Source organism: Pongo abelii, chromosome 9 (genome assembly GCF_028885655.2).
Source record: "Pongo abelii isolate AG06213 chromosome 9, NHGRI_mPonAbe1-v2.0_pri, whole genome shotgun sequence".
Lineage (NCBI taxonomy): Eukaryota > Metazoa > Chordata > Mammalia > Primates > Hominidae > Pongo > Pongo abelii.
This window is the reverse complement of record NC_071994.2, coordinates 2,454,038-2,954,988: the sequence shown is the minus strand read 5'-3', so window position 1 is coordinate 2,954,988 and position 500,951 is coordinate 2,454,038. Positions and strand designations below refer to the sequence as shown.

The 500,951-nt window shown below is 52.7% G+C and overlaps 4 protein-coding genes and 3 long non-coding RNA genes across 11 annotated transcripts; 5 read left to right on the top strand and 2 right to left on the bottom strand.

The window, feature by feature from the left end:
* The first annotated feature begins 12,814 nt into the window (after positions 1-12,814).
* Positions 12,815-13,900, top strand: PHLDA2 (pleckstrin homology like domain family A member 2). Its single transcript, XM_002821390.5, has 2 exons — positions 12,815-13,427; positions 13,663-13,900. Exon 1 carries the CDS (start codon positions 12,950-12,952, stop codon positions 13,415-13,417), a length of 468 nt encoding a protein of 155 aa, XP_002821436.1. The 5' UTR covers positions 12,815-12,949; the 3' UTR covers positions 13,418-13,427; positions 13,663-13,900.
* Positions 13,901-16,864: 2,964 nt separating this feature from the next.
* On the bottom strand, positions 16,865-39,773 carry SLC22A18 (solute carrier family 22 member 18). Of its 2 annotated transcripts, none has more exons than XM_002821387.5 (11): positions 39,561-39,773; positions 38,432-38,707; positions 33,633-33,730; positions 32,606-32,766; positions 32,228-32,360; positions 25,193-25,311; positions 23,735-23,842; positions 22,417-22,517; positions 19,797-19,898; positions 19,450-19,570; positions 16,865-17,101 (listed from the first exon to the last, which is right to left on the bottom strand). In XM_002821387.5, the coding sequence occupies exons 2-11, from the start codon at positions 38,573-38,575 to the stop codon at positions 16,914-16,916; spliced, it is 1,275 nt and encodes a 424-aa protein (XP_002821433.1). In that variant the 5' UTR covers positions 38,576-38,707; positions 39,561-39,773; the 3' UTR covers positions 16,865-16,913. The 2 variants fall into 2 exon arrangements, with proteins under 2 accessions (XP_002821433.1, XP_054380097.1); XM_054524122.2 differs by lacking the exon at positions 39,561-39,773 and adding an exon at positions 39,207-39,536.
* A 2,455-nt stretch (positions 39,774-42,228) lies between these two features.
* On the top strand, positions 42,229-53,573 carry LOC100458700 (SLC22A18 antisense RNA). Its single transcript, XR_008510986.1, has 2 exons — positions 42,229-42,534; positions 53,117-53,573. It is a non-coding gene; the product is annotated as an SLC22A18 antisense RNA (long non-coding RNA).
* A 2,390-nt stretch (positions 53,574-55,963) lies between these two features.
* Positions 55,964-58,568, top strand: CDKN1C (cyclin dependent kinase inhibitor 1C). 4 transcript variants are annotated; one of them, XM_054524118.2, is made up of 4 exons: positions 55,964-56,118; positions 56,286-57,112; positions 57,653-57,788; positions 57,871-57,884. In XM_054524118.2, exons 2-3 carry the CDS (start codon positions 56,296-56,298, stop codon positions 57,781-57,783), a joined length of 948 nt encoding a protein of 315 aa, XP_054380093.1. In that variant the 5' UTR covers positions 55,964-56,118; positions 56,286-56,295; the 3' UTR covers positions 57,784-57,788; positions 57,871-57,884. The 4 variants fall into 4 exon arrangements, with proteins under 4 accessions (XP_054380093.1, XP_054380095.1, XP_054380094.1 ...); XM_054524120.2 differs by having other exon boundaries at positions 55,967-56,118; positions 56,286-56,550; positions 57,876-58,568; XM_054524119.1 differs by lacking the exon at positions 55,964-56,118 and having other exon boundaries at positions 56,125-56,550; positions 57,876-58,568.
* A 33,662-nt stretch (positions 58,569-92,230) lies between these two features.
* Positions 92,231-499,674, bottom strand: KCNQ1 (potassium voltage-gated channel subfamily Q member 1). Its single transcript, XM_024255585.2, has 16 exons — positions 499,289-499,674; positions 417,333-417,423; positions 374,151-374,277; positions 373,502-373,580; positions 372,793-372,889; positions 371,916-372,056; positions 361,368-361,478; positions 359,588-359,683; positions 357,196-357,318; positions 356,045-356,186; positions 283,236-283,356; positions 173,708-173,783; positions 166,725-166,819; positions 165,751-165,797; positions 164,762-164,823; positions 92,231-94,347 (listed from the first exon to the last, which is right to left on the bottom strand). Exons 1-16 carry the CDS (start codon positions 499,672-499,674, stop codon positions 94,111-94,113), a joined length of 2,031 nt encoding a protein of 676 aa, XP_024111353.1. The 3' UTR covers positions 92,231-94,110.
* LOC129048559 (uncharacterized) lies at positions 220,833-235,884 on the top strand. The gene is made up of 4 exons (XR_008510984.1): positions 220,833-221,040; positions 223,385-223,538; positions 225,333-225,661; positions 235,329-235,884. It is a non-coding gene; the product is annotated as an uncharacterized LOC129048559 (long non-coding RNA).
* Positions 241,898-261,321, top strand: LOC129048560 (uncharacterized). Its single transcript, XR_008510985.1, has 2 exons — positions 241,898-244,307; positions 260,219-261,321. It is a non-coding gene; the product is annotated as an uncharacterized LOC129048560 (long non-coding RNA).
* Positions 499,675-500,951: the final 1,277 nt, after the last annotated feature.

The window sequence follows — 500,951 nt, the reverse complement described above, 5'->3', positions numbered from 1 at the left end:
CCTCAGCACCTCCAGCCTCTGTCACCCCTGCATGGCCGCTGTGTCCTGCCGGCATCCCAGGGTCTCAGAAAAGGGAAGGTCATTCTCCAGTGGCCAAGGAGCCCAGGAACCATCCCAGGCCCAGGCCATTGTCAGCTCAGGGACCTCAGCCATCAGTGATCACAAAAAGTCGCTGAGTGGTTGAGAGGTTTGCCCAGAGCCACCATCTGGAAGGCAGCTGGGAAGTGGGGGCTTGTGGCGGCCGCCTAGCCTGGCCTGGGTGAAGGGTGGCTGCTTCCCTTCTGGTCCTGGGGGCCAGGGGGCTCCGCCACAGAACCTCAGCTTTGCTAGCCCAGGCCCTCCTTTGTCCCGACTGAGCCCCTGGCTGGGGAGGCAGACATTCACCGTCCAGCCCCACCCCACCCCGCTTGGGGCTCCCCCAGCCCCTGCCCTCCCTGTGACTGTTCACCCTGTGCGGGAACTGAGACTCAAAACCAGTGGCGCTGGGGTCAGGGCAGGAGTTTGGGGAGCAGCCCGGGAGATGGGAGGTGGGGCCTGGGGCACCCCACCGCACAGGTGGCTCAGATGCTTCTGTCAGCTGCCATCACACAGGTGCTCCTGGGCAAGGAGGGAAAGAACCCGCACGGCAAGCAGCCAGGCACAGAAGACCTGGAGGGCCCTGTTTCTGTCCGGTTCTAGAGCCTGCAAAGCTACAGTGCCGGTGACTGCCTGGGAGGGATCTGGCGTGGGGGGATTGACCAAGGAACACTTTGGAGGGATGGAAGTGGTTACACAGGTGTATACGTCTGTCAAAATCCATTGAGTTACCTCAAAAATGGGTATATTTGGTTGTATATAAGTTAGTCCTCAATGAAGCTCAGCTTTTTTTTTTTTTTTTTTTTTTTTGAGATGGAGACTCGCTCCATCGCCCAGCCTGGAGTGCAGTGACACCATCTCGGCTCACTGCAATCTCCACCTCCCGGGTTCAAGCGATTCTCCTGCCCAGTCTCCCAAGTAGCGGGGATGACAGGCATGCACCACCGCGCCTGGCTAATTTTTGTATTTTTAGTAGAGATGGGGTTTCACCATGTTGGCCAGGCTGGTCTCGAACTCCTGACCTCAGGTGAACCACCCACCTTGGCCTCCCAAACTGCTGGGATTACACGTGTGAGCCACCGTGCCCAGCCTGAAGCTCAGTTTTCAGAAGTCCCCAAAACAGGGTGATTCCACTTAAAATTCTGTTTTTTCCGTTGAGTCAGGAGCTATGGCTTCCTAGAACCTGATGGCTGCTGCTTTCCCCGGCAGGGTCACCTGGGACCCTCTTCCACAGCTTCCTGGCATGTGGGTCCACGGGTGGTGTGTCCCCCAGGTCACCCTACCTGGCCAGTCTGCTCTCTAGGTTCATGACCTCCATTTATGTGAAGCTGGGACCAAGCGGACATCCCACTCTGCTCCTGTCCTGCTGCCCAGCAAACCTCTCCAGGCCCAAGGGCCACCCATGGGGCCAGAGCCCCCTTCCCCAAGTCCCAGGTCCGGGGCTTCCTGCCACCCCACCCATCTTGTCCCACTCTCAAAATGCCCTAGGCTGCCCCCAGCCCCATCACTGGGCAGGCTGAGTCAGCATGAGCTTCCAGGATCCAAGCTTGCCCCTGAGGTGGGAGGCAGGGGTGGGGTGGGTAGGGGGCAGCCAGGGTGAGTAGGTGGAGCCCCTGGCCTCTGCCTGGCTCATCCAGGCACACCTTGATATTACTGACCTCTGACCTGTCCCTGCTGGGTCCTTGGCTTGCCTGGCTCTGAGTCAGGGCTCAGGGCTGGGCAACTGGTGAGCAACAGAGGAACAGACGGGGGCAGCGGTGGGAGAAGTGACCGTCCCAGACTCAGCCAACCCCAGCGGCAGTGCCCTGAGGGAGCCCTGGGCCTGCAGAAGGGGTTGCTGTGTGCAGAAGCCTGTGGCTCCCCGCCAGCCAGCCCAGCCTGGCCACAGCCTGGCATGGACTTTGGCCTTTGCCCCAAAACCCTCAGAACAGGTGCCTTCCCAGGTTCCTTCTGCTGGAGCAGGCACCTCCTCCCCAGCCCGCCCCAGGGAGCATCCCCATGTGGAGTGGGGGGCCCAGGGGACCGCAGGCCCAGCTGTTTGGGCCCCACCCACCAGGAGACACTGGCAAGCAGTGGCCCCCAACAGCAGGGCCTCCTGGAAGGACGCCTCCTCAGGCTGGCCCTGGCTGAGCTTCTGATGCACTGAATTTGGTGTGGGTTTCCAGGCACCTCATGTGCCTGGGACCTTCCCCATTTAAGAGATGCAGACCCGAGTTTCAGGACAGAAGCCAGGGCCCAGCTCTTGCAGGGCGAGGCCTGGACACCTCCTGCCGAGGCCAGGTCACCGTGGTGTGCCTGAGGGAGGCCCCACCTGCTAGGCTGTCCCCAAGGTGCCAATCACTAGCCCATCCTGGCCATGCTGACTCATGGCTCTCTGAGGGTGGCAGCCGGATGTTACTTACCATGACAACCCAACAGCCTGGCCCAGCCCAGCCCAGGAGAAACGGGGCAGCTACAGCTGTGTCCAGGACTCCACTCAGGGCAGACCCACACAGGTCACCCTTGTCGAGCTCCTCAAGAAGTCTGTGGTGTCCACCAAGTTTCCAAATCTCCCTAGGTCTCAGTTTCTGTATCTGGGACATGGGGAGAAGCCTCACCTCCTCAGAACCCAGATCCTGGGCATGGCAGGGCTGCCCACATCGGCCCTCACCAGTGCCTGCCTGGCTGGAAGCCAGTCTGAGGAGGGAGGACAGCACCTCACCGAGCAAGGCGGGTGCAGGGTTGGGAGGACAAGAGGGAAAGCCTGGAGATGGGGCCTCAGATGCAGGCACCGGCCAGAGTTGCTAGGGTCTGCTGCCCCCAGCCTGGGGGCTGCCAGCGAGGGCCTGAAGTGGTCCCTGGGTCTCAACCTGCCCCTTTTCAGCAGGGGCTGCCCTCCCCAAGGACCAGAACACCAGACCTTATGTGGGGGCCCTTCCTCGTCATCTGGGGGCTCCAGGCGTTCCTTGGCTTGCGGCCACTTCCCTCCAATCTCTGCCTCTGTCTCCCGTGGCCTCCTCCCCCTGTGCCTGCCTCTCCGTAGTTCTCCCTTGTGAGGCCCACCTGGGTAGTCCAGGGGAAGCGCTTGCTCTCAGGGGCCTTGCCTATATCACACCCTAGCCACTAAGGTCGTGTTCACCCTTTTGCCATCAAAGGTAACATTCATGGGTTTTGGGGAGTAGAACATGGATACGTCTTATTGGGGGCCACCATTCAGCCCATGAAAGGAGCCTTTCAAACAGACCCAAGCACATGAAGAGGGGAAAAGACAGTCACACCAAAGGCCACAGACACCCAGAGAGATGGCTGCCCCCTCCCCAGGGATAGAGAAATGTGTGTGAAGACAAGACCTCAGTTTTTGACCACCAGATTGTTTGTGGGGTTTTTTTTGTTGTTGTTATTGCTTGGTTGGTTGGTTGGTTGGTTGTTCTTGAGACAGGGTCTCACTCTATGGCCCAGGCTGGAGTGCAGCGGCACTTTCTCAGCTCACTGCAACCTCCACCTCCCAGGGTGAAGCAATTCTCCTGCCTCAGCCTCCTGAGTAGCTGGGATTACAGGTGCATGCCACTGCATTAGGCTAATTTTTTCTATTCTTAGTAGAGACCAGGTTTCACCATGTGGGCCAGGCTGGTCTCAAACTCCTAAACCCAAGTGATCCACTCACCTTGGCCTCCCAAAGTGTTGGATTACAGGCGTGAGCCATTGCCCAGATTGACTTTTTTTTTTTTTTTAAGTACAGAGTGCCCACCATTGGCCTAGCCATGGGGAGATTGGCATTGCAGCCCTTGGGGGAAAGGGTGAATAGGAACAGCCCCACTGGCAGGCCATCTTTGCAGTTACCACACATCTGAGGGCCCTGCTAGCCAGCAGTGCCACATCTGGTGTGCAGGAAGGCAGCACCGTGTAAGATGACAGCAACAGGGGACCCAGTCCAAGCCCATCCATCGCAAGGGGTGGCTGAGACATGGAGGATTCCAGATAATGAGGGCTGGGGTGGGGGGGTTCCTGGAAAATGGCCCAGACACAGGAAGAGACACAAGCTTATACCCCCGCATGCATGGATATTCATATGTAAATGCATTTTTAAAACTGATAAAGGGCACATCACAAGTTACATTCTTAACCATTTTTTAAAGTGCACAGTTCAGTGCCACTAAGCTTAGTCACACTAAGCATATTCACACTGAGCATATTCACACTGAGCATATTCACACTAAGCATTTTCACACTGAGCATATTCACACTAAGCATTTTCACACTGAGCATATTCACACTAAGCATATTCACACTACACATGTTCACATTGAGGATATTCACACTGAGCATATTCACACCAAGTATATTCACACTAAGCATATTCACACCGAGCATATTCACACTAAGCATATTCACACTGAGCATATTCACACCGAACGTATGCATACTGAGCATACTCTGAGCATATTCACACCGAGCATATTCACACTGAGCATACTCACACTGAGTATATTCACACCAAGCATATTCACACTAAGCATATTCACACTGTCATGCAGCCGCCATCAGCATCTGCCTCCATGATTTCTCATCTCCCCAAATGGAAACTGTGTCCCCATTAAACACTCCCCATTGTCCTCTCCAGCTCCTGGCACATGCCCTCCTACCTTCTGTCTCTGAATCTGACGACTCTTGGGACCTCGTACATGTGGAATCATTCAGTACTTGTCTTTTTGTGTCTGGCTTGTTTCACTCAGCACAGTGTCCTCAGAGTCCATCCGTGCTGTCGCTTGTGTTAGAATTCCCTTCCTTTTTTTTTTTTTTTTTTTTTTTGAGATGGAGTTTCACTCTTGTTGCCCAGGCTGGGGTGCAATGGTGCAATCTTGGCTCACTGCAACCTCTGCCTCCTGGGTTCAAGCGATTCTCCTGCCTCAGCCTCCCAAGTAGCTGGGATTACAGGCATGCACCACCACGCCCAGCTAATTTTTCAGGTGATCCACCTGCCTTGGCCTCCCAAAGTGCTGGGATTACAGGTGTGAGCCACGTGCCTGGCCAGGATTCCCTTCCATTTAAGGCAGTGACTATTCAGTGTGTGGGTGGACCACATTGTGTGTGCCCATTGTCAGTGGACACTTGGTGGCTTCTACCTTTTGGCATGCTGCTGGGAATAAGGGTGTGCATGGATCTCTAGGACAGACTCTACTTTTAGTTCTTGTGAGCATGTGAATGAGAAGTGGAATTGTTGGATCACAGGGCAATCCTATATTTAAAGGAGGTCGGGTGCTGTGGCTCACTCCTGTAATCCCACCACTTTGGGAGGCCAAGGCGAATGGATCACCTGAGGGCAGGAGTTCGAGACCAGCCTGGCCAACATGGTGAAACCCCATCTTTACTAAAAATACAAAAAAATTAGCCGGGCGTGGTGCCACATACCTGTAGTCCCAGCTACTCAGGGGGCTGAGGCAGGAGAATCACTTGAACCCAGGAGGTGGAGGTTGCAGTGAGCCAAGATCGTGCCACTGCACTCTAGCCTGGATGACAGAGTGGGACTCCGTCTCAAAAACAAACAAACAAAAAGCAATTGTTAAAGGAAATGTAAATGCTTTTTTAAAAAGGATGAGGCCAGGCACAGTGGCTCACACCTGTAATTCCAATACTTTGGGAGAATGAGGCAGGCGGATTGCCTGAGCCCAGGAGTTCAAGACCAGCTTGGGCAACATAGTGAGACCCCATCTCTACAAAAAATATACAAATTAGCCAGGTGTGGTGGCATGTGCCCTGTAGTTCCAGCTATTCAGGAGGCTGAGGTGGGAGGATCACAACCTTAGGAGATCAAGGCTGCAGTGAGCCATTATTGCGCCACTGCACTCCAGCCTGGGCGACAGAGCAAGACCCTGTCTCAAAAATTTATAATAATAATAAAACAAAAAGAGTCCAGGCTCAGTGGCTCATGCCTATAATCTCAGCACTTTGGGAGGCTGAAATGGGTGGATTGCTTGAGCTCAGAAGTTCAGGACCAGCCTGGGCAACACGGTGAAACCCTGTCTCTACAAAAATACAAAGAAATTAGCTGGGTATGGAGGTACACACCTGTGGTCCCAGCTACTCAGAAGGCTGAGGCGAGAGGATTGCTTGAGCCTGGGAGGCGGAGGTTGCAGTGAGCCAAGATCATGCCACTGCACTCCAGTCTGGGCAACAGAGCAAGACCCCATCTCAAACAAACAAACAAAAAAGGATGAGAGTGGCCCTAGGTGGGGACATGAGAAATGAACACTCAAATTTGTTTTTATTATTATTTTTTTCATTTTTTCTCGCTCTGTTGCCCAGGCTGGAGTGCAATAGTGCAATCTTAGGTGACTGCAACCTCCACCTCCCAGGTTCAAGCAATTCTCCTGCCTCAGCCTGCTGAGTAGCTGGGATTACAGGTGTGCACCACCTTGCCCGGCTAATTTTTTTTTTTTTTTTTGCATTTTTAGTAGAGACGGGTTTCACCATGTTGGCCAGGCTGGGCTCCAACTCCTGACCTCAGATGATCTGCCTGCCTTGGCCACCGAAAGTGCTGGGATTACAGGCATGAGCCACCATGCCCAGCATCAATTCTGAAATAATTCGAGCCTCTTTTTTACTTTTTATATCAACAATTGGTTACTATTTTTGGTAGGTTTTTTGTTTGTTTGTTTATTTGTTTTTTGAGATGGAGTCTCGCTCTGTCACCCAGGCTGGAGTGCAGTGGCGCGATCTCAGCCCACTGCAAGCTCCGCCTCCCGGGTTCACGCCATTCTCCTGCCTCAGCCTCCCGAGTAGCTGGGACTACAGGCGCCCGCCACCACACCTGGCTAATTTTTTGTATTTTTAGTAGAGACGGGGTTTCACCGTGGTCTTGATCTCCTGACCTCGTGATCCACCCACCTTGGCCTCCCAAAGTGCTGAGATTACAAGCATGAGCCACTGCGCCCGGCCTCTTTTTTTTTTTTCAGAGATGGAGTCTTGCTGTCTTGCCCAGGCTGGTCTTGAACTCCTGTTTTCAAGTAACCCTCCCACCTGGTCCTCCCAAAGGCACAAGTCACAGCACCTGGCCTATCTTTGGTAATTTTTTAACGTTGGAAATAATTAATGACACTACACCTGCCAGGGCTCCCCCAGACCCGCTGAATGAGAAGTTCAGGCCAGGAGGGTGAGCATCTGCGCTGTGAGAAGGCTGCCCCGGCGATTCTGCAATCTGAGCCCTGTGCAGGGTATGGGGCCGCCTCAGTCCTCCTTCTCTCCCTTCCTGTATTTTGTTTGTTCCTTTGTTCATTGGTTCACTCCTTCAAGCTTCTGGAGACATCCCCACAAGCCAGGTGCAGGGCAGTGATGTTGGCTGCTCCTTTTTTCCATCTGCGAGTGACTGCTGGGAGGGCCCTTCCCTGAGCTCCCCATGTCCTAGCCCCATCTCCCAACCTCTGGAGGCTCCACAGCCACCCACAAGCAGCCCTGTGGACGCGACACCAGCCTGATGGAGCCCGACGGAGGCCCCACTCTACCCCACAGGGCCCCCTCATCTCGGCATGCCTGACTGCCAGTCTCACCCGAGGCAGCCAGGGGCTGTCTGGTCTCATACACACGCCAACAGTCCGCACGTTCGGTAGTCAGTGCAGAGGGGGGTCTTTTGGACAATGACATGGATGCCTTTATTTTTTGAGACAGGGTCTCGCTCTGTCACCCAGGCTGCAGTGCAGTGGCGTGATCACGGCTCACTGCAGCCTCGACCTCCCGGGCTGAAGTGATCCTCCCACCTCAGCCTCCCAAGTAGTTGGGACTATAGTGCACACGCCACCATGCCTGGCTAATTTTTTTTTTTTTTGTAGAGATGGGGGGTCTTGCTATGTTGTCCAGGCTGGACTCAAACTTCTGGGCTCAAGCAATCTGCTCACCTCGGCCTCCCAACTTGCTGGGATCATAGGTGTGGGCCACCGAGCCCGGCCTCAGGATGCTTTTTTAGCCATTTCCTGAGTGCCTGGGCTGATCCCTGGGGCTCCCAAAGAATAAAACATTATCACTGCATTTAAGGAGCTGATAATAGCTTCTGAGCAGGGCACTGAGGGATAAACAGGAGCTCATCAGGGGCCAAGGAGAAGGGTGTTCCTGGTTTCTCATTCAATCCCCAACACGTTGTGAGGTAGGACCTGCCTGTCAGGCTCCAGTGGAAGAGCTCAGGAAGAGACACAGCAACAGAGAACACAGCCCTCCGAGGCCAAGATCAGGCTGACAGCGAGTGTCTGAAAACCAGGTGGGTCATGCCACGAGGCCTCTCACTTTCTTCAGGCTGAGGCTGGGAGGAGACAGAGCAAGGGCAGGCCTGAGTCACAGGCCCTGGTACATGGGCCACGTTGGGCTCAGGTGAGGTGGCACCAGTGAGGTGGCACCAGTGCACTGCTCAGGTGCTGCAGCTCCAGGCAGCTTGGGTCTTCTCCCAGCCTCCCCAGGCCCAGGTGGGCGGAGGCTTGGAGACCCACAGCCTAGCAGTATGTGGTTGGCAGGAGGCAGGCCTTTGAGTGCGCCCTGGCAATCTGAGAGGGCTTCCTGGAGGAGGTGAGAGGAGCTAGGGGTAGGCCTTCCTGACTAAGGAGCAGTGGGCTTTTCTGCAGGGCTCTCTCTGAGCAACCCCTCCCACAAGAGGGTGGTGTCAAGCCCCAGGCACTGGGCCGGGCCCTGTGACACGCAGCTTCCTCACAGGCTGGCAGGATGGCCAGGCTTGTTGGGCAAGTGCCTGGAGGGCCCGGCCTCGTCACCATAAGGAAGTGACCTCACTCAGGGAGTTTCGGAGAGGTGCCTGCCTCCTACCCCAGCTGCTGACAGCCTCACACAGCTGGGCTCTGGTGCCAAGGGTCCAGGCAGCTGGACAGGGCAGCCAGTGTCCCAGGCCAGATGTTTGGGCACCCAGACTGTACCATGCCTGCCTGGGGGTGGGGGCCCTTGGCTTAGGCTCCACATGAATCCTGGATGTGGCCCCTCAGATAAATATTAGTAAACTCGGTTTGGACTGATGCTGCCTGACACCACCAACTCGAGGCACAGCCCCCTCCCCATCCTGAGAAGCAGTCACAGAACATCAGGGCTGTTTCCTGCCCCGAGCTACAGGGTGCCACAGAATCGGGGAAGCTGTGGATGTGGCCCCACTGGCCACTGTGTAACCTGGGTGAGTCACCACCTCTCTGAAACCCCCACCCCATGTTCCCTGCAAACCCAAGAAAGCAGTCTCAACACGGAGAAATGACCACACAGAACTAGCGCAGGGCAGTGCCACACGGACGGTCCTGCTGGTGCCTGGCCCTGGCATCTCTCTGGCCGGTGGTTCCTCCGCCTCCAGCACGTGAGTGGTCCAGAACCCTAGTAGAAGCAGGTCCCATGGCGTGCGGCCGAATCCACGCCGGGTTCCAATCTCCGTGCTGTGCTGGAGAAGCTCCCAGGCTCTTGGCTATCAAGTGGCTCTAGGAGGGGCCTTCCTCAAAAGACCCTCGTGTGGGGTCCCTGTGTCGGCACTCTTCTGCCTCAACATCCCTCCCCCACATCCCAGGAAGTGAGTGTCACAGTCCTCATCCTCCAGAGGGGACCCTCAGGCAGGCCTGCTCTGCGGGATGGAGATAGGGTCCCTCCTTGGAAAGGTGGCCTTGACAAGTCGCTGCACCTCTCTGAGCCACCCTTTCTGCATCTGCAGCATGGGGCCAGTGCTTCTCCTGGGGGCACCGCTCAGCTCCAGGTGGGACCAGGTGAGGCGGTGAGGCTCAGGCCTCAGGCAAGGGAGGCCGAAGGGGGGCTGGCAGAGGGTGTGTGGTTCAGAGAGGCAGAGGGCAGTGTGAGTTAGTGGTGGTGGTAAAGCCCATCGGGTAGATGGTGGACGCAGAGAGGATGGGGCAGCCCCTGTGTGCAAGTACCTGCCAAGTAGGCATAGTGTCCTCCAAGCCCCTCTCACCTCCTAAGGCCGTGGTTTATTTTTGCCCATGTCCATAAAGGCACCCTGGGGGCTCCTGAAGTCACCTGCTGGTCCAGGGCTGGTCAGGCTTGGGAGTCGGCTCCCTCCAGCCCCCACATTGGCAACCAGGTTCAGGCTGGTTTGGCCAAGCAGGGGCCCAGGGTGTCTAGCAGCTGCTGGGGAGGCCAAGGCCACTACGACTGAGCTCCTGGGGCAGGGACTGTGGGCAGAGAAGCTGCCTGGGGAGGCCTGGCCTCCAGGGCTCAGACCCGATTTCTAGCAGCCCCCAAAGGGCCATCCACCCCCATACCCCCCAGGTGTTCACAGTGTCCATGAGGGGAATAGCAGAGAGGGGCTGAGTGGGTAGGAAACCCCCTAGGGAAGCCAGGAGGGCAGGGCCTCTGAACCTCGGCTGCACACCCTGCCCCCTGGCCTCCTAGCTCCTGCCCCATCTGTCAGAGCATCACCCCTGGGTTGCAAGTCCTGCCCCCAGGGGAGTGGGTTTCCCAGCCTCCCTTGAGAGGGCCACTGGGGTACCAGGCAAAGAGAGGAGCTGGGCGGGGCTGGGGGAGCACACCTCACCTGGCCTCACCCGGTTTCCAAACCCTCTTCCTCCCCCTCATTTCTCTCAGCTTCTTATCTGCTCCTGCCTGTTCTCTGTCCCTTCCCCAAGGCCCTCTCCATCCTGAACCAGTTTCCTCTTCTGTGGAACAGGGGCTGGAATGCCCACTTTGGGGAGTTCTCTGGGATAGGTGGAGGCTGGGCACAGTGGTGGCATACAGGCACCACTGGCCCTTCAAGGTCTCCTTGGAATCTTCGAGGGCACGCCCTCCCCACAGAGTCCTCCAAGCTCTCCTCCTGGCCTCCAGTACCCCCGACCCCTATCCCCATCCTCATGTACCTGCTGTGCCCCTGGGGGTTAGAGGGATTCCTCTCCCCTCCTCTGGGGTCCCAGCACCAGCCAGGCCTGCAGGCACACAGTAGGTGCTTAAGCAACGCCAAGTGTCGGAGGATTTGCCTGGAGCCGAAGTTCCACTGGCTGGCCCCTCAATGGGGTAGGCAGGCTGGTGGGCCTGGGGCTGTTCCAGGCACCTGTGGGCTCGCCCAGTGACAGAGCGCTCTGCCCCCGGCCGCTTCTCCTGGTCTCCCACTGCCCAGGGGTGCCTCTTGCCCAGGTCCCACTACCCGGCAGCCCAGGGCCCTCTGGAAGCAAAAGAAGGGACACCGGAGTCCGCATCCTTCCTGCAGCCTCTCCGGGCCAACGCTCGAATCCCCTCTCCCCACCAAAAGCTGATCTCCTCTCACCCACCCGCCCTATCTTTTGCTCTCTCACCCCACAGGATCCCAGCCCTGCTGCAAGGACAGGTGTCAGGTAGGGGGCAGTGTTGACCTGCCGGCCCCAGGCAGGTGTCTCACTCCCAGGCCAGAACCCTGGCACAGCCCAACCCTGCCTTCTGCCGGCACTGCCCCTCCACACCACGTCCCTGCCCACTGCCAGGTCCTCTGGCCACACCGGTGGGACTGCCGGGCAGCTGCTACCTGCAAGCCATTCACAGAACCTGGTCTGGGGCGCTCCTCTGAGCCAGACGTCTCTTGATCGTTTACAGTGACCCTGAAGGGCAGGTGGAGGTAGGGCTGGTCCCAGGTCTGGGTTTTACGTTCTGCTGCCACTGTCTTGACATTTTAAATACATTTTGAATCAGGGGACTCTCGTTTTCATTTTGCGTGGGCCCCGTCATTGAGGCCAATTCCGACCCCAGAGTTGGGACTTCCTGCTGTAACCACCCTAGGGCGCAGCTAGTGGGCAGGGGTGCGGGAAGGTGGGAGACGTGGAGTAGCCGGGGTCCCTGGGGGTCCTCTCGGCCGGCTCCACCCCCACCCCTGGGAACCCGGGAAGAGCCGGCTTTCGCTTCCTGTCTATTAAACCCTTTAAAGGAAGAGGGTAAATAAAACCGCCCGTCTGCCCAGCTGGAAAGCGATGACTCAGCCGCCCCCGCCGACCCTCGCCCCCAGGCTGATCCCAGAGAGCGGGCGTCGCGGCCCAGCCCGGACCCCTCAGCTCCTGGGACCTCTCTCCGGTCCGGGTCGTGGGGGCGCGGTCGGAGCAGTCCCTCCCCCAGTTCGGGACACTACGAGGGCGCAGGGAGGAGAACCGGCTTCCTCTTCCCCTCCCATTTACTGAGCTCTATGGGTTGCTGGTCTAGCCCTTTCCACGTGTTCCCTAATCCAGCAAAGGTTACTGTTCCCATTTCACAGAAGCGAAAACCGAGGCTAAGAGAGGAGGTCGTTCTGGGCGCAGCCCGTGGGTGGCAAGATGGGGAGCTCGGTCCGCTAGGGCAGGGCCACTTTCGGAGAGGGTCTCTGGGCGGCCCTGGGAAGGGCCCCCGAACAGGACCGGACGGCCAGGGCTCGCGGGTAAGGAAGGGGGCCTCGACCCTCCTGCCCCGGGAGCCCGAGAGCGGCAGGGCTGGACTTGGGGCGCCTGGAGGGTGAAGGTCTGGTCCCGGCTGTCTCCCCACGGTGGGCCGGCCCCGGGCCCGCGGGTGCTTCCCGGGGCTCCCTGGCGTGAGTCACCGCGGGCAGGGCTGGCTGCAGCGCATTCTTCCGCGGGGCCGGCCTGTGACAAGGTGCGGGCGAGCGCCCGGGCGGGGCGGGACCTCGAGTCACCCCACGGGGCTGGACAGCTGGGGCATGGGGGGCAAGAGGAGCGCGGGCTTCTGAGATGGGAGAGGACGGCCGGGGACCGACCAGAGCGCGGACGCGACTTGCGGGCCCGGACGGCTGGGCTTGGGGAGGGTATGGCCCGGGGCGCGCAGGGCTCAGGCGGGCGGGGTGGCCCGAGGGCCGGGGCGGGGCGGGGAGGGGCAGCTATAAAGGCCGCGCCTGGGCCACGAGGAGCAGAGCCGGCGTCGTCACCGCCCGCGTTGCCGCCCGCATTGCCGCTCCCAGTCCAGCGCCCGGCACGACATGAAGTCCCCCGACGAGGTGCTACGCGAGGGCGAGCTGGAGAAGCGCAGTGACAGCCTCTTCCAGCTATGGAAGAAGAAGCGCGGCGTGCTCACCTCCGACCGCCTGAGCCTGTTCCCCGCCAGCCCCCGCGCGCGCCCCAAGGAGCTGCGCTTCCACTCCATCCTCAAAGTGGACTGCGTGGAGCGCACGGGCAAGTACGTGTACTTCACCATCGTCACCACCGACCACAAGGAGATCGACTTCCGCTGCGCGGGCGAGAGCTGCTGGAACGCGGCCATCGCGCTGGCGCTCATCGATTTCCAGAACCGCCGCGCCCTGCAGGACTTTCGCAGCCGCCAGGAACGCACCGCACCCGCCGCGCTCGCCGCACCCGCCGAGGACGCCGTGGCCGCCGCGGCCGCCGCACCCTCCGAGCCCTCGGAGCCCTCCAGGCCATCCCCGCAGCCCAAACCCCGCACGCCATGAGCCCGCCGCGGTGAGTGCCTGCCCGCGCCCCGGCGAGCCCTGCGCCTTAACAGCCGGGACCGAGGCCTTTGGGAAAAACCACTTCAACCCCAGACGACGGGGCGGGGGGCGGGGGCGCTGCACCTCCTTGGGGGACCCGGCGCCCCGCAATCGCGCTGGCCCCCTCGCGTCAGGGTCTCGGGGCCCCTCAGGCTGGACCCCGACCGGCCCTGGCACAGCTCTCTGACCCAGTCCTTTCCCCACAGGGCCATACGCTGGACGAGTCGGACCGAGGCTAGGACGTGGCCGGCGCTCTCCAGCCCTGCAGCAGCAGAACTTCCCGTGCGCGCGGACCCTCGCTCCGTTGCACGGGCGCCTTAAGTTATTGGACTATCTAATATCTATGTATTTATTTCGCTGGTTCTTTGTAGTCACATATTTTATAGTCTTAATATCCTGTTTTTGCATCACTGTGCCCATTGCAAATAAATCACTTGGCCAGTTCGCTTTTCCACCATCCGGCTGTGGCTCAGCGAGACTCCTGCTGGGAGGGTGGAGGCCCAGGAATGGGCGGGCAGGACACCCTCATCCAGTCCTGCGGGGCTGGTGTGAAAGGCGCTGGGAACCGGCTTTGAATGAATAAATGAATCGTGTCATCTGCTGGGCCTGGTCCACACCCTCTTTTCCAAGCAGCCTCCCCAGAGGCCAGGAAGTGCCCTGGGGCTTGACCCTGGCTACCTTCGGCTCCTTGGTGTGTCCTGAGGAACTGAGCCTGGGGAGGACAAGGGCCCTGGGTCCGAGCTGCTGCTGCCTGTGGTGGGGGAACCTTCCCCAGCAGCACTTCCTGCCCACAGACCACCCGCGCAGCCCGACCAGAAGGAATCCCTCAGCCCTCTGGCTGCCCGCCGCCAGCCGCTCCTGGCCAGTGCCCGCAGTGTGGGGCAGGCAGGGTCGCCTTTGCTTCTGGGGGAACAGGAGAGAGTTCTGGGCTGTCTCCCATGGTGGGGCAGGAGGCAGAGGTCCCTGCACGTCCAGGTGCTGGCCCAGGACCTTGGGGTGGAGAGGCCTGAGTGCAGCAGATCCCTGCCCCTCTTTCTGAGATAGCTGACCACGGCTTTGTGCCCTCCGGTCTGGCTGTGCTCTCCGAAAGACAGGGATGGTCTGAGACAGTTAGGGTTCAGGAAGTGTGTCCCCCACCCAGAAGGGCTCCTGGTGATGAACAAGCTGAGGAGGTGATAAGGGGTACAGGCATGACTCCTCACCCCACAATGGGGCCTTCATTTCTGGAATCTTTGTGGTTGGAGGGATGCCAGTAGGGGAGGCAGAGAAGTACCGGAATTGGACCCTAATCTCTGTTGCTAGGGGGCCGATGAAGCCTCGTAGCTGGTCTGGGCTCAGGGCGGGGAGGGTGCTATCCCTTCGCTGCATGGCCCACAGGAGTCTTGGTGCTAGGTCCAGAAGAAACTATTTCCTACAAGGACGTTTCTCCCGAACGCAATTTGCGAAGCCCCTGTGCAAATGGGGGAGGGGCTCCTGCAAAAAGCAGAAAAGAGCAGCCAAGGACGCTTCCTGGCTGGGCTCCTGGGCCTCCTGGCTGGCCCACCAGAGCCTCACCTGGATGGATATCCAAGGTCAAGAGGAGAGCCCTTGCCCCTGGGAGCTTCAAGCATAGGCATGATCTGGCCTGAGCTTTAGGCGAAGAGGGTGGATGGCCCTTGGCTCACTGAGGCCACTTCTTGTTTGAGGAATTTTGGAATTCCTCAAATTCTGAGGACAGTGGAATTCTAAGGTTTGGGGAGTCCATGTTTCAACAGCTTCTTTTAAAAGCAGCCCGAGGAGAGGAGGGGCGGCCTTCATGGTCTCGGGGGCAGCTGCAGACCCTCGCTGAGGCTGTGGAAAGCTTGCTCTCTCCAGATGGGTCAATCGGTCACAGTGGCTGGGCTGGCCTCCCCATGCCCAGTTCTCCTCCCCAGAGCCCAGGGCCAGGGGATGGGGGTGAGGGGTCGGGAAGTGCTGTGGTCAGGAGGCTGGGAAGGCAACAGTACATGGCCTGGCCAGCAAATCAGCTATAGAAGGGACCCCAGTTCCCAGGCCACAGATGGGTACTGGTCCATAGCCTGTTAGTAGCTGGGCCGCACAGCAGGAGGTGAGCAGCGGGGCAAGCATGACCGCCTGAATTCCACCTCCCACCAGACCAGCGGCAGCATTAGATTCTCACAGGAACGAGAACCCTGTTGTGAACTGTGCACAAGAGGGATCTACGTTGAGCACTCCCCATGAGAATCTAATACCAGATGATCTGGGGTGAAACAGTTTCATCTTGCCTACCCACATCCGTGGAAAAATTGTCTTCCATAAAACTGGTCCCTGGTGCAGAAAATGTTGGGGGCCACTGAGCTATAGGACAAAGAGGCTGAGAGAAGGGGACACCAGAGGAGTTCTGGGGTTCGGGTGGCTGGCAGTGTCTGGTGCAGTTCTGGGGTTCATGTGGCTGGCAGTGTCTGGTGCAGTTCTGGGGTTCATGTGGCTGGCAGTGTGGTGTAGTTCTGGGGTTCAGGTGGCTATAGTTCTGCGGTTCGGGTGGCTGGCAGTGTGTGGTGTAGTTCTGGGGTTTGGGTGGCTGGCAGTGCCTGGTACGGTTCTGGGGTTCGGGTGGCTGGCAGTGTGTGGTGCAGTTCTGGGGTTCAGGTGGCTGGCAGTGTGTGGTGCAGTTCTGGAGTTTGGGTGGCTGGGGTTCGGGTGGCTGGTAGCCTCCTTGGTACAGTTCTGGGGCCAGGGTTTGGGTCTGTGTGCTGGGCTATTCAGCAGAGTGAAGGCATTTTTCCTTCCATCTAGGAAGGCCTCGGTTCCCTGATCTTTTTTTTTTTTTTGAGATGGAGTCTCACTGTTGCCAGGCTGGAATGCAATGGTGGGATCTTGGCTCACTGCAACCTCCGCCTCCCGGGTTCAAGCGATTCTCCTGCCTCAGCCTCCCGAGTAGCTGGGACTATAGGCGTGCACCACCTCACCCAGCTAATTTTTTAAAAAATATTTTTAGAAGAGCCGGGATTTCACCATGTTGGCCAGGATGGTCTCGATCTCTTGACCTCATGATCCTCCTGCCTCGGCCTCCCAAAGTACTGGGATTACAGGCATGAGCCACTGCGCCCAGCCAGGTTCCCTCATCTTTTAAAGCAACCTGTGTCTGCTCTTGGGCAGGCACACTGTGGGCAGGAGTTGGGCAGTGAGCTCCCCATTGCTTGGGATGTGAGCAAGAGCTGTTTGTGTGGCAGCAGGGGGAACTCCTCCATGGGCGGACTCAGGGCTGTACTAATAACAGTGAACCAATTTGGGTGGTTCTGTCCTCCCCAGAGCTTTGCCCAGCTGTAGGCGCCCTCCTCTAGGAAGCCCTCCAGCCCGAGGCCCCATCCCTCACTGAAGGATGCAGGCAGACCATGCGTGAGCCTGCAGAAACCAGGCCGGAAGAGGTCGGAGGGATTTAGTAGGAGTTTATTGCCAGTCTGTGTCTGGGCAGCGGTCACCGGACTTTGTCCTTCCGCTGGGGCATAGGTTTCCTCCAGAGCACCAGGAGGACAAGGGTATTGATAGCAACCTGCACGTGCCCGAAGACAGGGACGCCAAAGCTGCGGTACAGGAGGCCGCCGACCGTGGGTCCCAGAGTTCGGAGCAGTGGTTGTACAGAGGCGCAGAGGCCCAGCATGGTCCCTGGGGGATGCATGGGGGTAGTCAGGCCCTGGGCAGCTCCCTGGGCCGCCTGCCCACTTCCTGGACGCAGCCATGGCCTCCCATCTCTCCGGACCCACCCTGACCTCGCGGCGCAGTCCGCACCTTGCATAGTCTGGTGAAATACTCCCCGAACACCCATCCTGTCCACCTCCGGCTTCTAACCTCCAGTCCCCCACCCCCTGCCACCCGCCCGGCCTTTGGAGCAAATGCAGCTGTCTCTACCCACTGGCCTGTTCCCCGAGGACCTCTCAGCCATGCAGGGTGCTTCCCAGGGCATTGGGCTGAGTCTCTTCCCTGCTCCAGAAAGTTTCCAAGCATGGGAGGAGCCTGGGAATGGGGCCACAGGTCACCGCAGAAGGCCCCGCCCTGCCAGGCCTGCCAAGGGAGATGGCATCTGTGCCTGGGGCCCGGAACCTCCTGCCCAGGGTGTCAGGGAGTTGGCTTTCACGGCTGTTTCCCAGGGTGCCTGCCACCACCGAGGGCTGGTGATGCAGTGGGGAGGCTAAGCCTGGCCTGTGAGACACTGTTGCGGCTTGAGTTCAGAGTGGGCATGACACCCCCATCCCACAGCCCCTCCTGGCCATCAGCCCCTCCTCCAGCCGCCCCACCCTGCAGAGCTCCTACTACTCCATGGAACTCCCCCCACAGGGCTGGGGAGGCGCTTTGGGAGCCCATGCAGGGCCCCTCCATCTGCCCCTCCTGTCCCCTGAGCAAGACCGAGTGGCTTCCAAGGCTCCCCGGACAGCCCCCACCTGCGCGGCAGCCTGCTCTGTCCCTGACACCGCATCTCCATGCCCCTCTGGCTAGCTACCCCCAGCATGGACGGACACGTGGGCACCATCTGTGGCTGTTGTCAACACTCGGGCAACACGGGGGGCAGCACTCGCTAAGAGGGAGGACCCCCCCAGGACTCCAGGTGGGAGGACACTCTCTGCCTCTGGTCCTGTGCCCAGAGGGTCTCTGTCTCCAGGGACTTCAGAGTCCAGGTCTCCTGGAGTTGGAAATCCCGGGGCTGGTCAGCTGTGATGAGGGGCTGGCCAGGCCCCACCTGGGCTCAGGGCGCAGCATGGAGGACCATTAAGAGCAGCCTCTTCTGCACACACAGGGTGCAGTTCCCGCCCCTTCTGTCACTGGGTTTCCAAGCTGCTGCTGGGAACCCGGTGCTGGCTCCTTCCAGGCCAGGGGTGGTGTCTGCGCATGACGTGGCCCAGTGGCCTAGGCCTGGTCTCCCTCAGCCTCCAGGGGCCTCTTCCCAGCCAGGCCCGGTCCTCATCTCCCCAGGGCTTCCTCTCCTGTGCCTTCCTCCTGGCCTCTCCAAAGTGCTACCCAACCTCCTCCAGGAAGCCCTCCTGGCTCAGCCTGCACCAGCCCATGCAACATGGAGTCACCGTCCCGGAAGGCCCTGGAGGTTCCCAGGCAGCCCTGAGAAGAGGCCTGCCCTTTGCAGTCTGGCCACATCCAGGCCTCTAGACCTTGGTCTGCTGCCTCGCAGACAGGGAGGTGGATGGAGTGTCAGATGTGTGCCCTGAGCTTTCTGGATCTGCTGCTGGGGAGGCCTGGAAGAATCTCCAGTACTCCAAAGGACTCCTGAGTCCTTTGACCTCAACCAGCCCACAGGAGCCCCCTGCACTGGCCAGTGGGTACCCACACTGTGCCTGGGGTGGGGCAGGAGCCTGGGTACCGTCGGGCCCAGGGCACCCCCGTCTGCATGAGGGGCTTTCTTAGGCCTCAAGAAAGAAAGCTGGGTCCGAAGTGGAGGCTGGGGGATCTATGTCTGGGGGACCTGTGTCCCCTGCAGTGGCCTAGGGGCTTCCTGGATTTAATTACCGGTGTGCATTCATTCACTCCCTCATTCATTCAGGAAGGTCCTGAGCACTTGTGTGGCCACCCCCGTGCTGGAGGAGGGCTCAGAAGTCCCCGGGGCCTCCAGGCCTGGCAGGCAAAGCCCTCAGGTGCTTCTCAGGGCCAAGCCAACTGCCACCTGCGGGCAGCCCCCTCCCAGGCCCCTGGCCTGCCCCCAGCTGGGCTAGGTGGTAGGGCAGGAGTCTCATGCAGGACCCAGGCTCCCCACCTTACTCATCCCACACAGACCCCAAGGTCACCCACTCCACCCACTCCACCCACCCCACACCCCACCCACCCACCCACCCCACACACTCCACACAGACCCCAGGCCCCCCACTCCACCCACTCCACCCAAACCACACAGACCCCAGGCCCCCCACCCTATCCACTCCACGCACACCCTAGGCTGCCCACCCCATCCCCACTGGGTAGCTCGTAGGGCTTCCTGGAGGAGGCTGCCCCACCCGCTGGCCACAGCTCACCTGTGTCCGAGGAGGAGACGGCCTTGGTCAGCATGCTGTCAGTGACCACGTTGAGGGCGCAGAGGCTAAACACCAGGCCAGGCACCAGGAGGCAGAAGTGGAAGACGCTGGACATCCAGGCCTGGGACGGCAGGCAGGGGCCGAGCTGAGTGGGGGCCTCATGGGACCAGGCTCCTCTCTGGGGTCTTACTTGTCCACCCTGACTGCCGTCCCCGCTGAAGAGTTGGCCCCGGGTGGGTGTGGAGGGGTGGAGGAGGCCCCAGGGGCTCAAGCACAGACGGCACCGCCCAAGTGGCCTTGCCCAGTGAGAGGGTCAGGTGAGTGGGCCCTAAGCGGGGAGCCCTCACCATGGCCAGGCCCACCACGATGAAGACCAGCACGCTGGCCCGGAGCAGCGCCTCCTCTGAGAAGTGGCTGCTCAGCTGCCCGATGACCAGGCCCTGGGTCACCTAGAACCAGACAGACAGGGTAGAAGTGGGTATGGGGGAGGCGAGGGAGGGGCGTCTGGACTGTGGCCAGCCCCCAAAGCAGGGGACCTCCAGACTGGCCTGTGGTGGCCAGGGCCCCTCTGCAGAGAAGGCCCCTCAGCATCTGCAAGCCCCGGGGTCTCTCCCTACTCCGCCAGCAGTGACTGTGTCAGGATGGGTCCGAGGTCCCTGAGGAGAGGGGGCTCCTCTCCACAAGGGAGGAAGGAAAGGCCCACACCAGGGACACCAGGGATGGACTCGGTGGGACAGGCTCAGCCGCAGGCTGCTCCCGGGGATGGACTCGGTGGGACAGGCTCGGCCGTAGGCTGCTCCCAGGGATGAACTCGGTGGGACAGGCTCGGCCGTAGGCTGCTCCCAGGGATGGACTCGGTGGGACAGGCTGCTCCCAGGCCAGGGCGAGGCTCCCTATCTGGTCATCTCAGCTCCTCCACTGAGCAGGGCGTGCTGGGCCAACGCGCCTGGGAGTGCAGGGGTGGCCCCAGCTGGAGGAGCCCCTGGGCTCAGTATCTGCCCATGAGGCAGGCCCAGCCTGTAGCACCTCTGCAGGGGACCAGTCACTCTCCCAAATTCCTGCCAGGCAGAACAGAAACTGCTTCCAACCGGAACCATAAACAGTTTAAAAATCTTACTTTCACACTTGCTTTATCTTAGGGTTTTTTGGGATTTTAACACCCTTTTTTTTTTTTTTTTGAGATGGCGTCTCGCTCTGTCGCCCAGCGTGGAGTGCAGTGGTGCAATCTCCGCTCACTGCAAGCTCCGCCTCCTGGGTTCACGCCATTCTCCTGCCTCAGCCTCCTGAGTAGCTGGGACTACAGGCGCCCGCCACCACGCCCGGCCAATTTTTTTTTTTTTTTTTTTTTTTTTGTATTTTGGTAGAGACGGGGTTTCACCATGTTAGCCAGGATGGTCTCAATCTCCTGACCTCATGATCCACCCGCCTCGGCCTCCCAAAGTGCTGGGATTACAGGCGTGAGCCACCGCGCCCAGCCTAACACGTTTTTTAAAGGAAGAGCTGGCAAGCTCACTTTGTGCAGTGAGTCTAAGAGAGGCTCACAGTGAGTGCCGTGACTTCAAATCCAGGACTCAGACACCAAGGCCAGAAGCCTATTTGTGTTGCGTCTCAGATTGCCCATTAAGTTTAAAAAAGCTTGAACTTAGGAGCCCTGCAGGTTGTGATATGGACCTGGAGCTAACAAGCCTGTTTCTGGCCAGACTTGGGGCCTAGGGGCTACTCTGCGGGTCCCCTCCTTCCCCTCCTCAGCCTCCTCTCCCGCTGCTCAGCCTGTGTCGGGGTCCCCAGGCCTCACCCTGCTCCTTCCCCATCCCTGGGCAGTTCACCAGGCCCAGTTCCTGCAAGGGTGCCCTGATGGTGTTGGTCACCACCCCAGCTCTGTCTGTCTCAGGCAGGGTCCCCACTGCAGTCATGGCAGGCCCAAGTGCCCTACAACACAGGCCAATGACTGCAGTGTCCAGCCCAGCTGCAGGCTTCAGCCAGGGTCTGGCTAAGCGTCCTTCCTTGCAGTGAGCTGGGCACAGCCTGTTCAGAACAGGCCCCATGGCACCAGCCCCGGATTGTTACTATTATTGTTGCTGTTGTTGTTTTTCTGTTTATCTCTTTTTACCCTGCCAGGGTGGCCCCTCCTGGCCCAAAAAAGCAGAGGCCCTCTCTGCCCACGGTGGGGGTCCAGCCCCTCCCAGGAGCAGCTATTTTAGCACTAGTCTAGTCCTGGGCCCAGAGGCTGAAGAGCAGATGGCTTGGAGGTGCCAGGAATGCCACAGGCTTCCGGAGAGGCCGAGAGCCCCCACCCCCACCCTGGCGGGTCCCAGAATAGCCCCCGCCCCGTGCTCCGGCTGTCAGGCGGCCATCCTGGGTGGCGGCACATCATCACCTGTCCCCATCACCCCAGGGTCTGGTCCAGATGCCCAGAGGAGCTGGCGGTGGAGGTGTCTCGCCCCGGCCCAGGAGCTGAGTGGTTCTGGGGGGCTGGCAGACAGACACCTGCCGCATCGGAGCTGCCAGGGTTTCAGGGCATCGTTCCATGACAGCGCGGCCTCTGAGGGCTGGCGTCTTGCTCCTGTGGGACCTCCAAAGGGGCCCACACTGGTCTAAGCACTTTGCCATGTTAGGTCATCTCATCTGCCAAGGACCCTGCAAGGTGGGCACTTTGGCCTCATGGGACAGATTTGGAGAGTTTGGGAGACTTGCTCTGGTCACACAGCTGGTGGGCAGGTGGGCTGCCACAGATCCCAGCCAGCTGCCCATCAGAGGCCAGAGTCCACTGTCCTCACAGTGTGCCCATCACTGCAGTTGGCTCTCCCTCCCTGGCCTGTATGCCTGGTTCCCTGTGGACCCTGACATGCGCCGGATGGGAGGCCAAGGGCTCCCCAGCCTCTGCCGGGAAGGAGCCTCTACTCTCAGAGGCCTGCCCCACTGGAGACCCCTGCCGTGCCCCCCAGCAGGCCCTGTGTGCCTACTCACCATCTGGAGGAGCCCGAAGAAGGACATGAGGTAGCCAGCTTGGGCGGCCTCCAGCTGGAAGAAGTCCATGGAGATGATGGAGAACATGACCATGAAGAGCCCTGAGCCGGGGCAGGGGAACAGGGGTGAGAACCTCCACACCACGGCCTTGGCGCTCACCTCCCTCCCACCTCAGCAGCCTGGCCAGTCAGGGTGTCTGGGCCCTGGCCGGTGACTGGTTCAGGGAGGGGCCTGTGATGCCAGCTGGGCCAATGAGACCCTTCCCTGGGATTCTGCCGGATCCCTGGTGTGGAAAGTGCCTCTCGTGCGGTTGCTAAGCTCTGGACTGTGAGCAGGAAGGTGCTGGAAGGGAGGGACCCAGGGCTTACCACGTGAGAGGATTTGGCCCCAAGACCCACCATGGCTCTCTGTTATAAGAGCCCTCAAAGTCACGTCTGCAATCCCAGCACTTTGGGAGGCCGAGGAGGGAGGACTGATTGAGGCCAGGAGTTTGAGACCAGCCTGGAAAACATAGTGAGACCCTGTCTCTACAAACACTTAAATTAGCTGAGCGTGGTGGCCCATGCCTGTAGTCCCAGCTGCTCGGGCGGCTGAGACAGGAGGATTGCTTGAGCCTGGGAGGTGGAGCCTGCAGTGAGCCGAGATCATGCCACTGCACTCCAGCCTGGTCAGTGATCTCAAAAAAAGGGCCTTCAAAGGGCCTGTTACTGAGGTTAGTAACTTGGGTTCCAGTTTTGAGAACCAACAGAGCTGGCCTAGGTGGGCTGGGTGGGACAGAGGCCGGGGCCAGTCGGAGTGCTGAGGGTCTGTTCTCCATCCTGCTTCCTCGCTTCCCAGTTAGAGGAGTCCAGGCGGGGCTTCTGAGGGACAGAGCTGCTCGTGGGCTTGTCCATGGCTCGCTATCCTATCTGTGGTCTGTGACGCCCTAGGGTCTGCTGAGAGGGACTGGGGCCAGCATACTTCAGAAGGCAGTGTTGACACTCAGACTTGCTGTCCCTGCATCTCAGGCTGTCTGGAGAGGACGTGGGGCCACAGGGTATGAGGGTAAGAGCTGAGGAACACGCAGGGATGCATGGCTGCGAGCCAGGCCCTCTGTCCGTGGGGACCCTCCCTGGGATCTGCAGGTGCACAGTGTGGAGGGGCTGGAAGGAGGTGGGAAAGACCCTTTTCTGCCTTCCTCCCACTCCCGCCTGCTCTACCACATCTGCGTGGACCTCTGTGCCTCTCTGTGGCACAGGCCAGAGGAAGGGCTGGGCTCTGGCCGCAGCTGGAACTCTGCCAGGCTCTGGCCGCTGTCGGGGCAGCAGTTGGGACTCACCTGTGGGGAAGTTGGAGGCCACCTTCACCAGGAAGATCCTCGGGACGTCTGGCAGCCGCAGCAGGGAGGCGATGGCCTTCAGGTCGAACACACTGGCCCGGGGGCCGCCTGGCACGGAGAGGCCAGTCAGGCCTGCAAAGGCCATTGTCCCAATGCCCACCCCTCGCCCGGCTGCAGGCCTCACCACTCTGAGGCTCCTGTTGCGCCTGCCAGGGTAAAGCTTCCTTCCTTGGCTGCAGCGCCGCTCACTTGTGGGAATGGGAGCTGGTGATGCTCCCAGCTCCCAGGTGGGCACCGCCCCTCAGCACACTTCTACTCATTCCTAGGGGCCCCCTGAATCCCCAGAGGCACTCAGGAAAAGCATCCTCTGCAGGCAGGTAGACTGGCCTCAACCTGGGAGTGCAGTGGCGGAGGCCTGCGGCAGTCCCTGAACAAGGGACCAATAGCTGCTTCCTATATGGTCCTGGCCTGGGGCGTGGGGCAGAGCATGACCAGGCCACCAGCCCAGAGGAAGACAATGGCAATGCTGTACCACTCTCTGTGGCCACAAGTCACCGCTGCCGTGGCCTGGCCCAGTGGACACCTCTGAGTGCGAAGCCACAGGCCCCCAGCCCGGCTCACTGAGTCCTTCCTCCTCATTGCCCCAGGGACTCCCGCCTCTCTGGCTCTGCTGTGCTCGCCACAGGCCCATCTCCACCCGGACCTCCCCCTGGACTCTCTAGGTTAATTCCATCACAGCCTCCTGTCCCAGGATGGTCCCAGGTGGGTCCATCCGTCCCAGGCTGGGCTCTTAGTCCCTAGGCACCGAGGCATGGGCCCTGCCACGTGCCTGGCACAAAGGGGCTGGGTTCAGCAGGGGGCCAGCCTTGAGGGGATCCCCTCTGAGGAGCCTTGGCCTCTCCTCATGGGACCAGCCTGACTATCCTCTGCCCTCCACCAATCAGTACCCCTCGGGCAGCACCCTCGCCTCTCCCTGGACACTCAGAGCCTCGGGAGCCTTGCTGGCCCATCCACCCTGTTGGGGGTCCTTCCTGGTCCTCCCCAGGCCTCTATGGGCCTCCCCTCCTAGTGCCTTCCCTGTCTGGGCCTCCCCTCCTAGCGCCTTCCCTGTCTGGGCCTCCCCATCTCTCTGGGCCTCCCCATCTCTCTGGGCCTCCCCATCTCTCTGGGCCTCCCCTCCTAGCACCTTCCCTGTCTGGGCCTCCCTGCCTCTCTGGGCCTCCCCGCCTCTCTGGGCCTCCTTGCCTGCCGGAACCCCACTTCCACCTCTTCGTGATCACACCTCACTTGGCTCCTATGATGTCAGCAGCTGGGAGGGGTTCAAGGAAGGCAGGAGGGTGTGAGTAGCCCCCAGATTTCCCCTCAGGCCCCCCCATACCCCTTGGCTGGAGCACGCAGGCCTAGCCAATGCCTTCCATTGCCCCAGCATCTGGGCAGGGTGTACCTGGCGGGGCTTACCTGGCAGTGGAGCCTGGGCGTCAGTTTTGGCCCCTTTAGTGCTGGCGGGGATGCAGGTGAAGCTGAGGACAGCTCCCAGGAGGGTGGCCAGGGCAGCCAGGATGGCCGGGCACTGAATCCTGCGGGCAACAGCCTCGGCTGCACAGGGCACGGGTCCCAGGGCCCAGGCGCCCCAGCCACATCCCCCAACATGCACCTTCGGTTGCACTAAAATAGCTGAAACCTGACCTCCCACATCCCCACAGTCTGTGGCCTAAAAAGTGGGGACTGGGACCCTCAGAGCACATTTATTAGGTGACGGATGAAGGAATGGGTGGGGCGCTCACCATCCCTGGCCCTCGCCACGCCATGTAGGCCCCGGCAGCCCCTGTGGGTAGCAGGTGTGGAAGCCAGGCTGGTGAGCGCCTGGGGCGGGCGGCGGATCCTCCCAGGGACAGCAGCTCCCACACTGGCCAAGGTCAGGAGAGGCTCCAAAGGGCAAGCCTGGTGTGCGTGTCCCTGGGAGGGGCTCTCCGAGACCTGGGCACCTGCGCTGTGTCATGGAGATGGCCATGCTGCCTCCCCAGAGTGGGCAAGGGTGGGCCTGGCATTCAGCGGGCCTTTCAGAAACCGCTTCCCCTCCTGTCAGACCCCTCCCCACATTCTAGAGTGTGGGGGCATGCTGGGCTTGGAGGGGGCTTTGGGCTGGGATCCCAGAGCCTTGCAAAGCCCCGGATGTGCCCCTCAGGCTGCTTTGCCACCTTCCCACCTGCCTGGGCCACTACCAAGGCCTGTGACTCTGGCTCTACCATCAGCTTCCCTGCCATGATTCCCCACCTGGAAACTTGGCCTGTGATTCCCCTGGAAGGAACCGGCAGGCCTTGTCACCTGGGAACACAGGCACCTGGAGCTGGCTGTTCGACTGTCACCATTGCCTCCTGGAGGCTGAGCCAGCCCCCTCCCCTCAGAGAGAGAGGAGGAAATTGGGGCTTCCTACTGAGCCTGTCTGTAAGGCCTCTAGGCCTGTGCCGGACCCACAGCCTTCCTCTCAGCAGCTGAGCAAACTCCTATACAGCCTGCAAGGGCCCTTCTTGGTGAGGCCCCAGCCCTCCTTCCCAGACAGCATGCCATCTGAGGACTCACTTTACCAGCTGGCGAGAATCTGGCCCCTGAGGGCAGGTGGGCCGGGCTTGTACCCTGCACGGAGACCGCAGTGATCATGAGATGATCAGACAAATGTGTGAGCCGTTCACACAGGCAGCACAAGTTCTGCCCCAGCCTCAACAGAGCCTCCAAATCTGCCCTGGCCAGGGCCTCAGGGCACAGGCACCAGTAGGGGTCAGGGTCCTGGAAGACGCCCTGGCACCCGAAAACAAGGCCAGCCACAGGCCACCGTGTCCCCACCAAGGAGTTCAAAGAAAGGACTCTCCTCGCCCCTCTTCACCACAGCCACATGCACACACACACGCACACGTGCAAACTTGTACACATGCACTTACATGCATCCGTTTGCCAGAGCAAGGAAGGGACTTGGTGCCGCACTGACTAGGACAGTCAGTGGGGCCATCTCTGGGTCCAGAGAGTCTGGGCATTGGCCACCCCTCATTTCTCAGGCGGGACCCCTGAGCTCACATCAGTCTGGGGTGGGCCGACACATCCACCCCGCCTGTGCTGCTGCCCCCACCAATCTAGTAGGAGGGCAGCTCCGACCCCTGCAGCACCCACAGCCCAGGACGTCAGCTACTCAGGCTTTCTGGCTGCTGGGGTTCCGCACGAATGGGCCCTTCCTTTGGGAAAATGCCAGGGAAGGGGCAGGGCTGGGCTCAGGCCCCACAACTTGTCCCTCCAGCCAGCAGGCACAGATATATGGCGTGGGAAGGACACCTGGCCCCTGTGGCCAGCCCCAGAGAGAAGGGCCCTTTCTTTGGGACCCTGGCCTCAGAGGCCTGCGTGTCACAGCTCAGGGTCTGGCTGGGCAGGGGCAAAACCTGCCTTATTTGCCGGATGTCCCAGAAGTACACAGGAGTGGACATGCCACCTCGATGGCTATTTTAGGAGGCTGGTGACAAGCAAGGCATGGTGGCAGGAAGCCAGGCCCTCGAGTGGTGGCGAGCGAACCAAAGGCCTGTGCTGCTGTGGGCAACAGGAAAGCCTGGGGTTGGGGGACCCTGGAGGGCCCCAGGAGGGAGGGAGTCAGGTCCCACAACTGTGCCAGGGGCCATGGGGGGTGGCTGCTGGGGGAGATGCAGGCTGTCCTTCCCCAGTCACAGCTCTCTCCCGCTCCCCACAAACGAACTGCCAGGAGGGAAACAGGAGTGGGAAGGAAATCCAGCACGCTGGCCCCAGCCCTGGGGCCTCTGCACGCCAGACAGCCTGGGCATCCCCCAGGACCATTAACTCGAGGCACCCTTAGCACAGTGCAGTCAGCCCTTCCTGCTCAGCCCCCCTCAACCTCACCCTGACCTGCCAGATGCAGGGGCACGCTGGCTTCCCGGGGCGCATCTAACACTTTTATCAATGGAGCCACGACCAGGAAGGTGGGGACAGGTTAATTTGTCTTTGTCTCCTCCTTCTCTTTCAGTTGAATGGATTATAGGACACATATCTGGACACATAGATGCTGTTGAAAGGACACTGGACAGGACTCAGGGGACCCAGAGCCTCTGTCCCTTCTCTGCTGCTTACCTGTTAGGTGACCTCATTTCCTTATATGCAAATGAGGGCTGGGCTCACAGCTGCCGCTGCCCCTAACTCCACTGTTCTGGGGCCCCTCTGGACCTGCAGGGCCCGGCCCACCTGCATCCTGCCCACAACCACAGCCCACACCTGAGGCTGCCCAGACAGCAGGGCATGGAGCTGGCTTTCAGCCGCGTCTCCAGGAACCTCTGCTGAAGTCTGGGCTTCTGTGTGGTCTACAGTAACAAGCCCTCATCAAGCCTCACCTTACTCTGAACTCTGAGAGGGGATGCACAAGGTGACAGCATGTGCCCAGGTCATCCTGCTGCCAGGAGCAAACCCACAGGTGGGGCTGAGGCAAGGTCAGCTGGGACCTGGCTTCGTGGGACACCTAGCTCACAAGAGGATGGGGCAGGGGGCCATCCAGAGCGTCCCTGGATGTCCAGCCCAGGGCTGAGAGAAGTCATCCATGCTCCAGGATGCTGCAGTTAGAACCATGTCTGAAAATGAACATCTTGCCATGCCATTCCTAACACAGCTGCCCTCTGCCTTCCAGGGTGTCCCCAGAAGGTCCTAAAGGCCCCTCTGGCCTGACCCTTCCCAGTCCTCGTGTCTCCCCATACCTGGTCCCCCTATTCCCCAAACACGTAGCCCTCCGACCAAACCACAAGCTCCCTCCTGCCCCAAATGGGCTCTGAGACTGGAGTGACTCACGGGCCCAGCAGGAGGCCTGTCCAGCCTGCTGCTCAGCAGAGCTGTCCTGAGGGACAGCCGGGCCAGAACCATCTCAGCGGGGCCTTCTCCCTCCCCGCTGTGGGAAGAACAGAAAGAACTGGAGTGTCCTGGGCACTGCGAGGCACACGGACTAAGGCAGTGGCTGAGTCACCTGGCTGGGGTGGGGGCGGGCCTGGGTCCCCCATATCCTGCTGCCCCCTCAGCTGCCTGCCAGCCCCTGCCCTGCATCTACCTGCCCCCGAAAGCCCCTTCCCTGTACAGCAGGTGCCCTGTTACAAACACCCCTGCAACTCCTCAGCCTCCGCTCAGCACTTGGGGTGCCGTGGGTCATATGGGGCGCTGCTCCCCTCCCCTCCCATCCCCTCCTCCCTCTCTGAGCTCCAGTGCCCCTGGCTCCTTGTTTTTCTTGGCTGGGCAGGGGTGTACTGCCCACAGGGCCCTGGCACCCCCATGGCACAGGCATTGCCCTGGTGGCTGCCTGTCCACCTGGAGAAGGCAAACCTCGCAGGGCTCCCTGCTGTCTGGCGCAGGATAGGACTCTATGGGCTCTCCCCATCCCTCCCCAGGCTGTGAGGGGCTGGGCTCAGGACATGAGTCACAGAACCACCCCCCACCCAGCGTGTGTGCAGTGACTCAGGTCCCGGGTCCCTCCTCAGGCCAGCCTGGCCTCTCAGCCCTGGGCTCTGGAGGCTGGGCCCAAACCAGTTATACCAGTGCCCGCCCCCGCAGCTTGTGGGTGCCAAGTCCACTTCCTCCTCCCACCTACTGCCCAGGTGGGTGCGGATGAGGCAGGACTGGGGCCTTCCAGGGGAATGGGATACACAGGTGGGTGAGCAGGGAGGGAGAGCCCACGCACGTTGTGCCTTGGTTTCCATCAAGGAAGGGCAGGAAGGCTTCAAGGAGCAAGGTGGGGCGTGTTCACAGACTCCTGCCCCGCGCTAGGCCAGGAGCCAGAGCAGGCTGCGGGCGTCGGGGCAGCCGGACCGAGAGGGCCAGGGGGCTGGCCCTTGCCATGGGGCACCAGGCTTTGGAGCCTGGCTGGCACCTGGCCCCACTGCCTTGGGTGAGCCCCCGAGGAGGAGGTGTGGGCCTCCCTCACCCTGTCTGGGTTGGACAAAGGCAGAGTACCAGCCACAAGGTCACCCCCGCAGCCCTCCTGTGCCACCACCACTCTGGGCAGCCAGCTTTTGCCACAGTGCCCAAGCAGCACCCCATGTCTTGGGTGTGGTATGAGGAACCTGAGGGAGTCCCACACTGCCTGGGCCTTGGATGGGGACTGGGGAGCTCCATGGAGGGAGCCTCATCATCTCCTGGGCCTCAGTCACCCCTCCCATCAAAGGAAATGTCACAGCTGGTCTGGTTATGAAACGTCAAGATTGTAAAGCGCCTCAGATCTTGGGATGAATGGAGGCAGGGAAGCGAACGGAATGTTCTGGCAGGTGTGGGCAGAGGTAGAGGCTGTCTTGGCAGCTACTGGGAGGGAGAGGGACATGAGTGGTGTCTTCTGGGTCAGCAGCTGGGATGGGGGAAAGGGCAGGGGAGGACAGGAGGGGACCTGTGGCCTGGCAGACGGGCCTGCAGGAGGCGTGTGTGCTGAGCTGCTCCAGCACCATGGCCACGGCTCACTGCCTGAGCGAGCTCAGACCCTCCCAGCAACCTTGTGGGCGAGTAAGGGCAGGGGAGGGCCCATTTCATAGGTGAGGAAGGCTGGCCAGGGAAAGAGGCGGCAGCAGGCGGCTGGGCCCTGAGCCGGCAGAGTACCCGGGGGTGGGCAGCACCCTGGGACGGCGACCGCCCAGCTCAGCCACCTGCTGGGGCCCAGCGCTCCTCCCCGTGCCCTCCTCACACCCTTCCTCACCCTGGCTACCCTGGAGAGACAGGCCCTGGGCGGTGCCGGCTCCCCACACCTCACACCTGCCAGCCCCCTGGCCCCAGGGCGAGCCGTCCCTGCTGTCCCACCAGAGCTGCCCACACAAGTGCCCTAAGCCCCATCCTCCAGGGACGCCCCACCAGCAATGTGCTCGGCTGCCACATCAGCCCTTTCCTCTCCCTGGGGAGCCTCCCCATGGCTCCTCCCACCCTGAGCATAGCCTCCTGGACCCACCTCTGCCCCCATTTATAGCACGACTTCCTGACCCCGTCTCTTTTCTCCCCATTTCCCTTGACCCGTCTATTGCAAGAGGCTTCTGCGGCCGGCACTGGCTTAGGGGGGCAGTGCTGGTCCAGAACTGGGGTGGCCTCCCTGCTGCAGATGCTGGGCCACTGTGGCTTCCTTGGCCACCAGTGGTAGAGGCACGGGTCCCTGACCCCCACAAATCCCGTGGCCCTTGGCTCCCAGGACGTGCTCCCTCCTCGCCTCCCAGACCCGAAACATGAAGTGCTGGGGGGGCGCAGGGCTCCGAGCCACCCATACTTGAAGATGCACCCCATTTCTCCCCCTTATCTGGGTGCCTACTCAGTAGCTCCCTGGAGTGCCTGACAGGCACCCAGGCTGGGCCTGAACAAGACCCAAATCCCAGTGGTGCCCCAGGCTGCTTGGGCCTCTGTGCAAGGCACCAGGCTCCCCAGGGTCAGGCACGGCCTTGGCACTGCCATCTTGAGTTCACACCCACATCCCACCCACTGGCAAAACCCAGCCAGAATCTACCCTCTGCTTTCTCTCATCATGGTCCCCTCCCATCCAGCCACTGTCCTCCCCCACCTCGGCTGGCACAATGGCTGTCCTACTGGTCTCCCCGCAGGGGTGCTCACCCCCCATTCTCACCCCTGCTGTGCCACCCAGGGCACCCCGGCCTGGTGCCTGCCCCTTCCCCCTCCCTCCAGCCACACGGCCCCCTGGCTTCCACACCCAAGGCCTCTGCACCGTGGTTTCTTTGCCTCCCTCTCCTGCTTCAGGCCTCGACTCAGATGCCACCTCCTCTGACAGGCCCTAGTGATCCCATCCATCAAGCCCCCAGTTCTACTTTGTGACTTTTTGCTCCATGTAGCTCAGCCTGATGTTAAGGGAATTCCTATCACATTCCCTTCATCCCAGGGACTCAGCCTGTGTTGTCTGCCACTGTATTCTAGAACCAGAGTCCTGGGGGCAATGTTTAGGTGTTCAAACTACCCACCCCACCCCACTCCACCTCCTGCTTACAGCCATCAGCAGCCATCAGTCCCCAGCCCAGGCTCCAATGAAAATGCTGGGAGAACGTTCAGGGCCTCAAACAAGGCCCGCAGCACAGCCCTAGAGACATCCGGAGAGGGAGGTGTGCTCTGGGCACCATCCAAGAGCTCAGCCCCGCTGCCACAGCATCCCAGTCCCAGGGTGCTCCTGTCCCCAGCAGGAGGCTGCTGGGAAGCTTCCCTCCTCTCAGGGCCTCAGTTTCCCCAGCGTCCCAGTGGGGCTGTGCGTGGACAGCTTGGCAGTCCAGTCGAGCCCCGGACAGCACTGAGATATCACCTGGCCCTATCTAGGGCCAGCCAGCCCGGGAGGTCAGGCCTAGGCCTCGAGCGGGGCCAGACGTGCCCTGTAGCCACATCACGTGGCCACTCACGCCCCACGAGCAAAAGGGGAAACCGAGGCCGAGAGGGGGCGGGGCGGGGCCGACCCAGCCGTGGGCGTCCTGACCCACAGCCTCCGCCCCGGCCCCCACCACTCACCCGTACGCGGAGACCAGGGTCCCGCCCAGCAGGGAGCCGAGGATGACTCCGACGCCGAAGCAGAGGCCCAGCCGGCCCAGGGCCGCGGGCCGCTCCTCGGGTGCCGACAGGTCCGTGATGACCATCTGGGCGGCTGGGAACGGGGCGGGGGAGCTGAGCGGCGAAAGCCCCTCGGTGGGGCCCTCCCCCACCAACCTCCCCAAGCCCCTTCCACCCCTGACCTGCCCCTCCACAAGCCACGCCCCACGTCGCCCCCCACCCCCGTCCAGCCCTTAGGGCCAGACCCCGCGCGCACGCAGACCTCCCTGGCGGTGTCCCGGGTCCTCCGCAGGCTGCCCCCGACCCGGCCCCACCTGGACTCCAGTCCCCCGGCCCTACCTGGCAGCGTGTGCATGAGCGCTCCGGGCAGGCGCGAGGCGAAGAGCAGGTAGACCCCGGGCAGGGCCGGGCTGGAGGCGGCCGCCAGGAGCAGGTAGAGCGCCAAGGCAGCCAGGAAGGAGAGCGTGAGCGCCGCCCGCGCCCCGCGCTGGTCTGCGAACCTGGGGGCCGAGGGGCGGGTCAGACCCTCACGGAGGCTGTCAGGGTCCCCTTTCCCCCCGTCCAGGGGCTGCCCAAGCGGGGCTGACCGGGGAGGCTGGAGTGCGGATGGGGACGGCCGGCGGGGGCGCCTAGGCGGCTGCTGGGAGGCCTCCCTCCTCTCAGGGCCTCAGTTTCCCCAGAGTCCCAGTGGGGCTGTGCGCAGACAGCTTCACTGAGCTGGGAGTCTGACCCAGGGCAAAGACCAACTCCGTGTAAAAATAAATGGTGGAATCCCAGGGGACCAAGGGATGGGCCCGCGTTTTACAGAAAGCGTTTCTCAGGTTGGGTCTGAGAAAGCAGTGCCTTTCTCCCTTCTGTTCTGGGCCACTGGAAACCCTCCCAGAGACCGCTGCTGGTCTGCTGCCTGCGGAACCCTTCATTTCTGCCTACAGGTTGCTCTGAAGAGGCAACTCCCAATACGTGTCCCTTGCTCCCCTGTCCACTGTGGCTTGTGGGAGGATGTCCCCGTCCTGTCTCAAGCTCAGTGTTCCCACAGCACTGAGACCCTGGGTGTATGGAGCCCCCAAAGTCCCTCCTGCCTGGTCTCGGCAGGCCTATGGGCTGGTGCTTACAGCCACGAGGTGTTCACCAATCACACTCTCTCTCTGGCCACAGGCAGGAGTAGTAGAAGGCGTGGGTGGGACACCTGGGAGCCTACCAGGGGCCAAAGTTCTTCTGCACCCCCATCGGCCTGTGACACAGGAGTGCCGTCATCCCAGGGGGGTCCGGTGTGGGGTCGGGGAACCTGGCCGGTCTGAGCCCATGGTGTCTGAGAGGGGGCCTGGGTCACTGTGGGGAGAGCCCCCTGTACACACACACACTGTACCTTCCAAACACCGGCCCACCCAGCAGCTGCAGCACCCCGAAGGTGGTTTGCAGGTAGCCGAAGGCAATGGAATCCAGGCCCAGTTTCCGAGACAGGTACTGAAACACAGGAGGGAGCCCAGGGGGAGGGGCTGGGAAAGACTGCAGGGCCTGGAATCTGGGGTCCCTGGATGGGCAGGGGGTGGGAGGGGACCGAGGGCCTGGGCTCTGTTGACTACACAGTGTGACCATCGAGGGGCCCTTCCCAGGGGGACCCTGCTCCTCCTCTCCTAGGCAGAAGCCTGTTGTGGTCTCTAGGGTCCTTGCTATTCCTCTCCTAGGCGGGAGCCCATGGTGGCCTCTAGGGTCCTTCCCCTCTGGGGGCACGCCTCAGAGAGGCACCTGACCCCCACCATTTTGTCTTCATTCATTCAAAACTTTGTGGGGGAAGCCAGCAGCACTGTCCTGGCCAGCAACAGATTGTCCCAAGGCCCCCAAGTGACCTCCAAGAGGTGGCCCATTGCCCAGCAGGACACAGTGCTCTGTGAGGCCCCAGCCCTTTAGCCCCTCTGGAGGAGTAGGTCCATGACAGCATCCCTCCCAGGGACACCCTTCTATCCTTCCCTAATTCTCTGTGATTTGGTCCCCCTGCAGCCGCTCCTCCCCCTGCCCCTGCCTCTGAGTTCCCAACCCTCCTTCCAGTGATGTCACTTATTATGGGCTTCATTGTGTACCCCCAGATTCATATGTCTTAACCCCCAGAACCTCATAATGTGACATTCTTAGGAAATGGGGTTAATCAGGTTACAGTGAGGACATGAGGGAGGGCCCTGATCTAATGTGACCGGTGTCCTCATTAGGAGGAGAATTTGGGACACAGACACACTCAGAGGGATGATGTTGTAAAATCCATGGGAAGACAGAGTGATGTGGCCACAAGCCAAGGGATGTCTGGGCTCCCAGGGGCTGGAAGAGGTGGGAAGGATCCTCCCCCGTGGGTTTCAGAGGGAGCCTTGATCTCAGACTTCTGGCCTCCCAAAGTGTGAGACAATAGGCTTCTGTTGCTCTAAGACCCCAGGGTTTTGGATACTTTGTTATGGCAGCCCCAGATGCTAATACACTGCCCCCTCTCCCTCCCCTGGATCTTTCCCTAAGCTCAGTCTTGGCGTCCCACTCCCCTTCTTTCCACTGTCGCCCTTGGTCCACACAAATTCTCCCCAGCGCACTTCAGTCCCAAGGGCAGTCAGTAACCCCTCCATCCCCCAACCCCAGACTCCTTCCTTCAGCTCCATCCCCGCTCCCTCGAGGATGGGAAAGCCCTGTCTGCCAGATCTCTCCTTTGTTTGTGAGCTTGACCTGACAATTACCCCACATTCCCCTAGTAAACCTCTGCCTCCTCCATCCCTCCCCTCCCCAGCGCTGCTAGTGTGAGGATGCTGAGCTTCTCTTTTTTTTTCTCTCTCTTTTTGTTTTTTTATTATACTTTAAGTTCTAGGGTACATGTACACAACGTGCAGGTTTGTTACATATGTATACATGTGCCATGTTGGTGTGCTGCACCCATTAACTCGTCATTTACATTAGGTATATCTCCTAATGCTATCCCTCCTCCCTCCCCCCTCCCCATGACAGGCCCCAGTGTGTGATGTTCCCTGCCCCGTGTCCAAGTGTTCTCATTGTTCAATTCCCACCTATGAGTGAGAACATGTGGTGTTTGGTTTTCTGTCCTTGCGATAGTTTGCCCAGAATGATGGTTTCCAGCTTCATCCATGTACAAAGGACATGAACTCATCCTTTTTTATGGCTGCATAGTATTCCATGGTTTATATGTGCCACATTTTCTTAATCCAGTCTATCATTGACGGACATTTGGGTTGGTTCCAAGTCTTTGCTATTGTAGATAGTGCTGTGATAAACATATGTGTACATGTGTCTTTATAGTAGCATGATTTATAATCCTTTGGGTATATACCTAGTAATGGGATCGCTGGGTCAAACGGTATTTCTAGTTCTAGATCCTTGAAGAATCGCCACATGTCTTCCACAATGGTTGAACTAGTTTACAGTGCCACCAACAGTGTAAAAGTGTTCCCATTTCTCCACATCCTCTCCAGCATCTGTTGTTTCCTGACTTTTTAATGATCGCCATTCTAACTGGTGTGAGATGGTATCTTATTGTGGTTTTGATTTGCATTTCTCTGATGACGAGTGATGATGAGCATTTTTTCATGTGTCTGTTGGCTGTATAAAGGTCTTCTTTTGAGAAGTGTCTGTTCATAGAGGATGCTGAGTTTCTCATCCCCACACCTGCCCACCTGTCCTCGCCTACCCAAGTCATCCTCCCTGCCTGTGTCACATCCCAACCTTTTGCCTCCTCAAGGGCAGGGCTCCCAATGCTCCTCTCTCCGTTTCTCTGCACAATCCCCTTCTGTGGGGGCACCCACTGGAGCAAGCTCCCAGTGCTCCTCTCTCCCCGTTTCTCTGCACAATCCCCTTGGCGGGGGCCAATGGAGCAAGCTCACATCCTGTTACTTCTCTTGCCTTCTCTTGACTACTCCCACATATTTGTGGGCAGAGCTCTGAGCAGCTGCCTCACCTTACAGCCTCCTCTCTTTCCATCTCTTTCCTTTTCTCCCAGCCCTTGGAGCAGGCCGCAGGGGACTATACTATAAAGACACATGCACACGTATGTTTATCACGGCACTATTTACAATAGCAAAGACTTGGAACCAACCCAAATGTCCATCAATGACAGACTGGATTAAGAAAATGCGGTACATATAAGCCATGGAATACTATGCAGCCATAAAAAAGGATGAGTTCATGTCCTTTGTACATGGATGAAGCTGGAAACCTTCATTCTGAGCAAACTATCGCAAGGCCAAAAAACCTCCTGCTGTCTCCCCTCTCCCTGAGGTCCCCATTGACCCCACACTGCTGCCTCCAGTGGTCCGCTTCGGCACGCCTCCCACTTGAGTGACAGTTGCCTTCGTGGCTTCTTCCCTCCTCCATCATGGTCTGCTGCTCTGGGCTGTGCTGGGTCCTCTGCCACCACTGCCAGTTCCCCCCGCTCATCCGACCTCCAGCCTCCCTGCCCTCTGGGGGAGCCCACCCCATGACCCTCTCCATGCTGCAGGACCCCAGAGCCTCTGCGCTGAACTGCCTTGTGTCCAGCTCCCTGCGGCTCTTCACTGGGGTCTAAAATAGTCTCAAACTCAACCTGTCCCCAACTGGGCTCCCATCTTTCCCCAAAGACTGCCTCTCCTCCTGTCCATGCCTCCTTCCTTATGGGCTCAGGCCCAAATCTTCAGTGCTCCCTGAGCCCTGCTTTCTCTCACACCCACTACAGTCCATTGACAACACATGCAAAATCCAGCCACCTCTCACCTCCTCCACAGCCATCACCAGCTCAGAGTTCTTTGAGCAGCAGGTTGGGCGTGGTCCCATTCTGGCCTCAACCGGTCCACTCTGGCCACTCTGGTCTCTCCACTGCCCCGGGGCCTCTCCTGCTTCCTTCCAGCCCTGCTCCAAGGTCGCCTTCTCTATGAAGAAGACCTCGCCCCCTTCCCACTGCAGCCCGTGTGTGTGTGGACCACCAGCTCCGACGGAGTGGACTGTTGAGGACTTTTACACTCTGCAGTATTTCAGGTTCTGACATCAGGGTCAGCTCCTGGGCACTCAGCACGGAGTTACTCCCCATGAGAGTCGATGGGCGGCTGAAGCCACTCCACCTGTGCTCTGTGCCCAGCTGTGGGAAAGGTTCTGACTCCTCATTCACTCTTCCCCGCACCAACCCTGCAGGGAGGGACTGTTATTACCCATTTTATGATGAGAAAACCAAGGCTCCTGCCCAGCCTTCCCCACTGGTAGGGAGGAGATTCAGGGCTTGACCCAAGCCATTTAGCAGGAGTGGGCGGGGCTCCTGAGGCATGGCAGGGAGGGATCCTTAGGCTCACCATTGGGCTGGGAGCCTCTGCCAGGCCCGGAATGGTGCCAAAGGCCCATCCCCACTCCCACCTAGATACCCAGGTCCGGGATCTGAGGGCTGAGAGGAGGAGGGCAGGTGTCTGAGCCCACGCATGCCGGGCTTCCCAGAAGCAAACACAGGAAGGGCCGAGGTTGGCCCTGACTCTGCCTGAGCTTCTTGGTGATGTGAGACTTTGTTCCCAAGCCTCTCCATACTTGGTGAATATAATTTCATCATTACGATTACAGCTTCCAGAGCCACACATGGTGCTGTAGACTACTGAATGATACACTAAACTAACATGAATTTGCCAATGAAATGTCTCTGCATTTGGCAACCGAGATAATAAAATAAGACAGCATTCTATCTCCTGCATGAAAAAGCTTGAGATCAGTTTGCCACCACAGATCATTTAGTGGACAACAAGGACCCAAGAAGATGGAGGGGAGAGATAGAAGCTGCGGGCAGGTGCAAGGAGAGCCTCTCTGAGGGGTGATCTGCCCAGAGCCACACCGGATTGAACAGCCCTTGGGGCAGGGACTCCAGAGGGCAAAGGCTGCTGGGTGAGAGGCAGGAGGAACAGCGCTAGGAAGGTTTGAGGAGGTGCTGCCCCCAGGAGGGAAGTGGGGTGGCTCCCCGTGGCTTCTCCCGGGGCTGGCACTGCAGCTGGAGCACAGGATGTGCTAACGGGGGTCCAGAGGCAGAGTCCTTAACTTACTCAGCTTAAGCGTGGCATGGAGTCCCAACTGGGAGGGGCCCTGGCAGCATGAAACCCCCACCCCCACTCTCTCCGATGGCCCAGATGGAGGGCAGGAGGAACAGCGGTTCAGCCCTGGCTGGGGTGTGTTACTCACTGGCACGACGGAGAACTGCATGAAGAGGCAGGTAAGTTCTATGGCGGCCAGCACGTAGGTAAGCAAGATGACCGAGGACCGGCCTAGAGCGCTCATCCTGCCGGGGGACTGGCCCTGGTCCCTGGGAGCCCGAGCTCCCTGCATCCTGGACAGGCGCGGCAGGGAGACCCAGGAGAGATCCAAGCAGGAGGCTGGCGGAGCAGGGGGCAAAAGTCCAGTTGATCCGGGCAGGGGTGCTGAGTCACTGGGTCCCAGGCAGCACCCGCCTGGCCTTGCCTACAAGAGAGGACAGCACTGCAGGACCCCCTCCCCAGTGGAGCTCTCCTGCTACCTGGACCTTAGAGGACACATCAGGGGGCCCCCCTCCTCCACTTTTGACAGCTCTGGTCTCCAGGCACACAGCCTCCAGGGGAGGGGAGACAGGGACAAGCTGCTCTGCCCCACCCCTGCAGGTGGGCCAGGCTCAGTGCCTGGTTGCCTGACACAGGAAGGCGCCATGCCCCACTTTTAGAGGGAGGCAGAAGCTCGGAGTGGTGGCTGAGTCCACCTCAAATCATCAGCACCTTCTGTGGCCAGGGCTGATGTGGTTCCCTGTGCCTGGAGGTCCTCCATAGGCCCACAGTGGCCCTGTCCCCAACACAGTGCAGCTCTCAGGGAAGGTCTACCTTCCCCTGTGGCCAGCAGCCAGAGCTCCAAGGGGCTTCTGGAATGGTCTTGCGTAGGGGAGACACAGCTCAGCCTTCCAGGCTCCCCAGGCAGGGTAGCTCTGCCTCACCTCCCACAGCTGAGTGCTGTCTGTCCCCACCCTTCCCCGCCCGGCCCCCAACTGGTGGGACCTGGATTTTGCGGCTGCAGAGGTCTTCCCCAAATTTTGCCACATTAACAGCTGACTGCACATCTGGGCCCCGAGGTACGGAACCCAGGCTGGTGGGGCAGGGCGGGGAGACCCCTGAGGGCCCGGGAGCTGCGCCTGGCGCCCTCCCCCATCCCAGGATGCGGGGAGGCTGGGGGGAGCAGGGCAGCCGCAGCAGGCACGTCAGGGGCACCTCATTGGGCAGAGGTGCGACGCTGCGCCGGAGTTCGGGGTTCGGGGCTCAGAGGCCGCCCTCGCCGGAGTGTGCTCGAGTACCTGCCTTTGCAGGGGCGGCCTTGGGCACGGGTGCCGGTGGGGTGAGCGCTCCCGGGTGACCTAGACACCGGTCCTTCCGGGATGAGCCCCGGCCCCGCCCTTTCGGGGGATGACTTGCCACAGGGACCGCCCCTCTGGGTCTGAGTTCCAGCCCTCGCGCTTTGCAATCTCCAGTTCCGGGAACGCCCGTGCCACGGTTTCTGCGCTCTCACTGGCCGAGCCCGCCCCTCCCCTCGAAGGACCCGCCCCTGCCCCGCCCACCAGTGGGCTCGCCCCGTGCCCGGCTTCGCCCGCCCCAGCCCCCTCCAGCTTGAATCCTGCCCGGTGCCCGGGCTGCTGGAGGTGGACACTCTGACCCTCAGGCAGCACAGGTGTCCGCTTTGGGCCTGAGGAGGGGTAGTGCGGGCAGGGGATGGGACCCGGAGGTGGAGGGAAGGAGAGAATGGAGGGGAGGCAGGGGCGGGGAGAGAAAAGTGGAGGAATGGTGATGAGGGGTTAGGGGAAGAAGTCAGGGGAGGTGGTAGAGGGTGTTGTGTAGCCTGGCCCTGCGAAGGGTCTGCACAGAGCCCCAGAAGAGTGACCAGGAGACAGCTCTGGGCCCCTCCTCACTTCCCTCCCCAGACCCGGAGGCTGCTAGGAGCAGCTGAGAGCCCGCTTTTCCCCATTTCACCCTTTCTGCCACTTCCCCACCCTTGCAGGGGCCACCAGAGATGCAGGCACACAGGTAAACAGGCCTCATGGCGCCCTCCGCAGCAGGAGCCGCTGGAGCACACACACCCCACGCTGAGCACATTTGGCCGGAGCCCTGCCCTTGGCCTGGGCACCATTCTCCGCGTCCCTGACTGTCACTAAGTAGGGAGATGCTCATTCACGACTCCTGCCCCACCTCCTCCCCAGGCAAGGGCTGGGCACAGGCTCAAATGTCAAAACCAATGTCCCCCTGCCATGTGTCAATCATCGCTCAACAGAGCAGAGAACTGCAGGGGTGAGACAGGGCGGGCCGGACATCGCAGAGGCGAGTGAGAGCCGGCCAGAGTCCTGGTGGGCAAGGGCCAGAGCTAGGTGGCCCAAGGCCGGCTAGCTAAGCCATTCCAAGTCATCATGGGAGTGGTTCAGCAGCTACCCTTGGTTCAGCAGCTCAGGTATGTTGGGCATCAGAAAAGAATACCCCAAAATGAAGGCCTCAGAAGCAGCTTTGGAAGAAAAAGGTTTCTCTGACCTTCTCTTGCTCTGCTGTCTCTCAGCGCCATTTCTCCCCGAAGCTGGCCTTAGAAACTAGAATCCATTTTCCCCAGGGCAGGTCATAGAAACCAGAACCCCCCCTTTCCCCACAGCCAGACATCAAACCTAAAAATATTGCTGTAACTTCCCTCCACCTTTGTGTTTAGAAACTGGCCATAAAGAAATTATCTGACCTCCCTTGTTTGACTGTAGGGCATAAGACCCCATTCCAGGAGGGTCCTGCTCCATGCCCAGAAGGAAGGAATGCTGCTCAGAAAGTTCAAGAAATCTAGACCAACAGCCCTTGCTGTGCTTCCCCTTGTGGTCCAGGAGCATTAGCGCAGGTCCCTTGGTTCATCTGTGTTCCCGCATGGATGTCCATACTTTGTTGAGCCTAAGCATCAAAAATGGCAATTTCCCCCATATCTTTTTTTTTTTTTTTTTGAGACGGAGTCTTGCTCTGTCGCCCAGGCTGGAGTGCAGTGGCGCGATCTCGGCTCACTGCAAGCTCCGCCTCCTGGGATCACGCCATTCTCCTGCCTCAGCCTCCCGAGTAGCTGGGACTACAGGCGCCCGCCACCACGCCTGGCAATTTTTTTGCACTTTTAGTAGAGACGGAGTTTCACCGTGTTAGCCAGGATGATCTCGATCCCCTGACCTCGTGATCCGCCCCTCTCAGCCTCCCAAAGTGCTGGGATTACAGGCTTGAGCCACCGCACCCGGCCTGTTTCTCCCATATCTTTGGGTCTTTGTTCTGAAAACTCCCATTCACACACGTCAATAAATTTGGGGACCAAATGCCTTTTGTCCAATCAATCTGCCTTCTGAGAGTTGGTTTCTTAGCAAACCCACGGGTGCAGTGTACTGCTCGAGGAGATTCCAGCCCAAAGAGTGCAAACGTGTTTGCATCTGGAGTGTGTGTCCCCAGATCCTCTGCCAAGCTCGCTTTCAAAAATAGTCACCACTGGCCTCCCTGGGAACTTGGGGAGAGTGCAGTCAAGCCGAGAGCCCAGGTCCAGCCAGAATTTCCTGGAAGGAGTGCACAGAAAGGCCGGCTGTGTAAGGTGGGTGTGGGTGACAGGAATCTCACAGTGTCTTAGATTTGGGACTCCTGGGGGAGGATGGGCATCCACATGAACCCTTATTCCATGGGGCAGGTGTGAGGGACTGTCCCCAACAGGTACCAGATGCCTCCTGGGTTCTCTGGGGAGGGTTTAGAGGGTGGAGTGGCAGGAGGAGATGGGATGAGTTACCAAACCGCCCAGAGGTGTGCGAGGGAGGCTGAGGGTCCTCTGGCGCTGAGGTGTGGTGGAGGTGCTGGAAACTTACCACTGTCTTCCTCCAGGTGAAGCAGGGCCTCAGGTAGCCAGGGAACTGGTTGAGCAGAGGAAATCGGATAGACCTTTTTTTTTTTTTTTTTTTTTTGTCGTGAACAGACTCAGTGTGGATGGGGGAACTTCCTGGTTTTGAGGGAATGTGGGAAAATTGCCCTTTGGGCTGGGTGAAGAAAGAAGCAAGTGGAACCCTGGGACCCCTGGACTTCCTCCTCCAGAGGAAGCGGCTTTGGTTGTGGGCCAGCGAGCCTGTGCGTCCCCAGCCCCAGGGCGTTCACCACTTCAGAGAAGCATGGCGACAGTTCGGCCAGATGAGAGGATCCAGGCTGACTGGAGGAAGGAAGGGCTTTATCTCATCTGGGCTCAGGTTTGGGAGAGACAGCTTCTCAGAGGAGGTGATGCCTCAGCCAGTCTTAAAGGTGAGCACGGATTGGTTGGGTATGGGAAGGGCATCCTGGCTAAGAGAATAGCATAGATAGTGGCTTAGAGGTGAGCCCAGGCTTGGAGTGTTCAGGAAGCTGAGCCACTGGAAGGGGCTGGGACCAAGGGTGTACAGTGGGGTGATGGGGCAGAAAGTGAGTCTAGAGAGAGGGGTGACCCTGGGAGGGCTGGGCAGGGACACAGCCAGATGTGCACTGAGAAAGTATTGCTCTGACCGCCACACCCTGGAGGCTGGGACCTCTGAGGGGTCTCCCGAGTGAGAGGAGGCCAGCTTCAGAGCTGACCCCTGCCTACACCACTGCCTGGACATTTGAAATGGCTTTGGGCCTATCTTAACCCAACACACATTTATTAAGCACCTACTGTGTGCATGCCCCGTGCCAGCTGTTTGGGATGCCAGCTGGCAAAGCTGACCGCCCGTTGGTAGCTTGCATTATTAGCGTGCACGTGCAGGCTTTGGGGAGGCAGATGATCCCGGGTCACCACGATGCCTAAGGAAATGACTCACTGCCTACGAGCACTTGAGTTCTTCCTGTGTGTGCAGTGGACACCGCCGCAGGGTTCTGAGCCCCTTCTGTTCTCCAAGGGGCCTCTGGCTGATGTGCTGATGAGGGATTGAGGGGAGGGGGCAGTGCAGGAGGTCTCTGCTGTGGTCCAGATGAGAGGTGGTGTGGACTTGGATGGGGCATGGGGGGATTTGAAGGGCAGGTTTGGAACCTCCCTGGAAGGAGGGCTGACAGGCTTCCTGCTGGTTGGGGCCTGGGCTGAGAGGGCCAACTGAGGGGGTCTCCAGGGCGAGGCTGCCGAGAAGGGGCGGCTGGGGGTGACATGAGGGGAGGCAACCCTGTAGGTCCATCCACGGGAGGGGCCTGTGGGCCAGCAGAGAGGGCAGAGTGTGCAGTTTGCGGCTGTGGTCTGAGCTGGACGTGAGGGTGTCATTCGCATGAGGTCCTATTTAGAGCTCCCACCCTGGATGAGATGACCAGGAGTGGATGGGGCTAGAGAGCAGAGGGGCCGAGGGCCAAGGCTGGACCCCAGCATGAGGAGGAGGTGCCCAGGGTTCTGACCAGGGAAAGGGAGGGAAAAATAAAGGAGCTGGGCCTGGAGAGGAGAGGCAGGTAGGCGAGTGGAGGCCTGGGAGCTTCCTTGGGGCCGAGAGCTGGAGTCACTGGTGGCTTTGGCAAGAGTGTCATGGGCATGGGGGCTGACCCTTGGGATTCAAGCAGGAGGAATGGGCTGGACACCCTTCTGAAGGGTTTTGCACCAAAAGGGGGCTGAGAAACGGGACTGTGGCTGGAGGGGAAGTGGGGCGAAGAAAGAGAACCTTTGTTCACAATTTTAAGATTTAAAAGAGTGACGCTGCAGAGGACAGAAGAGTGATCTGGAGGGAGCGGGGAGGGTCTGGCCTTCGCCATTACTCCATGGGTGAAGTGAACGTGTTCTCCTTGAGGCTTCCTACTCTTACTCCTATGATTCTCCAAGGACCTGTCTCAATAAAGCCAACAAGGTTTTGCCTGGGGTGGGACTAGAGCGGAGGCAGGGTTGGATGAGACTCCTGCCCTCCCGAACCTCAGTTCCTGCCCGCCTTACACCTTCTCAGCCAGGTGAGGTGCGGTTGCAGACCTTGGTCGATGGGGGCTGCCTGGATCCCACAGTGGGATCTGTGTCTGACACCCTGTGGGGCTCTGTCCCAGCACCCCAGGTTTTGTATGTGTTGTCTTGGGAATCACAGCCTTTTGAGGGGCCTCCAGCCTGCTGTGGGCACTGGGTGCCTGGCCTCGGCTTCATCTGGGAGGTGTCAGGTTAAGAGTCTGGGAGGCTGGGTTCAAAGGTCCTTCACCTCCTGACCTGGTATCCTTGGGCTGCAGGGGTCAGCCCTCAGCCCAAAGGGGCTAGGCTCGTCAGGTAGCCCTGGGGGGGGGCTGGTGGTGCCCACTCTTCCTCTCATCTGCTAGGCCCCTGCTCTGCAGGTGCACGTGAGGAAGTGGGTTGTCAGGTGCTGAGGAACCTTCTAGAACTGGACTCTGTGAATGCGCTTCTGAGATTGGAGTTTGGGCAGAGATTCTAGGAGGAGTGGCAGGGGCTGGACCTCATCCAGGGCTGGTTCTTGCCGGGCTGGGCATTGGGCTCAGATACATCCCATGTGAGGTACGTGGAATTGTGGCCTTTAGGGCCAGGGCCCCGGAGGAGGCTCTGCCAACAGGGGCTTCTCCACTGGACTCTAGTGAACCACGGAACCCAGACGGGCTTAGGGCCAAGGGCCCAGTCCCTGACACCAGTGTCCAAATGGAGGGAGGGCAGCAACCTGCTATGGGCTTTGGGGAGAGGCCTGTGGTCCTGGATGGGTGAGCACCCTCCCCTCACTGGGCTCCACTGTGGGCCTGGACCTGGGGCTCCAACATGGTGAGCTGCGGTTCACAAATTTGTGTTCACGCTGGCCAACAGCCACAGCTGAAGGAGATAAAGGCCCAGATGGCAGCATGGGGGAGGCGTCCAGTGTGGGGCCTGAAGACTGGAGCCCTCGGGGCCTTTGGGGGACAGCGAGGGTGTAGTCTGGAGTAGCCCACGTCCCCTTTCTCATACCACAGGCCAAGGGACCAGAGGAGATGGGTGGAGGAGCTGGGACCCTGCTCTAGGAAGCTTACTTATTGCTTGGGGGAGACCTGGTTTGCTCGGGACCGAGGAGTTTTGGGATGTAGGACTTCCCATGCCAAAATTGGGACAGCTCTGGACAAACTGGGTCACCCTCCCCTCATGGGACCCTGGAGGCCAGAGGGCATCTCTCCGGCCCTTGACCTGGAGGCAGGAAGGGACGATGGTGGAGGTTGGGGAGGTAGCCAGGCAACGGCATAGGAACTGGGAACTGTGGGGTGGTGGGCCCAACCTGTGGACTCCCTTGAGGGATGCCTTGCCCGACCTCAGGACTCAGGAAGAAGGAAGAACAACCCCTGCAAAGGACAGATGTCCATCCAGGGAGGCAGGGGGAGGAGCCAGCAGCTGGCGGTTCCAGCCTGGCAAGGGCTGTGGTGGGGTGTGTGTACATGTGTACGTGTGCATATGAGCGTGTGTGTGCATGTGAAGGGCATCGTGGAATCAGGAAGAGATGTGCCTTAGAATGGGGTCCTGAGAGAGCAGCCTCACACCTGCTCACCAGCCAGAACTGGGAAACTCAGGCAGGATGGGTGGCATGGCCACCAGTGCCTCTGTCCCCCCACAGGCACCTGCCTGAGGGCCTGGAGCTTAGCTACTGCCCATCTCTTAGGTACACACGTCTCCCTCAACCGCAGCCTCCTTTTGTCCCAGTCCCTTTTCCCCCAGGAACAAAGGGCAGCCCCAAGCTCTCACCATCCAACCCACATCCAGAATCTCTTTATTTTATTTTTCATAAGACAAGGTCTTGCTCTGTCATCCAGGCTGGAGTGCAGTGGTGTGATCATAGCTCACTGCCACCTTGAACTCCTGGGTTCAAGTGATCCTCCTGCCTCAGTCTCCCTAGTAGCTGGGACTGCAGATGAATACCACCACACCCAGCTAATTAAAAAAAAATTTTTTTTTTATAGAAACAAGATCTTGCTATGTCACCTGGGCTGGTCTTGAACTCCTGGCCTCAAGTGATCTTCCCACTGAAATTACAGGCATGAGCCATAGTGCCCAGCCTCCAGGTCTTTTAGAACCTTCAGAATTCAGTAGGGAATCCAGAAAGCAGCAGGAAGGATTTCCAAAAAACAAGAGGAGAAGTCACAAAACCCATGCAATTACTTCTGACCCTTGGAGGCCTCTCAGCTCTCACCTATCCTCCCTGCCCCTAGGCTTGCTGGCAGCTTCAGGGAGCCTGGCTATTTGGTTTCCACTGGGGGCAGCCACACTGGCATCTCAGTGAGGTGTAGCAGCCTCCCTTTCCTGCTCCGGGCACCCTGGACGTGGCTGGGTGAGTTTCTAAAACTCTGGTGGTTCCCACCCCGGACCTCTGGTGACACTGCTGTGTTCCTGGGGCAGCCAGCCCTGGGGCCCTGGCCCCTCAGCCCCCACTGGATCACGCCACATTTTGCAAACCAAAGAAGCATGAGAGATAGAGAGCTCCAGCTTCAAGCACTGCCTGCCCTGCACTCATCTTTGGATGGGTCTGTGCTTTTGTCCCCTGCCTGGAATGATCCCCTTGCCTGTATGTCCCTTCCCTTCCATCCTTGGATCTTGGCACAAGTCATTGCCCTGAAAATCCCCTGTCCCCTCCTTCATCATGCAACCTGGGCACCGCCCTGCTTTGTATACTTATTTCTGCTTCTGCCTGCCCACCCGGAAGCCCCTGAAGGCACAGTCGCCCCTGAGGTCCCAGGGGGATATTGCTGAATGGACGGACAGACAGGTGAGGCCATAAATCAGACATCCCTAGTCCAGGCCTCAATTTGACATTTGAGGAGGAGGCGCTGCTCAGGCCACCAGGCCCGGGCCCAGGTGCCCAGACACCCTCAGCAACATCTGCCAGGCTGCCACGGCTAATATCCAAATACAGGGCCCTGTGAGGTGGCTCATGCTTGTAATCCCAGCACTTTGGGAGGCTGAGGCTGGCAGATCACTTGAGGCCAGGAGTTTGAGACCAGCCTAGCCAACAAGGCAAAACCCTGTCTCTACTAAAAATACAAAAAATTGGCTGGGTGTGGTGGCGCATGCCTGTAATCCCAGCTACTTGAGAGGCTGAGGCATGAGAATCGTGAACCTGGGAGGCGGAGGCTACAGTGAGCCAAGATTGTACCACTCCACTCCAGTCTGGACAAAAGAGTAAGACTCTCTATCTCAATAAAACCCAAAAAACTCCCCCAAAAACCAAAAACCCAAAAGCAAATACAAATAAGGCCCCACATGAGCTCAATTCACTAACTGCTTCAAATTAAAACCTGGGGTAACCCAGGGAAGGGGGCAGTTGTAGATAGGGCTCAGCAGGGGGGCCCCAATCTTAAAATCCCCAGCAGTCAGCATGCCTGCCAGGTGCCTGTGCTTATGACAGGGCCCAGTACTCTGCAGCCAGCCCCACCAGGCTGGCATCTTCACCACTGACCAGGCCTTGCATGGGTCTGGAACTCTTGAGCCTCAGTTTCCCCATCTGTGAAATGGGGACAGCGTTAATCCCTGCCTCACAGGATTCTTGTGAAGATTAGACAAGATCATTTGCACATAAAGTGCATGACATGAGGCTGCCTGGCAGAGACGGTGTGCTGCAGTGGCAGCTGGTACTGACCAGCAGCTAGGAGATGGGGCCACTGGTGGGTGCTAGGCATGTGTGCCTCAGTGCTCACTCAGGGCTGGCGTGAAGACTGATGCATCAGAGTCATAGTGACCTGTATCCCATGGACTGTCCTGAACTCTGACAAAAGTGGGGTTCACTGCCCAAACTGCTCGTCATGTAGATAACATTTCATCCTAGGCTTGGCACGGTGGCTCATGCCTGTAATCCCAGCACTTTGGGAGGCTGAGGCAGGTGGATCATGAGGTCAAGAGTTTGAGACCAGCTTGGCCAACGTGGTGAAACCCCGTCTCTACTAAAAATACAAAAATTAGCCAGGTGTGGTGGCGAGCATCTGTAATCCCAGCTACTCGGGAGGCTGAGGCAGAATTGCTTGAACCTGGGAGGCGGAGGTTGCAATGAGCCAAGATCGCACCACTGCGCTCCAGCCTGGGCAACAGGGCGAGACCCCATCTCAAAAAACAAACAAACAAACCAAACCCATTTCACCCTGCCTGCCTGTTTACGTGACAGGGGTGTAGGTGCCTTTCCTCCCCACCAGCCCACGTCTCTGGGTATAGAGTGAATGTCGTTTTCATTGCGGCACAGCTGGAGGGGTGGCCAGTGGCAGCTCTCTGTCCTGCTTGCCCCTCTAGGTTGGAGGGAGAGGCCGATGATGGTGAGGGTAGTGGCATCCTCAAGAAGAAGGCCGCTGTGCCAGGCACATACTGACTTGCCCTTTAAGCCTCATCAGTAGCTTTACAGATGAGAAAGAAGAGGCACAGAGAGGTTAAGCAACTTGCCCAAGGACACACAGCTAGTAAGAGGCAGATGCTCTGCCCAACTCCACAGCCTACGTGTTTGCTGATGGCCAGGCAGTGCCTGTCCCCTCTTCCCCATACTGTTCCCCTTGCTGGGCCAATGCTGAGGAGCAGGTCTGATAGCCTCCAAGGTGAAGCCAGCTCCTGAGCTGCAGCCAAGCCCTGCAGCCCTCTCCAGCGCCCTCCCCTGGGCCCATTCTCTGCTCACTCTCTGAGCTCGGCCTGTGTGCCGCCACCTCCCTCACCACTTCCCCAGCTGCCCTGATTGCTGGCCCCCAGCTCCCAGCCAGAAGCAGGACTATGATTCCTTGTTGTTCCAAAGCAGCCAGGGCACAGTTGTGCTCAGGACTGAAGGGTGTGAGTGTCCATACGTGCCCAGGCAGTGACCACGCAGTGGGCAGGTGCAGGCCCGACAGAGAGGCTGCAGCCTCAGGGCTGGCTGTCACCGAGGGGCTCCGGGCAGCAGCGCCAATGGCGGGAACGAAGGCAGAGGGCGCCGGGCTGCCGGCCGGGCCTGCGGGGGGATAGGGCAGGAAGAGGAAGAGGAGGAGCTGGGGATGAGGAGGGAAGGAAGGAGGGGCAGGGGGAGCAGAGAGGAAATGGGGGAGGGGCGGCAGGGCGGGTACCCACCTCTCCGCAGAGCGGGCTCTTTGTCTCCCCTCCCCCACCCCCTGGAGACGGGCGAGGCCCACGTGCTGTTTCCCACTGAGGTGCGAGTGACACCGCCCCACCCCCAGATCCGAGGGGTGTTGGGGTTTTGTGAAAAATACGCTTCTGCCCGCTGCAGCCCGGACAGCCACACTGGACAGAGCCCCCATCTTAGGCTTGAGGGGACTCGGGGTCAGAGAGCAAGGCCCTGGCCCAAGTCACCCCCAGGTGTGAGGCATGAATGAGGTGGGTGGGGGTCCTGGTGGCTGTGCCGTTTCGGGACGCCAGGGGGCAGCAGGCGCCCAGCTTCAGCCCTCAGGCTGCCAGGCTCCAGTGGGCAGGAGGCTGCTTGGCTTCTGGCTGCCCCTGTGGCTGGGGAAGGGGACACGGGCAACCTCTTGGTTGAGCATCTACTCTGAGCAGCCCTCGCCTGTGGGGTGCAGCCACCTGGGAGTGTGTTAACCTGGGAGGCGGCCAGGGCGAGCCTGCCGTCACCTCCTGGCCTCCGCGCTGGGTCTGGCCAACTGCCCTGCCTTCAAAACTCGGCCAGGAGGAGGTGGAAAATGGGAGGGAGGAAGGAAGGAAGGAAAGAAGGAAGGAGTGAAGTGTTGGGGGCTCCCCTCCTTCTCTGACTCTGGAGGTCAGTGGGGCGGGACCCCGGCCCAGGGCAGGAGGTGGCTTCATTGTCTCTGACTTGCTGGGGGTCCCTGGGCCGGTCACTCCACCTCTCTGTGCCTCAGTTTCCTGCACAGGAAAGTAACAGGATTCAGAGAGGTCACGCCACGTAGCAGACGCTTTTAACTGACATCTGAAATAAAGTCTCCCTCAAGGCCTGGGAAGCCCCTTCACCCCCGAGGGCCCAGTAGGCGTGAGGCTTCCTCAGTAACTGTAGGCCCCTCCTCCTGCAGTGGAGGAGTGGTGGGGTGCATCTGGGGGCCCTCATGCCACCTCTCTGGAGGCATCCCCACTCTCTGGCATTTCAAATAGGCCCTGAGCGTCTCTGAACACTGTTGCTTGGGTGTGGAAAGCAGGGTGGGAGGGAGTGGCTTGGAGAGGCCTTGAGGCCCTGGTGCACCCCGTAGGCAGGAGATGCTGGTCACAGGGGTCTCCCCCAGCTCCAGCAGGAAGTCAGGGGGCTTGGTGGGGAGGGAGATCTGCTCACATCAGATTTGTTTTTCCTGCTGTTTCCCTGATAAAGTGAGCCACTGGGCCTGGGACCCTTGTGTCTGTGTCCTGTGGATTGGCAGGGAGAGGAGGAAAGGCCTGGTGGGCTCAGAGCTGGCTTCAGGGGTGTCTGACATAGGTCCCCACATGTCCTTGAGACCCTCCTCGGTACCTGCTTCCTAGCCCGGGAGCCCCCTTCCTAGCCCAGAAAGGCGCCATGTGGAGCCCAGGATGACCAGTGACCCTCGGTTTCCTGGGACATTCAGTGCCGAAACCAGCAGTCTCAGACAGGCTGGGATCAGGGGGTCCCTCTCTTCCAGACCCCAAGGGAAGCAGCCCCTGGTCCCGTTCTGGAGCAGGGGTGACTGTTCCCTATTCCCACTGGGCCTCTCCTCAGGGCCTGCCCAGCTCCGCCCATCAGTTCCTGGGGAGTGAGGACCCCTGGCCTGAACCCCCAGCACAAGGCAGTCCCTGTAATCGGAGCTTGTGCCGCATGTGGCCGCGTCACCGGAGGGAGGCCGGCACCTGTGGAGGACGTGCCTGGCAGCCGCCCCAAGCACAGCCTGTCCTGGGGGGCGGGGCAGCCTTGTGCGCGGGGAACCAGTGCGGGGGAGCTCTCCTGGCCCAGCATGGCCCCCCGCCAAGTGTGTGCTGAGCCGCCTGTTGCGGGAGGGGGGGCCTTGGGTTAATCTGTCACTCCCCATGCCCCTGGGGCCTCTGGGCTGGATGACTCCCCACCCCATCTTATGGATGGGAAGGTGGAGGCTCAGTGGGGGCAGGGGTCTCTCGGGCCTTTGGGGGCAGAGCCAGTCAAGCTCCTGTCCAGGGCTGGTCTGAGGACCTGCTGCTGGGTGATGTGGTTTGAGGCCAAAGGGGTGGCCTTTCCAGAGTCAGGCATCCCTGGGCAGGGTTGTACCCTGCACAGATGCCCAGCCCTGGCTCTAGGGCTTGGGGTGGGAGATGTCAGGGGAGATTCCCAGGGCCCTGACTTCTTTCTGTTTCTGCTTTCTTGTCCCCTCTCAGAAGTCCTATGGAGGGGCTCCGGCTGGGTGAAAGGCAGTGCCAACCTCAAGTCTCAGTGATCTCAGGCAGGTGGCTTAACCTCTGGGAGCCTGAGTCCCCTCCCTTGCAAAATGGACACGAACACACCTCCCTCTCAGGGGTCTTGGAAGGATTAAATGAGGCAACGAGCCCAGCCCTGGGTTAGGGCAGCGCCCTGAGCAGGCACAAGATGAAGCCAGTGAGTGTTGTCATTGTTTATAATATCCCTCTGGCCCTCTCCAAAGGGCACCACCTCGGGAGCAGCTGGGGAGGCAGCCGGGAAGGGCACAGACACCTCTTGCAGGGTCCCTGGGGTGCTGTGGGAGGGTGGTACTGCTGAGGGCAGGCTCCGGGTACCCAGAGACTCTCTAGTGGGCCCTGGAACAGCACAGATTCAGGTGGTGTCCAGCCCTCACCTCCTACCCACCTTGACCCTGTGCCTGCATTCCCCAGCCCTTTGTGACTGATGGGTGATATGGGGCCCATGGCTCAATGGAACATTCTTTGAGGCCTTCGTTTGTTTGAAGACAGATAGCTCAGGGCCTCAGAACCCAGGGAACAGGCCCGAGGCAGGTTTCACCATGGGTCAGAGGGGAAAGAAGAGCTCCTGGCCTGTCCTTGGTCACTCCCTGATAGGGGCCATTGGCCCGCTGGCCGGGTGTCCTGTGTCCCAGAATTTGGGTTCCCTGGGGCTCTGGGTAGGGATTGGGCCTAACCTAGGACAGGCATTCCTAGCCCTGTGAAGCCACCTGCGGCACACATTCCTGATGGGGCCATGAACATGCCGACAAGGCAGCTGTACAGCTGCCACACCCGGGAAGGGGAGGCCGCGGGCAGCCGGGGAGGCACTGGAGTGGAGGTCACCCGCCAGAAAGCACATGTGGCCAAGGACATGGCTTCCTGGGCCTACCCTGGTTCTGCTACTCACGGGCCAGTGTGTTTGCCTCTGGAAGCCTCTGTCTCCTCGGCTCTAAAGTGGGCCTACAACATTGACCGACCACCCATGAGGTTGTGGTGAGGACTGGCCCATGGGTGGCCCCTGGGAAATAGCTGGCTTAACGATTCCAGCACGAAGATCCACCAGGATTGGGACCTAGGCTTCTCTGGCTTCTGGGTCTTTCCTAGCAGGAATGCACAGCAGTGAGGCTGCAGGTTAATCCTGCCTTAACTGCTTGTGCAGCAAGTTTTTCTTTTTCTTCTTCTTCTTCTTTTTTTTTTTTTTAGAGGGTGTCTTGCTCTGTCATCCAGGCTGGAGGTAGTGGCACTATTATGGCTCACTATAGCCTCAACCTCCTGGGCTCAAGCAATCTTCCCACCTCAGCCTCCCGAGTAGCTGGGACCACAGGCACGTGCCACCACACCCAGCTAATTTAAAAAATATTCGTAGAGATGGGGTTTCTCTATGTTGCCCAGGCTTGTCTGGAACTCCTGAGCTCAAGCGAGCCACCTGCCTTGGTCTCCCAAAGTACCGAGGGTATAGGTGTGAGCCATGGCTGCTATAAGCTTTCAATCTTCTTAAGCCTTGGTTTCCTTGTCTGTAAAAGGCCAACTGAAACCTACCTATGCCTTCCCTATGTATTAGGATATGTAACGCCCCACTGTGATGGACAAGCCTACATTTCTAGCGGGTTAAATGCAATAAGAGTTTATTCTTTGTGCCCAACACAGGCAGTGCGGTGTGCAGAGGGTGCTTGGGGGTTCTCGCCTCATGGCCCCTCAGGGTCTGGAGCCTCCATCTGGCCAGCAGAGGGCGCGGAAGGACTGCCTGGGCAGCTCGGACGTGACCGCCTGGAAGTGGTGTACAGCGTTCCTGACAACGTTCCCGGCCAAAACGGGTCCCACCGCCCACTTGTGTGCAAGATAGCTGGAAAATGTCTCTCTGTGTGCTCCGAGGAGAATGCAAAGGCTGGTGGATGTAGTGCCTTTCCTCTACTGCTCTCTCAGCTGGGGGCAGGAATGACAGGACGTGAACATGCACACAAGGGCCCGGAACTCACGACCCCCCACAGCGGTCCCCCGCCCTCCTCCCGCTCCTGTGCTTGCAGGATTTGGGGCACTAGCACAACACAGCCCACCCCTTGGGACTAGCACCCCCTCCGCAGTTCTGCTCTCTGCAGCAACATAGAGTACAAATATTGTTCCTTTTGTTTCTTTTTTCCCTTTGGATACATTTTTAATTACAAAAATAGAGCTTGATTGTTGCACCCAGACAGATGTTTGCTTGCTTCTGGGCCCATTGGGCCTCCTCTCAGAGCCTGGAACTCCCAGCCCCCAGCTCCTGGGGTGCCTTCCTCCAGGTGTGTCCCTGGCTTGGGCTGGGGGGACACAGCCCCGCTCCTGGGACGTGCAGGTTTAAAAAGTTATTGGGTACCATCTTTGATCGAATTCAGAGTGACAGACTTAGAGCAGGTCACCTCTCAGCTTCTAACCAGGCCAAGACGGAGGAGTCCCCACAGCACTGGGTTTGACTCTGTAATTAAGCTGGTAAAGTGGAAAAATAAAAGTAGGAAACTTAAGTGGAAACCAAACCAGAAAGTCAGGCAGCCCGGGAGTTCCGAGCCCTGCTTCCTTCCAGCTGCACGGCCTCAGCGGCTGACGCCGTCTCTGCTGCTCTTCTATAACACAGGATGATGGCAGCTACACCCTCTGAGGGGTGTCACCAGGGCCAATGAGTCCTGATGGTTGGAGTGTGGGTATCCGGGGGACACTAGGTCACTACCCACTCTAGCCCTTTGCTCCTAGTCTCTGGGGAGGTGGCAGTACAGGGGCATGGAGCAGACTAGACTTTGCCTCTTTCTGCCCCCAGGCCAGTTGATATGAGCCCTGCTTGAGGGGTTCGCAGGGCCTGGGGAGCCTTCTTCAGCTTCTCTTTGTTTTCCTAAGATGAAAATTGTGACATCTGTGCTTGTTGCGGGAAATTTGTAAATTGTCTGCAGAGAAGAATATGAAATTGCACATAAATCGTGGCTTTTGGTTCCGCCATCAAGAGCCAAGAATGGCCCTGGCCCCTCTCCTGGGTTAACGCCCTGTCCCGTCCAGTTCACCCCCCTCACTTCAGATCTCGCTTCCCTGAGACCCAGAAGACCCGCCCTGCTCCCCCAGCTGCATCTGCACACTGCCACAGCATTCCATGGGGGTGGGGGTGTCTTGGGACTCAGAGGCAGGCTGGTTGGGGTTCAGGGGACCTCACCTTCCCTCCCTCCCAGATGTCTCTCTGGCTGGCTCACAGGCTCACCTGAGATAGGGGCTTAGATCTCATGGGCTGCTGGACCCTCCAACAGGTGTCTGACAGTCCCCCTCCCGACCTGGGAGGCTCCCGGTTTGAGGAGGGGGCTCCCTGCCTCATGGTAGGTGGGCCAAAAGGGAGGCAGCAGGAAATAATGGTCTCTTTTGGTCTGGCCTGGCTGGGGTGAAGCACCGTGTGTGTGCGTGCGTGTGTGTGTGTGTGTGTGTGCGTGCGCGCACGACCAAGGTCTGTACCAGGAAGGGCTGCAGGCGGGGGAGGGGCATGGTCCTTCACAGCCCCTTCCCCTATGACCTCGGGCAGATCTTTCACTTTTACCCAGTACAACAGCTTCCAGCCAGCCTGGACAGGCAGATCCCGGGGCTGGAGTGGTCTGGCCCAGGGCTGAGAAGGGCTGGGACCCCCGACAGTGACATGATGGGCTTAGCCTCTGTTCCATCTACTGGGCAGGGTGGGCCTCCGCAGATAGCGGCTTCAGACTCCAGCTCCAGGGGGCTGGTGGGAGTCTCTCAAGGTGTCCCACACATGGTCCCTCGGGGAAAGAGTAGAGCTGACCCCGTCCCCCCTCCCGACTCGAGGGCCTTAGGGGCAGCAGGTGTGTGAGGGCTCCAGGCGCGCGGAGCCCTCGAAGGGACACCAGCCCAGCAGCAGCAGGCCGCGCGGGGGCAGCCGAAGACCCCATCCGGCGCAGGCCAGGGCCGAGCTGGCAGCGGCGGGTCCAAGCCCCGTCAGCTGAAGCAGGAGGCCCACGGGCGAGCGCCGGACGGAGCTGGGCGCCGGGGTCCGGACCGGGCCGGGGTCGAGTTGGGCCTGGCCGGACACCGGACCCGCCAGGAGCCGGCCCCTGCCGCGCTGGGCTGAGGCCCCCGCCTGCAGACAAAGGAGCCGGCGGGGGGCGGGAGCCGGGGGGGTGGGGGAGTGTTGCAGGGGGGATGGGGCGAGGGGGCGGGGCGTCGCGGTGTCACGTTACCGCCCGCAGCGCCCTTTAACTCCCGCCCCCGCCCCGCTCACCGCCCCCTTCCCCTGCTACAGCGCGCTCGCCCCGCGGCCACCAATCAGCCGCGCGCCCCGGCCGCGCGCCCCGCCCCGCCCCCGGTGGGTGTGCGCGCGGCCAATGGGCGGTGCGCGGGGGCCGGGCCGCGGCGGGGCGGGGCAGCGGGGCGGCCGCCAATCGCCGTGGTGTTGTTGAAACTGAAAATACTACATTATGCTAATCGCGGCCGGGCCCGCGCGCACGGGGGTGGGGCCCGCGCGTATAAAGGGGGCGCAGGCGGGCTGGGCGTTCCACAGGCCAAGTGCGCTGTGCTCGAGGGGTGCCGGCCAGGCCTGAGCGAGCGAGCTAGCCAGCAGGCATCAAGGGGGCGCGGCTGCCGGCCGGACCAGACAGGCGAACCCGACGCAGGAGAGTCCACCACCGGACAGCCAGGTAGCCGCCGCGTCCCTCGCACACGCAGAGTCGGGCGGCGCGGGGTCTCCCTTGCGCCCGGCCTCCGCCCTCTCCTCCTCTCCTTTCCCCTTCTTCTCGCTGTCCTCTCCTCTCTCGCTGCCCGCGTTCGCGCAGCCCCGGGCCATGTCCGACGCGTCCCTCCGCAGCACATCCACGATGGAGCGTCTTGTCGCCCGTGGGACCTTCCCAGTACTTGTGCGCACCAGCGCCTGCCGCAGCCTCTTCGGGCCGGTGGACCACGAGGAGCTGAGCCGCGAGCTGCAGGCCCGCCTGGCCGAGCTGAACGCCGAGGACCAGAACCGCTGGGATTACGACTTCCAGCAGGACATGCCGCTGCGGGGCCCTGGACGCCTGCAGTGGACCGAAGTGGACAGCGACTCGGTGCCCGCGTTCTACCGCGAGACGGTGCAGGTGGGGCGCTGCCGCCTGCTGCTGGCGCCGCGGCCCGTCGCGGTCGCGGTGGCTGTCAGCCCGCCCCTCGAGCCGGCCGCTGAGTCCCTCGACGGCCTCGAGGAGGCGCCGGAGCAGCTGCCTAGTGTCCCGGTCCCGGCCCCGGCGTCCACCCCGCCCCCAGCCCCGGTCCTGGCTCCAGCCCCGGCCCCGGCTCCGGTCGCGGCTCCGGTCGCGGTCGCGGTCCTGGCCCCGGCCCCGGTCCCGGCCCCGGCCCCGGCCCCGGCCCCGGCCCCGGCCCCGGCCCCGGCTCCGGCTCCGGCCCCGGCTCCAGTCGCGGCCCCGGCCCCGGCCCCGGCCCCGGCCCCGGCCCCGGCCCCGGCCCCGGCCCCCGCCCCGGCCCCGGCCCCGGACGCGGCGCCTCAAGAGAGCGCCGAGCAGGGCGCGAACCAGGGGCAGCGCGGCCAGGAGCCTCTCGCTGACCAGCTGCACTCGGGGATTTCGGGACGTCCCGCGGCCGGCACCGCGGCCGCCAGCGCCAACGGCGCGGCGATCAAGAAGCTGTCCGGGCCTCTGATCTCCGGTGAGCCCCGCACGGCCCCGCCCCGGCCCGGCCCGGCCCGGCCCCGCTTTGTCCGGCCGGCCGGTCCCCCCAGCCCTCGGGGGCCTCGCTGGGTTCCCGCCTCCTCCCGTGGCATTAAAGGGCCCGCAGCGCTCAGGGCGCGGCTGCGCCCTCACCCCCCTCCCCGCCCCGTTGTTGTGCCCTCCAGCGGCTTTGCGCGGGCGGGGTGGGAGGCTGAATCCTGGCCGCGACCCCCCGGGAGCGCGGTCTTCGCTCCCGGCCGCGGGAGCCCCTCCCCGGGCGCGGCCGGGCGCCGTGAGCACGGCGTAGAGGGGGTTAAGCGCGGCGGCGGCCCCGGGGGGCTTGGCCGCGGGACAAGGGGAAATGCTTACACAGCACATTGCGCGGCGACGTAAACAAAGCTGACCCGCCGCGGACCTCGGCGCGGGCGGGGACGGCGCCCCCACCCCGGCCGGCCCGCGCCCCGCGCCCTCTCCCGGCCCCCTCTCGGGTCTCCGGGCCGGCCCCGCCCTGACCGGCCGCGCGCGCTGTCGCCCGCAGATTTCTTCGCCAAGCGCAAGAGATCAGCGCCTGAGAAGTCGTCGGGCGATGTCCCCGCGCCGTGTCCCTCTCCAAGCGCCGCCCCCGGCGTGGGCTCGGTGGAGCAGACCCCGCGCAAGAGGCTGCGGTGAGCCAAGTGAGTACAGCGCACCTGGGGGGCGCGGAGGGCCGACCCGCGGGGTCCCCGCCGGCTTTGCTGACCGCCCCTCTCCCCGCAGTTTAGAGCCCAAAGAGCCCCGAGGGAACCTGCCGGGGCAGCGGACGTTGGAAGGGCGCTGGGCCTCGGCTGGGACCGTTCATGTAGCAGCAACCGGCGGCGGCTGCCGCAGAGCAGCGTTCGGTTTTGTTTTTAAATTTTGAAAACTGTGCAATGTATTAATAACGTCTTTTTATATCTAAATGTATTCTGCACGAGAAGGTACACTGGTCCCAAGGTGTAAAGCTTTAAGAGTCATTTATATAAAATGTTTAATCTCTGCTGAAACTCAGTGCAAAAAAAAGAAAAAAGAAAAAAAAAAGGAAAAAATAAAAAAACCATGTATATTTGTACAAAAAGTTTTTAAAGTTATACTAACTTATATTTTCTATTTATGTCCAGGCGTGGACCGCTCTGCCACGCACTAGCTCGGTTATTGGTTATGCCAAAGGCACTATCCATCTCCCACATCTGGTTATTGACAAGTGTAACTTTATTTTCATCGCGGACTCTGGGGAAGGGGGTCACTCACAAGCTGTAGCTGCCATACATGCCCATCTAGCTTGCAGTCTCTTCGCGCTTTCGCTGTCTCTCTTATTATTACTGTGTTTATCTTAAACTTGAAGACAAATCTGTTAAAATGGTTCCTGAGCCGTCTGTACCACTGCCCCGGCCCCTCGTCCGCCGGGTTCTAAATAAAGAGGCCGAAAAATGCTGCAACTCCAGTCTGTTTGTGCTTGTGCCTGCCTCCAGCTCCCTTCTCCTGCACCCCCAAAAGCTGGAGAGCTGGAACGCAGGAGAGAGCAGGCCAAAGTGGGCATCCCCAGTCCATCCAAAAGGGGAAGCCTCTCTCCTGGCTGGGCCTGGCCCACACCCACCTGCTCCAGTCCCCTTAACTCAGGAGGGGCGGCCGGCCTGCACTGCACCCTGCATTTATCACCTCCCACCTGCGGGGCTGCAGAAAGACAAGCCTGGGCTTCATGTAGCCGCAGCAGGCAGGGAGCACAGTCCCTGACTTGCTGCCCAGACCCAGGCTTGTTTCAAGGAAACCACCCGCAACCCCTCTGCTGATGGGCTCAAGCCCCTGCTAGTTTGAGGATGCGCTGGGGTGGAGGGTGGGGAGCAGGGCTCACCAAGACACATCCAGTCCTCCAGACTTCTTCAGGCCTTGCACCAGGGTCTCCCTAGGTCTTGCCACAAGACACTCAAAGTGTTCAAGGTCTAGTCACACCTGCAGTGGAGGAGGGGCAGCCTCGAAGCCTCTGAGGGGAGGCAGAAATGGGAGCACAAGGGGGAGGTGCCCTGGAACCAGGAGGGCATGGGGAGGGGTGGCTTCTGATAATCAGGCTTTGGTGGAAGAAGTCAAGGCTGAGTGCACCCCTGTGCACCCACACTGTCCGCCCTACCAGCCCCTAGTTTCAAAGCGTTCCCTCTTAGTAAAAGAGACTTTTATTTTTTTTTTTAATAGCTGACCTATAAACCTCTGAAAATTATGGCTTACAATGGAAAGGGTGATGTAAAATAGCAAAAACAGAATGGCTAGCAGTATTTTTGCTGGTGCCTTGGGCTAGGAGAAGAAAAGAACTGGTGGACCCTTACGGGGCCCTACGTGACAGTTGCTGACTTCCTCCCCCCACCTCCACCGGGGTCAGGGACAAAGGGGGGCTCAACTTGAGATGGTCGAGATGTATTTAGACATATAATTAACTGAGCCTCCCCCAGCTGCCTGGAAGGGCTGGGCGAGGAGGGTGATGGGCCTGGCCTCGAGGCCCAGCTGGGGCCAGACTCTGGGAAATGCCCCCGGGACCTGAGAGTGGCAGGTCCCGCTGCTTCGGCTCAGCAACAGGGACCCTCAGCTGACGGTGATGAGGGACCAGACCCATGTAGACCTGGCTTCGGCCTTCAAACCTCTCCCCTAGGGGAGAAACCTCCACATTCACCTGTGTGAGCAGGACAAAGCCTTTTCCCTTCTGAAATAAAGGGGGGTGGCAGTGCCTTCTGCCTTGGGCTGGGAGGAGGCTGGACCGGGTGCCTGGCAGGCAGTTAGTGGGTGCACAGTGTAACCTGAGTTAACTGTTTTTGGTGACCGATCTGCTGGGTTGGGGCCTCATCATCCACAGCTGCATCTGCTGCCAGGCCTCCTGCTGCAGCTGGGGCCGGCAGGGCTCCTACCTTGCTTAGCTTCTTGCAGTCCTGGCCCTTGGGCACAGGACATGTGGTTGCCCAGCACCCTCTTGTCACTCAAGGGTAGCTTTCTCAAAAGCAGTGTGAGGGCTTTGTGGGGACGTGAAGGTGAGGCCCAGTGCCATTTCTCAGGAGGAGTTTCTCCCCAGGGCAGGAGCTGGCTGCAGGGACCCACAGGCCACCAGCCTCCATGAGCTGCTAGTCACACGTGGGACTCTGGGCACATGTGACGCAGGCAAGCTGGCCTTTCCTTCTGGGGGCCTCGGTTTCCCCATCTGGGCTGAGAAATGTCCAGGGTTTTTTCCAGTGCTGTGTTCTGTGATTCTCATGTGGGGACAGCCATGGAAATAATACCTGATGGCACTGTTTGCAAAGCTCTCTTCTCACCCGTGCTGTTGGGAAAGAGCAGATACGAGCGTGCGTCCTGGCCCCCAGGCCTCATCCAAGCTGAAAACACAGGCACCGGCTGGCGGCCAGAGCACTCATGGGTCTGCCGTGTGGGAGTCACGCTCCAGCTCCACTGGGGATCTACAATCATCATATGAGCGATGACACCAGGACCGCCAGGCACATAGCAATGGCTTTTCTCTGTGCCAGGCATATGCTAAGCAGGATCAGCTTCAACCAGGTCCCACTGTGTTCCTTGTTTGAAGAGGAAACTGAGGCATGGAGTAATCCACCTGAGGTCACACTCCTGACCTTGGCAGGGCAGAGGGATGTTGGGCTGGGGTGCTCTGGGGCCAGGCCTGGAAACCATTGCACTATCCTGTCCCCTGGACTGGGCTGGGAAGACAGGCAGTTGCTCTGTTAACCTACAGACAGTCCAGATGAAGGTGATGAGGGAGAAGGGTGGATGTGTTGGAGCCAGAGGATCAGGGTCAGGCAGGAGAGATAAGGCAGGGGAGGCTGCTGGTGCCAGGGGGCCTTGGTGGGCCTGGCCTGCTGGTGCGTGTGAGGCCGGCACACGGGCGTACATATGGTTCAGTGTAAGGGTGTCTTTTGGGTGTGCCTGCTGGGCCTCCCCCTTCCCTGCCCTGTCCTACTGGTCTCCTGTACCTCCCCGGGCCTGATGAACTGGTGCCAAAGGTTGGATTTTGTCAGCCAGCAGTGGGGAGCCCCGGAGGGACTGAAGCAGGGAGTGGTGGAAGCATCTCAGCTGCTGGGTGAGGAAGGAGGAGCGCCAGCAAAAGGGAAGGGGGTGAGGGGACCAGAAGGACACTGTGGCCATCCAGGCAGAGGGCAGAGGCGCTGGGTTGGGTGGACATTCCAAGAGGCTCCAGCATGCCAGCCCCTGTTCCAGGCACCAGAGACTTAGCAATGAATAGAGAGACAGCAGCCCCTGCTGCAGGCACTTTCTCCACTGGGGGAGGTGACATCAGAAAACCCCTCCAGTGGGCGGTGGTGCATACAAAGGTGGTTAGTACTGGGGGGGACAGAGCTGAGCCGAGCACCAGCCTAGCCTTTAAAACAGGAGGGACTAGGAAGCCCCTCCTCCAGCTCCCAGCAGGTGTCACAGCAGGTAATGGTGTCTGAAGAGCACTGTTTTATTGTTAGTTATTTTTTGATTCAATATTATTAACTGAAGTCCATAGGTTATATGAGGGTCCATTCTCAGTGCCATACATTCTATGGGTTTGGACAAATGCTTACTGTCCTGTATCCACCATTACAGTATCATACAAGGTAGTTTCACTGCCCTAAAAATCCTCTGTGCCCCATCTATTCATCCCTCCCTCCTCCCTAACTCCTGCAACCACTGATCTTTTTACTGTCTTTGTAGTTTTGCCTTTTCTATAATGTCATAGATTTGGACTCATACAGCATCAGCCTTTTCAGATCGGCTTCTTTGACTTAATAATACTTAAGGTTCTTCCATGTCTTTCCATGACTTGTGCTCATTTCTTTTTAGCACTGAATAATATTCCGCTGACTGGATGCACCACAGTTTGTTTACCCACTCACCTCCTGAAGGCTTCCAGGTTTGGGCAATTATGAATAAAGCTGCTATCAACATCCACGTGCAAGTTTTTGTGTGGACACAAGTTTTCAACTCATTTGGGCAAATACCAAGGGGTACAATTGCTGGATGGTGTGTGATGGATCATATGTGACGGGTACATTTAGTTTTGTAAGAAACCACCAAACCATCTTCCAAAGTGTCTGCACCATTTGTGTTCCCACCACAGCTCCTGTTGAAGGGCAGCGTTGAGAGTTCCTGTTTCTCATCTCTGGACCACACCCACCATCAATTTCAGACGAATTAAAAAACAGAAACCCTACTACAATGTGGACACAACAAGGACAAAAACAAGGCATAATTCCAAACGAACACTGATGACCATGGCTTGATCTCAGGGCTCTGGCTGGTTTGGCCTGGCTCGGGATGAAGAGCCTGGGCCCTTGGCCGTTCTTCATCCAGCTGGCCCTGTAATGAATTGCATGTTGTCCAAATATCTGCCTCCCCCACTGCAGGAAGATTCTGCATTTCCCACACGTCAATATCAGATGTGGCTGTGTAACTTGCTCTGGGCAGTGAAACGTGACCCACTTGGCATGTACCATTGCTGAATGGAGCCTGTCAAAGCCAGTGTCCTGCCATTTAATCCCTCTGCTGTGAGACAAGTGAGACCTCAGACAGGGGCTGCTCCTTCCAAAAGAGAAAATGGAGCACAACCCCAGCCCTCCAGTGAAGGGACTGTCATGGTGAGTGAGAGATCCTCCATGCTTGATGTATGCCACCAAGAGCTTTGGGCCTGTTTGTTATGCAGCATAAGGTAAGCTGACAGAGACAGGTTCTTTGAAGACCCAACTCACTGTTGGAGGTTTATGGGAATGACAGCAAGGGCCTGGTGGCATTTCGGATTGTTCTGGTTACTTGGACACATGTTCAGAAATGACACAGAGACTCATCCCTGCAAGCTGTGTTCAGTGTCCTGCTGGTGTTGGTCCAGCTTGTCACATTTGCAGACTGGAGGTCAGGTGTTTCCAGTTGGTAGTGACGGGTCCTGAGTTCTCTCTTGGTTACCATCTATCCTGCTATAGTGTAGTTTTGTGTGTGTGCCTTAACAAGTGTCTAGTAAGTCGTCTTTTTTTTCTTTGATGAAGGAATAAAATGCTTGTGATTTGGGGAAGGGTCAAAGTCTCAGAGATGGAGCTGGCTGCCCACACTCTAGCATCCTTAAGAAATCCTGGCTGGGTGCGGATGCTCATGCCTGTAATCCAAGCACTTTGGGAGGCTGAGGTGGGAGGATCACTTGAGCCCAGGAGTTTGAGACCAGCTTGGGGCAATATAGCGAGACTCCATCTGTACAAAAATTTTAAAAATTAGCCAGGCTTGGTGGTGTGTGTGCACCTGTGGTCCCAGCTACTTGGGGGGCTGAGGTGGGAGGATCACTTGAGCTTGGGAAGCGGAGATTACAGTGAGCCATGATCAATTGTGCCACTGTACTCCAGCCTGGGCGACAGTGCGAGCGAGACCCTGTCTCAAAAAAAAAAAAAAAAAAAAAAAAAAATGGCTGGGCAAGGTGGCTCACGCCTGTAATCCCAGCACTTTGGGAGGCTGAGGCAGTCAGATCACGAAGTCAGGAGATCAAGACCATCCTGGCTAACACGGTGAAACCCCGTCTCTACTAAAAATACAAAAAATTAGCCGGACGTGGTGGTACGTGCCGGTAGTCCCAGCTACTTGGGAGGCTGAGGCAGGAGAATGGCGTGAACCCGGGAGGCAGAGCTTGCAGTGAGCCAAGATGGCACCACTGCACTCCAGCCTGGGTGACGGAGCAAGACTCCGTCTCAAAAAAAAAAAAAAAAAAAATAAATAAATCCCAATTGCTTATTCTGAAAATTAAAAATTGCGTTATTTAAGCCTTGGAGTGGTTGTTTCAGGGGCAGCTGAGATATTGATTATATCACCAAGATCTGCTCCATGGGCAAGCCCCTTGGGATAAAAAATGAAAATGGCCTCTGATGACCTAGTGGCGTCAGGAAGAAATGCTCTGATCTTAGCTGTTACTTGAAAGCCCTCAGGGGCAGGACTTTCTTGGCAGGGCTTGCCTGCTCCAGTGTCAGACAGCTGTGTGTACTCACCATTCCCTTCTGCCCCAAATCACAGTCACTACTCTACCGTTCAACACTGAGGCATAAAGTCGGGCGTGGACAGGCAGCCGGTACCTCCTCTTCTGTTAGCATGATTACACCTGTTCTAATGATCTCCTGCCAAGTAAACAACTATCCCAACACTTTGTGGTTTAAAACAGTGGTTTTAGCCGGGTGCGGTGGCTCACGCCTGTAATCCTAGCACTTTGGGAGGCCGAGGCGGGCGGATTACGAAGTCAGGAAATTGAAACCATCCTGACTAACGCGGTGAAACCCCATCTCTAACAAAAAAATACAAAAAATTAGCCGGGCGTGGTGGTGGGCGCCTGTAGTCCCAGCTACTCAGGAGGCTGAGGCTGAGAATGGCCTGAACCCAGGAGGCCGGAGCTTGCAGTGAGCCGAGATTGCGCCACTGCACTCCAGCCTGGGCGACAGAGCAAGACTCTGCCTCAAAAACACAAAAAAACAAAAAAACCAGTGGTTTTATTTATACCTATGATTATATCAGAAATTTGGGAACAGTTGGCAGGATAGCTTGGCTCTGTGTTGTGGGGTGTCAGCTAGAGTAGTTTGATTGGGGTTGAGGAATCAACTTCCAAGATGGCCCACTCCCATGCCTGGCAAAGCCCTGGGAGCTGCTGCCTGTGGCTCCCTTCACAGGCCTGCTTGGGCTTCCTCACGGCATGGCAGCTGGGTTTCAAGAGCAGGTGTTCCAGGAGGCCTAGGAGCGGCTCTAGAGACCTGGCCTCAGAAGCTATGCAGCATCATGTCTACCTCATCTGATTGATCAAGCAAGCTACTGAGACCATCCCAGATTCATGGCAGGGGGATCCGTTCTGCTTGAGTGGCAAAGAGTTTGCAGCCATCTTTGCCCCAACACCCTTCCTTACAGATCGATTGATAGCCAGCATGATTGATAGCCAGCCAGATTGATAGCCAGCCTTCCTATCGATCTGAAGCCACCCTTCCTTACAGATCGATTGATAGCCAGCCAGATCGATTGATAGCCAGCATGTTTTGGGGGGTTTACTTCAGGACCCACAAGCAATTGTTACCTGAATTCAAAACAGCCTATAATCCCAGCACTTTGGGAGGCCAAGGTGTGAGGATCACTTGAGCTCAGAAGTTTGAGACCAGCCTAGGCAATATAGTGAGACCCTGTCACTACAAAAAATATAAGAATTATCTGGGCATGGTGGCGTGTACCTGTGGTCCCAGCTACTTGGGGGCTGAGATGGGAGGATTGCTTGAGCCTGGGAGGTCAAGTCTGCAGTGAGTCGTGATCACATCACTGCATTCCAGCCTGGGCAGCAGAGCAAGACTCTGTCTCAATAAATAAGTAAATTCAAAACAAAAACAATTTTTTTCCTCTAGCATGGATTTTCAGTAATTAACAGAATTAAAAAAATCATCAAACCCTTCTTGTGTTTGAACTGACCAAGTGCCAGGAGTGGCTTCCTGTCTAGCGAATTAGAAAGATGCAGGCCTAGTTGAGAGGCACATTGCTGTGAGTTCATTGTCAGCAAGGACCCCTGAGTAAGGGCTGCAAGGCCACTGTGAGATGTCACAAAAACTCTTGATCAGGGTATCGTAAGGCCACTGTGAGATGTCACAAAAACTCTTGATCAGGGTATCGTAAGGCCACTGTGAGATGTCACAAAAACTCTTGATCAGGGTATCTGCCCACAGCGTTTCTGCCTTCTTTTATTGTATGTGCGTGTATATAACATGTATGTGTCTATATGTTATAGACATACACATGTACACATAATGTGTATGTATACACACAACACGTGTATGTATGTGTGCATATATTGTCTATATGTACATAAAGATAATTTATCTCTTTTTGTTAACTTTGTATTTGGTTTTACATTTTCTCAGCAATATGTAACAGTATCACTTCTTCTTCCTTACAAAGCATTCTTATGGAAATTTGCAAACATACACAAAAGCAATAGAATAGTACATCACCAGCCAGTTTCAACCATCATTAACATTTTTCCAGTCTTGTCAATCTGTTTCCCACCTCCACTTTTACTTTTTTTCCTTTCTGCAGTTTCATAAAGCAGATCCCTGGCTGAGCACAGTGGCTGATGCCTGTAATCCCAGCACTTTGGGAGGTTGAGGTAGAAGGACCGCTTGAGCCCAGGAGTTGGAGACCAGCCTGGGCAACATAGCAAGACCCTGTCTCTACTGAAAAAAACTAACAACAAAAAAAGCAGATCCCAGACACCGCATTCCCCCAGCTGCAAATTCTTCCTCCATGCAACTCATGCAAGTTTCATTCTTACAAATGCAACGTGGACAGGAAGGTGCAGCGTGGGCTCTTTCCCATCTTCAGTGTGGTGCGCATCAGCTTTGTCCTGGAAAGTGTCCCTTTCCACTCATTCTAGAACAACAATGCTAGCTTCCAGGGAAGGCCCTGGGCTTTGCTTGAAAATGACACAAAACCACTGCTGGCCTCATGCCACTATCCAGCCAAGTGTCTTAAGAGACCATGCACCTGGGACAAGTCCAGGACATCCTGCGTCCAGTGTCATACTTGGTGGACGGTCCCTGCATGTAGGGGACATCCCATGTTCATCTGGAAATCATGACGGGTCAATATTTGCTGCTTCGTGGATCCTCTTGTGAGCCACTGGTCCATTTTTGGGAGCTGAAATAGCAATCCAAGTGGAAATGCCACACACGCACACAATAATGCACAGACACTGGGAGCCAGGCCAGCTGGGGAGCCCTGCTCGCAGTCTCAGCCACACGGACTTGCCTTTGGGAACGCTACAACCTTCACTCCTATGGTCTGTGTGAACAAAAACCACTTATCCGCCTTCCCTTTGACACTGCCATCTGCCTGTGGCTACTTTTGGCATGGTCCAATCCTTTGGGGGTGCCCCTGGCCAATCATTGGGTGGTACTGGGGTCTGTGGGCAGGGGTTCGAGTCAGAGGGTGGTTGCCTGGTGGCCAACATGCAGGAAACACACAGGGAGTTTGCATGGGCCCAGCTCATCCTTAGGCGACTGGAGCCCAGCTTGGAGCAGGTGGGGTGTTGGTATAGGGTCTGCACTGGTGCTGTCTTTCTGATTGTCTCCAATTTGGGACTTCCTCCATCTTGCTGGGATCTGACTTCCCCTTACTGGTCTCTCTGAGGGTGGGGCCTGTCTAGGGTGCAGAAGCCTCCCTGGGCCTCAATTTTCCCTCACTGAAAGGAGAACATAGGATCAGAGTCTCTGAGGGCCCGTCTAGTTCGAATGTTCCTTGAGTGCTTGAACGAAGCTTGCCCATGGTTTGAGATTTGCCCCAGAACCCCTTTTGGTTCCTTTAGACCCTTCTGCTCTAGCTGGGTGCTGATTCCATCCCTGTAGCCTGGCCTACATGCAGGCCTGGAAGACCTTAATTGGTCTATCTGGGCAGGAGGGAGCCCCGGTCCCCACCCCCCAGTGCTCTGGGGGCTATTCATTTTAATGGTCATACAGTCACATGGGTTTTTATCATGCAACCCCAGCACTTCACTCTCAGTCCTGGGAAAAAGCACGTGGTTCGGGCAACAGGGCCTTACACCTGAGGGATGTGGTGAAGCCGGAATTGCAGAGGGAGAAGTAAGGACACCTGAGACCTGGTGCTGGGTTTGACTATGTCCCCTCCAGAATTTGTGTCTGAAACTTACTGGCCAATGTGATAGTATTAATGTAAGTGGGAAGCTGGGCACAGTAGCTCAAGCCTGTGATCTCAGCACTTTGGGAGGCTGAGGTGAGTGGATTGCTTGAGCCCAGGATTTTGAGACCAGTCTGGGAAACGTAGGGAGAACTTTTCTCTACAAAAAAAGAAATATTAGCCAGGTGTGGTGGTGCGTGCTAGTCAATAGGCTGAGATGGGAGGATCACTCAAGCCTGGGAGGTGGAGGTTGCAGTGAGCCATGACCGTGCCACTGTACTACAGCCTCGTTGACAGAGCCAGAGAGCCAGATCCTGTCAAAAAAAAAAAAAAAGGGCCGGGCACAGTGGCTCATGCCTATAATCCTAGCACTTTGGGAGGTCGAAGTGGGCAGATCACCTGAGGTCAGGAGTTTGAGACCAGCCTGGCCAACATGGTGAAACCCCATCTCTACTAAAAATACAAAAATTAACTGGGCGTGGTGGTGGTGGGCACCTGTTATCCTAGGTACTTGGAAGCCTGAGGCAGGGAGAGCTGCTTGAACCCAGGAGGTGGAGGTTGCAGTGAGCTGAGATGGTACCACTGTATTCCAGCCTGGACAACAGAGCAAGACTGTGTCTCACAAAAAAAAAAAAAAAAAAAAAAAGAAATAGGGGCTTTAGGAGGTAATTAAGCCTGAGGGTTCCTCCCTCTGAGTGAGATTAAGGCTTTTATAAAAGAGGCTTCCTGAAGCATTCGCTTCACTTACAACACAGTGCCATCTTGGAAGCAGAGACCCCTCACCAGACCCTGATTGCACTGGCGCCTTGATCTTGGACTTCCCAGCCTCCAGAACTGTGAGAAATACATTTCCGTTATTTATAAATCACCCAGTCTTGTGGATCACCTGAGGTCAGGAGTTCGAGACCAGCCTGACCAACATGGAGAAACCCCGTCTCTACCAAAACTAGAAAATTAGCCAGGCGCAGTGGCTCACACCTGTAATCCTAGCACTTTGGGAAGCCAAGGTGGGTGGACTACCTGAGGTCAGGAGTTCAAGACCAGCCTGACGAACATGGAGAAACCTCATCTCTGCTAAAAATACAAAATTAGCCAGGTGTGGTGGCACATGCCTGTAATCCCAGCTACTCCGGAGGCTGAGGCAGGAGAATCGCTTGAACCTGGGAGGCAGAGGTTGCAGTGAGCTAAGATTGTGCCATTGCACTCCAGTCTGGGCAGCGAGAGCAAAATTCCATCTCAAAAAAATTAAAAAAAAAATAAATAAATAATACAAAATAAATCACCCAGTCTCAGGTATTTTGTTACAGTGGCACAAATGGACTGAGATACCTGGCATCCACCCTTGGAGGCTACCAGTAGGCCAAGAGCCAGCCAGGTGCCTCTGTGCAGGAGCCACGCTGCTCCCTGATTCTCTTCCAGAGAGCACTGTATGAGGCCGACCCACCTCTGCAGCCAGGACAGACATGGCCTGGGTCCTGGTCCCTGTGGAGGAGTCTAGCTGTGGTTTTAAGGCAAAACTGGCTGTGCGCGGTGGCGTGTGCCTGTAATCCCAGTACTTTGGGTGGCTCAGGCAGGCAGATCACCTGAGGTCAGGAGTTTGAGACCAGCCTGGCCAACATGGCGAAACCCTGTCTCTACTAAAATTACAAAAAAAAAAAAAAAAAAAAAAAAATTAGCTGAGTGTGGTGGTGGGTGCCTATAATCCCAGCTACTCGAGAGGGAGGCTGAGGCAGGAGAGTCGCTTGAACCCAGGGGGCAGAGGTTGCAGTGAGCCCAGACCACACCATTGCACTCTAGCCTGGGCAACAAGAGCAAAACTCTGTCTCCAAAAAAAAAAAAAAAAAAAAAAAGATAAAACCAAGTTCTGTCTTGTCTGTTTCTTATGCAAACCTCTCTCATAGCCACTGCCCTCTCTGCATTTCTTGGGTCCTAGCACCCAATTTGGAGGCTGCTCTGAGACATGCCCCTTGGTTCCTTTAAGCCCAGAGCTGTGTGCCTCAACTAGATGGGGCCGTGGTGATGGTGGGGTGAGCAGGACGGAAGATGGAAAAACAGACAAGTTAAATTATGTCAGACAACTCATTTATTTTCTCTTGTTTTGCTTTCTTTCCAGTGGCTCACTTGAGGGGTTTTCTTTTTCAGTTTTCCATCTGCTTCTTTGGGGTCCCATGGAGTCAGGCTTCGGGAGAAGACCCCAGGCCCTGCTGCTCTGTTGGGCTCCTCCTGGCTCCTGTGTGCTCAAGGTGCTGAGGTCTCTCCCCAGCCTCCTGTCACACCTCTGCTGGGTTCACCCTCTCTGAGGTGGCAGAGTGAACAGGGCCGACCCCTGAAAGAGGAGTAATCCCAGAAAAATGAAGGGAAGAATGCAGGTCTTTAGGAAGCCCCATAGAGGGATGGGCGTCCCCCCCAACTGTGATAAGCCCTCCCTGCCCCATAGAGGGAATGCCCCCCTCCACCCCTTGTGAGGAGCCCTCCCTTTGGAAATAGGGTTGAGGGCCTGACCTCCCCCTTGGAGCCCCAGAAAACAAAGTGGGGAGGGTAGGGGGAAACTGAGTTGGTAGTGGTGGCACACGGAGGACCAAATCCTCTCAAGCTGGCGTCTGGGCGGGGCATGAGGAGCAGACCAGCCACGAAGCCACGGCCGGAGTCACTCGAGGTCAGAAATGCCCAAGCAGGAAATGAGATGCAACTTGTAACAGACATCAAAGGAAATGGAAAAACATTCTTCTAATATGTCAGGGAGGCTAGAGGAAGGCGGGGGGCGCTGGCCCTTTATTAGGGGACTGGGGAGGGGACGATAAGAGATGGCACTGGAAGGCTAGAAATAATTAAAATCAAAGCACCAGACACCTGGGGGTGGGAGTGAGTGTCCTCCCTGCAGCCGGGAGACCTAAGGAGCATGCTCAGAGCCCTCCAGGAGTGCCTGGAGCAGCAGTGGCGGGCAAAGGCCTGGCCTCGGGCCCGCCTCTGTCTCAGCCAGCTCCTCCAGGCCCAGGGATGTGGTCCCCACGGGGTGCCTGCTGCAGGCAGCCAGCACAGGGCTGGTGTTGGCAGAGCCCTGGGAATTGAACACAAGCCTTTTCCTGCAAGAGAATCCCAGTGGGATCGGGGTGCCAGCACGTGCTGGTCCCGAGGGCACAGCGTGGCCAAATGGTCTTGGGACTGAGTCCTGTTCCTTCCACACAGAGAGGCAGTGCCTAACCAAAGGTGCAGAGGGAAGAGGGCAGCCTCAGGGTCCTTGTCTGTAGCCAGGGGCCATTGCCTCCTTTTCTCTACACAAGTCTGGGCCAGATCTCTGGTACTCACCTGAGGCTGGCTGTTTAAAGTAGGACACTTCTCCTTGCCTCTTGCCTCTTGGGAAGCCTTTGATGGGCTGCACCCTGATGCGACCCCTTTCCAGGAGTGCAGGTGCACCCCTGGTGGTAGCATGGAGAGTTGGTGCTCGGCAGTGGGTCCTGACCACTTCCTGCCCATCTCAGCCACAGCTTCTCCCCTCTGAAGAGGGATTGCTTTCTCAGAAGGGCGAACTGGTGCTGGGCGTGCATGCAAGTGTCCAGAAAGTGGGAATCCAGGGCCCTGAGCATGTGTCCCTGCCGACTCAGCCCAGGCTCTGAAAGGGAAGCAGATGGGAGTGGAGGGGACCCTGTGCCCGGGGCCTGGGACCAGGCCGGCTGGGTGTGGCTTCACCAGGATGCGCCGGGTTTCAGCCTCTGTTCTGGGGGCTGCATAAGTCAACTCACGGCGAGTCCCAAACTGTGCTGGGCTTCGGTTTATCACAGTGGGGCTACCAGACACCCGGTTACAGCCCTGGGGTCGGGGGGCGGAGGTGGGTTGATTTTCCCAGGCCCTGGGGGAGCAAGGGAGAGCCTGCTGCTCCCTAACACAGCGATTTTCCAGGATCCGACACTACAAAGAGCAGCAACATCCTTGGTTGAAAAGTTCAAGAATCTGGTCCAAAGGCAGCCTGAGTGAGCCAGCCGGGGCCAGAACCAGGAGCCGCCCAGTGGGAGGGTAGGTGCTGGATGCCCTGCAGGAGGGACGGTGGTGCTGGGGCCTTGGCCACCGGCCGGGCAGCAGCCTGGAGCGCCGACTCCAGAGAGGAGGCTGGGCCCAGCTCCCGTCCAGGCGCGCGGGCAGCTGCGCCCAGGCAGGAGGGAGCGCGCGGCGGTGGCCCAGGCAGCCCTGCCCGACTGTCGGACCGAGCCTCCCCCTTCTGGCCGCGGCAGCGCTTCCCGCTAGCGGTTCCGCGGGGAGGGGCGGGAAGGCAGCTGGACGCGGCGGCGATTTATGGGCCTTTCAGGCGAGCAGGTGCCTCCTCGGGCCGCCCATTGTCTCGCCGGCCTCACAATGGGGCTGCTGCAGCCGCAGAGCCGGCCCCCGCCGCTGCTCGCGGCCTGCACGGGCACGACGGCCCCGGGGCGGCGGGAGAGCCTGCGGTCGGCGCATCCGTCCGCGCGTCCGTCGGTGCGTCCGTCGGTGCATCGGTCCTGCTGCCCTCCGCGCGCCTGTCCATGGGAACGAGCCTTGGGCGCCCAGCGTCCGTCCCTGCGCGCAGCACGGCTCCGCTGGCCCTCGGGGTCCACGCGCCCCGACGGTGCGCCCGCACCCGCTGCGCCCGCTCGTCCTGCGCCCGCTCGTCCTGCGCCGTCGGGCACCCGGCTCCGCCAGGCTGGCACGGCCCGCGCCGCTGCGTCCCGGTCGCACACACAGGGGCCCATTCTTCCTGGCTCCGCGCAACCATATGGCAAATCCGCGTCGACACAGCAGCCCCCGCTCATTCAGGCGCAGAATGTCCCGCAACAGGGAACAATCACGACTCTGTTCGCGTCTATTATGGATGCGAACGGGGCGAGAAAAAAAATCATTTAACTCCAAGAGATAGCCAGCTAATTAGCAACCATATGTGAGCCCGGATTCAAAGCGATGCCGAGGAGTTCATTCTGCGTCGGGCGACTTTATTAGGTATAGAAGACAGATGTCCCGACAGCCCACGCATCACAGAAAATCGTGTCGGGGAGTTCTTGAAATGTCCGGGAGAGCTCTTTAAATATTAAAGACCCAGCCCCGCTGATGGACTGGGCCGGGGTCCTCTGGGATCCCCAGGCTGCAAGAAGAGGACTTAGCAACAGCGACTCTGGCAGACGCTGGCCTGGCTGGCCCAGGGAGGGGGTCCCTCCGCCTCCCTCCAGGGCCCCCTCTCGCTGCCCCTCCGGTCTCAGACTCTTTCCCTCAGGTGCTCTGGGGCCCCAAGGAGGAACAAAGGGGGTTCCTGCAGGCACGGATGGCCCAGTTATGCTTCAGGGTGCCTCCGAGGGTCACGGTGTGGCTCTGTGGGGGCGTCCAGTCCAGGAGAGGAAGGCTGCCTGGGGAGTGTCTGGCTCCGCCCCGCCCCCAGCCCAGCTGAGCTGGACAGACAGTAGGTCTTCCTTCCGAGTTTGCAGAATGAGTGAGTGAGTGAATGAATGATTGAATGGATGAGCCACTGTGGCAGCCAACCCAACTATGAAAATCCCTCGGGGGGTGGGCGGGAGTGGGGACAATAGTGGAAGGAAAACACTCCTGATTTCTTTACCAAGAAAACAGCCTCTGGCCATGAGCCTCCGATTCTTTGAGGAAGGAAAAGGAGAAAGCTTGTTAGAGAGAGAGAAAAAAATCTTTCTCTGTTTTCCATGCAATGCAATTATGTTCCAGCTTTTCCTCCTTGTTATTCTTTTAAGCCAAATGTCTGAATAAAAGGATTATTCCCTGCGCCCCCCCAGGACTGACCGTACCGCTGTCAGCAGGCGGGGCGCTGCTGGCGAGATTAACTGCAGCCCGTGGCTTCCGCATTGCTTCTATGAAAATAAGTGAGGTCAGCTGCCATTCAATTGTCGCAGCATATATATTTGAAAATTTAAATATTTGAATCAAAGGAAAAAGGGGGATTTGCATTTCTGCCCAACGCGAGGAGCGCGTTCCGAATGCCGCACAATGGAAACGTTTCAATCGAAATGAATTGTCTCCTCGCAGGAGGATTCTGTAGAAAGGCAGCCAGTGCTTTCTCTTTTGTTTTCTTTTGCTTTTGTTTTGTGTTGTGTGTTTTTCTTTCCTCTTACCCGCTTCAATCCAGGAGGGTGTTTTCTGAAACTTGGTGACTGACTTTGGTTTCGAGGACATAAAGAAACATGGAAAAACTCCCCAGAAACATTCACATCAGAGGCCTCTCTGGCACAAAAGCAAAATTGAATTGAACATGTGCGGGTGAAAAAATAGATACAGGGGGTGGGGGGACTCCCAATGCCACTTAGAATGGGCTAATCAGCTGACTCCAGCTGGTCTGGACGCGGCTGTTAATGAAGGCCCCGGTGAGTGGGAGGGAGGCCCAGCGCCTCCGGCAGCCCCCGGTTCTTCAGGCAGGCCCTGATTGTCCAGGTCACCAAACCCCTCAGCCACTCAGATCTAAATGCCACTGTCCCCAATTAGCATTAGGGGCATACAGACGTCAACTCTGCACATGGCTTTTTTTTTTTGTCTCCACCTTGGAAAATGGTATTTTGGGGGACTCTCTACTTGCACGATGTGTCTCTAGGCGTTGGGATGATGCATCTGAGGGAAACTAGCCAGGAAGAGCCAGCTTCATGCACTCAGTCAGAGAAGGTCTCTGAGCCAGGGGTACCTGGGGGTTTCCACTGGTCTAGAGGTCTGGGGTGTGGTCTCTCTGTCTGCCCTGGCTGTGCAGGCCTGGACAGATGTAATCCCTCTGTGGATGCTGGGTGTATTCCTGTCTTGGAGCTGCCATCACAAAGCATCACAGACAGGGCTGCTGAGACAGCAGACGTTTATCATCTCCCAGTCCTGGAGGCTGGAGTCCATGTTCAAGGAGTCGGCAGGGCTGGTTCCTCCTGAGGCCTCTCTCCTTGGCTTGCAGACATCACCTTCTCCCTGTGTCCCAGGAAGGTCATACCTCTGAGTGTGCCTGTGTCCTCCTCTCCTTATAAAGACCCCAGTCCTGTTGGATTAGGGCCCATACCAATGGCCTCATTTTAACTGTTTTCTGTAGAACCCTGTATCCATATATAGTCATGTGCTGAGGTGCTGGGGGTAAGGGCTTCTACACATGACTTTTGGGGGACATGATTCCTCCCATAACACTGGGCTTCCAGATTGGGCATCCTGCCCTGTGGCCCAGGATGCCTGCTGGTGAGTGGCACTCTCCAGACCTCTGGGGACCTGGTTCAGCATGAGAGCCAGGTTGAGCTGTGGCACCTGCTCCTGAGCTGGGGGTAGGCATAGTGACTGAGGCTCATGACAGATGCAGGCTCCAGGGCCTCCTGCATTTCAGAGAGATCTCAAGTGGCATTTGGGGACCCTAGTATTCTCCTCAAAGGATAAGCGTCTAGACACGGATGCTGTCTCACCCCCTCCCGCCCCCCTCACTGAGAAACGAGGCTCCTCTGGAAGCCGGCACCATGCCAGGGTGTGGGGAGAAGGCAGGGGCACCTCTAGGGGCTGGTTCCCTGCCAGGGGCTCTCAGTGCGGTGCTGCCAGCCCCACACCCGTGGTGTCTTCTGCTTATTTTGCTCTCTTGCTTCGGCCTTGGGCTTTCCTTTCCTTTTTTTCTCTTGTCTCTCGTTCCTACTTTTTCTTTTCTTTCCCAAATCTGCCCCTGCCCCCTCAACAAGAAATTCCTAAATCCGAGTAAAAGCCCCACAGGGCCCAACAGTGAGACCCGCCCCCCAGCTCTGCAGGATGACCTGGGCCCAGCCCTGATGTCTGCTCTCGCACCCGCTGCTCTGTTGCTGTGTGACCTAGGCAAGTTGGTTGACCTCTCTGAGCCTTGGCCAGCCTGCCCAGTGGCAGACACAATGCTGAAGTGTCTCTTGGGCAGAGTGAGAAGGAGCTAATGAAAATGGCTGAAAAAACAGTCTAGGCATTTAAAAAATGTCACGTAATTGCAAAATAATAACGATAACAACAATATACTTTGGAATTTTGCTGCAACTGAGAGCAGGCCCGAGTGGAATTTGGCACTGAGTGGGTCTGGCCTGGCTTCCATCCAAGGGGGTTTAGTTACTGAGGTGCCCCCAGGACTCCATTCTGAGGCAGCCCCTCTCGTAAGATGGTCCTGACAGTGGACTCTGGCATGGGCTGTGGCTGGGGTCCCTCATCGGCTGGGGCCAGTTCCAGGCATTATTGCTATAGCCCCCAGGTCACAGAGCTGGCAAGCCAATGGGGCTTTTCATTTCTTTTGATTCCCAAAATGAAAATAGCCATATATTTCCCTTGGTTGTAGAAATAGCAGCATATGCTCATTGTAAAAAAAAATGCAAACAATACGGGAATGTATAAAAAGGACAGTAAAAATTCCCCCAGATAGATGCTGCTATCCTGAGATAAGTGTGGATGGCACTTTGGGGCTCTATACCATTTTACATCTATGGGACTCACATTTACTTTTTAAGTCCAAAGTACATATTTTATTTTAATTAAAAAATATTTTTTGAGGTAGGATCTCATTCTGTCACCCAGGTTGGAGTGCAGTGGCACGATCATGGCTCACTGCAGCTTCAAACTCCTGGGCTGGAGCCATCCACCAGCTTCAGCCTCCCTAATGGCTGAGACCATAGGTGTGTGCCACCATGCCCAGCTAATCTTTAAAAAATTTTTTTTTGTAGAGACAAGGTCTCCCTATGTTGTCCAGGCTGTTCTCCAATTCTTGGGCTCAAGTGATCCTCCTGCCTCGGCCTCTCAAAGTGCTGGGATTATAGGCATCTGGCATAAAGATATATTTTTAACAGAGACAGGGTCTTGCTATGTTGTCCAATCCGGACTTGAACTCCTGGGCTCAAGAGATTCTCTCACCTCTGCCTCTGGAGTAGCTGGGACTACAGGTGTGCACCTTTGTGCCCAGCTCAAAGTACCTATTTTAAAGTATTAGAATGTCTATTTGTATACACACACATACATATACTGTTTTAATTGAAAGTATTTAACCATAACAAACTGTTTAAGAGACCCGTAATCTGAGTGTGATAAACAAAGTAACAGTTTGGCAGAGAGTTGAGTACAAGCAGCTGGTGACAGTGCTAAGGCGGGAGAAGGCGGCTGGCGTCTTTTAAATGTGTTAGGGAAAGGCCCCAGGTTACAGGATTGGGAAGGCGCTGTTGTTGAGAAGTGGCCGAGGGAGTAGGAGGACAGTTCAAATGCTCTGGGTCTACCCTCGAGTGTGGGGTGAATGTGGCGATTGCAGCAGTGGGTCCACACGGCACCTCAGGGCCCAGGGAGGGTTTGGAGGCGGAGGGCAGCTGGGCTGCACTGTCTTCCCCAGAGGAAGATGGAGGCCTCTGCTTAATGAAGCGACCACAAGGGGTTGGGACCAAGAGATGTTTGTCTCAAATGGGTGTAACCATCCCATTTGAACTGTTTCCTGGAAAGAAATGAAAGGGGGATTCTGACGGGGCACCTGTTATTTTATTGATAGGAAATGGTTTCCACCCCGAGACCATGGAAATTTCCACGGTGCATCCTGGCCGTGCATATTCTATGAGCCAGCTGCCCCCAGCCCACGGCATGTCACTGTGCTGGCACCCATGAGACAGTGCCCTGCAGGATGGGTGACGAGGATGGCTGAGCCCTCTGGCCTCGGCCTCGGTGTCTACTGGAACCCCCATTAGGTCCCCCAGATGGGCCCTGAGTACCAGCAGGGATGTGGGCCAGGCCCTGAGCTTCACCCTGAGGGGAAGGTGGATGGGACTCCTTTCAAGAGCCAGGTGAGGGAGGTGTGGCACAGGGCAAAGGTTGAGGCTCCTGGGTATCCAGGGAAGAGCAGCCCCTGAGGGGCCTGAGGGCACTCAGAGGAGGAATGGGTGGAGGAGAGCTGGCAGCCAGGGTGCCCGCGCAAGGGCGCAGCAGGACAGGCTCAGTGATGTGGATCTGGGGGGTGGGCACTGAGGCAGAGGTGGGGGGGTGTGAGGGGGTGCGGCTGTGAAGGCCACGCCAGGGCCAGGGTGCCAGAGTCAGGCTGGTGGCAGTTGGGCCAGATTCACTCTGTCAACTGACTTCAGTCCCAGCTGAGCCCAAGGCTGAGGGATCTGCCTGCACTGACTTTCAGTCCTCTGGCTGAGCAAATTACGAAAGTATCACAGAATGTTTCAGGAACAGATGATTTTCTTTCTTCTTTCTTTCTTTCTCTTTCTGTCTTTTTCTTTCTTTCTTTCCTTCTTTTTCTTTTTTCTTTATCTCTTCGTTTTCTTTCTTTCTCTTCCTTTTTTTCTTCTTTCCTTTCTTTCTCCCTCCTCCCTCCTCCCTCCTCCTCCTCTTCTTCTTTCTCCTCCTCCTCCTCCTCCTCCTCCTCCTCCTTCTTCTTCTTTCTTTCTGTCTCTTTCTCTTTTTTTTCTTTCTTTTTTGAGATAGGGTCTTACTCTGTCACCCGGGCTGGAGTATAGTGGCACCGTCATGGCTCTATGTAGCCTCCACCTCCCAGGCTCAAGTGATCCTTCCTGGGACTACAGGCGCGCCGCTACGCCTGGCTAAAAAAATCACAAGTTTTTTTGTAGACATGCGACCTCGTTGGTTGTGCAGGCTGGACTGGAACTCCTGCGCTCAAGCAGTCCTCCCGCCTCGGCCTTCCAAAGTGTTGGGATTACGGGCATGAGCCACTGCGCCCGGCACCCTTTTCTTTTTAAAGGTCTGTGGCTGAGTTTTGTATTGGGAGTATTATTACTTATCCAGAATATGGCTCTGTCTCTGTTTCATAGCTGGTGGTGGAGCAAGTGAATGACCTACCAATGTATAGGTTTTCTAAGTTTGTGGTTGAAATTTTGCTAGTAAAGTGGACACATCACAAATAAACTCCCTCCCTCCCTCACTCCCTCCCTCTGCCCAGCCTGCCCCAGCCCTAGGCTTTGAGGCAGGCCTGGGCTCCCGGAGGATGCTCCCTGGCGCTGTGGGGCCGGAGGCCTGGGCCAGGCTCCTGCTGGGGCTGGAGATGGGAGGGGTGGCGGAGGCCGGCCCTGGCCTGCCTCATTTCTGCGCTCCGACCAGGCTGGGAATCTGTTTCTGTCATAAAAGGCGAGGGTGACCTGGCGGGCTTCTGCTCCTGGTTGGTCAGAAAGTCCGGGGATCCTTGGCTCCGGTTAAAGGGGCCCCCACGTCTGCCGTCTTGCCTGGCCGCCTCCAAGTGCCGCCGGCCCAGGGCTGAGGAAGGCGGGCCGCGGGGAGAGGGCGCGAGGGCCGGGCCGGGCAGGGGGTCCCGGAGCCAACCCCACCGCCCGGGCCGCCCCGGGCCCGCGACCGCCGCCCCCACCTCGCCGGGCGTCTGTTTGGAGAAGAAAGCGGGCCAATTTGTTTTCATTCAGAATCACTTAAGATCCCATTTTGGAGAAATGAAAAGAGAGAAGCGCGCTTCCCGCGCCCGGGCCTCTGGGTGCCCGCCGTGCCCGGCGGCGCGTCGAGTGGAGGGACAGCGGCCCCCTCCCTGCCCTCGGCCCCAGCGCGCCCGGCCGCGGCTCCCGGAGGTCCGAGGCGGCCGGCCCGGCGGGCCCGAAGGCTGCGAGGCCGCGCTCATCTGCATGAAGCGCACACTCGCGGCCCATCTGCAAAGGCGCAATTAAACGCGGGGGTGGGGGGGCAGGGGCGCCCGAAATTAGCATTTCCGCGGCCATCTGGCGCGAGGAGCGGGCGCGGCCGGACAAAGGGCGCCGGGCGAGGGGAGAGGCGAGTGTGCCGCCCCATTGACCTGCAAATGAGGCTTTGTGCGCGCATTAAAGCTCGCCGGACCCCCGACCCTGGCCCCCGCCCCGCCAGCCAGGCCCGCGGACCCTAGCGGCCCAGGCTCGGACTGGGCACCCCGAAGGTCTGGGGGTCGGGCCAGGCAGTGCTGCGACTGGGCAGGGGCCGGGCCGGGCCGGGCCTGGCCGGGCCAGGACAGGCTGGGGAGCGTCGGAGCCCCCCACCCAGGCTGGGTCCTTCTGCAGCTTCCAGGAGAGCCCCTGGGACCCTGGCCCCTTGAACCCTACCCCTGCCCCCATCCGGTCCTCGCCCCTCTGGGCCGGTATTCCCCAGCCTGCTCCTGGAAAGGATTTCTCAGGACGCAGGAGTCCTGGCTAGAATCCCTCGGGGTGGGTAAGTGGAGGGGGTGTGGACAGGTGGGGGCTGCGTAGTGGGGGCAATTTTGTATTGGGAGCTACTAAAAACTGGCCACCTGGACAAGTTTTTGTTTTTTCCATGGTCATTAATGCCCTCAATGTTTGAAAAAGGCCGTTTCACAGTGTTTTATGGGCCTTAAAAATCAGGGACTCTTTGAAAATGGTTGTGGTGCAGCTTAGTGACAGCCAGATGATTAGCAAGAGCTCAGGATCAGGTCTTTAGGGGACCAAGTGTGTGGGGTGGTGGTACAGGAAATCTGGGACTCCCCAGCTGGTACAACTGAGGCTGCAGGCAGGGCCAATGGGCCGGGGGGCAGGAGGCCGGGACTGGGAGCCCTGGGGCCAGCTGGGCTCTGCCAAGTACCTGGGTCACTTGGAGGCCCCCTGAACTTTCTGCCTCATTGCTCAGGCTCTGGGTGCCTACAAACTGCCCCCCATGCCGTTGGGCTGCTCATTAGGGGTTGTGGCCCAAATGAAACTGCAGTAGCCACCCCCAGAACCCCCAAAGGCCCGGGTGGCAGTGAGGGCACTGAGGGGCACAGAGGACAGTGTGTGGCTGTCTCTGGGTCTCTGTTCTCTCAGGTGGACCAGTGGGGGTTGTGGCGATGCTGTCCAGGGTGAGGTCCAGCTACGGTTGCCGTCCTGTCTGTCAGCACCAGCACCCGGCACATCTGTAGGGCCTGGGCCCCGGACCCAGCCTGAGGGTTATGAGGAGGTTTCCTGAAGGAGAAAAGCCAGAGTGGAGTCTGGAATGGAGCAGGGGGGACCATGGCCTGCCTGCAGTCTGCTAGGTGGGGCTGGAACCTGGGGTTTTGCTTGGGTGTGAGGAAGGAAGAGGCTAGGGATGCAGCTAGGTGCTGGTTCCTCATAGACTGAGTCATGATTTATGGGGACCCTCAATTATATCCCCTTAGCAGGGGCCACAAAGTCTCAAATCTGCCCAGAAATCCATACCTCGGAGCTCAGGTGAGGTCTTCTTTAGGTTCTCCTTCTGCAGTGCAGATACTGTCAGAAAGAGCAAGCTACAAATGGAGAAGTCAACAACACTCTAGTGAGAATTACCCTGCCAATTAATTTTCTCAGAAATCGGGGACTCAGGGACCAGTGTGTAAACACGAGTCCCTTAATGGGGGGTTCAGACAGGGTGGGTGTGGGCACACAGGGGTCCGTGCTAAAGCCTGGCACTGGATCCCAGGTGTGGGGACTCCAGCTCCTCCCAAGGGGCAGGGGATCTCCCATCTGTGATGTGACTGAATGACTCCCGGCCTCATCTGTGGGCCACACATGTGTGGTGGGGCAAAGGTCTCTGGCCTGGTAGCCGTGTGAGCTGGAGAGGGTGCACTTCTCCATCCAGGCCTTACATTTTCCCTTAGGTAAATGGGGCAGAGTAACCCCCTCCTTCCCCTACCACAAGGGTTCTGGGAGGTGTGGAGCCTGGGGTGTGGTGGCGCCTGGCACTCCGTGTTCTTTGGAAGCTGGAATGAGGTTCCTCAGGCCAGTTATGGGTGTGAGATGTCTGGAAAAATGAAGTAGACTGGACGGTGGCCTCATCTATCTGTGCTGGGCTGGGCACCAGCACCTCGCTCTCCCAACATCTTGGGGTGTGCCCATGGAGGAGATGGAAGCACAGAGGATTTCAGAAATCCCCCCCCCACCCCTCCGCTTCAATGCTGCCTTCAAAAGTATACTACTCTGGCATGTGGGCAAGGAGGGTTCTGGGGATGGGTGGGCTGTCGGGGCAGTAGGCACATGGGTGGCGTGGGCCCAGGGGAGCAGGCATGAACCCAGGAGAGGGTGCATAGATGGGGTGGAACCCTAGGGCTTCTGAGGGACTGCAGCGTGGCTGGTCTGTGTGGACAGGTGTGGAGAGGGCACTGTGCAGAGAGCAGGACGTGGGTGAGCCCCTCTCCCCTCTGTCCTTCCCATCCTCCAGGGTAGGGAAGCAGCCCTCAGCAGACAGTGTGAACCCCATGCCCAGTGTGAGCATGAGCACAGCTACCTGCGCTTTGTCCTCAGGAGGTCTCAGATCCAGCCTGCATTGGCTTCCAGCAGACCCCCATTTCCTAATCCCCAAGGGTTCTTCTTGTCAGGCATCCCATCTGGCAGGGAGATCAGCTTCAAGGACACAGACGTGTCTGCAGTGGGTGCTGAGTGCCGTGGGAGAGACCCTGGGCTGCTTTTGGAAGAGAAGCATCATGGAAGAGGGGCCCTTTGGCTCTGGGCTTTGGAGGATGAGTAGGAGTTTGCTAAATCCAGATGGGGAGGAGGGCCAGTTTGGCAGGTGGCTTTTGGGAGGGCCTGGGGCAGCTGCTGCAGGGTGCACTGGGCCTGGAGATGCCTCCTGCGCCTGGGTTTCCAGCTCTTGCTTCCTGAGCTGAGTTGGAGCTGATATCCATGCCTCCCAGCCACGGGATGCTCTTTTCAGTGTGACCAACCGGGCAGAAGAGCTGAGTGACAGGCAACTCGTGGCCTGGTCTGTGGAAGGCAGGGCTGCCTCTGAGCCTGCGGGTTGGGGCCAGAGTCCGGGCCTGGGCCTGCCACTCAGGAGGGAGCCCGGGGCAGCCTGGAGGAAGCAATGGGCCCTGGGGCCCGGCTGCAGAATCAGGGTGTGCCCTGCACTGTGGAGCCCCAGTCCCTGGGGCTGATGACTGGGTGTGGGTGGGGATGGGCCCTAGTGGCCTGAGAACACTCACTTCCCTGCCCGCTCTGTCCCTCTCTACACCTAGCCCATAAGCGGCCAGTCTGGCTGGAGAACCCAAGCTGGAGAACCACTGGAAGAGAAATGGTTACTTTCTGCCTGGAGAGGGGGTATTAAGCCTCCCCTGGGGCTGAGGCCTGGTCTGTTTAGGGCCTCCATGGAGACCACGAGGCTCCCAGGTTCAGCCATCCTCCTCCATGAGATGGTTGGGGGATTTGGCTGAAGCCAGGGCCGAAAAGCCAAAGGCTCTTCCTCCACAGCCTTTGCCCAAATGCAGAGGCCAGGACTGGGGGTAGGGGGAGGCGATGAGGGACCAGCTATGGCTGGCGGTCTCAGGTCCTGCAGGATGTTGAGGAGGGGAGGGTGGGTGGGTCTCCTGTCTTCGATGCAACTCACACAAGGGCTGTCCTGGTGCCTCCTTGTCAACTTGTTGCCGAGGCTGCCACCTCAGCTGCCTGTCTGTGAAATGGGTCCATGTGTCCCCATGCCTTGGTCCATCTCCTCTTCCCTACAGGCTGCTGTGCAGCCTGGGGCCCCTTCCAGGCCACCTTCTCCATCTGCTCACTGAGGAGGGACCCCTGAGGCAGCGAGGCTCCAGCTTGGCTGCACCCAGCTGGCAGGTGAGTTGGTTCCCAGCCTCACGCTCCTCCTCTGTAAGATGGGGCAGCAATGCTTGGCAAGTTCAGAGGACATCCCTGTTAATGCTTGGCTTGGAGGCTCCCTTGAGCCCACTCTGGGCTGCAGGAGGCCCTGGTGGTGGGGCAGGGTCTCTGCCACCTTCACCAGCCATCCTAGCACTTGTGGGTGCCCCAGGGTGGGGCACGTCCCAGCCCTCTCTCTGGGCAGCAGAGGCTAAGTGAGGCCTGGGCTCAGGCGCCGGAGGGCCCAGGTGGGGGAGGCGGCCGCCAGGTCAGGCCAGGCTGGCTCCAGCGGAGGCTGAATGGGCACTCTGTCCTGCCACCCTCGGCTGTCATCTGCCGCTGGGATTTGGTTTCCTGGACTGGTGCGGCTGCAGGTGGATTCTGCAAGGTCGGGTGACCTCACAGCTTGGAGCCCCCGTGTCTCCTGAGCCAGGCGGTGGCCGGGGGGCGGGAGACAATGAAGCCTTTTCCCGGGGAGCAGGGGCCAACCCGCATAGGGGAAAGCAGTCTGCCTGTGCCCTGAGGCCTCTTGGGCTCGCTGGCGGCAAGAGGGGCCGCTCGGGACAGCGGTGCCAGGCCTTGGCAGGGCTCTCTGGAGGCTGGGCCAGCCAGGCGCCGGGTAACTGAAGCCACCTGGACACACGCGGGGGCTGTGGAGCGTTTTCAGGACACAGTTCTGCCTGCTTCACCTCAAGGATGGTGGCAGGGGGCCATGGGGGAGGGAGGGAGGAGTGTGTTTGTGGCATCAGGGGGCTGGGGACTGACCCCCGCTGGCCTCTCTGCTCCCTAGCGCAGCCTGGGTTCTGCTGAGATGAGGGCAGGGGCCGGCCCTCTCTGCTGGCTCCTCCGGAGGCACAGGTGCTCCTGGTGGTGTAGGGAGTGAAAATGTCTCCCCCGCCATGCTTGTTCTTTGGGCCACGAGTTAAATTGAGCAGATTAACAGGAGGAAAAAAATACTTTTCATTATGTACGTACGAGGGAAGGCCACAAAATGTGACACCCAGAGAAGGGCAAGATGATTTAAGCTTATATGTCCCCCCAGCCACAGAGAGGAATAGGGGCTGGGGCTTCTGGGGTGGGGGCTGCACCAGTCATGGGAGGGCCAGAGAGGGAGCATGAGTGACAGTGGTCTCGCGATGCAGATGAAAAGTCCACTGGGACCCACGTTGCCTCTGGGCAGCCCTCAATGGAGGAGGTGAGGGGCCTTCTGGGCCCATGCCCCTGGCGGCCTCCTCTGCTTCCCGCAGCTCCGGGTGGTCTGCATCCCAAAGCAGCATAGTCTGGGGTGGCGTTTCTCGAGCTCCTTCAGTAGTGGGGGGTGAGGGGGCTTCCTGGTGGCACAGAGCTCCGAGTTCGAAGTCCAGCAGGTGCGGTTGGTCACTGGGTGCCCTTGGACGAGGGCTGAGCTTCCGGGGCCTCATTTCTGTCCCATCAGCTGGGGACATGGTAGCATCAGGTAGGCGGTGAGGGGCCCCGGCTGGCATTTGCACTGGAAGGCCTCTGTGGGGTGACTCTCCTCGTCCCAGGGCCAGGGAAGGGGTGAGGCCAGGGCTGGGGGCACACAAAGCCCTCTTCCTGGGAATGTTCCCAGCTTTCGCTGGTTCATTTGTTCCACCCACAGCCCCCAACCTGGGTATGCCCACGTGGCTGTCTTTGCCCCAGAACAGTGGTCGTAGCCAGCGGAGTCAGAGGAGCGGCCGGGCCTGGGAGCCCGAGAGGAGGCAGCTTCTGAGCCCGGACTGTTGCCCGTGCACCTGCTCGATGGGGCCGGAAACAGCTCTGGGAGAGTGATTTTGGCTCTTAGGGTGCATGTGGGGTGGCTAGGTGTGAGTTTGAATCTCAGCTCAACCCAGAATGTGTGAACTTCCATTTGCATAGGGAGGCTGGACACAGTTAGGTCACAGCTGTCTGAGAAACTCTTTGCAGAAGGTCAGGAGAACAGGAAGGTCTCCACAGATGGGTTCCATAGCATCCGATGGGTGAGGACAGCTGGCTGCAGAACAATTCAGATCGCAGGCCGCTGCTGTGTGGTTTCAGAGCCCTTAGCACTTGCAGGTTAACCACCCAGGTGGGAGAGGTGTGTGGCTGTGGCGGGGGTGAATAGCCCTGCTTTGTCCAGCCTACGATTGTGAGACATTTGGGAACACACAATACGAAGGTTTTGTGTCTATACCTTGAAAAAATGTGCAAGGCGGCTGGGAGCGGCGGCTCACACTCTCAGTGCTTTGGAAGGCCGAGGTGGGAGGATCACTTGAGCCCAAGAGTTTGAGACCAGCCTGGGCAACACAGCAAGACTCTGTCTCTACAAAAAAATAAACAAAATTAGCCAGGCGTGGTGGTGTGCACCTGTAGTCCCCACTTCTTGGGAAGCTGAGGTGGGAGGATCACTTGAGCCTAGGAGATGGAGGCTGCAGTGAGCTGTGATCAGGCCAGTGTACTCCAGCCTGGGTAACAGACTGAGACCCTGTCTCTAAAAAAAAAAAAAAAGTCCAACGCAGATGATGTGGGGCATCTAGGGGGATTCTGAAGGAGCCCAACAGGACCATTGAGGACTGTGGGCTTGAGATGTCACCATAGAACATTCTGGAAGCACCTACCACATGTGCTGCATTGCCTGGCTCACAGCCCACCCCAACCATGTGAGGTAGGATGTGGCCTCGGCCTGTTTGATAGATGAGAAACCAAGGCAATGCACGGTCAGGCACCAGGCCCAAGTTCCCAGGAAATTCAGGCTCTGGAAGCTGTGAAAGCCCCTCCCCATCCTGTGGCTCTTCTATGCCTCAGTTTCCCCTTCTGTGAGTGGTGGTTCTCAGCAGCTGTGTTGATGGTTTGGAGATGCCGCCGAGGCCTCCTCCTAGAGCGGTGAGATGAGACATTTCCCTTGCAGACCCCCTCTGAGGTGGTGCCTGCTCCCTGAACTGGGCAGTGTGGGTTCACCCCAAGGATGAGGTGGAGGCCCAGAGAGGAGACAGGCTTGGCTGGGGTCAAAAACGGAGTTACAGGCGGAGCGAGACCCCGCAGGCCCCCACGCCACAGGGCCAGCCAGTCAGGTGGAAGACGCACGGGAAGTGTCTGCCCCTCTTTTCCTCTCCAGAGTCCTTTGACATGATCTTGCGGACCAAGAGGGGATTTGATTAAGACCCTTTGAAATTACTTAATGGCATTCACCACCATCCTGACAACCCCTCTTTAGAAGCCTTTCTCAAGCAGCCTCCTGCCCACCCCCAGGATGGGCCCTTTTCCTGGGCGATGCTACGGTCCAGCTCCCTAGGCCTCTGCTGGGGTCTCTGGGGTCGGCCCAGGCCAGGCCCATCAACACTCAGGGCCTGCACATTTCCACCCCCAAGTGCCTTGGGGGGCCCCACCCCGGGGCTGTGGCCTCTCCCAGCTGGAGCCTCCTCTTCCAGAGCCTGGCCAGTCCACCTCTAGCCCATTGCTCCCATTGTCCCTGGCAGAGATGCTTCTGGCCAGGCCTTCTTGGGGTGGCTGGGGGCGCAGCTGGGGTGAGTGCTCCCTGAGTGCCCACCTGAAGGCTCTGCCCACAGATCCTCTGGCCCCTCTGGGTGCTCGGGGGGCTTCTGACACCAGCAGCATCCTGGCCTTGCTATGGGGCCACTCTTCCCCATGGCCCAGTTCTGGGAGAACTGGATGGCATTTGGGGCCCTTCCCTCTCTGGTCACTTGTGTTGACTCAGGTTCTGCCTGGCAGAAGCGTCCCGTGGGTGGATTTGCTGCGGAGACCTCTGTCTCAGGAGCTGTTTGTGTGTTAAAGCTCCAGGTTGCTGGGCTGAAGAGGACGTCAGTACATGGTTCTCCCTGAGTGCAGTGAGCTCTGTCATTGCTGCTTGGTCTTGCGTTTGGGCCGGCTTTTGCAATATCTTCTCTTCCACTGAGTGTCCTGGGGTCAGTTCTGTGGAGCTGTGGTTGCAGTGAGCGACTGAAACTCAGAGAAGCCTGGCTCCTGCCCCAGGGCACCTGAGAGAGGGGCTGAGCCAGGCTGTGAATGAGGGGATCCCCGGCTTCTGGCTTCAGCTTTTCCTTCATCCCCACTGCCTCGCGCCACACACACAGTGGAGGCAGTTCTTGTGTTGTAGATATGTGTATGTGTGTAGCAGTGTCGGTGTGTAGGGGTGTAGGTGTGTAGATGTGTGTGTGGGTGTGTGTAGGGGTGTAGGTGTGTAGATGTGTGTGGGTGTGTAAGTGTGTGTGTATTGCGTGTGCAGGTTTGTAGATGTGCATGTAGGTATGTGTGTAGGTGTGTGTAGGGGTGTAGGTGTGCAGGTGTGTGGGTGTGTGTAGGTGTGTGTAGGGGTGTAGGTATGTAGGTGTATGTGTAGGTGTGTGTAGGGGTGTAGGTGTGTAAGTATGTGTGTATTGTGTGTGCAGGTTTGTAGGTGTGTGTGTAGTATGTGTGTAGGTGTGTGTGTGTGCAGGTGTGTGTAGGTGTGTGTCAGGATTGGCCAGGGGAGGGATGTGGCTAAGAAACAACCAAAAGTCATTCAGTGGGGTTTGGTGAATCACATTTGTGGTCAGGCTGTAACAGTTTCTTGAGGATCCAACTGGGAAGTTTGGGATTTTCTGTGTGGCAGGTGCAACAGCAGCCTTCTTGGAGCCATTCGGTGTGTTCTGAAGGCCCACCTGACCCTTGGCTGTATCAGGCAGGCACAGTGCTTTGTGGCTTCTTGGCCTGTGCGGGCCAGCAGAGGAGCTGTGCTCAGACCACCCTGGAATTTTGAACATCTCTTCCTCAGATCTGGCCTCTCCGGCCCAAGGTCTGGCAAGGCCAGCTCTTGCTTTCAGCCAGTCAGTTCATTCCTGCCCTGTGGCTTCCTGGCTGAGCTACCGACTTCTCTGCTGTGGAAGTCCCATTTCTTCTCTGAGGCTTTTCCAATGCAAAGTCACACAAACAGGTGCAGCACAGGCCCCGCCTTCCCCCGGCCTTGGTCTCCCCATCTGTACCGGGTGGGGGGCTTCACGAGCTCTGAGGCCTTTTTGCTCTGGGGTCTCTCCCCTCAGCATGAGTCTCCTCTGTCCTTGGGCACCTGTTAACTCCTCGCCATGGGTTTGCCGCTGCCACTGGCTTCCCAGAGCGCAGGCCCGGGAGGGAGATGAAGCTGTGAGCCTGGTTCCCAGAGCCTGCACCTCCTGCCCTGATGCTGCTCAGCTGCGATGCCACAGAAAGACCACATGTGTCCTGTAGGCTGGAAAGGAGCATGTCACGGGGAATGTTGTGGAGGGGCTGGCAGTGGGGAGAGGAGAAGGTGGGGGTTTCCAGGGTCATGGGTCATGCAGGTGGAGATCACTGTGCCCAAGTGACAAGGCCTGGACTCCATCTCGACACCCCCACCCCTGCGCCTTGGGGCCACTCCCAGGAAGTGGAAGGAGCTGTGTGTTTGAGGCCCCAGAAGGCACCAGGATGGATTCTGTCGACTGAGCCATCCACGGCCACCTCTGGGCCCGGCTTGTGTCTTTCTTGGGTCTAGGGCTCGCTGCCTGGATGTGTGTGAAACCCAAGCCTGGGGATAGGTGGGGGGCGGGGCTGGGCTTGGCTCTGGGAATTAAGGGCAGCCTCGTCCCCTCTGGGAGCCATGGGTGAGGGTCTAGAAGGAAGAGTGGGGAGGGGGCCCAAGCATCCCCTGGAGTCCAGCAGGGCTGCCCTGGGCCAGGCTGTCCATCTCCTCTACCCTCTGCCTCACTCAGGTGCCTTGAGTTGTGGGGGCTGCAGGGGAGAGGAGTTGTAGGAGGCCTGGTGCCTCGCAGGGGTGCTGAAGAGGGGGGCCAGGAGGTCATAGCAGGACCTACTGAGGGAGAAGGATCTTGAGGTCAGAGTGGATGCCCCACCTCCTATTACCCAGCCAATGCCTGGGTGGGACAGGCTGGTGCCCTGGCCTCTAAGGCCTTGGGATGGGGTGGCAGCCCCCAGCCCTCCTGCACTGCCTGACTGAGGGCCCTCTAGGCTTCCTCACCAAGGCTCCACAATGGAGTTGGGAAGGGCCAGGGTGGGACCTGTCAGCTTCCAGGGGGCCCTGGCCCCAGCTGTCTGCACTCAGAGGCCAATGGAAACTGAAGCTCTGTTTGGCTCTGGCTGCCCCAAGCATCCTCCAGGCCTGGCTGCCTGGGACCCTGGCTGACCTGGGACCCTGGCTGACCTGGGTGGGGACAGGAAAGATGAAGGGTGCTGAAACACAGGCCACAGGCCTGATCTCCCAACTAGCTGGCCCTCCAGGGCCACAAGAATAGGGCCAGAGGTAAGAGCATGGTTGGTGCCGTTGGGGGCCGAGAATGGTGTGGCTGAGACACGTTTAAGATCCCCAAGGAGGCCGGGTGCGGTGGCTCACGCCTGTAATCCCAGCACTTTGGGAGGCCGAGGCGGGCGGATCACGAGGTCAGGAGATCGAGACCATCCTGGCTGACACGGTGAAACCCCATCTCTACTAAAAATACAAAAAAAATTAGCCGGGTGTGGTGGTGGGCACCTGTAGTCCCAGCTACTCGGGAGGCTGAGGCAGGAGAATGGCGGGAGGCGGAGCTTGCAGTGAGCTGAGATGTGAGCTGAGATCATGCCACTGCACTCCAGCCTGAGAGACAGAGTGAGACTCCGTCTCAAAAAAAAAAAAAAAAAAAAATCCGCAAGGAACCCCTGGGTCCTAGAGCCCGGAGGGCTGTGCTGGGAGAGGCAGGGGTGCTGGGGGGAGCAGGCTTTGGCACAGCTCAGATGTGCACTCCAAATTAGGGACCTGATATAGTTGAGAAAGGGTGGTCCCCATCCCTGCAGGTGACTCAGGAGATCCCCTGGAGATGGGGGTGCTGCGTGTGGTGGCCCCAGGAGCCCTGGCTCTTGTCTGCCTTCCTGCTCCTTCCCCCAGCTGTCCGGCTGCCCCAGATCAAAACACCTGGCCTGATCCCTCCTTCAGGGCACAGGGTGTGGACCCCTCTCCTGTCCATTGGAGGGATGCCTGGTGATGCCCTGCTTGGGTCCTGGTACCTCTGCTGCACGTGCAGCGCTGGGCAGCCTCCTTCCAAATTTTCATTTTATTCCTTAATTTAACTGGCACTTCCTGAGCACCCAGCTGGGGCCAGGCTTGTACTAGGCACTGCCAGCCCCGGCTCCTTTTTGGGGCCCCAAAGGCCCAGCACAGCCCCTCTCCCAGTGGTGGGCCTGACTCCTGACCACCACACTGGTGGGGGACTGCCTGCCAAGATGGTGCTCAAAGGAGGTCCTGAGTAGGGAGGGGGCTGGATGTCAAGTACAGGGTGAGGATGGGGAAGCTGGGCTCATGGCGGGGGATGCCCAGGGTGAGTGGCAGGGTTGCAGCCTGTGGGGCCTCAGAGGCCCACTCTGCAGTGGGGAGTCACGGTCAGCTTGAGAGCAGGATGGGGAGCTGCCAGCTTGAGTTTGGACAGCTTTCCCTGGCACCGAGGGGCAGGGAGCTTAGTGGGGTAAGGCTAGATGCAGGAGGGGCCTCGGAAAGGAGCTCCGAGGGGACAGGCAGGAGTACAGCAAGAAGGCAGAGCCCAGTATCACCCACCCAGGTGGTTTGTTTGGCTTCCTTTATTAAGCACCTACTATGTGCCTGGCCTAGGCCCAGAGCTCACATGTCTCACCTCCATCAAGCCCCTACCCCGTACGCCCCTTCCAGGGGGCTCTTTTACTGTTCCCCATTTCGCAGACAGGACTGGGGTGGGAGCTGAGGGGCTGCAGGTTGGCCCCGCCCTTGCCTCCTCCTCTTCCTGGCCCCCTGGCCAGAAGACGGGAGAACCTCGGGCTTGGCCAATGCCAGCCCTAGAGACAGGCTTCCCCACGGCCACGCCCAGCACCCATGAGGGGACATCTGAGGGCAGGCGATGGGGGAGGGGAGCCTGGCAGAGGAGGTGGGTGCCCCAGGAAGCAGGAGCAGCCCCTCCCCCAGTCACCCCCAGCAGATGCTCCTGGCACCCATTGGACCCCGAGGACCTCAATAAGGGAGCCCAATTTGGAGACAAAGGCCGGCTCTGCGGACAAACACTCATGGCTATCCTCAGCCAGAGCAGCCAGGCAGCCGCGGTGAGGCCACAAAGGGCCCGAAGAAAGGGGCTGCGGGAGGGGCCGTGAATGGGTCGGGGCTGCACATGCCACCGTTGCCCGGGCGACGGCCCTCTCACGGGGAGGTCTGCCGGGCCATTGTCCGGGGCCCGCAGGACGTGCCACACACCAGATGGTCGTGTGCTGTCTAGGTCACTTATCGGGGGACAGAGTGAAGGAATGCGGCCGGCACGGCGGGCTGAGGCGCCATCTGTTCCCTCAGTCCACGGGCACCGGCGGGCATTGAGCACTCGGCCGGCCCGGCCCAGCCTCCGCCATGGCTTTAATTAGCTAATTCCATAATTGGGCTTTATTTCAGGTAAATTGCATTTCACACCCGAGAGGGCTGCAATGGCCCGTCCAGGAGTGGAGTCCTCGGGCACTTTGTGCACAGTCCATAATACGGACAACAACGTGGGCTGGGTGCCGGGGCCGCGCCCGGCCCAGATGGGCGGCCCCATGGAGCTCCCTGTGGGCCAGGGTCCCGGGGTGGGCGGCCGGGGCTGGGGGGCCTGGGCGCTGTGGAGGGCCCTGCTTTCCGGCCGGCATCCCTGGGTTTCCACAAATATTTACTCAACAAGGAAACAACAGTTCCTGCCTTTCAGTAACTGCTGCTCCCACTCCTCCCCGGGGGTGCAGGCCAGGGAAGCCTGGGAAGCCCCGTGCTGCCCCTCCACCTCGTCCATCCCGGTCAGTGCTGGCCAGGCCAGATGCCAAGACCCATGGGTTGGGGGCACGGGCCCAGTGGGCTTGGCACCAGGTGGGACCTAGGGCCTTTCCCTCTGACAAGGGCTTCTACCCCTACTCCACACAGAAACCTGGGGCTCCTGTCCCTGCCACCTGCTGCTGGCCGCCTCCTGCCCCCAGTGGACTCAGGACAGCCCCATCCTTGAGATCTCAGATGCCCCAAGCCCTGATATTCTGAGACTTCGTGGTGGGCTCTGGAAAGAGGACAGAAAGGGGCTGCAGTCTTGAAGGACTGAGAAACGGTCCAATAGCTGAGGTGTGGGCACAGCAGATGCACCTGCCCTGGTTGAGTGTGTCTGTGCCGAGAGTGAGGCACTCTTTCCACCTTAGGAGAGGAGAGCCTCACAGAAAGCTGCAGGGACAGGGTCAGGGCGAGCAGGGTGGTGGCCCCTCTGTCCCACTCAGAGAACTGGACAGGCTAAGGGAGCATCGTGTTACCAATGGGGAAATAGACGCCTGGAGGAGGACAGGGGTGAACATACGGGAGCCTCAGGGGCCCCAGGCCTTCCTTGCACCCCACCCACTCCAGAGTCTAGCCCTTGGCATCCTGGGGAGTGGGCCTGGGTGGGGCCTGCTCCCAGAGCGGAGCATGTGGGTCCTTGGTGAAGGGCCACCCTGGCCTGGGAGGGGCAGACAGAGAGGCCCAGACAGAGCCCATCGGCCCCAAGGGCATAGAGTCTGCTGGAAGACAGGCAGTGACCACACTATGACTGGACTTCATGGCCAGGGCCAGCCCAGGGCCCAGAACAGGAGCGACATCGCTGAGCTGGAGCCTTCGATGGCATCTTGCAGCCCCTCTGAACCCTTTGAACTCTGACCTACTCCTCGGTACACGGACATAGCATTCCTATTCCACAGCCACCTGGGCACTGCTTCCAGGGGAACTGCAGGGGTCCTGACTGTGGGTGGGGGTCTCCTGGGGAGGAAGCAACCCAGAGGCCTGCAGGCATTGGTGGGAGCTGGCCAGGGATGTGGAGGCTGAGCCCCAGGTTGTCCCAGAGACCCCATGGATGCCCCAGGAACCAAGGTGAGAGCAGTGCCCAGCCCAGCCTGTGATTCTCCACGTTTATTAGGAAAAGCTTGCACAATTAATAATCAAAATCACACTGTGAAACTCATTAAAACACAGATCCAAATCACCACAAATTATTGATTTCTATGCGACGTAATGCCCAGAAGGAACCCCTGTCCTGTGTAGGAACCGTCACTCCTCTGCGGCTCAGCAGCTGGCAAGGGGAGGTGGCAGTCCCCTTCTGTGTGTTTGGCTGGCTGCTGGGACTGGGCGAGGGGTTGGAGGTGGGAGCCCCACGCAGAGCGGGCTCAGGGGTGGGGAGGTGGGGCTCCTCTCCAGCTAGGAAGAGCTGGCAGTCTAACCCAGGGAAGTGGGCGTTCCCCCCACTCAACCACGTGCCCTGGGGAAATGGTGGGACTGTCCCTCCTGCTGGAAGCTGGGGGCTCAGGAGCAGTCTCCACAGTCTCCTGCCCATGGGTCAGCATTTCCTGAGAGTGAGGGAGCCAGCCCCAGGCCCTCCAAATGGGCTCCTGGGCTTTTATTGCCGGCGGCCCTGTAGTCAGCGTGGGCTGGTCCTGCCCTGCCTGTGCCTGGCAGGGTCCTGGATTTGAGGCTGGGGTCCAGGGGTTGCTCTGTCTCCCCTCAGGAAGCCCCCTGGGCCAAGCAGGGTGGGCCTGCACTCAGCCTGTGCTACTTCCTGGCCATACATGGGCCAGGCCCGGTGCCCCGCCACTGGGTCCCAACCACCAGGCCAGTGATGTCAACATCACCATGTGGGGGCCAGGGCGCTAGGGGTAACAACTCAGACCTGAGATGGGGCCCCCACACCCAGCCAACTTCTAGTACCCACCAGCCAGGAAGAGGTGGCCTTGCTGAGCCCCCAAGCTCAGGCTGTGCCGGACAGCATGCTCCATGGGGTATTGGGCCTCTGAGAGCGGGGCTCTTCTCTCTGGGCCTTTCAGGAGGTGGCCGCCTTCAGAGAGGGCCACGTGAGGCCACTCTTGGCCTCCCCTCTCAGGACCACCCCCCAGCCCCAACCCCCCCTCAGGACCCCTCATCGGGGCCCCTCCTGGGCACGGTCAGCTGCTCGTAGGTGGGCAGGGTGTTGCTGGGCAGGAAGAGCTCAGGGTCGACGGAGCCGCCACTGCCGCAGGGCTGGGTGATGTGGGCCCCGCCCTCTCTGGGGGGGCCGCCGCTGCTGGGGGTGCTACCACCGTGCAAGGAGAGCAGCTGGTGAAGCATGTCGGTGATGAGTGCCAGCCTCTGGTCCAGCTGCGTCACCTGCAGGGACAAAGGCAGACGAGAGAGTCAGTGGTGGGAAGCAGCCAGGTGTGCAGACAGCCTCAGGGCCCAGGCTTGGGGCCGGGGAAGGGAAGGTGCCAACCGTCTCTGCGAGTGCGTGCTGTATGCAGGCGGCACGCACGTGTGCACCCTATGTCTGCAAGGCCCTCGGTCGTGCCTGTGTGTGTGCAAGGAATGTGCATGTGTGCCCACTGGAGTCCATCCCGTGCATGCTGGGAGTCCCTATATGTGTCCACAGGCATGTAGGCTCAGGGTCAGGAGCTCTCCTCTCCTCCTTCTCTGCTCCCCAGGCTGGCCGGCCTTCTGTGCCACATCCCCACATGGCAGGGTCTGCACCAGGGACGCGGACCTGAAATATTTGGGTTTGCGGCAGCCTTTGGCTTCTTGAGGCCAGGCTTGGGGACCTTTGGGTTAAGGGTCAAGAAAGGCTGGGGGCTATGTCTACTGTGTCTGGAGGAGAACTGGACAGAGGGCAGGGTTCAGCAAGGCTGGCTCATGGGCAGGGCCTGGGGTGGTTGAGGAGGCAGAGGCCTTGGGCTTTGCTTGGCTGTGCAGGGGATGCCCCTGTTGGGCTACTTCCAGGAGGGGCTTGCAGGGCACAGGGCTTGTGCCTCTGCAATGCTTTCTGCAAGGGGGTAGGGGTGGGGTTTTTTATCATCCCCCAGGAACCACTATGCCATGTCTTTAACCTGGCAGGAACACCACTATTTTCCCAGACACCATCTGCACCCACATTCTGTGGTCAGAGCGTGACCTCTGGCTAGCCATGTGGCCTCCACCTTCTCAGGGGCTGGTTCTGCAGTGAGCTATGTGCCAGGGTGGCTGCCCTGCAAAGCTGGCAGGGAGGTCAAGGCAGGACAGAACCTGAAATGCACCAGCGCAGAGAGTAGGTGCTCAGAGGCCTCACAGTGCTGCGGGGGCAGCAGAGAAGGCCCAAACGAGTGGAGAGCCAGGTGGTCTGAGAGCTCCTTGGAAGGACAGCACCGCTGGGGAATGAGGCTGGAGCCCGGCCCTGGGTGGGAAGTGGCCATCCAGCCTTGATGGGGAGACTGGAAGGCCCTGGCCGGCAGGCCGGCACCCTCAGAGCAGGTGCTGGGTGGAGCAGGGCCAACCCCAGGGGCAGACTAGGGCAGGTGAGGGAGTCCAGGTTGGGGACCCCTCTCCCTAGGAGGTTGGACCTGGGGGCCCCAGCATGAGTGAGGGTTCGGGGAGGGCGCACAGCTCTGTTGGTGGCCACAGGAGACAGGGCTGCTCCTTCAGCCTGTGGTGTTCTTGCAGGAGAGCCCCTCAGCGTGCTCTGTGGAGAATAAAGTAGACCCTCCCCCACCGTGGGTACCTGGAGGCCTGGAAAGACCTAGAAGTGGCGGGGGAGGGGCAAACAGATCAGCATGTGATAAGGGCTGAACAGCAGAGCTGCTTCAGGGAAACGTATGGCTCCAGAGAAAGGCACGAAGATGACTCAGCCACAACAACGTCAACCACTGGCTCTAAGGACAGGCAGCAGGCGGGAGCTGGCCCGGTCCACCTGGCCGTGCACTCCAGGGGTCTGCACCGTAGGCTGCTCCGGGTGGGCCTGGTCCCTCACGCGCCCAGCCCCACTACTGATCCAGCTGGATAGGCTTGGGGCGAGGTGTGGGCCAGGGCTGGGTTCTGTGAGGGTGAGACCACCCCAGGGAAGATGCTGCTGGGTGACGTGGGCACAAGCCCCGGTATGGCCAGAGAGGGAGCAACCAGTTTGCCAGGGTCCGGGTGGACCCGGGCCAGCTTCAAAGGCTGGGTGCTGTGGTCGTCACCCACCTACCATGGAGGCTGAGCAGGATAAGGAAGAGGTGGCCAACAGGGTGCTGTGAGAGGCTGAGATGAGAGAGGGGCGCCTGCCTGAGTGAGACCAAGCGTCTGTCTAGAGGGCTAGGTGGGCAGCCTCCACCTGGGCGGTGGGACTGTGCCCTGCCCAGAGCAGGAGCCCAGGGGACCCACTCCCAGCCCTGGGTGGTGGGGGCTGCAGTGTGGAGGCTCCCTGGCCCCTCTGTGGTTCTGCCTTGCAGGTATGGGGTGAGTCTGAGACCCAACTGTCCCGAGCACAAGGGCAGGTGTACGTCCGAGGTCTGACGGTCCAGGCCAGAGGGAGCCCCATGTTTCATTTTTCCCAGATAAACCTGATGTGAAGCCCAGACTATGGAGAAAAGGGGTGCAGGACTTCTGTGGTTTGGCAGGGGCAGGGGCCCAGGGCCATCCACCGGGGTCCCTCACACCCAAGGACCTGCCAGCACTTCAGTGCTCTGCAAAGCCACTTGGGGACGAGCCACAGGGGCCCACACTCCATCCCACAGATGCAGACACTGAGGCCCAGGAAAAGAGGGTCAGGGGCACTGGCTGAGAGTGCCATGTCTCCCATCCTGTCCCCACAGCTCCCACACCAAGGCTCCATCTTGAGACCACGGAGCTGCCATGGGGGAGGACGCAGTGTGTCAGGTAGGGAGCCAGCGAGAGCAGAGGGCAGGGTGGGGCGGGGCCTCTGGGAGGGGGACCGGCTTGAGGTCTTGTTCTTGTTCACCCTGTCCCCTGTGGCTCCTGCTGACGGCAGGACCAGCCCTCTCAGTCCCACGACCTGCTCGTGCCTGGCAGGGGCCATGGGAGGTCGCTCAGCCTTCAGGGTGCACATGAGGAAACTGAGGCCCAGAGACCTACAAGAGCATAGCAGATCAAAGGTGCAGCCAGCCTGGGCCTTTGAGGGCAAAGCCCGGGTTTGTGTCCTAGGGCCCACCTCAGCTCCCTGGGTCCCGCATGCTGGTAGCGCTGAACGAGGTTTGCCCTGCATGGCTTACTGTCACTAACTGTGCAGGCCCCAGCTTGGGTATCAATTGGTTTGGCATTAATTAAAGCACCAAATACATCACAGATGAACATTTGTGGTTTCATAAATTTTCACTTTATGGCACTTGAACATCTGTCCAAGTCCCACATGTGCTAATGGGTGTGGAGGCCTTCATAGGGGATTCTTGGGACAGAAGGAGACAGTGGGTGTCAGGGCCTCAGGCAGGCTGTGCAGGCTGAGGGTGTGGCTGGAGCCGGCGCTCGGTCCTGAGCCACTTTGGTGACAGCTCCTCCCGGCAGGGAGTCCCGGCACCGTGTAGAGAGGCACTCAGCCACCTTTCGGGCAGGGAGGCAGCCACAGGGCCGAGCTTGCTTCCGACTGACACTGAAGGGCTCCCTGAAGCTGCCTGGGCCAGCGTCAGCCCATGCCTGGCTCTGGCTGGTCCCAAGCTCACCTCAACTGCTGCCTGTGCCAACTGGGGCTTTGAGGGACTGGCTGGGGTCTCTGGCCCCAGAGACATGCTCTCATCATCCCAGCTGCTGGTGACAGAGGCCCCGGGGGTGGGCCAGGATGTGGGCTGGATGCCCAGGGCGGGTCCACAGTCTGATGCATCATGATGCTGCCCCCCTTGTGGGAAGGACCCAGGCCTGGGCTACAGGTGGCTCCTCTGCAGCCCCAGAGTCTCAGCTCTGACTCAAGCACTTGTCATAGCACGTGTCCCTGAAGAGTCCCACCCCACCACTCTGCAGGCAGGGTGCCTTCATCTCGCTGGCACATTTGGTTTTTTTGGCGATGGAGGAGCCTGAGAAGCACCTCGCATGGCTGAGGCCAGACCCCACCCACAGGGAGGTGCATCTGGGCAGGTGCCATCGGGGAGCTGCCGCCCTCGGGGAAGGCAGTGCATGCTCTAGGCACTGGGGCTGGTTCCCCAAGAACTGCTGGGACAGATCAATTTTGGGGATCTCAGCCTCCGCCATTATTTGCAATTTGATAGTGATTAAAAGGCAAGGCAGACAAAAGCTGCTTTGTGCCCGGCCTGCACTCACCAAATTAATAACCATAAGAGACCTATGCAGCCCTCGGAAGAGAAAAAAGCAATTAGAATAACAGCTAGTTAGAGAGCCCCGGGCGGCCGGCGATCAAACCCAAGGCAACGGGGATTCCTGTTTGATGTGGTTATGAATTTGTTTTCAAAAGAAAATCTTGAAAAAGAGTCTTTCAAGGGAAATTTTTGCAGAACCTGCCCGGCCTTGATCCCCGCCTAGGACCGCCAAAGGCCCTGGCCTCGTGGATGCCAGACTGGCCAGAGACAGGCGGGAGAGGCCGGGCACACCCGCTGCTCCCAGGGTGGGGGTCCTGTTCTCTGCCTGGGCTGCAGTTCCCCAGGAGGCAGCAAACTCACTGTTCCCTCTAGCATCCTTGTTGGGCAATGTCTAAAGACCAGGCAGGGCCTCCCTGGGGCCCTCCGTAGGGTCGCAGGGCAAAGGTCACCTTGGCCTTCCTCCTGTCTGCCCTGAGGAGCCAGCAGTTACTGAGCCACTCTCAGGGCGGTACCTAGAATGTTTCATATCAGGCTCTGAGCAACTGGATGTCAAACCCGGCTCCTGTGCAGAGCCGGGCACAAGTGGCAATAGGTCACAGCACGTGGTAAGGTCGCAGTTCATGGCAGGGCATGGAGCGATTGTGTTTGACTTTGCTTTCGTGCTTCAGTTCTTGGACAAAAGTCGACCGTGTTTCTCACTGCTGAGGTTTTATTGCCAGGCCCTTGGGCAGCTGCCCTGCTGGAGCTTGCTGTGCTGTGGCCAGTGGGAGATGGCCTCAGAACCCGCCACACCGCTGCAGGGCCTTGGGCACACAGCACCTCCTCACGGGAGTGTGCAGGCAGGCGTGTGTGTGCCGCAGCGGGTCTGGGGTCAGATCCTGCCTCTGCTGCTTCCTGGCCGGGTGACCTTGGGAAAGTCACTTTGCTTCTCTGAACCTCAGTTTCCCTGCCTATAAAACGGGGCAGCTGTAGCACCTTCCCCCAGAAGGATGCTGAGGGGATCAAGTGGACTGAGGCATGAAGACACCAGGGACAGAGTGTGGTGCTCAGTGCACTGTGAGCCACCCAATGACCATGATCATTAGGAATTCCTCGAGTGCACGTACAGTCGCGCATGTGTGCCTGTGGCCTGAGGCCAAAGGAGCATTGCTATGCACACGGGAGGCATGCTAGGTGAGCCCGCACATGTGTACCTCGTACGTACCTGTGGCTGTATGAGTGTGGGAGACTGTGTGTGCAAGAATGCAGGAACCACCCTGCACACGATCTTGCACAATTCCCTTCACTTTCCATTAGGTTGTTCTCTGGGCTGCCCAAGGGTTGGAGTGCACCTGCCTGCGCCCCGAGGCCCCTGGGCCTTTGTGTGTTCTACAGAGGTGAGCACCCCCTGCAACCCATCAGAGGAGTTGGGGGTGCTGCTGCGACAAAGCTGCATGGAGAGCAAGCAGCAAGTCCCATGGCATGGGTGCTTGGGCAGGTACCAGGTGTCCTCTCCTAATGGGGAGACAGATGGCACTGAGTCTGGGACCCATGGTCACACACATACCAGCTGCTCCACCTGTCCCCCAGAGCTCTTCACCTGGGCAGTGTCCAGGCTGGGTGTGAGTCTTGGCCCAGAGAGTCGAGTGTCATGGCAGCCCCTGTGCTCAGGCTCGGGACTGGCGCCTGTGGTGGGGCTGAATTGGCAGGCACTGAGGGTGAGTGTGTCCGCTCAGAGGCTGCAGACCAAATCCTCAACCTTGTCTCTGTCCCTGGTGTCTTACTGTTGTCTGCCAAGCAGCCAGAGGAAGCTCTGCTGCGGCTGGGGACCCACACCGCTCATGGTCAGTTATGTTCTCAGCGGGTCCTCGGCACAGCACAACCATGCGGCAGAGGCCTGGTCAGCACCACCCCAACACCCTTCCTGGGGCTGCCGCTGCCTGGCTGGCCCTCACTGACCACCCCCCAGGAGCGGGGTTGCCTCCCTCTGAGAGAGGGCCAAGATGGTGAAAGACCCTTCCCCCTGCTGCTGACATCCACTTTTGCCAGCTTCTGCTCACCGATGGATGCTTGGCCCCCCAAGGGCCTCAGAGGCGCCATGTCCCTGACTGACCACTGTGGGGGATATCTCAAGATCATCACCACAGGACCCTGGTTCCCTTCCTGGGACCTCGGATGTCTCCGTCAGCTATTTGCTCTCTCCAGGGGCTCCAAGGCATGCAGGCCAACAGCCCCACAGCTCAGCGTGTCCCAGCAGGAACTCAGATTCCTCCCAAGCCAGCCCGAATCCTGTATCCACAGGGCACGACCAACTTATCCAGGGTCCCCGGTGTGCACCTGCTGTCTGTGGCTCTCTGGTCTGGAGCATGTGCTCTGAGCCTGCCCCCCATGCCCCTTGCCCAGGCTGGCAGCATCTTTTGCCTGGACTGTCACAACCACCTCACCGCCTGGCTATGCCCCCAGCCTGTTCCCCGCTTGTTCCAGGCAACAGCCAGGCTGAGCCTTCCCTCCCAGACTGGGCCAAATCCTTCTGCAGAATTCCCACTGGACTGGGAGTAAAATCCAGTCTCCTTTTGCAGTGCCCCCAGAGGTGTCTCCTCCGCTGGCCCCTCTCCAGCACTGAGCACGCCCATGTCGATCTGAGCGCCCATCTCAATCGGTCCCTGGGGCCTTTGCACCCGCTGTTCCCTCTGCCTGGAATGCTGTCCTCTGCTGCTTTGTATAACCTTAGCTCAAAATCCTGGGCGGCCTCCTCGTCTCATCTCTCCCCATGTTCCTCTAAGCCTTCACCACTCCCTGAAATGTCCTGGTTTATTGATCTCCTTGCTTGGTGTTTTGCCACCAGCTGGAGGCCCAGCTCTAGGCCAGGCAGTCACCGTCTTAACCCCAGACAGTCTCCCAGAGCCTGGAGCCTAGAAGGTGCCCAGTAAATACATGGAGGGTAGAGTTGGTGCTGCACAAATGTTTGTTGAACTAATAAGTGAGGCCCCGGCCAATTTCCTGGGGCCCCAAGGCTGGAGTGAGGGGGTAGAAGCCCCCCAAGCCCACTCCCTCCCAGGGTGGGTGCTGAGCAGAGAAGCTGAGGCTGGGACTGGGCCTTTTCATGTTCATTGATTTGTAAGGACTCTGTTAAGAAAGATGTCAAGTACACGTCACACATGTTTTTCCCTAGTGTGCTATTTGTCTCGTGTATGGATTTATGGCATTTATTATTTTTTTGTTTTGCCACACAGAGGTCTTACTTATGTTTTGACTTTTTCACGTGGTCAAAGCCATCCATCTTTTCCTTTATGCCTTCTCATCCTGGGCGTGCTTGGAAGGGCCTCCTCCATTCCAACGCCAAAATCTTTTTTCCTAATACATTTTTGTGTTTTACCCCTAAATCTTTGAATCACATCGGATTGATTCTGATCTACAGACTTACTTTTGCAGGTTATCCTGTTGATACCCCACCACTTATGGAATGATCGACCTTTTCCCCACTGGATTAGAATGTCCTTTTTGTGTATCATTGACCCTGAACAACACAAGTTTGAACCATGCGGGTCCACTTCTACGCGGATTTTCTTCCTTCTCTGTCACCTGAGACAGTGAGAGCCACCCCTCCTCCTCCCCAGCTGACTCAACGTGAAGATGACGAGGATAAAGACTTTTACAATGATCTGCTTACGCTGAATGAATATCTTTTCTCTTCCTTATAGTTGTCTTAATGACATTTTTCTCTAGCTTACTTCATTGTAATACATGAAGCATACAAAATATGTGTTAATTGATTGTTTATGTTATTGGCAGGGCCTCCAGTCAACAGGAGGCTATTAGTGAAGTTTCTGGGGAGTCAAAAGTTATACATGGGTTTTTGACTGGGCAGTTCGGGGGTCGGTGCCCCAACCCTGCATTGTTCAAGGGTCGACGGCACAAAGTTCCTGCACGTCTTCATGTACTTTGGCGTCTACGCAGAACTGCCCTAGCGACCGCTCTTTTACATGCTTTGATACCGGGAGCCAGGGCCCTGCTGTCTGGAGGTGAAAGACGACAGGCTCGTTCTGGCATCCAGTCGGGGAGTGGCAAGGGGAGCTGGAACCCACCCTCTCCCAGGTGACCTCATAACCTCCCCTCTTGTCTCCCTGGTTGGAGAGGTCTCGCTCCTCTGCTAAGAACCCGGAGAAGGCCTCTTCTTTGTACTCTGAGCAAACAACAAAGTCCGCACCACGGCTGTAGGGGCTGAGGGATCCCAGCCCCTGCTGCCTTCCCTCCCCCAGCTGGCTCCAGCCACCAGAGCCTCCTCTCTCTTCCTCTCGGCCCGCACGCCTTCCTGGATTCTCCCTCGGCTCAGCCCTCACCTCGTCATAGCCCCCAGGGGTCTAAGTGTGCCGTGTCTGCTGACATGAGCTGGTGCCACATGGCCCCATGCTCCTGGACACGCAGCCACCTCCCTCCCTGCATCTGGGTTGGGGCTGACGTTTGTGCCAGAGCCAGAGCTGTCACATCCACAGCCTCACAGACCTGCAGAGGCTGTTCCGTGCGGACATTCATGTCAACTTCAGGGTGGGGACAGAGGTCATGCAGGGAGTCAGTGGCAGAGCCAGGGGGTCCCACGTGGCACACCACTCCCTGGGTGGCACTGGAGCCCCTTTGCCCTCTTCCCTTGGAAGGGGCCTGGGCAGGGGGCCCAGGAGCACCCAGAGGCCAGGGAGCTGCCTCACTGCCAGGCAGGTGGGAGGGGGTGGGGAGGCCCCAGGCTAGGATGGGGTCTCGAGCCTCCCCAAGGGCTGGCCTATCCCTAGCCTGGCCTCAGGAGCATCCTGCCGGCAGACGCCAGGCAGGGGCGGCTCTGCCCAAGAGCCCAGGGCAGCTGCCCACCTGCCCACCTAGTGCAACCCCAGGCGGGGCTGGTCCCACCGGCCTCTGTTCAGGGGCCAGGCGGGTGGGAATGTAGGGCAGGCTGGAGGCCCAGGAGCCGTGTTTGTGCTGGCGGCAGGCACAGGCCCCACCTGCATTTGATTCTCTGCTGCTGCCTCCTGAGCTGCCCCCTCTGGCGAGCCTGCAGAGGCCCGGAGGCCAGGGGACACCAGGCAGAACACTTTGTTCAGGGAGCCAGCGAGCGCTCTGCTGCCTCAGCCAAACCCCAGCCCGGCTACGGGGGCAGGTGGGCAGGGGAAGCCAGGGCTGCCTGGCCGTTCTCGCGTCATTGCTCCAGGTCTGCCCACATCGGCCCTGCTGCCCCCACATCCTCCCCTACCCTGGGCCCTCAGCCACTTGCTGGGCCATCTGGAACCCCTGAGTGCACCAGCCCCTAGGACTCCAGCAATACCCCTCGCCGTCCCCGGAAAACCACAAGCAGACCTTAGATACTTCATCTCGCCTCCCTTTCCCAGCCCAGCAGGGTGGCCCCATACCACTGGAAGTCAGACCCCTGTCATAGGCTCTAAGCCTCAGTGGCTCTGGATAAATGCCAGAGTCCGCTCACAACCCTATGGTCTGGCCCAGCCCCCATCCCTGGCCTCATTCTGCAGTCTGCTTCCCAGCGCACCGGTCCCTGGCCCCCAGCCCCAAGCCTGCTTCCTTCTTTCTGCATGCCGTTTCTCACTCCTCCAGGTGCCCGATGGGCATGTGGATAGTTTTGCACCTGTCCCCCGATGCTGCCAGTGGATGTGAGCCACGTGAGGTCAGTCTGGCTTCCTTCTGTCCCCACCTCTGTCTGCCTGGTCCCTACTGGTGGTGTTTGCTTCTCAGAAGTAGGTCCCCTTCCTGAAACTGCCATTGGCATGCAGCGGGTATACCCCAAATATTCCTGAACGCGGGCCGGAACATTTCTGGGCTGGCTCCCTCAGGCTGTCCCAAGTTGCCACCATTTTTCTCTAAGATGGAGACCTCTGGGGCCCATGACCCCCTCTCCTTCCTGCAGACAGAGAAAGCACTGGCACCTGCTGATCTCCCACACCACAACGTCCACTTGCTGGGTGAGAACCCTTGAGGCATCCCCGCTGTTCTTGAGATACCAGCCTCGGCTGAGGGTCCCTTGCCTCGGGCCCCTGTGGCCCCCTGGGCACTGCCCTTCTCACCCCAGAGCCGGTTTCCTCTGGTTCCTACCTCAGGACCCTCACATGGGCTGGCCCTGCCTCCTGGAGCACCCACCCCTCTCCTTAGCCTCCAGGCCCTTCTCATTCTCCAGGCCCCAGGTGAGGGTCTCCTTGGTGAGGCCCTCTCCCTTCCCCCTCCTGGTTTGGCTGTGGCCACTTCCCCTGCTTTCCATCCCCCACCTCCGTCTGCCTGGTTCCTGCTGGTGGTGTTTGCTTCTTAGAGGCCGCCTCCCTGAGGGCAGGGCACTGCACAGCCAACAACAGTTCAATGGCCTCTTGCTCACTGGGAGACCCTGGGCCTTGGTCACCTCTCGAGCAGGGAGGGGCCGGTGAGTCTGTTCTGTGGCACAGTGCAGCCTGGGGGCTCAGGCCGGGGCATGTCTGGGAACGGAGGCTGTGAGTGTGGGGCAGGCTTTCCTGGGCCCCAGGCCACTCCCTGGGCCTGAAGGGAGGGGCTCAGGGGAAGGATGAGGCCCCTTGTCCCCCAGCACCCTGGGCACCACCGAGAGGCCTCTGGCCACCTCTGTCCCTCAACATTGGCCACGCCCACAGCCTGCTGTGTTCTGTCTCCACCCAGGCATCTCCCCGGGCGCTCTTGGCTGTCCCTGCTGGCTCAAGATGGTGTCCTCTCTCTGGACACTCGAGAAGCTGCCCAGGGTGCTCCCAAACACGCACACCATGTGAGCCTCTTCCTCAGCCTGCGTGCCGCACCCTGCCCATCCCCAGGAGAGGGCCGCCATGCCCCGTGCCCCCAGCCCACAGGTTCTCTGCGGCTGGGGTGCTTGTCTTCCTGAACCCTTTCTGCGAACGCCTCACACATTTGCTTCAAAATTAGTCTGTGTACAGGGTTTTTCATGGTATAAGTACTCTATGAAGACATTCTCCCACCAAATAAAGACATTTCAAAGACACATCTCCATCTCACCTGTCCCCATTTCCCTCTAGGGCCCCTGCCTGCCAGGTAACCAGCTTAGGGATCTGATGTTTCTCCTTCCAGCAACTTTGATATGCAGCTCGTGCCTGGTTCTGCCTGGTCAGCGAGGCTTAGCATGAGTGAGGCGAGGCGTGATGTGACACACATGTGGCTCTCCACTGCTTGTTTCCATGCGACACACTTGTGGAGGCTGCAAGTAGAATCACGTGGACAGTGCTCGCTCCTGGGACGGCTGTGCGGCCCTCCTTTCTGTGGGGATTGCTGACATCACCATCCAATCCCTGCTGGTGGGCGTGGAGGCTGAGGGCTCCACAGGCCAAGTCTTTCTGCCTACATGTGCTGGTGTTCGGGGGGAGGGGTCCCCTCTTCTGGGGAGCTTGGTCGCGGCAGCCAGGCTGTGCTCTCCCACCTCCTCCCCTTGGAGTGCAGTCTGGCCTCACCCTCACCTCCTGGGTGAAAGCATCTACCTCCCGGCTGAAACGTCATCATGCCTCCCCACAGACAGACGGATAGACAGTTGGGCCTCCCTGCACCTGCTCTGTGGGTGTGGGGGCTCCTGCTCAGCAGCAGTTTCCAGACCCTTCTCCCTGCTTTCCCCAAGCCACCCGCCTTGAATCTGGGGTGCTCTACCTGACCCATCCCCTCATTTCTAAAGATTTGAGCCACTGGTCCTGTCCCTTTCCCTCAGAAATGCCTTTGTGACACTTGGCTGCTTTCAACTCTTCCACCCCTCTGCCTCTTGGTCTCGTCTTTACCTTCTGCTAAAGGTCCTGACCCCCACCCCCGCCACGCCATGGGGCACCCCATGGTGGTGCCTCCTTGGGAGCAGCTCTGCCCTTTCCCTGTGACCTTTGCCCTGCCTCCTACGACTTCGACTCCCACCTGTCCCCGACCCCTGGGACCACTGACCGGGCCCGATCACCCTGTCACTGCCCTGTCATCTGCTTACCCCACACGGTGCTCTGCTGACCCAGGTCTTGCTGTCTCCCAACAGCCCCACGAGGCTTCCCGTCGCTCCTGGACACTGCAGGCTGAGCCCTCTGCCCCGCCACCTCTATGAGGAAGGCTTTTCCTCCTGGAGCCCCAGGCCACCCCTTCCCTCCTTTAAGTAATTACTTATGTCCCAGCACCCTTTCTAAAGACACCTCTGCCCCAGCACGCTGCAGGCTCCTGCTCCACTTTCCTCTCAGGCCCTCGTCGCTGTGGTGCTGCCTTTGTTTGCTGTTTATGCTATGGCAGGGGGTCAGCTCCTTGGAGGTGGGGCTTCTGCCCTTGCTGTACCACTGCCTGGCACACAGTAGGTGCTCAATAAAGACTTGCAGAATGAGCTGCCTGAAGAATAGTCACCAGAGGCCAGAAATGTCTAGAGCTCTGCTGGTAGGGTGACTGGCCGAGGAGCTTGGCCTGCACATGTGCATGTGTGAGTGTGTGTGTGTGCACACACACATGTGTGAGTCAGGGTTTATATGCAGGTGTCTACAGGAGACATGCTGGGTTCTGTGCTGGGTGTGAGGAATATGGGAGCAGAAACCCAGGGAGGTGGCAGAGACTTGGGGGCCAAAGGGCTGGGGTGCAGGGGGGCAACAGCCAGGTGCCACTGGCCACCTCAGCCGCAGGGAGCCCTGCCCACCCTCCAGGTGCCTGGATGTCCATCCTCACTGCTGTTCCCACCTCAGGCCAGGCCTGGAGACAGAGGCCCCATGACTCAGCCAGGGCCGGTTTGCAGCTGCGGCTGACCCAGACGGGCGGGCAGCCCCCAGCCCTCGGGCCTGCACCCAGGACAGGGCCGCCCTCCCTCCCTCCCTCCCTCCCCCGCTTCTGGCTCATGCTCCTAGGACAGGATTCTCTGAATTCAGCTCCCCTGAGGCTGGGGCCAGGTTGGAGGCCAGGCCTGGGGGCTCTGGGCTGGGGTCCCAGATAGGGGCTGGGCGGCCAGGCTTGGAATCTGGAATCCGGCCCCATTCCTGGCATCTGCAGGAGCCTCGTGGGGAGGGAGACTTGGGATGGACTTCAACCAGCCAGGGCTGGATTCTTGCCCCGGAACCTGCATTCCTGGGGCAGCCAAGGGATCCTTCCCACTTCTGGGCCCAGCCTGACCCTGCCTGGCATTTGAGGCCCAGCTGGGGCTTGGGGGTGTCTTCCCAACTCACAGACATAAGGACACCCTTCCAAGCTTGTTCCTTCACCTGGCGGGGCCCTGACCCCCACACCTCTCCCCTGTCCTTTCTCCAACCGACATCAAGCGCCTCCCTGCCTCTACTCGCACAGTCTCTGAGATGGGGAACTCAGTACCTCACAGGTGGGCCCAGCTCTGGTGCTGTCTGTGTTGGGGGAGTTGGGGCAGCCCCCAAAAGACCTTGGAGATAGACCCTCAGAGGTAGGAGCAGAGGCTGGCAGTGGATGCTGTGCCTGGGGGCCTTGAGGGCGAGGTGTGATGATGAGTCTCAGGCTGCAGGGCTCTTTCTGGCTCTCTAGCTCCGGAGAACAAGGGATTTCCCCCTGCTCTGCCCACCTTCCCCAGCCAGTGCACGCTCAGCCTCAGCACTGCAGCTGGGCGCCCTCCATGATCTGCCCCACCTGGACACATGGCCCGAGGGGCACACTACCATGCCATACGCCATGTCATGCACCTTGCCACTCCGCATGCTACGCAACCCAGCCCCAGCCATGCCATGTGCCACACCGTGTGCCACACCACTCCCACCATGCCACCACCATGCCACGCGCACAGCCACACCAGGCACAGCAGGCGCTAAGCCCATCCTGCATGAACACAGCAGTGTGTGTGTAAGGGGACCCAAGCCTCTGCCCGTGTCCTCCCGGGAGCCAGCCCCTGGCTGTACTCCTTGTGGCTAAGTGGGGTTCTGCTGCCTCCGATCCCCTGCTGACAGTCTGGGAAGGGGGTGAGGAGGTGGGGGAGCAGGGTGGGAAGGCAGGAAGTTGCTGGGGCTCCTGGCCAGGCCCTGAGCACTCCAGCCCCATCTGGACATATTTGGCAAGCCCCGCTCCCCTCTGCTCCTCAGCCTGTCAGAACGGCCCCTGGTGCTGGTGCTGGACACTCTGGCCTTCCCCCAGCTGCCTGTCCCACCTTCCCCACTATTGTCTCGGTCCCATCTTGGGGCACGTGCCCCAGTTCTGGCTGCTGGGCACAGTCACAGCCAGGTGCAAACATGGGACCTGGTGTGTGCTCACCTCTCTGAACCTCCATTTTGCCTCTGCAAGACAGGGACTGCAAATGGAGTGAAGGGGGGAAGCCTGCCCACCCCAGGAACCCAGCCTCTTGCCTCCCAGTGACATGGTTGCTGGTGGAGCAGCAGTGGGGATGCTTGGGGACCCCTGCCCTTGAGGCTGGCTCCCAGGTCCATGTGCCTGGGGCTGTCTTGGGGCCTGACAGCTGCGCCCAGGTGCCCACCCTAAGGCTGAGACTCCCCCACATCTATGCAGTCTTCACAGAGGTCCCAAGGGGCTCTGGGATCCTATGAAGGGAGAAGCTTGGAGAGGGGTGGGGCATGTGGGCAGGTCGGGGGGGACTTGGCTCCAGGGCACTGGCCAGGCTTGGCTGCCCTGACTCTGCCATTGTCTCCAGAAGTCCATAGGCCTCCCGTCCCTCAGGGAAGCAAGAAGGGGCTATGTCCTCTGCCCTGTCGCATGGGCCCCTTGCGTGCAGGGGCTTCCACAGGGCCTCTAATTGCTCAGACTCCAGAGGCACACAGGCACCCCTACCCAGCATGTTCTCCCACACCCACAGCCTCCTAGCTGTGGGATAACCATGGACGATGCTGCCAACCTCTTATCCCCTGGTCTGGTGGGCAGTCCCCGGGCGCCAGCCTGCCCCGAGCCGTGAACAGCAGCTGCATTGTCCACATCTGTCTCCCACTGGGGGGAGGCTAGTGTCCAGGTCACTCTGGGGGAGAGGGGAGGGACCAGGTCAAAGTGGGAGAGTGGAGTGAAGCCCCCTGAGCTGAGCATGGCTTCTGTCCCATGGAGCCCTGGCCAAGCCCTGTGGACCACGGCGGTGGCAGCCACCTTCCCCGCCCACTACAGCTGTGACCTGGGGCAGCCCCAGCCAGACCATGGTCTCCTCCTGCCTTGGGGAGCATCAGCCCCAGCCTTGCCTTTCACCCCACAGCTGGGCCGCTCAGTGATGCCATCAGCAACCTTCTCCACACAGGCCCTACCAGGAGCTACGAGGGAACATGCTCCGGGGAGGCGGGCAGACCCGAGGAGGGCTTCCTGCTGCAACTGTGGTGCCCTAGGCAGCGGGGTGCTTGGTGCTTTGCCTGCACTGGCTCTCCTGACCCTGCCAAGGCCCTGGGCATGGGCAGGGACTGTGTCCCATCTCCCTGATCTTGCAGCGGGGGAAGGTGAGTTGTAGAGTCGCAGAGCCCGTCTCAGCGAGCAGCTTGTAGGCATCCTGGTTCCTGTCACTCCCCACGACCCTGTGCGGTTGGAGCTCTGATGGCCCCACTCCCAGGAGGGGACACAGGCACCCTGTCCTAGTCTCCCAGCCCAGAAGCGCCCACCCTGCCAGGTCCTGCACAGGCATCTGGGCCTTCAAGTCCCTCATCTGGTTCAGCCCTCTGGTACCTCCATTTGCAGGGCCAGGTCCAAGGCTTCTCTAATGCTGCCCATCTGCAGAGATGCTGGGCAACCCCCACTGTGCCTGAGGGGCCAGGCCTTCCCTCAGGGGTGCTGGGAGAGGGCAGGGTGGGGACCGGGCTGGTGTGTGTCCTGGGGACAATGAAGCTATCACCTGTCAGGAAGGCTGGGGGTGGTCTAGGCAGTTGTCTCCGGTCCTAAGCCTGAGGCCCAGCTGTCCACCTGCAGGGCTGCCTGGAGGTAGAGGTCTGCCTGGGCCTCAGGCCACCCCCCTGGAGCAGAGGCTCCTGGTACACGGGCAGCGCCTCCTTTCCAGCTTCCTACCAGGGGCACCTCCAGCTCAGGCCACTGCAAGACCATGTGCCAGGGGCTGAGTCAGGCATATCCCATGGACCCTGGACAGGTGAGACTCTTGAGGTTCAGAGAAGTGAAATCACTGGGGGTCATGGAGTGGCCACTTCCTTGCTGTACCTAGCCTTCCGGGGCTCTGGTGGGGGAGGCAGGAGGGGGCAATGGAGAGAGGCAGAGGAGGGCAGTGGGGAGGGGAGGGGAGGGCAGTGGGGAGAAGGGTGCTGGAGGAAGGAGGGGAGCAGTGGTGGGGAAGGGGAAAGGGGAGGAGGGGCAATGTGGAAGGAAGGAGGGGAGAGAGGAGCGGAGGCGACACTGTGGTTGTGGCCATCCAGGACATCAAGAGGAAACTGACTGAAGTCCAGAGAAGGATCAGGAATAGATCTGGGCCTAAGGGTGGTGGTTCAGGGCAGAGAGTACCAGAGGGACCCAGAGACCCGGAGAACCTCTTGTGTCTCCACAGTCAGGGAGGGCTTCCTGGAGGGAGAAGCACCTTGGACAGCCCCACAGTGTTCCAGGCCTACAAGGCATTCACCCCTTCTCTCCCCTGTTCATGGGTTATTTCCAGCTGCCACTGGTCCAAGCACCCCCTTACGGTGTAGGGCAGGCCGGGCCACATGCTTGTTCTCATGGCCCAACCGTGGGCACAGGCACCCATCATGCCTGCTGAGGTGCCTCCTCAGGCACATCCTGCTCTGCACCCGATGACCGTCCCTGTAGCAGCTGCTGATGATCACAGAGCACCTGTCATTCTGAGAACATCCCACTGATCGCCGCCTTTGGCTTCACAGTCATACTGGGAAGCAGGCAGGGCTGCCCTCTGCATGCCAGAGGCCAGAAAATGGGGTGCAGAGAGCATGGGCAGCTTCCCTCAGGGGGCCCATTGGGTGGGTGCTGGGGTGGGGCTGAGCACTCAGACCAGCTGCCTCTCATCATCACCACTTCCCTGTCCTGCTTTGACAAGACCTGCACAGGGTCTCCCAAGGGTACCTTTGCAGTTTCAAAGAATCCCTGGTCAGCTCCTAACCCTGCATTTTCCTGACAGGAAAGCTGAGGCCTAGAGAGGGCTGGGCCAGCCTGTGCTGGGTTACCTGATGATGGGGAGAGGGGAAGGCCCAGGTGTGTGGCTCTGTGGCCAGGGTGCTGGAGGGCACACACGTTGGGTGCCCTTGGGAGATCAGAGGTCTGAGGGCCACGGAGATGTGGGGGTTCCTGGGAAGGCCCACAATGCTCGGAAGGTGAGTGGAAGGGTGGGAAGGTCTCCACCCAGGAAGGAGGCCCTGGGCTGGCCCCCAGCCTGCCTGGCCCAGGCTGACCCTGTGAGTTGATGAGAGATTCAGGCCCCATCCTGCAGCTCCCAGCCCGCCCTTCCTGCTCCCGGGGCTGGAGGAAGAGGTTCTTGGGACACTGGGGCTGGGGTGTGGGGACACATGCTGACTAGACTGGGTGTGGTTTGCAGGCCATCGGGAGGACCTAGGTCCTTTAACAGGGACTTAGATCCTGGGGCCTTGGAGACCGTCTAAGGTATCATTCAGGTCACAGCTCTGGGAGGCCTGCCCAGGGAAGAGCCCAGATCCCTCTGTCAACCCTTGCTAAAGGTGGGGAGGGGGCACCCACCAGTGAGTCCTCTTCTCTCACTGGCCTTATCCTGCACAGCCCCAGCCCCAGCCCCAGCTAGTCAGAGGGCTCCTGTGTAGCACCCAGCCAGTCCTGAGCCTGTGCCCACGGTGCAAAGGGCCTGCTGGTCTTTCCCCTTCATCACACACCTGCTGTTCCCAGCCAGGGTGGCATGCGCTCACCTTCCCCTCTCAGAGCTCCTTGGCCAATCTCTTCCTTCTCTCTCTTCCTCCCTCCTCCCTCCTCCTTCCTCCTCCTTCCTCCTCCCCCCTCCTTCCTCCTCATCCTCCTCCCCCTCCCCCTCCCCACCAGGGTATCAGCAGAATTCCCTATTATCTGGCACCATCACTGCCTTCTTAAATTTTCTTACCCTCAGTGAGAAAACTCGTGAAGCCCTCCCATCTTTAAATAGCCTTCCCTGGGTGCTAGATCTTCTATCTCTAATTTCTGTTCTCAGAGGCAGCCCTTCAACCCTATCGACTATCTCTTGGCTTTACCTTGGCATTTCCAAACTACACATTTACATTGCTGTTCCTTGCAATTTTGTCACTTTAGACATTATCTAGTGACTGCCTAACATGGAAGAGAAGCGATCAAGATTTTGTTCTCATGCCCCTGCCCTCCCCACTCCCTTATCTTTCCAATACAGTTAAATTAGAATTCTAGGTTAAATAAGTACTTACTGTTTGCATTTTACACAAACAGTATATAACTCTTTATGTCACTATGTAATCACTGTTTTTAGCTGTGTCCTGTGGTCTGTTATGATTATATCTTTTTGTTTTCCCTTGGGTTACAAATGGCCTTAGGTTTTGCTTGTTTTTTCCTGCATATGTCACTAATTCATTCTTGAACTTTCTGTAAGAATTGTAAAACTTCTTTCATCCTATTGAGAATACTGGCAGTCTATTGCCTTCACTATTTTTTTTCTTCTGGGATTTCTTCCTGGAGTCCTAGCAGGACTGTTTGCACTGTAGGCATGCTGAGCAGCTTTAATGCTAGAACTTCTTTCACTCATGTTGAAAATTCTCTTGGCCTTTTGTTTTTGGTGTTGGAGTCTCCCTGGTTCTTGAATCGTGTTTCTCTCTTTGTTTTTCCTCTCATTTTGCTAGAGCACGTCCTCAAGTAACTTTCTGAGAAAAGGCATGTGGTAGATAGAATTTTTGACTGTGCATGTTTGGAAATGTCTTTATTCTACTTTCATACCTGAGAGTTTGACTAGGTATAGAATTCTAGATGGGAAATCATTTTTTTTCCCTCAGATATTTGTAAGGCATTTCTCTACTATGTGCTAGCTTTCTGAATTGCTGTTAAGAAATTGGAATACCATTTTGATTTTCTATTCTCTTGTGTGTGACTTACTTTTTCTCTCTGGAAATGTGGAGTGTCTGCTTTATTGCTGGTGTTGTGAAAACAATGGTGTGCCCCACCGGGCATTCTGGGAGTTGATGAGGGAAGTGGGGGAGGAGGTCTTCCTTTTTAGCTTGAATGCATTTACTGAATCCCTGTTGTTTTCATCACGAGAGCTCCTGCCCCACCCACAGCTGCTCCTGGTGGCTCCAAGTTCAGAACTTCTCAGGCTCAGCTTTTCTGGAGACTCAACCTGTCTCTAGCTGAGCTTGAGAGTCAGTAGCATCTGGCTTCATGGGCTGGGGTGAGACCTGCCTGTCAGGGTCCTGGGCTGGGAACTGCCTCATTCTCGGTGGCTCTTCTTCCTGCAGGGCTTGGTGTCTACCCTCCCCAGTCTCCTAGGCCAGTCTCCATCTGTCCTCCTGCTTCCCAGCTTCCAAACCTTTGTCAACATATTTCTGGTCTCCTCTTTTCTCCTGACCACTTTACCCTAGTTGATTTACATGTTTTCATGTTTTTCATGCCTTTACTGTCACCTTAGTGGGATTCAAAGAAGCTGAAATAGACACGTGTTTACCCATCACGTTTAACCAGTGCTTTCAGCTCTGGCACCTACTGCTCCGGTCACCAAGCCTTCCAGCAGCCCCCTGATGACACCATCTCCTGTCCTGACTTCTCAGAGTTTTCTTCTTGGGTGCTAGTCCCTGCCTGCTGAGGTCCTCCAGCTCCCAGGAGCCATGTTCCCATGGGTGCCTTTCTGCATGCGGCTGCCTCCTCCGAGTCCTGGCTGTGGCCCCTTACCCGCTGGCTCCTGTGTGGTGCTGCCAGCCTTTGTCCTGCCCTCGTCCCTTTGCAGGTAGTGTCCCCTCTGTTGCTGGCCTCCCCACATTCGAGCTTTCAAGACCTCTACGTGCCTGGTGGTGCCTGGCTTGGACTCAGGGCCAACACCACCATAGGGTTCCCGGCCCCTGACCTCACCACTTCCATGTCTCAGAGGCATCTTGAATTCGACACATCCCAAACAAAGCTCTCGCTGCCTTCTGCCCGCCCCTTCCTCTTCATTCCGGAAAACAGTACCACCACATACCTGCTACTTACGCCCTGGCCCGAGCCACTGAAGTGTACCCCCATTTCCTCCCTCAAGCGCCCAACTCCTATCTGAGTCCTCCTGGTCTGGCCTCCAAGCCACATGTGGAATTTTCCCTGTGGCAAAACAGCCACTTGTCGCCATAGCCGCTCTCCCCCGCCCCCCCACCCCACTTTTTTTTTTTTTTAATCAACAGAACCCTGAATTAAGCTGAGCGTTTGCCTGCCTGGAATAGAGACTCCGTCCCCAGGGGCCCTTGCAGCGACTCAGGCGTGCGTCACATTCCGGCGGGTGGACAGAAAGAGGGATGACGTGGGCTGCTTCTGCGTAGGGTTTTACAGGAATGGGGCCTGTCCTTCATGTCTTTTACCTCCCTCCTGCTGCTGGAATGCAGATGTGATGGTGAACGCAGGAGCAGCCACTGGGGACCACAGGACAGAAGCACTGAGTTGTGGACAGCAAAGCAAACAGAGAGAGGAGGTCTGGGGCCAGGCTGTTTCACTAGGCACACATCAGCCCTGAAGCTTCTGCTACTCTGGGACCCTGCAGGTGGCAAAGTTCTCTCTTATTTGGGCTGTCCCCAGGGTCACTGTCTCAGCAGCAGCTGAACCAAGAACCTCCCCTCCTCCCATCTGCCCTGACTCTAGTCCCTTATCTCCTACCTGGGGGACAGCAACACAAGGTGACTGTGCCTGGCCTCCTCTCTGCAGCCCAGCCTGTTCCCCACCCAGCTCTGTGACATCTAAGCACATCACCTCTGAGCTTCAAGCTGAAACCCTCCAGTGGCTTGTGAGTGACTGAAAATGACTCCAAACTCCTTAGAGGACTGCTCCGATGTCACCTCCTTGGAGATGTCCCCTTCCCCACCTACTCCACGGCTCATGGGCCACCTGCCTGGCTTTCTTCCTCTCTGTCCTTGTCACTCCAGGACCAGACACCCCACAACCAGTGGTTTACGGGCTGCTGGCCTGTGTGTCTCTCTGGCTGTGAGCATATGGGGAAGTGGTTAGTGTGTCTCCCCAGCACCTAGCATGGCTCCAAGCACATAGTGGGATTCTGAGTGGAGGCAGGGCAGGGGCCCCAAGACGAGGGGTGTCCAGGGGAGCCCCATGCCTCCCTGGCCCTCTGCACCCCTCTCTGTTCTCCCTCTGGGAGCACAGTGGTGGGCTGCGTATGCTGGGCCAGCCCTCTTGTGCCACAGCCAATCCAGGGCATTTCTACCCTGTGGGTGCCCAGCTGCAGGTCTGCTGGGGAGGCCTTTGGGGAAGCAGCAGCAGGAGGGGGCGGGGGAAAGTGCTCCCACACCGGCCTGGCGCACCCAGCGCCGGGTCTGCCTGAGTTTCCGTGACTGTCTGCGCGGAACCGCACGGCGGTTTCCATCAGCGCTGCCAAGTGGCGGCTTCTGGGCCTGGCCGCGGGTTCTGACCCCCAGCTGGCCTGGTTACTGCCAGGAGACCCTGGGAAGCTGGGGAATACTGGAGCCCGAAGGGTTAACCTGCCCTCCCCGCCCCCAACCCCAGCTCAATTTCTTCATTTTTCAAAGGCCGGGCCCTCTTTCCTTCCAAGTCACAGCTGACGTGAAATGTAGCCTTAAAATGCAGCTGACATGAAAAACAATAGCACTCCCTCGGAGAGGTTCTGCTGCGGGCTGGACAGCCCCCGCCCCCCAATAATTACTCAAGACATTGGCATGAGCCAGGCCTGGTTAGGTAACAGGCTGCTTGCTGTGGAGGCTTATAACTCACAGGCAGTTACACATAATCTCTGCAGACAACAAAATCGTTTCCAGGATGGCGGGGAGGACGAGGCCTCGGGGAGAGGGTACTGGGGCAGGAGGGGCTGAGACCATGCCGATGGGGACAGGATCTGAGGAAGGGGCTCCTGGTGGCCCTGGGGAGGCAGCTTGTAAATGTGGGGAGGTGGTAAAGTGTCTATGGAAAGGGGTTGCCCTGCCTCTCTCTCTACGCCAAACTCCACCCTTGCCCCAGTCTCTGGCGTGGAGGCCGTGCTGGTCCAGTCCATTACTGAGCAAAGTACCCAGAGACTCATTCATACTGAAGTGTGAATGACTGACTGCTTTGGGAGAGCTACCCCCGCGCAGCTCTGCAGAGGATAATTAATTGTCTGTTTATTGTTCATGGCCCCACTGTACTGACTTCCTCATGGGCAGGTCCACATACTTTCCCCTGTGTTCCCAGAGTCTAGTACATAGCAGACATTCAGAAAATATTTGTTGAAGACGACGACATCTAACCCAAAGAAGGAAGCGTCCAGGGTGTGATTCCAGGCACATGGGCGGGGCCCCTGGCAGCAAGGGCTGGAGGACTGGAGGGACACTGGCGAGTAGAGGGCTGGGGCGCCCCTGCCCCCCCTCATGGTGCTTGCTCTTCCAGCACCCGGGGCCCCTGGCACCTTCCCACAGGAAACGCCCATTTCCCTGGAAGGACACTGAGCGGAGCAGGCTGAGGGCTCCGAAGGTCTGGGCTGCGGGCCTCCCTTGGCCTCCCATTGGTCTGGGTCTGCACCCTGGCAGCCTGGCTGCAGAGCCCACCCTGCCAGGAACCGGCTTCCTGGGCTATGAAGGCACACGCCCGACAGCAGGGTGGGGGAAGCCGGGCCCCAGCCCCAGTCCTGCTGCAGGGAAACGGCACCTCCCATGTTCTCTGGACTCTCCACCATGACTGTGTCTCTGCGCATGGGACAGCCGTGTCCAGGCTGAAGCCCAGCACACTGCGCCTCCTGCACCGTCCCCATGTGCAGACCAATGTCTGAGCTCGGAGCTGGCCCACAATCCCTGGCCCAGGCCCCATGGTACAGCTTCCATCCACACCCGGCCTCCCCTGTCCAAACGCCCCTGTCCTTGCCCAGTCACCGAGGCTCCAGAACTCACTGGGAACCTGCTCTGTGCCTGGCAGGGGAACTCGTGTCCCTGATCAGTGTACCCTCCGGTGCCAGGGGCAGGACGGATGCGGCACGGCACTGAGACAGGCCAAATACAGAATTCCATGACTCTGTGGCGTGGAACCCAGGGGATGTTCCTTCCTCAAAGCTGTCCTAGGGGCCTCTAGGATGCCCAAGCTCCTGACTGTCTTCTTCCCGCCACCCCCAACTGCTGCTTCCTGTACTGCAAGGCCCTGTTCACCCCTTGAGTGGCCCCATTCTCACTCTCTCCTCTCCCTGCCATCTCTTGTCAGGCAACCTCGTCCACACCCCTTCTTCAGGTACCACCTCCATGTTACAGCTTCTGTTTTCAGCTCCAGTCTCCCTGCTGAGCCTTGCAGCCTAAACTGCCGGGCAAACACCTCCACATGGACACCTCAGAACCTTTCAGGCCCTGCATGTCCTCCTCCCTGCTCCTGTCTGGATGAATCGTTTCAGCCTCCAACATATGGCCAAGCCAGAACCTGGGGGTCTTTCCTGAAGACTCCCCTCCTTCACCAACATATCCAGCTCATCCCCAAGTCTGGGGATTGTGTCTCCAAATCCCCTCTCGTATCTGTCTTCTTTCCACCCCTCGGCCTAGCCTCCCTCCTCCCAGGGCCTCTGCGTAGCCTCCTCACCCACCTCCCCTCTACTTTGGCCCCTCCACGGACAGCCTCACACTTCAGCCAGGGGCTGGCTCTTGCTGGAAGAGTTAGTTATCCATGTGCATGCCTGTGTCTGGGTGTGTTTGTGTGAATGTGTGTGTCGAATGTGGATGTGTGTGACGGTGTGTGTCAAGGTGTTTGTGCTGTGGAAAGGGCAGGCCTGCTGTACGATGGATAATCACAAGCCTCCAGGCCTTAGTGTGCACGCCCAGCTCCACTCCCGGGAAGCCCATCACTGGTCCTCTTATCAGCCTTTGGTGACATGCTGGCCACATGGCTTCTCGACTTGTCAATCTTAGCTACTAGAATCTTCTTTCTGTGAAGGTGAGGCTTGAGCTCTCACCCCACCCTCGGCTTTGTCCACCCTCTAACTGTCCAGCACAGCTTCCCCATTGTTTTGATGAAATCTATGCCCAGTGCCTGGGCCCCCCATAGAGCCAGGGGGTATACTGTGCTCACATTTCCTTTCTGGGTTCTCCTGCTTCTCTGCTCTCTTCTCTAACAACACCTCCCTCAGGGAGATCCTCTGCTGTTTTGGAAGCTCTGTTGCAGATTTTCTTCCCAGTCCCACCTATTTTCTCTGCCTGGGCGGCCTCTTCAGGAGTATCCTGTCCTCTGCTCCAGCCTGGGCTGCCTAGGATGGAGGCCTCTAGCCCTGAGCCAGCTGCTGGGCTTGGACCTCCCTGTTCTCTCTGTGTAGGGTCTTCTGCCTCCTTGTCGTTGGTGCCTTCCTTTTCCCTGGTTTCCTCTCACGTTTTGCTGGAGTACATTCTCCAGAACCTTCTAAGAAAAGGGATAGAAAGCAAATTCTATACTTTTTTTCCTGCAGTGACTTGGAAAAATTTTATAAGTTCTTGAGTATCTGAAAATGTCTTCATTGTATCCTCACCCTTGATAGATATTTTGGCTAGGTATAGAATTTTATTTTCCTTCACAATTTTGAAGGTATCTCTCTTCATAAATTTTCTCTACTAAAGACTGATCTGTTCAGAGGCCCATGTTTGGAAAATCACCTGTTACTTCTTTGAGAAGATTCTAGAATGTTGTCTTTATCTCTGCTGTTCCTGAAGGGCATGATGACACAGTGGCTGCTCTTTTCTGCTAGAGGTTCTTAGTGGGCCCTTTCTTTAGTCTCTATTTCCTCTCATCTCCCTTTCTGGAACTTCAAGTAGCAGGATATTGGATGTCCTTGGATTGAGTGTCCATGTTTCTTGGGTGTTCTGATTTTCTATCTTTCAGTCTTCATTCCACTTTCAGGGAGATTTACTTCCATCTTTTACTGATTTTTTTTTTTTTTTAATTCAGCAGCATAATTGACATTTCCAAGCACTTTTTCTGCTTCTCTAATTGTTTCTTTTTCACAATGTCCTACTCTGGTCTATGCCACCTTTCTGAATTTCAGATCTTACAATGGTGAGATTTGTTCATTGCTCCCTTGCCTCACATCCTTTGGGGCTCCCCCTGTTCTGAGCTGAGCCCCTGCCAAGGACTCCACCTTCCCTCCCTAACTTTCTCCTTTGGCCTGTGTTCAGCCCTCTCCATCCTCTCAGACCCACAGGCCAGGCCTATTCCTTCCTGCCTTGGGGCCTTGGCCCATGACTATCCCACCTCTCCACTTAGTTGAGCTAATTTCCACCCATCCTTTGGGGTTCGGCTCACAGGGAGCTTCCTTGGGACACCTCTGCTAATACCTTAGGTAGGCTCACAACCTATTATGTAGCCTTTAGCTCTCTTTACGCACTTAGCACAATTCTAACTAAATACTTGCATTCTGCCATAGTGGCCTAATACCTGTCCCCATTTCCCCACCTCCACCTCCTAGAGGGACATCCCTAGGAGGGTAGGGTCCAGTCCATCTTATCCACACTATACCCCAGGGCCTGGTGCTGTGCTGGTGCTTGTGTCAGCATCCTGCACTGTGGTGCCATGTTACCACAAGCATAGTGCAACACGTGTGTGACATCTTGCAGCTCTGGAGGTCAGGAGTCTCACCGGGCTAACAAGGTGTCGGCAGGGCTGATACCTGCTGGAGGCTCTAGGGCTGATTCATTCCTCACCTTCTCCAGTTTTCTAGAAGCTGCCTGTGTTCCTGGGCTGTGGCCCCTCCTCCATCTTCAAAGCCAGCAGCACAGCACCTTCACCCTCTCTGAGCTCTGCTTCCATCCCCCTGTCTTCTCCGCTGACTGACCCTCCTGCCTCCCTCTGAGAAGGACCCTTGTGATCACATTCGGGGCCCCTGGATAACCCAGGATCATCTCCCCATCTCTGGATCCTTCACTTCGTCACCCTGCAAAGTCCACTCTGCCATGAAGGGACAGGGATAGAGTGGGGACATCACTGGGGCCGTGACACAACTGCAGAGCTCACACATGCTTGCTGGGGTGGGGGTGTGCAGAGCAGGGATGTGGCTGCAGAGGAGGGCAACAGGAGTGGCTTGGAAGATGCACCCTTTAAGGAACCCCTATAGGATCAGTACATAGCAGCTAGGAAAAGGTGGGCAGATGTCACGGGCACAGGGAACAAGATGAGCAGAGGGCAGGACCTCAAATGGCTGGGAGCGTTTCCAGCAGAAGAGCAGCACGCAAGGCCCATCCCAAAGGCCTTGGAAGCCACTGTGAACAGTCCAGAATTACCACGTGGGGAAGGGGACACTGTGGGTGACTGTGTGGGGTCAGTGGGGCTCTGCCCTCATGAGGCTTTTTACCAGCCACTTCCCAATGGCCTCCCACTCCATCTGAGCCCATCCATCTGGCCCTCATGGGTCCCCAGACTCCCTCAGCCAGAGCGATGATTCAGGACACACAATGGCCCTGCGGCTCCACTTGAAACTTCTCGAGAAAGTGTGTGTGGCTGGCGTGACCCCATGGGCACCATTCTCACCACACTCCCCAACCCTTGCCAGGCCCACGGCTGCCTTCACATCCTCTTGCTTGCAGTGCTCCTGCCCCACGCGGGGCCTCTGCACCTGGAGTCACACAGCTGAGAGGCAAGGAAGCGGGACTTGCACAGAGCACCAGGCTTCGGCGTCCGCCCTCTGACACCCATGTTGCTACAGCACCAGCCAGGGGCCACCGAACACTTGAGAGACCCACCCCACCCTGCAGGGACGAAAGCTTCCCACCAAGGGAGCAAAGCAGGCCGGACCCGGCCTCCGAAGAGTGCTGATGTCCTTAGAGGGAGGTTCAGGCAGCTGCAAAAGCAAGGCAGGTTAAGGAACCCCTCACTTAGATGGGCCTAGAAACAGCCCCAGAGATGGCCGAGGCTCAGCACGGGCCAGGGGAGGGTGAGCAGCAATGGAGGTGGGGTGTAGGCACTCCCCTTGACAGCTCTGTCAGGGAGAAGAAAGCATGGGATGAAGGAAGAGCCAGGGGATGTGGAGGACATGGCTTCCAGAAGCTTCCAGAGGCGCTCTAGCAGGAGGGAAGGGAGGCGGAAGCCATGCAGACTCAAACCCTCAATGGAGACCATTTCCCCAGACATAAGGAAAGGACACATGTGCCCAGGCTTTAAGGGCCCAGAGGACAGGGCAGGAAAAACAAATGAACAAAACCAACACATCAAGAAATCCAAAATATTATTGGCCATCCTAGTGCCTGTCTCTCACAAACTGACAAACCACAGTGGGAAAAACAAACAAACAAACAAACAAACAAACAACAAGGTAAGTCAGGAGGTGGAGGAGTCACAGAAGTCCACTAACAAGTTTAACACAATTAACAGAAAAGACTCCACTGCCTCCGCACATATACAAAAAGGTCACAGAAATGATCCTATTAGGCACCAAAGGAAAACTCCATAAATTTCAAAAAGTCTGTACCTTGAAGTAAAATAGAAAATTATTAATAAAAATAGCAACAGATGGATACATCTTGAAGTTTAAAAAGTACTCTTCTAAATAACTCTTTGATTAAAGAGAAAATAAAGCAGAGAGAAAATCTTAGGATGGATTCACAATGAGCTGATTACATGCCAAGAGTGTGGGATGCTTCCTATAGGGTATTTGGAGAAGTATTGATGGCAATTTTGGAAAATAAAAAAGATTGAAAATAAATGTGCTAAGCTTTCAACTCGAGAAGCTAGAAAGAGAACACCAAAACAAATACAAAGAAAAGAATAAACAAAGTCAAAGGAAGATATTAGCAAAATAGAAAAATATTTTATGAAAAAGAATTGACCAATAAAACCAAATGCAGGTTGTTTGAAGAGCCAGTAAAATAGATAAACCTTAAGCAAGTAAAGTAACAAATAAGAATTAGGAATGAATACTACTGCTACCAAGGGAATTGAATAATTGTAAGTGATATATACTTTCATATCAATATATACTTTCATATCAATAAAATTGAAAACACAACATGATGGATAAGTTTCAAGGCAAAAAATACCAAAAGTGGCTTATGCAGTAGAAAATCCTAAGAAACATAAACCCATTGGGGAGACAGAAATGCCAGTTACCTACCCTCCTCTAAAAGGTTTCCAGTCTAGTTTTTGGGGGTGATTTCTATAATTTCCTAAAAAAAGCAGACGACATCCATCCCATACATCCCAGAGCACTAGCCAAAAGGGGAGGTTGCTCAACTTATCTGACAAGGTAAAACCAGGCACCATAACTGCTCAAGGAAACACAAGAAAATTCTAGGCCCAAATCAGGTACGAACACAGATGCCAAAACCTAAAAATGCATCAGCAGTTGGACTTGAGTCAAGATCACATAAGGTTTACCTCAGGAATTCAAGGAAGGTTCAATGTCAGGAAGGCTCTCGGCACCTGGTGTTTGGACCCTGCTGTTTCAGGTGTGTTTTCAACTGGACTTCTACTCTCATGTATGGGCTGACACGTGTTGGATGTCTCCCATTCCCAAATCCCCAGCTTGCCCAGGGGAGGGTGGGCTGGGCCTCATACAAGCCTTGCCCACTCCTCACTTAAACTCTGGTTGGCCTTCCTCCTGCTCCTCCCTCAGCACATGGTCAGGCATAGAGCACACAATGCTCTGTCATCGTCTGTCCTCCTAGTGGGCCACAGCCCTTGGGAGGAGGGACGTTGGCTGTCTGGCCTACCACTGATGCCTGGAGCATAGGGATGCTTGGCAAATACTTGTTGAATGAATGAATGAATGAATGAATGAATGAACCAATGAACAAAGGCCAGGTGAGGGTACTCCCTAATCCTGTAGGGCAGAATCTCCCTGGAGAATGTCCAGCTGGTCTTTTCAAAGGGGCTGGAGAGGACTAGCTCCTTTCAGGCTGGAGCTGGGTGCAGGAGGTGGGTCCTGTGGGGCTGGGTAATGCTGGAGGGTGGGATGAACCTCTTGTGCCACCTGCCTTCCAAGAGGCATGTGGCCCACTCTCCTAGACGTGATTCTGCTGGGCCTGGGGGTTGGGGGAAGAGCAGCTAAGCTGAGCTGTCTCCTGACAGTTGTGGAGACACCTGTTGGGGAGTGTGTGGTGGGGGCTGTGCTGGCAGCTGAGCACAAGGCTAGCCTGGGCAGGGGGAAAGGCCTGGGTCATCAGACTAGGGTAGGGGCTGGGGGCTCTGGGCAGCTGTTGCTAAGGACCCAACAGGTGGGTGGGGTTAGGGACCAGCAGCTGGGCTGGTAGGGAACAACTGGAGACAGGGTGGGCCGCATTCCGGGGGCTTCTAGCCTCCAAGCTGTGTGCGTGTGGGGATGGGGGGTGTAAGGCATCTGGTGGAGAGGGGTTTCTAGGCCCCTCACCCCCAGTGGCAAAGTCCTGTGACAGCTCCCATCATCTGGCTCATGCCAGAGGCACCTATCCTTGCTCTTCCTCTGAGGAAGGCCTCTTGGCGCTTTCTGAGGATCTCTGAGCCACCTTAGGATGCACACTCTGTGGGGGCCTTAGCCACACCTGGGACAGTGGCTCCAGGAACGTGAGCTGCAGCCTGTGTACATGCTCAAGCCAGGGCTTGGGGTGTGACTTTGCAGAAAGGGAAGCTGTGTACCCACAGGTGTGGGTGACAAGGGCACAAGGACACCATTCCTGACCCCCACACTCTTGGGTCACCTGACACTGAGGAGAAGAGCAGACAAGACCCTTTCCTGGGCTCGGAAGTTGGGGCATGCGCTCCCACTCTGAGGGCCAGCAGACACTGGGTTTAGATGTTGTGGAACTCAGGGTGCAGGGTGGCTGGCCATGTGTTTTTCAGACAATCCTGCCACTTTTTTGCCAGGACAGTGGGTTTTAGGTGTTAATGCATATTCTTTAATGATAAAAGAGAAAAATATTTTGTAGATAGAGATTGGGAATAGTTGGGTTATAGAGAGTTAGTTTTTTTCACTGCAGGCCTTCTCAGGGCTTTTACAATGCAAATGTGGAGCATTTGCGCAAAGCTGGTAGGTGCTGGCTGGGGAGGGGAGAGTGCCAGAGGTTTCTAACATACATGTGACTCTGGATTCAGGATCTCTCCTTGGAATTTAAGTTGCAGCCTGAGGGGATATCATGTCTCTTTGAGTCTAACGTTTCACCTTTGCCATGGAGGAGAGGAGGTGCGTTGTGATTGGGTAGGCCCCTGTGGGAAGGGGGCCTCGGCTCAGGTCTGTGCTAACAGTCCCCAGGCCTGGGGTAGCTCTCACCACCTCTGTGATAGCCCTGAGTTAATGCCCAGGGCTCTGCCCAGTGTCCTCCACCTCCCTGGCCAGGGACGTCATCTGAAGCCGTCATCTCGGGCACCATGAACCAAAATTGGGGAACCTGTTCTTTCACAGGGTACATGCTGCTCAGGATCTGAAATGCCCCAGCAGGTCCTTCCCTGACTGCTGGGGTGGCTGCCACGACTGGGGTCAGCTTCATCCTATGGGTATCAGTGTCTGCACAAGGCTGGGGGTCAGGGGGCACTGGTGTGATTCCCATCCTGGGGTGCAACAGGGGTTCAAGGTAGCGCTCAGAAACTGGCTGAAGCCACGGAAAGGGCCGCCGTGGGTTCTGTCCAACGTAGTTAAAAACATCTGACTGCAACCACAAAAATGCTGGCATCCGGGCCTGCTGCAAAAACATTTTCATGTCAAAGGCAAGCGCACTGGTGCCGTGAGGAGCTTGCACCATTAACCCTTGAAAGGAGCGTGCGCAGAGTTGGCCTGTGGAGCAGAGCAGGGTGCAGGCTGGCGCCACAGGCCTGGGTCATGGGTTGGGCATGTGGACTAGGGTGAGGGTGGGTTCCCGCTGTCTCCTGGGGTCAGGAGTGCCACTGGGCTCTGTTGCCCTGAGACCTGCCTGTTCACCTCAAGCCCTGACATCCTCTGTGGACAGAGACCAAGGTTTTGGAGGGGACCTCCAGAGGCAGAGGGGCAGCCACTGCCCAGGGGTCAGGCTGTGGTCACAGACATGTATTTGTGCATTTGAAGAGCCCTGAACAGACACCTGTGTGGTTCAGGGCTCGGACATCAGATGGAGATGCCTGAAATGGAGGGGGCAGGGGCTCAGGGAAGGCCTCCTGAGCAGGGGACTTTGGAAAGCATGAGCTGGGAGGAGCGTTCAGTGCAGGGAGTATAGCCAGGGCAGTGGGCCTGAGGCGGGAGTGAGCCAGAATGTTCCAGGAGCAGCAAGTGCTTTTCTCGCTTAATGAAACATCATGGTTAGCCCTTGAGTCAAAGGGTCCTATAGCCCCCTTTCTGCTGCCTCCAGCCCCTCATCATATGTGGTGTAGCTTCACCACAGGGTGGCTGTCTGCTCCCTCTGGATGACAGGCAGTCAGAGTCCAGCTTTTCACCACTCCTGGATGGCGATGACGTGCAACCCAGAAGCCATTCTCAGTCCCAGGGGTGTTACTGCTTCAGGGCGGATTCTCAGAAGGAGATCGCTGGACCACAGGGTGAGTGTGGTCTCACTTTCAGCAGCCTGACCATTTTCACAAAAGGCTCTTGAAATTCTCCCCCACGGCGCTGGAGGCCCCTCTCCCCAACATCGTCACCAGCACTGAGCTTGACTCCACTTTTTAGTCTTGGCCAACTTGCCTTTCAAGTCTCCCTCCCACAACCTGAATCTTTATCCACTTCACCCGCCTGTTTGTCTTTTCCACACTGCAGCAGGAACTCTCTGGTGGCCACTGACCCTTCAACCACAATGCCATGGTGAGTTTCCCAGGATGGGCAGAGGTGTGCGAGGTCTTTCCCCTGGCTACTCTCCTCTTCCTCAGGGACTTCTTGATCTCCCAAGCCCAGGCCGCCAGCCGTCCACATTCATCTAACGGAGCCCTCACCCAGGGCTGTGTGCACACTTGGGCTCCCCAGTGCCCTGCCCGCCTGCAAGGGAACATATCCAGCTGGCTGGTCCCCCAAGTCCCCTCCACCCCGACAGGTGTGCGGTGACTCAGCGGTGCTTAATTTTTCGGTACAGGCAGCTGTTAGATACAGCCTGGAGACCTCCTGAGCAACTTGCCTTGGGTGAGGGTGCGGCCTCAGAGCCTGGAGCTCTGGGGAGCCCAGCAGGAAGGGCTGGGGGCAGCTCTACCCAGTGCCTCCAGGGCCCCCACCCTACTCCCACCCTCTCCTGAACAGTCTCCAGCCTCTTCCAATCGCCCCTCTGCCTGCATAGGGAGGGGAAAACCCAGGGAGGGACTGGGGCCAGCCTGGGGCTGGGGGCGATGGTGCCTGCCCCCTGCAACTCTACTGTCAGGCATCCTGGGTGCCTCATCTTTCTTGGGCTTGGCAACTACAACAGGACACCCTGTCCCCACTCTCAAAGGCTCTGGGATGGGGCACTGGGGTGGGGATCCTGAGGTGAGATCAGGCATTTGGATCTACAGGAGGTGGGCTCCCAGGACCTCCTCTGATCCCACAGGGCCAGGAGAGGGTCCCCCGAACTCAGAACTATCCTGTGGGGCCTCAGCATAGCTTCTCAGAACCCAGAGCTGCCCATGAGCTCCCTGACAAGCCCCCCACCAAAAAGCACAGAGGTCCAGTGGGGTCCCTGCTGTGGCACCCATAAGACCTATGTGGGCTCTAGTGGGGAGTGTGGATGCTGTGGTGGCAGCCTAGACACCCCCAAGGCCCCTAGAGAATAAAGGCTGCCCAGGTTCAAGCTGTGACCTGGCCACCCCAGACTTGGCACCCTCAGTGACACCCTGGACATGGGGATAATTTGGGGAGGGATTGGTACTGACCACATAAGGCTGCTGAGAGCACAGGAAGCACCCAGCATGGTGCTCAGCACGCAGCAGGTGCCTGGATGATGGTTGCTAGGACAACTCCTGCTCACGGTGCATGAGGCCGGGATGAGGAAAGCTGTGTGTGCAGAGCAGGCCAGATGGGCACAGCGCTGGGGCCCTCGGCACAGACGCTTTCTCTCCAGGTCCCAGGCTCCAGAGGCAGCTGGGTCAGGGTGACCAGGAAGCTCCAACAGTACCCTCTGATGAGCGTGGAAGAGTCCAGAGTCAAGACCTAGGCCTTGGTAGGACAGCAGAGTGGTCTGCCCAGCACGCAGAGGCAGATGGAGGAGGAGGGGATGCCAGCCTCAAGAACTTGGAGGCACGTGTATTTCTAAGGGAGACACCCTTGCTTGAGGTGCTTTAGCTACTCATCCAAGCCTGCTTGCTCCCTCTCCCTCCCTCCCTTCCCTCCACCCTTCCTTCCTTCCTTGTCTCCTTCCATCCATCTACCCATCCACCTATCCATCATTTCTCCATCTGCCCATCCACCCAGCCATCTCTTTATCCAGCCTTCCCTTCCCTCCATCTCCCCATCCATCCATTCATTCACCACTCATCCATCCATCCACCCATTCATCTCTTCATTTCCCCATCCATCAATCCACCCACCCACCATCCTTTTATTCAGCTTTCCTTCCCTCCATTCATCTATCCACTTCTTTATCCATTCATCCATCTCTCCACCCACCCACACACCCAGCAATCCATCCATCCATCGATCCATCCATCCATCCATCCATCCATCCATCCATCCATCCATCCATCCATCCATCCTTTATTCAGCCCTCCTCCCCTCTATCTCTGCATTTATCCATCCACCTCTATCCATTCATGCATCTCTCCATCTACCCCCCCACTCAACCATCTATCTATCCATTCACCCACCTAACCATTCATCCGTCCACTATCCACCCATCCCTTTATTCATCCCTCCTTCCCTCCATCTCTCCATTCATCCATCCACCTCTTTAACCATTCATCCATCTCTCCATCCACATACCCACACACCCATCCATCCATCATCCATCCATCCGTCCATTTCTTTATTCAGCCCTCCTTCCCTCCATCTCTCTATTCATCCTTTCACCTCTTTATCCATTCATCTATCTCTTCATCCATCTAACCATCCATCCATCAACCATCCTTCCACACATCCCTTTCTGCAACTCTCCCTCCCTCCAGCTCCCCATCCATCTACCTATTCATCCACCACTCACTCGCACTCATTAATGCTTCCCACACCCCAGGCCTATGTGCCCGCCCTCATTCTTTCCACAAGCAGTGAGCAGCTGCCTCCTGTGTATCTTGCGGCAACGAGATCAAAAGGCACTGATGACGCAGTCACTGGCATCCGGAGTGACAGCCCACCACCAACTAAAAATAGACCAGGATCAGCCAAGATGTTGGTCCTCCCTCTGTTCCTTCTCTCATCCTTTGAGTCCCTGCCCCCTCGACAGAGGACATACTCCATGTGGCTGAATGGCTCCAGATCAAAGAGGGGATCATAGAGACAGGGGCTGGAGGTGTTGTCAGGGCTTGGTGACCAGGCGCAGGGTTGAGGAAGGGGGTGAGTCATGAAAATATGGTGGGGGAGGGGCATTTGCTGCAAACACTGATGGCAGGCGGGTTTGGGGCTGAAAAAGAGGTGCAGGTCTCCACCCCTGTGAGAGTGGGGAGCCCAGGTTCCCTGAATGGAGGTGCATGAGAACACAAGGAAGATGCCCTTGAATGAGCCCTGGGCATCAGAGGGCCTGCTGTCATCCTGAGGCCATCAGTGACCTCCATAAGTGGCTCCAGGCACCTTGGGGCTGGGATGGAACTCCCTCCAGCTCTGCCAGCCCCTCAGTTTGACAGGTGACTCACGGTGCCAAGAGGAAGACAGGGCTCACAGTCTGTCGGGTTCTTCCTCTGTACCAGGCTCCGTTCTAGGCACAGGGTTCTCACAGGAGAGATGGTGCCGGCCAGCTCTGTCTTCTCAGAGCTTCTGTTCCAGCTGGAGAGCCAGGCCACAGCCTCCAGGCACAGGCACAGGCTGGGGCAGTAATGAGGGATTGGAGGCTGGGGCAGAGACCTGAGGCCGTGAGGGGGTAGCTTTGCAGCCAGGAGAGGGCAGGTGCCAACAGCAGACTTCAGATGGTTTGAGGGCTGGCCATGGCACAACCCCAGGGTGCCACTCACACAGGCACAGAGGCCTTGAGGCGGAAGCCCCCAGGAGGCTGGGTGGAGTCAGGAAGGGGATGTTGCAAGGGCAGGCATGGGGCCCCGGGGGCGTGGGGCCTCGGGGGCGTGGGGCCCATGGCCATGGAAGGGTGCCTGGATTGCTTCCTAGGGAAGAGGGAGGCCATGGGGGGCTTGAGCAGGCAGTGCTGTGGTCTGGTTTATGTTTTAAAGTCCCTCTGGCTGCTGCATGGAGACAGGAATGTAGGGGGAGAGAGAAAGCCGGGAGCCCCTGGGGACGGGGCTGGCCCTCCTCTCCGGGAAGGAGCTCTGCCTTCATACATGCTGTTCCCGCCTCCCGGAAATGCCCTTCCGGCCCGGCAGAGGCTGCAGTAGGAAGATCAGGGGCCACAGAGCCGGCCGGGCAGGCTGTGATGCAAATGTGTCCCCCATCATTTTCAACTGGAGCCCCCGAGCACTGCCAGGGTGGGGGAGGGAATGGAACCCTCCTCTGCGTCCCAGGTCTCAGGGAGGAAGGAGAGAAGGAAGCAGAGAGGGAGGGAAGGAGGGAAGGGGGAAAGAAGGAAGGAGAGAGGAGGAGGGAGGGGAGGACTTTGAGAAGGGACTCAGGCTTTTCACGTATGTGAGTTGACACATTTCCTTCTTAGACAAGTTTCAGGGGGTGTTTCTGTTCCTTGAAACAGAAAGTTTGTGTGGGGATCAGCCGTCTGGGAGTGCATGGCCAAAGCTGGGGTCTGGGGGTCAGTGCAGGGAGCATGGGTGCCTGGGAGGCTTCCTGAGGAGGAGGCGGCTTAGAGAACCATGAGGGCTGGGCTGAGGGGTGGCCGGCGGTGCCAGGAGGACAGGAACGAGAGGCGGCACAGCCGGTGGGGCTGCATGCCAGGGCGTGGGGTCTGCCTGGCGTGGGGCCTGAGCATGCCCCTGTGAGGACTGTCCCACTGTCATCCCGCGGCGGGCACTCAGGAGCTCAGGAAACTGTAGGAGCTCAGGAACGTGTTGCTCACTGAGCGCCATTTTCCAGGCCTGAGCCTGCAGGAAGCCAGGCTTTCGCCGGCCCCTCCTCTTTGGTGGTCTCCACCCATCCCAGCCACCGTTGCTCAGCTCCCAGGCCCACTGCTGCACCGTCTCCCACGCAGCCCCCCACACTGACCTCCTCCAGCCAGGGGTCTGCTGACCCTCGTGCAGCACGCCCACTGGGACATCCCCATCCTGAATGTGCAGCCCTAGACTGCAGTCCAGAAGGAGGACGATCACAGAAGGTGGCTGCCAGCTACCCTGACGCTCGGCAAGGGCCCCGCCTGGGCTTGTCAGACCAAGCAGGGCCCTGTGTTCACCTTCTGTCCCCCCATGAGGCCTTCAGGGCAGTGAACCTCAAGAAGGTCTCCAGCGGCACAGACACAGGCACAGCCTAGAGTGCAGGCCCAGGGACTTAGCAACCAATGCTCAACTGACCCAGACACTGGCTCAGGAGAACGTTCTGCTGCCTTCACAAAGCACTGATAAGGGCAGAGAGCTGTGTTTGCAGAGATGATTCCCCACCCCAGGAGGTCACAGGCTAGGACCAGTTGCGATAAGGGAAATCTGGGTTGTAACAGGGACAATGAGCCAGGGAAGCTGGACAGGGGTCATGGGGACTGATTCCCACCAGGGGCTTCCTGGGGGAGGCTCCATTTGGATTGGGGTAGCTGTGCAGGGGTGTGACAGGCTCCAGACAGGACACGGCACTGCTGAGGTGCACAGCCTGAGGGTGAAGAGACGCTAGGGTACACGCCCACCTGGGTCTCGCCAGGGCTGTAAGGGTGCCAAGACTGGGCGGGGGTGAGTCCAAGCCATCTGCTGCTCTGAACGCCATGCTGGGAAGGCGAGAGTCCTTGTGGAGGCACACATCAGGCCCACAGCACCAAGACGATGGGAAGGGGCTGACCATGAGGTCCATGTCCTGTCCCTCTGCCACACCAGTGACCTACAGGTGGGACTCCCGGCTGCCAGTCCCGTACCTCGAGCCCAAGCTCTCAGATGCAGTGGCCTCAGAGCTCTGACATATGGGGTTCCTCAGTGTAATGACAGGCACCTCCCCCAGTCATTGTCAACACATCCTAAATGCCAGCAGGCCCATCCATGCACAGATCCTGAGCAAACATTGAAAAACATTCAGAACATGAGAGAGAGGGGCCTGGCTGGCCAAACATAAACAGAAGATCAAGGAATTAAGCAGAACTTAAGATATAAGATGTATCTGGAGTCTCCAGAAAGATCCTAGGAGCTGTTGTGCCCATCAAATAAGGGCGGAATGCCATGACCACGGTCAGAGAGCAAGCGCGTGCTCTGGGATATTAAAAACAGGACTGCTAAAAACATTTCCTAGAACTCTGAAGAGATAAAGTTAAGAATATAATGCCATAAAAAAGGGGAAGAAAGTTGAGACATCAAAGTGTCATTAAAAATGTCTTCAGTCTGACTTAAAAGGAATTTCAGAAAGAGAGAACAGAGATGGTGGCCTACATGATGAGAAATCATACAGAGACCTTTCCAGAGCTCAAGGACTAAAGTTTCCAAAGAGCCCACCAAGTGCCCAGAACAGTCAATGAACAAAGCCATCCACAGGGAACTTCTCTGGGAAATTCAGACCCCTGAGTCCAGATGGTAGATACTAAACATTTCCAGGAAGAAAAGAAAGGCCACTTACAAAAGTATGAGACTAAAGCAAGTATAAGACTTCTAAATAGTAAGTCTGGATGCTAGAAAACCATAGGACAAGGTCTTCAAAATTCTGAAGGAAAATTACTTCAGCTTCAAATTCTATACCCAGTTAAACTATCAATAGGGCACCATGGTTGAACAAAGATATTTTCACCATGTAAGAACTCTGAATGCTTACCTTCCACACAGTCCTTATGAGTAAGGCCCCTGAGGCTTCCCCAGAAAACTGAAGAAATGAGCATTAAGCAGGTCTGAGTACCAGGGAACAGTAAACCCAACCTAGGATGGCCATAAAAAAGGTCAGTTGCAGAATTATGCAGGGCAGGAGGGTTTAGGAGGAAAACACATCAATTAGAGAGAGAGAGGGAAAGGCTCAGGGAAACATGGCTAGAACCAAAGGGGATTTGAGAGAAGGGCACTGGCCTGGAGTGTTGAGCACGTGGTGGAGATGATAAAGGCCAACAGCGCACAGGAGGATAGCAGGGAAGCAGGCACGAGCCATGGGGCCCTCTGGAGTCAGCGACGGAGGCAGAAACCCAACCAGTCAGAAGATGAGTCCAACTGGAAACGAAGAACTGAGAAGAGGTGTCTGTGGTGAGCGGACTATGGGGAGTCTGTTGCCACCTTCATACACAGCACCAAGACGAACAAACAGAGGGAAGCAGAGCCCCCAAGCTGCGCACAAACATCGGAAACCTGGACCAACGCCACGGTAACAACAACCCATAATGAACACGTGCTGCACCAGGAGGTTGCGGGGGCGGGGTTGCAGCGTCGCTGGCTACCACACAAAGCTGAGAGAAGACCGCAAAAACCCACAATGAGTCCAGCTTCCCACATTTTCTTTTCCTTAACCTGAAAGTGACATTCAGAAATGAATTTCTCTTTTGGTGAAGAAACATTTATCTGAATTCAGCAATTACTTCTGTTTTACTTTGGTTTCTTTTCTTAAAAAAAAAAATCAACAATTCAAAAGCTGCAGGCATCCCTTAATTCCATATTTATATTTGTTTCTGATGGTGTGTCTGTCTGTCTGCCCACTCATTCATCTACTCACTCACACATCCATTGTCTGGCTACCCACCCACCAACCCGCCCCTCCATCCATCCATTCATTCATTCCTCCATTCCTCCATTTATCCATCCCTCCTTCCCTCCCTCCCTCCCTCCCTCCATCTCCGCATCTATTTCTCTGTCTCTCCATGCATCTATATCCATCCATCCTTCCATCTGTCCACCCGTCTATTCATCCATCTACCCACCCATTGTCCATCTGTTCATCCATCCATCCATTTATCCCTCCCCTAATCCTCCATACAACAATCTGTCCATCCATTAATCCGTCCGTCTATCTAACCATCCTTTTTCTATGTAACATACAGAGAAGTGTCTGGAATGCTGCTCTCCTCACACTGAGGATGGGTATTTCTAGGATAACAAGGGGTATCCTAGGGAAAGGGGGCGTGGACATGAAGGTATTTACCTTTCATTTCAGACCTTTCTGTACTGTTGGAATTTTCTAGAAATTCAAATAGAACCAAGATTATCAATCAATCACTCAATCAACCAACCTACCTAAGGACTCCCATTTAAAAAATTAATGATAGTTCTCTGTGGAGATATTATGGTCCTCTTTTGTTTTCTTCTCTGCTCAGTTCTGCATCAAAGCCTATTAACAGCAACTCTGAATGCTATTTTCAAATACCCCTCCTTCGGAGGTCTTCCCTCACCACCCTGTTCCCCTCTGGCACAGTGCCCTGCTCTGTTCCTGCACAGTAATTTTCCTGGTCTGTAATTACATGGTATATTTTTGACCAGGGTAGCTCTGTGATGCCAGGACCGAGTTCTAGCCCATCCCCGTAACACCTCCATTATCTTCCACTGGGATATCGCAGGGGCTTGGTGGGTGCTGGGGGAGGGATGGAAGGCGGGCCAGCCTGGATGGGTTCACCCTCAATGCCCTGGGCAGATGGCATCAGATCTTGGTCTGGTGCTTGGCAGTGGGCAGGGAAAATAAGCCCACAGGGTACCCAAGTGGTGCCCACAGCGGTGCCCATGAGAGGGGCGGGAAGCAGGCGCCTTCACTTGCCACGTGCCGGGCACTGGGCCAGGTGTTCAGCAGGGAGAGCTCCAGGTACCACTGGCCCTGCCCCCAGAAAAACCGTTCCTGTCTCACCCTTACAGATGTGGAAACCGAGGCTCCAGGGGGCTGTGCAAGGCGCCTAAACTTGGCCTTCTCTACGGCTGCTTCCCTCAAGCTGCAGCCAGGGCTTGTCGGGGGCAGCCTCAAGTTGGTGACCGGATTGGGGGCCAGGAGGCACGGTGGGCAGGGAAGGTGGCCACTGGAGCACTGTGATGGGGGAAAGAGGCAGAGAGAGGTCGGAAGAGGCTGGTAGGTGGGAGGAAGCCAGGGAGGAGAGTGCGGGAAAGGCAGGCAGCTCGGGTGGGTGGGGAGGAGGCTGAGGGAAGGGGGACCCTGGAGGGGGTGGGGGGTGCCCCTCGCCCGCCTGTGCCCACTGCTGGCTGTCCTGGCGCGGGTTGCGGAGGTGCTGGGCGGGAAGGCCTGGTAGGCTGGGCCCGAGGAGAGCCCGGCCCGGGAGTGTTCCGAGGAGGGATTTATTAGTGAAACAAAAGCATATTTTTCAGCAGGACTGTTTGTTCAGTTACCTCATGACATCGCGCTGGCCCCGGGCCCGGAGTGGGGGGGCGAGGAGGCCCAGTGCAGCGACCGCGGGCGGCACAGTCCCGCTCTCCATGGAGGGTCCCCTCCCGGCCTTATCTGGTCCCGGACATCAAAGCGGGGGCTTTTCATAAGCGAATTAAAATAGCACACAAACAGCACAGGGCCGGGAAGACCCCGGGCCAATTAGCTTCCAGCAGAATAAGAGGCCTTTCAGGGCCGGCCACGTTCGAGGCGTCGCTGCGGCTTGTCAGGCTCGATGAAATATTTTGCCCAAAGCTCATTATAATAATGAACCTGCATTTCTTTCCTCAAGAGAATAATTAGCAGACTTCCAAACGGGCTAAAGCAGCCATTTAAACACTGCCCCTTCATCGTCCCATTTACTTCATTCTGTGACAGGGAAACGCTGGCGCCTTCCGAAAGAGCCGAGACTCCCAGCACCCTCCCTGCACGGTTACAGACTGTGGGGCCTGCAGAGAGGGGCTGCACCCCAGCCCCAGGGACCCCGCCCAACCTATCACCCTTCCCCATGCCCCCGCCGGTGCCGTCCCGGTGCCGTCCCTCTCGGGCTGGCCTGAGAGTGGAGAAGCAGAAGGCCTTCGTGTGTCACCGGAGCCAGCATGCAAGCCAGGCTTTTACTGTTTCTGGGAGCACGCTGTTCTCTCAGGGCACAGGAGAGGGGCGGGGAGGGGTCAGGTGGGGGCCACCCTCAAGGGAAACCTGAGCCCAAACGTACTCCCGGGCAGTGGTCTGGTACAGCTGGGCCTCTGATGATGCCCACAGAGAGAATGAATGGGGATCCCCCTGGGCAGGTGGAAGATGGGAGCTGGGGGCTGAGCAGGTTAGAGAAGGGTTAGCTGCAGCCTCCTTGGAAAGCAGACACGGCCCAGCTGCTCGGTGGGGAGCACAGACAGGTTACCTGGTGCCTAGCCACTGGGCACAACCGGGGTAAGGAAGAGGCAAGCCTGCGTTACACAGCCCAAGGAGGGGGGCCTACCCTCTCACACGGCTGGCACCACAGACAAGGAAGCCAGGCTTCACTGGGCACAGTGGCCCATGTGTCCCCAGGCAGGCCGGGAAGGACAGACAAATTACGGACGGGCTGGCGTCCTCAGCAGGGAAGTCCCCTTGCTGCCTCCCTGCGTACCTCCCTCCCTTCCTCTCTCCCTCCCCTCTCTTCTTCTTCACTCCACATTGATTGTTTACTCTTTTTCTATTATAAAGGTAAGAACCACTTACGGGAGAAATTTTGAAAAATATGAAAAAATCTGTTTCAAATACACATCTCCAAGTCCACCCTCCAGAGACACGTTTCCGGGCATTTTCTGTAAGGTGATGTTTTGTGCACCACCCCCCACCCCACAAACTGGGACCATGTTTGTCTCCAGTAACCTTGTACATGGGGCATTTTCCTGGGTCACTGAGGGATGACTGAAAGCTGCATAATTGTCCCTAATGTGCACAACAAGAACCAACATCCCGCAAATGCTGCACATGCGGTCTGTTTCCAATTTCTCACTAGTATAAATAAGGCTGTGATTAGCTTGTTTGTGCAAAACTCTGATTTGTTCTTTAGGGAGAGAATCCTGGAAGGAGGATTATGAGGTCAAGGGAGGAGGACTGTTTTTTAATCCCCGTGATACGTGTCATCAGAGCGATTTCTGGAGCAGGGAACCGGCTTATGCTTCCATTTCTCCTATGTTTCCCCAGCACGGAAGATCACACAGTTAGGTTCATCTCTGCCCTATGTTTCCCCAGCACGGAAGATCACACAGTTAGGTTCATCTCTGCCCTATGTTTCCCCAGCACGGAAGATCACACAGTTAGGTTCATCTCTGCCCTGTGTTTCCCCAGCACGGAAGATCACACAGTTAGGTTCATCTCTGCCCTGTGTTTCCCCAGCACGGAAGATCACACAGTTAGGTTCATCTCTGCCCTATGTTTCCCCAGCACGGAAGATCACACAGTTAGGTTCATCTCTGCCCTGTGTTTCCCCAGCACGGAAGATCACACAGTTAGGTTCATCTCTGCCCTGTGTTTCCCCAGCACGGAAGATCACACAGTTAGGTTCATCTCTGCCCTGTGTTTCCCCAGCACGGAAGATCACACAGTTAGGTTCATCTCTGCCCTGTGTTTCCCCAGCACGGAAGATCACACAGTTAGGTTCATCTCTGCCCTGTGTTTCCCCAGCACGGAAGATCACACAGTTAGGTTCATCTCTGCCCTATGTTTCCCCAGCACGGAAGATCACACAGTTAGGTTCATCTCTGCCCTGTGTTTCCCCAGCACGGAAGACCACACAGTTAGGTTCATCTCTGCATCTTGCGTCTCTTCACTGAAACTCTTAGAGCAAGCGCTAGCACACTTTTCTCTAAAGGGCCAGAGAGTAAATCGTTCTGGCTTCATCGGTCACACGATCTCTGTTACGACGACTCAACTCTGCCAAGGTGGTGTAAGGTTAGCCAGGGACGATGCGTCCACCGGTGGGCATGGCTATGTGTTATTAAAACTTTATTTACAAAAACAGGCAGCGGGGCCAGATGAGGCCCTCCAGCTGTGGCTCACCAAGCCCATCTTACGGGATGAGTGCGGTGAGGACCTTCAGATCCTTTTGTAAATTGTCTTTCTGGTTCTTTGCCTGCTTTCCTACTGCGGAGCGAGTGCTTTTCTCATGGATTTGAGTTTTCACACGCAAAATGTCGTCCCTCTCCGTCGTCGGCTGCAGTTTTCTCCCCAGTTTGCTGTCTGGTAGCAGCTTTGGGCAGGCAGGGAGGGGCCCTGTGCAGCTGCAGCCTTTGCTCTCCCCGGCCAGGCTGGAGCTGGGGGAAAGGCTCTGTGACCTGGGTCCCCAGGGGCCTGTGAACCACCCCTGTGTCTTCTAGAGACAAAGCCCTTGCTTCCGGCTCTCAGCCTCATCTCCACGTCTGGCTCAGCCTGACCCGCTGACACCAGAGGGCTTGTCCGGCAGCTGCCCATGGGCAGAAACTCAGGCCCGGGATGGCCAGACACTCTTCCTGGTTTTGTTTTCAAACTGCTTCATTTTTACCCGGGGGCCTCATCGCCTGTGGAACTCTGCCGTCCCTGTCAGCATTGTATCTGACTGTGGTGCTGCCTCTCCCTGACCAAATGTGTCGTCACATGTTCCAGTGGCCTGAGCCAGGTGGCCTGGGACAAATCCCAGCTGCGCAACTGTGGGCCCGTGCCTCAGTCTCCTCATACACAAAATGGGATGAACAGCAGCATCGATTTCATGGTGGGGACACACATCTCCAGCGGCTCCAGACGCTGGGTGCGGGCGCAGGGGAAGGCCTTGGTGTCGCCTCTGTCTGCAAGGCTCGTCCTGTGCCAAGGGCCAGGACAGTGTGGAGAATGGTGGCTGCAACTTCACGCTGGGCAGTGCAACCCCACTCGTTAGCTTTTGCCTTTAGAAATATCAGCTATTTTCACCTCTTTATGCTTCTATATGAGCCCTGGAACCACCCTGTCAAGTTAGAAATTTCAGTGATGCTCTCCACAAACCCACAGACAAAGCTGGGGTGACACCCAGCCCTCTGAGGGGAGCAGCCGGCTCTGTTCCGGCCTCCATCCCTCCCTCCCCTCATCTCTCCCAGCACCGTCAATACAGCCTTGTTTCTGCCCAGGGTGGCGGGGTTCTAGTTCACAGATGGGCTTGACCAGGTGGCCTGCATTCAGATCTCAGCTCCACCACTGAGTTGGGTGACTTGGTGGCAGTGGAATACTTTGTGCCTCAGTTTCCCTTCTGTAAGATGATGTTGCAGGAGGCCTGTGCTTGCTGACGTGCTGAGGCATTTGCAGGGCTCGGTGGAGAGCAGGCACGCGGCACGGGTGGTGTGGGAGCTGGCGCACGGCATGGGTGAACTGCAGTTGTTCCTGGCCCTGCGAATATTGCTGCCTCCGTATCTTCTAATGGGCTACTGGGCGCTGTAGAGAATCCAGTGGGTCCCTGCAGCACTTCCTAAGAAAATGCAGAAGGAGCTCCAGGCTCCTCTCCGTGTGGTTCACCCACCATCCCGTCCTTTCCCCTCTGCCTTTGACTCCCCGAGACCTTCTGCTGCAGTTGGGGCTGCAGCCACATGCTGGGCAAGGCTCTGTGTGAGCTGAGTGGGATCTGCCAGGTGGCTGGAGCAGGTGACAGAGGTGGCCCCATCCAATGGCTGGTGTGGGGTGTCCTGAGTACCTGAGAGTGCATAAAAGCTGACCCTGGGGTCCATGGGCATAGCAGGGTGGGAGCTGGTGGGCTCGAGGTGGGATGAGAGGGGAGGAGGGAAGTGGGGAGAGGATCAGGGAGTGCTTCTGAGAGGCCAGGAGAAAGAAGGGCCCAGGAGCTCCCTGGCAAGTCTGGGCAGGCCACAGCCCTGGGCATTTGGGGGACAGGCTGGGGGTGGGCAGGCTGGGGCAGGCCGGGACCTGGAGATGGGGCTGCAGACAGTACAGGCCTAGGCTTGTGTCCCCAGTCCTGGCGGGCTCCACTGAAGCCCCATCACCCCCAGCTCTGCCAGTGCCTGCAGGGGCAAGGGGCGAGGTTTGGGAACAACTGGCTCCTGCTCTCCACCACACCACCTGGGTACCCCCAAAGCTCCTGGGAACACAGGTGCATTCTCCAGAGCCCAGGAGGCACCGTGGTCTGGAGGGAATATCATTTTACACACACCGTGGGAACTCTGCCACATCCTCCAAGCCCCATACTCACCTCGCCGAGTCCTGCCACCGTCCAGGCTGACCTGGGCCCCCAGGAAGCCCTTGCTGACTCCGGGACCCTATTTTTTCCTGACTAGGGGCGAGTCCTTGGGAGGATGCTCCGGACAGTCCCAAGCTGTCTGGCAAAGCCATGGCAGGTCCTCCAGCAAAGCCAGGGCAGTTCCTGGGTGCCCGTGGCGGGGGCCCGGCCGGGTTTTCCAGGCTACCCTGAGTCCCTTGCTCGCTCTGCCCCTCACCATTGACTCCCGTGGCCTTCCGGCTGATGGGCACTCCCACCCTGCCACCTTCTCTTCATGTCACCTCCTGCTCTGAGAGAGTGGCCAGGGCCAGCTCTTCTGGGTGGCGAGGTGGAGCTGAGGGGTTGCCCTGTGGTGGCCAGGGCACTGTCTAGCCCACCTCCCTGGCTGGCTGGTCTGGCCTTTGCAGGTAGCGCTGTAGGGTCTGCTGGGGCTGGGGGCTTCTGAACTCTGAGTGGGGAAATGCTCAGGGAATATCTGAGGGTGGGTGGCCACTCAGCTTCCCCATTCCGGGACTGTGAGGTGAAGGGCTGGGAGCATGCTGTGGCTTCTCCCCTCTAGCTCGCAGTCCTCAGGAGACAACCCCACCCTGCAAATGCCTCCTTTCTGGACCCAGCCCCTCTGTTCCCCAGTAAGTGTCATCTAGGGGTTGACCGGGAGAATGAGCATCTGCTGGGCCTCTCGCCACTAAGCCCTGGGGTCTGGCCCTATACCCTGGGGACCCAGGAGGCACTGGGCTGGTGCCTGAGAGGCAGGGTGGCTGCCAGAGACATGGTCCCCAGAGAGCAGAACTTTATGAGAGGGCACCGAGCCGAGGCCCCCAGCTCCTGGAGTCTCCAGGGGGGTTAATTAATAGACATTGGGCAGGCCCATGAAGGGCTGCCTGCGCCCGAGGACAGCACATTCCAGGGCAGGCTCCCTGCTGCCTCAATGGCCCCCTTGGGATGACAGTTAATACTGGTGAGGGCTGGGAGGCTGTGCTGGTGGCCCCAGTGCCGCTGGTTGGCGACAGGGCCGGAGCCAGGGCTAAACCACTGTCCTGCTGCCCTCAAAGCCAGCTCTGTCACTGTGAGGACAGAGGCGACAGCTCACAGACCAGGTGGGCTTAGCATTGTCAGAAGGCGGGTGTGGCTGAAGCTGGCCACCCCGTGGCCTCCCCCTGCCTGACCCCTAGAAAAGTGGAGTGGAGGGTGGATGGGCCCCAACACCCTCAGCACGTCCTGGGCCGGTGTGAGTCTGGGTGAATGTGCCCACCGCGCCCTGCTCTGCAGCTGGCGAAATCGCCTCCAGCCACAGAGAATACGAAGCTCCCCCAACACCCTACCGGAGGCAAAGACCCCAGACCCTGCTCTGGCTTTTTCTGTGCTTGGGCCTGCCCAGGGCTCCAGCCTTCTGAAGTCTGTGTGCTGCCAAGAAGAGCAAGGGAGAGGCAGTGTTGCCCCAGGGGCTGTGGGGACACCATCCCTGTCACTGCTGGTCTTCCCTGGCGCAGGCAGTGGGCGTGGCCCTGAGAGGCAAGGACACCCCCCCAACAAGCTCTCCCCTCCCTCACCTCCTGCCTTTCAGCATGCAGTGGGGGCATCTCCCCAGGCTCCAGTGGCCCGACGGAAGACTTGTGTTATGAACTGAACTGTGCCCTCCTAAATTCACATGTTGAAGCCCTAATCCCCAGTGTGACTGTTTTGGAGATGAGGCCTTTAGGAGGTGATAAATATTAAAGGAGACTGTGGTCCCATAGGACTGAGGTCCCATAGGACTCATGTCTTTACAAGAGAAGGCGGCAGCACCAGGGATGTGTAAGCACAGAGGAAGGGCCCAGCCTATGAGCCAGAAGAGGGCCCTCACCAGGAACCAACCCTACCACAACCTTGCTCTCGGACTTCCAGCCTCCAGAACTGTGAGGAATAAATTTCTCTCACTTAAGTCCCCTGGTCTGCAGCCTTTGCTGCTGAGCCAGCTGATACGACTGGCCAGCAGGAAGCTGGAGAGCTAGAGGGGACTGCAAGGGCAGGTGAGTGCCCGCCCCCACAGGCACAGGGCAGGGTCCAGCACCCCGAGTGGGTCAGAAGCCAGTCCACCTACAGACAGTTCCACGTGACAGCCATGGAGCCCAGTATCCTGTTGGAATTGGGGAGCCTCTAGGGGGCTGGTCTATGCAAAGAGTGGACCCACTCCAAACCTGACTGCACTCTACCCTTCCACCACCTCCAGTCTGTCTGGGCCACCAGCACCCCAGGAGCCACTGCCTGGCCCTGCCCCAGCCCTGCACCCACCTCCATTGCTTCTGTCACCAGCTCTGGCACCTCCCATTACCAGTGTCCCCACCCTGGGCACACCTGGTCTCTTGCCTCCCCATGCCTTCTGCAACATTCTCTAGAGTGGGCTCTGAGACCCTGTTCTCATGAGTGCCTGCCAGCCACACCTCCTCCTCCTGCCCCAGCACCATCCTGTTCTCTGCTCTTAGCACAGATGAATTCTCCCGTAACTTGGGGAATGGTGACAGCAGATGGTCACTGAGTGGACAGCACATGCTCTTCTCCGTGCTCAACAGGGATCTCCTGAACCCCCACAAGCATGTCCCCATTTTAGGGTTGAAGAAACTGAGTCACAGAGAGGCTATGTGTGGTGCCCAGATTTACACAATGATAAGCTGGGCTTTGGACCTTGGCATCAAAACCCTTTCCACTTCAAGCTTGGAACCTTCATAGCCACAGCTGCCCTGGCCCCCGGTTCTGTAAACGCCACCTCAATCCTGTGCGGGACCCAGGCCCCTTCCCCTGCTCCCTGGGCCCTACACAGCCTCAGAGCAGGCAAAGTGGGGAGGGCTGCAGCTGGGAGTACCCAGGTTTGGGCCAAGGTGAGGCAAGTGGGGTGGGGAAGAAAAAGGCTACAAAGCTGGCAGGGGCTGGGAGTGGTTCCAAGGACAGCCCAGGGGTCTGGGCTCAGCTGCCTGCACTGAAGCACTGGAAATCTCCTCTATAGCCTCTGCCCAGTAGGAAGCAGGAACGGCTGTCGGCCCCCTCTTTGCAGGGTTACCCTGCTGGGGGAGGCCTCTGTCCCTCCCACACCCTCAGGCCACTGGGATGGAGCAGGAAGTGGCTTTATTCCCTTCTTGAAGGTGGCGGGAAAGGATCCCAGATCTGTGACCTCCTGGCCTTTTGGGTGGGGCTGTGGGCTCTGGAGACAGGGCAGGGTCAGAGCCCTGGGAACTGTGGACGTCTGCATCTGCTCACAGCCCCCAGGTCCCAGCAGCCTTATCAGAGCCCTTGGCTGGGAGCCTGGAGACCTAAGGGTGGCTGAGCCGGCACCATGCTTCTACTCCACCCTTAGGCAGCTACCCAGGCCTCTCCGGACCTCAGTTCTGCATCTTCAAAATGGGGTCACCCAGGTAGATATGAGGACTGATGGGCAGGTGTGGGACCCTTGGAGCTCAGGAGGGCAGGCACAGAAAACACACACCCCTCTGTGCTGTGACTGGAACCCCCCATGTAGCCTGCCAACTCATTTCCACACTGTACAACTCTACTGAGAAGCTCCTCTAAATGTTCCCGATTCTGACCCAGAAATTCTACTCCTGGCAAATAAAACACAAGGGAAGAATGCAGAGGAGGGTATTTGCCGTAACAGGATGGAGAACGGTGACCACCTGCAGACAGCACAGATGCTGCTCCCTGGACACCGAGTGCACGAGCCCCTTGGAACTTCCCTTTGGCTGTCTTGGATACAACATATACACACCACACTCACACAAACACCACACACACGATACATGCAGACACAACACACACCACACTCACACGTAGAAAACACACCACATACAACAAAACACACACACTTCCCTCACATACAAACACACCACACCACACCACACATGCAAACACATACTGTGTCCAGGCATGCAAGCATGCTACACACACACACACACACGCACGCACACACACACACACACTCAAACTTACAGCTACAGAAGTTAAACATCACATTCCACTTCAGTCCATCCCAAAGAGCGCTGGTTGTCACCACAACAGTGACCTCCTGGCCCACCATGGATGGACAGCCACATGGAATCTGAGCACCACTGCCCCTGTGGTCTGGACCCCGCCTGCCTCTGAGAGTTTCTCTCCTGCGCTGCTGTCTCACTCACTTTGATGCAGACACACTGGCTCCCTTTCTGTTCCAGGCACGTGCCTGTCCCAGGCCCTTTGCTCTGCCCCTCGCCAGCTGGTGTCCTCTTCCTAGTTACCCAAGGGAGCTGCTTTGTCCTCCTTTGAAGGTGCCTGTTTAGATTTCACCTGCCAGGTAAGTGCCGCCTGACCACCTGCATTCTTGTCTGATGTCCCCTTCCTCGTGGGCTCCTTCACGGGGGTACCCTCTGCTCTCCTTCCTCTTCTTCCTCTCCTTCTCCCTGTCCTGTTCCTGCTCCTGCAGCCCCTTCCCGTGTCCCAAATTAGGCAAATGTACATGCATAGATCAACCCAGCCCTGAGCCACAGAGGCGAGAGTTCAAACAACGCGACCAATTTATAAACAATTTTCTCTGCTACGATTAAGTTACATTTTCCCCAATAGCTGCTTCATTTTCTTGTCAAAAATACACAGTTTTCACATTTGTCTCGCTGCAAGGGTAATTAATTTCCAGACCATAAGTAAGAACTTAATTTGATACCTGCAAGGATTATAAACTATTTCAAGCTGTTGTTTACACGAAATCAAGAAAATTCGTTCTGTTTGCAATTATGTTAATGAGGAAATAGAGTGGGTATTTTTTTTTTCAGGGAACTCGGCATAATTTTGCCATTACCAATGAATTAGTTTAAAAACGTCTGCTGCTGCTGCCGCAAACCCCTCTACAGCTATTTTTAAGGTGACCCCAGTGAGGAGGCCCCACAGACGGCTGAGGATCCCAAGGAAGCCTTTTGTGGGAACAGCTCAGATGACCATGGGCAGGTGAGTTCTGAGGACTGGGCACAACCCCAGGTGGTTGGCAACTAGCTGGGTCTGTAGGTGGGGCTGAGGAGTCTTCTTTAAGCCCTCCTGATGCCAAGCCGAAAGGAAGTGACCAGGAGGGTAAGCGTGGTAGGGAACCCAGGGCGTGGACGGTCCAGCCCCTTCTTCTTAGCCATTCCCGGGCCCTGGGCTGCCATGTGGGTTTGCACCATGCAGGCTTGCTTGGGCCTGGGCCACAAGTGGGGGCACTGAGGGTGGGAAAAGAGGCTGCTCTCAGGGTTGAGGAGAGACACCCCTAACTCAAGACTCAGCATCGTCCCATGGCCGCTGTGGATGGTTGTGCAATTGGGTCCCCTGTGAGGGTGAGAGGGCTGAACTTGGCCTGGAAAGGGGCTGCATCTGCCCACCGCAGTGCCCTAGGTTAGCCATGACCCTGAGCAGCCTGGGCTGCCTGGGCCAACCTGGAGGCTGGCACAGTACGCAGGGCAGGTGCCCAAAGGGAAGAGGTATCCCCTGTGCCTGGGGGAACTGGCTGACTTCACAGGATGGGACACTCGAGCTGGGTGCCAAAGGCCATGTGGTCAGGGTGAGGCAGGCTCCCAGGGGAGGGAGTGCAGGCACAAGCAGGGGGCTGTAAAAAGGCCCCACACGCCTTAGAAGGGGCAGAATGGAGGAAGTACGGGGCCTGGGGGAGGAGGAGGGGGCAGGCTACACTGTAAATGGCCCTGCTGCACAGAGAAGGCAAAGAACCTTCAAGACATACAAGAAGGCAGGCAGACGCTCGTGGGGAAGGGGCCCTGGAGCTCCCGAGCAAGGGTTGTAGGTACGCAGGGGCAGGTGGCCAGGAGGTGCAGGGCTGGTACAGCCACGGGAGTCTGGGGGGTTTCAGAAGGTCTGCGAGGAAGAGGCCAGCCAAGCCCGACCTTGATGACACAGCAGCTGGAGCTGGCATCACCGAAAGCCCAAGGAAAGGTTGTCTTCAGCCTCCTGGCCCTGTTAGGCACAGCTCTGGCTGCCCAGTGGGGGACGCAGAGCATGAGGGCTCATTCGCGATATGACCCGCTTGGTCTGCAGGCATGTTGGGGCCCGTTCCTGGCTGGCTGTTGCTGGGGAGCTGGGAGCTGGGGACTGGGGCCAGCGCCGCCCGGCCTCTCTGTGGCCCAGCCCCCAGCACTGTCCTCCTCTTCACAGGGCCTCCCCCCCACCCCTACCCCCGCCCGAGTCTGCCTGGAGCGGCCGGCATCGAGGCTCTGGGCCGAGTCCTCGTAAATCCTGGGGTGCTGGAGACAGCCCAGGTGAGGCCGTGAACAATGCCCCATTGTGGCCCCGTGGGGATGGTTTGCCGCCACTTGCCACCAGCCCATACGTTGTAAAATCTCTCCCCACGGATCTAATTTCGCCTCTCTGGCCCTTGGGGGGTTAGGCCCGGGACAGGCACAGTCTCACTCCACACAGAAACCATTTACGGTCGGGATAAAGGCCGCCTTTATTGGCACCGAATGGCGAACATTTCCCTGCCCCATCGTTTTGTCACCATCACATCTGTCAGGTGGTGCGGGAGGGACGGCGCAGCAGTGGGGGCTTCTGTGGGGACAAGGACAGGCCGAGAGCTGCTGCAGCCGGGAAGAATGGCTCCCAGTCTCTGTCTTCCTGGGAAACCCACGAGGTCTTCCCAGGCCCGTCCACCGCCTGCACCTCAGTGGGCCCATTATCTTCAGGCCCAGCTCTGACGCAGGGAGACACGGCCCTGAGGGGCTGAGTGGGCAGGAACCCGGACACAGGCCCCTTCGGGGCACATTTTCCTTCCCCGTGGAGAGGGTGTGTCGGGGTGTTTGTGAGAGCGAGGAAATGAGGACTACTTCTCAGGCCCCATGATAGGCCTGGGTCGGCAGTGGGAGGCCTCGCCTGGCCTCAGGGTATAAAGGCTGAAGGTGGAACAGTGCTGGGAAGATCCGGGAGAGGAAAGCGATGGGTGCTTCCTGCCACCCCGCCATCAATGCCCAGGGTCCTCCATGCTCCTCAGTTTGGGAGGAGCCGTGAGAAGTGACGTGGCCGCCTTGGCCTTCGCCAGGCGGTGATCTCAAACAGAGCTTCATCAGCACTGTGGCTGCCACGGGGCAGTGTCACCTGGCAGGGGGCCAGGGGCTGTGCTGGCTTCTGGCGGGACATGCAATGATTTCAGGTGGTGTCCAAATAGTCACTGTGTATTTTGGTATTTATGTTTATGTTTTCATGCATGCCGGGAGGAAGTGCATTGCGCCATAAGCCAATGGTTTCACAGGTTCTAGGCTGCTGCAGAAGCACTTACGTGCACCAAGCATGGTGGGTTCAAGAAAACGTCATCTAAGAAATGTTGGTGGCTCTCAGATGTGGAAAAACACAAAGGGTGTCCCTGTGTGAGTGAGGCAGGGGGCCAAAGGCCAGTCTCACCTGGGGAGGGGCCTCCATCTCCAAGCCCTGTGCATGGGGTTGGCCATACCCCCTGCTCCCCCGGTCCCTGCCCCGTGGAAGCCCTGCTTGTGGAGGCACTCGGGATGAGAGCTGGAGAGACTACAGGGCAAGGAACCCGTGGGGCTCCTCATGGACCCGGGGAAAGGCAGGGTCCCGCCAAGTTTGTGGAGCAGAAAAATATTGTTTCTTGCAAAACGGCAGGGAAGATTTGGCGGGATCTGTAGCTGGGGGCTGGGTGTCACCATGGCAACGGAAAGCCAGAAGCCGGCAGAATTAGGGGCAGGCCTCTGATTTCTAGGGATGCTGGCCAAACCCCAGGTGAGCCCCAGTGGGTGTGGGGTAGGGTGGTTTAGATCAGGGGCCTGCTCAAGCCAGGTTGGGTTGGGGGAAGCTCAGTGGGGCCCACTCTGGGCCCACGCATGACTGTTTCTTTAGCAATTGCTCTGTGACTGGGTGTCAGTTTGGAGGAGGAGGATCCCCTCGGCTCACAGCTCAGGCTCTTTTTGCTCCAGAACTTCAATTTTAGGGAAAGAGAGAAACGAAGTGGGATACACAAGACAGGTCACCTGAGGCCCTGGGGCCCCGTCCGTGGCCTCCCCAGACATTGGTGCAGTGCCCCAACTGCAGGTCTGGCAGCAGCAGGGACTGCTCGGAGCTCCAGCCCGAGGTGAAGGCCTCCAGTTCATAGCCACCACTCCTACCTCATCCCTACAGCACCCGAGAGGTGGGGGGTAGGGGTGGCGAGATGCGGAGACTGACGCAGCGGAAGGTCAAGTGATGCCCTGGCTTCTTGGCTGCTGTGGGGTGGAGTTGAGTGGGACATGGGAGGAGGTGGCGAGTTAGATGGGAAGACCCCTTGGACCCCTGCCAACCACAGGCAGAGGACCCTCTGAGTCATCAAACTCGGGTCTTGACTGTGCCGCCTGCCTGCCTTCCTCCTGCGCAGCTTCTGGGGGTGTGATGAGCTATACCCGCTCTAGGCTGGGCCTGGTCTTTGTCTGTACATTGGTCCCCACTGGTGGCATCTTGCTTTCAAGAGACAAGGTAATCCGTGGACCTCCCGTCTTTCCCTCCGCCAGGGAGAGCAAACTTCGGAAGAACAGGTATGTGGTTCTGGGTGGTGGCTTCAGAGCTGAAGCTGAAAGTGGGAGATGGGGGCCAGAGGGGCCCTCCAGGCTCAGGCTCTCTTGCTGGGTCCGGTCCAGCCCAGCAGACATTGTGCCTCCTCCAGGACACCCTCACCTGGGAAGGTGATGTGCTCCCTGACACCCCTCTCTGCGGCATCTGCTCCCCGCTAATCTGTGAACACACATGCATCACGTCTTTGTGTCTTTAAGGTCCAGCGTCTTTGGGGGCCTGGCTGGGCTCGGGGCTGAGTCACATGAGCCTGCTTCTCCCCTGTGCCACCCCTGATCACGGCCTCCCCGAGGCTTCCCTCGCTGCCTTCCCATCTCTCTCACTCCCCCGTCTTCTTCCTCTTTTCTTTTCCACCTGATCTCTAAGCACTGGGGTTTCAGTTGCCTGCCAAGTCCAAATACAGCTCCAGATCCTCCTGACCCTCCTACCTCAGCACCCCTCCGAGCAAAGCATCCCCACGTAGGGGCTCACAGCAGAAGCTCGGGGTCCTTCTCCAACCTCTCTCCCCTCAGTCTGCTTGTTCTCATCAGTGGGGCCGGCAGACTGGGGGCTGGCTCCCCAAGGTCTCCACCCTAGTCCAAAGTGCTGACGCCACCCCTCATCTCACAGCAGCCCCTCACCACTCCTGGAACTGCACCCTCACCTCTATGTAACCCTCATCCCATGAAGCCAGAGCCACCCCTGGATCCTTGGCCCAGCCGGGCCATCCCTCGCTCACCAGCTTTGCCTCACCTACTCTCATGGGCTCAGGAGGATGTGCCCTCGTGCCCTAGGGCCTTTGCAAGGCTGCACACACTGGACACTCTCCCACCCCGTGTCACCCTCCTCCTCACTCACTCCTGGTTGGCTCTGGGCTCCTGACTCCACTGACTGGGAAAACCGAGTACTTTCTCCTTCACACAGATATGTAATTACGGGTCACTACGTGCGTCCCCCTGCCCAGCCATGGGGCTGTGCATTCTAAGGAGCAGGGGCCAGCCCATCCTACTCACACTGCAGCCCCAGGCAGTGGCACAAGGTGAATGAATAAATGTACACAGTGCTTCAAAAGGATTCCTTTGCTTTTTTCCTTTCTGCTCCTGTGACTTCTGGTCCCTCCATCCCTCCAGAAGGGCCTCATTAAAAAAAAAAAAAAAAAACTTTTTACTTTTATTTTTAGAGACAGGATCTCACTGTGTTGCCCAGGCCAGAGTGCAGTGGTGCGATCATGGCTCACGGTAGCCTCGAACTCCTGGGCTCAAGCGATTCTTCTAACTCAGCCTGCGGAGTAGCCGGGACTACAGGCACACACCATCACGCTTGGCTAATTTTTTATTTTTATTTTCATAGAGACGGGGTTTGGCTATGTTGCCCAGGGTGGTCGTGAACTGCTGGCCTCAAGCCATCCCCCCGTCTTGGCCTCCTAAAGAGCTGGGATTACAGGTGTGAGCCACCGTGCCCAGCCTCAGTTTTGAGGATATTCCTGGGTCCTGGAGAAAGCTTGGAGCCCTCACATGACCCTGCTAGTGCAATTTCCATCCGTTATTGGATATGGTCCCTCTCAGTGAGAGGGGATATCACAGAGCCCTAGAACAAGACCCCTTGTGTTTGTTGGGTGCACCCAGGCGGGCCCTGCCTGATGCCCATGAGGCTGAACCCATTTGTAGCCCAGCGAGGATGGGTGGCCAGGTAGCACGAGTCACCCAGGCATCAGCATCTCCTCAGCAGCTCCTGCCCTGATGGGGTGTTCACCCTGCTGGACAAGCGTCCCTGTGCGGGCAGCAGACAGGCAGCCACCTTGCTGCCCACACAGATGGCTCTTATGTGCCTGACCTGCGGCTCCCGGGGGGCGGGGAAGAGAGGGGGCGCTGTGCACTACGACACCTATGTGGGGGACTGGGGGCAGGGAGGAGGTGAGGGGCAGGGGGCTGCGTGCTGGCCCCGCTGTCAGGCTCGCCTTACTCGGCTAATCCTGAACGTGCAAGAACAACGCTGCTAAAGCTATGAGCTGGATCTCAGCCCTCCGGGGCCCCAAGCCCCCATCTCCTCTAATTGAGGCCTCACAGGGTGGTCTGCGCCACCAGGCTCCCCCTTGTCCGTGGCTCTGGGCAGTGCCTCCTGCTGTTGCCAAGGTGGTCCAGGCACTGCCTAAGCCCGCACCCCACAACCGCTGTGCCCTCCGTCCAGAACGCTCTTCCTCTAGATATCCATAGGATGCGCTCCCTCACCCGCACAGACCTTTTCCTGGCAGCCCGCACACCCTGCAACCTCTTCTTGAAAGGCCTGGGTCCGACCTGATGGAGAGAGTTTCTCTTGGGCAGAGGGAGGGGTCACGGCCCCGCCCCTCGTATCCACCTGGCACCTTCTACCTTCCTGAGAGCAGATGCCACTGTAAAAGGGACCCTGTGCTGGGGGTTTTCTGGGTGCTGGACTTGTGGGCACACCCCATCCACTCCTGCCTGGTCCACACACTGGCTGCTGTTTCACAGACAAAGATCTGGCGGTCAGAGGGGCTCCAGGTTTGAGAAGGGCCCTCAGAGGAGGAGCAGCCCCTTCCTATTCCTGCAGCGTCTTCCACACTTGGAGAGGGGTTCAGGCCTCCAAGGGGTGGACCTCCAAAGGGTTCAGGCCTCCACACTTGGAGAGGGGTTCAGGCCTCCAAGGGGTGGACCTCCAAGGGGTTCAGGCCTCCACACCTGGAGAGGGGTTCAGGCCTCCAAGGGGTGGACCTCCAAGGGGTTCAGGCCTCCACACCTGGAGAGGGGTTCAGGCCTCCAAGGGGTGGACCTCCAAGGGGTTCAGGCCTCCACACTTGGAGAGGGGTTCAGGCCTCCACACTTGGAGAGGGGTTCAGGCCTGCAGGGGGTGGACCTGCAGGGCCACCCCCTGGAGGCCGCGGGAGTGCGGGAGGGGCCTCCGGGCCATGAATGGAAGCGCCGGACCAGGGCGGGAAGCAGCGGACGCGGAACGGGGTGGGGAGGGCTCAGGTTGCCAACCCAAACAGCCCAGCGCGCCTCGGCCCCGTGTTTAATCCACAAAAATTTCCATCTGCCTCTGGAGCACTCGGAACCCGGGCAACGAAAGGCTGTTCGCGCGGCAAAGTAAACACCGGCTCCGTGCAGGGACTGCCGTGCGCTGCGTCCCAGTTTTAAACGGCAGCGTCAGCCATTTTGTGGACGCCGCCGTCCAGAGTGAGGCGGAAGCCCCCACCTGCGGGCCCGGAGCCAGGGCGGGAAGCCGGTCCCACTGCCCGGAGCGGCGCGGCGGGGACCTGGGCATCCACCTGCCGCCAGCGCCACATCTGACCCGGGGGCCAGAACCCGAGCCCGGGAGGCCCAGGCCCCCCACCCCCACCCGCAGCTGCCGCCAAGACCCTGCACAACCTCGGGGTCCACACCTGACAGGGAGGGCCCGGGACGTGCTGGGCCTGTGCCGCCGGTTCGCCCCGTCCTTCCTTCTCCGCCCGCGGTTTCCCAGCCCAGCCGGCACGGCCAGGTCCCCTCCCCGGGAGGGAGGGGAGGCTCGGGTCGGGACATCTATTTTTGGTGGTGACCAAGCCACTGCTTAATATGCAGAACAGGCTGGGGGCAGGCTGTGCCCTGACCTACGGGGTGACAAGTTTAAAAAGGGGCCCATTTTGACCAAAATGCATGTTTTTCTGAGGTTGGCTGGGGCAGCCAGGCAGGGTTTGCCGCACAGACAAGGCTCTGCACCGCCCTCACGCCCTGGCCCCTGCAGGCGACCAGCCCAGCCGGACTCCCGCAATTGATGCTGTCGATTATAGATCCGCACACGGTGCCCAGGGAGGGCTCGGCCACTGCGGGCTCCGGCCACCGTCCTGCTGGGGCACCTGACACGCCCCTGCCGCCTGCTGTCCTATCCCAGCCTCTCTCTGAAGCAGTTGCACTCACAGAAGTTGACACACACTTGAGCTGAATTTTTAAAAAGACTTAAATTTCCTCTCTGGCCAATATTGGAGGCCTATAAATAGAGTCATTCAGGAGAGGCTTGAGGGTGGCAATTGTCCCCCACAGGCAGGCTAAGAGAGAAACACCCCAAGAAAGACAGACGCTAGTGTGAGGAAAAGAACAGTTCTTGGGGGATTGCTGAGGGTAAGAGAAGCAGGAAGCCGCTGGATAGCTGGGGAAACCAAGACCCGGATTCAGGAGGCCTGGCCAGGGCCACGTAGTAGGGTTGAGGCGGAACTTGAACTTGCAGAGAGGCCCCTGATGCCATCCTCATGCTCACACCCTCTGAGCTCTGCCATCAGCCAAGCAGGCCTCCTGGGCCAGGAGCTTGTGACACTGCCCATGCCACAGGGCCTTTGCACGCAAGCGATCGGCATAGTGGTGCCTGTCCCCTCCACTGGGGGCCAGGAGGCTGAGGCGCTGAGAGCACACGTAACTTGCCGAGTCTCACAGCCATCGCGTGTAGGGGGCAGAGCTTGCACCTCAGCCACTGGCTCCAAAGGCGCGAGAGGAGGTCAGGATTTGCCCTGTGTGGGATGGGATGGGAAGGGGGTCTGTGTGTGGCCCTGTGTGCACAGCTGGATGCTGGGTGTGGATGGGCCACACCTGGATGAGGACCCTGAGTGATGAGCCCCTCCTATGAGGTTCAGGGTCCCATGGGTAACCAAGGGTGACAAAGTGAGACTGCACCTGCAGGATGGGGCTTGGCCCGGCTGTCTCAGTAGGTGCTGGGCCAGGCTAGGGCACCACTGCCAGGGCTGTCCGGAGCAGTAGAACCAAAGGCAATGCCAACTCCTGGTGTCACCGAGTGGGGATAGTGTAGACAACCCCAGCAGAGGAGGACGGGAGCCACATCAGACAGGCTTCTCCTCTGAGCTGGCGCTCTCCACGGTCCCATCACCCAGCGGCAGTTAGTGGGGGCTGTCTCTGTGGCGGGTTGAGGGTCATTTGGGCTCATGGTATGGCAGAGGGTCATTGGGATATGATCTGGGGGTCATGACCTGGGGGTCAAAGGAATATGATCCCTTCCAAGTCCCGGGGCAGGGCTGCAATCTGCAGCTGACAAGTGCCCTTTGCCAGCCTCTGGCAGCCTCATGGCAACCTATCCGAGGGTGGGCGGCACAGAGAGGAGCCTCTGAGTGGGGAGGACCTCACAGGATGTTAGGATTGGGGGTGGTCCTCCCAGGGGAGACCAGAGGACCAAGGTGGGACCTTGTTTCTGAGGCTCCCTTTCCCATCACACTCACCTCCACGTGAAATCACTTTACTGGGGGAAAAAAAAACACCTCGAAATGAGCACACCAACTACCTGACGCATCCCAATCTTGGACAAAGCGAGAACTCATGGTGGATCTCAGAGCCAAGCCCACGGTGGTCCCAGTGACCAGGAGCTGGGCCTGGGAAGGGGGAGGCCGACAGCCCCAGCATCCCGGAGCGCAGCTGTCCCCTGGCCTCCCTTCCCAGCTGCATCCTGGGTGGTATGGCTCCACAGAGATGCAATCACGTTCCTTGGCAACTTTGGTTTCTTACTTAGCGACACATCAACAATATCCCTCCCGAGCAATGACTGCCGGCAAAAGCTTGTCCGTGGTGGGCACTGGGGCTGCGGCGTCGAGGTGTCTCAGTATATACTACGCTTCTCTATGGACAAACAGATGGCTTTGAGCTTGTCGCATGACAAAGCTTGCATGCAAAGCCTGACCCTGGTGCTTTTCTTTCCTAGGAGTGACGACAGGTTTCTAGTTTTCACAGGCAGTGCTAGAGTCCCTTCCAGGAGTTGTTACTTTCGTAATTCCCACCTCTTAGTAAGACAGAAGAGTGTCTGCTCTTCCGCACCCATGCCAGCACAGGGTATCATCATTTCCTTACATTTTGACTTTAGGGGTATGTGTTCCCCTGGCCACTGGTGGGGCCAATGTCTTTCCAAAGAAGGTTGTGGGCAGAGCTGGGCTGCGGTTCAGAGGTGCCTGCTGAGCCTGGTTCTAGGTGTGGCCTTTGGGGGTAGCCTGAAGTTGGGGGAGGGTACGGGGTCTCGGTCCCTGGCCGGGCAAGCCATGATGGCTGTGAGAATGCCAGGTCTGAAGGGCTCCCACTTCAGGCTCCCTGGGAGCAGACTCAACCTGGCCCCAGGGGCCTCCTGCAAGCCTCCCCGGAGCTTGCTGGGCACAGGGACTCCCTGGCAGACACACCCACCCCTGCGCAGGAACGGGGTGGTGGTGCTCAGCGTCAAACGCTGCTTTCATTATAGGTTTATCTTTGGAACCCCAGACAAAACAGGGCTTGTGTGGTTTGACTGAAGGGCAGCCCCTCAGGACTCCGCCATCCACTAAGACGGCTCCTCAGGAAAGAAAAAATACACTAACCTTAAAATAACCAGTTCCCAGAATAGCAAACTAATGACGGCTTCTAAAGGGAGCCCTTTGATCAGTCAGAGCCCCCGCCTTTGCCTATTTACGGCCCTGTCACTCAAGAGCAGCCCAGCAGCAGAGAGAGGAGTGTTGGGTTGGGGGTGGGTGGGGGGGTGGCGCGAGGGGAGGGGGAGCTGCCGAGGAGAGGCAGGTCTGGGGCTGCCAGGGCAGTCCAGGCTGCCTAACTTTCTGATGCAACCAGCCCTTCAGTGGCAAGGTGTTCCCTGGCCTCTGGGACAGCCTGGAAATGTGTCCTGCATGCACCGATGCACACTTCTCACAGTCTCCTGAGCAGCACCTTCCAGTTGCGAAGCTACGCCAGGGAACAGACCTGGCTGCAGAGAACCGGAAAAGAACCAGAATCCCAAGCGGACATTCCTTAGGGACCTTGGGGAGGCGTGGGTCATGAGCTCTGGGGACTCGAGGCAGGGGAACTTGGGGAGGATGCTGTGGAGAAGGAGCCCAGGAGGGGTCTGCAGGGATGCATCTCTGTTGGGGACATGGGGTGGAGAGGGGCACTGGGGCCATGAGATGGCAACTACTAGAGTGTGCTCTCCCATATGGTCCCTGCCATCCACATTCACCACATTCTATGGGCACTCACTGAGCATTTCCCTGGGCCTGGCCTGGGTAAACGTTGGGGGAGCCACACTCACTTCCCCACATGCGCGCACGGCCATGCCTGTCCAAAGCAGCGCTGTTGCATAGCAGAATCTGTGTGGCACAGCACTTAAAAAGTGGCGACTGAGACCCAGGAATGGAATTTTCATTTCATTTTAATAAATTAAAATTAAAATTTAAAGATAGATCCTTCATTCAATTATTAGAAAACCCTTCAGTATGTTTGAAATGACTTAGGCATGGGAATCTCCTTTTTCAATGGTAAATTTTATGAAATCTAAATACAGACCAAGTCGTTCTCATGAAAACTCAGTGTCTAAATTGAAATGTGTAAAATATGCAGTGGCTTTTGAAGACCCAGTATGAAAAAGAAGAATGTCAACAATTTTAAGAGTTTTAAAAATATTAATTATATATTGAAATGGTATTTTGGATCTATTGGGTTAAATAAAATATATTATTGTAATCAATTTTACCTATTTATTTTAAATTAAAAAAGTGGCTATTAGAAAATTTAAAATGATATCTGTGGCTAGCATGGATGAGCTGACCAGGAAGTAAGGGAGGTTAGAGGCTGAAAACTCAGTGAAAGTGGAACCCCACAGGTAATAGAGGCCCTGAAGGTATTTGATGAGTGAGACGAACTTGAGCTTTGGTTTCACCAGGAATAGATGGTTATGTGTCAAAGCCCAGGCCTGCCCCAGGAAGTCTCATAGCAGAGACTTACATAAAGCTGGGACCCTCAAAGGGCTCTACTTTCATTGTGAGGGCCAATGAAAAATCTCCTACTCCCTGAGAAGATTGTAAAGAAAACTGCATTACTGCTAAGAGAAGGAGAACAAGTTCTGTCCTGGAAAGTCATATTCACAAGCTAGTCCATGCTCAGCTTGGAGGCTTGAACTCATACTACCTAAGTGGCCTAGAAAACTTTGAGCCTAGAATTGAAAGTCCAGGCTGGCAGTACACCCACAAATGTGGCAATGGAAGGGGTAAACATGATTCCTCCCTGAGGACCCCAACTTCACACCAGACTTCAAAAATTCCCACAGATAAATTTTAAGATATATAAGTTTACAATGAAAAAAAAAAAACAGAAAGGAAATGAAACACCATGAATGAGAGTCAGCAGAAGAAAAAATCAAACAGGGAGGTGAACTCAGAAATACTTTAGATACTGGAATTAAGAGAAGCTCAATATAAAATAGCCATATTTAATACACTTCAAGAAAATTTTAAAGTTTGAACATGCAAGTAAAGAGGAAGATACAATTAAAATGACCTATCAGATATGAATAAGAACTCAACAGAACTTTTATAAATAAAATAATAATAATTGAAGTTTAAAATTCACTGAACAGTTTTAACAGCAGATTAAACGCAGTCGAAGAAACAACTAGTGAACTGGAAGATGGATTCCAGAATACAGTATAATAGAGAGACAAAGTGATTTAAAAAAAAAAAGGTTAAGAGACATGAAGGGGAGTGAGATGGTCTACTACTGGCCAATAAAAATTTCAGAAGGAGATAATGAGACTGAAGTGAAATCTTAGGAAGTATTAACTGACAATAATCTAGAACTGATGAAGGACACCAAACCACCAAGTAAGGTAGCTCAGGCAGAACAAAAGAAACCTATTAACACATCCTAGTGAAAATGCAGACTAGAGTCAAAGGAAAGATCTTAAAGGCAGCCAGAGAAAAAAGATAGATTGTCTTCCAAGGAGCAACAATTCATCATCTTCATTCTCAACGGTAACAGTGGAAGCCAAAGGATAGTTCAATAACATTTTTAAATGTGTTAAGAAAAAAGAATTTTGATAACCTAAGGCCCATAATTTTACAATTGGTAGAAATGTTTTTTAAGATGACAGTAAAGTGGTCATTTGCAGACAAAATCTGAGAGTTTTTCACCGAAGAAAATTTAAATGAATCCCTCAGTCACATAAAAAGGTAAGATCTGAGATAAAAAAGAAATAACAAATGACAAAGAGGCAAATGGGTGAGTAAATGTAAACAAATATTGATTGTATAAAACACTACCAATTAGTGAGTTAAAAATTAAACACAGTTCAACTAAAATGTACAACAGCAAAGTACTAAGTCAGGAGGAGAACAATTGAAGTTAAAGTGTTCTAGGATCCCTATTTTATTACAGATATGGGTAGACACAGCAATTACTTCTGACATATATTCATTTAAAATGTTCTAGGTTAACCTTCACAAGGATGGTAGTAGAGTACGTAACTTCAAAACCAGTAGACAGAAAAGTAGAATGAGAAGCAATAATCTAATGAGAGGCAAGAAAGAGGAGAAAAATAAATATTACAGATTTAGTACAAATGGAAAGCACAAAATACACTGCTAGAATTCAATCCAAATCTACTAGAAATTATATTAAATGTAAATGTATTAAATGATTTTTTAAAAACTCAGTAATAGAGTGTTTACAAAAGACAAACCTGAAATCCTATGGTTGTAGGATTAAAGAGAACAGGATTTAAAAATCTGACATCAAAGTCAGAAAAGAAAACCACACCAGTATCCTTTATGAATATAAAGCACGTTCTTTTTTTTTCTTTCAATCAGCTTTCCTAGGTTGAAGATGCAAACATTCTTAACAAAATATTAGCAAACTAAATGCAGCATCATATGAAAAGGATTATATATCATGCCCAGGTAGGATATATTCCAGAAATGTGAGATTGGTTTAACGCCTGAAAATTAATATATTATACCAAATCAGTAGAACAAGGAATAAAAACCACAGGACCATCTCACTAGACACAGAAACAGCATTTGACAAAATCCAATATTCATTCATAATAAGAGCTCTCAACACACTAAAAATAGAAGGAAATATTCTCAACATGATAAAAGGCATCTATGGAAAACTCAGAGCTAATGGAAACTGATTGAATGATTTTTCCCACAAGATCTGCTCTAGCACTTCTATTCAATATTTTTTTTGAAGTTCAAGCCAGTGCAATTAGGCAAAACAAAGAAATTAAAGGCATCTGATTGGAAAGAAGTAAAAATTGTCTTTATTGACACAAGACATGATCCTATATGTAGAAAATCTTAAGAAATCAATAGCAACAACAAAAATGGCTAAAGCCAGGAACAGAAAAGTCATAGTTTACAAGATTGATATAAAAATTTAATGTTATTTCTATATACTAGTAATGAACAATTAATTCAAAATGAAATTAAGAAAACAATTCCATGAACACTAGCATAACAAATAAAATATTTAGGAGTAAATGTAACAAAAGAAGTATCAAATTTATGTGCCCCAAACTGCAAAATATCACTGAAAAAATTAAAGTAGATCAAATAAATGGAGGGATATACCATGTTCATTGATTACAATACTCAATTTTGTTAAGTTGTCAGTTTTCCCCAAATGGATCTATAGATTCAACACATTGCCTATCAAAATCCCAGCAGGCCTTTCTTTTTTAATTGACAGGTTGAAACTAAAATTTATATGAAAATTCATAGGACTTACAATAGACAGAAACAATTTGTAAAAAGATGAACAAAATTAGAAAACTTACGTAATTTAATTTTGAAACTTACTATAAACCTACAATAATCAAGACAGTATAGTATGGGTTTACAGAAAGGCATATAGACCAACATAATAGAATTGAAAATCCAGAAATAAACCTATAAATTTATGTCAAAAATTATGATTTTTGACAAAGAAGCCATGATAATTCAAAGGAGGAAATGGAGTATTTTCAACAAATGTTCTGGGGCAATTGGATATCCATAAGTAAGAATAAAACAAAACAAATCTAGACTGTACTTCATATCATACCCCAAAATTACCTCAAAGTAAATATAGACCGAAATGTAAGAGCTAATTCTATACAACTTCTAGAAGGAAAAAAAACCAAAACAAAACAGGAGAAAATGTTTATGGCTTTGGATTAGGCAGAGTTCTTAGATAAAACATCAAAAGCCTGAGCCATATAAGAAAAGACAAATTGGACTTCATTAAAATTAAAAACTTTTGTGATTTAAAAGATGTGATTAAGGAAATGAAAAGACAGGCACAGAATGGGAGAAAATATTTGCAAGTCATAGATCTGATAAAGGACCTGTATCCAGAACATATAAAAAACCCTTGCAACTCAATAATAGAACAGACTACTTAATTAGAAAATGGGCAAGAGAGTTGAATAAACATTTCACCAAAGAAGACTATGAATGGCTAATAAGCACATGAAAAGTGGCTCAACATCATTAGTCATTAGGGAAATGCAAATCAAAACCACAATGAGATACCATTACATACTCACTAAAAGGGCTAAAATAGAAAAGACCATGTATTTGCAAGGCTGTGGAGAAAGTGGAACCTTTATACTTTACTGGTGAGAAAGCAAAATGGTATAAATCCTTTGGAAACAGTTTAGAAGCTTCTTAGAAAGTTAAACAGAAATTTGCCCTATGCCTTCTCAGTAATAATAGATCAAGCAGATAAAAACATTCCAATGAGCATATAGAAGATTTGAACAGACCAATTAACAAGCTTGTTCCAGTGGATATGAACATAACACTGCACCCAACAATGTCAGAATATACCTTGTTTTCAAGTACAGAAGGCACATTTACAAAAATTGACCACATTTTTGCCGTAAATCATATTTCAAAACATTCTAAAGGATTAATATCATATGGATTGCTTTCTCTGACAAGAGGGCAACATTATGAGAAAGCTGTGCTACAATTATAACAATGACAAAAACCACATTGCTACAGAACTCCTAGGATAAACAAGAGATCATAATGGAGATTAGAAAAATACTAAAGTGAATGAAGATTTAAATTAAATGCCATATATCAAAATGTGGGAGATGTAGTTTGAATGATATTTAAAGGAAAAATTTATAAGCTTAAATGCGTACCTCAAAAATTTAGAAAGTCATGAGATTAACAGTGGTTAGAAAAATTAAAACAAAAAGGAAATTTAGGAAGCCTGAAAATTAAGAATTATCCTATTCTTAATTTAGAGAGGTTAGAGAAAGAACAGTATATTAAGGCCAAGGAAATAGAAGGAATAAAATAAACAGAAGTGAATGAAACAAAACAAAATCACAATAGAGAGGATCAACAAAGCCAGGAGTCCACTAAACATTTAATAAGACAGGGGAATAGTGTCAAGTTTGACCACTAAGGGGGAAAACAGTGAGGGCACAAATAAATAATATTGAGAATAAAAAATGGGACTAAATGCTAATGGATGGACATTAAAATAATAATAAATGCCAATGCACATGGAAACTAAAATGAAATGCATAAATTCCTAGAATATGTAACTTATCAAAACTGATACAAGAAGAAATAGAAAACCTGAACAGTCCATAATTTTTAGGGCCATTGAATCAGGAATGATGAATCTTCCCACAAAGAAAACACCAGGCCTAGATGTCTTTACCTTTAAATTCCACCAAACATTCGAGGAAAATAAAATTCTAATCTTATACAAAATATCCCAATATAGGAAAAGAGGGAACACTTCTTAACTTAGTCTGTGAGGCTCACATACATTTGACACCAAAACCTGATGAAGACCATACAAGAAAGGAAAATTATGTCATGTATGTATCTCACACATAAATACTGGCACAAAAATTCTGATATATTAAATATTAGTAAGTGAGATTTCAGCAGTGTTTAAGAAATAATATACAATGTGAAGGATTGGTGGGTGTGAGGAGAGGCCGGAGACCGCATATACGGCTGGAAAAATAATCCAAGTAAGAGATGATAAAGGCCTGAACTCAGCAGGGGTTGGGCTGAAGGGAGAGGATGAACAGCAGCAAGGCGGCTCTGGGGGTGCAGCTCGGGGAACTGCCCAGGACAAAAAAGCCTTGGGGTCCAGCTTGTAGCCTGGTCGATGGAGGAGTCACACTGGAATGAAGGAAAGGATAGCAGTGTCTAGGGGCAAACACCCAATTCTGGGAGGCTGGGCCTGCCTGCATCCTGGAGGTTGGGGTCATGCACGCAGCTTGGTAAAGGCATGGGCAGGGTGTGGTTTTGGGAGTCCCGGGTTGGGGAGCATTCTCATCCTGGAGGCCTGGATTCTGGGACCGGAGGCAGTGAAAGGAGTGTCAGGTGGTGGGGGCCCCTTCCCGCCCAACGCTTTCTGAACTGCGGCATGGAAACCGAGGACTCCCCTGTGTCCGGCTCTCAGCCATGAACATTTCCGGCAAAAACAGAGAAGAAAGAAACTCTCCCAGCCCACTGTGCTCCTCATATCAGCAAAAGCAGTATGAGCTTAGCTTGCAAAATAAACAGGGCCCAACGTAAACAGTGTGGCAGGTCCTGGAGACCAAGCTAAGAATACTTGCTGGGGGAGGAGGGCTGGAGCGGCCTCTGCCATCTATTCCTCAGAATGTCTGGGGTATGCAGCCCCCACACGGACTGCCAGCCCTGTGTGGGACTTCAGGAGGCCCAGTGGGGCCAGAGCGGGAGTGGGCAGGGCCAGTTCTCTCCGGACCTCTCCCGACCGCCTGCATTGGTCCCTGGCCCACACTGAAGGCTCTGGGCCCTGCTGCTGGCGCCCCTAGCCTGCCCCTGGCCTCAACCCTCCTCAGCCTCTCCATACGGACTTTGGGTGATACGAAACCACTCCTTGCTCTCTCCACCTCATCTCCCACCCCTGTCTGTGTCCTCCTTGGGACCAGCTCTTCACCTAACTAGCTGTGTGACCTCAGGCGACCACTCAGCCTCTCTGAGCCTCGGTTTCCCCATCTGTAAAAGAGGATTTATGTGGGCATTTGAGCAAATAAGAGTCCTCTCCAGGATAAAGAAGACAATAATCTAAGATGGAAACAGAAAGGGCATGAGGCAGCTTTTGTGACTTTTGACCCTAAGGACACAAGCAGGAGTCAAACCCTCTCATTTGACACGGGAGGGAGGCCCGCAGGAAGTAGACTCGCTGTGAGGAGGCCCCTGGGTCTGCTGGTGTGGGTGGGTTTCTGCTCTCCACACCCTGGAGTGAGGCAGAACCTGAGCCACGAGGACAGGCACAGGGGTGGAAGGGATCCCTGGAATGGGGACGTCCTGCAAGGTAGTTGGGAGGTCTGTGTTGGAGCAGACACTGCACTGTCAAGCAAGAGTTTTGATGAGGCCACAGGACTGTGGCGAGAAGGGAGACCCCAGACCCCTCTCTCCAATGTGGGTCCCTGGCCAGGACACCAAGGAAGAAGAGGGTTCCCTGCCAGGGAAACTGAGGCAGCCCTGAACAAGCTCAGCTGGCCTGCACTGGTGAACTCCCTGCAAAGGGACACTCCAGGACTCCCTGATTCTTAGCATGACCCCTTCCAAGAGGGGTGCCAGCCAGCTGTGCATCCCAGAGACCTCTCATCCCATGGCTAGGCAAGCTGGCCTGGGATGGGACTCACTGCACAGCCCGGCTGAGGGGCTGAGCTGAGCTGAGAAAACAGTTGGAGGCTGGGGCCTTGACTCCCTTCCGGCAGGCAGCCAGACCGGCGGGATGGGGTGGGGGAGGGTGCCGGTGGGGAAGGCCAGGGGCTCTGGCTGGGGTTGGCGGGGCCGGCGGGCATTGGCACTGCTGCACGCCTGCTGGGCCTCTGAGGGCCGGGCGGCTGCTGGATTTCCTGCCCCTACTTCCCGAAGTCAGCAGGATTGCGCTTGGGGTATTTACGGTCCCGATGGCTGCACTGATAACGGAGATAACTCGAGCCAGGCTGTGCCACCAAGCCCTCCAGGCCCAGCCAGGCCCTTTAACTAGGGTCTGTCCCTGAGGGGTGCACCAGTCAGTGGCAAGGCAAGGACCAGGTAGGCTACCACCTACCCGCCTAGGTCAGCACAGCTCTGTCAACTCCTTGATGGGCAGCCAGGTTCCAGGTAGACCCCTCAGAGGGGCTGAGATTTAGTGTCAACTGTGGGTGCCACTCACCACCTCAGAGACCCCAGGCAGAGGACTCGAATGTAACGGCAGGGAGTCAGGGCCCACCAGGGCTGTGCATGCAGAATCTACCAGAATCCTCGTGGCCCCGGCTCAGAGCCTGACAGGGCACCAGGATGTGGCCCCAGCCTTGTTCTTAAACCTTGCCCTAGGGATCAGGGACTCCGGAAAATGCTTCCCTTTGTTGCTCAGATGTGAAGAAACTGGGTGCATAATTTTGTGCCTTCAAGGCCAGCGCTGGCCCCACTGCAGGCCCCCACACCGACCTTGGCTGACTGAGGACTGTGTCCTTGTTCCCAGGCCCCAGCAGGCTGCTGGACGACCACTGTGCACGTCAGGAAGGGGCCGCTGCACTTCAGGAGGCCCTGTCTGCCACCCACCATCACCCCCGCAGGATGCCAGGCTCCAGGTCTGGGCTTAAAGGGTGGCCTGTCCCATGGAGCAGGGGCAGAGCCGTAAGAAAGGCCTGGGACAGTAGCATAGGCAATGGAACTAGAGCTGGGCAGGGAGTGGCGGGGAAAGGCGGGGGCTGTCCCCAGCCTGTGCTGTCCAGAAAGGGCCACCGACACTCCTGCACGTCAGGGATGTTCACGCCCCGCCTGCCTGGCTGCAGCCGAGATGGAAGCAGGAGTGGAGGTTGGGGAACTGGGTGCCACTCCCTGTCTCTACCACAGCTTTCCTTGATGTCTAGAAACTCCTGGCCATGCCAACAACACAGGGTACCCGGCCCTGCCGTACTGGGTGTGCCAGCCAGGAGTCACCCAGCCCTTGCGCAAAGAGAAAGCCAAGGAAACACCGTGTTCCCCAGGCAGCAGAGAGGCCAAGGCTTCTGGGCCTCTGAGCTTGCCAGTCCTGTGAACTGACCTCTCCCGGGTCTTGCTTCCTGTTCTGCCAGATGGGCGCTATCTCCCACTGGGCCATCTGCCTGGCAAAGGCCTGCACCAGCCCTGCTCAGGCCTGTGCTGACAGAGGGTGGCCAGGCCCATGGGACAGGGTACTGTGGTCACACAGCCCCACGGGGCCAGGCACCTGAACACCAGCCTTCGCTCTTTCTGCCTGACCCAGTTTGCTGGTCTCAGGGCCCCACGGCCGCCCCAGGCCACGGGCAGATGGTGCCAGGTGGGGAGAGGGTGACGCCGCAGGTCCTGGGGGCCAGGACGGGTGGGGCAGGAGCAGGAGCCTGGGCTGGGCTGTGCCTGCCCCGCCTGCCCGGCTGCAGCCGAGATGGAAGCAGGCCAGAGCCAGGCGTTACCGGGGAAACCGGGCGGCAGACGCACTCCCTGCCCAACTGAAATTCCTCTATTTTTAGCCTCTCAGCTACTTTCAGATAAAGTCCATGTAGACGGACTTGCTGTTCGGCAAGATAACAGCCCGCTTCAAACCACAGAGACTTCAAAGGGCAGTGGTGGGCTCAGCCATGGGCCCGAGAAAGGCCCTCCCACCGCCCAGATCCTCCGGCAGCTCCCAGGGCGCCTGAGGGAGAGGCTCCAGCCTGAGGGACCGAGTGACGGGCGCAGAGCCTGGTGGCGGGGGAGTGGGGGCCTGGTGGGTTCGGGGTGAACAGAAGATGCCTGTCTTCCCATGAACCCATCCCAGCTGGGCCCTGCACCTCCCTGAGCCCTCGGCCGGCCCCAAGTGGAGGCCCCAGACAGCTGGGCCCAAGAGAAGGCTGGGATGTGAGGCCAGCTCCTGCCACCCTCCACTCAGGACACAGCCAGGAGGCTCACAGAGCACAAAGCAGACTACGAGAGGCAGTGGGAAAGAGCTGGGGGGAGGGGGCACTTGGTGCCACCTGCCAGTAAAGACGTCACTTGTCAGAGGATGAGAAACCAGCCTGGCCTGGCTCCTTCCATGGGGGACCAATGCCCAGCCAGGTGGGCAGTGGGCCTGGGCCCCTCTTGGGAGTTGCTGAGCAGCCTGCGGTAGGCACTGGCGGGAAGGTGGGGAGGGCTGCAGGAGCTTCACGTTCACACGCAGACCACAGGGAGGTGCCTGCTGGCCCCAGGACGCTAACCAGAGCCACCGCGGGCCAGCGCGGTGAGCCTACCTTGTCTTCTACTCGGTTCAGGCGGGCGCCGATCGTGTTGCTGCCGCGATCCTTGCTCTTCTCTATGGGGGATAAAACACCCAAATCAGGGGCGAGTGCTGGGGTGGGCTGGGGACCTCAACTGGGCTTGGGGAGTGGGGTGGTAGGGCTGGGGGAGGTAGCTGAGAGTCAAAATGCCTAAACCTACTAGGACATTTTTAAAAAGTGTCCTATGACAAAAATACCAGGGGTGGTACGGTGGCCGGGCATGGCTGCAGCTGGGGACCTGGGCTCCATCCTGCTCCACTCTCTCCACCTCTGACCTCCGAGAGCCCTAGGGGGCTGCCTAAGCTGGCCACACTGCCAGGGAGGCATAGGCCTGACTCCAGGCTGGGGGACACAGCCTCTCAGCTGCCCCCGTCACACCAGCCCACACTGTGAGCCATGGCTGCTGTTTGCATTTGGGCTAGGGAAACCCCAGGGAATGTGCCTTTTCCCTGTCATTCCCCAGAATGACTCACAGCCCCGTGTCCAGGGGACCCAAGGAATTTGGTCGAGGAGCCAGAAAACCAGCCCCCAGGCTGCGGCCAGGTGCTTCTGTCCCTCTCAACTTGAGCCCTGCAAGGCCCCCACCCATAGTGTCTTGAATTCTGGGCTGGCAGCTCACCCCACCCAAACCCCACCCCAAGCCCATCCCCAGGATCACCCCCTTCTGCAAAGTTGCCCTGGGTTCATGTTTCCACACCCAGAGCCTAACCTTAACGCCCTGGAATTTAAAGGGACCCAGGTAGGTTCTTATGAAACCTGAATATTCCTTTGTAAAACGTACTTTGGAGCCACTTTGCTAAGGGTGGGGTCTACCTCCCCCTACCCCCTGGCTTTCATTTCATGTCATGCACTTTGGAGGCCCAGTGGCCCGTTCTGACATCATGGGGAGAGCCAGGAGGGCAGAGTTGCGGGAGAGTCCATTGCAGGCTGCTGGGCCCAGAGCAACTGACACAGAAACCCACCTGAGGCGGAGATGAACAGTGAGGGCTTCCCGATGGACTGGTCCAGCCTGGGAGAGAAGGAGACAGACACCAGTTCACACCTGGCCCTGGCACTGCACAGATGCACTGCCATCTGTGCGACAGACAGGTTGATGTGCCCAGCAAGACAGTGTACTGCCCACCCACTCTGGGGACACCCCCGACCCTGAGATCTGCCAGGTCACTCCCAACCCCCCAGAGGGCCATGCTCCTGAGGGGGTGAGCAGGGAGCTCGGAGAGGAGGAGTCGGTGGGCTGCCTCTCAGACTTCCTCCCTGGGTGTAGGAGTAGGAGGCAGTGGGTCAGCCATGGGCAAGGCAGCCTGACCCCTCGCCTGTGGCCAGAATGCACACGGGCTCCCAGCCATACCCTGTAACACACGGAGCTAGCTCCCAGGCGAGCCCATCTCGGAGGCACAGCTGCTCTGAGCCTGTGCAGGCCCGGGAAGATGGTGCCTCCATGGGAACACATTGGCTCCCCACAGTCAGGGTCTCCAGCTCCAGGCCAGTCGGGGGAGACCCGTGGGGTGGGGCCTGGCACCAGGCAGTGTCTTCCCAGGGCTGGGCCCAGCCCCTTGCTCAGAGGTGACAGGGAAGGCGGGTGGGCTGGCTGCCGAGTGTCCTGAAGTTGTGGGGAGTGTGAAGCTGGTGTCGCTGCCTGAGCAGGGATGGAGGCGGGTGTTTGCCTCCCCTACGCGCCTCCCCTACCCCAACTCCTCCATCATCTCAGATCCGGGCAGGGAACAAGGCAGAGCTGCCTGGTGGGCCGGCTGTGAACCGTGGCCGTGGCCAGCTGCCCTCCCTCTGCAGGGGTGGGGGTGGTGAGGAGAAGGGGGTGGTTGAGAGGCAAGAACTCAGGGTCTCAGCCCCTCCCTCCTCCTGCACCGCTTATTGTGCAGCTGGGGCTGGGCTGGGCAGGACCCGTGCACCCTCCCCGCTGCCCTTTGGCTGTGCCCACCTCCTCTGCAGCTCTTTGATGCGCACCATGAGGTTGAGGTGGCCCTGCGAGTACTGCTCAATGACGTCCCGCACATCGTAAGGCTTCCGCGCTTGCTGCGGGACAAAAAGACACGCATCACTTCTCCTCCCTGTGCCCCAGCAATGTGGCTCAAAGTGCAGGCAGTGACAGTGTCTGCCCTCGGGAGGCTTGTGAAGACCTGGGAGCTCGCCTATGTGGTGATGGCATAAGCCTGGTTCCAAGTGTGCACAGTAGCAAAGCTTGTCCCCATCAGCTTGGCCACGGGGCTCTGGGTAGTCCTGGGCCATCAGCTCGGCCTCTCTGGGTCCCAGCTTCCTGTCTACTCACCAGCAGGGGCCTGCTCCCTCCTCCCTTCCACCCCCCGCCACCCCAGGCTACCAGTCCTGGTTCTCAATGGCTTCAGGAAGAGCTGGCCCCCCCAAGGGGCCAAGGAGCAGCACAGTGCCAGGCACTGACCAGGAGGCACAGCTCTGCATGCCCACTACCTACCTGGGCCCCAGACTGACCCTTGACATGCTCACTGGCTGCAGCCCCCACTGTCCTCAGGGTAGGGAGCGGGTCTACTATGCATTGTTCCTGGCAGTTTGTGCCAGGCAGCAGGGGTGGCCCCAGATGACAGCCTCAGCCTGCAGCACTGGCTGTGGGTGACGAGCATCTGCTTGGGCTCCCACAGTGGGGCTGGGGCCATGTGAGGCAGGGCAGGGGACCCCAGGGCTCCCAGACTTGTTGCCAGCTCTGAGCCTATAAGTGGGACTCAGGTGACATCTTGAAACCACAACAGAGAAAACAAAGCATCTCATGATATCAGCAAACCCCAAGCCACATTTGTGGCCTTGCTCCCAAGGGCCTCACTCAGGTGGAGCAGCCAGGCTGAGTGGGGGTTTGATGGCCTAGGAAGGACTTGGCCCCTGCAAGCAAGCCAGCACGTAGGACAACAGACTGCCTCTATCCTGAGAGGCCACTGGGTGACAGGGTGAGGCCCAGGGTAGTCATCATTAGTGCTCAAATAGCCACCTTAGCACTGAGCTAGTGGCTTTCCTGCCTTTTGCTGGGGAATTTGCAAGGCCCAAGAGACAAGCCAAGCAGCTTGATGGGGAGGGGCGGGGCAGGGCCAGCCCAAGTCAGAGGGAGGCAATTGAGGCCGAGGATGAGAAAGGAGGAAGCTCAGGTACCGTTGAGGGCCCGGGCTGGGTCTGGGAACATGCCCTCCCTGCCTACCTGCTACCTGTCTTTGGGGTTCTACTCCTGAGACCAGGGTGACCTTAATCTGAGGATTCAGCCATTTCCACCCTGGGAAGCTGCAAGTTCCCAGATGGGGAGACCCTGAGGTCAGGTGTCCACGTACCCACTTTCAGCTCTAGACACACTTCTGACATACCCAGGGGTTCTGCCACCAATGCCGGAGGCTTGGTGGAGTTCTTACAGCCCGCCCAACATTGTTTTGGACCTCAGGGATCCCAAGACAGGGCAGAGACCTCCTCCCTACCAAAGGCTGGGCCTCAGAAGTTCAGGAGTTCCTCTTCCACCTGACACCAGCAGGTAGGGCCCTCACTGGCAACACTAGCTACTCTCTGGGCTCTGAACAGGAGATCCTGAGATCAGGAGGGCTGGGATGGGGCCCGTGTCCTCACAACACAGCTGTGCCCCATGGAAGGAAGGGCCTGCTGCTCCTAGGGCCACACTGGGCACCAGGATCGCCAGCATTGCCCAGAAATGACACACCAAGACCTGTGATAGGGTCAGGCATGGGGTCGGACTCTAGGCAGACCCTCTGGCCCGCCATGTACTCAGTGTGATAACAGTCATAAAAACCGTACTTATGTACAGGCTAGTAATAACATCCTCAGGCCTCAGTTTCTCCTGTCATATGGGAATGCTAAGTCCTTCTTCTCTGTTCTGTAAGATAAAATGCTGAGCCCTGTCTCTCTCTTCTGTAAAAGGGGATGCCGAGCCCTGTTTCTCCTTCCTATAAGATGGAGATGCTGAGTTCTCTTCTATGAAATGGGATGTTGAGTCTTGATTCTCTTTTCTGTAACATGGGATGCTGAGCCCTGTCTCTGTCTTCTATAAGATGGGATGCTGAGCCTTGATTCCCCCTTCTGTAATATGGGACGCTGAACCCTGTCTCTCTCTTCTTTAAGATGGGATGCTAAGCCTCAATCCTCCCCTTCTGTAAGGTGGGTTGCTGAGCCCTGTTAGCATCTGGTAGCATCTCTTGTACCTGGTAGCATCTCCCGTAAGATGGAGATGCTAAACTCCCTTCTGTAAGATGGAATGCTGAGCCTTGATTCTCCTTTCTGTAAGATGGGATGCTGAGCCCTGATCCTCCTTTCTGTAAGATGGGATGCTGAGCCCTGATCCTCCTTTCTGTAAGATGGGATGCTGAGCCCTGATCCTCCTTTCTGTAAGATGGAATGCTGAGCCCTGATCCTCCTTTCTGTAAGATGGGATGCTGAGCCCTGTTGGCATCTTCTATAAGATGGGATACTGAGCCCTGATCCTCCTTTCTGTAAGATTGGACGCTGAGCCCCGTCTCTCTCTTCTATAAGATGGGATGTTGAGCCTTGATCCTCCTTTCTGTAAGACGGGTTGCTGAGCTCTGTTTCTCTTTTCTGTATAATGGAGATTCTAAGCTCCTTTCTGCAAGATGGGATGCTGAGCCCTGTCTTTCTCTCCTGTAAGATGGGATACTGAGCCTTGATCCTCCTTTCTGTAAGACGGGTTGTTGAGCTCTGTTTCTCCCTTCTGTATGATGGAGATTCTAAGCTCTCTTCTCTAAGATGGGATGCTGAGCCCTGCCTTGCTCTGCCTTAAGGGAAGGAGTGAGGATGACATAGGATGGGAGTTGAGAAAGGTCAGGGAATCCTAAGCCAGCACCATGCCAGAGCCAGAGTCACAGCCGGCTGTGGCTGAGCCTCTCTTCAGAACACACTCAACATGGCATGAGTCATGGTGGTGAGCCTCCTGCAGACCACAGAGCTCTGTGAAGCTGAAGCATGGGGCACCTCCAGGCATGCTGGGTGAGGTGTGGGCAGGTGAAGGGAGGCAGGGCAGGGGAAAACCAAGGCCTGGGAGTCCCTGGGCCACTGTGACCAGGTGAGCGTAGGTGTGTGTGTTAGCAGCCTCTGCAGACGCAAGTGCTTTCAAACAGGTCTGTTGTGAGCAAGGAAGTATTATGTGCCTGAGTGTGTGCACGTCTGCAGGAGCAGGGCTGGGTGGGCCTATGAGCAGAGAGCTCCCCACACCTTCAGCCACAGCCTTACCTGGTGTAGACCATAGCCCAAGAAGGCTCAGCGATGCCCGCAGACCATGAGGACCCACTGCCTGGTGGCATCCCAGCCCACAGAGACTTATCCTGGAGCCACTGAGATGCCTGCTAGGATATGGTTAGGGCTCACGGGGGCCTTTGTCCAGTGGTCATCCGGGGTTGGGCTGGAAAGATCATCCTGACTTCAGGAGCCTGAGATGAGCCGAGATAACACAGGCCTGCCCAGACTGACTGACGGTGGACAGGGAGTTCAAGGCAAACTTGAAGGGCGGAGAGGCTCTGGCTTCTTGGGCCAAACACAGGGGTGGCTGGCCAGGGACTTATCAGCCAGCAAGGTAGGCAGAGGGGTCACCTGCCATGTCAGCAGCCCCTGAGGCCAGCAGGGGTGGGGTGGGGTGCAAGCAAGCAGACAGGCTGGTGTGGAGGAAGGGAAGCATCCTGAGAGGTGGGCTAGGGGAGCCCCTGGAGCCACACACAGCTCCTCACTGCCACGGGCTACCGCTCCCCTCACCCTGGCCCCACCCCTCCATGCTGCCCCCAGCAATACGAGCCAGCTGGTGAGGTCGGAGGGAGCCCCAGTGGCTTTGTGCAGGAGCCTCTGTGCCCTGCGAGGATCCTGCTGTTGCCGGGTTTCTGCAAGTCTCCCAGGGCCAGGGAGCAGCGGAGAAGCAGACAGTGGGGTGGCGGTTTCCCAGTCTGCTTCAGGAAGCCTCCTGGGCCATTCTCAGGGTCCTGGCCTGTGTCCTAAGACAGGAAAGGGGACCCACTCCCCCCCACCTGGAAGGGAGTGCAGGGCTCACTGTGTTCCTCCCCAGGGACCAGCTTTTTCACCTGAGGCTCAGCGACAGGGCCTGCTGGGGCTGGCGCAGATGATCACTCTCTCTCTGTCCGTCTCCCTCTCTCTCTTTTTGTATTTGTTAATTGCTTATTTACCAAGAGAAACCATTTCTTGGCCCATATAGTCATGTTTCACAGTTCAGGAACACAGGTCACTGACAAGCTTCTAGGTAATTCAACCCAAAGAAATTCTTTATATTCCAAAATCACTTTGCACTCCGAAAGATACCAGCCTTCCTCATCACCTCAAAATCTTTTATGGCATCATAGTATCTGTAGAAATCATGTGCCTTTTTTCTTGGTTCAGCCACATCAAACTTACAGAGAGCTGCAACTCCCAGGTATTCAACGAATGCTCCAACAACATGAAATTGCAGACGCTTGGCCAGGAGGCTACGCATCTGAGGTTTCATCACAAGACTGGAAGCCACGGTAGTTATTATCACGATGAGATATCCTTGGTATCAACCTCAATGCCAGTGTCCTTCCTGGCTGATGGGGAAATGGATGGCTGGATGATCTCTTGACCTGAGCTGGAAGCTGCCCACACCACCCCTGGAGCTAGGTCTGCCCAGGAGCCATCAGGGTCTGCATGCTCTGCTGGGTTCCCCCAGACCTTGGAAGCAGCCCCCAGGATGCCCAAGTGGCGCAGTTCTGCAAGCCTTGGTGGGCTCTGGCTCTGTCCTGCTGGGACCTGCTCTGCACCCTCAAGCCAGACACCGGCCCCACCCTGTGAGGCTCCCTGTGTCCCTCTGCTCTACTGCTGGGGTGACGTCAGCTGCTTCGGCTGTCATGACCACGCTGTTCTCCAGCAAACTGACACACCCTGGCCCTTCCCATGGTCTCCTATGCCCTCAGGGGACTGCCCTGCCCAGACCTGAGTCCCAAGGGGGTTCGCACAGCCCCTTCCCTGTCTGGGAGAGCACTGGTGCTGCCAGGAGGCTGGCCTCCCTCTTCCATTGCCCCCGAGCGAGCTCCCTGCTCCAGCAAGGCCCTCCATGCCAGCACCAGAGAGAGGAGATGGTTCCAGAATGGAGACACCCTGGTCCACAGGGGCTGTCAGATCTCCCCGAGAACATGCCAGGCAGATCTCCGGGCACTGGCCAGCAGTGGCATTTGCCATGACTTTTATTTTCACTGCAAGAGGTCCCAGGCCCTGCTGGGAGCTTTGACACAACTTGGTTCAGTTGAGTCATGAACCACCCCCTTCCCTGGGGGGAGGCAGGCAGGAGGGCCAGCTGAGAAACACCACTACAGGAGGGCTATGCATGCAAAACCCCCCTGGAGATGGCGGCCCGGTGGCCGGAACGAGGGCCCGCATACTGCTCTTGGCAAGGGCCTGGCCGAGGGCTGCTCTTGGGGCTCAGAGTGACGATGAGCCTGGCGGGTGCTGGCCCAGGGTTGCTGGGGGCGAGGCCCGGGTGAGGCACGTGCATATGATCTTATGCCAAACCCTTAGGCTCTCGTTCCCCTCACAGCTGGGGAAGAACTTGCCCAGGGCTGCCTGGGCCGGGGTCTGCACCCAGACCGCCCTGTGAAGTCTGGAGGCTGAGGTGGCTCCAGGTCCCAAATGGGTGGGGGCTCCACTAAGGAGACTGTGGGCGGGCCTGTGTCGATCCTGGGGCCTGGAATGGAAGGTGTGGCCTGGTGTGAAAGGCATGGCTGCAGGGGGACCAGACTTGAATGCCACTGTCAGTCCGTCTGGATGGGCCGTGCATTATCTTGGCTCATCTCAGGCTCCTGAAGTCAAGATGATCTTCCCAGCCCGACCCGATGACCACTTGACAAAGGCCCCCATGAGCCCTGACCAGACCCTAGCAGGGCGCTCAGTGGCTCCAGGATAAGTCTTGGTGGGCTGGGATGCCACCGGCTGTGGGTCCTGGTGGTCGGCGGACATTGCTGAGCCTTCCTGGGCTGTGCCTTATAACTGGTGAGGCTGTGGCTGAGATGCCAGGAGCCCCCAGCTCAGAAGCCCCACCCCGCCCTGCTCCTGCAGACACGCACTCACTCAAGCACGTCACACGCCCTCCGCTCCAAGGGACTCAGGCAAGTAAACCCCCAGCCTTCCCTGCTTTGTGATCTATGCCTTCTGGATCACCCACCACAGAGGATATGGGGTTCCCACACCTACACATGTATTTCCAAGCCAGGACTCAGTACCCCGCACCACCGCCTCCATCCAAGGAATGTCCCCAAGGCAGGAGGAGGGGAGACATGCCTGCCATCAGTGGCATTCTCTGTGGGGCATGGACTCTGGGGGCTCTAAGGGGCTTCTGTAGGGGGGGCATACCCCTGGAGAAGTTAGGGCAGCTTATGGAAGCCCCGGAGCTCCAGCCTCACCCGGCCAAGGGGACCCCACCTCTCACAGAGCAGGGCCCAGCCTCCCTCCATCCTCCCAACTCACAGAGGGTGGAGGAGCAGGGAATGAGAGCACTGAGCCAGTGGAGGACAGGGCTGGGGGGTCTGGGGGACCTGCCTTCCCAGCTTGGTGACTCAGGGCAGGCTCTGCACCATCTCTGAGTCATTCTGATGTCACCCTCACATCTCTCACTAATGCTGCCTTGCACGACCCACCCCACAGGAGGACTGAGTGAGCCACATGGCTGCTGCCTTCTACTTGGTGAAGAAGACACTGCATATGTCCCTGGTTCCAGGTCAGGCCTCCAAGTATACGTCCTCTGAGGGGCCTGCTGTCTGGGATTCAGTGGGGTAGGCACTGTCAGGTCTCATATAGGCCTGGGAGCGGAGGCCTTGACAGCCTCCACTATGGGCAGGAGAGAACCCAGGAGAGGTGTGGGCAGCTGCATCAGGCTGCGAGGGGCAGGCTAAGGGCAGGAAGTCTCAGCATGGGGCTTACCTGGAATTTCTTCTTGGCTACAAAGTACTGCATGCGTCGAATGACCTTAATGGTGGCCCGATGGTGTTCCCGCAGCCTGCAGTGGAGACAGGAGAGGAGATTGTGAGTGGCCACCCTGTGCTGGTCATCCCCTCACTGCCCCTGCACTGCCTGAGGAGCACACAGACTGGATCCTTCCAGAAACAAAGAAAGTGTTCAACTCCATGGGATGGAGATACTTAGGCCATGTCCTAGTGTGGGCTCGAGGGGAGGCTGGGGGCAAGAGGCTTTTCAAGATGAAATGTTTCACCTCACCTGTGAGTGGGAAGGGGACCCTTACCTTCAGTGTCATTCAGAAGGGGGTCAAGTAGGAGTCAGGGCCCTGAGTTGGCAATGGCTGTGCTGCTAACACATGGCAGCCATAGTAACTTCTTTCTATGCTTGGGCCTTCAGGATCCTTGTCAGCAAATGGGATAAGAGGGTACATGCTGGCGATGCCCACAGCCCCTTTCAGCTGCTGTGTCCTGTAGCCCCACAAACAGCAAGCGCTTGGGAAAGTAGGGGCTACAGGACAAATTAACAAGGGAAAGTTGCCACCAGAGCCACTCTGTTAAGGGGGCTGCATTGTTTTGCCTCCTAAAGTTTCTTCTAGAAATAAAGATCCTTTTAGAAACAGCATCACAAAAGGAAACAAAGGGGATGATGTGTCTGTGCATAGAGAAAAGACTGGAAGAAAACACAGTGCCATGGAGGCCGCAGGAGATTCCCTCCTGGCAGTGAAGCTAATGCCTGCCTGACTTTCCTGATGGAAACACCAGGGACTGCAAGACTAAGTGATGCCAACAGCAAGGAACAGCTGTGTGAGGCTTTGGAGACCAAGAAAGACGTAGAGGGTGAGGATCCCACATAGAAAGGAAATGAACTGAACTGAGCCTGCATCCGAGCGTTTCCTCCTCAGGGCACTTGTCAGTTTGGGGAGCATTGACACCCCACAGGGCGGGGGCCCAGTGGGCTGCTGATAAAAATGTGGAGTCCAGGGCCAAAGGACACCCAGGACATGAGGGAACAAGATTCTGGTCCTCTAGCCACCTTCACACGACTTCCTCTGGAAACACTTGTGAATTCCTAAGCCACACGGGTGGGTGAGATTCACAGAAACTGAGCAAAAAGCAGTTGCTGAAGGGGTAACAGCTAAGCAGAGTACTCAGTAGACTCATGGCACTGTGGAGAGAAGCTTTGGGGTTTAGAAGCTATCTAGAAGGCAGCCCTAGAAACTAAGCAATCCCAACATAGCATCACATTAACCCCACCTCTCTCAATCCCTTACTGGAGTAAGGTGCTTTGCACATGGCAGAAGAAAATAAAATTATCTGTAGGGAGATAATATCCTTGAGCGTCTACAATTTTATACACAAAAGACTAAAAGGCAAAGGAAAAGAGAGATCATACAGATCTAAAGGTGTGGTACTTTCAGCAGCCTTAAATACTGTAGCTCCTTTCATTAAGAGATGGAGTCTGTTTTCCTATTACTTGAATTTGGGGTCACCTTGTGACTTCATTGACAAAAGAGTGCTGGGTATAAGAAACTTACACGGTGTATAATTCATGTCCTTTTGGAATGTGGCCCTGCAAACAAGCTTGCTGGTTAGAGAGGCCACATGGAGAACAGAGATGCCCCAGCTAACAGCCAGCACCAACAGAACAACCTCCTAGCTGAGCCAAGTCCAACCTCCTAGCTAAGCAAAGAAAAAAAAATACACACACACATACACACACACACACACACAAACACACACATATAGATGGAGTTTTGCTCTATTGCCAGGCTGGAGTGCAGTGGCACAACCTCAGCTCACTGCAGCCTCCGCCTCCCGGGTTCAAGTGATTTTTCTGCCTCAGCCTCCTGAGTAGCAGGTGCGCACCACCATGCCCAGCTAATTTTTGTATTTTTAGTAGAGACAGGGTTTCATCATGTTGGCTAGGATGGTCTTGATCTCTTGACCTCATGATCTGTCCGCCTTGGCCTCCCAAAGTGCTGGGATTACAGGCATGAGCCACCGTGCCTGGCTCAAAGAAAATATTTGAAGCCACTAAATTTAGGTCTAGTTTGCTACGCAACAATAGGTAACTGATACAGAAATAAGGACTAAGAAATAGGTAATGTCATATCAATATCCTAAAACTTACAGCACTAATTTTGGGACAAGGAATTGGACAGAGGCTGGAAGAAGGGGCAGATCACAAGATGTCGGACTTTGAGCATGATGCCATATGTAATTTGGTGAGACTTTTAGGTATCGTGGGGAGGGGGGTGAGTGAATTTTGCGTAGGGGAGAATGTGAAAAGTTATGGCCAGAGGGCAGACTGTGATTAATTAAAGATGGGCGCAATCCATTGTGGTTCCTCCCATTGCAGGCTAGAGTCTATCTCCACTATGGTGGAAATGATCATGTCTTCTGAAGCTCAGCCTCAAGGACCTTGTGGTATCTACTCTTACCCTCTTAGAATTCTGTTGGCTCATGGACAAGTCTGAGCTAGCCTGCTGGAACAGGCATGTGAAGGAGAGCTGAGAGACCCTGGCTGACAGCCCAGTGGCTCCAGACATGTGAGGACAACGGAGACCACTCAGCCACCACCACATCACCACGCAAGTACTGCCATGTCGTCGAGTCCAAGTGAGACCACCCAACTGGGCAGCCCAGATTGCTGACCCATAGATTTGGGAGCTAACAGATGATTGTGCTTTGCTTCAGAATATTTAGATGAAGACTTCAAAATAACCATGATAAACAGGTTCAAGAAAATAGATGAAAAGATAGAAAATTTTACCAAATAAATAAAATTTATAGATACATGAAAAGGAAGTTCCAGAAAAGTAAGGACCATAATGGAAATGAAGAATGCAATAGGTGAGTTGGATAGCAGGGACGACAGAGTAGAAAAGAATAGCTGTGAACCCAAAGAAAATAGCCAGCTTGGAGCATGAAAAGAAAATAGACTTAAAGGAAGAGATGAAACAAATGAAAAAAAGAAACATAAGATGGTAGATTGCATGCATTATAAGTGGATTAATAGTCTAATTAAAAGATCAAGATTGTCATGATTAAAAACAACTATATAAATCCACTTTAAAATATAAAGATACAAAAACATGTTGGGAAAGCACAGAAAAAGATAGGTCATGGTGTAGCCAAATGAAAACTGGTAAAGGAAAACCAATAGCAGACTTTAAGTATTACTAAAGAAGAATATGTCATAATCATAAAAGTGTCAATTCAGCAGGACGAGATCAATTCTAAATTTGTATGCACCTAAAAACATAACCTTAAAATACATAAAGCAAACTGGCAGAACTAAAAGGTAAAAGAGAAAATGGTGGGAGATTTGAACGCACCTCGTCAGTAACTGATAGAAAAGCAGTCAAAGCTTTGTCAAGTCAGAGACAAATTTGAACAGCCTGATTAGCAACTTGACATATACAGAACACTGCTCCCTACAACTGGAGCCTACATAAGCTTCCCTAGTGCACCCAGAACATGTACCAAAAGAGACCATATGCAAGACTTCAGAAGCAAGTTCCAACAAATTTCAAAGAAAGCAAATCATGTTTATTATGCTCTCTGACTACAGTACAATTAAATTAGAAATCCATAAAAAGAGATAACTAGGGAATCTCCATATATTTTGGATATTAAACAATCTAAATAACCCAGGGGTCAAAGAAAAATATATAATGAGACTCAAACAACAGTTTAAATTAAATAGTAATAAAAATGTAATGTATTAAAATTCATAGCTAAATAGGTACTGAAAGTACAGTGAAATAAGCACAGACAGTGAACCTTGTGGCTTTAAATGCATATCTCAGAGCAGAGGAAAGGCTGAAATCCATCTCAAGCAGTTAAAAAAATGGCAAATTACACCCAAAGATAGTAGGAGGGAAGAGATAAAGTTAAGAGCACAGTCAATGAGATAAAAAATGAACATTATTTAAGGAAAATCAACAAAGCCAAAATTTCGTTCTCAGAAGAGACTAATAAAACAGACACACTTTTGGGAAGATTGATCAGGTGGGGGAGGGGACACAAATGACCACCGTCAGGAGTTAAACATGGAACGTCACTACAGACCTAGAGGTGCAGAAACATTTATTCAGAGGACATTACAAACAAAAATACTTTTGATGATTTAGATAAAATATACAAATTCTTTAAAAACACGGTATGTAAAAGTAGACACAAAAACAAAAATAATACAAATTGCCCGATATTAATTAAATAAGTTAAATTTGGAATTTTAATGATCTTCTGGCAAAGAAAACTCTGTATCTAGATGACATCCCCAGTAAATTCTTCCAAATATTTAAGGAAAAAATAATGTCAATTTTATACAAGTATTTTCATAAGGCAGCATAACCTTGATATCAAAATCTGACAAGGATATTTCAAGAAAGAAAAAAATCACAGGTTAATCTCTCTCGTGAACATACGTGCAAATATCCTAATCACCACCAGCAAGCTGCATGTAGCACTGTGCCCAAACACATGCTCGAATGTGGTTTAATCCACTTGCACATGCTCAGTTTACCCTCTAAGGACCAAGCAACATAACTCTTCACATTAACAGAATAAGTAAGAAAAAATAGAATCAACACAACAGATTGTAGAAAAGCATTTGATAAAACCCGAGACCTGTTCATAATTAAAAACACAACTCTTAGCAAACTAGGAATAGAAACTCCGTTACCTAAAAAAAAGACAAAAACTAAAACAAAAAAACCCAAACCCTAAGCAGACATCATACTTAATAGTGAAATGTGATACACTTTCCTCCTGAGACAGGAAGCAAGGCAAGGATGTTATGGTTTCTATTTCACATTGTCCAGAAAGTCCCAGCTGGTATGTTAAAAAGGTAGGAAAAGGGAGATAAAAGCTACAAGAATTGGACAGGAAAAAATAAAACATTTGTTATTTGCAAATGACATAACCATATATGTAAAAAAAAATCCCTAAGAATCCTCAGATAAACTGTTGGAATTAATACATGAATTTAGCAAGAACGCTGGTTTTAAGGATGATATATAATAATTATATTTCTAGGCCTGGCAGAGTGGCTCACATCTGCAATCCCAGTGCTTTGGGAGGGTAGGGTGGGAGGATCACTTGAGCCCAGGAGTTTGAGATCAGCCTGGGCAACATAGTGAGACCCCATCTGTACAAAAAATAAATTTAAAAAATAGCCAGGCTTGGTGGTGTGTACCTGTGGTTCTAGCTACTCAGGAGGCTGAGATGGGTGGACTGCTTGAGCCCAGGAGCTCAAGGCTGCTGTAAGCTATGAGCCTGGAATGCAGAGACCCTGTCTTTAAAATATGTATATGTATATTTCTATATGCTAGTAACAATTAGAAAATAAAATATATCAATTACAATAGCATCAATAACCATAAACTTGACCATAAGAATAAATCTTTCAAAAAAGTTTTTGTTTCTTCTTTACTGTCTTCCTTTCACAATCTTTCTTTCTTTCTTTCTTTCTTATTTTTTTTTTTTCTTGTAAGATGGGGTCTTGTTATTTTGCCCAGGCTGGTTTCAAACTCCTGGGCTCAAGTGATCCTCTCACCTCAGCCTCCCAAGTAGTTGGTATTACAGGTGTAAGCCATCGTACCCAGCTCTAAAATAAATCTGTTTAAAGATGTGTAAGACTACTACACAGAAAAGCACTGAGCATTGGAGAGACAGATAAAGAAGACCTAACTTGACTTGGGGATATAGTATGTTCATGTATAAGAAGACTCAATATTTATAAGATGTTAATTTTCTGCAAATTGAGGTGTGGATTAAATATGATTCCAATCAATATCACAGTGCTTTTTGTTTGTTTGTTTGTGTATTTATTTATTTATTGGAAATTGACAAGCTGATTCTAAAATACTCCTAACAATGTAAAGGGCCACGAATAGCCAAGATGATCTCGAAGAACAACAAAGTCAGAGGTCTGACACTCCCAGGGTTTCATGAGGCCACAGGGCTTGATTAAGAGCGTGTGGGCAGACAGATCAACAGTAGGGGTCTGACGGAATAGGGCAGTGGTTCCCCAACCTTTTTGGCACCAGGGACCAGTTTCGTGGACGACAATTTTTCCATGGACGGGGGTGGGGTGGGGAGAGATGGTTTCAGGATGAAACTGTTTCAGTTCAGATCAGCAGGCATTAGATTCTCATAAGGAGCACACAGCCTAGATCCCTCACATGTGCAGTTCACAATAGGGTTCGCCCTCCTGTGAGAATCTAATGCCGCCACTGATCTGACAGGAGGCGGATCTCAGGTGATCATGTTCACTCACCAACCGCTCACCTCCTGCTGCACAGCCCTGTTCCTTACAGTCTATGGACGGGTACTGGTCTGTGGCCTGGGGACCCCTGGAATAAGACATTAGACACACAAACACTCCTGTGGCCACTGGTTCATAGAAAAGATGCCTTTGCCATTGAGCTGGCAGAAGGATATGCTTTTCAATAAATGGTGCTGGAACAATTTGGATACACATGTGAAAATATATAAACCATGATCCTTACCACACACCAGTCACAAAGTTAACCCAGGTAGAGTCACAGGCCTAACTATGAGGCAATCGGGCCTGTCGAAGAGGGATAATATTTTCACGACCTGGGAGGGGCAAAGATGTCTTTAATGGAACGCAAACAGTATGAACTGTAACAGAAAACTATTTGACAAATTGGAGGCCCCAAGATCTCCGTGATGGTCTCATGAAGGCCCCCCTCCCAGGCCTGACACTCAAGAGGAACTGTTACCCTGGCCTCACGTCCTGGCCTCTTTCCATCACCCCAAACAGCCTGAGAGCAGGCAGGGAACGAGGAATCATAGGTGCCTGACTGTGTAGGGTCCCCCACTGGCTGTGACTTAGGGCCTTGGGAGCCTGTGGCCATGACTGCCAAGGTCTGGATGCGGCCCCACATCCAGTGAGAACACTCGGGGCTTCTCAGATGCTGTTCTGCACAGAGGGCCGTGCCCCGCGGCTGCTTCACAGGCCGCTAGAAGCTGCTGCAGGCCTCCCCTCCTGCCAGCTCCCTAGAACACAGCCGGAGTCTTCACAGGCAAACAGCCCGGCCGGGACTGCAAGCAGGTCAGGGCTGAGGGTGCCAGGCCAGGCCCCCAGCTCTGTCCAGGCCACGGTGTGGGTCAGCCACTGCTCTGGTGACAGCGCTGGCTACCTGGCTTTCCTGCTGAACACAGTCGACCCTGTGGTCTCAGAGAGAAGGGCCCGGCTTGCTCCTTTGCAGGGGGTGGTCTCTCTCTCTCTGTATTGGGTAAGGCCTGGGATGGGGCCAAGTGGCCTTTCCTGGTAGTGATACGGAAGAGGGGCCGGGAAGTGCTGGGAGGAGAAGCGCGGGTCCCTGGCCAGGGTTCCACCCTCTGGCCTGTGTGCATGGACCCAGGTGAGGACAGACATTTTGGTTTTTCTGCCCAAATGCTGCATTTCCCAAGAACACCCTGGCCTGCCACACTCCCATCCTGCACCTATAAACATCTCGGGACCCTAGCGGGCAGACACACAAGCAGCTGGACATCGAGAGGAACACATCGGCAGAAGAAGACACAAGCGGCTGGACATTGAGGGTAGGTCGAGAGGAACACACCAGCGTAGGAGCGCACCGACAGGCACCAACAGGCCGGCAGGCCATTGACCGGAGGAACGATGCAGGGTTTGGCTGGGGTGGACGCAGGAGAGCCCAGGCTGCTGAGCGGCCTGACGCCAGGGGAAAACCACCCTCCAACTCCATCTCCCTTCTGGCTCCCCCATCTGCTGAGAGCTACTTCCACTCAATAAAACCTTGCACTCATTCTCCAAGCCCACGTGTGATCTGATTCTTCCAGTCCACCAAGGCAAGAACCCCGGGATACAGAAAGACCTCTGTCCTTCCCGTAAGGCAGGGGGTCTAACTGAGCTGAATAACGCAAGCTGTCTATGGACGGCTAAACTAAAGAGCACCCTGTAACACACACCCATGGGGCTTCAGCTGTAAACATTCACCCCTAGACGCTGCCGTGGGGTCGGAGCCCCACAACCTGTCCGACTGTATGCTCCCCTAGAGCTTTGAGTAGCGGGGCACTGAAGAAGCGAGCCACCCCCGTCACATGTCCTGCGAGGGGTACAAGGAAACCTTTCCCATTTCAGTAGCTCTGACACAGGAGCGAGCTAGTAAGAGACAGGGGGCAGGATGGAGACTTTGGGCTCACTGGGCCCTGAAGGAAGTGACCCCTGGACCCTGGTTGCAGGAAGGGACTGAGGGCCCGGGGCTGGCACCCTCCTGCCTGGGCTGGGCCACCCTCCAGGCCTGTGGCTTCCTCACCTAGTGAAGGGAGGATGGACCCTCTCCCTGCCCGCACCACCCGGCTTGGGAGAGGAGGAAGGGATGTGCTGCCCAGCGGGGGCTTGGCCGTGGGTCAGTTGCTGAGAAAAGACCCACTTCATTCATCTCCTCACTTGTTCATGCACCCACTGACCTGTATCTCACCTGTTCATTCATTAATGAACAAGTTATTGTTAATAATTTGTAGATTAATGAGATGAGCTCCCCACCCCCCATCTGCTGGTTCATTTGTTAATGTGCTGCTTAAATTACCCATTAGCTCCTCCACGCCTGCCTGCCTGCCTGCCCCGTCCACGTACATGAAGTGCCGCTGGGCACACAGCCCAGGCTGAGTGGTCTCAGGGGCTGAGCCCACTGAAGGACCCGTTGTTTCTGGATAGGTCAAATTCAAAGCCAGGAGCCCCCAGTGCTGCCCAGGCTGGGCTGGCTGGGGTGGGGGCTGCTGGGCTGCCCAAGGGGCCAGCACCACATTCAACACACGTCACTGGGGGCCATCGAAGGACACTGTGGGAAAGCAGAGGCAGGAAGTTTCCCGGACTGGGCTGCCCATGGCGGGCCGACCTTCCCACCTGTGGAACAGATTCCCAGCAGCTCAGGGGCCTGGCCTCCATCCAGGCAGATCCTGAGGCCCAGGGTAGGGGCTGGCATGTGGGAGGGCTGGAGGTGACTCCAGGGGGTCCTGGGGCTTGGGTCCAGTATAGCTCAGGGTGGGGCTGGGCCTGGGCCTGGAGATGCCCAGCGTGGAGGAGGGGCTGGCCTCACCTGTGTCCCTGAGCCTTCAGCCCCTCCCGGGACCTCTGTCCCCCTCTCCCCCAGCCAGACAGTTAAGTCAGATGCAAGCCCCTTGTACCCACCCTGCCTGGGCAAGCTCTTGGTCCCATATGGAGCATCCTCTAACTCTGGAATAAGGAAGAATTTATCAGCTTTGCCTGGGAGTGGAGATGGAAAGAAAATAAGGAAGTAAGAGCTCTCTCCCTTCCTTCCCACAGGCTGGGGTGCCGCTCTTTGCAACTCCCTCCTGCGCGGTGAGGTCCCACATCCGTGTGTCCTAGGAGACACAGGGCTATCTTCAAAGGCCCGAGCTTGGGGGGTCCTCTAAGTCGCCACAGCACCTTGGGGGAAAGAACATCCCCTGGGGACCCCTGCCCTCTGCACACACGCAGGCTTGTGAGATGAAGAGAGGCAGATGCGTGGGGTCTTGGCAGAGGAAACCCAAGGTGCTGGAGGACCCAGGAGACATGAAGAGGGAAACTGAAGTCACTCTACGTCACATCCCCCTAGCAGCCACCTCGTAGACATGAGGGCCTTGCAGACCTTCCAGACTCTTCCTTGAGCACTTATGTCAGCAGATACAAGCACATCATGTGTGTGGTTTCCTGCACCTCCCAGTGTGTTGTTTTGCTTCTTTTTATTTTGAAACAATTATAGATTCCTAGGAAGTTGGAAAAAAAAAAAGTACCAAGAGGTCCTGTATGCCCTCTACCTGAGTTCACGACGGTCACACCTTGCATAGCTGGAGTACCAGATCAACGCCAGGAGGTTGACATTGGTACAGTGTGTGTGGCTCTGCCTTGTGTTCGCACGTACAGATTTGCGTGATCACCACAGCAACGAGGAATGGAAGTCCTCCCCACCAGAAAGACCCCCTCTGCTGCTCCTGTGCAGTCACTCCCACCCTCACCATTCCTAACCCCAGGAACCACCATCTGATATCCATCCCTACAGCCTGGACTTTGAGAATGTTATCTACACAGAATCACACCGCATGCGACCTTTCGGGGGAGGCTTTTTCTCCTCAGCACAATTCCCGTCCAAGATCCGCTCAGGTTGTACCAATAGTGGGTTCCTTTCTACTGCTGGGTAGTGTTTCAAGGTATGGATGCACCACTGTTTGCCTGTTCCCCTGTTGAATGATACTTAGATTGTTGTCAGCTTTCAGCTAATTAGGAATAAAGCTTCTATAAATTTTCATTTAGTTTTGTGTATGAATATGAGTCTTCCTTTCTTTGGGATAAATGCCCAGGAGGAGTTCAGTTGCTGGGATGTGTGGTAGTCGCATGCTGACTTCTATAAGAAACGACCACATTATTTTCCCTGAGTGGCTGCATCATTTTACATTCCCAGTAGCAACAGATGGGCAATCCCGTTTCTCCACATCCTCGCCAACATTTGGTGTCATCATTATTTTTCAATTTAGCCATTCTGATAGGTGTGTAGTGACCGCTCACTGTGGTTTTAATCTGCATTTCCATCTTTGCTAACGAAGTTGATCATCTTTTGGTGTACTTCTTCCCTATCATCTATTTTCTTCAGTGAAATGTCTCTTCATGTCTTTTGCCCATTTTCTAGTTGGACAGGCTGAGTTTTTTACTGTTGAGTTTTGATAGTGCTTCATGTTCTAGATGCCAGTTGTCAAATATGTGGCTTGCACATATTTTCTCCAAGTCTATAGTTTGCATTTTTATCCCCTTCACTGGGGCTTTCACAAAACAAGTGTTTTAAGTTTTAATGGGGTCCATTTCATCAATTTTCCTTAAACAGATCATGCTTTTAGCATCCAGTGTGAGAACTCTTTGCCCGTCCTAAATCCTACTTTCTCCTCCATGTTTTTCTAAAGGTTTCAGAGTTGTACACTTCATATTTAAGTCCAAGGTGGCTATTGAGTTAATTTTTATATAAAGTGTGAGACTTAGGTCAGGGTTTTAATTTATTTATGTGGCCTATGAATGACCAACTGCTCCTGTACCATGTGTTGAAAGAGGAGTATTCCTCCACTGAATTTTGCATCTTTATCTTTAAATTAGTCAGGCATATTTGTGTGTGTCTATTTCTGGGTTCCTCGTTCTGTTCTGTTGAGCTACATGCTTATTCCTCCACCAATATCAAATCGTATTGATTCCTTACTGTATAGTAGGCCTTAAAATTGGTAGAGTGATTTCTCCCACTTAATTCTTTTTCAAAATTGTTTTAATCTACAGCATGAGCCTTTCCATATAGATTTTAGAACAAGTTTGTCCATGTCCATAAGAAACCTTGCTAGGATTCTTGTTAGGAATTATGCTATATTTATAGGTAATTCTAAGGAGAATTGAAATGTTTACTATTTTGAGTTTTCCAGTTCATGAACATGGAATGTCTCTCCATTGATTTAGGTCTTGATTTCTTTCATTGGCATATTGTAATTTTTAGTATATATGTCTTTACATGTTTTGTTAAATTTATACCTAAGTATTTTAATTTCTTTAGTGCAATTGTAAATGGTATTATGTTTCTAATTTTGGTTTTCACAGGTTCATTGTTAGTGTATAGAAATGCAAGTGATTTTTGTGTGCTGAACTCCTAAGTTCCAGATATTTTTATTGTAGATTCCTTGGGATTTTCTATATAGACAATTCTACCTTCACAAATAGAAACAGTTTTAGATCCTCTTTTCTAATCTACATGTCCCATTTCTTTGTCTTATCTTATTGCAGTGGCTGGAACTTCCAGTACTATGTTGAATAGAAGTGGTGAGAACAGACAACCTTGCCTTCTTTTTTATTTTAGGGGGAAAGTATTCTGTTTTTTACCATTAAGTGTGATGTTGTGATGTTAGCTGTGGGTTTTTTTTTTTTTTTTTTTAAGATGCTCTTGATCAAGTTGGGAAAGTTCTATAATAGATCACATTAATTAAGTTTTGAATGTTAACTAGCCTTGCATTACCTAGAATAAATCTCTCCTGGTTGTGATATATAATTTTCTTATACAATGTCATATAATTAGTTTTTAAAAACAATGTAGAAAGCTCCCAAGGACTCGTTATTCAAAATAAATGCTAGACGGCCAGGTGTGGTGGCTCACACCTGTAATTCCAGCACTTTGGGAGGCCAAGGTGGGCAGATTGCTTTGAGCTCAGGAGTTCAAGACCAGCCTGGGCAACATGGCAAAACCGTGTCTCTACAAAAACAAACAAAACACAAAACAAATGCTAGACCTTGACAGCCCCACCCCAACTGTATCCTTGTCTCCCCTATCCTGGGTAACCATCAACCTGAATCCTGTGTTCCTCTGTCCCCTGCTTTCTTTTTTAATATAATATTATTGAATCTATATGTGTCCCAAAAGTCATGTTTTTTTTTTTTAATTTTAGTAATTTAAACTTGATAAGAATGCAGTGGGCTTTTCCTTGGTATTATATTGCCAAGCCTTCCCACATGGTTGTCTGTCACTCTGGCTTGTTTGTTTTAATTGGTTTAAAATTCTCTTTTGTATGGGCATTCCATGTTTACTTACTCTCCCTCCTGCTGGGAGGCAAGTGGCTGGTTGCACGTGGAGCTTGTGAACAGCGTTGCAACACACACTCCTGTTCATTCTCACTCGTCCACACACCAGAGTTCCCTTTTGGTGTATGCCCAGACATGGGACTGCTGGGTCAACAGGTATGTGAATTCACCACCTTGGAGGTGATGCCACCCTTTTAAAGTGGTAGTCCCACTGTAGGCTCCCATCAGCAATGTAGGAGAGACCCAGGGCCCTACATCCCTGCCACCACTCCCAGTGGTCAGACTGTGGTTTATGCCAATGGAGTGATGTAAATGGTTTCTGTAAATGGTGCCTTCACATACTCACTGGCCACATGTGTTCCTCGACCGTGAAAGGCAGAACATGTCTTTGTCTTTGGCCCATTTTTCTGTCCGATAATTTGTATCTTTATTGATTCATTATTTTAGTTTCTATTATTGATTTTATTGGTTATACACACACATATATAAATTATACATGTTATGTATTAGTTATACATACACAAATTCTTTGTCAATTCATTGTATTGTGAATATCCATTTCTTTGGTAGGCAGAATAAGGGCTCCCCCAAAGATGTCCTAGAACCTATGAATATGTTATGTTATATAGCAAAAGGGACTTTGTATCTGTAATTAAGGTCATGAACACTGAGATGGGGAAATTATATTGAATTGACCAGGTGGGTCCAATTAATCACAAGTCTTTAAAAGCAGAGGCCCTGGCCAGGCACAGTGGCTCATGCCTATAATCCCAGTGCTTTGGGAGGCCAAGGGTGAGGTGGGGGGCTCACTTAAGGCCAGGAGTTCAAGACCAGTTTAGGCAACATAGAGAGACTCCACCTCTACAAAAAATTAAACAAAATTAGCCAGGCACAGTGGCGCGTGCGTGTAGTCCCAGCTACTCAGGAAGCTGAGGTGGAAGAATCGTTTGAGCAAGGGAGTTCAAGGTTACAGTCAACTGTGATTGCGCCACTGCACTCCAACCTGGGTCGCAGAGCAAAACCCTATAACAACAACAACAACAACAACAACAGTGGAGACTCTTTCCTGGCTGTGGTCAGAGAGAGCTGTGATTACGAAAAAAATGTCAGAGAGGAGCAACATGATGGTTCTGAAGATAGAGGAAGGGGCTAAAGGCCGAGGAATGCAGACAACCCCTAGAAGCTGAAAAAGGCAAGGACACAGATCCTCCCCTAGAACCTCTAGCCCTAATGACGCCTTCCAGCCCCATTAGACCTGGGGTTGGACCTCTGACCGACAGAAGTGAAAGATAATAAACGTCTGTTATTCTGATGTGTGTTGGTGGTCACCTGTTAAAACAGTGCCGGGAAACTAGTACAATCCCCAGTCTGCAACTTGTCACGTTCTTTAAGGTATCTTTGGATGATGAGGGATTCTTATTTTGTAAAATCAAATTGACCAATATTTTTCTTTCATAGTCAATGCTTTTGTATCTTGTAAAATAAATATTTCCCTATGCCAAGTTACAAAAGATACTAATAAACATATATTATCCAGTAAGAGTTTTAAGGTTTGCTTTTAACGTTTAATTCCTAGATCCACCTGGAGTCAGTTTTTATAGATTGCATGAGGTGGGGGCCCAACTCTATCTTTTTTCCTTCTGGATGATGATTGATTCCAGCAACCTGCAACATCTCCTTGGTCACATGCCAATGTCCCACACTTGTATGGATCTCTTCAGGGCTCTCTGTCTTGTCCACTGGGCTAATTGTCTACCCTTGTGCCTACACTTCAACATCTTAGTTACTATAGCCTCTTCCACATCCTGATATCTGGAAGGCAGGGCCCTTCCTTGATCTTCTCGGCAAGGTCTTGGTTATTTTTATTCAGTTCTTTATTCAGCCATAGAAATTTTAGACTCATCATGTTAAGTTCCCTGAAAAACCCACTGGAGGATGCCTGGGCTGCAGGTGAGAGGCTGGGGTGGTGAGAAAGCCCAGCAGAGGCTCTTTCTGGCACCACTGCCTGTGCCCACTGCATGTGAACACACAGACATGCAATGGGCACACCCCTCCAGGGCCCTCCTCTAGACACATGGCATGGCCAGCCTGACTCTGGCAGTCCACATCCTTGCCAACACTTGTTATTGTCTTTTTTGTTTTAGTCATCCTACTGGGTGTAAACCTCACTGTGGTTTTGATCTGCATCTCTTTAATGACTGCTGAGGCTGAGCGTGTGTTCATGTGCATGTGTTCCTGTGCTCATTTGCCATTTGTATATGTTCTTTGGAGAAATGTCTGTTCAAGTCCTTTGCCCATTTTTTAATTGGGTCAATGCATTATTGAGTTATAAGACCTCTTTGTATATTCTGGATACACATCCCTTATCAGATATACCATTTGGAAAAAAAAAAGAAAAAAAAAAAACAGCCACAGATGTCTCAGTTCCTTGTGTTGTAATGGACTGAGCCTCAGATAGAGGGAAGCTGGGAAGTTTCTCAAATGTGTGTGTCCCCGGCCAAAGGAATACACCAGTGGATGAAAGAAGAACTAGAGTAAGGCCCAGGGGCAGGATTTGCAGCAGTCACAAATACCATCCCCATGGGGCCTGGTATGGCTTTGTACCTGGGATGCAAGGGACATTTTGAGGGTGATGAAAACGTTCTAAAGTTAGAGAGTAGTGATGTTGCATGACTCTGAATATACCAAAAGCCACTGAGGCGTATACTTCAAAAGGTGCATCTGACTGTCCCAGATCACTCCCCAGGTGGCAGGTACTTTGCTCGGGAGAGAGGCAGGCTCCAGAGGGAGGGGACACAGAGCAGGTAGGGAGGCTTTGAGACATCCCCAGCTTTCCTGGCTCTGCCCAGGACACATGCCTTTTCTGGGAGGGAGCCCTCTTTCAGGGGGCTCAGGGACCCAGGCAGAAACCCTCAGGACAGCAGCTGAAGCTGGCCTCCCTCCTTCCCTGGGCAGACATGGAGGCCTCTGAACTCCCTATTCTGGCTCCAGCCTCACCCCTTCCAACCCGTCCCCCTGAGGGGCGGCAGGAGGGGCTTTCCGAGGGACAGACTGAAGATCTCGTGACTCCCCCGCCTCAGATACTGTATGGCTTCCTACTGCTCATGTAATGACATTCACACTGGCAGGGTGGCCTGCCAGACTTCCCGCAACCTGGCCCAAACGCAACACAAACAGAGCTTGTGGCTGAGAGAGTTCTGCGTGAATGCACGTTCTCTCTTCCCCCTGGGTTGATGCATCACACATGACACTAAGCGTGTGTGGTTCTTACGTCTTTGTGAGATGGTTTTCATATCAGCGACCCACAAAGGAGAACAATCCTGTGCTGGTCCTCAAGCCCAGACCAGCCAGGGCAGACCTTCCTGGTTGGCAGTGAAATTCTGCGAGGATCCTAGGGAGAGGTGGCTGAAACAAATTCAGCAAAGGGAACTCATTTTGACATAATCCAGAACCCAAAGAAAGGAACCAGTTTCCTCTGTTTCCCCAGGAGCAAGGTGCTGTAGTCTGAATGTGTGTGTCTTCCCAAATTCCCTATGTCGAAAGCTAACCCGCAGCCCCGATGGTGTTAGGAGATGGGGCATTTGAGAGGTGATTCGGCCGTGAGGGCAGAGCCTTCAGGAAGAGGATTCGTGCCCTTGGAAAGGAGGCCTGAGGGAGCTTGTTTGCACCTTATTTTTGCCTCTTCTGCCATGTGAGGACCCAGGCGGTGACTTCCACGAACCAGACAGACCCCTTACCAGACACCAGATCTGCTGGCGCCCTGACCCTGTGCTTCCCAGTCTCCAGAACAATGAATTCCTAAGTATGAATCACCAGGTCTAAGGTATTTGGTTATAGCAGACTGAACAGATTAAGACATGAGGTATCCTATCGGACCCCCCAGATACCACCTGGCACACACCAGCTAAACAAGCCGCTCAATGCAACTCAGTTTAGCTTAGTACAGATCAGCTCCATGGAAGCCACTCAGCTGGGTTCAGATCACCTGTGAAGCTAAAATCAACCCAGTCACCTCAACTCAGTAACACTCAGCACAGTTCAGCTCAAGTCAACACAACACGATGCAACTGAAGTCAACATTACACAACACAACTCCCAAGCTCTGGCTACAAACAGTCTTGTGGTGGAAACAGGGATGACCAGGGTGAGTGCTGCCTAGGACGGCCCCTCAGGGTGTGGGGAGGACAGGGCAGTACAAGGTACCCCAGAGAGGTGCCAAGGTGGCAGCGGCAACCGAGAAAGTGCAGCTTTGCAGAAGAGCATCTTTGAGGAAACGTCTTGCCATGTGTGGGCATCCACGAGGGGCTCAGAGTAAGGTCAGCCATGCTATAGGGAGAATAGGGCAAAGCTGGCCAGGCCTCATGTTCTGCAAGTGCCATTTTGCCCTCACCCTGAGCCAGTGGGAGAGGCACTCTGTGTAGGGGACAGGGTGGCTGAACACCTTGGCTATGGGGACCAGTCCCTGGGGTCCCCATCTGCCTGCCCTTGCAGGGGCACAGCACATCTGCAGCTGCTTTTATTTAAAAACCATGGTAACGCTCACTGAGGGCTTCCCTGGGACAGCCACTGCTCTCAGAACAGCCGACTGTCAGACGAGGGTCGCCGCCCCGTTTGAAAGAGGGAGAACACACTAGTGGCCTGTTTGCCGGGATGGTGCCCGCCTGCAGTGAACTCAGATGCTCAGTTCGGAGCTGCGCTGTCCCTCCACTGCTCTCTGCACTGAGATGCAAGTCCCTGCGTCAGGAGAGAGAGTTTCCTGGGGGTGGAACATGGGACAGATGCTCACTTTGGGCAGCTTCTCAGTCTTGCCTCCCCTTTCCCATAGAGCCCCCTTCCGGGACCCCACCTGCTCCTAAACGCTGGCGTCCGTTTCCTGCTGAGAGCATGGGGCTTTCTCTGCAAGTGGGGGGTGGGAGATGAGGGTTTGGATGAGGGTGTGGGAGGACCCTAAACTGATTCCCATGCTAGGCCTCAGAGGGTTCCAGAAAGAAACGAGTGGATGAGGATAAAGTTTTCATGGTGACCAGGGTGACCCTCCGCTCAGAGGGACGAGCGGAGCCCGGCAAAACCAGTCACTGCCTTGCAGTTCCCAGCTTTGGGGATGATCAGCTCCGAAGAAATTGCTGTGGGGTGCGGGGGCTGTGGGTGACCCAAATTGGGCAGAGGGCCTGCAGGTCTGAGGCTGCCTGCACAGAGCTGCCAGGAAGCAGCTAGCGAAGAAATACATCTTTGTCCTGGCTTTTTCCCAGGAGGGGCTGGGTGGGTGCACAGACAGAGGTAAAGAGCCTCGAGGTTGGGGTGTAGGCAGGCAGCTGGGGAGGACCCCGTTTAAATCCTGGGGAGATTATGAGGACGTTTGTCGCAGGCTGTCAGCCCTCATTAAGTTAATGGAACTGGCGAGTTGGCCGGCTTCCAGCATGCCGGAGAAAGAAAACAAGAAAAGTGTTTTCAGTGAAAGAGCCAGGGGATCCCATTTCGCCCAGCGGCCCAGGAGATTATGAGCCATTGGTAATGGCCTGACTGAAATGACTTATTGGGAACTGGTTGATTAAAACAAGGGAGAGAAAACCCCTAATGTCTCAGAAGAATGACATGGGCTTCTTACTGGTCTTCGTCTAGAAAAGTGATTTGTGAGCACTGCCTTCCAAAGCCTTGTGAATTGCAAAGCAACTGGCCCAGCCAGGGCCTCTGCAAAGAGGGTTACCAGGCAGGAGAGGAAAAGACGTGGGGTGAAACCGGTGGATTTCACACAGACACTGGGAGCCAGAAAACTTGGAGCTTGGGCCAGCAGGAGCCTGGGCATTCTGCTGGGGAGGCTCCCCAGGGCCCCTAAGGAAGGCCCAGCAGTTCACAGAGCAGGGCCAAAGCCTCCCATGGATTTCCCTAACTGGTTAGGCCAGGCCAGCCGCAAGCCCAACAGCTATACCCCCATCTGCCATGTCCTCCGCCCTGGGCTGAGGGCTCTGTTGTCCTGTTTCAGCCTCCGGCCCCATTCTTCCCTGGAATACATGTCATTCCTCAACTTCCCCAGAGATCCAGCCCCTGCTGCCCCTGGCGCTGACCCGGACCCTGGGCCCACAGTGCCTCACTCAGGTGGGGTTGCGCAGGTCTCTCCCCAGCTTCACCAGCAAGATGCCCCTGGGCCTAGGCTCCGCTTCCTGGCCTCTTGGCTGTTCCCACTCCCTCCCTCTCACCCCATTTTCATTCATTTACACACAATTCTCAGGGCACTGTGTAGAGCCCTCTGTACTTTTTATTTTTATTTTTTCGAGACAGAGTCTCTGTTGCCCAGGCTAGAGTGCAGTGGCATGATCTCAACTCACGGGTTCAAGTGATTCGCCGCCGCAGCATCCTGAGGAGCTGGGATTACAGGTGTCCACCACCACATCCAGCTAATATATATATATATATATATATATATTTTTTTTTTTTTTTTTTGAGATGGAGTCTCGCTCTGTTGCTCAGGCTGGAGTGCAGTGGTGCAATCTTGGCTCACTGCAAGCTCAGCCTCCTGGGTTCATGCCATTCTCCTGCCTCAGCCTCCTGAGTAGCTGGGACCACAGGCGCTGGCCACCACGCCTGGACAATTCTTTTTTTTTTTTTTTTTTTTTTTGTATTTTTAGTAGAGACGGGGTTTCGCCGTGGTCTCGATCTCCTGACCTTGTGATCCGCCCACCTCGGCCTCCCAAAGTGCTGGGATTACAGGCATGAGCTACCGCGCCCGGTCTAATTTTTGTATTTTTAGTAGAGATGGGGTTTCATCATGTTGGCCAGGCTGGTCTTAAACTCCTGACCTCAGGTGATCTGCCCACCTTGGCCTCCCAAAGTGCTGAGATCACAGGCGTGAGCCACCACGCCCAGCCGAGCCTCTGTGCTTTTAAACACGTTAACTCCTCTATCATTCCCGTTGTACGAATAAGGGAACTGGGGCCCAGAGAGGCTCAGCAGCGTGCCCAGGTCACACAGTTGGCACCAGGCAGAGCCCTGGCCTTGGGATCCCCCATTCCCAGTGCAGACTAAGTGACACTGAGCTGCTTCCATCCTCATCTGTGCTTGCCCCCCCAGCTGAGGCCCCCGACACCCCTCAATTTCTAGGTCTCCCAATCTCAACCCCAAACCCCTCCCTGCAGAGCCTTGGCAGACGGGTTCTGGCACCACCCTGGAAATCATGGCATCCTCCCATCCTCCCTGCTGGGGTGCTGGTGGAACAGCCCCCCATTTGGTAAAGGAGATGGACCTGAGGTCTCTGATGTTTGGCCTGGCCTGAGCCTCCTTCCTCCTGCAGCCCCATATGTGTGTCAACTGTAGGGCCACCAGGTTTCAGAGTTACTTTTTATGCTATCAGTGGCAACAGGGACTTGCTGGGCACAGCCAACACTCTCTTTCCTTGCTCCAGAGGCCTCGCCCCTCCCGCCATTTTGAATAGCTCATGTCAAAGGCAGCACAGCCCCAGTTAGACTCAAGGACAGGGTGACAACTGCAAAGAGGGGAAGAGGGCACTCTGGAGGTCTGGGGCTGCCCCTGCACACCCAGCTGCCAGACCAGAGGTGGGGATCTTGGCCCCCAGGGGCAAAATTCACCTGGCCAGAACACAGTCTCTGCAGCTCGCAGTGAGTTCAAGAAAGGCCTAGCCTGACCCTGTCATGTGACAGATGGTCTTGAGGCCCAGAGGGAGGGGCAGCAGCAGCTGGCTGGACCCTAAGCTCTGTGACTCAGCCAGGCCTGGTGTCCCTGCTGTGGGCTCTGGGTGGCCTCTGAGCCCCCACATTCCAGGCTGGCTGGGGCTCCTGCACCTGCAGTTTCATGCTGGGCCCTGGTTGCCAGGCTTGTCCCATCCGGGCCCCACACCTCCACGTGGATGCCCAGCTGGGCCCTCGGGCTCACCTGGAGGAAGAGTGGAGCCTGGTTTGGCATCAGATGCTGAGGGCCCTGCCTGGGGAGGTACCCAGGGGCATCTGATGGGGCCCCTCCCCGCCAGCACAACTTACCACATCTACCCAACACACACAACCACCCTTACTGGGACAGGCGGGGCAGGCACACCTCTGGGATTCACTTTGGGAGCAGGCCCTGCGTGGACCCGGGGTGAGCTAGCGGGTGGGGGCATGCCAGCTTGACCAGCATTCCTGAGGGGAACTTGCTTCTCTCTCACCCGAGGTCTGGGGACACAAGGAGACAGGGCTGACTGCAGAGCTGGGGGTCTGTGTAGGGGTCTTTTCCGGCCAGTTCTGGGTGTCCCAGGCCACTGAGGACAGTGCTGCACTGGCCACAAGCCCAGCCCTGGGAACCTGCCCTTTCCTAGGGTAGAGTGTGGGTGAGCCATGGTTTTCTGAAAATCAGATATTGTTTGCAGAGCCCTAGGCCTGAGTGGTCTTCTTGAAGTATTCTGCTGGTGGTGGAAGCAGCCAGTTCTGGTCTGTTTTCAAGACGTCTTGCTTCACGCCAGAGGGATTGTTTTGAAACACAGACCTTATCACTCCTCATCTGCTAAAGCCCGGGGAAGCTAGTTCCTGGCTCCTGAGGCTGGGCTGCCTCACCTGCCTCCAGCCAGCCTCACCCTGCGTGCCTCTTCCCACTACCTCCTTCTGATCTCTGGAACCTGCCGCCATGACCCCCACTCCCTGTGGGCATCCAGTCCTCCCTTTCCTGGCATTCTCCTGCCTTCCCACCATCCTAGCCTGTGGCCTTTCTGCAAGAAGCCTGCCCAGACATGTCCACCCCCAAAGCCATCTTCTTCCTTTCCTCTGGGCACCTGTGACAACAGTGAACTTATGGCCTTCAGGGAACAGCTTGTTTCTTGAGGGTCCTGTCTTTCTCATCGCTGTAGTCCAGTGTCTGGCACACGGTGGATGCCTAGTGAACAAGAATAGATCAGTGGGCACTGGGGAAGCCCCAGCCCAGGCCAGGAGGGACCAAGCACCGGCTGCCCCAGGGTGCAAGGCTGCACCGCTGGGCAGAGGAGCAGAAGGCTGGACAAGCCCCTCCCGGGGCCACCCCCAGGCCCCTGTCTTTCCCTCCCTCCCTAAAGGGAAGGAGAGGTTAATAAACCAATTACTTTGGGCAACGAAGCAAAATAAGTCCCATTAAAGTAATTAATGTCCTTTGCACAGTCCCCATTGGAGAAGACTAATAAATTGGGGCTTTGTCACCATCCGGTAATTTCTTTCTAAGGCGTTTCTTCATCCCCGTCCAACAGCACAGTTTAAGGCTCTGTTAATACTTTTAAGACGGGCTCAATGCCAGACTAATTAGATTTGCATTTCCACCATGGGCCAGGCTGGGCTCGGATGTGCCCAATGAGAGAGGCTCCAGGACCCCGCTGGAGCCCCAGGGACAGCACCCGTCTTTGAGAAGGGCCATGTGTGGATTCCCATGCCTGCCTGGGGCGGTGGCCCATTACCCAGGCTGCCTGCACAGCTTCCCTATCCCCAGGGAATGGGGGCCATGGCTTTGATCCAGGCAGAGGCCAGACCTCATTCTCAGGAGGTCCCTTCCTGGATCTGTCCCCACTAGGGCTCATGGGGGTCACCAGCATGATCCACATCCCAGGGTCTCTCTAGGGCCCCAGAGCCAAGTGCTGGCAGGTCCAAGGACAGTCTGCGAAGGGGGAAAAGAGCAAATCACAGTTGAAGAGATTGACAACCATGGCCTCAGAGCCAGGAGACAGAGATAGCATCACCCACAACGAGCCACGCCAACAGGACGGGCCCTCAGAACTGGGTGATGAGAAGGGCATTTCCCTCTGTGCTCTCTCTCCTCACACCCACAGCCCAGTCTAATTGTGAGGAGAGCAGCAGACGGATCCTAACAAGGGACACACTACAAACACCTGACCAGTCCTCCTCTGAACCGTCCAGGTCACCACCAACAAGGAGAGCCTGGGAAACAGTCACCGCCCAGAGGAGCCCAGGGAGACGGACAAGGGAATGTCATGTGGGACCCTGGGTGGGGCCCTGGGAGAGAAAAAAGACAGTAGGGAAACTGAGGAAATCTGCATCAAGCATGGACTCAGTTAACAGTTATGTAGCACTGTTGTTTCCTTGTGACAAATGCATACTAATGTGAGATGCTGATAATAGGGCTGCTGGGGAAAGGGCACCTGGGGACTCTCGGTGCCACCTGTGTAAGAATTCTGTAATTCCAAAACTATTCTAAAATCAAAGTTTATTTAAAATAAAAAAATGGCGGCGAGAGGCCGGGCACGGTGCCTCATGCCTATAATCCCAGCACTTTGGGAGGCCGAGGTGGACGGATCACTTGAGGCCAGGAGTTCGAGATCAGCCTGGCCAGCATGGTGAAACCCCACCTCTACCATAAATACAAAAATTAGCTAGGTGTGGTGGCACACACCTGTAGTCCCAGCTACTCAGGAGGCTGAGGTGAGAGAATCGCTTGAACCCAGGAGGTGGAGTTTGCAGTGAGCCGAGATCGCACCACTGCACTCCAGCCTGGGCAACAGAACGAGACTCCATCTCAAAAAACAAAACAAAACAAAACACTCAGCAAACTATCGCAAGGACAAAAAACCAAACACCACATGTTCTCACTCATAGGTGGGAATTGAACAATGAGAATACATGGACAGAGGAAGGGGAACATCACACTCCGGGGACTGTTGTGGGGTGGGGGGATAGGGGAGGGATAGCATTAGGAGATATACCTAATGCTAAATGATGAGTTAATGGGTGCAGCACACCAGCATGGCGCATGTATACATATGTAACAAACCTGCACGTTGTGCACATGTACCCTAAAACTTAAAGTATAATAATAATAAAATTAAAAACAAAACAAAACAAAAACCAAATAGTAGCGAGGGAGAAGAGGCAGCCGAGAATGAGCTGCCTTGCTGCTGCCCCCTGCTCCTGGTCCTGGCCCTGGGCTCAGGCCCGAAGGCGGCCCTTGCTGAGCGGCCTTCTCCAAGGCACCCTTAGTGAGCAGACAAGGAATCGTCAGTAAATCCCTGTATCATGTCAGAGGAAGCCCCTGCCTCCACCGGGTGCTGAGGCCCAGCAGAAGGATGGCAAACATCAGGTAACCCCAGCCTCTGCCAGCCCTGCCCCTGAAGACATGAGGCAAGAACTTTAGGGGCTGGGGGATGGGGGCCTGTGGTCACACTGACTCCTCCTGATAGGACCGATCCACTTAGACAATCAGCAGGATCAAGAGATCAATCAATAGAGCTGATAGAAAGTATGACACGGTTGTCAGGTGTGAGATCAACCCACCCAAATCAACGGCATTTCTTTATACCAGCAATAAACTCCTGGGAGAAATAAATTCCAAAATAGCAGGGGAAAGAAGGTCTCATCCAGGAATAACGGAAGCAAGACCCCACCAGCCCTTTCAGGAAAACACTTCCAGATGGCAACAGAGTTCCAACAGGACCTGACTCAATGCAGAGAGACTCCTTGCTCTTGGAGGAGAAAATGCAACATGAGAGAGACTCCAGTTTTTCCCAAATTTAACCTGCAAATTCGAGGCAATCCCAAGCAAACTTCCAGTTGAAATTTTTAAGAAATGCAATAAACTTAACTTTAAAGTTGGCATGGAGGAATAAAGGTCCCAAACAGATAAGTCAAACTTAAAAAGAGATTATTATAAATAGGGGTTTAGGAGCTCTTCTGGGCATTAGACCCGTTTCTAAACCAGAGCAGCAGGTCTTGGGGTGCCGCCATTGTCCTTCCGACCAGCAGACTATCAATGCAAGGAGGGAGCCCCGATCACACACCCTTGTATACTTGGGAACACACTAGACCACAAAGATGACACCATCAACCACCATACACAGGATGGAGTGGCTGCAGGGCAGGTGGGGAAGGGGAGTCACTCCAGGGAGGAAAAGGAAGCTGGATTCTTCCAAATACGAAGGGGCACCTGGACACGATGAAAGGCCTGAATGACAAAGGCTGAATTATAAATTTCACGGAAGAAAATGTAGGAAAATACTGCCCAACAGCACATGTGACGAGGCCGAGGGTGGATGCATTCGGTACACCGTAATTTAGAATTTCCATTTAAAGAAGGACGCAGTTCACATCCTAAGCTCAAGGATGAAGGTCTCATCTCTTTTGTCCTCTTTTTTATCCCCAGGGCCTAGTAAGGTACCTGGCATGGCATGGAGCCCAGGAAACACTGGTGAATAAATGAAGGAATGAGTGAGTGAGGGAACACCACCTCATGTGCCAGCTCTGCATCAGGAGCAACCGCAAACAAGTCTTGGCTATGCCTGCTCTCAGGCACCTCTTGCACCCCTGCAGGTATCACATGCTCTGCAGTACTGGAGCAAGAAACACATCCTTCCCTCTCAGAAGACTCTGCAGGAGCTCAGCTGCTACAAGAGCTGGCGCGGCCAGTGAGCCCATCAGGGGCCAGCTGGCTAAGAGCCTTCTCTGAGTGCCGCATTGGTGTTCCCGATGCCACATCGTCTCCTGTTTGAGCAGAGACACTGGAGTGGACACACAGTGGCCTTTTATCCTAAACAGGCAGGGTGCAAGCCTGAGTCCCCAGCTCCCTGAGGGAGCAGGAGTGTGTTCAAGGAGGGACTAAACATTGATTTTCAGAATGCAGCCAAGAGGGTGGTGAAGGTGCCATGGGTACCGGCAATGGGCTGATGATGTTCCAAGCTACGTGGGTGAGGGCAGGCACCTGGGGCTGAGAGCCCAGGAGAGACCTGCAGTCAAGAGGCCCCGGATCAGGCCAGAACAGGCAGGAGCAGGTCCACAGGCCAGCACCCTCAAGGCCCACCAGGGGAGGCCCCAATCTGCCGTTCTGTGACAACACCTGTTTACCTCCCGCTGAAATATCCCACCCTACCAGAAGAACCCGCTGCCTGTGAGATTCCTTTCTGAGGCAGTCCGCTGACTAAACAGGCATCCGATGTCATTGCTGGGGGCAACTCCTTTTAGGCTCAAAGGCCTGTCACGAAGCACACTTGGGCCTTAGATGGCAGCTAATCAAGAAGGCTGGTTAAAGCTGGGAGGTAGTGAATCTGACCCTATGTAGCTTAGACGTGTAGCCTCACCTGGGACATCCTTGCAGGCACTAAGGGGAGACCCTGCTGCTCAGGCCCAGGTCTGTCTGCATGCCATGACCTTCAGGTATCCCCTGTGAACAAAATTCTTCCAGAATCTCTTGCAATAGTTTTGTCTTTTCAGCTGTTTGATTCCAACTCACCTATAGACTGTGTCTCCCCTCAACTGGTAAAGTTTCACAGAAATCTGAAATCCATTTCTGGGCACACTCACCTGGGTACACAAAATTTAATGAACCCACCTACTTACAACCAGGCAGTCACCTGGCTGAGCCTAGCTGTGTCCTGGGGCACAGGTGCAGTGATTGGGACGAGGGAGGTAGTCTGCCAAAAGGAAAACCATGTGCAGGCCATGAAAATTTTAAAATGTGGTTAAAACAATAACTATTCTATCAAATTATTACTAGGTTACATACTTTATTCTATTAATTTATTAAAGTAATAAAAATTACCTTAAAAATAGGCAAAGTTGGAATGGGAAGCTTATGTGTGCATGCATGTGTATTCTTGTGTACATCTGGACCACAGGGAAGATGAATCCCACAGTGGGGTTGTGGTCACAGTGCGCCGGCCACTTCCTGGAGGATACTGAGTGGTCTGTGGGCACCAAAGAGAGGGCTTTAGGGAGGATATGGGGGGCTATAGGATGTGGTGCAGGAGAGCATCAACTCTACTCATGCGGGCACCGTTGGCAGATGCAGAGCCCTGTGGCCTGGCTGTGCAGACTCCAGGAATCAGTAAGAGAGGGCTGTGCAGGGCTGCTCTCCTCCGGGGAGATGCAAGTCCCCATGGGGCCATGCAGGGGCTGGCATAGGGATTCGAGCCCCTTCCCTTTCCTGCTCAAATTCTCCCTCTGGGAGCTGCATGCCGGGGAGCTGGGAGGGAGTCCACAGTCAGAGCAACAGCCAGCGGGCAACCTGACATCTTGGGCCCTGAGCTCTGGGTAAAAGCTGGGATAATTTCTACCTCTAAGTGAACCAGTGAGTTGGGTGGTAGGCCTGCTCTGAGGCCTGTGCCAGGGCCTGAAGGGGTGGGGTCTTGACTCACGAATGCTTCTAAAGAGGTGAAGAGAGACACCCAGCAGCACCTCAGACCCCACCTTCTGGAGGAGCACAGGGCCCTGAAGACCCTCGGAGACAATGAGGGGCCCCGCATGGTACGGGAGTCTAGGTGGGCAGTGGGCTCACACCAGTCATTCCTGTGATTTCTGGGAATGCCCCTTCCCTCTCAAACACGACAACTGGGTCTCCAGGCCCAGATCTGCCCAGTTGTGGCCACCTGCTCTAATGTTCATCAAAGCCTGCTCAGGCCGGCTGTCCTCACAAGGAGCTCTCCAAAAATACGAAAAATTCACGAGTGGGTTCAGGCAAAAAAGCTGCTATCCTGGATCTGAGGCAAGAACAAACCACCTGCACTCCCTGTGCCACCTGGCAAGGGTGGCTGCCCACGTGGCCTCTCGGTCCAGTCTTGCTGGGTGGCTGCCACACCCCAGGTGTGGGGGCTCGGAGCACTGGATTTCCTGTGGGTCTGCCTGCTTACTTGGGGGTCCCTAAGCCGCTGGCCTACTTTGTTTGACCTGCATTCCCTCAGCAGCCGTGCAGAGGAGGCCACAGCGGGCCCCTGCGCATGGCTGTCAGGACCGCCCCGAATTCAGCACATGGGGAGGGGAAGGCCTCCTTCTCTCTGAGGCTCTTGTTTGCAAAGCTTTAGAGGAGCCAGCAGGACACAGCCTGGGCAAACACTGAGCATCCTCAGCCCCAGAAAACCAAATCAGTAAACATTCCCCTGCCAGGCATTTCTGCCCCTGATTGATTCAGCTGCAAAGTGTAAACTGCCCCGAGAAAGGGCCGGGGGGAGCCCAGGGCCCCCATGACCAGCATTCGGATGAATCCACCACATAAGTGGGCACAGCTGGGCAGGCAGACACCCCACAGGCATGAAGGCCCCACTGCTGTATCCGGGTGCAGTGGCCAGGTGGCCGTGAGTATGAGACAGGCTGCAAATGGGCACATGGGGACCGGCTTGAGGGCCTGAGGCCGCCTGATGCCTCTAATTGTAGCTGATGTATCTGATCTTGGGGCACAGGGCTTCCCCTGCCCTGGACTGCCCTGACCATCTCATAGAGGCTGATTCTGGCCAGCACCACCCAGGGTCTCAAATCATGGTGGTACCCCCCAAGCCACCCACTGCAGGGATGGTCGTTCTGTGCAAAACCTTTGTCCACCTCAAGGGCAGGGCAGAGGCAGGGCAAGTCTGTTTCTTTCAGAACTTATTTTTCTTCCTTCTACCTTCTAATGTGGAGAAAACCTAACCATGTCGCAGCACCCAGCAGAGTGTCTTGCAACAGGTTAAACAGTCAACGCTGACTCATATACATGAGAGCCAAGAGTTCTGGGGGTTACAAGGCGGCAGCCCGCCCTGGGGCAGAGGGATAGGAGGGGTGCTGCTGGGGGCCCCTGAGGGCTTCTGCAGATGGTGACCCACCCTGGCCCTGCCTGGGGTGGCAGAGAGTGGGGCCTTGGCCAGGAGAAGGAACTGGACCCTCCTAAGAAGGTCAAGGAGGAAAACCACAGGCGGAGGATCCTTGGAAGAGGCCCCCAGCCCCAGCTGTCTGCACGCCCGCAGCTGCCCCTGCAAGGAGGCCGGCTGTTCTCCGGCCCGAGCACAGCTTCCTCAGCCTGCCCCCACTCACAGCGATGGGGTGATAATTGCAGGCCAGTGGTGGTGGAATGCTCTGGAATGTTCTATCAGTAAGAGAGGAGGCTAAAGGGCAGGAGGATAGAGACCCAAACAGAGCTCAGGCCTGGGTTGGAAGAGGGTGAGCTGGGAGGGCTGGGCCTGGGTAGGGGATAGGCTGTAGGTGGAAGGGATAACCAGGGGCACAGGGGACAGGCACCAGGTGTGGACGGGGGTCACACTGGGCATGCGTTTGTGCACACATGTGTGCAGCCCTGTGGGGGCACACAGGGCCTTGCAAGTCTGGACAATAAAACAAAAAGAAAGAGCAAATATCTCCAGGGCCCCAATGCCTGCTGCACACAGCCATCACAGCAAGGGCCAGTCAGACCTCTCTGGGGTGACTGCCTGGGCCACGCAGTCACTCAGTGGCAGAGTAAAAGTCAAATCTGCCCTCTCACAGGAGGCCCTGTCCTCACACTCCCTCCAGCTCATAGGGGACTCCCCTGTCTCTGAGGCCACCCTGAGACACTCTGAGGCCTGTCTGAGACTCACCAGAGACTCTTGACTTCCCCCGGAGGCAGCACTGCCTGAGCTGGTCATGTGTCCAAGCAGGGGCTGCAGGGAGACACAGGAACACCCTCCACCCCAGGGCGCCCCCCAAAGGAGTCTATGCCGTAATCCTTGGAACTCACGCATGCGTCACTCAATTCCCCTTTGCCACTTGATTTCCTTTGAAGGGGAATCAAGGCTGCATGGAATTCAGGCAGCCAAGCAGCTGATCATGCACTGGGGAGAAGATCCTGGGTTCTCTGGGTGGCCCAATGTGATGACAAGGGTCCTGATACGGGAAAGAGGCAGGGGATCAGAGTCAGAGGAGGAGACGTGGCCGCAGGGGATGCACAGAGCCTGTGATGTGAGGATGCCATGGGCCGCAGCTGCCTTTGAGGGTGAAGGAGGGGCCATGATCCAAGGGATGTGGGCGCCCCTAGAAGCAGGAAACTGTAGGACATGGACTCTCCTTAGAGCCTCCAGAAGGGACCAGCCCTGAGGACACCTGGATTTTAGGCCACCAAAATTTTGGTGACTTGTTACAGCAGCCACAGGAAACTAACCCAGGCCCCTCCAGAGACCCTGGCTCCAGCTGAGCTGAGGCCCCCAGGAGGCCTGGGTCTACCCGCTCACATTCGGGGCCTGCTGGGAAGGACTTCAAAGCTCGCGTGCACTGTCCTCTGGGTGGGGCTGCATCGGGGTCCCTCGCCCCATCTGTCACTCATTCCATATCTTTGAACACCTGTACTATTGTTTGCTTAACATTGTTCCTTAAATAGACTCTGTTTCCTTATCTAAGTATACTTGGAGAGCCAGAAAAAAGTGACTTTAAGTGAAGGTAGTTGTCGAACAGACACAATAAAAAGAAGAAATTGCTGAATTTGTTAGAGTTGCCCAGCAGCGTCGATGGGCAGCGGCACCCACTCCCCATCCCCTGCCCTCCCTCCTGCCATTCCTGGAGGCTCCAAAGAGGCCAGGCCCAGCCCACCTCACAGAGGGGTAAAGAAGTCCTAACGTTTCTCATGGTTTCAGAGCAACCAGAGTCACTGGCACCCTGGGCGCCACGCAGGGCTTGCCTCTGTCTGTTCAGGGCCGAGGCGGCAGCACGCTCAGGGTGAAGCCACGGGGACCAGGCCAGCCAGCTCCGCACAGCTCCACAAGGTGCCTGCTCTAGTCACCAGGGGCTACTGCCGCATGGCTCACCACCCCACCTGCACACCCAGGCCTCAGTCCCAGTGACTGGATCCCACTGGTGAGGCCTCTGTCCCGACCCATAGGGGCTGGCCTCCCTTAGGACACTGCTCCAAGCTACATCTGCAGAAAGGCTTCCAACAACCTGCCTCTCCCCTCTCTCCGTCCCCTGGACACGGTCAACTTGGCCAATACCAGCTGGGCAAGGACACCATACTGACAGGGCTGGCAGTCCTCGGAGCAGCCAACCTGCCTTAAGACAGAGCATGTCAGCTCCTGGAGCTCTGCGGGCCCACTGCCGTGGATAGGAGCCATGGCTGGGCTGACGAAGGCTGGGGCAGAGTGAGAACAAGTTCTTGTTAAAAAACCAGGACACCACCAACCAGTCCCTGGTCTGAGATGGAGTCCTCAGCCTTTCTAGAATGAAATGGTGGTATTTCATTAGAGTAATGTTGTTCTATGAAATGTCCTTTTTTGCATAATAAAAATGTTGGCCACCTATGTCCATCCACCTTTGGGGGTGGGGGAACATGCAGTGGGCCTTTGATGGGGCTGTGACATCCAAATGGCTGGGAACCACAGATAGGGCAGAAACAACTGCCAGGTGCAAATGTGTTACCATGTGACCTTGGGCAATCTTGGGCCTGCCACCTGTCATCTGTGGCCTTGGTTGGTCCATCTGTGTGATGGGCTCTCAGTACCTCACACAGGGGCTGGGTTGGTGTCACCTGTGGCCAGTGGCCAAGTATGAGCCAGCCTGGGTGGGTGGGGGCCCTGCTGCGACCCTGGCCCTCCCAGACATGCTGGGCACATATGTGGGGTACCTGCCTGTGCCAGACGCACTGCACACCCTCAAGGCCACCCCAGGACAGGGGATGTCAGTCCCACTTCACAGGGAGGCGGAGGCAGCAGAGAAGTCAGTCCTCTTTCAAAGCAGCATGGTGGTAGCAGGGCTTGAGCCATCCTCTGCAGACCCCTGGACTCCACCTGTACCAGGGTCCCCCCAAGCCCCAACCCTGCTGGTGAGTGACAGCCTGAACCTCACTCACCCACCTGGCCGCAGGCACCCCACTGCACCCGCAACAACAGGGCAGGCCTGGGGCCAGCGTCTGATGATAGCCCACTCTTTGGCCTGCTGAGTGTCTGCGGAAGGCCGGTGTGCCAATGCCCAGGTGGCAGGAGGACAGTCCCCCGAGGGTCTGTCTGTGCAGCCAGTGCTGCAGCCCACGTTCTACTGGGAGGACAGCCTGGCCCAGCTGTGAGGCCCCCAGGAAAAGCAGACGACCCCCTACCCCTGAACACCCAGGGACCGACAGGACCCTCTCCAGGCTAAGCCCCGCATCTCCTGGCGACTCTGGGGCCCAGGAGGGATGGGACAGGCTGACTTGGCCTCCTCCAGCCTTCGAGGGCACTCTGCTCTAGGCCTGGCTGGGAGTGGGGGGAGGTTGGCCATGGCTCTGGCCAGGGTCTCTGCCCCCAGCAGAGGTGAGCAGAAGCCTGAGATTCCCTTGTCACACACGCTGGTGCCAGTGGTCCCGACCTGCTGCATTCTCACATGGCGCTTAGCCTGGAAGAAGGATCTTCTGCCTCTTTCCTTGCTTGGTACAAATGTCACCTCCCTCAGAGAGCCTTCCTTGATCTCCCAGCTTCATGACAACACGTCTGCCCACCCCCCCGGGCCAAGGAACCCGCTGTGCCCCCACACTCCAGACCCTGCCTCCCCCTGGGCTAAGGAACCTGCTGTGCCCCCACACTCCACACCCTGCCTCCCCCTGGGCTAAGGAACCCGCTGTGCCCCCACACTCCACACCCCACCCCCACTGGGCCCCCACACTCCACACCCCACCCCCACTGGGCCAGGGGCTCACTTCTGCCCTCGTCTCTCCTCCCTCCCCACCATTTGGAGCAGTTTCTCCTTTCCTCGTTCATCTTCTCCATTTCCTGCCCTGACCACAGGCCCAGGCTCCTGGGGCCAGCAGTCCAGGCCAGGCTGGGCCCCTCCCAGCAGTGGAAGAGGGTGTGGTTCTCCCTTGAATCCCTGCAGCCCTGGCCCAGGGCCCTGCCTGGAGCAGGAAATGGATGAAGCTGAGAGGACCCAATGTCATTCTGTGCCCCCAAGTGTGCCTCCCCTGGGCAGGGGGCACCAACCCCTTTCCCTGCCTCCAGCCCACTCCTGTGTTATGACCGCCTCATATCCTCATATCCACTATCACAACAGCAGGTATCACAGAGTTAGGGCTGTGACGGTCGCGCCCTGCCGCGGCCCCACTCTCCCTGGCGGCGAGGTGGACGTGGCGTTAATAGGGACTTTGCTGTGACCCCATATCCCTGCCGGGCTCGGACCCACCAGCCGTGTTTTACGGTCTGCGAGGGCCGAGTCAGCACGAGGGCTTCCCGGCATTTTACACAAACCTTCTTCGCCGTGAACGGAGTCAAATTCACTCACGTTGGGATCATAAATATAATTAGGAGACTTTTATTTTCAAGTAGCACTTCTGAAATCTATAAAATTAAGCTAATATACTGATTTTTAAAACACAAGAATTTTATTGCTCTGTGAGTCAGAGTTTGCCAGCCCACAAGGCCAGGAATTAACTCTTTGCAGCTCGCGGGCATCCAGCAGGCCTCCAGGGGCCCCCGTGGGTCTGGGCCTGCTGCACCCACTTGAGGTGCACATGCCCCAGGAGAGCAGGTTCCTGGGACAGAGAGGTGGCTGGGCAGCGGCTGGACGTCCATCCACACGGCAGCAGCTGCCCGGGGCTCTCCCTCTCCACCGGCACCCCTTCACTTCCATGCTGGGTGCCCTGGGAACAAGTCCAGATGCTCTCGGGATCCAGCCTCTGCTTACCCTGTGGAATACACTCCCCCCAGAATTTCCCTGCCTGCCTCCTTCTCTCCTGGGGGAGTCCTCCCTAATCCGCTGCCCTACCCTGAAGGCTGCCCCTTCCCACTGGGATCTCTTCTGGACCCACTAATGGAATGTGGTACCCCCGGCTCCTCCTCCTGGAATAATGGGATCCCCGAGCATGGAGTCCTGGCTAGGGGCACTCAGGATGTCTTGGGAAGGCAGGCGGTGGGAGTTGGGACTGGGCTTCCTCAGCCACCCTCAGCTGGCACTTCAGGGTAGCCTGAGGCAGACCCAGGCTCTGCGCCACTCCCCGCCTGTGACTGTAGGGTCACTGAGCCGTGGGCATCTTATCTTGACCGAGTTTTCACCCTTAGGCCCCACCAGGCCCAGCAAAGACGCATGGCGCATGCCAGCCAGCCAGGAACCCACCAGGCGGCCGCATACCGGTGGCAGATGCGCAGGCAAAATGGGAAGCCGCCCTTTGCTCTGGGCCACACCTATGTCAGTGGCGGAAGATCACAAGGGACACCTGGAAGGGGCTAGGTTGGGGTTTGCAGGCTGTGTAACTGGGGGGTGGGAGGGACGGCCCTAAGCAAGCCGCCATGGCGATGAGCTGGCATTGACTCCCTCAAGGGTCCAGCTCCAGAGCCCCCTCCTAGGGCCATCGGCACCTAGTGCCTCCCATCCCCAAAGTGCACCTTCTCTCCAGGCATGGGGGCCACCGTCTAACCCCAGAGGCCCCTCAGGCTCTCCCAAGCCCACTGGTCACAAGTCTCAGGAAGACTCCAAAAAATCTAGACTCCCCAGAGGCCTGGGACCTGGGCCCTCGGCACTCCAGGGCTCCAACTATTCACAGCCCCCGGTGGGCTCCAGATCCCAGATACGGCCCAAGCTTGGTCGTCTTCAATCCCATTAGGTCCCCAAGCCTTAGAATGGAGTTTCAACTGGTCCCAGTCCTCTACTCCCCTGGACTGCTGGTTAGGAATGGCTTCCTTCAGATTTGGGAACACAGGGTAAACCGAAGGGCAGGCAGGAAGCCTGGGCCTCTTCCCAGGTAGGCTCTGTCCAATGAGCCCCCTCTGGCATCTAAGGTATGTGTAAGGACCACCCCCCAACCCCAGGCAGCTCATGGGCCTTCTGCACCCACATCCTGGAGGGCCAAGGAGCCCCCTCGCTTCTCTGTCCCTTTGTACACAGGGAAGGGGCTCCAGACACACTGGAGGAAGGGCGTGGGGTCCTCTCACCCACCTCCTCCTGCCTCTGACTGTGACTGTATCTGGAGATGGGGTCTTAGAAGAGGTAATTAAAGCAGAATGGGGGTATAAGGGTGAGCCCTAATCCCACCTGACTGGGGTCCTTATGACAGGAGAAGGTGACTTGGGCACACACAGAGGGATGGCCCCATGAGAACACAGGGGAAGGTGATGTCTACAAGCCACGGAGAGAGGCTGCAGGAGGACCCAGCCCTGCAGCACCTGGACCTTGGACTCCAGCCTCCAGGGCTGTGAGAGGATGAATGCCTGCTGTTTAAACTGCCCCACTGTGGTCTTGGTGGTGACAGCAGAGCGGACTCATCATCCCCCAGCTCCTCCAAGTGCTCCTCAAGTGTGCTCAACAGAAAATGGTGAGGAGGGAGAGGGTGGTGGGCCAGGCCCTAGGATACCTGTGGGGTGTGGATGGGTGGGTGAGGGGCACTTCAGGACGGTGGCTGAATGCAGTGGAGTGTGGCTTCGGGCATCCCTGGCCTAGGAGGGGTGGGAAGGAGCAAGCAGTGGTTGGGCTTTGAAGGAAGGGGAGAAGCTTGTGGGAGGAGAGGTGGGGGCGGCCATGGCCCACCCTCCACCAGGCAGGGCCTCAACTGCCATTAGCATTAGCCTGTCCCCACCTCCCACCCCAGTGCCCCAGGCATCTCTGGCCATCCAGGGGCCCGGCTGTCTCCTGGGGCCTCAGGGCAAGTGGCTTCTCATAGGGGGTCACCATCAAGGAGAGCCCCCTGAGCAGCCCTTCCCTGGCTCTCACACACAGTCCCTCCCTGTCCTGCTGCGGCGCTGCTGTCAGGTTTAACACGTTTTACGGGGGAGTTCAATGTAAGCCAGATGCGTGCTGACAGCCACGGCACAGGTGATGACAAGGCAGGGCTTCCCTGGCACATGTGCCTCTCGTTAGTGTGCCCTCCGAGGCGCCTACCCCACCAGCCCGGGGCAGGGTGCACAGCCGGCTGGGCACGCGGCCACTCTGGGGCACATGTGTCGCACTGGAACATGCTGCTGGCCCAGAAGCCTCCTGGAGACATCATGTCTGTGGTGGTCCCAGCCGGGGCCTAGGAAGCCACAGCCAGGCCCAAGCACAGGAGGCCATCCCTATTTCACAGTGGGGGAAACTGCGGCTGGAGGAGGCAGGAGGCCCATCCAACACAGTTTATGGTGGAGGAGCGGTGGTCTTGTCCCTTCCTTCTGTCTACACAGCAGCTTCCAGGATTACCTCTCACCTCCCTGGCTGGCACTGAATGTGCCTGGGACCTAACTCATCTCTTTAGGAAGCTACCCCCGAGACCTGCTCCTTCTCTCCCGTCCTTCAGGGCCTCGGAAAACTCCTGTTATCCCCCACCCAGCAGCCGCAGCAAGCATCCTGAGATCAGCCTCGACAGCCCCACTCCCCACATCTGGCTCTCAGCCAAGGGGCCCGTCCTACCCTGCTCCCCACATTCTGCCCATCACCAAGGGGCCCGTCCTGCCTTGCCCAGCACAGCTGGCTGCAGGGCCCCGGGGACAGTGCTCCTCCGACCTGCGGTGGCCGGGGGGCTGTGAAGCGTCCTCATCTAACCCATCCATTGCTCCCCTGCCTCTACCCTTGGTGCTCCCCGCCACCTCCGGGAAAGTCCAGCCTTCCAGGCCCCTTTAGGCCACCCCTGCCCTGCTCTGCAGCTGGGCTCCAGCCTGAGGCCTCTTAGGACCTGACCCTCCCAATCTGCCTCTGGTCTGTGCTTTGGATGGTTCATTCGTTTATTCTTTGGACGTCCACCATGCACCTCTCACACACACCTGCGGGCCCTGGGGCCAGAGCAGGATCACCCCTGCCAGCGCTAGACAAGCCTGAAACTGTGCCTGTGATCAGAGGCCAGAACCACTAGAAAGGCAAGGCTGGGGCTGCGAGAACCGCGAGGTGGTCCTGATTTAGAGCGCGCAACTGCTCTGAGGAGGATGTTCAGGGGACGCGTGGGTTGAGGCCCGAAGACTCAAGAGGATTAAGCAGGGAAGAGGAGAGCATGTGCACGTTTCGGGGGTGGTGCGCCTGGCAGGGCAGGGGAACAGCAGGCGCGAAGGCCCTGAAGTAGGGGGGAGAGAGAAAGAGTGAGAGTGAGTGAGTGTGTGTGTGTGTGTGTGTGTGTGTGTGTGTGTGGAAGGCCTGAAGTCCCCCTCCTGCCCGCTAGCCCCTCTCCACTGCCTCTGCCCTCCAGGAGGCTCTATAGCTTCAGATCTGAGGCCAAGAGGGCAGCACACTTGTCCCCGGCTCCTCCCCTAGGGCTGCCCAGGCCTGGCTGTTCTTCCTCTCAAGGTGCCCGCCATGCCCGACTGTCTCCCTAGGAGCTGCCAGCAGCAACCCCGGGGGTCCCCTGCTACTCTTTGGGGTCCCTATGCTCTACCTGTATCTTTGCAACTAGAATGAGTCCCCCTCACTAGGGGTACCACCTATGGCTGCTGTCCCTGCCTGACACCGCCCAGGGAAGCCAAGCCATGGGGAGGGCCCAGGCCAGCCTGTCTGGAAGGAAGCTGAGCAAAGGAGACTGAGGGTTTGTGGGAAAGTGAGGGTCGGGGTTGCAGCGAAGGAGGACGAGTGTGGGGAGCCCCTGCGTTGAGTGCAGCTGAGATGCCTGAGTGGGGTCAGTGCTGAGGGAGGATGCCCCTTCCCTCTGGACACACAAAGGAGCACTAGGGAAGGCAGAGGCCTGGGGGTGGGGGTGGGAGTGGATCTCAGAGCTCAGGGCTCTGCTCTTCAGACCCCAGCTGCTAGGCCAGAGCTGTTCTGAGGGACTTTGGAGACGTGCAAGGCTGGGTGATGCCTCCTATTTTACAGAGGGGGAAACTGAGGCTCCAGAAGGTAAGGGGCTGGCTCCAGGTGGAGGATGGGCTCAGGTGTGGCTGTGTCCCAGACCCCCTCTTCCCAGGACCCTGGCTGGCTTGCTGCCTGTGGGTGGTCACCAGCCCCCAGCAGGAGCCTCGAGTTTCTGGGCCCCTAGAGGGTGGGTGGGACCAGAGCCACCCCTGCCTCAGGCAAGATGGGGCTGGGGCCCATGGGGCAGGGGAGACCGCCAGGGCAGGGGTCCCCTCCCTGGGCCCCAGTGGGTGGGACAGAGGCCCCCAGGCTCCGGCTGCAAGGCGAGGCCTCGGTGGCGGCCACAATAAATATGTTTGTTCAAGGGAAGCCAGGCTGGGAGCTGTGTGCGCCGGCCCGGTGAGGAAGAAAAGGCCGCTTGTGCCTTGCACACTGGGGCGATTGTTCCTGCTCACGCAACTGCTGCCCCGTGGCCGGAAAGGTCAGACGGCCCTCGGGCCCCGTCGGAAGCACCGGTGCCTCGGGCCCCTTCGCTCGCGCCTGCTGTAACGTTCGCCTGCGCTCCTCACTGCCCGGCTGCATCCACATCACCTCCAGGCCTTGGCACGGGGAGAGAAGGTACCAGGCAAGGTCTGAAAGATGGCCCAGCAAAGGCAAGGGAAGAAACGAAGCCAGGAGTCCTCTGCCCAGCCCAGGCATCAGGAATAGTGTGGAAAGAGAAGGCCCCAGCCGGTGGCCTCAGCACCCTGAGGGAGTGGCTCTGGCCCTGAGGGTCTTCGCGGTGCCCACGGGGCAGCTTGCTTTGTGGACTATGGTTTGGATATTGGGGGATGCCAAGGTGAGGGTTGGGGAGAGGCCCAGGAGCACATGAGAGCCGCCAGCAATGCTCCTGAGGCAAGACCAAGCATCGTCCTCATCCACCAAACAGAAGGATGAGAGGCACTGCCTGGCTGCAGCCCCGCTTCAGAGCAAATGGAGTCGACAGAGACCACCACGCAGGCACTCCTGGCTCTCCCACAATTTAAAAACCCTAAAGGGCAAAAATCAGGAACTCAAGCCTGGTTTCCTCACATTCCTCTGAAGGGGGAGGAAGGAACACAGGCGCCCACGGCTTGCAGGCCACACCTCGCTGGTCCCCTGCTGGCAAGGCGGCCTCCCTCTCCTCTCCTCTCCTCTCCTCTCCTCTCTGCGGGAGACAGCTCTGTGAGATGGCTTCATCCAAAGGGCCCTCAGAATTGTGGTCCTGATGGTGAAGGCTGTGAGCAGCCGCTGCAGCGGTGTGATCAGACACTCTAGCTGAGTGAGTTACCCACCACTGTCTTCTACCCAGAAGAGCTGGGAGACGGGGCCATAGGAGCCTCCTGGGTGGCTGGCAGAGGGCACAGGGGCTCTGGACCAGCCCACCCCTCCCTTGCTCCAGGCGCCTTTCTTTGGGCCTCAGGCCCTCCTGTGTGTGCTGCTGGGGGTGATTCTAGGAACCTGATCTCCATGACCACAGGGTCCCCCAAAAGATGGGTCTGTTCCGGAGGGCTTGCCTCAAGCAGTGAAGGGCACACTGACACGGGAGGAAATCCCTCTCCTGGGTGAGAACCTGGAGCCGCACCTCCTGCCCGAGAGATGGCCTCCCTGGGTGTCTGCCTTCCCTGTGTCCGGTGCCCAAGTGGGCGTGTGGTGGGTGGCCTGCAGTGCTGGCTCCCTTTCCCAGGCCTCTCCCGCTTACACACAGCTGGAATGTGCCAGACTCACCAAGGCCTGAATTCCCGAGGGGTCTGGCATGCCGACTGTGGGACGAGGGCATCTGGGCGTTGTTCTCTCCATGCAACAGTGGAGTGCATGGGCGGTGAGGCCCCTTGGATTCCCCCTGCCACTCTTGGCTTTATGAAGCTGCACCAGGTCTGACTCAGGCCTTGGGGAATTCAGCACCCCCTTGAGTGGGCACAGGCGACTGCACCTAGGGGCCGCCTCCCTCTGCCAGGCTGGGCAACGCAGCCCCTGCCGTGAACAGAGGTGCCTGGCTGCCCCTCTTCCCCCAGGTCCCTGAGGACCTTTGGGTCCAAGGTTGAGCTGTGAGGCCAAAGGAAGTGTTTGCTCCCAATGCAGGGCAACAAGGGCCTTCCTTTTCTATGAGCAAAGCTGGGCTCCCAGAGAGTGGCGGCTGGGAGGAGGCTGGGCTGGGGCTCTCATTCCTGTAGTTGGTTCAGCTGGGGGCAGCCTCTGGTCCATCTGGCCTGGTGCCCAGACCTGCTCCTGGCCACAGCCACAGAGGCCTGCCACCAAAATGGCTCCAGGGTCTGTCCCCCATCCCTCCATTCTTCCCTCCTCTGCCCTTCTAAACCGCCACCACTGAAGAACCCTGCGTCTCCCAGGGGCAGCCCCTCTTGGGCCACCTGCAGCAGTTCATACCATAATTCACCTCCCCCAGGGTAATGGGGCCTGGATAGGGAGACTCTGTGGCCATACAGGTCTCACCTCTGCATTGGATGCCTAGGGACAAAGTCCACCTGCCTCCTGGGGCCTCCCAGGCCCCCTGCAGTCTGTCTCTGCCAGACCTCCCCACCACGCTGCTATTGACCGGCTCCTCCAGATCACCCCTGTGCTCCCCATAAGAGAAAGAGGGAGGCAGGGAGGTGGTGAAGAGCGCAGGACAGAAGCAGAGACAAGGGGGCTGTGGGGAAAGGCCACAAGCTAAGGGAGGTGGGGCCTCCCTTTGAGCTTCCAGTGGGAAACAGCTCTGCTGGCTCCTTGAATGTAGCCCATGTTGGATATCTGATCTCCAGAGCTGTTAGATAATAAATGTGTCGCTTAAAGCCACTAAGTTTGTGGGAATTCATTACAGCAGCCGTAAGAAGCTAAAATGGTCCCTCTCAAAACAGTCTTGAATCTACTACTTCCTCCTCACCCTCCTAGTCCAGCTGCCATCCTCTGCCTGGACTAGCGCAGTAGCCTCCCTCCTGGTCTGCCAGGTCTGTCCCAGCCCCTCAATGGTCCATTCTTGGCTCTGCAGCCAGAGTGACCCTGTCGCCATCTGCGCCAACCACGCCGCACTCAGGGCCAGCCAGGGCTTCATGTGCCCTAGCTCTCGGGGTCCCAGCACATGGGCCTCCTTGCTGTCCTGCCAGCCTGTGGGCCCATCCCCACCTCAGGGCCTTTGCTGTGGCTGTACCCTCTCTCCACGATGCTCTTAGCCCTGACATCATGAGATTCACCTCGCTTTGGGGACACTGTAAGGTCCTCCACGACCCCATCCACAACAGGCCCCTTCCCCAAACCAGCCCTGCCTTTGTTTTCCCTTCCAAGCACTCTGTAGACAAATAATAAAGTGCAGCTGTCCCTCAGCACCCATGGGGACCTCCCTCAGGTACCCAAATCCACAGGTGCTCAAGCCCCCGATACGAAATGGTGTGATACCGACATGGAGCCCACATACATCCTCCCATCTCCAGACCACTTATGATACCTAACACAACACAAATGCTGCGTGACCCACTGTTACACTCTATTGTTTAGGGAATAATGACAAGAAAAAAAGCCTGTACAAGTTCAGATGTTCAGCATAGATGCAATTTTCTTTCCAAATATTTTCCATCCACAGTTGGTTGAATCCATGGATGCAGAGCCCTTATACATCTCCCATCGGTGGACATCCCTTTGGAATTTCGTATCAGTTTTGTATTGTCACTGCTGTCCCTCGCACCTGGAGCAGGCATTCAATATTTGTGGAGTAAATGCCAACACATCTCACTTTAAGGACTTTACTATCTTCTCTCATTTAATCCACCTGGAAGTGCTACAATGTGGGGACTTTATTACCCCATTTTATAGGTGTGGGCACCGAGGCACAGAGATTTGTCACCTCCAGGGCAGTCACTCGAGCCCACAGCATGGCCCTAGCCCTGTGGCGGGGGGCTCAAGGGAGAAAGAGCTAGGCCAGACCAGCCCTTGCCCCTAGGCCTTGCTGAGCAGCTTCTCAGCAACAGGTCTGGACCCTCAGCCCTGGGAGAGCCCAGCTCATGGGTTCCTGGCCCGAGCGCCCTTTGTGCCCGCCTGGGGCAGGCGGGGGTTGGGGGTGTGCTACATAAATAGGCTATTGTTCTGTGACTACAGTTGCCAGCCCTGCATGCACAACAGCCCCTGTGTATCTGCAGTGGCTCCCAGAACCAATCAACACCTTATCACGAGCATTAATCACCCCGCTATCTGCCCCAAATCAGGCAAACACTTCTGGGGACTTCAAACCCCTGACTGCACAGAAGTTTCTGTGTAATAATAGATTAAGTTTCTGGTGGTTCAGCAGCATCCACTGCGGCCGGTCCTCTGGGGTGCTGAGGGGCCAAGGGCTGCCAGGACCAGGAGGACACTCTGCTCCAGCCTCAGCTCCTCCTGGGATGCTCCTCCTGCGGCTGGAGCCCTCAGGGACCTCCTGGCCCCCTGGCACTCTGGGCCAGCAGAACCCCATGCCCAACTGGCCACCCTTAGCCTCTGTCCTGTAGGCCAGCTTCTGGGAGGATGCAGTGGGCTCAGGCCAGGTGCCCTCGTGCTCCCAAGGCCCGGCTCTGCTGGTGGGCTGTGCCAGAGTGTTTTAGAATCTCCTAGAGGAAGTGACCTGGACCCTAGTGGGCAGGAGGCTAGCAAGCCAGAGGCTGCAGAATTAGCAGGAAGCCAGCCCAACTCTTGTCACCAAGTACCAACGCCCGGTTCTAGAGTCAAACGCTGGGTAGGTCCTACAGAAAAAGCAGCTAACCAGTTGGCATTCAGCTGGTTGTGGTCCCCTGAGGGCTGGCGCTGGGTCAGGGATGGCACTGTGAACAAGAGTCCTGGCCCTGGCCTCAGAGCACATCCACCTGGGGTGGGACTTACCCTACGAGGTGCCAGGAAGAGCCTTGGGGAGCCACAGAGAACTCAGGGCAGAAGGGTGGGTGAGTGGCTGCTCCAGAGGTGGAGGGGACAAAAGAGGTGAGGCCTGTGTGAGGGGAGGACAGAACCATCGGAAGTCCTGGAAGGGATGTGTGCAAAGGCCCTGGGCAAGAACACTCTGGAAGGAGCTGAAGGACAAGGAGAAGGCCAGAGTGGCTGGGGAGGGAGGAGGGGAACAGGGAGGCAATGAGGCTGGGAGGTGAGTGGGAGCGGCCACATGAGCCTCACGCAGGGTAAGAGGGTTCGATTTTGCACCACATATGATGGAAATGAAGCGCTTTGACTAGCGTGGCCCCGGGGTCCATCAGACGCTCCCTCTGCCTCCACAGCAATGCCCTACAGTGCCCACAGAGGAAGGAATGCCTGGCTATGTCCCTGCCCCTTCATAGTGCAAGACGAGCCCACACCAGGCCAGGTGCTTGGTGTTGTACATTGACACTGTTGTGGAATCCTGGGCGCTGTCTGCTCGCCCTTCTGCATACAGCCCTTCTCCACTTGGCTCACTCTACCCTAGGAGGCTGATCTCTGCAGGTTATGTCCACAAGCTCCTGGCCCAGGGCTTCAGATTGGGTCTAGCCAACTGGACCCCTGGCAGGAGGCAAGGAGGGAGGAGAGTGAGTTCGGGGTATCTGCTCCTGCTCCCTGCCGTGGAGCTGCTGGGGCCAGTTGTGAGCCTCATGTCAGACAGCCATCATTCTGTTAAGCTCAGGCAACCTCCTCCTCCTCTTTATTCCTCGAGTCTGGGGTAGGATTCCCCCCAGGGACACTACCCCATGTTCCTGCACAAGGCCTGGTGGTCCCTGACATCTGACTCACATAGGAACGATCCTTGGGTGCCATCCTGCACTCCACACGTAGCTACCATGATTGTCCCTATTTTACAGATAAAGAAACAGAACCTCAGAGAAGGCTTGAGCTGCCCTGGGTCCATGAGCTGGGATTCAGACCCTGATGTGTCTGCCTCCAGGGCCCGAGCACATCCCCCAAGCTGCCTCCTTGTCCCTAACATCTGTAGACACTGAGCTTTTGAGGCCTCTGTTGCTCCAAAGCCCCACTGCCCCATGGCTGCTCCTTCCTGAAGTCTGGCTTATGTCTGTCTCGCTCCTACAGGGGCAGATATATCACAGGACCTAAGAGGTTGAAGCAAACCTAACAGGGCAGAGGAAAGGGTATAGCCCAAGCCCCCAACCAAGTGGCTTAAGTGTCCCCTCCCTGCTGCCGACCTCCATGCCCAGGGCCAACCCTTCGCCTGGGGGCAGGGACACGGCTTGGAGAGTCAGGATCGGAGGCAAATGTGTTCCCTTTCTCACTGCTTTTGGGCTTCAAGTGTTCTGCTGGGAGCTACTTGGGAGGGGCCTCTGGAAGGGCAGACCTGGCGCCCATGCCAGTGGGACACGGGGGATACCTTTATGCCAAGCAGTGAGGAGACGGGCACAGTCACAGGAGAAGCACATTCCATGGGAAAGCCGGTGCTTTAAAATCACTATTTCCCCCATATTAAAGTCAGCTCCTATTCAGGCCAATGCAGAAAAATAAAATTTTGGGGGAAAATATAAACTGCTATTCCTCCCTGCTAGGAATGGGTCATCCCCTTTTCTCTGGCCTCAGTCCACCAGATCTTCACCGGGGTCCCACCCAGTGTCCCTCTGGACTTCTGGCCACCTCCCTCACATCAGCCGTGGTGGGGCAGGGGTGGGGTGGGGGACTGCTGGAACCTGCAGTGGGTGGTGTCTCTGCCTGGGGCCTCAGTTTCCCCACTCTGACAGGGCAGCATCCATCTCCTAAGCTGTGTCTGTGCCCTTTTGGAAACCTACTGCTGGCCCAGGAAGAGCACTACCCTCACTCAACACACTGCCTGTGATCTGATGACGCCGTAGGTCCCCCAAACCCATCCAGGGGCCCTAGGATCCTCAGGTCAGGGGGCCAGGCAGCCACTCCTTCATGAAAACTCCCGCCCATCTTGCCACGTCAGCACACATCTCGTGAGCGAGCTCAGCTTCTCTGGGCCACTGCCCCGGACCCACCCTTGGCCTGCTCCTCTGCCCTGGCCAGCTGGAAGCAATCTGCCTGGAGCAGGCAGGTGGTCCTCCTTAGTGGGCTCCCAAGAGGCCGTCCCCAGCCCTTCACCCATGCAGAGGTGGCTCTGTATGCATGGCTGCCTGGGGCCCCTTCTCTGCCGGAGTGAACCAAGTGCTCTGGAATTCATGAAGAAATCAGGGGTCTTTAGCCTGCTGTTTTTCTTGGCGAGGTCTTATCACAAATTAGTGGGGAAGCCCGAAGGTTAGGGTTTCAGTTAGTTCAGCAGAATCTGAGGAGCGGGGAGTTGGCCTCCTGCCTCTCCAAGTCAGAAAACGCTTGGCCTGTGGGGCCCCAGGGAGCTCTCAGAGCCCAGGATGATTAACCAGGCAGGTGACCTGTGCTTTGGGTGGGGGCGGGGGTGGGGCCTGGGGGAGATAGCTTTTACACAAGCTGACAGGTTTCACAAAGCCCAGTGATCTCTCGTACCTTCCCCAGGCTGCCCTCGGCTGGAGTGCGCAGCCTGTGGGCCTGGGGCTTTGGCACTGAAGGCAGGGCGGGGTGCCCAGCCTCATGGAAAGGGCACGTTCGGGAAGGGGGCGAGGGCAAGTCTGACTTGGGTTCCAGGGGCAGCCCTTTGAACTTGGCGACTTCACGTGAACGCACTTCCTAAACCACAGCTAAACGCAGGGGTTCTATATCTAGCTCGAAGACGATTGGGGACCCCAAACCGGACAAATGGCAGGTCATCTCCACGCAAAAAGTGGGCTCTTCTGAGGAAAAAGCAGGCCAAGTTGCCTCTCCTGTTTTGGAAGGCAGGAACCCGAAAGCCAAACCACTAAGTATTCACCAGCCACTCACGAACTCAAAAAAGCTGGGAACATTTCTGGCAAGCGCTGGCCCCGTGGCTGAGCCCCCGACCCTGGAGTGTTTCACAAGTCCAGCCGTCTGTCCCGGATGGATTCTGGGAGCTTGTCCTAGGCTCACCACTGGGTCTGAGCACAGATGGCCCTCGGCTTCCCCCTGTCTCCACGTCAGGAATCCATGCCTGCCCCACCCTGCCCTGGCTCTCCCCTGGAGCTGAAACGGGTCCAGCACTGCTTCAAGACGTGAGCTTGTTTAGGAGTCATGTCTGATGCTTCTCAGACCCTGTGCTTGTCTATTGGGCCCACAGGCTTTTCTTAAACGGACAGGGACCCTGGTGGCACACCAAGTTCCAATCCAGTGGCTCCTGATAGCCACACCAGACCCTGCCCTCGGCACCCTGTCCAGGTTACTGGATCAGTCATCTCTACCTTGTGACAGAGACCACTGTGTTCCCATTTCACAGTTGAGAACGCTGAGGCCTGGCACCTTCCAGTGCCTTGTTCCAGCTCCATACGATGGCCAGAAGCTTGAGCCCAGTGACTCCTCCCTCTGTGGGTGAACTGGCCCCTTCCCCCAACTCTGAGCCCTGGCTCTGTTGCCTGTGTCTCCTTGTGCAGGTCCCCACGTCCTCCTCTGTGAGCCCAGGACAATCACAGTATCGCCTCCTGGGGAGCGAATTGAGAGGGAAGGGCAAGGCTTGGGTGCAGCTGCAATGGCACCCAAGGGGAGAAGCTGTGTTTGCGTGGGAAAGGGTTGCTGGTGGGGCCCCTCCTAGGTGACAAGGCCCCTTCTGCCCTGAGTGCAGCCACGGCCTTGCAGGACAGCCTGCCCGCTGCCCCCCACCCGCCCCACTTCTCTCTCTTTGCCCTCCCACCCTCCTTCCTCCAAGGGCAGTGTTAGCTTGCCAGGGAGGGTTCCAGGCCTAGGGCTGGCGGGACAGGGACCCTGGCTGCCAGCTCCATTCCACTGTGCAGAAACCCAATCCGGGCGGGAGGACGCTGTCGCTCCTGAGGATTTAGGGCCGTCACCTGGTGGAGCGGGAGGGCTCTCCTCCCTGACAGAATAAGTGGTTACATGCCGAAAGGTGACACCGCAAAGGGGTCCTGAGCCGGGAGGAGGACTGTATATCATCTGAGCCTGGATCTGTGTGTGTTTTTCTTTCTGTCTTTCCTTTCTGGTCTCCTTGTTGCGGCCCCCTGGCGATCTTACCAGAACGTCCTGGTCCAGATGTGATTCTCTATCAAAAGCCTGGGCCCCCAGGCACCACTGGAGGGGCTGTGTGCGGAGGTGGTGGGGGCTGCATAGATGGAGTACAGGGCTCTGTGTCAGACACAGAGAGCCATGTTCTGATTTCTGCTCCCCCTGGTGAAAAGAGTAAATTCCTCCACACCTACGGCAGATACAAAGGCTGAGATGCCCCATCCCTGTGGCACATCCCCCCATGTGTGACTTCCTCGTTCCGAGGTCCCCCTGGAATCTGTGACTTGCTTTGACCACCATGTCATGAGCAAACGGGACACAGAGAGGCTGGAGTACATGTGCACCGAGTGGCTGGGAACCCTGCGGCCACCAGCGGTTAGTGAGGCCCCGCTAGCTGGTAGAGGAGAGGCTGTCTGCCAATGGTCTTCCCTGGGAGCAAGGTCATCCTAGACCACTCAGCCCGGACCAGTCCACCCGCCCAGCCAACCGCTAGGTGTGAGAGAGTCGAAGCTGTTGCTACTTCGAGCTGCTGAGTTTGAGGCTGGCATCCCCTCTTCGGGCTTCAGGGTCCTCTCTAAATGCCACTGCCTCCAGGCCCACTGCTACAGTAAGGACAGAACCTCGGACCAGGTGTGGGGCTGCCTGCCTGGGGCCTCCACGTGCCACAGCTGCCAAGTACCACCTGGTCTCACCTAACAGCTCCTCTCTCCCTGCCCATTCAGCATGAAGGGTATTGTCACATCCCACTTTACAGATGGGGACACCAAGGCTCTGAGACGGAGGGGCTTGCTGGGAGTCTTGAGGGTTGCAGTATCCCGGGGGAGGCTGCAGAGCCTCCACATCCCTCACTTGCCCCAACAGTAAATGGGACAGGGCCGTGGGCACCTTGTCCAGGGTGGCAGGGAGTGGGGTAAGCAGCTGTGGCAGGCGTGTGGAGCACCACGGACAAGCAGCACCACACCCCTCAGGCCACCACGGAGGAAGGCGGGGCCACGGAGGAAGGCGGGGCCAGAGGAAGGCGGGGCCACAGAGGAAGGCGGAGCCAGAGGAAGGCGGAGCCACGGAGGAAGGCGGGGCCACGGAGGAAGGTGGGGCCATGGAGGAAGGCGGGGCCACGGAGGAAGGCGGGGCCACGGAGGAAGGCGGGGCCATAGAGGAAGGCGGGGCCACGGAGGAAGGCAGAGCCATAGAGGAAGGCGGGGCCACGGAGGAAGGCGGAGCCACGGAGGAAGGCGGAGCCTGTTTTCAGAATCCGTCTGGGATCCCCCCGTCCTCTCCGCTCAGACCACCCTGGCACAGGAACGGAGGCCAGGAGGCCTTTGGGCCGCAGCTGGCCCACAAGGGTGTGAGGTGAGCCTGCCCCGAGGCACCCCAGGTGGCAGCTGCAGTGCCCAAAGACCTTCATCTGCCAGATGGTCCTGGGAGTGACACATGCCCCCACCCCCGCTCCGCTAAGGCAGCAGTTGCCATAGCTCCCACTCAGAAGGGTGGCTCAGATACTGCCTCACAGGGCCCTGGTGTCAGTTGGCTGAGCCTGACGGGGTAGAGCGAAGGAGGGAGGAAGGGTCTTGGTCACAGGGCACAGCTATCTAGGGGCAGCTTAGCCACCTCACTAAGTTTCAAGAGGCTGCCATAGCCTATTTACTAAACAGGTCATGACTCCCAACCACATGAGAAGGGAAGCACTCTCGGTCTGCCACTGCCAACCCTGGCCACGGCATTGCTCTCATCAGCTCCCCTAGGACCTCCATGTGGCCAAACCCCACTGCCAGTTCTATTCTCGGCTTCAGTGGGACCCACCAGCCGTGGCTGAGATGCTGGCCTCTCCTTCCTTAGAAAAAGCTCCTCCTGGGGGTGACCAAGCCTCCACCTTCCCAGTCTGCTTTGTGAGGTCCTCCTTGATCCCTGACCTCTGAATGCTGCAGTCTCTGGGCTCAGTTCCAGGCTGCAGGCCCCCATGGTCCAGCACTCAGCTCCCAGGATGGGCTGGCCTTGCCTGGTTCTGTACAAATGTCACTGCCACAGAGAGGCATCCACCCGAGGCCCGCCCTGGCCTCCCATAGTCCTTTCCTATCCTCACCCAGCCCACCTCTCTCCACCTGTCAACACCTGGTAAGATGACACATCACCTGGGACCCCCAAGAGGCAGGAGCACGCTGGCTTTGTGGCTCCCCAGCCCTGATTCACCAAGGTCAGGACTTCAGGATCCAAGCGTGATCCCAGGGGCACAGGGCTTCCCACACCCCGTGCCTGCCAGGACCCTAGTAAGCTGTCTGTGTAGACCCTGTGACCCCATGGAGGTGAGGCGGCCACCAAATGGAGGACAGGAAAGCTCGGCATGTGCCTCCCAAGGGCAGGGGGTGTGCGTAGAGACAGGCTCCTTGGGCTTGGAGTGAGGGTATCCCCAGGCAGTGGAGTTGGGTCTCATTGGTCACCCCAAGAGAAGTCCACGGTGGGGTGTCCCTGCACTGGCAAAGGGGACAAGGCCTCTTAAAGGGGCCAAGGGACAGATGGATGGATGGACAGTCAGCTCCAGGTGAACCTCCTCAGAGGCTCGGTCAGCCTCCAGCCAGGGCTGCTGCAGGCCAGGCAGGCCGAGGGGACCATCACCACCGCTGCTGTCGGAAGAGACAAACGGCCGGAGGGCTGCCTGGAGTGATCTGCAGCATCAGAAGTGGCCCAGAGTGAGTGGGTCCTCCTGAAACACCCAGGCTCTGCTGCTCCCACCAACTCTACGCGAGGCCTCCCACCCCTGCAGGCGGAGTAAAGCCTCCCAAAGGCTGCTGACCGCCGGAATGTAAATCCCTAGAAATATTTCTTGATATAATTTGCTGATTCCACTCACACCTTGGGGGTGAAACACATCCCTGGACCTGCCCTTCTTGCGGGCTGGAGACAGCAATTTGCTGATCTGCCAGCCCTCTGAGGCAGGGAGGCTGAGCTGGGACTGGGAACAGCGGCCTCGCTGCAAAGCGCCCAGCGGGAGTCAGCTTATTAGCTGCCTCTGAACAAAGGCTGCAGAGGCTCGGGGGTCCCTCATGAGCAGACCCCTGCGGGTAGCTTTTCAACCCCCGAAGTGCTGCCTTTTAACTCGACCTCCACGGTAGGACAAACAGGGGGAAGAAATTAGTCGTGGATGCTGCTGGATGTTTCGTAACTTGTCGAGTTGTCTCCCTGGAGTTGGTCTGGCCCCAGCAACATGTCCCCCCGGCATCCAGAATGGAAAACATGAGACAGGCCCCCACCAATCCCCTCCCCACCTTTTAGAAACTCTTTACAAGCTTTAAGAAACAAATACCCTTTCTTGCATCTGGGGCCTGGCTGCTGCAGGTGTCCAGGGACCGTCCATGGCTCTGGCCTGGAAAGCTGTGCCTGCCCGAGTCTCTGGAAAGCTGAGAGCCCCTGGGATGAGAAAACCCTGGGAACAACCTCATCTCCCTCAGGTAGCCAAGTCCCCAGGGGCCTCGAGGTCCAGGCCAGGCCCCAGCTCCCAGTAAGGCCATTCCCCAACTCAACACCATGTAATCAAGAAAATGAGGACCATTTGCCCCAAATGACCCAAGGGCACGACTTCCCATTGACTGAGAGGGACACACGATGAACCCCACAGATAGCATGGAGTCCTAGGTTCTGGGAGCCACCCTGCAAAAGGGGGAAGGGGCTGGTGGTGGCTAATGCTCTGTTTCCGTTTCAGTGGCCAAGGTGACTCCCCTCTTCAGCCTTGACACCCAGGCTGACACCCCCAACATAGGACACTCACAGAAGGACCCACAGGAGCTCGGAGTTCTGGACAGGCAGGGGTTAATGGCACACTGCTTGCTCTGGTCAGCCTTACAGACAGAGGCCAGGTGAGCTTTGAGGGGGCTGCCTCTGCTCTGAGAGGCCTTCTCAAGGCCAGCAGCTTCCTCCTGGCCTTCAGCTGTCCCCAGGCAGGCCCGGCTCATGCTCAGCACGAAGGAGGCCTGACTGTAGCCAGGTCCCGGAAGGCGGCCGAGCCAGGGAGTACGTGCCTGAGTGTGCACATAGGCTGGAAAAGGAGAGCTGCCTCACTCATTGAGAGCACACTCAAGTCCCCACGAGCCCACCGATACTTTTTAAAGATAATAAATGACAAGGGCACTTGGCTTCTCGATTCTTTACACGTCATGCCCACAGTCCATTTGGAAGACTGTGCTGTCTAACATACTAGAAGCATCTCCTTGCAGCCCTCCAGTGGGTTTGGGAACTGACCCCACCTCTTTCAGCAAGAGCCCCTCCAGCGAGCTGGCATGGAGGGGCACAGATAGTAAGGGACTTGTTTTGGGACATTTTGCAGTTTGCCACATTTGCACGCATGGTGAAGCGGCTCCACCTCCGCCCAGGCATGCAAGGGGTCAGACCCTGGGGTCTTTGGAGTGGTTCGCTGACCTAGCTATACATCTGTGATGCGGGTTTGATCTGTGTCCATTTCCGTCTTTCTGTCACTGAAGATGATGGACTATTAGGACACCTCCAAGGGCCATAGCTACATCAGGGCTGTTTGTTTCACTGAAACCAGCACGGTGTTTGGCTCTGAAGCTCTGCACCCAGGCCTATTCTCCAACCCAACACTGTGTGATGAGAAACACAGGTGCCAATTTCCCCAAATGATCTGAGGGCACGACTTCCTACACTGTCCTTCCCTGGTTTCCTTTGCTACTGCTGGGCCTTCCACCAGCAAGGCTCGCCAGCCAGCAGGCAGCATTTGGGTGACAACAAAATGAGGGTTTTCAGCTCAAGAGGATTCTCTGACTTCTTATTTTGATCTGTGTTCTCTGAACTCTGGGATTTGTGTGCAGGGTGTGATAACGGTTTTTTTTTTTTTTTTTTTTTTTTTTTGAGTGCCTGGTCAACACGTCAATCACAGTCATCATGGCTCACTGCACTTTTGACCTCCCAGGCTCAGGTGATCCTCCCATCTCAGCCCCCAAACAGCTGAGACCACAGGCACGCACCACCTTGTATGGCTCTTTTTTTTTTTTGGTAGAGACAGAGTCTCGTTATACTGCTCAGGCTGGTCTCTAATGCCTGGCCTCCCAAAGTGCTGGGACTATAGGCACCAGCCTGTGATAATGGTTTTAACCAGCACCACCTTCTGTGTGTTCTCCTAATCTTATGTACATAGCCATTGTCACCCCCAACTTGAGAGGCGAGAAGCTGAGACTTGGGAGGTCGGCTCTGCACCCCAGAGCACACGGCTGGAGATGGTCCTCTGTGGTTGGAGCTCCACTCACCACAGGACCTCCTGCCCCAGCACACACTCAGGGGGCAGGAGGGGGGTCACAAGTGTAGATGAGTATCCATGGTCTATGGTCCCTGGCAGATGCCAAGCCTTCACCCCGGGGTGGGGATTCAGTAACTCTTGGAATAGCCCAGGAATCTGCATTTGAATGGAGTTCCTGACCTTAAGGTGCATGGCAGGGAGGGTGCAGACATGAAGGCTCCTACAGGCCCAGTAATGACCAGGGATGCCTGCCTAGCCAGCTCTCAGATATCTATAGTAAAATGGGCACCTGGATGCTGATGGGAGTGCCTGGCACAGCAGGGTCCGGGGCTTGGTCAACACCAGGGTGGATGTTAACCTTTTAGTGTGGTCCTAACTGCAACTGCCCTTCCCCTGACAGATGTAAGTGGCCCTAGCCCAGGTCATCTAGTACGGAGCCAGCTGGGGAGTCATGCATCTACACAAAGCATGCAGACGACTTCTGGACAGTCCAGGCCATGCATGTGCTCCAAGGAGCCTGAGCTAGCTCAGACACCCGAACTATCCTCCATGACATGTACAAGTCAGCCTTGCATCCACTGGAAGCCAATTCCTGGGGTCCATCGTCCCTGTCCTCCTCTCTGCTCATCCACATCCTGGGAGCTGTGCCCCATGAGGCTACGGGGAGGGGCTGGTGCTGCGGGGATCAAGTTCCGGCTTCAGCAGGGTCCCTGAGGTGGAAACAGGCAGGTGAGGAGGGGGTCAGCCAGGTGCAGGGAAGCCAGTCTGGGGCTAGGGATGGAGTGTGCTGAGGCACTCTAAGTGTGGAGGTCTACCTGGGGCTCAGGCCCCTGAAGCCCAGAGCAAGCACAAGGTGTGTGAGGGGGATGTGGGGAAGGAAGGAGCAGAGGAAGGCAGCTGTCAGGGGAGGGCCTCTGGGCTGCAGTGGGGCTCTCAGCTCCCCTAAGGGCAGGGAGGGCCTCAAAGGGTTTAAGCCAGGACGGGGCACGCGGGCTGTCAACCCGGCTCTTCTAGAAGAGGCAACTCCACAGACATTGAACAGGCCCTGAGACTACACCCATCAACAAAACAAAACAAGGTTCACTTCTGCGACAGACGCAGCTTTCCCAGCCTTCAAAAACCAAAGAAGCCATTCCAGGGGTAGCCCTTACTCCATGACCACAGCAGCCCCTAAAATGCTGGACTAATACCCTGGGGGGCTCAAACCTGGAGGCCCTGGGGCGAGTGAGCCATTGGGGAAGAGGGGGTTCCTCTGGCCCAAGGTCTCGGACAGGCGTGTGCTCCCTGCTCTCCAGCCGCTGTGAGCTGCTTTCCCGTCTACCCGCTCTCTATCTCAGGCTCCCCAGTGCTGCCCTACGGCACCTCCTGCCATCTGTCTTTCCACTTCTGCTCTTCTGAAAGCTTGTGTTTAAAACAAAACTAAGAAGCCAGTTCATACGGACCTGGGGAACTTTCCTGAATATGGGGATGGGAGGATTGGGACAGGAACGTTCCTGGGTGGGGCTGTGACCTCCCAGAGCTCCTCTCCCTCACCCGTCCTAAGCCAGGCCCTGGTGGGGCAGGGGCACTTTTATTAAAAGGTTCTGGAAGAAAGCCAGGGAAAAGGGTGGAAAACTGGGAAACAGGGAGGGAAGAATTCCACCTTGGCTATCCAGAAGTCTCCTTGTGGCTTTGCTGTCTACCTTCTCAGTATGTAGATTTTGGGGAACATTGGCATACTGTGCGCAGAGGTGTGGGCTGCAATCACAGGAGCCTGGGGGGGCCTGGCTGTCAAGGCTGTCACTCTGGGGTAACCCTCAAGCTGACATCCAGCTTGCAATTCCTGCTCCCCAATAGCCTTTGAAATGGCCGAGGTGACCCAACCAAGCCGTGGGGTCTGAGGGACACTGTGCCAGGCCCAGTCTGTGTCGCACTGCAGCCATCAGTGTAACTGCCTGCCCTGCCAGGAGTAGGAAGGAAGACTTGGGTTGTCTGCAAGAGCACCTGGGTCCCTGAGCAGACAAGCAGCACCAGAGGGTAGGACATCTGGGGGGCTGTTTGTCACTCAGCAGGACCATGGCTGTCCTGGCGAATACAGGGCCCACTGAACAGCTCCACAGGCACCACTGAGATTCCTGTACTCATGGAGGGGATATTCACTGAGCTCCTACTGCAGGCCTGGCCTTGGGCCAGGGTGATGTCTGCCAGTCACCCAGTATTCAGGATGCACTGGGTCCTGGCTCCTGCCTGCTCTCAGCTCCCTCCAAATGTAGAAAGAGATGGTTGCTTTGGATCCAGAACACCAGTGCTCCTGGCCTGTTCAATGCGGGTCGCCCAGTTCCACCTCCTGAAGGAGAAGCACCGCGCTGCCCGTGCCTTTCACAGCTCCCTTCCGTAGTGGGGAATCTGGAGTCTCTGGGGCTTGGGGCCTACTGTAGCTGAGAGGCCCTCAAGATAAGATGTTCTGGGAGGCAGGGAATGGAATTCCACCAGGCCCTGCAGAACTGAAGCTGCGTGTCCTAACACCACTTGGCAAGCCAACCCACAAGAGCCTGGGTGGGAACCACACGCCTGGGAAGCTGGAGCCTGGCCCTGGAGGCTAGGGACAAGGCTTTTCTGCTGAGAAAGGACACCCAGCCATTCCTCGAGAGCCTAGCTGAGGAGGCTTGGGGACTGTGTTCTGGCCAACGGGCCACCTTTTCCCGCTGTGGCTTGGCCAGCTGGCCACGCAGCTCCACTCCCCAAAGCTGTTCCCCTAGAGGGTTCCTTGAGAGCTGCAGCACATCTGAGGCAGTGGGTAGGTGTGGGCGCTTCAGCTTGGAGCTTTTTTTCTGACTTCTTTCCCTAGTGAGAGGACCGCTTGAGCCTGGCCCGGAGAGGGTACATGTTGCTTTGGGGTTATTTATGACCCCTCCAAAAGTGAAAAATTGTTAAGTGATACAAACAGCAATTAATGAGAGTCCAGCAACCAAAACGCTCAAGGGAGGCTAGGAATAGGGGCTCTGATCCCAGCGGTGGGGTCAGTGCTCCGCGGACAGCGCTTGCCCATCACTCTCAGTGCATGAGAGGTCAAAGGCAGGGCAGCCTCTCCCAGGGCCATTCCTCACCAAGAGGCCAGCCCAAAGGGTTTGGAGGTGACATGGGGGACAGTTTTATGGTTTGCTTCACCATAGTTCCCACTCTGGCCACCCGCTCTATGCACTCAATCACCCAAGCTCTGGCTGGTGTGGCCACCCGCAACCCCAGGAGGCTGGGAGGCATTTAGACCAGTGCAAGGCTGCAGGGATGTGGGATGTGGGGCTGCTCCAGCTGGTCAACCCTCACAGGCAGGGCCGGCTGGAATGTGGCCAGAGGGACAGGGTGTGATATGAGGGTGCCCCAGAGGGCTCCCCATACCCCCTGAGCTGGTTCCTCTTCCCCCAAGAGGTCCTTCTGTGTTTGACCACTTGGGGAGTCACAGGCTCCCAGGCTGGCAGGGGCTTGGAAGGATGGGTCCCAGGGGACCCCAGCAGGGGTGGTGGAAGAGGAAGTCTTGGGCGCAGGCATCCCCAGGTACACTTCGGCTGGAAACCAAGTCTACCTGGCTGCTCTCTTCCCCTTCCCCCGGGCCCTCGCACATGCCCCTGCCTGAGCCAGGCTGCAGGGGGTCCTCCCTGGCCTCCCCCTATTCCCACACTGGCCAACAAAGGGTCTGGGTAATCTGCAAAGCTCCTCCTGCCCCACTCCTGCGTGCTATGTCCACCTTCCTGGCTCCTCCGGGGTGAGGGCCCTCCATGACACAGCCCGCAGGTCTTTACAGGTTCCCTTGAGCTCTCCACAGAGCAGAGAGTCAGACAGAGGCTCAGCACCAAACCCCAGCTGGCCACTTTCTAGCTGTGTCTCTACTGAGGCTCCTTGGCTGTAAATGGAGCTGGTGGCATGGGGTGCCCATGCTGAGGCTCATGGGAGGATGGGTGAGGGGCATCTCATGTTTGGGTCGAGACACTTGCGATCATCCTCGCCAAGTATCATCAGCGGCATTACCACTGGACCCCACCCTGCTACTCCTCACCAGCACCAACCACCGGCAATCTGCCCAGCTGCACCCTGGGGCTCTGCTTGTGTGACACCCAGCCCTGGCTAGGCCCCTCCTGCAGGCTCCCCCCGCTTTGTGCCCCCATTAGAGTATCCAGGTAACACTGACAAGCTGGAGAGCATGTGTCCTGAGGGACCCAGAAATCAGGTCCCCAGGACCTCCATTCTTTCTGAAAGGCACCTCTGTCTGCATCATTCCCTTGCTTGGGGAAGGGATGCCACCATTTGAAAGATGATGACGATGCTGCAGCCACCCTCAAGATGCTCTCCTACCTCTACCACCCCAGCCCCAAGGGCTTCGTGTCCCTTTCTGGGATGCTGCCTCAGCTGGTGCCTTCACCTCCCAGGCGTTTGCAGGTGCTATGTCCGCCACCTGGCATGCCGCTTCCTCCTTTGAGATTCCACCTCTGTGAAGCCTGGCCTGGCCCTCCACACCCCATACGTCCACCCAACACTCCCTGCAGCTGTGAGCTCCTCCATCTATCTAGAGCACCCATGGCGTCACAGCCCTGTGCCCAGCCCTGGGGATTCAGAAGTGCACAGGGGAAACAGAGAGAAGACGGTTCTCACTGATGGCAGAAGGGCTGTCCAGCTGCCCTGACTCCACTGTCACCACACTTAGCCCTACCCCGGGAGCCTTAACCCAGGAGAGTACCAGAGCCCGTGGCCCAGCAGGCAACTTGCCCATAGTGCCCGCTGCCTCTCACAGGCCTCGGAGGGGGCTGACCCTGCGGCTCAGGCCATGTGAGGTGAGTGGGCTGCTAGGGAGGTGAGGCCCAACCCCCCTATGAGATGTGGAATGCTGGAATGCTCCCATTTGACTTATCCTGTGGATGAGATGAAGAAGCAGGACCTCTCCAGCCTGGGCACTGCGCCTACCCAGGACCGTGCCCTTCAGGGAACAGGCCCCGGCAACAGGAGAGGCTCGGAAAGAGTCCTGGCCCGCACCCTTGGCGCTCTATCTCTGTGGAGACTGCCTGTGTGGGGGAGGGCTGCAGGCCTGGGTGCCTCAAGGCGCCCCCCACACACCCCTGAGTGGCAGCCACCTGGAGCTCCCTGAGTTAGCAGGAACCGAGCAGGAAGCAGAGAACAAAGGCGCGGCAGTGAGCAGCATGCTGGGCCATCGTGTCTGCAGGGCCAGGCTCCGAGTGCGCGTTTGCCCATCTGGAAGCAATATTGCAGTAATGTAAGACGGCCAGAATACGGTATATCCTCTGAATCCATGAACTCTACAGTGAGGAATATGGATTTAATGGATAATCTTACCAGCAGCCAAGAGAACCCAGATTCCTCCCCAGGCCTTCACCCGGCACTTGGCTTCTCCTGCAACCCAGCTCGGCCAGAGGCCCGCAGAGCCCGTGGCTGTGGCCTCCAGAACAGGGGCCGACCCACGATGTGAGCTCACTTTTTTCTCTTGCTGGGTGGGTTGAGGGGGAACAGAAACCTATCCACGGCCAACAAGGGTGCCTGTCCTCCAGACCGCCTTCCCACAGTGGGAAAAATTCAGCTGGAGAAAGTGAAGAAATAATGGGGATGGCGATTAATCAAAATCTACAATGGCCGTGACTTGTTCTGGAATCTGGGGGAGAAGAAACCATTTCTGTAGCTCTTCCCAACGTAATATAGCTGGAACAATAAAATGAAACAATAAAAACCACAGCGGAAAAGATGACTGGAGAGTTTTTATGGCGAGCAGCAGAGGAAGAGCCCAGAAGGCCTGAGAAGCGCGGTGAACAATGTGATTCAGGGAACGTTTCCAGGGAGCGGAGGAGGAGCGGGACGCAGGTCCGGCTGGCTCGGGACACCAAGCAAGTAGGGGCTCCAGGCTGCTCAGTCCATGGAAGCCACATCCCAGGCATGGTCCTGGCCCCTCTCTGGGATCTCATTTCAGAGGCTCATTAACCCTAATGTAAAATCCCCCAAATACCAAATGCTTCACAAAGTTGTTAATTTCATGGGGAGTCGTTAGCCTGCTACCTTCTGGGTGCCCCATGCCAAGGGGTGGGTGGCTTAGGCCTCTGGTTCCTCATACTTACCAGGACCCCTGCCCCACCCTGTTTACAACCCTGGTGTCTTCCAGGGAGCTGATCTTGCTCTGACAACTGGCTTGGAGGGAGGTGGGGGCTGCAGTCCTTCCATTTCCCATGCTGCCTCCTCCCTGTGTCCAGCCCCCAAACTCTCTAGGAGATGCCATGTATGCTCCCACCCAGAGGCTGTGAGGGAGTCCCGTGCAGAAAAAGCGCAGGAGCCAGGGGACTCTGGCTTCCCAGCCACTGGTGTGGTTGTGGATGGCAAGGAAGGCTGAGGCTGGAGTGTCCACAGGGCTCTCCTGTAGGCCTGAGCAGGGATGGGGGCCTTAGTCAGCCCCTTCTTCATGTTCCAAGGGGAATGGAAGCCCCTAAGTCTTCTCAAACCACCTAAGAGAGAAGAGTGTCTAACATTTGGGCCGCCAGCATGCATTCAGCTGGGGCAGTGTCGGGGCGGTGTCTGGCCTGGTGGCTTGGGGAACACGTGGGAGAGATCTCCACTCTATCCCTAAATACCTCACTGTGATTACTGGGGGCTCTGCTCTGAGTCTCCCCACAGCTTTCCAGGGGATGGCTGGTGAGTCTAACATCCCTCAGGCCGGACTCCTGTTCCTGCCCCATTTGCATCCCAGCCCCAGTGAGGGTTGTGATGATCTCCTGAGGCCAGGCTGCCCAGCTAGAGTCTGCTTCCCCCAGGCAGGGGTCACCAGTGTCAGTCCATCCCACACTGTAACTCCCAGATCTAGTAGAGGGCGGGCATCCAGAAGGCACTCAATAAATGCAGCGTGTGTGGATGAATAGACAGCTAGCAAGTGTTCATGGCTTAAATGAGATACAAGCACAAAACCCCACTCAGGTTTCCAAAGGGCTAGAAAGCCGTTACCTCCTTGGATCCTGGCCTCTCCCTGGCTCTCTGGGAGGCAGGGAGCACAGAAACGATTTCTCCTTTTTACAGATGGGTAGACATTCAGCAAGGCTGGGCATACCACTTGGCAGTGATCCAATTTGGTCCAAAAGGACTTGGCTGTGTGCTGCCCAACGGGATGGATACAGGTGAGCAGGTGAGCAGCCCCAGCCACCAGCCACCTGCCACCTGCCACCTGCCATGCCTCAGGGCGAGCCTTTGCCGTGAGCCAACTCTGCCTCCCCTCAAAGGTACCCTCCTCAGAAGCAGTGCCAGGACCCTCCCTCCTAAGTCTGCTGAGTGGATTTGAGACCCTCGAGTTGAAAGGAAATTTGAAAAATAAAATTCCTTTGTAAGCTGCCAAAGTTCTATTTCCCTGGTGGTAAAGCCTTAAGATACCTCACTTAGTTTAAGCACAGTTTATCGATTGTGGGGTCTGACTGGGAAATAGCTCCATTGTACCCAAAGACCCTCTCTGGGACCCTGTGCCTTGTGCATGGCCGTGGGGTACAGAGGTTGGTGGGATAGTGGAGTCACCCTGGCCTCCGAGAGCCCCGTTCTGGGCAGGCGACACCCAAGGTTGAGAAGATTCCACAAGCTGCCACAGAGCACTTGGATAAGATGGTGGCTCAGTAAGCCCACAGGAGGTGTTTCGTGACGGCTCACAGAAAAGGGAGGAGAGAGAGCACTCCAGGCAGGATGCAGGATGTGCAAAGACTTGGGCAACAATTTATGCACAAGACAGGAGACCACAAAGAAGCATTACCAGAAGCCAGGGGCCTGAAAGGGGCCATGAGCCCTGGAGTCAGGGGGAGACTCCAAGGGATATGGGTTGGAGGATGGGCGGAACCCAGAACATGGGGAGGAAGGATGGCTGTCAGTCACTGTCACACAAAACCCTGTAGGATTTACAAAGTAGTGCAAAAACTATACTGAAAACTATGAGATATTCTTGAACCAAATTTTTAAAAATCCAAATACAATGAAATACATGCTCTTGGATTGGAAGACTCAACACATTAAGATGGCAATACTCCCCAAGTTGACCTACAGATTCAATGCAATCCCTATTGGTATCCCAGATGGTTTCTTTGCAGAAATTGACAAGCTGATCGTAAAATTCATATAGAAATTCAAGGGACCCAGAATAGCCAAAACAATCTTGAAAAAGAAAAACAAAGTTGGAAAACTCACTTTCCGATTTTAAAACTCACTACAAAGTTATAATAATCAAGACGATATAGTACTGGCATAAGGATAGACAAACAAATCAATAGAATAAAATTGAGAATCAAGAAATAAACCTTCATATTTACTGTCAATTGATTTTTGACGAGGGTATCAAGATCCTTCACTGGGGAAAGAAGAGTCTTTTCAACAAGTGGTGTTGGGATAACTGGCTATCCATATGACAAAGAATAAAGTTAGACCCCTACCTCATACCATATGTTAAACTAACTTAAAGTGGATGAAAGACCTAAATGTAAGAGCCAAAACTATAAAATTCTTGGAAGAAAATATAGGGGTAAATCTTTTTGGCCTTGGATTATATGTTGTTATTTAGTTATGACACCAAAAACATAAGCATCCAAAGAAAGAAACAGATAAATTGAACTTCATCAAAATTAAAAACCTTTGTGAGTCAAAGGACATGGTCAAGAAAGTGAAAAGACAGCCCACAAAAAGGAAGAAAATATATCTGATAAGGAACTTGAATCTAGAATATAAAAAACTTATATCTAGACTATAAAGAACTCTACTAAATAATAAAAACACAACCCAATTAAAATTTGGGCAAAGAATTTGAATACATACTTCTTCAAAGAAGAGATACAAATGGCTAATAAGATGCTCAACATCATTAGTCATCAGGGAAATGCAAATCGAAACCACTAGGAGATATCACTTCACACCCACTAAGATGGCTAAAATGAAAACGGCAGACAGTAACAAGTGTTGGTGAGAATGTGGAGAGATAGGAACTCACATACACTACTGGTGGGAATGCAAAATGGTGCTGCCACAGTGGAAAACAGTCTGGCAGATCCTCAAAAGGTTAAATATGGAGTCACCATATGACCCAGCATTTCTACTCCTCTGTGAATACTCAAGAAAAATGAAAATCTATGTCCACAATAAAAACTTGTACCCAAATGTTCCTGGCAGTATTACTCATTAATAGCTAAAAAGTGAAAATGGCCCAAGCGTTCAATGAATGAACGGATAAATAAAATGTGATAATATCCATAAAATGGCATATTATTTGGCCCTAAAAAGGAATGAAACACTGATACATGCTACAGCATGAATGAACCTCGAAAACCTTAGGCTAAGTGAAAAAAGTCAGCCACAAAAGTCTGCTTAGTGTGTGATTCCAGCTATGTGAAATGTTCAGAACAGGCAAACCCGTGGAGATAGAAAGCAGAGCCGTGGCTGACTGGGGCTGGGGAATGAGAGAAGGGAAGTGGGGAGTGACGGCTAAAGAATGCAGGGTTGCTTTTAGGGGCACTGAAAATGTTCTGGAACTAGATAGTGTGATGGTTGCGCAACTCTGAACGTACTAAAAACCGTTGAATCGTACACTTTAAATGGGTGAATTGTATGGTATGTGAATTTTATCTTAATAAAGCTGTTACAAAAACAAAAATGAACACCAAAAAATACAAAATAAAAAAACAGCCCTGCAGGACCATAGCACCAGAGCAGACACTGAGAGTGGCTCCCAATTCCAGGAAGCCCCCACAGGTCCTGGTGTCTGAGCCTCTGCCCGCTTCTTGCTGCACAGTTCCCAGGTTTGATATTTCTCATGGTGAAAGTCCAGGAACAGGGAGCCAGAAGTCCTCTGCAGCTGGGGCTGGGGGGTTGGGGGGGGCCTGGAAGCTGTGCAGGAGAGATGGAGGCTCCCACGCTCCAGGGCCAAGCTGACGTGACTAAAGCTAAACAGACCCCGTGCCACAACAGGGTTACAGCGAATTCTGTGCAGCACACTCAGCCACTCGCCAGTGATGGCAGCCTCAGGGAGGGGCGGTGGAGCAGGCAGCCCCAAAGGTAATTTGCACACGGAGTTTATAAGGCCCCTCAGCTCTTTTAAACATATGCTTCTCTGATTATAAACAGCTGATGGCTCACAAGATTCAGATTTTCCAGCAGGGCTTCCAAAAAAAGATTGCACTCCAAGCAGAGAAAGGTGACCGGGTGCTTTGCCGCAGACATAAATCCAGCCATGTTCTCGCACAGCTGGAGCTGCCCCTGTTGCCAGGCTTCGAACATGTCACATCTTTAAAATGTTTGCTGCTATTGACATGTCCCAAGGAGGGCTTTAGCCCTGGCCATTGGCCTGGGGAGAGAACAGGGAGATGGAAATGGACCGCCCCCCCCAACCCCCATATAAACTGTATCTTCTGCCTCCTAGGAGCTGAGGCTGCCTGAAACCCTCACCTCTTGCTCAGAGGTGCTTAGACCCAGATCAACGGTCAAAATTAGAGGCCCTGGGGCGAGTCTTCTGGTCTCTGCCCACCCTGTGCACCCCAGGGGTCTCCGCACCGACCCTCTTGGGGTTGGTCCCTTTGCTGCCTGCCTGGCCCACCAGGGGGATAAGCCTGGGCTCCACCTCCAGCCTCCTCAGCCCCACCCTCCTCAGGGGCTGTGCGTGCCCTGAAGAGAAGTTACAAAGAAAAGAAAGGAGCAGGGAGCAAAACAGAAACGCCAGCAAGGAGCCTCAGGACCACGTGCCTAAGTGAGCTCCCAATTCACTGCTTTGCCAAGTTCCGCTCAGCCATGCCAGCGGCCCAGGCCGCAGACACCAGTGAGGAAAGGGATCCCGTTGAGAAGAGTGTCAAAGTCAAGTCTCCAAAGCGGCTGCTGCGGAAGGGTGCACGGTGGGTTCAGGAGCTCTCTCCCTACTGAGGAAAGAGTCACAGAGGACTCCCCAGCCCAGTTCCATAAAAAACAATGTTGTGTTCAAGTGGAACAATTCATGAGCACGGTCTCCTGGGGGCCCCCGATCTTGGCCGTCTGTTTGGGAAATCTTGGGAAACAGGGGAACAGCCCTGAGGGGCCTGGTGATTTGGGAGGTTGGCTGCCCACACCACCTCCTTGACCTGTGCGCATTCACCCGGCCACACACAGGAACTCTGGGGGGTGGCACATGCAGGTTCAGCGCTCAAGAAGCCAAACGTGGGCCAAGGCACACCTGCCCTGCCCCCCATGCTCCATGAAAGGAGCTGCCTCTGCAAACAGGGGCTGTGTCCCTCACACCAAGGCAGTGTGGCAGAGAAGGAGGGATAGACCCTGGCTCCAGGATACTCAGGTGCAGCCCAGCTCTAGTAGCTTCTGCATCCTAAGGCCTGCCCAATCCCTTGACCTTGCTATGCTTCAGTTTTCCCATCTCTACAGTGGGTGGTAGTGTGGATGAAGCCCTCAGAACCATGCCCGACACACTAAGTGCTACAGGACTAATTGTGAGATAAACAAAGCTTCCCTGCTTGGAGTGGGCCAATGCACATCCGTTTATCACTCTCCTGGGTCCAGGCTGCTCTGAGAGCCTGGCAGGTCTCAGAGCTGAACCTATGAACTGACGGCCCAGAACACCAGCTAGGAGTAACGTTGGAGGCAGGGGCTGCCTGTGGTGGGGGGCAGGGGCACAGTCCCCAAAAGGGAGGGGTCTTGGAAGAGTGGTGGCAGCTCTGTGCCCAGGCAGGGCCTGACTAGGGCAGTTCTGACCTGTTCTGTAACTTGCCTCCTGAGGGCTAAAGGAATTTCTCAACACTGCAATGTCTGCTTTTTATTCCAGTGGACGTTAGAGCAGAAGCAATCCCTGCTTCTGGCACAGGCCTGTCCCCAAGACCCAGAGATAAGAGAAAAACAGGAGTGAGCTTTGGTGCTACTTCTCATCCACCTGCAGCATCCCACCACCACCCCATCACGCCTGCTCCCCCTTCTCTGTAGCTGACCCCAAGAGGGCCCTTTGACATTCCTGGGCATAGAAAACAAATTTGGGACAGAATTGGCTGTTGAGAACCCCCCTCCTGGTCCTTGTGGGTGTTGCCTTTAGCCTTATCCATGTCCCAAGGAAATGGATTTGGTGTTCTCTTGGGGAGAAAAGGTCACCCGTTACATTTCCTAAATCACATTCCAGCTGTCAGTTTCTCCCACCCGTCACGCACCCTCTCCACCCACTCCACCCAAAATGCCACAGCTCTCTGCTGCCTTAGAGACTGCAGGAGTCAAAACCGCTCTCCTTTCTGGGAGTAGGACCTGCACCGGGGAGGGGTTCTCATGAGGAGCCTAGGTTAAGAGCCACTGGTCTGGAGGGCAGAGTTCAAACTCTGCAAGAGCAAAGACATGATATGTATGCCTGGGGTGGGCATGCTACCTGGGCACAGTACTCTTTCTCCTGGGAGCCACCAGCCATCAGTAAAAGCTAATAGGTAGGCTGAGCCCACTTTGCTGCCCCTGACAAGGGTCAGACTAAGCCTGGTGAGAGTGGGTGGCTGTGTCAGCTGGCCTTTGCTGTGTGACAAGTCACCCTACAGCTTCATCCCTAAAGCAGCCCACATTTATCATCCCACATGGTTTCTGTGGGCCAGGGATCTGGGGGTGGCTTGGCTGGGTGGTTCTGGCTCAGGGTCTCCTGTGAGGCTGCAGTCAAGGTGTGGATCAGGGCTGCTGTCTCATCAGAGGCTCGACTGGGGCTGGAGGATCCACTCCCAAGCTCATACAGGAGGCCATTTACAGGAGGCCTCAATTCCTCACCACAGGACCTCTCCAGAGGGCTGCTAGTGTTCTCACACCATGGTGGCTGGCTTCCCCCAGAATCAGTGATTCCAGTGAGAGGGCAAGGAGGCTGCAACTCCTAGTCTTGGAAGTCATGCTCTGTCACTTCTTCCATATTTTATTTGATAGAAGCAAATCACAGTCCAGCCCAAACTTAATTAGAGGGGAATTAAGTGCCACTTCCTGAAGAATGGATTGTCAAAGGCCTTGTAGACACATACTAAAACCACCACAGCCACATGGTACCCCAGGTAGGTTTCCCTTTCTTTCCCATTTTTGTCTTTTTCCCCCCAAATTACATCCATCTTCTGAGCCTGCCTAGCTTGATTAGACTATTCTCATCATGTTCTCTAAGGACCTTTACTGCCAATGACTCTGCACCCACTGCTCACCAGAGGCCTGGTGGGTTTCATTTCAGCAGCCTTACCCTCTACAAGCACAGAGCTGGGAATGGAGTAGGCTCTCTGGGTTCTCTGCAAATATCTGTTCTCACTACAAATACCGATCCAGGGACCTTTAATGCGTAAAACAAACTATAAGCATGAGAGAGACGGGGATGGGGCTTTTTGTTAACACCTCTCCCAGGACTCAAGAGATAATCAGAAACAACTTCCCAGGTTGGCCCTGGCTGTGGCAATGTCCTCAAAGGCCTGGGCCCACTTTTCCCTGGCAGGCTGAGGGGATTGTTCTTGGCTGGGGGGCAGCTGTGGAAGTGGCAGGCCTGCACAGGAAGGGGGGCACACACCCCGAGCTTGGGATGCTTTGTGGGAGGAAGCTGCCTCTGGAAGGTGGTGGTAGAAAAGGCCCTGCAGGCAATGGGTCTGGCAGGCCCAGTTCACTTCATTTTCCCACCCCCCATGCCTGGCACCCAACCAGGCCCCAAGCAGGTGCTCAGGAGACAGCTGCTGAGTTAACCCGCGTCGAAGTGGGGGCTCTGGGAGAGTTAGGTTCGGCTAATCAAGGCTTGGCTGAGCAATGCCCAAACATATACACACACAGCACAGCTGCCCTCCCAGTGGGAACTGGCCCACACCCCGTGCTGCCACTCATGGAGACCGCCTGAACTCCAGACCCCCCACTCGTCTGGCCTCACGTTATCACTGACCCCAAATGCAGGAACGCAAATCTGCCTGTGAGGACAGGCTGGGAGTGACCCTAACACAGCACTGTTGTCTGAGGGCATTCCCCGAGCAGCGCATGCTGAGGCTGCTCTTGCAGGGGGGCTGAGATTGTCCTGGAACGGGGGCTTCCCTGAGGGAGCAGGACCTGCATCTGTCACACTCTGTCAGCCTGAGCCATGTGCCTCTCCCTGGGCCCTGGGTAGCTAAGACAGCGATGGACACCACAAACAGGCCATGCCACAGGGTGACAGTGCCCCAGAGCCACAGAGTTGTCACTGCAGCTGGGTGGAGGGATGGGGGCTGACCCCACTATATCCAAGCCAGATCTTCAGAAACCCTACAAACCCATCCTTCCCTTGGGCTCGCTCGTGGTCATACATGCACTAGGGCTGCTACCCCTGTTGGATGCTGAGGGCTACCTTAAGCTCCTCCCTGTCCTCAGCCAGAAGTCTAGACAAAGTTGCTGCCTGAGGGAGCCCAGCCTGGCACTTCTCACACCTGCACAGATGCTCGCTTTCTCCAAGCCTCCCATCTCTCACTGGGTGAAGGCAAGTCCCCCGTAGCCTTCCCCCTCACCCTGCTGCCTCTCTTCAGTTCTCTCTCTGTTCGGCAGCCAGAGTGACCTTTCTAGAAGGGAGATCTGATCCTTAGCACTGCCTTGCCCAAAACCTCCTAGAGACTCCCCACTGTGCCTCACCTCTGACGACAGCCTACAAGGCCCAAAAGGACCCAGAGCCTGCCCATCCTGGTGGGGATGTGATTTGGGTGGGGACATAAGTGCATGCCACCTGTGGGTACTGCAGAGACCTGGGACAGGAAGTCAAGTAAACATGTCTCAAAGGAACACCCGTCTCATGGGCTCAGTGGGAACAGAGTTGACAACAGGCCCATGTACCTGAAGCTGTCAAGTTGGAAGGGAAGCCTCAATGCAATGCAGGTGCAGGCGACACACAGGCCACAGGAGGAGGAAGATTCTGGAACAAGGACATGGGCTGCAGGGTCAGCAGAAACCTATGACCAGTGAAGGAAGAAGGTGGGGGTTGCAGGATCACAGAGCCCTTACCCAGGACAGCTGCAGTGGTGGCTGTGTGCACCAATGCATGCAAAAAGCCTCCCCGAACGGGACTGAGGAAGGGCCACAGAGTGCCAACTGCAAGGGCTGACCTTAAGAGCAGGCTTCCTGGCAATGCATCAGCCACTCAGGGATAACCCTGAGGTCCTAACCATCCCCACTCCCCCATGTTCCTGTCCACTCCTGAGAGCAGGGTGGGGTGGGGCCTTTCTTCAGAGGAACTGCGGAGGCGGCCACGTGGCCCTGGGCCTCTCGGCTTCCGAGGGAAGCAGCAGCTTGGGAACCTGGCTGGGTCTGCAAATGGCTCCACCCTTAGACTCCGAGGGTGGGGGCAGAGTAGGGAGAGAATTGAGGCCCACAGAACCCCTTGGCCAGGGCCTGCCACACATCCTGCTGCTTGGGTGAGGGGCTCCCACAGCAGTTCTTTCTCCTGCCTTGCACTGCAGAAGAGGACTGGTGTTTCCCCTGGGACACGGCCGGGGCTCTGGGCCCCATCTGCACTTCTGTGTTGGCAAATGCAAAAGAATTAGCTCAGCAACTTCCTCCCCTAATCCCCCACCCCCACTCTAAATACCTTGGAATCAAGAGAAAAGCCGAGTGGACGTTTTGAGCCTAATTCTCTTCAGCTGTGAGTGCGTGTGTGCGTGCGTGTGTGCGTGCGTGCATGAGTGCATGCGTGCGTGCGTGCGTGTATGCGTGCGTGTGCGTGTGCGTGCGTGTGCGTGTGTGTGTGCGTGTGTGCGTGCATGCTCTCGGGTGCACAGGCTTGCAAGGGAACCTTTTGAACCCCAAAGAATAAAGCTGGCGGGAGTGCAAGGAACGTTAGCTCAGCCCCTACCATGTACAGATGAGGCAAACCAGACGCAAAAGGAGAGTGGGACCTGCCCTCTGTCACATGGGGAGGTCAGGGAGTGGCCACCAGGTGCCCAGGCTCTCTGTCTCACACCCACCCCTGCAGCCTTGAGTCCCAAGAAGGTGACAAGGTGCAGGCACCAAATCTCAAAGCCTTCCACAATCCACAGAACAATTCAGAAAGGGAGCTGGCCATGACTGCAGCCCCCTCCCAGAATTCTGCCATGGTGCCCAAGGCCAGCCCTGGGCTCACCTCCCAGCCTGCCTGGCAGCCCCAATCTGCCTCTGGGGCTGGCCTGGAGTCCGCCCAGCCTCACATGCTTCTCTAGCCAATTCCCACGTGTCTCTTGTCGCCCGATGAGACAACAAACCCCTCTCAGTCTCGGCCTGTTTTCCTCTCCACTCTTCCCCCAAAGGACTAGAAGAGGCGGGAGTGGGGGCACACAACAGGTGCGCTGGGCTGGCAGGCGGCGCTGGCTGATTGACGGCGCCCCGTGTGTGGCGAGGGGGTGAGGAGCAGAGGACACAGGACTCAGAACTGTCCTTCCTGACGTCTGGTGAGCTGGTCACAAACAATAGTGACAGGCTCCTTGGCCTGGCAACCCCACTGTTAAGAGTAAACTCAGGGAGACCTCACACAAGCACACAAGGTGAGGTGACCACGGAATATCACAGCAGGGAAGTTTGTCAGGGAAAAATCCAAGTGCCCAGGAGCTTGGGGTCTGAGGTTCCAGGGTTAGGTAGAGGGCAGAGGCAAGCCCAGAACATGAAAATCTGTATGAACGAATCAGCTACTTGTAAGATGTGTCCCCATCCAGGCCCACAATTAGAACCCACAGTTTTGTTAAGTGTAAGACCAAATAAGCTCAATCTTCAAGATTTTACAAATCAGTTTTCAAGATAAAAATCCTAACCAACACCCTTTGTCACTCTTCAGTAGGAGGGTGGACACCATTTTAAGTGAAATTGATTTAGGAAGCTTTTCAGCCTGTGTTCAACATCCTTGGATAAAACAACAACAAAGGTTGGGAGACAGCTCTGTGTCCAAGAGCGAGGACTGAGGGAGTCCACCAGGGCACCTCCATCTGATGCAGCTAACAAAGGCCCAAAGAAAAATGGCCACATTTCAAAAATCTGTCTTTCCCACCAGAATGTAAACCCCACATGAGTAGGACTTTTATTCTGGTGAAATCTGTGAAATGACTCTGAAGACCTGGGCTCCTGCTCCCCTGACCTCCCGGGGAGGTAGAAATGGTCATGCAGGCAGGGTGACCAGGGGACGATTCTGGCCTCCTGAGGAAGGCTGAGGAAGGCCAGAGGAGGCCTGGGGGCCACAGTGAGGCTGGAATTGAGCTGCACCCCAAGCAGCAAGAAGGAGCAGGACAGGGGCCTGAGGCCATGCTCAACTCAACATTCCTGACCCTGTCTTCTGACATAATCTCTCTCGTTTCCTATCTCAACGGATCCAAGAGGCTGTCAGCATCACCTCCATCCTACAGGCGGGGAAATGAGACTTGTAGGTATCTCTGCATTGCAGAGTCCAGGCCAGGGTCAGGACCCCAGCCCTTCCCTGCTCTTTTTGGTCAGGGGCAGAGAATAATAGTGGTCACCGAGTGGGAGTTGTGATCCTTTGGATGTCAAGAGAGAGGCTTGGCAGAGAGGAAGCAGGCAGACAGGCAGCTGATAATCTGTCCTGAGGAGGCAGGAAGGTGGGAAAGCCACTTGGGAGCTGAAGTTCCAAGCTCCATTTTCCCCTCAGACTTCACTTCTAAAACACAAGTTCAAAGATAATAACTATCAAGAATTTCAAGACAGTGACATTACAGCATGAAACCCTGAGTCTGGGGTGCACCTGAGCACTGGCTCTGAGTGACGGCACTGGTTGCACAGCTGCCTCTCGAACAGGCAGATGACAAAAACCTCCCAAGCTAGGTGGTGAGGGTGGGCTGCGCCCTCTGATCAGACACATGACCTCCCTGGGCCAGTGCGAAGGGACAGGCGCCCAGGGGACATGTCACTTGTGCCCAGACTGCCTGTGGGCTGAGCAGGAGGCAGGGAGTGGACTCATCTGGGCGCCTTGCTGAAGGCCAGAAAGGAATCACTTGCTGCCTGAAAAAATGACACCATTTTCTCTTTCTCTTCTGGGCTGAAGAACAACAAAACCCCCAACCCTGTCACCCTTGGAGAGAGATTCCTGGCTCTCCCGTAGACATATATTTTCGGCAGAGGCAGTGAAGATGAATGGCCTCCTTGCGTGCCTTGGTGGGGGGACGGCTGGCTCGCTTGGCTGGCTCCAACCTCCCCCTTCCTCCTGTGTTTGAGGTCAACCCTGGGTTGGGGTTGTAACAACTTTCGAGAACATATCCAGAGTCCTGCATTCCAACACTGTTTTTGCAGTCCACATGGAAGGGCCAAACTGCCCCCAGCCTTGCCAGGGAAGCCTCAGGGTGTGAGCTTCTAGAAGGGACTTTTGTGACCCAGGCTTTTGTCCCCAGAGTTTATGGCAATGCTTGGCATTCAGAAGGCGCGCGCCAGCGGCGCGGAGGGAACGGACAAGGGGAGGGGCCAGCAGACGCGGTCAAGTGTCACGCCCGGGTGGGGGATGGGAGGTGGGCAGGGCGGGCCCGGCCGGGCGCTGGCAGGCACGGGGCGCCCTCGGCGCTGCCCTTTGCCAGGTGGGTGGCCTGGCATGTCCCGGCCACCCCTGCCACTCACCCCCTGAGGTCCCAAGTCCTCAGGGGTGAGCGGCACACACGGGTGTTCCAGGCACAGCAGTGGGGGCTTCAGAACATCCCGATGCCCTGCATGGACCGCCTGCGAGGGGGGAAAACGCCTCCCGCACCCGGTGCTACGGCGGTAGACACCTCGCCCCGGTTCGAGGGTCGCTGCAGCGGCGCCGGCGGAGGGGCTGGTCTCGGGCGTGGCCTGGACGCCCACAGGCCTCCACACCGAGGGCCCACAGCAGCGTCGGAGTGCGGCCGCTGTCCTCACGCGGTCACCCCGGGGTGGTGAACACATCACGCAGAGAACTGGCCCGTGTCTCCGGCTCACCCCGGCGATGCCAACGCTGAGGCTGGCGCTGGCCCCGGCCCCAGCCCCCGGTGGTGCCCAGGGACGACGGGTGGGGGCAGGGAGGGCGGTGGCTCGCGCCACCTCTCACCCAGCCAGTGCCTCACGCGGCACTGGACCCGCTGGGCCAATCTGAGCCCGGGTGGCATCAAAACCAGACCCTTTCGGCCAATGATAGGACACGGCACATCACTTTCCGCACCCAGCCAATCCGTGCAGCGGCCCGCCGCAAGCCTTCCCCTGCTGCCGCCCAATCAGCAGGTGGGGGGTGGTCGCCACGTCAGCCGCCGGGGGCAGTCGGAGCGCTGCAGCAGTCTCCAGGCAGAACGGTCGCCGCGTCGCCTCAGCACGGACCTCCAGGAAGCTCCTCAGCAAGATCCTGCCAGGGCGCCCCTCAGCGTGGCTCTCCCCGGGGTTCCTCAGCGCGATTCTCCGGGTGCGCCCCTCAGCGCGGTCCTCCCCGGTGCGTCCGTCATCGTGGTTCTCCCCGGCGCGCCCCTCGGTGAGGTTCTCCTCGGGGCTCCTCAGCGCGGTTCTCCCCGGGGCTCCTCAGCGTGGCGCTCTTCCAGGGGCTCCTCAGCGCGGTTCTCCCCGGGGCTCCTCGGCGCGGTTCTCCCCGGGGCTCCTCGGCGCGGTTCTCCGGGGGCTCCTCGGCGCGGTTCTCCCCGGGGCTCCTCAGCGTGGCGCTCTTCCAGGGGCTCCTCAGCGCGGTTCTCCCCGGGGCTCCTCGGCGCGGTTCTCCCCCGGGGCTCCTCGGCGCGGTTCTCCCCCGGGGCTCCTCGGCGCGGTTCTCCGGGGGCTCCTCGGCGCGGTTCTCCGGGGGCTCCTCGGCGCGGTTCTCCGGGGGCTCCTCGGCGCGGTTCTCCCCCGGGGCTCCTCGGCGCGGTTCTCCCCCGGGGCTCCTCGGCGCGGTTCTCCCCGGGGCTCCTCGGCGCGGTTCTCCCCGGGGCTCCTCGGCATGGCGCTCTTCCAGGGGCTCCTCGGCGCGGTTCTCCCCGGGGCTCCTAAGCGCGGTTCTCCCCCGGGGCTCCTCGGCGCGGTTCTCCCCGGGGCTCCTAAGCGCGGTTCTCCCCGGGGCTCCTCGGCGCGGTTCTCCCCCAGGGCTCCTCAGCGCGGTTCTCCCCCGGGGCTCCTCGGCGCGGTTCTCCCCGGGGCTCCTCGGCGCGGTTCTCCGGGGGCTCCTCGGCGCGGTTCTCCCCGGGGCTCCTCAGCGTGGCGCTCTTCCAGGGGCTCCTCAGCGCGGTTCTCCCCGGGGCTCCTCGGCGCGGTTCTCCCCGGGGCTCCTCGGCGCGGTTCTCCCCGGGGCTCCTCGGCGCGGTTCTCCCCCGGGGCTCCTCGGCGCGGTTCTCCGGGGGCTCCTCGGCGCGGTTCTCCCCGGGGCTCCTCGGCGCGGTTCTCCCCCGGGGCTCCTCGGCGCGGTTCTCCCCCGGGGCTCCTCGGCGCGGTTCTCCCCCGGGGCTCCTCGGCGCGGTTCTCCGGGGGCTCCTCGGCGCGGTTCTCCGGGGGCTCCTCGGCGCGGTTCTCCGGGGGCTCCTCGGCGCGGTTCTCCCCCGGGGCTCCTCGGCGCGGTTCTCCCCCGGGGCTCCTCGGCGCGGTTCTCCCCGGGGCTCCTCGGCGCGGTTCTCCCCGGGGCTCCTCGGCATGGCGCTCTTCCAGGGGCTCCTCGGCGCGGTTCTCCCCGGGGCTCCTAAGCGCGGTTCTCCCCCGGGGCTCCTCGGCGCGGTTCTCCCCGGGGCTCCTAAGCGCGGTTCTCCCCGGGGCTCCTCGGCGCGGTTCTCCCCCAGGGCTCCTCGGCGCGGTTCTCCCCCAGGGCTCCTCGGCGCGGTTCTCCCCCGGGGCTCCTCGGCGCGGTTCTCCCCGGGGCTCCTCGGCGCGGTTCTCCCCCGGGGCTCCTCGACGCGGTTTTCCCCGGGGCTCCTCGGCGCGGTTCTCCCCTGGGACTCCTCGCCACGGTTCGGTTCTCCCCGGGGGCTCCTCAGCACGATTCTCCTCCGCGCGGTTCTCCTTGGGGCTCCTCAGCTCGGTTTTCCCCAGGAGCTCCTCAGCGCGACTCTCTGGGGCTCCTCAGCGGGGTTCTCCCTGGCGGCTCCTCAGCGCGGCCCTCCCCATCTCTCTGGGAGGGTTTGAACACGGTCAGCACGGAACTGGGCGGACGGCGCGGGACGGGTGATCACTGGCGTTGCTGAGGTGAGCTGTGTGCCCCGCGGCCGTCCCAGATCACAGGCGTCAGCAGTACAGCCTGGCCTGGGCAGTGCGCTCCCATCTGCACCTGATGGACAGCGTGGCCAGGGTCCAGGTCCAAGTTCCTGGCCGCGTCCCAAGAATCGGATTCCAGGTCTATAGTTCTCATGGTGGTTCAGAGTGGGCTGAATTGGGATTGGAGTCTGGAATCCGCATCGTGGTTCTGAGTCCGCGCTATTGGGATGGAAGTTGGGAATCCATGTTGTGGTTTTGAGTCAAAGCCCGAATTGGGACCGGAGTCGGAAATCCACTTAGTGGTTCTGAGTCAGGGCCCGAATTAGGATCGGAGTTGGGAATCCCCGTTGTGGTTCTGAGTTAGGTATCCTAGTTGGGATCAGAATTCGGGTCTAGGGTCCACATCCTGGCTGGGAGTTTGCCTGAGTTGGGATCTGAGTAGTTGGGGTCCCAGTCAGTCCAGGTCTGGAGTCCGCATGGTGGTTTTAGGTTGGGCCTCATTAGGGACAGAGGATCGGGAGTCTGAGTTGGGGACCTGAATCCCTGTCTGGAGTCTGCATCATGGCTCTGAGTTGAGATCCAAGGGAGGTCCGAGTTGGCGACTGGAGTTAGGGTCTGGAGTCTGTCTTTGGGTAGAGGTTCTGAATGCGGGGCTCTGAGTTAAGAGATTGGGATTGGGGTTAGAGGTCTGAGTGGGGTATGGGAGTCAGGAATTGAAGTCGAAGTTCTGCATCTAGGTGGGGATTCTGAGTCAGGAACTAGGGGGCGAAGTAAAGGTTACAGTCTGAGTTGGGGGTGGTGATCACCTGCCAGGTGAGAGGTAGTGGTAGAAGTCTTGGTCATATTGGAGATGAGAGTTGATTGGATGGTGGTCTCAGTCTGGGTAGTAGGCTTGAAGGGCCACCACTATGTTCAGATCCCAGTGCCCCACTGTGGTCCCTGAGCAGGTCAAATAGCCTTTTCTATAAAATTGGGGGTAAGAGTGCCTTCTCACAGAACTGTTCTGGGTATAAAAGAGAATAATTCATCCAGGTAGAATAGTTCTGTCTTAGATTATCACAAAGTATAAAAACTTTCCTGATAATATCCACATTTGATGTGCATTTACCAGTTCTTTCTTTACTGTGGTGCCCCTCTTGCTAGACCAAAAGCTCCCAGGGAGGAACTCTGTTTTGTTTTCTGCTGCCTGCTCTGTAACCAGCCAAGAGCCTGATACACAGCCTTACTCAGTCAGTACTTGAAGGAAAGCAGGCAGGCAGGATTAACCAGATTTCTATGGTGTCTCAAATGATCCATTTCTGCACCTGTTTTCCAGATACTCACTAGGAGAAAAATTTAAGGATTGAGTTGCTTGATTATGGTTGTATTTTAATGTGTTTCCTAACATGCTGAGGAGAAAAGTGGGTCTGTTTCAGGATTTATGCTCCAGCTAGAGGGATTTTTTAAAATTGCGAATCAGAGCATGTCCAAATTCAGATAGACAGCACAAGAAAACTATAAAGAATTTCCCTTACGAATGTAGATGCAGAAGTTCCGTGTACAATGCTAGCTAACTGAATCCAATAATATATATTAAACAACAATTCTTAAACAAGTGGGATTTCTCTTAGGAATGCAAAGATGATCCAATATCAGAAACTTTATCCATGTAATTCACATTAAGAGGCTACAGGAGAAAAACCATATGGTTCTCTCAATAGAGGCAGAAAAAATGATGTGATAAAGTTTAACGCCTATGTGTGATTTTGGGGTAGTGGAGGACACCACTTAGCAAGCCAGGACTAGAGAGGAACTTCTTCAACTTGATACAAGTTATAAACCAAAACTTAACTTTTCAGTAAACTTGATAGAGAAATTAAAAATGTATCATTCTCTTTAAGATAAGGAGTAGGCCAAGGATGTCATCCTGGCCATACCCTAATACAAGAAAAAGAAATGGAGATGTGAGGATCGGGTAGGAAGTGATAAAACTTAGTGTAGCTCATAGGATTGATGGTCTCCATAAAGGTTCTCAAACATTTTGGTGTTACGACTTGTTGTATTCTTAAAAGTTATTGAAACCCCCAAAGGGCTTTTCTTGATAGAGATTCTATCTATTGATAGTTACCATCTTAGAAGTTAAAACTAAGAAATGTTTAAAGCAGAACTATACAAGCACATATTCCAGTGGGGTCATGGTGTGCTGCCTCTGGAAAACTCTTTATCTTTGTGAGAATGAAAGAAAAGGCAAATAATGTCTGAGTATTATTATGAAAATGTTTTTGACCTTTCCTGAAAGGGTCTGGGGGACTCTCTGGAATCCCTATACTACACTTTGAAAATTACTGGGCTACATGGAAAAAAAAATTAAGGAACTTACAACTAAAGAGAGATTTCAGATTTCAGAGAGGTTTTGGATATAAGATCAGTGTACTCAAAACAAAAAACAAAAACAAACCACATTTCTTTATGCCAATGGCAACTGACTAAAAAAAAAAGCATAACAGAGATTAGGACAGCAATCAGAATAGCAACAAAATTTATATCAGTCTAGGAATTAATAAAGACCATGACTTTTATGGAAAAAATTTTAAAACTCTATTGGAGGATATAGAGGGAGATCTTTCCATATGCAGAGACATTTTATTTTCTTGAGTGGGGCAACTTGGCATTAGAATGACGTCAGGATTTTCCAAATCTGTAAGTTCAATAGGACTCCACTCAAACTTCCAGTTGGAGGGCTTGAGTAATTTAACAAACATATTCTAAAATGTATGTGGAAGAAAAATATTTGTAAATGCCAACTGAACTTTTGAAAAGGAGAGCAGAGGACTTCTGCTGGCAGATACCAGGGCACACGCCAAGCTTCAGCAATCAGAGCGGTGTGGTGACAGAGGCCCACAAGAGAGCTCAGAGGTAACTCCAAGTCTAGAGGAAGGGGACATGTGATAAAGGTGGCACCACATATCAGTGGGGACTGTTCAGAAGATGATGTTGGAAAGCCAGCCCTAAAATGGAGGAATAGGAATATGGATTCCTAACTGAGCCCCTAGGAAAAGTAGGCTCCAAATGGACTAAAGATTTGAAAGCAAAAGGTAGTTGCCATTTGTTTAATAGTAGAAAAAATGAATAATCTCCAGGGCCAGGGTGGCCGTGGGGTTCTTAAACAGGATCCAGAAAGCACAAACCTCAAGACTAAAATGTATGAACTTGAATGCATTAATGATTATGGATTAAGGATTTCTGTTAAATAAATCCATCATGGCAAGGGTCAGGACTGTTTTCATAATAATACTAAGGAAACGATTTGCGTTTTTCACTTTTACACTCATGAATTTAACTTTGCCATGACTAGTTACAAGATAATTTGAAACAAAGCTGAGGAGGGAACAACAGCTAAAATATACCAGAAAGCACCACAAATCATTAAGAAAAAGGTAGGAAGATTGCCAGTTTGCAGGAGGGTTAACAAACAGATGAAAATTTGCCCAAGCTAATCAGTTATCAGAGAAATGTAAATGAAAGCAACAGCTATTCTTCATAGAAGCGTTAGAAAGTAGGATAAGGCCAAGTGTTGGCAGAAGGCAGGGAACAAGTCTCCCTGTGTGCTGCAGGTGGGGACGGAGACAGGCACAGACGTTCTGAAGAGCTGGCCAACACTTCTTCCTCAAATAAAATATTTTATACCTGTGGCCCAGCAGTTTCCCTCCTAAGTAAACATGCTGGAGCAGTTCTCACCCAGAACAACGAGAGGCTGTGTGTGTGCATGCTCAGGGCAGCGTGGCCCATAGGGGTGGGCAGTTGGAGCTGGTCACTGTGGTTAGGAGCAGGGGACTAGATGTACACTTCACAAGATAGAGACGTGTGGAAACACAGTGCTGAGTGACACAAATGCCAAACAGAACGAGGGCCTCAGTACATGACTGTGTATTTAAATTAAAATTACACACCACCCAGACACGCAGTACTAGGGAGTGCTCGTGAGTGCACACACACACAATGATATAAATAAATTACCCTGGAGCAGCTGTTTGTGTAGGGAGGAGAGCAAGGATAGAGGATAGAGATGAAGTGGAAAAGCATGGAGAGGAAGAGAGCAGCGACTTTATGCAGACCCTTACAGGGTGACAGTGTTTCATAGGCTGAGGGCTGTGATCAGCTCTGTGCAGAGTCCCAAAAGCCAAGAACGAACGAATGAATGTGCCTCCATGACTCTCCTGCCAGATACCCTCTAGTGGCTTCTATTTCTAGGAAATAAAATTCAAATTCCGTCAGGTTTTTACAAGACCTGCCCTGCTTACCTCTCTGACCACTGTCCTCCCTCACTGAGCTTTGGCTCTGCCAGCCTTCTTCTTCTTTGTTAAATCTGCCAAGTATCCCTCCTGCCCCAAGGCCTTCACCACCTCTGCCTGGCTTGTCTTTTCTGGTGATCTTCCCTTGACAATTCCTTCTTATTTAAATCTCACAGGAAATTTTGCTCTGACCTGCCGTATCTGTCATCCCTTTCAGTCACTCACTAGCTGAGGACTACATTTCAAGTCTCTGCAAAGCACAGGCTACGCTTTTCTAGGCATCTACTTATTTGTTGGCTGCCTATCTCTTCTACCGGAAGGGAGGCCCCAAGAGAGCATATCTGTCTTCTGTATAGGGTCTGCACATGGTGGGTGTGTCACAGATTTCTGTTGAATGGTTTCATTCATTTATTGAATGAAGGAAGAGGCCAGGCCAGGAAAGTGTGCATCCATTTTCACAACTCAGTGAGAAAGCAAATAGCATGTCAAAATCTGACCCCTTGCAACCAGGGTTTCTTAGCCAACCACACTGGTAATGCTTGGGACAGGATGTATCTTTGTTGTGAGGGGCTGTCATTTATATTGTAAGATGTTTAGCACCCTGCCTCGTCTCTACCTAGTAGATATTAGTAATTCTCCCATAGTTGTGATAGCCAAAAATGTCTCCAGATATTGCCATATGTCCCCTGGGGGGCACTGCAGATGACAACCACTTCCTTAGACCAGCTCTTGGGACTGGGATGGTGTCTCTGCTCTGGCTCTTTAAAGGCAGCAGGCCCTGGCTTGCATCCTGCCACATCTAACACCTATAGCCTCACCACCTCTGTGAGAAAGACCCTGGCCCAGGCCTGGCCAATCAGAGTACCCTCTTCCCTGGTCAGCAGTATAATTTGAGTTTGGCAAGCACTTCCAGTCCCACAACCTATGGGTTGCCACCCAGAGGTTTAGTTGGAACTACGTTTCAGCTGCAGTCCCTCAGCCATCTATGGCATGGGCACCTGTGGCTTGACCAAGTTGGAGGTGGCCTAGAGAGGCCGGGCTGGGCCTGCTCACCTTCTCCAGTTAGTGCAGACTGATGAATGAGTGGTTCTCGGCGGATACCAGATCCAGGTTTGCAGTACACTCCAGGAGGAGGACGAGAAGGGTTTCTCTCAGAGCAGGCCTGGATGGGAGGGCAAGGGGTGGCCTCTAATACTGCCTTTCCTTCCGGTGCCTTTATCAGCCTGTGCCATGCTCCTCTGAACTGGCCGGCCCCAGCATGTCCAGGTTACTGGCAGGAGCCTGGATAACCCAGGGTTCCAGTCAGACCAGCCAGGAAGGCCCAGGAGGCTAGAGCGCACCCAGTCTCTGGCTGCTCTGTCTGCGGAACTAAAAGCCTTTCTCCCAGAGCCTTTCGTACGGCTGGGCGAGGCTCTTGTTTGCAATTTAAATGTGGCCTCATTTATGGAAGACTCCCTGCTCCTCCGAAAAGCCTTGGGTTCAACCTCCCTAGCAGCCCGGGCCTCAGCCAGGAGAAGAAATGGATCTAAAAGGCCTTTCTCCTGCTAATTGTAGCAATTAGCATTAGAGAATGGGGACTCGATGGGGGGCCAGCGCCTGGCAAAACAAGCTTATTCCCAGCTTAGGCCCAGGCCCAGCTCCACACACTGCTGCTTGGCCAGACTCAGCCCCCACCCAGGGTCTGGCTGGCTTCAGGGCAGGGAGAGAGGGCCCAGGCCTGCGGGTGCTAAGAGCAGTTGTGGAGGGCGTGCATCTGAGTTGTTAAGACTGGTAGCTGTACAGGTAGCCCTGGGCTATGACTTGTGGTCCTCTCAGAAAAGGGCCTGACTGGAACGCAGAGCCAGACCAGATATTCATGAGTGGATCATAGAGTGCAGACTGAGGGCTATCTGGTGATGTGACAGAAAGTAGTCTTGGAGCAAATGACTCTTAGAGAGTAAGGAGCCATTCCCCTGTATGGCTAACTGGATGCCTTTCTCTCCCCCTACTCCAGAAAGGACTTCCTGTTCCTTCACTGAGTGTGCTTGCTTATGAGGCTTCTGAGAACCAGGAGAGTTCAGTGGGCCTCATTATTGAGCGTATGGGCACCACAACCTGCTTGAGACGTAGGCCATGCTACAGTTGATTTTAGCCAGCTTGCTGCATCTACACAGCACAGTGCCTTCCCAGGCAGTGAATTATGTCTAACAGGCAGGGGAATGATCATTGCCTCATTTTAGGGATGCAGTCATTCAAGAAATATTTGTCAAACACTCACCAGGTACTAGACCCTGGCCCAGAGGGAGGGATTTGATAGGAGCAGGGACCTGCCTACCCTCCGAGGGTTTGTGGACAAAGGGGAGAAAGACTAACTAATGTTGAAGGACCATTTGCACCCTGAGGGGAGTGCTGAGGCCTGGGAGCACAGAAGGTGTATAGCAGGAACCCACTGGAACTAGCCTGGGGTCTGAGAAAACTCCCTTGGGGAAAGTGGCAGGGGCAGGCCAAGGGCCCTCTGGTGGTAGGGAGCCCGTGAGCACCTGGGATGGAAAGAAGCCAAGCATCTGAACTACCAGAAAAGCAGCTGCAGCATTAAGCAAGACCCACAGGTCTCTAAACTTTGAAAGGATTTCTGTCCACTGAGTAGATAATTGATTGGAATGGGGCGGGGATGTGAGAATGCCAGTTAGGAGGTGCCTGCAGTACAGAGAAATGGTGGTCTATCAGGACAGTGGCAATAGGGATGGAGGGAAGCAGGGAACCTCTAGAACTATGGATGGGTGAAGTAAGCCTGGCTTGGTGATGGGCTTGATGCAGGTGGTGAGGAAGCGGGTGTATCGGAAATGACCCCAGAACTTCTGGCTTGTGCCACTGAAAGGATGGGTGACAGACAGGGGCCTTCAGTAGAGTGGGCTATAAAATGATGGAGGCTGTGGAGAGGAGGTGGGGGCAGGTGACTGGAATGTGGGTCTGGCTGGGTTGGAGCGACATTTGGGGGGTCAGGGCATCACAGGTGGTCTGGAAGCCCTTGGTGCTGAGGGAACAGCTTAGGGAAATGGCTTGCATAGAGAAAGTCACTGGCATTTAGTAGCCACGCCAGAAGGGAAAACCTGCCAAGGAGACTGAGGATAGAGCCAGAGAGATGGCAAGAAAGCCAGGAGAACTGGAGGGATGGAAAAGAGGACCTAGGGGTCATGGTCCTGGCAGAGGTCACACTGGATCCAGTGCTTGTGATTCTCTGATTGCTGGCAGTGGATGGCCACTGGCCTGCAAATGGCCCTAGTGGAATGTCCCCTGCCTGTGTGGCTCCCTGTGGGCTGCCTTTCCCCTGGACAGATGGGGAGAGACCCCTTCCCCACCTGGTTCTCTGTTTCACCCTTGGAACTGTGGTGGTAAAGAGGACCTCCCCACAGTACATGCAGGGAACAAGCTCGGCTGACTGCCTCAGGGAGGCCTCGTCCTTGCTGAGGTATTTCATAACCTCACAAGGATAGAGAAATCCCCCCAACTTTAATGCAAAGCCAAGCAAGCTGAAAAATGGCCTTGAATAGGCTGAGATGAAAAAACAAAGAGGCTGTCAACATCAGAGACTCAGTGGGGGCAGGGAGCTTCAGTGGACTCCCCACAGACAGCAATTCCTGGGCTTCTATGCCCGGACCCAGAGGCCTGAGCCAAAGATGTCAGGATGGGTGGTCACTGTAAGTGCAGTGGATTGCAGCTCAGAGGCAAGAGATCGCCTTTTTCTTGTCATCTCTCCTTCCTGATTAGTGGCTCAAACAGCCTTCCGAGACTCAAGGGGTTAACTGCAGATCCTCTAACTCCTCCACTTGCTAATTTTTAAACACAGCTGAGCTCTGAGCACCCCTCCCAAGGCTGTGAGAGGCCAGAGGCCAGCACAGACTCTGCACTAGGTCTGCACATCCTCCACCCCTACTGTTGTCAGGAATCTGCAGGCATCTAGAACAAAGGTTCCTCCATTATTTCCCTCACCCAGCATATCCTGATACCTGAGCCAAGACTTCACCCAGAGCTTTTGCCCACTTCATTGATGGTCTGGTGGGCTTTTGTTGACACATACCCGTGACTCCCAAATGAACCTTTAAGGTTGGCTTAAAGCAGCTGGGACCTACACATGACAAAACCCAGATGGAAACAGTGGCTTACACTCCTAAAGATACCTGTTCCTAACAGTGGGAGTGCCAAAGCCTGGAAGCTGGAAGCCAAGGAGACAGGGAGCTCCCTCCTGCTGACCCCCTGCCAGGCCACATCCACCTAAGGGATTTGGGATCATACTCCATCTTCAACCACTGGGATCAAATGGAAAACCCTCAGGAATTCTGAGAGACAGCCCCTATACCTATGTGCACTGACACACATACACTGACAAATATGCATTCTGACACATATATGAACATGTACATACATGTGCCCCACTCCCTGCCAGGAGGTGGGTTCTGTCTCATCATTGACATGTTACTTCTTGTCCTTCCCTAGGCCCAGTGGCACTTTCTTTGTGATAGGTGCTGAGACCCCCCACCGACTGGGCCCAGTGGCTGTTCCCAGGACCCAGCCTCTGCTCTTAGCTTACCCAGCTCTAGCTCCCAGGACCCCAGCTTTTCGCAGGGAGAGAGATAGCTCTTTTGGTCTGGCACATGTTCCATGCCAAGTAGTTGAAACAGCAGCTGCAGGGCAGCCTCAGACTTGACATCATTTAATCCTTGTGACAATCCTACAGGGAGGAAGACACTACACATACGTGCAGATGCAGCAAAGAGCAGCTCAGCCACATGGAATGACTTGCTTGAGGTCACCGGACACTTGACACAACAGAGTTTAGCCCAGTCTCTGGAGAGACCAGCCTTCCACATCCTGTCATGCTGAGGAGGGCTGCCAGCTTTTGTCCCTGCTCCCCCAGTTCTAACCCTGGAAGAGTGATTGTCCCTGCTGTGCCTTCAGCCCAGACAGAAGCAGGCTAAGAGAGGGGAGAAGAGGCAGGGCTGGCCCTTGGAAGGCTCACCTTCCTCACCAGTTCTCTGCTTGGGCAAAGGTCTTCCAAGCAGCCAAGCTCTGAGGCTAGTCACTGTCATCGTCGGGTGAGGCAGCCTGGGAGTACCAGAGGTTGGAGCAGTTAGGAACCTTCCCCAGGGAAGGGGCTGGATAGGCAGGGGTGGGTGCTAAGTGGCAGGCCACAACCAGGCACCTGGGAGGGCCAAGCACCACACTGAGAACGCAGTGCTTCCCCTCCCCTCCTAGGCTGCTCAGGAACCCATCAGTCTCCTGTAAACAAATGAGACTAAGTCTCTGGCACTCTTGGCCCAGGTGCAAAGGGCAGCTGCCCCTGCAGCTACTCACTCTGCCCTGGCCCTCTCAGGAGGCTATGTGACCTCTGCACTTGCTGGCTTGTTTTGTTCCTAAAATACCTGGATGCTTGAGAATCTAGACGACACCACTGCTAACAGATTTCCACATCGTTCATTCTGTGCTTCATGCTGGGACAGGGACCATAAAACAAGGTGACCCAAAACTTTCAGCAGAATGCAGGTAGGCAGAGCAGAGGTCTCTGGGAGTGTCATTCCAAGGCAGTGTCTTCCTCCTCCCCTATGCTCCCCATTTCCCAAGAGTGGGCTTCTTCTACCCCACTCAGGCACCTCTTCCCAAGGCTGACCTAAAGGCCTCAAGCTCTGTGGATAGGGGCAGTCCTGAGGTGGCATTGAGTCTTAGGGTTGGAGTGGGAGATATCTGTGCAAAGGCTGATAGGAACATCCTCCAAGGGCTGACTTCAAAGCTTGGCCTAAACCACTGCATCAAAGTCAGCAAGCTGAGCTGTTTGCACAGAAAAGGAGGAGGGGCAGGCCCTTGAGCCACCTGTAGCTCTCCTTACGGTCTCAGGCTTTCACACCAGGGCAGGCCTTGGGCCAGACTACCCAACTTCCAGGCCGGATATGCCACTGGGGTGGAGGAGGTAACTGCCCCTCAAAACCCTGCAGCCCAGGACTCCAGGATTCCAACCCAGGGACCTGCAGGCTCCCCTGCTCTCCAGATCAGACCCCTACTCTCAGAGCCCTAGGCCCAGTGGGGGAACAGCCTGTGAGAGAGGCCTGTGTGGGGTGGCCCTAGCCCCACCTCAGCTTCCAGCCTGACCTTGCTGCATGACCTCTGGCCCAGCCCTCTCCACCTGGAGTGCCATCTCTCTTTGTGGGGCCAGGTGGGTTGTGTGTGGGGGAGGGCAAGTATATAGGTGTGGTATAGGTGGAAACTGCCACAGTACCCAGCAGCAGCTCAGAGCCGGGCCACCCAATTTGTATGCCAGCCCCAGCTGGGCCTAGGCACGTGGTGTGTGGAAATAAACAAAGCAGGCAGCCCTAGGGTTAGGAGGCAGGTCCAGAGCTCACCCAGGCACAGCACAAGATGAGTGCCTGGCCTCAACGAGCGAGCACTGGCTGCTATGCAGCTGTGGTGTGGAACCTTGACACTAGGGCCACTGGCCTGGCTGTGTGACCTCTACCTCATCACCCAGAGCAGGGCAACCAGAGGCAGAGCCTCAGTGTGGTGTTCTCCTGTGAAATAGTGATGGCACAGGCAGGGGCTGGGGCCCAGTGCCTACACAGAGGATCAGCAAAGGATGGCAGTTATTGAAACTTCTACGGGGAAGTTCCCCAGACACGAGAGGAAGACCCCCATGGAAGCTGTGTGTGTAACGTGCTTAGATTTTCCAGAGTCTTCATTTTCCTTGTCTAAACAGAGGTCATGGCGCCTCCCTCTCAGATCAAACAGCCTTGTATGAGTGGCTACAACCTTTGGTGGGCTCAGTGCAGCCCCTCCTGCCCCCTTGCTTGGGAGCTGTCTGTACAGGCCTGGGGAGCTGCGTGGGGTCTTTCCACCTCAGCCTGTCTCCCCACCCCCACCAGGTCCCCTGCCTGACTCCAGCATACCCAGGCCCTAGAAGCACCAACTCCATGGCTGCAGCTGAGTGGAGTGTGTGCCTGCCCAAGCCTAGAGGGGTGCTGACCCCTCCCTCACACGAGGAGACATCAAAGGGAAGCAGGAAGCAGCGGCCTGGCTGACCCACAGCGGGTGGGAGAAGTGCAGCCTCACAACTGCTGGGGATTTTCCATCCCACCAGGATTTCCGCGGGACACCCCAAGTCCAGCCTTTGAGGCTCCTCAGGAACCAGAGTTTGGCCTGGAGCCAGTTGGGGCAGAGGAGGGGGGCCAGGCTGGGTGGCTTAGGGGTGTGGTTAGGCCTGCTAGGGGGCTCCTCTTCTCAGTCTCCCCATGATTTGCTGGTTACTGGCTTGAAATCTGGGCCCAGACCCATTCCAACACTGAACCCTGAGCTCCCTGAGACCTGGCTGGCAAGGACAGGTCCCAATTTTTACAGGGGCCTGAGAGGAATGGAGAAGGGATCTCTGCCCCTTCCCTTCTCAGTCACACCTCCTTGACAGGGGGTCATCAGAGTGGGCTGTGGTAGGTGCACCAGGGAAGGGACCATACAGAGGAGGCTGGTCTCAAATCCTAGGGTGCCTGGGATGGCCCTATTGAAATGCTGCAGCAGCTCCTGTGCAGGCAGGGATCTGTATGGACAGCTGGGTAGACACAGGTGCCTACTGACCTCCCAGATCCTTCAGCAGAGCTCAGCCCTGAGTGACAGCCCAAGGCAGACCTGGCTACCTTAGCCTCTGGCTCACAACCCTCAGCCAGAGCCCTGAGAGGCCTGGGATCTCAAAGCTGCAAGGTGGGAGGCCAGAGGAGAGAAGCCCGGAGCTGGTTGTGATGCTGGCTGAGTGAAAATTGCACATGTCCCAACACTGCGATGCTCCCTATCCAGCCTGGGCTTTTGGCAGACTTCTGTGCTTTGAGGAGGAAGCTGGCTCAGATTCCTCCCCTCCCTGTGCAGTTGTGTGTCAAGGTGTACTTGTCACACCCAACTCAGGATATCTTGCATCACTTTTTGGGTCCCTGTCCCCCAGAGCTGGGACTGCTGAGTTTTAGCCCTAAGCTCTTGCTCCCGTCTTAGCAAGTCAGGGCCCAGTGTTGTCCTTGCCTTTGCATCAGGATGGTAAGCTGGGCATGCTCTGCATCACGGAGACCTGCATGGACCTGGATTGGGTTGCCTCTATCTTCAGGCTGGTCACTGGGCAGACACAAACCAGGGCTTCTGGCCAGAGGGGACAATGGCTCTGAGTTACTTTTGCTGCTCTTTAGGGGTGAGCAGGGGCTGCTTGTGCATCATAGCGCATCACAGGGGATGCACATTTACAGTTGAAAGCTACTGGTACTGGGTAGAAGTGGGGCCGAGTAGGACTTCCCAGCCTTGAACATGGGTTTGTCATCCAACTGGGACCCACATTTGATCCAGCAGCCATGCTCTGTGCAGCCTGGGTCTGAAGGCAGCCACGCTCATGTGAAAAGTGCTAGTAGCCAAGCTGCCATTCTAGTCACCACAGCTGTCCTTGCAGGAGCACACTGCCCAGGGCTGGGAGCTGTCATTTCCGTGACGGGAGTGAGACACAACACTGGGTGAGGGTGGGGGTATCTGTTGGGAATTATTTCAAAACAGTTGTGGAAACTTGGCAGTGGAGGGGCTCTGGGCATAGGTATCCACAATATCCCAGTCAGGGGTTGGGGTACCCTGGCTCTGCTGATAAGCCCAAGTGAGCATACTCCTCCTCCAGCTTGGAAAAGGTGGGACAGGCCAGGTGACACTAGTGTGGTCTGTGGTCTGGCCTCCCAAGCCAGTGGCAGTACTGGGGTGGCAGACGTTTGCTGTGTGCTATCCCAAGGCCTAAAGGTCACACAGCGAGGTTGGAGCAGGGTTTTGGGCAGGATGAGTAGGTATTGCTGTGCTCTCAGAGAGGTGAAGCAAACCCCAAGCAAGGGGGCGAGACAGGGCAAAGGCCTACACTTTGCCATCAACTCAGGCCTACTCAATGCTGGCCCTGTCCCTCCCCTGCCCCTGCCCCATCAGATGGTGCGAGCTGGTGGGGCTTAGAGTGAGCCCCCCTGACTCTCCTTGGTGTGGAGTCTGAGGCCCAGAGTATACAGGCCTCATCCGTGTGACCCAGCAGGAGGATGGGAGAGTGGGCCCAGAACTTGGTCAGGCTCATCCGTGGAGAACAAGTTCTTCCCTAGTCTAGTTGTGGTCTGAGTCCTGGATGAAGCAGGAGGCAGCCTGGGAAACAGGCTCGTTCTAGTAGGAATCGCATTCTCAGGAACGCTGACTGTGCAGGGCCCTTTCTCACTGCCACCTGGGAGGATGCCTGCCTGCTGGCCATTTGGGCGGACTGTCAGAGCACCCTCCCTGGTGTCCCAGACCGAAGGCCTGAAGTCCACATGGGACCCCTGAGCTTCTGGTACCTGTGTGGGCTTGTCCCCTCAACCCTGAGTGGAATGGCAACAGCCAGCTGCAACCCTCCTAGCTTCCTGTCACGTGCTGTATGGAAGGGCCAAGAGCTGTAGTCATCTGCAGATCCTCCCACTGCACCTGTAGGACTAGCGTCTCCTGTCTGGATGTGAGCAACTTGCTGGTGGCCTGTGAGATGGGAGTTGCACTGGGTTTCTGGATAAGGGCTTCTTATTCAGGTGACAATTCTATGTGAAGGAGACCCATGGAAACACATCTATCCCCTGCCCATGTACCAGGCAGAGATGGTACCTGCCCATGTACCCTCCATGACATGGCTGGGTCCCTGAAACATCAGACAGATCGATACTCTGTGTGCATGTTTGTGGGCAAGACACAGTGGCATGTGTGCCATGGAGTTTGGTAATGGGAGGACTGAGTAGTGCCTCTGTGTGTGAGCTGTCCAGCCATCCCCACGAAGGGGGCATTCCATGCAGATGGGGATCCTCTCCAGGCAGCTTCTTCCACACCTGATTAGCTGTGACCATCAGACCCCCCTTGCCAAAAGGGGCCCTTCCCTGGAATCTGTAATTCTCACAGGCTGTCCCATACATTTTAAATCCAGGAAATGTGCTCACCCATGAGACAGGGATGGCAAGAAGATATGAATGAAAAGCAGCCAGTCCGTAAAGTTGGAAGCCATTTCACTCCTTACCAGGTACAAAGATAACATGCTGCATGGATCAGGGACACAAACTTACCTACCTTATGATGTAGTGAAAGAATCTGTAAAACTTTTGTCTCAGCATACTCCCTGGAGGAAGCCAATAACAGGAGGCCTTGACTAGGAGACCTCAAGCCTTGGCATGTGCCCAGACCAGTGGGGAAGGAAGGCTGGGAGGCAGTCCTCCCTTACCCCTTTTCTCCCAGGCAGACCTACCCTGGGTTCTTTCCAGGCCCCTCCGCCCGAGCAAGTGCTCAGTTGGCCACTAGCTCCCTGCAAGTCCAACAAGCCTTTCTTTCCTGTTCCTTCTTCAAGGAAGGCTTAGCCTCAACTCCGGGGCCACAGACAAAGGACAGTCACTCTCCTCTGTCAGAAAGTCATTTATGGGACATGGAGAAAGCATCAAATATATTGCTTTTCCAACACCTAACAGCGGAATAGGAGGAATAGAAGGGGAACTCAGCCAGAAAGTTCTGGAGCATAGTCTTTTTGCCAAAAGAACATGTTTTCAAATGAAAGAGGTGGTGCTGGGGCACTGAGGAATCAGGGGGATGGACCCCACTGGAGCTTGTGTCATGCTGGCAGCAAGTCCCAGGCCTCAAACACATACCTGGGCCACCTCAGGAGAGAGACTGCAGGGAAGAAATGAGTTGCAATGCTCCAGCCTAACCAGCTCCCCTTTTGTTAATCCAATCCCAGAAAGTACTGGGTAGGGTCAGTTAACAGACAGCTGCCTGTCTCCTGGCAGAGTCTGACCAAGCCCCAGTGGGCGCTTCTCTTCCTAAGTCCTCTGGTGTACCCCATTCTTCAAGGGAAACGGTCCCCTTAAGAATCTATGTGAAAGGGTTCTGAAATTGCTGTACCAGTTAATGAATTATTTACTCTAAACAATGTCTTGATAAAGGGGGAGGATGAAATTAGCTGATGTTGACTAAGGAGAGACAGAGTTGCCAAGGAAATTCTTCTAAATGAAAAAAAAAAAAAGTAAAAGCAGTCAGCCGGTTTTGTCTGACTATGAAACGTGTCATAGAGCATGCACCTTTGGCCATCTTTCGCATTTATGATTTGGAAGAGAGATGTAGCAGTGAGTGTGGGGCCAGGGAGGGGAATCCAACAAAGCCATTCTGCAAGCTAGTGGCTGGGATTTTGGGGTATAGAGTAAGAGCAGCCAGCCTTAGAGGCCCACGTCATCTGGGCTGCCTCAGAGCTAAAGCTAGGTAACCAGAGGGAGTAAGGAAAGGCCTGAGTCCCAGGCTAGGCTTTTCACAGTTGTATTGAGATGGGAAAGTAAGGGATGTTCCTTGCAGCAGATGCAGGGCCCAGTTGGCTAGAGTAGTATTTGAAATAAATTGGCATTTCAGGGCAGTGTTTGTGATGCCAGTCAGTAGGTAGGGGCTTCTACCCCTTTTTTAAGCCTTGCTCTATGTTATAATCTCTACTTCTTCTCAGAAGTTTGAAATGTTTACTCTGAACTAAGCTCTATGCTTTAACAAGTTATGTTTTAATAGGAAAACTGTCATTGATGGAATCATATGTAATTCCTACATTTTTCCAGTTACCCATTCCTGGGGAAAGCTTAGCCATTGGACAAACCACCCAGAGCCCCAGGAACCTGCATTTGCAGACAGCAGTGGCAGGCACAGTGGTCTAGTGTTGGGCGGGGGAAACCTGGCCTCTATGTGTCTGGTTTTGCAAACTAAAACTCCATTGCCCATACTCAGGCTGACAGGTTCTGGAGGTGCCAGGGACTCCTGCTCTGTATCTCACCTCTAATTCCATCACAATGCATGAGCTGTCAGTGGGAGCCTTTTAATGCAGATGCTAATACCCATTCCTAATGCTGGCCCATTCCCACGCCTCCTGAGTTGGTGCGATATATCCTGGGAACAAGAAAATCTGAAGGCTCCTGGTCCTCAGGCTAGCAAGAGCCTTGCCTGTAAGAAGTGGGAGAAGGTCACCTCTCTCAGGAGGCAGAACTAAGGCTGCACAGCACAAGGGAGATGTCTGAATGCACAGTCTGGGTGGCAGAAGGACTCCTGTCCTTTCTTCCACACAGACCTGAGCACCTCTCCAGGTGCCACCATTTTCTGTCTGGTAACATCTGCTATCCCCAAGCCTCAGTTTCCTGGTCTACAAAACTGAGATGGTCTCTTCTATACAAGGCCCCAGGAGGATCACTGCAAGTCACTGCATTTCATGGTGCCCAGATTTCCCTGCATTTCTAGAATGTCAACAGAGATGAGTGGGCTCAAGGGGAAGAGATTCTTTATGACTAGAGATATTCTGGTCGACTTTGGACCCCAGCTTCTATGGACAATAGCATGTGGACATGAGTCCTGGGGAAGCAGGGATGACTGAGCCTGAAGAAGAGCTCTCAAGCCTTACACTCTCCAGACCAGCCTTGGGTTGCCTGAACCCCAGCATAGCCTTATGGAACCCCTGCCTGGGTCCTAGCACCTGGTTTGACCTGGGCACAAGTACTCACTCACTCACTCACTCACTCACTCATCAAACATTCACTGAGGGTCCGTGACAGGCTCCATATGGATTAAGCACTGAAGATAAAACACTGAATAGAAACAGCCAGCCTGTACCCTCATGCTCCTTGAATGTGATAGAAGGAGCCAGCCAGTAAACCCTTTACCACAAATAAACACACAGTTACACATTAAGAATGGGAGGGGAGGTATGTGATTTTTTACAGCCCAGTCTTAAGCTTTAGAAATTGGCTCCTCTGAGGAAGGGACATTTCAGCTAAGAACCACAGGATAAGACAGTCCTAGCCTGGGGAAGGGGAGAGAAGGTCAGGAGAGAGCTTGATATGTTTAATACTGAAAGAATATTTGATGAGCTGGGACATCTCCTGCAGATCCACGGCTCCCTAGCTTTGTGACCCTGGGCCCTAGACTCAATCCCTCAACCCTTAGGAGATTATGTATAAAACAGGAATGATAATATTCTTGTGTTAAAAGCTGCTGTGAGGATTAGTGAAATGATGTCTATATTTGCCTGGCAAACAGGAAGTTTAAGTAGTAGTATCATTTGAAGATTATTCTTCAGCCTAAACGTGTGTTCATTATGGCCGGTGTGTTTTCTCCCCACCTAGATGGTAGTGCTGGGCCTCCTTTGGAGTACCTTGATTCTTGGGGAGCATGGATGATATGACCATAACCTGAGAAAGCAGGGACTGTACCCATTCTGGTCCTCCCGGGTCCCAGGGCCCCCACAGTGCCCTGGTGTGTGATCAGTGCCCACAATACTGAATAGAGGAACAGACACATGGGAAGCAACGGCAGTTGCCTGGTCTTTAAGGGTGAGGGAGCACCTTCTCCTGAGAGAGGGAGAGAGAGGTTGGGGAAGGTTGGGTGGGGGTGGGGAGAGCGAGCAAGCAAGCAAGCTAGAAACTTCCTGAAAAGGGAAGTTACTCTAGAAAAGGGTAAGTTCCTTCCAGGCATCATGGGCTGGCTTAACCTGGACCAGTTTGACTTTACTAAGTCCCATTTCTCATCTAGGGAGCCTGAGGCCATTAAGGTTATCTGGTCCCAAAATCCCCTGGAGCTGTCACAGGGATCCCCATTCTTTGCCTTTAGTCACCCCAGCCCCAAGAGCCATCCTCCACATGGAGTGAGCAGGGAGCTACGAGGAAAAGACGGTCACAGTTGGAGAGAGACAGAGAGAACCAGGTGGGCTGGTAGGACAGGAAGATATAGGCAGAAAGTAAAGCTCTCTCCTGGGGAGGCAGGAATACTCTCCTGCTTCCTTCTACCTGGCCTCCTTCTACCCACTCTTCATAGAACACAAACACTGCAAAAATGACTTTTTCCAAACCCTCTTAGCATTCAGAAGTAGAATTGCTATGTAAGAATTTTTTCATAGGTGCTTTTTTGGGGGGGGGTATCTATTTAAAAAACAACCACATCATTAGTGAAATCTTCCAAAGTCTCTTTTTGGAGCCCAAATTTCACTAATGTCCACATCTGAGGAGGCTTTCATAATAAAAGAACACATACCTATTTCACCTATGATGGTCAGTGCAATCTTGAAAACACTAGTAAATAGTGTCCATCAGCTTTAAAAATACAAACCCAAATTGGGTCATACCAAAATGCAAGGATACACACAATAACCTGGGTGAATCTTCAGGGAATTGTGCTGAGTGAAAAGAGCCAATCCCAAAAAGGTGATTTGCTTATGTGGTTCCATTTATATAATTTTCTTGGAATGATAAAGAAATGAAGAATAGGTTAGTAGTTGTCAGGGGCTAAGGACAGGGTAGGGTGGGAGGGAATTGGGGGTGGCTATAAAAGGGGGACATAAGGGATTCTTGAAGAGTTAGAAATGTCCTGTAGTGAGACTATCAATGCAATATCCTGGTCAGAATATTGTACTACAGTTTTGCAAGATGTTACTATTGGGGGAGACTAGGTAAAGGAGTACGTAAGATTTCTCTGTGTTGTTTCTTAGAACTGCATGAGAAATCTACAATTATCTCAAAATAAAAATTTATTTTAAAAAATCCCCAAATTTAAAAAAATCAGTAGTCCTCCTAAAAATACCCAGAAATGAATTTTAGAATGTCCAAAATCCATACAAAGATCTAAAAAATATGGAAGGATGTTGCAATGGATTTGAACATGTGGGTAAACTGCTTCTATTTATGGCTGGAAAGACTTTTTTTTGAGGGGGGGAAGGCAATTCTTCATAAGTTAATCTAAATTGAACGAAGTTTCAATAACAAATGCCAATGGGATATGGATATGCACACAGATAGACAACTTTTTTTTTTTTTTTTTTAATTAGGCAAGCTGAGGCCAGGTGCGGTGGCTCATGCCCGTAATCCCAGCACTTTGGGAGGCTGAGGCGAGCAGATCACTTGAGGTCAGGAGTTTGAGACCAGCCTGGCCAACATGGTGAAACCCTGTCTCTAATAAAAAAAAATTAGCCAGTCATGGTGGCAGATGTCTGTAGTCCCAGCTACTAGGGAGGCTAAGGCAAGAGAATTGCTTGAACCTAGGAGGCAGAGGTTGCAGTGAGCCGAGATTGCGCCACTGCACTCCTGCCTAGGTGACAGAGTGAGACTCTGCCTCAAAAAAATAATAATAAAAATAAAAATAAAAAAATAAATCAGACATGCTAGTTCTAAGTTTATATGAAAAAAAATGTATGTCCTGTAAAATTCAGAAGTAGCAGCAGTCTGGCCCCTTGTGCTCCTCTAGCCCCCAACTGGCCTAACAGGCCCTAGTGTGCAGCAGGGACCATTTTCCCATCACTGTCCACAGCATCTAGACAAGAATGCAGAGAACGACAGATTTCAAAAACTCTAATCTGGGATCCTGTGCATCCTAAATAATCTTATGAGGATGCACTTGTATTTTTTCTGATGCTGATAACATTCATTCCAACTCGCCTCCCCATCAGCTTTGTCAGGCACTGTGAATTGCATGGTACACATGATTACAATGGATGGAATGGCCATCATGAGGTATAGCAATACATTTAAGTAACACTGTGTCACTACTATAGGACAGGCACCTTTCTGCATACTTTATATTATTAATTTGTGTAATCCTCCTAACAACCCTCTGAGGAAGGTACTCTTATGATTCTCATTTTACAGATAAAGAAACTGAGACTAAGTGACTCACTCAAGGTGTAGCAGGTAGAAAGTAGTAGAATTAGGATATGAGTTTAGACGCTAGACCCTGCTATTAGCCCCTGTCTTTGGCTATGGATTAGTAAAGGAGAGCACAGCCAAGGGTGGGACAGGCAGCTGTAGTCCTCTGGACCAGCTTCTCATGGATGGGGCTGCATTGCTACAGGTGGCCTAACTCAGACATGGAAACTGAGTCGCTGCTGCCCAACTCATGCTATGAAACCATTTTGGCCTGCACAGCTTATAATAGCACTCTAGCTCTAGCTATGACACTTTATGGTGTTAGTGGGTTTTTTTGGTGGTTGGTATGGAGGAGGGGCTGGGCTACAAGTTTTAGATTATGCTTCTTATTGCGGGTTTTTAAAAATTCTTGAATTAGGCCTATTTGCTCTTTTGTTCTCTATTGAGTTAGCAAATTCAGTTTTTCCAAGATGCCCTGAAAGTATGATCATACATGTATATGAAATGGTCCTTGGGTCCAGCTGGCAACTCCTGTGCACCCCCGACCTGGATTCTGCCTTCCTTGAAGTGAGCCTTGGAAGAAACAAGTGCTCATGCTCCCTGACATTATTAGCTGCCAAGATGAAGCCTCAGTCCCAAACACCCCAGCTTCCTGTCTAACTCAAGAGCTAATCGTGTGTTTAAATCTTAAGAGTGTTTAGATCTTAGGCCATGCCATGAATTCCCCTGGTTGACTGCATTGTGAAAATGAGCTTCCTATTATTGGCTCTTAAGTAATGGAGATGAGGGGGAGTCCTGCTACACAGATAAGTGCATCATAAAGTTACATAATTAAAATAACTGAGCTCTGGCCTATCAACAGACCCATCAGCAGTCCAGAATAGAGTCTAGAAATGGACACAAATTAAATGAGAGTTTGAAATATGATAAAGGTAGCAGTTGAAATTAGTAGAGAGATGATGATGTACTCAAATAAATAGTGTTGGACAACTGGACAAACATATGGGAAACCAAACTGGATTTAATTACTATGTCAAAATCCTGATAAAGCAAGGATTTAAATGTAAAAAATGAAATAAAAAATGATAGAAGAAAACATGGAAGAATTTATTAAAACAATTTCAGGATGAGGAGGTTATTTCAAAATTTAAGATAAGGACCTCAAACCATAAAAGTCTGACACAGTTGACTATGTGAAATTAAAAAAATTCTGCCACCAGAAAAATATTATAGAAAAAGCCAAAACACCTAAAGAAAATTAAGATAAAATATTTTCAATGAATATGACAAAGCAAGTTTCTACAAATCAATAAGACAAGGTATTTTACAGAGTCCAAAGGGTATGAAGAGATAGTTCACAAAAAAGAAAAAACAAATGATTTTAAGCGTTTGAAAAGATAAAAACCTCATTTCCAACAAAAGAAATGTAAATTAAAGCTCCAGTGTACCATTTCTCATCTATGAAATGAATGAAGATAAAAACCTGCATATACACTTGGTAAGGGTGGGGGAAGCAAGTGCATTTGTGCAGTCAAAGTGATGTAAATGGTACAGCCCTTATTTGGCAGTATCTATCACAACATAAACAAATATTTTAATTCTGCTGGAAATGGGGGGAAAGGGAGGCTCTCTTAAACTAAATCCACTGAAAATGGAGACCAAAATTTTACAATAGAGATATTTGATTGGGAAGTTATTTTGAAAAATAACGGTAGTTAAAATATTATTTTATCTCGTATGTAATAACAGTTGTTAGAGTTACAATTATATACACATTTTAGAAAAAAACAAATCCAGCGGGGATTTTGGTTTGTCTTTTGTAAAACATTATATAGTAACATCTGAGGGCATCTTTTATATTTGGCAGAGGATGTTGGCAGCACTTCCACAGAGAGGATCATTTTTTGTAGAAGTATGGCATGGTTTCACTGCTTGACCAAGAGGCCACCTGCATCAATTATCATCTCCCCTGCTGTCCTCTGAAATGCTTATCTAGGCATCAATCTTGGTTTCCTCTTCAACTGATTAACTAACTGGTCTACTCTGCCCAGTCTCTATTTGAGAAATTATTTGATATCATTTTCTTTAACTTGATGAAATCTCCTATTTTGGCAAGATTTACAGTTCCTCTTTATAAGTTCCTCTTTACTTTGTGTGTGCTTTATATTGTCTTTGGTTGACAAGAGACAGCCAAATAGATCAGTCAGCAGAGATACAAGTAGGGATAAGATGGATAAGGAGAAACAACAGTGTTCAATAGGGAGGGATGTTTCAGGGAAACTAATTTCATAAGTGGTCATTTCAGTAGTGAATATATTTGAATGGTTAATGGCTGCTGTTTTTTAGCTGCCCTACATACCCATCAATAGAGGATCTGTTCCATAAATCATGGCACAATGAAACTCTGCAGCTGTTAATGAAGAGGAGATTTGCTAGATGTCTTAATACGGATCCATCTCCAGAACATACCAGTGTCTTCCTTTTAAGTGGTGCACATTGGGGCTGAACACTTACTAAGAAATGAAAGGGCTCCCCAGTCAAAGCTGACAGGTGTCATTACAACATGACCCCTGTGATAGATCCCAGCACAATACACTGGCCATCACTCCATTCTCTTCAAATGTCCTGGGGTTGCTTCATACAGCAGACCATCATACCCAAAGCCACTATGCATGTAACTTGGTTATCTCCTGCCAGGCTGTAGTCCAGTTAGTGCTCCCTTGGAAATACTCAAGACCTTAATGAACTATCCATCTGTGAATCTGTGAAGCTACCCATTTCTTAGAGGCCTCTTTGGAGAGCTGGCTGTTGAATACCCAGTATGATGGTCCTTAGCCGCCTTAGATCTTTCCTGTACCACTACCTCTATGCCTTTTGCCAAGTCCAAGTGTTCACTAGAAATGGAACTGATGCCAGAAAGACTACAGCTAACAATCTGAGCAGAACAGTGAGCATGTCCTATCTGGGAAAAGCCCAGCCCATTGGGCTAAATCTCTAGCTGAACACAGAGACTATGCTCCTTCCAATTATACTGGAAGCCCAACCATGAGAAAACAACACTTCAACTACACTGTTCAGAGCCATCACCTCTTCACATGTGTGCCTGTATACGTGTACACACACATTTTGCAATAAAAATGCTTCTCAGATATACTGCACCATAATAAATCAGCATTGTATGTACAGCTCAAAAAGAAGTATGGCATACCTATGGAAGAAGTCAAAGGCAAAGTGTAGAAAAATACATACAGTATGTTACCATTTGTATAAAAAGGAGCCGTATCTACTAAGTACATGCACACACAGACACACATATATTTGTTTATATAAAATATGTCTGGAAAGATGCAATAGGAAAGTGTTGAGTGGTAACCTTTAGGGAAGGAAACTTGGAATTAGGGTTGGGTGGGGAGAGTGTTATTTTTCACCCCTTTTGTACTCTGAATTTGTTTTACCATGTGTGTAAAGACTGTTCTATGATTTTTGTAGCACAACACTTGAATACATAAAGCACGACTGGCTCCCCAGAAGGCAGGTGTTGGCCAGGCAGTGGATGCACGGTAGGGCAGTGTGCAGCCCTGCGTGCACGTGGCTGGTATGCCCTGCGGGCAGCAGCTCCCCACACACAGTGCTGTGAGTCTCTGGTTCATGTCACTCTGTGGAGCAGGGGCTGCTCCAGCACAAAGAGGTTTTTGACAGGGAAAGGCAGAGCCAGAGTCAGGGCAGGCCCTGGGCGGGCTCCCAGAGAGCCCAACCACCCTCTAATAAGGGGTGCTCTCCACCCTATCTGAGGAGCAATTGGGATCTCCTAGGAAGTGAAACTGTTACGTATGTCTTATTACAGAATTTCCAGTGGAGTGATTCTGAAAGAAATGTGTATGGCATGTTGTGACTGCTATGTCTCATGAAATATTTACATTTTTATGTAACTTTTTTCCATTTTCAGATCATCTTTTATTTTAACGCAAAATGACAATATATTTTTCAATTAATTTGCCCAATGTCTGTGTTTAAATGTTTTCTAATGCACACACGTGTTTTAAACTCATTAAAAAAATATGACTTAGATCCCATCCCACTTTCATGTTTTATATTGCCAAAACTCTGCTTTTGGGAGGGGTGAGTTATCTTCACTTCTGAAACAGTACTGCTTGGGAGCTGGTTTGGCCCTGGCTATTCTGGGGAAATGACACAATATTGACCTAGGAGGGGCCCTAATCTTTCCCCACTAGAGCACTACCTCTAATAGGGGGAAGGATGGGAGAAAGAGGCTAGTGAACCCACCTTCAGGCCTGTCCACTCAGGACATGCCCACACTAGCCTCTCCAGGGGCTCTGCCCTTGGCATCCCCGTCCCCCACCTGGGCTCTGGCAGAGAAGTCGGGCGGGAAGAAGCCGGCTGAGTGCCCGCCACTGTAAGAGGAAACGAAGAGAAACAGCTCCAGTCAGCCCCAGAAGCGAGGCCTGGAAAAACTCTGCAGCTGGAGCTAACACAAAGGACTTTTCAGACCCTGCAGCCAAGGTGCCCAGTGAGCTTTTTTTTTTTTTTTTTTTAAAAACAGCTATTAGGGTGACAAGCCTTTCCAAAGGCCAGCAGTTGGCGAGAGTTTCCAGGAAGCTGGTCTGGCACTGGGCTGGGATTGGAGCAACTTTAACGAGTTAAGTTCAGAAGGAAGGAGTCATCAGGAAAGGTTTAAGGTTCAACAAACTTTTCAAATTATTTTGCAAAAAGTTCTGGCTTTCCAATTCAAAGGCATGTTTCGCTGTGACTGTTTTAAGCCAGAGCCTATTTAAAAGGCAACACAACTAGCACGCTTCAGATTCACTCGCTCGAGGTATTTGTCTAAATCCTCCGAATGGGCTTTATAAGTGCCATCTAGTGCCTGGTAACACTGGGGCCATCTTACACATCTCGACAGGCAGCCCTCCTCCCCACGTGCCTCCCCCCAGTCTCTGTGGTCGTGTGTGCGCGCGTGCGCACACACACATACGCACGCGTGCACCTTCCCTAAGCAGGAAGCTGCTCTTTGCCAAGAGCGAATGGAATTCAGATTTCCAGAGGGTGTCCTTGGCCTCCAGCTCTATGGCTGCATGATGAAGAAAGGTCCTAGTGTGTGTGCTGGGGGCTGGGAGAGAGGGGCCTCCAGCTCTGCTCACATCTATCTGGGCCCCAAGAAAAACCCACAACTGGCTGTGCTCTCCCCAGCCACACCCAGCCTTGGTCACATTCCTTCCCTTCCTGAGCCCACACTGGGTGGCCCCGGCAAACCAGCTTCCACACCTTCCTCCCCACCGGCAGGGAGACCTAGCCCAAGCCCCCATGGGGCAGCCAGCAAGTACAAATGAGGGGCTGCACCCCAGGCCCAAAGAGCCAGAAAGCACGGAGGGCCCTCCCCCCACCCCACCCCCAATGCTGGGCATCCCCTTGTGGCTGCTGTCACTCATGGGGAAAGAGACACACTCCCTTGTCTAGCACCCGGTGGGCTGAGCTCCCATCCCTTCCTGTGCCTGCTTTCAGGAAGTCCCTCTTCATATCCAACCTTGACTCTCCTGGCCGTGGTGCTTGTGGGCCTGGGATTGAAGGGCCATCACTGCCCTTTGCACCAGAGCTTCCCAACATACCAGCAAGAAGGGACTGTACCCCTTCCCCCGTCCAGTCTGGGCCTTCCAAGCCCTGAGATTCAGCAACCTCAGGAATTAAACATTTATAGGAAAACACCTATGCAGACCAGGGACATGAGTCAGGGTGGTCATCAGCAGTAGCAAGGTGGGTAGGCTGGTCACGTTTAGCTTCTCTTTAGCCCAAGTAATAGGGTCTTCCACCTGTGTGGCCAGGGAGGGGATAGGCTAAGAGCAATCTTTCTACAGGCTGTCAGCATCAACAAGTGGTTGTGATGAGCAGGAGTTTGTATGGCTTTTCAGGTGTTCCGGCTCAAGGAGGCCCAACACCAAGTTGGAACCTCCAGGCCTGGTACCTAGGCAGAAGGTGGGCTAAACAAAGGCCAAGGGGAGCTCTGCTCTGTCACTTCCCTTTGTTTGCTAATGAGACTGTTTCCAAAAGCTGGCCTGGTAGCCTGTGGGATTGTTTCTCTCAAGATTTCTTCTAGGGGAGAAGGTGGCCGAGGCTTTGCAGTCTGCATCACCCAGTCCCCAGAATCTACAGGGGACTCAGCTTGCCTAGTCACAGTTCGGCTTTTGGCCTTGGCTCCAGGGCCCATTCTGATCCTCGTGCTTGGGTCAGGGATGGTCAGCACCCCTGCCCTGATGCTGCCTGGTGGGGTCTCCTGCTGAGTACCATGAAGGCCTACTGTGGCCTGAGAAGGCAACTTCACTGTCCCTTTTGGCCAGCCCTAGACCCTATATTTGTTCAAGTAATACATTGATTCACTGGCTTCTCCTTTAGGCAAGGCCTGCAGGGGACTCAGCTGGGGTTCATGATTCCTTGCCACCTGTGGTGGGCCTGCATGGCCAGGCCCAAGGCCTCAAATGCCACATACTGCTCCCCTGACAGTCAGGTGGCTAGGGTGTGACACTCAAGAAAATGCCCAGGCAGAACCCAGAGTTGGGGTCACTTGGTCCAGCCCTTCTGAAGGGGACTGGTTGGATCTGGTGCAGGGAGGAGACAGGCCATGCTGGACCAGCAAAAAAGCATAGAACTTGGAGTCTGGAACCTGACATCTGGCCTTGGCTCTGCCATCAGCTGGCTGTGTCCACTGGGAAAGGTCCTATCATATCTGGTCTCAGTGCTTCCATTTACCCAGAGTCCTTCCATCACCTGACACCTACAGGGATGCTTTCCCAATCAAAATTCAGGCCATGTGGTTTAATAAGGCCACCTTCCAATGTGGAAGACAGGCTGGTAATGGAGAGGCCTGGGAGCACAGAGCTCCTAGGCACTGCCATGGAATGTGGGGACCTTAGGGGAAGGATATCTCAATTGAAGCTCTTCAGGGCCCCTGGGGTGGACAGTTCTGTACTCTCATCCCCTAACCCATACCAGCCTGAGCTCAATCATACCATCCTGTGAAGGCTGCCCCACCACACTGCTACTGCACCCACCACACCAGGCCCCCTTGAGCTCCCACCTGGAGCCCACACACCCAGCTGGTGGGGTTCATGGGGCAGTTCAAAAAGAAAAGCAGAAAAAAGCATTTGAGTGTTTCAGACTAGAAGGAATTCAATTTAACTTAACAAATCAGGACATGAACCTAAAGAAAACACTGAAAAACAAGCCCACCTTTGAAGGCCCAAAGCGGGAGGATTAGGTGGGAGAAGAAAGGTCCCCTTGGGGCAGAAGACAGCTGCTCAGTCCAGACCAGGGACCAGGGGGAGGATACTGGGCTTGAGTGCAGACCGGGCCAGGGTAGGGAGACAAGCCCAACACACACTCGAGGACTTGAAGTCAGGGGTGCTAGCTGACTTTTTAGCCCACTCTTTCTACCCCAGATACAGAGACTAGCTGCCTGAGGAAGCATAGCGGGGCCCGCAGGCTGGCTGCCTGGTGCTGCCCACCACCTCTCCAGGGCTTGGCTCCCTGAGGCAGAAGGCTCAGACCTATAACCACAGTGGGGTTGCAGGGATTTATTTGGGGGAAGAACCCTGACTGGGTCAGAATGATTATGTGCATGCATGTATGTGTGTGTAGCTCTTTGTTCTCTGAAAAGCCTTGCCTACCACCCTACTTCCCAAGTACGAGTACCCTCTATTGCCTTGCAAAGTCACCCCTGCTCTCTGCCTCAGTTTCCCCAGCAGGGCACCACAGGACACTGCTGTGGCGAGGTTTACACTTAGGGTGCAGTGCAGTCTGATCTTGTATAAATGCTCAGTGCCAAAGACTTAGGAGATAAGTCAGGCAGAGTCAAAATTAACCTTTGAAAAATCCCTTGAATTGGCCCTAAAAATAATCCCTTTCTCAGATCTTTGTGTATGTCCCCTGCTGGGTTGCTCTTCTGCCTGCTGAAGTGGGAGAATCTCTGGGTGGACATCCAGAGTACCCTGGAAGAGGCATGCCAGGTGTTCCTGTACCTTTTTCAGGATATTCCCAGTGTCATCTTCAGAGGGAGCCTCTGAGGCTGCAGCCACACATGGGAAAAGATTACTTATGGAGAAGATCAGAGGCTAAGGGGCTGGGGATGGTGGGGACATCTGATTTTGAGGTCAGACCTGGACTCCTGTCTACCTCTGTCTCTCTACCTTTTATTTTTCTTTCCTTTTCTCCCAACAAGGCCCTCTTTCTAAGATGGCACCTCAGACCTCCCATGGGACCAACCAGGCCTGACAGACTAACTGCCAGACTTCCTCCTGCTAGCCAGTCACTACCAAGGACGTGTGCCTCAGATACAGCCCCTGCCCAGGACACCTACATTGTCCCTAACAGGGCCCACATATCTAAAGCATGAATGCCTAGCTGGGAGTTCTGGGGCACCATGAGAAGGCATGAAGCTAGGCCTGCCAGTTTGCATCCTGGGACGGCAGGTCAGCCATGTCCAGGCAATCCAGGAGGCTTCCCAGCAGCCCACTGGCCAGTGAGGACCTTTCACCTCCTTGGCTGGTGGCACCAGGTTTATGATGCACATAGACGCTGAACTTGAAGAATTCTTATTGCAGAGGGCAGCCACAAGAGCCACTGGCCAGTGCCCAGATAATCTCTGCAGACTGTTCCCTCCTGCTCCATGGGCCACAGAATCCCTTTGTCTTGTTACTGCTACACTGCCTTCCTACCAACCTTCAGGGTTCATCCTGGCCTCTGCCATGCATATCCAGGCTCCCCCAGAGATTGTGTCTGGGAATGAGCCCTGGCTTCTGCTACTATCTCCCAGTGATACTGGCAAGTCCTTATCCTTCTTGAGGCTTCAATTTCCCCTTCTGTGAGCCGGGAGGACAGGCCCACTAGATGCTCTCTGAAGGACCTACCAAGGATGTGGGCTGTGTGTCTCAGCCAACAGCAGTATCTCCTAACCCCAACACAAGAAATACACGTAGTAGGTGTCTGGTTAACGCTCTTGGAATTTCAGCCTATACTAAGCATCTGAAAGCCACTGAGTCTGAACTCTGCTACCATATTTGAGATTATCTCTCCATTAGGCACCTATGGGTTGCCTAGAGACAAGCTACCATGGTCCTCTTCCCTCACCCATCATGTGCAGGGTCAAAGGCAGGTGAGCTACACAGCTCGCCCTGCTCTTCACTCTGCTTGAATGTGGGTGCTGGCCTTGGCAGATGGGCCCGACAGTGATGAGAACAAATGACAGATGAATACTGGGGCACCTGTGACTGCCATGAGGCACAGTCCACTGATTCTGCCTCCAACCTCCTCCCCAGAGCAGAATAGTGAGTGCTAGGTTTCCGCCTGTACCTCCACGGGAGGCCCAACAGCTCCTGAACCCCATTCCGAGACTTGAGGTTGTGACTTGGGGACCTCTAGACTTCCCTTCCCTCCACCTGACTCCAGACTGTCCTGGAGTTTGGGACTCTCAGGCCTCTAGGCACATCTTATTAAGGACAGCAGCTGACAGCCATATGTTGTGACCCCATTTGTATCCCATGGTAACTCATGACCTGGCAGTCTCAAAAGCTCTCAGGCCAAATAAGGAATGTCCCCACAGGATCTCCCATCATAAAGAGACATTCTATGCTGGCTAATATTTTCAGGCTTTTCCCCGAGTCAGGTATGTGGCTGGATGCCTAACACCATCTCCTCAAGGCCTTACACTAATACTGTGAGATATACTCCCAATGTATACAAGAGGAAACTGAGGCTTATAGAGATTAGGTGACTGCCCCAGTGTCCTGTGGGCAGGATGAAATGACCCAAGCTGGCCAGGGCTCCCTGACAGACCTTGTCCCTGGATTCAGTGAACATACACCAAACCATTAGCTGACAAGGAATGAATTTGACAAGCTGTTCATGACCACCACACTGAAAACTACAGGGCAGGGTAAAAGATATGAAAGTCAACGTAAATAAACAAGGGACACATGATGCCATGTTTCAGGAGCCCCAATACTATAAGGATACCCATTCTCCCATGCCCATCTAGAGTCTGCTGCACCTAGAGGAGGCTTTCCATGGCAACTGGCATATATATGGTGAGACAGAAACCCTACAAAGACAGCAAAGCCAGTGATGGGGAAGGAGAAGCAGCCAGAGCCAGCAGGACCAGCTGTCAAAACCTGTTAGCAAACTACAGTGAGAATGAAGCAAGGTCCTGGCCACAAAGAACAACTTGAATCTGACCAGTGGCACCAAATAGGGTCCAGAAACAGAGCCATATGTAGCCAGTGAGCTGATTGTAAAGACACTGGTATGGCAGGGTAGTGGGGAGAGGATGGGCCTTCCCATGCCGGGTGCTGAGCCAGACTGGATATACAAGTAGGGGAAGAGTGGACCTTGACCTCGGCCTCACACTGGACACAAAAATCAATCCCAGATGGAGTGCAGATCTACATGGGAAAGGTGAGCTAATAAAGCTTTGAATAAACCAGAATATCTTTATGACCTTGGAGTAGTCAAAGTTTCTTAAATAGGACACAAACAGCCCTATCCAGAGAGGAAATGTTTGATTAACTGGACCACATGAAAATTAAGACCTTCTGTTCATCAAAAGACACCATCAAGAGAGGAAGAAGGCAGCCTGCAGAGGGGGAGGCGATATTTGCAATGTGTGTGTGTGTGTGTATCTCTCTCTCTGACAAATGACTCCAGAATATCTAAAGATATATAGGACCATAAATCAACATAAAACAGGCAGAAGATGTAGGCAATTTATACGGAATGATGTATCTGACTAAATGATAACATGGAAAGGGACTCAACTTCATTAGTCAACAGGTTACTGCAAATTAAAATCACCATTTGATGCTGCTAGACATTCACCATCATGGCTGAAAAGGAAACAACGGAAAATGCCAAGTGTTAGGATGTGGAGCAGCCAGAATGCTGCCTGTGGGAATGAAAATTGGAATGACTCCTTTGGTAGACTGCTGGGTAGTATTCACTAAAAGTAAACATATGCCCACCCAGGACCCTGCAGCTCCACACATAGGCATATATTCCCCAGAAATGCAACCTGATGCTCACCAAAAGCATGTACAGAATATTCTTAAACAGCAACCTACACCAGAAACTGCCTGCTGGCCACAGGTGGTAGAATGGATGAATGATGTAGGCCATGCACACAATGGAGCACCAGTCAGCAAGGAGCGTGAGGGAGCACTGCTCCCTTCAGCCCCATAGAGAGGCTGCCAAACATCAAATTGAGTTAGGGACATTGGACACAAAGGTGTATGAGTTGCATCATTCCCACCGCATAAAGTTCAAATGTGGGCAAAGCTGGTCCTTGCTGCTAGAAGTTAGGCTTGTGGTTAATCTCAAGGTCAGTGACAGGAAATGGGAGCCTGAGAGGCTTTCTGGGGGTTCTGTTGCTTCCTCTGGGTGCTGCACACATGGGTCCCAGGGACTGAAGATGCCTCAAGCTGTGCACTTGAGACCTGTGTACTAATCTGTGTGCATGCACGTCACCCTTTAACTAAAAGTTTACCGCCACCACCCTATACCAGGGTAGCCCAGGTGAGCCTAATTAGGTGGATAGCCCTGGCCTTCAGGACCACTAGGCCCAGCCCCATCCCACTCCCTCACTTAAGGGGACACGGCTTCCAGACTTCCTGACTAGGTCACCTTCGTGCTTCAGCCTCCAGATGCTCTGCAGTTCAATCTCCCCTTTCAGGTATAGGCAGAGCACACAAGAGATCTATATGGGATGTGCCCCCTGCCCAACCCCGCCCCGACCCCCTGCCCCAACTGCCAGAAGTGTCTCCATGACAATATCAGTGCAGTTGTGAAGTCCTTTGCCCTCCAGCCACCTCTGTGGTGTGAATGTTCTCTCCGTCACATCCTCCAACACCACCTGCTTGGCTGAGGACCTGAGCAGCATCATGGCTGGGAGTTCACAAGTGGAGAGGGCTGAGCCTGGCCAGAGTGCACTGGGGCAGGGTGATTTGGATGGCCTTTCCCTTCCAGAGGAGATGAGAAGCCTCACTGCTTTCCTCTGGGCCATCCACCTAGACAGTGTGGCCCTCTCCCCACAGCAGCAGCCCTAGGCTAGCCGCTTCTTCCTCACATGCTCAGATGGAGGAAGTGAAGTTTGGAAAGGTTAGGGGGCCACGGGGGGCCGCCACAGCTGGGCTGATGCAGGCTGGAAGCCAGATTGAGGGCATCTGATTCCCAATCCCATCTCTTTCCCACTGAGCCATTATGCCTCGGTTTTAATTTAATTAGAAGAACATTTAATCTCCCCGTGCATTTCAGAGACGGGTTTGAGCCTGGCTGGGGCTATGTGGGGCTCTGACAGGGATCCTATGACTCATGCAGCCCTGCACAGCCCTCCCGGGCGGGCCCCCAGAGGGCTTCCTTGGCACCTCGTGCAGACAGAGGTGGTCTGGAGCTTTGCAGAAGACAGGACACTGGTCTAGAAAGACAAAATGGTCTCATCTGTTCTTGACAAGCCCCTCACTCATCCTTCTGGACACTGGTTCCCAGAATGGCCTTTCTGTCCTTTCCCACCAAAGTTTACAGGAAGAGAAATATGGTGAGGAGCTTAGACACTTACAGAGCTGCAGTGCCTGGTACCCTGGGGTCTGTGGGAGTGGGCCACAGTGGGCCTGGGCCACAGTGGGCCTGGTGTCTCCAAAATGTCCCAGGCCAAGCTGGTCCCATCAAAAGAGCTAGCCCCTTGGTCCATGGAGCCAAATTTGGGGCCACCCTTGTGACGTTTGCCCTTATTTCCAGACGGCACAGACTGGCCCTGTCCTTGCTGACAAATGCAGAATTCAGGAGACATTAGTAGTGATGTGGATGAAAGCCAGGCCACAGCAGCCTTGCTGGAAAAGAGCAACTTGAATGTCTTGGCGTGAGATTCTGCAGGGTCCAGGAGAAAGTTGAAGACATGGAAATTCTAATTAACGCACACGGGGCTGTTTTTGCTCAAGGATTTGCGAAGCTGTCATGTCGCAAGAGGCCAGGCAAGCACATGCTTGCCAGGGAGGTGCTCACAGTCACCTGGTGGGGGTCTCTGCAGCTTTTCCTCTGCCTTCTTTCCACCCCCTCTGCCCAGCCTCGGGGGTCCTGGTCCTCCCCCATGCCCATCTCAATGGGCTGGGTGCTCCCTGAGTGTCCCTCTGGAGAGTGGGACTGAGGGCGGTATCTGTTAACCTCGAGCTGGGGCTTGCCTGTCTAAGATGCCAAAACAGAAGAGACGGGGGCCCTTCAGAGAAACCACACGACTGGGCTGGGCAGAGCCATAGGCTGCAGGGCTTATGGGCCTGTCCTCTTGGGCTATCTCAGGTATCCATGTGCAACCAATGGGGCAGACGTGTGAATTCCAGGCCAGTCCTGGCTGGCTTGGCAGCTGGGGATGCAGTGTGAGGGAGGATTCACAAAAATGGTTTCAGCCTCCCAGGGTTGCTGGGAGAAGCTCACCCAGGCCACACCTGCACACAGCCCCCAAGTTCAGAGCCGCAGATCCTCAGGCCCCTAGCCCTGTGCCTCAGCACTGGCACAATGTGTCTGCAGTCCTTGCTTCATCTTAGGCAGGGTTGAGTAAGCAGCAATCCTAGGGCTTCTCCATGCCTGGGGCTTTGGGGGTTCTGGGGAGGAAGAGACCAAGAGGGCTATACATGCCCTGCTCCCTCCTGGCACCATTCGAAAGACTTAGGGAACTGGTACTGAGGGCTTTGAGAGCCAAAGGAGGACACAGCCGTGCAGCCTAAGTGTGTCCTGGGGGGTTTGCTGAGCAGACGTTGGAAAGATGAATGGAAATCTGGTGGCTGCAGATGGGTGACAAGGGCATTCTAGATGGCAGGTCACCACACGCAAGGCACAGGGTTGCACACAGGCATGGCACCGTCCCCGCCCACTGTCGAGCCAGTGACCCTTGGTGAGCAGAGGATAGTGAGTGGGTCAGAATCCCAGGAACTCACCCTGGCTCTTGGGGTACAGGGCTCCTCTTGTCATGGGGGTGCTCCCCAACTGCCCATGCAGGCCTATAGTCTCTACTTCACACCTTTCTCTCAGAAGCCCTGTCATATGGTTCTGGGTGGGAGACACAGGCTCAGGGAGTTTGAGGCTGGCAGGGACTGTCTTGTGCCCCATTCAACTTAGGAAGACAGCTTCTGCCTGAAAGGTGTGTTTGAGGCTGAGTTCTGGCCGCCCAGAGCTGGTTGAGGGTTCCTGAGGCTGAGCAGTAGGGCCCACCTACAGGCTGGGATGCAGCGACGCCACTCTTTGTCTCCTGGGTACCCCGCGCCTCAGCTTGTCATGACTCCCTAGCTTGCATCAGGCCTGCTCACCCCCCACCCCACCTCTGGCTAACAGGCCCCGGAAAGAGGAGCTTCGCCCAGCCCCAGGGACCTTCCCGTAATCAAGGCTATAGTGACCTCACCTCTCTGGGGCCCTGCGGGCGGGGAGAGCTCGAGATGGAAACAAAATGTGTCTTTATTTATGTTTTTAATTTGAATTCTGGAACTGGCCCAGCATGGTAATACATTTAACATCAGTAGAATGCTGAAGAAAAATGGAAATGTTTTTTGGTAACTGCCTCCCACCCACTCTACCCCCTGTGAGACCCCAGCACACATCCCTGTCCCTCACACACACCAGGGTGTGTGCCTCTCTTCCCAGTTCAGGGTCCATGGAGCCAGGCTGCCCACAGGAGCTTCGCTGCATCCCTGAGCAGCTGGAGCTGAGTTTAACTATGGGCATCACTGGGCAGGCTGTGCGGGAGGTGGAGGAATGCAGCCTCAATGTGGGCAGAAGACCTGCATGGCCCCCACACCCCTGCTGCCAGGTGGTTTGGGCCCTGAGGAAACAGGGTTCCCACTGCTGCCAGCCTTCTCCCCCAGATGGAGTGGGGCCTTTGCCCAGCCTGTATCCCTGGAGGAGCCTGGGTTCCTAGGCCCTGACACTGTACATGCCCACTCTCCCCTTCAGGCCTCTCTGGAGGGACCGTACCCTGACTTCTGAGGATGCAGGAACCCAGCTCCCCTGAAGCCTCAGCCCTGAGTCTTCCCTGACCAGAACACAATGCCTCAAGGTGGCCCCTTTGCAGCAACCTCCTTGTTTTTCCCTCTCCCAGTCCCCTCTTCAGATCCCTCACCCCAAGCCCCACACCTGGGCTCCTAACTGCCTTCCCAGGCTGGCTCACATCCAGCAGCCACTTTTGGAACAGCCTGCTCTGAGAGAGGCCTTGGTAAGTTCCAGGGCAGGGACCTGGTTGGGTAACGACTGGAGTCTCTGACCTGCCTGGGCCCACTTATCACTGGAGGCCATGGGAGTGCCAACCTGAAAAGGCTGCAGGATCTTGCAGAATGGTAATGTGCCAGACCCAAAGTGGGCAGAGAGCTTGGGGATGGATGTTCAGGTCTCTCAGGCCCTGTCATCCTGGAGTGGAACAAGAAACAGCCCAGTGTCCTAGATGACACAGCCACACTGGCTTGGGGTCACCCCTGGGCAGGTGGGTAACCACTGGCTCCAGGGAGCTTGGCATGTGCTGATACCAGCACTGGCAGCTCTCATCCCCATAGTGGTGATTTACTGGGCAGCTGCAAGTTTGGCTGTGATCCACATAAGTGCCTTGTCTCTCACCACCTTCACCTGCAGGGGCCTTGCAAGACCCAAGAGTTGGTAAGGCCTGGCTGCCCAGCTAAATGGACTGTGGGTGATGGCCCTCTCCTCCCAGTAGGACTTTTTGCATGTCTGGATGCCGGTCTGTGACCAAGAGAACCAACGTGAGCGAGAGCTCCAACAGGAGAAGCAAGCAGCCAGAAGGATGAGAAGGGACAGTCCCCTCTCTGAGAGGCCAGCCAAGAGGCAATACAGGCACTGCCACCTGTATTGCACACAACATGAGCCACTAAACTCTAACACTGATCACTTTGGAGGTCTGTCATATCCAGGACTTGGTACAAGCCTTGGCCACAGTGTAAGCCATCATTCTGCCTTCTGGTGCTGACCTGTACCTGGGCAGCCCATCTGGCTACCAGCCTGCTCACACCTCTGCTCCTGCCTTTTTACCCAGCCAGGAGGGGCCCAGAAGCTCAGAGCCCTATTCTCAGGGTGTCCATGACTAGTCACCCCTGCTTTCCAGTGACCTGCTGGCTCCCTTGGAGCCTCTTCACACCCTACCAACCATGAGGTACTGCCAACCTCTCTGTGAACTGGTTGGGGGGGGGGGCCTGGAAAGACAGTGGGCAGGTCCCGTCTGATCATAATTACCCCTTAAGACAGCCACTCCTTCCCTGGAGGTGGCCTCATTCTGGCTACCCAACCCTGCCAGTTCTCTGGTTATACCTGCAGCCCCCAGCACCATGGGTCCCGATTTCCTCAGTGATTTGCAAGGCTAGGCCTGCACCTGGCTGGCTGCAAAGGCAGGAGGCCCAGGGCCTCACTACGACAAAGACACACATGGCTCAGGACAACCTCCTGACCCCCAGAGAGTCCAAAGAACAAAACACCCTTTAGAAAAACGTCGGTAGAGAGAAGGAGAGTTCCCACAAGTGACCCTCAGAAGGGCCGCGAGTGTCACTCACAGATCTTGACACAAAGACATTTATCAAGGGGAATCCCCAATGGGTTAGCAGCCAGAATGGGACTGTGGCCAGAATGGACTTGGGCGCCCCACTGACCCCACTGCATGGCTGTCACCGCTGGGCACCCCAGCGGGGAGTCACATGTCGCAGGGGAATCACACCATGGCCGGGCACCGGGGATTGGCCTGGCCATGCCGTGACGGCGGGGGAGGACGGGCATGCATCCCAGGCCAGCTGTGCCTCAGGGGAAGGCCAACTGGAAGGCGTGGAAAATCAGCCATTTCCTCCACCTGAAGGAGCCCCTGAGGACAGCAGCAGCAACTGGCAGACTGCACCCGGCATCTGCCCCATGGCTTTGGCCAGGGTTCCACGGGGAAATGCTAAAAAACAAAGTCGTCTCTTTTTTGGGGGGCAGGGGAGGGGGCTGGGGGAGAGAAAAACAATCTCAGACTCTCAAAGCATGAAAACAAGTGGAAAATGATCAGTCTGGTTTTCCATAAGTCAAAACAAGAGGATCATGTTCCCAGGCTCAGTGGGAAGTGCCCTTGCTCTCCTCTCTTGCCTGGTGCCTCCGTGCTGGGGCTAGGCAGACGGCAAGTGGTGGGCACTGGGCGAGTAGATAGCACTCTGGCCAGAGAGCAAGCCTTCCCCAGCACCAAGGCTGACTCCTTGAGCCCCAGTCCCCTCCAGCCCAGCCCTTCACGCACATGTAGGCACTCACTGTGAGATGTGGGTGATGGGTGTCAGCAGAGTCTCCCCTTCCAGGTCCAGGTCCTCAGCGAAGCTGTTGGTTCTCATGAAGTGGGGCATGCTCACTTCCAGCAGTGTTGGGCTCTTCCTCACTGAGGAGAAAAGTGTGGGGACAGCACGTTAGGCCTCCCACCCAACCTGCCAGTGCTGTGGAGCCAGGCCTGTGAGCTCCCAGGGCCAGGTGAGGAGTGGAGCTTGTGCCTGGAAGCTCCAGCCCTGACAATCAGTTTTATAGTGGGGTGTTGGGGTGGGTGGGTGTTTAAGATGGCCCCAAAGTGCCTGACACCTCAGTGTCTGAGGAGAGTAAAGGCCAGTGAATCCTCTTCAGAGTGGTAACTGCCTGGGGATGTGCTCAGGTGTCCAAGACTCTCCCCACCTTAGGTTCTGGGCCTCTTCCCATGTTCACAACTGATACTTGGGTCAAGAATAAAACAGAAGTGACACGCACAGGCCTGGTAAGGGACAACAGCTCCCACCACCATACATTGTCACACTCATACATTGACACAGCAGTGGGTCAGGAAAGATGGGGTGATAGGACCTCTGGCCCACGAGGAATGGCAGGCCTGGGAGGTAGGGGCAGCCACAGAACTCCTTTCTCAAAACACGATGCCACATCAACCAGTTGTACCTCCAGTGAGGCACAGGAGTCCCTCCAACAGCTGGCTTCACATTCTGATTCCTGGGCCCACCTCTGCAACTTTGACACAGGAGCTCAGGATACTGATCCTTATCACCTCCCACTCTCTGTTGACACTATCAGTATTTGCTCTTGGCTTGTATTTGTCTTCATTTAAATATTTTATTGCAAAAGGATTAAGTACTCATCTGTGAGAAATGGAATAATTCGAAGATTCACAATGGCGTTCCTCCCCCAAGGTCATCAGTGTTAACTGCCAACTAGATCCCTAGCCCACCCTCTCTGCTCATCCGAGCAGCAGATGCCAGGTGGGAGTTGCTTTTATACACATGGGATGTCACTGTGACTCTGTTCCTGTCACTCTGTAACATAAGCTCATTTCATTTTTCTCTAGGTATATAGGCATGGATTTAATTATTATTTTAGTCATTACATAATAGTCCACAGTTTAGATTGGCCACAGCTAACCATTCTGTATATCATGGACATTCAGGCTCTTATAGTTTTAAGCTGCTTAATTATTCAGACTATGATGCCATATCCATCTTTATTCTTAAAAGCTGACATACTGGAGCAGGGTGAGAAGGTGTGTCCTTAGTAATTTTAATAAATGTTGCTAGATTGCTTTCCCAAGAAGTTGTAGCAATTCAGGCTCCCCTGGCTTTCCCACATCCATGCCTGAATGAAGTGTTGAATGAAGCCTGAATGAAGGTTGTCAGCACCTTTTGCAGGGACTACCAAGCATGGATGAAAACTGAGGCATTGCTGTTATTTCCATCTGTGTTGAATACCTTTTATGGGCTTGGCATCTATTTGGGTTTCCTCTTGCAGAATTGCCTGTTCATATGCTTTGCTCACTTTTGCTTATCACTTTGTAGGAATTTTCTATACATTACAGACATTAACTCCTTGTTATATGAGGCATAGATATCTTCCCCAGTCTGTTTTTTCACCTGAATTATGTTGCTTTTATCCTAGAAAATGTTTTATGTTTTTAAAGTGATACATCTTTTGCTTTATAAAAAAGGAAGGTTTTCCCACATCAGCGTAATACAACTCTCTCTTAAATTTATTCCTAATTTCACTATTTGAATGTGTTCTATGTATACATATGTATGTGTGTAAAAATTTTAATGCATTTAGTATTTATGCCTGATAGGACAGATGATCAACAATTAGAAAATGAAAATTTAAAGGGTACTACTTACAAACTTACTGAAAAAAAATCTAAAATAAAACATAAAACCATAAAATGTCTTGAAGAAAACATAAGAGAAAATCTCCAGGACCTTGGATTTGGCAGTGAATTCTGAAATACGAAACCAAAAGTTTAACTCGTAGGAGAAAAAGAATCAACAAATTGGACTTTATCAAAATTAAAAGATTTGCTGTGCAACAGACACTGCTAATGGAATGAAAAGACAAAGCACAGACTTGGAAAGAATATTTGCATATCACCTATCAGGTCAAGGACTTGCACTCAGAATATATAAAGAATGCTTACAACTTGACAATAAAGTGAACAATCCAATTTTAAAAATGGATTATAAATAAGCACATGAAAAGATACACAATTAACATAAATATGGAAATGCAAATTAGAATCACAATGAAATTCCATAAATTAAAAAAAAAATTCAAAACCTGACAATACCAACCACTCTTGAGGATGTGGAACATGTAGAACTCTCATATGTTACTGGTGGGAATGCAAAATGGCACAGTGACTTTAGGAAATAGTTTAGCAATTTCTTATTAAGTTAAACATACACATACCACATGACCTATTGGTTCCTTTCCCACCCAAGTGAATTGAAATTTTATGTTCACAAAAACCTGTACATAAATGTGTATAGTAACTCTGCTCATAATTACCAAATACTGGAAACAATGAAGATGTCCTTCAACAGGTGAATGCATAAACAAAATATATATATTCATGCAATGGAATACCACCCAGCAATAAAAAGAAATTAACTAATGATTTATGCAACAACATGGATGAATCTCAAATGCATTTTGCTAAGCAGTGAAAGAAGCCAGATGCAAAAGAATACATATTATAGGATCCCATTTATAGGACATTCTAGAAAAAACAAAACTACAGGGACATAAAACAGATCAATAGCTGCCAGTGGTTAGGGGAGAAGTACTTGACTTCAAAAGACTCACCCCAGGGTATTTTTAGGGGTATGGAACTTCTCTGAATGATACTGGATTGTGGATACATGACTCCAGGCATCTGTCAAATCCCACAGAACTGAATCTCAAAGAGTGGATTTTACTGTATGCAAATTTAAAAAATTAACCCGGATGTTGGAGGACCCTACGATGAAAAGCAGACTGTGATGAGCGAATTCTATGTGTGTTACAAACAAATGACATAGCAGTGAAAGGAAAGAAGGAGGAGCTGGCATATGTTGCTTTCAAAAACACTGTTTTGACTGGACACTCTATGGTTAAAGCAAAAGTCTGTCATAAACACTCTAATCTAGTAGGTAAATTTGCTTCACATACGGTACTACGTGTACAATAGGGTTACACAAATAAGTAAATGAACTGTAGGTAATGGGAGCCAGGTTTCTCGCTGTCAGAGAAAAAGCTATAAATAAGTTGTGGGGGAGGGGGCAAGGATGAACTCTGGTCAGAAATGTCAGTATGAACTCATGGTTAGCTTTATATAGATACAGATATGTAAAGATGTATGTGTACTCAGGTTACATACATACATATATTTCCTAGCTCTGTCCACTGAGAGGAGACAGAAGCAGTGATACCCCAGTAGCCACGAGCATACCCCGTGCCTAGATCCAGGTTTTCTATTCATTCTCCAATAAAAGGAGCCAGGGCTCTCTGGATGAATGGATGATTCTAGGGCTAGGGTAGGGAAAATAAAAGATGAGCCTGAAGTATTGTCAAGTGCTAGAAAAGAAATGCTTAAAAATAAATGAAAAGGATGGGGGGCACATCAAAAGGACACATGAACCCACCAATGGCCACAGCTAGAACAATTTGAGCAACAAAATAAATAACATTGGACTATAACTCAAAAAATAAATACTCCCAAATCCACACTGATAAAATTAAATAAACAATTGGAGGAGAGGGACAAATCTTCCTTACAAAGGAATTCCAAATAAAAAATGTAGAAGGAATGAGGAAAATAGAAGTACATCACGGTAATATTTGCTTCAGGAAAATGATCCATGAATGAATGCTGAAATTAGTGAAACTCAGAAACTTCAGTTTCTTCCTTGAAATATATTTTAATTGCAGTGGTAGTTTTAACATATTTTCAGATTTTTTTTGATATTCTCCTGCAGGAGGTAGAGTTGAACTCCTCCCTTCCCCACCTTGAGTGTGGGCTATACTTAGTGACTCGCTTAAGGGAAAAACAGCAATTCACTTACAGTGGAGGAGCCTGGCCGACACCACTTTAAATGAGTGGCTCAAGGTTAATATTACCAGTGATAAACCATGTTGATGTCATGTTCCACAACGAGGAAAGCATCTCACCTCATTGGCATTCTTCCCCTAAACCTATAACCCTGGTCTAGTCCTGAGAAAACACCAGACAAACCCAAACTGAGGGACAATGACACCTGACTGGTATTCTTCAAAAGTGTCAAGTTAATGAAGAACAAGACTGAGAAGCCCGTCACCGATCAGAGATGACTAAAGAGACATGCTCAATAAATGTAATGATAGATCCTAGATGGGATCTTGGAACAGAAAAAGGATATTAGTAGTTAAACTGGGGAAATCCAAATAAATTTACAGCTCTAGCTTAATAGCGTACCAATGTTAATTTTTTAGTTTTGATCAATGTACCATGGTTATGTGAGATGCTAACATTAGGGGAAGCTGGTGAAAGGGATGTGGGTACTCGGTACTATTTTTGTTTCTCTTCTGTAAATAAAAAATGTGAGATAACAAGCAAAAACAGAACCTGTATACAATAGCACAAAAGAATATTAATTATCTAACTAAGGATATGCAAGAACTCTGGAGAAAATTGTAAAACTTTAATAAGGGACAATGAAGAAGATATAAATGAAGAAATATGCCTTCATTCCAATGACTAGAAGACTCAATACTGAAAAGATTATCTCTAAATCTGAAAAGATCTCTCCAAATCTTAATAAAAATCTCAAGGCTTCTGTGTGAGAACTTTGGCAAGCTGATTCTCACAGCGACTTGGAAGTGCAAAAAGCCAAGAATTGGCAATATTCTTGAAGAAGAACAAGGTGGGAGAACTTGCTGTACCAAACATCAGTACATCTTCCAAGGCAGTGGTCATTAGGGCAATGTGGTATTGACACAGGGAGAGACAAATAGGCCAATGGGACAGGATTGAGCATTGGGAAATAGCCCACACAAATATGGAAGCTTGCTGTGTATCAGAGGTGGCCTGCACATCCTGGGAAGAGCATGGACTTTTCAATCAAATGTTCAGGAGCAGTTGGATACCCACACTGGAAAAACATTAAGTTGGACCCTTAATTACCTCACATCATATACCAAAAATTCATTCTTGTCATTCTAGGGGATTGAAGACCTAATTATGAAAAGCATAACTCTAAAGGTCACATGACTGAATATAGAAGAATATCTTAATGACATCAGCATTAGGATGGTTTTCTTTTTTTAAAAGAAGCAATAACCATAAGAGAGAAGACTGAGTAATCTGACATTAGAGTTAAGACCCAATCATCAAAATACACCTTAAAGAGTGAAAAGATAGTGCCCACAAAATGCAAAGGACTCCTACAAATCAATAGGAAAAATATAAATGACTTAATAGAAAATGGGCAATAGACAAAGTAGCACATCACAAAAGAGGAATCCAAAAGGCTGATGAGCATGTGGAAAGGTGTTGCGCCTGACTAGCAATCAGGGAAATGTAAATAAACTCAGGAGCTCATGGCCCGTGGGGGTGAGTGGCAGACTTCCAGCAGGAAACCACACAGACATTACTTAGTCACAGCCAGGAGAAGGGCTCAGAGTGAAAGGGCTCTGTGCCCATGACATCCTTAGAGAGACCAGGGAAGGACCTGTAAGGCTTGAAGAATGTGTGCAGATTTGGAGACCCACAGGTCTGGGACCTGGCAGAAGCATGTTACTGCCCCCATTTTAGAGATTTGGGGCTGAGATTCAAGTACCCTAGGTTATATAATGCAGTTGTCAAGTGACAGAGCTAAAATTTCATCCAGGATTCAATTTTTTTTAAAGGAAGGAAGAAAGAAAAAACATATTTTGATGTTTGCATCACTTGTATGTAGAAGGAATGATGGAGCACAGGCTAGAACGTAGAGTTGCTTTCCAAACACCCGTGATGACAAGTGCCCATCTCCAAAGCCTGAGGGCCAAGGGTGAGCCACCTGACCGCTGAGGAAGGTTCTGCCCTGGTGTTTTAGGAAATTAAAATGTGCACATCAGTTGGCTGCCCAGAGTGGGTGGGACCTGCACCTGCCAGAGAGGAATGTGTGCTTTTTGGTTTAATCCTGGGAACGGCATATGGGGCCCCTATAACAAGGGGCAGAGAAGGGCTCCACAGGTTTGTTTTTCCAATTCAAGAGGAGAGGTTATTGTCTGCTGGCTTGTGTGTCGGAGACTGTGGGGCGTGCTTTCTCCACCACAGGGAGGCAGTGACCAGAGCTGCCACCTCTTCCCTGTTTTCACCTGTGGCCGTAGCCAGGTCAGGCATCTAGGAGAGCATGGAGGGGAGCTCAGGGTGGGTGGGTGGGGAATCAGCTCTTTCCGGACACACTGGTGCTGCCTCTTTCAGGCCAGGGCTTGAGGGCAAGTGCTGTGCCCTAACAGGTCTTGTCACCCCCACCTCTGAAGTGGGTATTTCACAGCCTGAACTCACAGCTGCAGAGAAGGTTGAGCCCATGGTGTACTTGAAAGGGCAGTTCATCTGGATATCCAGGCTCTGCAGGAGGTACCGGAGCAATGCCAGGTGCCCTTTGCTGAACTGCCTGGAGTGGCTGGCCCTGGGGACAAAGAGCACAGCATCCTGGTGACAATGAAGTCACACTTTCCTAAGACAGTCCTGGTTTTTGATGCTTTAATTCTTTGGCTGCCTTTGCTTTGTCAAGGCCAGGATCTGGGCCTAAATTTTCAGGGCAGAACAAAACAATTTTGTTTTCTAGGAAAATGGGAGGTCTGGGATGGCAAAGGCAGCCTCGGGCGTGGCGACTACCCCAGCTGGGGACGCCGGCTGCCAAGTCTCACCCTCTCAAGAGAACAGGAATCAAACTCAGCACAGCATCCTCCTTTCTAGTCAGTGGTCCTGCTCGATAGGGGGATTTGAATTTTATTTTTTTAAAAATACAGACACAGAAAAAAGACTAGAAGGAAACAGATCCAAATGTTAACTTTGTCTTTGGGTGAAGGGACTTTGGGTGATTTTCATTTCCTTCCTTATTGTGTCTGTGTTTTCTATTTTGGATGATACTTTTCCAAGTCAAGAAACAATAATTTGTGGAAGTCTCCTGTATCTGTGCCTTGCTCTCTGGCCCACGACCCTGCACATCTTATCCTAGAGTTGCCAGAATATGTCCCTCCACCTGGCCTGGAGCTGCCCATGAGGCTACATAGAGCTCTCCTATCATGAAGGTCTTTGAGGCTTTCTGTTCCCAAGAAATTCTGGTCTCACTTCCTCTGCCTTCTCATCAAGTCCCAGACCCCTCCCTGCCCAGATTAGGTCAGCATTCGAGCCCCAAGTCCAGCCTATGACAAAGCTTAAAGCTCCAGCCCATCTCTGCTGCCCTCTGCCCTCAAGAGACTCTCGCCAGTGTCTGGGCCCTTCCTAGTAACTTCACCCAACCACTCACCCCCTGCCCTTCCCCTCCTGATTGATTAAAATCCGGCCTAATCTCTCAGGTGTAACCCAAGCCCTCTTCCACAAGCTTTCCAGGGCTCCGGAGATTGCCCCCTCCCCTGTACTGCTGCAGGGCTTATGTGTGCCTGGCGCTCAGCACGGGAACCTTGCCTTCTGCCTCACCCATGTCTCTCCAGGGTTTGGCACAGGCGAGTTCCCTGTGCCAGCCTACTTCACAGGGATGAACAGAAGCTCTCCCTATCCTTTGCAAGTAGAAGCCCCCTCCCTGGCCCCCTCAAGAAATCTCCCCCTCTCAGTGGATTCACCAAAGCCCTGCGGATCCTGCACTGTGAAGGAGAAGCCCTCCCCAGGGACATCCGGACAGCTGCAGCCAGGCCCTGCGTGACATTGCTGAGCCGCAGCCCCACAGCCTGTGCCAGCTGCCCATGCCCGGCTCATAGACCCCGAGCCAGAGTGGCCCCGCCACCACCTGTGTCTCCACTCAGAGGCGAGAAGTAAGGGACATGGATGGAAAGTGTAAAAGCCATTCCCACAACAGCTGCCAGGAACAAGGCGAGGAATGGAGTGAAAATGTATATTCACAGCTGGCACCCAGTTCCGCTTAGGAAAATACCTTGCTTGAGTGGACACCTGTTGTTTTTGCCTGCCCAGCAGCCAGGCCCGGCTTCTGGGAACAGCTTCTCAAATCTTCCTTAGGGGGCTCTTCCTTTCCCACTCCTAGTGTGCAGTGTTTAGGTACCCTCTGGCCATCCCCAAAGGGGTCCTTGTGGACCTTGCCTCAGCCATCGGAGGTACAGCTGCAGGTCCAAGGATGGCTTGTACCCCAGCTGAGGCCAATAAGAACCTGGCCTTAGATTCTGGCAGGAATCCTGGAAGAGATGACCTCGTTCTGCTGGGCTTCCTGAGCTGTTGAATGCAAGCTGGTGGCCATTTTGCCCCTTTTAGAAAGTAGCTGCCTAAGGATACAGCCATCCCATGGGGCCAGTGGATAAAGAGCAAGGGAAAGGGAGAACAAAAGAGGGAATGGGAAGAGAGAAGGGGAGTGCAAGAGGGGGAGAGTGAGAGCAAGTGAAAGATCATCTCAGCTCTGGGGTCCAGCTGTGTCTGAAACAGCTGGGTCCAGCTGTGTGAGCCAAAAAATGTCCCTTTTGTGCTTAAGCTTGTTTGAGTTGGGGTTCCATCATTTGTTACCAAGAGAGTCTTCAGGAATGTACATGACAAACTTAGGGGTGAGGTGTGAGCCTAAGGACATGGGCCTGGGGGCAGTCAAGGTTACAAAATAGCTAAACTGGTCTGCACTGCCCCCACTAGTTTTCAGGGCAGAGGGCAGGGAGAAGGCTTGTGGGAAAGAAGCTGGCCTGAGGCCAAGGCCCTGGCCCTAGCCCTGCAACAGCACAGGCAACTCTTGGAAAGGGACTTCCTAAGGTGGGACATTGGCTTTCTACTGCTGTGATGCAAGTCCTCATCTCCCCAAACCTTCAGTGAGCCTCTCTCCACACCCTGCTGTATGAGGATGTTTCATGCAAATTATGGAACATGTTGGATCTCACATTGGATCAAAGGTGTGCAGAATAGATTTGCCTCAAGCATGACAGTGATGTGACACAGTCAAAGATGACTTCCGGGATCCTGAGAAATCCCAGGGAGGATTCTGGGCTTTCCAAAACCTAAGTTTAGGATACTGAGGACCACACCCCACACCCCAAACACTTCTCCTTAGAATGAGTATAGCAAGCCTCAGCATACACAAATCTCAGAGTGAACGGAAATGGCTCTGCAGGCCCAAGGGTGGGGTCTGAGTAGCGGGGGCGCTGAGGAAGACAGGCAGTGACAGAGCCAGGACAGGGTCAACCCTGAGCGTGAGTGAGCCCAGGAAACGGAAAGAGAGCAACACAGCCACCCACACAACTAAAATCGACCCACCCGAGTCTCCATGCTGCAGGAAGTCACTGTCTAGGTCTCCCAAGACACATTTTTAGGGGAAGGTTCCAGGCAGCAAGAGCAGCCCTAGGAAACTTTAATATACAATGGAATCTGGGTTAAGCACTATCTTCTCCAAGAGTTGAGCTCACAGGACATTCCCCAGAAACCTCTGGAGAGGTGGGGAGGAAAGTTTCTGGAGGTCTTTGGATGAAGAAAACAAAAAAGTGGCCTTGATTTTCAAGGCAAAATTACACAGGAAGAAAAAAATGTTTTTAATCTAATTAAGAGCGATCTTTTCACCTTCATCACAACATCGCGGAAATGTGCCAGTTCTTAACTTCACACAATAATCAAAGCAATTAGTGAGGGAGAAGCCTTGGAAACCGGTGCAGATGTTCTCAGAATGTTTAATGGGGAAATGAGTTGCAGGCCTCATTCTCAGCATCCGGCTCCAGGCCCTGGCTACCAAATCCAGACATCTGCTGGGGCCCCACCCCCAGGCCCCGAGGGCGCGGGCTTGAGAAACACAGGTCCCTTCCCAGGCCACCTCCCAGCCAGGCCAGAACTGGGGCCGAGAGGCTCCCCATAGCTTCTCAAATTGGAGCCTGGACACAGTCAGAGCCACCCCAGAACTGGGGGGAGGCTCAACATCAAAATTATGTTAACAACTGATGTCAAAAGTAATCAACTCAGCTTGGCTCCCCCACTGCTGCTGGCTGCAGGAGGGCTGTGAGTAGGAGGAGAGCAAGCAGCCCCAGGGGGACCCTCGGCTATGACCCCCTCAGCCTGAACACTACTTCAAGAAAAGATGTGGTGGCATCTGTCTGGTATGGTCCTGTGGGCTCCATTCCAATGCTAATGGACTCTTAAGGGGCCCAGGAATCAAAATGATCAACACTTGAGGAATTTCCAGTAATCAGAGAAAACGTATAGAAATGAGGATGATGCTTACTTAGGAAATGGCCTATTACAGGGAACAGAGGGCCACGTGGCTAATGTCAGCGAGCTGTGGGAGAGACAGAGACCCCAGGTGGGGCAGGCAGATCAGCAAATCTTGGAGGACCTGCTATATGGCAGGCACTGGAGACATGGAGGTAAAGAACACAATATCCATGTTCTCAGGGACACACTCATATGCCCTTAGCATTCATGTTCTTCACACTGACAGCTTCTTAATGCAGGCCCACCAGATACTTTCATAAGCACTACCTCTGACTTCAGGCACTTGCTTAGCTGCACACAGGGCAGGCCAAAAGGAATGGAAAGTGAGCCACCACCAGGGCAGCACTCACTAGTGACAGATAAATACCCCAGCTCTCTCAGCCGCTTGTAGAACTCTGAGGAGTGTTCTGTGCAGCTTCCCAGCTGCCCACCATGAAGCTCTTTCTCAATAAGTGACCAACACAGCTTAATTCCTGAATTAAGCTGTGTGTGCTGTGAGACTGGCACAAGACAGGGTGACAGGAAGCTGTCAGAACATTCGAGTAGGGAAGCAGCAAGATCCACTGTACATTTAAAGAACTCCCTTGAGCGGTTATGTGAAGAATGGAGTAGAGGAAGCAAGAGTGGAAAGCAAGAGACCAGTAATGAGGTAAGGACAACAATGTAGGCAGAGAAATGGTGGTGGTTTTAACCAGGGAGATAGCTGGAGAGACTAGGTGTGGGCAAATCCAGAGAGTTGATAAGACATACTGATAGATTAGAAAGGTGTACTAAGAAAAAAGGATAATTTAAAAAAGACTTTCAGCCAGGCTTGGAGAAAAATAGCATGCTGCTCCTCATCCCCTCTGACTATAAATCATCTCACTTATCCTCCCCTAAAAGCATAAAATCAGTAAGTGCAAGTAAAACCACATGACCCATGCTGTTAGCAGTATTAGGAGAAAGAATACCTTCAAATTGCCAGTGGGTAGCAAAGTGAACCAAATTCCAACAGCATTCTAGTCCCCTGCCCAGCACTGCAAAACTGCATACAGAATCAGAGAAGAGGCTTAAAATGCTTTGTCAAAAAGTTTGAAGGTAGTTAGCAACATCAGCAAAAATAGAGGAGTAAGTACCCCTAAGGAGCCTTCTTGCCTTCACAGACATCCTAAGTGCCAAGCAGCCTAAGCCACTGATGAACCTGCAGATACCACTGATGTGGATTATAGTCTAATTAATTGTAGAGACACCACCCTTCTCCACCGAACCAGAACCAAAGCCAAAGCACCCTACCCAAATGATACTACAGATGCGTGTACAGGAAAAGTCCTTACTAAGGCTACTCCATAAAATTGGAAGTCTCTGTTATTCCAGATATGCAGATATCAACTTGGGGACACAAAAAACTGGGGGGATAAAAAACAAGAAAACATGACTTGCCAAAAGAACACAATAATTCTCCAACAATAGACTCCAAAGTAAAGGAAATCTTAAGGAAACCCAATGAGATAAAAGAGAACACAAACAGACAATACAAAGATATCAGGAAAACAATTCATTATCTAAATGGGAAATCCAGCAGAGTTAGATATGAAAAAGAACCAAACAAAAATCCTGGAGGTGACAAATTAAATGAATGAAATAAAAAATACAATTGAAAGCTTCAAAAGCAGGTTAAGTCAAGCAGAAGAAATAATTTCTAAATTTGAAGACAGGTGTTTTGCAATAAACCAGACAGATTTTAAAAATAACAATAAAAAAGAATGAAGAACGCCTGTGTGACATATGACACTATTAAGCTAACAATATTTCACATTTTGGGAGTTCCAGAAGAAGTGTTGGGATAAGGACCAGAAAATCTATTTAAGAAGATAATATCTGAAAACTGCCAAAGTTTGGGAGAGAAAGAGACTAACAGATAAAGGAAGCTAACAAATCCCTAAATAGATTCAACCCTAAAAGGGCCTCTCTGAGGCACATTTTCATCAAACTGTCAAAAATCAAAGACAGAATTTAAAAAACACCAAGAGAGAAGCATGAAGTCACATATAAGGAAATCAACAGCAGAATAACAGATTTTTCAGCAGAAACCTTCTAGGCCAGGAAGGAATTGAATGCCATATTCAAAGTGCTGCAAGGTGGGGGAAAGCTCACAAAATTGCTAGACACAAATACTATACCCAGCAAAGCTATTCTTCAGAAATGAAGCAGAATGAGGGAAGAAATTTTGCTTTCCTCAGACAAGCAAAAACTGAGGGAATTCATTACTACTAAATCAGCCCCACAAGAAATGCTTAAGGGAGTACTACATCTGGAAGTAGGAGGATGATATCAACCATCATGAAAATACAAAAGCATAAAACTCACTAGTAGAGCAGATACACAAATGAGAAACGAAAAGGAATAAAAGATTATCACCACAGAAAACCAAAAAATTGCAAAGAAAAACAATGAGAGGAAACAAAAGTATACAAATCAGTCAGAAAACAATAAAATGACAGGAGTAAGTCCTCACCTATTGATAACAATCTTGAATGTAGGTAATTTAAATTTCCCAAATGAAAGATAGATACTGGCTAAATGAATTAAAAAAATAAAACCCAATTACATGCTGCCTATAAGAAACTGACTTCACCTGTAAAGACACCCATAGACTGTAAGGGAATGGATAGAAAAAGATATTCCACACAAACAGACACCAAAAGCATGCAGGAGTAGACAGACAAAAAATACTGAGTCAAAAAAAAAAAAAAAAAAAAGAAGGAGACAAAGGAGGTCATTATATAATTATAAATGGATCAATTCAGCAAGAAGATATAACAATTATATATGCAACCAACAACACTGGAGTACCCAGGTATATTAAACAAATATTACTAGTGCTAAAGAGATAAACCCTAATACAATAATAGTTAGGGATGGCAACATTCCATACTCAGCATTGGACAATTCATTTGGATGGAAAAATATCAACAAGGAAATATTGGATTTGAACTGCATAGATCAAATGGACCTAACAAATTTACACATTTCATCCACAGATGCAGAATACACATTCTTCATTAGCACACAGCACATTCTCCAGGATATACCATATGTTAGGACACAAAACAGGTCTCAATAAATTTTTAAAAATCAAAATCTTATCAAGTATCTTCTCAGACCACAATGGAATAAAACTGGAAATCAATAACAAGAGGAACTTCTGAAATTGAACAGATACATGGAAATCAAACTACATGTTCCTGAATGACCACTGCGTCAATGAAGAAATTGATTTAAAAAATTTAAAAATTCTTTGAAACAAATGAAAATAGAAACACAGCATACAAAAATGTATAGGGTACAAAAGAAGTGCTATGAGGGACATTTATTTCAATAAACACCCACATCAATAAGGTAGAAAGTTTTTAAACAAATAACCTAATAAACGCATCTCAAGGAACTAGAAAAGCAAGAATAAATCAAACCTAAAATTAGAAGGAAATAAATAGTAAAGATCAGAGCAGATCTAAATGAAATAGAGATAAAAGATAAAAAAGACAAAAGATCAATGAAATGAGGCCTCCCCCCCCACCCCCCTGAGACACGGTCTCACTCTGTCACCCAGGCTAGAGTGCAGTGGTGTGATCTTGGCTCACTGTAACCTCCGCTTCCTGGGCTCAGGCAATCCTCCTGCCTCAGCTTCTGAGTAGATGTGCAGCACCACACCTGGCTAATTTTTTTTTTTTTTGGTAGAGATGGGGGTTTGCCATGTTGCTCAGGCTGGTCTCAAACTCCTGGACTGAAGCGATCGGCCTGCCTTGGCCTTCCAAAGTGCTGGGTTTACAGGTGCGAGCCAACAAACCCAGCCAAAAAGTTGATTTTTTGAAAAGAGAAAATAAATAAACCATTAGCTAGACTAACCAAGAAGACCCAATAAATAAAATCAGAAATGAAAAAGGAGACTTAACAACGGACACCACAGAAATACAAAAGATTATTAGAGACTATTATGAACAACTATATGTCAACAATTAGAAAACCTAGAGGAAACAGATAAATTCCTGGACATATATAACCTCCCAAGATTGAACCAGGAAGAAAAAAAATCTGAACAGAGCAATAACAAGGAATGAGATTGTATCAGTAATAAAGTCTCCCAGTAAAGAAAACCTCAGGATTGCATGGGTTTTCTACTGAATTCTACCAAACTTTTAAAGAACTAACATGAATTCTTCTCAGACGATTCCAAAAGACTGAAGAGAAAGGAATTCTCCCTAACTCATTCTGTGAGGCAAGCAGTATCCTGATACCAAAACCAGATAAGGACACAACAACAGCAAAAAAGAAAACTACAGGCCAATCTCCCTGATGAACATAGATGCAGAATCCTCAGAAACAAAACACACACACAGACACACAAACTAGCAATCTGAATCCAATCGCACATCAAAAAGATAATACACCATAATCAAGTGGGATTTATCCCAAGGATTCAAGGATGGTTCAACATATACAAATCAATAAATGTGATACATCACATTAACAGAAGGAAGGACAAAAAAATACATGATCATCTCAATAGATGCAGAAAAAGCATCTGATAAAATTCAAAATCTCTTCATGATAAAAAAAAAGCTCAACACATAATGTCTAGAAGGAACATAACTCAATGAAGGTCATATATGACAAACCCACAGCTACCTGGGGAAAAGCTAAACACCTTCTCTCTTAGAACTAGAACAAGACAAGGATGCCCACTTTCACCATTCTTATTCAGCAGAGTAAGAAAAGTCCTCACCAGAACAATTAGGCAAGTAAAAGAAAAAGGGTATCCAAATTGGAAAAGAGAATGTCATATTGTCCTTTGCAGATGGCATAATCTTATACATAGAAAAACCTAAAGATTCCACCAAAATCTTTTAGAACTGGTAAAGGAATTCAATAAAGTTGAAGGATAAAAAAATCAACAAACAAAAATCAGTAGGTGTGGACATGATGGCTCATGCTTGTAATTTCAGCACTTTGAAAGGATGAGGCAGCTGGATTGCTTGAGCCCAGGAGTTTGAGACTGTCCTGGGCAACATGGCAAAACCTCATCTGTACAAAAATGAGCTGGGCGTGGTGGCCTGCACCTGAAGTTCAGCTACTCAGGAGGCTGAGATGGGAGGATCACTTGAACCTCGGAGGTGAAGGTTGCAGTGAGCAGAAATTGCACCATTGCACCCCAGCCTGGGCAACAGAGTGAGACCCTGTCTGCACTCCCCCGCCTCCCCCAAAAAATCAGTAGCATTTCTGTGAAACAGCAAATTAGCCAAAAGAGAAATCAAGAAAGCAATCCCATTTGCAATAGCTACAAAAAAAAAAAAGCAAAGCTTAAAAAAAGAGGTGAAAGATTTCCACAATGAAAACTATAAAATACTGATGACAGTAATTGAAGAGGCTACAAAATTTTTTGAGACATCCCATGCTCATGGATTGAAAGAATAATGTTAAAATGATCATATTTACCTATAGCAATATACAGATGCTATGAAATCCCTATCCAGATATCAGCAGGGGCTTCAAGATGGCTGACTAGAGGCATCTGGCACTCATCTCCTCCACAAAGAAGAACAAAAATAGCAAGTAGGTAACCACAGTTTATATAGATCGCCTCTGAGAGAATGCTGGAATTCAACTGAGAATAAGAAAAACCCAATGCAAGGGATAAGAGGGGAGTCAGGCAGTCTGCTTCTATGGGACTGGCTGGGATCATGAAGAGACTCCTCAATGTGCAGAAAGGTAAGTAAGTGAGCCCCCAGTGGTCCACATTCCCACAGCAGACTCCTGAAATCCTAGTCAGAGAACCCCCTGACCCATAGATGCCTTGAGACTAACAAGAGGCTACCTACAGACTGTGAAATGGCAATGAACAGCTCCCAGAGAGGGAGATCACCCTGAATCCTCAGGCAACTTCAGGAAAGTCCCATTTTGATAGCCCAACCCCCACCAGGCTGCATCTGCCGTGGGCCGCACATCCCTGTATCTCATCCCTGGAGCCCCATGGACATCCCTTACACAAAGCTGGTTGCCACTCCTGACTGCTGCCTCCAGGACAAAGCATGAGCCATTGGCAATACTCTGCTACCTCTGAAGCAAGGCTGCCATGAGGAAAGGTGACCCTGCCCATAGTCACCACCTGGGGCCGAAGCATGCATTGCCCAACTGCCTGTTTATAGCTGCTGCCACTGAAAGCAATCCCACCCAACTTCCCCAGGAGTAGGGCTGCAATAGACTTGCTGCTGCCCCCACATGAGCATTCAGCAGGGTATACAGGGATCTTCCTGTGCCTGCCTACCACAGTCAGTACATTCTTGCATTACTGGAGGGCCTCAGGACAGGCCCACCTGGCCTGGTCCCACCCTCTTTTCTCCCAGTGCCAGCGCATACCATCTCTGGGCCTAGGGATCACCCTGCCCTATCCAGTATTGTTGGCACCTGAGCACTCCTGGGGGCTTAAGGACTGCCCTACCCAACTGACCATTACCACCACAACTGGCATTGACTTGAATTTGCCACCTGTGGGCCTTGGGACAAGCTCATCCAGCTTATCCCAGCCATCCCAATACCAGCATGGACACCTTGGGAGGCAGAAGATTGTTCTGCCACTGCTACTGCCATTGCCCAAACCATACCTGCTGCTCAGAGCTCAAGGACCTACTCACCCTGTGGCCCAGCTCTGTCATCATTGGCACCTGAGCAAGTTGCCTGGAGGCCCAAAGTTGGTTTCCCTGGACCTGCTAACACTGGTACCAGCATACACTACCATTGGGCCCAAGGATAAGCATTCGGGGCCAGCCACTGCTGCCACTGGGGCCTGAGGACTGGCCCACCTGGTGTCCCTATCCCCAGCCAGACTTTACCACAGCCTCCACCAACAACTGCATCCTAAACTACAGAGGAACTCCCAGACACTACTGGTGCTGTTTACAGCTGAAAAAAATTCCATGGAGATCACACTACTGCAGGAACCCAGAATCAAAACCAAAGTGCCCTGCCCAAAGAACACCATAGCTATATCTTCAGGAACAAGACTCTCTTAGGAAAGACAGATCAAAAAATTGGAAGAAGCTACTGTTACACCAGATGTGCAGATACCAATGTAAGCACACAAGAAACATGAAAAGGCAAGAAAACATGACACCTCCTAAGGAATGCAGTAATTCTCCAACAGATTCCAGTGAAAAAGAAATTGATGAAGCCTTGAAAAATTCAGTATAATATTAAAGAAGGTCTGATAGACTATACAAAGAAATCAGAAAAAACAATTCAGGGTATGAATGAGAAATTTGTCCAAGAGATAGATATAAAAAGAACCAAACAGATATTCTGGAATTGAATAATAGATTGAATGAAATAAAAAACACATTTGAAAGCTTCAATAACAGGCCACACCAAGCAGAAGAAAGAATTTCACACTTTGAAGATAAGTCTTTTGAAATGACTCAGACAAAAATAAAGAAAAAATAGAAAAGAATGAACAAAGGCTATGTGACTATAGGATGCCATAAGGTGACACCTTCAGTGTCCCAGAAGGTGAAGAGCAAACTAAAAGATTATAAAACCTATTTAATGAAATAATACCTGAACACTTCCCAATCTCCCAAGAGATTTAGATCCAAATATAGGAATCTCAGAACCCTAAATAGATACAATTCAGAAAGGTCTTTTCCACAGCACATTATAGCAAATTGCCCATCCCAAGACAAAGAGAGAATCATAAAACCAGCGATAAAAGAGGTTGTAGACACTTACAAAGGAACAACCTGCAGACTAACAGATTTTTCAGCAGAAAGTTTACAGGCCAGGAGGATGGAATTATATATGCAGAGTGCTGAAAGAAAAAAACAAAACCAAAAACCTGCCAGCCAGGAATACTGTACTTAGCAAAGTTATATTCATCAGAAATGAAGGAGAAATAAAGTATTTCCCTTAAAAGTAAAAGCTGAGGGAATTAATTGCCACTACACTGGCACTACAAGAAATGCTTAAGGGAGTCTTACAGGAAGAAGTGAAAGGACAACTTCATGAAAGCACACAAAATAATCAGAAATCAATTAATGACAGGAATAAGCCCTCACATATCAACAATAACCTTGCATATAAATGGATTAAACTTTCTACTTAAAAGACAGACTGGCTGAATGGACTTAAAAACATGACCCAGCTAAATGCTGTCTACAAGAAACGCATCTCACCTGTAAAGACACATATAGTTGAAAGTAAAGGAATGGGAAAAGATATTACATGCAAAAGGAAACAAAAACCAAACAGGAGTAGCTATACTTACATCAGATAAAACAAAGGTTAAGCTAAAAACACTAAAAAGAGACGAAGTCATTATATAGTGACAAAGGGATCAATTGACCAAGAGGATATAACAATTCTAAACATATATGCACCCAACACCAAAGCACCCAGATATATAAGGCAAATATCAAATCTGAAGGGAAAGGTAGACTTCAACACAATAATCTTGGGAACTTCAGTTCTCCACTTCCAGTATTAGACAGATCATCTAGACAAAAAATTAACAAAGAAACACTGGATTTAAACTGCACTTTATACCATATGGACCTAACAGACATTTACAGACCAGTTCATAAAACAGCTGCAGAATATACACTTTTCTCATCAGCACATGGAACACTCTCCAGGATACATTATATGTTAGGACACTAAGTATGATTTTAAATATATATATATATATTTTAAATTGGATTCATATCACATATCTTCTCAGACCACAATAGCATAAAACTATAAATAAATAAGAGGAGCATTCAAAACTGTATAAATAAATGGAAATTAACATGTTCCTGAATGACCATTGGGTCAAAGAAGAAATTAAGGCAGAAATAAAAAATTTACTGAAACAAGTGAAAATAGAAGCACAACATTCTGAAACTTAAGGGATACTGCAAAAGCAATGCTAAGAGGAACGTTTATTGTAATAAATGCCTCCATCAAAAAAGGTAGAAAAGATCTTAAATAATCTAATGATGCACCTGAAGGAACCAGAAAAGCAAGAACAAACCATACTAAACATAAAATTAGTAGAAGGAAAGAAATAACAAAGATCAGAGCAGAACTAAACAAGAAACTAAATAAATATAAAGGATCAATGAAATGCAAAATCAGTTTTTGAAAAGAAACAAAATAACCAGTGGCTAAACTATCCAAGAAGAAAAGAGAGAAGACCTACATGAATAAAATCAAAAATGAAAAAGGGGATATTACAACTCATAACATGAAATACAAAAGATCAAAACTCTTCAGTCTGATCAATAAATTGATTATAGTTACAGGATTTAAAAATCAGGCTCATTTCTATATACCAATAAAGAACCAGCTGAGAAAGAAACCAAGAAGGCATTATCTTTTACAACCACTACAAAAAATCTAGGAATGAGTTTAACCAAAGAGGTGAGACACCTCTAACAAGGAAAACTACAAAAGTCTGATGAAAGAAATTGAAGAGAACACACAAAAAACGTCCCATGCTCATGGATTGGGAGAATTAACAAAATTAAAATGACCATACTACCCAAAGCAATCTACAGATTCAATGCAGTCTCTCTCAAAATACCAATGCCATTTTTCATGGAAATAGAAAAAATCCTAAAATTCAGATGGAACCAAAAAAGAGCTGGAATAGCCACAGCAATTCTGAGCAAAAATAACAAAGTTGGATGCATCACACTGCCTGATTTAAAAATATAAGGCTATAGCATCAAAAGCAGCACGGTATTGGAATAAAAACTGATAGACCAATGGAACAGAGTAGAACCTGGAAATAAATCCATGTATTTACAGCCAACTGATTTTTGACAAAGATGCCAAGAACACACACTGGGGAAAGAGCACCCTCTTCACTTAATGGAGCTGGGAAAATTAGATATCCATTTGAAAAATGAAACTGTTTCTATCTCTTGCTATACTAAAATCAACTCAAGATGGGTTAAAGACTTAAACATAAGGCATGAAACTATAACACCACTATTAATAGAAGGAGACATTGGGGAAACACTTTAGGACATTGGTCTAGGGAAAGATTGTATGGATAAAACCTCAAAAACACAGACAAAAACAAAAATAGACAAATGGGACTATATTAAATGATAAAGCTTGTACACAACAAGGGAAACAATCACCAGAGTGAAGAGACAGCCTGTTGAATGGGAGAAAATATTTGCAAACTACTCATCTGACAAGGTACTAATATCCAGAATATACTAGGAACTCCAATAACTCAATAGTAAACAACCAATTAATTCCAATAAAAAGTGAGCAAAAGACATGGATAGATATTTCTCAAAAGAAAACATACAAGTAGCCAACAGGTATATGAAAAAAAAATGCCCAACATCAGTAATTATCAGGGAAATGCAAGTCAAAACCATAGTGAGAATGGCTATTTTAAAAAGACAAAAATTAACCAATGCTGGAGAGGATGTGAAGGGAACTTTTATACACTGTTGGTGGGAATGTAAATTAATACTATAGAAAACAGTTTGATTTCTGAAAAACCTAAAAAGAGAAATATGACATAATCCAGCAATCTCACTACTGGATATTTATCTAAAGGAAAAGATATCAGAATACTAAAAATATACCTGCATCCCCGTGTTTATTGCAGCACTATTCACAACAGCAAAGATATGGACTCAGGAACCTAAGTGTACATCAGTGGATAAATGGAAAAAGAAAATGAGGTAAATATATACAATGGAATACTAATTGACCAAAGAAGAATGAAATCATGTCCTTTGCAGCAACATGAATGGAGCTGGAGGTCATTATTTTAAGTCAGGCACAGAAAGATAATTATCTTATGTTATTATCATATGTGGGAGCTATAAAAGTTGATCTCATGGAGGTAGAGAGTAGAAGGATAGATACCAAAGGCTGTGAAAGGTATGTTTGGAGGGCGAAGAGGTTGGTTAGTGGGTAAAAATACACAGCTAGTTAGAATAAATAATTTATAATGTTTGATAAGAGTCGGTTGACTATATTTAACAATGTGATGTATATTTCAAAATACAAAAGAGGACTTGAAATGTTCCTAACTACAGAGATGATAAATTGAGGGTGATGGATACCCTGGCTTGATAATAACAAATTCAATGCATGTAACAATAGCACATGTACCCCATAAGTATTATGTATCGGTCAAAAAAAAAAAAAATAAGGAAATCCCAGTGCTTTGGGAGGCCAAGGCAGAAGGGTCGCTTGAGCCCAGGAATTCAAGACCAGCCTGGGCAACAATGCACGACACTGTCTCTACGAAAAATTAAAAAGTTATCCAGGCATGGTGGTGCATGCCTGTAGTCCCAGCTACTTGAGGGGTCAAGGATGGAGGATGACTTGAGCCTGGGAGTTAAAGACTGCAGTAAGTGGGGTGGTTCCAAGATGGCTGAATAAGAACAGCTCCAGTCTATAGCTCCCAGCGTGAGTGACGCAGAAGACGGGTGATTTCTGCATTTCCAACTGAGGTACTGGGTTCATCTCACTGGGGCTTGTCAGACAGTGGGGACAGGACAGTGGCTGCAGCCCACCGAGTGTGAGCCGAAGCAGGGTGAGCCATCGCCTCACCTGGGAAGTGCAAGCGGTCAGGGAATTCCCTTTCCTAGCCAACGGAAGCGGTGACAGACGGCACCTGGAAAATCGGATCACTCCCACCCTAATACTGCACTTTTCCAATGGTCTTAGCAAACAGCACACCAGGAGATTATATCCTGTGCCTGGCTCGGAGGGTCCCAAGCCCATGGAGCCTCGCTCATTGCTAGCACAGCAGTCTGAGATCGAACTGCAAGGCAGCAGTGGGGCTGGGGGAGCCTGCCATTGCTGAGGCTTGAGTAGGTAAACAAAGTGGCCAGGAAGCTCGAACTGGGTGGAGCCCACCGCAGCTCAAGGAGGCCTGCCTGCCTCTGTAGACTCCACCTCTGGCGACAGGGCATAGCCGAACAAAAGGCAGCAGAAACCTCTGCAGACTTAAATGTCCCTGTCTGACAGCTTTGAAGAGAGTAGTGGTTCTCCCAGCACAGAGTTTGAGATCTGAGAATGGACACACTGCCTCCTCAAGTGGGTCCCTGACCCCCGAGTAGCCTAACTGGGAGGCACCCCCCAGTAGGGGCAGACTGACACCTCACACGGCTGGGTACCCCTCTGAGACGAAGCTTCCAGAGGAACAATCAGGCAGCAACATTTGGTATTCAGCAGTATTCGCTGTTCTGCAGCCTCTGCTGCTGATACCCAGGCAAACAGGGTCTGGAATGGACCTCCAGCAAACTCCAACAGACCTGCAGCTGAGGGTCCTGACTGTTAGAAGGAAAAGTAACAAACAGAAAGGACATCCACACCAAAACTCCATCTATACGTCACCATCATCAAAGACCAAAGGTAGGTAAAACCACAAAGATGGGGGAAAAAACAGCAGAAAAGCAGAAAATTCTAAAACTCAGAGCACCTCTCCCACTCCAAAGGAATGCAGCCACTCGCCGGCAATGAAACAAAGCTGGACGGAGAATGACTTTGACAAGTTGAGAGAGGAAGGCTTCAGACGATCAAACTTCTCCGAGCTAAAGGAGGAAGTTCGAATCCAACGCAAAGAAGCTAAAAACCTTGAAAAAAGATTAGACGAATGGCTAACTAGAATAACCAGTGTAGAGAAGTCCTTAAATGACCTGATGGAGCTGAAAACCATGGCACAAGAACTACGTGACAAATGCACAAGCTTCAGTAACCAATTTGATCAACTGGAAGAAAGGGTATCAGTGATTGAAGATCAAATGAATGAAATGAAGCGAGAAGAGAAGTTTAGAGAAAAAAGAGTAAAAACGAACGAACAAAGCCTCCAAGAAATATGGGACTATGTGAAAAGACCAAATCTACATCTGATTGGTGTACGTGAAAGTGACAGGGAGAATGGAACCAAGTTGGAAAACACTCTTCAGGATATTATCCAGGAGAACTTCCCCAACCTAGCAAGGCAGGATATTATCCAGGAGAACTTCCCCAATCTAGCAAGGCAGGCCAACATTCAAATTCAGGAAATACAGAGAATGCCACAAAGATACTCCTCGAGAAGAGCAACTCCAAGACACATAATTGTCAGATTCACCAAAGTTGAAATGAAGGAAAAAATGTTAAGGGCAGCCAGAGAGAAAGGTCGGGTTACCCACAAAGGGAAACCCATCAGACTAACAGCGGATCTCTCGGCAGAAACTCTACAAGCCAGAAGAGAGTGGGGGCCAATATTCAATATTCTTAAAGAAAAGAATTTTCAACCCAGAATTTCATATCCAGCCAAACTAAGCTTCATAAGTGAAGGAGAAATAAAATACTTTATAGACAAGCAAATGCTGAGAGATTTTGTAACCACCAGGCCTGCCCTACAAGAGCTCCTGAAGGAAGCACTAAACATGGAAAGGAACAACTGGTACCAGCCACTGCAAAAACATGCCAAATTGTAAAGACCATAGATGCTAGGAAGAAAATGCATCAACTAACGAGCAAAATAACCAGCTAACATCATAATGACAGGATCAAATTCACACATAACAATATTAACCTTAAATGTAAATGGGCTAAATGCTCCAATTAAAAGACACAGACTGGCAAATTGGATAAAGAGTCAAGACCCATCAGTGTGCTGTATTCAGGAGACCCATCTCATGTGCAGAGACACATATAGGCTCAAAATAAAGGGATGGAGGAAGATCTACCAAGCAAATGGAAAATAAAAAAAGGCAGGGGTTGTAATCCTAGTCTCTGATAAAACAGACTTTAAACCAGTAAAGATCAAAAGAGACAAAGAAGGTCATTACATAATGGTAAAGGGATCAATTCAACAAGAAGAGCTAACTATCTTAAATATATACGCACCCAATACAGGAGCACCCAGATTCATAAAGCAAGTCCTTAGAGATCTACAAAGAGACAGATTCCCACACAATAATAATGGGAGACTTTAACACCCCACTGTTAACATTAGACAAATCAACAAGACCGGAAGTTAACAAGGATATCCATGAATTGAACTCAGCTCTGCACCAAGTGGACCTAATAGACATCTACAGAACGCTCCACCCCAAATCAACAGAATACACATTCTTCTCAGCATCACATCACGCTTATTCCAAAATTGACCACATAGTTGGAAGTAAAGCACTTCTCAGCAAATGTAAAAGAACAGAAATTAGAACAAACTGTCTCTCAGACCACAGCGCAATCAAACTAGAACTCAGGATTAAGAAACTCACTCAAAACCGCTCAACTACATGGAAAATGAACCACCTGCTCCTGAATGACTACTGGGTACATAACGAAATGAAGGCAGAAATAACCATGTTATTTGAAACCAATGAGAACAAAGACACAACATACCAGAATCTCTGGGACACATTTAAAGCAGTGTGTAGAGGGAAATTTATAGCACTAAATGCCCACAAGAGAAAGCAGGAAAAATCTAAAATTGATGCCCTAACATCACAATTAAAAGAACTAGAGAAGCAAGAGCAAACACATTCAAAAGCTAGCAGAAGGCAAGAAATAACTAAGATCAGAGAAGAACTGAAGGAGACAGAGACACGAAAAACTCTTAAAAAAATCAATGAATCCAGGAGCTGGTTTTTTTGAAAAGATCAACAAAATTGATAGGCCTCTAGCAAGACTAATAAAGAAGAAAAGAGAGAAGAATCAAATAGATGCAATAAAAAATGATAAAGGGGGTATCACCACTGACCCCACAGAAATACAAACTACCATCAGAGAATACTATAAACACCTCTATGCAAATAAACTAGAAAATCTAGAAGAAATGGATAAATTCCTGGACACATATACCCTCCCAAGACTAAACCAGGAAGAAGTTGAATCCCTGAATAGACCAATAACAGGCTCTGAAATTTAGGCAATAATTAATAGTCTACCAACCAAAAAAAGTCCAGGACCAGACGGATTCACAGCCGAATTCTACCAGAGGTACAAGGAGGAGCTGGTACTATGCCTTTTGAAACTATTCCAAACAATAGAAAAAGAGAGAATCCTTCCTAACTCATTTTATGAGGCCAGCATCATCCTGATACCAAAGCCTGGCAGAGACACAACAAAAAAAGAGAATTTTAGACCAATATCCCTGATGAACATCAATGCAAAAATCCTCAATAAAATACTGGCAAACAGAATCCAGCAGCACATCAAAAAGCTTATCCACCATGATCAAGTGGGCTTCATCCCTGGGATGCAAGGCTGGTTCAACATATGCAAATCAGTAAACGTAATCCAGCATATAAACAGAACCAAAGACAAAAACCACATGATTATCTCAATAGATGCAGGAAAGGCCTTTGACAAAATTCAACAGCCCTTCATGCTAAAAACTCTCAATAAATTAGGTATCGATGGGATGTATCTCAAAATAATAAGAGCTATTTATGACAAACCCACAGCCAATATCATACTGAATGAGCAAAAACTGGAAGCATTCCCTTTGAAAACTGGCACAAGACAGGGATGCCCTCTCTCACCACTCCTATTCAACATAGTGTTGGAAGTTCTGGCCAGGGCAATCAGGCAGGAGAAAGAAAGAAAGGATATTCAATTAGGAAAAGAGGAAGTCAAATTGTCCCTGTTTGCAGATGACATGATTGTATATTTAGAAAACCCCATCATCTCAGCCCAAAATCTCCTTAAGCTGATAAGCAACTTCAACAAAGTCTCAGGATACAAAATCAATGTGCAAACATCACATGCATTCTTATACACCAATAACAGACAAACAGAGAGCCAAATCATGAGTGAACTCCCATTCACAATTGCTTCAAAGAGAATAAAATACCTAGGAATCCAACTTACAAGGGATGTGAAGGACCTCTTCAAGGAGAACTACAAACCACTGCTCAATGAAATAAAAGAGGATACAAACAAATGGAAGAACATTCCATGCTCATGGGTAGGAAGAATCAATATCGTGAAAATGGCCACACTGTCCAAGGTAATTTATAGATTCAGTGCCATCCCCATCAAGCTACCAATGACTTTCTTCACAGAATTGGAAAAAAACTACTTTAAAGTTCATATGGAACCAAAAAAGAGCCCGCATTGCCAAGACAATCCTAAGCCAAAAGAACAAAGCTGGAGGCATCACACTACCTGACCTCAAACTATACTACAAGGCTACAGTAACCAAAACAGCATGGTACTGGTACCAAAACAGAGATATAGACCAATGGAACAGAACAGAGCCCTCAGAAATAATACCACACATCTACAATCATCTGCTCTTTGACAAAGCTGACAGAAACAAGAAATGGGGAAAGGATTCCCTATTTAATAAATGGTGCTGGGAAAACTGGCTAGCCATATGTAGAAAGCTGAAACTGGATCCCTTCTTTACACCTTATAGAAAAATTAATTCAAGATGGATTAAAGACTTAAATGTTAGACCTAAAACCATAAAAACCCTAGAAGTAAACCTAGGCAATACCATTCAGGACATAGGCATGGGCAAGGACTTCATGTCTAAAACACCAAAAGCAATGGCAACAAAAGCCAAAATTGACAAATGGGATCTAATTAAACTAAAGAGCTTCTGCACAGCAAAAGAAACTACCGTCAAAGTGAATAGGCAACCTACAGAATGGGAGAAAATTTTTGCAATCTACTCATCTGACAAACGGCTAATATCCAGAATCTATAAAGAACTCAAACAAATTTACAAGAAAAAACAACCCCATCAAAAAGTGGGTGAAGGTTATGAACAGACACTTCTCAAAAGACGACATTTATGCAGCCAAAAGACACATGAAAAAATGCTCATCATCACTGGCCATCAGAGAAAGGCAAATCAAAACCACAATGAGATACCATCTCACACCAGTTAGAATGGCAATCATTAAAAAGTCAGGAAACAACAGGTGCTGGAGAGGATGTGGAGAAATAGGAACACTTTTACACTGTTGGTGGGACTGTAAACTAGTTCAACCATTGTAGAAGACAGTGTGGTGATTCCTCAAGGATCTAGAACTAGAAATACCATTTGATCCAGCCATCCCATTACTGGGTATATACCCAAAGGATTATAAATCATGCTGCTATAAAGACACATGCACACGTACGTTTATTGCAGCACTATTCACAATAGCAAAGACTTGGAACCAACCCAAATGTCCATCAATGATAGACTGGATTAAGAAAATGTGGCACATATACACCATGGAATACTATGCAGTCATAAAAAAAGGATGAGTTCATGTCCATGTCCTTTGTAGGGACATGGATGAAGCTGGAAACCATCATTCTCAGCAAACTATCTCAAGAATGAAAAACCAAACACCGCATGTTCTCACTTGTAGGTGGGAATTGAACAATGAGAACACTTGGACATAGGAAGGGGAACATCACACACCGGGGCCTGTTGTGGGGTGGAGGGGAGGGGGGAGGGAAAGCATTAGGAGATATACCTAAGGTAAATGACGAGGTAATGAGTGCAGCACACCAACATGTCACATGTATACATATGTAACAAACCTGCACGTTGTGCACATGTACCCTAGAACTTAAAGTATAATTAAAAAAAAGAGAGAGAGAGAGAAAAGAGAAATCTAAAAAAATATATATATATACCAAAGACAATCTTCACCGAAATAGAAAAAACACAGTCCTTAAACTTGCATGGAACCACAAAAGACCGCAAATAGGACAAACAATACTGAGCAGGCAGAATGAAGCTGGAGGCACTACACTGCCTGACATCAAAATACAGTTGACTCTTCAACAACATAGATTTGAACTGTATAGGTTCACTTATATGTGGATTTTTCCCATAATCTAACAAGGATAGAATGCAATATTCACAAAAGTGAAAACCATGTATACAGACGACTGACATTTTGTATATGCGCATTATACAGTGCTGACTCTGGGACTTGAATATACATGGCTTTTGGTATATACAGGGGGTCTCGGAAGCAATCCCCCTTGTGTACAAAACAATGGTAACCAAATTAGCATGCGATGGGCATAAAACAGACATATAGACCAATGGAACAGAATAGAGAACCCAGAAGTAAATACATTTATTTACAGACAACCGGTTTTTGACAAAGGTGCCAAGAACACACTTCAGGGAAAGGACACCACGTTGAACACATCATGTTGGGAAAACAGGATATCCATTTGCAGAAGAATGAAACTAGACTATCTCTCAGCGTATAAAAAAATCAACTCAAAATTTATTAGAGACTTAAACATGAGACCTGAAGCAAACAGTACCAGAAGAAAACAGAAGGGAAACCCTTCAGGATATGGGTCTAGGTGAAGATTTTATGGGTAAGACTTTATAAGCACAGGCAACAAAAACAAAAATAGACAAATGGGACTATATCAAACTAAAAACCTACACATAAAAGGAAATAATAAACTATTAAGAGATATCCTGTAGAATGGGAGAAAATACTCATCTGACAAGGGATTAATATCCAGAATATACAAGGAATTCAAACAATTCAACAGCAAAAAACACCAGATTATCTGATTTAGAAATGTGCAAAATAGAACAACTGGCCAACAGGTATGTGAAAAAATGCTCAACATCTCTCATCACAGAAATGCAAGTCAAAGCCACAATGAGATATTATTTCACCTCAGTTAGAATGGCTGTTTTCAAAAAGACAAAAAATAACAAATGCTGGCAAGGATGCAGAGAAAAGAGAAATAATACACTATTTATGGGACTATAAATTAGTGAGTCATTATGGAAAATACTATGGTGTTTTGTCAAAAAACCTAAAAGTAGACTATCATACAGTTTGACAATCCACTACCGGGTATTGACTCAAAGGAAAGGGAATCAGTATATAAAAGAGATATTTGCATTCTCATGTTTATTGCAGTACTGTTCACAACAGTTAAGATATGGAATCAACTTAAATCTCCATCAGCAGATGAATGGAGAAAGAATGTGGCATGTATACACAATGAATATTATTCAGTCATAATAAAGCATTAAGTCCTGTCATTCACAGCAACGTGGATGAACTTGGAGAATATGTTAAATGAAATTAGGCACAGAAAGATGGAGGATTTTGACTGCTCACAAAACAGAGAAATGATATTTGAGTTTATGAATACGCTAATTACCCTGATTTGATTATGATACATTATATACATGTATCACAATATCACTGTGTATCCCATAAATATCTACAATTATTACATGTTGACTAAAAATAAAAGGACACAAAGAAAAAGACTCCTAGAAGAAAAACCCACAAGGAGCATCATAATGGTGAAAAGACTAAGAGCTTTTCCTCTAAGATCAGGAATAAAGCAAGATGCCCACTTTAGCCATTGTATTAAACACAGTAGTAGACTTTCTAGCCAAAGAATATGGAAAAGAAATAAAGGCATCATTTGGAAAGGAAGAATTAAAATTATGTTTGTTCATAGATATGATCGTATTTGTACAAATCCCTGAAAACTCACCACAAAAACTGAATAAATTAATTCAGCAAAGTAGCAAGATAGTAAGTCAGTACACAAAATTCAGTTGCATTTCTTTTTTTTTTTTTTGAGACAGAGTCTTGCTCTGTCACACAGGCTAGAGTGCAGTGGCGCTATCTCGGCTCACTGCAAGCTCTGCCTCGCGAGTTCATGCCATTCTCCTGCCTCAGCCTCCCAAGTAGGTGGGACTACAGGCACACGCTGCCATGCCTGGCTAATTTTTTTGTATTTTTAGTAGAGATGGGGTTTCACCATGTTAGCCAGGATGGTCTCGATCTCCTGACCTTGTGATCTGCCCGCCTCGGCCTCCCAAAGTGCTGGGATTACAGGCGTGAGCCACTGCGCCCAGCCTTCAGTTGCATTTCTATACATTAATCACAAACAATCTGAAAGAGATATTATTAACACAACTCTATTTACACAACAGCATCAGGACACTCAGCCTTGGCCACCAAGGACCCTTGTAATGTTTGCCACTACTGACCTCAGCTGATGGAGCTGCAAGAAGAGTATTCCATTATATCCTCACCTGGGCTACAGCTGCTGCACCCTACCTACTTAACACTCCATCAAGTGAGCAGATTTCAATTCATTGTAACGAGAACAGAAAAACTAAGGAAACATAGCACCCACCAGAGAAATACGATAATTTTCAGGGACTGACTCCAAAGAAATTGGGATATATTAATTGCCTTACAGAAAATTAAAAACGACTGATTTAAGGAAGTTCAGTGTGCTACCAGAGAACAGAGAGACAACCTAATGAAATTATTAATACACAAAAGGAGACATTCAATAAAGAAATAGAAATCCTAAAAAAAAAAAAACCAAACATTTTGGAGGTGAAGAATATAATGCATGAAATGAAAAGTGAAATAGAAAGCATCAGCATCAGACTTGATCAAATAGAAGGAGGAATTCGTCAACTGGAGGATAAATTATTTGAAAATAACCAGTAGAGGAGAAAAATAAAGAATGAAAAGGTAACAAGGGAAGTTTACAGGATTTATGGGACACCATCAGGAGAGTTAATGTTCACATAGGATTTATAGAAGGAAAGGAGAGAGGTAAAGGGTAGAAAGTTAATTCAAAGAAATAATGGCTGAAAACTTCCCATATCTGGGGCTCTTCCCAGATTGATGGACATCTAGGTACATGAAGCTCAAAGAATTACAATTAGTTTCCATCTAAAAGAGATTTCACCTAGATATACTGCCATCAAACCATAAAAAATGGAAGACAAGATAATTTTGAAAGCGGCAAGATAAATAAAGTTCTTACATCTACAGGAACCTCCATAAGCTATCAGTGGATTTCTGAGCAAAAACTTTCCAGGCCAGGAAACAATAGGATTATATATTCAAAGTTCTGAAAGATAAAAAAAACTGTCATCTAAGAATACTTTACACAGCAAAGCTGTCCTTCAGATATGAAACAGATACAAGACTTCCTCAGGTAAACAAAAGTTAAAGGAGTTTATCAGCAACTACTCTTGCCTTACAAGATATGCCAGAGGGAGTTATTCAGGCTTAAATGGAAGGATGCTAATTAGTAACATGAAAACATATGAAAGTACAAAATTCACTGATAAATAAATATATGGGCAACTTAAGAATACTCTAATAGTGTAATGGTAGTATATAAATCACATAACTGTAGTATAAAGGTTAAAAGAAAAATAATTAAAAATTACTATTGTTTTAATAATTTCTCAATGGATATACAATATTAAAAGGTGTACCTTGGGGCATCAAAAATAAAATGTAGCAGGGGAAGTATAAGATCAAAATATTCCCCCCAAACAAAGAGGGAACAATCCCAACTTATTTTACAAGGCTAACATTGCCCTCATACTAAGGCCGGACAAGGACAATATAAGAAAAGAAAATAACCGGCCAATATTTTTTTATGACTATACATTTAAAAATTTTCAACAAAATATGATCAAACTGAATTTAACAGCACATTAAAAAAATCATATATCACAAACATGGGATTTATCCTTAGTACATAAGGACAGTTAAGTGTACATATACAAGAAATGGGATACTTTAATAAAATCAAAGATAAAAATCATACAATCATTTTGATAAGTACCAATAATGCATAATTCAACATCCTTCCATGATAAAAACTGTGAACAAATTAAGTATAGAAGGACTGTACTTCAACACAATAAAGGCCATATATGAAAAGCCCACAGCTAACATCATACTCAATGCTGTACATATGCAAGAAATGGGATACCTTAATAAAATCAAAGATAAAAATCATACAGTCATTTTGATAAGTGCAAATAATGCAGTTCACATAATTCAACCTCCTTCCATGATAAAAACTGTGAACAAATTAGGTATAGAAGGAATGTACTGCAACACAATAAAGGCCATATATGAATAGCCCACAGCTAACATCATACTCAATGCTGAAAAGCTGAATGCCTCTCCTCTAAGATGAGGAACAAGAAAAAGATATTCTCACCACTTCTATTCAACACCGTACTGGAAGTCCTAGCCAGAGGAATTGGGCAAGAAAAATAAATAAATACACTCAAATCAGAAAGAAGGAAGTAAAATTGTCTCTGTTTGCAGATGACATCATATATGTAGAAAATGCTACAGACTCCACAAAAAAACCTGTTAGAATAATCTAATTCAGTAAAGTGGCCGGATACAAAATCAGCATTCAGAAATCATTCGTGTTTCTATACACTAATAATGAACAACCTGAAAAACAAATTAAGAAAACAATTTCATTTAAAATAGCATCAAAAAGAATACAGAGCTCCCAAATAAATCCTTTCATATATGAACGCATGATTTCTGACAAGCATACCATGTCCATTCAATGGCGAATGGATTCTCTTTTCAACAAATGGTGGCAGGAAAACTGGATATCCTCACATGAAAGAATGAAGTCGAGACCTTTACCTAACTCCATATACAAAAATTAACTCAAAGTGGACCACAGACCTAAATGTAAGACCTAAAACTATAAAACTCTTAGAAGAAAACATGGGGCAAAAACTGCATGACATTGGGTTTGGTATTGACTTCATTTGGATATAATATGAAAGGCACAGATAAAATAAAAAATAGAGAAATTAGACTGCATAACATTTAGGCATACATTTAACCAAGGAGGTAAAAGACCTAGACACTGAAAACTATGAAACATTGAAAGAATTCTAAGATGACACAAATAAATGGAAAGATATCTGGTGTTCATAGATCAATAGAATCAATATTGCCGAAATAGCTATACTACTCAAAGTGATCTACAGATTCAAGGCAATGCCTATCAAATTTCCAGTGACTTTTTTTCACAGATATAGACAAAAAAATCCTAAAATTTGAAAGAAACTACAAAAGACCTTAAAGATCTAAAGCATTCTTGAGCAATAAGAACAAAGTGAAAGATATTACACATGCTTATTTTGAATTATATTTCAAAGTTATAGCAACCAAAACAGCATGGTACTGATATAGAAATAAACCAATGGAACAGAATAGAAAGCACAGAAATAAACCCACACATTTATGGTCAACTAATCTTTGACAAAGACACCAAGAGTACACAATGGGGAAAGGGTACTCTCTTGAATAAATGGCACTATGAAACCAGGATATCCACATGCAAAAAAATGAAATTGGAACCTTACCCTACACTGTACAGAAAAGTGAATAAGATTTAAACGTATGACCTGAAACCATAAAACCTATAAAACAGGGAAAAGCTCCTTGCCATTGGTTTTTGTGATAATTTTTTAGATGTGACATCAAAAGCACAAGGAATAAAATGCAAAAATAAATTAGAACTACATCAACAAAAAAGTGTCTGCACAACAAAGCAAACAACAAAATGAAAAGGCAGCACATGTAGCGGAAGAAAATATTTCCAACCATATATCTGATAAGCTATTAATATCCAATATATATAAGGAACTCATATAACTAAATACCAAAAAAACTTAATAACCCAATTAATGGCCTGTTAAGATGTACAAGGGACTGAATAGACATTTATCCAAAGAAGACATACAGATGGTCAACAGGTATATGAAAAGGTGCTTAACATCACTTATCATCAGGGAAATGCAAATCAAAACCACACTGAGCTATCACCTCACAACTGTTAGAATAGCTATTATCAAAAAGTCAAAAGATAGCAAGTGTTGGTGAGGATGTGGAGAAAAGGTGTCCCTTATACATTTTTGTTAGGAATGTAAATTGATACAGTCATTATGGAAAACACGATAGATCTTCTTTAAAAAATTAAAAATGGAACTGCTATATGATCCAGCAGTCTCAGTTCTGGGTATATCTAAGGAAAACAAAGTCAGTATCTTGAAGAGGTATCTGCACTTGCATGTTCATTGTAGTGTTACAGTAGTCAAGAAATGAACAACATAGTGTTCATAGGCATGGTGGCTTGTACCTGTAATCCCAGTACTTGGGGGTGGCCAAGGTGAAGGATAGCTTGAACACAGGAGTTTGAGACCAGCCTGGGAAACATAGTGATACCCTATCTCTACATAAAATTTTAAAAATTAGCTGGGCATGGGGGTGCATGACTGTGGTCCCAGGTACTCGGGAGGCTGAGGCAGGAGGATCACTTGAGCCCAGGAGGTTGAGGCTACAGTGAACTGTGATTGTGCCACTGTACTCCTGCTGGATGACAGATGGAGACCCTGTCTCAAAAAGAAAGAAAGGAAGAAAATAGTGTGTGTGTGTATGTGTGTATCACCAAATTCCCAAATAAACACATCACATACATATACATACAGACACACACACACACACATATATACACACACACAATGAAATATTCATCCTTTAAAAAGTAGGAAATCATGCAATTTATGACAACATAGATGAACCTGGGGGATATTGTGCTAAGTGAAATAGCCAGACACAGAAAGACAAATACTGCACTATCCCAGTTACATATGGAATTCTAAAAAGCTTGAACTCAGAGAAACAGAGAGTAGAAGGGTGGTTACTAGGGGTCAGGGAGTAGGGGAAATAGGAAATGTTGTTGAAGGGTACAAACGTAGAGTTATCAAATGAATAAGTTCTTGACATAATGTCCAGATTGGTGACTATAGTTAATATATTCTATACTTGGAATTTGCTAAGAGAGTATAGCTTAGGTATTCTGACCACACACACGCACACACATGGCAACTATGTAAGGTATATGTTAATTGGCTTGATTGTAGTAATCATTTCACAGTAGGTCAAATATGTTCTTAAATATATGCACTTTTAATTTGTCAATTATACTTCAATAAAAGCTGAAAAAAGCATCAAGAATAACAAACTTAGGAATCAACTTTACCAAGGAGGTGAAAGTCTTGTACAATGAAAATTACAAAACAATGCTGAAAGAAATTAAAGTAGACATAAAGGGAAAACACATCCTATGTTCGTGGACTGGAAGGCCAATATTGTTGTCAGTACCACACAAAACAATCTACAAATCCAAGGTAATCCCAATAAAAATCCTAATGATGTTATTTGCAGAAAGAAGAAACTCCATCCTAAAATTCATATGGAATCTCAAGGGACCTTGAATAGCTAAAACATTCTTGAAAATGATGAACAACATTGGAGGACTCATACTTTCTGATTTGAAAACTTACTACAGGCCAGGTACAATGGCTTACACCTGTAATCTCAGCACTTTTGAAGGCTGAGGTGGGAGGACTGCTGAGCCCAGGAGTTTGAGACCAGCCTGGGGAACAGAGGGAGACCTCATCTCTACAAAAAATAAAATAATTGGCCAGGTGTGATGGTACACACTTCTATTCCCAGCTACTCAAGAAGCTGATGTGGGAGGAATGCTTGAGCCTGGGAGATTGAGGTGGCAGTAAGCAGTGATAATGCCACTGTACTCCAGTGTGGGCAACAGAGTAAGAATGTCTGAAAAACAAAAACCCCAACTTATTACAAAGCTACAGTAATCAAAACTATGTGGTATTGACATAAAGAAAGATGTAGAGACCAATGGAATTGAATAGAGAGCCCAGAAATAAACCCTTGTATACATGATCAAATGATCCCTGAGAAGAGTGCTAAGACCATTCAATAGGGAAAGTGCTGTATTTTCAACAAATGGTGCCAGGAAAACTGAAGTTGAGATCCTTATCTAATACCATGCAAAAAAATTAACTCAAGAGAATGAAGTTGAGATCCTTACCTAACCATGTATAAAAGAGAATGAAGTTGAGACCCTTACCTAACACTGTGTACAAAAACTTACTCAAAATGGGTCAAAGTCCTAAAACTATAAAGTCTTATAAGGAAACATAGGGGAAAAACTTTACATCATTGGCAGTGCTTCTTGTATACGACACCAAAGGCACCGGCAATAAAAGTAAAAATAGATAAATTGTACTTGCACAGGCAATAAAAGTAAAACTAGATAAATTTTAAAAATTTACATTGTGTACATTAAAAGAATATCAACTAAGCAATAAGACAACCTACAGAATGGGAGAAAATATTTGCAAATCACATACCTGATAAGGGATTAATGTCCAGATTATACAGAGAACTTCTAAAAGTCGTCACCAAAAAACAATGCACCTGAAAAATGGGCAAAGGGGCCAGGCATGGTGGCTCACGCCTGTAATCCCAGTACTTTGGGAGGCTGAGGCGGGAGGATCATGAAGTCAGGAGATTGAGACCATCCTGGCTAACAGGGTGAAACCCTGTCTCTACTAAAAATACAAAAAATTAGCCAGGCATGGTGGCGGGCACCTGTAGTCCCAGCTACTCGGGAGGCAGGAGAATGGTGTGAACCCAGGAGGCGGAGCTTGCAGTAAGCCGAGATGGCACCACTGCACTCAGCTTGGGCAACAGAGTGAGACTCCATCTCAAAAAAAAAAAAAAAAAAAAAAAAAAAAAGGCAAAGGACTTGGACAGACATTTCTCCAAAGAAGATATACAAATGGATAATAGTACATGAAAAGTTGTTTAACATCTCTAGTCATTAGGAAATACAAGTCAAAACCACAACCTTACATACACTCAGATGACTACTATTAAAAAAACAAACACAGCCTAGGCAACATAGTGAGACCCATCTCTAGTACCAGCTACATGGGAGGTTAAGGTGGGAGGATCGCTTAAGCCCAGAGGTCTAGGTTGAGGCTGCAGTGTGCCATGATCACGCCACTGCATTCTAGCCTAAGTGACAGAGCCAGATCTTGTCTCGAAAAAATCCCACATAAACAGAAAATAACCAGTGCTGGAAGGGACATGGAGAAATTGGAATCCTTGTGCACTGTTAGTGGGAATGCAAAATGGTACAGCCTCTGTGTTAAACAGTTTGGTGTTCCTTCAAAAATTAAAAACAGAATTATCTGATCCATCAACTCCACCTCTGTGTATATACCCAGAAGGATTAAAAGCAGTCTCAAAGATATATTTGTATACCCATGATTATAGTGGCATTATTTACAACAGTTAAAACATCAATGCAACCCAAATGTCCATGGATGAATGGATAAGCAAAATGCAGTATATACATACAATGTAATATTATTCAGCTTTAAAAAAAATAGAAATTCTGACACATGCCACAACATGGATGAACCTCGAGGCCATTATGTTAAATGAAATACAGCAGTCACAAAAAGAGAAGACCTTAACAGACATCTCACCAATGAAGATATACAGATGGCAACTAAGTATATGAAAAGATGCCCCACATCTTATGTCATTAGGGAAATGGAAATTAAAACAAGAAATGTGATATATCTATACGCTTATTAGAATGGCCAAAATTCAAAACACTGACAATACCAAATGCTTGCCAATATGTGGGGCAACAGGAACACTCATCCATTGCTGGTGGGAATGCAAAATGGTACAGCCACTTTGACATATACCATTAATGGGAATGTAAAGTGGTGCAGCCCTGGTGGAAAAGAGTTTGGTGGTTCTTCAAAGAATTAAAAATGGAATTATCATAGGATGCATCAATTCCACTTCTGAATGTGTATATATATCCCCCGAAGAATCCAGAGTATATCGAAATCAGTGGTTTCTTATAAACTTAAACATATTCTTACCATGCAATTCAGCAATCACATCCTTGGTATTTACTCAAAGGAGGTGAAGACTTATATTCACATAAAAATCTGCACAGAGATGTTTACAGAAGCTTTATTTGTGATTGTTGAAATTGGAAGCAACCGAGATGTCCTTCCACAGATGAGTAGACAGATAAACTGTGGTACATCCAGGCAATGAAATATTATTCATCACTAAATAGAAATGAGCTATCAAGCCATGAAAAGATATGGAGGTAATTAAAAAACATATTACTATGTGAAATAAGGCAATCTGAAGAAACTACATACTGTATGATTCCAATCATATTGCATTTTAGAAAAGGCAATGCTATGGAGACAGTAAAAAGTTCAGTGGTTGTCAAGGGTTGTTGAGGAAGAAGGGATGAATAGGCAGTGCACAGAGTACTTTTAGGGCAGTGAAAATGTACAAATATATGTAAATATACAGTATCTTTATGATACTATAATGGTAGATACATGTATATTAGTCCGTTCTCACACTGCTATAAAGAACTACCTGAGACTGGGTAATTTGTGAGAAAAGAGGTTTAATTGACTCACAGTTTTGTAGGCTGTACAGTAAGCATGGCTGGCAGGCCTCAGAAACTTAAAATCATGGCGGAAGGCAAAGGAGAAGCAGGCACATCTTTACCATGGCAGAATAGGAGAGGGAAAGAAAGTGAGATGGGAAGTGCCACACACGTTTAAACAACCAGATCTCATGAGAACTCACTATCATGAGAACAGCAAAGGGGAAGTTTGCCCCCATGATTCAATCACCTCCCACCAGGCCCCTCCCCTGACACATGGGGATTACAGTTCGAGATGAGATTTGGGTGGGAACACAGAGCCAAACCATATCAACATGTTACAGATTTGTAGAAACCCACAGAATGTACACCCCAACAGTGAGCCCTAATGTTAACTAGGGACTTTGATAATAATGTGTAAATGCAGATTCATAAGTTGTAACAAACATGCCACTCTGGTGGGAGAGTTGGCAATGGGAAAAGCTCTGTATGTATGGGTGCAATGGGTATATGGGAAATCTCTGTACTTACCTCTCAATTTTGCTGGAACCCTAAAACTGCTCTAAAAATATAAAGTCTTTAAAATACACATACACACATACAGACAATCGAATAGAGAATCATAATGGTACACTATCAGAAAATCAACAAACACAAAAAAGGCAGTAAGGGAGGAAATGTTGTATTTAAAAAATGTAAGGCAAAAAAGAAAAGGCACAAAATGTCAGAATTTCTTTTTTATAAGTAAGTACTTTAAATGTAAGTCGATTAAATTCTCCAAAAAGCAGAGGTTGGCAGAATGGATTTAAAAGAAAACCATCAACCTATGCTGTTTATAACAAACTTACTTTTGATCTAAAGACACAAGTAGGTTGAAAGTGAAAGAATGAAAAATGATATTTTATACAAATGGTAACCTAAAGAAAGCTGGAGGTAATTATACTAATAAAAGAAATAAACTTGAATTTAAAAATTGTTATAGGAGACAAAGGAGGACATTACATACTGAGAAAATGGCAAATTACTCAAGACTTTGCAATTGGAAATGTATACACACCAAAATATAGAGCCCCAGAATATCAGAAAATATATTGACAGAATTGGAGTGAGAAAGACAGTTCTACAATAATACTTAGGGACTTCAATAACTTACTTTCAGTAATGGGTAGAGTCAAAGAAGAAATGAAAACAGAAACTTAAAAATATCTTCAGACAAATGACAGTAGGAACACAACATACCAAAAGCAAAACATGCAGCAAAAGCAGTTCTAAGAGGGAAGTTTACAGCAATAAATGCCTTGCCTACATTAAAAAAGAAGAGATATCTCAAATAGCCCAAAATTGTACCTCAAGGAATTAGACAAAGAACAAACTAAAGCCAAAGTTAGCAGAAGGAAGTAATAAAGATCAGAACAGAGACAAGTTAGAATAGAAAAACCATAGGGGGAAAAAGTCAGTAAAACTAAGACTTCAATTTTTGAAACAAAGAATTGATTTTTGAAAAATAAAATCAACAAACTCTTGGACTAAGAAAGAGAACAAAATCAGAAATGAAAATGGAGACTATATTACAACAGGTACTTCAGAAATAAAAAGGATCATAAGGGACTTTTATGAACAATTATATCCCAACAAATTGGATAACCTAGAGGAAATGGACAAATTCCTAGAAAAAAACCAACCTGCTAAGATTAAATCAGGAATAGAAAGCCTGAACAGACCAATAGCAAAGAGAGCACAGTGGTAAACTAAAGAGCTTCTGCATAGCAAAAGAAATTATCAACAGAGTAAACAGACAACGTATAGAATGGGAGAAAAATATTTGCAAACTATTCATCTGACAAAGGTCCTATATCCAGAATCCATAAGGAACTTAAACCAATCAACAAGCAAAAAACAAATAATCCAATTGAATCGGCAAAGGACAGGAACATACATTTCTTAAAAGAAAATACACAAGTAGCCAAACAAAAAAACATTCTCATGATCACTAATAATCAGAAATGCAAATCAAAACCATAATGAGGCCGGGCGTGGTGGCTCATGCCTGTAGTCCTAGCACTTCGGGAGGCTGAGGTGCATGGATCATCTGGGGTCAGGCATTCGAGACCATCCTGGCCAACATGGTGAAACCCCATCTCTACTAAAAACACAAAAATTAGCCAGGCATGGTGGTGGTCACCTGTAATCCCAGCTACTCGGGAGGCTGAGCCAGGATAATTGCTTGAACCCGGGAGGTGGAGGATGCAGTGAGCCGAGATTGCGCCACTGCACTCCAGCCTGGGAGACAGAGCAAGACTCTTTCTCAAAAAACAAACAAACAAAAAACCAAAAAACAAACAAAAAAACCAAAACAACAACAACAAAAAAACACCAAACCATAATGAGATACCATCTCACACCAGTCACAACGGCAATTATTAAAAAGTCAAAAAAATAAAAGTTGCTGGGAAGGCTGCAGAGAAAAGGGAACACTTATACACTGTTGGCAGGAATACAAATTAGTTCAGCCACTGTGAAAAGCAGTTTGGAGATTTCTCAAATAACTGAAAACAGAACTACCATTTGACCCAGCAATCCCATTACTGGATATATATTCAAAGGAAAATAAATTGTTCTATCAAAAAGACACATGCATTTGTATGTTCATCACAGCACTATCCACAACAGCAAAGACATGGAATCCACTTAGATGCCCATCAGTGGTGGATTGGATAAAGAAAATGTGGTACATGTACACCATGGAATACTATGCAGCCATAAAAATGAATGAATTTGGCCAGGCGCAGTGGCTCTCACCTGTAATCCCAGCACTTTGGGAAGCCAAGGCGGGTGGATCACCTGAGGTCAGGAGTTCAAGACCAGCCTAACCAACATGGAAAAACCCTGTCTCTATTAAAACTACAAAATTAGCTGGACGTGGTGGCGCATGCCTCTAATCCCAGCTACTCAGGAGGCTGAGGCAGGAGAATCACTTGAACCCGGGAGGCGGAGGCTGCAGTGAGCTGAGATCGTGCCATTGCCCTCCAGCCTGGGCAACAAGAGCGAAATTCCGTCTAAAAAATTAAAAAATAAAAAATAAAATATATATATATATATATATGAATGAATGAACTTACGTCCTTTGCAGCAATATGGATGCAGCTAGAGGCCACTATCTTAAGCAAATTAATGCAGGAACAGAAAACCAAATACTGCATGTTTCCACTTGCAAGTGGAACCTAAACACTGAGTAAACATGGACATAAAGATGATCAATAGACACTGGGGACTACTTGGGGGAGGAACAGAGAGGTGGGCTGAAAAACTACCTATTGGGTACTATGCTCACTACCTGGGTGATAGGCTTATCCACACTCCAAACCTCATCATCATGCAATGTACTCAATATACCATGCAACATACAGACCTGTACATATACCCTCTAAATCCAAAATAAAAGTTAAAAAAAACCCAAAACCTCAAAGAAAAGCCCAGGACCAGATAGCTTCATGACTGAATACTACCCAATATTCAAAGAATACCAATACTTCTTAAACTCTTCCAAAAAAAAAAAAAAATGCAGCTAAAGGGAATACTTCCAAAAAAAAATGCAGCTAAAGGGAATACTTCCTAATACATTTTATGAGGCCAGCATCACCTTGATACCCAGGTGAGACAAAGGCATCACAAGAAAAGGAAACTACAGGCCAACATAACCCAAGAATACTGATGCAAAAATCCTTAATAAAATATTAGCAGACTAAATTTAACAACACATCAAAAAGATTATATATCCTGTCTATGTGGAATTAATCCCTGGCATGCAAATCTCATTTAATATACATGTAGCAATCGATGTGATACACACTAACAGACTGAAAGATGAAAACCACATGATCATCTCAATTGACACACAAAAAGTATTTGATGAAGTTGAACATCCTTTATTGATAAATTCTAACAGTTCCGGTATAGGAGGAACACTCGTCAATATAACGAATGCCATTTATGAAAAGCCCACAGCTAACATTATAATCAATGAGGGAAAAACAGAAGCTCTTCCACTATGAACCAGTACAAGGCAAGGATGCCCACGCTAGCTACTACTACTCAACATAGTACTGGAAGTACTAGTAAGACCAAACAGACAAGAAAAAGAAATGCAAGACATTCAAATCAGAAAGTAAGAAGTAATATTATCTTTATATGAAGATGACATGATCCCACATATAGAAAACCCTGAAGACTCTGACAAAGCAACCTGTTAGAACTAATAAATGAGTTCAGTAAAGTTGTAGGATATAAAATCAATATAAAACAGTAGTTGCATTTCTATACACAAATAATGACCTGGCCAAAAAAGAAATCAAGAAAACAATCCCATTTATGATAGCATCAAAAAAATTGCTTAGGAATAAATTTAGACAAAAAGATGAAAGACATGTACACTGAAAACTATGAATCATTGATGAAAGAAATTAAGCAAGATACAAATAAATGGAAAGATATCCCATGCTCATGAATCTGAATAATATTGTTAAAATGTCAATAATATCCAAATCAATATACAGATTGAATAAAATCCCTATCAAAATCCCATGAAAAATTTTTTTAAATTCTAAAGTTCATTTGGAATAGCAAGAACCTTAAGTAGCCAATGAAATTCTGAAAATTCTGTTCTGAAAAACAAAGTTGGAGACTTCATACTTTCTGGTTTATTTTACAAAACTATTGATCAAACAGTATGGTCCTGGCATAAAAAACAAACATGTAGACCAGTGCAACAGAATAGAGAGCCCAGAAAGAAATTCAAAGATACAGGATCAACCAATTTTCCACAAGAACATGAAGAAAACAATGCAGAAAGATATCTTGCTCATAAATGACGTTAGGAAACCCAGTTTTGTGGCTTGTCCAACCCATGGCCCACAGACCACATGTAAGCCCAGGATGGCTTTAATGAGGCCCAACACAAATTTGTAAACTTTCTTAAAACATTGAGTTTTTTTTGCATTTTTTTTTAGCCCATCAGCTGTTGTTATTGTTAGTGTATTTTATGTGTGGCCTAAGACAATTGTTCTTACAGTGTGGCCCCGGGAAGCCAAAAGATTTGATATCGCTGCCTTACACCATACATAGAAATAAACTCAAAATGGGTAAAAGACCTAAACATAAGACCAAAACCCAAAACCAGAAGAAAACATAGAGGAAAAGCTCGACATGGCTCTGGCAGTGATTTTTTGGAGATCACACCAAAAGCTCAGGCTACAAAAACAAATAATTGGTATACCATCAAACTAAAAAACTTCTGCACAGGAATGGAAACAATCAACAAAATGAAAAGGCAACCTATGGATTAGAAGAAAATATTTGCAAACCATGTATCTTATAAGAGGATAATATCCGAAATTTATAAGGAATGCATACAACTCAGTAACAAGAAAACAGATAACCCAATTAAAAAATGGGCAATGGACCTGAGTAGACATTTTTGCAAAGAAGTTATAAAAATGGCAAACACATATATGAAAAGACATTTAACATCACTAATCGTCAGGGAAATGCAAATCAAAATTACTATGCGATATCACCTCACACTCATTAGGATAGCTATTAAGTGTTGGCTAGCGTTAGGGAACTCTTGTACAGTGTTGGTGGGACTGTAGATTGGTGCAGTCATAATGAAAAACAGAATGGTGGCTCCTAAAGAAATTGAAAATATACGATCATCTGACCCAGTAATCCCTCTTCTGGGTATATTCCCAAAGAAAATGAAATCTCCACCTCATAAAGATATCTGCACTCTTATATTCATTGTGGCATTATATGCATGAGTCACGATATGAAAACTTACATGTCCATTGATGGATGACTAAACTGTGGTGTGTATGTCTACAATGGAATATTATTCCGCATTAAAAAAGGAGATCCTGCCACTTGCCACATGGATGAAACTGGAAGACATTATGCTAAGTTAAATAAGCCAGATACAAATGAAAAGTTTTAAATAATCTCACTTATATGTAGAATCTTAAAAAGAAAAATGTCAAATATACAGAGATAGAATAAAATAGTGGTTACCATGGGCAAGGTGTGGGAGAAGAAAATGGAAAGATGTAGGTCAAAGGCTACCAAGTAACAGATATATAGGATGAACAAGTCTACAGATCTAATGTAGAACATGAGAATAGTTAGTGTATTGCATTTGGAATTTTTGCCAATTGAGTAGATTATAGCTTTTCTCACTCATACACACAAAAGAATAACTGTGAGATGATGGATATATTAATTTGCATCACTATGTTAATGATTTAACTGTATATTTTATACATTAAATATGCATATTTTTAAAATTAAAAAAAAACACAACAAGATAATGTACAGCCAGATAGAAGCCCAATATGAAAAGAGAGGACTTGAACAATACCATAAACCAACTAGACCTACAAACATATATGGACACTCCACCTAACTACACATTCTTCTCAAGTGCACATGGAACATTCCCTAGGAGGGATGATATGTTAGGCCACAAAAGAGTCTCAATAAATTTAAAAATATAGAAATCATACAAAATATCTTCTCTAACTACAATATAGTGAGGCCAGAAATCTGTAACAGAAGAAAAACCTAAAAATTAACAAATTCATGGAAATAAAACTACACACTCTTTAAAAATTGTGTCAAAGAAGACATCAGAAGGGAAATTATAAAATACTTTCAAAAAGTGAAAATGACGACACAACATACTCAGACTTATGGGATGTAGTGAAAGAAGTGCTCAGAGGAAAAATTATAGCTGTGAATGCCCACACTGAAAAAGAAGAAGGATCCATAACCTAATATTATACCTTATGTAACCGGAGAAAGAAGAACGAAGTAAACCTAAAGTTAAAAGAGAGAATGAAATAATATGTATGAGTGGAGATAAAACTGAATTCGAGCTTAAATAAACAACAGAGATAATTTAACAAAACCAAAAGTTGCTTGTTTTTGAAAAGATCAAAGTTGAAAACCTTTAACTAGAATGAGTAAGAAAAAATTAGAGAAGTTGCACATATCTAAAATCATAAACAAAAGTAGGAACACAACAAAAATAAAAACAAAAATAAGAAAAAAACAAAAGTGGGAATGATATAACTGACCTTATGGAAATAAAAAGTGTGATAAAAGAATACTATGAATAACTGTATACCAACAAACTATATAACCTAGATAAAATGGACAAATTCACAAAATACTAATACAGACTAAAACAGAAATTGAAATTATGAGAAGACCCATAACAAGTAGAAAGTTTGAATCAGTAACCAAAAACCTTCCAATGAAGAAAATGCTACACAGATGGCGTCACTGTTGAATTATACCAAACACTTGAAGAATTAACACCAATCCCTCTCAAACTCTTCCAAAAAACAGAGGAGGAGAAAACACTTTGCAATACATTCTATGAGGCCAGTATTACATGGATTCCAAAGCCAGACAAATATACCACAAGAAAAGACAAACTAGATACTAAAATCTTTTATTTAACAAAGTACTAGTAAGCCAAATTCAGCAGCATATTAAAAAGGATTATATACCATGACCATATGGAATTTATCTCAAGAATGCAAGGGTGGTTCAGTACAAGAGTACCAATTAATGTAATACACCACATTAATAAAATGAAGGATAAAAAATCCATGCAATCATTTCAATTCACTCAGAACAAGCATTTGACAAAATTCTACAACATTTCAGGATAAAAACATGGAACTTTCAAAATGTGTTAAAGAGGATTTGTGAAAAATCCACAGCTAATATACTTAATGAGAAAAAAACTGAAAAATTTCTCCCATAACCAAGAATAAGATATGGCTGTATGCTTTACCCAGTGCTACTGAACAATGTACTGAAAGTTTTAACCATGACAATTAGGCAGATAAATAAGCAAACAGGTAAATGAATAGCATCCAAATTGGAAAGGAAGCAGTAAAACTCTTTATTCAATAATGACATCTTCTATCTAGAAAATCAAAAAATCCACAAACTAGTAGAGCTAATAAACAAGTCCAGCATAATTGCAGGGTACATGTTCAACATTTATTTAAAAAAATCATTTGTGCCTCTATATACCAGGAATGAACAGCCCAAGAAGGAAGTCAGTTTTTAAAATTCCACTTACAATAGCATCAAAAAGAGTAAAATAGCTAGGAATAAATTAAAACGAGAAGGTGAAACACTTCTGCACTAAAGACTACAAAACACTGTTGACAAAAATTAAAGAAGACTTAAATAAACAGAACTATACATCCTGTGTTCACAGATTGGAAGATTGAATATTGTTAAGTTGACAATATTACCCAGTGATCTACAGATTCAATGCAACCCTTATCAAAATCCCAAGGGCCTTTTTATTTGCAGAAATGTAAAAACTGATTTTAAAATGTAAATGGAATTTTCCCAGGGCCCCAAATAATCTAAAATCATATTGAAAAAGAAAAAAGTTGGAAGACTCAGGCCTGCCATTTTCAAAACTTTTACAAAGCTGCCGTAATCAAAATAATGTGGTACTAACACAATGTGGTCTCTAGGACACACGGATGGACATAGAGACCAATGGAATATAATAGAGAATGTAGAAATAAACACTCACATATATGGTCAATTCACTTTCAACAAATGTATCAAGAATTCAGTGGCAAGAGTAGTCTTTTAACAAATGGTGCTGGGGCAACTGGATCCTCATATATCAAAGAATGAAGTTGGACCCATACCTCATAGCCTATAAAAATTATCTCAAAATGTATCAGAGACCAAAAAATAAGAGTTGAAGGCATAAATTTGTTAGTAGAAAACAAGAGTAAATCTTTATGACTTGAGATTGGAAATAAATTCTTAGAAATGACACAAATAACACAATACTGTAAATGTACTAAGTGACACTGAATTGTACATTTTGAAATGGTTTCTGTTATTTAAAAAATGTAAAGGGTGCATAGAAGACTAAAAAGCAGCACAGACAGAATTATCACCAGAAAAAGAAGGCTCAACATTAAATGTCAACATGGAGAACACATGTCAGAAATAGGTAGTCCAGAGCAGCAGCTATAGTGGAGGCTCTTACGAATGACTAATTTGAGGTGGCGCCTCATAGAATCACTTCTTGGGGGTAGATTCGATTTATACAGTAGATGTATCTCAGAGACATGGTAGGAAAGCCAAAGAATGGTGAGCATAGCTGCCATCTAGAAACTACCTACACATGCAAGCGTAACAGATTGGTTGAAAGGTTATAGTACAGTCACACTAAGGAATACTATGCAGCTTTAGCAATACAATGAGAAAGATCTCTGTGAAGGGATATTGAGTGATTTCTAGGAGATGTTGTTAGGTAAGAAAAGCAAAGTTCAAAAGGGCGTATATAGAATAGTACTTTTTTGGGAAATGAGAAAATAATCATGTCTTATAAAGAGCGAACACACACAAACTGTAAACTAGAAAACACTGAAACCGGTCCCCTATAATGGGTAGGGGGAATTAGGATGGAAGAGATATGGGTGAGAGGAAGATTTCTCTCAGTAGCTCCTTTTGTTTAGTATTGACTTTTGGAAGTATGTTAATGTTATATGTATTCAAAAAATAAAATTAACAAGATAGGGACCACTTCTGAGATGGTGGAATGAGCACCTTGGTATAACCACTCCCTGAAAAGCAATGATAAAACTGGCCAAAGAAATATAAAATTGAAAAGTGCTAATTAAAGAAAAAATATTAAGCCTTCCTAAGAATAGCAGGGTTATGATTTAATGTGGGGCTGCCATCTCCCCACCCAAGCTCAGGGGCATGGTAGGCTTGAGGACCAGCAACAAAGAAGGCTCATCTGATTTTGAATTCCATAGAAAACCCTATGCACTATGTTAAGCAACAGTGATTTCAGTGGCAAATAATTGGAGGCAGCCCACATCACAGCAACCTAATGTTCCAATACTGGTTGGGCAAGCGACAGATTAAGAAAAATTTTAAAAGGAATTCTGGAGATATGGAAGTTGTACATGCTCGCAGGAGAGATCAGAGAGGTTTCCTGCTATCTACTTATCCTTGGCTGACTGTGAGACCTTTTGCAAGCAGACAGTAAAATACAGGACAGAGTTATAAAGTGCCTGAACTTTGAATGTCCCAACCCACACATAGATCCCCTCAGCAGAGGGTGGAAGATTCACTGGCTCAAGATGTTTAAACAAATGTCTGACTAATCATGGCTTGACCACTAGGTTATGCTGATCCAGGAGTGACACCAATGAAGCCAGGCTTACAAAACAAACATAAGATTTAAAACAAACAAAACTGAGCAGAGACACCAGTGGCTGCACACTGCAGGAGAACACAGACTCTGCAGAATCCATGCAGAGAAGGCATACACAAGCGAACAAACAAATAAACGAGCAACAGAAATCATCCCTGGTTAGGAAGAAGAATTAGAATCCAGAGTTTCTACAATATATTATCTAAAATAAGTTTTTAACAAAAAAAAATGAGATATGCAAAGAAACAGAAAATTGTGACCCTTAAACAAGAATAATGAGCAATAAATAGGAATTATCTCTGAAGGGCCCCAAATGTTAGGGCGCGATTTCAAAATAAGTATTATAACTATGTTCAAAGAAACCACATTAAAGAATGCAAGTGTGATGACAAAGACTCATCAAATAGATAATATCAATAGAGAGATAGAAATTGTAAACCAAATAGAAATTCTGTAGTTGTGAAATATAATAACTTAGATGAAAAACTCACTAGTGGGGCTAAGCAAATTTGACCTAGCGGAAGAAAGAATCAATGAACTTGAATGCAGATCCATAAAGATGATTCAGACTGAAGAATAGAAAGAAAAATAATGAAGAAAAATGAAGAGATACCCATTGGATACCATAATATAGTGGTCCCCAACCTTTTTGGCATGAGGGACCAGTTTTGTGGAAGACAATTTTTCCACAGCCAGTTGGGGGAGGCTTTAGTTAGATTCTTATATGGAGTGTGAGATCTAGATCCCATACAGATCTAGAGCTCAACCTAGATCCCTCACATGCTCAGTTCACAATAGGATTTGCTCTCCTATGAGAATCTAATGCCATCACTGATCGGACAGGAGGCAGAGCTCAGGCAGTAATGCTTGCTTGCCTGCTGCTCACCTCCTGCTGTGTAGCCCAGTTTCTAATAGGCCACAGACTGGTACCAGTCCATGGCCCTGGGGTTGGGGACCCCTGTCCTAACAGGATGTGTAACAATGTATGTGTAATTAAGTTGTAACATATATGTAATTAAGAGTAGAAAACATATGTGGAATTAAGGAGTAACAACATATGTGTTAATAAGAGTACTCAGAAGGAGAGAAGAGAATAGGGCAGACAAAAATATTTGAGTAGATTATTAACCTGAAGCAGATTGTTTTTGCTTAAGCTGCTGTTGTAACCTCCAGATTACACTTTAAAAATGGGGGAAATCAACTAACAAAGGAATTAGAATGGTACTCTAGAACATATCTACTCAACATGCAGAAGGCAGTAAAGGAGGAAGAGAGGAACAGAAGTGATATGCGACATATAGAAAATAAATAACAACATGGTAGATATAAATCCTTCCATATCAATAATTGTATGACATATAAGTGAATTAAATACTCAATAAAGGGCAGAGATTGCCAGGCTGCCTTAAAAGCAGGATCCAAATATATATGGTCTACAAGAGTCACACTCTAGATTCAAAGACATAGTTGAAAGTAAAATGATGGAAAAAGATGACATGCAAACAGTAATAAGAATGCTAGAGTGACTGTACTAAAATCAGACAAAATTGGCTGGGTGCAGTGGCTCACACCTGTAATCCTAGCATTTTGGGAGGCTGAGGCAGACAGATCACTCGAGGTCAGGAGTTCAAGACCAGCCTGGTCAACATGGTGAAACTCTGTCTGTACTAAAAATTAGCTGGGTATGGTGGCAGATGCCTGTAGTGCCAGCTACTTGGGATGCTGAGGCAAGAGAACCGCTTGAATCCAGGAGGCAGAGGTTGCAGTGAGCCAAGGTCACGCCACTGCACTCCAGCCTGGGCAACAGAGTGAGACTCCATCCCAAAAATAAAATAAAAATAAATAAAATCAGACAAAATAGACTTTAAAAACAAACCATGTTATTAGAGATACTGAGAAGCATTTTACAATGACAAAAGGGAAAATTTAACAGGAAGAAATAGAAATCATAAACAGAAATCATAAAGAAATAAAAATTTATAACAGCTAAAAACACAGCCCTAAAGTATATGAAATAAAACTGTCAGAACTGAAGAGAGAAACAGACAATTGAACAATAATAGACAACTCAACAATAATAGTACTAACTCTTGTTGATTTTCTGTCTTGTTGTTCTATCAATTATTCAGAGTGGGTTATTGAACTATTACCCAACTACTATTGTTGGATGAAATGGTGGGAGGTGAGGCTATGTGGCACTCTGCTTAATACCCTCCCCTGTTCTGGTGTCAGGGAGACAAATGCGGAGCTGACTTTTCGTCAGAAACAGTGGTACCCAGAAAGTAGTGGGGTAACAGATGCAAAGTGCTCAAAGTAAAAAAAGAAAGTCAACCAAGAATACTGTGTCCAGAAAAGTTTCTTTCAAAAAGAAGGCAAAATAAAAGCATTCCCAGATAAACAAAAACAGAATTCCTTGTTAGCAGACCAGTTTTGTAAGAACTACTAGAGGAAGTTCTTCAGGCAAAAAGCAAGTGCTCCCAGTAAGTTCACATATATCCAAAAGCAAAGAGCAAGGAGGTAAATAGGAGCAAAGCTGTTCTAGAGTAAGGAAATACCACCAGTTGGTAACTCAAATCCATAAAAACCAAAAAAGTGGATCAAATATGTGATATAAGGAGGTTAATAAAACAGAAACTAGAAATATATACTTGCTCTCCTTTCAGCTTCTTTAAAGATATATCATTATATAATATGATCATTATAATAGTGCATAATAAAGATGTAATATATGTAACAATAATACCACAAAAAGTGGTAAAACTGAATAAACACACACAGGAATAACTTCTGTATCTCACCAGGATTAATATAAATATGAAGTAAATTTTGAGACGATACATAAGGTAAGCCCTAGAGCAAACACTAATAACAAATAGAATATTGAAGAATCATAAAAGAAATGAAAATTTATATTAGAAAATAGTCACTAGATGGAAAAGAAAGCAGCAAAGGAGAAATAGAGAAACAAGAAATAGTACATAGAAAATACCAAAAGTAAAACTGTGGATATAAATCTAATTATATCAATAATAACATTAAATGTGAATGGATTAAACAATCTAATCAAAGGCAGGAATTGTCAGACCAGATTTGAAAAACAGGATCCATCTGTATTCCGTCTATATGAGGCACACTTTAGATGATAAATGCCAACTGAAAGTAAAAGGATGGAAAAAGATATATCATGTTAAGCAGCAACCATAAGTAACCTGAAGTGCTATAATAAAGTCAAAGGAGACTTAATTAAGAATGTTACTGAAGTTAAACATGAATATCTCATAATGATAAAATGTCAATTCATGAGAAGATACAATGATTATAAACATATATTCACCTAACAATAGAGAACTAAAACATATGAAGCAAAAACTGACAGAACTGAACAGAGAAATAGCCAATTCAACAATAGTAGTTGGAGACTTCAACACTCCACTTTCAATAATGTGTAGTACAAGAAAGAAGATCAATAAAGAAACAGAAGATGAGCAACACCATAAACCAACTAGACTCAAAAGGTAATTATAGAACACTTCGCCCAACAACCAACATTGAATATACAGTATTTTCAAGTGCACATGAGACATTCTCCAAGAAGGACCATATGCTAAGTCACGAAACAAACCTGCATAAATTTAAAAGGATTGAAATAATACAAGGTATTTTTTTCTGAATATAATGGAATAAAAGTAGAACTCAGTAGCAAAGAAATTAGGGAAACATACACATGTGGAAATTAAACAACACTACATTCTTAAGTAATCAATGGGTGAAAGAATTCACAAGGGAGATGGAATGTACTTTGAGATTAATGAAAATGAAGATACAACATAACAGAACTTATGGGATACATTTAAAGCAGTGTAAAAATGGAATTTTATAGCTATGAAGGCCTATATCAAAAAATAAGGCTTCAGATCAATAAGCCAACTCTCCACCTCAGGAAACTAGAAAAAGAAGAGCAAACTAAACCTAAAGCAAGTAGAAAAAAACAAAATAATAAATATTAGAGTAGAAATAAAATATAGAATATAAAAATAATAAAGTCAACAAATCCAAAATTTGGTTCTTTGAAATTAACAAACCTTTGATAGATTGGTAAGAGAGAGGGAGAGGGAGAAGAAAAGAAGGGGAGGAAGAAACGGGAGGAGGAAAGACAGAGAGGGAAGTGCATGAGGCAAAGGGGGAGAGAGAAAACTCAAATTACTAAAATCAGAAATGAATGACAGTTTTACAAATTAAAGAAAAAAAAGAGGCTAGCTGCAGGGGCTCACACCTGTAATCCCAGCACTTTGGGAGACCAAGGCAGGAGAATTGCTTGTGGCCAGGAGTTCAAGAATAGCATGTGCAACAAAGCAAGACCCTATCTCTACAAAATATTTTTTGAAAAACAGCTGGTGTTGTGGTGCACACCTGTCGTAGGCTAAGGGGCAAGGATCACCTGAGACTAGGAGATCGAGGTTACAGTGAGCTATGATCACACCACTCTATTCCAGCCTGGGCAACAGAGAGAGACTCTGTTTCTCAAAAAGAAAAGGAAAAAGGAATGAATGAGGGAAGTATACTACCAACCTGACAGAAATAAAAAGGATTATGAAGGAACACGATGAACAATTTTGTGCCAATAAATTATACAACTTAGATGAAATTGACAAATTCCTAGAAAGATGAAAACTATGAAAACTGACTAAGAAATAAGTAGAAAATGTGAATGGATCTGTAACAAGTTAAAGAGATTAAATTAGTTATGAGAACACTAGTTGAAAAGAAAAGCCCAAGAGGGCCAGATGGGTGAATCTAACAAATATCTAAAGAATATCAATTCTTTATGAACTCTTCCAACAACAAAAAAAGAGAAGAGGAGGAAAATTTTTCCAATCCATTCTTTCAGTCCAGTATCACCCTGACACCAAAACCAGACAAAAACATGAAAAGAGAACTTATAAAATTTATTTTACCCATTTTAGGTATATAGTTCTGTGGCATTAGGTAAATCCACGCTATTGTGCTTTATTCTTTCTTGATGTTGTAAATGGAATTGTTTTCTTAATTATATTTTCAGATTGTTTTTGACAGTGTATAGGAATACTATTGATTTTTGTATTTCATTACAATAACTGTGATGAAAATGATGTAAAACCCTCAACAAAATACTAGCAAGTAAAATCAAGCAATGTTTAAAAAGGGTTATACATTATAACCAAATGGGACTTATTTCAGGAATGCAAGGTTGAGTTAACATCTGAAAATCAATTAATGGAATGCACCATTATCAACAGAATAAAAGACAAAACACCACGACTTCTGTCAGTCTGTTCAGACTGTTATAATGAAATACCACGAAGTGGTGGCTTATAAACACAGAAATTTATTTTTTGCAATTTTACAGGCTTGGAAGTCCAACGTCAAGGCACTGGCAGATTCAGCGTCTGGTGAGGACCCACTTTCTGGTTCATGAACAGTTGTCTTCTTGTGTCCTCATATGATGGAAGAAAAAAAGGAGCTCACTGAGGTCTCTTTCACAAGGGCACTAATCCCTTCCATGAGGTCTCCACCCTTATGACCTAACCACTTCCCAAAGGCCTCACCTCCTCATACCAACATTGGGGGTTAGGATTTCAACATATACATTTTGAGGAAACACACACATTCAGTCTATAGCAATTAATGATAGAATAAAAGACACAGAAAAGCATTTGGGTGATAAAATTCAACACCCTTCCATGATGGGAGAAAAAGCCCTACTCAATATACTAGGAATAGAAAGGAACATCCTCAACCTGATAAAGGGCATCTATTAAAAATCACAGTTGGCCGGGTGCAGTGGCTCATGACTGTAATCCCAGCACTTTGGGAGGCCGAGGCGGGCGGATCACGAGTTCAGGAGATTGAGACCATCCTGGCTAATATGGTGAAACCCCGTCTCTACTAAAAATACAAAAAAAATAGCCAGGCGTGGCAGCGTGTGCCTGTACTCCCAGCTACTCGGGAGGCTGAGGCAGGAGAATGGCGTGAACCTGGGAGGTGGAGCTTGCAATGAGCCGAGATCACACCACTGCATTCCAGCCTGGGCGACAGAGACTCCGTCTCAAAAAAAAAAAAAAAAAATTCACAGATAATAACATACTTAACAGTGAATGACTGAATGTTTCCCCGTTAAGATCAGGAATGAGACAAAGAGATCTGCTCTTTCCACTTCTATTCAACATTTATTGAGTGTTCTATCCAGGACAATTTGGGAAGAAAAAGAATCCAGACTGGAAGAAAGAAGTAAAACTATTTGGAGATGACATAATCTTTGTGCTGGTCCAGTTTTGCATTACTATAAAGGAACACCCAAGGCTGGGTAATTTATAAAGAAGATTTTAATTGGCTCACAGTTCTTCAGGCTATACAGGAAATATGGCACCAGCATCTGCTCCTGGTGAGGGCCTCAAGAAGCTTACAATCATGGCGAAAGGCAGAGGGGCAGGCATATCACATGGCAAGAGCAGGAGCAAGGTGGAGGGAGGTAGCAGTTTCTTTAAGCAACCAGCTCTTAGCATAAACTACCAGAGTAAGAATTCGCTCATTACTATGGGGATGGTACCAAGCCATTCATGAGGGCTCGGTCCATGATCCAGACACCTCCCACCAGACCCCACCTCCAACACTGGGAATCATTTTAATGAGATTTGGAGGGACCAAACATCCAAACCGTATCAATGTTGTATACAGAAAACCCCAAGGAATCCATTGTGAAACAATTATAACTAATGAGTTCAGTAAGGCTGCAGGAGACAAAATCTGTACAAAAATCAATTGTATTTCTACACACTGTCAAAAAACAATCTGAAAATATAATTAAGAAAACAATTCCATGTACAACATCAAAAAAGAATAAAGCACAACAGTGCGAATTTACCTAATGCCACATAACTATATACTTAAAATGAGTAAAATATATTTCATGTATATTTTTACCATAATAAAGAAAAATAAAATACCTTGGGAATAAATTGAACAAGTACAAAACTTATTCTCTGAAAATTACAAAACATTGTTGAAAGAAAAGAAGATACAAATAAACGGAAGGACATTACATGCTCATAGACTGGAAGACTTAATATTGTTAAGATGGCAACACTCCCGGAATCATGTTGATCTACAAACTCAACACAATCCTTACCAGAATCTAAGCTGGTTTCTTTGTAGAATAATAAGCTGATGTTCAACTTCATATGAAAATGCAAAGGACCCAGAATAGCAACAATTTTGAAAAAGAAAAGTTGGAGGCTTCACACTTCCTGATCTCCAAATTGACTACAAAGTAACAGTATTCAAGAAAATGTGATACTGGCATGAGATAGATATATAGATCAAGGGAATAGAATCAGAGTGTAAAAATGGAGCCATATATCTATGGTCAATTGATTTTTGACAAGGATGCCAAGAACGTTCAACGCGGAAAGAATAGTCTTTTGAACAAATAGTGTTGAAACAACTGATATCCACATGAGAAAAATCAATTGGACCACTCCACATCATATATAAAAATTAACTCAAAGTGGATCAAAGACATAAATACATAACAGATAAAGCTATAAAATTCTTAGGGTAAACATAAGGGTAAATCTTTATGACCTTGGATTTGGCAGAGGTTTCTTAGATATAACACCAAAGAACAAGGAACAAAAGAAAAAAAATAGATATATCGGACTTCATAAAAATTAAAAGCTTTTGTGCTTCAAAAGACACCTTAAAGAAAGTGAAAAGACAACCTACAGATGGGAGAAAATATTTGCAAATAATTTATCTGATAGGAGACTTGTTACTGGATATATAAATAACTCCTTCAACTCAAAAACAAAAAGACAAATATCCCAACTTAAAGAATGGATGAAAAATCAGAATAGAAATTTCTTCAGTGATGACATATATATAGTCAATAAACACATGAAAAGATGCTCAACGTGATTGGTCATAGGAAGATGTAAATCAAACCCAAAAGGAGATACCACTTAATAACCACTAAGATGGCTATAATTGAAAAAAGATAATAGCAAGTGTTGGTGAGGATGTGGAGAAATTGCACAGTGCTCATATGCTGGTGGTGAGAATGTAAAATGATGCACCCACTTTGGAAATAATTGGTCAGTTCTTCAAAAAGATAGTTATCGGCCGGGTGCTGTGGCTCACGCCTGTAATCCCAGCACTTTGGGAGGCCAAGGCGGGTGGATCACGAGGTCAGGAGATCGAGACCATCTTGGCCAACATGGTGAAACCCCGTCTCTACTAAAATACAAAAAATTAGCTGGGCATGGTGGCATGTGCCTGTAATCCCAGCTACTTGGGAGGCTGAGGCAGGGGAATCGCTTGAACCCAGGAAGCAGACGTTGCAGTGAGCTGAGATCGCGCCACTGCACTCCAGCCTGGCGACAGAGTAAGACTCCATCTCAAAAAAAAGATAGTTATCATTTAACTCAGCTTTCCACTCCCATGTGTTTTCATATCTCTCTTTTCTTTCTTTTTTTTTTGAAACAGAGTCTTGCTCTGTTGCCCAGGCTGGAGTGCAGTGGCGCAGTCTTGGCTCACCCCTTCCTCCCAGGTTCAAGCAATTCTCCTGCCTCAGCCTCCCGAGTAGCTGGAATTATAGGCACCTGCCACCCTGCCCAGCTAATTTTTGTATTTTTAGTAGAGATGGGGTTTCACCATGTTGGCCAGGCTGGTCTCGAACTCCTGACCTCAGGTGATCCACCTGCCTTGGCCTCCCAAAGTGTTGGGATTACAGGCGTGAGCCACCAACACACCCAGCCTTTCATATCTCTTTCATGCCCAGGAGATATGAAAACACATGTCCACACAAAAACCCATGTGTTCTAGAAGTATTATTCATAGTAGTCAAAACGTGGAAACAATCTAAAATGCTTATCAACAAATGAATGGATAAACAAAATGTTTATTCATTGTATATCATACGATGGAAGATTATTCATTCATAAAAGAATGAAGCACAAGGGCCGGGTGCAGTGGCTCACGCCTGTGGTCCCAGCAGGTTAGGAGGCCGAGGTGGGCGGATCACCTGAGGTCAGGAGTTTGAGACCAGCCTGGCTAACATGGCGAAACCCCATCACTACTAAAAATACAAAAATTAGCCGGGCTTGGTGGTGCGTGCCTGTAATCCCACCTACTTGGGAGGCTGAGGTGGGTGAATTGCTTGAACGCAGGAGGCGGAGGTTGCAGTGAGCCAATATCGCGCCACTGCACTCCAGCCTGGGCGACAGAGTGAGACTCTGTCTCGGAAAAAAAAAAAAAAAAAAGAAGCACTGAAGCACAAACCTTGAAAACATGATGCTAAGTGAAAGTAACCAGTCACAAAAGACTATACATTGTATGATTCCATTTTTATAAAATGTCCAGAATAGGCAAACCCATAGAGAGAAAGATTAGTTATTGCCTAGGGCTGAGGGAGATGGAATAGGGGGTTTGGGGGTGATATTTAAAAGGCACTGGGTTTCTTTTTGGAATGATGAAAATGTTCTCAAACTGGAGTGGCAGTTGCACAGCTCTGGGGATACATAGGCACACTTCACTTTATTGCACTTTGTGGATATTGTGTTTTTAAAAAATTAAATGTGTGTGCCTGCATTGAGCAAGTCTATCAGTGCCATTCTTCCAACAACATGTGCTCACTTCATTCTGGGTCAGCATTTTTTAGCAATAAAGTGTCTTTCAATTAAGGTAGGCACATTGTTTTCTTAGACATGGGGCTACTGCACACTTAACAGACTACAATATAAACATAACTTTTATATGCAGTGGTAAACCAAAAAATTTGTGTGACTTGCTTTATTGCAATATTTGCTTTATTGCAGTGTACTGGAACCGAACCACAATATCTCTGAGGTATGTCTATACTAAAAACCATTCAATCATATTCTTTAAATGGGTGAATTGTATGGTATGTAAACTATATCTCCACAAGGCTGTTAGAAAAAAAGCTATAGCAGAAGATATTTGGGGTCCAGGGCCAAAGACTTCTTAGACCTGACATCAGAAGTGCAATCTGTAAAAAGGATACATTGAATCTTATCAAAATTTAAAATGTTTGCTCTGTAAAGTACCCTGTTGAGATGATGACAATGAAAGCTACGATGAATAAATATTTGTACCCTGTTTCTGACTTAGGATAAGCATCTAGAATATATAAAGATCTCCCAAAACTCGACAGTTAACAAAAAGTCTAATTGGAAAATGGAAAAATGATATCAACAAGAATTTCACTGCATAGAATATAAAAATGGCAAACAGGCACATGAAAAGATGTTCAGTATCATCCTAATGAGGAAATGTAAATGTAAACCACAATGAGATCTCACCACACACCTATCTGAATGGATAAAATGAAAAACAGTGTGAACATCAAATGCCAGCAAGAATGCAGAGAAACTAGATCACTTAGACATTGCTGGCAGGAATGGGGAATGTGAAACGGTGCAGTCACTCTGGAAAATCAGTTTGGTAGTTTCTTATAAAACTAAACATGCAACTGCCATACAACTCAGCAATTACAAGCTTGGGCTTTTATCCCAAAGAAATAAAAACTTATGTTCACACAAGAACCTTACAAGAATATTCATGCCATCCTTATCAATGTATAAGGTTCCCATGGCTGCTGTAATACATTTCCACAAACTTAGTGGCTTAAAACAACACATGCTTTTTTTTTTTTTTTATAGTTCTAGAGGCCAGAAGTCTGAAAAGAGTCTTAGGGGATGAAAAATCAAGGTGTCAGCACGGCTGGTTCCTTCTCGAGGCTCCAGGGGAGCATCCCTTCCCTTTCCTTGCCTTTTCTTCTGGAAGCTGCCTGCATTCTTTGGTTTGTGACCCCCTTCCTCAAATCACATTGCCATTTCCTGCTCCTGCTTCCGTGGCCACGTAACCCCGTTTCTCTTCTATAGTCAAACATTCTTCTGCCTCCCTCTTATAAGGAGCCTTGTGATTACACCGGGCCCATTCAGATAATCCAGGATGATCTCTCCATCTCAAGGTCCTTAATTTGACACATCTGCAGAGTGCCCTTTGCCTTAGAAGGCGATAGTCACAGGTTCTAGGAGTTAGGACCTGGCTACTTTGGGGGCCATTGTTCAGCCTACTATGATTTGTAATAGCCCAAACTGGGAATGACCCACATGTCCTTGGATGAGGGAATGGTTAAATAAACTGGGGTACATGTCCATACCATGAAATTCCACTCAGCACTATGATTTAATGAACTCTCACTATACAAAACAACTTGAATGAATCCAGAGAATGATGCTGAGCCAAAAGACCCAGTTTCTAAGATATTGTGTACTGTGTGATTCCATTTACACAGCATTTTTGAAAAGACAAAACTACAGAATCAGAGAACAGGTTAGTGGTCACCGGGGATTAGAGGGATGGGGTGGCAGAAAGTTGGTGTAAAAGGACAAATAATGGGAATCCTTGTGGTGACAGAAACACTGTGTATCTGGACTCTTGCTGTTGACATATTGCGTCATATTGGTTATCATATTGTGCTATGGTCTGAGAAGATGCTACCACTGATGGAAACTAACTAAAGGGTGCATGGGATCCCTATTATTTCTTACCATTGCATATGAATGTCTAAAAATAAAAAGCTTGAAAGTGTCATTTTTTTAAATGGGCAAAAGATCTGAATAAATATTTCACTAAAGAAGATACACAATTGGGCACTAGGCACATGGAAAAATGCTCAGCATCATTAGGAAAATGCAAATCAAAACCACAATGAGGTAACCATTCCAACTGGACAGTATTTTTTTTTCTTTCTGTGCTTTCGTGGAAGGGGTGCTAGAGTTGGAAAATTATCATTTTTGCAACTACCACAATAAAGCCTGGTTTCCAAAAGCATTTAAATCTGGAGAGACTTTTTTTTAATAAGTAGCAGGGTATATGCATGGCCTTAAAGAATCTCCCCCAGATTGTTTATTGGTTGCAAGGCAAAATATAGTAACTGTAGGGTAGAAAAGTGGATAATGCCTCAATTTGGTGATCAAAATAACATCGTTAATAAGGGGCAGATACACTGTGTGCCTCAGGATGTGGTACAATGAGAAGGACATCAGGTCACTTACAGAGTACACAACATGGATCTAACCGGAGGAAACATCAGACTCCCCCAAGAAGTGGCAGGACTGTATCTTTAAAAAATATCAGTGTCATAACAGAGAAAGAGACTAGAAATGTTCCAGATTAAAGAAGACTGAAGAGACACATCTAAAGGCAGTACTGACCCTGAACTGGATCTTGCAGTGGAGGAAAAAATGCTACAAAGGACATTGTCATGGCAACTGACAAAACGGGAACATAGGCATTAAATTAGGTCAAAGTATTATATCGATGTTTAATCGCAGAAGTCAATAACTGTATTACTGCTTTCAAAGATAGTATCTTTATTTTTCAGAAATACACAGCAAAATGTTTAGGGGCAAAGGGCTGTGGAGTATGCAACTCACAGATGTTTCAGAAAAACATGTTATGTGAATATAATGTAGAGAAAGGGGTTCAAATGATAAAGCAAATGTGGCAAAATGTAACAATTAGTAAACTGGTAAATCTCAGTGAAGGGTATGTAGGTGTTTTATATCTCATGCTTGTAATTTTTCTGTAGTTCAAAATTATTGCCAAATAAAGTTTGTTTTGTTTTAAGAAACAATCCTGAGGGACCGCTTTAGCTCAGCAGGTCACAACTGGGGGCAATTTTGCCCTCCAGGGGACATGTAGCAACATGTGGAGATGTTTTTGGTGGTCATAACTGAGGCCGGAGATGCTGCTAAACATCCTGCAATAGACAGGACTTCCTCCCTCAACAAAGAATTATCCGGCACTAGATTTCAATAGAGGTACAGTGGAGAAACTCTGCCCCACTTGGCTGACAATAAGTCACTCTGCCAGGACTGGTGGGCAGGAATGCCGGCCGGGAAAGAGGAACCCTGCCTGTGGAATTCAAGGTCAGACAACCCGAGAAAAACAACCTTGCTACATCACTGAAATTAACAAGCCTGTTCCTGTGTCACGGGCTGAATTGTGTCCCACAAGGTTTGCAATTGAAGCCCTAGTCTTTAATACCTCAGCATGTGACTCAGCATGTTTGGAGACAGGACCTTTAAAGAGGTGATGAAGCTACAATGAGGCTCTTACGGTGGGCCCTAATCCAGTGTGACTGGTGCCCTTAAAGAAAAAGGATATTTGGACACACAGAGAAACACCAGGGTGCAAGTGCACAGAGCAATGGCCACGTGAAGACACAGGAAGAAGGCGGCTATCTGCAAGGCAAGGAGAGAGGCCTCAGGGAAAGCAGGCTTGCTGACACCTTGATCTCAGACTTCTATCCTCCAGAATTGTGAGAAATAAATGTCTGCTGTCTAAGCCACCCAGCCTGTGGTATTTTGTTATGGCAGTCCTAGCAAACTAATACATTCTGGAAAGTTAACACATAGAAATAAAAGTTCTGTACATAGAAACAGGTTCAAGAACCTATGTTCTTGAACAAAATGAATTTTAAGTGATAGAGAACATCACAGAGTATGTACACCAAAGGAAATTAAGCAGAGGTCATAAATTTTAGAATAGAATTGAAATAGAAATAAAATTCAATTCGAGATAGAATTAAATCAAAATAAAATTGTTTCAGCGGCCTTAGAGCCATTTTTACTATTTCACTGATTGAGAAAAACAAGATGCAGAAAGCAGGTATGATATGATCCCATGAGTTTGGAAAACAATGATAATGCCTTCATTATATCACATATATTTTATTTCATTGAATATTATATGAACATCGGGAAAAATGTAAGAAAACAAATCATAGATTATCAACATAGGTAACAGAGAAGAGGGGAGCCCAAGCAAACATAAGAAAAAAGTTCTGTACTGAAACACATCTATTCCATTCTAATCATCTGTAAAGTTAAAGTGTGAATATTAGAAAGTAATACAATATTAAGGACACTAAAAGAAAGAATAGCCCCTAGATTTGTGGTATGAGTGTTTGGAAGGGGAGGAGAGCAGATCTGGTATTGATAGAGCCTGGGGCCAGTTTGGCAGCAGAGACACAAGACTGTTTGCTGCATATGGGCCCTGGGTGAGCACTTACATGTTCTAACTCACTCAGTCAACACAGGAGTCCTGGGAGCAGGCACAGTTAGGATCCTGATTTCACAGATGTGGAAACTGAGGCACAGAGAATGTAGTAGCTTGCTTAGGGCCACGTAAGAAAATGGCAGAGCTGGGCTATGGCTCTAAGAAGGCTGGCCGTATAGGCTGTGCTCCAAACCACTCCATGAAAGCTGCCACTCAATTTTTAGAAACATAATTGTACAGGAAGATTTAATTTTCCTGTCTCAGAATTTGGCAGATGTATTAGGTTTTTTTTTTTTTTTTTTTTTTAACTAAGGGCAGAGCAGACCTAAATGAGGCAATGAATAAGTATATATATACAATCCATCTCAATGTACATTTTATCTGTCCATGTATACAAATAAAACTTTGTGTCCTACAAATACAGAAGGTATTTTCTGAGGTCTGTGGAGCATTTACAAAAATAATGATTTTATTTTCATACTTGGACACAAAGAAAATCTTCATTTTAAAAAAAGTGGAGACTTCATAGGCTACATCCTTTCACTGTAAGCCTACTAAATTAGAAATAAATAACAGTGATAAAAATTTACTGCTTAAAAATTAAGAAGACATTAAAAGAACTCTAAAGAGAAAAATCAAAACACAAAATTAAGACTATCAAGAAAGCAATGAAAAGGAACATATTTCATAATCAGATCTATGTGTCACAGCTAAAGCTGCAATCAGAGGAAAATTTATAGCCTTTAGAAATGCCTTTAGTAGAAGAACTTCAAATAAATGAACTATGACTCTTAAGTAAAAGAAAACAAAAATAGAGTTAGCCAAGAAAAGGGAATTAATAGCTACAAAAGCTTAGATTAATGAAATAGATAACAAAGAGTACAAAGATAGTTTTCTGATAATAAAATATAAATAGATAAATTTCTCATGTGCTTGATTAAGAAAAAAGGAGAAAAACTACAAAAGTTCAGGCATAAAGGAAAAGAAAAATGAAGAGATGATAGAGAAGACCATAAAATCACTAAAGGAAAAAATCAGTTGCTACCAAGTGGCAACGCAATTGAAATGCTTGAGGAAATTAAATAGCAATGAATAAATTACTCCAAAAGATGCAATAAACTAATTTAGAACAACATATCATAAAACAGACTAAAAAGAAATTACTAAAGATGTCCTATAAAACATGTATCAGGCCCAGATGGTTTTACAACTTAATTCTATTTAACCTCTACAGAAAAGATAATCCCAATGTTCTTCAAACAGTTCCAAGACACAGAACAAGGTAGATAAAACTTTGTTTTGTAAACCATTGTATTTGCCACCACATGGTGGCAGATTTCATACTCTTCTGAAAGATGTACTGTTATTTCTAGGATCAGATATCAGGGATGTCCTGCACCAGTGATGAGAGTGCAGCTTCACAGTTTTGATGGCTGTTTAACGGAGTTATAATACTTGAAGCAGACCTCCACTGATGGGTATGTTGGTGGTTTGCAATTTTTTTGCTACTTAACAATTGCAGAAATCAATATCATGATGATGGATTATTTTGCAGATGTGTAAGATATGTGTAGAATAAATTTCTAGAATGATTCAAAGGTATATGCATCTTTAATTTTGATTGAAATTGCCTTATTTATCTCCACAGAGGTTTGTATCAATTTATTTTTCCAACATCAATGACTGAGACTGAGAGTTTCCCTGTACACATACCCATAGAGTGTTATCAAACTCTTTGATATTTAATAATCAGGTAAGTTTCAAAAACTCCATTGCTTTAGTTTGCATTTCTCTTGTCATAATTGAAGTCATCCAGCATATTTTCATTCTTAAGAATCATTGATATTTCCTTTTCTGTGAACTGTTTTAATATCCTTTAACTTCTATCTTGATTTACAAGAGTGTTTTTATATAGCAATTAAATTAGCCCCATGCCTATAGGTGAGTGGCAACTGGTTTCTTTAGGTTATCAATAAAAAATTATTTTCGGTATTTTTTTTTTGCTATGCAAAATATATATATTTATATTTATTATAAACAGTTTTATTGAGGTATAATTGACGTAACTGGCATATGTTTAAAGTGTGCAATTTGGTAACTTTTAACACATGATGAAACCATCGCCATCATTATGATAATGAACATATCCACTGCCCCAAAAGTTTTTTTGTGCCCTTTTGTCCTTTTCCCTCCTACCACTATCCTTGATCCCCAGGTAACCACTGATAACCACTGACTTGTTTGTCACTCTATATTAGTGGTCATTTTCTAGATTTTTACATAAATAAGATACCATGTACTCTTTTTTTTTTGGTCTGGCTTCTTTCACTCACCATAATTATGTTGCAATTTATCCATATTGTAGGCATATCAATGGTTCATTCCTTTGTATTTCTAAGTAGTATTCCATTGTAGGAATATACCACAACTTTGAAAAAAATCTATTCAAATGTTGATGGGCATTTGGGTTGCTTCCAGTTTTGGGTTTCCAGTTTTTATAAAGCTGCTATGAATATTCCATGTACAAATGGTGGCATGCATATGATCTTATTTCTCCTGGATAAATACCTAGGAGTAGAATCGCTGTAGAATATGGTAGGTATGTATTTAACACATTAAGAAACTGCTGAACTGTTTCCCAAATGGTTGCATCGCTTTGGACTTTGCATTCTCACTGGGAGCATATAAGAGTTCCACCTCTGACACATCTTTACCAACACTTGGTATCATCCATCTCCCTAATTTTATACAATATAATAATTGGGTAGTGGTATTTCATTGTGTTTTTTATTTGCATTTCTCTAATAACTAATGATATTTCAGCCACATCTTCAGGCTCCACTTCTAATTCTAGTTCTCTTGCAGTTTTCACAGCATCAGCAGTTACTTCCTCCACTAAAATCTTCAACCCCTCAGTCATCCATGAGGGTTGGAATCAACTTTTTCCCAATTCCTGTTAATGCTGATATTTTGACCTTCTTCCATGAATCACTAATATTCTTAATTTCATCTAGAATGGTGATTCTTTTCTAAAATGTTTTCAATTTACTTTGCCCAGATTCATCAAAGCAATCACTATCTATGGCCGCTATAGCCTTATAAAATGTATTTCTTAAATAATAAGACTTCAAAGTTGGCATTACTCCTTGCTTATGGGCTGCAGAATGGATGTTGTGTTAACAGGCATAAGAACAACACTAATCTTCTTGTACATCTCCATCAGAGGTTTTGGATGACCAGGTGCACTGTCAATGAGCAGTAACATTTTGAGAGGGATCCTTTTGTCTGAGCAATAGGTCTCAAAAATGGGCTCAACATATTCAGTAAAACCAGGTTGTCAACAGATGTACTGTCATCAGGCTTTGTTGTTCCATTATAGAGCACAAGCAGAGTAGATTTAGCATAATTCTTAAGGGCCCTAGGATTGTTGAAATGGTAAATGAGTACTGGCTTCAACTTGAGCAAGGTTGCCACAAACCTTCAATTTGTAAAAAAAATGCATTATCAGCAAAGTGCAACAAACCGAAGTGCAGTCAATAAGAATGAGACATGCCTGTATTTTAAAAATCTCAATTTCTGGTTATTTGCTGCAAGAATATATGAATGGAATTGATTTTTGTATATTAATCTTGTATCTGCCACCTTACTAAACTCATATATTAGTCATAGTGGTCATCTTGTATATTCATCAGATTTTCTACATAGATAACCATGTCTTCTGCAAATAAAGACAGTTTTACTTTATAAAATAAAACTCTCCTCTCAATATATGTTACTTGGACTTGCTCTCACAGGAGATTGGGGTTTCTGTTTACACTGCATAGGTTGTCTAGAAGATCCCACATCTAAAACATGGATCATGAAGGTCCTGGATTGGTTCACTGGGTCACTCTGTACAAGCAAAAGTGCAGCTTCTCCAGAGGCATGTACCTTATGCAGGATACATAGGAACCCCACAAACAAAAACATCCACCACACAAACTCATGATCTAAATTGCAAGCCCACAATGAAATGCACCATCATAAGCAAGAGTCAGGAAAAACCACAGTGAACAGAATTAGACTCTCCAAGAACTGCAGATGATGAAATGACGGGATAGAGGGTACAAAATACACATGTTCAAGTGACCTAAAGATTAAAAGTTGTAGTTATTAAAATATGAGAAAGGTACAAGATGCTAAAATCAAGCAAATTAAACCCACATACAAGGATTTATAGGGATGGAAAAAATATATAACTGAAAGTCTCAGTGGGTAGATAAAGCAGTGGAACAGAAACATCTCAAGAGTTAGAAACTGCATAGAACATTCTGTGAATGAAGCAGAGGGAGACAGAGACAGAAAATCTATGAAACAGCTGAGGAAGACAATGAGATGGTCAAATAGAAGTTTCTGGAAAAGATCAGAAGCATTAGGGGAGGCAATATTCTACAACATAATGGTACTGACTTTCCACAGTTGATGAAAGACATAAACCCTCAGATTCAGGAATCACAACAAATTGTAGGCATGATAAATAAAAATAATACACCATCTTGGTATAGTACATTGAAACTTCTGAATACTAAAGTCAAAAGGAAGGTTTCTGAAGTCACTAGAGGTAGGGAGGGTCACTTACAAAGGAAAATCAATTAGCCTGATGACCCACAGAAGCCAGGAGACTGCAGTGTTATAGCTCCAGAGTCTTCAGACAAAATGTACATATTAACCTGTTACTTTCCCCCAACGAAACCATCATCCAAGAATAAAGGCAAAGTAAAAATATTTCAGACAAACAGAAACTGAGCGTTTATCTTCACTGAAGGAAACACAGACTTCAGGAAAAAGGAAATTAAATCCAAATGGTGAGACAGAAAACTGCAAGTCTGTGAGTAAATATCTAGATGTATGCAGCATCAACAAAAAGAGGATTGTTTAAAAGACAAAACCAAAATACTGGGCAACAAAGGCCCAGGAAACGGCAGGAGGCAGTAGGATCTGGAGCACCTTGAGGTCCCAGTGAGGTTCCAGAGGAGTTGGGGTGACTTTTGATCTCAAATGGCAAAGCATTCAGGATTTAATCCTGCAGCAGCCACCAAAAATGCACAATCAGAACGCACAGCTTTGAATGGAGGAGTGGGTGAAAGGCCAGGCTTGGTGTGTTGGGCTGAGGACTTGGAGCCGGGAGCAGGAGAAGTCTACAGCTTGACCCTGTGAAAACCAGGCTCACAAGGGCAGAAGTGAGAGGTGAGGCTGTTCCATGATGCATGCCTCCAAAAAGCACACACACAAGTGTGAACGATGAGCCCCCAGGCCACACTGGGGACCTCTGGGTGTGTGATGTATGCTCCTCCAGCACACTGCCCCACTTCACAAACGGAAAACCACACAATAGTCCCAGGTCACCTGGCAAACACGTGGTGACACACACCGGCACAGCTTTGAAGACACCTCCCCAGAAGCCCTTCAGAATCACCTCCAGGCCAGATGGAAAGGTGCGTGCTGCCCGATCCTACGTCACAGACCACGACCTTCCAGCCTAGTGTTCTCTGAGCAACAAAAGGCCTCTGAGGTGGCCTCCAGAACTAGTGAATTTGGGGAAGTCTCCTCTGGCCTCCTAGGGGTGTTCAGGAGGCCACCTCCGGCCAGCCCTTCTCTGACAACCTGCCGCCGGCCCCTTTGTCAAGACAAAACCCCGGTGGCACAGTCCTGCATTTTGATCATGTACCCACCATGGGTTAGGCATGGTACCAGCTTGGGAAGGGTCAGTGGGGAAAGACAAAGGGCCACTCCCCTGTGAGGAGGGGACTGGACAACCTGGTCAATGATGACCTGGCTGTGGAGACAACTGGAGTGGAGGAGGGACGGGGTGGGCAGTGCAGGATGGAGACAGCTTCTTCAGGACTTCTGGGATCCAGGAAAGACAGTTCCAGGCAGAGTGAACACAGTGGTTCTGAGGCAGGGACCGTGAGGCAGGATGGCCAGTATGCGGCTCCAGCCCAGGCCTCTTCTGACCTGCAGATGTGGATGGCCCATGCCCGCTTGGACCCTCTGGGCAGGAGGCTGCCTGTGTGTCTGCCCCCACCCCGCAAGCATACAGAGGATCTTCAGGACCCCCAAGGCGGCAGCAGCCAGGCTGTGAGTGTCAGGCTTCCCAGGCTGGGCACGGACAATGGCCACCGCATCCTCGCAGGTCCCCAGTCCCTTCGACACTGCCAAGCCAAGTGGCATGTGGTTGGGTCCCCATGCATCCTTCATGAACAGTCTGTGACACTTCACTGCAAAGACTCTAGGGCTAGGCTGGCCAGCCCCTGCTGTGCTCTGGCTCTCGGGCTGGGTGGCTGCTGACATTCCCCTCCCTCCCCACCCAGGTCAGAAGGTTGGGGGAGCGGCAGCGGGCCCTGCCACGTGGGATGAGGGCTGGTTCCTCCCCTCAGTGAGGCTGCTCTGCAGGGACTACACAGCCCATTTTTGCTACAGGTTAGTCTGTGTTCTGATGCTACCGTGGGGGACCTTCTACCTTCCCAGCCTCCCTCCCCTGAGGTCTGCCACTGCCATACCTGCCTGTGCCTCTTGACAGGCTCAGTGAGGTGTCAGGACACACAGGTGTCCTCAGGAGTTCCCCACACGGCCCTAGCCTTCCGTTTCTCCATCTATAAATGGGGCCAACACCGCACAGCACCAGCTAGAGCATGAGCTGAAGGGGCTTGTGTGCAGGTGGATGGCACAGGTAGGAGCCCTGAGGCAGGGTCAAGGGGACTTCTGCCTAATCTGCAGGTTCACACAACAGAAAGCACAGCCAGACAAGGTCAAGGCCTGGGTTTGACTTTGCGGGGGACTCAGTGTGGCTGTTCGTACCCGCCTTGCGGGAGTGGGGCTGTGGGGCTTCCCCAGGGGTGGCATCTGCTTTGGGATCAGCATCCCCTTCTCCCCATGCCAGGGCTCTCCAAGAGCCTCCTGTGCAAAGGGGACTCAGGAGTATCAGGGGCCGCTCTGGGTCCCTGGGGGCCAGGCCGACAGCTCAGGCTCCAGAAATCTGGTGGCTCCAGCCGGGGCTGACTTATCAAGTTAGGAAAGAAAAAACTCCAGCAGGAAAGAAAAATCTTCTCCGTGGAGGAGCATTCCACAAAAGGCGCCTGACTTTCTCCGCACTTGCCCCTCATTAACATTCCGCAGACAGCACTAATGACTTCATAACACTAACCAGCCTGAATGGACGGCATCGACTCGCGCTGCCCCGCATTCAGCAAGCAGCAAGCGGTGCTTCTCCAGGCCGCACACAGGCTGGGTCCCCAGCCCTCGGCCACGCCCACCTGCCCGTTAGCATGTGCAGAAAGCCCCCATTTGCATGGAGACAATGGTCTCAGCCCTGAATCCAGAGCTGTGGGGGTACTGGGCATTGGTTGGCACAATTGCCCTTTGTGCTGGCTCCAGCGGGCAGGCGGAAGCACGTCCCAGGGGCTCACTGAGATGTGGTCGGGTCCCAGCCAAATCCTGATGGCATCTAAGTCCCGGGGAGCCTGGTGCCCAGTGGAGCGGGTGCCTGGACTTGGTCTTGCCTGGTGACTTCCACATGGGATGCCCAGGAAAGCCCCAAGGGGCAGGGAACACCACCTAGCCTCCTGCCAAGGAGGTGGGGATGCAGGTGAGCCATCCTGAATGAACTGGAGCTTGGCGGGCTGGGCCGGTGCCTGCGAGCACAAAGGGTTGCGAATAGGGTGGGTTTGTCCCCTCTCTGCCATGCATAAGACGTGACAGCATCCTTACAACTGCTGGTAGGCTGGGACATTCGGGTTGGTCCCAGGCACTGGGAAGAGGTCTGAGAAGGGAGGGATGGATGCAGAAATGACCAAAGGGTAAAGGGACGGCTGCTGAGGAGGGAATGGATCATATTACCTGGATGGGAGAGCAAGGTGTATGACCCACCTCCTCTGCCAGGCATAGAACCCTGGCCACTTGGCACAACTGAGGCAGGGCCTGGCTTCCAACAGCCCAGAGTCTGGAACAGTGGGGACCAGCCTCCAAGGGACTGGGCCACGTGGAGCCCTCCCATGGGGCATGGAAGGCAGGGAGAGTAGGGAGCAGTCCCTCCAGGGTGGGGTCAAGCCTCCTTAGAGGGACATGCCTTGGAGGCATGAAAGAAGGGGGCTGAGACTTCAAGGAGCAGAAACCGGGTCAGCAGAAACAAGCTGAGCAGGAACCAATGCAAGGCCCACGTGCGTGATGTCTGTCTGGACAACAGCAAGTGGTCAAAGGGGAGTGGGCTTCAAATGCTGTGCTCCCCCCACCACCTGGAAGATGAGGGCTCTCCCACGCCGGGAGGGCAAGGCCACTGTTTCACGTGGGGCCTAAACTAGTGCCTCTTTCTGGCAACATGGTAACCAAGTGTTTTCAAAACAGGTGCCCCTTTCCTCCAAGGGGGACCACGCGCTGGGACAGGGGCTTCTGCGAACATTTGCCAGGGCCTCTGCATTGGTGCTGCAGCGCAGCATCCGGCAAGTGCCATCGTTGTATCAGAACACAGTCACCACTATGTCTGCCTCAGAGGAAGCAGCAAGCAGGGCCGCAGATGGCACCTTTGCACGAGGCACTAGGGAGCAAACAGGCTTTGCTGTGTTTTCTCCTGGGAAGACAAGGTGCACACCCCTGTCCTGGTGGCAGGCAGCACAGCTATCTCAAATACCCCACGCTGGGCTCAGAGGACAGAAAAAGCCAGAATCCTTCACATTTGGTTTTAAGAGAGCTGCTAGAGAATTTGGCAGTTTGGGATCACAGTCCCCAGAAGTGAGTCCCTTCCACATCTCCTAACTCTCAAGGGCATCTGTGGCATCCATGGCCAGTGAGCATGAGGTCTCCAGCCCCTAACACTCTGTAGAGCTGCCCAGTTCATGGTCCTGCCCTATAGGATGTTTGTCTCAAAACTGGTCCCAAGATGATGGATGCATCACGTGTGCCTCCTGATGCAGCCAGGAGGCCAGGTCTGCCCTGAAGCAGTCTGGGGAGGCCAAGCGCTAATGCCCTGGCATCACCACAGGTCACCTGCTGTGTATGTGCTCAGCCAGCTGCACTTCTGGGAACAGCAGAAGTTGGCGGGAGGCGTAGGGGGGCCACAACCAGACACTGCTGTGTTCCTGCCGTGTGGTTGGAGCACACAGGCCCAGCCTCCAGGGCCTCACTCGTGGAAGCCACAACCGGGCACTGCTGTATGCCCGCCGTGTGGCTGGAGCACACGAGCCCAGCCTCCAGGGCCTCGCTCTCCACGTCTGCCAAAGAGCTGTGCTTATGAGTTAGCGTGGGTAAAACCCCTCACCAGGGATGGAGGACTAAACCCTAGACAGGTCTGCCACCCAATCGTCAGGTCCCGCAGAAGGTAGCTCCATCCCAGCCCCCGCTGCAGGGGTGAGAGGAGGGATGCAGGTCCGAGCCACACCATCACGCACAGACTTGGGGCCCCTGGGCTGCATGAGAAGGGCCTGTCCCGTCAGGCCCCCTACGTTTTACCCAGGCCTGGTGCTGCTCCTCCAGGGCCCCATCCCCAAACCCCTTACCTCTGGCCTCCCTGCCAGTGGGCCCAGAGGTCACCCTAGCCACTTTCCAACCACAGCCCGTGGGCTCGGCTGGGAGGAAGCCAGGCAGCTGGAATCAGGAACACAGCCTTCCCTCAGTACAGCCGGATGGAGCTGACCCATCCCATCACCTGCCCAGGCTTCCTCTAGCAACAGAAGGTGTGGCTAGCCCCTCCTTGGGAAGACTCTGAGGGGAAGGCAGCTGGAAGGTTTACAGAAGTTTCTAGCAGCTCCACCCTCTGTCTGTTCATACCTCGTCATCAGAGACCACAACCCAAGGGAGAAACTCATTGGCTTGCTCGGGCTCCCAAAAAACGGCAGTGACCTTCCTGACCCCGCGGACCACACCTGCTTGAGGGGTTCTCACCAGAACTGTCATAGCCGTCGACAGAGAAGTGGTCCAGCCTCCGCTCTTCTGGGGGGTCACACGTGATATGGGGGACTGTGAGCATCTTCTCTCCAGGAGTCACCCCATTGTCTTTGTCCAGCTTGAACTTTTTTTTCTTTACCTAAAAAAACAAGACAACAGATTAGCGGTTCCTGGACATCGTCTGCCAGGCCCTACGCTGGCCCCAGAGTGCCTGTGCTGCCGCCCTGAGCCCAGCCCCCGCCACATACACCCGGACAGGGACCTGAGGCCTGGGGCCAGCTCCAGGGTCCTCACACAGAGACAGGGCAGGGCTGCTGGGGGTCACATGGGGGGCTTGGCCCAGGTGCTGCCCTGTGAGCTCACAGCCTCGCTAACAGGGCAGCAGGAAGCAGACAAACATACAAGATGGTGCCAGTGGAGGTGGTAACAGGGGCTGTGACCAGTAGGGGTGAATGCATATCGGGGGAACAGGCTGGGGGCCAGCAGGGCATGAAAAGGGCGCCTGAAGTGAGGGAGCAGGCTGTGTGGAAATCTGGAGGAACATTCCAGCACAGGGAACAGTCAGCATGGAGGCTCCACTGGCAGCTGGAAACTGGGAAGGCCAGGTCTCTCCACAGAGGGTATCGGCAGGGGCCAGGAAGGAGAACCATGCCAGCATCAGCCCCAACCCCTTATGACCCCAGCCATGTCACAAGACTTCTGCCCAGCGCCTGCCAAACTCCACTGCTCTGTGACCTCCAGACCCCCTTCGCTGCACCCCTGCATCACCTCCCTCCCCTGCTGCTCCCCTCCGACCACCCACTGCACGCGGCCCCCTGCCCATTGCTCACCACCCGCTGTGCCCCGCGTGGAAAGCCCAACCCTGAGGCCCTCTGAAGAGCTTTCTTTCCAACCTGTCCTGTTCCCAGAGCTCTCTCTCTGGAGCTCTCATGCCCTGGTCCTGGAATGACTGGTCGTACATACCCCCAAGTCAAGGGACATTGGGATGGCAGGAACCTAGCATCGGGTGTATATCCCAGTGTCCCAAACGGTGCTGACTCCCTGACACAGGCTGCACCAGGCCAAATGCATGCTTATGCATGCGGCCCCCACAGCCTCCCCACCTGCTAGCAGGAAGGCCCTGCCCTGGTGGCAGGTGGGCTACTCACCACCACAGACTTCTTGGGTTTGGGGCTGGGTGACAGCAGAGTGTGGCTCCGGGGGGGCTTCCGGATGTAGATCTTCCAGGTAGAGGAGTCGGGGTTCTCGGCAGCATAGCACCTCCATGCGGTCTGAGGTCGGGCAGGGGGAGAGGCTGTCACCTGCTGAGCCACCCAGTGGGGGCCCTTATGGAAGCTACAGCTCCCCCTCCCTGTTTCCCAGGCCTGGCTCCTCTCCTCTGGGTGGCAGGGTCTGGGACCTCAGAGTCACTGGCTTGACATGGTCCCAGCTCCCAGACCCTCTGCCCAGGCAGCCTGGCTTGGTCCCTTGCTGCGCTAGGCAGCTCACCGCCTCATGGGCTAACTGTTACCCACAGCTGGGACACCACAAAGGTCTTTACCAGCCCCGAGCCAGCCTTGAGCCAAAGGTGAGACTCGCAAAGGTGGGCAGGTCGCACATCATCCCCGGGTGCCAGGGTGCACAGTGTGCATAGGAGACCAATGCAGAAATGGGCAACCAGCGGCCACACAGTGAGGAAGGGCTGAGAAAGAGGGGTCGCCCGGGACCTGCAGGTGCTGAGCAGGGGGGCAGGGAGAGGCAGGGTCCCTAGGGCTGGCAGGAGGTGAGGTCTCTCCCAGAGGCCTGTGAGTGCCACCTTGCAGTTGGGGGAGCCTCTGATGGCACATGGGTGCAGCTCTGAAGCCAGCATTTCAGAGAGACCCCACGGCAGCACCACGTGGAAAGCGTGGGAGGAGGGGACACTACCGGCAGGGGACTCAGCAGGGGGCAGTTGTACAGCGTCCAGTTGGGCAGGAGGGGCTCCCAGGGCCTTGTATGAGGACATGTCCTGGTGGTCTTGTCAACACTGGCCACATGAGCCTGAGAGAGGGCCAACTGGAGAATGTCCCCCCACACTGGTGGGCTCCTGGGTGACAGCCCCAGATAGACACAGCAGCTGGCGAGGGGCACCTGCAGCCCTCACTCCCATCCAGCACCCAGGGACAGGCAGGCAAGGTCACAAGCCCAGCCTTCCAAGGCCCGAGCGTTACACACACAGGCTGAGCACTCCACATGGTCCCCCAACCCTGGCAAACCCCACGACCCCTGCCCTGCTCCTGTGCACGCCTGCCACCTGGGGCCCCCACTCCAGTCCTCCCACAGTGTGTGCAGCTTCCGAGGGAGCCCCCTTTCACAGGACCTGTGGTTCCCAGGGAGTGGGACCAGGAATCCAATGTGGTCCCCTGCCAGGCGTGGGCGGCCAGCATGCTCATGCTGGGACCAAGGCGGGTTTACGGGCCTGATTTACGGTCTCCCAGGAAGGAGAAACTGTGAAGCCATAAAACCAGGCTGAGGGTGGGAGCACACAGCCCCTGCCGGATGGCTGAGCCAGGAGCCCAGGAGGACTGTGTCTGGCCCCTGACAGCCTGGGCCTTGCCTGGGGCAGCGAGCTCAGGAGGACTGCAGAGGGGACCCCAGCCAGCAGGGGCTGCCCAGGTCCTGGGCCTTCCTGAGGGACATCAGGCCCAGTGTGCCCAGAGGAACTGACACTGTGCTCTCAGCCACTGCACTGGGCGGAGGCCCTATCCCCAGCGGGCACTTGTCATTCAACCCGGCAATGCCCACCCTCTGGGCACTTCAGCAGCTGTTCCTCAGGGCAGCCCTGGCCCTGCAGTGGCCAACAAGAGAGACCCACAGGGACGCATTTCTCAAGTGGCTCCTGTGCTAAGTCCTTGCTTATTTTAACAGAGCAGTCCCATTCTCTGGTGGGTCCTGGAGAGCCTAGAGTGACAGAGCCAGAGCCCAGCATCCCAGAGCCTGATACTGCCTGCCTCCCCACCCACCTCCAGAACCTTCCTGCCCCTGGTGTTCCAGGGCTCTGCCTTTCCCAGCCCACTGGCCTTGTGAGCCCGGAGGGAGGCCCATGCCATCCATTGCCAGTCCTCACCTCCAGGCACCAGGGCCTCCCAAGCCCTGAGGGATGCCAGGCCCTCCAGAAGGCATCAACTGCACAGCTGGGTCCTACCTCCCTTGGGGACAATCACCTGGCCACCCCACTCCCAGACTCAGCCCTCAGGCTGTTGTGCAGTGGGAGGGAGAACGGGAGTGCAAGGGAGCCTCAGAGCCAACCACGTCCACTCCTGGCATGGCCACGGCCGTGCCTCCTCTCCAGCCCACAGGGCATGGCCCTTGATGGGAGCGGCTTTGGAGGAAGACTGGCTCCAATGCCCCATGCTCACCCCATCACCACAGAAGCCAAGGCTTCCACAAGCAGAGTACACCCCACAGGCCAGCCAGGCTGATGCAGGGGCCAATGGTGGTTCCGACAGGTGGCCGTGAGGGCTGGATGCAACAGTAACAGTGACCAAAATGACAGTGACCAGGGCCTTGCAGGTACCGCACCTGAATGAGTGAGGCTGCCGCCGGGATCTGCCGGTTGAAGTGCTTCTGCCTCTGCTTCTGCTGCACCTTCAGGGCAAACCCCGAGCCAAGAATCCCCTGGGAAGGAATGGACAGGAGGCTCCCGTCCACACGGGCCACTGCCAGCTGGGTGCAGCCTCAGGACGTGGTTGCCGGTCACCGTTGTGGGAAGGCCAGGTATGGTCAGTGCTGGAAGCCCCCCCAAGTCCCACCTCAGGCCCAGCCTGCCTGTCCTGGGCCAGCATGGGGGGCAGAACTTATACCCCAGGGCTTATCCAGCAAGGGGCCCAGTCCCATGGGGCAGGGCTGGAGCCTCTCTAACCCATTCCCAGGGACCATTCTGGGGGCCAGGTGGGCTGGTCCATCTGTATGTGCCCAGGAAGGGGTCATATCACTGGGATGGAGGTCACAAGTGAGAAGGCAGTCCTCAGCTGAGGAGGACCACTGCTGCCTCACCTAAGGACGGTTGATGGGATGCAAATGACCCACCCTGAAGCTAGGGAACTCCCTGTCTACAGAGGGGATCACGTGGTGCACATACATATGTGACGCACATGCACACACAATAGATATGCACACTAACACAAACACGCTGACACACACAAACACTAACACACACTAATCCACACACTAACACACACATACACTAACACACACAAACACCCACACTAACACACACTAACCCACACACTGACACACACAAATACACACTAACACACTAACAAACACACAAACACAAACACATACTAACACACACTACCACACACAAAGACTAACACACACTAACCCACACACTCACACTAACACACAAACACACAAACACTAACGCACACTAATGCACACTAATCCACACTAACACAAACACACACCCACACTAACACACACATGAACACACTGACACACACTAACACACTACACACAAACACACTAACACACTAACACAAACACACACTAACCCACACTAACACACACTAACACACAAACATAAACACAAACACACTAACACACACACTAACACAAACATACTAACACACACTAACACACATCTACATGTCATGTGCACACACATATACAGCACATAGATGTATAGTATACATACCCGTGACACACAGATACACATATGCAAACATACTGATATACATGTATAATGCATACATGTGCACACAACACAACACACATACTAAATACAACATATGCACATACAATACATATGCAGTATACACACCCATGTGATACATATACACATACCCATAGTATACAAGTAACATAAAATATACACACAACACAAACATATATGCACATACACACATAACACACATACACCCACATATGGGCACTGCGAACTAGACACATCACCTCACAATCTGTGGTTTCTGGAAAGGACATGGAACAAAACACCCCCAGCCACAGCGTGGAAGTGCCCTCTCCAGGCACAAGATTCTGCCTCCATGGGGCATGGTAGCAGCACGCCCACCCCCCCAGGGCCGAGTGAGCAGGCCTGCCCCACACTGCGTCCACGCACAGCCACTCCAGGCTGCCTCCCACACTGCCTGCAAGGACCCCAGTGGGGACTGCAAACGGGAAGTCTGCATCCAGGGCCCCAGGGAAGGCAGGTGAGGCTCTGGAGTATAGCACCTTCTAGAAGGGAAGCACCCTCTTGGTTCTGAACGTAAGCGGGTCTGCTCACAGGGAGGGCCGTGCAGCCACCCCAGGGCCCCAGCTGTCCGAGGGGCCGGGGAAAACGCACCCATGGAGCACCTACCGCTGGGAGCGCAAAGAAGGAGATGGCAAAGACAGAGAAGCAGGAGGCGATGGTCTTCCCAACCCACGTCTGGGGCACCTTGTCCCCGTAGCCAATGGTGGTGACTGTGACCTGCAGGAAGAGGGACGGTGGTCAGCCACGGATGGGACTGCAGCCTCGGGAGGGCCACCTGCCTAACCCAAATCCACCACTCTGATGAGCAGAGAGGCCGACAAGAGGCCCTGACCACTAGGACAACCCCGTGTGACTCGGCGAAAGCACCAGGAACAGAGCCGCGGGTTGGCGCGTGTCTCCCAGGCTCTCTGCATTGCTGGCTGGCAACGCAGGCCTGGGAGCTCACCCCACACCTGCTGCCTCATCTGTCTGCTTGTCCCCAGGAGGCTGGGCCCCTGGGCCACCGACGTTGCTGTGTGCCAGCCCCCAGGAGACCGGGAGCTCCCACTGAGGCTGGTCATCAACAAAGAGCAGGGGCTGGGATGACGCGCTGCTTCCTGACGCCACTCCAGGGCACCAGATGTTTTATTTTCCTCTTTTCTGAGAGTACAAGACGCAGCTCAAGCCTTCTTCTTGGTGGGAGAGCCATCCGTCCAGGACGTGTGGTGGGACAATAGAAGGCTCCCCCCACCCTTTCCCCCCCGCTGGCATCTGAGGTTTGCTTCCTGGGGCTTCCAGTCTGAGCCTGGAAATGTCATCCTGCAGGACTTAGGAGCCTACCCTGGCTGGGCCGGGTCTATGCAGGCTGCCGGCTGGGTTCTTCAGGAGCTGGCGCTGAGCCCAACAAGGAGACCCAGAGTGGCCCTGAGGCACAGCTCACCCTGTGGACACACAGGCTCATGCCTGGGCTCATCTGGACAGCAGGCATGGTGGCCCAGACCATGGCTGTGGCTGCGGGAGGTCTTTGCAGCCCTGCTCTGGGCACCACACTCAGGACAGCCCAGCATTTACCCGCTTGGGGCTTCTGGTCAAGGCCGAGTGACGGCCACCGCTTGCAGGCCCAGGAATGCCCCAGCTGGGAACCACATGGAGACCCCCATTGGATTCCCAGCCCTATGGGCCCAGTGCTGATGGCAGGAAGGCCTGAGGCCTGTTTAACACACTCTGATGGAAGGCAAGAACAAACCCCGGCCCACCTGAGCCCCCACGAGACCAGGGTCCCTGGGCCACCCCATGGTTTCCACCAGCCACTGAGGAGGAGGGAGGGTGGGGAGAAGTCCCATGGCCACCCCCGGGCAGGGGTGCACAGGCGCACATGCGGACAGAGAGGCAGGTGCACATGGCTCATGTGACTGCCCAGAACTGCCAGGCTCGGAGGCTCAGGTAGCAGAAGCGGTCACATTGCGGGAAACCAGGCTGTACTGATGAGCACGTTAACGAACACTGACGAACGCCAGCCACCACCGCCAGGCCACAGGGCAGGACAGGCCTCTGCTGAGCCCTGGCCGCCACCCAGGCCCCTGCCCCACTAGTGCCCTGACTGCACGTTCGCTTATGGTCAGGATGTTTCCGCAGAGGCTGCTCGCAGGCTACCTCCCACAACCGCACACGGAGTTCTCCCTGCACTGCCGCTGTCCTTAAGAGACACACACGTGCCCCCATGCCCCTGCCATACACACAATGTGCACAAGAAGCTGTTTACTGCCAGGCCCTTTCAGTGGACCACCCGGCTCTGTGTACGTGGGCGCACACTCACAAACATGCCTCATGCAGAGATGGGATGCTCCACACATACACGTGTCTGTGCATGTGCACACACACACACTGAAACACACAATGACCCGGTTAGCACACACACGTGCATCACACAGATGACAAGGTCATGTAAAAAGGGAGCTGTCCCCATGTCCAAGCCTGACACTCTCAGGGCACACTCAGGTGCAGACAGCTTGAATGTGCAGTGCAGGCACACAGAGCGCAGCCGGGTCCCTGCAGGGTGAAGCCAGGCCATGGGTGAGGCTGACAGTGGCTGGCAGAGAGGGGGGCCCTGGGGGAGCCGGAGCCCCTCATCTGCAGGGTGTCCTCCCCAGAGGGCCTGCACCCACGTGCACAGGCTGGGCTGCTGCTACCTTCCCTAGAGGGCCCAGGTGCACTGGGGTGGGGAGTTGCAGAGGCAGACACAGGGCTGCAAAGTGGGCAGGGCATCGGAGACCCTGTGCCAGTCCTGCCCTGGGGAGTGACTCCCATCTGGTGAGCTCTCAGCCCAAAGGGGCTCAGAGCCCAGGGGCCCAGCACATCCACTATTTACCAAGTCTACAGCAAGTCCAAGAAAGCACACACAGGTGGCCCAGAAACGGGCCTAGAAGGGCCTGGGCAGGGGATGGACCCTGGCCTATCCTGGCCTTGAGCTCGGAGGGCCCCTGCAGCTTGGACAAGTAAGCAAGAGGGCTCCAGAGTCTGTCTAATCCAGATTTCTTGGGGGGACACTCATCCCTTCAGTATGAACATGCTGATTCCTACTTGTTCATCCAGCAACCTCCTATTCATCCCTCAGACCTGTGCCTGGGCTCCCGCAGACCCTGCTGATGCCCTGAGGCAGTGCTCATCTCTCCACTCCTGGCTCTGCCTCCGCTCTGCAGAAGGGCCCCTCTCAGCACCGTCTGACTGGCTGGCACGTGCAGCCCGAGACTTGAGGAGCAGCCCAGCGCAGGCCCAAGCCCCCCCCTGCCTGGACATCCTCCTAGCACTGGGTCCGGGAGGAGAAGGTTAGGCTGAAGAAAGCGGCGGTGGTGGGGTGTGGCAGACGAGTGCCCAAGGTGGGGGTCAGGTATGAGAAGCAGGGTTGAAGGGCTGCGTCCAGGACAGGGCTGAGTCTGTGTTCCCCAGGCAAATGTGCACTGATGATCTGCTGGGGCTGGGCTTAGGGACGGCAGCACTCACTATGGTTGGGGGACACTGACGGGCACTCCTGCTCCCACCCAAGCATAAGCAGTGGGACGTTACTCATGACAGATAGGCCCAGGGCAGTCGTGGGGATCCCCATCCTCTGGGGAGCCAGACTTTCTGGAGATTTGCAAAAATGCATATTTTTCTTTCGATATTTGTTTTGGAAAATATAGAAATTTCTCATAACATTATTTATGAAAATGTAATGGGTCTATTATTTTAATAAATTAATATGGAATTGCTTTTACATGTCTCCACTGTATTAAATATTGATGGCACAATGCCCACGAACCAGGCTTCTCCGTCAGGGGCGCCAAGGGGCCCTGAGACCAAGAGGCCTAGGCACGGCTGCCTCCCGAGGAGGCCGGGGACAAACCCAAGATAGGCTGAGAGGCAGGAATTGGCCTGAGGGGGGCTGGAGGGCAAGCAGTTGGGGGAGGCCAGCGGTGAGCTTGTGTCTTGGGTGCCAAGTGTAAGGGGCGCCGGCAAACCCAGGCATCAAGACAAATGGCACGGGCTGGCATATTAAACGTCGTTTTCATAACGACATTAAATTATTTTAATATATTTTAAAATCATTACTTTTTAAATGAAAATACCATATTTTGATTTATTTAAAAATCTAATACAGAAACTCCATGATGAAGGTGGAATGGAGTGGGGCTGGCCTGGAAGTCAGAGTGGAGTTGGGGTCAGGTGAGCAGGTGAGGTGGCCACCTGCTCAGGTAAGGACGCCCGAGACCACCTCCCAAACCTGTCCCCAAACAGATGAGAGCCGCTGAGGGTGGGGGTGTCACCTCCTGGGGCTGAGCTGCGTGCACGTGGGCTCCTGCTGGCTGGCTGGCTGGCTGGCTGGGTGGTCAGTGGTGCCCCGAGTGGGAGAGAAAGGCCAGACCCAGAAGTGCCCCTGGGTGTCTGCCCACTGTGGAGAGCACACATACAGCAGGACGCAGCTCCAGGACGCCACCTTCGCCTGGTCTGCCCGTCTGCCCAGACCCGGCCCCAGACCCTCATCCTCAAGTTAACGAGGAAACGGCCCCTCCCTGCAGACCTGTTTGTTTTTCCTGCATTCAGACACAAGCAGCTCAGGAATGGGCTGTTTTATGGTCACCATGCTGGGGATTAGTCCCTGATGGCCCGCCACCTGGAATGCAGATCCACATGTCTGTCTCCCGGGCCACAGCTCCTTGCCAGGGTGCCAGCCACACGAGGCACGCAAAGTCACACCCATGGCAGGAACTGTGGGGGCGAGCGGGGAACGCATACCCCACTGGTCAGTGCGTTTTCCCCACCCTCCTGCTGGCCTGTGCCTTCACTCCCGTGTGAAGGGGCGGGAGGTATGGGGAGCCTTCTAGTCCCCCCATGTTCCACCCTGAGAAACACTGGGGGGCGGGAGGTATGGGGAGCCTTCTAGTCCCCCCACGTTCCACCCTGAGAAACACTGGGGGGCGGGAGGTATGGGGAGCCTTCTAGTCCCCCCACGTTCCACCCTGAGAAACACTGGGGGGCGGGAGGTATGGGGAGCCTTCTAGTCCCCCCACGTTCTACCCTGAGAAACACTGGGATTCTATTCCCTCCTTTCGGAAGTAGCCTCCTCAAGGCTGGCCTCGAGGGGAGGACAGAAGCCGGCCCAGAAACCTGAGCTCCAGCCGCATGCCAAGCCCTGGCTCCCAGAGCTCACTGGCCCCGGCGGGAAACGTGGTAGTCATTTGCCCAGAAGGAAGGGGTGGTCCTGGCTGGAGAAGTGGTGGTCGTCTGTCCAGAGGAAGGGGTGGTCAAGAGCGGGAGCAGGGGGTAGCCCAGAGGTGTCACACCCCAGCTGGCACCCTCAGGTCAAGATCATCTATGGAGGAGGAAACTGAGGCTGGGCAGTCACTGTGCTGAGGGCTCCCCATTAGAAAGTGGCCAGGCAGACAGCTGGACCAAGGCCTGCAGGACCCACGCTCCCCGCTGTGGCCCCCCCGCCCCGAAGGCATAGATGGGCTAAGAGGCTGCTTCAGCCATTGCAGGCCCAGGCCTTGCCTAGCCTCAAGAGCCCAGCCTGCCCGTGAGGAGGCACCCAAGGATGGAGTCAGGAGAGTGCAGCACCCAAGCTCAGCCCCACAGCTCCAGGGAGGGCAGCAGGGGCTCCGGGACATCCCATGCGGCCACAGCCATTCCCAGGCGCTGTGCTGGGGCCCCAGCCATGAGGAGGCCCCTGGCTCTTCATGGAGGCTCTGGGCCAAGGGCGCCCTCCCAGGCCTGCTCCCCTCTCCAGGACCTGGAAGGAAGCCCATGCAGGACCTCCCAGAGCTGGGCCCTCGGCCTCAGTGCCCCCAGTAGGCTGAGCGCACAGAGGTCCAGGCAGGTGTCCCCTCTCGTGGCACCATGCCTGTCTCAGTGGTTCCAGGGGATGTAGGACAATGCCCTGTGAGGGCCTTGGGCCCCACCTGGCACCCTCGCCTTGCCTGGCAGTCCTGCGGCTCTGAGTGTGGGGGGCAGTTCTCACCCTGACTGTCTGGCCTCAGGCAAAGCCCCAGCCTGTTCTGTGCCTCAGTTTCCCCCTCTTGGGAAGGTGCATGATCACAACACACTTCTCACAGGCTGCCTGCTGGGTGAGGGCTTGGCACGTGGCCAGCCTGTCACTCACTCATGGAATATGTAAAGTGCTTTGGTGCCCCTTGCAGACTTAGAGACCCAGTCTAGAGCCTGTCTAGAGCCTTCTGGGCCTCTGCTAGCTGGTGGACTACCCCCATGCAGGGCTCAGAGACGTGCACTCCTCAGGACAGGGCCCCACTGACCTGGGTGACACTACGGAGGGCAGGGCCAACGAAGGTGGAGGAGAGGGGCCTGGGGGGTGGCCTGGGGAAGGGGGAGCTGTGGACAGAGGGAGGCCCCTGGGTTGGGGGCAGGACTGTCTCTGGGACAGAGAAGGGTGGGGCCAGCGGTCCTGGGGCTCTAACAGGCCAGGCACTCACATTCCGAGGGGATGCCCGGCCCCCGTGAGGCCGCCCTGGAGACTCCGGCCTGGCTCTCAGGAAGAGCCATAAAGGGGCTGACGCCACCAGGTGGGGGTGGGGGAACAAGCCAGCAGGCTGGCAAACTCTCAGGGTAAAAGCAAAAGCAGACACACACCCCAAAATAAACCCGCTTCCTTTCAGCAGGAGAAAGTAAATAAACGAACACCAATTCACGAGGGCCAGGCCTCCTCATCACATGGAGTCCTCTCCTCACTCACAAAGCCGGGAGCCCCACACACAGGCTGGTGGTGAAACTGTCAACACCCCCGTGGCACCCAGGCCCCAGGCCGCATCTTCCCCGAGGTACAGCCAGCCTCAGAGCCCTGCCGGAAGGTGGCCCAGGTGACTGTGTCTTGAGGTCTCAGCTCAGATGTCACCTCCTCAGGGAGGCCTCCCTGCTCCTGGGCTGAGACAGTCCTGCAGGGACAGCTCGGTGGTGCTTCCCATGGCCACCTGTGAACCACCACAGGCCAGCCCCAGCTCACACCATGCTTCTCGCTCCTGACTGTGACAGAGAGAGCAAGACAGGGCTGCCCGAACCCCTGCCGGTGCCTGGCACAGAGCAGGACCGAAAACCACACGCCTCAACAGTGAGTCCACAAACGGAGACCCAGCCTCACCAGGAGGCCCTTTCGGTCCAGGGAAAGTCTCCACAGCAGAGGGATCGATTGCAGCCTCTGGGATTACAGTCCTCAGCAGCCCTTGCAGCGGGCCCCGCATTGGCCCTGGGAGACGGACTGCTGTCTCCCATGTGCAGATGGAGAAACTGAGGCACACAGCAGGTGCGTACTCTGCCTCTGTCCCCAGGCCCACTCAGTAGGGCAGCTGAACTCGTTCCTCTTTGCATGGAACTCCAGGAGGAGGAAGAACCCTGACCCAGGTGCTCAGTGGGTGGCCAGGTCCTGCCGCCCCTCAGCCCATAGCGCCTTGGCTTCCCCAGCTCTTCCTGACACCACCCCTCCCGCTGGGCAGTGCTGCCCTCACGCACACCCCTGCACCAGCCCCCAGCCCCTTCTGGCCTTGCCCCGCCAGGGTGCAGCGTCGTCAGGGAGGCAGGGATTTTCGGAGCCTCCAGGTGAGGAGAGAGTGAACGGCAGGCAGTCAGACTTGACTTCAAAAGGCGGCTTGAATGTGGGAACGGGGTTCCAGCTTTTTTACTTTCAATTCTAAATTTAGATGCAGAGGGGCAAACAGAGCCGGCAGCCTCCTGTGTTTAGAGACCCCCAGGCGCTGAACAGAGGAGCCCGTGTTTGCAAAAACTGCTTCTCCCTCCACTCAAACTCTAACACAAACAAACGCATTTTGTTCCAAGGGCAAAGAAAAGTCTTAAATTCTCCCCAAACGCCTCGGCAGCCAGGGCAGGCGCCACACTCAGGGGATCCGAGAGTTCTCACATCCAAGTTGCGTATCCCTACTCCGGCGAAGGGGACAGGAGGGGACACTCAACCACTGAGCCGGCACCTTCCCTGGACAGCTGTGGTAACTGGTGGCCGGCAAGGGGAGGGACCTTCCTAGGAAGTCCACCTAATTCATATTCACCCGGACCCACAGAATGCGATATTTGGAAACAGGCTCTTTGAAGATTCAATCAAGATGAGCTCCTCCTGGATCACCTGAGTGGACCCTAAAGCCAACGGCAAGTGTCCTCATGAGAGACAGAGCCTGACACAGCGGAATGAGGCGGCCGCACACCGGGCACGCCTGGAGTCTCCAGCCACGGGGAGAGGAGAGGAAAGTTCTCCCTGAGCCTTCGGAGGGACAGGCCCTGTGCACACCTCGCTTCGGGCTCTGGCCTCTAGAGCGCGTGAGTTTCTGTTGCTCTGGGCCCGGCAGTTCGCGGACTTTGTTGTGGCAGCTCCAGCACTCTCTCGGGGTGTGTCTGAGGGGTGAGGAGTCCACAGAGTCCAGGCAAGGTCTGGGGCAGATGCAGCATGATGATCAGAATGGCCTGGACTCCAGGAAGCCAACTCCTACCCAGTAAGGGCCTGTGGCAGCCCCGACGGACGGATGGACGTGGAGCAGGCCTGGCTGCCTGGCCGGCGAGGGCATACTTCACTCCCCGGTGGGGTGAAGGAAGCAGGACAAAGGAGCTGAAAGAAAACAACTGCTCAGGGCGCAGTTGCAAATTGGCAAAACTGGCTTAAAAGCCCCCATCTGGGCTGCTGCCCCTTCTTGCGTTTCTCAAGTTCTGTTTGTCCGAGAAACGCCAGGAACACAGCCCATAACTCAGGCCTCAGGGGCCGCTCCCCCCGGACAGCTGCAGGGCAGCTGAATGGGAGCTGTTTGCCCCACAGCCCTGGGTGGCGGGGGGCCCAGGGCGATCAGGGGCGCAGGGCCCGGCGGGAACAATGGCCAGGCCAGGGCGCGCGATGGCCGAGGCTCGGGCTGCAGCTGACGGTGCGGGCTGGGGCACTGATGCCAAGCCGGGCACAAAGGGGCCGTGTTCCCGGCCAGCGGGCGGATGTTTGCACAGGTGTGGGAGTGGGAGTGCCGCTCTGCCGCGGGCTGGGGGGCTGGGGAGTAGCGTCCGCTGCCCACAGCTCCAGTGGGCGGCCGGGAAGGCAGGCAGGGCAGCGGCGAAGGCTGGGCACTGCTTATCAGCCGTGCCGGGGCCAGTACCCACTGGCTTCTGCCGCACCGCCAGCTCCTCACTGCCCACCTTGTCCCCAGCCTCCTGGGAACTCTCCTGGCTCTGGACAGTCCATCCCCCGAGCAGGCCCTACCCATCCACACTCACTGCCGGCAGCCTCCCGCCGGGGGGCTGGGCCCTTCTGCCCAAACCTGCTCAGGCCTGCCACACTGGGGCCTTCGGGGACACAGGCCCCCAGGAAGGTGGGAAGAGGCCGAAAGTGGGGCCTGCCCCAACCCAGGAGCTGTGTCAGCATGCCCTTGCCATCCCTGAGCAGTGCGGCACTTTGGAAGCTTCCAGAAAACCTGCTGACTCGGCCTACGTCAGGAGCCACTGCTGAGTGTCTGGCCTCATGGGGGAAGCGGCAGTGGGGGGGAGGGAGGAGGTACAGCAATCGCAGGGACACGTGCCTGCCTGGGGAGCCACCGGGAGGCTTCTCACCCCGCCCAGATATGCTCTGATGGTGGTGGGGGGGCCCCAGAGCCAGCAAGCCTGGTCCCTTTTGGAAGGAAGACTCAGGGCAGACGGACTGGGTCCTGGCACCACCACCATGTGTTTCCCATGGCTGCCCTGCCCGCCCCAACCTCCAGCCCCTGTGCGGCCCCCAGGCCTTGGCTCCCACCCTGTGTGGGCTTCGACGGCCTCCTCCCCAGCCCCCAGCCCCTGTTGCTACCACGATCCCATCTGACCTGCTATCGGACTGAGTGAGCCCGGAGGTCAGTAGACAAGGGCAGACGCAGGGGCAGGCTTGTGGCGGCAGAGTAGGGGGCACCCCGTCACCTCTGCACTTGGGCTTCTCGGTCCCCACCCAGGGCCACTCCCCAAGGTGTGATGGTGCCATCCTGGGCCTTGGTGGCCTCTGGACGGCCCACCCGGCCCTGCAGCTGTAGGGGGAGATGTGATGGAGTCACTCCCTCCCTGCACTCTGGCCTCCAGCCAGCTGCTCCCCTCGGGGTACCCACGTGTTCCCCCTAGAAGCAGCCCTCGAGCTCCACGTGTATATAAACGCCAGCTTTCACTGGAGGATTTGAAGGCAGCCACCAGCTCCCACAGGGACACTGGCAAGCTAGGCCTGCCCCTAAAAATGCCTCAGCCAGCGTCTTCTAAGCCATGAGAAACTGCTGCTGGGCCCACATGCCAGTGACACGGGACTTGGGGAGCCTGCAGCTCGGAAGGCGCGCCCTGATTCCTGCAGCTGCATCCTCATCGGAACATCTCCCTCTCCTACGTGCAAGCCTGAGTCCCTCAAGGAAGCCCCCACAGACACGGCCCAAAGCACCCTGCCCCGCCCCTCCTGTGCAGCCTCTCCGAGCTTTGGGTAGCTCGGTGTTCCGGTGTGGGATCCGCCTGCTGCACACCCGCTTCCCCAAGGCTTCTGGGCTGCTCTAGGTGGCTGGAACCCACCTTCACAGCCAGGGGCAGCCTCTGGGCCCACAGGCCGGGTCCCTGCTTCCCTAGGCCCAGCTGCACCTATGTCACCACTGCCCAGGCCCGGCTCCAGAACTTGCAGGCCCAGCATCCACTGGAAACATGGGGGCTCTCTGATCTCTGCTGGGGTCTCTTGAGCCGTCATGGTCTTTCCTGTTTGCTGTCTCATGTCTGGCTCCTTGGGGACAGGGGCACTTACAGGGCCTGTGCGGACCCTCAGAGACACGCGAGGTATGCATCTGACACCGCTCTCCTGGGGCCCTGCCAGGGTGAGGACCAGGTTGGAGGCAGGGAATGGGCAACCTAGGACGATGGCGGGAGGCAGAGCCATGGGGAGCCGAAACTGCTAAGCCCCCAACACACGCTCCAGTGACCCCTCCGATTTCCCTCTCAAATCTCAAGTTCAAAGATGAGACATTCAGAACTTCAAGATGGTAATGCCAAAGGACTCAACACTGAGCGTGGGGACCCGTGCCAGCGGCTCCAAGCGCAGGTTTGTGGACAGAGGCCTGTGAACGTGCAGGTGAGAAGCCCCCGCCAAGGCCCGAAGTCTCAAGACACCAGTGCCCTGATGTCCTGCCCACTCCTCAGCCCGAGCGGCCCCTGACTTACCACACCCCACCACAGCGCATCTGCGTAGCTGCCGAACTCCACACGGCCTGACTCATTCACTGCGTCCTTCTCAGCCAGGTACACAAAGTACGAGGAGAAGATGAGGCCCAGGAAGCCGATGTACAGGGTGGTTATCAGCTCCTAGGCGAGAAAACAGATGGTGTCGGGCTCCAGGAACCGCAGGCTGGGAGCCTCCTGTGCAGACGCCTAAGGCAGCGAGTCCCAGAGATCACTGGGCATCCTACGCCACTCCAGCGCGGTTCACATGCACAGGGCCGGCTTCAATATAACCCACTCCTCACAACTCCGGTAAGTGGCGGGTGGGGGTTACCCCCAGAATGAGGCTCAGCCCTGGGGTCGCCCTAGGCCCACCGTCTGGGCCGGCACGGGCTCCACTGATTGCCCAGCTCTCTTTCCTGCCACGTGACAGAACCAAGAATGGACCAGGACCCAGGAGATCCTCACGGAGAGGAAGTGTCCCCTCACCCCACAGAGCCAGGGGCCGGTGCAGCCTGAGCCCGTCTGGGTGCAGCCCTCGGGAAAGGGTCTGGTGGCCCCGCCGTGACCGGGTTCTTGATTTGCCTGGGTTTTTCATTTCTGACTTTCTGTCTTCATTTGCCCCCAGCTCAGAGGAAGGTGAGCACATCATCAGCCTGGCAGGCCAGGGTCACCGACACCAGGCTGGGGTGGAGCATCCAGGCTGGGCTCAAGCTTGGGCTTGCTCTGAGATCCTGGGCCCCATTCAGGTACCCTTGCGCCCGGGCACCCACCGGCCCCCAGGGCCTCAGTGCATCTCAAGCTGTCCTAGTGTGGGCTGCTCTGCTCCCTCCGTCCTGCCCCCAACCTGAGCCCCACACCCCTAACCCGGGCCACCCACCTGGCGGTGGATGAAGACCACGGAGCCCAGGAGCCTCCAGGTGCCTCCCTGGCGGTCGACATGTAGCATCCTCAGGATCTGCAGGAAGCGGATGCCCCTGGGAAGGAGACGGTGTGGGGCTGAGGGAGCCAGGCTGAGCTCAGCTGTTCACGCCGGGTCTAGGGCTGGCCGATAGCATGGATGTCCCTGCCCCTGCCCCTGACGGGCGTCCACTCTGGGTGGGGAGGCTGGGTATACGTCCATCCCAACAGGGGCCTTGGAATCTCCCTCCCAGGCGCAGCCCCCCCAGAGCCTGCTCTGAATCTGCTCACACAGGGCTGAGCTGGGGGTTGGCCAGGCACCTCCAGATTCCCTCAGTCCCCAGACTGCCTTCTGGGGGAGCCCCTTGGGTCACCCCAGTTTGCAGATGGGCAGGCTGTGTGCCCAGATGGTCAGGTTACTACCCAAGTCCTGGAAGCTCAGAGGTGCTGGCTCTGGGCCAGAGCCTAGGGCTGCCTGAGGCATCTTGGGTCTGAGCCGTGCCCTCCACACTTGCCTGCACCCACCCTGCTCCACCCATCCCAGCACATGGCTCAGTGCCCCCGGGGACAGTGGGCACCAGGGCACCTTGCATCAGAGCAAGGTGGATGCAGCGTGAGACCACCCACGGCTCAGGAGGGGTGCTCGGGGCGGGGCGGCATGGCAGGGAGAGCTTGTGGCACAGACGCACCTGATGGCTGACGTGGCAAACACCTGCCCCTTGGAGCCCACGCAGAGGACGACCATGGAGGCCACGACCACGATGAGGTCTGTGGAGTGCAGGAGAGGGGGAGCTTGTCGTGACCACCATAGCCAGGGCCCCGGGGAAGAGCATACACCCTGCTTTCACCTGAGGAAAGGGCTTGCCGGTTAGGCTGGTCAGGCCCTGATGACCGGAGACATGGAGACACCTCGGATAGGGAGGCAGGCAGCGTCTAAACTGAGAGATCCAACCTCTGTCCTGGCCATGCAGAGCCCCCAGCCCAGGCTGGGCCCTGTGCTGAGCTCTGCAAGTGGCCAGAAAGGGCAGGGCCTTAGGCCTGGACCATGGTTCTCAGGCCGCCAAGGGCGACTGGCCCACCGTGAAGCTATGCTGGGCTGCAAGGCTTACGGGAATCTGTGAGGGACCAACCCCCCACCCCCAACACCATGATCAGCGTCTTAGTGCAGAGGCTGCTGAGGGCTCCCGATCCTCCTGTGCTGGGTCCTGGGCAGTCACCCCCTGCTGGCCTTGGGGTTCCCCAGTCCTTAGGGGACTCCATCTGGTAGGGGTCATGAGGTGGGGGTCCTTCCTGGTCTGGAAACCTGGGCGTGACCTCCACAGGGCAGGCATGACTCACCGATGATGGAAATGGGCTTCCGGGCAAAGCGCAGCCGCCCCCAGAGGCCCACGTACTTGCTGCGGCAGCCAGCGGACCAGAGGCGGACCACGTACTCTGTCCCAAAGAACACCACCAGCACGATCTCCTGCAGGGACAGAGTGGGGCGCTCAGTGCAGGCAGGCTCGGCCTTGAGTGGCTTCAGACCCTGCAACCTGTTTGAACCCAGCCATGCTGGAGCCTCCACTGAAGGACACCCTGAGAACGGCAGGCCCAGGTCCTGGCCTGCTGGGGATGGTGATGCCTGCGCACAGAGGCCCTGGAGGGCTGAGCATCTTCAGCTCACGTCCACAGGCAGTGGAGCCCAGGTGAGGCTGCCGCTTTCAGGCCAGGCCCACCCAGGCCAGATGAGGCCCCACACCAGGAACCCCAGCCTTGGCCAGAGGGGGTCCGATGCCAGGAACCCCAGTGTAGGTCAGAGGGGGTCCCACACCAGGAAACCCAGCCTGGGCCAGAAGAGGCCCCACACCAGGAACCCCAGACTTGGCCAGAGGGGGTCCGACGCCAGGAACCCCAGCCTAGGTCAGAGGGGGTCCCACGCCAGGAACCCCAGCCTGGGTCAGAGAAAGTCCCACGCCAGGAACCCCAGCCTGGGCCAGAGGGGGTCCCACGCAAGGAACCCCGGGTGCCCTCCATGACAAGCGCTTTCCCACCAGATCCAGCCGGAAAGCCTCAGAGCTGGCCTTCGAGCCTGGTGTACCTGGGGTAGGGGCAGCCTCTGGATCACTCTGCCCTTACAGGGAGTCACCTGGCCCCTCCGCACCCCAACACCTCCTCAACTCCACCGACACCAGAGGGCGGAGGTTCCTGGAGGAGTGGGAAGAAGACCCTCGGAGCTGGATCCCGCCCCCCTAGGCACAGAAGTGGGAAGCTGGGCCTCAGTTTCCTCCGCTGGAGAGTGTGGATTCAGCAGGGCCAGGCTCAGTGGGCTTGGTGGGGACTTATTGCCAAAATGCAGCTTTCATGTGAAGTGCAGCCCGTTGTGACACTTAAAGCGCGGCGGCCACCTGCAGGCTGGAGCCCAGCGCCCAGGCAGCTGGGGTGTACAGGAGGCCCTTGGGGAAGGTGTGTGGGGCTGGAAGATGAAACCAGCCCCCACGTGTGAGAGGCGCTAGCCACACAAAGCTACAAAGCCACAGGCATACGGCATCTCAGGCTCACTTCTGGCGCACTCCTGCCTGTCCTCCCTCAGAAGCCGGGCCCTGAAGGGGACTTCTGCTCCCACTGGGTGACAGTGGCTGGTCTCGCTCCCATGCCATGCCCCACCAGGGAGTCCACTATGAGCGGTCAGCTGGACACTGCCATCGCTGGCTCCCAAATGTTATTAATTAGGATGGAATGATACTTACACCATCTGGCATGTGTTTGGGACAAGCCCAATGGATAAGGGGAGACATGCTGGGAGCTTAGTTGCTTTCCTTTTGCAAAAATGTTTTTGGCTCATGACGTCAAATCCTTCAGGGGTGTGGGGGTGCGTGTGGTCGGGTGTATACGGGAGATGGCGGGGGTGTAAGGTAAAGAAAGAGTGTGGGCCAGACGCCGGGGCTCACGCCTGTAATCCCAGCACTCTGGGAGGCCGAGGCAGACAGATCACGAGGTCAGGAGTTCAAGACCAGCCTGATCAACATGGTAAAACCCCGTCTCCACTAAAAATACAAAAATTAGCCTGGCGTGGTGGCGCGCGCCCTGTAATCCCAGCTACTCAGGAGGCTGAGGCAGGAGAATCACTTGAACTTGAGAGGCAGAGGTTGCAGTGAGCCGAGATCACACCATTGTGCTACAGCCTGGGTGACAGAGCGAGACTCCATCTCAAAAAACAAAAAACAAAAAACAAAACAAAAAACAAAAGGTGTGGACACCTGCAGGCTCTGTGGCCTCATTGGGGGTGTGGGTCCCACCTCTGTCCTCAGCTCCTGGGGACCAGGGCTCTAGGCTGAGGTCCGGCTGAGCTCCTTAGAGAAGAGGCTACATTGGTCTTATCCACCCCCATTTCCCAGGCCCCAGAACAGGACCTGCTCCAGTCAGTGCTCAACATGGACATGCTGAATGAACGAACGAAGGAACAAATAAATGACTATTCCAACGAGCCGGCCTAGAGCTCTCTGGTAACAGGAGCTCTGTCTCGTTGGTCTTTGCTTCTGAGAACCTGCCCTTTAGGGAGACCGGGCCTGGACACCATAACGCCTGCCTTTGTTTGGTCATCGTGAAAAAGGCCACGGAAACACGGAGCTCCAAGTCCCTGGAGTTGAGACAGGGTACCCATGACGGCACAGAGGCCGGCTCACCTGACTGCTGGTGGCCTTGGTGGGGAGGCATAGCGGCTCCCAGCCCAGCTCTGCTGACCCATCCACCACCCAGCAGACTGGCCTTTAGCAGGGTCTTTCTTGTTTTGATGCACTTTATTTGTTTATTTATTTTTGAGACAGAGTCTCACTCTGTCGCCCAGGCTGGAGTGCAGTGGCATGATCTCGGCTCACTGCAACCTCTGCCTCCCGGGTTCAAGCAATTCTCCTGCCTCAGCCTCCTGAGTAGCTGGGATTACAGGCACATGCCACCACACCTGGCTAATTTTTTGTATTTTTTTAGTAGAGATGGGGTTTTGCCATGTTGGCCAGGCTGGTCTCAAACTCCTGACCTCAGGTGATCTGCCCGCCTCGGCCTCCCAAAGTGCTGGGATTATAAGTGTGAGCCACCGTGCCTGACCTTGTTTTGATGCACTTTAAAAATTACTTAAATACCTTCTCCAGGCATGTCCTAGGCAGGTCTGAAATGATAGGTGTGTCTTACGTTATACCTTGAAGTAGATAAGTAACTATTAGGGATTGCTGTGGACAGCTGCATGTCTTTCTAAAGTTGTCTGGACCTAACACTCAGGGAACGTGTTTAGGGGCTGGCCTTCTAAGATGGCAGGACTCCTGCCTGTGGGACAAGGTGGTAGGAACAATTAAAAACAACACTGATCCCCAAATCCAGCTGGATGTGGGAAGGCAGCGCAAGGCTCCGTGGCTGGGGAGGCCCCGCTTGTCAGGTTAATTAGGCTGGGGCTGGTAGCAGGCCAGGAAAGACCCAAGGAAAAGTCCCTTCACCATCTCTAGGCTGGAAACAGCAAGATGGAATGTTTGCTCAGAGATAAAACTATCTCCACCACCATCAGCCTCAAACGCTCTCCTGGGCTGTGCGGGACAACACCCAGGGCCAAGGCCACAGCAAGACCCCAGGGAGCTCACACTCAGCTGGGGACAGGGAGGAGGGCTGGTCCCCCACGCCATGCCATGGCCCACCCCTGATTCACAGGACCACATCCCCAGTCTAAAGCAGGCTCACAGAACGGCAGGCCCGCCTCCCCCTGGCTCTAGCAGTCCAGACCCCAGGTGGGTGATGCCCTAGCCGCCCTCCTAACCCTGGGTTCATCTGTATTTGCAGACTTGGTCCTAAGTTCCAAAGGTGAACTAAAGGGGCCTCAAGCTCCTCCCCAGAACCTGCACGCAGGTACTTCTCCCTTGCCCGCCTTGCTCAAGCAACTGCCATAGCTCCTGCCATCCACACTGAGGGTCAGAGTCTAGGGCTGTCCCTGAGGCCTCCTTCCCGGGGGTTCACAGCCCCAGTCTCCCCCAGAGCCTCCCATGGGCCCCAGGTGCCCCCTATTCCCTGGGGCGCCCCTGCCTCCTCAGGACCCTGTGTCTGGAGTGCTCTCTCCCTCCCCCACTCCACCCCCTAGGTTACCCCACCCTTCTCAGGCCAGCTCAGCACCCCCACCACCCCCAGCCCCTCTGAGAGCCCCATCCACTACACGTGCAGAACCAGGGGTACTTCCTGACTCCCCCACTGATAACAAGGCCAGCCCCAGGGCCTTCTCTGAGGGGCACCCAGGATCGTCCAGCCCCACATAGCGCCTCTCACAAGATCTATGTGGCGCCTGCAAGCCCCCCGGGGTCAAGGATGCAATGGCCCGGGACGCTGATGGAGTGCGGCCCTGAGCTCTGCCCCATAGATACGAGAAGAAGAGCCGTCCTTGGTCTCCACTGAGACCACAAACAGACCAAAGGGACAAAGAGGCCCCTCCTACCCTGGTCACTCTCCTTCAGACTAAAGCAAGGCCGCCTCCTGGCTGCGGATGGCTTCATGGACAAAAGGGCCTCAGAGCTGGGCACCGAGACGTGCACAGAACAAACACAGACCCACATAATGGGGGTGGTGGCCTCTGTTCGAATTTTACAGAGGAGGAAAGCCAGGCTCAGCTAGGTCAGGTCACCCGCAGCTTAGGGGAGGGAAGGCTGACGTCCATGGCAGAGAGAGCCCCACCCTGGGACAATGTACAGGTGTCCTCAGGTGTGGGAGAGGACACTGGCAGGTGAGGCCAGGCCTCCATGGAGGGCTGACCACTCTCATGCACAGACATGACCTGGGCATGGTGGTGGTTCTGGAAGTGGCCCTGTTACTGCCGGACGAGTGGGTGCAGGCCAAAGGCTGGAGGACCCTTGGCAAACGGGACCCAGACATGAGATAAGGACACCAGGCTGCAAAAGCGGCCCTGGGAGAGAGAGGGTAACCAAGAGAGACTCCAGAGCCTCCAGCCCTGCCAGGGGACAGGGAGGTGTCTCAGCCCTGTGGGGTGAGGTGGGGAAGACAGGCCTGGGCCTCACAGAGCCGTCAGCACCACCAGCCGCCCTGCCTTGGTGGGGAAGACAGGCCTGGGCCTCACAGAGTCGTCAGCACCACCAGCTGCCCTGCCTTGGTGGTCATCTAGTGGGCAGCCGGGAAGCTGGAGAGCTGGGTCTGGCCTGGAGGGAGGGTGTGGGTGTCAGATGGCCCCAAGCTGGGGGCAGGCACAAGAGCCACCAGGACCACAGCACCCTCCTTCCTCCAGACCCAGTGAGGGGCCTGGGACAAGGACGCTCAGGGTCAGAAAGCCAAACCCCGTGGGTTCTGCCCCTCCCTGAGACACCTTCGCAGAAACAACAGAAAAGACATGTGAAGTGGGAAGAAACACCTCGGAACCTTGGCTGATGCCACTGCCCTCCACATCGGATCCACTCGTTCAACTGTGTGCTTTTCTAGCAAGGCCTGAAAGCAACGGGTTTCTGGGTCCCTGCCCCCCAAAACAAGATAGGCCACAGGTCTTTCCCCTGGCCACAAGCCAGCCATCCCACACCACATCCCCAGCTCTGTTCTACCATGAGTGTGAATCCATGTCCATCCTGGGGCATGTTATAAGTTGGCTCTCAGGTGTATTATTTGTGTGCTTTAAAATTATTTAAAAAACCAAAGTTCCTAACAACTCAGTTTTTAAAAAATAGGTAAAGGGCTTGGACAGTCATTTCTGTGAAGAAGATACACAGATGGCCAACAGGCACACGGAGCGGTGCCCAGTGTCACTAATCATCAAGGAAATGCAAATCAAGACCACAACGAGATGCCACCTCTCATCCATTAGGGTGGCTACCACCCCAAACAGAGCGACAAGTGCTCCCAAGGATCCGGAGAAGTTGGGACCTTGTGCGCTGCTGGGGGATGCAGAATGCTGCAGCTCCTTTAAAACGTGAAATGACCAGCCACTCGATTTTGCTGTGAACCTAAAACTGCTCTAACAAATAGTCTATTTAAATAACATGCCAGAAAAAAAATAGATTCACTGTATGACCCAGCAATTCCACTTTGGAGTCTGTCCCCGGTCTCTTTAAAGGAGATCCACACACACCCATGTCCACAGCAGCACCATTCACAACAGCCAAAAAGTGGAACCAGCCCAGTGTCCCTCAGTGCGCCGACGGAGACAGAAGATGTGGTTCCTCCATACCATGCAATAGGATTTGGCCTTAAAAAAAAAAAAAATTCTCACACAGGCTGTAACATGGAGGAACCTTGAAGACATTACTCTCAGTGAAATGAGCCAGTTACACAAGGACAAATACTATCTGCTTCCACTCACCTGAGGTTGCTACAGTCATCAGATTCACAGAGGTAGAAAGTAGATGGTGGGTGCCAGGGGCTGGGGAAGGGGGAGTAGGGAGTGAGTGTTTAATGGGGACAGACTTTCATCAGTTTTGCAGATGAAAAAAGCTCTGGAGCTGGATGGCGGCGATGGTCACAATGAACCGTGATCTTAAAAAGGGTTAAGATGGTAAAACATATTTCTGTTTTATTTTATTTTGAGATAGAGTCTTGCTCTGTTGCCCAGGCAGGAATGCAGTGGCTCCGTCTCAGCTCACTGCAACCTCTGCCTCCCGGGTTCAAGTGATTCTCCTGCCTCAGCCTCCTGAGTAGCTGGGATTAGAGGCGCCCACCACCACACCTGGCTAATCTTTTTGTATTATTAGTAGAGACAAGGTTTCACCATGTTGGCCAGGCTGATCTCAAACTCCTGACCTCAGGTGATCCGCCCGCCTCAGCCTTCCAAATTGCTGGGATTGCAGGCATGAGTCACTGCGCCTGGCCTTATATTTCACCATAATTTTAAAAAAGAACATGTTTGTCAGGAACTAGGAGAAGGGCAATGGGGATGGTTTTCCTTTTGAGGTGATGAAAAAGCTCTGGAACTGGAGACAGGTGTTGGCTGTACCGCCTTGTGAATGTACTAAATGACACCAAATTGCATGCCGTGAAATGGCTGAAATGGCTGAAATGGCTGAAATGGTGAATTTTACATGATGTGTGTTCTCTGATGCTGAAATGAGTGCCTTGAGGGGCCCTGGCCCGTGGCGGTTGTTCACCTGGGCTCCCGCGGGTCAGGTCTCCAAAAGGATTCTATGGGCCTTCAGGGCCACCCAGCGGCCCCGAGTATCTGCCACACTCCAGCTGTGGTCATCTGTAGCTGTCCTTGAGCCTTTAGTTCTTAATCTTCACTGACTATTGTTAGTTCAGCATTAAACGAAATAGCTAAGCACAAGCCATTTGTCAATTGCAAAATGGCACGCAGACCTTGAGCCCTCTCAGGATGAAGACAGAAAACAAATAGCAGGCAGTGCAAAGGGCCCTGGGTGGAAAAACACAGGCAAGCTGTAAAATTCCCCTAATCTTGTTTCATCGGAACGTTGACAAGACTTATGTTGAATGGAGCTCGGTGCCATCCTTCACAGGGGGCCCTGGATGCCAACGGGACACCCTAAGGCACAGTCACTGCCACTGACAGCTTCACTATTGGTACTGAAATCTTGTCATTAGGCAGGCAGACCCTGGGACCCTCAACCTCAACCCAGGGGAAATCAGTGCATGGTGTGGAAGGAAAATGGAAGCTCAAGGTAGCTCAAGGTCACACAGGAGGAGACACACAGCCCCGCAGGCTGGCCCCATGCTGGTATCCGGTGTTGTGGGGTTACGGCGGCATAAACAGGAGATCTGCCCAAAGCCGGAGGGCCAGCAAGGGTTTAGCAAAGCAGGTGCTTATCTGGGATTTTTAGTCTCTGAGTGAACAGAGGGGGGAAAGGTCGCACTTTGGCTCAAACGTGTTGCAACCGGCCGTGGAGCCGGTGTTCTCCGAGAAGGCTGAAGGTCGACCTGGCCATCTTATCTATTGTTTTGCTTTTATCAGCCGGCGAATCTGCAACATAGCGAAGATTTTCTGGGGTTCAATGTGTTTTGAAGTTCCATGCTGCTAGAACCACATAATTTAGGACCCTAGAGAAGGTCCCTGTGTCAATCAATCACGTGGGAAAGATCACAGGGCAGCCTGAAATAACTGGTTCTGACCAGCTGCGCTCACATCCTGTCTTTCTGGATGAAATATATAGATTTTTTTGCAAAACATAAAGGAAGCCTCGCAGACCCTTATCGCGAGGACTTTAGTGTCTCTGATATTACTCTTCTATTATCTCTTTTGTCTATTTTGGTGTCTCTGATGTTACTGCTCTACAGTATCTTTAAAGGAAAATTAATTTTAAAGACGGCGGAAGATGAAGATTAAACACCAAGGATCAGAGCTGAGCTTTGTGGAAGGGGCCGGGGTCAAGGATACAGAAACACAGCCGGCCTCCCAGGCGCCCCATAGACTTAGGCCTGGGGACCTTCCACTGGAGCCAGGAATCCACCCACCCCTGAAAAGCCTGAGATCTGTGCCCACACTTTTTAGGAGACAATGAGGCCTCATCAGGCCAAGATGGGGCCTGGAGACTCTGAAGAGGGGTGGACACAGGGGTTAGGCTGAGGGTGCTGTGGGGACCCGGGATTAGGGTCTCACCCCCTCCCATAGCGAGGAAGCCAGAGGGCTGGGCCTGTGCTGAGCCAGGCGCTTCCCTGTGGGGGCAGTGGTCCCCACAGCATAGAGCCCGGCTGGCGGGCTTTGGGGCCAGCTGTTCCAACTCCACACCGGCCCGACCCTGATAAGCCACAGAGAGAGCCAGCCTCGGCTCCGGGGAGGGTCAGCTGGCCGGAGGGCGATGCAGGCACTCAGGCGGCTCAAAGCGCCCTTTGTCCCAGGGCCTGCCTGTGGCCAGCTGCTCCCAGCCGCCAGCCTGTGCTGAGAGCTTGTGGGCCTCCAGTGACGTGCTGGGCACAGCTGGGGCCCTCATCCACACTCACCCCCACCCTCACCCCCCACCCTCCGGGGAGCACCAGTCCCCACCCTGCCCAAGGTAGCCTGGCCTGGGGCAGGCACCACAGTGCAGCCGGGCAGGCCCAGGTGAGATGCACCATCCACTGGGCTGAGGGTGGCACAGTCGGGGTCCAGCTGCCCTGTCCTGGCCTTACTGCTAGGGACACGACCCTGCCCTGCCACAGCCCCTCCCCTGCCAAGTGTCCCCTTAGTGCGGGCACCGCTGGGGTGCCACGCTGAGCCAGCCTTAGTCTGGGGCTGCATCCTTCTGCTCGGCTGCTTCCCCAGGCCCCATGGAATGTGCAGCCCGCGACCTTGAGTGGGGCCCTCTGTGTCCCTCCTGAGGCCCTGGCCACCCAAGGCCCTGGCCGCTCAAGGCCCTGCCCGCCCAAGGTAGCCTGGAACAGGCCCACCTCCTCAGAGGGGAGGGCCTCTGGGCCCCTGCACAGCTAGCTCCAGGAAGCCAGGGGTGGCACTGGGAGTATGGTGGGGGGACCTGCTACCTTGGCCAGGCCCCCTGGGAGCCCCGTCTCACATATTAGCAAGAGAAAGGATGGCTAAGCAGGAGAAGGATGGGCACAGGGCAGGAGCAGGCTAGTGTGAGGACACTGGTGGCATCCCAGGTGGGGGACCTAGATGAGCAGCTCAGCCACTCTGTGCTCAGCATCCACATCTGTAAAATGGGGCACCAGCAGTGCCCACCTCCTAGGACTGTGGGGAGGGCGAAATGACAGCAGTGGCCCGGGCCTGTGGAAACGCCATGGGAACACTGTAGCAGGAAGGTGGTGTTCCGTGTGCTCAAGAGAGAAGCAACCTCGTCATCGGGGGGCAGGGTCCTGAGTACAGGTGGGGTACAGACTCTCATGCTGCACATAGCACAGAAGAGCCCCGCTGACCTGACGCCCTGTCCCATGCTGGCCTAGCTGCCTGGGGCCCTCCACATCACCTGGCCTTCCTGGCTGTGGAAGTTCCTATCTGTCCACAGCTCCAGCCTGGGAGTTCCTATCTGTCCTGCAGGGCACCGCTCAGCCTCACTCTCCCTGTGGTGAAGCCCTCCCCCAGCCACTGCTGCCTCTGCTGGGATCCCTCCTTTCCTCCACGTCTGCCCTCATCCTGCCCAGAGCGCCCTAAAGTCAGGGGCCCGCCTTCTCCACCTGCAAGCTCAGTGCTGAGACCAGCTCACTACCCACCTTGTGCCCAAAATCCTGCTGAGAAACTTCAGGCAGGGGTCAGGTGTGTCTCCCTCCCAGGCACCTGCCTTGTGGGTGCTGTACTTGGGGTGTGGAAGGGGAGGCTGAGGGGCCCGTAAAGACCTGCAGAGCCCCACTCTGGACATCATCCCCCATGTCTGGGATGTAACTGTCTCCCCCAGGATGAATGTCACCCCCCTATCCCCCCAGGATGGACGTCATCCCCCCATCCCCCCAGGATGGACATCACCCCCCCGTCTCCCCAGATGGAACATCACCTTCCCCCGACCCCCCAGGATGAACATCACCCGCCCCCCAGGATGGACGTCACCCCCCCATCCCCCCAGGATTGGCATCAACCCCCCCCAGGATGGACATCAGTCACCCCCCCAGCCCCACAGGATTGACATCAACCCCCTCACCAGGATGGACATCAGTCACCCCCCAGCCCCACAGGATGGACATCACCCCCCCATCCCCCAGGATGGACGTCACCCCCTTTTCCCCCGAGGATGGCCGTCACCCCTCCGTCCCCCAAGGATGGACGTCACACTCCGTCCCCCCAGGATGGACGCCACCCCCCGTTCCCCCAGGATGGACGTCACTGCCCCCACCCCCCCAGGATGGAGGATGGACGTCACCCCCCATCCCCCTAGGATGGACATCACGCCTCCATCCCCCCGGGACGGATGGACGTCACCCCCTTCATTCCCCTGGGCTGGACATCACCCCGCCATGTCTGAGATGCTACTAAGCCCTCCTGACTGGATGTCATGGCCCCCCACGGCTGAGATGCTGCTATCTGTCCCCAGGCTGGTCGTACCCCCCTCCCCCGTGTTTGGGATGCTGCCATCTCCCCACAGGGCACCTCTGGAACTCCTCCTGGTCTGGTTCCCCCTCCCGGAAGTCACTGGAATACTCTGGGGGTCCTGGCCCTGCAGGAAGACACACCCAGGAAGCCAGTGGAAGCCACACACCAGGCCCCACCCTGACTTCCCATGGGACCCCAGAGACAGAGAGGGAGGAAGGAGCCCCTGCCCAGGAAGCAGGCAGCAGAGCCCTAGACACAGGCCTTCCCATAGCCGGCGGCCATCTCTGACCTTCAGAACCACAATCGGCCAGCTGCTCTGTGTGCTTGTCTCCCCGTTAATGATTTCGGGGTGACTCTGGGAGGCACGGGGCCTCTTTCCCTCCAGAACTAGCCCCACCTGCCAGCTGCCCGGACGTGTCTTCTTCCTGGTGAGCAAGAGAGGCAAGGGACTTGCTGGGTCGTCATGGGGACGGCCGTTCCCATCCACCAGGCAGCCGGGCCCTGCAAGTGGGTGACAGCTGTCATCTGGTCCCCACATCCTGGACACCGTCCCGACAGGCGGCATGAGGCCCAGTGTCCCCTGTAGGCTATCTGGGGAGACTCTCGGGAGGATAAAACCACAGGAGCCGGCTCTCCCCCTGCCCCGTGCTCTACATAGTAGCCACAGGGGCACATCCCGGGGTGTCAACAAGATCCAGGGCTTTCCTGATCCTCCCTGCGCCTGCGTCTACCCCTGGCCTGAGGGGAGTCATGTTCACACATTTCCCTACGACCCTCTAGACCCTGGGACTGATTCCATAAGGCCTTGGGTGCCGAATGCATCCTCTCCATGGGCTTCCCGGGAAGCACCTCTGGGAAGACTGCCTGGTAGGCTTTCAGAGAGCAACGAAAGTGCACTATTTTGCTCAAGGGACACTCCTTGAGCAAAACCTCCCTGCAGGCCGAGTCTCAAGTGACCCCTCTTGCTGAGCCGGTGCCTCCAGCCCGGCCTTGCCCCTTGTCCGTAGCTCTGGGAGTAACTGCACACTCTTGACATTTGTCACTCAGGTACCTCACCTGGGTCTGAGCAGGAGGCGCTCAAGGCAGCTGGCCCCATGTGTGGGTGTAGTGGGGGAGGCTTCTCAGGGTGGAGGGGTTAGCTAAGAAAGGAACTTGGACCACACCCTGGGCCTAGCACATTCTTGGGCCCATTATCATTGGGGCCAAATCTTTCCCAGGACTGCTGGCTTCCGGGCCTTGGCCTCCGCATGAAGGCTGCCCACCCACGGTGGGGAGGAGAGCGGGGCCTCTCAGTAATTTTAATTTCACATGTACTGCCGGTGCCTTACGGGGGCCGACTAGAGTTACACACGTTTCAGGCGGTTTAATGAGGTGCCTCCAGCCCTGGGACCCAGCTCGCTGCACGAGCCGGCGGGGTGAGGGTTCCCGAGTGCGGCCCACTTCCTCCCTCACCTGGGTGTTCTCAAGGTCAGGAGGCGGACACAGGGCGCAGCAGCCACCTGACACCTGCCTGGGGTGGGAGAGGCAGATGGCGCTAGGCAGAGTGCCCACAGGCTGGCCCATCTAATCTCTGCCCTGAACTGGGCTTATCAGCAGATTCTGATGAAGCAAAAACTATGTGGAACCCCTGCCTGGAGACCCCCAGCACACTGAATCAACCCATCACCTGGCAAGGGGTGAGAACCCAGGACGCACTGAATAAACACATATGCTTACACAATGTGCAAGGCACATACTTCATTACTTTCAGGCAATAGATGAATTTCAATCCACGTGGGGGACAACATTTGCAAACACAGTGAAGCCACCAGCAAGTGATCTGGGCACTGGCATGGAATTTACAAAATAAAAGCATCTACAGTTGGTGCTGGGGGGCAGCTGGAGTGATGTGGGGGTTGGGGCAGGCAGCAGGGCCTACGTCTCATAACGCCCTACAGGGCCCGCACTTCCCACATCAATCTCTTCTTTCTGACTATTTAGGAGAGTGTTGTTTAATTCCCAAATAGGTGAGGGATTTTTCTTCCCCAATCTTTTAATCATTTATTTCTCATGATATTGGGTTTTGATCAGAGAACATGGCCAGTTAAATCTCAATTTTTTGAGGTAGGTTAGATTTGTTTATAGCCACATGAATGATTGGTTTTGTAAGTGTTCCGCAGACATAAGGGAACAAAACAACTCCATTATTAGGGTTCGAAGTTATAGTGCTGGTTTTAAAGCACAGTCCTGAAGTTCTTTGCCAGTCCTCCCCAACTGAACCTGGGCTCTGTGACACGTGCATCAAGACAATATGGCCAGGTGGCTCTGCAGTCCCTGGCACTGCCTGTCTCCTGGACTGTTCATTTCTGAGATGTGAGGAATCCATGCAGCCTTGGAGAAGCCCTCATGAACAGGAGCCTTACCAGCCATGTAGATGCAATGCTGTGGAACCTCCAGCTCCAGCTGATACTACGCAGAGGGGAGATGAGCCTTTCCACTGAGCCCTGCCAGACTGCAGGCTAGCAAGCTCAGGCGTGATGCCTATTTTGAAGGTGCTAGATTTGTGGATGGTTTGTTACATGGCTATAGATAACAAGAATAGGAGTTATTTCAAATTACTGTTAGAATCTGAAATTGCTCATGATTACAACATTTACCTGTCCATGTCCTCACTTATTTTGTGCCCACTAGAACTGTCCTATTCCAAAAGAGGTACATTAAAATCTCCTCCCATTATCATATTTAACCTTCCTGTCCTTGCAGATTTTCAGTAGTTTTTCCTTTATGTATTTTATGTTGTCTGATGCTTTAAAGATTACAGTCAGGTCTTCTAATAGTGCCTGATCTCATTCACACTTGTCTTATTTGGGCTTCAGTGTTGATATTAATCCTGATCTCCCTGTTTTTTCTCTCTCTTTTCTTCTTTTAGCTTGCAGTTTCTTGGCATCTCTTTGGCCATTCCTTTATTTTTCAACCACTCATTATTGCTTTGCCTTACTTACTGCTATTGAGCAATGTATTTGTTAAAAGATAAAAGCCCAGAGCTATGGCAGGGCCTTCTCTGTCTTTCAGAGAAGAATTCAGGCCATTTACATTTGGTGTGAAGTTGGATGCATTTGATTTGACTCTTTCTATCTTTATATTTGCTATTTGACTCTGTTGACTTCTCCCTGTTGCTTTCGGTTATTTAGTTGACCCACATATTATCCATTTTCTGATCTCATGAATTTGAGAATTTCACTGAACTCTCATTTCACCGGTTCCTTAAACCCACAACCAAGTCTGCTACTCTCTAAAGACAGTTTCCACTATAGTGTGCTCCCTAAGGCTTTCTCCTGAGGAAGATAAGAATTTGCGTGTGACTGTATTTCACCCCTCTCCCTTCACCCCATCAACGGCTCTGTGGGTAAAGAAAGCAACCTCCAACATTATTTTCATAGTTTAGAACAGGGCTTCACAAGCTTTTTCTCAAAAGCCAGATAGTAAATATTCTAGGCTTTGCAGGCCTCGCGATTTCTGTTGCAACAACTCCAGCAGACAATTGTGTGCTGTTATAGCACAAAAACAGCCGGAGATGAGATGTTCACAAGCACACGTGGCTGTGTGCTAATCAAATCTTATTTATACAAATCAGCAGCCAGGTTTGTAGGTTATGGTTTGCAGACCCTTGGATTAAAGAATCCTCTGACAGGTAGGTATTCCTACCGGCTAAACTGTGTCCCCCGCCTCCCAAATTCATATGTTGAGGTCCTATACCCTCCAGCACACCTCAGAATGTGACCTTGTTTGGAAACAGGGTTGCTGCAGATGCTATTAGTTAAGATGAGGTGGTTAGGGTGGGCCCCTATTCCCATACAACTGGTGTTCTTATCAAACGGGAAACCTGGACATGGACTCGCAGGCCAGGCTAGCACTGTGTGGAGGCGGAGGCAGGGTCTGGTGTGACACATCGACCAGGAACCCTTCCACAGTGGTTGGGGGGAGGCCTGGAACACTCCCTCACAGCCTCAGAATGAACCCATCTAGCTGATACCTGGATCTCAGACTCCTGGACAGGCAGGGGGCTGCAGCTGGCACCCAGGGGCTCCAGGTCATCAGCAAGGCCAGGCCAGAGGTCTGTTCTAGGGTCTCTGGAGAGGTCCAGGCCATAGGCCTCAGGGCCTGAAGCTACCCTCTCCCCAGGCAGGGTCCCTGTGGGCCTACAAGAAAGAGGGCCCTGTCTCTCCAAGAGGTCTGTCAGCCTACCCCTGCCCCATTCCACCAGAAAACCCGGGCTCTGAAGGCAGAACTCAATGTGCCAGTGGAGGCACTCCAGGCCGACGACCAGAAGAAAAGGCTCACGGGCAGGAAAACGTGGGTGTGTGGGAGGCACTCAGGGCTCTGCACAGTCAAAAAGGCAGGTGGGGCTGCCCACAAATCAAGCCCTGAACCCTCTGCTGAGCCCCACAGTTTGGGAGCTGCCTCACAGGAATCATACCCAGGGCCCCGCACACACAGGAGTGGCCCAAGCCGGCTGCCCTGCAATTTGTGGTGGGGAAGCCCATGGCCCGGAGACGCCCACGCCTGGCTGCAGACACCATTAGCCGCCCGGCAGGCAGCTTTACACGTATTTAAAGCAAATCCCCCATCTTCCCCAGGCAGGGCTATTTCCGTCTCCAGGCCAGTTAAACGAGGATTTACTTTCAGCCTGGGAACCCCACTGCTGATGGCTGTTAACCCCAAAGACGGTACACCCCTCTGATCACTGTCTTAGCTGGAACTGGGATAGAGGGAAAAGGGAGTGGAGCGGGGGACATTATTTTTATCTGCCAGGAGCCGAAGCTTCTAAAAATGTCTTATTTAAGAGTTTCACCAGCACTAGAAGTTCGGCAAACCAAAGAGACTAAGGGCTGAGCACCCTTCTTTTGATTTGGGGAGAGTGCTGAGAAGGCCGCAGGGTTGAACCCTGTTTACTTTAGCAGAGGTTGAGGAGCTGCAACCCACACCGGCCCTTCAGGGGCCCGCACGGTGTTGGGACAGGAAGGCCTGTGGTTATTAAAGGCTGCCCTGTGTACGTGTGTGTGTGCATGTGTGTCAGCGCTTGTGTGCACGCGGGCCTGTCTAGTCTGTTTTCTGACTGCTGAGTACCTCACTCTGATTCTGCAAATCTAGAGATTTTAATAACAGGCGGTGAATTTAAACAGTTTTTTTTTCCCCCTTTCAGGAATGTTTTAAGGGATTGAGAGGAAATTGTGCACGGATTTTGCTGTTTTAAGAGCTAATATGTGAACAACTTCAGAAGGATGTATGTTGTTTTAGGGCTGAAGTTTACACAGTAAACGGGAGAGTCAAAAGCAGACTTGTCGTGAATTTGTAGGGCCTGTCTTCTTAAATTTCATTCCTCTGAGAAGGGACTGCCTTCCTGGGGAGCAAAGCTGGAAGGAAACAGTGAAAGTCTGATCTTTGTCCCCCGTGCCCCTCACCGTGTCCTGTTGCAGAATCCCTGGGGAGGCAGTGCCCAGTGGGATGGCCAGCGGCAGAGACCACCCAGCCCAGGGCCCCTCTCAGGGCCCTGAAGATGGTTGCATTCGGAGGTCTGCAAACCCCACAGCCCCTAAGCTGCTCAGGAATGACATATCAGCACAACAGGGTCTTGTTTCCAAATTTGGGCTGGGGCTTCTGCTCCTTGGGGACAAATACTTTCAAAGACATGAACAATCAAAACCTCATCAAGAAGAAACAGACAACCTGCATGGCCCTGTATCTGCTGACTTTCCAATGGCAAACTTCCCCACAAAGAAAACTCCAGGCCCAGATACCTCCGCATGTTCTAGCTATCAAATGTTTAAGAGAGAAATAATTACAATTCTACTCAAACTCTTCCTAAAAATTGAAGAGCAAGAAATATTTCCCAACTCATTCTCTGATGCCAGCGGCATCTGATGCCAAAACCAGACACAACAGCCAACACACGGCAGGCGACGTCCTCGTGAGCGTGGGCGTGAAAGTTCTACACACAACCGATGTCAGTCACATCCAAAAAGGTGTTTTAAAATGTATCATGACAGCTGGGCATGGTGGCTCACACTTGTAATCCCAGCACTTTGGAAGGTCAAGGCGGGCAGATCACCTGAGGTCAGGAGTTCAAGACCACCCTGGCCAACATGGTGAAACCCTATCTCTACTTAAAAGAACAAAAATTAGCTGGGTGTGGTGGTGCGCGCCTGTAATCCCAGCTACTCGGGAGGCTGAGGCAGGAGAATCACTTGAACCCCGGAGGCAGATGTTGCAGTGAGCCGAGATCACACCATTGCACTCCAGCTTGGGCAAAAAGACCAAGACTCCATCTCAAAAAAATAAAAAATTTAAAAAAGTACAAATACATATAAAATAAATAAATAAAATAAAATGAAATAAATTCATCATGACCAAGTGGGCTTTGTGTAAGGGAAGCAAGGTTGCTTTGCTATTTGAAAATCAATCAATGCAATTCCCCACACTAGCAAATTAAGAAAGAATTTGTGATTGAGATCATTGCAAATCATATGATTACCTCAATAGAGGTAGAAGGAGCACTTGACAAAAATCCAACAGCCATTCTTGACGCACTCTCTATTCCCAGCAAACCAGGAAGAGGAGGAACTTCTTCGCCTGATAAGTAGCTTCTACTAAAACCCTACAGCTCCCACCATACCTAATGGTGAAAGATTACCTCGCTTCACCTTAGGAGTAAGACAAGGATAGCAGCCCTCTCCCCACTGGCAGACATTGTCAGGTGCATTCAAGTAAAAACAAGAAATAAACAGTACATGGATTGAAAAGGCAAAAATAAGACTGACTTAATTTTGGATAACACAATCATCTCCACAGAAAATCCTAAAGAATCTACAAAAAAGAAAAAAAAAAACCCAAAAACAAATGAACAAGAAACCTTCTCAAACTAATAAGTAACATGAGCAAAGTCACAGGATGCAAGGTTAATATACGAACAAATCAATTGTATTTCTATATCCTAGCAACAAATAATCCAAAAGTGAAACTGAGAAAACAATATCATTTCAGTAGCTTCAAAAACATAAAATACTTAGGAACAAATCTAGCAAGTTTCACACCACTAAAAATTACACAATCCTGATGAGTGGTGTTGAAAAATATCTAAGACACCGGGGAGCGAGACCATGTTCATGGATCAGAAAACTCGGTATTACTAAGACGTGTATGAGGCACTGGGGAGCGAGACCGTGTCCGTGGATCAGAAAACTCGGTATTATTAAGACGTGCATGAGGCACTGGGGAGCGAGACCATGTTCGTGGATCAGAAAACTCGGTATTATTAAGACGTGTATGAGCCACTGGGGAGCGAGACTGTGTTCATGGATCAGAAAACTTGGTATTACTAAGATGTGTATAAGACCCAAATTTATCTACATATCCAATGCAATGCCAATCAAAATTCTAGCCAAAATTTTTTTTTTTTGGTAGAAATTGACGAGCTGATTCTAAGATATTCATGAGAATGTGAAGGAGCTGGCAGAGCAGCACACTCTTGAAAATGAACAAAATTGGAGGATTAACAGGACCTGATTTCAAGGCTTAGCGTAAAAGTCACAGTAATCAAGACAGTGCTTTCCTGGCAGAACAGATGACAAAGTCCAGAAATCGAACCCACACACAACAGCCAACTGATTTTCATCAAAGGTGCCAAAGTAATTCAATGGGAAAAAAGTCTCTGGGACAACTGGATAACCACATGCAAAAAGATTTAACCTCCATCCATACCTGTCACCATATATAAAATTAAACTCGAAATGAATCACACATCTAAACAAGAAATGTGAAACTATAAAATTTCTACAGAAAACAGGAGAAAAAACTTTGTAACCTTGGATTAGGCGAATATTTCTTAGACAGAACACAAAGAACATGAACCCTAAAGAAAAAAAAAAAAAGAACCCTGATGAATTGAACTTCATCAAAATTAAAAACTGCTGCTCTTTTGAAAGATCCTGTTAAGAAAATGCAAAGAAAAAGCCACAACTGGGAGAAAATATTTGTAAAACAGATCTGGTGAAGGACTCATATCCAGAACATAGACACGACTCTTACAACTCACATTATTATTCTAAGAAGACAACCTAATTGTTAAAATCATCAACAAACTGAACAGATACTCCATCAAAGGAGATATATGAATGGCAAATACGCCAACACCATTCGTCACTAGGGAAATGCAAATGAAGACCACTATGGAATATGGCTCCAGCCTTCAGAATGGGCAAAGCTTAAAAAGCAGACAATACTAAGTGCTGGTGAGAATCCGCAGGAGCCAGAATGCTCATACATTGATGCTAAGAGTGAAAAACGGGCCTACTATTTTGCAAAATGGTTTGGCAGTTTCTTCGAAAGGAAAACATGCATCTAACACATGATCCCGCAATCCCACTCCCAGGGATTTACCCCAGAGAAATGAAGACATATGATTACTCAAAAACCTGCACGCAATATTCATGGCAGCTTTAATCATAACAGCTGAAAACTGGAGACAGCTCAAATGTCCATCAGCCTGTGAATGGATAAACAAACTGTGGTACATTTTATCCTTTCCAAATAAAAGGAGACAAACTGCTGAATGCAGAGACCATGACACGGATGGACCTCAAATGAATTATGCTAAGTGACAGAAGCCAGGCACAGAGGCTACACGCTGCAAGATTCCATTCACATGACGTTCTGGAAAAGGCAAAACCATGGGGACAGGAAACACGTCCACGGTTCCCAGGTGCGGGGAGGGGCTAGCCGCAAAGGGGTATCAGGGAGCTTTCGGGTGATGGGAACACCTTGGATCTTGACATTGGGGGTGGTTACAGGACCATAAATGTTTGCCAGAACTCATCGAACTGGACATCTACAGAGGAGGAGAGTTTTCCTGTATGTAACTTAAACCTCGACAAACCTAAATTTAAAAGAAGAAGAAATTAGAAAATAAGAAAACCTAAGAAATGCATGAGTCAATCAACAATATTTTTTAGCTAATCTATTTAGAGGGGAGAGGCAGCTATGACCCCACCAAGCCCACTGAGCTCAGCACAGCCTCCCCTTCCTCCTGCTACCTCCAGAGTCTGGCCTGGGAGCCGCTGTACCCCGTGGATGGAACACAGGGACCCTGTCTCTGTCTGTGCCCCCTTCACATGGCAGCCTCCCCAGGCACCCCTCGCCTGCCATGTGGGCCCCCGGGGAGCCATGTGCTACGTGAAGCCTGGCTCCTGTCCATGCCTTGTACTCGGGACTCCAGCCCTATTTGCACTCTGGTCCTGGGCTGAGCCTGGTGCTGCCTTGCCCTCCCCGTGAGGCTCCTTCCAGAAGCCCCTGACCCTACATCACCTGGGACACCATCTCTGTTGGCCCTCAACTCGCCACCCCAGCACCCTTCATTCACCTGCTTAGGGAGGCGCCCCCTCTTCCGGTCACTCGGCTCACGTGTTGGCATTTGTTCCCCTATCCTGCCTGGCACTCTGGCCTAGGCGAGGATGCATGTCAGGCATCAGCTCCCAGGGCGGGCAGTGCCCTTGGCTGCTTTCCAGCTCCGGGGCCCGGGCGTGGAGCTGCCCAGGGAGGAACATGGGTGTCTGGGCCACTGCGATGCTCCCAGAACGTGGGCTTCTCCTACCTTCTACCTATGCCTTTTCATTCAACCCCCAGAGGGACCCTAGGAGGGGGTGTGAGGGGTGACGGCGAGGATGCAGATGCTGCAGTGTGTTGGAAATCCAGGCGCCGTGCCACGGCTCTGCATCTGCAAAGACCCCCTCACCCCGTGATCAGAAAGGTTCAAACTCCAGGCACACAGCCCAGTCCCAGCAACAGCAAAGAGAGGCGAGGGAGGGACGTGCACTGCCTGCGGGATGTCCATCCAGGCCGGGGCTTGGCGGCTCTGATTCTCTACAGACAACTCTGAGCACCCCTCATCTGAGCTCCCCAAAGACATACAGGTACATCCACATCCAGACCTGCACATTGGGGTCCAGTTCTGGGGTCCGTCCCTCTCGAGGTCCAAACAGTCCCCTGCACCCTGGCCTCCCCGTCTCTGGGTCTACTGGAGGTGGAGCTGGTTCCCCTCCTGCTCCTCTACGTGGCTTGCACTGGGTGGCGGGGGCTGTGGGAAGGAGCCGGAGCCCCCAGATTGAGTGGTGCAGAAGGAAAAGCCGGGGACGGCTGTCCTGCCCAGGGGTCTCTCCGCCACCCAGGGCCAGCCATGGGGAAGGAGGTGCATAGGGGCCTGGGGTACTCACGACTGGGGGCCATGTGCTGCTGCTCACGTCCACTGCCCCCCAGGCATCCCCACACCATGCCTGGGGAGCCCAGGGCCACCCACGCAGAACACAAAACACCTCTTGTTCCCACCCCAGGTGCTTGGGAGGAGGAAGTCCCCCCACCCCCTACCCCAGGCTGCGCAGAGCAGTCACTGGAAGTGTCCCAGCTGTGCTACGAGCAGGTCACGAAGCTCCACAACAGGACCTGCCCAGGCCGGGACACCCGGTGACACTCCACTCCCTCAGCTTTCGCAGCCCCCGGGGGACCCTCCTCTAGGGCCCCATGTCTTCTGGGTTCCATCGCTTTGAGGTAGAAAATCTGAGGCCCCAAACTGCCCCCAAAGCAGGCAAAGGTCAGAGGTGTGGAGAGAGAGGATGGCGAGGACGGCCAAGGAGGGTCGCCCCAGGTGCCTGGGCCCAGGTTTCTCCTGCACCCTGGCCCACATGTCTTCCTTCCCCATAGCCCCACCCCATCATCCTGGCACCAGTGGGCTGCTGGTGGCACTGGCTGGATGCTGTAGCCTGCTGATGGCCACTAGCACGTGCTAGGGACCTAAAGCCACATGGTTGAGTCACCATCATTTGCTCCACAACCCCCTAGCCTGGCTTCTCAGACCTCAGCCTGCCCCCTCTCCACCCAGCCACTCTCCCTTGGGTGGAAGCTGGACGTACTCTAGAACCCACCCTGGAGACAGCCCCTGGGATGAAGAAACCAGGTCCTGTCCGGGCCCCAGCACCTGTCACCAAACATCCTCCAAAGTGAGGATTTTTCAGCCACAGGGACTCAGGAGGGCTGGGGCGGTGGTAGTTGGGGGACAGTAGGGCCCCTTTATTCCTGCCAGACAGGTCCTCACTTTACCCCCTAGGTCGACAATGGCGAACTTCTCCTCAGACACCCACCCACCTGGGCCAAGTCAGGCTGTGTGTGTGTCTGTGTGTGTACATGCATGGGCATTTGTGCACAGCCTAAGCACTCCCAGGCCACCGCCAGAGCCCAACACCATGTGTGAACATGTGCAAACGCACAAACATGGTGCTATCTGAGATACAAGAAGAAGATGTCACCTTGAAGTGGGTCATTGTATCCAACAGCCCCACATGCACCTACAAAACCACCTTAAGAAACTTTTCACTAAGGGCTTGGCGAACTCCTGAGACGTCTTAGCAGAATTTAGTGGTTTGCAGACATATTAAACGTGTGCCCCTACCCCCGGAGCTCAGGACACTCCACCTACACCTACAAGGCTTAGAAAGGGAATATAAACTGCTATGAAAAAATTATAGTTATACTGGAATTTTTCTTTGTTCACTATGAAATCTTTCAAATACGTCAGAATACAGCAACTAACCTGACTGATTATATGCATGGATATTCCCATCCCATGTTCTGCTGTATTTTCTTCTGCCACGCTTGATTCAGACTTTGAGAAACAAAATCCGAGGGAAGCAGCAAAAGATGTTCCCAATCTACCGCCCTGGACGAAGCCACCATCTTTCCACCTACGTTTCTGTGCTCACACAACACGTGCAATCAGGACAAAGACACATGACCCTGGGACCTCAGGTCTGAGCTGCCACTGCTTAGTGGCCTGCCTGCTGCCAACTTATCCTGGGCCTGGCCTCTACCAGTCAGAGGGGCGGCATTAAGTCTGAGTCACACCATGCCAGGCCCCAGGCTCCTGTCGTGCAGAGCGAAACCCTAAGTCCCCAGAGTCACCCCAAGCCCTCACACGCCAGGTCCTGCCACCTCCCTGACCTCATCCTCCACCGCTCCCTGCTCGCCTGTCTCTGAATGCTACAGGCTCCTCACAGCTCCCTCCACCTGCGCCAGGCACACGCCCCGTCCAGGTCTTGGCGTGTGCCATGTTCTCTGCCAGGAATGCTTGCCCCTGAAACCCCAACATCTGGACCTTCACCTCCATACAGAGACTCGCAGCCCAGCCGCTCCACTGAGAACTGTCGCCCCTCCCCTTCCATGCCACTTACCATTTCTTACCCTCGAAGTAGTCAGTAGTCCACCCAAGGTTTTGGGAGTCTGAACTTATAAAAGATGGAAATGGAGTCAGCTTATTGTTTGTGGTATAGGCACTAAGTGGAAGTTAAGGCAGATTCATAAAAACAGTAAGCCAGACAGTAAAGGGTAAAATGAGAAACCAGGGACTAAATAAACTTTAAAAGGCCTAAGAATAAAGGTAACTATTAGGACAAAAATACAGGCCAGGCACGGTGGCTCACGCCTGTGATCCCAGCACTTTGGGAGGCTGAGGCGGGCAGATGACTTGAGGTCAGGAGTTCAAGACCAGCCTGGCCAAAATGGTGAAACACCTTCTCTACTAATAATACAAAAAAATTAGCCAGGTGTGGTGGTGCCCACCTATAATCCCAGCTACTTGGGAGGCTGAGGCACGAAAATCGCTTAAACCCTGGGAGATGGGGGTTTCAGTGAGCTGAGATCGTGCCACTGCGCTCTAGCCTGGGTGACAGAGTGAAACTCTTTCTCAAAAATAAATAAATAAATAATACAACCTCCTATTACCCAAATGTTTTTAAAAGAAAATAATATACATATTGTAAAGAAAACTACAACAGCAACCGTGACAAAATACACGTAATTATAAAAAACAATGACAGAGTTGAGACCAAGAATGTCAGTCATATGAATAAATGCAAATTAGCTTTACTTATCAGGAGAAAGATAGTTTGACTCACAAAATAAGACTCAGCTATATGCTTCATATGAAAAACAAGTCTTGAGTCTAAATACACAAATGGTTTAAAAGTAAATGAATAAAATATATACCATGCTAAAAATGATAAAAAGCCAGAATAGCCATATTAATCTCAGACAAAGCAGATTTCAGAGCAAAGAAAGTGACCAGGGATAAAGAGGCAGCTTCATAATGACAAATGTGTTGATTTCTCAAGAGGACATAGCAATCCTAAATGCTAATGCACCCAAGAACAAAGCTTCAAAACACATTGAACACATGGTATACTTGTATTAAAATATCATATGTACTCCATAAATATGTACAACTATTGTGTATCCACAAAAATGAAAAATAAAGAATGTAAATAATTTTTTAAATGACAAAAGCAAGAAAATACATTAAACAAAAAACTAATAAACTAAAGAATAAAGAACTGAAGAATAAAGAGAGAAATCCACATAGTTAGAGATTCTAACATCCTTCTCCCAAGAATTAATAGAACAAGTAGATACAAAGTCAGTAAGGATGTATCATTACTGATGTAGACTTGGACAATACCATCATCAACCACATTAGTCTCATTGACATTTATAGGACAGTCCTCCCAACAGCAGCAGTACACACTCTTTCCAAGCACACAATGGAGTATTTACCAAGATAAATCATATTCTGGGCCATAAATCAAGTCTTAATATATTTTAAGAGACCAAATTATATTATTTCTATAGCCATAAATAAAGTAGACGTCAGTAACAGAAAGGTATCTTGACAATCCCTAAATGTTTTGAATACACTTTTAAATAATGCATACACCAAAGAAGAAATTAAAAAGGAAATTAGAAAATATTTTAAATGGGATTAAAAAACCCCACAAAATTTGTGGATGTTTATACCACCAAGTGCCTGTATTAGAAAGGAAAAAAAAATTTCTATTCAATGACCTCAGCTTCCACCTCAAGAAACTAGAAAAAAAAAGAACAAATTAAAACTAAGTAAGCAGTATAAAATAATTAAAAAGAAATTAATCAAATAACCAAAAAGGAAAAAAATTAATGAAACCAAAAGCTGATTCTTTGAGATCCATAAATTTGCTAAAACTTTAGCTGATTGATTACACTAACAAAGAAAGAGGCACAAATTACTAGTATCAGGAATGAGAGAGAAGATATTGCCATACATTCTATAGCTGTTTAAAGGATAATAACAGGATATTCTGAAAAACTTTATGCCAATACAATTAACACCTAGGTGAAATGAACATATTCTTTCAAACACACAAAATACCAAAGCCCACTCAAGAAACAATCACCTGGATATAACTATTATCAATCACCTGAATCTAATTATCAATCACCTGAATCTAATTATCAATCACCTGAATATAATTATCACCTGAATATAATTATAAATCACCTCAATATAATTATCAATCACCAGAATATAACTATTATCACCTGAATATAATTATCAATCACCTGACTATAACTATTACCAATCACCTGAATATAATTATCAATCACCTGAATGTAACTATTATCAATCACCTCAATATAATTAATATCAATCACCTGAATATAACTATTATCAATCACCTGACTATAACTATTACCAATCACCTGAATATAATTATCAATCACCTGAATGTAACTATTATCAATCACTTGAATAAAACTATTAAGTCAATTTAAAATCTAGTTAACAATCTTCTCATCAAGCAAAGTCCAGGCCTACCTAAACAACTTTCCTGATGGAGTCCACCAAACACAGAAGGAAGAAATAAGACCAATTCTACACAAACTCCACCTCTAAAAGGGAGAGAGAACACTCCCCAACTCACTCCTCATGCCAGCATTACTCTAATACCAAAGCCAAAGACGTTACAAGAAAATATATAGACAATATCCCTCATGAACCTAGATGCAAAGGTAGTTAGCAAAATTTTAACAAGTCAAGTCCAGTGATATACAAAAAGAATACTACAACATGACCAAGTGTGGTTTATCCAGGAATACAGAATCTGTGAAAATGAATCAGTATAATTATATTAAGAGAGTGAAGTAGAAAAACCACATGATCATATCAAAAGATATATCAAACAGCATTTGACAAAATTTAACACCCATTCATATTAAAAGCTCTCAGCAGTAGTATTAGAGGGGATGTTTCCTTAACCTGGTAAAGACATCTGTGGAAACCCAGAGCCAACATCACACTTGACGGTGAACAATGTGTCTCTTCTAAGGCTGGGGACACAGCAATGTTCACTTGTATTGGACATTGTAGTGGATGAGCTACCCAGTGTAATCAGGCAAGAAAAAGAAACAAATAGGCATCCACATTTGAAAAAAAGAGGTAAAACAGTCTTTATTTTCAGAAAACATCATTAATAAAAGGAAATCAATGGAATTCATTTTTTCAAAAGCCACTAGAACAAATAAGTGAGTTTAGAAAGGTTGCAAGATTCAAGATAAATTTGCCAAAATGAATTTCAGTTCTAGATTAGAAGAAATACCATTGACAATAGCATAAAAAATATGAAATACTTAGGTATCTCACAAAAGATGTACAAGACCTATACACTAAAAACTATGAAACATCTCTGACAGAAGTTAAAAATCTAAATAAGTGGTATATAACCTCATATGTCTATATATATGAGATATACAACCATATACATATTAGATATATAACCATATAGATATATGAGATAGATAATCTCATTGATCAGAGGATTCAATATTGGTAAGATGTCAGTTCTCCCCATGTTGATCTTTAGGTTGAATGCAATCCCAAACAAAATTCTACCAGGCTTCTTTGTAAAAATTGGTAAGCAGCTTCCAAAATTTATATGTAAATGCAAAGGACCCAGAGCAACCAACACAACTTGAAATAGCAAAACAAAGCTGGCTAAATTACCCTAACTTATTTTAAGCCATATTATATGGCTGTAACAATCCCAGTGTGTGACTGGCAAAAGGACAGATCAACGGATCACAGTAGAGTGTCCAGAAAGAGATACTTTTATGATAAATTGAACCTTTTAAAAGGAGTCAAGATGATTCACCGGGTAAAGGATACTCTTTTCAACAAATGACACTGGACCAGTCAGTCATCCATAAGAAAAAACACACGAATCTCCACCTATGTCTTACATGATAGAGAAAAATTAACTCAAAATGCATCCTAGGCCTAAAAGTAAGCACCAAAATTATAAAACTACTAGCAGAAAATCTTAGTAACTATGTGTCTGGTAAACATTTCCTAAATATAATGTGAAAAGCATGAAAAATATTTAAAAGGAAAAAGCTACATTTGACTTCATGAAATTGAAAATGTTTGGTCTTTAAAAGATACTATAGGGCCTGGGTGCAGTGGCTCACACCTGTAATTCCAGCACTTTGGGAGGCCAAGGCAGGGGGATCGCTTGAGGCCAGGAGTTTGAGACCAGCCTGGGCAACAAAGTGAGACCCTGTCTGTACAAGAACTTTAAAAAGTTAGCACCTGTGGTGGCACATGCCTACAGTCCCAGCTACTTGGAAGGCTGAGGTGGGAGGATCTTTGGAGCCCAGAAATTCGAGGTTGCAGTGAGCTACGTTACGCCACTGCACTCCAGCCTGAGCACAGCGCACGACCCAGTCTCAAAAAAAAAAAAAAAAAAAAAAAAGAGATACTACTAAATAAATGAAAAGAAAGCCACTGACTGGAGAATATATGTGTAAAACAAATATCTATGTAACCAGAATATACAAAGAACTTTTACAACTCAGATGACAAACAGCCCAATTTTACAATGGGTGAAACATTTAAAAAGATATGTCACCAAAGATGTTCCCTGGATGCCAATGAAACACGTGAAAAGATATTCAACATCACTGGTCCTTAGGAAATGAAAGTTAAAACCACAGCCCACGATGGCATTGGGAGATATACCTAATGCTAGATGACGAGTTAGTGGGTGCAGTGCACCAGCATGGCACATGTATACATATGTAACTAACCTGCACGTTGCGCACATGTACCCTAAAACCTAAAGTATAATAATAATAAATTTAAAAAAAACACACAGCCCACGCACACGTCTTAGACTGACTAAACCACAGGAGGATGCCACGCACACCTCTTAGACTGACCAAACCACAGGAGGATGCCACGCACACCTCTTAGACTGGCTAACATGAAAATGATGGACCATGTCAAGTGTTGATGAGTTAGTCGGTTTCTTAAACAGTTAAAAATATACACCCACCACATTATCCAGCCATTCTATACCTAGGTATTTACCCATGAAGAAAGGAAACATAAGTCCCTACAAACACTTTTATACAGAGTCCACCAGCACACGAGTGGATAAACAGACTGCAATGCGTCCATACAATGGGATACGGCTCAGCAATGAAAAACGGATGAATTATTACGTGCCACAGCCTGGACGACTCTCAAATGTGGAGCCAGACAATAAAAACCACACACTGTATAATTCCACTGACAGCAAGCCCCAGAAAACGCCAACCATCTACACTGACAAGACAGACCAGGGGTCCCCTCCGGACCCAGGAGCAATGGAGGAGGGGCCAGCGAAGGGAGCGAGAAGCCTTCTAGGGGTGACGGATGTGGCTGCTGTCTCAATTGTGGTGATGGTCCTGTGGCACACACCCATGTCCAGATTTGTTAAATCGTACATTTTAAACAAGGCCTTCTACTCTATGCCAATTATACCTCAACAAAGCTGATTTTTTGTTTGAGTGAGCAGAATAAATAAAACTGAGGCTATGGCAGTTCCTGGCTAAGGCCCCTCCTTTGCAATTAGCGCGCCTTTGGTGGGCACGGGGCCCTTTACACCTACTTTCCCAGCACCTATTTCCCCGCCCCTGCCAGGGAAGGAGGCATCGTCCACCAACACCTTTTTGCCCTCTTGGCCATTGGCTCTGGACTGAGAACCTTCATGCCGAATGTCCCCACACCCTCGGCACAGCCCCGGGAACTGCAGTCCCCATATGACCTGAATTTCACACACGAGGAAACTGAGGTGCAGAGAGGATTGGTGATGTGTATGGACCCATTGGGAAGTCTCAGGAATCTGGATCCCCCCATATCCTGGAGTTTCTCCAGCAAGGTCTGGGAGTCTTTCTGCAATCCCAGGCTCCAGGGCCATGGAGAGCCACGGCAGGCACGGCGACAGCCTCTGAGGCCCACCCCAAGCCAGGGGACCCCACACTGCAGCTCTGCACTGGCCTTTCACAGGAGGGGTGCAGAGGCCTCCAGAGGCTGCCAACTGGCCCCCAAACCCCCTTAGCTGATGTCTATGTGAGGACCGGCCACAGGACCTGGGCCTCAGCGCCTCTGACAGGGGCTCCATGAACTCTGGGGAGAAACTACAAATTCTTACAAACTCCCAGGATGAGAGGGGGTTTTCCAAAGTTTCTAGAACTCCTAAGTGGCCTAACAGATGTCCTCATTTTAAAAAAAAACAAAACAAAACACCTGAGCCTGAGATGAAGAATGAGAGCTTGAGCAGAAGGGGGCTTTCTGGGAACGTTCAGAGTATCCTAATGGTGGGGACAAAGCCCTGCTCACAAGCCGGTCCAGGGACCTGGCTGGGTAGGCCACACTGAGAACTGACCAACGAACAGGGCCCAGCTCAGTCCCTCCCCCGAGGACAGCAGCCATCCCCGACCCTCCCCAGCCAGTTTCAGAAAATGGTCAGTGAGAAGAGACACAGGCCCCACTAAAGCAAGCTAAAATGAAATAAAGACGCCCGCCCTTCCCCCAGGTTCCCCACCAAATGCTGCTCTGAATGCACAAATTATTCCCAGCACATGGTGCTCGGAAACTGACCAGATCATCGCCCCGCCAGGAAAAGGGGCTGGCCTGCGCCTCTCGGCACACACTTGACATTTTGTTCTCATCCAGGCTTCCCATGCTGACAGTTTCTGGATTAAATGTGCAAATAGAACACGGCCCCAAGGGGGTCTCTCTCCCTGCCTGCCCGAGGTCCAGGGCTGGGTGTGCACGTGTGCATGTGTGCATGCAGGCATGTGTCTGAGCCTGAACATGCACACACACGTGAGTGTGTCCACATGGGTACCTATGTGTGTATGTGTCCACACGCCCATCCGTGCACATATGTCTGTGCGTGTGTGCCCGTGCATCCTCTTCTCCATAAGGCATCTGGGCTGGACACAAGTGTGTTTTTCAACCCCCGACTTCAACTACCTTGACCATGACCAAGTCTGGAAAACTCACCACCAGCTCACAGCTGCCCAGGACTTTTCTCAGCCCAACAGGGATTGGCTTCACCTAAAAATCTAAATGCAGTCCCCTCACAGCAAGTCTCCAGGCTGTGCTCTCTGCCTCCCATTGCCACCCTAGAGGGCACAAAGCTGTGAGGCCCAGAGGTCCAGAACGCACCTTCCCAAGTGGCCAGGAGTCAAGACTGCATATTTGGGGAGGAGACTATTGTTCCCAATTGCCAGGGTCCTAAAGACACCTGAAGGGAACATCCACTCCTCCTGAGACCAGCTGGAGCCGACCTTGGGGTTGAGAGCATCTCCCACAAGCTACTGAGGAGACTGCTGGCTGCCCCTGGCCCCAGGTACCCCAGTCATCCCACCAGGCATCCCGTTGGCCACAGTTTTATACCCGGGAGAAAGAAAATCTCGTGGGAAGAGCTGTCTAGGCCTGGCCCTGAACAGGTGGCTGGGATCCGAGGTGCTCAAGCCGCAGCTCCTGACCACGTGAGGCCGTACCGAGCCCTGTCCCCCAACCTGCAAAGTCATATGATGACACACTTCAATGGTGCACGGCCAGGGCCTCTGGTTTTCACTCTGTGTGACCTGGGAAGCCAAGAACATAATTAGAACTCATCTGAATGTAATGCCCTAGGGGGTTCCCCTGGCACCTGCCCAGCTCCCTCCCCAGGCTGCTGCCCAGCGTCAGAGAAGACCTCAGGCTACCTCCTTGTCCAGGGACACAGCGGGTGGACCCCACTGTGCAGTACCCCATGGCCAGTGGGCCCCACAGGGCAGATCCTATTATCCCCCAATGACTTCCCTGGCAGCCCCCTAGGAGCCCCACGTGCAGTGCCAGTGCCAGCTCCCCCACGCCTGCCTGCGCCCGGCCTGCTCAGCCCGTCCCGTTGTGTTGTGTCAGCTGCTGCCCTGCGCGTCAAGCGAGGCTCTCCAGCTGGCCAGGGTCAGATGTGAAAACAAGGACCTAACCCAACCCGGCCCGCCGGCTCCCCTGCACCAGAGACCCCCACCGAACGTGGCACTCACTGATGAGGCTCTTTCCAGCCCTCAGGCAGAACATAAAGGAAACACCTGTCCCCATGGCCGCACACTCTAATCCCACTAAACCCGAATGGAGAAGCCTGGGGGCCCCTGCAGCAGGCGCGCCCCCCACCAAGGTCTGACTTTTGTCCTGGACTATGGGGAAGGCAGGAGAGAAAACACGGGAACTGGCCTGGGAGAGCTGGAAAGTCGCGGCCGCCCTTCACCAGGGATGCAACTTCCAACCAGACCCCGGGCTGCAGAGAGCAGAGCACCATGGCGGTGTTGGGGCGTTGGGGGGAGGCCTCCAACAGCCTGGGCGCTTGAGGGTCCCCCTATCCCTTCCAGGGGCTGGGGGCTCCCGCTCCAGTAAGGCCCTTCCTTCCGACACAGAGCCCCTGCCCGGGCTGAGCCCCAACCCTGGCAGAGCCCGCAGGCGCCCTGCTCGGCCCCAACTCCGCCTGCCCCCGAACCCAGGCCGCTGGCTCTCTCATTACCAACCTGGAGCTGAATCATCACAATTTCTAAAAAGAGAAGAAAGAGAAGCGAGTGCGGTAGGGGGAGTTAGAGAGACCACCCAGACACCTGGCACTGGGGAGACAGACCTGGAGACCACGCGCGCCACACACGCCAGGCGCTGGGGGGTGGTGGGGAGTGCTAGCTGCCGGGCAGGCATCTGGCTGGGTTTGGCTTCCTGGTTCCTCCTGCTCCAGAGGGAGATGGGCCCATCCTAGCCCCGCTTTCCTTCCCGCCAGCCTTTCCCAGGGGCTTCCAGGAAGGCGGGACGAGGGATGCTCCCTACGGCTGGCACAGCCATCGGCTTGGCTCCCAGGCTGCCGCGGTGGAGTCCGCACAGGGTCACATGCTTGTGGGGCCTCTCACCAGAGCTCCCGCAAAGATGTCAGGTATTGTCTAAGATGCCAGCGCCTGCCTAGCATAAGCCCGTTCCTCTAGCCACTCAATGCTCCAGAAAGATTGCACTCCTGTGGCTTGAAAACAGGGAAGACGATGGAATAAGCCAACAAGGCCCCACACTCTCCAGGCAGCAGCAGGTAGGAGCTTCTACCTGGCCATTATGGGGTCTTTCTGGGGCCCAAGAGGACTTGCCACCAGGCACAAGCCAGGCCCCCATCCCCTTTTTCTTCAGGGGGTGCACCTGGCGAAGATCTGGAGGAGGTGTTCTGATGGAGAAGCAATGGGGAACAGGAACCTTGCCCCCCAGAGGGACCACGGGCTGCCGATGGGACATCGTCCACTCATGCCTCGGCTGCCCCACCCCTGGCCGGAGCACCATGGGCTGAGAGTGCCTCTCTTGAAGCCCCAGGTTCCTCAAACCCAGGTGGGGCTCACTGCCTTCCCTCTACACAGCCTCCCTGGAGGAAAGACGCTGACTGGCGGTTCCCAGGTTCTGGCCCAGGGGTGTCAACCCCATTCTCACAAATCACTTGGACAGAATCAGGTTACGTGTTTTTGGAGAAGGTTTAAAAAATCTTGCAGTTTCCTCTACCTCCTGCCCCAGGCCCCTCACCGCCCCCCACCCCACCCCATCTTGTTCTGAACAAACTTGATATATATGACAATTCTGGCCTGCAAAAGATAACGTGAGGCCCGTGTGTGGGCTGCACAGAGGAAGTCTTTGTTACAGAAAACGATTCACCGTAGGGCCCCTCCACACACAAGGCCCCGTATACTCGGGGAAGTTTCCGGTTCCAGCCCAGGATTCCTGTATACTCGGGGAAGTTTCCGGTTCCAGCCCAGGATTCCTGTGTACTCGGGGAACATTCCGGTTCCAGCCCAGGATTCCCACCTTCACGACTCTCCCGCAAGCAGATTTTGCATGAAGGAATGTCAGCTGTCCTCCTCCCAAGCAGCTGCCTTCAGACAGGAACGCAGCCAATCCAAACCCTGTCAACCGCGGTCCTGGGACAGGGGACCTGGCTGGGGCATAAACGATGCCCATTGTGGTAGAGACGGCCTGCCTGCTGCCTCTGCCCTGGGCCCCACAGAGGGGCCTGTGAGCCCTCCAACTCGTCCACACAACATCCCTGGGGCCAGGGGACTGTCCCTAAGCCTCCATGTCCACCACTCTTCCCTGCCCAAGAGAGAGACCACGAAGGGAAGGCTGGGCAGCGCTGTTCCAGGTCAAAGAAGTCGAAACCATGTGACAGCCACGTGCAATGAGAAAAAACCAGGCACACTCACTGGGACCAGTGACGAGCCTTAAATGCAGGCTGTGAACTGGACAGCGGTGTCCTGAGAGTCAGACACCCTGGCTAAGTTGAAGGTCCTCATTCCAGAGGATATACACGGGCTTTATAGGGAGAAAGGGTTACATTGCCTCCAACTTACTCTCAAATGACTCAGGATAAAAACAAAGCAGGCTGGGTGCAGTGGCTCACGCCTATAATCTCAGCAGTTTGGGTTGGCTGAGGCGGGAGGATTGTTTGAGCTCAGGAGTTCAAGACCAGCTTAGGTAACATGGCAAAACCCCATCTCTACAGAAAATACAAAAATTAGCTGGGCGTGGTGGCATGCACCCACAGTCCCAGCTGCTCAGGAGGCTGAAGTGGGAACACTTGAGCCCGGGAGGCCTAGGCTGCAGTGAGCCGTGAGTATGCCGCTACTCTCCAACCTGGGCAATACAGCAAGACCCTATCTCTCTCAAAAAATAAAAATAAAAATAAAAAACCAACAACAAAAAACCCCACAAAACCCATATAGGTTTTTGCATATAGAGAGAAACGTGCGGAGCAAATGGCAGAAGATGAAAGCCACTGCTGACCTGGCAGAGGGTGCCTGGGAGCTGCTCGTCCTGACAAGCCTGAGATTAAATCAAAATTCAGACACCCAGGAAGAAAGACACAGACTGTGGAACCAAAAGGCCCTGCGCCAACCTGGGCACTGTACAAACATGGGGCACGGTGGGCTGACCCGGGGCACACACTCTCCCACTTCTATTTTCCCAGAAAATAAAACTGTAACTAATTCGAATGCAAGTTTAAATGCCCCTAGCAACTGCTCTTTCCAAAATTATCCTGCTAAATAAATAGCATGGCAAACCTTTCCTGGAAGATCAGACAGTAGGAGTCTTAGGCCCTGTGGGCTGCATGGTCTCCATGGCAGGACTCAAATCTGCCACGGCACAAAGCAGCCAGAGGCATTAGGCCCTCAAGTATGTGGCGCTGTGTGCTAATAAAGCTTTATTTACACACACAGGGAGCCACCCTGTGGGCCATGGTTTGGAGACCCCCGGGTTGCCCTCAAATTCATATTATGAAGCCCTAATCCCCGGTACTTAGAGTAAGACCTTGTTTGGAAATGGGGTCCCTGCAGATATGATGAGTTAGGAGGGGGGTTACAGTGGAGTAGGATAGCCTCCAATCCAGTAAGACTGGTGTCCTTACATAGAGGAGAAATTTGGCTCCAGACTCACACGCAGGGAGGATGCCCTGTGAGGTAAAGGGAGGGACTGGGTGGGATTGGGGTACTACATCTAGAAGACAGTTGCTAGCCACCCTCAGAAGCTGGGAGGGGCCTCAGAAGAACCAGCCCTGCCCACACCTGGGTCTCGGCCCTCCATCGTCCAGAGCTGTGAGAGGGCGACCTCCACGGTTTAAGCCACCCAGCCTGGGGTCCCCCATCACACAGCCCAGGTCGACTCTCGCAACCCACGTGGCTGGAGATAGGCCCAGCGGTCCCTTAGGAGGCTGGGAGGGAGAGCCACGCCCTGTGTCCGGTTTTGAAGCACAGCCTGGAAAGCCACTGCTGTGGCCCAAACCAGCTCTGTTGGGTTCCAGACCTGCCTGAGAGAGGGAGGTCCCAAGAAGCTGTAGCGGGTGGCCTCAAAATCACATTGTACCCTCCCGACCCTCAGTGTCTTGCTGGGAGGGCTCAGCATGTCTCCCCAGGTCCTGTGCCCCCACAGGCCAGGCAACTGCTGAGTCCTGCCAGCCACCCTGTGGGGCAGGGCAGCGCCAGCCTCCACTCTAACAAGGCACTCAGGGCACCCACCCCAGCCTCCCTTCCTTCCATAACTCTCGGGGGTTGAGCAATGGTGCACGAGAGACTCCTGTAAGAGCCGCAGGCAGTGCGGATGGTGTGTTTATCACCAAGTACAGGAAGCCTGGTGGGGCCGGAGTCTCTGCTGCAGCCTGGCACAGCAGGAAATTTCTAGAATCCCTTAACACCGTGGAGCCGCGGCCCAGCTGAACGCCCCTGCTGCCCTGCCCTGAGCCTGAGCTCCTGTCACAGGCAGGGAGCGGGCCAGCCTTCCTTCAGCAGCCCCCGTCGCCGCGTGGCCTGTGCATGGGGCTGGGTGGCTGGGGACAGCAGTGGGTGTGCTAGGCAGAGCATGTGGCCAGTGAGGCTGGACCAAGGCTGTCCCAGGGAAGCAGAACCACCGGGTCTTCATGCCATGCCCCATGGAACTCAGGCTCTGAGACTGTGGCTTCAGCAGTGCCCCTGCCCCCCAGCTGTACATCCCACACCCCGAAGCAGAACACTCGAGGCAGGGTGCCCATCACAAGCACAGGCTGCCTCCGGGGAGCAGCAACGCCGGGGTTCCTCTCCTAAACAGCCTTCAAAGCAAGGCTGATCCTACACCCAGCAAAGTGGCCTCAGAAAGGAGCATTTTGATGGATTCCCAGAGGCAGGGGGCCTGGTCCCGGGTCTTCAGGGGGTACCAGTCACCTGACCGCCCTTTCTCAGGTGCAGAGTGGGTGACAGAGATGCTTTTAGGAAGCTCTACAGCCAGTACATGAGACAGACGCTACAGGGCTCTGAAAGGCAGTGAGTGGGTTGCACAGGGCTCCCCAGGACCAGGAGCTCCTGGTGGATGGGGATTTCAACAGCTTCAGTGTCACTAAAGGGGAAGGCAGGAGGGACTTGTATCTGGTGGTCCTCAGTGATCAACACTGGCCTCTGGAGAGCCAGCCAAGTCACTTCTCCTGTCCCCACAGGGCAGTGGCTTCAAGTTCCGCTTGGTGGATTCTGAGCCTTTGTTCTTGGAACTCTTGCCGGGACATCAGGGGTCGACCCTGACCCAGGAGGAGCCCTGGCAGCTGAAGCTCAGCCCACCTGGGTGTCCCCAACTGCCCCAGACAGACACTTGGGCCTACCCTGCTCCACCTGCCTCTGGTCCACTTTCACCTTTGCTACCTTTACCTGCCCAAAGCCTGCAGGCCAGTGTCCAGCGTCCTTTCACCCTGAACAGGCCCCAAGAGCCTCTGTCTCCCTGGGGTGGGCTCCAGGCAGGGTCTCAGGACAGATGAGTGAGAAGTTTCTCCGACAGGCTCGCAGGGCAGTGACCTCAAGTGTGGCTGGGCAGAGCTGCAGGCCGCACCATGCCCTGGGGGGCTGTGCAGATGGAGGGCCCACATCTGTCAAGTCCTCTGGGCCTAGCTCCAGGGGCTCAGCGCAGACAGGAACCAGGGCTCCGGCCCGCACATACACAGGGCTCTGCAGTGAGGATCCCAGGGGTGCAGAATCTCAGTCCAGCTCTGCCTTTCATGAGCCCATAGTCTGCTTGCACATAGATCCTGGCACACAGTAGGTGCTTAATAAAGATTTGCTGGCTGAACAAATGCAGGCGGAAACAACCCTGCCAGGGAGATGACGACTGCGTTCTGAAGCCTCACAGTGGCCTGGGTGGTAGGGATCGGTCTTGACTGGGTAGCTCCCGAGTGACAGGGACAAAAAGGCAAGTGAGCCCACAGCCCCACAGAGGGACACGACTCTTCCCAGAGTACCCTGCAGCCCTGAGGAGGGAGTGGGTACCCCCGTCCCTGGGCAACCAGTCTAGTGGGGAGTCGCCCCTGAAGCAAGCGTGCAGGACGGGGCTTCGTCAGACCCATAGGAGCTCACCAGGCAGGGCGAGGCAGGCAGGGAGGAAGAGAACCCTCAGCGGGCGGCAGCTGCAGAGGGAATCAGACCTCGGGGTGGGTTGAGGAAAACCCTGAGTCACCCTCTGGTTCCCCAACCCGGGCAAAGGTGCCTTTGCCTCTGCGTCTTTTCCCGGCAGCGGCAGAAATGGTGCTGCGGGAAACCGCCCGAGGCCGTGCGCAGAGCAGGCTCCTCATCAGAGCAGCTGCGGGTCCCAGGTGGAAAACACCAGGTGAGGACCTGCGGGCCTGCGGGCGCCCTGAGCAAGTGGAGGCCAGGGCGCTGAGGACAGGACCCGACCTTGTTCCACAGAGAGGGAGACGCCCAGGGCCGTCACGGAGGCCCAGAGACTCCCTACAGGGTCTCACTTTGCTGCTGGGAGGGAAACTGAGGACTTGCTCTGTGCTGGGAGGGAAACTGAGGCCTTGCTGTGTGCTGAAGGGGCAGCAGAAACCCAGGCAGTGGAGGCTCCAGCTGGCGGGAGGGGTGGGCCACCGGGCGGGGCGGAGGCAGCCTCAGCAGAGGGGAGGAAGCCGCAGCGATGACCTCATCCCCTAGGCCTCCGGGGCCGCAGCTCACGGGGTTTTTTAACCACAGGCATTGCAGGACAATTCCCTGGTATGTTCACCACCAAAGGCGCGGACTAGCCGTGTTTGTGTTGTGCTTTTGAGTGCCTCTCTCTTTGTGTGGGGTTTGACAAAAGCTGTGATCCTGGAGACAAAAGCCAGGCCCTCACCTGGGCCAGGGCAGGGTCTCTTATTGCAGAGAGCAGGGGCCAGTTTCTGGCAGCAGCCGGCCTCGGCAAGAAACAGGAGAGCCACCCAAACCGGGAACTCCTTCCCAGGCAAGAACACGCAAAGCACACACACGTCAGACACACGTGTGCACACACACCCCAGGCATATGTGTACGCATGTGCGCACGGAGCTACCTACAGGCGCACACACGTACACTGAGTGCACACGTGCACACGTGTGCCACTTCCACAGACATGGGCACACAGACGTGCACATGCATGTACGTACACACGTGCACACACAGCCCCCTCTGAATTCAGAAACCAGGCTGGGGCCCTCTTTGCAGCCCAGGAAGTGGCTCTCCTCCCTGGGAGGCCTTGAGGAAATCTCCCTGCCCAGCAGATTTCCGACGTGGTGTTCACGTGCTGTTCACGGTGCCGGCCGGACCCCCGCCGAGACCAGATTCCTCCCGAAATGGCTTTTTCAGGCCCACCGCATATCCCTGGTTCAGCAGAATGCCTAATCCCTCCGAGGCCGCGCTGGGGTTTCCTTAGCAGTGCTGAGATAACAGCTTTCTGGCACTGCAAAGCTGGGCGTACGCAAAGAAACGAGAAAACAGGGGCTCCCTGGGAACACACCGCTTTGATCAACTCTTTCCCCAACATTTAAACATCGTGCTCTCGGAATCCCTCATGCGGGTCCTGCACCCGCCCGGCCCCTCCTGGGTTCCCCAAGGCTGTGGTTTGGGCTCCCCGCGCTCAGCACTCCTTGGCGGGTGCCAGCAGCTCCTGAGTTGCATGTAGCACGAGCGCCCTCTGGCGTCTACAGGCGTTCCCGCCGCCTGGCCCCAAGGGCTGCAAACACCTTTGCTTCTCCTACCTCCCCCAAGCGCCCCCAACCGTCCTTCCTGCAACCCTGCACAGCCTCCCTCTGCTGGAATCAAGAACCCAACAGCCGTCCTCACTCCTCCAGGCCTGAAGCCTCGGGAACCTCCCGTCAGGCCCTTCCCCAGGAAGTCCCCGACTTCTGCCTGTGCTCTGATCCCCACAGCCCTGTGCCTGCTGTCCGCTGGAAGCTGTGAGCCCTGGGAGGGGTCCCTGCCTGCCCCGCCAGCACCAGCTTACCTCCTTCTCATTGTGTCCCTCCCACCTGAGCGCCCCCTCCTCCAAGCAAGTGGTCACTGTCTCCCCACCCAGAGCCCACGCCTCAGTCTCGGCCCTGCCTTTGATGTGCCTGTACATCCGCCTCTCAAGGCCGGGCCCACGGCTGCCTCACTCTCTGCTGTGTCCCCAACGTGCCCTCACCATGGCCATGACTGAGTGACAGCTGGACCCTCAAATCCCCTTGAAGGATTTGTCCCCACGTGGCCAGTGCTTCCAGAGACTGCTGGGAAGTGTGGCAAGGCGAGTGGGAGGGTGTCTCCATCACGCAGGGGCAGCTGAAGCCGGGAGCACATACCAAGCTGGGGCGTCCTCGTTGGGCAACTCCGGCCTATGGACTTCATGCAGGGAGGGACATGCACGGCCAGGAAGCGCCATGCGGAGCCTGTGGGGTTAGCGCGGCCACGGGGTCCCACCCTCAGGGAGTGTGGAATGGCCTGAGGCAGACAGATGCTTGTGAGCCTCCCAGAGTCCCACCAACCCAGAAGAGGGCAGGTCGGCGGGGATGGTGTGCAGGATAGTGCCAAGCAGAGGCCTGAAACCTGACAAGAGGCTGAGTGCTGACACTCCTGAGGACAGCCAGGTCCGGGGCAGAGGGCATGCAAAGGCCCTGGGAGAGCCAGAAATGTCCAAGGCTTGGCCTGAAGTGAGTGAGCCCAGGCTGAGGGAGGTAGGGTGGGGAGTGTTACGGGTGATGGGCCTGAACGTGGCACCTTGGGGAATGTAGCCTAAATGTCACAGGGAGCTTCTGGAATGATCAGGTTTTTGTCTTAGAAAGTCCTTCCCAGCTGCTGTTTGCAGGGTTGCCTGGTGAGATGCGAGGTGTGGCAGGGAGGCAGCTGGCGTGACAGAAGAAGGGACAAGGGAGGCGGCCAGGGTCTCTGCCTTCCAAGCAGTAGAAAAGGCAGAGTGGACTGCAAGGGGGACTACAGCAGAAAGGGGGCTCTCTGCTTGGGGCTGCGGGCTGCTTCTCTGCCATGCCACCCCAGAGGAGAGGGAGCTGCAGGGCAGTGAAAGGCCTGGTTCCTGCTGACCAGGGGTTTGTGGCCACAGTTCAGCAAATAGCCACCAGGTGGCGCATAGACCCCAGGGATGCGCAGACAGTGGGCAGGGCTGCGGGGATGAGGACCATCTTGGAGGCTTCCCTGGGGGCACGGCTCAGCACTGTGTAGGGTCTGCCCTCCTGCCTGGGCAGGGCTGCATCCTAGGGAGCAACCCTACCTGGTCTGCTCCATGCCCCTGTCCCCTGCCTGGTTTAGATGCCGCATGGGGGCCCTGGGGTGCTGCTGGTGATTCTAGGGCTGCAGACGAGCACATGAAGCCCAGGGCACGTCTAATTCTTGAGCTGCAGATGGGCACGTGGAGCCCAGGGCACGTCTAATTCTCGAGCTGTAGACGGGCATGTGGAGCCCAAGGCACGTCTGAAGGTCCCTACAGGTCGGGCCTGGGGGCAGGCTTCTCCAGGCTTCACCCTCCCAGCTGCCTGGGAGATAACCACCTAGGAAGTCGGGACCTGAACTTGGACGCTGTGGTGCTGACAGACAGCCCTGGCTGGGCAGGGGCACCTGGGTGGGCTCATGTTAGCACCGGGGCTCCATTTAAAACCAAGCAAGTCCCAGGCCACCTGGGGGGTAAGGGGCTAACCACCTAGATCCAAGTTAGTACATGAGGGACAGGACAGGCAGGATCTCACGTCTCACACACAACATAGGCATGAACACACATACATACACATAGGTACACACACAGCAACACATATCTATACATAAATACGCATAACACAGCCATGCATAAACATACAATACGTGCTCACAGGCGCCAAAGTACAATGTGCCTATATGTGGCCACGTTCACACATGTGTACATGCTCAGATACACACGTGCACACATGTACACATATTGAAACAGAGCCAAACATGTATGAAAGTCCCCACGTGCTCATGTGTATGCACACTTACATAATACTCAGATACAGATGCACACTTAAGCACACAGCTTACCCATAAACACGCACATGCGTGTACACACAGCCACACATGTACACATTCCCGTGCATGTGGGCACTCACATACACACATGTACGCACACCTGCAGAGGTACAAAGGGCCTCACACGGAGACCCTCCAGGGGAATGTTTGGCAGCGCGGCTCTCACAGCCTGGGAACCACTGGCATCCTTGGCCCCAGGCCCTCCAGGGACAACTACCAGGTCAGGGACCCCCCACAGACCCACCCCACGGCAGAACCAGCAAAGGACATGCCGTGCCCACTCCTGCAGTTGAGCCAACCCTGTCAGTTGGCCGGGGCAGAACGTCCTCCTGCTAGACACAGCCAGAGACTTGGCTGGGTGCTCACCTGACAGCCAGGTCTGTGGTGGGTGAGGACTTGGGGATCCTGGACAGGTACCTTGGGGACCCCATAAAACATGAGGCCCATGCTGCCAAGGCTGTTGGACATCGCCCTGTACGGGAAGGACGGCCTCACCCCAACCAAGATGGCACCACAAGACGACACACACACCCCACCTCACAGGCGCAGTGCAAAAGTCTGAACAAAGTATGAGAGTACAATGTGATAGGACATGAAACTCACATGCCAGGACCAAGGGGGTTTGTTCCAGGAAGGCAAGGCGGGCCCCTCACCGACAGGAGCACCTCACAGAAGCAGGAAAGACCCCTGACCAGAATCCACATGGTCACCGTAAAACCACGCCAGGCATCGGACCTGAAGGACCCTTCCTGAGCACAGGAGGTGCACACCCTCCGCCCAGCAGCCGGCCCGCCCACGGAAGCCAGGAGGGCCCAGCTGGCCACAGGTACCACCCCCAGCTCTAGACAGACCCAAGCAGCAATCTGCCCTCCTGGCAGGCATCTCTTATCTGGAAACACAAAAGATGCAAAGGACAGAGGGAAAAACTTCTACGACCACAGTCATGAGAAGTAGCAGGGCCACAGGCTGTAGCAGAAATTAACAGCTTTCGCAGACGCCAGAAAAGTGCCTGGAAGACATGATAGACTAGAAACTCCCTATGTCATGGCAACAATAACAACTTAATCTCATCAATATTATTATTATCAGGAATAGACTTAAAAACTGCCTGAAATCTACATAACGAAACCATAAAACGCTGCCCATAAACATACACGCCACGCTCCTGGAGACCACCGAGATGTCAGTCTCCCCCAATTCATTCACCCACTGCCTTCGAGTTTCTTCCCAGGGCTGGATAAGGTGATGACAACATTCACTGGGAAAAGCAAGGCTGCAAGCACCACTAGGAAACCCCCGAAAAAGAAATCCCTGCCGAGGCACAAAGTGGCCTCATGAAATTGACTTTAGTACCGTGACCACCAAGTCGGTAGGGCCTTGGTAAAGGAAAAGTCCAGCAGACCAGCGGGACAGAATAGAAAAACCCCAAAGCAGACCCTTCCTACTGCCTCTGGACATCTGGTTTACAGAGAAGATGGCCCCTCCAGTCAGGCAGGACAGATGGACTGTGGAAAACATGGCGCTGGGAGAACTGGGAAGATGAGGGAAGAGTGACAGCAGGCCTGTGCCTCACACCACTTAACCAGGAAACTCCCAGCCACCACGGAGCACACACAGTTAACCTGGTCAGGGCTGGAGAAAACCACAGGTGAATTCTTCCAGCTATGGCTCAAGGTCCAGAAGCAACAAAGGAAAGGTAAAACGGACTCCCTAGAAATGAGACGGACACCACCACCGAGGCCATCGCGAGAGGACTCTGGACCCCAGAGGGACAGGGTCCTCTGGCCAGGAAGACACGGCGCCAAAAAGCAGCATGAAACCAGATCTGCCTGTGCATGCTGGGAGCTGAGTCGTGACTCTCTCTTCCTTTGCAGATACTGGAAATATTCCATGACAAGACAGGAAAACACAAAAGCCCAGCCACAGAGAGGTGCTGGACCCAGTCCTGCCGGAGTCCTGCTGCCCACGGCCCACGTTCAGGCGGCTTCTGTGGGGACCCTGTGGGCTCCAGACACAGCTGGCCCTCTGCACCCCACCTTCCTGGCAGCCTCACGGCCAGATCAACTTTGGGGTTTCCCACCAGGCTATGAGCCTGCCCTGCCCTGCTCTCAGCACCTGCCCGGCAGAAATGGCAGACACCACTCAGGCCGATGGAAGGGACCATCCAGGTGTCTGGGGTTGGGGCTGCTGCTGGGACACCAGCAGGGCCCATGTGCCAGCCATAACCCAGGAGCAGAGTCACCCAGACCCCAGGGACACTGTGCACGAAGGCTTGGGCAGGCCTTTTCTGGCCACAACACCAGCTCTACCCTACTTCCTCCTTCCTTCCTTCCAGCCCAGCTTGGAAGCCCCTTCTCCAGGAAGCCCTTTCAGACCACCAGCTCCAGGGTCCTCTCAGTCCTTGGTCCCCCTCGCCTGTGGCACATACATCCTGAGCCACTTGGCAAGTGTGGGGGCTGGGGAGGTGCCCCTTGTATCAGGGCAGGGCCAATGTGTGGGCAAGGGGCTGGGAGCGGCTCTGCCCCACCTTATGGGGTCTAGTGCCAGGGAGATGCCAGCTTCCAGGGCAGCCATGACATCCAGCCACACCCTCAGACGCTACATACCATCCAGAAGAGAGTCCCCGTGGCCAGGGCGGCATACTGCTCGATGGTGGACAGCACGCTGAAGATGAGGCAGACCAGGACGATGAGGAAGCTGCAAGACAGGGACACGGCAGTCAGCATCGCGGCCTCCACCCATCCCACAGATGCACCCGGGGAGTGGAGGGGCCCCGGCCTCAGCCCCGCCCCCGGGTAGGAACAGACAGTGCTTCGAAAACCCAGTCGTCCATTAGCTGGTGAGCACACACTCGAGGTAGGTCCGCACGAGGGATGCTGTCCCGCCGCGGGAAGGGACGAAGCACCAACACGTGCCACCACGTGGATGGGTCCTAGAAATGTGGCGCCAAGGCCAGACACAGGTGACCACCTGCTGACCACCTGCAATGTGGCTACGCCCTGGACAGCCACCCTGGCGTGGCTGCCCCAGGGCGGGGCTGCTACGGGCACGGGGTTTTCTTTTGGGGTAATTAAATGTTCTGGAGGCGGATGGTGGTGATGGCTACACAACTCTGAACGTCCTAGAGCCACTTAGGGCCCTAGAGCCATAAGTGAACTGTGGCGTGCAATTACGTCTCTGCAAAGCTGATTTTACAAATCACTTCCAGAGAGCAGTCAACGGCCCCCTGTCCAGGAGTTCAGGGCCCAGGGCAGGGGTGCTGGTGGTCACAGCACAGAAGCCAGCCTGCCAGGTGGGGGTCCTGACACCTGCACCAAGCATCTGCTTCCCAGAGGAGCCTCCAGGCTGCAGGCTGTGGGCCGCTCTCCTCCAGTTTCACTTCCTCCTCTCCAAGGCCCTGAGGCCGAGCCACAAAACTCATGAAAGGGAAGACGCACAGAGCCCCACCCTGGGGCCAACATTCTGGGCCTGTGGGCAAGCAGAGAAAAGACGGGCCGCCTTCTCTGATCGCCGGAACCATAAAGATAAGGAGCTGCTGCCACTGCAAACATACCCTCCAGGACCCGCCCGGCCTTCCTCCTGCCTCTAGGGGGATTCCCGCGGGCTCCAGAGACTCCAAGGACCCCCATGGATCCTCAGCGACCGGAGAGCCAGGAAGTGGCCACACGGCCCCCAGGGCCAGGGGAGACACAAACAGAGAAAGCCACACACAGACCCTGGGGGCCCCGGCATAGATCCTCCGCCCGGCATAGGGTGCCCCAGGCTCCCTCCGCTGCCTGAGATCCTGCCATCCCGAGTGGCTTCTAACCCACCCCAGGACAGCCAGAAGGCCCCCTGCATTGCCTCTCACCCAGCCTCCTGAAGTCAGCCCCACCCAGAACCCATCCTCTTCCACCTGTCCATATGTGGACAGCCCAGCCCACCCTCCCCAGGCCCCCAGAGCCCACAACAAACAGGCTACCTCCCAGCACAGCCTGCCTCGGCTCATCCTCCTGCTGCACGGAGGTTTCTGGGGAAGGTGGGGCTCTGGCCCCCCACCCCCTTCCCCAAGCTCCTGTGGACAGGGCAATCCTTTCCTGGCCTCTGGCAGACCTACCCAAAGGCCCTTGAGGGCTCACTCAGCCAACGACCCTGCTCAGGCCCCCTCCCTGGGTTCCTCCCTCCCCACAGCCATAGTCCCGCTGCTGGGACTGGGGCCAAAACCAGCAGCTACCATTTCCTCAGCCACCTGCCTCACCGACACCCCATCCCTGCCACACTGGTCAGCTCTACCTGCAGAGCCGAATCCAGCCAGCCCCTGTGCACGCTGCCCATCCATCCTCATCTCCCTCTGACCACGGGGCCCCCAGCCCACACACCCAGCCAGTCAGTGAACCCTCCATGTCGTGCCCCAGTATTTACACCATGATGGCCCCAGATCACCCCAGCTCCTCCCGGCCCTTGTTGCCGGTCCTGACTGTGCCTGGCCCGGCCCACCTCAAGGCCCATGCACCTGCTGCTGCCCAGCCTAAAAGCCCAGCTTCGGGGTCCTGCCGGCGGGCCCTGTCTCATAGGCAGAGGCCAGCTCTGATGTCTGACCCTGGCCCCCACAACACCCCAACTGTGTCCTTTATACTCAAGTATCACCACTGGGACCAGAGTCTGTTGTCCACCCCCTAGACCATGAGCACCCCAAGAGTGGGGCTGCTGCAGTCCACGCCTAGGACGCAGCCTGGTGCACAGTAGGTGATCAGCCCCGTGGGACTTCCTTCATTTAATCTCTAAGCCCCAATGCTGCTGCTTCATCCCCACCACCATTACCCTTCCTCTGCTCCCTGAGGTTATACCCCCACTGGGACATCAGACCCAAAGCACAAGTCTGATCAGCCATGTGGTTTCCAGGAGCACCTGGAAGGCTGGCATGCAGCCCTACCCTTCCTTGGGCCTCAGTCCCCCCGACTCCCACCTGCCCGAAGCTCTGGCTGCATAAGCTGCCTGGCATTTGCACATGCAGTGCTTCCAGCCAGGGACCCTCTCTGCACCCCCACCATCCACACTGCTTTGGCTCTGAGGACTCTTCCTGGCCAGCTTGGACAGGATGTCCAGGCCCTGCCAGGCTCCCTCTGGGTGCTCCTACACTGACCATCCCTGCTCTCATCTGTCTCTGGGACCATAATCCGCACAGTGCTAGCACGGGGTGGATGCAGAGTAATTTGTTCAACAGACATAGCTGGAGCCTCCGGGCCAACCCTGTGGGGAGCCCTCCATAGGGTGAATCTGTGGCTCTCACGGGGACACAAGCAAAGGTTGGTTGGAAGGGTGAGTGCCCATCTGCACTGGGCACCATTCCAGGCACCGGGAACGGGCTCAGACTGGCTCACCTTGCACACAGCATGCTGCTCACTGCCAGGGCAGGGTTCCCTCCAGGGGAAGAGCCTTTGCACCAAGCCGCAGACCCTGCAGCCTTCAAGGCTGGGCTGGGTCTCTGCCCCTTGCTGGTGCAACTGTTGGTTCTCTGCACCCCACCAGGGTTCCCTCCACCATGACTGCCACACTTAATCCTCCTGGACGTGTTTGTTTTGATTTGCAGTGAGCAGGGAAGTGAGATTAGACACAGCCTGGCTCAGCCACGAGGAAGCAGAGCAGGGCTGCCCGGGGCAGAATACGCCACCTGCCTGCTCCTCAGGCCCACGGCGTGCAGAGAGGGCCAGGGCACCATCTGCACATGGAGATGCAGTGCCCACTGGTGACCCAGGCAGCTCCCCTGCCTCAGTTTCCTCATCAACACAAAGAAGCAGCCCACAGGTGCTTCTTCCTAGGCTGTGGAGGGAAGTGTCACCTGACGTCCAGCAGGGAGTCAGGAGCGAGCGTCGACTTCACACTGAGGCCTTGGATGAGCTCAGTGCCGTCTCCTGCAAAGATGTGGCAAAACCCACCATCCACCAGGGGCCCTGGGGAGGATCCACTAAATTGCTGTCTGTCCAGCAACAGGAAGTGCTCCTGGGGGCTGCAGGCCACTGCCAGGTACCCACGCCCCTGGCTCACTGATCACCGGCCCAGCCAGTGCTTTGCAGACAGTAACACAGACCCCTGCAAGACCCTACCAGACTGCGACATCACTGCCACACTATCATCAAACACATGCTACAGGTAGGGAAACTGAGGGTCCTAGGGCTTCTGAGGTCACAATTGGGGTAAACTGAGGAGGAGACACAGGACTGCAGCCTGATTCCCCGACCTGGCATGGCTGGGGTCCCTGGAGGCTGGGCCCTGGGCCCCTTTGACTCTCGGTATGAGACGACTTGGCAGGCTCTGGTCTCGGTGCACGTGAGCAGGGATAGGGCTGCAGTGAGGGTGGCACAGCAGCTTTCCCGTCACCGAGCTTGGCTTCCATCCTCCCGTCTCCTCCTCCAACTCAGATCCTTCTGCTTCTCTTAGAAGAACCCTCACAATCACAGTGAGGGCTCACCTGGGTAACCCAGGACAACCTCCCCTCTCACGAGCCATCCCTCAGTCACCCTGCAAAGCCCCTTTGGCCACACAGCCTAACTTGTTCACAGGACAAGGACACAGACACCTCAGGGGCCACCGTTCAGCCAAGCGACAGCCATGTCCGCGAGCATCCACGCCACTGCCCCAGCCTCTCAGTGACCTGCACGGAAGGCGCTGCACTCTCCCCACTCTCAGATGAGCAAATGGAGGCCTAAGGAGGGAAGGGGGCCATGGGCAGGACCCAGATCTGCTGCCCTGCAGCCTCCAGGCCCAGGTTGAAAGCTTTCAACTTTCAAGAAAAAAAAAAAAAAAACTGTAAACTTCCTCCGAGGCAGAGGCGAGCGAACAGAATTGCCTGCAGCTTCTCTGCCCTTCACAGGGGCACCGTGATGGGTACCTGCGACGTGGAAGCTGAGATAATCCCACTTCACGACCGCTCTTCTAAAAGACCACAGGCGACACTGCCTTCGGCATCTGCCATCACGGCTTTTCAATTCTTGTGCTGTTTGGGTGACAGCCGTCCATCACAGTGGCAGTTGGTGACCTCAGCCACAGCATAGAAAGCAGTGGTGGGGCCGGGTGCGGCGGCTCACGCCTGCAATCCCAGCACTTTGGGAGGCCAAGGCGGGAGGATTGCCTGAGGACAGGAGTTCGAGACCAGTCTGGCCAACATGGTGAAACCCCGTCTCTACTAAAAATACGAAAAAATTAGCTGGGCGTGGGTGGTGGTGCGCGCCTGTAATCCCAGCTACTCAGGAGACTGAGGCAGGGGGATTGCTTGAACCAGTGAGGTGGAGGTTACAGTGAGCTGAGATCGCGCCACTGCACTCCAGCCTGGGTGACAGAGTGAGACTCTATCTCAAAAAAAAAAAAAAAAAAATTAAATTAAATTTAAAAAGAAAGCAGTGATGGATGCTGGTTAGCACCATGTGCAGGGTGGGCATTCACAGGCCGCGAGTGAGGGCTTGGAAACTTGGTGCAAACTGGCTGCAAACGCCACGCGCCTGGGCTTCATGGCACGGATTCCAGCTGCAGGGGCCTCTCCTGCCCATGTCCTGTGCTCGGGAGACACAGTGGGCTCAGATGTGTGGAGTTACTGCAGCAGGAAGATTCTTGACTTGGCCTTGCGGGAGAATACAGGATGTGGCCAGGGAAGACTGCATGTGGGTGGTCCTGGACTAGCCCCCACAGAGTGTGCACCCAAGTGGGCGTCCACCCCAACCGCCTGGGCAGAGGTGCCTGGGAAAGTCCTGTGCAGTGGAATCGCGGCTGAGGCAGAAGACAGGGCTCCAGGCCCAGGGGTTGGGAGCCAGCAGGGGCTGAGGAACGTTCCCCCGCAGGCCAGGCAGATGGTGGGGACAGGTGCCCATGGGCCAGGCTGGCTGTCAGCCTTGCCATATTCTGAAGGCTAAATGATTCTTCCAATATCTTGATATACCATGCTAGCCTCAGAAGGAATTATATGACAAAGCTTACTTTTATCTACTCCAGATAAAAAGAGTTTTATCTTATTTACCGCTTTATCTATTCTTGTCTTGGGCGGAGGTGGGAACCTCACAGGTGCCAAGCTGGGGTCCCTGCCCTTGAGGCACTCAGGGCCTGGGGTGCCTGTGTCCCCTCCTGCCTCTGCAGGGCCACCTGCCACCCCCTCTGCCTCAGCTCCAAGGCTAGGCAGTCACAGTCCCCCACTCTGCAGAGCCGAGAAACTGAGGCCCTGGGAGAGGACGAATCCTATGCGTGTTCTGGACACGGAGTGGGAAGCAGGGCAGGCTAGCGAAGGGGTGGGGGAGAGAAGACACCGACTCCCCCAGGTCATGTGGTCCCCTGAATGCTGTCCCACCCGAGCTCCCAAGAGGGCATGGTCATGCGGGGGGCACTGCATGAGCGGGGAGCCCACCACACCCCAGGAAACAACCTCCTACTTGTTCCCCTTGACAGCAAATCGGCCTCAGAAGCAGTCATGGCGAGCACCAGCCCTGAAGGCACCCGGTGAATTATCTGACATCATTTCAACATCTCAGCCCTGGGTGCCTGGGAACACAGGAGAAGGCAGGAACCCTGCCAGGGTCACAGCACAAGACGCTGCGGGAGGGCTCCCCCGGGGTGCAGGCAGCGGGCCTGGGTGGGCTCCACGGCTCAGATGGTCTAGGGCTAAAGCGAGTTGAAGGCTGGAGACTCCATGACCTGCCCTGCCGCACACACTAGGGCCCCTGAGCAGTGCTCCTAAATGGGCCTGGTTGATCCAGGTGACCCGCCAAGCAAATCCAGTCCAGGCGGGGGCCATGCCAGGAATCTGGCCTTCCGTGCCCACTCGGGGACAGGCCCCACACACAGTGAGTGACAGCCTCTTTAGCCCATGGGGGGCGTTTTATAACCCTGAGATGTTTCCCAATAAAGTTGAGAAACCTTAAAGAGAGCCACCTACTTCACGTGCAAAGACACATGGGCAGCTCAAGGGTGCCCTTAGAACTCCAGCTCGAAGCCACTGCTCCATGGAGCTCACCCAGGGTCGAAGCTGAAACCCCGGGGCGTGTAACCACTGGAGCGTTTCACAGAACTTTGCACTCTCGTGACCGTATGCTTAATTTCTTGAATCTGTAAACATTAAAAATTACGTTAATACTTGAAGAGTTTTGTCAGTCTGAAAGCATCATGTATGGAAGGACATGAGCAGCACAGAGGCACCCTGAGGACACCGGACCACACAGAGTGCCACTCACAGAAGCGCAAAGGCCACAGGGCTCCACTCAGGAGGCACCCAGAGCAGCCAAATCCACCGTCGCAGGGAGGTGGACAGCAGGGCCGGGGGAAGAGGGGATCTGTGGACATGGGGAGGACGGATCCATGGTCCCGGAGAGCAGGACAGCAGGGCTGGGGAGAGGGAGTGGAGTTTCATGGATGCAGAGTTTCAGTTTGGGAGAGAAGTTTTGGGGTGGATGGTGGTGATGGTTGCACAACCATGTAAATGTACCTATTGCCACTGAGCTGTGACCTTACAAAGAGTTAAGACGGTAAATTTTGTGTTATGTGTATTTTATCACAATAAAAAACACATTTTTTAAAGGAAACAGCAAACAACATTCATAGAGCAAGCATCAGAGGGTTCAAAATGTTTCCCGTGGCTGGTAAATGAGATCAAGCAATGTTCAAAGACCCCTACTGGGGACGGGACCTCGCCAGGCTGATAAGCAGACAATGGGTTTGTTAAGCGAACCTAAAGCCAAAGGCAGGATAGGGCCTTGAATGTGTAACTTCAAGAGATTAAATATTGATGCTTAGACCCCAAACCACATCTAGGGGCTTAAAAAAAAAGTCATCCTGGGAGACTCCAAATGCCTCCAAAACCCATGCGCCCCAGGAAGGAAACACCGGGGGCTGGAGAGGACAGGCTTCCCCTGCTCGCTCGCTGGCCACCAGCAGGTCTCCCTCCATCCCTGATGTGGCTGCCGGCTCCAGGGCTGCTGAGCTCAGAGCCCTGGGATGTGGACGCCCAGGGGCAGAGGTCTCACGGCCTGCCAGGGCTGTTCCCCCGGGCTGAATCTGCACCTCAGGAAAAGCTACCAGCTGGTCACCCCCTCACCAGTGGCTGTCAGCAGGCAGCCTCAGCAGGGTTTGGGAGTCACCAAGGTCCCCACAGGTTCACCTGCTTCCTGGCTCTGCATGGGTGGAGGCTGGGCCAGGCATCTCCCGACCCCTCCCAAAGGGGTGAGCCCTGGCCCACACCGAGGGCCCCACGCTGGGCTGGACACTAGGCACAGGATCCCCCCTCTGAACCCCACGTGGAAGGTGTCACATCATGGAAGTCCTGATGAGGAGACAGAAGCCCTGGTGAGGCACGTCTGGTCCCAGGCTGCCCCCTAGAAGCCCCCTGGATTGGGGTCCAGGAGGCACTACCAACCGATGGGGACACCGAGGCTCAGACACAGCATGGGACGCGCCCAGACTGGCCGACTGCAGGGGCCCCAGCCCCACCACTCGGTGCCATGGTCCTGGAGCAGGAATGCCACATCAGGCCATGCATCATCCTGGGTGGCAGCCTCTGCAGGCTCCCGTGTCCTGGGTGTGTGCTGTACAGCACATGGCCGGATCCTCCTTTGTTGAATCTGTCCTGTCTTTTAGGAGGACACGTGTCACTGGACTTGGGCCCCCTGGGTAATGCAATCACGCCTCTCCGGACCCTCAGCCTCAGCTGCAAAGGGGTGTTTTCTATGTCAGGTCACATTTGCAGCTTCCAGGGATGGAAACCAATGTCTGGGGGGCCACCACCTGCTGTACTATGACTTATGATAAGTATTTAATACATTACTTATGATCATTATTGGTAGATTTTGAATTCTTAAACACCAGAATTAGGTATTGGTCAAAAACATACATTAGTTGTTGTTGTTTTTTGGTTTTTTGTTTTGTTGTGTTGTGTTTTGAGACAGAGTCTTGTTCTGTCGCCCAGGCTGGAGGACAGTGGTATGATCCTGGCTTGCTGCAGCCTCAATTTCCTGGGCTCAAGCGATCCTCCCACCTCGGTCTCCCGAACTGCTGTGATTACAGGCGTGAACCACCATGCCCGGCCTCATGTCTTAATTTTTAAAACATAATTCAAAATGTGCTCAAAGCTCAGAGTTTCCTTTTCACCCTCTCACCTCCAGATCCTTAATGGAATTGCATCTGCAAAAATTCTTTTAAAAAGAGGGTCGCATCCATGCACACTGGTGTCAGCACAGGGACGTCTCTCTCACCATTCAGCCACAGGGCATCACCCAAACCCTGTCATGTTGGAGAGAAGGGAGCTGGGGGTGACGACTCCCGGCACAGGCAGGACATGTCTGGCCCATCTGCAGCAGGCAGTTGCCACGTCAGGAGTAGGTCCATGAGGCTCCCTAGCACTGCAGCCCCTCAGGGACCACCACTTCTCACCAGAACGGCAACAGTTGCCCCCCAACCATTGCCCCTCAGGCCCCCACACAGCACCCTGTCTGCCATTGTCCACACTGCCCAGGTGGTTGGCAGGGCCTTGGAAGCCTCTCCCCTGGCAGTCACAACAGGGCACAAACCACAGAAGCAGCGTGGATGTGATCCCATACCCGCTTCACAGACCCACAGCCTGTGCCTCCCGGTCCAGCTCTGGGTGCATGGACGCCTCCCCACCAGACTGGGCCTCCTTGGCCCAGGGCTCCCGTGGCCTCCCCATGCCTCATGCTGTCTTAAACTCTACCTGTGGCTTGTTCCGCGGCAGCTGAGTCTCATTTCTTTAAAAAGTTCTTGAAGGCAATGGGATCCACAGCCCAAAGGACACAACAATGGGTGACTTGGTATGGCTGGGGGGTAAGATTTCTGCCCTCTGTCTCCCGAAGCCCCAAGTGTGCTGTCCCCGTTAGACACAGCCGCCAGCCCGCCTATCAAGGAGCCATCCTAAACCTGTGTCCCACAGCAGGACCAAGGCTGTCCCCAGCCTCTTGGGGTTTCAGCTGACACCTTTTCCAAAACAGATCTGGACTGGGAACCCCAAGAAACAGGTCCCTCCCTGCCGGCTTTTGGCTGGGCCCCCACAGAGCTCCTGTGCCTGCAGCACCTCCCCAGAGGCTGGTCCCCCTGCCGTGGCCACCGGGCCTGCACCCCAACTGCAGCCCACTCCCCTGGTCTCCGTGCCTCTGTCTCTCCTGTCCCAAGGCAACGTCTACCGGCAGCCGGAGCCATTGGGAACGTGCAAGTCCTATCAGGCCCCTCCCATGTTACAAGACCCCCCACATGAAGGCTGGACCCCAAACCCTCCTTCTGGGGAGGCCCTGGCCTGAGCTTCCCTGCCAGGCTCTCAGGAGGCCTCCAGCTCTGGCTTGTACCAGTTCATGGACCGCCAGGCAGCCACTGCCACCACTGCCTCCCCGACCACAGCAGGGGCTCCCCAGGCAGGGGCCCACCAGCTGTATTCCCTCCCTCCGAAGGCCCAGTGCCAGGCTTGGGATGCACATTTGTGAAGTGTTTGCTGAATGACTGATGGTGTGAATGAATGTTTAGGGTAAACCCTGAAGCTCGGTGAATGAAGTCTCAGTGCTGCCTCCTCCATGCAGGCCTCCGGGTGAATATGGAAGTGAGTTAGGCTCCTTAGGCTCTGTTCTTTTCCTTCCTATCCCACCCCACACCACAGGCTCAGCCTAGCCCCTGAGTGGCCTTTGAGCAGGACATGGTACTGAAGCAGCGTTCTGCCACCCCCTCACCCCCAGGCTGCATGCCAATAGCACAGGTTGACAGGTGGCTGGGAGCCTCCTGGGGTGGGCTCTGACGTGAGCTGCGGGCACAGGCATGGCCACCCCAGCAGGCAGGTGTGAGCAGGCAGCACATGCAGGCATATGCTCCCAGGGCCATGGTCCCACTGGCCAAACCAGTCCCTCTTCCCTGAAGGAGCAGCGTCTTAGGGGCTGCCCCAGAAGACCAAGTCAGGACAGGTGCAGGAGGTGGGGATCCTGCCAGGCGGAAACCCTGCCATCCCACCTGGCTGCCATGCCACATGCCTGGACGTCCTGGGACAAGGTCCTGCCTTTACTTCCATTCTGCCTGAGTCCTGCCAGACAGAGAAGTGAGGCGCCACAGGCCAGACAGCGACACAGCGGGGACTCAACATGCGTGGGGCCCTGGGGAACGTGCCCCAAATCCAACCCGTCCCAGGGCTTCTCAGCCCTGAGCCCCCTTCAGTGCAGAAAGAATGCCACGTCTCCCACCAGAGCCCTCCAGGGTGTCCCAGGAGCTTCCCACCTGGAGATCCATCAGGTGCATCTCACCCCATCCCCATCACCAGGAACCTGGATGCCTCTGCACCAAGAGGTGCCAGGTATGTGTGCCCTTTTCAACGGCCCTGCAGGGTGGGGACTGATGGGTCCAGCTGCGCACGGGGCTCCTGGACGCTCAGGCCTTGCAGTGGGGATGAGGGCTGGCCCCGCCTGGCACCTACCAAGGGCTCATTCCCATCTCACCCGGACACCCAGGGCCCTCGACCACACCTCAGTGCAGAGCCTGGAGCCTGGGCCCTGACCCCTCCTTTCCAGGAGCAGCCTGGGGGGCGAACACAGCCATGCTGAAGGGCCCTGCCATGCCATCCCGAGTGTCACGTCAAAGCCCTTCGGAGGCACTAGAGGAATAGGTGCTAGGGGACCCTCAGGCTGCCAGGAAGCATCCCAGTGACACCAGGCAAACTCTGCGGGGTCATGGCAAGGTAGGGGAAAGATCAGGAGGGGTCAGAACAATGTCCCTTCCCACCAGAAGAGCCCAGTGCAGGCCTGGCACAGCTCTGGGCCAGAGAGGAAATGTCCTAGGCATGGTGGGGCAGGTGGCCTCTGTGGCAATATTTGGCTGGGCATGGCTGTGTCCTAATAAAACTTTATTGACAAAATCAGGTGGTGGCTGTAGCAATGAGGACCCCAGCACAGAGTCCTGCTGAGAACCCAGGGCTCTGGCAGGATGGCGTGTGGGTGTCTGCACCTGTGTGTTGGTTTCAGGGGACCCACTACACAATCAGGAGCACCCAATAGTGGCATGTAAACATCAAGCAAGGGCAACTGAATTGGGAATGTCCAGCTCCCTGTCCATCTCAAAGGCTTTCTGGGGGCCAATTTTGAGCCCGGAGATTGAGAATTCAAACAGGAACGTGTGCCCCCAGAGCTGGCAGCCACATCCCCTTTACAAACAGGCTCTATAGTGGCCCCCAAGAAGCCCAGTGAGTCGTTGGTACCAGGCATGAGGGGAGGCTGGGACTGAGCCATGTAAAGCCCACTTCCTCCTGTCGACTCTAAACTTCATGAGAAGCCTGAGAAGTGGACCCATCCCTTGTTCACAGGAGAGGAGGAAGCTCAGAGAGGTTAAGGGACCTGCCTCGAGTCACACAGCATCAAGCGGTTGGCAAGAACTGAACTCTGGGTCTCCTGACAGCATCACAGGTCCCCATTGCACCTCAAAGCACCCCGAAAACTATAACCCAGAAGTAAGCCTGGAGTGGTGGGCATCCAGGCAGCCTGGCCTTCCTGAGGGAGATTCCAGCAGGAGCCGTGGCCTGGGGGTGGACGGATAGGCCCAGGGGCTCAGTGAGGAGAGCTGTGGGATGCCTGATCCCTGGGGTCTGGGCTGTCACTGCAGCCATGGCACACACAGAGGTGGTCAGGGCCTCAGCAGAGGATGGGGGTGGCCAGGCTCTGGGGTGCAAGCAGGAAAGCCATGAGCTTCTCCTGGGGCCGGGAGGGTGCAGGTGGCCCAGCAGAGGCACAAGCCCACCAGGGCCGAGGGCTGCTGGGAACGGGGCTCTGTGCTCCCAGGGCCGGCCACACCAAGCCTGGCTCCCTGGGCTGTGATAAGACACCCACAGAGAGTATATTTAGAAGGCGCCGGGAGGACAAACTGAAGTGACCCCATGGATGTGGCCCGATCTGCCCCAGGACACTCGTCTCATCTCTGTGAGAGGCCTGCCCAGGGTGGGGAGGGGCTGGGCAGACCAGATGCACCTGCGCACCCCCCACCCCAGAAATGGCGAGGCTCTGCCTGGGCATGGCCTGGTCCCAGCAGCCTTGTCCCCTCACCCCTACTGATGGCGGCGACGCTGTCCTGGAGCAGAGGGTGGTGGTCTTGCTGGGCAGCAGGGCCTCGGGGACAGGCGGGAGGGGTGGACAGGCCTCACCACTGCTGGGCCAGGGGCCCTGCCCTCACACAGGGCGGGCTTTAAAGCCTCCAAGAAGTGAATGAAATCATGTCCTTTGCAGCAACATGGGTGGATCTGGAGACCATGATCCTAAGTGAACAGAAAACCAAACACGGCACGTTCTCACTCATGAGTGGAAGCTAGACAGATGGGATGCCTGGACGGAAAGACGGAGAAAGGTCACTCTGGGACTCCAAAGGGGAGGTGGAGAGGGTGGGAGGGTGAGGGCTGAAAAATTACCTATTGAGTATAATGTCCAATATCTGGCTGATGGGCGCACGAGAAGCCCAAACCCACCATTATGCACGTAACAAACGGTATGTGTACTCCTCGAATCTAAAATAAAATAACATAAAAAAACAAGAAAGACTTGAGGAAACCAGCAGAGCTCCCAGAGCACCTCCACTCGGAAAGGGGGAAAGGTGCGGAAAGACAGCAAAGGCCCCAGGTGCCCTGGAGCTGCCAGGTCAACACGACCCACTGGCGGCTCAGGGTGTGGGTTCTCGGGGTTCATCCCTACTTGGAAAGTCCCTCCTCACATCTAGCCCAAGTCTTTCTTTTTTTTTTTTTCAAGACGGAGTCTGGCTCTGTCGCCCAGGCTGGAGTGCAGTGGTGCAATCTCGGCTCACTGCAAGCTCCACCTCCTGGGTTCACACCATTCTCCTGCCTCAGCCTCCCAAGTAGCTGGGACTACAGGCATCCGCCACCACGCCCAGCTAATTTTTTTGTATTTTTAGTAGAGATGGGGTTTCACTGTGTTAGCCAGGATGGTCTTGATCTCCTGACCTCGTGATCCCCTCGGCCTCCCAAAGTGCTGGGATTACAGGCGTGAGCCACCGTGCCCGTGAGCCACCGCGCCCGGCCAAGTCTTTCTTGCTGTAGCTTGGTCTCCTGCATAGGGAAACCTCCTACCCACTACAGAGAACACAGGGTGTCCCTGGAAATGGAGCTGCTGTGTGGCCTCCTTGAGCCTTGGTTTCCCCACTGGGACATGGGAATGTGTCAAGGGCACCCGGCAACCTGAGCCACGTTCATCCTCAGATCAGCCCCAGCCACACCTCAATATTCCACAGATGGGGCAGCCCCAGGCTCCGGGACCACAGGCACCTGGCAAGATGCCGCCGGGCTCTATGACCAGCTAAGAGCGAGTTGGGAGGCGGCCAGTGTCCTGCACGGCAATGCGCCCCAGCCAGCTCCCTCGGCTCTTCTCAATGCCTCCGTGGCCGCCAGTGAGGTAAGGTACGATGATGGCGGGGAGGGGGGCATCTCCCACTCCGTGGAGGGCCAAGCCAGGAGCTGAGGGCAGCTCAGGTTGGGGAAGCTGACCAGGGCATCAGGAGTGACCTGCACACCCCCCAAATGGAGACAAAGAGTCCCCCAGTGTCACTGTGGGGCCCGGGAGCCACCTGCCTCTCTGAGCAGCTGGGTAAGCCAGCATGGGACAGGCCCCAAGCACACACCTTGCATGCCGGGGGGCATCAGAGGCCTTGAAATAGGCAGGTGGGGCTTTAGCGGGCAGGTGAATTCTCTTTCTGCACCTGGCCTTCCTCCCTCTCCCAGCCCATTAGAAGGGGCAATAAGGGAGGGCTTCTCAGAGGTGGAGGCCCAGTCCAGGCAGAGAAAATGGCAACCTGTGCAGAGCCCAGAGGAGAGAGGAGAACTCAACCTGCAGGGATGGACGGAACTCAGGAGAGAGGCGGGTGCGGAGGCAGAGAAGCAGCGGCCGGGGTAGCTGGGACACCCCCAGGCTCTGGTGATGGAGGCTCCCAACAGCAGGCAGGTGGCTGTCTCTCCCAGGAGGCCCCAGCATGGTGGACTGGTGTCTGTGGAACCCTGAACACGGCAGGGATGCCTTGGGCCCAGCAGGGACCTCAGGCCGGCAGGTGCCTGGGCCATGCCCTGGGGAAGAGGGCCCAAGACCCCTTAGGCTCTGTGGCTCTGAGGGACTGCCCAGCACTTTGAGGGCAGGGCAGGTGGGTCCCATCCCAGACACTCCCCTTTGATCCGCAGGACAAACAGCTGCCCCACCCTCATGTCCCATGGGTCCCTTGAGGTCATGAAACCTTTCCAGCTGAGTCCAGAACTGAAACTTAGAGAGAGTCTTTGCATGGCCATACCAGGGGATGGCCAAGAAGAGCAAATAGGGCTCAGGTGAGTGACGCCCCCTGGAGTTGTGCAATGACATGGCCAGGAGAGTACAAAGGTCCTGGTGGGGGGGTCCCTGTACCCACATCACACAGGGTCAGGATTCCCCCCCAGACAAGACCTGGTGGCCCAGAGCACAGCACAGCATCACGGCTTTCTCCTTGGGAGCTCTCTCCTCGGAAGACTGCTCTTCCCAGTGAGCCGGCCAGGGCTTGAGCAGCCTCCTTCCTGAGCCGCCAACTCTCCGTCCTCCCAAGATCCCTGCTCCAGGGCCCACTGCCTTCCCAGAGCCAGAGCTCCTAAAGCCCCATCATCTGCTCCCCAAGACCATGGGCCAGGAAAACCCTCTGCTGACACAGCAAGGATCTCGCCAAGGGGACAGACCTCCCTGGGAAGCGGGACACGCCAACCCCCATGGCTGGGGGTGCCTCCTCATTGGGGTTGTTTACCTAAACTCCAGGCAGGCAGGCAGGCAGGCACCTCCAACCTCCATGACCAGTGGTGGCCCTGAGGTATCCCCTGTAACAGCAGGCTGGACCAGAGAGTATGGCCCCAGGCACCCAGGGACCCAGCCCAGCTCAGCCTCAGGCCCAAGGCATGGACATCCCTGCTCAGAGAGCAAGAGGCGGCCAGAGGGCCTCAGCACAGGGCTGCGCATCCCCGGAAGCCACTGCAGGACACTTCAACTCACACCCTGCTGGCCCCATGCGGTCGTGGCCACACTTGTCTTGAGGGAAGACTGGGAGGGATTGTCATCCCAGGTGGCCGTGTGTCCCATTGCAAATCCGGGTGTGTGGGGGCAAGGATGAGGGGGAAATGGGGATTCAGAGGGGGAGGTGGGCATATTGGGATAGTTCTCCTGGCTGCCCAACTTGGGGGCATCACTTTTCTGCCAATCCCAGTGGCCCCAGGCATCAATGGGGACGATGCAGAGGCAGGGGCAGCCTGCGGCCCTCTCCCGCCCCAGCTCCAGCACCCGTAGGGCCCTCAGTCCAGGGAAGGCTGAGCATGTGCGGTTCTCATTGTCACCGGCTGGGCAGGCTGAGTGCTCAGCAAGCTTATGGCCCAGGTTTTGTGCAAATCTTGTTCAACTGAGTGTGTAAGGCCCATGGGAAGCCCTGGCATTTGGGAGTCACCTAACCCTGGGACGAGACACAAATCTCGCATGCTGAGCCCGACAGCGCAGTCCCTGACGTCTTTGCCCTCCAGGAAGCAGCCCCATTTCCTTTCTCTAGCTGGCCCGAGACAAATGCTCACACTTCCTCTGCACTGCTTCCTCATGCCCTGGGCACTCCCGCTCTGACCTGTGCCCTCCACCAGGGAAAACCGCAGGCTTTTCCCTGCACAGGGGGCTGCAGGCCAGGCCGGGCTCCACAGGGCAGATTGAGGGGCCCGCATGTGGCCAAGCACCCCCTCCCCTGTGCTCCTGCATGGAGGTTTCCAGCTCACAGAGGACCTTCTGGGCCACAATTCCACCAGGTCTGGCTTTCACCAAATCCAGGAGTTACTCATGGGCCTGGAGGGAGGAAGTGGCTAATTTTGCAACAGGCCTGGCAGGGGGCATCGAATTATTCAACAACAGATGCATTTAGCAGTTTTATTTCTGTCCGGGTATCCTCAGTCCCGCCCAACAGGAGCCCAGCTCTGGCAGGAGGGGCAGGTTGGCACCTCTACACAGCAGCCGGGAGCATGGAGACCTCTCACCCATCACCTGCCATAAACCACTAGTCATGGAGGATGGACTCCCAGGCCACAGACTGACCAGGACTCAGGTAAGCCATATTACCACCCACGCAGAGATTGACCCTGAAGGGCTCCTGGGCCTGACGAGGTGGTTCTGGCTCCATGGGGTTGGGGGAGAGTGAGAGGGCATTCAGAAACAGGAATCAGGCGGTGCCAGCTGCCTCCACAGGAAGCCCTCCAGTGGCAACCTCTGGCTCTCAATTCTGGCCCTGCTGCCAGGAACAGTAGGGGCTGCCCCCTTCCCCACCCCACATCTCCTCCTTTTCAGTGACAGCCACACTCAAGCCGCATCCCACAAGAGCCACATCCCATGCCTGGCTTTTGTCCCTGCTGCCCCCAACCCAGGAGGCACATAGTGTGTGCCTGGCACCAAGTTGGGCTCCAGGGGTGCAGCGACAGATGACACAGGGAGAGAGAAAATAAACCAGTAAATGAACACATAAAACCACCACCAGTGGGGAAAAGAGAAAGGGTGACGTCTCCGGGAGAGGCAGGGCAAGAGGGCTGCCCCAGGAGCTGGTGCGGGATCTGAATCGGATAGAGAGCTAGGGACAGACCCTGCAGGCAGAGAAAACTGCACGTGCAGAAGCCCCGAGGCATGGCCTGGTCTGGGCCAGGGGAGCAGAGTCATGGGCAGGGAGATTTACTCACACTGCGATGGGAGGAAGACCACGCCCAGGAGTGCCTCTGGGCCCAGGAGCGACATCTGAGCGTGCCAGCCTTCCCAGGACCTGGAGGCAGGCTCTGGCCTAGAATCTGCTGCTAACCAGAGAAGCATCTGGCCTGGGCCTCAGAGACCAGCTGGAAGGAAGGGTGGAACAACACCAGCGCGGCTTCAATTTCACGGACGTTGCCCAGAAGCAGAGAAAGCCCAACATGTTAGCCTTGTTTGTTCGTTTGAGACAGGGCCTGGCTCTGACACCCAGACTGGAGCGCAGTGGCACAATCTGAGCTCACTGCAACCTCTGCCCCTGAGCTCAAGTGATCCTCCCACCTCAGCCTCCAGAGTAGCTGGGACTACAGATGTGAGCCACCACACCCAGCTAATTTTTGTATTTTTAGTAGAGACGGGGTTTCACCATGTTGCCCAGGCTGGTCAGGCTGGTCTCAGAAACTCCTGGCCTCAAGCAATCCACTTGTCTCAGACTCCCCAAATGCTGAGATTGCAGGCGTGAGCTAACATGTCCAACAAACATTTATTTATTTATTTATTTATTTATTTATTTTTAGACGCAGGGTCTTGTTCTGTCACCCAGGCTGAAGTGCAGTGGCAAGATAATAACTTGCTGCAACCTTGAACTCCTGGGCTCAAGTGATGCTCCTACCTCAGCCCCTCAAGTAGCTGGGACCACAGGTATGTGCCAGCACACCCAGCTAGTATTAATATTTTAATTTTTTTTTGTAGAGATGGGGTCTTTCTATGTTGCCCGGGCTGGTCTCGAACTCCTGGGCTCAAGCAACCCTCCCACCTTGATCTCCCAATGCACTGGAATGACAGGCCTGAGGCACCACGACCGATCCCAATTAGCCTTTAAACACCAGGAAACCAAAGTCAGATGCCAGGACATATCTAAAGAGAGAGGCAGCCCTGGCAGTGGGTCTGTTCCCGGCTGTCACTTGTCACCTCTGTGGGCATTTCCCAAGCCAGGCTGCATCATGCCACCATTGGCCGGCCCCGCCAGGGTTCCCTGTCCACACCTCCCAGTCCACTTGGCTCAGCCAGCAGCCGCCCAGCCCTGCTCCCCACCCCTGGAAGCCCTTCTTTTCTTTCTCTATCCCAGGACTGTCTCCTGGCCCAGACCCAGACAGCTCACAGCTGAGGAGGAACAAAGCAGAGGAAAGGGACGTGGCGTGACATGCTGGGAGTGAAACGCTGACACCTCCGTGGCCATCTGGGACCACGGCCTGCACTACTGCCCTCACACCCGGACCTGGAGCTGCCACTTCCTGCCTGCTTCCCAGAATAGCTGGGCACATCCTCTGAGCAGGCTGCCCTGCCTTCCCCTGCCTCTGCTCAGGAGAGAGACTCCTCCTAGGACACCAAACAGCCCCCCACACAGCACAGACCCAGCCTCCCAGCCACCGGCCACTCACTGGAGCAAAGGGAGCCAAGTCTGGCTTTGGACAGGAAGATGGGGTTTGCCAGGCAAGGGGTGCAGAGATGCTGAACTTGAACATGGAGGGGAAGAAATGATGATGCCGAGGGAAGGGGCCCTGGGATCCTACCAGCCCCTACCCCAAAGTCCAAAGCCACTCTTCATGAAATATTATGTGATATTAAAAACTTAAATTTTCAGTTTCTTGAAACAGCAAATAAAAGCCTTGAGATAGTTGCTCTATCTCCCAACCTGTGCTGTGTGCTTTTGGTAGCAGAGTCTTCCCCCCAGGGAGCCCCAGGTTCCCCAGTATGGGGCATGTGTTGTACTAATTTCAAGACCTCTATTTCACCCTAAGCAATACCTTCTCCTCCAGGAAAACTTCCAGATTGCTCAGCCAAATCCTATGCAGACTCTGCACACACTTGCCCAGGGCTGTGCCCCTTCCCCACAGCCCTCATCCAGCTGGAGCTCTACATTCTTCGTTTGCCTCTGTGACTGTAGGGTGCCCTCCAGTGCCCACAAGGGCCAGGCTGTGTGCATCAGGCACATGGGTGTGGAGGGAGCACACGTTCAACTGTGACTTTCCTTAGCCCTCCTCAAGCCTGTATGAGAGCAGGGAATTGATGGCTTTCTTCCTAAAAAGCTTAGTTCAACAGTCTTGCCCATCCCTCCCATTTGGGGAGTTTCTATAGAAGAAGCCAGGTGGTCACTGCCATCTTCAAAGATTCCCTGGGGGTCTCTGAGCAACAACAGGAGATCTGGGTCACCCACATCCTCTGTGCTCTGAGAAGCCCACCTGCTAGTCTGGGAGTCTGGGTCCTGGTAGGTCCCAGCCCCGTACATGGAGGCTGGGACTCTGCCCTGAAACCTCTCAGGCACGAACACCCAGCTGGTTATATCATCACCCTCTCTGCATGACGGATGGGACACTCCACTCAGGACCCACACTCCTCCCCGTGCAGAGCAGCCAGGCCCTGGGAGCTGTGTCCTGACCTGAGGTGCAGTGTCTAGGGCACTGTCTGGACAGTGCTCCCCAAAGCTTGCCCCGCCAAGCCCAGGTTCCAAGACAATGACGGGCTCCTGGCCTAAAGTCTTTCCAAGTCATATCTCCGCCGGGTAATGGCAAGTCAGACAAGCCAGTATGGTCCCCACAGGAACCCAAAGACCCTTGGTGACCACCATGGGTTGGTGGAGGTTGTGGCACCTCAAACATGCATGCCTAGTGTTTGCAAATCTCACCTTCAGCAGCAGCATCCCTGGAAACCCCCAGCTCCACTGCCATGGGGCCAAGACAGCACAGACCCTGCTGGGGCCCAGGCCAGCTCTGTGGGGCCGAGCTGGGTGTTTGTGCCTGAGAGGTTTCAGGGCAGGGTCCCAGCCTCCATGTACGGGGCTGGGACCCACGAAGACCCAGACTCCCACATACGTGTGTGGAATAAAACAACCCCACATCACCAAGTCAAGGCCAGTTCTGAAACCTCTCAGGAGCGCTCAACACAAGAGTCCTTTGTTCTTCCTCCATCGCCCCTGTGGAGGCTGCAGGACACCCACGCTCCTGGACTTGCCTTCCTTGCCCTCAGCCTCCACAGCTGCCATCACATGGCCCTCGCCCTCTGCCCTTCCACCCACCCACGCTACGGGAGGCCCTGTCTAGCCCCCGCTCTCATGTCATTTACACACTGACACCTCACCTAACCTGTGAGCCCAGCCCGCACTCTCTCCCCAGAGCTCCCACCTGCTGGTCTTACTGCCTTCAACCCGCCTCACCTGGCTGCCTCACAAACACCTCCAAGATAACATATCCCCAGCTGCACTCCTTCGCCCCAACCCTGACCCATCCTCCCAGATGCAAGGGCTCCTAGCAGCATCCTTGCCTCTTCCTCCCCCTGCACCCGCCACCCTATCTACCTGCAAACCCTGTTTTCTACAGCAGTGGTCCTGACTTCTCACCCTTCCTTCAAACCCTCTAGAGCAAACCACGCCGTCTCATCCCACAGCCACCTCTCAGTCACAGCCTCCTGCCCATCTCATGTCCTGCCTGGTGACCCAACACTCCATGCTCCACTTAGAGGCCAGAGGGACCTCGTGAAGGCCCCAGCCAGTGGGGTGAACTTCTAAGGAAGAGGTCTCAGGCCACTCTCTGAGAAAAGATTACCTTAGATCATGCACAAGAGCAAACTCCAAACGGACAAGGAGCTAAATGCTGAAGACAAGACCCCAAACTTCTAGAAGAAAACACAGTGGATTCCCCTTAACCTCGGTGGAGGAAGAGGCTCTCAGCTGTGGCCCTTAATCCAGAGGCAGTAGAAAGAAGCACGATAAATTTGATGATATGAACATGCAAAATTTCTCATAGCAAAAAGCACCATAAGTAAAGTCAAAGACAAGTGACCAGCTGGGAAAACAATTCACATTAGTCCAGACAAACGTTCTCACAATATAAATGACTTAAAAATTGAGAGACCAAGAACCAAAAACCCAATAGAAGAAGTTGGAAATGAGAAGACAGACGATTCACAAATACACACACACATGACTTTTAGACACAGGGAAAACATTCAAATTCAATGTAATTACAGAAATACAGATTAAAACAAAGCTATGGACCTGGCAAAAAGTAGTGTGACAGCACACTGCTGGAGCAACTGTAGAAAAAAACGGTATGCTCATGCGTTGCTGGGGGAGTGCAAATGTGCAACCGATCTGCAGGGAAATTTGGTCACATCCAACAAAACTACGGGCTTCTCTTTCAGCCCAACACTCCCATTTCTAGGAATCTACTCTGAAGATAACACCTCCAACAATAGGAACATCCATACCTACAAAGTTATTCTTTGCAACATTGTTTAAAGAATACAATAGACATATGTATAAGGCTATACTTTGCAACATTATTTATCATTGCACAATACCAGAACAACCTAAATGCCCATAAATAGGAGAGGGTTTGAATAAGCATGGCACATCCAACCATAAAATATGGGGTGGCTGTAAAAAAGAATATGGAAGGACCCCACAAACTGATATGTAGTGGTCTCTAGGAAATACTATTATGTAAGAAAAGCAAATTCAAAAAGTTCATGTATAGTCTTTTCGACAAGTGATGGTGGGATAACTGAGTATCTACATGCAAAAGAATAAAGCTGGATATACAAAAATTAACTCAAAATGGATCAAAGGTCTAAATGTAAGGCCTAAAACAAGAGAAACACATAGGAGAAAATAGAAGGACTTTGGATTTGAGGATGATTTCTTGAATATGACATCGAAGGCACAGGCTCCGGTGAACAGTGCCGCAATAAACATAGGAGTGTGGATCTGTCTCTGCTGGACTGATTTTCTTTCTTTTTGGATATATAACTAGCAGTGGGATTGCTGGATCATAGGGGTTAAGCACATGGACAAATTAAATTTTGTGAAAATGTAAAATCTGTATATCAAAAAGTACTATTGGCAGCATAGATAAACATGATCCAGCTACATGCTGTCTACTAGAGACTCATGTTAGAGCCAAAGACACAAAAAGATTGAAAGTGAAAGGGTGGAAAGGGTGGAGAAAGAGGTTCCATGCAAATAGCAACCACAAGAGCAGAGTGGCTACACTAACATCAGCCAAAAATTGTTTTATAATAAATCTAAAAAGGTTACAAGAGACAAAAGAGGACACCACATACTAATTAAAGGTTCGACACTGCAAGAAGATGTTACAAATAACCATTATAAACATTTATGCATCTAACAGCTGACAATCAAAAGATACAAAGGAAAAATTTACAGAACCGAAGGGAGAAATAGTTCTACAATGATGGTGAGAGACTTCAATACCACATTCTCAATAATGAATAGAACAACCAGGCAGAAGTTACAGAATAGAGAACTTAACACAATAAGCCACCTAGATCTAACCAACATACAGAGAACACTCGACCCATGACTGCAGCATGCATGTTCATCCCAATGCACGTAGAAATGTTCCCAGGAGAGATCAGGCCACAAATTGAGTCTCAAAATACTCAAAAAGATGCCAGTCATACAAAGGATCTTCTCCAACGATAATGGGATAAGGTTAGAAATCAATAATAGAAGTAAAATGGAAAAATTAACAAATGTATGGAAATGAAACAACATACTCTTAACCAATGAATCAAAGAAAAAGGGGGGCAGAGGGAGAGAGAGCATCAGAATAAATAGTTAATGCATGTAGGGCTTCATACCTAGGTGATGGGTTGACAGGTACAGCAAACCACCATGGCACACATTTACCTATGTAGCAAACCTGCATGTCCTGCACATGTATCCTGGAACTTAAATAAAAAAAAAAATCAGAAGGGAAATTAGAAAATACTTAAATGCAAATAAAGATGAGAACGCAATGTACCAAAACTCACTGGGACACAGCAAAAGTGGTACTAACAGAAAAATTTATACCTATAAGCTCTTTTTCTTTTTGATTTTTGTGGGTACGTAGTAGGTGTATAGATTTATGGGGTCCATGAGATATTCTGACATAGGCACACAGTGCATAATAATCACATAGAGGTAAATGGGGGTATCTACTACCTCAAACATTTATCCCTTGTGTTACAAACAACCTCATTATACTCTTTTTGTCTTATTTAGAGACAGTCTCACTCTGTTACCCAGGCCGAAATGCAGTGGCGTGATCTCAGCTCACTGCAACCTCCACCTCCTGAGTTTGAGTGATTCTCATGCCTCGGCTACCCAAGCAGCTGGGATTACAGGTGTATGCCACCAAGTCCAGCTAATTTTTCTATTTTTTGTAGAGAAGGGGTTTCACCATGTTGGCCAGGCAGGCCTCGAACTCCTGGCCTCAAGTGATTCACATGACTTGGCCTCCCAAAGTGCTGAAATTACAGGTGTGAGCCACCATGCCCGGCTCTCTTTTAGTTATTTTTAAATGTATAATTAGATCATTGACTACAGTCACCCTGTTGTGCTATCAAATACCAGGTTTTATTCATTTTTCTATTTTTTTGTTGTTTCCATTAACCATCTCTACTTCCCTCACAACCCCCACTACCCTTCCCAGCCTCTGGTAACCATCGTTTTACTCTATCTCGAGTTCAATTGTTTTAATCTTTATCTCCCACAAATAAGTGAGAACATGCAAAGTTTGTCTTTCTGTGCCTGGCTTATTTCACTTAATATAGTGACCTCCAGTTCCATCCATGTTGTTGCAAATGACATGTTCTCAGTCTTTTTCATGGCTGACTAGTATACCATTGCGTGTATACACAGCATTTTCTTTATCCATTCATCTGTTGAGAGACACTCAGTTTGCTCCCAAATCTTGGCTATTGTGAACAGTGCTGCAATAAACACAGGAGTGTGGATCCTTCTCTGCCGGACTGATTTTCTTTCTTCTGGGTAAATAACTAGCAGTGGGACTGCTGGATCATAGGTAGCTCTATTTTTAGTTTTGAGGAGCCTCAAAACTGTCCTCCACGGTGGTTGTAGTAACTTACATTCCCACCAACAGTGTACAAGGATGCCCTTTTCTCCACATCCTCACTAGCATCCATTATTGCCTATCTTTTGGATAAAAGCTATATTGACCAGGGTGGGGTCATATCTCATTATAGTTTTCATTTGCATTTCTCTGATGATCAGTGATGTTGAACGCCTTTTCATTTACCTATTTGTCATTTGTCTTTTTTTAAATTTTATTATTATTATACTTTAAGTTTTAGGGTACCTGTGCACAACAGGTTTGTTACATATGTATACATGTGCCATGTTGGTGTGCTGCACCCATTAACTCGTCATTTACATTAGGTATATCACCTAATGCTATCCCTCCCCCCTCCCCTCTCCCACAACAGTCCCCGGTGTGTGATGTTCCCCTTCCTGTGTCCATGTGTTCTCACTGTTCAATTCCCACCTATGAGTGAGAGAACATGCGGTGTTTGGTTTTTTGTCCTTGCAATAGTTTGCTGAGAATGACGGTTTCCAGTTTCATCCATTTGTCTTCTTTTGAGAAATGTCTATTCAGATCTTTTGCCCATTTCTTAATTGGATTATTAGATGTTTTTCTTGTATGGTTGTTTGAGCTCCTTATATATTCTGGTTATTAGTCCCTTGTCAGATGGGCACTTTGCAAATATTTTCTCCCATTCTGCAGGCTGTCTCATTGTTTCCTTTGCTGTGCAGAAGCTTTTTAACTTGATGTGATCCCATTTGTCCATTTTTGTTTTGGTTGCCTGTGCTTGTAGGGATTACTCAAGCAATCTTTGCCCACTCCAATGTCCTGGAGAGTTTGTCCAATGTCTTTTTAGTAGTTTCATAATTTGAAGTCTTAGATTTAATTCTTGAATCCACTTTGATTTGGTTTTTTAATATGGTGAGAGATAGGGGTCTAGTTTCATTCTTCTGCATATGGATATCCAGTTTTCCCAGCATTGTTTATTGAAGAGACTGTCCATTTCTCAATGCATGTTCTTGGCATCTTTGTCAAAAATGAGTTTGTTGTAGACATATGGATTTGTTTGCTGGGTTTTCTATTCTGTTCCATTGGTCTATGTGTCTGTTTTTATGCCAGTACATGCTGTTTTGGTTACTACGACTCTGTAGTATAATTTGAACTCAGGTAATGTGCTCCCTCCAGTTTTGTTCTTTTGCTCAGGATAGCTTTGACTATTCTGGGACTTTAGTGATTCCATATAAGTTTTAGGATTGTTTTTGCTATTTCTGTGAAGAATGTCATTGGTATTAGGGGTTGCACTGAATCTGTAGATTGCTTTGGACAATACAGACATTTTAACAATATTGATTCTTCCAGTCCATGAACATGAAATCTCTTCCCATTTTTGGGTCCTCTTCAATTTCTTGCATCAGTGTATTATAATTTTCATTGTAGAGATCTCTCACTTCTTTGGTTAAGTTTATTCCTAGATATTTTATTTGTAGCTATTTTAAATGGGATTACTTTCTTGATTTTTCAGATTGTTCATTGTTGGCATATAGAAATGCTACTGATTTTTGTATGTTGACTTTGTATCCTGCAACTTTACTGAATTTATCAGTTCTAATAGTTTTTTGGTGGGGTCTTTAGATTTTTCCAAATATAAGATCACATCATCTGCAAACAAGGATAATTTGACTTCTTTCTTTCCAATTTGGATGCCCTTTATTTTTTTCTCTTGTCTGATTGCTCTAGCTAGGACTTCCACTACTGTGTTAAATAACAGTGATGAAAGTGGGCATCTTTGTCATGTTCCAGGTCTTAGAGGAAAGGCCTTCAATTTTTCCCCATTCAGTATGTTACTAGCTGTGGGTCTGTCATATATGGCTTTTATTATGTTGAGGTATGTTCCTTCTATACCTAGGTTTTTGACGGTTTTTATGTTGAAGGGATGTTGAATTTTATCAAGTACTTTTTCAGCATCAATTGAAACGCTCATGTGGTTTTGTCCTTCATTCTGTTGATATGAAGTATCACATAAAGTGATTTGCATACGTTGAACTATCCTTGCATCCCTGGGATAACTCCCACTTGGTCATCATGAGTGATCTTTTTTAAGGTGTTGCTGAATTTGCTTTGCTAGTATTTTGTTGAGGATTTTTGCATCAAATATTTATCAGGGATATTGGCCTGTGGTTCCTTTTTTTTTTTTTTGATGTATCTTTGTCTGGTTTTGGTAACAGGGTAATACTGGCCTTGTAGATGAGTTTGGAGGTATTCCCTCATCCTCTATTTTTCATAATAGTTTCAGAAGGATTGGTATTAGTTTTTGAAATGTTTGGCAGAATTTAGCAGTGAAGCCATCAAGTCTCAGGGTTTTCTTTGTTGGAAGATTTTTAAATTACAGGTTCAATCTCATTACTGCTTAGTGGTCTGTTCAGGTTTGCATTTCTTCCTGGTTCAATCTTGGTAGGTTGCACATGTCTAGGAATGTATCCTTTTCTTCTAGATTTTCCAATTTATTGGCATAGAGTTGCTCATAGCAGCCACTAATTATCCTTTGAATTTATGTGGTATCAGTTGTAATGTCTCCTTTTTTGTCTCTGACTTTAGTTACTTGGATCTTCCCTCTTCTTTTCTTAGTCTGGCTAAAGGTTTGTCAATTTCATCTTTTCAAAAAAAAAACTTATTATTTTGTTGATCTTTTGTCTTGTTTTCTTCACTTCAGTTTCATATATTTCTGCTCTAAGCTTTATTATTTCTTCTACTAATTTTAGGTTGACTTACTCTTGCTTTTCTTGTTCTTTAAGATCATTAGGTTGTTTACTTGAAGTTTTTCTCTTTATTGATGCAGGTGCTTTTAACTAGAAACTTCCCTCTTAATACTGCTTTTGCTGTATCCCACAGGATTTTTGTTATTATAAGTTTTGGGGTACATGTGCAGAACATGCAGTTTTGTTACACAGGTATACACATGCCATGGTGGTTTGCTGCATCCATCAACCCGTCATCTACATTAGGTATTTCTTCTAATGCCCTCCCTCCCCTAGCCCCCCACCCCCCGACAGGCCCTGGTGTATGATGTTCCCCTCCCTGTGTCCGTGTGTTCTCCTTGTTCAACTCCCACTTATGAGTGAGAACATATGGTGTTTGGTTTTCTGTTCTTGTGATAGTTTGCTGAGAAAGACGGTTTCCAGCTTCATCTGTGTCCCTGCGTGTCCCTGCAAAGAACATAAACTCAACTTTTTTTATGGCTGCATAGTACTTCATGGTGTATATGTGCCACATTTTCTTTATCCAGCCTATCATTGATGGGCATTTGGGTTGGTTCCAAGTCTTTGCTATTGAGAATAGTGCTGCAATAAACATACGTGTGCATGTGTCTTTATAATACAATGATTTATAATCCTTTGGGTATATACCCAGTAATGGGATCGCTGGGTCAAATGGTATTTGGGTTCTAGATCCTTGAGGAATTGCCACACTGTCTTCCACAATGGTTGAACTAGTGTACACTCCCACCAACAGTGTAAAAGCATTCCTATTTCTCCACATCCTCTCCAGCATCTGTTGTTTCCTGATTTTTTAATGATCGCCATTCTAACTGGTGTGAGATGGTATCTTATTGTGGTTTTGATTTGCATTTCTCTAATGACCAGTGATGATGAGCACTTTTTCATACGTTTTTTGGCTGCATAAATGTCTTTTTTTTGAGAAGTGTCTGGTCGTATCTTCAAGGAGAACTACAAACCACTGCTCAAGGAAATAAAAGAGGACACAAACAAATCCCACAGTTTTTGGTATGTTGTGTTTCCATTGTAATTTATTTCAATAAAATTTTCAATTTCCTTCTTAATTTCTTCCTTGACTCCCTGGTCATTCCGGAGCATATTGTTTACTTTCTATGTGTATGTCTGTATAGTTTCCAAAATGTCTCATTATTAACTTCTAGTTTTATTCTATAGTGGTCAGAGAAGATGCTTGATAGTATTTCAATGTTTTAGAATGTTTCAAGACTTGTTTTGTGATCTAACATATGGTCTATCCTTGAGAATGGCTATGTGCTGAGGAGAATGTGTATTCTTCTCTTGGAATTGTTGGATGAAATGTTCTGTAAATATCTGTTAGGTCTATTTGGTCTACAGTGCAGATTAAGTTAGATGTTTCTTTGAAATTGTTATATCATCTTGCTGAATTGATCCCTTTATCATGATGTAATGACCTCATTTGTCTCTTCTTATAGTTTTTATCTTGAAATCTATTTTGCCTAATACAAGTATAGCTACTCCTGATCTTTTTTGGTTTCTATTGGCATGGAATATCTTTTTTCAAGCCCTTAATTTTCAGTCTATGTGTATTTTTATAGGTTAAAATGTGTTTCTTGTAAGCAACAGATAATTGGGTCTTTTTTTTGGGGGGGTGTCCTTTCAGCCACTCTTTTGATTGGCAAGGTTAGCCCATTTACATTTAATGTTACTATTGATAAGTAAGGACTCACTCTTGCCATTTTGTTATTTGTTTTCTGGTGAAGATATTCTCTTCCTTTGTTATTTCCCTTCTGTCTTCCTTTTAGTGAAAGTGATTTTCTCTAGTGGTATGCTTTAATTTCTTGCTTTTTATTTGTGTGTCTGTCATATGTTTTAGATTTGAGGTTACCATGAGGCTTAAAAATATCTTATAACTCATTATTTTAAACTGATGATGACTTAACACTAATTGCATAAACAAGCAAAAAAACAAAATCAAAAACTCTACACTTTACATCTGGCAAGATGGCAGAATAGGAACAGCTCCAGTCTGCAGCTCCCAGTGAGATCAGCGCTGGGTGATTTCTGCATTTCCAACTGAGGTACCAAGTTCATCTCATTGGGACTTATTAGGCAGTGGGTGCAGCCCACGGAGGGCACACAGAAGCAGGTGGGGCATCGCCTCACCTGGGAAGTGCAAGGAGCTGGGAGACCTCCCTCCCCCAGCCAAGGGAACTGCAAACATGCAGTTTGCATGCAGTTGCTGCACCCATCAACCCATCATCTGTGATACCCAGGACTGTGATACCTGGCCTGGATACTATGCTTTTCCCATGGGTTTTGCAATCTGCAGATCAGGAGATTCCCTCATGGGCCTATACCACCAGGGCCCTGGGTTTCAAGCACAAAACTGAGGTGCTGTTTGGACAGACATTGAACTAGCTGCAGGAGTTTTTTCTGTACCCCAGTGGTGCCTGGAACCCTAGCAAGACAGAATCATTTACTCTCCTGGAAAGGGGCTGAAGCCAGGGAGCCAAGTGGTCTCACTCAGCGGGTCCCACTGCCATGGAGCCCAGCAAGCTAAGAACTACTGGCTTCAAATTCTCACTGCCAGCACAGCAGTCTGAAGTTGACCTGGGATGCTTGAGCTTGGTGGCGGGAGGGGCGTTTGGTATTACTGAGGCTTTAGTAGGTGGTTTTCCCCTGATAGTGCTAAGGAGGCTGGGAGGCTTGGACTGGGCAGAATTCACCAAAGCACAGCAAAGCAACTGAGGCTAGACTGCTTCTCTAGATTCCTCCTCACTGGGCAGGGAATCTCTGAATGAAAGGCAGCAGCCCCAGTCAGGGGATTATAGATAAAACTCCCATTTCCCTGGGACAGAGCACCTGGGAGAAGGGGTGGCTGTGGGCACAGCTTCAGCAGACTTGAACTTTCCTGCCTGCTGGCTCTGAAGAGAGCAGCTGGTCCTGACAAGGGGGATTCTCACAGCACGCGCATGAGCTCTGCTAAGGGACAGACTGCCTCCTCAAGTGGGTCCCTGACCCCCGTGCCTCCTGAGCAGGCAAGACCTCCCAACAAGGGTCAACAGACACCTCATACAGGAGAGCTCTGGTTGGCATCAGGCTGGTGCCCTTCTGGGACGAAGCTTCCAGAGGAAGGAGTAGGCAGCAATCTTTGCTGTTCTGCAGCCTCCACTGGTGATAACCCAGGCAAACAGGGTCTGGAGTGGACCTCCAGCAAACTGCAGCAGACCTGCAGGAGAGGGGCTTGACTGTTAGAAGAAAAGTTAGCAAACAGAAAGCAACAACATCAACATCAACAAAAGAGACCCCCACATAAAAACCCCATCCAAAGGTCATCAGCCTCAAAGAGCAAAGGTAGATAAATCCACAAAGATGAGGAAAAACCAGCACAAAAATGCTGAAAATTCTAAAAACCAGAATGCCTCTTCTCCTCCAAATGATCGCATCTCCTCTCCAGCAAGGGTACAACACTGCACGGAGAATGAGATTGACAAATTGACAGAAGTAGACTTCAGAGGTGGGTAATAACCAATTCCTCTGAGCTAGAGAAGCATGTTCTAACCCAATGCAAGGAAGCTAAGAACCTTGATAAAAGGTTACAGGAACTGCTAACTAGAATAACCAGTTTAGAGAGAAACATAAATGACCTGATGGAGCTGAAAAACACAGCATGAGAACTTCGTGATGCATACACAAGTATCAATAGCCGAATCAATCAAGTGGAAGAAAGGATATCAGAGATTGAAGATCAACTTAATGAAATAAGGCATGCAGACAAGATTAGAGAAAAAATGATGAAAAAGAACGAACAAAACCTCCAAGAAATATGGGAATATGTGAAAAGAGCAAACCTACAATTGATTGCTGTACCTGAAAGTGACGGGGAGAATGGAACCAAGCTGGAAAACACACTTCAGGAAATTATCCAGGAGTACTTCCCCAACCTAGCAAGACAGGCCAGCATTCAAATTCAGGAAATACAGAGAACACCACAGATACTCCTCAAGAAGAGCAACCCCAAGACATATAATTGTCGGATTCACCAAGGTTGAAATGAAGGACAAAACGTTAAGGGCAGCCAGAGAGAAAGGTCAGGTTACCTACAAAGAGAAGTGCATCAGACTAACAGCAGATCTCTCTGCAGAAACCCTACAAGCCAGAAGAGAGTGGGGGCCAATACTCAACATTCTTAAAGAAAAGAATTTTCAACCCAGAATTTCATATCCAGCCAAACTAAGCTTCATAAGTAAAGGATAAATAAAATCCTTTCCAGACAAGCAAATGCTGAGGGATTTTGACACCACCAGGCCTGCCTTACAAGAGCACCTGAAGGAAGTGCTAAATATGGAAAGGAAAAAGCAGTATCAGCCACTGCAAAACCACACCAAAATATAAAGACCAATGACACTATGAAGAAACTGCATCAACTGATGTGCAAAATAACCAGCTAGCATCATGATGACAGGACCAAATTCACATACAACAATATTAACCTTAAATGTAAATGGGCTAAATGCCCCAATTAAAAGACATAGACTGGCAAACTGGATAAAGAGTTAAGGCCCATCAGTGTGCTGTATTCAGGAGATCCATCTCATGTGCAAAGACACACATAGGCTCAAAATAAAGGGATGGAGGAATATTTACCAAGCAATGGAAAGCAAAAAAAAAAAAAAAAAAAAAGCAGGGGTTGTGATCCTACTCTTTTTTTTTTTCTTTTTTCTTTTTTCTTTTTTTTTTTTGAGACGGAGTTTCACTCTTTTGCCCAGGCCAGACTGCAGTGGCTCAATCTTGGCTCACTGCAAGCTCCGCCTCCTGGGTTCACACCATTCTCCTGCCTCAGCCTCCAGAGTAGCTGGGACTACAGGCGCCCGCCACTGTGCCCAACTAATTTTTTTGTATTTTTAGTAGAGACGGGGTTTCACTGTGTTAGCCAGGATGGTCTCGATCTCCTGACCTCATGATCTGCCCACCTCAGCCTCCCAAAGTGCTGGGATTACAGGCGTGAGCCACCGTGCCCGGCCAAGATCCTAGCCTTTGATAAAACAGGCTTTAAACTAAGAAAGATCAAAAAAGTCAAAGAAGAGCATTACATAATGGTAAAGGGATCAATGCAATGAGAAGAGCTAACTATCCTAAATATATGCACCCAATACAGGAGCACCTAGATTCATAAAACAAGTTCTTAGAGACCTACAAAGAGTCCTATATTCCCACTCAATAATAGTGGGAGACTTTAACACCACTGTCAATATTAGACAGATCAATGAGACAGAAAATTAACAAGGATATTCAGGACTTGAACTCAGCTCTGGACCAAGCGGACCTAATAGACATGTACAGAACTTTCCACCCCAAATCAAGAGAATGTACATTGTTCTCAGCACCACAGAGCACTTATTCTAAAATTGACCACATAACTGGAAGTAAAACACTCCTCAGCGAATGCCAAAGAACGGAAATCATAACAAACAGTCTCTCAGAACACAGTACAATCAAATTAGAACTCAGGATGAAGAAACTCACTAAAAACCACACAACTGCATGGAAATTGAACAACCTGCTCCTGAATGACTACTGGGTAAATAACAAAATTAAGGCAGAAATAAAGAAATTCTTTGAAACAAATGAGAACAAAGAGACAATGTACCAGAATTTCTGGGACACAGCTAAAGCAGTGTTTAGAGGCAAATTTATAGCACTAAATGCCCATATCAGAAAGCTAGAGAGATCTGAAATTGACATCCAAACATCACAATTAAAAGAATTAGAGAAGCAAGAGCAAACAAATTCAAAAGCTAGCAGAAGACAAGAAATAACTAAGATCAGAGCAGAACTGAAGGAGATAGAGACATGAAAAACCCTTTAAAAAAAAAATCAATGAATCCAGGAGCTGGTTTTTTGAAAAGATTAACAAAATAGACTGCCAGCCAGACTAATAAAGAAGAAAAGAGAGAAGAATCAAATAGATGCAATAAAAAATTATAAAGGGGATATCACCACTGATCCCACAGAAATACAAACTACCATCAGAGAATACTAAAAACACCTCCATGCAAATAAACTAGAAAATCTAGAAAAAATGGATAAATTCATGGACACATACACCCTCCAAGACTAAACCAGGAAAAAGTCAAATCCCTGAATAGACCAATAACAAGTTCTGAAATTGAGACATTAATAGCCTGCCAACCAAAAAAAGCCCAGGACCAGATGGATTCACACCCAAATTCTACCAGAGGCATAAAGAGGAGATGGTACCATTCCTTCTGAAACTATTCCAAACAGTAGAAAAAGAGGGACCCCTCCCTAACTCATTTTATGAGGCCAGCATCATCCTGATACCAAAATTTGGCAGAGACACCCAAAAAAAGAAAACTTCAGGCCAATATCCCTGATGAACATCGATGCGAAAATCTTCAATAAAATACTGGCTAACCGAATCCAGCAGCACATCAAAAAGCTTATCCATGATGATCAAGTGGGCTTCATCCCTGGGATGCAAGGCTGATTCAACATATTCAAATCAATAAACATCACATAAACAGAACCAATGACAAAAACCACATGATTATCTCAACAGATGCAGAAAAAGCCTTCAATAAAATTCAACATCGCTTCATGCTAAAAACTCCCAATAAACTAGGAATTGATGGAACATATCTCAAAATAACAAGAGCTATTTATGACAAACCCATAGGCAATATCATACTGAATGGGCAAAAGCTGGAAGCATTCACTTTGAAAACCAGCACGAGACGAGGATGCCCTCTCTCACCACTCCTATTCAACATAGTATTGGAAGTTCTGGCCAGGGCAATAAGGCAAGAGAAAAAATAAAGAGTATTCAAATAGGAACAGAGGAAGTCAAATTGTCTCTGTTTGCAGATGACATGATTGTACATTTAGAAAACCCCATTGTCTCAGCCCAAAAACTCCTTAAGCTGATAGCCAACTTCAGCAAAGTCTTGGGATACAAAATCAATGTGCAAAATTCACAAGCATTCCTATACACCAAAAATAGACAAGCAGAGAGCCAAATCATGAGTGAATCCCCATTCGTAATTGCTACAAAGAGAAGAAAATACCTAGGAATACAACTTACAAGGGATGTGAAGGACCTCTTCAAGGAGAACTACAAACCACTGCTGAAGGAAATGAAAGGACACAAACAAATGGAAAAAAAATTCCATGCTTATGGATAGGAATAATCAGTATCATGAAAATGGCCATACTGCCCAAAGTAATTTATAGATTGAATGCTATTCCCATCAAGCTATCATTGACTTTCTTCACAGAATTAGAAAAAACTACTTTAAATTTCATATGGAATAAAAAAAGAGCCCATATAGCCAAGACAATCCTAAGTAAAAAGAACAAAGCTGGAAGTATCACACTACCTGACTTCAAACTATACTACAAGGCTATAGTAACCAAAACAGCATGGTACTGGTACCAAGACAGATATACAAACCAATGGAACAGAACAGAGACCTCAGAAATAACACCACTCACCTACAATCATCTGATCTTTGACAAACCTGACAAAAAAGCAATGCGGAAAGGATTCTCTATTTAATAAATGGTGCTGGGAAAACTGACTAGTCATATGCAGAAAACAAAAACTGGACCCCTTCCTTACAACTTATATAAAAATTAACTCAAGATGATTAAAGACTTAAATGTAAAACCTAAAACCATGAAAACCCTAAAAGAAAACCTAGGCAATACCATTCAGGACATAGGCATGGGCAAAGCCTTCATGACTAAAACACCAAGAGCAATTGCAACAAAAGCCAAAATTGACAAATGGGATCTAATTAAAGAGCTTCTGCACAGTAAAAGAAGCTAGCATCAGAGTGAAAAGGCAACCTACAGAATGGGAGAAAATTTTTGCAAGCTATCCATCTGACAAGGTCTAATATCCAAAATCTACATGGAACTTAAATTTACAAGAAAAAAAAACAACCCCATCAAAAAGTGGGTGAAGGATATGATATGAACAGATACTTCTCAACAGAAGACATTTATGTGGGCAAGAAACATATGAAAAAAAAAGCTAATCATTACTGGTCATTAGAGAAATGCAAATCAAAACCACAATGAGATACCATCTCATGCCAGTTAGAATGAAGATCATTAAAAAATCAGGAAACAACAGATGCTGGAGAGGATGTGGAGAAATAGGAACGCTTTTACACTGTTGGTGGGAGTGTAAATTAGTTCAACCATTGTGGAAGACAGTGTGGCAATTCTAGAACTAGATTCTAGAACTAGAAATACCATTTGACCCAGCGATCCCATTACTGGGTATATACCCAAAGGATTATAAATCATTCTACTATAAAGACACATGCACACATGTTTATTGCACCACTATTTATAATAGCAAAGACTTAGAACCAACCCAAATGCCCATCAATGATAGGCTGGATAAAGAAAATGTGGCACATATACACCATGGAATACTATGCAGTCATAAAAAAAGAATGAGTTCATGTCTTTTGTGGGGATGAAGCTGGAAACCATTCTCAGCAAACTAACACAGGAACAGAAAACCAAACACCATATGTTCTCACTCATAAGTGGAAGTTGAACGATGAGGACACGGGAGGGGAACATCGCACACCGGGATCTGTGGGGAGATGGGGGCCAAGGGGAGGGACAGCATGAGGACAAATACCTAATGCATGTGGGGCTTAAAACCTAGATGATATGTTGATAGATGCAGCAAACCACCATGGCACTGTATACGTATGTAACAAACCTGCACGTTCTGCACATGTATTCCAGAACTTAAAGTAAAACAAAAAATCTCTACACTTCAACTTTTGTCTCTCTGCTTTTTAAGTTTTTTTTTTGTCTCTATATCTTATTGTGCTGCCTATTGTACCGCAAAAGTTGCTGTAGTCATTATTTATCAGTTCTTCTTTTCATCCTTCTACTTAAGATATGAGTAGTTTACAACCATAATTACAGTGTTATAATACTATTTGTATTTCTGTGTACTTATTACCAGCGAGTTTTGTACCTTCACATGATTTCTTATTGCTTATTAACACTCTTTTCTTTCAGATTGAAGAATTCCCTTTAGCATTTCTTGTAAGACAGCTCTGGTGTTGATGACATCCTCAGCTTTTGTTTGTCTGGGAAGGTCTGTATTTCTCCTTCATGTTTGAAGGATATTTTCACCAGATATACTATTCTAGAGCAAAAGTTTTTTTCTTTTTCTTCCTTCAGCACTTTAAATATGTCATGCCACTCTCTTCTGGCCCACAAAGTTTCCATTGAAAACTCTGCTGCCAGACATAATGGAGCTCGATTATAAGTCTTTTTTTCTTGCTGCTTTTAGGATCCTTTCTTTATCCCTGACCTTTGGGACTTTGACTATTAAATACCTTGAGGTAGTCTTCTTTGGGCTAAATCTGCTTGGTATTCTAGAACCTTCTTGTATTTGAATATTGATATCTTTCTCTAGGTTTGGGAAGTTCTATATTAGTATCCCTTTGAATAAACTTTCTACCCCTATCTCTTTCTCTACCTCCTCTTTAAGGCCAATAAATCTTAGATTTCCCCTTTTGAGGCTATTTTCTAGATCATGCTTCATTCGTTCTTATTCTGTCTCCTCTGTGTATTTACAAATATCCTGTCTTCAAACTTACTAATTCTTTTTTCTTCTTGATCAATGCTGTTATCAAGAGATTCTGATACATTCTTCAATATGTCAGCTGCATTTTTCAACTCCAGAATTTCTGCTTGATTCTTATTTTAATCTCTATTAAATTTATCTGATAGAATTCTGAATTCCTTTGCTGTGTTATCTTGAATTTGAGTTTTCTCATAACAGCTATTTTAAATTCTCTCTCTGAAAGGTCACATATCTCTTTTCTTCAGGATTGGTCCCTGATGCTTTATTTAGTTTGTTTGGTCAGGTCATGTTTTCCTAAATGGTCTTGTTCATTGGTGTCTAGGCATTAAAGAGTTAGGTATTTATCATAGCCTTTGCAGTCTGGGCTTGTTTGTACCCATCTTTCTTGGTAAAGCTTTCCAGGTATTCAAAGGGACTTGGGTGTTGTGATCTAAGCCGTATCTGCGTTAGGCAGCATCCCAAGCCCAGTAACACTTTGGTTCTTGCAGACTCATAAAAATACTGCCTTGGGGCCAGGCGCGGTGGCTCATGCCTGTAATCCCAGCACTTTGGGAGGCCAAGGCGGGCAGATCACCTGAGGTCGGGAGTTCAAGACCAGCCTGACCAACATGGAGAAACCCTGTCTCTACTAAAAAAAAAAAAAAAAAAAAAAAAAAAAAATTAGCCAGGCATGATGGCACATGCCTATAATCCTAGCTACTCAGGAGACTGAGGCAGGAGAATCGCTTAAACCTGGGAGACAGAGGTTGCAGTGAGATGAGATAACACCATTGCGCTCTAGCCTGGGCAACAAGAGTGAAACTCTGTTTCAAAAAATAAATATTAAAAAAAATACTGCCTTGGTGGTCTTGGATAAGATCCAGAAAAATTCTCTGCATTATGAGGCAGAGACCCTTGTTTTCTTCTCTTACTTTCTCCCAAGGAAATGGAGTCTCTCTCTGTGCTGAGCCACCTGAAGCTTGGGGTGGGGTGACACAAGCTTACCTGTGGCCACCACCACTGGGACTGTGCTGGTCATACGTGAAGCCAACACAGCACTGGGTTTCACCCAAGGCCCGCTGTAAGCACTATCTGGCTACCACCTACGTTCACTCAAAGCCCCAGGGCTCTACAATTAGCAAATGGTAAAGCCAGCCAGGCTTTTGTCCTTCACTTTAGGGTGGTGAGTTCCCCCAAGTCCAAGGTGGGTCCAGAGATGCCATCCAGGAACAAGGGTCTATAGTCAAAGACCTTAGAAACCTACCTGATGTGGTATACTACAGAAGCTAAGCTGGCACTCAGTAGTAGCACAAGACAAAGTCATTCCCAGAATTCCTTCTCCTTTCCATAGGCAAAGGAGCCTCTCCCTGTGGCCACTACCACTACAGGCCCATAGGCAGTACTGTCAGGCTACCATGGTTGTTCACTGAAGGCCTGAGGGCTCCTCAGTCAGCTTGTGGTGAAGGCTTCTAGGCTGTGGACTCACCTTTCAGGTCAGCGGGCTCCCTTCTGGCCTAGAGCAGGTCCAGAAATGCTGTCCAAGAGCCAAGGCCTGGAATCAGGGATCCCAAGAGCCCATTTGGTGCTCTAGCCCACTGTGGGCAAGCTGGTACCTGAAGCCAGTATATTTCAGAATCTCATCCAAGGCCCACAGGATACTACCTGGCACTGCTGGTTGCTCAAGGTCCAAGGGCTCTTTAGTCAGCTGATGATGAATCCTGACAAGACTAGGTCCTTCCCTCCAAGGCAGTGGATTCCCTTCTGGCCCAGGGTGTGTCTGGAAATGTCCAAGAGCCAGGGCCTGAAATGGGTGCCCATTGACTCTGCCCAGTGTCCTCTCCTACTTGGTTGAGCTGGTATCCAAGATGCAAGACAATGTCCTCTTTACTCCTCCGTCTCCTCTCTTTAAGCAGAGGAAAAGAGTCACTTTCGTTTCTGTGAGCTGTGCTGCTTGGGGTTAGCCACCCTGGCTGGTGTCTCACGAGGTTGTGTGCCCCCCACATCCACTGGCTCTGAGCCCGTCTCAGCAATACAACTTGCCTAGGAATTGCAGTTATTGTGGCCTAGACTGCCTTACAAGTTTATTTAGAACCCCAGAGCACTTTAGCCCGTGGTGGCAAGGTTTTCTGGAACTCAGTTTCTGACCCCTGAGATATGATTCCCCTCTGGCTAGGGCTGGTTTAAATGCTCCCTCTGTGCTGGTTGTGGGCTGAATTTAGCCTGGTTCTGCTTTCCGTGGCAACAGGGAATCACTGAGCTCAATGGACAGCCCCAAAGCACTGCACTTTCCCTTCCCCAAGCTCTCAGATTCTCTCTCCATGCCACATAGCTGGGGGATGGGAGAGCAGTGCTGTCGGTGATTCATTACTGTCTCTCTTGCCCTCTTCAATGCCTCTTCCAGCAATATAAAGTTAAAAGTAGATACTGTGATTGCTTATCTGAATTTTGGTTCTTACGAAGGTGCTTTTTTGTGTAGATAGTTATCAAATTTGGTTGTTCCTGTTGGGGAGGACAATTGGAGGCTTCTATTTGGCCATCTTGCTCCACTCCCTCCCTATAAATTGTTACATTAATAAACAAGAAAGATCTCCAGTAAATAACCTAACTTTACCAGTTAAGGAACCAGCAAAAGAACTAAACCCAAAGCTAGCAGAAGAAAGAAGATAATAAATACCACAGCAGAGATCAACAAAATAGAGAATAGAAAAACAATACAGAAAAATCAATTAAATCAAAGTTGCTTCTCTGAAAAGATTTTAAGAATTGACAAATCTTTAGCTAGATGGACTAAGTAAAAAGAGAGAAGACTACTAAAATCAGAAGTGAAAATAGGGACATGACTATCAATTCTACAGAAACAGAAAGGATTATAAGAGAGTACTGTGAACAATTGTGTATCAACAAATTGGATAACCTAGATGAAATGGACAAATTCTGAGAAACACGAAACCTACCAAAACTAAATCACAAAGAAATACAAAATCTGCCTGGACCTATAACTAGTGAGGAGATTGAATCAATAATCAAAAAACTCTCAACAAAGAAAAGCCTGGACCTGATGGCTTCCCCAACAAATCCTACCAAATATTTAAAGAATAAACTCCATTCCTTCTCAAACTTTCCCAAAAAATTAAAGAGGAGTGGAAATGTTTCTAACTCATTCTATGAGGAGAGCATTACTCTGATACTAAAGCCAGACGAAGACTACAAGAAAACTACAGACAAATATCCCTTATGAAAACTGATGCAAAATTCTCAACAAAATAGCAAACTGAGTTCAGAAACATCTTTAAAGTATTACACATCATGACCATGTGAGATTTAGTCCTGGAATGCAAGGATGGTTCAACATACAAAAATAAATCCATGTAAAAGAGCATATTAACAGAATGAAGAAATAACACTCACATGATCACATGATCTCAACTGATACAAAAAGCATTTGACAAAATTCAACATCCTTATTAAAAACTCTCAACAAACTAGGAATAGAAGAAAACTACCTTAACATAATAAAAACCATATGTGAAAATCCACAGCTAACATCATAATGATGAGATTGAAATTTTTGCCTCTAAGGTCAGGAATAAGGCCAGAGTGACCACTTTCACCACTTCTATTCAACATTGTACTGAAAATTCTAGCCAGAGCAATTTGGCAAGAAAAAAATTAAAAGAAATAAAAGGCATCCAGAATAGAAAAAAAAAAGACATAAAACTATTTCTATTCACAGATAACATAATCTTATATGTAGAAACCTCTAAAGATTCCACAAAAACTTATTGGAGCTAATAAATGAATTCAGCAAAGTTACAGAATCTAAAGTAAACACGCAAAATCAGTTGCATTTCTATATGCTAAAAATGAACAATCTAAAAATGAAATTAAGAAAACAATTCAATTGATAATAGCATCAAGTAGAATACTTAGGAATTAACTTAACCAAGGAGGTAAAAGACTTCTGCAGCAAAACCCATAAAACATTACTGAAAGAAACGTAAAAAGATGCAGATAAATGGAAACATATCCCATGTTCATGGATTAGAAGACAATGTTGAGATATCAACACTACCCAAAGTGATTTATAGATTCAGTGCAATCTATCTCAAAATCTCAATGACACTTTTTTCAAAAATAGAAAAACCCATCCTAAAATGCATATGGAATCTCAAGGAACTTAAAATAGCCAAAAACAATATTGAAAAAGAAAAGCAAAGCTGGAAGCCTAACACTTTCTGATTTCAAAACTTTACTATAAACTTACAGTAATCAAGACAGTGTGACACAGGCAAAAAGACAGACATGTAAACCAATGGAACATGAGAGAGCCCAGAAATAAATCCCGGCATAAATGGTTAAATGATTTTTGACTAGGGTTCCAAGACTATTCAATGAGAAAAGGACTGTCTTTTCAACAAATGGTGCTGGGAAAACTGGAAATCCACATGCAAGAGGAAAGCTGGACCCTTACTTCACACCATATACAAAAATTAACTCAAAATGGATCAAATATCTAAATGTGCAACATAAAACTATAAAAATCTTAGAAGAAAACATAGGGCAAAAGCTTAATGACATTGGATTTGGCTATGATTTCTTGGATATGACATTGATAGAGTTTAGATGTTTGTCCCCTCCAACTCTCATGTTGAAATGTGATCCCCAGTGTTGGAGGTGGGGCCTGGTGGGTGCTGGTTGGGTCATGGGGGCAGATTCCCCCATGATTAGGTAATGAGTTCATGCAAGATCTGGTTGTTAAAAGGAGACTGGAACCTCCTTTCTCTTCCTCCCTGTCTCATCATATGAGACACCTACTCCCGCTTCACCTTCTGCCATGATTGGAAGCTTCCTGAGGCTCTCACCAGAAGAAGATGCTGGCACCATGTTCCTTGTACAGCCTGCAGAACCATAAGCCAATTAAACCTCTTTTCTTTATAAATTACCAGCCTCAGGTATTCCCTTATAGCAATGCTAAATGGACTAACACAAACACCAAAGGCACAGGCAACAAAACAAAAAATAGACAACTTGGACTTCGTGAACATTAAAAATTTTTGTACATATAAAGACACTATCAACAGAGTAAAAAGGCACCCCACAGAATGAGAGAAAATATTTGCAAATCCTATATCTGATAAGGGATTAATAACCAGAATATATACAGAAGTTCTAAAACTCAACAACAAAAACAAATCTCTCAATTTAATGAAGTGGGCAAAAGAGCTGAGGAGATATTCTCCAAAGAAGATATACAAATGGCAAATAAGAACATGAAAAGATACTCAACATCACTAATCATAAGAAAATGTAAATCAAAACTACAATGAGATACCACTTCACACCCACTAGAATGGCTACTATTTAAAAACCCCAGAAATTACAAGTGTTGGTGAGGATGTAGTAGCTACTGTGGGAAACAGCATAGTGGTTCCTCAAAAAATTAAAAGTATAATTACCATATAATCCAGAAATTCCACTTCTGGGTATATAACCAAAAGAATTGAAAGCAGGGCATTGAAAAGATTTTTGTACACCCATATTCATAGCAGCATTATTCACAATAGCTAAAACATGGAGGCAACCCAAATGTTCATCAAAAGATGAATAATGGATAAGCAAAAAATGTGGTCTATCCATACAATGGAATATTATTCAGCCTTGAAAAGGAAAAGGAAGGAAATTCTGACACATGCTACAGCATGAGTGAACTTTGAGGACATTATGCCGAGTGAAATAGGCCAGTCACAAAAGACAAAGAGAGCACTCAATGATTCCACTTATATGAGGTTCCTGGAGTAGTCAAATCCATAGAGACAAAAGGTAAATGGTAGGTGCCAGGGGCTGGCAGAGAATGGGGGAGTTGGTGTTTAGTGGGGACGGAGTTTCAGTTTGGGAGGATGAGAAAATTCTAGAAATGGATGGTGGTGATGGTTGCATAACAAAATCAATGTATTTAATGCCACTGAACGGTCTGCTTAAAAATAGTTAAAATGGTAAATTTTGCATTACATGTATCTTACCACAATTAAAGATTTACCAGAATATTGATAGTGTGCTTCCCTTTTTTGTAAGAAAGAGGGGATACAGGAAAACACACATGTATTTTCTCATCTGCGTGAGAGGCCTGCAAGAGAGACATGAAAGGCTGAAGAGCTGGTTTTGTCCAGGGTGGGGGGTGGAGGATGGAGGGGGGAGGGAAGGGCTGGCAGGGTGGGCGCCTAGCTCTCCTCTGAGGACACCTCTTTGTGCAGCTCTGACTCCAGGAGTCATAGCAGCTTTACATTCCCGTCACACAGACCGCCAAATAAGTAACTAAAACCAATCAGAATTGGGGGACGCCCAAAATGGAATACCAACCTAACAAATGAATCTAAACATATCACAGATGAATGACACAATCACACTGAAGGGAGTACAGAAGTAAAGAAATACTCAAAGTCACCGTGGGGAAAAGCACTGACGGGACGCAGTGAGGCTGAAGACAAGACGCGCCGTGCACAGACGCCATGCACAGACGCCGGGCTCTGGGTGGTCGGTCGTTTCTCATGGGGGCACGCATCAGCAAGTGTGGAGCCAGTTCCCTTGCGGCTGGGGTCGGACAAGCAGGTGAAGGTGAGAGAGCCAGTTTTCTCACTATTGAAGAAAGATGTTACAAGAAAGAGAGAGAATTGGCCCCACTGGGGCAGAACTGGAGTTGGAGACAGTATGAGCCCAAGTATGTATGAATATATCTGCAGATGAACACAGAAGCATAGACGTGGGGGTGCCATACACATATTCCCCAGCTCCGTGAGCTGAGTGGGCCCAGAGCAGCAGCTCCACAGTGGCGATGAGCACACCACGCACCCAGGCCTGGGTTTCTAAAGACCACTCTCCAGTGGAAGGAACCCCGGCTCTTTGGAGAAGTGGGTGATTTCAGGACCGAGGCAAGGAAATACAAGCTGAGCCCAGAGCGTCTTGGGGTGCCAGGAAGGCAGTGTCCAAGAAAAGACAGGGCCCACCAAAGGGGCATGGAAGCTGGCTGGAAGGTTGTTCCTGGGGCAAGAGCCAGCACAATTTGAGCAATGAAAATAAATAATGAGGCCGGGTGCAGTGGCTCACGCCTGTAATCCCTGTACTTTGGGAGGCCAAGGCGGGTGGATCACCTGAGGTTAGGAGTTCAAGACCAGCCTGGCCAACATGATGAAACCCCATCTCCACTAAAAATACAAAATATTAGCTGGGCGTGGTGGTGCGTGCCTGTAATCCCAGCTACTCAGGAGGCTGAGGCAGGAGAATCACTTGAACCCTGGAGGCAGAGGTTGCAGTGAGCCGAGATCACGCCACTGCACTCCAGCCTGTGCAAGAGTAAAACTCTGTCTCTAAATAAATAAATAAATGGAGGAAAATAAATAATGATAGCATTGGCTTATAGCCCATAACACAAAAGAAGTATCTATGAAACCATGCTGATATACATAAGCCACTGGATACATAACCAGAGCAAAGGGGACAGCTCTTCCTGGAGAAGAATCCAAATTAACAAACATAGAAGGAAAGTGCGAAATAAACAAATCCCCATTTGGCAAGCACCACAGACTTTGCCTGTCACAAGCAAGACCCGCTGATGGGCACTAAAATCAGCGGGGCAAAATCTCAGGAGAAAAAAGGCAGTTGCAATGTCTCGATGTAGCTTCCTCAAGGTGTTTACTAATTATGAAGCGGAAGATGGTTAATTTACAGCTGAGAAGCCCAGCTGACACACTCCTACCTGAGTGCTCAAGGTCAAATGAACCCACCCTAAGACATGCTAACCTCACACAGCCCTGCCACAGGGACTCCTCGGGACCCAACAACACTCCCGCGGTGTTCTTGCCAAAAATGCACAATCTTGATCTAATCATGAGAGCATATCAGAGAATCCAAACTGAGGGACGTTCTACAAAACAGCCGCCCAGTACTTATCTAAAACATCAAGGTCACGAAAGACAAAGAGAGACCGAGGAGCTGGCACAGGCTACAGGACATGAAAGGAGACCTGGCAGCTGAAAGCAACGAGGGGATCACAGAACAGAAACCGGACGCTAGAAAAACGCGGGATTTGAATCAGGTCTGCAGCTGAGTTCACGGTAACATATCAGGTGTCGGTTTTGGTCAATACACCTCGTTATTAAGATGTTAATACTAGGAGTCCACAGGAACTCTCAGTACTGTCGTGGAACTTTTCTGTAGGTCTAAAATTACTTGAAAACAAAATGATTTTTTTTAAGTACAGAAGCCAAGAGAGGACTGATATTGCCCCTCATCACTCACACCCCTCGCATTGCTCTCAGGATCTTAATCCTCGTGGCCCTCCCGTCCTATCTCCAGCACCTTCCCCACACAGTTCTTCACATGCACCAAGCACGTTCCCACCGCAGGACCTTTGCATGTGCCATGCCCTCTGTCTGGGTGCTCTTCCTGCAGAAGCACACACCGCCCACTCCCTCAATTCCATCAGGTCTCTGCTGAAATCCCATCTGTGTCCGACTCCCCTCCACAAAAGGCGCTCCTTCACCCTCCCATTCCTCCCTGTCTGGCTCCTTCTCAGGGTCTTACTGCTGAGAGACACGCACCATGCATTACCACGCCATGCCAGTCCATGACTCTCTCCATTCTCTCACATATCGCTTCCTGGAGGGTGACCCTCCTGCTCCACTCACTCCTGGTTTCCCCAACAACCTAGATGACAGTCTTGCTGCTGCAGGTGCACCAGGGGCAAGTGGGCCAGTGAATGGGTGGCTAAAATACAAAGAGGCCAACAAACATAAACATACTCCCCTCACTAAGAAGAGGAAGGATATTCTATTTTTGCTTCATGAAAATGGCAGTGTTTTTATGATAATACCCAGCTTTGTGGTGCAGTGTTGGGTGGGGGTTGGCGGGGGGAGGCAGTGATGTACAGCAGCACAGTAGGAAGCTGAATCAGGAAAACACTCCCGGAAGGTGATTTGGCCAAAGGTGTCAGAGCCATAAAAATGCAGGAACCCTTTGATCCTGTCAGTCTTCTCCTGCAAATGTGACCCAAGGAAATAATCTTGAGTTCCAGGCAAAAATGAGTGTACAAGGATTTGCATCATAATGTTATCTACAGCAGTCAATTAGGAAATAACCCAGCCGTCAATAGAGAGTTGATTACGTTCAATAACACAGGGGAAATGCCAGGCGGCCATTGAAAGGTCACATTTGGAGGAAGAACAGATGCGAGACACATCTGTCATGTGTCAAAAGGTAAGAAGATACAAATGAGTTGTCTAGTACCCTCTCAATTTTACCAAGTATTTGCACAGACACACATAGGCAAGTACACACACACACACACACACACACACACACACACACACGCAGTGATAGGGGTTACCCTGCTCAGCACTTCCTGAGCTGGCAAGAAGCTAAGAGTGCTGGACAATGAGTTCATTCAATCCTCAATCCACCATACGAGGTGAGGGCTCCCATCGTTCCCATTTCAGAGATGAAGAAACTGAGGCACAAATTCATAAAGCAAACAGCTGATGGCTGTGGTCCCCAACCTTTTTGGGACCAATGACTGGTTTCATGGAAAACAGTTTTTCCATGGACCAGTGGTGGGGGTGGTCCTGGGATGATTCAAGCACACTACTTGTATTGGGCACTTTATTTCTACTATTATTGTATTGTAATATAGAATTAAATAATTATACAACTCACCATAATGTAGAATCAGTGGGAGCCCTGAGCTTGTTTTCCTGCAACTAGACAGTCCCATCTGGGGGTGATGGGAGACAGTGACAGATCATCAGGCATTAGATTCTTATAAAGAGCAGGCAACCTAAATCCCTCACATGCATAGTTTGCAACAGGGTTCACACCCCTGTGAGAATCTAATTCTGCCACTGATCTGACAGGAGGTGGAGCTCACACGGTAATGCGAGTGATGGGGAGTGACTGTAAATACAGATGAAGCTTCACTTGCTCACCTGCCACTCACCTCCTGCTGTGCAGCCTGGTTCCTAACAGGCCATGGACTGGTAGTGAGTGCTTCATGGCCTGGGGGTTGGGGACGCCTGGCTGATGGCCACACAGCCTCGGGGGAGCAGCCTAGCTGTAGACGTGCAACTCACTCCTGACTGCACTGTGTGTGTACACGCCCTTAACACACACACAAAGACCAAGTAGAAACATGTGCATGCACGCACACACACACACACACATGCAGAGAAAAAGACTAGCAGGAAACTAAAAGCTGGCATCTCTGGCTTTTCGTACGATGAGTCATTTTACTTTTCTTCTTTAAAAATTTCTGCACGTTCTCTGATTAACATTTCTGAACTTTACAATCAGAAAAACTGATCTACTAAAAACATTTTCTTATGTCTGGTGAGGAGATAACCCTAACCCTCCCAGCAGTAACTGGAATTGTCACCTGCTTTGGATGAGAACTAGTGACATCACACATCCCATCAGTTCACTGCAGAAGAGACCACCACCCGTTCTCGTGGCTATGAGTGAAATCCAACGTGATGTGGTAATTCTCTTCTAACTTTCGATTTATATGATTTCATTTGAAACTTTTAGAGAAGTTGCAAGAATAGCAGAAGGAACTCTCAAACATGCTCTGCCTAGACTTGCCTGCAGTTTCTACACTGCCCCCGTCCTGCTCCATCCCATCCCTCTCCAGCCTTCCCTCTTTTGATTGAATCTTTCTGAGCCCTTGGAGACACCATGCCTGTTTTCTGCTAAATGCCTCCTCATGGATTTCTTAGGAATAAGGGTGTTCTCTTTTGTAACCATGCAGTACTGTTGTCAAAATCGGGAAACAACACTGACATGCAGACTACAGGTCTCTATTGCACACTACAGTTCTCTACCTCACACTCTCACGTCATCAGCTGTCCTGACACTGGCTACTGCAGCCATCTCTTCCCAGCCAGGATTCAACGCTGATATGGTTTGGCTGTGTCCCCACCCAAATCTCATCTTGAACTGTAGCTCCCATAATTCCCATGTGTTGTGGGAGGGACCCAGTGGGAGATAATTGAACCATGGGGGCAGTTTCTCCCATACTGTTCTCATGGTAGTGAATTAAGTCTCATGAGATCTGATAATTTTATAAGGGGGAACCCCTTGCACTTGGTTTTCATTCTCTCTTTGCCAGCTGCCACGTAAGATATGCCTTTGCTCTTTCTTCATCTTCCACCGTGATTGTGAGACCTCCCCAGCCATGTGGAACTGTGAGTCAATTAAACCTCTTCCCTTTATAAATTACCTAGTCTCAGGTATGTCTTTATCAGTAGCATGAAAATGGACTAATACAGTAAATTGGTACTGACAGTGGGGTGCGGCTGTAAAGATACCCAAAAATGTGGAAGCAACTTTGGAACTGGGTAAGAGGCAGAGGTTGGACAGTTTGGAGGACTGAGAAGAAGACAAGAAAATGTGGGAAAGTTTGGAACTTCCTAGTAACTTGTTGAATGGCTTGACCAAAATGCTGATAATGATATGGACAGTGAAATCCAGGCTGAGGTGGTCTCAGATGGAGATGAGAAACTTTTTGGGAACTGGATTAAAGATGACTCTTGTTATGTTTTAGCAAAGAGACTGGCAGCATTTTGCCGCTGCCCTAGAGATTTGTGGAACTTTGAACTTGAGGGAGATGATTTAGGGTATGTGGTGGAAGAAATTTCTAAGCAGCAAAGCATTCAAGAGGTGACTTGGGTGTTGTTAAAAGCATTCAGTTTTAAAAGGGAAACAGAGATAAAAGTTCAGAAAATTTGCAGCCTGACAATGTGATAGAAAATAAAAACCCATTTTCTGAGGAGAAAGTCAAGCTGGCTGCAGAAATTTGCATAAGTAACAAGAAGCCAAATGTTAATCACTAAGACAATGGGGAAAATGTCTCCAGGGCATGTCAGAGACCTTAGCAGCAGCCCCTCCCATCCCAGGCCCAGAGGCCTAGGAGGCAAAAATGGTTTCCTGGACTGGGCCCAGGGCCTCCCTGCTGTGTGCAGCCTAGGGACTTGGTGCCGTGTCCCAGCCACTCTAGCCATAGCTAAAAGGTGTCAAGGTACAGCTTGGGCTGTGGCTTCAGAGGGTGCAAGCCCCAAGTCTTGGTAGCTTCCATGTGGTGTTGAGCCTGTGGGTACACAGAAGTCAAGAATTGAGGTTTGGAAAGCTCTGCCTAGATTTCAGAGATGTATGGAAATGCCTGGATGTCCAGGCAGAAGTTTGCTGCAGGGGTGGGGTCCTCATGGAGAACCTCTACTAGGGCAGTGAGGAAGGGAAAAGTGGGGTTGGAGCCCCCACGTGAAGTCCCCACTGGGGCACTGCCTAGTGGAGCTGTGAGAAGAGGGCCACTGTCCTCCAGATCCCAGAATGATAGATCCATCAACAGCTTGCACCATGTGCCTGGAAAAGCTGCAGACACTCAACGCCAGCCTGTGAAAGCAGCCAGGAGGGAGGCTATACCCTGCAAAGCCAGAGGGGCAGAGCTGCTCAAGACTATGGGAACCCACCTCTTGCATCAGCATGACCTGGATATGAGACATGGAGTCAATGGAGATCATTTTGGAGCATTAAGATTTAACTGCCCCACTGGATTTCGAACTTGCATGGGGCCTTTAGCCCCTTCGTTTTGGCCAATTTCTCCCATTTCGAATGGGTGTATTTATCCAAGGCCTGTACCCTAATTGTGTCTAGGAATTAACTAACTTGCTTTTGATTTTACAGGCTCATAGGTGGAAGGGACTTGCCTTGTCTCAGATGAGACTTTGGACTGCAGGTTTTTGAGTTAATGCTGAAATGAGTTAAGACTTTGGGGCACTGTTGGGAAGGCATGATTGATTTTGAAATGTGAGGATGTGAGATTAGGGAGGGGCCAGGGGCGGAATGATATGGTTTGGCTGTGTCCCCACCCAGATCTCATCTTGAATTGTAGCTCCCATAATTCCCATGTGTCATGGGAGGGACCTGGTGGGAGATAATTGAATCATGGGGGCAGTTTCTTCCATACTGTTCTCATGGTAATGAATAAGTCTCATGAGATCTGATGGTTTTATAAGGGGAAACCCGTTGCACTCAGTTTTCATTATCTCTTTGCCTGTCATCATGTAAGATGTCCCTTTGCTCTTCCTTCATCTTCTGCTGTGATTGTGAGGCCTCCCCAGCCATGTGGAACTGTGAGTCAATTAAACCTCTTCCCTTTATAAATTATCCAGTCTCAGGTATGTCTTTATCAGTAATGTGAAAATGGACTAATGCATAATATAGTGGAATCATAGACTCCCACTTAGGGATCACATTTCTTCCTTTTCCTTCACCCTGAACAGTACTTTATTTAGCCTTTTACGTTTTTTGGCCCTGGCATTTTCAAAGTATTCAGGCCACTGTGTGTGTCTCCCTCCATGTGGGTTTGCCCTATGTCTCCGGATGACTCGACCCTGGAGAGCTGTGTCTTTGGCAGGAGTTCTGCTACCGAGGCGGTGCATCTGGAGGGTGGAGAAGCTGGCCTGTCCCATTCCTGGTGATGTTAACTTGGATCACTTGGCTTGGGTGTTGTCGCCAGCTTTGCCCCGGAAAGTGACTCTTTTTCCTTTTTAACTAGTAAGTGGTGGTGGGAGACACTGAGACTACAACCACCAGCTCTTCGAACCCCTGCCCCTGCCACGGGGTTTCCTTGATGGCCTTCCAGCCCTGTTGATTCTAACACGAGAACTGGCTTCCTTTCTTCCACTTATTTACTTGTTTATACACATGGGCGTGTCCCTGTGGATGCATAGATTCTTTTTTCATGAATTATAATCCATTACCACTGTTGTGTGTGTACATGTGTGTATGTGTAGTTTTTTTTTTTTAATAAAAAGAGATGGGGTCTCACTATGTCACCCAGGCTGGTCTCCTGAGCTCAGGCAATCCTCCCACCTTAGCCTCCCAAAGTGCTGGGATTACAGGCATGAGCTACTGTGCCTGGCCTACATGTGTGGTCACTTTTAACACACTATGGGTTTAGTCTGCCATCATAATGAGGATTTTCATCGCTCTCTGTGTACATATCACTGGTCTGTAGTTTTCTTTTCTCTCTGCTAGTGAGGCAGCAGAGAGATCACTTGTCACAGCTAACCTGGGCACCCTGCCCATTGAGCCACTGACATGACTAGATCTCTCAGCAGCAGACGGCACCCTAATTCAATGGTGGGAAGAACCTAGGTCACCATGGGCTGGAGGCTTTTCCAGAAAAAACTTTTTGATGACTTTGTAAAGAGCATTTCCTACCTTTGATCCCACATTAAAAATTGTTCAAACATACGGGATGAAAACACTGTCCAGTGAATACCCATACAGTATCTCCATCCTGCCTTGAACATTTTTCCAAGCATTTTCACCCGTGCCATGTCTCCACATATCTCACCTGCCAATGCGTTCACCGTCAGCTGTGGACATTCTGATGAGAGTTCAGATTCATCTCACACATACTGAGATTGTCTCCACTTCTTCCTAATTTTGACTTAACATCTTTTCCCAAAGAATAAGCCATCTCACAACATTTTTCAAATTCATTGGAGTACAATTTTACAAAGTACTGTCACATTAAAAACTGGGCTGGGTGCAGTGGCTCATGCCTGTAATCCCAGCACTTTGGGAGGCCGAGGTGGGTGGATCACTTGTGGTCAGGAGATCGAGACCAGCCTGGCCAACATAATGAAACCCTTATCTCTACTAAAAATACAAAAATTTAGCCAGGGGTGGTGGCGCATGCCTGTAAACCCAGCTACTTGGGAGGCTGAGGGGGGAGGAGTGCTTGAACCCGGGAGGTAGACGTTGCAGTAAGCCAAGATTGTGCCACTGCACTCCAGCCTGGGTGATAGAGTGAGACTGTGTCTCAAAAACACAAACAAAACTTTTCTAAATCAATTGCCAAAGAGCCTTCTCATGTCTAAATTTAGTTATATACTTGGGGTTTTTCCATGATTGAAATTATAAGATATATATATTGTTTTCCTCAAAGAACCAAGAATCATCTCCCAAAAAGAACCCTCAAGTCTGTTTTCCTGTTTCCTATTATTTTCTATTCTTATCTCTTATTTATATTCACTTTTCTTACTGTGAACTTTTTAACTTACATATTTACTTTTTTCAAAAAAGGAAAATACCTGTGGCTATAAATTTGCCTCAGTGTACAGATATGCATATACGCCTCTTTAATGTTCAGATCTATTACACAGTAATATTGCTGATGTTTTTACTTCTAAGTAGATTTTTCTTCTCTAGACTCACATTAATTAAACTTGTAATTAATAACATATGTTTTAAACATACGTTGAAATCAGAGGTATCCAGCATAGGTTCTTAATTTTAGAATGTCTTGAAGTTTTTGCAGTCGAGTATATGATCAGTGTTTGTGAGTGTTCCAGGAACACTGTAAAAGGTACATCTTTTGCTTTTAAGTTACAAAGTTTGATATATCTATTGATTTAACTATATTAATGATTCAGATTATTTTTGTTTTCTTGCTCTACCAGAGACTCGAAGAGGTGATTTAAATTTATATTTTCCTTTGCATTTTAAATAGTTTTTAGTTTATTGTCTGTATTAGTCCGTTTTCATACTGCTAATAAAGACATACCCAAGACTGAGCAAATGTACAAAAGAAAGAGGTTTAATTGGACTTACAGTTCCATGTGGCTCGGGAAGCCTCACAATCATGGCGGAAGGCAAGGAGGACCAAGTCTCATCTTACGTGGATGGTGGCAGGCAAAACATGAGAGAGCTTGTGTAGGGGAATGCCTCTTTTTAAAACCATCAGATCTTGTGAGACATATTCACTATTACGAGAACAGCACAGGAAAGACTCGTCCCCATGATTCAATTACCCCCCACCGGGTCCCTCCCACAACACAGGGAATTCAAGATGAGATCCGGGCAGTGACAAACCATGTCACTGTCTTCATGAAAGTTACAGCTTCACGGCTGACTATGTCTCCAGCCATTTAGAATCGCCTCCTTGCCCTAATTCTTTGAGATTAAAGCCGAATGAAACGTCTGCTATCTTTAGGTGTGTGTGCTTGAAAATCTTTAGCCATTTTTTCATTTTGATGGCATCATACTTAATTTTGTGATTTTCATAAGCAACACATATTTGAATTTGTTTTTAAATCCATTCTAAGTATCAGGCTTTCAGGAAGGAGCCTCTAGCCACAACAGCCAAAGGCAGAGACAGCTGCATATAGTCCATCCACACCACAGACTACTACTCGGCTCAGAAAGGAAGGGGAAATTCCCTTGTGTGTTATAACACGGTGGACAGTGAAGACAGGACGCTCGGTGAAGGAAACCAGACACACAGGGCCACGTTTGCCATGATTTCAGGCACATGAAACATCCAGAATAGGTAAATCCAGGGGCAGAAAGTGGGCTTGTGGTTGTCAGGAGCTGGGGGCAGGGGGAAATGGGTGACTGCTAATTTCCTTTTGGGGATGATGGAAACGTTCAGGAATTAGAAGAAAGAAGTGGCAGATGCCTAGCATTGCGAGTAAACCGAAGACCATGAAACGTGGGTTAAAAAGGTCAATTTTACATTATGTGTATTTTATCACAACACAAACAATGCACAAACGCACAGAGGTCAACTCTGAAGTCGACGCCTGGGTTCCCATCTGGCTCTGCTCCTCACTAGCTATGCACCCCATGCCTCAGTTTTCCCATCTGTAAAAGGGGCCAATGTGGGGCTGTGATAAGGTTCCCATGGGCAAGTCCCCCACCGTGAGGACCACCACACTGTCACAATCTGCAATAATTCACCTGGCCATGGACACCCTCCTTCTCGCCTTAACCTAGTCCCACCAGCAGCATTTCCAGCAGGTGTGGCCACCCCAGCTCTGGGCCTCTCTGGGAGCAGGGGCCCAAGCTCTCAGCCCAAGCTCCCGCCCCACATGGAACACTCTTGACGCAAGGGCCTTTTGTCTGGGCGGTGAAAGAGCCTCCAGCTGACGCATGAAGTCATAAATGTTTCAGAGACCTGGGCTCCACCGCTGCCCCTCCCTAAGGGCACCAAAGCCACCTGTGCTGAGCCTGCAGCCTCAGATGGCCTCTGCATTTAATGGTGCCTGCTATCTGCAGCCACTTAGGGCCCATCATCTGGCGGCTGCTGTTTTGCTCAGCTGCAGACCCAGGAGGCTTCCCACAGGGCTCGGGTGCCCACTGCAGCCTGGGCGCCGGCACATCAGGCAAAGAGACCCACGTGAGCCTCACTGCCCTGGCGTCTGCCCTAGGCTTACCCTCGCCCTCTTCCCTCCTAGGAGGTGAACAAAGCAGCTGTGGCCCGGGTGCCACAAGAGTCACCACTGGTCACCACCAGGAGACTCGAGGACAGCAGACTGGTCCCCGAGACCCTGACTACCCCATCCCTTCTTGATGGACCCTGGACACATCCGGTGTTCCCAGTACAGCCCTACAGTGAGCCCTCGGTGAGGAAAGCCTGTTTCGAAGGAAGGACAAAAAACCACTCCACACTGGGTGATGTGTGGAGAGACCACTGGGCCAGCGGTAGGAGGCTGGGGCCAGCCACAGTCCTTCCCCAAGCAGCAGGTTGGCCCGGCTGCCCACTTACCTCCCTCCCAAGGGCCCTGCCGTGCCCCGTTCTTGGCATCAGGCCTGTTTTGCGGGTTTGGTGAAGGAGGACGTCCGTTCCGGGAGGCAGGGCTCTCCCAGGCTCCCATCTGTGGAAGGCAAGTGGTGAGTGCATGCAGCTGTCTGCCCAGCTGGTGCCACTGAGCAACGGCCACCCTGGCCAGCAGGCCCCATGGCTCTACCTGTGCAGAGAAGTGCCTCCCCCAGCTGTCGGGGGCTTCAACCTGCAGGCTGCCATCTCCAGGACCTGCCCTGGCTCTCAGTGGGATGGAGGAAGGCTCTTGGCTGGCAGCCCCCGGCCAGGCCATGCCATCTGAGGCCCAATCCCTCCAGAGTTCCCTGAGGATGATGCCGGCCACATACCCTCGCTCTACAAGCCACATGACACAGCTGAGCATCTGTGCCATGCTGAGCGCTGTCCCACAGCAGGGGACTCAATGACAGACCAGGACGGGAAACGGCCTTGCCCCTCGGATTTCCCAGCACAGACCCTTTCCTTCTCCACCCCGCTCACCTGGGAGGGCCCAGCCCCTCATGTCTCCAAATACCAGCTCTCCTGCCTCCTGCTGGGCGGGACTCCAGGCAGGACTCACTGCACCATGGGCCCCAGGTTGAATGGAAGCCCTGGAGGTCCCCAACCCTCCCTGAGTCCCCAGCAAGCCCCCAACCACTATTTTCTTCCATTTATTATACAAACATAGGAATAGCAATAAATGACATCAGAATTAATGGAGCCCCCTCCCTGCCAGCCCCCCGTCTCTCGCCTGCTCTCCTTGGCCGGTCCTGGCCTCTCCTCAGCCACAGGCAGCAGCTCCTGCAGGTTCCAGCACAGGGGAGTTAATCCTATGGACTTGAGATGGGTGGGACCCTGTGCGCCACTCCGCCCAGAAGGTGCTCCCCACTCAGGGGCATGACCTGGGGGTACATGGGACAGTCTCCTCCAACGACAGAGGCCTTCATGTGCAGGCTTCTCCCAGCCATGCCCACCCCATCACCAATGAGACCCTCTGCTCATGCTCATCTCAGTGCTGGGGTGATGGGGAACCCTGGAGTATCAGGAAGGGCCCCAGAGCTGCGACTTGGCTCAGAGCCATGGAATCACCCCCATGCCCCTGAGGACAGAATCACATCTGGCTTCACCCACAGCATGGTTGCACCTGTTCCTCAAACAAGCTGGGGTGCCATGGCTGGGCACCTCTACTGGGTATCCCCAGACAGGGAAGGAGCCTGACAAGGGGCAGGGGCTGACTGAGGTCATAGCAGGCAGGGAGCTCAAGTCCCTGGCCAGCTCCCTATCCCATAGACCTCCCACTCACATCTCACACAGCCAGGGACTCAGAAAGCCCTGCATGACACCCCTCCCAGACGCTCTGCCTTGCTTTTGTCAGTGACAGAGACCAGGACTCCAGCCCACAAAGTAGCCCAGGCCACGACCCTCCTTCTCTGGGTAAAGGGGCTTCACCCTGAGATGAAGCGACCAGCCTCAGCCTCTCCAGTTCTTTCCAGCTCTGCCCTATGAGGGACATGCACACATGCATACACACACAGCCATACAGACACACAGACACACCCACACACACACACCCCTATACAGACATAGGTGCACACACACCCATACAGACATGAACACACACATCCATACAGACATGCACATACATACACACACACACCTATACACACATGGTGCACAAACACCCATAAACACACACACCTATACACACACAGGTGCGCACACACACCTATATACACATATGTGCACACACACACCCATAAACACACACACACCTATACAGACATGCACGTATGCACGTATACACACAAAGGTGCACACACACCCATACATAAACACACACACCTATACATATGTGCACACACACTTATACACATAGGTGCACACACACCCACATATACATGAACACACACCTACACACGTGTGCACACATACACGCCTGTACACACACAGGTGCACACACACCCATACATAAACACACACACCTATACACACATAGGTGCACATACACCCATATATAAACACACACACCAATATACACATAGGTGCACATGCACCCATACATGTGTACACACACCTACATACACATGCACACACCCAATCACATGCACACACCCATACACAAGTACACACACCTGCCCATGCACACACACACACACCCGCCCATGCACACACACACCCGCCCATGCACACACACACCCATACACACGTACACACCCATACACATGCGTACACACATCCATGCATATGTGCACACACCCATACACACAGGAGCACACACACTCATACACATGTGCCTGTGAGGCTGTGATATTGCCATGCTTAGGACCCAGAGCTGGGCCATCAGCATCCTCCAAGTCCTGGGGACCCGGTGGTGTGTGGGGCGAGATGGATCTCGCAGGTCCCCTGGGTTTCTTGACACTTTAGTGCCCTGGAGTGTCAGAGGCTGTGGCATTGCTGACCAGCGCAGAGGACACTTGGGTCAGGGTTGGGGGTGCAGCCAAGAGCAGATGGGGAGGAGGAGGAGGGCGAGAGAAGCAAGCAGCATTTGGGGTACAGCCCTGCTGATCCCCACTTGCAGAGCAACACAGAGGTGGGGTCTAAAAGGTTGGGGACCCTGAAGCCACACCAGTTGGAGGTTCAGAGTCCTAGGTCCCCGAGTCTGGCTGCAGGATGATTGCAGCCGAGTCAGCCCTTGTTCCCCAGCCGTTGGGAGATTTCGATGAGATGAGTTGATACAGGGTGGTGAGGGTGGGTAGAACTCTGCTGTGGAGGGAGGAGGGCCATCCCAGCAAATGTGCTGGAACCCGGAGGCAGAAAGGGAGCCTCCACCGACACCTCTCAGCTGGTCAGACATTAACTCAAAAGGAATATCCACCTCAGTGTGAAACCTGACACTACAAAATTTCTGGAAGAAAACAGAAAATCTGTGGCCTTGGTTTAGGCAAAGATTTCTGAGATAGAGCACCAAAAAACACAATCCATAAGGGAACAAATTGATAAACTGGACTTCATCAAAGTCAAAACATTTGCTCTCTAAAAGGGCACTATTAAGAGAATGGGAGGCCGAGGTGGGAGGACTGATCGAGACCAGGGTTTTGAGACCAGTCTGGGCAATGAGAAATAAAAATAAAATTCTAAGCACCCCCCTCCCTATCTAACTGAATGGATCCCCACTTGGCCGAGGGAACCCCAGAGAAACCCTGGAGGCTGAGTTCAGGGCCATGATGGATGTGCGGGTGGATCCGTATCATCACATCCCCTCCCTCGATAACTGTCATTGGGTTTTCATCCCAAAGGGCTGAACAGAAACCAGCCTTTTCATAAGACGACCGCTTGTCTTCCTTCCCAAGGCACAGAACAAAGGCGGGAGGAGATAACGAGATGTTCTTCCGCCTCCCTGGGATGTACGCTTCCACGCTCCCTCTTTCCTCCAATGTACCTCTTCTGTAAAATGTAGATTTACTGGGCTCTAACTAAAGTCTCGCAAGTATATAATCATTTGTCTCACTTGATGCCCCTCCCCTTTTCAAGAAAACATATAAATATGAATGACACCTCCTAAACATCTCTTTGGAAAAAGCAGCTACAGATGCTTCTATGACTCGAGTTTTTCCTGGGCCTGCCCTCAAGCTGGTTCAATAAACCTCGATGATTTGAGGAGTACGCTTCAAGTACTCATTTTGATTGTCAGCAACATAGCGAGACCCCAGCTCTACAAAAAATTTAAAAATCAGCCGGGCGTGGTGGCATGCGCCTGTGGTCCCAGCTACTTAGGAGGCTAAGAGGGGAGGATGGCTTGAGCCCAGGAGTTGGAGCTGTGGTGAGCTGTCATAGCACCATGCACTTCAACCTGGGCAACAGAGTGAGACCGCGGCTCTAAAAACAGTTGTTTAAAAGGGCCGGGCGCAGTGGCTCATGCCTGTAATCCCAGCACTTTGGGAGGCCGAGGTGGGCGGATCACGACGTCAGGAGATGGAGACCACGGTGAAACCACGTCTCTACTAAAAATACAAAAAATTAGCTGGGCATGGTGGCGGCGCCTGTAGTCCCAGCTACTTGGGAGGCTGAGGCAGGAGAATGGCGTGAACCCAGAAGGTGGAGCTTGCAGTGAACTGAGATTGCGCCACCGCACTCCAGCCCGGGTGACAGAGCGGGACTCCATCTCAAAAAAAAAAAAAAAAAAAAAAAAAATGGTTTAAAAGAACGGAAGGACTAGCAAGGGACGACGGAAGCCTTTACAGAGCAGGTATCTGATAGAGGACTTGGTCCAGAATATAGAAACATGTAACATCTTGGCCGGGAGCCGTGGCTCACGCCTGTAATCCCAGCACTTTGGGAGGCTGAGGCGGGCAGATCACGAGGTCAGGAGTTAGAGACCAGCCTGGTCAACGTGGTGAAACCCTGTCTCTACTAAAAATACAAATATTAGCCAGGCATGGTGGCGGGCATCTGTACTCCCAACTACTTGGGAGGCTGAGGCAGGAGAATCACTTGAACCCAGGAAGCAGAGGTTGCAGTGAGCCAAGATTGCACCACTGTGCTCCAGCCTGGGTGAGGGAGCTCCAGCCTGGGCGAGGGAGCAAGAGCAAGACTCCCTCTCAAAAAGAAAAACCACCCAAGTTTTCTTAACAGACAATTTGACAGACACTTTACCAAAGAAGATATGCGGACAACAGCTAAGCAGCTGAAAAGATGACCCCACACAGTGAGTCACCAGGAATGCCAGAGAGGGCCCCGACACACCCCTTAGATTGGCTAAAATTAAAGACCGACCACACCAAGTGTTGACAAGGAGACAGAGGAACTAGAGCTGTCGCACGGGGCTGCTGGACTGCAAAAGGGGATTGCTGCTTTAGAAAACAGTTTGTCAGTGTCCTAGAAAGTTAAGCCCACACCCACCCCATGACACAGCCGTTCCACTTCCCAGCTGGCTGTGGAGCAGTTAAACCACCTGCTTGCACAAGGGAAGCAAAAGCATTTGCTCGCACAGAGACTCCAACTATTCCTAGCAGCATCATTTGTGAGAGCCCAAACAGGATACAGCCCACATGTCCATCAACAGGTGCATGACTCGCAAAGTAGGCTCTACCCAAACAACAGGCTGATGCACACAACAGACACACAGCTCAAAATCATGACGCTGAATAAAAGAAGCCAGACGAAACCAGCGCTGGCTACGAGAGTCCATCCAAATAAAATTCCACAAGGCACAAGCCCATCCATCGTGCCTGATGGTAGGGCAGTGGTGGCCTGGTCGTGGGGACAGGGGGATGCTGTGAGGGTGACGGGTGTGCGCACTCGGCTGATGCTGGCTTCACAGGGCCTCCAAATGTCAGGACTCATGGAACTGTCTGCTTTAAACTGGGGCCGTTTACCATATGCCAAGCACGCCTCCGTAAAGCTACTTAGAAAAAAAAGTGCATGCCTGTAATCCCAGCACTTTGGGAGGCTGAGGCAGGCAGATCGCTTGAGCTCAGGAGCTTGAGACCAGCCTGGGCCATATAGTGAGACCTCATCTCTACAAAAAATACAAAAAGTAGCCCGGCGTGGTGGTGTGCGTCTGTAGTCCCAGCTACTCAGGAGGCTGAGGCGGGAGGATCTCTTGAGCCAGGGAGGTCGAGGCTGCAGTGAACCAAGATCACACCACTGCACTCTAGCCTAAGCGACAGAGGGAGACCCTGTCTCGAAAAATAAAAAATAAACTTCTGGGAATGGGCCTGTGGCCTGTGAAAGGTTAGGAGCCCAGGAGAGAGAGTGCATTTTCCTGGCGCAGTCTAAGCACGTGGCTAACAGCCCCTTAAGGAGCTGCTGTTATCCCTGTTTTACAGATGGGGTAAAGGAAATGCAGAGGCACATGGCCTGCACCCACAGGGCCACTGGGCAGGTCCCCATGCTGGGCCAGCCCAGCAGCCTCCCTGCCCTGTCCCTAACCAGGTGGAAGGCAGCGCCTGGACTCGGAGGTCACAGCAGCCCCAGTGCGGGTGGCCCGTGCCATCTGGCAGTGCCCGGCCCCTACCCTGCTCCACACCTTGAATCCACCTGGCCTGCGTCTGCAGGGGAGGGATCAGGGGAGCAAAGGGGTCCCCGCAGCCCCCATTGCAAGACGCATGCCTGCTGGCTGTGTGCACTGGGCCCGTGTGCCCAGGCATTGATGTGGGGGGCAGGTGTCTCTCACCTCACCTGGATCAGGCCCGGTGGGCAGCATCCTGTCCAGCACAAGAGCACCCCAACGCCTTTGCCAAACCCTAGCTCCCAGCCTTCCCCCGCCTGCACCCTGACGTGATCTCAATGGTCCCATGTGACTCAGATTGTGGTTCTCGGCAGAGATACAAAGCCACTTCCTGAGGCTGTATCTGTCTCCTGGTGGCTTCTCGGCTGAGCCCCCGGCCATACCATATCCTCTGCGGAAGGCTATATCAAGCCAGGGGACCAGGGCCCCACACCATCCCTGGCTGCTCCATGGAAGAGGGAGCAGCCTCCTCCGTGAGGACCAAAAGGGTAGAGGCCGACACCGTCGAAGCCAGTCCTGCCCTCCTCCTGGGCCCCTGCCTCCCTGCCGGACACCAAGGTGCCACGAAGGGCACCCATGGCTCAGCCCACCCCATGGAGCCCTGTGCAATGGGGAGATAAATCCAGACCCCCTCACAGCCCACTTCCACCCCTGCAGAGGCACCCTGGCCCTCACCCCAGGGAGGCCCAGGCCCTCGGACCTGCTGACCAACCCTGCCCGGCTCTCTAGCCACAGCTTGCTCCTCCGATTTCCAGGTCACCTCCTGCCCCTGCCTGGAGTGCCCCCATCTGTCGGGTTTCCCCTGGAAGGCACCCCCTCAGGCTCCCACAGCCCCCTGCAGCCCAGCTGCCCACAAACCCACCCCAAAGCCCCTAGACTGTGGCCAGGTCATGCTCACTGCTGCAACCCAGGGCTGGCCCTCAGAGCAGGAGGCCAGGTGTTCTGGGAGCGGGCAGAGGAGACCACAGAGGAAGAGGGCAGGGGCTGGGCCCTCGCTCTCTATAAACTAAAACTATTATGATCCCTGTTTCCAGATAGGATGACTGAGGCCAAGGGAGGCTAAGGAACTGCCAGACATGGAGCTCAGCCCTGTTCTCATGAGGACAGGAAGGCCCTCTCCCTCTGCCCACCCGGCAGGAGGCCCCCTGGACAAGGCTGGCCAGCAGATCTGTAGCCTGGCCCCAGGCAGCAGCCTGGCAGTAAGCTCTCCTGAGGACTTCTGGCCTGCTGAGGGCTGTGCCCCCAGGCAAGGCTGGCACCACACAGAAGCCCCCGAGGCTGGGCAGATGTCTGTGATAGCATCTTGAACCCCACTCCACAACAGGCCAGCAAGGGTCAGAAACCTGTGGCTGCCACGGCCAGCAACAGAGGCCAGCCCCTTGCCCCTCTAAGAACCACAGCCCCAGGCCCAGGAGGGGACCCCCAGCACTGTGTTCCCCCAAAACTCACTCTCTTCTGGGAGCCCCCCTCCTCCTGCAAAGTAGGGGACAAACCCCAGCCTAGGGAAGGGAAACCCAGGACTTCTCCCCCCAGCAAGCACCCATCAGGTGGGGCTCAGCCATGTGTCACCTCCCCTTTGGAGATCACTTCTCCACTCTGGGCCTCAGTTTCCCCAGCTACAAAATGAGGCAGCTGGGCCACAGCCTGCCTACATCTCCTCCCCCAACAATGAAGGTCGCTGTTCCAGCTTCCTCAGCGACACTCCCTAGGCAGAGCCTCAGGAAAACTCAAAAACGTCCCTGAGCCCCCTGGGTGGATGGGCAGGTCCCGGCTAGGACAGGAAGAAGCAATGCCCCCACAGCCAGCCCGAGAACACTCATGCAGGCCCTGAAGGGCGGGCCCCTGGGAGTCGACCTGAGCCGTCACCAAGCTCCCCCAGGAAAGGACAGGTCAGGTCATGAGCCCGGCAGGTGCAGCCAGGAACCATCCACATCCAGACCCGCCTGGCAGCACTCAGCTCCTGCCTGCCAGCCGGGCTCCAAATGACCTTCCAGGGGGCATGGCTGGCGCCCACCAAGGCCCAAGGGGAGCCGTGAATCTGTACCATTCATTGTTCCCAGCCTGCCCAGAACACAGGCTCTACCCAGACGGACACCAGACAAGGCCACTCTTCCGTAAACCTTCTCCCAGGAAGCTCCGGGAAGCACGCTGGTGGGAGGCAGAGCTCCACACCCACCCCTCCCCTCTCCAATTCCACCCCCAAGCAGGCACTGGTACAAGGCACCTAGTGTGAGCAAGGTGTGAGAGGGGCCGGCACGGGGCAGGGGCCGGACAGGGAGCTCTGCTACGCACAAGCTGCGTGACCCTGGGCAAGTGTCCACCCTCTCAGGCCTCCACCCAACCAAGACAAGTGATGAGCTCGGAGGAGTCTCAGCCCTGGTGGGGGCCATGGTTCCTCCCGACTCAGATCCTGGCTGGCTGGGCCTTGGGGGATCATCTAAGGCCACCTGGCTGGATGGAGGCAGTCCGCTGTGGGGACAGTGCACTGCCCAAGAGCTTCCAGCTGCAGCCAGGGCCTCAGGGCCTCACATCTCACACCTGGACTGGAGGTCAGCCTGGGAGGCCTTGGACAAGGGGTCACAGTGCCAGCTTGAGCCCAGGAGGTCGTGCTGCAGTGAGTTATGACTGCGCCACTGCACTCTAACCTAGGCGACAGAGTGAGACTCTGCTTCAAAAAATAAAAAATAAAAAAACTTCTGGGAAAGGGCCTGTGGCCCATGAAAGGTTAGGAGCTCTGGAGGGACTGCATTTTCTCGGTGTGGACTAAGCATGTGGCTAACAGCCCCTGAAGGAGCTGCCGTTACCCATTTTACAGATGGGGGAAAGGAAACAAGAGCCCATGGCCTGCACCCACAGGGGCAGCCGGGGCAGCTCCCTGCACTGGACCAGCCCATCAGTGCCCAGAGTTGGTGCCCAGGACCCCAGAGATTGCTGTCTTACTTCCTCGGGCAAGAGGCCTTTGAACTATCTTAACATACAGGAAAAGAGAAGAGAAGTGCCCTGTGGACTCCGACTCCTTCCATCTCCGGGCAGTGCCCCACAGGTGGGATCCGCCTCAGCCCCAGCCCACCTAGGAGGGGTCAGCAGAGCCACCCTTTCCTCCTTGCCCAGACTGTTCTTCCCACCAGCATCCCAGAGTCCAACATGGACCGTGTAATCCTGGCCCCTGAGAGAAGCTGGAATCTGCCACACAGAGGCACTGCCCACCCCAACTCCTGTCCCCCAGGCCTCCCCAAGGACAGGACATGGGACTCATGCCGGTGCAGGGCCCAATATGGGGGCAGCAGCCAGCGGCCAGGAGCCCATGGGACCCTAGCACCATGTGGACCCAGGACCACAGTGCACCTGCCCCCACCCCGGCACCCTCCTAGGTCAAATCACACTCAATTCAATCAGAGTTCTCATCCATGAGATGCCAGAAGACACTCCAGGGACTCCAGAATCCTCTTACTGGCCTCTCCTCACTTATATATTTTAACTTAAATGATCTTTTATTATTTTTAAAAAGCAATATATTTTTAATTAGAAAATTCAGATGAGCAAAAATGAAAAGATTAAAACCCACAGCCCACACCCAGGGGTGACCACGACGAAGGCTTGGTATCTGCTGTCCGGGCCATTCCACACCTGGACATCCATGTGTTCTGGACCAGGGAGCACCTTTGGCCCCCTGCATACAGCTTGTATCTGCTGATGGCAAGCACCGTATTCCACATCGCTGTGCCAGTCAGGCCCAGTCGTTCTAATTGTCCCATGGGTCCTGCAAACATCCCGGCCCTGCCTGGATTCACCTGGCAGCATCAGTGTCCATTTTCCACAGTCCTGCTTTGCAGAGTCAGGGCCTGTCATCCCGGTCCATGGTTATCAAACCAGACCCAACTCCCAGCAGTGAGCCTGCTGAGCATGGAGCCCTCGGTGCTGCCTCACACCCTGGGGAGAATCTTCCCTCTGATCCATCAGCCAAGCAAGTCCCCCCACGGGGGCATCTACACAAGCACCTATAGGGAGCCGCCACGTGGTAGCCAGGGGCTGGGCCATCCGGCTTCAGGGTTGACCCCCTCCCAGGGCAATGTCTTGTGAGGAGCAGTGGCCACCGCTCTGAAACTCGAGTTGCACAAACTCAGGGTTCACATCTTGGCCTGGGCACCCACAGGCCTCCCCGACCCCCTGTGTGTTGAGCTCAGCGCAGTGCCCAGCACAGGGAGTACACCCATAAACATAGCTGCCCCAGCCCCAGCCTCAGTCCCCGGAAGAGGCAGGGTGCCCAGGGCGGCGTGACTTTGAGGTGGCAGGCAGCCTGCCAAAGGGGCCACGATAAGAGGGAGGTGGAGCCTGCCCAGGGGACCGAAGCCAGGAAGGCTACAGAGCCCCCCAGCCCCGCCCGCCACCTGCACCAAGGACAACCAGAACATTCCACCACTTGTCCTGTGGGTGCCGCGCCTCCGTGGAGCTGCACCAGGCTCCTTGAGCAGCCGCTGATCTGGGGGATAGAGGGGGCAAATGTACCCTTAGCAGAAAACAGCCTCTATCTTGCAGGCCAGCGAGAACTTCTGAAAGGCCTTCTGCATTCCTGCCTTCTGTTTCACCCACTGGCAGGTAGGGATTAGGCTCTCCAGGCACACAGTAAAGTCAATGGTCCCCCAAGGTCACAGCCGGGAGAGGCTGAGCCAGGGACGGAGCGTCCAGTTCCCCACTCTGACCAAGCACAACCCGGAATCCTGGAATCCACTCCGTCCTCCACTTCCCGCTCCCCACACCCTGACAGCAGGTATATCCCTGAAGGACCCCTGAGGACCCCTGACTGGCCCCACTTCCCTGGGCCCCCTGCTGCTGCTGCCCCACCTACCAGCTCAGGGGCCTCACCCGAGACTCTTCCACCCAAGAGCCCACAGCCCTCCCCCAAGACCCTCCCTGTCTGCTCGGCTCATGGGGAAGAAACCTGAACCCCAGGCTGAGCACGGCACATGGACCCAGGTTCAGTCCCTGTCACTCTGGGCTAGGCCCCGACTCACCAGCCCAGGGAGGGTCGAGGGTCTCCTTTCTCCTCCTCAAACCTCCAGGCCTTCCCTGCCCCCGGCACCCTCTTTGCCTGTGGTTCTTGCCAGCAGCGCCCACCCTCCCCTTCACTCCACCGCCCCCTCCCCTCAGTCCTGGCCCTCAAAGCTGTCTAAGTCACAGGCAGGGTCACCCCCTACCAAGAGAGCAGGCCCCAGGGCACACAGAGGTCAGCAGAAAGCGCCTGCAGGATGGCGCATGGGTGTGTGGGAGCACGTCCCTGCCACTCAGTAACAGGTGGGGGCCTTATGGTGGGATCAGGACAGCTGCCACCCAGATTACAGCGACGTGGTGGCAACATCACAGCGAGGTGGTGGCAACATCACAGGTGGTTCCCGTCATGCCAGGAAGAGATGGTGCATTCTAGAAACCAGCGGCCTTCGCCGGGAGCCCCCAGGCAGGTGTCAAGCTCAGGAGCAGGCCCGTCAGAGAGAGGAGGCAAGTCAGAAGGAGGAGGAGGCAAGTCAGAGGGGGCGGCCCTAGACATCGCCTCTGATGGCCACGCTACCCTCGTCCACAGCCACACTCAAGTCCAGAGGCCTGTCTACCTTGCAGGCCTGGCAACCCCAAGAACAGCCAGGAAGACCCAGCCACCACCCACCGATCCAGAACCAAACCACCAGAAGGCTCCAGCTTGGCTCCTTGGGGCCCTCCGTGAGATACACCCACAGCAACGCCCCCTCAGCCCAGGGAAGGATTCTTATGAATCCCAGAAAGACACAGTGGGGCTGGGTCTCATCGCTGGACAGCTGCTGGGATGGCGGAAGGAGCAGCAATGCATCCCAGCTGTATTGGGGCTAGGCTGGCTGAGTCCACACTCACCGAGAGTGTGACCTCTCTCCAGACCTTCCCCCAGGACAGCAGACAGCAGACAGCAGACAGCTGCACCCAGTGGGTGCTGGAACCAGCATGCCCCATCCATTTCTCTCCCTGCCATCCCTCCGTCCACCCACCCCTTTCTCTCTCCACCCACCCACTACTTCCACCCATCTACCCGCCACCCATAACTGACCCCAATTCATCCCCCCATCCACCTGCCCATCCCTCCCTCTACCTATCTGTCCACCCCCGAGGTACCTACTCCATGCCAGGCCCCACACTGGCTCAGGAAGCACAGGCTCTTTCCCAGGGTCCACAGCAGCCACAGGCCTCAAATTCCCGAGAGCCAGAAGCCTGGAGTTGTGGGTGAGAGCAGGGGCCACGTAAACAAAAGCAGCCATGATCTGGGCTGAGTAAATCCAGGCCCGGCACCACCACCATCCTGCACTCCAGACACACACATGTGCAGGCGCAAAGACAGTGCCTTCCCGGGCCTCTCACAGCCCCAGGCCATGGAAGCTGCAGGGCAGGAAGGGAAGAGGGGCCACCCCCGCCCCGGCCGGCTAACCCAGTCAGCAGCCTTATCTGCTCCACACTCAAGGTTCCCTTCCCAGACAGAGCTTCAGAGGCTATTTCAGGAACGACAGCAACCAGACTGCAAATCTGCTGCAAGGCGGCCTGAGAAGCCATCCTCTCTGAGGCTGAAGAAATGGGGGGCATCAGATGGCCCCGCAGGCCTTCAAACAGCCCTGCACATGCAGACCGAGCCCCACACACCTGATCACACCTGACCCGTCACCAGGTCAGACACCGAGTTCCAGTGCCAGGACCAGAGACACATGAGGACGAGCTCAGAGACGCAAGGTGGCTGCCCAGGGCCTCTCACCCACCCCAGGCTGTCCCCAGCCATGGCCACTGGCTCACAGATCGCCACTCCTGGACCCAGTGGAGGCCAGGAGAGTGAGGCCCATCCGACTCCCGGACACCCCCGGAAACCCGGGTCCTGCAGCAGTACCACCCAGGACAGGGGAGCTCCAAAGGAGGCCACACCCCCATGCAGCAGACAAGACCGACAAGAGGGCCACCTGCACAGGCAGCAACCCTAAACCAGAAGCAGTCACACCCCAGCCTGGGGCAAAGTGCTCCTCCAAAGGCTTGAAGCAGTCTTTGGGGCCAGAGAGAGATCTGGTCCCCTACTGTGGGGACACACCTACCACCCTCTCATAAGGGCCTCGGCCACAGCCACCCGGATGGGGGGTTGCTCCCACCCAGCCCCACCGCCCCACCAGAGTGGAGTCCCCAGCGTTCCCCGGCAGTGGGCACAGGGCTTTGGCAAAGGGGCCCATGCAAACTTGTGGTCCAAGGTCCACTTACAGCTGGGCTGACAGTCCCTGTACCTGAGAGGCCTCCAAAACACATGGACACAGACTGGAGCCTTTCTCCTGTGGGCCTCGGAGCTACAGGAAAAAAGGGAAGGAGGGAGGAAGGGAGGAGGCCTGTGGAGGCCAGGGCCTTGAGCTGGGAAGCAGGACTGATGCCACAGAGTAAACAAGTACCCGTACCCGCAGGGCCACCTGGGGGCTTGGGCACCTGCTCCTCCCTTGGGGCATTGCTGCCCTCCACCAGCCACAGAGCACCTTGAAAGACCAAGGATATGGGCACAGTATCTGTCCAGCCAGAGAAATGCGGGCCAGCAGCACAGGTTCCACTGCCCTGCAGCCACCCTGCCCGGCCTGCCCACAGAGAATCAGGTCACTCAGGGAGTCACCCTGCCCCAGAGTCCTGCCCCCAGCTGGGCCACAGGCTGGTAGGGGTCTGGGCCCTGTTGCATCTCCGAAGACCTCTGCTGCCCATGGGCACTGCAAGCAAGGACTCAAGTGAGGGGCCCCCTGGGGGTGGCAGTCAGGACACCGAGGCCTATCCGGGTTTTGGAGGAAATGAGCTTCCACATCTGCACTGGGGTGGGGCTCTGGAGCCTAGAGGAGAAACAGTGGTTCACATCAGCTACTATTGAATTCAGTTTGTCTGAAAGACTGCGAAACCACACATCTTTTCTGGCTAGCAGTTAACCACATTAAAAAAAAAAAAAAAAATTCTTACTAAACCAGTCCTCTGACCCAGCCGCGTCCCAGGGAAGTCCGCCTCTCGTTTTGCAGTTGAGGTAACAGGGCCAGCTGGGAGCTGGGTTTTGGCCCACCTGTGCTGCATGGAAAGGAGAGTGGGTTTTAAGCAGAAGGGAACCCCTGCCCTGATTTCACAGACTCCAATCATCTACCTCTGAGACCCAGGCCTCTTGCCACAAAGGGGGAACTCTTTGTAGGCAGGAGGGCAGAGGGGGCCTCCAGGGTGGTCTGGGGGAGGGACCACGCCCTCACGGTCAGCCGTTCACCCCCAGGGCTGCCCTCCATCGTGCACGGAACAAGCTGACTTGTCCCTGCCCGGTTGACTTAGAGGAAGTCAGCACTGCCAGTCACCACAGTGCCACAGCCTGCCCCCCACGGAGGGAGCTACAGACTGGCAGTGACCCCTACATACCCTTAAAGGAACCAGAGCTGTCTCAGACTCCCACAGCTCCTCATTACCTGAGACAGGTAAGCCTTCACCTGCTCCCTCCAAGCCCTGCGGTGAGGAATTACATGCGGTTCTCCGCTAGGAACCCTGATTGCCCCCCACCGCGGCCCCTGTTATGGCCTGAAGTCAGGGAGTGTCACATGCATGCTTTGTCTCTGCCCAGCTCCAGGCAGGCCACACAGTCCCTGGACACCATGCCCCACATCCTAACCTCACACCACCGGGCGCCCAGAGGAGACAGACCACAGTGTCCCCACCACCGCGTCCCAGGGAAGTCCGCCTCTCGTTTTGCAGTTGAGGTAACATGGCCAGCTGGGAGCTGGGTGCAAACTCTGGTCTGTCTGCTCCAGAGCCCCATAAAGCCTCCCAACTGGGCACGTGGATCAGAAATGCACCATGGCAGGTGGGGCATGGGCACAAATGGAACATGTCAGCAAACCAGAAGTAATTTAATACAATATCTGTTGTCATTTATTTAGTGAGGACCTAACTAAGGCCATATGTCACAACTGGTGGATGGGTGATTCTTTCCTCCTTCTCTCCCTGTTATTTCTTGGTCATTGACTTACTGAGGAAATCAGGTCATGTGTCCTATAGAGCATCCCCCCCACTGGGATTTTGCAAGTGGCCTCCTGTAGTATCATTTAGCGCGTTCCTCTGGCCTGAGTATTTCCAGTAAACTTGTACTTAGAGCACGAGGCTTGGTGAGATCGATCTATCCATCCATCTATCCATCCATCCAGGCAAGGAAGCATTGTGGATGGGAGCACTTTCTGTGCACTGTCCAAAGGCCTTTACTGCTTTGGAGCTATGACGCTCCATGCGGAATCCCTGACCTCACCAGGAGCTGGAGTCTGGCAGGACTTTAGTAGCACTGCTGCCTCAGGCATCTGTGGGAGTCCTGAAGAAGGACGCAACCCCATCAGCTACTGGGTTTCCCCGAGTTACAGTTCACAGGTTAATCACGGCAGGGACACATGTCAGATTCTCTCCGTTTGCTTGCCAGGATTCAACATCATGAGTGGTCTCCCTATTGACCTCCACAGATCATCAGAGAAATGCAAATCAAAGTCCACTGGTTTTTCCCCTCAGTATCAGGATGAACTTGGGATCTGAACCCCATCAACGCAGCTCATCCACTTCCTCTGTTATTTTCAATGAGGCTTACCCACTGCATCTTCGGCTTGGGAAGAAGGGGGAAGACAAGGACACCTTCAAGTTCCACTGACATGGCCCTAGGGGGCCTCTGATAACTTCCCTGCCTTCTGCTGTGATGAGTACTCCCAGCTTAGCTTGCACATCTCCTGCCACAGACCTGGAATCTGCCAGGGGCCCTGGTTTCTTTCAGGGGGAAATGGTACCTAGAGGCCACAGTCTGGGGTCTAGAGATGCTCTTAGCTACTGAGTGGTCCTTGGTCCTGGGCCTTTCCAGTAAACAGAGATATTTAAGTAAACGTCATCATGGATGCATACTGATAGTCCTCATTCAAAAGCAGGGATGGAGGATTTTTGGTTAACCTCTTCTAACTTACATCTGTATTTTTTTTTCTCCCATGCCAAAAGTTTCCATTTTTTTCAACTTTTTAATAGGTTCAGGAGGTACAAGTGCAGGTTTGTCACAAAGGTATATTGCATGATGCTGAGGTTTGGAGTACAAACGATCCAGTCTCCCACGTAGTGAGCAGAGCACCTACAAGTAACTTTTCAACCCTTGCTCCCCTTCTTCCCTCCCCACTCTTATATTCCCCAGTGTCTCTTGTTCTCATCTTTATGTCCACATGTATTTGATGTTTAGCCCTCACTTATCATCCCTGAGACCACGCAGTATTTGGTTTTCAGTTTCTGCATTAATGCACTTAGGACAATGACCTCCAGCTGCATCCAGGTTGCTGCAAAGGACATGATTTTCATGTCTGCATAGTATTCCATGGTGTATATATACCACATTTTCTTTATTCGATCTACCATTGACAGGCACCAGGGTTGATTCTGTCTTTCTGCCATGAATGTACAGGTGCATGTGTCTTTTTGGTAGAATGACTAATTTTTCTTTGGGTACACACTCAGCACATGGGACTGCTGGATCGAATGGTAGTTCAACTCTTGCTTCTTCGGGAAATCTCCAAACTGCCTTCCATGGTGGCTGGACTCATTTACATTCCCGTCAACAGGGTGTAAGTGTTCCCCTTTCTCTGCTGCCTCTCCAGCATCTGTTGTTTTGAGACTTTTTAAACAAAGGCCATTCTGACTGGCATGAGACGGTATCTCATTGAGACTTTGATTTGCATTTCTCTGATGATCAGTGATGAGCATTTTTTCATGTGTTTGACTGCTTGTATGTCTTCCTTTTAAGAAGTGTCTACCATATCTTTTGCCCACTTTTTAATGGAGTTGTTTTTTTGCTTGTTGATTTGTTAATTCTTTGTAGACACTGGATATTAGGCCTTTGTCAGTTCAAAGTTTGCTAATATTTTCTCCCATTCCATAGGTTATCTGTTTATTCCCTTGGCAGTCTCTCTTGCTGTGCAGAAGCTCTTTAAGTCCCACTTGTGAATTTTTAGTTTTGTTCCAATTGCTTTTGAGGACTTAGCTATATATTATTTGCCAAGGCCAATATTGAGAAGGGTATTTTCTTCCAGGATTTTTTCAGTTTGTAGTCTAATGTTTACATCTAATCTTTTTTTTTTTAATTTTTTGTTTTTGAGATAGAGTTTCGTTCTTGTCACTCAGGCTGGAGTGCAGTGGTGCAATCTCCTGCCTCAGCCTCCTGAGTAGCTGGGACTACAGGTGCGTACCACCACACCCAGCTAATTTTTGTATTTTTAGTAGAGACGGGGTTTCACCATCTTGGCCAAGCTGGTCTCAAACTCCTGACCCCATGATCCACCCACCTTGGCCTCCCAAAGTGCTAGGATTACAGGCATGAGCCACTGTGCCTGGCCACGTCTGTCTTTAATTTTTGTATATGGTGATAGATAAGAGTCTGACTTCATTCCTCTGCATATGGGGAGCCAGTTATCCCTGCGCCATTATTGAATATGAAGTCTTTTCCCCATGGCGTATTTTTGTTGATTTTATTGACGATCAGATGGCTGCAGGTGTGTGGCTTTATTTCTGAGTTCTCTATTCTGTTCCATTGGTCTATGTGTCTGTTTATGTACCAACACCATGCTGTTTTGGTTACTGTAGCCTTGAAGTATAGTTTGAAGTCAGGTAATGTGATGCCTCTGGCTTAGTCTCTTTTTTGCTATTTGGGATCTTTTTTGGTTCTACATGAATGTTAGAATAGTTTTTTCTAATTCTATGAAAAGTGACATTGGTAGTTTGATAGGAATAGCATTGAATCTGTAGATTGCTTTGGGACATATGGCCATTTTAACAATATTGATTCTTCCAACCCATCAGCATGGAATGTTTTTCCATTTCTGTCACCTATGATTTCTTTCAGCAGTGTTTTGTAACTCTTGTGTAGAGATCTTTCACCTCCCTGGTTAGATGTATTCCTGGGTATTTTATTATTTTTGTGTCTATTATAAATGGAATTGCATTCTTGATTTGGCTCTGAGTTTGAACATCATTGGTGTATAAGAATGCTGCTAATTGGCCAGACGCGGTGGCTCATGCCTGTAATCCCAGCACTTTGGGAGGCCGAGGCGGGCAGATCACGAGGTCAGGAGATCAAGACCATCCTGGCTAACACGGTGAAACCCCGTCTCTACTAAAAAATACAAAAAATTAGCCGGGCTTGGTGGTGGATGCCTGTTGTCCCAGCTACTCGGGAGGCTGAGGCAGGAGAATGGTGTGAACCTGGGAGGCAGAGCTTGCAGTGAGCCAAGATCTCATCACTGCACTCCAGCCTGCGTGACAGAGTGAGACTCTGTCTCAAAAAAAAAAAAAAAAAAAAAAAAGCTAATTTTTGTGCATGGATTTTGTATCCTGAGACTTCACTTACAGTTCCAGGAGGCTTTTGGCAGACTCTTTAGGGTTTTCTAGGCTTAGAATCTTATCACTGGTGAAGGGAGATGGTTTGGGTTCCTCGTTTCCTATTTGGATCCCCTTTTATTTCTTTCTCTTGCCTGATTTTTCTGGTGAGGACCTCCAGTATTATTTTGAATAAGAGTGGTGAAAGTAGGCATCCTTGTCTTGTTCCTATTCTTAAGGGGAATGTGTCTCGCTTTTACCCATTCAGTACCACATTTGCCATGGGTTTGTCATAGATGGCTCTTATTATTTTGAGATATGTTCCTTTGATGCCTATTTTTGTTGAGGGTTTTTAAATGAAGGGATGATGAATTTTATCAAACTTTTTTTCTACATCTATTAAGATGATCATACGGTTTTTGTTTTTAATTCTGTTTATATGTGAATCATATTTTGTAAAACCTCCATTCTTGGTGATACCAACACAATTACTTACCTCAACCTGCAATTCCCATGCAGCACTCTTAGAATAATATAACAAATAGTATCACAACAATTATGTGGTCACTGCATGCAGCTCTATTTGTCTTCAGCAGTAACCCGCTAGAAATATGTTACCTGAAATCAGTCCTTCTGGGTGGTTAAGCCACTAATTCAGCACACATTTTTAGGTTCATTTGTTTCATTTCAATTTTGACGGACTGCTTTTTCTGGTTAAGATTTATTTAGGGATTTTTCACCAAGCAATTACGAACAACTTTTTAAAAATTATGCAAGCTATTTATTTACATGGCTCCAAAGTGAAATCTATAAAACCAGGTACATTCAGAGACATTTTGATTCCATACGCCGCCTCCCCCACCTCCTTTTGAGGTAAACTTTTAAGATTTGGAGGCTTCTATTGCTTTTGTTTTTAATATACATCCAGACTTGCATCCTCCCTTTTATCAGATGAAGAATAGCTGCTATATTTTTATTCACTGTGCTTTTTCACTTAAAAAGTATCCTGATACACCAGGTGTGGTGGTTCATACCTGTAATCTCAGCACTTTGGGAGGTTGAGGTGCGAGGACTGCTTGAGGCCAAGAGTTCAAGACCACCCTGGCCAACACAGCAAGACCCTGTCTAAAAAAAATAATTAAATAAATCCTGATAATCACTACATAATAAGAGAGATCTATGCATTCCTTTTTTACAGCTGCATAATATTCCACAAATCTCTGATTCAACCAATCTCCTACAATGGGCATTTGCAGTTTTCCAAACAGTACTTTCACAAGCAGCCCTGCACATGCGGCTTTTCCCGCCTTTGCCAGTGCCTTCAGGTAGGTTCTGGGGAGGGGGTTGCTGGGTCACAGGTCAGCGCAGATGGTTTTGCTAGATGTTGCCAAATCCCCTCCTCATAGACTCCACCCTCTTGCATGCCCACCAGCAAATGCCAAAGGATTTCTGCCAGCCAGACGGGACCTCAGTGACATTTTCCTCGACACCCCTCTTGCCAGGAGTGAAGGCAGCCCCTTCTCACATGTTCAAGGGCCCCCTGTGGGTCACTGTCCTGTGAGTGGTGTTCACATCTCCTGCTTGCTGTGGGTTTTCTTCTGTTTTCAGAAACTCTTTCTATAGTAGAAAGATTAACCCTTCGTGAAACATCACATCTTCCCCCAGCCTGGCATTGGCTGTTTCCCGTTAAGTTTGTTTTTTTTTTTTTTTTTTTTTGTCTGAGATGGAGTTTCACTCTTACTGTCCAGGCTGGAGTGCAACGGCGCGATCTTGGCTCACTGCAACCTCTGCCTCCCAGGTTCGAGCAATTCTCCTGCCTCAGCCTCCCAAGTAGCTGGGATTACAGGCATGTGCCACCACGCCCGGCAAATTCTGTATTTTTAGTAGAGACGGGGTTTCACCATGTTGGTCAGGCTGGTCTTGAACTCCCAACCTAAGGTGATCCGCCTGCCTTGGCCTCCCAAAGTGCTGGGATTACAGGCATGAGCCACCATGCCCGGCCAACGTTGCTTCTTTCTTATGTGGTCAAACACATAAATCTCCTCCATGCGTCTAGCTTTCAAGTCATAGAAAAGTTTCTTCACTCTCAAGTTAAAGAATTTCAGGCGCTTTCTTTAGGTACCCAAGTGGTTTTCTGACCCCCTGGGAGTCTATCCTGGTGTGTGACATGACAAGTGGGTGCAGTCTGATCACTTTCCACGTGGCCTCCCACCCACCCCACAGCACGCATGAAGCCGCCCATCTGTTCCCCACCAGTTGGAGATGCTGCCTCTTTTACAAAACTTCATATACAATGGAGTTACATGTGGTTTTGAAAAAGCTGTTCCATTGGTAATCTGCCTGCCTATAAGGCAGTGTCATGCTGTTTTAATTAGCAAAGCTGTATGTTTTATAATATTTGAGCCATCCTAGCCAAGAGCACAGACGTGACTCTTCACAAGAGAACAGCTGGAGACGCCACAGAACAGAATGCCAAGCCCAGGGCCCGCCAAGATCAAACGCTTGAAGCGCATGGTTCCTGGGGCTGCTCAGATATAGCCAGAGGAGGTTCCCGTCCCCCGTCTCCAGCTGCTCCCCTCTTTGGGGCAGGGTGGGGATGCCTCTGGGAGGGGTCTACCCCTCTCAGTCAGAGCTCCTTCTGCTCCCTCCTCTGAGCTGCCCCGGCTGCTCTGCGTGGAAGTCGAGGAGACAGCCCCTGGCCCCAGGGTGGGGTGAGGGGTCCCAGTGCAGCTGGGCTGCCTCCATGCAGAGGAGCGTTCCAGGGCCGAAGGGAGTGCAGGGGTGGGGGTCCCTGTCCAGCTGCTCTGCCTGTGGTTCCTGCTCTCTGAATCTCTTCGAGTCTCTGCCTGGAGCAAGTTCAGCTAGGAGCTGGGGAGAGCTACTCAGAGCACCCTTCCAGTGCACCCCAGAGTGTGATTTGGGAAGGCAGCAGAGAAAGGCGTGCACCTTAGCAGATATGGAGGCAAAGCCAAGAGCCCCCGCCCCCAGGGAACCTGCACCCTCTGGGTGAAGGCGGCCATAGCTCACCCGCTGCCAGGACGCAGGCACAGAACAAGGCTTTGAGAGCCAACTCTCAAAGGGGACAGTCCTCAGGGTGCTTCCTGGTGGCAAGTGCTAGGTGGGAGTGGGGGTGTCCGTGGATACTAACTGGGCCTGAGGCCAGGAATAGTGCACCACCTCACTCGAGACCACAGCATCCTACGGGCTTCTGGGCATCCTAAGGGCTTCTGGGTGTCCTGAGGGCTTTCTGGGTGTGACATGAGCAAAGTGGCCAGGCCTAGTTGTCTCATCTGTAAGGCGACCCAAATGTCCCCATCTGTGAGCAGATGAGCGAAATGGGGAGCAGAGCCCAGGCCCCAGGTCCCAGAGTGGGCAGGGGCCTGTCCTGGGGTCAGCTCCCCAGCCCGGCTCTTCAATCAGTTCCTGCTGGAGGTGGCCAGGCAGATGCCAGCAGACTCCAGGCGGCTCATCCTGAGAGTCCCGTGCCGATGAGGGAGCCACGACCCTCCAGGGAACCTTTCTGCTGGTCCATCCCACACAGTGCCTGGGACCACAGCCGGGTCCTTCTGGTGCTCAGAGACCTCCAAGGGCAACGACAGTGCCGATCCCATGGCCCCGAGCCTCAATCCTCTAAGACAGGGTTCCCCAACCCCGGGTCCGTGGCCTGTTAGGGAGCAGGCCGCACAGCAGTGAGTGAGCGTCAGGTGAATGCGCACGGCCACCTGAGCTCTACCTCCTGTTGGATCAGCGGTGGCATTAGATTCTCGCAGGAGCACAAATCCTATTGTGAACTGCACACACAAGGGATCTAGGTTGCACGCTTCTTATGAGAATCTAATACCTGATGATCTGAGATGGAACAGTTTCATCCCAAGATCACCACCGCCTCGGTGGAAAAATCTTTCTTCCATAAAACAGGTCTCTGGTACTAAAAAGGTTGGGGACTGCTGCTCTACGGGGAACAGTGTTTCTGCAGAAGGGCTCAGGCACCCCCTTGGACCCACCACCCTTAACCGGGATCCTTCTGGAAGCACCACGCCTGCTCAGACGGACCCCACACCCTGAACCAAACATTAGAACTTCCCAGGAGATGATCGAGAAATGGGAAGACACCTGGGTCCCATCATGGATCTTCCCCACCTCCAGCCGGGGCCTGCTCCCCAGAGAGAAGCCCCTCCCCAGCCAGCACCCACCCACGTGGGGCTCCCAGAAGAGGGCTGGGCCAGGCAGCGGAAGCCACACCCCATCACATGGTCAGATGCCTCGTGTAAAAACGGCCCCCCAGACTAGGGTCACGCGGCATCCCTGTGGTCACCCAGCTGGTACCAGAGACACCAGCCGCCTCCCTTTGTCAACCACGATAATTTTGCATCTGTGAGGTCTGGGGTTTCTCATGGTGCTCGGAGGAGCTGCTGGAGAGAGACAGCTACCCACCAGGAAGGGGTGTGGAGGCCAGGACGGTCTCACCGACATACCTGCAGGGACCCCAGATGCAAGCAGAGCATGGTATAGGAGCGTCCAGGGGCTGGAGTGACCCATGGTGACAGCGATCCCATAGTGGCCAGCCCCAAGGCACCTCCCGAGAGTGAAGCCAGACCCTGCTGCCCTCCCCTCAGTAACCAAATCCTTGGGGTCTGCATCAAAGTGGCCCAGGATGGTAATATTCATTGCCTCATTCTCCCCTCCAGCAGCAGATGTTGGGCTTCTGGAAGCTTCTCTGCGGCATCTCCCCGGGCCGACACCATGCTCTCCTGGCACTGGCCACATACCGGCAACTCGCCTTGGGCATCTGCTCTCTCTCAGCTCTTCCTGGGCCTGGAATGTTCTCCTGGCATCACCGCCCTTGGGAGCTGTCTCCTCCCACAGGTGCCTGAGATGAGATTGTCCCAGCCTTGTTGTTCTTGCCCGTGGACAGAGTCTTGAATCGCAGCGAGATATCACAGGGGCCAAAAGCCAGTTTGGAATGTCAGGGCTAGGGAGGGCTCGTCCACCTCCCAGACAAGGCGGGTAGAATGCAGGGAACTGGGGGCCCTGCCTAGGGCCGAGCAGGGGCTCAGGACCAGGACGCGTGCATCTGCACCTTGGCTACAGGGACCGGTGGCATTCCCATCGCTGGAAGGCATGAGCTCCCTGGACCCGCTGCATCAAGACCCCTGTGTCAGGACCAGCTCCCTGGACCCGCTGCCCTGTTAACAGCATCCCTGCGACTTGAGGACGCTTGCTCGTCTGAGCAGCTCTGGATCACACTGGCAAGGACATCGAGTACAGAAGGAGCAGACTTGAAACCAGCCTGGCAGCAGGAGGGGAATTCTCGGCACCCAAAGCCTTTAAAAATGGGGGCATCAGCCACCCAGGTGGAGTTGCCTGTCAACTCCTGTCACTCTGACACCCTCGGTAGGTACGGTGCTCCTGCCCATCTCAGCTGCCCCCAAAGGCACTCAGCTCCGCACAGCCTGTTTCCAGCTCTGGAGCAGACATAGGGTGGGTTTGGAGCTGTACACCCTTCCTGTCCTCTGCAAGACGTGCCACATGCCAGGACGGCATGTGGCTGACATGCCAGCTCCCTGGCTCCAACCACCTGACTTCGCACTGGCCCGCCCAACTGCATCCCTGGCCCTCATGCCCAGCGGAAGTTCATCCCATCGGCACCCAGGAGTGTCCCCTCAAAGCCCCTCCCTCAGACCCGGCCCTGTGACACAACGCAGCCCGCACATTATGTGCAAAGTTTCCAGTACCTCGCAACTGCCAAACAAAAAGGGACCCTCCTGCCTCCAGCACCCCAGGGTTGTAGGCTCAAGCTGCAAGCACCATACCCACAGGGAGCTGTGGCTTCAGTGCCAGGCATGGGTGAATGTTCCCTCCAACCGAGGCACCCTGCACTGAAGGCACCAGCACCAGGAGCCTGCCACAGAGAATGAGACGCAGACTCAGAAGGCCCAGGACCCTGGCCAAGGCAGCCCAGCCACAGGGCCACGCCCAGACACAAAGCCCTGCCACCTGATCCACGCCCACCAGGCACTGCCCAGGCCACCTGCAAGGACCCAAGTCCCTACCATCCTCCTGACCCCCTGTCCCCACACAGGCTGGGGAGGCCCTTTCTCCCAGGCTTCAGGCTCTTTTGCCACCTAGACTACCCCCTCCCCGGCTGACAGCCAGGGGTAAGGGATGCCTGTGTTCCCCCCAACTAGTACGAAGCCACAGTTAGGCACTCGACATGTTGGCAAGAGTGGATCCAGAAACACTGGGCTGGGTCTGCAATGGAGGTGAGGGGACACCAGACAGCCAGGGGATGAGACCAAGGGCTCATGCCCCACAGAAGGTGGCACTGGGAAAAGCCCCAAAAGGAATTCCCAGTTTTCCTGGGAATCTAGGGCTGAGGAGTGGGTGGAGGGATCTTAAAGAAGATGGAGAGAAAGAGACCTGATGCCCAGAGAGCCCCGTCTTCCTCTGTGCCCAGCCCCACCACCTGCCTTGGCCTCTGGCCTCCCTGCCCAGTTGCAGAACAACGGCCCAGCAGCTGCTTCGGACTCCAATGCCAGAGCCTGGAGACAGGAGGGCACTGGAGTCCACAAAGTTGGGTGCTGCACCCTGAGAGCTGGCTCTGTGTGGCCTTGTCTTTTGGGGAGGCAACCAGATCAGCCCAATCTACCTCCAGGACCTGCTTCTGGCTCCATTGTTGATTAACACGCATCCGCGAGGGTTCTGCCAACACCCCTGGAAAGTTCTTGGGAAACAGGGAAAGCCAAGGCTGTAGGAGCGGGGAACAGGGGCTGCTGACCCAGACTTAGGTTTGAGAGCCTACAGGGGCAGTCTCCATGCACTACAGGTCCCCCCTCAAATCCCTCTCCTTGGCCACAACAAGGATCTCCAAGCATCTCAGCAACCAGAGTAGATGGCCAGCTGGATGTCCACAGCCCTGGCCAAGGCTCACAGCAAGGGAGCTAGGACCTCTGGGTGCAGCAGGGCTGTATGGACCCCCATCCCCTCAGCTAAGATGGGAGCTGCCCCCAGTGGGGGCGCAAGCAACCACAGATAACTGGGGGTGTTGGGGGCAGGAAGCCTAAGCGGGCAAGGGTCGTGGCCCAGGTGCCGTGTCCACCCCGGCCAGCCCAGGGAGGCCAGAAGGAACACAGGAAGAGCTGCTCTCCTTGAGGGGGGGGGTCCCCGAGGAGGGGACAGGATATCCTGGCTGGCTTCCCCAGCCGCACACAGGAGAGTTCGCCCTAGCCCTGTAGGGTCAGCGGAACACCGGCTCCTGCCTCAACCCCTCTGTACACACGCCTGGGCCCTGGCTCTTCAAGGCCAGGCTTGTCGTCTTCAGGCCAGAAACCACAATATTTCTCATTTCACAATCCACCTAAGGACAGGGCCCTGTCTCTGCCACCATTGCCAAGACTTCCTACAGCAACACAAGGGCTGGACTGGCGCAGGGTTGGACCTGATTTTGTGAGGCTGCAGGTGGCCTCCAGCTACTCTGCCATCCTGGCTCTATGACCAGGTCTCCCCTCGAGAGACTGGTCCTGCCAACCTCCTAGGGCACTGAGGGTGGGAGCGCATCTCCCAGGCCCCCACCAAGCCACATGTCCTGCCCAGTCAGGGTCCACCTCCACTCCCACCCCACATGGAGGTACCTAGGTCGGGGGCTGTTCATGACAACTTCCCAGGGCCAGGCACACGTCTTACAGGGACAGATCCCAGAGCCGGAAAGGACCAGCCCCAGGTCTGGCCACTTCACAGAAGCATCCCTTTCCCGGCCACCCCCTCACAGAAGCCATCCTGCCCCTGTCCCCAAAAGCCACCCCTGCCTTGCCAGCTCTGCGGAGGCTGGGCGAAGGTAGACTCTGCTGAGCAAACTTCCGAGACCTAAACAATCCAAATCAGGAAGAAAACACAAGTGCAAGCAGAGACTTCCTCTGGGGCGCGGCGAGCCCTCTTCCTCCTCTTCCTCCACACGGGTGGCTGCAGTGAGCCCAGAGGCACGTGTCCACAAACCTGAATACAAGCGAGAATTCAGGGGGTCTGCGGGCACTTTGCCTTGGCCTCTGGCTGAGGAGGTCTTCCCACCCCTGGACATCTCAGAGAGTCTGGGGTCCGGGAGGCAGGTGGCCACCAGCACACAGCACCTGTGAACCTGGCATCTGCTGGACATTTGCACAGTGGCATCAGACTTGGGTCGGTTCCCCTGGGGTCACTGCACACAAATATCTCCCAAACCCCAAGCCAAGCCCCCGCTGCTGCAGCCACGAGCAGAGCTAGCTCCTCTCACAGACCAGCAGCGGCTGTGGCTCGGGCACCCACTGACATGTCAGGAGACAGGGGCTTGGGAGCTGGGCTGGGGAAAAGTCTCCAAGACCACACCCCAACCACATCTTTGAGGACAGAGGTGGGTGAGACTTCCCCTTCCTGATGTGGAAGGCCTCCTCTCAGCAAGGAAGGCAGTAGCCCTGCGACCCCTACCCCATCCCCTCACCTGAGACGATGCTTGAAGCCAGTTGGGGCCTGGCTCCTGCTGTCACCCGCCCTGAGGCCCTGGTGGCAGCTGCCAGCAGGCATGGACAGGCCTCTGGATGCCCTCCAGCCAGTTCTCTACTGAGCCTGCCCGAGGCAGAGGAGATGCTTCCACCTGAGGACGCTCGGAGAGACCACCCTTCAGCCCTCAGGTGAGCCCCACGGCCATCAGCCATGGGATGGCTGGGTAGAGGCTCCCAGGCCAGAGGCTGGCACCACACCAAAAGGCCGCCGGCTGGGCAGCCAGGAAGTAGGGCCACTGGGGCAGCGGGGGAAGGCCCCAGGCAGGCATGGAGGAGAGCAGCCTGGACCTTCCCGGAGGTGACTTCCCAGGCCCGTCCCTGAGAAATCCAGTGCCCAGCCCTGCTCAGGCACGCTGTACCGAGAATTGGAACCACCTGGTAAGGGGGGGGAGGGGGCCAGGTGCCTCTGCTACCAGCGCTGCTTTCTCCGGGAACACAGCTGCCTCTTAGTGAGAGCTGCAAACGTGCCTCTCCGCTCTCTTCATCAAGCCAGGTTTTCATGAGCTTGGTTCAGTTAGTTAATGTGGGGCCCGTGGGGACGCCCCGTGGCATGCTGAGCCCTCAGGGAGCACCGCCACCGCCACCTTCCTATCCTGGACAGCCCCCTGCCCCAGAGTCCACCTGGGCCTCAGGGGGTCTGAGATGTGGCACCAGACGTCAGGGGCCTTCTCTCTTGGGGGCTCCTGAGCCTCGAGTCTCAGCCGACCTTGAGGAGTTATCTTACTGCACCCAAGGGTGCGCTCCCCAGCACGCTTCTCTTCCCAGAAGGATTCACACCTGGACTATCCTCCCGGAGGTGTGGAGCCAAATTCTGGGCTCCAGGTGGTCCCCTCCCCAGCCGGCTCCCTCCCCACGCCGGGCCTGCGAGAAGATGCGCACCCCCAGACACAGCAGCGCCTCTGAACTTCAAGGGAGAGTGCAGAGTTTGTGTTTCTGCGTTTCCCCACTTCCTTCCCTCCTCTGCTCCAGGGTCGCAGCTCCGACGGGGCAGGTGGCGCCGGGACAGAGCTCCCCCACACCAGCTCTCAGGAAGCACGTTCGTGCCGGCCGTCGCCGGTGGCGATACTCACACGGCGAAGTGGTAGACGAAGCATTTCCAGCCGGTGGGACGCTCGAGGAAGTTGTAGACGCGGCCCTGGACGTGGGTGCGCGCCAACAGCGGGCGGCGCGTGCTGTAGATAGAGACGCGCGGGTCTAGGCTCACCCGCGGCCGCGGGCCAAGGTCGGAGGCAACTGGGGGCGCGGCGGGAGCGGCCGGGGACGCAGGGGGCGCGGGACCTGGGGCGCCGGGCGCGATGGGCGCGTAGAGCGCGCCGCCCGCGGGGCCGCCCTCCGCCAGCTCCAGCGAGAAGGGGCACTTCTTGGCCAGGCCCGCGCTGCCCCGCCGGGCGCCTGGCAGGCGGCCCCAGCCCCAGCGCTTCCTCTCGGCCCTGGGCGGGGAGGAGGCCGCGGCCATAACGAGGAGGACCCGCGGGGGGCCGGCCCGGGCGGCGGCACCGGGAGCTGCAGCGAAGGCGAGCGCCCGGGCACAGTGCGGGCAGCCACTGTTGCCAGCCCCGCCGCGGGGGGCCGCTGCCGGCCCAGCCCGGGCGCTCGGGGCGGGGCCGGAGGGGGCAGTGGCCGAGGGCCGGTCCCATGGGACGGCGTGCCCCGCCCCCCCGCCTGCACGCCCCGCCCCCCGCCTGCACGCCCCGCCCCCCGCCTGCACGCCCCGCCCCCCGCCTGCACGCCCCGCCCCCGCCAGTCCGGCGCGCACAGGGCGTCCCTGCCCGCGCCCACCGGCTTGGCCCGCCCTCTCCCTCACGCACCGGCTTGGCCCTGCCTCCGCCTCACCCCCTGGCTTGGCCTGTCCACGCCCCCGCCCGCGCCCCCGCCCCCGCCCCCGCCCGAGCCCACCTGCTTAGCCCCGCTCGTGTCATCTACCCCGCTTGGCCCCGCCCCCTCCTCGCCCACCTGTTTGGCCCCGCCCCTATCTGCGTCTACCCCGCTTGGCCCCGCCCCTCCCCGCCTACCTGCTTGGCCCCGCCTGCACCCACCTGCTTAGCCCCGCCCCGTCTGCATCTCCCCTGCTTGCCCCTGCCCTGCCGTCACCCACCTGCTTGGCCCCCACTTCTGATGGCCGCCTGCTCTGCCTGGCCCGGAGGAGGACCCCAGCTGCTCCAGGGAAGAAGGGGTAAGGCCTGGCCGATCCCATGACAGAGAACTGCGCAGCCCGGGCAGGAGGGGCGGGGTAGGGTGCCGGCATCTACTTTCCCCCGCTCTGAGCCACTCCGGAGTTGGGGGTGGGTGGGAGGAAAGGGATGTCCTGGGTGAGGGTGTGCTGGCCCCGCGATCACTGTGAGCGCCCCCAGGTGCCCAGGCGCGCGAGCTGCGGGCGGGGAATACGCTCGGGTCGCTTCCCACCGGGGCCCTTGGACCGGGAGGGTGAGATGGAACCACCACTGTCAGGTACCCCCCAGTGGGAGCTGTGCGGGTGGGGAGCCGGCAGGGCTGCTGGGGGTGGGGGCGGCACAGCCGGGGTCTGGACCTGGTTTGACTGCCGGGCATAGTGGGCGGGGCCGCCTAGGCAGGTAAAGGGAGAGGCGCTTGCGGCCACCCTAGGGACTTGGAGAATGGGCGCCTTGTCCTCCCCACCGTCGGGACAGCGCTGCCGCTGCGCCCCTTGGATTCCCCTGGGTGGGGGTGGGTTGGTCACATCGGAAGATTTTCACAGGTCTCTGCACTGCCTCCCGC

Excerpts from the sequence above, each read along its gene's own strand:
- KCNQ1 (XM_024255585.2), bottom strand. The coding sequence starts at position 499,674 with ATGGCCGCGGCCTCCTCCCCGCCCAGGGCCGAGAGGAAGCGCTGGGGC. Across the intron at positions 373,581-374,150 it reads GAAGCCCATTTCCATCATCG|ACCTCATCGTGGTCGTGGCC; the intron begins GTGAGTCATGCC and ends TGCACTCCACAG. Across the intron at positions 357,319-359,587 it reads CGGCAGCCTCACTCATTCAG|ACCGCATGGAGGTGCTATGC; the intron begins GTGCGGTACCTG and ends GCCCGACCTCAG.
- CDKN1C (XM_024255655.3), top strand. The coding sequence starts at position 56,263 with ATGTCCGACGCGTCCCTCCGCAGCACATCCACGATGGAGCGTCTTGTC. Across the intron at positions 57,113-57,652 it reads GTCCGGGCCTCTGATCTCCG|ATTTCTTCGCCAAGCGCAAG; the intron begins GTGAGCCCCGCA and ends TGTCGCCCGCAG.
- SLC22A18 (XM_054524122.2), bottom strand. The coding sequence starts at position 39,329 with ATGTGCAGTCAGCTGTTAATGTGGCAAAATTTGGGGAAGACCTCTGCA. Across the intron at positions 23,843-25,192 it reads CGCCCAGGCTCCACTGCCAG|GCGGCCCCCGGGCCAGTGTG; the intron begins GTAAGCCCCGCC and ends TCTCCGTGCCAG. Across the intron at positions 19,899-22,416 it reads TCTTCGGGCTCCTCCAGATG|GTGACCCAGGGCCTGGTCAT; the intron begins GTGAGTAGGCAC and ends GTCTGGTTCTAG.
- PHLDA2 (XM_002821390.5), top strand. The coding sequence starts at position 12,950 with ATGAAGTCCCCCGACGAGGTGCTACGCGAGGGCGAGCTGGAGAAGCGC.